This window comes from Paramormyrops kingsleyae, chromosome 16 (assembly GCF_048594095.1).
Source record: "Paramormyrops kingsleyae isolate MSU_618 chromosome 16, PKINGS_0.4, whole genome shotgun sequence".
In the NCBI taxonomy this organism is placed as follows: Eukaryota; Metazoa; Chordata; class Actinopteri; order Osteoglossiformes; family Mormyridae; genus Paramormyrops; species Paramormyrops kingsleyae.
Window position 1 is genome coordinate 31,595,280 of NC_132812.1, and position 452,757 is coordinate 32,048,036.

General features: G+C 42.3%; 8 protein-coding genes and 4 long non-coding RNA genes across 25 annotated transcripts; 7 read left to right on the plus strand and 5 right to left on the minus strand.

Annotated features, from left to right (window-relative positions):
- Positions 1-23,960: 23,960 nt before the first annotated feature.
- On the plus strand, positions 23,961-284,064 carry LOC111839459 (interleukin-1 receptor accessory protein-like 1). Of its 2 annotated transcripts, XM_072700472.1 has the most exons (12): positions 23,961-24,792; positions 44,790-44,891; positions 136,350-136,629; positions 156,036-156,222; positions 157,274-157,427; positions 198,547-198,621; positions 263,084-263,216; positions 268,705-268,850; positions 273,624-273,770; positions 279,326-279,496; positions 281,106-281,150; positions 282,109-284,064. In XM_072700472.1, the coding sequence occupies exons 2-12, from the start codon at positions 44,810-44,812 to the stop codon at positions 282,813-282,815; spliced, it is 2,127 nt and encodes a 708-aa protein (XP_072556573.1). In that variant the 5' UTR covers positions 23,961-24,792; positions 44,790-44,809; the 3' UTR covers positions 282,816-284,064. The 2 variants fall into 2 exon arrangements, with proteins under 2 accessions (XP_072556573.1, XP_072556574.1); XM_072700473.1 differs by lacking the exon at positions 281,106-281,150.
- On the plus strand, positions 192,661-194,334 carry LOC140578627 (uncharacterized). The gene is made up of 3 exons (XR_011982888.1): positions 192,661-192,893; positions 193,475-193,802; positions 194,147-194,334. It is a non-coding gene; the product is annotated as an uncharacterized lncRNA (long non-coding RNA).
- Positions 284,065-302,560: 18,496 nt separating the features above from the next.
- On the minus strand, positions 302,561-304,049 carry LOC111843681 (nuclear receptor subfamily 0 group B member 1-like). Its single transcript, XM_023811455.2, has 2 exons — positions 303,400-304,049; positions 302,561-302,943 (listed from the first exon to the last, which is right to left on the minus strand). The coding sequence occupies exons 1-2, from the start codon at positions 303,950-303,952 to the stop codon at positions 302,702-302,704; spliced, it is 795 nt and encodes a 264-aa protein (XP_023667223.1). The 5' UTR covers positions 303,953-304,049; the 3' UTR covers positions 302,561-302,701.
- Positions 304,050-321,558: 17,509 nt separating this feature from the next.
- On the minus strand, positions 321,559-325,542 carry rnaseh2b (ribonuclease H2, subunit B). Of its 2 annotated transcripts, XM_023811390.2 has the most exons (11): positions 325,314-325,541; positions 324,732-324,803; positions 324,385-324,492; positions 323,564-323,640; positions 323,259-323,373; positions 323,032-323,096; positions 322,849-322,954; positions 322,521-322,602; positions 322,387-322,432; positions 322,066-322,143; positions 321,559-321,726 (listed from the first exon to the last, which is right to left on the minus strand). In XM_023811390.2, the coding sequence occupies exons 1-11, from the start codon at positions 325,375-325,377 to the stop codon at positions 321,616-321,618; spliced, it is 924 nt and encodes a 307-aa protein (XP_023667158.2). In that variant the 5' UTR covers positions 325,378-325,541; the 3' UTR covers positions 321,559-321,615. The 2 variants fall into 2 exon arrangements, with proteins under 2 accessions (XP_023667158.2, XP_023667159.2); XM_023811391.2 differs by lacking the exon at positions 322,387-322,432 and having other exon boundaries at positions 325,314-325,542.
- Positions 325,543-365,985: 40,443 nt separating this feature from the next.
- On the minus strand, positions 365,986-372,424 carry LOC140578760 (uncharacterized). 2 transcript variants are annotated; one of them, XR_011983039.1, is made up of 3 exons: positions 372,325-372,424; positions 370,450-370,504; positions 365,986-366,105 (listed from the first exon to the last, which is right to left on the minus strand). It is a non-coding gene; the product is annotated as an uncharacterized lncRNA (long non-coding RNA). The 2 variants fall into 2 exon arrangements; XR_011983040.1 differs by lacking the exon at positions 372,325-372,424 and adding an exon at positions 370,629-371,224.
- Positions 372,425-380,487: 8,063 nt separating this feature from the next.
- LOC111843651 (uncharacterized) lies at positions 380,488-395,487 on the plus strand. The gene is made up of 2 exons (XR_002838220.2): positions 380,488-381,709; positions 394,910-395,487. It is a non-coding gene; the product is annotated as an uncharacterized lncRNA (long non-coding RNA).
- A 1,752-nt stretch (positions 395,488-397,239) lies between these two features.
- trim13 (tripartite motif containing 13) lies at positions 397,240-399,757 on the minus strand. 3 transcript variants are annotated; one of them, XM_023811375.2, is made up of 3 exons: positions 399,745-399,757; positions 399,452-399,553; positions 397,240-399,034 (listed from the first exon to the last, which is right to left on the minus strand). In XM_023811375.2, exons 2-3 carry the CDS (start codon positions 399,525-399,527, stop codon positions 397,836-397,838), a joined length of 1,275 nt encoding a protein of 424 aa, XP_023667143.1. In that variant the 5' UTR covers positions 399,528-399,553; positions 399,745-399,757; the 3' UTR covers positions 397,240-397,835. The 3 variants fall into 3 exon arrangements, with proteins under 3 accessions (XP_023667143.1, XP_023667146.1, XP_023667148.1); XM_023811378.2 differs by lacking the exon at positions 399,745-399,757 and having other exon boundaries at positions 399,403-399,512; XM_023811380.2 differs by lacking the exon at positions 399,745-399,757 and having other exon boundaries at positions 399,333-399,452.
- LOC111843650 (SPRY domain-containing protein 7-like) lies at positions 399,437-404,554 on the plus strand. Of its 4 annotated transcripts, none has more exons than XM_023811382.2 (6): positions 399,437-399,558; positions 399,750-399,959; positions 400,333-400,449; positions 400,682-400,848; positions 401,536-401,638; positions 402,724-403,772. In XM_023811382.2, exons 1-6 carry the CDS (start codon positions 399,540-399,542, stop codon positions 402,819-402,821), a joined length of 714 nt encoding a protein of 237 aa, XP_023667150.1. In that variant the 5' UTR covers positions 399,437-399,539; the 3' UTR covers positions 402,822-403,772. The 4 variants fall into 4 exon arrangements, with proteins under 4 accessions (XP_023667150.1, XP_023667151.1, XP_023667152.1 ...); XM_023811383.2 differs by having other exon boundaries at positions 399,440-399,562; positions 402,724-403,771; XM_023811381.2 differs by lacking the exon at positions 399,437-399,558 and having other exon boundaries at positions 399,581-399,959; positions 402,724-403,774.
- A 74-nt stretch (positions 404,555-404,628) lies between these two features.
- LOC111843648 (importin subunit alpha-4) lies at positions 404,629-423,012 on the plus strand. The gene is made up of 17 exons (XM_023811374.2): positions 404,629-404,825; positions 411,460-411,504; positions 415,093-415,182; positions 415,476-415,505; positions 415,644-415,696; positions 415,858-415,953; positions 416,925-417,010; positions 417,238-417,324; positions 417,453-417,622; positions 419,558-419,602; positions 419,839-419,970; positions 420,123-420,251; positions 421,442-421,546; positions 421,909-421,980; positions 422,085-422,247; positions 422,400-422,494; positions 422,757-423,012. The coding sequence occupies exons 1-17, from the start codon at positions 404,757-404,759 to the stop codon at positions 422,853-422,855; spliced, it is 1,566 nt and encodes a 521-aa protein (XP_023667142.1). The 5' UTR covers positions 404,629-404,756; the 3' UTR covers positions 422,856-423,012.
- A 6,529-nt stretch (positions 423,013-429,541) lies between these two features.
- Positions 429,542-440,727, plus strand: LOC111843688 (RCC1 and BTB domain-containing protein 1-like). 5 transcript variants are annotated; one of them, XM_023811466.2, is made up of 12 exons: positions 429,542-429,783; positions 430,821-431,012; positions 431,533-431,683; positions 432,029-432,195; positions 434,763-434,921; positions 435,367-435,474; positions 436,800-436,942; positions 438,164-438,357; positions 438,943-439,069; positions 439,157-439,308; positions 439,592-439,722; positions 439,888-440,727. In XM_023811466.2, the coding sequence occupies exons 2-12, from the start codon at positions 430,887-430,889 to the stop codon at positions 440,026-440,028; spliced, it is 1,599 nt and encodes a 532-aa protein (XP_023667234.1). In that variant the 5' UTR covers positions 429,542-429,783; positions 430,821-430,886; the 3' UTR covers positions 440,029-440,727. The 5 variants fall into 5 exon arrangements, with proteins under 5 accessions (XP_023667234.1, XP_023667233.1, XP_023667237.1 ...); XM_023811465.2 differs by lacking the exon at positions 429,542-429,783 and adding an exon at positions 429,820-430,126; XM_023811469.2 differs by lacking the exon at positions 429,542-429,783 and adding an exon at positions 429,820-430,126 and having other exon boundaries at positions 438,164-438,243.
- A 3,665-nt stretch (positions 440,728-444,392) lies between these two features.
- On the plus strand, positions 444,393-451,382 carry cdadc1 (cytidine and dCMP deaminase domain containing 1). 2 transcript variants are annotated; one of them, XM_023811441.2, is made up of 10 exons: positions 444,393-444,700; positions 446,959-447,071; positions 447,346-447,523; positions 448,278-448,859; positions 449,390-449,439; positions 449,599-449,768; positions 449,868-450,057; positions 450,307-450,358; positions 450,924-450,977; positions 451,070-451,382. In XM_023811441.2, the coding sequence occupies exons 1-10, from the start codon at positions 444,577-444,579 to the stop codon at positions 451,312-451,314; spliced, it is 1,758 nt and encodes a 585-aa protein (XP_023667209.2). In that variant the 5' UTR covers positions 444,393-444,576; the 3' UTR covers positions 451,315-451,382. The 2 variants fall into 2 exon arrangements, with proteins under 2 accessions (XP_023667209.2, XP_023667210.2); XM_023811442.2 differs by lacking the exon at positions 451,070-451,382 and having other exon boundaries at positions 444,395-444,700; positions 450,924-451,064.
- Positions 447,533-449,765, minus strand: LOC140578876 (uncharacterized). Its single transcript, XR_011983173.1, has 2 exons — positions 449,629-449,765; positions 447,533-448,681 (listed from the first exon to the last, which is right to left on the minus strand). It is a non-coding gene; the product is annotated as an uncharacterized lncRNA (long non-coding RNA).
- Positions 451,383-452,757: the final 1,375 nt, after the last annotated feature.

A 452,757-nucleotide genomic window follows, 5' to 3' on the forward strand; every position in this document is an offset into this window, starting at 1 on the left:
AGAAACATTTGATCTTCAGCTCTTACCATTGATCTGCATGACTTGAGAAACAGAACCATGTATCATGTCAGTACATCCCATCCCTTTATTGTTGAATTGTGTTTGCAGAGATGGGAAATCCCTCCTGATGCATGACAATACTATCAGCTGGTAGTTTGAAGAGCTCAGAGCTGACAGAGAGAGAGAGAGATTTGAGCCTCTATTATTTTTTTTTATCAGGAACAGAGCGCATATGTGTGTGTGTGTGTGTGTGTGTGTGTGTGTGTGTGTGTGTGCGAGCGGGTTTATCTATCCTAATGGGGACACAATGTCCCCATAACGTGATAAATATCCATTTTTTTTCCCTTATGAGGACTGGTTTCCTGGTCCCCATAAGGGAAAACTATATTTTACAAAAAATCAGTGACTGCTATGAAAAAACTAAAAATTCTTACAAAAATTCTTGTATTTTGTTAGGTTACTTATGGTTATGGTTAGGGCAGGGTAGGGGTTAAGGTTGTCATAGTTAGCGTTAGCATTTTTCCCATTGAAATGAATGAGTGGTCCCCATAAGGATATGTTTACCCTACATGTGCGTGTGTGTGTGTGTGTGTGTGTGTGTATGTGTGTGTGTCTGCATGCGCGCGCATGTGTGCAAGTGTATGTGCGCCTATGTGTGTGAGAGAGAGAAGGAGAGAGGGGGAAGGATTTATAATAACTGACACAGGATGCTGTCATGATCATACAGTAATTTATCATTGAACAGAAGTGATATGTATAATATTACCCAGTTAATTGAGATGGAAAATCCAATGCATTACACTACACAAAAGGATCTGCTATTAATGTAACCCACTGCAATAAATGTAATTATTATTGTAACCATCCTTTGTTTTTAGAAACTATAGTGTCAATTTAATGTTCACTGTTTGAGTTATATAAATAATTTGATTTATGCCTCTTGCTGTCGGTTACGGTATTCATGTTATACCTACTGAAGTGTTTATTTCTTCTTATTATTATAATAATAATAATAATTATTATTATTATTATTACTTCTATTATTGTTTTGTTCTGGTTGCTGCTACTCTTGTTATTTTCTGATAGTTATAAGTGTAAGCTATTTTTTTCATTGACTTTTGCCATTTCAGTGGTTTTAACGAATACTTTCATTGTAATTCACTGTATATCTTAGCACAATCGTTAGGAGGGAAAATCAGTGTATGATTATCAATAGAGCTTTTTTATTTTTTTTATTGGATTACTTGGCAGAACTTAAAGGAGCATATGGATAAAAACAGTTATCAGGAGTTGTGCTGCTAACCTGAACTTAACAGAACCCTTTCTGCAGAGCCTGCAGAGGTCATAAACAATGGCACTGCACTTCTCAGCATCTATTTGGCAAACAGTTGAAAACAGCAGTACTGATAAACTCTTCGGATTGTTCCCACTCTTCATCAGCTCGAACCCTAGCCAATATTTCTGATTTCTACTTTGGACTTTCTGACCTCTACCAACTGTCACCTTCCCCTCTGCCATCTCTCTTGATGCCTATGCTGGATCCATGCCAGCGTTGTTTCCCTTCATCCTGCCCAGAACGCTGTCCTTGGTCTACGTTCTATTTCATTTTGCGCATTAATGTTTGAGATAGTTCTGCTAGTTGTGTACTTTTGTATCTTTATTTTAGTCATTTTAACAAAAGATAGCTTCCAGTCATCTAAACGTTATCCTCCAGCCAAAAATTATGCACAATGAGATGAAATGTTTAAAATGTTCTTTGAGGAAAATGAGCTTTAAGTTTGAGTGATTTTGCTCAGATATTTCTAAGGATGCGTGCACACAAAGGCTTCGGAGAAGAAACTGGAGCTGCAGACTCTTGCCACCATAAACCTTCATCTTTATTTTTGGATCTAAAAGCCATTATGAGTGGTAAGTCTGGAGATGGGAGTAAAATTAGCTGGTGCCAAAAGCCCCGGGGAGAATTAAACTTGACAGCAAGGGTGAATATTTGCTACAAGCTGTAAGGGTCAGATAATCGGTTTTGGCACCAAACAAATCACAAAAGGGTGGTCTTCTCCCAGTGGCTCAACATAAAAAAAAAAACTAATAAAAAAATTCCCACAATGCATCACTGAGTCAAGAAAAAACTGATGGAATATGAATTTGAGGCAGTAATTTAGTCTCAAACACATCATGGAAAATAATCAGGCAAGGTGTTTATGATATGTTTTCCAATTACTATCAATTACATGTAGTCATTTTTCTGTAACAGCTAAACTATGGAAACCCAGAAGTTCTAAACAGGAGAATTTCATAGCATAATATATCGACCATATGAGACAATATATCTGAATGAAAACAATACACAATATATCTGCTTAGTCTTTAATGAGATTACTTTCAGGCTATAGATACAGTATACAGTGATCTATAATGTGTTAGTAATATTTGTCACAAACCTAAATTAGAATTATAAACTAAATGAAATGACAAAGTGCCTGTAAACAATTTCAGTTGCTTCTTGCAGAATCACACAGCAGCTCTATACAGTTTTTGGACATATATTGTAGAAAGCAGGTCAGTTCATTTGTTTAGATCTAATGTATTTTTATGGAGTAATGTAATCGTTTGTTTTCTGGTTACAATTCCACAGAGGATGATTTTGGCTGAAAGGTCATTATTACTATAAAATGAATCCATATCATTAAAATGTGTTACGATATTAGATACATGGACAGGACAAATTATTTAGTCAATGGGTTTTCTTCTCACATTTTATTTGAAATTAGAAATCATGTTATGGTATCTTGGACAAATACAACATATTGTACAAGTCATAACGTGGAGTAATTATGAATAGAATAGTTAAAACACAATTAAGATTTATTTTAAGAATAGATGTAAAGTAAATAAGTCTGTGTAAGGTTTTCCATATTCTGCATACAGTTATTACAGTGTAATGGTATGACCAGAGGAACTCCCCAAACTGGAAACTGGATTTTTGGTTTATTCCCGTGTTGTTCTTTACTGGGTAAAAGAAGAACGAGCTCCTGAGAGACCTTTCAGCTATCATTGTTTATTGTTTGAGTTATCAGCATTTGTTTGAAATGTTTATAAAAGCAAAATGTTTAAGAAGACTCTCAAATAAACTAGATTAAAGTATGAAGAAAAGATAATTACAGAAAAATAACAACTGATGTTTCCTGACATCTTGCCGATGTCTTGCTGAAGAAACTGCAATAATAAAAATTTTTTGTTTTTCATTTTTAATTTGTATTCTAACTGTTTCTTACAGTGCTGTTGCTATGGGTATTTGATATAATTGAAATTACACATTGTATTTTATAAAAATTATATATGCAATTAAATTATATAGGTACAAATGCAGGAGAGAGCAAGACTGGGCGTTGCAGCGTGGGGTCAGCCAATGTCCAACACCCCTGGAGCAATTGGGGTTAAGGGCCTTCTTTAGGGGCCCAACGGTGACATCATTCAGGGTGCCAACTGTGACATCATTCAGGGGCCAACGGTGACATCATTCAGGGGCCAACGGTGGCATCATTCTGCCCGTCCTGGGGTTCAAACTGGCCGCGACCTTTTCATCACAGACACAACAGTCAGTATAATAGCATTAGTACATTAACAGGTGATGCTATCACTTTATCTAAATTTCTTAAAGCTCCATTTTATAACTACTTTTAAAAATAACACATTAAAGGGTGATTAAACATTACTTGTCATTCAATAATCAGTTCCTACAAAGTTGAGGGCTCATATTATCATAATCATAGTACCATTTTGCCTGTCTTTCAGTTCCCACTTTCAAGCAAATTTAATTATTTAATGAGTCTCCCTGTAATCATTATCCTCATCCTTAACAACGTTCCAATGAATTGAAGTAATTGATGAATTAAAAGTATTGAAGGGAGTTTTATGCCATTTAAGTATTATCATCTGTTTTTCCATATCTTGGTTCGGTGGAGACAGCAGATTTTGTCAAGTTTTCCTGAATGTAAACTTTTGCAGTGTCAGTAGTGCTGCAAGTCGGTTCTGTGTTTCTCAGGCTCCTACGTTTCTCAGGTATGACAAGCTTTTCAAGGACATGTGTGTCTGGGAGTTAAGCGTGTCACATGACTTCTCCCGTTCCGTTTCGAGCTTTCTTCCTTCACACTCCCTATCCTACGAAGAAACACACAATGCAAATGTTCTTCTGCATGTAAGCATCTGTCACACAGTCATATTAATTACGCCCTGAATTCATTTATGCAAATATACATTGACAAAGAAATGAATAATTAGCACCCATCTAAAATCATGGCCTTGAAGTATATTATGCTGCAACAGTTTTAGTATTATGCTGCAACTCAGTATTGCTGCTTGAACCCAGGGCAAAGTAGATTTGTGGGAAGGGCCCCATTTCAAAACCACACACAAGACATAAAAATACACATATACAAGAATTAATGTTCTTGAAACTTTATGAAACTATTACACAGATACTCCTGACTTTAAAGACTGAGATCTCTTACAACGACTAGGCCGTTAATCGAATTGGTGGATAAGTGAGAAGCTGTCGCTACTGATATTTCAAGGATACTGTACTAGTAGTGGGTTTGTGTCATGTTATTCAGTCAAGGTAGGCAACGTTATTGGTTGACCGAATAATTAATTTACACCTTATATTTTTGCAGATTATTCGGTAGTCACCTGCGTATCTTTATTAATTGACACAACACCACTGCTTCCACCATTTTCCATACCTACTTTCATAGCCCTGTTCAGGGTTGTGGGGGTCCAGACAGCATCCCAGAAGCTACACACAAGGCAGGGAACAACCAACCCACCACAGGGCACACACACCCCAACACACAGACCTATAATCATATCTTTGTGGGGACCGCTCATTCATTTCTATGGGAAAAATGCTAATGCTAACAATGACAACCTTAACCCCTACCCAGCACTAACCATAACTATAAGTAACCAAACAAAATACAAGAGTCTTTGCATTTTTATTGTTTTGATTGCAGCCAGGCATTTTTAGAAAATTGAATTTTCCTTTATGGGAAACAGGAAATTGGTCCCCATAAGGTAAAAAAATAATGGGATTCCTGTGTTTGATTATCTCTCTCTGAGTCCGATGTAGGATAAAAACTTAATGAAAAAAGTCACTTCCTGTCAGAAACATGCCTCCTTTCTGATCTTGATGTCGGAGAGAATCTTGTTGTATGAGATTTCTCTGTGTCGTCATTTCAACATAACGGCTTACACAGCCATATTTTATTAATATTAATATGGCCATATTAATATTTATTTTATAAATATTTAAAAATGTTTCTTTTGTTAAATGTATTAATAGTTATAAATGTAATTGCATGTGGTCCATTTAGAGAATACTATATCATGACCGTAAACAGTATCTTAGCATGCAATATCAGATTTTTACCAAACTTGTTAGTGTCTTTGGTTTGTTTGTTGTTTGTTTGCCTCTCGAAAAAAAAATATCGCTATGGATCTGTGGTTTGACTAGTTCGTGTTTCTTGTTTGTTTGTCTCTCGGAAAAAATGATCTCGCTCCAAATCTGCTAAAGTATAAAGCAACAACACACAACAACAGCGTGTTCGTGAAGACAGCCATGTTTGTAGCTCGAACGGGAGATTGGTCAGACGTGACGCCATGCACCGTGGAATTTACGACTTTGGAGAGATAATCGAACGCACCATTAAAGCTGGGGGCAAAGACTCAATCTCAGAGGTGTGATACAACATGGCGAAGCACTACTCTACCAAGCCACCCACTGGCACTGCCCGTCTCTGCAACTGCTCGTCCTATTCAGGGTCACAGGGGGTCCGGAGCCTATCCCAAAAGCTATGGACGCAAGGTAGGAAACAACCCAGAACAGGGCACCAACCCATCACAGGGTACCAACCCATCACAGGGTACCAACCCAGAACAGGGCACCAACCCATCACAGGGTACCAACCCAGAACAGGGTACCAACCCATCACAGGGTACCAACCCAGAACAGGGCACCAACCCATCACGGGGTACCAACCCATCACAGGGTACTAACCCAGAACAGGGCACCAACCCATCACAGGGTACCAACCCAGAACAGGGCACCAACCCATCACAGGGTACCAACCCAGAACAGGGTACCAACCCATCACAGGGTACCAACCCAGAACAGGGCACCAACCCATCACGGGGTACCAACCCATCACAGGGTACTAACCCAGAACAGGGCACCAACCCATCACAGGGTACCAACCCAGAACAGGGCACCAACCCATCACAGGGTACCAACCCATCACAGGGCACCAACCCATCACAGGGTACCAACCCAGAACAGGGCACCAACCCATCACGGGGCACCAACCCATCACGGGGTACCAACCCATCACGGGGCACCAACCCATCACAGGGTACCAACCCATCACAGGGCACCAACCCATCACGGAATACCAACCCAGAACAGGGCACCAACCTATCACAGGGCACCAACCCATCACAGGGTGCCAACCCAGAACAGGGCACCAACCCATCACAGGGCACCAACCCATCACAGGGTATCAACCCATCACAGGGTACCAACCCATCACAGGGTACCAACCCATCACAGGGTACCAACCCAATCACAGGGCACCAACCCATCACAGGGTACCAACCCATCACAGGGCACCAACCCATCACAGGGCACTCTCCCCAACCCTCTCCCACAAAAGAATTTCACATTAATTTCAATTTTCCACAGTTTAGCACACAGTCCTTGTGTCAAGGTTGCCCCCTGCCCATTGGCCCATAGCTTGTGGGTTTCAACCTCACTCTGTACTGGATAGGTAGTTACAGAAGATGGATGGCTAATTTGACTAGTAGTTAAATTGCTTAATAAAACACTCTTGATTAATGGTAAATTGTTAGGGTGCAAATGTCTAGTAACCGCAATTTATTTTCCTCTGTTCTCACAATGCCTGCACCGTTGTTTTCCAGTCCACAAATCAGCACGGGTATTTGCATACTCATACACCATATATTTCTATTTGATTACATCTGCAATTTTTGTTACTATTCCCCGAATCCCCTCCTATTTGAGTAAAGTTCCTATTTACCTAAGATACCGTTTGATAGCCAATATTTGAAAGGACTCAACAGGCCAGCCTCAATGCTCATGTTGACTGAGTAAAATGTTGTACAGGATTTTGAATTTGTTCCATTTGAAAGCCTGATGGGGGAAATAGTAGCTCTTCAAAGAGCTGGATGTGGGCTGAGGGGCACATCCAGGAGGCTCGGCCCAAGCTGAAAATGAAAACAATGACAATGATATCTCACATTCACTAATGCAATTTCATTTTCCATTAAACCTCTCCAATTGGCTACATATCTTTATTTAGTTATACTGATGACAATGCCTTCAATCATCAGGCAAATAATTTAAACACAACTGAGAAAATATTTAACAATGGTGCAGTTGTTTATTTTGACTACAGGATTCACCTTGATATGATTTGTTTTACTTTCTTATTTTACATGATATAATATGCATGTCATTGTGGTTCTTAATGCGTTTTGAGACATTTTAAAATATGTATTTTATTTATTTTCTATATGAAAATAGTGGGTTTCCATAGTTGATGAATATGAACTAAATTATGTTCATTGACTAGTCACATTGTAACTTTTAAATAAATTACGTATATTTTATTTTTATTATTTAACATTTAAAATGTGCTTCTCTTCTGCCTCTGTAGATTCATGATAATGTAGATCAATTCGTGTATATTGATGTTTTACATTTTTCAACACTAGCATCATCACAATCAGTATTCATTTATTATTATAAATAATACTAACAGGCGTGGAATGCGTTGCGTCTATGTACTAAAAAAAAAAAGAATGACGACGCATTTTATGTGTGCTCGGCATTTGGTGGCAGATTAATACTTAATTTAAATAAATGACTCATCATGTAAAGCGACTGCTGCCTTTTACCGACTGTAAATCAATCAATCTATCTATCTATCTATCTATCTATCTATCTATCTGTCTGTCTGTCTGTCTGTCTGTCTGTCTGTTTAGGTGCATTTGTTTTGTAGCACAACTAATATATATAGTATTAGTATAAGTAAATGATTTATATTTGCTGAAAAGTTCGCGACATTTTTAAATAACTGGTTTATAGCCTACCAGAGGAAATCTTGGGGGAAAACTGCGACTTTTAAAACCGCTTTGAACATAAACGCAGTGATTTTTTTATGAATTTGCTTGCGGGTGTCAATAAGATCTGACGCATCACGGCTAGATGAAAACTTGCGGTGTGTTTTTCTAATTGTCTGATGGTGTCGGAAGCCCCACTTCCGTTTGGGACGATGCTTACAGTTTTTTCACTCATAAAACCCAAATGAAGTGCATATCTAAATGCACTTCGTATCTCCCCGTCCATTATCTGCATTTTTTTTAAATAAAGCAATCAAGTTAGACTTGACCTCCCTACTCTAGTTTGTGAGAAAGCGTCACCCACCGTCTGATGGGTTTTCGGCGCTTTGGGAGATAACTGATGTTTTCGGTAATACTTTCTGAATCACAAGGAGCAACAGCGCCTGCACAGTATTTCAAGTACCCTCGCGTGGCCGTGCTGGCCAACGAGTCATCTAGCTTTATTATGTGACAGATACTTTTAATCCATAACCTTTTTTCGTTTGTTATTTGATGCCGATCTTTGGTACCTTCCGCAAAAAAAAAAAAAAAAAAAACGCAGATCAAAATTCCAGCAAGACCCGAAACGTCTTTCAAATAACAAGCTCGAATGGCGGATGTCACCCCCAGCCCGCGTCAAGACGCCCCCCCTGCGCGACGGGTCTCTCTCCTCCGATACCTCAGGCTGTCGCATCTCATCGCAATTGCAAAGCGCGCTGCCTCTCTTTATCAATTAAAATATAATTGGCAGCATCTGTTGAGGACGAGTCGGCTCTGTGGAGCATCACGCTGTGATTGCTGCTAGTGCATTGCCCATTGGCGAGGAGATGGACGGGTCAGTGATCTGGAGTCCCTTTGCACAAACTTTTCAGTAAGAGATTTTTTCCCTTCACTTCTATAATTAAATGCTGGAACTATAACTGTGTTCTTTATTAACATAAATTAATTCTACGGAGGCTTCTGAACTATAATCCTCCCTTTCACATTTTGGATCATAAGCTCAAGGTCATCACAACTCTTCGTGTACTTTGTTCTCCTAGGATCAGGTATACAGGCAGCAAGACGCATATGAGGAATCACAAGGAATGTTACGAAAAACAGTAATTGACCTGCAGGATCCAGCAGAGTGAAAGAATCTACAATATTTTTTGTCTGTAATGTTTCCATTATCCATGACACAACTCAGAACGCAGTGGGATAAGCTTCTGAAACTTTATTAGACATTGTTTGAAAAGAAGAGATTTGGTGAATGCCGCAAATGACGCAGGACCGACTGTGAGAAATGTGTCGTCGCTGTAGTCCTTCCAATAATCCTGCTTTAGTCTTATAAGTGGGTGCAAATATTTCAAAGCAGCACGTCATCTTGGAGAAGTTTGTCTTCCATTTACCAGACTGTTTTCCAGCTGGGTTTGTGGGGCATTAGAGCTCGATCCAGAAAGCAGAGAGCGTAAGGCACGCCCTGGGTGGGGCACCAGTCCGTGACAGGGTGGGGCACCAGTCCGTGACAGGGCACGTTAATGGCCACGTACCTTGTAACTCGCAGCTCGCCTTTTAGCCTGGACGGCTTCGTTACAGGGTGAGCCAGCCGGCCAGGTTGGGCACTTTAAATGACCCCCTTACACGACCTGTATCTTGATCCCTGTAATGGGTATAAATTGCCGTCTACCGTTTTTATTTGTTTGCCAAAGAAGCTGGAAGAAGCTGTGACCCATAACCTTACACTCACCATCCCTGAAAACCTTTAGCTGTTTCTGCCCCCCCCCCCAGGTTTGTTCCATTTCAGCAGCCCTCCATTTTCTTTGTACTTTTCCTTTCTGTGTACTACCACTCCTTTTCTGGCCTCATCTATGCTTTCTTCCCCCAAATATTCTATTCCCTGACAAGCCCTGCATTACACCTGTCTACCCCCCTTCCAACGAGAGATAATCAGATGCAAGTCTTTGAATCGTTAGGTGAATCAGAGCTTATCTAGCCAGATGAAGCCTATACAGTCAAACACAGCCTCGTGCCGGACTGTGATCCCGGGGCTGAAGAGCAAAAAGAAAAACCACACGCAGTGTAACATGCTTGGATCAACATTTCTGCCAATTAATAATTAAAAGGTCGTACACTAACGTGTGGAAGGTTCAGTGGAACGCTCCATGATGAAAAGATAATTAACTATTTCATAGAAATCTTAAAAGAAGTGAACATTCTATTTTTTTTTATTGTGAACAGGTCCATCCTGTGGTCAGTCTCACAAAAACTCCTTTTATTTGTCTTTGATTTACCACACAGAGCTCTTCACAGACATTTTATGTCTTTATTTTTTCAGCAATCACACTGTATATTTAATCTGGATTCTCTTGCATTCATATTTGCTAATCAGATAGTGAGCTGATGTGAATTTGAGAGGCCAGAAAAAGAATGTATAATGATATTGCTTTTATATTTCCAACAACAGACTTCATTCCTGTTTTCCCAAAGAACTTGATTGCATATTCTGCAATAACATTAACTCCTGATTGAAGTGGGTACGAATATCATGCACCAAATTGGCAACAAACACTGAGATCATGCAAACAATTTACTGCAATTCCTGTTTTTCCGATGAGCAAGTTATGGAGGTTATATGAATGTTGGCTAAAAATGTTGACGTGACGCCAACAGCTCTCCATGCTGTTGAGTTTAAAACTGACTCTTTTTTTCCCTTAAATAAATACCAGAGCAGCTGAATGAAAAAAGAAATGCAATTGCTGCTGTACCATCTCTTATATTAGTAACGGTACTGAAAATGAAAATCCCAGAATCCAGACATTACAACTGATTTAAGTCCCACCCTTCCAGTCCGAGGCCATGTGAGTGGAGGGATGCAGATGTTGCTGGCAGATGTTTCTGCAGCTGCATCACCAACTTGACTGAAGGGTGGCTGAACACAAGAGGGGGCGCCATAAGAGCATGAACTGCGATGAGACACAGAGGGAGCCGGATGGCGCCGCAGGCCGACTCGGCATGACATCCTGCACGGGTGTCAGCGTGTGATTGGACCACCGCCAGCTGTCTATCCCAAATATACCTAAGCCTGATCTCAGGACCCTCTGGATAGGTCAACGGGTGCTTGCTGCACCCCAGTGCTCTGCACAGAGTTATCCCAGCTGCTCTCTGTAATGTCACTTCCCAAACTGTGATGAGAGAACCTGTCGCTAACAGGCTAAAGCATTTCCTTTTCCCAAAATCCTGCAGCAGGCACTCTTCATACTCCTAAGCCTTGCATTATACCAAGGGTATTCCTATTACTACTGAACTACAAAAAGGAGCCAAACACAACGGATCCGTAGAGTGTTTATTACAGGACTGGATGAATGTGATTGTATATGTTTTATATAATGAAACACCGATACTGGGGTACTGCTACAGGTCCTGGGCCCCATGGAAGCACCATATTGAGCCCCCAACCCAGACCAATCAATTTATGTTGCCCATTTTTTAGGGCCCCTGTCACTAAGAGCCCCCCCCCCCCCCTTTACGGTGCTGAAATCCGTGGTAGTCAGTCTGATAGATCTCAGAGAAATAAGTCAAATTGCTTGTATAACTTCTCTGAGTGATGTGAAGGCCAGTGATGCACATCCACTGGGCGAGGAAGAAAAAAAACACATAAACTTAGGATCAAAAGCAATTTAGCACAGAAAAATGCAGCCCCGTAAAGAGCATGCGACGAGGGCATGCGACGAGGGCATGCGACGAGGGCATGCGACGAGAAAGCAAATCAACGGCCGTGATCAGCGACCGCATGCGGTTCCTCTGTGCTCGGTCACCGGGATCAAGAGATTAAAAAATAAAAGATAAAGCTAAGTTTCATAAAACATTAAAAATGCTCCTGCGGGTTTTTCTCAACCCCGATACCATCCCCCCCCCATTTTTATTGTCACCCCCAGAGAGAGACGGTTCCTGTTGTTTTATAGAAACCATTCTTCTGTCAAGTCATAAATAAATAAAGAAATTTATACATATATTAATATTTTCAACTGACAGAATGTGAAAAGAGTCGGCGGCTCTGCATGCTGTAAATGGGTGTTTATGAGCGGTGAACAGCTCGCTCTGCCGTTACTGTGTTACGTTGGGTCACCTTGGTAATGGTGCGGAGTACGTTCACACAAAGCTACGCTGTACCTCCGGGAGTTGCTGATGTAGGTATTGTGTAGCTGCAGTATTACAGCGTATTCTGTCAAAAATAAAAAGGACGGACTCCATTGGTGGTGTTGTGTCCCTGTGCTTGATGTCATCCCCTTCCTGAGTCCCCCCCCCCCACACACACATACACACACCCCATCCCGGCAGCTGAGGGATGGTGCCTGTTCAGGAATGTGTATCCTACTCCAGCAATGCACTCAGTGCGTGTTACTTACTTACGTGGCAACATTAAAAAAGGAGTCAGCATCTGCCCCCCCCCCCCCCCCGTCTGTCTCCATAACTAGGAGGTGGGACCTCAGACCCTACTTTTATTCAAGCACATGTTGTTTTTTTGCTTCATATACGAAATGGGTTAATTGGTTAATATTAAGTGTATTACAAGGTAAGGCTCACTTTCCACTACTGAAATATAACGGTCCTCAAAAAAACATCCAATGCAATATTTGAGAGACTTTTCTAGGAAAAGTCTTATGGAACATTCATATTTCATAACCCAAAATGTAATATTAGGTGTTTTACATAGTGTGCTCTTTTTTGTACAAGAAATTGTAAAATATATGGGCAACACTATTGTCTCTTTAATCTGATTTTTAACAGTTTTTATTGTTTTTAAATAGAACCAATTAATCCTATCTATTACAAAGCAGTACAATGTTACATGGTTACATATTACAAACCAGTACATTGTTACATGGTTACTTATTACAAAGCAGTACATCATTACACGGTTACATATTACAAAGCAGTACATTGTTCCATGGTTACATATTACAAAGCAGTACATAGTTATATAGCTACATATTACAAAGCAGTACATCGTTACATATTACAAAGTGGTGCAACGTTACATGCTTACATATTACAAAGCAGTACATGGTTACATGGTTACATATTACAAAGCAGTACATGGTTACATGATTTCATATTACAAAGCAGTACAATATTACATGGTTACATATTACAAAGCAGTACAATGTTACATGCTTACATATTACAAAGCAGTGCATCGTTACACGGTTACATATTACAAAGCAGTACATCGTTACATATTACAAAGCAGTACATCGTTACATGCTTACATATTACAAAGCAGTACATCGTTACATATTACAAAGCAGTACATCGTTACATGGTTACATATTACAAAGCAGTACAATATTACATGGTTACATATTACAAAGCAGTACAATGTTACATGCTTACATATTACAAAGCAGTGCATCGTTACATGCTTACATATTACAAAGCAGTACAATGTTACATGGTTACATATTTCAAAGCAGTACAATGTTACATGGTTACATAAAACATTAGAACTTTGGCATCTTTTGCTTCTGTTCATTCTACAGATAACAAAATTATGATCCACAGATTGAAATCCTTGAAGTACATTTCTGAACACCTACGTGAAATATCCAATGTACTTTCAAATGCTCAGCTGAACTGCTCAGTTTCATAATGTAAGTATTTCTATACAGGATCCAAACCTCATTCCTCAGACATGTTCACAGAGGCAAACATGGACATATGCGGGACTGACTGGGCGGAATCCCAGGCCACTCGCTCTTCCGGTTGGGCCGTGGGGAAGATGGCAGCCAAGAAGACAAAGGCGCACTCTGACCCACATGCAGGAGAAACTCCGAACCGGGGGGGTTGGGCGTTGCTGGCAGGCCCGGCCCCCATGCTGCGGGCATACGCCCATGGCTCTGGCCCTCTCTGTGCCATCAGAGACGGGCGGGAGGCCGCGATGGGAGACAGCAGAACGCAGTGCTCCAAGCCATGCCGGGTGCTCCAACAGAGCCAAAATGGTTGGGGGGGCTGGGTTATGGGGGGGACTGACACACTTTAGACCAGAGCTGAAATAGAAAGGGTCTCGTCCGCCTGCTGGTAACTTTGGCCAATCTGGGTCACTGTCACCTGTGACTGTAAACAGTGCTGTCTCCAGTGCACACCTTTGCTGGACCACTGGCTGCGTGGCTTCCGGGCCTCCCCTCACCTTCCTTTCCAGTCCGACTAAAGAAGCCAGAGAAAAATTCTGCACAATTGGCCAGCCCCCCCAACCCCCCACGCCGGACCCCTTGAAACAGCCATTCATTGTTTAATGCTTTCTAGTCTCCATGGGTCGTTTCAGGTTCTTCCAGAATTAAATGGATTTTCTGTTCGCACCTAGCGCCTTGCGATTCTGGATGCTAAGAAGTCAGTTGTTTTGGTTTTGGGATTTGGAAGCTACACTCTATTATCATTATTTGTTCCTTAGTGATCATGCTACATAATCTTTACTTTAACGAATCAATTATGCTTTCTGTGCTCATATTGGAAATTCATAACCTGTGTATTTCAATTTTAAGAGCTATGTAATAAAATGTTTGTATATAGCAGCTTTTTGAATACCCTTTTGCACATATGCGCTACCTCAAGGTTGCACTGAATTATTCTGAATTATACGTAAGTGGTACACGCTTACTCCGTGTGTAAAACATGGCATTATTTGCAGTGGAAGGTTTTCTGTTTCTCTTAGCTATTTCCTGGCTGCCTGGAATTCGTAATCCTTTTCTATTTGTGTACTGTGCCCTACAGGGTTTGGGACATTGAACATATCTGAAAGCGTAATTCTTCTTTTGCCATATGCAGTATAAATGCTATTTTGTTTGACTCTGTTTAATATAATTATTTAATCGTCTACCCTTTTCACTGCCTGACTGAGTGAGTATATATTCAGTACATTCTAAAAGTAAGGCAAAATTAATTAAAATCTTGCAAACTTGTTTAAACATGCTTATAATGAACATGTCTGACAGTGAATGATGATTGCTTTAGAACTTTCTACTGAAAATGAAGAACCTTCTCCAGCTCCTGTACCTTGGGGCTCCTGGAAACATCAGTGGCAACCTGACACTGCATCCCATAACACACAGCCAGTTTGGACAAACCCATCAGTTAGCTTTTGATATCTTGAGGGAGGTGGGCGGAGGGGGGGGTTTGTTTTGTTCTCATTTGGTTCATGTGTTTCTTTTTCCCCACTGCTTCTGAATGCATGTAAAAATGGTGAATTGACTCTAAAGGGTTTTGCATGCCTGATCACTCTCACAGCACTACAGGCAAGTACAGATCTCTGCAGGCTGGAGTAATAGGCCTGTCAAAAGGTGGGCGTGTCAAAAAGAGGGTGTGTCGAAAGATGGGCGTGTTGAAAGGTGGGTGTGTCACAAGGTAGTCGTGTTGAAAGGTGGGTGTGTCATAAGGAAGGCCTGTTGAAAAGTGGGTGTGTCAAAAGGTGGGCGTGTTGAAAGGTGGGTGTGTCAAAAGGTAGGCCTGTTGAAAAGTGGGTGTGTCAAAAGGTGGGCGTGTTGAAAGGTGGGTGTGTCACAAGGTAGGCCTGTTGAAAAGTGGGTGTGTCAAAAGGTAGGCATGTTGAAAGGTGGGTGTGTCAAAAGGTGGGCGTGTTGAAAGGTGGGTGTGTCACAAGGTAGGCCTGTTGAAAAGTGGGTGTGTCAAAAGGTGGGCGTGTTGAAAGGTGGGTGGGTCAAACGGTGGGTGTATCGAAAGTTGACCCGCAAGTGTTCCAAAAGGTTAACTCTATCTGCTGAAAATCCTGTCAATAAACTTCCATACCCATCTTGCGACACACCCACCAACATTTAGACACACCCACTAAGCTTCTGACACACCCATCAAGCGTTGGACACACCCACTGCTCCATTCTGCAGAGACTCAAGTCATACCACTGGTATTTCTGGAGTTCATTTGCCTGATCTTGCAGGTTGCATGGCTAGTATTCCATCGATGGTCCAATCCTTATTTAACGTGCTCCTGAAATATTCACAAACATCCCACTTCCTTAGCAAAGAGTGAACTGTTGATGAAGCATTTGTCGGTTCCTGATCTCTTTCACAGTATAGCACCAGCTTAACATAGTATTCGCAACAAAAACAGCATACCATGCTGAAGATTTGCACATAAAATCCAATGTTACTGACATCATTATATTCACCTCAACCACTGAAGGAAAACATAATTGTTTTTATGTGGATAGATGTATCTGTAGCTGGATTTAATTATGTGGTGTCATTCCATTGAACTGCCACAAAAAATTCAGCAGCGTCGATGTCTCTCAATATCACTCATGTCTCTCATTCAGCAATGGCTGGCTACACTATTAACGGCTTCCCTCTCATCATTTTTCCAGGCGACCGTTCTTTAAATGCACTGAGGACATAGTATCTAAAGTCATTATCTTATCCATCATAATACTGTAAAATCTCATATGCATTTTCATTATCGATGCACTCGATCTGATATGTGTTCCCTTATTTAACTTTTTGGGTGGGTCCATTTGGTTCTATTGTAAATAAATGTGGTTAGTAGAGAATTTAATTGCTTTTAATGATTAAGCACTGGAGTGTTTATCTGGTTTAATGGGATATGTAGCCCGGAGTATAGCCTGCTTAATTGTCAGGGTTGTTTGCCTACTTCAGGTGTACTGATTATATCTACTGTGTATGGTATGTGATTTCGGACAGAGATATATCCTGTAAAAAAAAAAAAAAAAAAATAGAAATGAGTGAAATACTGATGCTGGGTCATAAGCCCAGCTTGGTAATATTCTAATATAATATATAATAATAATATAATATTCTATTATATTCCTGAGAATTCATTGGAAGCTCACTTACAACTATGACAGAGTTTATAATGAACTATTTCCCTTCTCTTGAACGTTGCTCTGGACAAAAGCATCTGTAAAATAAATGTAAATGCAAAGGTATCTGTTTCTTACATTTTGATATGGACCAGATGGATTTGAATCTTGAATGTATTGAGTCTGCTGACAATAGTAATTAAAATTATTTAGAAGGGTGAGTCTGTTCCTTGACGCTGTCAGCTGTACCATCAAAGACCAGGCTGGGCCTGGAAAATACTGCTGACTGCTCTGTCCTCCCAATGTGATAAAAACCTGTTATTTTACAATGTAGGGACCACCTTTTCGGTTACCACAAGGGGAAATTCAATTTTATAAAAGTGTGTGAATGCAAAAACTCTTGAATTTGCTTGGTTACTTATGGTTATGGTTAGGGCTGGGTTGGGGTTAAGGTTGTCAAAGTTAGCGTTAGCATTTTTCCCATAGAAATGAATGAGCAGTCCCCATAAAGATATGTTTACCTGACATGTGTGTGTGTGCGTTTGTGTGTGTGTGTGTGTGTGTGTCCATTGGTGTCTCAAATTGCCCATAGAGAATGTCTGTATGCCCTGCGATCGACTAGCATCCTTGCCAAGGTACGCACCACCCTGCCCTCTATGGCCTACGAAAGGGTCCAATCCTCCCTGACCAGAATATGTGGTCAGAAGATGAATGAGGAAATTATTTCGGAGGAAAGAAGCATCACCTGGCTTTTAAGGATCTTCCTTATTAACAGAGTGGGTCATTAGCTGATTGTCCCCATAGGAAACTTCTAGCCAAACAATGACTTTTGTTTTTGGGACATTGAATACCTAGTGGCCAAAGCTCTGAAGACTCACTGCAAGCACCTGTCCGAAGTACATGGACTGTTTGTAAGGCTGTTTCATATAGTTTTTTTTAGCTGGTTATCTTTTTCATAAATTACGACAGCGAAGAGACTCACAGGACAACAGATGAAAGGAGATGAACAGATGAAGAGTGACTCACTGCACACGGCCATGTTGCATGCTCAGAGAAAAGGGCCGTTAGACTGGTTAGACTGCAGCTCAGGTACACTACAGCTTCACAGAAGAACTGTTATTGTTGTTGTTGTTGTTATTGTTATTGTTGTTGTTATTGTTGTTGTTATTGTTGTTGTTGCTGATGCCATCGCTGTTGTTGTTATCGCTATATTGTTAATGTTGTTGTTGTCGCTATTATTCTCATTGTTGTTGTTGTTATAATTGATAGTAGTAGTAGTATGAGGGACATAACTAGAAGTGCTGGGCCCCCTGCATCTGCCAGAACATCCATGCCCCTCCAATGCCCACAGCAGTAGCAGTAGTAGCAATACTAGTATAGTTTTCGATTGTTCATTTTTTGAATGAATCATTCAGATGGGTAATTTCCCAAATGATTTATACATCACAAACCAAACAAGTGCACGCTTTCGCTTGCCTTTCTCCCGCTCCCCAGTTTGTCTCCATTGAGTCTGCTAACGAGGACACTGTAACTGGAGCGCCGTCATTCAGGACGCTCTCCGCCTGAGCGCGCGTCCTCCATCAGGCACGGTGGGGTGTTATTATCAGCTCTGCACCCCCCCCCACCAGTTCCACACGCTCCCATTCCCGTTTATCCTCATGCAGGCGAAGGACCGCGGGCGGAATACGCACCCGCTGACTCCCACAAAAGTCTTGATGGACTCTCGTCGGAGCCGCCGCTGTTCATCTGCATGGCTGATCAATGTGCTCTTTGTGGATCTGCCTGCAGATCTGTCCCGACCGAACCATCCTGACATGAGCAACTGTAAGCAAAGCAAGACAAGAGGCAGATGCAAAGCAGAACAGTATGTTTTTATGTATACTTCAATATGTGATATATAATGAAATGTGCATTTTTGTAATTAACAAAATTGACAAACACGTTTCTGACTTCACAGGCCATAAACAAAGCTTTTCCATGTATCTTTGTGTTGCTGGTGTTTTATACTGGAATGACACCAAGCATTACAAGAGCAATCTTCATGTTCATTGTCATTTGTTCAGTCATTATTTCATGTTAATCTTATCATTATAAAGGCTTGTGTTGTACTGCATGTTTTCTGTATTTCTGCGATGACTTTCACTAGCTTGGACAGACCAGCCATTTCCAATTAACCAAAGCCAAAGTTGTGATCCAATATATTTCAATCCATAGCAGATGGCAGTAAAAGGGGTTTGGCACGGATGTGGGGGAAAAAGAGAAAACTTCTTGGTTGCTGAAGAGGCAGAGTCACTATTGCTGAGTACTTTGTGAACATCGGGCTGGACTGGATGGATGGTATCGCCGTACCATAGAGAAAGCTGCTCATGGGAGAGAAAGATTTTCAGTTCCAGAACCAGGAGGGGTCGAGCTTTTATCCAAGGTTTTACACGGTACCGCTGTGCTGGTTCTGTTTGTTTGTCTCACAAATGTTTTGGACGGTGGAGTTTGTGTCTCCGCAGGTTTTTTTGCAGTGAACATTCTCCTACGGTTGGCATCTCACTGCACTGAAGTATGAAGTTCTCCTTTTTTAACCTGAACGACAAAATGACTCGTACCTATAGCTGGAAACATGCTGCATATTTCAGAATAAACCCCTAATTGAATATCTGGCGGCAGGCAGAGTACTGTTTATGGGTATTACCATCTAACTGAAGAACCACCTGTTCAAATCCTGCATGGACATTACTGTGGTACCCTTGTGAATCTGTATAACCAGAGTTGTTTCACTAACCTGCAAAATTTATTAAGTTGTCAGCTATATTGTTTTGAGAAAAACAAAACAAAAGCTAAAATAAATCTGGATGGATCTCTGAGGCTAGCCATTGTAAAAGTGTGTATGTGATTCTGTTAATCTCTGTACAGCAGTATGCTGTACCCAGCTACTGAACAAATCATGCCATAAAGACCAATACAATAACATGATAAAACGAAACAATACATAAGTTTTACATATTATGTTGTTTTTCTTTCGTTCAGCATTTATACCACATTGCAACAGGTTAAGAAAAAAAAACTTTTGTGTTTCAATAGGACTAGCAATATTGAAACGAGTAATTTGTGTTTAGTGATTTCAATTCTCAAGACGTGCTCTTCTCCTGACTGCCAGATGGTAATGGTGCTGGAACAGCTGAGATGAGGATCTCAGAAGGGAACAGAAAGAGACAACATAGGGATGCAGTAGCATTTTGCTCTTTACTCATGTATACTGATGATATATTATACAGTCATAATGTTCTTTCAAAATGTTCCTGCCATTTTAATGTTTCAGTTTTTTGCCTAAATTTTAAAGTGGGTCATTGAACTTCACTCATGGGAGTTTTGCTAGCACAAAAATGTTCCGATGGCAGAACAAAAAAAAAAATTAGTTCAGGGAGATAACCAATCAGATTGTAGAGGAGGTGGGTTCAAGCAACCAATCAGATGTCTTGTCCCGCCTCCTCTTGTTGCATGGACCCAGCTCCTCTACAATCTGATTGGTTATCTCTTTGAAGAAATCATTTTTTTGTTCTGCCCTCAGAACATTTTTGTGTAAGTTAAACTCCCACAAGCTTGAACTTGCTGGAATTCTCTTTGCTTGGTCAGCAGAGGTTGTTAAACTATTCAAAATTAAATGCCACAAACTGTTGTTTTGAGCATTTTTTTTCATTTTTGCAGATTTTCCATTTTGCATGTCAGATTCTCTTGTTCTTTGATAGTACAAACCTCTGTTGTTGTCCAGTATTATTTTTAACTAACTGCATTCTGACATGAGATAAAATAAATTTCATGCATGCGACAAATCAGATGTGAAAAGCACCCACTTGCGGTAAAACCTCGTTGTGATGCTGGGACGGAACTAATTGCGTCCATGTGCACCCTTCACGGGCGTGTACCTGCTAAGCATGGCTCCAGGTTAAACGTCGGCTTCCAAGAGCTCGAGAACAAGGCAGAGTGGGTCCTATCCCCCCCCCCCCCCGCCCCCACCGAGGGCAGGAACAACAAGGGTACAGCAGCGAGAGATTTCCATGCCACCTGCCTTTGCCAAGGAGACATGTCTGAATTCCAGAATATCACTTTGAATTCCTTCTCCCTAAAAATACTGAGGCCTTAAGAGGACAGTCGAGCAGTTGAACCTCTCTGCCAGCATCTGCCTCCCATCTCCTATGGAAGGCCACCTTCTTTCCTGGTGGCCGCTACCTGTGAAGCTGTTTTCTATGCCTTTTCGATGGACGACTCTTGGCTTGCCATATTTGCCAATTGTCATCGTTCCTGTTTAAAATGAAAAAGCCAGCTGGCCAGTAAAACAGGTCCATCTCTCCCGGGTCACTGTGTCTCCTAGGTTCCATCTACACAAGGGCACCTTCTCTGAGGCCCACGGAATGTGTGACCCTCAACCGTCAATGATCATCATCACTATTATTAGCCGTTAGTATGCGGAAAAAAAATACTTTAATTCATTGTGAAATATCAGATCTGTGGAGGGCTGCAATCTGATACAATAAAAACAAAAATTAAAATTCAAAAAAGCTTTTAAATATTGTTTGTATTATGTCTTCATGCAAACTGTGGATTAATGCAACTTAAATTTTACCAGGGGGAAAATATGAGTTTTTTTATGCATTGTTAATTATTTTTCCCAGAGCAGTCTAATTAACTCAACAAGGCCTAGTTGTGTTAGCCTGAAGCTGGCCAACAATTGTCCGGCTCTCAGGTGTACATGGGCTTCACAGTAACATTTACGGAAATTTGTCTCCTGCTCAGCCCAGCTCTCAGTTTAGCAAAGCCCCACTTACAGAGCAACAGTGGAAAGGCAAGTTTGACAGCATCGATATTAGCAGAATAATGCAGCTGTTGCAGAAGTTTGGGAGGTGAAGATGGGTGGAAAGCTTATTTTGAGCCTCATCGCTATTCCACTTTATAGGGAATCTGCTGAGAACTTTTATGCTGAAGAGGATCTGTATCTGTTCATTCGCCACTTCCCCGCCTGAAGGAGGACGGTGATTATGCGAGTCACGTCGCCATATTAGCTCACGAGCTGCATATTCTGCAGGTGGAGTAGAAGCTACTCCACCTGCAGCTGCTGAAAACGTGTTGCTGAACTGCGTAGAGTCGCTTTACCAAATAGCAGATGATGGCTGCACAATCCTTGAGGGTTTTACAGATACTGTCTATAGTTCCGGAGGTCAATGTCAGTCTATGGTTTATTTTCACACCTAAACAGCTACCATTCATGGGGATCCTTATTGTTGCCAAGGAGATGAAAGTGTCTCATCCGATCCTTCTGTATTCTTGATTAGAAATTAGTCTCTGTCTTTGTTTTAAGATAATCTTTTTCTGGTCTGAGAGAGTTTCCATTTTTTAATACTATCAGATTAGTTTATATGAGTTTGTTCTGTAGCCTCTTCTCAAGTGCCCTCCTGTTAAAAAAGTATTTAAAAAATAGGACCTATTTTTGGCTTGAAAATATGGCCTGTTTACCAATTTTATACCCAGTGTAAGCACAAAAGTTATCATTTGTTTTACATATAATAGACATGTTGTCAATACACTGCATATTGGATGGAGATAATCATCAGTTTAAATGCCATCATTAAAAATAATTTACTCGACTCTGTGCAGGAAAGCAAAGCGTTGATTGTCAGCAGTCCATTCATTAAAATGTCACGTTTACCCCAGGATTGTGTAACAGAACGCGTAAGCTGTGCAAACCTTCCCTCAGAAGGGGGCCTTTCTTCTCCTCAATATCCCTTCATCAAAATGCGAGTCACGTGGCCCCGTTTCCAGAAGCTGCCCCCCTTGCCTGAGTCACACAGTCCTATAGTAATCAAATGCTGCCTTTCAGGCCCCAGGCTCCTGTGAGCTTCTAGTCCTTACAACAAGCGCAGCAAGAAATTATCACTTTAATTCTAATGAGTGCCCTGAATTTTGGCTGTACATTCAAAGCCTGGGTCAGAACCAGTTAAATCCGAATTTGTGTATTATGCCTAAACGCTTAGCTGCGAAAACTTTAGAGGGCAAGTAATTCGGAGTGGCAAGATAAATAGCTAGTCAGTAAATCTTTTAGCTACAATAAACATATCTCTTGTATGTGTTCATATACGGCAAATTATGTCAAGCAACTTTTTTTGATAACGTAAATCACTGCCACAAGATTTTTAACAAAATATAAATGTAAAGCTGTTATAGGCCTGGCAGGCCTATTTACAACTCAAATGTGGTGTTTTTTGTTTTGTTGAAAATGCGTTAAAGCGGTTAAAATTAATCTATATTCAGTTCTGCACGCAACATCTGTTTGCTCCCATTCGTATTTTACATCATCCCTACTGCATTTAAACACAATTCATCTGTGTGTGTGTGTGTGTATATAGGGAATGCGAACATAAGCCGGAGTTATTTAATAAGTAATTTAAATGTTTAATAAAGATTAACACTTCTTAATGGACTGGGGGTGAAGTAAGCGTAGTGAGATGCCTTGATTTCCTTGTTATACGGCCAGTGATTATGGAATGAGAACATGCGATACGAAGTAACCCAGGAGCGATCAGCCTCAGTTCGTGTCTGTAAATATAACGCTGAGTGTGTAACAAACTCCCAGCCTCTCGATAAACGGCAAAACCACGAAAGGGGCTGAGCACCGGGGAAATGGTCCCATCTTTCTGATATGCAAATTGCTGCAGCATGAAATAGAAGGAGAGACGCAACGAGATTAAGCAATGGCGTGATATTAAATCAGCGATAGCTTCCTTTTTGGCGGTGAATAGGTGAGAGGTGGGATTCTTCCAGTCCCTGGTTCAATAATAAACAGAAACACAAAATTCACGCACATACTCAATCGGCGTTATAGCAATATTTTGTACGCTTGATACGGAGGTAGCCCTTTAAGACCATAATTCGCAGCTGTGGATTGTTTCTGGTATTTCCATTGGGCGGCGGTAAATGTATATTTAAGCGAGATCCGCGCTGCCTGCCGGGGCTCATAGACTCGCTGATGATGCAGCTGGTGTCTTTGGAAACAGGCTAATAACTTTTTTTCGTATCCTGGACGCAGTATGCATTTCTTGCGATGTACTTATGCTTTTTTTCTGGGGGAGTAAACGCTTTTACGCTTTAAGGTACATTTTTTTTTTCTCCCCCAGCAAGCATAATGCAGGTTTAACGCGCCGTTGAAAGCCGCTCCATTAACTTCCTGCGGGCTTTAGGACCACGTAGAGAAATTCATAAGGAGCCAGTGTTGTGTGCTTTTCACATAGCGGCACTCTGAAGGAAACCCCCCATCGGACCTGCTATTACAGGATACTCATGAAATGTACAGAGATCTGGCTCCTTCCGCGCTGCAGCCCTGCCTGCGACCGCACATGTGCATGTGGGGATGTTGAGCGGCGACGGCACGTTTGGAGGATCCTTGATCAACAGCTCCTGTCATAGAGGAGGCGGACTTCTTTGATGTTTAATCTCGCCCTTCAGTCTCTCTCTCCGTTTAGTCTTTCTCTCTCATTTTGTATTTTGTCTTTAATAGTTATATTTTTCGCATTTCTGGATCACGTTTATTTGAAGGAAGCTTGGCAGTTTGTCTGGCACCTCACATCGGAGAAAACCTAAACAATTTTTTTGGATTAAACTCACTTTTGGACAACTTGGTTGTTGCTTGAATGGGATACCTGGATGAAATATCATTTACACCCCACATACTTAAATCAGACGGAACCATTCTTTGTGCTGATCCGGCGTTTTGATGACCGTATGTTTTCTTATTGACTGACACCCAATCGGACAGTATAGAAAGCTCATTATAGGTAAGCAGAATCTTTCCATCTTTTGACATGGCTTCCTTCAGCAATCGTTTGTTAAAGTTGCTGTTTTTTTTATAATTTTTTTCCATTATGAGATCGGTGATTGCGGCGACGTAGCGATCCGTTGAATTTGGAAATAATAACCGGTATTAATAAGGTTATAGCAATAAAGAAAACCCTTTTTCTTATTGTGACATTTTATATTTAAAACTTTAGAGTCTGGTTAAATTACAGACCATCGGGCTTGCCTGCAATGGCTTTCAAGTTCACCACTTGGCAGCAATTCAGGTGAGATGGACATAATCCAATCTATCTGTATCTCTATAGCCATCTGCGGTGCCTGCATGATCTCCCACATAGTTGAAACCAGAATTAGCCAGCAGATTTTTTCTTCTATTTCGCGTTATGTGTTGACCAATCTAATAACAAAATTCTGGTGAATTTGAAATGATTTATTATTAGAAATCACCCACTGCGGTTATGTCTGGACGTATATTCTAGCAACCGCGTTGAAGAAACCTACATCCACTTACCTAACTTTTGTTTCTCCCTTGTGTAGCATTTTGTTTAAGTGTTGTTTAAGTCACACAGAAATACTCCATCGTTTTAACATGAAATTCCGTCCCATCCATTTCGTTCAGGCAATTAAAACCAACTTATTAAAGCTGTGTTTTAATGGAAAACTTAGTAGGTGCGATATAGCAGTACAAAAGAAAAAGATGGATTGTACAGGCATACATATTAGCGATGTTATGATGAAGATTGGCTCTTTTTCGTGTATGGTTGCATGCGTGTATCTATACATGTAGTGTTTGCTTGTGTGCATGAAAGGAGCAGTAAAAAAATCAAACGACATTTTCTGGTCTCGGAGGCTGGTTATTTAAACCTTATTCGAATATGGTTGCATGGCTTTAAGTTGGTTTATTTTCGACGCGTTTAATTATGGCACAACATGCGTTATTGTTGGTCTGCCAAGTTCCCGGTGGTGCCCGGAGGATCGGCGCATTTTCCCTGCTTCACGCAACAGTATGAGCGACTGTCTAAAGCCCAGAAATCGGTGCTTGTCAATTGTATCTCAAGCCATGCAGCATCGTCTCGACCGCTTTCCTATGGCTCTAGTCTATTTTGTTACATATATAATGTAGCCTAGCATTTCCCGTTTAATACTGGGAATAAGGTTACAGATAATTACTTATGTAACGTTTTCAAATCCAGTGATCCTCGAAATTACAGGCAATTTAATTGTTGTAAAATGTAGGTTATTACACGGCGTCCGACAAATAATTAGATGGGCTGAGAACAAAAAAGAAAAAAAAAAACTGTACCAATGAACAATTTTAACTGATCACGTCGCAATCAATAATCTTTTGGAAGATTAAGGAATAAACACTGTCGCAACGAAACCTGTGTTTAACACAATTGATTTAATCTGTGATATATTGGAGACACTTTCCATACTTACCTGTAGTTTTCGGAATTATGAGTAGAACTAGTTCAATATAGGCTACTGTAAATTTAATGGATGCCATGGAATTTTAAGAAAAGACAGCGCTGGAAAACTGACACGGAGTTGCCATAGGTCGCTTTATAGTGGCCGCCACAATTTAGGCTCAAGATATAAGAGTATAATAATCTACTTCAGATATTACAAAACACCAAAAAGCTGACAAATCAAATTACATTTAAATGCAGTTGATCGATATAACCGGCACACCGCATGCTTGAAGATGAAATCAATATTTTGCTGTCGACTTACGGAAAGGCTTATTTTGTTGGCATAATGTTTTATAATGGAGACTCGCATTTTCTATCACCGCATTATGCAGTGAAAATACCATCGACTTGTAACGAAGACAGAGCTTCAATACCGGGTTTCTTAACGTTGCTCCCGGGGAACCCAGGGGAATTCTGGATTTTGTTCCAATCAACTTCTTAATTAATTAGGTTTGATTGAGCTGTTTGGAAACGAAGACACGTATGTCACATATAAGGCTAATAGCGACACATCCTTGGGGCGGGGGGGGGGGGGGGGGGCCTAAAAAAAAAATATTTTATGAACTTTATTTGACGCAATTATTACATTCGAATATAACCGTAAAAATAGCTATCAGTCTTTCTTTAACAAATTAATTGACGATTAATTCTTATTATTAGGGGATTCTAAACAGGCAATTAATATAAAATTAGTTCATATTGAGAGATTTAACATAATGTTAAATGTTAATTAATTATTAAAGTGTTGCTGTTGGTATCATAATATTCAGGACTGGCCTTAATTACAATTAAAGTTTGGACTTTACAACTCAAGATTGATCACTTAATAACCAGTAGCTCAGCTGTAATACCAGATAAGTTGAATTCTTGGCGTAAATCAAGATGAAACATAAAACTTGCCCCCGCCCCCCCATGGACCAAAGTAATGTTACTACATTTCTTATTCTTTTGATGTGTTTTTCTCCTATCTATCTATCTATCTATCTATCTATCTATCTATCTATCTATCTATCTATCTATCTATCTAATCTATCTTATCTATCTATCTTTGGTAAGTCTCTCTCTGCAAGCAGGTTGCTATTGTCTGGAATCCTTTTATATATATAACTTGGTCGAAACCGCAATACTACATTCGTTCATGGATGCTTTTGGTTTCTTGCTTTCACAGTATGTTCTGTGTTCACACATACATGTCATTATGCCAAAGATGGGCTGTGTACATTTCACCTTCTGGTTCTGCTACATGAATGGGGATGACATCTCTTCAGTTCTGACTCGATAGAGCCTGCAGTCATTTACATAACTCTCCACCCCCCACCAACCTCTGTTTGCATATTACATTGCATGTTAGGTAAACGCCTAACACTTTATCAAGCATATTACATGCTGATTTACACATCTTTCCCAATGGGTGCATTAACTTTCAATTGTTTAATATTGCTTCTGATGCTGTGTGGATTATGTGCTGTTTAAAAGCCATTATGTGGTCATGATGGAGTAGTTCTTGCGTAAATATCCTGGGAATACTGTGTTGCTCCTATACACGAAGGGTGGAATGCCAACCATTAGTATCTTCACTTAGAGGGATATGGCATTTCGACTTTGCTACTTTATTATCAAGAGTACATCATTACTCCCCCATGGTTATATAAATCACACAAGGACTCTCGTTCCCTGGCTAATACTGGTTCGGGAATTCCGGTTTGAACAAGACGTTTGACAATTAATCATGTAATGTGTTTATACAGGTAATGGCTACACTGAAGTTCACATGGAAAGATCTCCCTCTCCCACCCCAGTACCACAAGGAATATGTTTTAATTAATTAAGTGCAGTTTTGATGATGAATTTAATTGCCTTGATTTTCATTTAGACCACTTAATTCCATTTCTTTGAGACACTATCAAGTGGATGTCTTCTGAGAAAATCAGCAGGAGGAACAAACTGCATAATGTGGAGTTCTAGAAGGAAAAAAACGCAAGTTAGCGATGAGTTTAGAGTGAATTTAAAGCCGTCATACTGCTAAAATCCTTTGGCTTTGTGACTGAAACATGACACCTCTCCACCAGACCTGCCAGTTCCCGTCGCCCCCGTGAGCAAATCCTTTTCCCAGGCTTGACCTGATGCTCACTGTCCCCTCATGGCAGGCTGATATTTATGATTTATGCAGAGTCGTCGTCATGCCTGCGGCTTTGATCGGCAATCAAACTGCACAGTCAATTAAACAGTTTGAAAACGTTTACAGCTGATATGAGAAATAAGATCTGTTGTGACAAATAGGCCGTAACAAAAGGAAATGCAGTGCAGGGTAACTGAAGTAGTTTGACTCTTTTCTGCTGTAAGTCACCCAGAGAAGCTGCTCCCTAGAGTCAAAGTGGGACTTGATAATGATTCTTTTACATAATAATGCATCAGGTCCTGTATTACAGAGAGTGGCTGATCAGGGTGAATGGCCATGAGCCCATCCTCTGCTGGATCTCCGCTGATTTTTCTATTGTGCAGCAAAGTGACTTATTGCTTTAGATTCTACAGAGGATTGATTCTGGTTCACGTTCGTGAGAGTTAAGAAAGGCGACCTGACAGGCAGCCGAATGGATCCTAAATGCTGCCTTATTCTGATTCCCACTCTGTGTTCATTGCAAGTTTGTAGTGCAGGATTTACAATATAGTGAAGACTGCGATTCCTTTCTTCCGGTAGAATGGGTACATATTGTCCCTTGCAGTTCCACTGTTGAGCAAGAGAATCGCAAAAAAGCAGTCAAATGACACTTTCATGCACCGGCCCTTTCGATTTGCGTGGTTGTGTTTTTTCCCCCCAAATCTATGGAGGTTGTTTTGTTGCAGATAAAAGCTGACATGTCATTTAGCCGAACAGCCCTCTGTGTCCAGACTACGCTGAGGCATCGGCTAGAATATCAATGTTACTCTTTAGCAGGGTGACATTATAAGATATAGTGTTCTTAGGGCAGAGTCTCTCTTAATACGAATGTCGTGAGGAGGACAATAGCAATAGATGTTGAAGGGTCTGATGGTGGCTGTGGAAGTGGCAGGCTGTGGAAAAAGTCATGCCATGGTTCTTTAAATGTTATATTTGTTATTTATGTATTTCGTTTTTGAGAACCAGCTCGCCCAACAATGTTCATGGATGCGAAATAGATGTATTGTTAACAAGGTCACAATAATATGCAAAATTGTGATGTAGGGGTTTCAATATTGTTTTTTAGTGTTTTAGTGTTTACATTTTACATACTTAGCAGATGCTTTTGTCTAAAGCTACACACAGGTGAGACAAATATCACACTGCAAACATACTTGCTGTCAAGCAGTCAACTAGGCATAAGTGCAGCCAGGCTGAGCTTAGAATGAATGTCCAGGTACAAGAGTAAGCAGGATTGGAGCAGGAACCACATAACACCTTCTAACAAAGCAAGAACCTAATAAGATTATTCAGTGACAATAAGTGCAGCAGTGTCTATATTTTAAGTATTTCTGTCTTACAATTACAAAGGGGCATCATTTTGTTTCTATTGACCTTAAACGTCAACTGTAAAGATCCATCGCCAAGGAGATAAACATCATGTAGAACTGTAAATGAACATTGCTCAAGAAGAAGGGTCACCAGTCACTGGGGAGATAAGGGTGCTCCCATGCATAAGCCTGTGTGTTAACCCAGAGGAAATGCAGTGAGGGAAATGCAGTGAGCTCTCTGCACCTCCCCCCCCCCCCCCCCCCCCCCATTTTATTTCTGCCTCCACTATTTCTGAAAATGAGGTCGTTGCAAAACAACGACCACTTTATCTCGTGGCTCTCCAATTTTTCTCCTGAGAAATCACACTTGAAAATCTCACAGAGGGGGATCTAAAATATCGATCTGGGCAGGGTCTAGAAGCCACCCTTTATCTCCACTCGAAGCATCAAAGGACATGAAATGAGGTTACGCAAGATCCCAAAGTGCTCCTCCTGACCTCTGCTGATCGGTATCTCAGCATAAAAATCCTGTTATTTCTTATCAGATCCACTGATGTCTATTTTTTTAAAATCTTTTTTTTTTACTCTAGTGAAAAAGTATCAGGATAAATTATTCAGAAAATGGAATTTAGAAAATCAGATGTCCCGTATTTTTCTTGGAACAGTGTTTCCCTTGAGGAATGCTCCTTGTCTGAAACAGAAAGGATCAGGGTAACAAGATTGTCCTTTCTCAAAATGAGTAATATCGACATGTTATATATCTAATGCTTCTATCCTATATTGATCGTGTGAAAATTCTTCCATACATGAGCATGTTTGAGCTGAAGCACTCCTTGTGCTTTGTACTTCATGAGAAGGTTCTAGGTTTCGGCTCACTGCAACACAGGGGTGATTCTAGGATTTGACTCTTAGGGGGGGTTGGTCCCCTTCTGAACATGGAATGTTTGTAAATACTCGCATGGACATATAGAACGCATGGTTAAGCTCAACTAGTTTTTTGTATTACTGTGTAATACTAGAGGTTTACTACAGAAAACAACATGGATTTTTTACATCACTTACAGTGATGTTTTAAATCGCTATTACTTCATCGAATGACACTGTGCCCAGTTGCATCTGAGTGTTTCAGGAAGCTTCAGGATAGAGTCTTTGGTTGAAACCAAGCAATGAAAAACATGGGGGGGGGGGTGGAGCGGAGATCGGAGGAGAGTTTGCTGATTGTTTACTGCTGTGCTGCTGCTTGATATTCAGTCCTCACACAGAAGAGATCACAAAGTCTGAGGGTTTTTGGCGGATTTGGGAAAGAATGACTTAACTTTTTTAGGGCGAGCTAAGACATGAAGGACATGGGGGTGAAGCCAGTGCCACCCATTCTGCAGCCCTGAACCGACCTACGGTCAGAAGGTGGATTGATGAACAATCGTGGTACTTATCCTACTTCCTGATTTATTTATTTTTCGTGTCCTGTTTGATCCACAGAATCCCTAACAAAGAATGAGACATTTTAAGCGTTGCAAAGTTAGCAGCTAGGCAGACCCACTAACCCGAAGGGCACGGGTGATGTTTGGGTGTCAGGCGTCGAGTCTGCCATGGACGAACCATGCTTTATATGGGCTGCGAAGTTGCTCCTGCTGATTGCAGCAGATGTTCTGTGAATTGGGAAAGGTCTATACTAGTATACTCATTGGGAAAGGTCTATACTAGTATTCATGAAAAGGAGACACTAAGTAGTACCTGTGTTGATATGCAGCTGGGGAAACAGGGTTTAGATGTGACACACACAATTAATTCCACATCAGTATACCTGCTAATGTCTGGGGAAACAGGGTTTAGATGTGACACACACAATGAAATATAGCCACATCAGTATACCTGCTAATGTCTGATCTGTTCTGGGAGTAACAAGATGGCTGAAATCCTGATATCAGACTGCAGCTTCTGAATTGTTTTAGAAGTTGAAGTCTTTGGCTTATTTTTATACGCCTTACATAAATTGTTCTTCCATAACCACTTTCCCAATATGATGTCATGGTGAACCCAATCCATAATCGAGGAAGCATAAGGCACAAGGCAGGGGGAATTCCTGCATGGGATGCTGGTGCATTGCAGGACATGCACACTATTGGCTATTTAGATTTACCAGGACAGAAAACAGTATATTGCTGGATTGCGGGAGGAGAGAGGAGTTATGCAGAGGAGAGACGCAGAATAGCAGGTAAACGTGTGAACTCCACCTTACAAACTTGGGAGGTGGGAAGTGAAAGTTATACCAACTGACTCACCACACTGCAAATTGTGGAAATAAAAATAGCAAAAAATGCACAGAGTCGCAACTCTCACTGGCTTCGGTGTAAGGGATCCCAGAGGCAGACAAGGTGCACTACAGTGTCTGACGTGTTACTGTGTGTAGCAACCATGCATGGTTCTGCGTTTACAGTAAGTCAGCTGAATAAAAACACTCCACATCCTCAGACTTTCAGGTGTTAGGTGACAGTGATACTCACCAAGTGACTCTGTCATCCCTCCCTTATTATATATTAGGTAACTTTCCAGCTTACTAGCTAAACTGCAGCTCATACTACAGAAAATACCTGAAGATTAGCTATACCTAGATGCCTGTACATACATTTTAGGTTTAATTTTAGATATTTTTAACTCTAGTTTTAATTTTGGCATATTATCCTCCATGGATTTTCTAGAATCGTTCATTCACAGCAGGATCCCAGGAAGTGTAGGGCGGGTGCCAGGGGATGTCACAGACAGTATGTTACACATCACAGACAGTATGTCACACAGCACAGACAGTATATTGCACATCATGCATAGTTCGTTACACATTACAGCCAGTATGTTACACATCACAGACAGTATGTTGCACGCCACAGACAGTATATTGCACATCACACATAGTACATTACACGTCACGGACAGTATGTTACACATCACATACAGTATGTTACACGTCACAGACAGTACGTTACACATCACAGGCAGTATGTTACACATCACAGGCAGTATGTTACACATTACACATCACACACACACTGTCGGATATTTAGAGATCCACGTACAGAAACTGGGGCACCTGAAGGAAATGTACAGGAACACATAGGGAGCTGTACACATGCAAGCCCTGGAAGTGTGAGTCCCACCCACTGACCCAGAACACCACCTATCAAATATTCACATTTTTAAAATTACTGATAACCTACTGCTTTTTCGAATTGACATTTTTGACATGTGCATGCATGATAAATGAAAGCATAAAATGCAATTAAAGATTTCTGTTTGCAGAATGAAAATTACAGGGCATAGTTCCTGAAACCACCTCTGCATATCCAGACACAGTTACTGATATGAGGCAGGTTTCAACAATTGACTATTTCCTGTTTCTTTCCATTGTTTACTTCCTCAGTATCGTGAGCTGGTGAACCTGCTATGCTGCTTTATCTTAATCAGGATTTACTGTTGTGAGTCTTCTCCTATTTCATGTTCACAGGCATCCCACCATAGGCATATTGATTTCAGGGAGGGACAATTGCTGTCTAGCGGTGCTGGCTAGGCTTGGGTGATATTATGGTAATTACGGTAATAACATATACTGTGGTATATTTGTTCAATGTTTAACCACAAATTTTATTTGGAAATACTGGAATAGTGTTGCTTTTATGATACCATCAGAATACTGTCTGGTTGGTATGATGCAATTAAAAATTAGATGTGGGGGAGGGCTTTGGCATGCTGAGAGTTAAATTATTTGCCAACTGGGGTTAGTGGGTGATGGTAAATTTGCTGGCCAGACATAGAGGGTGGGGGTAAAATTTGCCAATGGGGTGGGGAGGGGTCGTGGGGCCCCCTGAATAGCGGAAAGGACACATTTGTGGGACGTTGCGCATTATTCGTGGATGCCCCCAGGGGGCTGCTGTCAATTTATGGGAGACTCTCTGGAGAGGTGGGATGTGTTCAAAGATGCTGAGACCACAATCCCAGAGCAGTGATGCTCAGGTTCTGAAATATGCTAATCGCCAAGGTGCATCCTACTATTTCTTTAGGCTCAGCTCTATATTAGTTGAGTATGTCACAGTGTTTTTGTCTTTAAACTTTAATATTTTTTTTAGTTGGGTACCCACTTACATACAGATGTTCTGCAAGCCGCACACATAAGGGTGACTTACCGGTGACGCCATGAAAGACACTCACTTAGACTAATATCTCCTAAGACACCTCTTATGAATGATATTGTTTTACTACACTGTTGTGAATTTAATGTTGCAATGATATTTGGTTGTCAGGGGAATCTAGATTATATGGGGATTGTTAAATCTCCTTTTATTGGATGTGTTGGAAAGGGACCCATGGTATTAGCAGAGTCCCATTGTGAATACCAATTAGAGGAGGACAGAGATGGTGCAGGGGTGGATGTGTCAGATAAGAGAAGCAGGCCGTCAGGATCTTCAAGCTGGTGGAGAGGGGGTATCAGAGTGGAATGATCACGGGAGAGACAGACTAATGCAGTTAAGGGACAGGGGGGATTCCTAAGTCTGCCGTGGCATCCCACATCAAACGAAGTGGCAGAGAAGCTAACATGTGGTGGCTGTGGATCCTGTTTTCCCATCTGTGTGCGAGTTTGGGGGGAGCGGGGGATTTTTGCCAATGATGTGGCAACCCCAAATCCCATGTTTGCCTTGAGTTTGACTTTGATGCCTGTGTTGGTGTTGACCCTTTGGGACCACGGCATCATGTAGAACAGTCTCAGTGCACTATTGTTGCAGCTTGGTGTTCTGCAGTGATGTGACAGAAGGTGTATTTCAGTCTCGTGTCTGTAGTAGTAACATGATTTTACATTTTAATACTGGGGGTATGATTTAATGCACACTCATGAAAAGTAGAAGGGCAGAAATGTACTTTTTACCTTAAAAACCTGAATGCTGATGGACTGATGGCTGCGTTGTAATCGTATGATGTTTTACACTCTACAATTGGCCTCTTCGGTTGTGGATTTCTGTACCCTTACAGCCTGTTTTACAGTCGTGCACCAGAAAATGCCCATGCTTTACTCCTCTTATGGATCCATTTTTATGAGCCAATAACATTTTATATGTGGGAAATAGTCTATAGTATTTATTTATTAATTTGTCCATTCATGTTGTCAGGTTTTACTTTTAAAACACGATTTTCAGAATCTCTCTGCCATGATACTTATTAGATTCTTACTTGGCTTTATTTTGTCCCAAGTCTTTGACAGCCTTGTCATAATAAAAACAAGGAAATGTAACTGCGAAAGAGTTCAAGCAGAATAATTTCCCAACTGTCAGTTTATATTGTAGCTCCGAAAACATATGGGAGCCTCCCAGGGGATGCAGGAAGATGAAATGCTGGTCAATTGCTACACACAGGGATGAGGGCTGAAGAGATGAAATCATTTCTTTGCAATCGTTCTCCTTGGTTGCGATTGCATTGTAGGGTGTAATCCATTTTTTGCCATTTGTGGTCAGCGAAAGCAGGCCTGAGTAGGATTATCAGTGAGGTCTTGGATGTGAAGGACCAGGTATTCCATCCAGATTGGCATGTAGTGTCTGTGATTTTGTTTTGTAGCTTTCTACAAAACTGAAGATTGGGTGATAAAAGGTGTATATAGGTGTATAGTCAGTCCTATAAGGGGGTGAAGACACTTCCCTCATTGTTGATCCTCTTATGAGTTGAATGTGAAGGACCTCTGGGGACTTTTCACCTTTCTTTGCAAGGTACCAGTATATGGCACATTGCCATTGTGGTAAAGCCATTTCCCTCCTAATCTGCCCATATCAGAAAGGGAATTTCTTTGTTTCCCCGGATACAGTAGGCTTCTAAGGACACGGCATTGCTCTCTTTAACAAGAACAGGACACACTGCGGGGGCAGGTGCACTATCTAGGAGGTGCACCTGTGGTTGCTTCTTTGTCCCAAAGAAACCCTGCTGTTATATCCTAGATTATTATATCAACCTGTTTCTCAAGGTGCTTTACTGAGTGTTTCAACCAAAGCAAACTGCTCTTTTTATCTCTTCATGTGAGGTTCAGTATTTCCTTTTTCTGGAATAATTTGGGTGAAATGTTTCTCCTGGGAGCGCTACAGAAAGAGATGTCCTGGGATTTGAACCAGAAACCTTCAGGTTATAAGTTTTTCCTAATCACCATGGTAACTGTTGCTATCGCTTGGCAGACTCGAGCAGTGTTGCTCTGTTTCTAGCTGCCCGTTGGTCATATTGAGACGAAGACTTTCTGAGGTATCTCTGTTTGCTGTGTTTCCGTATGCGTCTGTGAATTGCTCCTGTGGTGTGTTCGCAGACCGTTAGATGGTCTCTGTAGGCCACATTTTATGAAGTGTTTTCTGCAGTGGGCCGGAGGAACTCTGCTGCTTAAAGATATCAGGAAGCTGCAGGAAGCCATCGTGTAAAATGCCACCTGTGTTGCTCCTAAACGTTTCACATTTCCCCAGATAAGCCCTGTGCTATGTCTCTATCTGCCATACTCGCATTTTTTTTTTTTTTTGTCAGACCTTAAATCTTCTCCCTCCAGAATAGAGTCTTACAGTGTATGATTTTGTAACTCACAAGTCTTCTTTCAAGAAGCTATTTACTGCATGGCCTTGGATGTGTATTAAATATAATCATCAGATGTCACTTAGGGAACCATTGGAGGACTGAGGAATGTCAGTGTGCATTTACCAGAGCGACTGTGGCTTGGGTGGGGGGGTGTTTATTGGTGCTCTTATTTCTTTTTCTTTATCTTGATAAATTCACTTCCTACAGCATGCTGGGCTCAATCAGCGACTGATCAACAGTCCCATTTTTTTTCTCTTCATGTGAAACTTGTGGTTTTTTATTTTTTTTTGACTGTGTGAATGTTTTACTTACTTTTTATTCTAGTAGATTTTGTGGAGGAATTCCACCCCCACTAAGCAGAGTAACGATGCAGGATAGCGTTTTTGGTACGGTGGCTCGGGCGATTAAATGTGAAAGTCGGGACAGCACTTCAATGAGGTGAAGTTAAATTGCAGTCTGGTCACTGAAATGAAAAGTTATTTCAACCAACAGACATTATTCATTCCCAAAATAATAAGAATGGTCTGAACTGTCCACACATCTGTAGTAAAATGTAGATAAGGCAAATGAAGTACAGGGTATGAATTTATTTGATTCGCTGAATTTTTGGTTTCCATACTGCCACTGACAGCCACTTGAACTACTTAACAGCAATGTCTGTGAAATAGGGAATTAGCAGGCTGAGTAACGTTTATATACGTCTTCGCAGACTCCAGATCTGCTCAATATCGACAGTTGATCTCAGAATTTCTGAGCAAATGCTCTTTTGCTTTCATATTTTGACTTAAGCTTATTTATAGTTGAGAAAGCCAGGTTCATTTTTGTTTGAAGAGTGATTTATGAATCCGAATCAGCTTACACTCAGTTTTGTGTTAGCTTATGTTTCAATCAAATTCATTTTCGCTTGCTAATTTTATTAGTTGCTAGCTCTGCAAAGTGCCGCAGGTCATGTTAGGATCGATACATTGCTGAGAAATCAAGTGATTGATGCCCTTAACTGATGTGATTGATGTAGTTTAAAGCTTAGGAAGTGACCACTTGCTGAAGGCTTGCGGAGACTCGGCCTTGTGGTACTGAAATGTCACGCAGTTGTGTCACACAATATGGTGCCTTCTGCTTTTGTGTGGTCATATCTCCATATTAGGCTTGGGTGGTATTACAGCCGGGGGAGCTTTCAAAAGGGGGAAAGTTAGGATGATTCCAAACAGCCTATAAAATATGGAACATAATGGGATTGATCTGGGTTGGAGGCCCAGTTTGATGTGCTTTCATGCAGCCCAAAGTATCTAGCTGCGCCCCAATTACAGCATTACTGTTTACCGTGGGATTTTTGGTATAACGCTATATTTTGAAATTTTGAAATGCTATTTTGAAATCATAAGTGGCTCAGCAAATTTCATTGCGCCCCCCAGCCCCCCTCAGCGGCTCTTGAAAATACCATCAAGATATTATGTATTATATATTAGGTATTCTGCATTATAATGTCTGGACAGTATGGAAGTATGAAAGATTTGATACCAGCCAAACATACTTTATATAACAGAAAACCTCTACATTCATACTGAAACAAAGAATAGCCCAAACAATATTTTTTTTTCATTTTGCTTGTCAGTCACTTTTAACATGCAGCTCTGCCTTGAAGTCAGGGGTGATTATTGGTGGTAGCCTGTAGTGTGTCGTGCCCTGGTCATTGTTAGGGAAGCTGGGGACGTAAGAGTGCAGGATAACCAGGCACTTCGCATGCGCCAGCGCATTTCCCATTTCTGCACCTTTAGGATAAAATCTCTCATATTTGTATCCCATGAATAGCAATGTCGTCCCATTGTTTCACGAACTCACGAAACTGGTCGAAACGTCTTGAGTAAAAGTCGTTTATGCGCTCATTGGTATTCAAGGCTGGAGGTGAAGCAGAAACCAGTAAATAACTTGGGTCCATTAGTGGAGGGCTGCAGACTGAAGATGGGAACTCATTGTTTATATTTACTTTCCACGAAGAGGGTCGAGTGTTTGAGCTGGAGGTGCAGCCCTTACCTGCAATGGCGTGATGTTTAGGAGGCTCCCTGGACAATATAAGTTTTGTTTTCTGATTTGGCCACTTGGGAAAGGGTATTTAAAATGACTTAAAGTGCTGAAAAGTTTGTGACATATATAAGGTAGGAGTCAGTCCAAGTTGGAGATGTTGGCTTGTTTTGTGTTTACTGCATTCAGTCTGTCACCTTATTCACAGTCACCCTAAGCCGGTCCTGGGAAATTCAGGGCATAAAGACAGGTGATCACTTAGAAAGAAAGAGTCGATTTTTGGACACTTTGTGGATACCTACCATCACCTGCAGATTCAGGCCAATTTAGTGTCACAAATCCATCTGAACAGGATGTGGGAGGCAGGAAAACTAGTCATTCTGTGAGAAACTCTGACAGATGGATTTGAGGAAGAGCTCAAAAACCACTGCATTTAAGCTCTGTAGTGACCGCTAAAAATGTTACTTATCTACTGTTTAAGGCAAAAAACAAAAAAAACTAAATAGCGCCGGTAATAAGTGCTTATTTTTAAATGAAATGGAAACCAATGAAGCACTTGTGAAATTGCTTTTTTTTCCCAGTTAACGCCGAAGGAGCCCTGATTTAAATAAGCAGGAAATGCAGTACACCTGGAAAGATATGCGAAATACTTGGACTCAAAGAAGTAACATTTATTGAATTATGGAAGAGTGTCAATGTCTTAGATGCCTCAATGTTAGTTTATCATGCTGGAACATGGTAACTTTGGAGCTGGACAAAAATTGCCCTTCAGTAGACACAACTAATGTGTTCACTGACTTTCAGAGCACAGGTGATAAAAAGCAGAGCCTTAGGCTAAAAGCATTTTACAATAAAAAAAGTTAAATTAACATGCCAGTTTAACAGTTACTCTACTAATATCCATTTTGTCCGTTATAATAACTTATCTTCCATTATCTTTTCATTTCTGCATAGTATTGTATCCAGTGGCCTCAGAATGTAATTCCAGTGACCATCCATTCAGCCACCACAACTAATGATTCAAAATGTTCAAAACTTGTTTGATGATACTGGATGTCTTTTAAATGTGTTCATTTATATGTATAAAAAATGCCTAATTTTTTGTAAAATTAATTGGATCTATCATTTTTCTGAGCCGTTTTATTATATGTCAGGGTTTCACACTGTAAGCTGTGTCATACAGTATGTTACTTTTAGGCAGGCAGAGACTGCGGATAGATCAGGGTTACCTATTGCACAGTGTCGGGATGTTGTGCGATATATACAAAACAGACAATCTGTTAAACCAGCCAGTGATAGATAGTGTGTTCGTGAGATGTATATATAGATATTCTTTTGGGATCTGCTGTGGGTTTTATTTTTGTCCCAATAAAAGAAAAGGATAAGACAACGCTCTTCTTTACATCCAAAGCTATGCTGTTTTGCTAGGATTTTGCTGCAGAAGAAAAATGAATAATCAAGGAATCAAAAGTTTTGGCTGTATTAATTTTCTAAGGAAAATGTATGTATAGCAAATACCTTTTAAATGTTTATGCTGTGCAGAATATTGGGAAGGAGAAAAATGGTAGATTTTTCACATGGCTGCAAATGGAAGTCAGGTTGGCTTAACAAAAGTCTGAAATGCGCCACATTTGCGCCATATAGCATGTTACTAACACTGATTTTAATACTCTGGGTTTTTGCTCCTTTTTCCCTCACATGTCATTTTGAGTGTGATATTTCTACCCACTAAGTTTCATTAGGTTTGTAACTTGGTTAGTAGCATCATTATTCATAGTCTAGTACAAATTAAATTGTAATAATAGCATTTAGAAGCGCTAGAAAATGTTAATGCATTTGTCAGTGTGTGGCTTTAGTGGATTAGGAATCAGTGCCGGTGTCCAAAAGGTCACGGGTTCAAGCAGTAGTGTTATCACCATCGGGCCCTTGTGCTATCACCATCGGGCCCTTGTGTTATCACCATCGGGCCCTTGTGCTATCACCATCGGGCCCTTGTGTTATCACCATCAGGCCCTTGCGTTATCGCCATCGGGCCCTTGTGCTAGGCCTTTCACCTGGACTGATCCAGGGATGCTTAGTGAGCCCAGATTTGCCCATTGGACAAAAGCTTCTGCTAAATAAATATAATGTAAACTGTTAACATATTATGTTTTACCTGCCGGCACACACACACACATACCTGTACACACGCACACACACATGCACGCCCACACACACACGCACGCACACACACACACACATACACACGCACACACACACGCACGCCCACACACACACGCGCACATCTGTACTGCTGTGTCTCTAACGTAAGCCCAGAACTTTGTAACAGAAAGCTGAAAAATGGCAGGACTGTGATTTGTTTAGGGGTGCATGTATGTGGGAGGTCCATTGGTTCTCTCAGGTGTTGTTTTTGCAAACAGAAATCAGAAATAGTGGCACAGGCTGCTCTGTGGGGGGGCAATGGGATTTGGGGTGGGGGGGGGGGGCAGAAGAAGTTCTTTTCCACTACAGGGGGTCCATTGGGTGCACACATCTCTAAATCTACTGAAGAGGACCCCAAAGCAGGCAGTTTCCACAAATGAATTCAGCCATGAACAGGACGGCGTGTGATGTGGGGACGACTCTGCAGCAATAACACACAACAGATGTAGGTACGGTGTCTTCCAGGGAGACAGTACAGGCTTTCAGAGCACAGTCAGAGTTTTAGGATTGATGAAATGATGAAATGATGAACTGTTGTGCTTTATATGCACATGCATACAACCCCCTACAGTATTTGTAGGGGGAAATCATGTAGGAATAAAACTGGGGTTTGTCTCCTAATGGCAGCAATATGACAGATGCTTTGTGCAATAAGACAGGCTGCCTTTACCCTTTTGTCTGGATTCCACGCTTCCATTAAGCATTGAGTGCATCCCGCAATCAACTGGCCAGTGAGCTCAGCAGTTTTATAATTAGCCACATGACCCATGTTTCCCTGGAAACAATGTAACTGAACTTTGTGTGTCGCTATCTGTTTATTACCACGGTAGGAATATGCAAAACTTGCAAAGTGCAAACTATTAACATTGTAATTCTGAGTAATTATTATTTTTTATAGTAATGCTCCACATTCACTGTGAACCTGTATTGCAAAAGTAGTACATAGAATGGATAGATGGATGGATTCTCCGAACTGCTCCTGTTTATTTAAACAGGGCTCCTTCTAGGTTCATTGAAATCAAAAGCAATTTCACAAGTGCTTCATTGTTTGTCCCATTTCATTTAAAAATAAGCACTTATTACTGCTGCTATTTATTTATTTATTGGCTTGACACTAGATGACTACTCATGAATGTCACCTTTTCTGTGCTGCGAAGCTTATTGTGCCTTAACAGAGTGCTCCTTTCAGACCATGTGCAGTATCATTGTCAGACTCAAATGTCAAAGTTCATTCTTTTAGACATAATGGCAAAGCTCTTCACTTAATTAGTCTCAGATATTCTGACTGTATTGACAGTGACTTGTAGATATTAACCATTTTTCACTGAGCATGGTGCCGTCTGTGTTTTATATCTATCCAGGGAGAGTTGGCCTCATCAAACCTCTACTTTCTTGTTCAGTTAATTTGATGGTATTATTAGATTATGAGAATTAAAAACTGCAGAGAATATTAGATTATGGGAGTTATCTGTGCGAGTACCCAACATGGGGCCCGAGGAATATATTCCATAATGTTGTGAGTGTCTGAAGATGTTCCTTAACAAACAAAAGCTGGGTTTATGCAAAAAAGTCCCAAAGGCTTTTTACTGGTGCAGGTGCATGGGAAGAAAAATCTTAGATGGTCAGAAAGTGGGCTTTGTAGTAATCACTTCATGCATGCATACATACATACATACATACAATATGTATACACACACACACACACACATATATATATATATGTGTGTGTGTATGTATATATAATATATTTATATGCTCACACACACACACAATTTATTTAATTGTGCCTGAGCATAGCTAGAAATGTCGGGCCACCTAACAAGATGTCACCTCCCCCCCACCCCCAATTATGGTAATATGTACTGAGGGCCTCTGTGAAGTGCCGGGGCCCTTGAGTCTGCCTGGGTATCCATGCAGTATAAACAGAAAAATAAATTTATAGTGACATCATCGCTAAGGACCTGAGCAGCTGCCCCAGGCCGAGGGGACGCCCACGTAACACCTGGCTGCGGCGGATAGACGGGCATTTCCAGAGGGTGGGACTGGACCGTATGTCGGCCTGAGGGGGAGGGGAGGCACCAACTGGGATCGAGGTGTTTCATCGGTGGGCGTGGCTAAGCACTGGGCCAGTGCATGCTCTCCAACCAGATCTGACCTAATTGACATCCATCCATCCATCAATAATACTTATCTAGTACTCACACACATGCACACAATCACACCCGATGTGCCATTTAGAAAAGTAAGTTAAATATTTTTTTCCTCCATTTCATAAGAATATGATTACATTTTGGAAATTAGACGAACTATCAGCATCTAAGAACACACATGGCTTATGTTACAAATGCATGTACATTGGTCACTTCTTTCTGGTTGATTATATCCAAAAAACTCAATAACCATTTTTTCTGGGGTATTCCTATATTAAAACACAGATTAACCCTATTAAAATTATTCATTTAACTTTGCAGGGAAAAAATTCATTAATAATTACCTGAAAGAGGTTACTGTTAAATTGTGAGGCATACAAAGGGGAGACACAGGGAGATTAATTACAAACTATGTTTTATTATTTTTGACAGAACAATGTTCCTAAATATTTTATGGTTTTACCGTATCAGTTAATTTTATTGTTCTCTTTTAAAACATGAGCCCAGAAACAAATGATTAGTGTGCTAGAACTAATTTTTAAAGCTCTTTGACTTCTTTGCTAAAAAGACAGTGAATGCTGAAACATCTTCTGTTTGCAAATGCACGTTTTTGTGTTGCCATTTTTCCATCCATCTTCCAAATGTTTTTCCAGTTCAGGGTCACAGGAGGGGCCTGGAGTCTGTCCCAGGCAGCACAGGGCACAGGACAGGGGAAGACCCTGGACAGGATGCCAGCCCTTCAGAGGACACACACACACACACATACACACACACACACTGGTTTGTAATTATATCTTTGTGTGGACTCTCCATTCATTTCTATGGGGAAAAATCTAATCCCAACATGATGACCTTAACTCCTACCCAGCCCTAACCTTAATCAACCAAACAAAATATGAGACTTTTGGCATTTTTTCTTTTTTGCTTGCATTCACAGATCTTTGTGGGGACCTGAAAAATGGTCCCCACAATGTAAAAAAAAAAACAAAAAAACAGGAATGGCAGTTAAGTTGCCAGTGTAGCAAACAGCATGCCTTCAGAGTGCACAGAGGAAGCAGAATACCCAGAGGGACATACACAGCAACATAAGAACATGCAAACTCCACAACTAACCCACTTTTCAGGGCTCCCGTCCAGTCCCAGCTCGGATCTGGGATCCAGCCCGGGTCCGCGACAGAGCCAGATACCCTTCCTGTGATGCATGTCCTATTTTCTCTTTGTTGGTACCATTGATAGTTGCTGCCTGTTCACCAACCTATTGCCTGTTCTTCGACTTTAGCATTTGATTTCCAAGTCTGGTATTTTTCTGCCCTGTTATGGTTATTCTGGCTCATTGCCTATTAAGACAATGAGTTTTGGCTGCAGTTTTGGATTTGGTTTCTAAAAAGCCATGGAATGCTCTGCCTCCATCTGACCCATCACACCACTGCACCATCATACAAACCTGCGTTTGAGGCTGCCTTAGGTGTGACACATTTCCATATTTAATGACCATGGGATTTGGTTATATAAGGCAGTTTCATTGTTTTGAAAGGTAACTCAAATTGGCTGGGGTCACATATCCCTAGTCAGCTCTACATTCTGTTCACTATGATCCTTATCACTCCCATTATTATTGAAATTGAATGACAACACAGAAAAGAGATATCAATTACTTTAACATTTATTTGAAACATGAAATCTTGTTATTTTGATAATTTATTGCTATTTTAAATTTGCATAATTATAAAAATATATCCGACACGTATCATTAGCTAATTTCCATCTATTTATTTCTATCATCGTTGATGATTTATAAGGTATATCTAGCTATATATTGATATGTTTTATTTATTATAATATGGATACCTGAATATTTGTTTAGGTCTAAAGATCGCAAGTAATATCTTCATCGCAATACTGAACAATGTTTTCGCGCTTCGCAGATTTTCCTCGTATTGTGCAGACCTACTGCTTGTCAATGACAACATCCTGTTATTGGTCCACATCTTTAGGATTGTCAGTTTGAACACCAGAATCATTAAGCAGTAAATAATAATCAATAATGGTAGACAAGTAATTAATGTTGTTTCAACCCCCCACCAGGACTTTCGGGCAGTTGAAAGATGAAAGTGCCTACCCCATTCCTGATCTTGCTGTCTGCCGTGGTCACCAGGAGCTTGAAGGTGGTCTCCAAACGAGGATCAGGTAGGGTTTTGCTCTCTCTTCTTAATTGTTTTGGTGGCAACCAGTGTTTTGTGCGTTAAACGGTATTTAATGCATTTGAATGATGGCCTACTGACATTCCACACTTGCGTTTTGAGACTGTTCATATTCAGGAGGTTTTCTGATTTTGGACAGTAATAAACAGTTGGTGCTTCACACAAATTGTGTGAGAGAAGTAGTGTTTTTGCAGAGTGTACATTCAGCTGGACACAAAGCAGGCTTTATTTCTCTCTTATCGTCTCCAAACAATAACATTTTTCCCCTGCCCTCTTCATCCCGACACCTCCGGCCTTTTTGTAAGGAAATGGGGTGTATGAACTTCATTGTGCTCATGCGTCGTGTACCGCCTGTGTGTCTATCTGTCATTTAGAGTACAAGGTGGCCTTGGCATTTGTCAAATAAAACATTGTTCACCCTTGACATTGATAGATGTTACCTCTAGTGTGGAAGACAAAGCTTTTTAGATTGAGCCACACTAACCTTCCTCTCCTGTATGTCCTGTGTGTGAATGGACCACAGAAGTGTTCCCTTTCCTGAAAAATGAATCTAATGTGCTTAAGCTGGCGGTGAATTCTAAGCGTGGTACTTGGCTGAGGAGTGTGTTTAGAACCAGAGCTCTATTCTCTCATGCAGTAGTGTGTTTTCCAAGGTCTGCTGCTTCTGAAAAGCCCAGACCAATTAATTGAGTAATTTGATTGTGAGAACCTCTCATAAATCTAGTGCTTTTTTGTCATATATGATGCCTTTTGAACTGTTTTCTGAAGAACTTTATTGTGCCTACCACCTTCTTGACGAACATCATATAAACACAGAGCGGTATCCTTCCTTATTGTGCACCAGCTTTTACAGCTCATTAAAATTGGTTTTTCTGGAAACTGGTTCACATAGCAACACAATTTTTCCAATTATGGAGAGAATGTGCATCTTATAGTCTGCCTTCAGACGGGACTGGCATTAAACTAGTTTGCTATGTGAGTATGTGGGAAGGTCTTATCCTTGTAGTGGTGGTGATGCTGCACTGCCTGTTGTTTGCAGTGGATATCTGTGTTGACAGGGTGTGTTACTCTCTGTTTGAGTGGAGAACATTCAGAGAAGCGCGTCACAACTAATTATCACTAATATGCTTTGCAGAACCATATCAGTCTGGAAATAACTTAAATGTTTAATAACCCAGTAATATGTATATGGGGTTGGTTCCCCATATTGGCATATTATAGTAAGTATGTATGCACATACATATAAGTATACACGTATACATATATAACATAAAAAAACACACATATATATATATAACATCAAGTCGATTTTGCGGATAATCCCCACCAGAGTGTCCCCTGTCTGGGGCAGGCTGCAGGCTCATGTCTGATACAGAATTAAGTGATTATATATTCATCTTGAGAAGATGGTTAGAAACCGTTTGGAATGCTCTAGGCAGGAGCTGATTCTGACTGATGGGTCGGATCACGTGGCAGTGACCTGGCTATCTCCACAGAAGGGAACGTGCCTCTGAAGTCTGAGCGCTCGTCTCTGTGACGTATCTGCGCTTCTCCTCCTGTCATCTTAAGTGTAGAGGAAGCCGCCTGCTGCACGTTGGGCCAGATGGCCCAGCTCCTGGCTGGAGAGCACGCGTCTACCTCGGTGCCATTATCAGTATTAATTTGACACAGCAGGATTCGGAGATGGGAACATATTGGAGGTGTAGTAGAGGAGCAGATCACTGGCACTGTGGGGTTGTGTCACTCTTGAGGGCCAGACTTCAGGGGCTGCCTAGGCATCCTCCTTGCGTCTCACTGGATGTGTCCTATTATTATTATCACTATTATTATTATGAATATTACTAGTAGTAATAATAATAACGATAATAATAATTATTTTGATTATTATAATAATAATAATGAAAAACAACAACAACAAATATTATTATTATATGTGCTAGGTTACAGATGGTAAGTAAAGAGCTATTATATGAATGGAGTATTTTCCTGGGTGTGGGTTTCACTCATACTCTTCAGTCATGTTATATGAATGTATTATATAACACATATGGAGTATTTTCCTAGGTGTGGGTTTCACTCATACTCTTCAGTCATGTTATATGAATGTATTATATAACACATATGGAGTATTTTCCTGGGTGTGGGTTTCACTCATACTCTTCAGTCATGTTATATGAATGTATTATATAATACATATGGAGTATTTTCCTGGGTGTGGGTTTCACTCATACTCTTCAGTCATGTTATATGAATGTATTATATAATACATATGGAGTATTTTCCTGGGTGTGGGTTTCACTCATACTCTTCAGTCATGTTATATGAATGTATTATATAATACATATGGAGTATTTTCCTGGGTGTGGGTTTCACTCATACTCTTCAGTCATGTTATATGAATGTATTATATAATACATATGGAGTATTTTCCTGGGTGTGGGTTTCACTCATACTCTTCAGTCATGTTATATGAATGTATTATATAATACATATGGAGTATTTTCCTGGGTGTGGGTTTCACTCATACTCTTCAGTCATGTTATATGAATGTATTATATAATACATATGGAGTATTTTCCTGGGTGTGGGTTTCACTCATACTCTTCAGTCATGTTATATGAAAGAATCAATAGTGAAGCAGTGCTGCTTTATTAGCAGAAATATGGGAGCTGCATTATCTTTCTGATTAGTTTATGTAAACCCTGGTGGACTCCCCCCCCCCCCCCATGGGCTGGGTGAAATGCTTCCAGGAGTGTGTGAGGGGGACACTGGAGCTCTGCCCTCTATTAACATATCCATGCACCTCAGGTCTGACCCACTCACTCCATTATTGTTGTACTTTGGGGTGGTCATTTTCCTGAGATGGTTAAAAGAATTGAATCTATTCTTATTGAAGCAGCCTTGATTCTCTATTTCCTCCGTCTTCCTTGTTTCATTTTTACCTTTATTTGGCTGATATAAGCAGAAACATTGGGCTTGCATGGTTGCCATGACACACGCCAGACATTGCACCATGTCAATTCTTCCTCTAGAACGCCTTGTACCAATACCCAAAATTTTTAAACAGTTAGAGTGACTGTGTACCTTTTGATTTTTTATTTCTATAATTTGCTGTGCAGTGGGTCACTTGGTAGGACTTCTGTCTTCATACCTGCAGGGTGTGTTGTGTTGAGTGTGTATGTTCTCCCTGGTCTTGTGTGGGCTTCCTCCCTTCTATGAGTTCCTCCTGCTCCCCAAAATGTGGTGTCCTCTGAAATGCCCATTGTGTGCATTTCTGTGTCAGTGGGCATGCGTGGCCCTGTAATAGACTGGCATCCCTTCCAGGGTGTTTCCCTGCCTTATGTTCTTATGTGTTTCCTGGGATAGGATCCAGCAGGCTCCCAGCTCCCTGCATCCTTGTGTTGGATCAATAGCTGGAAGAAGAATGGATGGATTTATCAAATGTTCATCTGTGACTCCAATACATACTGTATGTTGTCTACTAATTATGACAATGGAAGTCATCGGTGGCAGGTGGTGCAGTGGTTATAGATTTAGACTTAAATTCCTGGTTCAGGTGCCAGAATACCATTTGAAGATGCTTAAATTGAACTGATCTAGTAACAAATCCTTGTAAATAGGCAGAAACTGTAAAACCATTGTATCAGCAGCAGCATAGACACTATTACTAGATGTGAATTTTGCTCAAACACACAGTGCATTCAAAATTATGCTGGAATCTTGATCTTTTCAGCAGAATCCACTTCTGGATCACTTTAAACCTTTGTAATCATTACTGGTGTCCACATATACCTAAGTTAAATAAAACATGGCAGAGACTGGAACTGGAAGGACACTGGGATATTTCTCTTCCTGTCCCTCGTTTTCTGGTTTGTCCCCTACAGTATGTCCCCCACGTCAGTGTTGCTTTGTTGCTTTTGACACTGTGGAAACTGTCATAACAGACACTGAAAAATATGTCAGATAACAAAATGCCCCTTTTGTCTTTAAATGTATTATTCAGAAGCGGGATCTGCTTAAGCAATCTGCAGGGCTTTCCGTTTGTTTTTAAATAATATGAATGCTTTCCAGAAAATACAACGACAGTTATGTCAGAAATCAAAGAAACAACCATTTTCTTTATAACTGTCATAAATAGTGGTTTGTGCCAGTTTGGCATCTTATGTGTTTTTAATCCTTTATTCTAATGATTTTTAATGGGCTACACATTGTTTTGTGATGGTGACAAAGAAAAATGGCTTCCTGTCAGTGGTAATCACTTAAATAAGCTGAAAACTTAAGTTAAATATTAGTAGCAACCAGACTCTTAATCTGATGTTTGCCTTCTGTACTGTAACACTGTTCTAAATTTTCATATAGACACAACCACTCTATAAGAAAAGCATTGCTACCTAAAGTTAACAGGCTTCCCATACAATCACGTATTCACTTTTATACATGCATACACAAGGAATCATACATTAGCTTAGGAACAAAAGAACTAGTGTAATATTTCACATTTAATAAGGCAGGATACTTCTCACAATCTTTTATCTGCATGGCGGACTTTTTGGAGAGCTGCTTCAGCTGGTCTGTGTGGTTCTCCAAGAACAGAGAAGTGTAGCAAGCATGGTGGAGATCAGGTGGGTTTCCAATAATTCTTCACGACTTTTCGTTTTACTGCCCCTTGACAGGAATGAGGTGGCTTTTTGTTTTTTCACAGCGGAGGAACTTTCACTTCTTGACCTTCTAGAAATTCCCTGTTTATTTAAGTATTTACTTATTTTGCCAAACGAGTTGCTTTAACTGAGATATCAACCAAAATTTTAGCTGTTGTCATCTACTCATCGCTGTATAGTCTCTTTACAACAGATTTTCTCATATCTTAGATTTGCCCTGTCGTTTAACATCCCATGGTGCCCCTAATTTGCAAGAAAAATAACAAAAACTTAAATCTGATTTATTAGCTGTGTACTTTGCGCCATTCTGTGTATTTTGCATATTTAGATATGGGTTCGTCTGTAATTCCCCTGTAGTATATGAGCCTTTTCCATTGTTTCTGCCACAGACCAGTCATCATGGCGCCAGTCTTATGATGGGTGAGACTGACATTAAGCATAATCATGCATTTCCATGTGGGATTTTTGTAATTTAGATAAATTACACTTCTCATCCAATTTTACTTTTTCTCTCGAGAGTGTTAAAGTTGCAACTGTGGGCATAATTTCACAGTTGACGTATGCTGGAGTTTGATGTTTTTGAATGATTTTTTCTGTTGTTGAGAGAATTAATTTTAATTAGCCAGAGATCCACTAGGTAATGTGACTTACTGTATAAATAATCGTTTTAATAAAGCAGATAAGGGCTGGAGCCATGCGAAAATGAGCACGCAGCATTAACAGCATATTCCACTCTGCCAGCATGCAGCATGTCCAGATCATGCAAACCCAGCAGCTTGCGGCTTATCCAGTGCGTGCCCACCCCAACAATATGCGACATGACCGGAGCATGCCCACCCCAACAATATGCGACATGACCGGAGCGTGCCCACCCCAACAATATGCGACATGACCGGAGCGTGCCCACCCCAACAGTATGCGACATGACCGGAGCGTGCCCACCCCAACAATATGCGACATGACCGGAGCGTGCCCACCCCAACAGTATGCGACATGACCGGAGCGTGCCCACCCCAACAGTATGCGACATGACCGGAGCGTGCCCACCCCAACAGTATGCGACATGACCGGAGCGTGCCCACCCCAACAGTATGCGACCTGACCGGAGCGTGCCCACCCCAACAGTATGCGACCTGACCGGAGCGTGCCCACCCCAACAGTATGCGACCTGACCGGAGCGTGCCCACCCCAACAGTATGCGACCTGACCGGAGCGTGCCCACCCCAACAGTATGCGACATGACCGGAGCGTGCCCACCCCAACAGTATGTGACATGACCGGAGCGTGCCCACCCCAACAGTATGCGACGTGACCGGAGCGTGCCCACCCCAACAATATGCGACATGACCGGAGCGTGCCCACCCCAACAGTATGCGACCTGACCGGAGCGTGCCCACCCCAACAGTATGCGACATGACCGGAGCGAGCCCACCACAACAGTATGCGAACTGACCGGAGCGTGCCCACCCCAACAGTATGCGACATGACCGGAGCGTGCCCACCCCAACAGTATGCGACATGACCGGAGCGTGCCCACCCCAACAGTATGCGACATGACCGGAGCGTGCCCACCCCAACAGTATGCGACATGACCGGTGCGTGCCCACCCCAACAGTATGCGACATGACCGGAGCGTGCCCACCCCAACAGTATGCGACATGACCGGAGCGTGTAAAGCCAAGCAACCTGGCAACACGTCTGAAATACACTATGAAACAGGAATGATATCGACATGAAAAATGTAATTTAATGAAATTACAGCACATTTCTGTTGCTTAAATAAAACTGCTTAAAACCAAAACCTATGATGTATAAAGTGTTATTTTTAACTTAAAGGATCTATACTATAGAGTTTATTTCATAGTTTGGGACTTTAGCAAATAAAAATTCCCCAGCTCAGTAACTGAAAATTATCATATGCAAAAAAGAAGAAAAGGTATTTTCTGGCATATATAAGTGTTTTCTCTTATTTCCTGTCTGAAGTCCTGTGGCTTGCCCTTGCCCCTATAATGAGGGAGTTGTCTCCATTCTGATATTCATTACAGGACAGGCATTTTGATGAACCATCCTTTACAGGTGACAGTTTGGTCTGCTGGACCGGCCTGATTAGCTCCCTGGAGAACCACGTTCACTGAACCCCCAGATCTCCTCATTGTTTAGATCCTGGTGACTAGTAATTATTGGGCATTCAGACCAATTATGCTGATGCTATGTAATAATCTAGTGTTCCACAAATGCTGAACACATCGTTACATTTGTGCTGTGTTCTTTGTCTTTCCATATTCAGGAAGTCCATGGTCTTAAGAATGCGATAAATAAATTGGCATTTCGTATTTGCATTGTAAAGAAATTTCATATTTTTTATGCTTCTGTTGCTTTGCACCATAACCCCCCCCCCCCCAACAGACAATTACATTTACAGCAATAACAACAAAGCAGAGCTATTCTGAATGCTGTTTTACAGGGGTTACCTTAAATGGAAATGACAATGATTTTGAACAATATATTAAATTATAAGTATGCATCATAAGTACATTCGTATTGGGCATTAAGTAACGTTAGAGATGATGGGGGGATGTCAGCTGCAGCATGTTGGCTGGTGTCAGACATAGGAGTACAAAGAGAGCTTGGTTTTAATAAGATATTGTCCCTCAACACGCTGGAGAAAAACAAACAGAATCTTGATTCAAGAGGGCTGTGTGTGTCTAATGTTCAAGGTGACATGTGACATCAGGCAGCGAGGAGTCTGTTTGTTCATCAAATGTTGTTATAATGCAGTACAGATTCCAGGAAAGCAATGTAGCATCGAATGTCTGTAACTGGAGCTGTTCTATGTCATATTGGGTACATGTTCAGTAATCAGTTTGGTTCACCTTTGCTTGCTGATAATGAAAAGGAGGTTCCTCTGTGCCTCTCCGTGAGTGACCTCGATGTGGATCTTATGATCATTTCTCATAAATTTCAGAAATGATGGAGAAAGAGTGGGGAACGTGATGTGGGAATGAAGTTAAATTTGGCTTTGTCTCTAGCTGTGAATAGTATAAATGTAACAGTCTCACTCTGAATGAGGTTTACGGAGTTCATTCATTCCCTTTCTTTTATTAATTTATGGTTTTGACATTTACCAGCCATGGGATATTCTGAAATATGAAATGTCTCCTGACTTTTTCATGTAATAATAGGCAGAGTGAAGAGTCTTTACTTTTTAAAAAAGAAATCTGCAGTGGAAATTGGTTGTTTATAACGAGAAGTGTCTCAAAAGTTGCTGGTAATGGCAGTAATTGAAATGCATTTTTATCTTTGTTAGCTATAAACGAGCCACTTGGATCCACGGTAACATCCATTATCAGCACACACTTCTGCCACTTAATATCGCCATGCCAGCTCTTACTGGCCTCCAGGTTTCACAGGCTGCTTCTGCTTCTCTGTGACTTGTCCCTCACGTAGCATCTTGACCACCATCGTCCTGCTGCAGGCCATTTCCCACAGCCCCTCCCCATCTCACCGCATGATCAGTGGGGTTCATATAATGCTGTATTAGCCCATAACTTCTGCAAAATGACAGTCTTTTAACTTTTATTACTTAATCTCTCGCAAGTCTATCTATTTGAAAATCCTGTTACAGGCCTTAGTCAATGGGAATGGGAGCGTTAGCATTTTTCCCATTGAAATGAATGAGCGGTCCCCATAAGGATATGTTTACCCTACATGTGTGTGTGTGTTTGTGTGTATGTGTGTGTGTGTGGGTTATGTTTATATTACATTGTGGGGACCAAATGTTCCCCACAATGTAATAAAAACCTGTTATTTTGTTGTTGTGGGGCCAATTTTTCAGGTCCCCACAAAGATCTGTCAATGCAATCAAAAGACTAAAAATCCCTGAAGTCTCATATTCTGTTTGGTTACTTATGGGTAAGGTTTAGCCTGGGTAGGGGTTAAGGTCGTCATGTTGTTTTCCCCATAGGAATGAATGGAGAGTCCCTACAATGATATAATTACAAACATCTCTTTGTGTGTGTGTGTGTGTGTTTGTGTGTGTGAATTTCTTCATTGCATATTCAAAATGGATGCACACGTCAACTTTTTCACTTGCACAGTTGGGAAACAAGGCAGGATGATCCCCTTTTTCCCCCAAAATTCCTTGGCTAATTAGCTAATCACAGGAAATATTTCTTATTTTATGAGATTAGTCAAGTGTTACAGTACCTTTAGCGCTGATGAATATTAAAATGATAGGAGCAGGACTCAAGGGGAACGTTTGTCACCTCGCACCTCTCTGGCTGTGTGCTAGATGAGGTTAAATTACATTCTGCCAGCGAGCGTGTGATTGGTCCAGAGTGTGCCACCTGCCCAGTGCCCACCCAGGGTCCTGCCCTCCCCCATGCCACGCACTTCCTTTCCATATGGATTGGGACAGTGGGTAGGGGTGATAAGAGAACCTTTTAAATTGCTTAAGCTGTCTTTTGTGGCGAGCGTAGATAACGGCTTGATTCAAAGTATGAAAAAAATAGCCGGTCCTGTTAAGGATAGCTTTGGGGAGGTATGGATCGCCAATTTGGTATACTGGTATTTATCTTGGTGATGAATTTGTGGCTGGAATTGTGTATCTGATGGCCAGAGTTTGTGTAGGTCAGAGGCATCACTAGGGCTGAAGCTGCAAATGAATCTGAACGAGCACCATGATTCCATGTTCCATGTTCCATGTTCCATGTTCTCCATTTTTGGAACCGGGGCTCAGCCTCAGATGTCTTGAGATCCTACAACACTCCTGGGGTTGGTTTCCTCCAGGAACTCAGATTTCCTGACGCAGTCCAAAATCTGCTGTCAGTTGAATTGGTGACTCCAAATTTCCTTAGTGTGTAGTTGTGTTTGTAGATGTGCTTGTAAGTGGTTTGAATGGCACCTCTAGTGGCCAGCTTAACACATTGTTATTTTCTGCTAGGTTTGTCAGAAGAAAATGGATAATTCAAAATTATAGCATATAGACAGAATATGTCTTGTACTCACACAGCTCAGTTTTGTAAATGTAAATATTGTGGAATTACACATTATCATCATAGTACCCAAAACTTTGAAATTTATACCAAGGAAAGCAAGTAATTCCCCCCCCCCCCTTTTCCAGATGTTGATAATTACTCCTCTCTTTCTTGAGGCAGTTTGTGTACAAGACTGCATTACTGAATTTGTCATTTTCATGAATCCAAATGTACAGAAACGTCAACACATAAACCTGGTACAGAATAATAAAAAAAAGCTGAAATAGCGTATTCCAAACAGTCTCTGGACACCGTTCAGAGTGATCCTTGAATGACAACAGGACACTTTGAAGATGGCGCTAGGAATATGATGTGCATTTCAAAGCTGACATTTCGGCACAGACTGCGAAAAGAAGAGGAAAGTAAACAGAACAACAAACAGACTCTGGTCTTTGAGAAATGGGGCGTGAAACAAAGTACTAATGTACATCTTTATTAGTCCATAAATATCATCATATTTGCATGAATATCTGGGTAATTTCTGCCTTTTTGTCTTTATTTGTCTATAATTGATATTTCAATACACCAAACAGTCAGCTCACAGAGCAGCCTCAATAACTAACAGCTCAAAGACAAAATAACTGCTATTTTACCCAAAGGAACAAAGTCCCCACTGAAATCAAAAGGGCAGACAAATGTAGCTGACATAAACTGGCCTCTCTCTCTGTCTCTCTGTCTCTGTCTCTCTGTCTCTCTGTCTCTGTCTCTCTGTCTCTGTCTCTCTGTCTCTGTCTCTCTGTCTCTCTGTCTCTGTCTCTCTGTCTCTGTCTCTGTCTCTGTCTCTCTGTCTCTCTGTCTCTGTCTCTCTGTCTCTCTCTCTCTGTCTCTGTCTCTCTGTCTTTCTGTCTCTGTCTCTCTGTCTCCTCTTCTATTTCTTTTTCAGTCTTTGTTCTCTTTCTAGAAAGAATAGATAATACTTATTCAATTTGCTTACATACGTGTGCCTATGAAAGTACAGGTGTTCCTGGGAAAATGTCCCCACAAGGATTATAAATCTCCCCCAAAAAAACAGACTCTGTGGGCATGTCACCAAAGGATAAAAATAACTCTTTAAAGTTATTCTTAAACTGAAAAACAGAACCACTTGTTACTAACCGACTATATATATAGTGAGAGAGAGGTTGATGTAATGTCCCCATGCAGGTAAGTAGACTAATTTGTGGCTGTATTACTGTCTAAAAAGTCTTGGCTTCACACCAACATTTTATAACTTGAAGTCTCAGTGATCCCCTGATCCTCTCATGACTTCATCTTCTCCTTGGATCTTAAGAGTAAAAGTATGAGCTTACCGCTAGACGTAAATGTGACATTATTCCGTTTCACTACTGTGGGCTCAATCTCTCAAGGTCATGAGAAAAAGCAAAAAAAAAAAAAGAAACATTCAAAGGGGGGATCTGTTTGATCCGCATACACACGGGCTGATCGCTGGAGTGGCTATCTGTCCCATCTGTGAATAAGCTCATCATGGCTGAGTGACCTGATCTCCTGGAATCCAGTGTGGATGCATCTCCTCTTCCTACTTCATGGCGGCGGAACTGCAGAGTCTGTCGGAGTTCGAGTAAATAAAACTGACATCTTACTCGCAATAGCTGATTAGATCAGATGTGGCAAATTACCTGTGCAGAGATATTTGAAATTGAATCCATTGGGTCTTCTAATAATGAACTTACTTCTGTGGATACTGTAGTTTGTTCTTCTCTTTTGGAGCTGAGGACAGCTTTGTGAATGGAATACCCCACTTGCTCTAAAAGTAAGGATAGGGTAGGAGGTAAATACCTGTTAGCCCACTCTTTTGCTCATTTAATCATCAGGATGCCTTCTGCCCTCTGTCGTTAAACAGCTCTCAATAGCTTCCTCTCCTTCATTCCATAGACCGACACCAAGCTCAAAGCAGAATTCATATACTGCTGTCTTTGTTTATCCATCTATCATCCATAATGGTTTATTTAGCATCAGATTACGGTGAGCCTGGAGACTATCCCAAGAAGTATAGGGTATGAGGCAGGGGACACCCTGGATGAAATGCCAGTCCCTCACGGGGCACATACCCACATACTTAATCACATACTATTGGCAGTCCAAAGACGCTGATTCACCTAAACATGTTTTGGGACCGTGGGATGGAAATGGCACAAGAAGGGAAAGCAATCAAACTCCACACGCACAAGTCGATCCCACATTCCCGGTGGTGCATGATGCATAATACTCACTGTGCCACCCACCTTCATATATATAAACGAGGGCACTTGCATAACTGAGGAATTACCACAAGTGCAAGGAAGACGGCTCCATAAAACAAGCCCAAGTAGAACTCAATTCAGAATGTGCTATGGAAAGTTCTGTAAAAAGGTGCGAATTGCGGCCATGTGGTCCGTTTCACTGGCAGCTGGTGCCTGTCCTCTTATTAGATGTTTAGTTTAGTTTATCTGCAAATGGTTGTACTTTATTGAAATTAGTACAGTACCACAGCTTCTGGTAAGGCTCGGAAATCGGAGTATTTTTCTTTACATATACATACATTTATACATACAAATTAATATACATGTATGCTGGGCTTTAATAGCCCAGTAATATGTACAGTGATGTTTGTTTCCCATATTGGCATATTATAATAAGTAAGTATGCACATACATATACAGTAAATACAGACACTCCTCTACTTACGAATGAGACACGTTTCGAACGGCTGTTCGTAACTTGAAATGTTCGTAAGTCGTTATTCAACATCATATTAAGGGTATACAAAAGTAGTAAGAACTAGGATGCTGGGAGTACGAACACTACACTGCTTCGTGGCGGGAGTAGCGGCCAGAAGGCGTACTAGGCGGGATTGGCGCGCACAAAAAAAACTGATGTTGCGGACAGGAAACCGGAGCCCAAGGAACACAATTTGGACTTACAGTCCACTTCGTTCATATGTCTGAAAGTTCGTAAGTTGAAAGTTCGTAAGTAGAGGAGCATCTTTATATATATATATACGTATGTATGTATGTATAATGTGTTTTTCCTTTTCAGGGGAAATTTAAAGTATTTTCCCCAAATTAGTATGGGCAGACGTCTTTTCTCTTGAATAATTTAGCCGACATGCCTTAACCCCTTTAGTCCTTTCAAGTGAGGAAAAATTTTATTCCGTGCTATTCAGTTAGTATTATACTCAGAATCATGGTTTTTTGGGGGCTGGATGGCTGGTTAAGGCACTTGGCAAACGTGAGAGCGATCCTTAGGCTTCAAACGGCACTTTTTGCTGAGATGTGCTTCTTTTTGTAGGTCGACAGCCTTCAGTTTTGCCTTTGCGTTGAATCGTGTCTTAAGGGGGAACTGGATCATGCCGCAGCTGTGCCCCAGCATCGGAAGCCGGCTCTGCCAATAAGCTAATCAGGCTCTCTGGGCAGCCCAGATACAACGCGGCACCTTCACGCGCGCCCTCGCACAGTAAGAGCTGATACGTTATAGGTAGTAGGGGGGCTGTGCAAACTCATAATTAAAGTAATCATCTTGAAGCTTCTCTTTTGGTTAATATTTTAATAATCCACTCGAAATGCTTACAGGCAGATTGGAGTTTTGCCTGTATCCAAAATATATGTCTTTGGGTCACTCATCAGCACGAATATGTTGCACATTTTACTCACCTTCCGGTCCATGTTTTTCGGAGCCTTATTGTCAAACTTATCTGCTGTCCTGGTTTTCTTACTTAAGCATGAATATTAATTAATAGTTACTAAGTACTACATAATTACTAGTCTGTGGCACTGTGATAAGGCTGATGGTGAAATGGTATTTACTGTATGATATATTTATATACCACCAGCCATAATTATTTTAAATATGACACATATAACCCAGAAAAGTAAAACATTCTTTAAAAATACTAACTTTCTACACTTTCTGCCCATTTCACTAATTTGTATTGCTCTCATATACTGATCATATAAACATTCACATGACTTGTGAAGAACATTTCTAAAAATGTTTGTTTTAAATATGAAGTATTAAATATGGTGTATATGGTGAATAATAATACCGTTTTAGTGGAGTATCATTTGTTACGGTGTTTCGCTTTTTATGTATGTTTCACCCTGGTCCTCTAACTGTACTTTGCGTATTATCGTTGAAGAGGAAAATGCTAATTTAACGTATAATTTAAAATGGCAAGCTGAATAATACAAGACAGGCAAATTAAAAGACCAGGCCCTGTGTCAGCATTTCATTCATTTTTGAAAACTGATAAACACCTAAAAAAGGAGAGTAAGTTCCCTATATTTGAGTCGTATCCAGCGGCTGTCTCTCCAGAACTTTAACGTTGGATTCCCATTAAAATTTATTTATCTGAATTTTTGTTATTTTTTGAAAAAAAAAAAAAGTAGGACTTTTCCCGGTTCAATGGTGCCACTGCTTTGTGTGAACTGGGGACCAATGGAAACATGTTTTAGCTACACACATCTTTCCCAGTTGGACACCACATGGAGGATTTTACTTTCCCAAATTTTATGAATTTCTTTAACCGATAATTCTGTGCTGAAGTTGAGCTTTGTCTTTCTTGATTAAAGTGCTGCCTTACTGCCTCACACACACACACATACACATACACACACGCACACCGTCACAGGAATTTTTTCTTGAAAATAATTGAATTTTATTTTAAAAATAACGAGGGTCTTCGTAATGTCACAAAATTGAATGAAACGTCAGTGATGTCATACACGGAAGGCAAACATTTTCTGCATGAGCGGCGATTTCACCTCCGTCTGAGTGTGGACTTTGAAGGAGACAGTAACTCATGACAGCATTCATTCATATTTAGACCCGGTACGTTTAAATGTTTGTCCACTTCCTATCTGCGTGTGACACTGCTGATGTATGGTAGTAATTGGGGGGATATGAAAAATAAAATAATGAAGATTAGTGTTAAGATGTACTTATGGTGGTCAATAAGTTTAATTTGTTTAATTGAAATACACCACACATTTGGCGATGAGAATGGCCAGTGTTGGACATTTCAGGTCCCAGAAGCTATAAGTCCTGACCAGATTTTGTTTCTACCAACCAGTTGAGTTCTCTTTGACCACGACTCTTTATATACTCCGCTGATTGGTAGAAACTAAATCTTGGTCTGGATTTTTACTTTCTGGACCTGAAATGTCCAACACTGAGAATGAATACGAGCACTGTCTCATCCCCTGCAATGTGCTGGCCCTTCCCCGCTAATCCTAAGGATGTTTAATAAATGTATGCTAGTGCTAACTGTGAATGGAGATGAGTGGGTAGACTATGGAAAACATGCTATGACACTGATGTAGTTTACTTGAACGGAATCGAGCTCTGTTTCTCTAGGCTCATTCAGACAGTCACACCGTGCAAGTCCTCATGAAGAGAAACAAACACAACATATACTCACATGCAAATGAAATTAAAATAAAATAATCAGCAGAACTTTGTATATAAAAACACTTACCACCCTGCAAACTACTGCCAAAATCATCCCCAAACATTAAATCAGTCTGCTCCCAGATGTCTGAATACACATGGGCTGTCCCTAGTTAACGGGCCCTATTGAGTGTCTTTTGTACCAACCAATCACAAACCAGCTTACTAATTAACACTCATCAAATTGGCAAATTTTATGCACATAATAAAATGTGAATAAAATTTGTATATTTTCACCCATTAAAGACAAACCAAAAATGGCATTTAAATCACTGCTGACTCTATGTTTAAACAGCCCTGCTTAAAGCCCAGGGGCAAGAATTTCTAGCAATTTAGAAACAGCAAAAAAGGCAAATGAATGGTGGTATTGTTTCCTACATTTTATTTCCCCCCCCACACCCACAGACTTTGGCATTTCCTCAAGGAATCCTGCATGTACGGGACGTAGAGCATTTTTCACCCACAGCAAACGGGGACAATTAAATATGCAGCTTCTTTGCAGTTTGAAAGTATTTAACCATGGAAAAGTAATTCTTTCGTCTGGTTTACATGCATTTAGCAGCGGGATCCTTTTTTCTCCACAGCACGGTGCAAATTTGTAGCCAGTTTCTGGGATTATACGTGGGGTTCCTAATGGGCTTTCTGCAGCAAAAGGATACATTGAGAGAGGAAGTACTGGACAGAGTTTGTGTTACTTAAAACATGGCAGAAGTTCACAGTATTACTAGGTTCTGCTCTTCATTTGAGGGTTTCATAAGGAACTGAAGAACACTGGAGAAAATTTAAGTATCCCATTAAATTCAGTGTTGTAGTAAAATTCAGGGGGTAGATCTCTCCAGAGGAACCCCTTCATTACCCAGTAAAGCGTAATACAAACACCTTAAATTACCTGAATGTATATGGTGAAACAGGAGCATAGTGCAGGCATCTTCTGAGGAAGCCGGACTTGGTGCAGCGCCTTGCAGAGACAGGTCTCTCTTTGCCAGTGACGGGGGAGGGGTGTTGCCATCTATTACCGTGGTTATGTGACAGGTGCCCTGGGTGGGCGGGGATCCCGCCACAGGTGTCTGGAACAGTCCTTACAAGCATTTGCTCATTTCCCAGTCAGTCACCTGTGGCTTTCGCTTCTGATGACTCATTTCTCTGCGCTGTTCCTGGATGACCATCCAGTGACTGACCATCCAGTGACTAACCATCCAGTGACTGACCATCCAGTGACTGATTTCTGCCGGAAAACTGGGTTTGCCATGATGGAAGAGCGATAAACAAAAAGTCTCAAGTGCAGGGAACATGAAGTTTTACCAGTTAGCTGGACAGTGGCTGGTTTATCAGTTCATGGTCATTCCCAGTAAGGTGAGGGGAATGTGCTCCTGAAGATGTGTGTATGTGGGTGTGTGTGTGTGCGTGTGTGTGTATGTGTATGCGTGTATGTGTGTGTGTATGTGGGTGTGTGTATGTGTATGCGTGTGTGTGTGTGTGTATGTGGGTGTGTGTGTGTGTGTGTGTGTATACACACAGCCCAGGGAGAGCATGCAAACTCCCAACCCTGGAAGTGTGTGGTACATAGTGCCCCCCCGCTGAGCTACTATGCCCCACACATTCATTTTCTGTTGAGGCAAACATTTAAAGTATAATACTGTAAAGATCTAATAAGGAGGACACAGAAAATACATGAAGGTTTCCTCTAAGTCCATGTTTCCCGACCTCATCCTCGGGGATTCACAGACGATGCACGGTTTTGCTCCCTCCCAGCTGCCAGTAGAGCAAAATCTTATGACTGTCTGCAAGTCCGCGAGGACCGGATTGGGAAACACTGCTCTACAGTAAGTACATAACACTGCATGTATTTAAAGGGCACTTTGTGGATCACAATACCCAATGCAATGTCTATGGTGATGATGATGGAGCAGCAACTGGGTCTTACAATGACAGCCATTTCTGTCCAGAATGTTCTACAAAGCCAGCTTGCTGGTCCACAGCAGTCGGGAAAATGCCTAATCGATACAGTAGCTTTCTGACACACATGTCGTGTTAAGAAATAGCAACAGCAATGCCAAAAAATGTCAAGAACATAAGAACATAAGAAATTTACAAATGAGAGGAGACCATTCGGCCCATCAAGCTCGTTTGGGGAGAACTTAACTAAAAGCACAGAGTTGTTGAAATCTTATCTAGCTCTGATTTAAAGGAACCCATGGTTTTAGCTTCCGCTACACTAGTTCCATACCCTAACTACACGCTGTGTAAAGAAGCGTTTTCTCAAATTCAGTTTAAAATGTTCTCCCGCTAATTTCCACTTATGGCCACGAGTCAAGCGAGACAGTCCCAGGGCGACATCCAAAAATTTGTGATTGGTCGGAAAATATCCGCTCAGTACTTACGTGTGCCCGTGCCTGGACATCTCGATCAGCACGGTGCAGTGGAGTGGAACGACAGGCGCGGCAAACATCTGTGCGGTTGACATGTTCCTTCTTCATGAGTTGAAATCCATGCAGTAACCTGGCCTTTATTTTGCAAGCACTATTTTCATTCGTCTGCTTTCAGTTGCAGCTCACCGGTTTTGACCCATTCTCTCTTTCAGTTGCACCCCCCCAATGGCTTTCATGTGCTGATATGCACTCTGAGGGGACAGTAAGCTGCATATTACTGTATTATTGCTTATGACATTGAGCAGTGAGAGGAGCGGCATAAAACGTATACATTTTCCTAATGCCAGTCTAACATCAAGGTTCAGTTATTGTAATATTTAATGCCATATGTTGAATTATTGAAAACAAAAACAGTGGGTATATATGCACTTATAATAATACTACAGTTATGGCCATTTCACGATGGCCTTTGTATAATTTATTTGCTGCCATCACACCCCCACCCCCTATACCCATTAAGAGTCTGTTCTAAGTGCTATTTATAGTTTTATTGTTTTTCCATTTTACTGTTTTAGTTATAGGATAATGGGATGAAATTCAAAGATATTCGGAGAACAAGGAGGGCTTTTTTAAGGATTTGCATAATTGTTCTGGTTGACGTGCAGCTGCCCAAGTAAATGTTGAATTTTCCCTTAAATGCATTTTTATTTACTGTAGCATTTTATTGCTTAATACTGTAATGGGAGTGAGTTTCTCTGGAATGGGCTCCAGCACTGGGCTGACAGAGACCTTGGATTAGATGTCAGCCCATCACAGCGAACATGCAGACTCATACGATATGGATAATTTACAGTGGTCAGTTTGCTTAAGTCTTCGGACTGTGGGAGGAAACCTGACTATCTAAGGAATAAGCAAACTGCTCACATGGAGAGCAGAGGTGGGATATTAATCCCCAGCCCTGGAGGAATGAAGCAACAGTGCTACCCACTGAACCACCGGTTTACATTTTTATTTTTAAAATGTTCTTCAGCGTGGCTGAAAAGTAAGAGAGAACCTTCGATTCCAATGGTAGGGCGAAGAGCCTGCTCTGCGGTTTCTGTAGTGTTAATAGTGTCATACTTTGTGTAATTCAGCATAATTCAGAGGTTAAGGCTGATTGCTGTCCCTAAGGTTAAGTGAAAGGATTTCTAGGATTTAATGACTTTTAAAATATTTCATTTGTGCTGAATTAGTAAATGCTTAATTGGAAACCTACAATGCATTTGGTGATAGATGCACTTAGATCTGGTGGATGCTAATCCAATAAGCTGAAATAAATGCTTTGCTGTTGTGAACTTTGATGGGTGTCTAGCGTATTATTGATTTTAAAAGGAGGCATCAAACAGTTCCATCTGTTGCCTGCTTTAGGTGCTTTAGATGCCATCGTGATGGAGCCTGTGCTTTGCAGGGACTGTTTCTTTTGCAAATTATCTGAAGTTAATTAGAAATGCAGGTTGGTTTTTATGCACAAATTCTTTATTCTCAAACTTTATATTGAAAGTTATTGTATTCATATATGTATTTTACTCCCCCCGCAAAATAATAAAATAGCAAGTGCAAAATTGGCTGGAAAGTTTTTAAGAACAACTGCCTGCAGTCTCTCCAAGTATAATATATAACATATAGAATATACGTATTTTGTATACTGTATAGAATGTGCAGCATTTTTACAGAATGCATGGACAAACGTACAAGCACTTCATATCCGGTGATGATTTATAATACCCCCCGCCGTAGAGTCACAGAAAAAGGAACATCGGACGCTATTTTATTTATTGCCTTTAAAGTTGATAACGCCTGACTTTCACAGGATTTTACCAACAAAAGGAGGTCTTACCCATGCATTCCTGATTATAAATGGATGATGTAAGTGTCAGATTACATGCATTTGCAGATTTGATTTATTTACTGCACGTGAAATTACTTGGCTAAGAAAACAAGTGACTTGGATAGCATGGCATATTGGACGTAAACAACGGGGTTACTCCTGGAACTGAATAACAAACATATTTCATTCTTCAACCCTCAGAAATTATTGAACCATTTTTTATGGATGAAATATTAATAATAATAACGCCATCCGTGTTCCGCACTGCTTATCCTGCTGGGTCATGGGGGGTCCAGAGCCCATCCTGGAAGCTACTGCATTCACACCTATGGGCAATCGAGTAACTCCAATTAGCCTCAGAATGCCTTTGGACTGCAGGGGGAATCCAGAGTACCTCGAGGAAACCCCACAACATCATGGGGAGAACATGCAAACACCCCTGGCAGAGACTCAAACCCTGGTCCCAGAGGTGTGAGGCAACAGTGCTAACCACTGCACCACCATTGAGAGTGCTGTTCGTGTTAAAAAGATTGATAATTCACATTAAACAGTTAAAAAATATTCATCAAATGTTTCCTAGTGACAAGTTTATTAATTAAATAATTGAAAATCATAGCCTGTCTGAGTTCCCATTCAGTAAATATTTTTATTAACAATCAGTTGCAGTCTGTACCTTAGTAAGTAAAGAATGGGGTATCTCAATGAACTGTAAAGCACGGCCAGTGTCTGTTCGGGTCCCTGAAAGGCTTAAACAATGTTTGCTGTGTATCAGTTACTGTAGGTAAAAGTGACCGTTCTGCATTCTGCTGTACCCGAAAGAAAAGCGTTATAGAACCTAACATTGTTTTGGCCTGAATCATTATATTCTTGTGGACTTTCTTTCTTTTATACACTTTCTTTTTTGCTTTACTTTCCGTGGATATTTGTATATGCCTTGATTCTCTTCCTGGTGGCTGATTGTGACTGTTAATCACCCTCTGTATGCTTTTCTTGTCTGCAAGAGTCTACTTTTAATTGAGAGCCCGTTTTCGAAGCATGCCAGAAATGACACATGTGAACAATGCAGAAGTCTGCGAGCAAACGTGCAACATCTGTGTGTCTGTAAATGTGTGGGACTTCAGGATGCAGAGGGAAGCTTTCTCATTGGACGGTCACGTGGCCATTGACAATGTAATGTCGTAACTTTGCCAACAGTTTAATGAATGTGTCGGGCACTAGAGTGGCCATTGCGCTGGCCAGACTCTCAGCATGGGGCCCTGTTTATTGTCCTCCACACAGAAGTTTTGAAACAGCCCTTTTCGCCCGACTAAAACACTGTTTGCCTTATTCGCATCCCTTGCCATTCTGAACACTGTGTTCTTGTTCTCTGACAGGCCAGGAATTCTCAGTGGTTATGTTTCCGTGTCGGATGCTGCCAGAACTGGGAACTGGTTAATGCACAATCAGCTTGCTTCAGCAGCAACGTAGGACCACAGCGAATACGGCCAGTTCATGTGGCGTGTCAGTCATGCTAGCTGTTTATTTATTTATTTTTTCCGACCTCTAATGGGAAAGGCTTCGGTTTATACTGGACTGCACATTGACTGTTGTGATGCAAAAGCTTTGCAGGATTTTTCGACATATGTGTGGTTATAAACAGTGACTCTGCTCTGCTCGGCCTGAACCAGAAGGCACGGCCCTGTACCTTCCCAGAAAATAAATTTACCACAGCCGTTTATATTTAATTCTGAAATCTTCTATAATTTTCTTTATGAAATTTCTGGTCTTCTTATAGAACTGTTTGGGAACAATGTATTAAAATAATAATAAAAAAAACAGTATTAAAAAATAATAAAAAAGAATAGAAGAGAAGCTCATATTGTAGAAGATCATACTGCAGTTTTTTTCCCAGTCCCATGCTCAGAAAATTCACAGGGGACCACATTACAGCTCGTGTTACCTGTTCTGAGCAAAACGATTATGTTCCATATCTGGATCGGATTTAATTTGACCCACAACTCTGGCCAAATTTGGCAGCATGATTGCAGGGCAGTGGACAGCACTGTGGATATGACCCTTCAGCCTAAGAGCTCCTGGCTGAGGTCTCAGCAGGGACCCTTCAGCAAGATGTTTGATTCATGCCTGTAAAACATCGGATTGTATAAATGGGTTAAATTCTAAGTCACCTTGGGAAAAAAAGGTTTGGCAAAGCAATGTAAGAATGGCCGCTTTATTACAATGGGCTTTGTTATATCAGTTCTGGAAGCGCTATTTAAAAAAGCCCAGTTATGCGGTCATTTGATGGTGGAGCGGCTAGCACTGTTGCCCCCACTTTTTAAGCTTGAGTCTGCATATTTTCCATGTGTGTTGGCAGGTTTTTTATGGTTATTCAGGTTCACTCCACAGTTTGAAAGTATGTGGTTAAGTGGATGGGTGTCTCTAAATTGTCCTGCTGTGTCCCGCTCAGGGTGCCCCCCCCCCCCCCCCCCCCGCCTTGTGCCCTGCATGTCCTGGGACACGCTCTTATAGAATATCGGTGGATATGTATTTTGTGACAATATTCATTTGGATCAGATAATAATTGCCTGGACAATTATATGAATTTTACTCCATTGAGTAATGCCAGTCAATACGTTTTGTATATAAATGATAGTTTTCCTCTCAGTTCTTATTTTGATAGGTACTTTTGTTGATCTGCTTAGTTTACTAAACTCTCATTCATGGATTAGCTATTGCTATTATGTGGAGTGACAATATCTCATTGTAATGTAAACGTGGGTCCTATCCTATCATTTCAAGTCACTGTTAAATTTTCTTTTTAGTGTTTTGGAAGTCTTTGGAAGTTTTTGTTAAACTGCATTCTGTATTTTTGTAAGCAGAATTGAGGAAATGTGCTCAGGGCCACGTTTCTAATATAAAGCGATTTTTTTGGTTGGAAGGTTCTGCGTTTCTTTTTTTTTTTTTTTTTGGTCTTCAGAACCGACTGCTGCTCTCTTTGCTACTTCCTCCTAGTCGTAGCCTGGAGGTCTTGATGAACCCAGACCCATTTCCATGTGAGAACACATGAGAAAACACAAACTGTTGAATATTCTCAACTCAGGTTGATGCTTTGGGGAGATGCAACCCACTTCCTCAGCTGCTGATCACGCTTCATAAGGTTCTGGTTCAACAGGCTTGTTTTCACTACGATTGGGGAGTTTGGAGCTGGAGCAAAAGCAATTAACACACGTTGACTGAATTTGTCCTTTTGCGTCTCCTGATCCCTTTAGTATAAACTGGCCAGTAGCGTACAGTAGGTAGAGTAAATACATCGCGAGGCTTTTCATCTAAACAGGATAAAAGTTTACTTAGTTAGCCGGTCCATTGTGGGTGCTTCAGCAGACTCAGTGTGCAGCAGCGTGATGTCATACTAGCAGATGCATGTGAGACAATGATGTTCTGAACCCATCCAACCATTTTTTTTAACCACTTGTCCAGTTCAGAGTCACAGAGGGTCTGGAGCCTATCCCAGAGGGTACAGGCACAAGGCAGTGAAAAAACCCGGATGGGCCACCAACCCGTCGTAGGGCACACTGAGACACCATACACATAAACATGCATACCCATGGACAATTTGGGAACTCCAAATAGCCTCAGCATGTTTTTGGGCTGCGGGGGGAAACTGGAGTACCCGGAGAAATCTCCACGATGACACAAAGAGAATACGACAGAGACTCAAACACTGCTCCCAGAGGTATGAGGCAACAGTGTTAACCACTGAACCACTGTGCCGCTCCTGATGTTGTGAACCAATGGATTAAATTAACTACTGTAAGCATCTCTGGAGAACATACAGGTAACACACAATGACATTGCTCAATCAATCACAATGATGCTAGTTGTGGTCAACTTGGGTTGTCTCTTCTACTGGAATGGGTTCATAACCCCTTTCTTCATGTGAGTAGTTCTCTTGTATGAGGATCTTGCTGGTTGAGATGCCGCTGTTGATGATCCATCTTGGCCATGCTTTGTGCCAACTTCATGGCACGTTGGGGAGTCCTTTGTTGGAAGACCCATTTATTTCACACGATGAAAGTTTATACTATGATTTACAGCACATAAAACCTAATAACATCGAGTCTCTCTCAGCCTGAGCATAGGTGTATAAGAAGCAGTGCAGGGAATCGTGAAATTTTGTGCGCTTAAAACTAATGCTTTGATCGATTAAACCTGAGGAGCAATGAACACTTGAAACAAATCTTCCAATTAAACAGCTTATTTTTTGGAATAGATAGACGATCCAAAGGCAAGCTGCAAGTGTTTTTCTTGAGAAGAAAACATCCTGTTAGGATCTGGTCTGATTATCTGAGTCCTAAAGGCCTTTTCCGTGTAGCTGCTGTTTTCCTACCTAGATGACCGTCACTTTGTTGATAGTGTTTCAATGGAAAGCATGAATTTTTTTTAAGCTTCACCTGTTTACCTTTCTTTTACACGGATAATGCTTTCCTTACTTCCTCTTAATCTGGTTTGTTAAAGCACAGAGGGAGGTCGATCAGCGCTGAGTTTCTCTGGCCGCCTCGCATTCCGTTCCTGCCTTGCGGGGGAACAAAACAGCACTGCTGTGAAGCAACGGACAGGGATAACGGGCATTAACTGGCTAATTATCAAGGTATTCTAGTAAAGCTATATGCTGGAGATTATTTTTGTTTGCTAATGTATTCCATTTAGCTGTGAAGCATAAGGGCCATTTAAAATTCTTTTCCCACACCCCCACCTCCTTTGATCCCGTGCTGTTGTTCTCCCGAATGGGATCTGACCCACCGTCTTTCACCAGCATCGTGTTTGGCTCTTGTGCTCCTGCGTCTAAGTGTCACATCTAAGGACGCTGAAGAGCCAGTGGCAGTGAAAGGACAGCCGAGGCTCGTTCCTCTTTATGGGGCTTTGATTTCCTTTAATATGCAAACGACAGATTAGTCTGGGACTGGGCACGGGTGGGGGGGGGGGGGGGGGGTTGGGTTCCTCAGTGGTGAGTTATTTCTACCAGACCTAGATGTTAATCATTCTCTGGGTTATTCCCTCTCAATATGTCTGGAGAATTTTCGGGCGGAGAGTCCCCTGCCCTCTGGACTGTGGGGGCGAAAAAACCGGTGATGACTTAAAATCGTCGCAGGGGAGTGGGCAGGACAGATGGGTACAGATTAAGAGCACAATGTTATGGGATTGAGAAAATGTACGATGCAGCTCCTTGTTTCTGTTGTTCGTTGGCTTACCTTAGGGATGCTGGGACAGGGCTTTGTTCCTTTGCTTCTGTACTGTCAGTCTGACTAGCGGTGAAGAACTGCCGTGTTTATCACAAAGCCTGACATGAGACAACGGAATCTGCATTTTACTAATGACACACAACGAAATTTCAGTCAATTGTAATATGGGCTGAGGAATGCGATCACTGGGTATAGCATCAAGCTATAAATTAGTCATATATTATCTGCACATTTAGTTGGAAAATTGACTTAAATATACTAATACAGTTTCTAAAAGGGAAAAAAAATACCATAGTAAAATCAATAATCTGCAATAAGCTCATTTACACAGACATATTGTATCGAAACACAGGAGATTGGTGAGAAAGATTGCATTTTATCAGTCATTTGTAACTCAGTCTGAATATGTGTGTTTGCATGTAATGTCTCCATCCTTTGTATGAGTATTTATGCATTTTAACATTGCAGAGTCCAGCTAACCTCAGCATTTTATGGGTTCCTTATGCATTTAATCCACACATGCACATTTAAATCAACAAGCACAAATTGCAGTAAGTGTCAAATAGCTAAGGGTTCATCCTAAAGAAGGAAACATACCCAGTGACATACAGTAGGTGCTTTGGAAATCTCCTGTGAATTACCCTACTGTCATCCTGCATTAGTTCATACATGTTCATACATGGGTTTTATATCTTGCCTTTTTCGGATTAGACTGTATTTGTCTGTGTATTAAAACAGATGAGCTGTATTGCATCGTGCTCATGTTCTTACCCTCCTGCCGAAACCAAATCGAGCCACTGGATTCACCGATCTCCATCGAAGGAGCCATAAGGGGAGCCAGCCTACATCGAGCAAGCCTGGGGTCACTCTGCCACAGTTTGAGTTTAGCGGGTCCTCTTTAGAATTTAGTGATTAATTGTCATTGTTGACAAACCACAGCACACAACAACGAAATGTGTTCTCTGCATTTAACCCATATGTGACATCGTGACACAGCAGGGGCAGCTAATTCAGCGCCCAGGGGGCAGTGCTTGGGGACGGTACCTTTCTCAGGGTACCTCAGTGGTGTCTTGCTGGTCAGGGATCTTAGCGTGCAATATTTCAGTGACAGTGCGCTTCCCTAACCATCAAGCCACCACTGCCCACTGTTTGCCTGCCCAAACCATGTTTGCACATGGCAAAAAGTATGATCTTTTCAAACAGCATTTGTGAAATGTAGGTAGATAGGCAGGCAGGTTTATTTCAGCCATATACACAGTATACAGTGAAATGAAACATTGTTCCTTCAAGGCCAAGATGCAGAAACAGAGGACAGAAACAACACAGGACCACACAAGTGCAATATACAGGACAAGACAACATACAGTGCAGTCAACAGTAGTAACTAAATAAATCAGTCAGGACTACATGCACATGGCAGTGTTACAGGTACCTATGGGGATGCAGGGGGGCATTCTGGGAAATGACTGGACTGAAATTAAGAACAAAAATGACTGCTGTAATTTCCTTTATCAGGCCACTATGCTAACGTTTTTTTCCAAGGAGCACTTTTTAAGCACTGAAATTTAATGCATCATTGTAATAGAATTTCACATACAAGCTAGTGGAATGGAAGGATTAAACATGACAGACAAAACCGACAAGAAATTAGATTTTTATTTTAGTATTTTGGATCTCTTGGGATGATTTGTCAAGTTTCACGTTACAATTCATACTGTATTTAAGTCCAAGCGGCTTGTCAAAGCTTTGTACGTGTAGTGTACGTACAGTATGTAACCGGTTTATCTGCGTGGTGTGAATTTTCTGATGAACACCCTCTAACGCCACGTTCTGACAGCAAATTAACAAATTCAGCATAAACAAATTTTGCGTAATTGTACACATTAACACTCTCGACCAAAACCCGTAATGCTCTTAACAGAGATGTGGCTCTGTCCTGAAATTACACAGCTGAAAAGTTTTCTAACGCAGTGTTTTATAAAATGTTGGATAAATAGACGTAGTTTATTGGTGATTTCATGTTCGTCAAAGTTTTCGTTATTGAACAACTGTATCAAGTAATGTTAGTTTTTATACAAATCTACTCAAACAAAAAAAAAAAAACGTAAGTTTTCAGGGTTGCCAAATGTCGCGCATCTGGTGTGACTCTCACGCCATTATAAACCTAAAACTGGCTGCATCAAAAGCAAACTCTTTACAAGGTAATAAAACTGTGCGTGCAAGCGCGTGTCTGCGTGTCTGACTTGTCTCGAATTGAAAATCTCATTCCAGGCAGCTGAACAAAGTTGGCAACCCTGCGTTTCACATGTAAAAGGCACTGATTTCGGCTGAAGCAGCTTGTTACTCTGTTTGCGTTTTTACTCCGAGTTATTAAATGAATATGGGAAACCATTACCTAAGTCACTTTTTATACTTTTTCGAAATAAGAGCGCCCATTCCCAACTGTAATAACTATTAAAGTGCACTAAATATACTGTATTTTTTATTTAGGCTACATAAAGGGACAGGGCATTATACTCCTCCCAAAACTTGGAAAAAAGTAATATATAATATATACTATCACCATCCAAAAACTCCGCAGTCCCTGCAGGGACCTGTGCAAAGAAATAAAACGCTCTTACTTTCGTGAGTGCACGCGATGTAAATAGTACGTAAGAGCTTTTTATTCTTTGCAAAGGTCCCTTCAGGGGCTCCGTAAAAAAGTGAAAAGCACGTACTGTGATAATAATTTCAGGTCACTCACACCAGTGCACTTAAATCTTTTTTCACTTTCGCACGCCAACATTTTTACTGAGTGAAACTGGCGCACTGTGGAGCCCTGTTTATACAAAAATTGAATTGATTTGAAAAAAAGGCAAATTGACTTTTGAATCAGTGTATGGCAAATACCCTGAAAACCTGAGAGGGTCTTGAAATGTTTCATGAAGGACATGAGCTGACCGAATTTGGTTGGGTTGATACAGTAAATAGATAAGTATTATGAATTCACTCTTAAGATTTTTACACTCACCTCTGTCTTTTAATCTCATCTTCAAAGAATATTGTTTGGTGTGGAAGGCTTTTTGTGCAAGATGGGCTTTTCCTTGTCAAGTCAAATGATAATCTAAGCATGTTTATCTTGATTTTCTTCAGTAGGCTGTCTGCATGAATTACTAAGAATCTGATAATATGAAGGTGTGACTGAAGTTTTTGTGTCGCACCATTAAGTCGTGATTAAGTGGGATTGATTGATGATGTTCATTCTGATGGCAGCCATCAAGCATATGTAATTAGGGTGGTTTTGTTCATTTCCTCATTATTTCCATTGGAAACAGCAGGGTGGGCTAAACGAAGCTTAAATTCTGGGTACTTTAAATGTACATCTGCCGTCTCACCTGTTCTGATTGGGTTGGCGAAGGTGTCAATATGGATCCATATGTGTGTGAGGTGATGTTCTCTAAGCTCAGTGCCAGCCTTCGATAATCAGACACGAGCCGCCTCCACATTAAGCCTCTGCTCCAGCTTCAGCCCGTAGCTGCCAGAGGCACCAGGGCGCAGGTGGATTCACTGGCTGAGGCGAGGCATGATGCCAAGGCCCCCGGCAGGCCAGTCACTGGGGTGTCCTTCCAGTCCGATCTCGAGGAACCAAAGCATGCCAGAGGGCTAATTCAGGAAGAGGTCAGGTGTCTTATGGGGAACTGCAACAATATCATTTCTTCCGATGATCATTACAGTCTGAGTGTCCAGATTATGTCATTTTCATTAAAATGTATGAAATCAGTAGGTACAGAGTTATGGTCATTAATGAAATGTTTCTGAAATCCATAAATTAATGCTAAGTGACTGTGTAAACAATTGGCAGTAGGGTGCAGCCAAACTGCTCTGTAGGTCTCGGAGACATCGTATGGAAAGACACATACAGTTAGACTGACTTATGTATTTGCTTATCTATCTATCTATCTATCTATCTATCTATCTATCTATCTATCTATCTATCTATCTATCCCTGCGTAGTGAGTGTAATTCCCATATTGATGATGACTCTTCTCTTACCTGTGATTTCGGTTGTGATTTATACCTTATGCCAGTTTCGTGTCTCTTCTGCTGTGTACTGATGCAGTTGAACTTTCTTCCGTGTCTGCTGAAGGTGACAATGCACAGATGCATCCTCGCTTCACAGCAGTGTTGTGTCACCTCGAACGGCTGCCTTTTCAACCCTCAGGTTTCGAAAGTTAATTGACAAAACATGGATTTCCTTTACACTACAAATGCTGATTTTTTTTTGTCTTGCCCCAAAGCTACAGAAAAAATCAATTTCTAAATTAAAAATAATAACCTTCGGTTAATGGTATTTTGTCTGGTGGACTTGTTGCCATAAAGGCATGGCTGACCTTTGTTTTCCTTGACTGAACTACTTGGTACAGAATAAAGTCAGTCAGCTAAATCGGGACAGAGTAAATGGGTCAACAGAATACAGTCTCATCTTGGCTGTGCCTCCTTGTGGAGCTTAAAATATTACAATGCAATTTGTACTTACAACACATTTACACTCTTATTAAACACTCATTAAACACTCATTAAAATATCATAGAATTCACCAGTATTTTAGGGTGCAGAAAAATGAATGTTAATGATAGTTTTAAGTACGTAGAAATGTGCATGCGGTATTCAGTTCTTCTTCCTTCATGGTTTATAAATACCTGAAAATTATAATGAACTTCCACTGATGGTCTATTGATAAAAAAAAGATTGTTTTTCTTTTATCTGTTTGGGTCTTAATATGATTACGCTGTGTCCATTATGATTAATTTTACTACATAGATTGCTAGTACTTAAATAAACAAATAACTGAAGGTTTGATTTATCTTAAGTAGCCTGAATAGATTTTTAACTTTTATGCACATAAACACACCTTAAGACTCCTATTAATAGATCTGTAGCTGATATTCCGGCTCATTAATAACAAGCTCGGTTGACAGAAATGCTGGCATATGCTGTGATCCCCTCAGGTCCAGTCTGAGGATCTCTGCCTCTTCCATGTCAAAGGACCAACTGCTGCCAACATATAATTAATGGTGTGTAGAACATTTATGCTGTAGATATAACCATGAGTAAGCGATAACTTAATTAAGACAAAATCCCATATTTTTTCCAGTAATCCATTATTTAATAAGAGACTCCATCTGAAAATCTCTTCCCAATTACAATGCCCAAAATCTACCTACAGTAGGAACTGTGGGAATTATTCTTTAGGGCATTTTGCACAAATACTTATCAGTTGTTTAAAAATTCTAAACAAAGCAGGATGACTTCAGGAGAGAACATTAAACACCAAAATGTCCTGCTTAGTTCCTGGTGAAGATTCTGCATACTCTGAGGATTTTTAGTCTCATTCTGGGTGGGTAATATAGGGCCAGATTATATCCCTGTTTGAGTATTGAGGCAGTGTTTCTGAATGCAGTATTCCAGTGATGCAGTATTGCAGTGATGCTTCCACTGCAAAGCCACAACCCAAACCATGGTTTCACCTCACAATGTCAAGCAAAATGTCATGAAAGTCCCACCACTGGTACTCCAGTAATTCAACCAGGGGGCACAATATATAAACCACCCCCCACCCCCAAAGGCCTAACAGAGTTATATGTTAACTAAAGTGTCAAAGACTGAGCATTAAGTCTAAGCCTTCCTTTTGAATGTCAGCCACAAGGTCAACTGTACTTTACATAGTGATTACAGAGGGATCCTTTAATTAGATCTGTGGGACGTTGAAACAGCTACAGTCATCCTCAGATCTCACACAGCCAATGAAGAGGCCTCACTGTGAGGCCCTGCAGAGTCGGCAGTATTGATGGAATTTTATTCAGGGCTATGTTGCTACTTCCCCTATTTTGTGTATGTATTTATTCATGTATCTGTTAAAAAGGAGATGGAATTCAATAGTTCACATTTTTTTTTCAATTAAATGTTTATTTTAGTTTAGTTTATTCCCAGTGTTATGTAAAATATTCATATAGTCAAACGTTGTTTCTGATATTCAGGCTGTTTAGACATAGGAAGGATTCCTAAATAAAAGTAAGAAAATGTCCTGGTTTTTAAAAATAATCACTGATATGATTTTTTGGAATTCAGATACATTCCATTTTTAAGGCCAGTCTTTTGCTGCGAGTTTCACCCTAATGAACGATAATGATTCAAAATGTACACATTTAGTGAATAACCTAAAGATTCTAATTAACCCCATGGTTTCGCATTAAACCTGTACGGTGAACCTGTCACTTGATATATCTGTCATCTGAGATTGCAGACGTTATGGCAAAGCAGTTTAATCCTGAATGATGATTGGATTTCGGACTAATTCAGTAACGTATATTTTTCCAAGCTAACCAGCAATGAAATTGAAATCTAATGAAATGTTCGAGGATGGTGTGAAAGTTCCCTCTGTGCGGATTAATCTCCCATAACGTCTGGTCTGTGCTTATTAGACGGGTAACACTCTAACACAGGTAGCAGTCGGACTGGTTCTGTTCTGAGGCCTGGCCTGGAGCTGTGCGAGGACCTGTCCGTTTTAATTAGTGCTCGGGACTGAGAAATTGTTTGGCGCTGCTCCTAATGAGGCAGCCTTGCTTTCGTATGTCACCTTCATTCCTGAAATTTCCCCTCCTTCGTGAGGACCTTGGGATGAGAAGGGTTAATGTAGGCGAGCTATGACGGGGTCACCGTGCGCTCAGGTTCCGCTTCCCCCACCGTCAGTTTTCACTCCCTCGTGAAAACAGGCCTTACAACTGGGCAGGAGGAACTTAGCCTCCCTCTCTGCTGCTATGGAGAGGAATTGCATCAGAAATTACACGAGTGAGGTTTACAGTAGAGCTTTCATTGCAGGGAGCTCGCTGATCCTACCGCATGGTCTGTATGAATGTTTTCCCGTCGCTATGGGAAACGAAAGCCGAGGAGCTCTTAAGAATGCCATTAAGCGCTCGGGGGTTAAGGTGGTGAACTAGAGGTGACCAGAGGAAAAAAATACGGGATTTGGAGTAGAGGATGGGAATGTCGCATGGGTGAGATCAAAAGCTTAGGTAGAATAAAAGCTGCAGCATCGATCCCATCAGACGCCCCGTGACTGGCCACCTGCCACAGATTGACAGTCATATTAAGTGAACTGTCAGGTACGATTCTCATCCCAGCTCACATTTGTGGCAAAGTTAGCTGGGTTTCTGCAAGCATTACTCATGTGTCATATGCACAAAATCAACACTGGGATTCTAGTAAATAATTTCACATCAAAGCTGATTTTGAAATGGACACTTCCACAAAAATCAGTCTCATTTTGCATTGAATAGACATGTTTAAGATATACTCGTGCATTTGCATAATTCAGAACAATAATGCTTTGAGGGATTTTTTTTCGTTGGTTAGCAGTGTGTTTTTGAAGATAAGTACAATGCACTGACATATGCATAACATTAAACTTATGTTTAAGTTTATGAAGGCAAAAAATATCCCTGCAATGTGTTGCAGTTGATGGCAGACAAGATACAATAATGGACCCTTTTGCCAGAAATGACACATGATTACAAAATGCTTTTTTCAACATGGATGTGCGGCGTTGTTTGGGTCAGGCAAATCAGGCAGTCATTCCTACAGCAGACCTGGCAATTACCACAGAGGAGAGGAGGCAAGCTGTCATGGGGCTTGTATGGAGATTAGGAGGATCGCAGGCCAAGCAGGTGGAGCGTTGAGTGTAAGTGAAGGAGCTTCCAAGTAAGCTAAAGATTCACAGTAAGCCAACGGAAGGCCCGCAGCGTCACCGCTCTGCCGGTCATGTGATTCAGCACAGGAGCTGCGGAGGTCGCCTGCCCTCCCAGCCACCTGCTGATCGCCTGGAAGGTTCAGCCTGAGCATCCGTGTGTTTATCCAAGTGCTTATGAAAGAATCCATATTGGTCAGAATTTGCTAGCTAAAGATGGCCTGTGGAGTGTGGGTGCCAAGTCAGGGGCTGATTCGTGCAAGAGCCAATCGCATAGCTCCAAGGCTCCTTCGGCTCCTGTGATTGGTCTCATTTAGCCTCGTTAGCATTCATCATTTCACTCTACTGCATACTATTATGCAAATGAACCAATAGAAAACCTCCCCTATCACGACCTTGGATCGGAGTGATAACAATGCCTGTTTGTATACTTTAGCTTGGTTGGGCTGTAAACCATTTATCGCGTACTTACCTATTTTAATTAAATTCAGCACATTTAATTAACAGCAAATGATCTCCGCAAAGACAGCTCTGAATAGTAAAGTAATTTACGGGACATTACAATGCATGATTGATTTTTATTCATAAAATGACAACATTGTTTGTGTCTCTGTGAGTAAGGATCTGGGAAAAGAAGACAGAAATGAAAATTATTAATTAAATTTAGCATATTTCCTTTTGCTATTACATTATACTTTTATTCCAAGAAGATTGGAATAAAATTGGATTAATTGCTATCCAGAGGTGGAATATTCAGGTGCAGAAATCACAAAACCAGACTAAGGTTTTATTTCACCCAACCAGTAGAATATAAAGAATATAAAGAGTCACAATCACCGAATGCATAGTGAAAAATCCTACCAGACCATTAATTCAGATCATTTATTCAATAAAAATGCCCAAATGTTTTTGTCAAAATTAATAAATATCACATCAGCTTCATGTTTAAATGGAGTCTTTTAAAATATTTTTGTTGTATTTTATACTCCCTCCCTCTTTTTAATTAGTGTTACAGTGGTGATTTTTTCAGTAGTTCTCATGCCTGAGATGTACAGCATGTGTACCTGGATCAGTCGGAGGGTTCCAGCACAATCAGGCCCCTGAGAACTTCAGGGCAACCTTAGCAATGTTTTCTGATGGTATTTGCCACTTCTGCATGAATATTGGCATCCGTCTGCCCACCCTGCACACTCATACCTGGCCTCCTACCCATATATGGGCTCTGTTCTCTTTCTGTATGCCCTCCTCCACTGCTCTGTCTGTTTGAGGAATCATTATTATTTCATCAGCCATCAGACAGAGAAAGCTGATTTTCACTATGAGAACTAAAATGCCTTATTAGGAGCTGCTAATATTGGACTTCGATATTAACCAGCACATTCAGAAATGTGTGGATGATACATCTTTAGTTTTTACTGTCAATACTGTCAAAAATGCTATGGTAAGAATCAACAGTGTATCATTCTTTTCACTCTGTAGAATTGCTTGATTATCAGTGACAATTCCAGGTGGCCAATCACACGCATGTTCAATGCTCCAGGCTGGAGAAATTTGTAGCATCTTTGCTACTAGTTTTTTCTCTCTGTGCACGAGCTGCAAAATGGAGATGCTGTTCGTACAATCCCTGCTGCGTCTTCCTGGATTCAGGGTCTCACCCATCATAACTGGGGTGGAGAGAGAATAGGGATGAGAGTCAAATGGCGGATATGGCTGTAAATGGGAGGGCAGGGCTCTGAGGAATACCGTTCGCTACGTACCCGGCTCAGCGCCTTTTGGTGTGATTGCAGCTCACCGTGACCCAGTTTCCCCAGCCCGAATGGATCCCCCACCCTTTAGTAGGAAACTAACCATACGCTACCATGTCCTCCAGATTTAAGACAGCTGTAGACTCAAATAAGATACTGTAGCCATGTAGCAGTTGCAAGTATGCAGGTATTCATAACAGCAAGCCAAAATGTATAGTTTCTGTGGCAGTATGGCTAACAATACGTGACTACAAAGTGGTACGTGCCTGGTGTGTGTGTGTGTGTGTGTGTGTGTGTGTGTGTGCGAGCGGGTTTACCTATCCTTATGGGGACATAATGTCCCCATAATGTGATAAATAACCGGTCCCCATAAGGGAAAACTCTATTTTATAAAAATCGGTGACTTCTATGAAAAAACTAAAAATGCAAAAACTCTTGTATTTTGTTAGGTTACTTATGGTTATGGTTAGGGCAGGGTAGGGGTTAAGGTTGTCATAGTTAGCGTTAGCATTTTTCCCATTGAAATCAATGAGCGGTCCCCATAAGGATATGTTTACCCTACATGTGCGTGTGTGTGTGTGTGTGTGTGTGATAGAGTGATAGAGGTTTAAAATGCTCCTAATGGGGAAATCACCTCCTTCAAAGGCCTCTCACCCCTGTGGGGTCTCTCCATTCATCAGCAGCAAAAGCAGGCACAGAGTCTAGTAATCAGAGTCAAGGTGAGATGAGACAAGTGAGGAATTCAGCTTTGCTTCAGCTACTTATTTTGCCCATTTAAAAAAACTTAAGCTGTATATATCTGGGGAAGAAATGCATCAATGAGAAAATGCACCGTAAACAGCAAAAATCTGGTTTCAAAAATAATTTGGCAACATTAATATAAAAGAAATACGTTGGTGTTAAACTATAAACAGACAGATGTCCGCGTGACAGCTGATATTGGATTTATCTCCACACTGAACATTTACCCCTCTCTTTAGGGAGCAGCTATTCATCCGGCCTTGACGACCTGGGCAGTTAAATTAGTTCAGGGAATTCTGTCTTATTGGGGGGCTGTGAGTTTCTTTCTCTGTCAGTGTGGGTCATGATATGGTGAAAATCACATTCCTGGAATTATCAGTAATACATTGCAAAGGACAATTCATTTATAATATTGCTATAGAGCAATTTTTATCTGCCTTCTCACTTCTGTCTGGTTCCATAAACTCTTGCTAAAGGTTAGTTACAATAGGGGTTTGACAGTAGAAGTAATTATTTTATATTATGCAATAAATGCTAAAATGTTGCGGAGGGACTAGAACCACCTTTGCTTTACTTATTGTGTTCTGCCTGTAAATTATATATGAATTTGATGAAACTGTGATAGCAGGCCCAGCAAAAGGGATCCTTCACAGTCTGAGGGTACGCTGCCCCTTTAATTCCTAGAAATGCCCGGAAAAAGATGGTCACATGACCAGTCAAATTTAAATTTGAATATTTTAAACAGGATCATTTTCAGAGGACCTGAAAGTAGACCTTTGCAGGTGTGGCTGTGCTATGGTAAATGACTGGAATGCTTCTTATGCCTAAAACCTTTGCTGCAGGTGCTGGTTGAGCAGGTATTCAACCGACCTGCGGGTCGACAATTAGTGGTCAGATCACAAGGAGGCTTCTGGTGCTATTTTCTGGAAATCTGACCAGCTAAGATAAAGCTAGTATGCATAAAAGAGACTTTTAGCATCATTGAGACATGGATCTGGTGCAGGAAGGGTGGCTTTTAATTTGCCTGCTTTTTAATTGGTTAATTTGTAATATGCATATTTTTTAGTAATTGTTCCCCATAATGCAGTTATTTGTTTACAAAGATGCAGGTTGTATTTGTAAATTTGTGTGCATAATTTGTATAGATAGTAATTATTATAGATAACCACAACAATTTATAATTAGGTCTACATTCTCCATGTATTTAGTCTACATAGTTTTCATAATCTTTCACTGTATACTGTGTATCAGTAAACAGTAAGTTGCCCTCTGGTATGGACTGCTGATCACTAGCATTGTATTTATAGAAGGTTAGAAGTATATTAAAATCACGAGTAAACTAATGGACATTTTGTGCTGTGGTCTTGTTTGATGGTCATAACTTGCTCCTTACATTTATTTTCTGCTTAAAACATCACGATCAAGGCTATCATTTAGAAATTCCACTCTTTGACACTAAAAAGAGCTGAGCGTTGTATTTAGCTCTGTTACATTTCCTAATTGAATTTAATATCGACCTGCTTCCATTGATGTTGCCTTGGTTACATGCTTGAGATGACAGAGCTCCTGGCTGGTTTTGCTGACGCGGATTAAAGCTCTACTTGTAATTCACAGACCAAGTATGTCTTCTGGCATTTGTTTCACACTACATATGAAGCCACTCATTCTTTTTATTATTATATTGTTGTGTGCTTCATCTAATGTTGCTTAAAATTTAACAATGCAGAGAAGCCTTTCATAGTAATATCACTTGATAAGTCATAAATAAGGACTTATACCGATCAAGCTGTGGAATGTGGCTGTTGCATGCAACGGTGCATCATATGCCGTTAATCAAGAATCGATTACCTCAACCCGAGTCTCTCAACTCCTGTCATCTTCAGACCTTTCTGAATATTAGAAATAACTGACGCCTGATGCATGCTACAATGTTGCAGTTCCTAGATTTGGGTTAGTGCAGGTAGGGGAGGGATATGCATCCATATTTCGACTCACGTGCCTCTTGATTGACATTCATCTCCTGCGATTAGCTGAGTGGTTGGGACTTACCTCTAGGTTGTGAGAATCTGGTGCACAAACAGCTTGATTTTCCTCCCTCATCCCTCTTGCTGTGCCTTGGTAGGGGGGAGGATGTGGTCATGGAGCCTTTAGTACAGATTTCCACCATTAATGCAGGAGGTATCCCTACATAATGAGGAGACTCATTATAGAAAAATCAGTTAAAGGTAACATTAGAGATTGTTTTTTTTTTTTCCTTTTTTGTTTACAGACCCAAATAATTCTTAATTCGTTTCCCATAGCCTCTCAATAATTAATTCAGACTTTTTTAATTTTAGAAGGAAGGCGCAACATGATTTATTTATTATTTGTGTAGCTGGTATGGTGTTTAATAGTCATCCCATTAATTAGTGCTACATTGCATCATGTCTGTTGGTTGGTTAGTCTTGGGTAACCTTTGAATCACTGCATTTGGATGCCTTTATCAATAGCTACAGTGCTGCTTTCTGTCAGTGTGACAGGGCTTCACACTGGGGACTGCCTGTCCTCCTAAGGAGAGTCGCTCTAATTCTCACTCCGCCGTCCTTCAGTAGCGGCTCTTTGAGTGTTTTCTCACAGCATGAGCCCGTAGTGCTGCCCCCACTAGACCAACTCATGCCGCAGCCACAGGGGGGTGGGTTGAGGCCGATATTCTCTTTCCCTGTCGATCTAAGCAGATCTGAACCGACCGATGGTGGCTCTGCACCGATTCAGGTATCAGAGTGTGGCAGGTCACTTCAGCATCGTCCCATCAGGAGACAACCTCTCGGTATGTTATCACTCTGCAGTATATGTCCTGGTGTATACATCTTTCCTGATAATTCAGTCACAGAGAAATGTTAGCATGATTGTTTTTTAGATATTTTCAGGCAGATATATAACAGTGGAGCTCATTATACTGAATCCATTTCCCAGTGTCACACCTACATTTTCATTACAGGCTCGAAATACACAATGTTATTCCCACAAATTCCTTTGCATTCTACAAATTTGTGTTTTTGTTCCGATTTTCTGCAGCAATTACACTGTTACCAAGATACAGAATAAAAGAACATAGCTTGAGTGTTTCCTCTAGGCCTGACAGCACCCGCTGTGCAGCTAGAAGCTCTGAACCAATTAAATGCATAGACTTCTGTGACAAAAAGGGGCATCCGGGGAAGTCGTTCTCCTCTAGGGCCTTCGAACCCTCAAATGGTAGCATGGCCTACTTTCAGGCAAAAAAGGCCAAGACATTTTATTACATTGCTTGAAGAATGACACTGTAATGTCACCGTGACGACCGCTGCATCGCGTCCAGACACCTCTATGACACGCTAGACCTGTCACCACGAGATCCTTCACAAGTGGGCTTTTTGGTGAAAGGAGAAACTCTCATGTTTTATAAAAGTCACAACAAACTCTATTTCCGCTGGAACTATTGCTTAGTGATTTTTTGCTGTGTTTATGTTTCTCATGGAATTCTACTGATAATTAGGTAATAAGCAAGAATTTTTAGATCCCTGGATCAGTTTTTAAAACTCATTTTTAACTTCTGTTGTTTAAATTTTTAAGTAATTTATTCAAAGCAATTTAAAGCAAATGACAGGAAATATTACTTTGTGCCACAGATGTTCTGAAATAATTCCATTGATGCATTTGTGAAATAATTGTGGTGACGAATTGTGACTTGCTCAAGCTTCAGTTTGGTGTCCGTAATGTCTTATTAGAATGCATCATTTAACTGTATTTATTGGGGATTCGTTTAAACAGTCTGGATATCTATAATTTGTTTATAAAATATAAAAAAAACATGAGAAAGAATAGAGTTACCTCTAATTGTAAACGATCAGATTTGATTATGTCCCTTCATCATTAGATTGCTATATTTTATACTTGATTAGAAAACACTTAGCGGAGTGAATATATGTTTAAGCTTCATTAAGGTTATGAGCACTGAAGTGAATGTAAAACGAGGCTTTGACAAAAAATTGTTTATTTTCCATTTGATTTAAACTACACAAGTTAAAGTGCTAGTGGATGAATTAAATCATTCTCACGGTGATGAATTATAAAAATTGAATGTACTGTATAGAATTCTTAATTGCAGTATCTTAGTATGTTCATGAGGTTTTTTTTAAGCCTTGGTCACTGTGGAATCCCCTGATGAATGTTATTATATTGCATTTTAAGATCTGACAGAGCTTCTAAAATGTTGGTGGAGAAAGCAAAACTGTGCTGACTTGGAGTTCACATGTCCAAAGTCACAAATGCGAGCTGTAAGCTTCTGTTTATGTTCTGCAGTCACCTCTTTTCATTCAGCCAACGAATATACTCACATTCACTCAAATGCGTTGCTGTAAAATTAGATAGAAGTGAACAATCAAAAGACAAGAAGACTGAGCTTCTGTGCTGGTAGCTGATAATCATGATATCTTACAGAGTGATCCTGAGCCCCCCCCCCCCCCCCCCCGCCCACATATTACTGACAGGAAGCATATTACACAAGAACAACTGCTAATGAAATTAGCTTCAGATATCAGTGGAACCATGTTTAATGACCATTTTATGGTAATTTATCTCAGGTTTACTGTTCCCTGGTGCGGTCCTTTGGTGTTTAAGAGGCCACTAATATGTGCAGGGGATGACGAAAATGTTCCACCCAAATGTTCCCTACGACCCAACAATTACATGCAATATATTATGCAAATCAAATAAATCACACTTACATAATAGAATGGATATATAGAACTATAGAATTCATTATAGAATTTCCAGCAAACTTAAAACCACTTATTCTGCAAAGGGTCAGAAGGGTAACTGTAGCCTATCGCAAGCGACATAGGGCAAACCCTGTATGAGATGCCACGTGCCAGTCATGCCAGTCTTTGGACTGCAGGAGTCCCCAGATAAAAGCCATAGAACATGGTATGAATCCAGAAAAATTCTTTGTATGTATTCAATTATGTATGAATTTCATTGTGTACACCCTTAATATGTGACCTGTTGTAGATTTGTCGTATTAATGTTCCCATTTTCTCTGTGTACGTTTTGCATTTTCTGAACTGTTATACATTTGCTTGAAACAAACAGAATAAGAATTAGCCATTTGCCTTCTACCACTATGAATTTGTATAAGCTGAATGTATATTTACCTCTGTTAATGGTAATAATGTTAATGATGTAATTATTATTGCCCTTAGGTTAACTGTATTTAAAATCTTATGAAGTGCCTACTTAATGTGCCTCGTTTTAATTTCTAATTAAATGACTCGTTTAGAGGAGGGCTTGAATGGTAGTTTATCCAGTGTAGTTACAATATATTTCAGACAAAATGCTTTCTCTGCTCAGAAATGAAAAAGTTTCTGACTCTAAAGCATCCCTACATGTCTGACCAGTACAGGACCTTAAAAGCTGCAAGGGACACCCTGGACAATAAATCACATACTATGAGCAGTTTAGATATTGAACTTTACAGGGTATAGATAGTGATATATATGTGGGTTTAGATCATAGTGAATCAGTGCTGTTCTAAATAACTGAACCATGTATGTTTATTTATAAGAATAAATTTGATGGGATTTGTCTGTATATGAAGTCTCTTAGGTACTGATGTAGGGTCCAAAGATTCTCTTTGGATTTGTGTTAAAACTGAGGGCTGCTGACCTGAATATGTTGCAAAGAACTTTTTAAATGCAGTTATCTCAGTTAAGCTGTCCATCCATCTTCCAGCTACCTATCCTGGTCAAGGTTGTGGGGAAGCTTGGAGCCAATCCCAGGCAGCAAAGGACACGAGGCGGGGGTACATCCTGGATGGGATGCCACTCGATTTCAGGGCACAGACTCACACACTATGGGCAATTTATAGCTGCCAGTCACCCTATTTGCATGCCTTTGGACTGTGGAAGGACAAACAAAGTCCACACAGACAGACAGACAGACACAGACACACACAGACACAGACACACACAGACAGACAGACACACACACAGACACACAGTAGTAGCAGGATTAAAATATCCAGTCCTGGAGGTTTTAAAGCAACACTTTGTTAGTCAAGAGAGGAGTATTTTACTGAGCGATGACACTGATATGTAACTGCAAGCACTTACAGGTGTTAAAACAGAAGATGTGTGAAATAAATGGCATATATAAATGCACCTGTCCGTAACCTTCCCATACAAGGGGCTGAACAAGTACTGGATGGTGTTGGTGATCAGAAAATGGCATGTACAGTAGGCAACTCTCAGTGTGCACTTTCTACACGAAAATGTGTATTATGTCACAGCTGGTAATGTTGGAAAAAATCAGTACACTTTGGGTGTCATTCAGCTTTAAAGGGCATATTGCACAAATTGCACATATTCCTTTGTTTTGTTATGCTTTACACCTGGACACAACTTATCTGCCATGTTACAGCCCATAATCCTCGGCGAAATCGTTTGGTGTAAGTGAAGTCTGTTTGGATTTCCCCAGTGCCCATGTCCGTTGCATTTTATGAGACCTGATATTTACACATTCATGGTAAGGTTAACAGTTAAACCGTGTGTCATTGTGGCTTGAAATGACAAGGTGAAATGAATGAGGTACAGTCAGCATAAAGTGCAATAAAGGTTTGCTGGAGGACCTGACATTATCTTTTGTTAAAGCATGTGTTTTTTTGCATATCTTTGAGGCCTTTTTCATTCTCGAAGACTGGAATCTCCTCTCTCAATTCGTATACTGAATGCTCTGTCTAACTTGCAACTGTAAACATGGATGGCCAACACATCATGCTCTTCCACTGCTGTTGGAACAGTAGAATGACAGATTGAAGATGTTGTACATGAACCCTGATGAGGCCTAGAAAATCCTAGAACAAAAGACAAAACTCCTTTTAGCAGCTGTTTCTTTTTTCTTTATTTTCTCAAAGAAAGCACAAGTTCTTATAAAGTATAAGCTAATTTGTGTGTGTGTGTGTGTGTGTGTGAGAGAGAGAGAGAGAGAGAGAGAGACAGAGACAGAGAGAGAGTTTATTTGGCATTATAAACTTATAGGGCTTCAGGTTGCACATATTATTTCTTATGAAAAAGACTACTCAGAGACTATTTCAAAGTTTCTAAAATGATTAGATAAACATTTAGTTTCACAGTGTTGTATTTTTATTAGCATGGGGGAATTGTGATGGAAAAGCATAGTCTGAATTTGCTTAATCAGCAAAGGGCACCTTTGTAATCATAACTAGAACGTATATATATATTTCTGTCTTCCTTAAGGATGGGGCCAATGGACTTCAATAGACATATCTTGATATCTAAAAATTAAACACCTGGCTCAACTTAGAGTCCAGCTATTCAATAAAAACAATGTTTGAATATGTAAGGTCCTCTGACATAAGCTTAGGTTAAACTGTAGTTTGCCAGTTAATTATGTATGTATTTATGTGCTGTAAGATGGCATTCCGTGGCTATCCTTTTTATGTGATTCAGAGTATTTTATATGTGTCACAATCCTGAAAATGCCACATGTGAAATGCAGCTTTCCAAGACTGATATGTCATTGTCCAGGAGCCCATCACACTCATCTGGAGTTCAGAAGTGTTATCTTGTACAATATTTCATTTAAACCATTAAGCCCTAACTATTACTTCAATGGTTGATTAGCCCAGATTGAACTTAACTGTTTGATCATCTCCTTTAAACTCATTGTAAAATTTCACTTGGATACACTGATTTCAGTTTAAGGGACACTTGTAAACTAGATTTGCTATACAAAAACACCAAAATGTAGAAGATAATGTTTATACAGGTAGTTCTCAATTTTACAAGTTAATCTGTTCCAAATTATCGTTTGTTAATTGAGAACTTGTAAAATGAGATGTATTTTCCCATAGGAATGTTATAAAAATATTAAAAAACATATATATAAATGATTACTTTGGTTCTAACCAAAACTTATTAAAATTTTTGCATGTTGTTACTTGCAAATAATATATATATATATATGAAAAAACAAAAATGTATTTTTGCCACATATATTCTTGTAAAGATTATAAATTGGGAGCTAAGAAAGTGAGAACTACCTGTATAAATCTTAATATTGTTTGTCCATGATACAACGTCACCATTGTCAAATTCATTGCATCGGCTTTGTGAAAATATGCCATGATATGAAATTCAATAGGAAACTAATTTTACTAACAGAACTGTCTTTCAGTTGCATAGACTTTATTTATATTCCGGTTCCACAAGATATAATGAATAGCTTGCCAGTCAGTGTCAGTAATCTGCATTACGTTGAATAAAGGATTTATAAAATACAGACAAAGCATTATCCCACAAACTAATAGAAATATTAATGAAATGGCAACAGATATTTTGCAATGTTTGAATTTTGTATGACTGTAGACAGGTTATAGTGCAAAGTCTTGATGCCTTTATTGATCTAAAATGGACTGTAATTAAATTAATTTTTCCATTTCTGTAAGGGGGAGTTCATCAGACCTTGTAGGACCAGAAAGAATTGTTTGATGACATGGGTGTTCATGGCCTGTCCTTTCCAGAGTCTCTCAGCGAGGCGATTGATAGAAAGTGCCCCATCTATTGGATAACTGTTGTCCTGAAATAGGATGCAAATTACTGCTGTGGTGGTATAATAATGACTTGAGTTTACTCTGCCTTATAATTGAATGACTAGTTCCACACCTGGCCTTGACACCATGACAGTCACAGATGCAGTACAGGATAGTTCTTTTTTGATCAGAGTTATGCAGGATTCTCACAGCCCTCACTTACCACTGCACACCTTCTGTGCATCTAAGGCCTTTTCACTTTTTTGACCTTGCATTCCATATACTAATTGCTTTTCACCATGTCTTGAAAGAGTACATTTCTTCCCACTGTCTGTCAGATGATGATATATTTTCCTTTTTTTGTTTTACAGTGGCATCAACAAAGACATTTTTCAACTGCCAGCTATTAGACACAGGGCTTTCTTAGAGTTACTGACATGGGTTTTTTGGAGTCACACTGACTCATAGCAGTGGGTTTGTAGGGAAAACTGCTTAAACAGACCTGACAAAGGGATCGTGCCGGCTTTGGCAGTTTGTGGAAACTCAGTGACTTGAGAAAGTGAAATGTAAACTTTTACTGCAAAATATTATATATTTCCCTTTGGGTTCTGAGAATTAAATCCATTTCGCATATGAAAAAGTGTAGTGTGGACACATATAAGGTTTGGGGTTGTTTGTATCCCATATTTTATTCTGTGTTAGGTGTCAGGTGGATCTGAATCGTAGAGATGAACCAATTGCAATTTTCTGATTCTGGTTTTCGTTTTTTTGCAAGTGTGATCTGCCGATAACGATTTTTGCCGATTCCGATTTTCTTTCAAAGCACTATATATATATAATTGACAGCATATACAAACAAAAAAAATTAAATCAACTTTTCTTCAATGCAAAATGTTATTTTCATAATCAAAGAAATTGTTAAATTTTACAATTTCCCCCAAACTGCATTAAATTACAGGATCATCGCTTAAGTCTCAAAATAAAGTGCCCTGTGACTGGAAAGATGTACAAATAACAAGTAACTGAAACTTACCGTACATTAGAGCTGTACAATTAATCAAATTTGAATCACGATTACAATCATGGCTTCCCACGATTATGAAAAAATTATAATCGACAAAAACTATATTTGATTGTATGTCATATTGAAATGATGCCCTACTTTATCATGAGCAATAAATACAGACTGCCGCACTAATTTTTCAGTGGTGCACTTTGCCCCTCCCTAAACGCTGTTAGCGAATTCCCTACAGCACAGCAATAGACACACGTTCACGGTCCAAATGGCAGGACGGACACCTTTGGTCAACAAACGACGTAAACGCACATCAGTTATTTGGAATCATTTTCAGTTTCAGTTGATGTTTCAACGAATCGGACCAAGAACAACAACAAATAATTTGCAGAATATGTTTCAAAGCTGTGTTTGCACCACAATGCAACACAAACAATTTATTTAACGACTTAGAGCTTAATCATAAAATGGTCTATGACCAAACAGTACGTGAACAAAAAACCCAGAAATGTGAGGCAAGCTCGTCAACTCGTACTGCAACGCAGTTATCCGTTAAGGACATCATCTATAATGCAACCGCGTATCCGTCAAGTTCTCAAGAACACCCGAGATAACGGATGCTATCACATATTATTTGGCAAAAGAGAGGGTCTTCAGCACAGCTGGAAATATCGTCTCTTGCTATCGTGCATCACTGAAGCCAGATCATGTAAACAGACTAGTTTTTCTTGCTAAAAATCTTTAAGTTGCACCTTTTATATCAGTGGACTAAGCAGTTGACTGTAATATGTATAGCTGGAAAAAAAAAATCAAGTTAATCTCAGTATAATTTATTTATTCATTTAAAATATATATTTGTACAAGTTCAACGTGTGTATATAATTGTATTTTTGTTTCAATTCAATGTAAGTGTATAGGTTACATTATTAAGATTCAATAAATACAATGTTTCTGTGGTAGAGTAATTGTGGGAAATAATTGTGATCTCCATATTGGTCAAAGTAATTGTGACTGATTTTTGTCATAATCGAGCAACCCTACTGTACACCCAACTTTATCTGACATATTTTGCTTTAACAAAGAGCAGGTGCAACAGATTTAAGTAACAAAACAAATGTCAGTTACTTTTATAATTTTCCAGTTTGTTTAAATTCACCAGATAACACGACATTGATCTTCTCCTCTTTTTTTACCCGTCTTATAGTCCATAGGTTATAAACCTCCAAATAAAACTGAAGTGTACTATTCTCTTCCAAATAATAAGAGGTGCAGGGCAGGGGTGTAACGATATACTCAGCCTGCGAGATGAGACACGATAATGGGTTCACGAGTACGAGACAAGACGATATTTTAACAATATTTTAAGGAAAACTTCAAAAAGGAAATATATTACTGGGAAGCAGCCTTTTATTTCCATTCATTTGACTGAAAGACAAAAAATGCTTCGGTTGTAATGTGTTGAGGAGTCGCCGAAACCTCGGATTTTCTACTACAGAAAATTGGTTCATATGTCGGTGCAATGAAAATGCCGATATCCTTTGTTACTGAAGTGGCTCTAGCACTTGACTGTGAAAGCTGGGGTGCAAACACATTTGTAAGCGTTTTCTGGCCTTTTAATGTTTTCTTCACCAGTGCAGTGGATTTAAGTAAAGAGCGATGACGGTGCTGCAAATGACTTTGCGTAGCAGTAGCGTTAGCCGCTGTGTACTGCATTATTTTCCTACAGTGCTTACAGATGGTTCGTATTTTGTCTGTTACTCTTTCACCGTTTATATTTCCCGCCGGGTACCCAAAATGGTGACACACAAAAGATTTAAAAGTGCTTGGGGCATCTGCTATGGTAAATTCGTCAGATGCTGACATGCTTACAGCAGCTGATTTGCAGCGCCTTCGCGAGACCGCTTCTCAGTTCGACAAGAAATCTCGTCATGTTGTAATGTCGCGAGATCTCGTTACACCCCTAGTGTTATTAATACTAACATCACATGTTATGCACATATAATTTTTACATCTCTAGTAAGTTAGATTAATATCAGTCTTTTTTATACCTTTATACTATACGGACATGCTGGGGGTTAAAGTTTTACTAAAGCATTTTTACTCTGTCATAGGAAAAAAACCTTAGCTATAGCTTTGAAATTTTAATGATTATTCCTTTTCAAGATTATCTAGTATGTATTTAATAATCAGTTTAAAGTTTACCTTCGATGTTTCACCAAGTTTTCGTGGTGGTTCCCCCATGGTTTCTTTGGCTTTACATGTATTACAAATCGCAAGCTTTTTGCCGTCTTCACTCACGGTGACAATGACATGTTAGCATGTGGCTGTGAGTGCGCACGCAACTCCGAGGATATTGCCTGCACTGCTGTGTGTATGATGTGTAGTGCATGCATAAAACGGACCGGTTCAGTATTGGAAATACATGACACTGATCGGCTGTTCTCCGATCTGGGCCCCTGCATGCTGAAAATTAGCCAATTCTGGTCCCTGGCTGGTTGATATGTGTACATTTACTTAATGGTACATATTTTAGTTGCCCGATGAAAACTGTGTATGTCCACTTTTTGACGATTATGACTTTTTACTATAAATGGAAATTTCCCATTCTCCTCTGTCTACTGATAGTGTTTAACATCTAATTGACCAATGAAAAGATGTTTTATGAAGTTGTCTATTTAACTAGAATTTATGTTTGTACTAGTTATCATTTGTATTCATGATAAATGTTTGTGTATTACTTAATATTGCTAATAATGCTCCAGAAATAAGGGATTTGAGGAGATACAGTGACAATATATTACCAATCATGGTCATAATGGTCTTAGAATATGAAGCTTTTCACCCTTTAGGTGTCATACTCACTGCAGCTACCTGCTTTCACTAGCACTGTGCTCTGCTCCTCACTTTCCTGTCCTTCCAGGCCCATTAACCAAGACTGGGAAACTGTAGAAGCCTCTGATTGACCAGTCAGATGATAGGAACTAACCCTAAAACTAGGGCTGGGTAAGGATGTTATGCAGAAGCGATTCTCACATGGCGCCATGATCGTCATCTGGGCTGAAATCAGGCTTTTTCATGCCTTCATACTGTCCAGACATTACACTGCAATGTATCACTAAGACTTCCAGTGTAAGTCTTAGTGATAAGATTCACCGAAAGTGGGTGCTGGGGTGGGTTAAGTTTCACTAGAACATTTTTTACTTTGTCATAGGAAATAAAACTTATCAAGCTTTGCCATTTTAATGGCCATTCCTTTTCAAGATTATCTATCATATGTTTAAAAATCAGTTTAAAGTTTACTGCCACTGCTTTTGCCTGAGCCCTGCATGCATTCTCCGAGCCAATTGTATTTTTTTTCAGTTGTTTAAATCACTCATGGATAGGTTTGAGAGAAATTTATTTATTCTGAACTCCCTTTTTGCTTTATAAGTATCAAAATATTTATTACAAAAAGATAATCACAAAAAAACTATACTGGACACAAGGGAAACCAGACAGAATACGTTACTGGGGAAAGAGTGCCAGGCTCCCAGCAAGGATATTGTAAAACGGCGTTTTTGATCCCTTTCAGCTCCCTCCCAGATAGTCCACATTCTTGCCGCCTCCCAGCTCCTGGTAAAATGTGGACTGTCTGCATGTCCCTGATGATCGCACTGGGAAACGCTGCTCTAAAGTGGAAATGGAGGTTGAGATTGGGTTACGGCAAAATGGCATAAGTTGATGATGCAAGACTGCATTATGTGGGACCTGATGTTCTTGACCCAGATTTGTTTGGTTGCTTGCGGACGGTCGCAAAACGTCCTGCCTGAAATATAAACCTAAATCACTATATGGTTTTTTTAATCACCCAGAGATTTTGTCCATAGCCAAATGTGATTATTGCAGTAGTGTAATGAGAGATTTAACATTCCTGCATCATCATATTGTGTTTGATCTCTAATTTAAATGGCAGGTTAAAGGTAAACCGATTATGTTTTTTCTCCCAGATCTCATTATCAACTGGCTGTGTTTGTGATGTTAAACATGTGGGGCCTGTATTTCATGATTCCATGATGCCCCCTTAACCTCAGGGTTACAGTCTTCACTTTCCATAAATCACTGGTGTTGTAAAAATTGAAAAATAATCACAATCTTCAGCTATAAAAATATCCGTCATACTAACAAATTAATATTTGGCTCAGATTTCTACCAAAGAAAGCATGTAAATTAGGAATGAACTACTTGAATTTTGGCAGATTTTTCAAACGATGAATGACAGCTAAGGCTCCGTTCTCTGTGATTGCGTACTGAACAGGGCTTGAAAGATCAAATAACAGCATAATTGAAATGAATTTTTCTATGTGAGTCCATTGTGTTCCTAAGTTTTTAAGCTCCGAGGTGATTGGAATGTCTTTGCTTTCTTGCCAATGAGTATAAGGAACATGTTTACATGTCTGGCTGTTTGGCTATAAAAGTGTTCTTCTTACGAGGAGCAATCCGAATCTCGTCTCACTATCCTACTGTTTCATTCTCTGTACCGAGGGAGAGAATGAGAGTGACTTTGAAAATGGTGATTAATGACGTGCAGGTGGACCAGCAGAATGGGCAGAGTTATTTTGATAAGAATAATTGAACTCTTTGCCCATCAGATATATCAAAGACAGGAAGGCATCTGATATATCAGACATTGACTGCCTTTTTATTGAACAGTGCATTTCCACATCAAGGTAACACTTTGCAACCACCAAATGACAAAGGAAGAAATTAAATAACCCAGTGAGTTTACATTTACAAATCAAATTAAATACAAATGTTGTTAATGGAAGTCAATCGTCTATATTTGTATAGTTCTTTGTTTGAGGTTGCAGTCAGAGGGTGACATGTTGGTGCATTAGGTTGTGCAGCTGCTTCACACCTTCTGGTTGGAGGATTGAATCTCAGCTCTGCTGTGTGTGTGTGTGTGTGGGGGGGGGGGGTTGGGATGTTTGCCCCCCTATTGTATGGATTTCCACCTACAGTCTAAAGACATGTGGTTAGGCTAATTGGCACCTATAAGGTACCCATAGTGCATGACGGTATGTATGAGTCCTGTGAGGAACTGGCATCCCATCCAGGATCTACCTCATCCTTGTGTCCTGCACTGTCAGGGACAGGCTCCAGACCCCCCCTGACCTACCCCTGACTAAGTGGGTGCAAGGTGGCTGAATGGATATGCTAGTCATTATTTTATGCCACAGGCTTTAAATGATTTAAAAATACCAAAAGAATAAGGAGACATGGGAGGAAAGAGTGATTAGCAAGTGTTGGTAGTGAGAGAAATACTATCAGTAGTCTATTATAAAGATTATTATGTGTGTCACTGTAACTCCACCATAAAGAGGATCTAGACATTTAGAAGCACATTGAAGGAATTCACAGGTCTAATACATACCACTCCGTGATATTCGAAATCTTTACAAAAAGCTGAATAAAATATAAAGTATATCTAATAGTGTAAATGGTATGCAAAGTCTGCTTTTCCAGAAACCATTGCCGCCCTGCAAGCATGGGTTAAGAGCTCGCCTGGGGACTAACACCGCGAGGAGATTGAGGTGTTTGCGTCAGAGGAGCGAGCGAGCTGGATCTCTCAGACCCGCTAAGCTCCCACGCCCCCTTAAGTGGATGCAAGCTGACGCGCTACATAAATACTCTGCAATTCGGCTCCCTGCAACACGCTGCCGGCAGCGAGGCAGCGCACAGCTGTGTCGCCGTTCCCCCTGCCGACACGGAGGCCATACATCATCTAGGGGACGGGGGGGTGGCGAGCAAGTCGGCGGCTCAGTATGTGACTGCAGGTGCTCCGGCAAGTGTAAAGGAAGGAAAAAACATACGTACAAAAACCATTTCATAAGCATTTATCTGGCGCTGTGCTCGTGCAATTAAATTGCAGTATAAAATATTTATTTACACATAAGCTTGGGCGTCATCAAACTTTTCATGCCGTCATACCTTCTAGATGTTATAGTGTAAAGGATTTTGATGGCATTTGAAAAGTAAGGCTTTTCTTGTATTTAGAAATTTTGACGATAAAATATTGCTAGGGGCCTATGATAAATTTCACTCGGCCGTAGGAGATGAGGGATTTATCGCGGTAAAGCCAAACATGCCACGATATTTCGTAATACCTAAATACTTAATACCACCTAAGGCTATTTACACAGCGTGATGTAACTCATGAGATATTTAAGTCATCAGCAACACCCATTACAAGGCAGCAGTTAGTGTGGTCTTTTTTCCGTAGTCATAAATTTTTTTACAATAACGTGTAATGTCTTTGTAGCTCAATCCATAGTATAATCTGAATGAACAGAGTTCATAGTTACTGGGGAGAATTTTTCTCATGTGGCTATGAAAGATGGACTCAACAATCATGCACATTTTTTGCCAGAATACTTAGCTGAAAAGCCTGAATATGTCCTAGTTGGATGGTGGATATAATTGGAAAAAGTCTGTTACACTGAGTAAATAATAGGGCACATATTTATTAAAATCAAAACCATAATGCAGTATGTATTCCTAAATTCATTGTGTAATTCTTTTATGCATATGAGTCACTGTGATTTTACGTTACTTTAGATATGGTGTTTACCAGTTAAATACGTTTTTTAACACTCAGTCACTGTCTTTGACGTTTTTTTTCGGAACCTGGTGTTAAGTCATAAGGGATTATACAGCGGTCTTCAAATAAACATTTTTGAACCTTGATGGACTCAACACAGGACAGGTCTGCATTTTTGACAGGGTAAGTACACTCTCCCACAGTGGGTGCCTTATAATTACTTGGCGCAGCCGGGGATAATCATGCAGAGATTGATAAAGATGACTTTCGACTGACCTCCACAGGCTGGCGAGAGTTTAGGGTTTCTAGCGTGGAGCCCACCTCTGCCTACCCTGTCAGTCTTCATTTGCTATCGTTTACTCGGACCAGCGCGCGCAGTTGGCAACCATTACCCAGAAGGAGATGATGGGAAGCTGTTGTCCGAGGATGATGCACTGGTTATACTGGCGGCTGCTTCTTTGGAGGAGATGTGGAGTCCCAGTATCTCCCAGTATATCCGGCAGCCAGCGTGCGTCCATCAGTGGACTCAGAGGGGGACTCAGCGTGAATCACTGACTGGCTTGTTTGTTGGGACTCAGTTCAGCTTAATCATCTTGTACCTCCAAAGGATCTTTGGGAAACACGGCAGTGGTGGGCCTCTGGACCATGTAAGAACATTCAGAGGCAGGGCATTGGGACCTGGGCTGGAGGCAATGCTCGCATCACAGGATGGATGGGGGTTCCATGCTGCTGGTGGAGCACTCTGCGTTGGTATTAGCTGAAAGTGAATCCTGCAAATAACACAAATGTAATCCCTTTTGGACAAGTGCAGCCTTATATATATACACACACACTTTTTTTGGGGAGCATTTTTTTGCTCTCGTGTGATTTCCTAGGCCTCTATTCCTCACGTTTTTCTGCAGTGGGTCCACTGCCCTGGTTTCTGAGAAGCAGATCCGATATGAGTGAGGATCAGGATTAGACTGGGAGAAGGTATGCAGAGTACACTCTGTAAATTAAAACAGGGTGAGAAGATAGGAAGAGAGATTGGTGGAGTGGAAGATGGCAGAGAGATTACTGCTAGATAAAAAAACGAGGAGAAATTAAAAAAGTCAATCTTCCCCTAGAGCACATCCTAGCATTTACAGGATGCATCCCATCCAGTGTTAATATACTTAAGATGGTGTATCTAAAGCAAATGGTAATGCTACCCTTGCTAAACCTTCAGAGCAGGGGGTGTTTGTGCCTTCATGGTGGGAGATGTTACTGTACTTTGATTGGCTGGTAAAGGGGATGAATAATAATCTTGTGACTTGCAGGTCCGGTGTGGTCTTGCTGTATTGTTCTTGAGTAAGGCACTACACCTACTTTCATAAAATCCTTTGAACCAAAGTTTCCCCAACCCTACTGGAGTTGGAAATGGGGGGCTTGATGCACGATTGATCCACGTTTCTGATTAATGAAAGCATGTTCATTTAGGCTTCAAATTGAGGACCAACTAATATGGAAACAAACACATTTCTTCAGCTGCCTGGTTTTGAGTAATTATAAGTGTTGGAACGTCCACCTGGAGATGCGTCTCATACATTCTGAGGTGTATCCATAATTCCCTGGGGTTTCATTTCTGTGGCTCAAATCACAACGCACAATTTATCATGTAAGTCCATGGCTCTCAGTTTTTAATATACCATTAAACCTGAGATGAATAATTTTTATAATGAAGGTTGTGCCTTGTGGTAATTGCTCAGCACAGATGTTATAATGGGTGTCTTCCTTAACCAGACAGAACATGGTGGGTCTTTAGGGGTCTTGGATTGGTTTTGAAACTAATGAGAATGCTAATGAGATTTGTACACCGGTAAGCGCTGTAGGGCTGTGATGAACTCCACATGTCATCTCCAAGCCCAGTGCCGGATGTTTCTCTATTTTTTTAATGGAAGCTGTACCATCTGCAAAATGCCGTCTAAGGTATTACCACGCCTATAAATGTCCTGGTGGCTAGTCTCCAGGTCAAAGTTCCACCTCAGCTCATTTGTAAAGAGTTTTACAGCTAAGGAAATACTACAGGTCTGTACTTTTTTGCTTTCAGACACATCCCTTATACCTAATGTAGGGGACTATTTAAGACCGACAGAACCATAACTTCATATGCGAATTAGATGTTTCGTGTTAGGTCATCTGACTATAGCCGACATTTTTTTTCCTCCAGTGCAAACCAGAAAAAAACTCTTTAAGGTATCACTGTATTCTGTCAGGAGCTGAACGGGAGGATTAATTATTTAGTTTGCTGAAGTCAGAACCAGTTTTTTTTTTCTTTTAGAGAAGCTGGGTGTTCCATGAAGCAGAAACAAATTGTAAAACATTTTCATCACCCTTCTATCTGCTTTATTAGTCGTACAGTAAATGCTTAGGGGGGCCAGGTGCCAACGAACATGACGGCAGCCCTTTGGATAATGGAGCCATTCACTTTCCGCTCCGTTTCTGGCTGTCGCGGTGATCGCGGAAGCTTCTCCCATAATGCATTCCACTTAAGCAGAATGAAAATGTCAGGGGATTAAGTCAGGTGTTCCACAAAGAATCCTTCGCCTCTCATTGGACAGAAATAGATCTCCAATGTAGGTGCAGCGTGGATGTCACAGCTTCCCATGCATGCGACGTGCAGGTCTCCCCTCTCTAAATAGGGCAGAATAACGGCATGGGTCACCTTAATGATACGACTGAAAACTAAATTTACTGGGAAGGAACAAAAAAAACAGGAAACTCCCTGCACACTTGAAGAGTTACAGTGTATGGTAAAAAAAAAAAAACTTATGTGAAACTTTATTTTAGACAACAGTGTGTGTGACTGAATGGGTTTGGCCACTTGGAAGGTTGCTGGTTCAAGTCTTGGCAGAATAGTTACATTTCCGTTGGGCCCTTAAGCCCCCAAAATGATCTGGATAAATAGCTAAACCTGCATTCAAACCCCCAGCTTTACTCTCAATTGTGTCTCAACGAAGAGCAAGATATGCAAAGAGAAACATTCCAATGTCCTTGTGCCAATAAAGCATTGTTTCATTACGTTCTTAAGTATGGATTATGTTATGAAGGTCAGTTGTGATCTCAGTTATGGTTTTCCATGTATACTGTAGAGTTTTAAGGGGATTAGGAATACTTTGAATTCTTATAATATTCCATTTAAAATGCTTAGAATTATTATGTTAATAGAAATAACTGTTGAAATTAAACGTGACCAAATTTTCGATATGCTAATCACATTTTTAATGAAATAATTTAAGCATTTAAAACTAATGATAAGGAATTAGTGTTATAATATTTTTGCATAATATTTATTTACAGAATCTGAACTTTCACAGGTTTCTTATTTGAGATCAGTGGGAAGGCACAGGTTTGGTTGAACCTGTAAAGGAGACAATTCCTATTTCTGTATTCTGAACCTATTTAAGTAAGTTCACTGTGTCCTGTTTAACTGTGTCACTGCATTGTGCTATTGTTTTACTGAATCTGTTTTCAGAAAGCAGTTGTGTGAGAAAAGTCATCATATAGCAGAGTCACCATACAGTAGGTATTTCACAGTAAAATTAGCATACAGCAGAATGAGAGTCATTTACAAACGACTCAGCTTGTAACAGCAAGATGCACCTGGATTTTCATTCCAGCTGTTATATTACAAATGTGATATATCCATTATAAATTTATTAGCTGTTATGGGAGGTCAGGAACAATGTGGCTTAAACATAAATTCAGTCACTATATTACAATTACAGGGTTGATCCTGTTACCATCCAGAATGTTCTGCAGTGATGAGTGGTACCGATACATGTAATCTCTAAAATATCCGACTTACTCTCATTCTGAGCTGTGATTATATGGCTGCATGAAGCTGGCAGTTAGTTTGTAATACATCCAGGTTTGCCCTTGCCTCTGGGGGGGTGGTCTGTGTATTCCGGATCCTCATATACCTTGATTTGCCATTAGCCCCCCCCCTGGACGGAGCACAAAGAGATTGGTAGCTAGCTGCCAATGTGCCCGAGACCCACTCAGACGCAGTGAATCCCGGTGGAGTGACTCAAGCATGGGAGCCGGAACCTCTTTCTGTGAAAAATCACTTCCCTGTCTCTTCTGACCTGGGGAGGGAGACCTCATGGTGTTTGCCACCCCCCGCCAGACTCTGATCACTCTCTCAAACACACTTAACCACCCTTCCAACATAACACTGAAAGATTAATTGTTTTTACACTCACATGCTATAAGGTGTGTTACCTCCGTGATTAGAGAAGTGTCCCTTGCTTTTATTGTTACTCTAGCAGCTGTAGAAATGAAAATGGCAGCACTGGAAGTTAAAATGTTCCCTTTTTTTGTTTTTTGTTTGAAGCCTTCAGATTGGCTTTGGCCCCAGGGCTCAGTGAGTCGATCTCAGCTGTACAGCTGCAATCCTCAGCCGCCGTGAGACAGCAGCATATATGGAGTTAGGGCAGCCTCTGGTACAGTCCCTTCCCGTCTGAAGGTGATGCCTCTGCGGCTCACGTTTCCATAGCATCCAAGCCTCTCTTCTGCTTTTTTTAATGTATACTTCTATCACAGGAGAAGCCCCTGAAGTTTTGCGCCAAATTACTGTTTCCTCGTCACCAGAGAAATGCGAAATGGTCACATTCCGTGCCAGGGCTCTGGATGGGATCCTGGGAAGAGATTGGCTGTTATCTCTGCTAAAATACAGAATTTTAGGGGTCTCGCCTTTTTCTTCCCCTGCCATCGTGCCAGATGGCAGGAATTTTTTTTAAAACAGAGCCCTTTGTCCCACGCTTGGAAACACGAAGATGGATGACGGCAGGGATATTTCCGAGCCATTCGTCGCATACTTTTGGAGCCATGTCAGAGGTACCGTGCACCCCGGACGACCCCTCCGCAGCTGCGCTGGGCCCTGCCAGCCACCCGTCTGCACAGGCACACAAGCGCATTTGTCTTGCACGCACAAATACACGCTTTCACCAACGTGGGGCGTGTGCCCATCCCGAGACATCCACTTAATCTCAGGCTCCTAAACGATCCCAACATGCTCCATGCCAGGTTAATGCATTTCCGGGTCTCTCGGCACAATCTAGAAGAGACACCCATGGTTGTATCACTGCGTCAGCTGGCGGCGCCACCCAGGGCTGGTGAGCAGAATCGCTGGGCCTTCAGTTCACCCCATGACACGCAGCCATGGCAGGATTAAATAACTGTGGGATCCCGGCAGTAAAGCTGGCTGAACTGGGCCCTCCTTTTGGCCCCACCCTGGGATCGGGGCAAAGTGTCCCCTCAAAACAGAAGGCTGGGCACCACAACATTTGCATTTTATCTGACACATTTACAAAATCAAGTGACTTACAGTAGAGAGAAGGATTGCAATTTCTCAGTGCGCTTCCTGGGATTTGAACCCATGACCTTTGCATTGTTAGCACACCACCGTTACTAACTCCGTCTGACATGGCTGCTCAGGATATACTGAGCATGGGATGGGGGGTAGCAGGCTACAAGGGTTGGGCCTCCCACTGCAGCCTCCCTGAACGCCTCCCCACCACTTCTCAGCGTTAATAATGGAGATGCTCTCCTTGCGCCTGGGTTACAAAGGCAGCAGATAAGCCAGTCGGTCACCCCCTGCTGTACGGCCGTCTGATAGCAGCGACACAGTGCTGCCTGCCCCCTGAGCCTCTGCTCATTGGACCGTTTCTTTATCTGCCACGTGGGGAATGACGCTGCAGTTTTTTGGGTTGATTGTACAGATCACAGCCCTATTTTTATGAACGGGGAGGACGAGCCCTTTGTGCAGTCGCTCCCGCAGACCCCAGGGTCCGGCCGCAGAGGATAGCCTGCATTTTTTTTTTCCTTCTTTTTTTCCTCTCTCTTTCTTTCGGAGCATAGGGGTTGCTGAGAGCTCAGCGTACAATGGAGAGGCAGTCGTGCCTGAAGCAGCCTGTGATCCACAGGTGGTGAGTGTCTCTCAGCCCACGGATTAACCTTGAGAAGTCCTGCATTACGAGATCTCCAGCGTAAATAGCGTGTCTTTTTTCCTGTGGGATACTGGAGGATTTGGGCTGGGGGAGTGAGTGGTGGTGCAGGTGGAGGGGGGGGGGGGATTCCCAATACTGCAGTAGAGTGCATTAACAAAACGTACAAGGTACAAAAAAAACCAAAAAAACTCCGAGCTCTGGTGCCTCCAGTGTGTAACCAGGCACAACACAAACACACAGCTCAGCACGGGCTGGGCGTCCAGTGCTGGATTATCGCACCGTGTGACAGGGCGTAATCCACTGTGTCGCGCCTTATTTTTCGCTCGCCCTCGCTTGTCAGGCCTGTGTGAGCCACTGAGCTGGATATTTTTCACCCCAGATCTCTCTCCTCATCCCCTCCAACTTGGTCCCTGACTGTCACTCGCTCTACGCTGCTCTGCTGTGCTCCGCTTTGCGGGGACCTCGGTGTGCCATCTGGCCGCCTCGCCTTCCCCATGCGCTGTGATATTAAGCGTAATCCCTGGCACTCACAAGGCTTTCGGCGACCTCATGGTGACTGGGGGCGTTTTCTACTTCGCAGTGTTTCCGATCTGCTGGGGCAAAACTGCCGAAGCTGTTTCAGCTGTTTACTCTCATTTCTTCACTTGAAACAGATACTCTGCCGTTTAAGTCTACTTAAACCCCCATTCTTTAATTTCCTTGTCACAGCTTAACAAAGTATGTCAAAGAGAGCTGAGTGGATATTGATCTTTTCATTCTTCTCGAGTCCAATCCTATGAAATGAGAAAGTGGATATGATATTCTTTGGAATTTGTCAATCTATGTATAAAAATATTTATGTGAATATACAGTTATCGTGAATACAAGCATACATGTAAATTTGTGCTCCGCTGCATTCTTAAGCATGATAAGTGGTAAGAAAATAGATGGATGGATGGATGGATGGATAGATAGATGGATGGATAGATCGATAGATCAGTCGATAGATGGATGGATAAGTGGATATGGAGCATGGCTGGATAGGCTCTGGCTCAGTGGGTAACACTGTGGCTTCACATTATCAGCTTCCCTGATTTTGTGTATATGGGGTTTATATCTTCTCACTTTCCTCTGGTTTCATTACTACAATGTGTTTTAGGTAAATCTTATTTATTTGAGCATATTTCATGAAAATGTCATTAATTTCTATATACATTTATTTTAATATATGAAGTGAGATTTTTATATGAAATATGTGAAATCTTTCAAATCTTATTTTATAAATGTGGTAGAAAAACATCAGGCATTTAATTCCCAAAAATGAATAAATAATCAAATATCTTGTTTAAATGTTTACATTCACCTTAAATATATAACACAGGGATACACTTAAGGTTGATGGTGGTGGCCTCCTTAGTGTCAGATATCCATATTGTCATCTGCCAAATAGAAACAGCACGTGTTATATTGATGATCGCTGAAAACTGAAAGGGTGTGCTTATGTCAGCTGACCATGTCACGGGCGTGGCCTTGGGGCTTGAGGCGTGGCCACACTCATCATCCGGCCAATCACGTGCGAGACAGACATTCCCAAGCAGCGGCACAGCAAACGGAAGGCAGAAACTTTTACTATTTATATGCCGTTGACCTCATGTCATTCCATGAATTTTTCCTGTCCATGGTGGCACACATCGTTTAGTGGAAATAATTAACCTTCGCGGCCCTGCCTAAAATTACACAAGAAATGACTAAAATAGAACATTTGGAGGGAAAACAGAAGGTTTTGACAGCTAGAGAGGGATATGCAGGCTTACTGCGGATTTTTTCCATGTTTTCGCCCTCTCTGTGGCTTTAATGCCATTGAGGAACGGCGGTGTGGTTATTTCTGTGCCTGTCTTTGTTCCCTTGGGACATTCTTCAGTCTACCTGTACTCTTGGCATTTTTCTTTACACATTAATTCTCATTCTTTCAGCACTGTATAGTGTGTGGGGGGGGGGGGGGATAAGGGTGAAACAGATGTGATAGAGATAGCTGGACATGCCGTGGCGTATATTGCATTTGTGCAAATGAACAGAATCAGATAAATTCTCGCAAAGAACCTTGAGGAAGGTAAATCTGAGTGGACACGTATGCTGTATAGCATATTGACAGGAGCATGCGTTCGGGCCGAAGAAGCTTGTCTTTGCAAGAGGGGCGCGAGAGTTTGTGATAACGCTGGGGGGGGGGGGACATATGGACACCCTGTGGGCACACGTACGAGCCCAAGCCTCTGTGAGGGGACACAGCTTCGCCAAAATGCTGGACTTCCGGCACAGTTTGGAACAGAGGACGGGAAGACATCCAAGATTCAGATCAGGTAAAACTCTGCAGCGAAAGAGAGATTATAAGAGACACTCTCAATAACTCATATAACTGTAGCTGAACAGCCTCTGAAAGATATGCAAAACAGATGCCTGTAAGGCATTTAATCCAGTCCTCAAGTTCCTACAGTCCTTTGTCCTGCTGCTGTCATTGTGCTTCAAATGAGACAAATGGAACTGATCAAACACGATCAGGAGCGAAAGGACGTAAATGCTAACTGAGTGACCCCTCCACTCCACCCCCAGTGTGCCTGTTACAGTCACAGCTCGTTCCTGGAGGGTCTTGGTCATAACATGGGTCACACGCTTGAGTATTCTTACACTGGATTCTCATATCAAATCTTCACTGGTCAGCTTCAAAAACCAGAGGCCTCAGCTGTGAAATAAAGCCACACAGTCAAAGATATATGCAGTTAGTTTTTTTTTTCTTTTCACTACATGAAGTGGGTAGTAGTTTTGGTAAATTGGAAGGGTAGTGGAGCAGATAGGACAGAGAATGAGAGACTGGGAGCACAGACTTCCTGTTTGCCTTCCTGATGTAAAGCAAGCAGCTTCACACTGGAGTATGACCTACTTTGTGTTACGTGTAGATTCACAGGTTGAATGGCGAGAAATTGTAAGCGGTCTTTGGCAGCTCGAGTCGGGGCTCTGGAGAGCCACAGGGACTCAGGTCTGGGACGAGCCACTGCGCATGGACATGCTAACTCATCTGCATGGCACTGGAATGAAGTGAATGATGTCTCAGGGAACACACATACCAAACAGTAATGCTGGGAAATGTAGATTTGCCCAGGGAGAAGGCTCTTCACTTTGTTGGTTTCCGGTCATCATACTAGTAAATTACTTGTACAGTGGAGGGTGAGAGAATGATGGACTTCATCAGTGCCATTGAGTACTACAGCTGTTCAGGAGGCAAGAAACTGTTCTTGCAGATTAACCGCTATACTCAAAGCCGACAAGGTTCCGTGTTACTTAGTGTAAGTGATGGATCATTTTTCTGTGGATGTCAGCAAAAGCCACGGCTCTCACATTTCATACCATTCCAGATAATTCCTGACTAAAGTGGCACAAAGGGGAGGCTGTTCCTCAATGGGATGGAGAGTCAACATTAGGGTTGTTGAGTATCCTAAGAAGCATCGTTGAGGAGGTCATCATTGCAACAAGAGGTTCACATCAATCTGCAGTGAGCCGTTGATTTCCTTTTCTTGTCTGAGGCTTATAAATAGCACTTGTTAGTAAGGAGGACTATAAACAGGGTTCTTATGAACTTGAGGAAACATTCCTACATGAATAATCATGGGATCTTTCTGGAATGTCCTCTGTATACAACAAAATTGCTTCTTCATGTACTGTTTGATTAATGTTCTGTGCAATACTTTGGAAAGGCATTTAGAGGCCTATTATTATTTTATTATTATTATTATTATTATTATTATTATTATTCCCTTCGGGGTTTCTTCTTAAATAAAATGCCAATCCAAAGCTAAAACATTTTGCTGTTCAAAAGGACCATGGACCTTCAGCAGATCTACGTCAGAGTGACAGTCAGTTGAGCAGACAGTTGGTCGCACAGCTTAGCTGCCATGAACTTCTTCAGCCGCATGTCCTTCTTACCTGTGCGTGATGATATCTCCAAATGCTCAAGAAATCTGCGCAATAGAAACCTGCAGTGGCAGTTTGCCTTTCTGTAGTGTGGCTGAAGTCTTCCTTCAGTACTATCTTTCTTTTAATGGTCTTCCTTCTGACATTGTTCATACTGCTGAACGAATAGCTTGCTAAACAGATAAAGAGACACAAAATTAATTCGCTGTCAGCTGGGATAATCTCTGGCTCCAAACACTGAGTTAAACAGAGCAGTGCTTCTTGGCGTCGGGGTGATAGGGGCTGCCCCGGGGAGATGGCAGGGCCTGATCCACTCTGTGCATGATGACCTCTCACAGCTCCGTTTTCCCAGTTGCAGCGTGGGAGTCGTGTCAACAGAACGGTGAAGGGCTACTTAAGTCTCATCCAAGTTACAACATTACGTCACCACTGCATGAGGGAAAAACAGAACACAGGGCCCAGCAGACTATGATTACAAAATTATTAATATTTAATATCTCACTGATTATTTCCGGGCAAACATTTTCCACATTTAACATGAAATGCATTATCTTCTTAGTGGAAAATTGCATTTTTTGGCCACATAAATTTTTCCTTTAAACTAAACTGACCATTAAAATGGTCCTAATGCAAAAAAAGAAATGTTGGCAGAAACGAAAGTGGGAGAACACGCACAGCTGCCTCTTGTTTCTCTCGTCCGAACCAGTAAATACTGGAGCTGCTGCCTGCAAAGTGCAGCTTTAATCTAGTTTTGTCTAGAACTTCTTTATTTTTTGTATAGGTCTACATGCTGTTTGATGGACAAAGAGGAGAAAAGAGAGGGAACGGGGCAACAATTACTGAAGGTTGCAGATGTAGAGAGAGCACGTACCACCTCATGCATGGGAGATCAAAGGCAGTTCTGAGGCAGAGTTTTTGTTTTGGGCTGTGGTTCTTGCAAACCACAATGCAGATCAGCGCTTTGCAGTAACAGAGCAGTGGCTGAAATTGCCTCAGAGGCCTCCTCATGTGCCTTATTCTCTCAGCTTCTTATTTAAAGCGTGTTTTTATGACAGCTCTTCTTGCCTGCAAAACGAACATGTGATGTGTGAATTTTTTATAACGTTATATAAGAGACGGCACTCTGGAGACGCGTGGCCTCATTATTAAATTACTCTTAAAAAGAAGGAGAGGAGAGGAGAGGAGAGGAAAGGATGAAATGGGGGAGATCTTCCCCTTGGAAGGAAGAAGGCTCTCCTACCTGCATTGTGCATTGTGATGCCCAATATGGACACTTTTGGATCAGCGCAATACAAACAGGTCACTAGTAAGCGATACAGACAAGGGTGAATGGGAGGTATTATAATACAGGCTGTGGGAGACAGAGCTGAGTATGAGCTTCTTATACTGTAACATGAAATACATGGAATTTTCAACCATTTTGTATTTCTTTTGAAGGCTTACATCAGCTTGCAGGGATGTTAACACTATCTAGCCTATTCATATTGAACCAATTATTAAGTAGTCATTAACATTCACCCATCCCTCCATTCACCCATCCCTCCATTCATCCATCCATCCTTCCATCCATCTTCAACGACTGCTTATCCAGTAGAGCAGCATTTCCCAGTCCAGTCCCCAGGGACCCACAGACAGTCCACATTTTTGCAGGAGCTAGGAGGGAGCAAAAATGTGGACTGTCTGACAGGGAGCTGGGAGGGAGCAAAAATGTGGACTGTCTGTGGGTCCCCAAGGATCGGATTGAGAAACACTGCAGTAGAGAGTCACAGTGGGCTTGGAGCCTATCCCAGGAAGCACAGTGGGCTTGGAGCCTATCCCAGGAAGCACAGTGGGCTTGGAGCCTATCCCAGGAAGCACAGGGCACAAAGCAGGGAACACCCTGGGTGGGATGACAGTTACTAACAATTATATATTATTAGACACTTGAAAGACCACCCTGCAACTTAATATGAAATATGACATTAAATATGAAATATTTAATTAAATTGCCACCCATCTTCAGAAGTTTATCCTTGACAGGGTCATAGAGGAGCTTGGAGTCTGTCCCAGGCAACGCAAGGCAGGGGAAGCAGTCCGTCCGTGGGCAGAATGTCACACACACTACAGGCAATTAAGAGACACCAATACACCAAACTGCATGTCTTTGGACAATGGAAGGTAGGGCTGTCACTATCGATTATATTAATAATCGAGTAATCTACTGATTAATCTGATGATTCATCAGGTAATCCTTTATAATATAACATAATATAATATAATATAATATAATATATACATTGCGATTGGCTCAAGGAACCAACTACACATTGCAGGGTGCACACTCAGTCACACATACGGTCAGTTTAGTCACTCCAATTCACTTCAATTTATTGCTTTTGGACAGTATAAGTAAATTGGCAGATCTGCCAAACAGGCAGCCACACACAGGGTGAACATGCAAACTACATGGATACCAAGCGGTGGAATGTGGCGATAACGCTACCCAGCTTGCCACTGTAGCACTAGGCCTGTACGATGTGCGATGTTAATATCAGCATGGCATTTCATGCACGTGCAATTGTCACATTGCAAGGACCGTGACAGTCTGGTGGGTTCAAACCGTCAATAAATTGTGCTAAATCCTTTCCTTAATCACGGGAAACCAAACTTTGCAAGCTTTGCAGTTTTAAGTTTCTTTTCAGCCTTATCTAGTATAGGTTTAAAAAACCAGCCTAAAGTTTACTGCTGCTGCTTTTGCATGAGCACTGCAGGTTTCATCCTTTCTGTTGGACTGATTCATGGACTATGTGGCACGTTTGTGAGAAAATAAGCAAAAATTAGTGAAGAGGCGAAAGGCGAACAAGAACCGGATATGAAAAGCTGTTCGTATTCCGCTGTATGGAAATATTTAGTACTTTATAGTGACAATGATGACAAGTGATTTGTCTGCACTGCTTTTTGTCTGTTGGCAGAGCTCTATTTGACAGACTCTTGGTAGATAATAACTTTAAGGTAGATAAGTTCTACATTTGGATATAGTTCATTTCCAGCTCCTAAATATTGCAATGTGATCTTCTTTAAGTCTTACTCAGCATTGCTGAAAACACGCAGTAAATTAAAAAATAATGTCGATGCTTTTTAATAATCGAGTTTAATGGAGTAACCGTGACTGAACCGTAATCCATGTAACACGGGGAGAACATGCAGCTCAGACAGAGCAAGGGGCAGGATTCAAAAGCCCCTAATCCTGAAGGTGAGAAACATCACAAAAAGAGAAAAAAAAAAAAAACAGTATATTCATAATATTACCCAGAAGTCTCTTTGTGGTCCGTAACGGTAACCAGGAGAGTGACAGGGGATCCCTTTGGGTTGGCGTCTCAGGGAATGTCCTGGTTTAATATCAGGCGGATCACTGTGCTCAGCACCTCAGCACCACGTTGAGCTGTGTTTACAAACAGAGGTCAATATAGAAGAGCTTGTAACGGCGGTCGCACAGCCACAGGCACTGGGAGTGTCTTAATATATTTCATTTGCTTCCCCCCACCCCCCCCATCGTACTATACCAACACTGCTTTATTCCCAGTCATCAAATCTATTATTGCAAGATCCTGTGTCTACCCCCCCCCCCCCCCCCCCACCCTCCACTGTGCCTTAGAATAAGAATTTTAATGTTCAGGCCGGGAAAACAAATTTCTTCCCTTTCCTGCCTTTATATCAGTTTAATGGCCGCCTTGTTGTGCCTTTTGCCTTTTGCTTGAAGCTTGGCTCACCTTATACACCTTAAATTGTGTCAAGACACTGTTTTTATTTAACAGCCTGGAGATTTCATTTCCTCAGATAATTGTTTCTTGAGCAGTAACCCAGTATGAACCTGATCTATTTCCTCCTTTATGTCATCACTATTACCACGCAATAGCTGTTCTTCACCGTCTTGTTTGGTCCCATTAAGGTGAGAGAGGTTTTTTCTAAACTTTGTTCCACGGTTCATCTTTTCAAAAGCTGCTTTTAACTAGAGGGTCACATTGGTTTTACGTTTCTATAATTAATGGACTCTCGTTCGTAAGAATATCAAGTATTAATGTTTTACAGGAACAAATCTGAAGGCGATGTAAACTAGTACTTCACAGGGGGTAGTCAGAGCCTTTAAAAAATTTAACTTCATTCATAATAAAAACGTTAACTTATTAAAAATTATTATATATAAAAAAAAAGTCTGATTAGAACTATTTATGCATGCAACCCTGAGCAGGAGAAAATGGAATGGTGGATGGATGGATGGATGGATGGATGGATGGGTGGATGGATGGATGGATTCACCAAAATGGAAGAGTTCTCCCATATCATTAAAGTATTTCTTCAAGTCGGGAAAGTATGAAAATTATCTTTAAAAGATCTGTTCCCTGGCAGCAAGATTAAGGATCTTTGATTGCAAGACTGCATTACATGATATTGGGTTTCAGACATGCAGGAGATAAGGATAATTCATCCAGCAAGGCAAAAGATTGAATCGATTTTTTTTTTTGGTTATTTATTGTCTTACATTTAACTTGAGCGAGTGGGAATGTTAATCTTTTCCGTGTAATATTTTACTTTAATTTACTGCTCTTTTTCCCAGAATTGTGAACACGGTTGTTTTTTTTTCCTTTTCACGCCTTTTCTCCATCGGCCTGCTTCACTTACTGTAATCCGTATAAAGGGTCCCGCTCCCTGCTTGTTTCTACTCATCAGTGACAGGTCAGTCTCCTGTAGCTGTAAAATAATATGTAAATTTCACAGCGGCAGCAGTAGGAGCTGGGTGTGGGGTGGGTGGGCGCGCCTTGTTTGTCGCCCAGGAGAGCACACTGTGACAGCCGGCGCTGGACAGCGGTGCCGGAACAGACCTGCCGGCTTCCGCGGTGACTAACGGCGCGTCTTACGCTAAACGCAGCAGCAACACGCCAGTTCATTCTGAGCCCTAAACGTGTCTGAAGCGGCCGTGAAAGTGGAAAGACTCTAAAGAGGATCATCCCCACGGGACGTCGTAATTTGTTTTAATTTAATACGGTTAGAAAGCAGGTAAACCAGCAACTTCATATAACCGTTAGAATGTGCATAAGGAAATGCTTGCAGACACCATAATGGTATTATTGACAACAACAACAATAATAATAAGGTGGTACGTGCTCTATCTACAACTGCTCACCCAGCCCCCATGTCGCCCCGGACCCTGCCTCTGACTGCTCTCCCACCCCCCGTGTCGCCCCGGACCCTGCCTCTGACTGCTCACCCAGCCCCCATGTCGCCCCGGACCCTGCCTCTGACTGCTCTCCCACCCCCCGTGTCGCCCCGGACCCTGCCTCTGACTGCTCACCCACCCCCCCATGTCTCCCCGGACCCTGCCTCTGACTGCTCACCCGCACCCCTGTGTCACCCCGGACCCTGCCTCTGACTGCTCACCCGCCCCCTTGTGTCACCCCGGACCCTGCCTCTGACTGCTCACCCACCCCCCGTGTCACCCCGGACCCTGCCTCTGACTGCTCACCCACCCCCTGTGTCGCCCCGGACCCTGCCTCTGACTGCTCACCCAGCCCCCATGTCGCCCCGGACCCTGCCTCTGACTGCTCACCCACCCCCCACGTTTCGCCCCGGACCCTGCCTCTGACTGCTCACCCACCCCCCCGTGTCTCCCCGGACCCTGCCTCTGACTGCTCACCCACCCCCCCATGTCTCCCCGGACCCTGCCTCTGACTGCTCACCCGCACCCCTGTGTCACCCCGGACCCTGCCTCTGACTGCTCACCCGCCCCCTTGTGTCACCCCGGACCCTGCCTCTGACTGCTCACCCACCCCCCGTGTCACCCCGGACCCTGCCTCTGACTGCTCACCCACCCCCTGTGTCGCCCCGGACCCTGCCTCTGACTGCTCACCCAGCCCCCATGTCGCCCCGGACCCTGCCTCTGACTGCTCACCCACCCCCCACGTTTCGCCCCGGACCCTGCCTCTGACTGCTCACCCACCCCCCCGTGTCTCCCCGGACCCTGCCTCTGACTGCTCACCCAGCCCCCATGTCGCCCCGGACCCTGCCTCTGACTGCTCACCCACCCCCCACGTTTCGCCCCGGACCCTGCTTCTGACTGCTCACCCACCCCCCCGTGTCTCCCCGGACCCTGCCTCTGACTGCTCACCCGCACCCCTGTGTCACCCCGGACCCTGCCTCTGACTGCTCACCCGCCCCCCTGTGTCACCCCGGACCCTGCCTCTGACTGCTCACCCAGCCCCACTTAGTCGTGCGGTGTCTCCAGCACAGGACGCCGCATACTTACTATTGATTTGGTGCCTTGCTGTCTGTCGGTGCTCAGCTATGTGCCGCGGTACCATGAACTGTAATTACCTTCTCTGTGAGCGATTACAGCAGGCTCCGTATGCTGTTATTATTTTATACAAAGTGTTTGTGGGTGTACTTATACTGTATACAGTATTATATAATAATATAATAACAAGTGCATATATAATTTGGGTTTACCTTCACACACATTGTCATGTATCTTATGTACTCTATACATATGTGTGTATATATATATATATATATATATATATATGTATTCAAGCACATATACAGTATATGCACTAGTACTTCTTATAACCCACTTTTGCCTCCAGAACTGCTGGAAGTGTAGACGAGTTCTCTGTTCAGACGCCCCTCTGCACACCACTGACCCGATAGTTTGGCACTCGTGCCCTTCCTGATAGCTTTAATGAGTCATTCTCCTCTGACCTCTCTCATTACCAAGGTGTTGTCACTCACTGCCTGGATATATTGCCTATTGCACTATTCTTTCAACTCTAGAGGCTTTTGTGTATGAAAATGTATGAAAGGTGGCTGATTCTGGGATGCTGACAGCACCACGTCTGGCACCGGAATTGCTTAAATTTGCATCTTAGCCATACAGTGAGTGAACCTTTTGACCCTTTCTGCATGCTGCATGTATTCACCCACATGGTTTGCTGTTTGATGGAGCAGTTTGTTTGCATTATCAAGCAGGTGTTCTTAATAATCTGGCCACTGAGTGTGTAAACACCCACAGATGTATGGGGCATTAACGTTATGGCACCCAGATGCACGCAATCAGATGCGTAAAACAACATTCTTGTCCTCTGGAATCAGACCTTTTCTGTATGTATAAACTGAATGGATATAGCTGTGTTTATGTAACTTTGCAGCATATTTGAGTGCTGGGTTTGATGGATAGATATATCAATAATGCATCTACAGGAAAATCTTTCATAACCTGTCACTCAAATGTACGGAGCCCCCAAGAGGTCAGGGTGGGAAAATATCTTTTGAAATAGTTTTGCGTTCCTTTACAATACTTTTGTGATCCCTTGCAATAACTTTTGCGTTTTCCATCACTATAGTGTGAGTTTTCCATCACTATAGTGTGAGCTTTCCCTCACTATAGTTTTTCATTCGCACTGCACTTGCCCACTTGCTATTTGCTGCAACCTGACGGCAAGGATAAACCTAAATAATACAGACATGTCCAGTAAAGTGTGCTTTAAGCGTTAAATTATAGGGGACAATGTACACAATGTACCTTTAATATTATGTGTTTATATTTCCATTTATTAATAGTTACACTTTGTCCATTCACCACCACTGACTTTAAGCAAGACAGCTGGGCTGTTGAACGTGAATTGCACACACAAACATTAAAATATATTGCAAAAATTGAAAAGTATTACAGCCGGATTCTGTCTGTGCCTTGTTTGCTGAGTGTTTCCTGAACTGAAAAGCTGAATTTGGACATGTGGGGCGATGACGTCAAAAGCATGTGTATCCTAGTGCGGGAATCAGCTTTCGATGGATTCAACGTGTGGATACAAGGCCCAGGGAATGTTATCGGCAGCAAGGAAGGGGGTGATGTGGCTTGGGAGCTGTCAGCGCCCTCCTACGTCGTGTAGACATCATGTGGGTCATGTGGCTTGGGAGCTGACAGCGCCCTCCTACGTCGTGTAGACATCATGTGGGTGATGTGGCTTGGGAGCTGACAGCGCCCTCCTACGTCATGTAGACGTCATGGGGGTGATGTGGCTTGGGAGCTGACAGCGCCCTCCTATGTCGTGTAGACGTCATGGGGGTGATGTGGCTTGGGAGCTGACAGCGCCCTCCTATGTCGTGTAGACGTCATGGGGGTGATGTGGCTTGAGAGCTGTCAGCGCCCTCCTACGTCGTGTAGACATCATGTGGGTGATGTGGCTTGGGAGCTGACAGCGCCCTCCTACGTCGTGTAGACGTCATGTGGGTGATGTGGCTTGGGAGCTGACAGCGCCCTCCTACGTCGTGTAGACGTCATGTGGGTGATGTGGCTTGGGAGCTGACAGCGCCCTCCTACGTCGTGTAGACGTCATGTGGGTGATGTGGCTTGGGAGCTGACAGCGCCCTCCTACGTCGTGTAGACGTCATGTGGGTGATGTGGCTTGGGAGCTGACAGCGCCCTCCTATGTCGTGTAGACATCATGTGGGTGATGTGGCTTGGGAGCTGACAGCGCCCTCTTATGTCGTGTAGACGTCATGTGGGTGATGTGGCTTGGGAGCTGGTGAGCAATAAACTCCACACGGAGTACTGTGATCACAATTAAGGCATTTGTCCAGTATGTGAAATCTGGAGTTTTCTGTTATATCACCGCCTGAACTCTGAGTGTGTCACAGCTGAAATAACTGCACAACCTTTCCAAAATCCTGCATGTTACTATGCAGATGCAGTTGCCAGCTGTGTAATGATTCTACTCTTCTTGTAGTTGTTGCATTAAAATATACATAAACATTCACTTGTTACGCTACTTTAACCATGTCCATCTTGTGAATGATTGGTGATTGATATTATGCTGTCGTTTTATGAAAGAATGGTGCTAATATCACGCAGTCCTGCTGTCGCTTCCACAGTCCCGCTAGCAAGCAGCCGGTTTGAAAAGCACAGGCTCATTATCTGCTAGAGGGAGCCCTCAGCCATGTTTGCTAGAACGGGAGTAGAAGTTCTTGCAGCAGTTTGCGCTTCTCACATTCGCATCTCCAGGAGCCACTGGACAGAACAGCCGGTAACAGCGGCATGAACGGCGGCACGCTCTTCCGTGCAGCCTGGCAATTCCCCGTTGCAAGAGACTCCACTGCATGAAACTATGAATTTGGCCCATCCCACCCTAGAAACCTGCTATTTACGGTCTCAAATTGTGGCCATGATTAATGGTTGTCATCTTAAAAGTGTCCTTATAATTAATTGTCAAACCATCAGTGCAGCGAGGTACACTTCTCCATATGAGTCTTTGAATGTATTTTAAATCCAGAGATTCCGGAACATTCTGGTAAATGAACACATTGATTTCTTTTTAGAAATTCAGTTCCCTTTAGAAAAGGAGGTTTCCGGTGCATTTGTTCCGCAGTGCGATGCATTAAAACGTAAAATAAGCATTCCTAACAATCTCACGGATACAGTGAAAGTGTTTATCTTACTTGTACCGAAAAAGCACAATTTTCTAAATGTTATACAGTTACATGTATGGAATCTCTTTATAAAGATGAAATACTCCTTTATTCCTGATTCTGTTTTGCCCTCGAAATAAGATGGTGGATTCTGAGTAGCTGCAAGGGGACTACGGATGTGACCTGGTTAATGGTCTGGGTCCCTGTCCTAGTCCTATTGTCTCAGAGAATGAGTGTGTCTAGCTGCAGGTAGATTAACTGTCAGGTTAAGAAAGGGGAGGTTTAAAAAAATAAAACCTCACATGAATGAATTTTCTCTCCACTACTGTCTGAAAGGTTCTTCGTAGTTCTTACATAACCACGACACCCTGCTGTTTTTCTTGGACATGCATTATCCAGATTAAGACAGGTTTGGGTCCATTTCCTCCCAGACGCGGAAGAGCTCAGAGGTTTTCTGTGTAAAATTTTAAGCTTTTTTTTTTTTTTAGCCCTGAGCTGTAATTTCCATACCCGTGAGCTCCCCGTTGCATGAAGTGTAGCCGCCTTTAATTGCTCTGATGTGGGCGGCACATGAAAATAGCCCCCGTTCCCCTTCTCCAGACATGTGGGGAAATAAGGGGTTGCCAGGGCGAGTGACATTGTTTGGGGCGGTGGGAGGGACAGAACACCCCCCGTTGCTGAGGAGGAGAGGGGAGCCGATGATATAGGGGGAGCAGGATATTATCATGAAGAGATGGAGGCAGCTAGGCAGTTCTGCAGCTGTTTTAAATATATCACTTACAGAGGGGCTTCAAAGTCATTTCCGAGGAGGAATGGATGAGGGCGAAGGCCGTTTCCAGCATGGTACCAGCAAAATCTGGAATGGGAGGATCACCGTGCAGAGAAATTCGCTAACATTTGTCAAAATTTCTTTAGTGGCTCATTAAGTAACAAAATAAATGCGTCCTGATCATTTCCCTGCGTCATATTTAATCCCCCTGAGGGCTGATGTGTGTCTCTGTGGGTTAGACCTCTGTGTCTGTGATTGCAAAGTCCCCGGTTCAAATCCTGTCCTGAATAAAAGAGTCACGTCTGTTGGGCCCTTCAGCAAGGCTTTTGGCCCCCTGTATAAATGGCCTGACACTGTCCCTGGAACTTCAGCTTCATTCTCTTGTGTGTGTGTATGTCCCAAAGAAGCAAAGGAAAGATATGTGAAAAGCAGCATTCTTGTGTACTTTTGCTTGTGCAAATTGCAAGTAAAGTAACATTCATTTAAACAAGGCTATGCTAACTACTGTGAGACACTCCTTAAAGATGGCAGTGTTCAGTAGTGCAGTTACTGGTCTTGGCCTGTCCAGATGACCTCCTGCCACTGGAAACTTTTTTATTAATCTAAAATTGTAGTGCTTCCTGTAGGATCAGTTGGCCTATTTAAAAAGATAAACACACGACAGGTCTTGGAGGAGTGCTGTATATCTTGTCTATTCGTGGTACCCTCGGTCAGACCTTGTCCTGAACTAATGGCACCAGAGAGACACTGGGACTGTCCGCGGTGCTGGTAGCTATGATGTGAAAGTGTGCGTCTGCTACTGGACTGCTTTAAGATTGGGGCACATGGCTTACGACCATCTGTTCCTGCCAGGAGACTTCCGACAAGGCTGTACGCGTGTTAATTATTCTAACCTGCACTCTCTGATGAGCCAAAGCTGTTAGCGCTAATGTAGCACTCTCGCCGCCCTAAAAAGTCCATTAACGGCACAGCTTGTTTAAGAGGAAAGCATTGCTCGCTAACAATCAGCACTTTACCTCAGACTGAAGTGCCCATATGTTTTTTTTGCCCGTTTTTAATGAGATATGGGTGCCATTCTTGCATTGTGGGATATGCGATATGTAGATCCACAAGTCATGCTATGCTGCCCCCAAATGTTGCATCAGTATTGTTTCATCTGGACATGGATATCCCGATTCTAGTGGGACGTGGTAGAGTGCCATTGTAGATGGAATTGATTTTCAGAGGTTCTGCTTCAATCATGGCCACCTCTGCCCTACGTCTTCCTCTGCATTTTACCCATTCGCACCCTTCACATAAGCTTAAATCCTCCCCAGTCCTCCACAATGGAGATACTGTCCCCTTACTGTCCCCCTATGGTGATCATGATGGTAGGTGAAGAACTCAGTAATGTACATGAGAGACATTTGCTTCTTACCCGTAGATCCCTCAGCATATGACACACTTTGGTTTACTGGAGGTCTCCTTCCTTCATGAGGGCCAAGCTAAACAAAGGATATTCATGTACAATAGCTATCTGGGCTGGGCAGGGTGACCTCAGCTGGGGTTTGCACAGGCATCTGGGGTAGACTAATGTCGATGCCTAATAACATGCTAGTGAAGAGGAGAGGGGTTATCTGGGGGGTCAGTAAATAAGCATATGATTGCCAAATGTATGAATTTCTGTTGAATTCTGTGAGGTTTCTTTGCCTAAGGGGCACTCATTTTTGATGGGACTTTTATTTTGATAACACTGTTTTCCCTAGTGAAATAAACTGACAAGAGCATCAAAAACCTTTTTTTTTATGAAAGAACAACTTCATGATATAAGCAAAAATGCGAAGTTTCATAAACCATCAGTCAAGATGTTCATTGTACAGCTGGGATGTTGTGATCCAGTATACCTCTGGGGGAGGGAGGGTCACCAGGAGATATGCTGTGATTCCATACATGCCCTCAGGTTCACTGGGCGTGGGGGGGGCGGGGGGGGGGGTATTGTGATTCAGTTCACCTTTTCAGGGTTGGAGGGCAAGGGATGAATGGTAGGAATGTTGTGATTCCATTTACCTTTTCCTGCTCTACAGACTCTAAACATGTCCCCACAAATCCTACTCAGACTATGGTTCCAGGTGTGTCTCCTCATAACATGAATATTTCGCCGATGGACAAATCCATCCATCCGTCTTCTAACCATTTATCCTGGTCAAGGTCACTGTTGGGCCTGGAGCCAATCCCAGGCAGCATAGGGCTAGGCTTCTTTATTTTTGGTTATTTTTGTTGTTTCCCCTTGTGTCTTGTGTTGCCCCCAGTCCTGCCTCGTCCCTTTAACCCTGAAAAGGGGAACCTAGTCCCTGATGTGCGACCTAGATTATACCCATTACTGTCCAGCACTTTCTCATGGTGCCCTTTACCAGGATCACTGCTGGTCTCCCTGTCACCTTTGCACCTTATTCACCTCAATGAGCACCAGCTGCTCACACGACCCTTTTTTGTGACTCTGGTTTTCCGTAGTTTCTGAAACTGAATAGATAAAGTACAACAGCTCATTAGAACCCAAGATTAAACAGTGTCGGTGCAGCTGTAAAAATTGAAGTTTTTTTCTTCAAAAATCTGCTGTGCTGCATTAGTAAGTCTAAGCATTTGAAGAATGGGAGTGATAATGACTTGTCAAATCGCAGGACATTGATTCTGCAGAGTATATAAACATGCATAGGAATAGAAAGATAACGTTTCAGGGACTGTAATTCCATTGAGGAAGATTAAGGATGTGACAGTTTTTTTATTTTTTATTTAAAAAAAAACAAAAACATCAAATACCACAGAAACACTGCATGCCTTCGTGCAAAAACAGAGCTGCATTAAATGCTGAAAATGGAAGGTCTTGTTTTTTTACAGTTGAACACTTGTGCTGTGTCGCTTCACGTATCTATATAAACGTACTGTAGTTATGACCTGTGTCGGACTCTGTAACATACAGAATTACACATTGAACCACCTCTGTTATCACGGTTATTCAAAGTAATAATTAGCACTCTGAACTAGTTATTATGAAGAAGCATTCTCTGAAGGGGTTGGTACTTTTACCACAATGCCCTGATGCTCTTATAAAGAGCTGTGGAAGTAACAATAAGATTCCCCAACGTCTCATAATTCAGGCTTATTGTGATATATTGGGAGAAAACAAACAACAGCTACAAATAACTCTCCGTGGGTAAACCGTAGCAAGTTTTTTTTTTTTCAAGAATGTTCTTTTTGTTGCAGAACTAGAAAAAAAGCTAAATCAGAAGCTCATATCTGAATGACATTATTTCATGCACAGTAGGGAAATGTTCTTTCTATAACTAGTGTGCAGCTAATTTGAATTCAATTTGAAGTTATTAAAAGGATCCATTTTAAAAGTCCCAAATTTGGTCAAGGACATTGTCTGTAACCTTAGTTTCTGTGTGAGTATGAGGCATTCTTGAAAGAATATCCTTTTAAAAAAACCCTGGTTACTTATTTTAGTATGAGTGTCAATATTTATCAATAATCATTTTAGATCCTAATTAGCATTATACAAAGCTAACTTTTACTATTTGTGCTGTGCATTGATTAGACAGTTGGGTAGGAGACAATATCCAAGCAGCACAGGCCAGATGGACAGCAGCTGAGAGAGTGGTCAAACGCTGGCTGTGGACGGCCTCTTCTCCCTATCAGCTGTGCATTAATGGACCACCACAGAAGGATTGCTCTTATTTAGTGTCTGCAGGAGTCAAACCAGGGAAATTGAGAACGGCTAACACAGTCATTCATTTCTACTTAATCTAATTAAAGATTTTATAATGCACAATGTTTTCCCCATGATCTATGTATATACAGTACATAGATCTATATGAAAAATGCACTTGAATACGAGTTATAATTAAGTGCAGCATTACAGTTTACAAAGCCGCACCGATTCCTTTGGCAGTAATATGAATGCGTTGCCTACTTTTTTTGGTTTTTTGCCTATATCGATTCACCCATCTAGGCAGTATGAAGCCAATGTAATACCGGTGGATTACAGGTCACACAATATAGAGAAATTTGAGATACCAATTCAAATTTCTCCATGACTGTGGGACACACAAAATGGAGAGAACATGCAAACTTCACCCACACTAACACAAAGCAAAGGCAGAATGCAAACTCCCAACTCTGAAGTTTGAGGCAATACCTGTCGTGATGTAGCGGGGCGCATGGACCGGAAAAGCAGGAGAAGAACACGAAGGATTGGGGGAACACAGGATTTAATGGCGAATTGGAGCAGGGACATGCAACAAGCAGAGAACACGCAATACTTCACCAGACTTCACAATCAGACTTCAATGACAGACCTAGGGAAACATACTCTGACGTGGACTTAAATACACCGGACTTAATTGAAAATAACAAGAAACAGCTGGTAAACGCTGGTATTCCACGCGAGGTTACTGAGGGGGCGTGGCACCAAGGAGGATCGGACGAGCAGGGCATGACAATACCACTCTCTGCTATTTGTTGACATTATTTACAAAATAACAAGTAGCCATGTCACTGCTTAAACATATGCTGAAACTCTCTCAGTAGAGCATGCAGTCTCATTGGAATAATTGTCTCACTTGCAGTCGTTAAATGAGGACATTCTGTATTTCCAAAAACCTTCCGAAATAGATGGATCCATTTCCTCTCTGAGCTCCCAAGAATATCTCATTTATTACAAAATATTGAATCATTAAGTCTGAAACTGTGCCTTTCCCATTCCTTTGTAATGTAATTTTTTTTTCCTTTTTTCTATTGTCAGTCGCCATGTAACTGAAGTAGCTTATTTCAGCTCCACAAAAAAAAACTTTAAAATGTTAATTTGTGCAGAACATGTTTTTTTTTCCTTTTCCATATATCATACATTTTTCCTGTGATATTTTCATATTGAGGATCATTAGGTGTCCAGATGAAATCATTGTCTTCCTTGTCTAGCAGACGGATCCAATGTTTGTCCTACAAATGGCTGATAAACGACATGGCGAGCATTTCACCTCCTGAAAGCAGACTTTCTTTCCTCCATATCTCCTACTGAAGCCAATCAGGCTATGCATAGATTTATTGCCTTGTATTGTGTGGAGATGAATCGAATTCAAATTATGTTGTAGTAAAAGCCTTGGACTGCAGGAATTCCTAATTCTACTTCATGTCCATTGACAAGGACATTGTTCCCGCCACTGAGGACATGCCCATCCCTCTTACATGAAATCTGTCAATTTTACTCCAGCAACATATTCTGGAATCTATAGGCCGACCAGTGTTGTATTCCTGCTCTCAATTTTACCTGTGTAGTAAGTAGCAGAATATGAAGAATGTCTGCTTTAATGCTGATGGCTATTGCCAGGACGGCAATTTAAATTTTCTTCCTTTTCTCTATAGTGGATTTATAAAAAACACAGCCAACATTAAAAGCCCGAATAGACTGATGTCATGTTAATACACTTTTTTAATTTAAAACATATATTCCATACAGGCGGTATTGGGTAGTACTGTTGCTGCCAGAGTGGGAATCGGCAGTGACCGCCCCAATAGATATTATATCTTTAAATGTTTGCTGATTCGATATGTATCTCAATTTTTAAGCAGATGTTGCTGAAGAGCGTTTCAGGTGTACATTTAAAGTAAAGACAAGGACTGTAATGATACATATTTATTGTATGTGTTTCAGTGGCTTGGGTGATATGGGTGAAACCTAAATTCACGAGTACATGTTCTACATGGAAAATATTGTGGCTGTTGTGGCTAATTGTGGCTTTTAGTTGGCTGTAGCAGTGCTACAAGAAATATAATCTATCTTTTTTCAGACTGCAGAAAACTAAATAAAAAACCATCAAATAGGTCTTGATCGGTGCCAATACTGATCAGAATATCAGATTGGTGCATCTCTCATTGTAGCTAGTGCTAGAGAGCTCGAAGACCCCCCCACATCACATAAATCAGTGGCTTGGGAACATTCTGGCTTCCCAATAAATTACGTCAACACCAGAGGGAGAAACTGGTTGATAATATTAAGAATGTCTGATAACTCATTAACTCCTGTTAACTCATTGTAGACGATCTCATCTGAGTGTGTGCTTTTGCCAGCAAACTCCGACCGAGCTGAAAACGAATAACTACGCTGACACGCGATTTTAGCCCCGATTTTCCACTTGCCGAAAGCTTTTGGTGATCGACAACCGAAGCCCCAGATCAGAGGCAAATCAGGACGCGATCTGCGCTAGCAAATTGGTGCTCAATCACTATTAGTCCAAAGACACAATTGGACAGAGTTGCTTATACATTGCAGAAGCCCATCAGATATCTGGTAAATAACAGCTGTCGATAAGTCCAAATCCTGTAGTGTGAAAAGTGCTACAACTGGCGATGAGTGTGGCAACGAGCTACGGCCAATGAGAGAGCAAGACACAGGGTGAGGTGAAACCTGAGGGAGGAGTTTAAAAAAGGTGTAAATAGTTCTGATTGTTTAGAAACCATTCTTAATGTTCAGGGAAGAGGTATAGAGATAATCAATGAAAGTTTACATTTCACATACTTGCAGTTAGTTGTGGCTTTGAATTGAGATGGCGCAGGAAAAGTCTGCACACGCTTGCTCATTCATGATTGCATTTTGCTGAACTCGTGCAAATCAGGCTGTGTGCAAATGGGCAAATATATTAGCAGTATCAAATGTGAAAATCATAATTTAATTAACCAATGTTTAAATTGATATTTAGAAATTGATTTTCTATCTCTCACAGCGATAAAATAAATTGCCACCTTGAAGAATCATTATTTTTAACAGAAGACCCAAGTTCTCCAAAGTGATTGCGGGATTGTGCAGGTGTGTGTGGGTGTGTGTGGGTGTGTACAGGATTGTGCGGGTGTGTGCAGGATTGTGTGGGTGTGTGCGGGAGTGTGTGGGTGTGTGCGGGAGTGTGTGGGTGTGTGCAGGATTGTGCAGGTGTGTGTGGGTGTTTACAGGATTGTGCGGGTGTGTGCGGGAGTGTGTGGGTGTGTGCAGGTGTGTGTGGGTGTGTGCGGGAGTGTGTGGGTGTGTGCAGGTGTGTGTGGGTGTGTGCGGGAGTGTGTGGGTGTGTGCAGGATTGTGCAGGTGTGTGCGGGTGTGTGTGGGTGTGTGCAGGATTGTGCAGGTGTGTGCGGGATTGTGTGTGTGTGTGTGGGATTGTGCGGGTGTGTGCGGGTGTGTACAGGATTGTGCGGGTGTGTGTGGGATTGTGCGGGAGTGTGTGGGATTGTGCGGGTGTGTACAGGATTGTGCGGGTGTGTGTGGGATTGTGCGGGAGTGTGCGGGTGTGTACAGGATTGTGCGGGATCGTGCGGGTGTGTGTGGGATTGTGTGGGATTGTGTGTGTGTGTGTGGGATTGTGCGGGTGTGTGCGGGTGTGTACAGGATTGTGCGGGTGTGTGTGGGATTGTGCGGGAGTGTGTGGGATTGTGCGGGTGTGTACAGGATTGTGCGGGTGTGTGTGGGATTGTGCGGGAGTGTGCGGGTGTGTACAGGATTGTGCGGGATCGTGCGGGTGTGTGTGGGTGTGTGTGGGATTGTGCGGGTGTGTGTGGGTGTGTGTGGGATTGTGCGGGTGTGTGTGGGTGTGTGCCCTGAAATTGGAACGCCTCTCCATCCAGGATTTTCCTTGGCCTTGTGCTTTGCTTGCTAGGATAGGCTCCAGGTTCACCATGACCCTGTGCTAGATATAGATGGATATATTCTGTGCTAAACTTGCTCTGGAGAAGCACACTTGAGTTGTGAAGTTGGCAGGACTTTCTAAGAGCAATGAAATCCCTGTGCTTAAACCACACTCAATGGCAATTTGATGCTGTGTCAACCTGTGAATTCTGATCCTAGGTACAAATAGCTACTGAACTGTAAGTTGGAAACCATGGGAATTAAAAAAGCAATATTCAGTTGTTCATCCTTTAAAAATGTATGTGTATGTTATTATCTGATGCAACTCTGTTATCTGAGGCATTGGATATATGGTTGGTTTGAATCTTGCTGGTTCTGCATGATCTTGGCTTGAACCTTCATTAGCCTTCATTCAGGTTTTTCCCACTGCAGTCTAATTTAAACTGGAGTCTTTTCCATGTTACAGTCCAGGTTTTTCTGGCTGTAATATCATCTAACTGTCAGCTGTTTTTCGAAGCCTGTACCTTCAGTGGAATCAGTTAGTACGTTTACACGCGCACTAAGAAAATCGAATTATTGTGTTAGTTTGACTAAAACTATCATTTTAAAGTACATGTAAACATGTTAGTCCGACTGAAATCGTACTAAATAGAATTTCTCAAAGTCGGACTAAGACACCAAGATAATGCAATTGGGAATCAAGTTACTCCTGCATGTTTACATTCATTCGGACTGAAACCGGCCTATGCACTCTGCCCGTGCTCATCAGTCTCCCCTCGGGCTTTGACCCGGAAGTAACAGAAGAAGCTAGCAGCATAACAGAGCATGTATGACATGTACAGCGCTGTAAAGCTGTCCAATTTACCATTATAATCTAAAGGGAGCTTTTCCACTGTACCAGGTACCGTACTTTTGGTACTTCAAGAAGGTACCAAAAGTACGGTACTTCAAGGTGTTGGTTTTACACTGGTGTAAAAACTGGTACTGTATGCCAAATGACATTACAATACGAGGCAAGGTATTGTGTACTGAATTGGAAAATTCAGTAGTAGGACTGGACAATGTGCAATATTAATACCAGCATCGCATGGTACTGCACAACCAAGTCTTACATTGCTAGTCAGCTAGATCAAAATCAGGCTTTTTCTTTCCTTCTATGTAGTGCGGATATTATAGCACGGGGGTTCAAGCCAAAACATTTTTACTTTGTCATAGGAAAAAAAAACGAGCGAGTTTTAACCATTATTAATTTTCAAGATTATCTAGTATATGTTTAAAATCAGTTTACAGTTTACCTCCACTGCTTCTGCATGAGCGTTGCATGCATCCTCCAAGACATTCACAATCAATCACTCCTAGACGGGTTAAATGGCATAGTCCAGCTATACCCATAGCTGTGCGTGTAAACATACTGATTGGTAGATCTGAGTGCATCTATCTAATTTCCAAAATCTGCATACAATACAGGGCTGGGTGGAGGCAGCCTAGGTCACACAGCAGAACACCCTGAACGCCTTGCCTCGCTCTGGGAAATTTAGAGACTGCGATGCACCCAAACTCACCCACCCAACTTCAGAATCCTTGTGGTAAACAAATGTGAAAACTGGACACACAGTGAGCCAAGACTGGGAGTACAACCCCTAACCGTACATGATCAAAGCTACCATGACTGTCCCATCATGAGAACAATGCTGCCCCTCTGACAGCTCAACAGCTGTTAAGAAGGAAAAAAAAAACTTGCAAGCATAATTATGCAGTAATGTATAGCAATACTGAGTCTTAGGCAGCCCATAGCATTTGAGAAGATGTGGTGCAGAGTCATAACTGTGGCGTTTTGTCTTTGTTTACAGCTTGAGGGATCATGTGATCATTACTTCATTGAGATTAAATGGGACCCAAAGTTGCATAGCTGAGCAGAGGAAGCCGTAATGGATTGATGAGTTTAGTGGCCCTACATCGTCACCACCACCAGCCCACCAATAGCCTGTCTATCCCTCGCTGTTTGCACTTCCTTCTGTGGGGTACCTTTTATTGTCACTGTCGGGACTGGATGCCCGTGAAAAAGGAGGATGTTTTAAAAATGAATGTATTGATACATGGTTGTGAAGAGTAATGTGTACTGAGGGGGAAGTACAGAAATATGACACACTTCATTTTTAGTATGTCAGAAAGTTTCTTAAAAAGCACTGAATCCCTTTCCTGGGCTGGGGAACATGATCAAATAGAGATGGATTAGGATGGCTATAATGGTGATGGCTTCAATTTTCAGGTGGTTTGCCTGATCTGTGCATTGAATAGGAATTAATACTGTTTGACCCAGCTCAGTCTCCACCTGCAAAAATGAGGTGGCATTCCAGTCCCTGCTGGTAAGGAGTTTGTGTTCCCTTCATGTTTCAATTGGCTTGCTGGGTTCTCTGCTTACTCATGGAGTCCAAAGACATGCTGCTTCTAAATTGCCCACAAATTGCCAGAGTTCGTATGAGTTTGCTCTGTGACAGACATGCACCCCACCCAGGGTGACCCCTGCCTTGGCCCCCTGCTTCCTGGAATCAGCTTCAGGTTCACTGTATGGAACCTGTATGTAATAACTAGTCTGAATATGGATGTATAGATCTTGTACCATTGTTTGTTATCCTGTCAGATGATATTAATTTGCTTCCATATTGATTCCAGACCTAAAGGGTTAAATTCAACAGAGATGTTCACCTATAGCAACATCTTCACAATGATAGAAAAAGTAGGTGTACATTAAAAGGCAACCTTCCATTATGGCAGAGACCACAAAATGTGTTTCAAAGAGATATGTCTGCATGACCTTAATGATCAAGGCGTACGTGTGTGTCATCAAAAAAAACATTGGATTTCCTGATTACTTTATCTGTAAAAATGGCTTTATTTTTGTTGGATTGATGAATACAGTATATATATAGTTTCAAAAAGACGACTAGAGAAACAGAGAGAGCCAAGTCAGTGTGTGTGTCTCAGTATACTACCTACTATACTACCTACTATACTACCTACTATACTACATACTATACTACATACTATACTACATACTATACTACCTACCTCTGAATCTACATCCTGAAAGGTCAGCTCTGGTCTTACAACCGAAAGGTCTTATAAATGTGAGTTTAATTAAAAGAGGTTTTGTTTCATTTTTGGGAATATAAGACATAACACTGTGCCCTCACATGCACAAATTGACCACTGTGAATGTGTGTGTGTGTGTGTGTGTGTGATTGTGTGTGGGTCATGTGTATATTACATTATGGGGACCATTTTTTCAATCCCCACAAGGAGAAACTTAATTTTCTGGAAAAAATCAAAAATGCAGAAAGTCTTGTATTTTGTTTGGTTACTTATGTTTAAGGTTAGGGCTGGGTCGGGGTTAAGGTTGGCATTGTTAGGATTAGGATTTCGCCCATAATAATAAATGGATGGTCCCCACAAAGGTGTGAATACAAACATGTGTATGTATTGTATGCAGTGTTTCCCCTTCCGTTATATTAGGGGGGCACTCCGCCCCCCCAACGGCACCTCCTGCCTCCCCTTGAAGGTCAAGTTAATTTAATTTAATTTTATTTTATTTTCTATATAGCGCCAGATCACAACAGAAGTCATTTAAGGTTACCTTTCCTATAGAACAGGTCTATACAGTGTCCTTTTATTAAACAAACTAAATAGCCTTATGTTATTTATCTTATTTACACAACAGCTTGTCATTTTTGTCTCTACATGGTTGTGTGTTTACAATTCTCCTCCGCTGTCTGTATCGCGCATGGCGGAGTTCCGCCCCGACGCGTGCGCACAGACACGTGCGAGTGCACAGACACGTGTGCGCACATACAGGTGAGCACACTCCCACCAGCGGGCAGAGAGCAGGCGTCGGAAAATTTGTCGCATCAACCACCTGAAAAGCAGACAAAAATACCTGCACTTTTTTGACTGCTGTCATTAATAGAAACACCATGAATCCTGTCGGCGTCCGTCTGCCCCCCCCCCCAAAAAAAAGCCGTAAACCTAGGGGAAACACTGTTGTGTATGTGTATATAGACTACACAGACAAAAGTATGCAGACCAAGACATATTGAGCAATTTATGTTTCAGACTTTGTGAGAACAGTTTGGGGAAGGCCCTTTTCTGTTCCAGCATGACTGTGTCACAGTGCACAAAGCAAGGTCCATAAAGTTATGATTGGGTGAGTTTGGTGTGGAAGAGCTTGACTGGCCCGCACCGAGACCTGCCCTCAACACCTTTGGGATGAACTAGAACGGAGATTGTGAGCCAGGCCTTCACGTTCAACATCAGTGCATGACCTCACAAATGTTCCTCTGGATGAATGGGCAGATATTCCCACAAACACACTCCAATATCTTGTGTAAAGCCTTCCCAGAAGAGTGGCAGCTGTTTTAGCTGTAAAGTGGGGACCAACTCCATATTGATGCCTATGGATTTAGAGTGGGATGTCATAAAAGTTCCTATGGGTGCAATGGCCAGGTGTCCCAGTACTTTTGTCCATGTAGTGTATACTGGACTGGTGTCTTCCTGGGACTGGGAGAGGCCCCTGGCTCACTGTGACCCAGAAGTAGATAAACAGTTAAGGAATATGGATAGGTTCCTATTTAAAATAAAAACTAAATATAATATACAGTAATAATGATTGAGGAATGAGGATGGCTGAATTAAACCAATATTAAAATTTAAAGATGTATTTTAGCTGAAGATCATTCCTAGTAATTCTGGTATGCATGCTGTATTTATCCAGCGTCCTTGAGAAAGGCATCAAGCCTGTACTACTCTGATGGACTCCGGTAATCACTTTTCACTTTCAATAAAGTCACCATCCATATGAATGAACCGCAGGAAATACCTGGCGTCTGAACTCGTGCCTCCGTGCTCAGCTCCTGAAACCAGAAGCTGACTCAGAGTGTTTGTTGTTAAATTAGAATGTAGACTTTTGTCCTTGATCTGGCTCCCTGGGGACAACGGACTGCAAATCAGCTGGAATGTTTTTTTTTCTTTTTTTTTTGGATGTACTTTTCAATAGTTCCCATCCTTTCTTACATAGGAATTTGTTCAGAAACCTTGGATGCTGATGGTGTTTGTGCTAACATTTTGTCCTCAGTGTTGTGTGTGTGTGTGTGTGTGTGTTCTTTCTCATCAGTCAGGCTACACATTTGTTTTCAGCCCCAACTGAGTCAAATTTTAGCAAAGAGACATAAATCAAACAACCTGTCAAGTAGACGCTTGCTGTAGACATCAAAATCTCTGAAGTCAAAATTGGTCACAACTGAATTTAGTCTCGGGCAAAGAATATTGATATTTCACACGTATTTAGACCATTTCAATTTCAGGTAAATATGTCATCTTTGTCAAAGGCCTCTGAGATCATTTTTTTCTCATTGTTTTAAAAAAGAACAGAGTTTACAAACAAAGTTTAGAGTCGTGCTAGAGGAACCATACATCTGTCTCCCAAAACTTTCTAAGCACAGCTGTGGGCGGCCTGGAGCCTTTCTGAGGAGACACAGGACAAGAGGAAAGGGACACGTCTCATGGGATGTCAGTCCATCAGAGGACATTAGCTACGGGCAATTTCGGGACAACACCTACTGTAGCCTTGTGTTTTAGGAAATGGAAACTGGAGTCTTCAGTAGAAACCCTGAGATGATAATGCACACTGGGCAAGCATAGTGCCAGGGGCAAGAATCAAAGTCCCAAGCCTGGAGCTGTGTGACCACGGTGTTACTCACACCAGAGATCAGTAGTGTCATATAGCATGGATGAAAGCTTTTTAATGAAAGCTCCCAAAACAGCCATCAAGCCAAGTCATGTGACCTTCCTTCTTACCAACACAAAAGCTGGCTGTGGTGCCTTCTTGGCCAAGAGAGGACGATATTTCCCTGCTAAAAATAAACTAACAGAGGCAGGCTCAACGTCGCCGTGCTGTTTTAATATAAGAGGCTGTCATGTAGAAATGTAATCAGAATTATTTAATGGAAAAGGGGGAGCAGGTGAGCTAATTAATTTTGAGCTGTCAATTTTAATTTCCTAATAAAATGTGATGCACCATCACTAACTTCCACAATTAGGTTTGCTGCTAAGCTAGGGAGCTTTTCATTCACCAGCCATATAAGAATTTGGTGTGTGTGTGTGTGTGTGTATAAAACCTATATACATATGCACACACATACATACACAGCTGTGGAATAAATTATGAGACCACAGCACAATTTTTTGTTTCACTCGTTTCTCAATTTATGGGTGTGCATCTTTGAATAATATATATCTATATATTTTTACAAACCGCAGCCTGTTTCTCATTAATTAATCTTGAATAAGTAGGCTTAAACCCATATTTAATTTAAAAGTAGTTCTTAATCTCAGAGGGTACAATTTTAAACTAGGACCTGAAATCATAATAATGAGTGCAAATGAAATTTTCCAACATTAACTGACAGCTGAAAGTAGTCAGCAGTGTGACTCTTATACACCCAGTGGCATTTCAGAACATACACATGATATAAACATCAGAGGGGATGCAAGACAGTGAAAAAGAGAATGATGCTGTGAGGAAGTCAGCTGGAGACGGAGTGAGAGAGGAAGTCGACTAGAGACAAGAATGTCCTTTCATTTTCTTGTAGGTGGAGCATGTTAGGCCATTTTCATTGAATAAAAAATACTTTTTTTAAATTGTGTGGTTCTTAAATCAAGTAACTTTGTGACCAAGATTTCAGATTTTAAAACTTGGTAAAGAATGATTTGCAGTGTGGGTCTTCAGTCCTGCTTCTAGGAGCCTGATACAAACTGTCCTAGCAGTGCACTTATAAACTGTCCTAGCAGTGCACTTACAAACTGTCCTAGCAGTGCACTTATAAACTGTCCTAGCAGTGCACTTATAAACTGTCCTAGCAGTGCACTTACAAACTGTCCTAGCAGTGCACTTATAAACTGTCCTAGCAGTGCACTTATAAACTGTCCTAGCAGTGCACTTACAAACTGTCCTAGCAGTGCACTTACAAACTGTCATAGCAGTGCACTTATACACTGTCCTAGCAGTGCACTTATAAACTGTCCTAGCAGTGCACTTATAAACTGTCCTAGCAGTGCACTTACAAACTGTCCTAGCAGTGCACTTACAAACTGTCATAGCAGTGCACTTATACACTGTCCTAGCAGTGCACTTACAAACTGTCCTAGCAGTGCACTTACAAACTGTCCTAGCAGTGCACTTACAAACTGTCCTAGCAGTGCACTTATACACTGTCCTAGCAGTGCACTTACAAACTGTCCTAGCAGTGCACTTATAAACTGTCCTAGCAGTGCACTTATAAACTGTCCTAGCAGTGCACTTACAAACTGTCCTAGCAGTGCACTTATACACTGTCCTAGCAGTGCACTTATAAACTGTCCTAGCAGTGCACTTATAAACTGTCCTAGCAGTGCACTTACAAACTGTCCTAGCAGTGCACTTACAAACTGTCCTAGCAGTGCACTTACAAACTGTCCTAGCAGTGCACTTACAAACTGTCCTAGCAGTGCACTTCACAGCTACACTTAACGTTTCCCATTCCTTTTGAAGGTCACTTGATGAAAGAAGAAGCGACTTTCTAATGCCAGAGATGACTGTTAACTTAATATATATACTGTATATTAGAGAGGATGTTGCTGGTGGCATCACCCATTGGAATCCCTGTGTTGAGATATTGGCATCTCAGGTTAATTTCAGTCTGTTTTAATGCTGTGCACTAATGTAATGCTTTCCTGGTTAATGGTGATGTGCGTTATATGGATAAACAGGCAGGTACATTTGCACGTACAGGGAATTTGAGATGTGTGCTCAGTCATACGTGATACACATTGCATGACAGGTGCAGCACGATCTGGCACCAGCCCTAGCTGCCATCTTGGATTTATGGATGGTATTTGATCCATAGTTTGTCACACGAAGACAGTTATTGTCATGTTGTGTTCTGAGATTCACCTAAGAAAAACCTTTGTTATGATGGCGGATAGGAGTCATGGTGCATGTGGAGTTATCTAGCTGTAGAAGAGTAAGACAGATTCACCCTCCGATTGACATGAATGAAGCCGCGAGGTTGTGTGTGTGTGTGTGTGTGTGTGTGTGTGTGTCTCTTGCCGGTATGACTGTGGGAAAAGAGCCCTTCCTAATGTGGCTCAATGGAGTCACCTCCCCCCTCTGTCTCCTTCCACCCTCTCCATCTCTCAATGTCTCTCTTGCTCTCTCCCTCTCTCAATCACTCTCTCTTTCCCTCTCACTCTGCTTTTCTCTTAATCTTGTCATCTTGCGTCACCTTGGGACCGCACAACCAATATGTACATGACATCAGTGACATGAAAGCTTGTTTTTTTTTTTGATGGCAAAAATCAAGTATTTGTACTGGGGACTATGACCAAACAGATGTATTTATAGTAAAATGTTGTGCAGCGCAGAGAAGTTAAGGAGGAGAACAAACAAGTGGCAATGTGTTTAATAAATAAAATCAGTTTCAGAAATAATTGAGCTTTGACTGCAGCACAAAAGGATTTTTCAGAACTTTTACTTTGATCAATTTCTTTGCTGGATTAAATGAGGTTTTGAAATTGAATAATGTGTACTGGATAAAGTACTTCCTCTTGAAATAAGCATTTCTCTCTCTCAAAAAAAAAATAAAAAATAATAATAAATCGGCATTTGCAGCAAAATGGATTTTCAATATGCTGACCGGGGAAGTTCTTTGACATTTAGCATAACCAGTCACTGTAGTAACAGTGTCGACTCCATCCACTGATAAGCTAATTGCATTTTGGTTGCTATGAAGCTGTGATGTTTTACGGTGCTGATTTAATTATTTTTTTCAAAGCTCTGTCCATGTATGTGCAACCTGTATATGTGTGTGCATTCTTAGATCATAAAACTGTTTAGTACATTAGAATATTTAATTTCGATTTATAGTTAAACCACAAAAATCATTTCTGGCTCCCAACCAAATCTGTGTATCAGAGGGGACAACAGTATAGGGACAATACCTCCCATGAAATTGCCTGTGCAGATAATTGCGGGTTATAATTACACTGAGAGATCCCCACGAGTGATAAGTTTAGTTACAGACTGCCACACAGCTGTCAAGATATTACTGTACACAAAATGGGGCTTAATTAATCGATGCTTGATTAGCATGGTTAACCTTTCGTAACCATGGAAATGAGGGAGAAAAAGGAACTACCGTCTAGTATTTAGAAATGTCAATGTAATCGTAAGAAGTTTCTGTAACAGCATTCAGTTTGTTCTCCTAGAGCCTGTAAAGTAATTAATTCATGGGGGGGCGCATTCATTTAATTCATCTGTGTGTTATTACCACTCACTAACATGCCGATTCCCCAGACCTCAGCCTGCTGTAGCCGTTTGCAGAGTTTGATGCTGCTTAAGGTTCCCTGTGTATATTCCCTGTGCTGACACTGAAGCCATCGTATTTGTGTTTGTTCCTCCCCACACTCTGCTGTATGCCTCCTCCTATCCTTCCTCAGCGTTCCTCTCGCCATTCATCCCACCTGAGAGTAAATAAGCAGTGTGACCGTCTAACACCAATATAATTATCATTATAACTATTTATATTTATGTTTTATTTATGTATATAAGCAAAATCAGCTACAGCCCAACAACCAAGATGCCATACTATTTAACTAAACCTACTAGTCATTATGAGTTGGGAAGATCTTGCATCTTATCTTACCTTAGAGAAACTGGAAGTCCAGTGCTCCAGTGCAGTTACAGTGAAAGTGATGCTGTGAATCACAGTGAGAAGATGGATGCATATCAGCAGTGTCCAATGACAGGCCACACACCAGCTATAGTGGGACATGGAAGTATATCACATGACAATGAAAACAGGTTTAGCAGTATATCAGACAGAGTGAAAACTGTCCACATTCAGTATACATGGTAAGAAGGAAGTAGGGGGTGTGGCTGGAAATGGCTGTTTAGGCAGCTGCCTGTTCCTAATTTAATTGATCTTTTGACAGATCCATCAGAAATGTGATACTTGACATACCAGGAGTGTATGCATATTCATAACAACAGAAATGGCCACTTACTATGAGTGCATTTGCGCCGTTACGACATTACTGTGCATTTTAACCTTTATACCGCAAATAAAATACGCATTAAGCATATAAAGATTAAAAAGAGGCTGCCGCATGTATTGCTTTATATAGCGTATCCCAAAATGACATAAAAAATGCCCCCCCCCCCCCAAAAAAAAAAAAACCCTAATAACTTGAGAAGCCCATCAGCTCCCCAGCCTTCTCCGGGCCTCCTAAGCCTGCCTCCATCTTTATCCCGCGCCACTTAATCTTCATTTATGCCAGTCCCAGCACTCCTGTGCCTTACAGCCCAGCTGCCCGGGATCTCGTAGCGAGCTGCGGATGCCGGCCGTACGGCCGATCTCATTCCCGCATTATTGTTCTGGGATCGGCGGCGCGTGGTGATTCCCTCAGCATCCTCACCCCTCTCATTATTTCCTGCAGCCAATCCCACAAAATCCACCGCTAAAAAAAACGTGAGATTGCCTGGAGCCCCCATCTCTGTATTGGAATTTCCCTTCCAGCTCCTGTGACATGCCGGGAGGGGGACTCACTTCCAGCGCTCCCAGACACCCCCTATCTTCCTGCCCCCCCTTGCAGGTTTTCTCCCCTATGTCCTCAAATCCTGCTGTAGAACCTTCCGGCAGCAGCAGAGAAGAACAGAGTTTAGGCCGCGACGTTACGGTTGGGTCTCTTTTCCTGGAAAGAGAAGGGGGGTTGGTGCCGTTGGGATACCAGCGTGGGCCTGGGGGGCTTTCTCCTCTGCTTTCTAACATGCCCCATGTTACGCAGGACATTTCCGTGGTCCACACAGTCAGGGATGTTAATACAAATAGAATATTATTATGCTGTTGAATAATTCAGGCGTTTTCTGTATTTATGAGGTAATGGGAATCTGGCCTCCCGGTGACAGCTCCCTTGATGGATGTGTGAAAGGGTGGAGAGAATCTGCATTGTGCTTCCGCTGCTAGCTGAACCTCATCCTTTGTGGGGGGGATGGTGGTCCGTACAGAAAGCCAGCAATAATACACGATAAACGCTCCTTCGACTCTATTACTGAATGATCGTATGAGTGTGAATGAGCAAATGTAATAACATTTAAAGTGAGATGCCTGGTTGTTTTTCAGATATTTTTTAAGCAGAGCTTGCATGGCTGGAATGATACGGTATGGCAAATGATCCCATAAAATGAAGTGTTTATCGTAGCCTTTTTGTGTTGCGAAGATGCGGCGACGTTGAGAGGAGATTGTAGGGCCGCGGGGGTGTTTGTGTTGGGCTTGGCGCGTGTGTGCAGATGTGCGTCTCCCCGCTCCCCGGCCGGGCTACTTAATGGAGCAGAGACACATCTCCCAGGATTGCAGCTTGCCCTGCTCTAGGCTCCTTTTTCACGCAGATCTCTTGGTGAACCGTGCCGTGACCTAGTAACAGTGTCCTCCAGAACCCAGAGGCGTCTCTCCTGGACAGAACCATGTGCTCGCTGGGTCACAGCTAGAGCAGCGGCTCAACTGGACTCGTGCTTCACCGTTTCGCTCTCATCCTGAAATCAATGCACTTCTGACATAATACAGGAATGCAGGAAACTGCAGTATTTTATTCAAGGTATATTTCAACATTATAATGAATATTAATTATGATCGTGTTCTGCTTTGGGGGGTTCTGTTTTGGCCGATGAACATTACTGTAATAAAACATCGACTGAACATTGATTTTTGTCATGGAGAATTCAACTATAAGGTATGATTATGTTCTGCTTATGCCTTAGATGTATTTTCAGTTGTTTCTCCGGTTCATTGAGAGCTGAACAATGAATGCCAGCCTTGAGCTATAAGTTGTGAAGCACCACAACAATTAAGCAGATTAATGTGTCTGACCTCAATATTGTCTCCATGCATTTTTTTTAAAAGGACACCTTGAACGCAAAAGTGGTATGGCCTATTGATATACTCACAATGTGAAATGGCACTTGAAATACAGCAATTAAACAAAACTTTCTAATCTTAGTTAACAAATAATAAGAACTAAAACATAGTTTCACAGAAGAGCACATTTTTTGCTGATGTGTAAGGTAGGATTCCCAAAAACAGAAGCTGAAATCTCAGCAGTGAAGTTTCTGCACAACTTGTACTCACATATAATTCCGAGTCTTGTGAATTTTTTTTTTTTCGTATTTCTAAATAAAAGACTGGTATTAAAAGGGAATAACTAAAGAGATGTTGGTCTGTTTAGTCTCTGTCTTTTTTTCTCTCTCTCTCTCTCTATTCATGTATCTCAACTGTTTAAATATCGATTCAGTAGTGAGTCATGATTCAGGAAGTTAAGTTTTCTCCACAAAAGGTCTTCATGAGATGAAGAAGAAACTAAAAAGAAAGTAAAGTGTTGCATAATTTTCCGATATTACATCTGGCATAAAATGTGTGAAACCTCATTAACAACATCCTTTAAGTGTAAGTGCATAATGGTGTTTCTATGGTAACAAGGCTTCAACAAGAACTTTGAGGGTAATGCATGTTTTCTTTTCTGCCCCTCGTGTTAGTGACAATGCAGCCCAAATGCTTGTACAGCACAGATTCGTGCCACATAATGGAGCTTTTATGGCTGTGCTGCAAAGTGTTTTAAGCGTTTAAGTGTTCTGATTCCCTTTGTTCTGTCTGTCTGTCATTTCAGTGGACGGCTGCACGGACTGGTCGGTCGACTACCTGAAGTACAAAGTGCTCCTTGGGGAGCCGGTGCGGATTAAGTGTGCCCTGTTTTACGGATACATCCGTGCAAACTACACTCACGCACAGAGCGCGGGACTCAGCCTGATGTGGTATAAAAGCACAGGCCACGGGGACTTTGAGGAACCCATCTCGTTCGATGGCCTGCGCATGAGTAAGGAGGAGGACGCCATATGGTTTCGACCCACGGAATTACAGGATGTCGGACTTTATTCCTGTGTTCTACGGTAAGACGACCGGAACTATGATTTCATCATGCTCCGTAATGCGGTTTTTCAGCGTGGCACGTGCATATTGCTGTGAGACAAGTCTTTGAAATGCGACGGCTATTCAGAGTTGTCACACTAATAGGGGCGTCATCTTTCCTGGGGGGCATCTTATTCAGAGCCCGGCGGGCAGGCCTTTGGTGCAGCAGGCTTTCAGCTTCGTAAGGGGGAGGTGCCATCCGCAGTGCCTGTATGTGTGTCGGTCACTCAGGTCTCTCCCACATTTTCCTGCGGTGTTCTGGGTCTTACAAAAAACAGCCAACAGGACATTCAACAAATGTCCATGACATGTTCATGCACACGTACAAAATAAAATTTTAATTCCCGTCCCCCAGGAGAACAATGAGGTTTTAAGTGGTATTGGCAGAGCAATAAGTCAGTCTTCACAAAGGTCCCGCGTACCCTGATGAGTCTGGCTGTGATACGCACTCTGCCCCTTTCACTTCCCCATCCTTACTCTTGCCTCCTGGCCAGAAGATGGTGGCTTCTCTTTATTTCTGAGTAAATATTATTAATACCGCAAAGCTTCGAGCTTCTCTCTCTCTACACTACACTACACTATACTACACTACACTTACACACACTCATACACACAGCCCTGGAAAAAAATAAGAAACCATGACAACATTTTGTTTGACTCATTTCTCAATTTATGGGTGTGCATCTGTATGTAATATAATTTTTCTGCAAACTGCGGTTTCTTCCGTTTCTTTCATTAAGGGCTTCTTCCTTGCTTTATGGGTCTTCAGTCCTGCTTCTAGGAGCCTAGAACTGTCCTAGCAGTGAACTTCACAGCTACACTTAATGTTTCCTGTTCCTTTTGAAGGTCACTTGATGTCATCTTCCGATTCATGAGAAACTGTTGGATATGTCCCCCACAATGTAATAAAATCCTGTTCTTTTGACATTGTGGGGACCATTTTTCAGGTCCCCACAAAAATCAGTGAATGCAATCAAAATAGTAAAAATGCCAAAAGTCTCGTATTTTGTTTGGTTACTTATGATTAAGGTTAGGGCTGGGTAGGGGTAAAGGTCGTCATGTTGGGATTAGAGTTTTTCCCATATAAATGAATGGAGAGTCCCCATAAATATATAATTACAAACCTGTGTGTGTGTGTGTGTGTGTGTGTGTATTGGGGGGGGATTTTTCATTGACATAGGGATGATTTTGTTTCAGCTCAATTACACCTTGCTTGTGTAAAAACCAACAAAAGAGATAAAAAAAAAACATCTCATTGTTTTTGTTGTTCTTTTAGCAAACGGCCAAACTCCTGCTACCACTCAACCTCTGAATCCAGTGCTTTCGAAGTCTGGGGAATTGGCCTTTTGCGATGGAAAAAGAGCTAGAGTCAGGGTTAACCGTGTTATACATTATTGCCGTCCGTGGTGGGGCTGCATCCTGCCCTCTGCCACCACTGCTGGGCTGTAGTGTAGCAGGTGAGGCCAGCAAAGGTAGACGTAAAAGGCATACATATTATTGATAAAAAATGGTATAAATTATGAATAATGTTGTACTGGTAGGCTTGCGCCCCCTTACGTGGTTTTGTGGGGGAGCTTCAAAACAGCTCATGGGAAACAATCAACTACTTATTCGTTTTTACAAGCCTTGAAACTTTAGCCAGGAAAAAAACAAATGCATCATGTAGTGAATATAATGGCTACAGAGACTCTCTCCACTGTATTCACACTCTCTTGCCTTAGGAACACAATCATTCAGCACTGCATCATTGTGTAATCAGGCCTCAACCAGAGCGAAGACGTTTGATTTGGATGAGTGTGTTACTTTCCTGCGAGTCACAACTGTTTTGCCTAATTATGGGTAACATTTACTCAGCTGCAATAAAAAGAAGTAATTCCACTTTGTTTGTGGTAGGGAAATCTTGAGCAGTGCTTTGTGAAGAATGAGTGTTTTGTTGGTGCTTCAGTTACACTCTATGTAATAAGACACATTTTGTGCAAACTGTCAGACTTCCCAATTATTTGTCAGTGGGATTCTGAAATATTAACAGAACAATGACTCACATTAAGCAAATAAAAAGTATTCCTTGGCCTGAAAACTATCCCCTCTTACATGTACTATCTTTCAGTACACATATCATGAGTACATACAAACATACCATGACCTGACGATACCTTCACTTTAGCAACCTTCAGAAGATATTTACATAGAAGAGAATTTAAAGTTCTATAATGTAACAGTAAAAAGTAATAGCATAGGTAATAACAGTAATAGCATGGGTAGAAATATAGATAGAAGAAGTAACAGATAGAGGCAGACATGCTGGACACTAATGGACAAGAAAGGGTAACATTAATTATTGGATGTTTAAAGAGTATTTGTCTAAGAGAAACATTATCAAAACATACAGTTTGCATTTGGAAAGTCAGGTGATCTGTCTCACGTAAATTAGCAAGGTCATTCCAGATATGTCTGTACCTAGCAGTTCCCAGCCACTCTAAAACCTGCCAATATAACGATGTAGGTTATGCATGTTATCGATGGGCCGAATGGCCTCCTCTCGTTTGTATAGTTCTTATGTTCTGTTCTTATTTTATATAGGGAACTCCGGGAAATGCTCTGCAGTGTTACTGTTAAACGGCAAAAGCCTGAGGTGTTCTTCTATTTCAGCAAAAGACCATATATATATATATATATACACATACACACACACACACACACACAGAGCGGTACCTCGGTTCTCGAACTTAATCCATTCTGGACTCCGGATAGAACCCTAAAAAGTTCGAGTTCTGATCGAATTTTTCCCATAAAGAAGAATGGAAAACCAATTAATTGGTTCCCGGCCCCCCAAAATTACACCTAAATGTTTTTTTTAGCATTTAAACACAAAATGAACAGGATAAAACAAGAAGAGCATTTTTTTCTTAATGGCGTCCAAAACGATAAAGATCTTATCCCAACATTACCCCTGTCCTGCCACGCCCCCTCGTTAACCTCGTGTGGGATCCCCATGTGATCAGCTGTTTCTGGTTGTTGTCATTAGTCCTCTGTATTAAGTCCGCGTTTCAGTTTGTTTCCCCAGTCCGGTCATTGGATGCGTTCGACTTGCTTACAGCGCTGGCTTAAAGCAACGCATTCTGATCCTGACGCAATGCATTACGGTTAGATGCATTGCGACCTCTCACCCGGCTGCATAAACTGGAACCGCCTCCGTGACGACACACCTTTGCCCTTATTGGCTGAAGAGTTTAGTTACACGCATGACGTTTGTATCCCAGGCAGTTCCGATGCGTAAACTGGCTATTTCTCCCGAATATCACGTAAAGCAGTGAGATTATTTTTTTTTTTTCCAGCTAAATTAAAAATTTTTCCCAATGCACTGATCAAATAATCTGTCGAAGTCTGGCTATAATTCAGCATTTCTTTTTCTAAAGGATAATTCAGAAAATGAAATCCCCTCCCCCATGTAGAATTCAGGGAAAGTTAGTGTTGAGTTCGTGTACTTCACCTTTCTTGTCACACTCCAGGTATAGAAGCTGCAACAAGGAAATGTGATGAGGGTGAGGGGGAAACTCTTCAATGCAAGTTTCACTAAGAAGGTGTTCTGCATAATTGTATGCTAATAACGTATTAACCTTTTACGTAAAGTGTCTTTTCATAAATGACTCATTAGTCTGCTTTTTTCAGACTGCTTTTAATGGGAATAAAAAAACCTTTTGCTCACGCAGAAATTTCCTGAGGATTAATTTTTTTTTGCCTACTGTGCTTTTATGTCTTACTGATGTGTTAGATCCATACATGAAATTTCTAAATTATAAAACCAAAGTGACATAATGTCCGTTGATACTGGTTTTTAAATTTTGTACATGTTTTTTTTTCTTTTTCTAATACATCACTTGTCAGCCAGGTGACATTGGCCGGAGTAATTGTGTGAGTATATGTTGTGTTGCCATGGACGGATCGCCTACCTGTCCGTGACCGGCACCCAGGTGACGTAGGCGCATGGACTCGCACGGTTCCGTATTTCCAATCTCCCCTGAAACAGCCGCTCATTTCGGGACAATGCCCGCTTTAGTGTGCCACATTCACGCACCGCTTTAGCCGATTCCTGAGATATGTGGCAATTTCCCCTAAAGCTAAATGACACGCATTTCGTTCTGAGAGGAACAGTTCGCCCCGACACACCGATATAAAAACCAATATTTGCGCTGTCCGTCAATCCCCAACTACAGCGGACATACGATTACCCTTATTCGTAAGGTCTGACGGCTGTTTGCATTACTTTACAGTGTCCCATTGTGAATAACAAGTGCGGCGCCGGAGATGCAGAAGGTGATTTTAATATTTTACATTTACAAGGCGAGCAAAAACAGCAGAGAGTGGTTCAGAAATTCGGGGTCTGCCTTCATCCCCCCAATTTATATAAGCGGGAGCCGGTGAAATCTTGTTGTCCTCGCTTTCCACCGCAACCATGTAGCAGAAAACTCTTTTGTTTCTAGCTTTCATTTAAAATGTACAACCAAGTTGCATATGTTAACATATTGAGGTAGGATTATGCTGCCTCCACAATAGTGAGATAGCTGAAGAAGGTATTAGATTCTACTGCAGGGTGTAGAATGAATCATTTCTTGTTTATGATGATACCCGACCTTTAAAAAAATAATATTACTTTTATTCACAGGTCCGTGGAAGTTAAGGAATATTATTTGACATAATTCATTTTTGCCAAATGCTAAACTTTACATTTATCATCAGACTACTGCTTAACTACCCAATAGCCCCAATGTCTCAAAATGATTAATTTGCATGTTTTTCACGATGGTGAAGTGAAACGGCTCAGTGAACATGTACTGTATGCTAATCCATCCCTTGAACATCACAAACCCATACCGCTGCATTGTTGCAGTTGTACAGTGTTGAGCTGGCCAGGTTGTGCACAGCTGTGGCCAATGCAAGGATACTGGTATTTTATCATATATGCTGATCCAAGCCAGTAGGTTATGGAATGCCAAAGGCTGAACATGCGACTGTATAAGATACAGTAGCTATGACATCTTACATAGTGCACATTTATTCATTCCTTGTTCTGTAGCCACCTCTCTTGATCTCTCCCCCATATCCTATCTGCCCTTCCCTCACTTCTTTCTCTTTTTCCACCCCATGCGTCTCTCCCCCCCCCCCCCTTCCTGCTGGGTCAGAATGGTAGGCCTTGCGTCAGTTCCTGCATCTGTTCCGTCACATTACGGAATGTCAAGGTGCACAGTGGTGTGCGACCCATTGCTCAGCCGGTCAGATGTGTCCTTCGCTTGAGGGCACAGGAGAGCGAAGCTTGCAATGGTGGTGAACTTCTCAGAGAGGCAGGGACTGAGCTAATCAGTCTATCAGAGAGACAGAGCCTGAGCTAATCGACCTACCAAGGAGGCAGGGACTGAGTTGATCAACCTATCAGAGAAGCAGAGACTGAGATGATCACCCTATCAGCGAGGGAGAGAACTGAGCAATCTCCTGTCTTCATATATTCATTTATTCCGCTGGCGAGGCCCAGTCACTATGGCCCCAGGAACTACGCTTTGTCCAATTACAAAGGCTTTCAGCTCTATCTGATGTCACTAAGGACCAGAAAACTCTTCTCACCTTATTCATGCCTAAGGGGAGAGAAAGATACAAAATGTTGAAGAGGTTCTCTCTGTGATTTTTCTATTGTCTGTTATGCCTCTCTTCTGTGCTTTCGTTATAGCTCAACTGCAGGGGGTGTTTGAGGAAATTAGTGGTAACAAAGGTGATGTCTCTGTACATTAAATCATGTTTAAAGTGATGTTTAGAGTTGAGCTTAACCATCTGATGTTCAAAATGAATATCTCTTTTCATACATATAATTTTTCAAATATATTTACTAGTTGAAAAATAACAAAAACAAAACTGAAAGGGACGTCTATAAACATACACATCCGTTAAAAAAAGCTGCATATCACAAAATTATATGTAGTATTTTTGATATTGTGATACATCTTTTGCAACAGCTTAGAAATAATTAACCACCCACAAGGGCATAGATCTGGTTTCAACATTTGTAGGGAATAAATCAGCCCTGAATCCCCCACCCCCCTAAAGACACATGCTACTCCCAGGATACTCGTAGGGACATGTCCTTATCATCCATACCCAAATCTACACCCTCCATGACTGACAATCCATACATTCAGCAGTCTTCCAACTGCTCATCTCGTCATGAGGGGTTAGAACCTGTCCCAGGAGACACTGGGCACAGCAAATAGGATTGAAATAGGAGTGAATTCACATCCATAACAGGACTTTTCTAGAAAGAGTTTTCTAAAAAGTCCTTTCTTGACTTCTATACTGCGCAGCTCTTTGAAAGCAGTGTTCTATGGCATAAATTACAGCTGGAAATGTAACTAATTATCTCCAGTATAATCAGATGCCCTGGCAGTTTTGCCTACAGTGCATCATTTAAAAATGCTAATTCACGTTTGACTTTCTATGGTTCTTTTAAAATTGTTCATATTTCGCTTCTTGAGCTTTCTCATCAATCCCATCGCTGAATCCCTGTGGCTCCCTCACCATTACGCTTACCCTTCAAATGTCAAATTATCTATGGTTCTCTGATTTAATGGGAAAATAAGCTGCAAATCTTATGTCTGGACTCTCCAAACAGAGATGAAAACAAATATGGCTGCCAGCTGAATGTGGCTAAGCAGTAGCGTTTTATGGGTGTGAGGCAGAGTTACGGCAGCCATAGCTGATACATCATGACAGGTGGCATAAGTCATTGTCACACTGAGCGTGACATCCCACAAGGCATAAATTCATATGTCACTGTCACCATTTGTTTATTATTTTTTTAACTGTGCCCTGCCTTGTATCAGGTTATGATTTTTTAATTTTTTTTTTGGTTATGACAGGGACATCTATTATAAAAATACTTTCCAGAAATTTCCAAAAAAAGAATGTGATTTTGAGATGACACTGGACCAGAGCTCGAGTGACCCAAGAGAAATGTGAGATGTTGGGCTCAGCAGCCTGGCATTTTTCACATCAACCTCAGGTATCTGTCCATTGGAGGATCAGTCTCAAATGCTGCATCAGCATTTTCATCTAATATGGGGCATCTACCAAACTGCTGAGCGCTTCCGGAGATATTTACACTATAAACCCGAATAGCGCTTTTACAACAATATCCATCCATCCATCCATCCATCCATCCATCCATTCTGCACTACTCATCCAGGTCTGGGTCGCAGGGGTAGAACAAATGCCCAGACCCCCCTCACCGCAGACCCCCCTCCCCCCAGTCCCCTTCCTATTATTTGGGGTCGAAGCACCAGTGCTGCTGAATCATTATTGTGTTTGTGCTTATTATTATTATTATTATTATTATTATTATTATTATTATTATATTATTATTATTATTATTATTTTTGTTATTGTTATTATTATTAACAGTTTTTACTGTTATTACTATTTCCCATATTACAAATAAAGCATGCGCGCACACATATTTAAATTAATATCTATTAATTCCTTCACCTACGAGGAATCTATTATAAAAAACCACAGAATGTATGAAGGAGTCACTATTAACATATCGAAGGGAGAAAAGTTACATAATGTTTGACTTCCCCAGCTGTACGAGGATCTTTCGGTGTGGAATTGTTTTTAGCTTCTGCCAGCACAGATTGTGTGGGTGTTTCTGTGGGCAGAGGCTGGCCGTCTGTAGGCAAGTAAAGGTCTCGGGGGGGGGGGGGTCAGCTCACTTTGTTTAGAGCAGTGTTTCCCAATCTGGTCCTCAGGGACAAACATGGAGCAATAATGTGGACTGTTTGACTGTTTGGGCCCCGAGGACTGAATTGGGAAAGACTGGATTAGAGTGAATCTCGGATGCTGACCTGGCATGGTGCAGGTGGGTGATGCTGGGAGATGCTGGGAGATGCTGGGAGATGGAGGATGTTTGTTTGGAGAACGGTGTTCAGAAGCAGAGTGAGATGTAAAAGCAGCCCAACTGGAGGTACTGCTGTGTGCGTATGTGTGTGTGTGTGTGTGTGTGTGTGTGCGTATATGTGCGTGTGTGTGAGTATATGTGCGTGTGTGTGAGTATATGTGCGTGTGTGTGTGCGTATGTGCGTGTGTGTGAGTATATGTGCGTGTGTGTGCGTATGTGTGTGTGTGTGTGCGTATATGTGCGTGTGTGTGAGTATATGTGCGTGTGTGTGCGTATGTGTGTGTGTGTGTGCGTATATGTGCGTGTGTGTGAGTATATGTGCGTGTGTGTGTGTATATGTGCGTGTGTGTGAGTATATGTGCGTGTGTGTGAGTATATGTGCGTGTGTGTGAGTATATGTGCGTGTGTGTGAGTATATGTGCGTGTGTGTGTGCGCCCTGATGTCAAGGTTTATTTTTATCCGTTTGTTTGATTTTCTGTTTTTCGTTCCTGTGAAAAGTAATTTGCACTTGTAATTTGCCAATGATAGTTTTAACCTTGTATGTAATTGGCAAAAAAGGCATTTTTCTTGAGGGAAATTGTCAGCTAAAAAAATAATATTTTTTTCAAGATTTTCAAACACAAGTACATAGTTTCATATTACGCACATAAGTATAATATGACTGTGCTTTAAGCTCAAGCTCATTAAAGATTTTTTTTCACCACCACTGTAATAATGCGAGGAGATTCCCTGTGTTGAACTCAGATACACCCGTACAGTAAATACTAACACGCTAACTCAGATATACCCATACAGTAAATACTAACACAGCATATGTACCAATGCAGCGTGGCATCTTCTGGTCTCTTTTGACATTTTTTTTGACTGGTTTGATCTCTTTTGATCCTACTTTACAGTTTCCCCCCAGTATTTTCTGAACCTATATGAAATGTAAGTTTCTGTGATTTTTCTCAGGACTGATGGAGCAGTTTTTGGTGTGACAGGTCACCTTCAGCTTTAAGGCAAGTTGTGACCATTTCGCTGTGTCAGCCACAGGTGTCCGATACCTTATACAACCGTGCGTGAACGTGTTGTGTTTTTCAGTGATTTTATTGGCATACATCCTCCAAGTTGCAGGTCGTGGTGTTTTTGTCCTGGGGCACAGAAGCCTGCTTGAAGGCCACATATTTGGAACACTCTGGTCATGTTACAGTATATGTGTATGCGAAAGGGGGAACCAGTCCAATGTGTGGCCTTGACCTTATTAATGGGCCACCACCTTCCGAATCGCACTCTGTCCTGGACTGCGGGTGAGGTTCCACACATGCCCCAAAATGTTGCCTCCCCATCTATGGAGAGGATGAGGAGTGCTCCGTGAAGGTCACATTTTAATTATCATGCCCCTCCCCCACGCTGTATCCTGTGTTGAGCCGCAAACAATTGAGTGCTCCCCCCTACACTGGTGAAATGTCAGATCCCCAGAAAAATTGATCATCTCCTCGTCATGTGTGACTACGGTGTATTAGTTGTTTACCTCCAGGTGTCAGGCTATTGGCATCATAATAAGTCTGAGGTCCGTTTTCAAAATAAAAGGTTTGCTTTCAAAATAAATGCCAGTACACTTTGAAACAATTATGGATTTAGGATATGTGTGGGTATGCTAAAAAAAATGTTGTTTCCATATTTTCAGCTTACACGTTGATTTCCAACAGGAAATTGCTGTTTATCAATATTCATTTAGTGTGAAGACACAAGCAAATCTACCTGGGTTTTTGGACCATTCTTACCATGTAACCCAACTGAGTACCAAGACAGGGACAGCAAGGTGTTTATCACACCTGGCTGCTTTTTGTAATGGAAGGACTTGTGGGAGTACCTGAGCAGTGATAGAGGTGAGATGATTACCAGGGTACCAGGAGGATCCCTAATACCTACCAGCTCTGTACATTAGTGATTTGTATCCTGTTTTTGTATTACTCATTTGAGAAGGTCATACAGCTTGGACAAGTTGATGGTAAATGAAAGATGATGACCAACAGGAATGTGGTCAGTTATCACAACGATGAACATGTCGCTCAAAGGCCTGTAGACATTCTGGAGAGATGTTGACGCTGGCTTAAAGGCATCTAATATTAATAAATTGTAATACAGTTTAATGTAATTTAAATGCAACACTTCTTTACCATGAAGCTTGAGAAAAATAAAAGAGCCTGAGTTGATTAAAATGATCAAAAGCTTTCTTTCACTTGTTGGCAGCACTGTGAGTCACTGAGGAGCAGAAATGACGATACTGAGCACAAGTATTTGCAAATTTGTGAGTTTGTTTCAAAACATCAGACATGTGGGAGTACAGCCAAGTGCATCTGACCTTCCGTACATTTCCACAGTTATGCTTTGACAGCACAACATTTAATGGAGTAAACTGGTTGGGACAGAGTTCCTGGGAACGTGACGGGAAATGTGAGACGTCAAGGCGCTTTGCTGAAAGTACTGCCACCCCTGCTTCTCTGGACGAGTGGCGTGCAATTTGGCTTCTTGCATATCAGTGGCATTTGTTACTGTGGCTGTAGGAGTGCTGAGTAGGAGGCCATCCTGGGCAAATGACAGCCAATGAGAGAAGGCCACTCACTGCACATCCGCCAAAGTCATAAAATAGGTCCAGGCCATCCCAGAATCAGCTCCTAGACGGCAGAAGCTGAACGGCTCTCCAGTGATATTTGGCCGTCCCTCCCAACCTGTGTCTGACTCAAAGCGAGTCCCACCCCTAACTCAAGCATGCGTGTGAGCACCTGTGCCTCATCCTGACTGAGCAGGTTCATTATATATAAATATAATGTATAAAACACTGACCTTCTCCCCGCCTCTGCATGTGGGGGCTTATCGGCAGCATGAAAATGTCAAGCTGAAACTGTAAATTAACGTTGTCTTTCTCATGCCCTCCCTGCAGCTGGAGAAAACCCTGTATGATCTAATCACCTTTCGTCAGCTGTCTCTAGATGGAGGAAATGTTACATAACAAGCAGTGCAGCCTTCTGAAGCAGAAAATGGAAGCTCTGAATCTTAAAACTACTTCCGCAAGTTAAAAGTTAATGTGAAACACTTTGGTTATATTTCCTGCAACATCTCTTACTTTGCCCAAGAGGGCAAAAAGTCCTTTTCACAAGTAACTCTTTAATGCTGGATCTAATCTACCATCTAATCAAGTGTGTCCCCCACTTCCTGCCATCAGGGGCGGTTCTGGGGGGGTGTCACTGTGTCAACATACACGACCACCCCTGTGCCCCCCCCCCAAATACTGTACATATGCTACTTGGGTCTGAAATAAATGTATCACTATTGTTACTATTTGCATTTATATATGTGGGCTAAACTTTTGTGTACTGGAAATACAAAACATGAACATAAGCACTTTTTTTTTGCGGGGCACTTAATGCGGGTACACTGGGTGGTCCAGTCGTTTCAGTTAATGACAGAAAAACAAAATCAAGCTTGTGGAAGCAAGACAGCCTAAGCAAGAAACCAGTGTGAGGACATGTTTGTAAAAATTGTAAAATGTACAGTAACTGCAAAGCATTGCATGAATAACACCAGTTTTCAGAATTGTCTTTTGCTTCTTAATGCTGGCAAATGTAGTGTAATACTTGGAGGACATTAAGGTCAAATGCATCTGGCCCCCTAACAGAACAACTGGCCCCAGTGCCCCCCCTCCCCACTCAGTGGAAATGGTCTAGAACCTCCACTGCATGTCATGTACTTCCTGACTCACCAAGACCTTCTATTGGATAAGTAATGTTATAGTCCAATTATGATGGATGGATGGATGGATGCTGTCTTTTCCTGTCTTTCACATTTTAACTGAGTCAGAGATTCTTCTATTTGTTGTCCCATATGAATGCTTGATGAATATTTTTAGGTTATGCAAAACAGCAGACTGGGTATCAGTGGTCCTTTGGTATGGAAACACCAGAATGCCCCAGCGTGTTTGTGGTGAGGAATTCTGACAATTCTGACAGCCTCACAAATGAATTATTAAAGCCCAGGGTCCCCTGTCATTAATTATGTAAGAAATGAGAGAATCAGAGTATGATTAATGTTATTGCTAAATGCTACGTGAGTCAGACAGTCTCAAGTAAATTATGAGTGACAGTATCTGATGGGTTGTGATGGATTGACATCTGCTTAGAAAATCTGCCTTGTGCTCTGTTCTTCCTGGGACAGGTTCAACATGGGAAATGATTGGATGGGCAATTTGGAAATAATTGTTCAGGCTCCCTGACCAGGATAACTGATGGATGATTAGATGGTTGGATGGATGGATGTTCTTATTACTTCGCAGAGCAAACCCTTATCTTATTATTATCATGAATTTATGAATATCCCATACTATGTGTCCAAGTTATGTTCATTTAATCAAAACAGGTACCACAAAATAAATATGAATAAACTGAATTTTCTTTGGTGTTGTAGAAATAAAACATCAGCAGTCAGTTTGTCCCCTGAGTGTTCTATGAAAGACTGACCCCCACCCCCCCACCCCACGTTTTCCCTGTTACTTATTACATGACCCCTGTCTTATGAAGGTTCAGTGTTCCGATGATGGCCAGTTTCCCTATGGAGTAAATCCTGTTTTAATTAATCCTTTTTGAACTGAAATTTGTACATAACTGGAGCTTCTCGTTTGCACTGTTAGATGGAGACAATCGACCGCACAGCTGTCACCGTTACTAATTTAGGCGGCTAGATTGGAGATGAGACACCCTGAGTGACGAACATCTAGAGTCTTACAGATAGGAAAAGGAATATAATCTTAAACAAATTAAATTAGCATTTTTGTTAATGTTCATGTTTTTCCATCTGTTGATCAACCAGCTAATTTCCTACTGAAGTTTTTTTTTCTATTTTAAGAAGTGACTCACCATTTTGAGTGTGGGAGAAGATGTTTTAGCACATGGGTTTGCCATTAATGAATTAAATAAGGAAAGCACTGATGTTATTTATCTCCACCGATGTTGCTAGGAGTGATGATCAGTGTGAGAACTAATCTCCTGACATAATCTATGGGTAGTTCAGTGTTTTACACTCAGTACAGTGGTCAGTGAAATCATTACTGCTGAGCTCCAGACTGGACAGAGGACATGCATTTGGGGATCATAGGTATATACAGACAAGCATAGGACTTTAAACAATAAACAATAATCATAAATATCCGTAATGTGCAATTTTCAGTAAAGTGGCAGGTAGTGCAAAGAATCTAAGAATAAATAAGTATTAACGTGTAATATGTACACTTGTAAGTTGAGTAGGCTGAAATGCTGATTGCGCAGGTCCTAAACATGGGCCTCATTAAGGATCCAAGTTAGTTTGGGAAAGAACCTCTCGCTCAGCTTTCTGTGTTGGACGAAAGGCAGCAGTAGCAGTAGCTAGTGGGTAACAGTATGCATTTTTCGCATACTTTTAATCTTTCACATATACTTTTCATATATGCAGAGTACTGTAAGATTAGAGCGTTACTGTCATTTCAGTCATTTCATGTACTGCATTTCATTTACTATGTCATTTACTGCAGTTCAGTTAAATCTCTTGTGTAGCAATTTTAAAACAATGAGTACAGAATGACAATAAAAAACACTGATTTAACAAACAGTAATAAAGGTAAAGTTGAAATATAGATTAAAATGCTTTCCATGCAGCTGTGAGCAATGCTATATAGGTGTATAACCTTAAAAATCTCAGTATTAGACTTAATTGAATGGGTGAAACCCGCTCCATAGGCCTCCCCGCTCCATGACCCAGTCCAGGATAACTGGTTGGATGAATAACTGAATCCTTTTACTGAAAAAGGTTGAGTGTATTGTGTTTTGTTTCTTACAGAGCAGAGATTTTTACTAATCTAGTTCTAATTTACAAGGTCAAGATTGAGTCTATAAAAATGTCACCAGGATATAAATCACTTAGTATTGTCTGCTGGTGTTGGTGGTCTTGACACAGTCGGGCCTTTGGAGTGTCAGCAGAAGGCTAAATAAGGGCATATTGCTTATTATCGAATTGTTTGTTTCTAGAAGAGCGTAGAGTTTTAGGACGGCTGAAAGCTGTGCAGGGCCTTTTCTGTTGGAAAATCCTTCTGTGTAGCTGAATCGGAGGTCTTCTGATGTCCTGTGGCATCTTTTGTCACAGTCATCTGATGTCCTGTGACCACTTAGTGGCTTAACCGCGTAATCATGCATGTTTGCTTAATGTCGAATTCCCTGTAATCTTCATGAAGATGCTGGCTGGATCATGCAAACACAGAATGACAGACTTTAACTATATGGACGCGCCGTTTAAAATTCCCTGTGATCCACCTGGAATATAATCTTGCAAACAATATGCAGTGAATGGCAATATTAAGCTGTAACGAATCCAGCTGGTATAAATATGAAGCAGACATTGTTGGTTGATTTCACTGTATTATTTACATATAAATATATGAAATAAATAGCAGTCCAATAGCCATAGTGAAACTAGCAGGTTTGTTTACGTTAAGAATAAGTTAATTAATCTTGCTAATTTGTTTTAGGTAGGCTCACTTTTGTCCAAAAATCCGGATTTAGGCATCAAAACAGCAATGCAATATGTTTAGTGTGGTTTCTCACAATTTCACATACACTTTGGTTCACATCTTTTTTTTATTATTTAAATGCCTTAGGTCAGCTGTAAACTTCAGTCTTTAATGGATTTTACACTCCAGGAATTTGTTTCCTTTTCAGAAAAAAGTGTTGCTTTGTCAACATATAAATAACCCACTAGCCTTAACATTAGCCTTTGGAGATTGTGGGTCATGCAAAGCGGACTACAAAAGAGGCTGCGTTTGCGTATTTTTCCGGCAGTGGGCTGAGCAGTGGCTGACAGTGTAATACTAAAATATTTATTATATTCTTCTGCGGCTGTGCTGCCTGCTCTGTAATACGTTTCCCCTGTAATGTAACACATCGCATTGCATATTCATAGACAGATGCAGACACACTTCAGTTTTATGTACCAATGTCTAGAGCTTTTTGTTGAAGGTTAAAAATCTGACAAGCTAGGAAAGCAGACAGGGACTCATGTGCCCTCGCTCTGATTGTGTTTATCCAGCAGCTAGCATATAAAATGGGTCCAGAAAGGAGATTTAAACTTTTAAGAGGATTTAAGTGTGTGGCCTCTAAGTGGATGCATCACCAAAGGGCAGAATGATGCATTATGGGTATGAATACAAAACATGTACAGTCTTCTTCTGCTAATTTGTTTATGCAGCAGTACAGTATCAGTATTACGGGTGGCCAGAGCCTCATCTTTAATGCGCCACATTCACCTTTAAAATGTACTGGAGAATATCACACACACTGTTTATTTCCAGTTGAGAAAAACACATCTTCACAGCAACATTAATGTTTAATTTCCAGCTCCGTGAAGGTCTTTGACGTGGCTCACGATGTGCCGCTATGAATGAGTAGAATCAGGAAGTGGCTTTTAACCTGAAAGAATTAGAAAGTGCAAAACAAATACATTACTGACTTATTAATAGGACGCAAACCCGTAATGCTCATCAGTGTGGAATATGTTAATTCTGGATATGCTGAAATAAATTGTGTATTTTATGTCTTTTTATGAGGGGATCAAAAAAATGTAGGGTTAGCTTTAGGTCATATGTCGGATATGTATATTATAGTGAAGGATCATTAACTCCAGAAAAAGACAGTCCATTGATTTCTTTTTTAAAAATCTCCTTGTTTTCTGGTCTTGTGCCTCAATGAAGTCCAGGACTGCTGAGTAATCCTGGGCTCCTAAAGAACTCGATAACACGCCATCATAGCTGATGATGCTATTTGTTTTGGTCTGGGTGGAGAAAGTGGCAATTTGTCCCTGTCATATTTCTTACTTTGGTCCTTCTAAACTGACAAATTACACTAAGTTGCTCATCATTCGTGGCAAAAACGGCAATATTAGATGTGCTAATAAAGTCGATGTATTCTCTGTTACATCCCATTAATACGTCAGTCAGTGTTGCTTAGTGGCTAATAATGCATCCTAACAACCTATGGACTAAACGTCCTGTAAAATTTGCTCAAATATTCAATATTGCACGAGTGTTCCGCTTAAACGATTCCCCCCTTGTTGTGCACCTGTATATCCATGATGTCGCACCTTAACAACATCAGCTATCCCGGCTATCTGTCATACTCTTTAACGCAAAGAGTACGATCAATCTCCACCCGGGCCGACTTTGGTCGCTGTCCTCCTCTATTCCTTCCTCCATATTTTCCCCTCCTTCTCCCCCATTACGTTCCCTTTGTGCTAGATAATTGGTGATAGCTGGGCTCATCTTTTCAGCTCAGCTCATCCTCGTTCGTACCTAAATGGGTGAGCAAACACAACACAGCTCTTTTATTCATTCTCAATGGAGCGGACAACAAGCGGCCCTCAGATAAGTGGATTGCCTGGGTGTAAAGACCGCATTGTTCGTGAAAAATCCCCCTCCACTATCCGATCACTCATTGTCCCATTGTGTGGTGGTCAAGGTGGAAACTCCTTATCATTCCCTATTATTAATTTATTTGCCAGATGCTCTTATTAAGACAGATTTATAATCTGAATATGATGAGATTGTTGATACTACTTCTGGCCGTGCAGTGAGGATCACTGATTCTGTATGGGGAGATTTGAGAGAAAGTGCTATCATCTATATCTCATCTTCTTTCCTAGTAACTCCTTTACGTCCTGGACCAAAACTGCATTTTTTGCTAATTTGTTTATCAACAGTGACTCAGACATTTTTTATTACTTTGTTGGGAATTGATGTTTGTCTTTTATTTGCATCTGGAAAGATATTATCTGTTAAATTCAACATCAAGGGTCATAGTAATTGTGCCACTAAACTGATGAGTGGCTTGTTTACGAGACTGAGAGCAGCGTGGTGTGTGTGTGTGTGTGTGTGTGCGTGTGTAAACACAGCAGTTTCACCAGCAAATGAAGTATTTAGTGAAAGCAGAACATATATACAAATGATAAAGAAGCAGATGCAACAGTGTTCTTTGCATTCATAAACCCAAAGAGCGTATTGTGGGTCTGGACCTGGGTGATGTGCCTGGACCTGGGTGATGTGCCTGGACCTGGGTGATGTGTCTCACCATAAACGTGGGGTACGATGGGTGGTCTGACCTCATCATCTCTGAGTAAGAAAAAGGGGGAGATGGGGACAGAAAGTCTGTATTGTAATATGGATGGTCAAACCTTTTCTAACTCAGTCTCAATTTGCTGAGTTTAATGCAAATTTATTTATTTATTTATTTATTGATTCATTCCTCTCCGAACAACCTTCCAGCACAGGCTTACAGCAAGCTTGGAGTCTGTCCCAGGAAACACAGGGCACGACGCAGGGGACACCCTGGGAGACATGCCAGTCCATCACGGGGTATAAACACAGACTAAGGGCCATTTAGAGACACAGAGTCACATAAAATGTTTTTGCTCTGTGGGTGGAAGCAGGAGACCCTGAGGTAAATCCACTTGGACATGAGGAGAACATGGAAACTCCACCGGCAGAACGGGCAGAGGCCGAAATCAATCTCACTGCGCTAAAGGTGTGAGGCTGCGAAGCTGCCCGCTGATACCCACTGAAGTGCCAGGGGACAGGGATAATAAAGCCTAATCAAGATTTATTACAGACACAGAAGATGTATGAATTGGTAATATTTGATCTTCGAATACTTATCTTGCTATATATGATCTACACACCGCAGAATGGGGACGCAGGGACAAGATAAGCCTATTTAGTGTCTGACCCAAAAGCTGTCACTCTGCACTCGAGTGTATTCAGGCTTGGCAGTCGTAGCCGAGTCTTTTTTATTCTTCATGCATGCTCTGCAATTCCTCTCATTTCATGTAATGCTGACCCCTGCCCTGAGCTAATTGTCACTCTTTTAGATAGTGGCGATGACTGTTCTATGGTCGTGCCTGGTGCTGTTACTTGTATTGTCTGTTAAAATAAAAAAACAATAGTAAAAAAAAACGACCCATTCCATGTATCACATGACCCAGTTGACGTGACTGGACTGTTTCTCACAGCAGGCTGCCAAGAGTACTAGAGAAGTGGCTTCTCAACGCATTATAAAGGAGAAAACTCCAAAACATAATATCACTGGAGCCATTCAAATTATTCAAAAATAGAAGTGAAAAACAGGAGTTGTTTGATGTGACATACAGTCTGTATGGCTAATATATTGCTGTTGATACAGTAAGTAGCTTTTCCCAAAGAAACTGCCTGCATCTTGATTTCCAGTGACACAGCAGCCCCAGGGCAGTGAGCGCAGTGGCTGCAGCAGCCCCAGGGCAGTGAGCGCAGTGACACAGCAGCCCCAGGGCAGTGAGTGCAGTGGCTGCAGCAGGCCAGCCAGCAGTGATAGCTGAGCTGGGGACACAGCTACACATAGCTCTTTGGTCTCCATGACAAATGACTTAACAATGATCGCGCTGTGTCCTCATCAGTGACTACAGACAGTGTCTTTTACTCCATAAGTATATTATGCAGTGTTTGGACACCCTATTTGCTGGATACTTACTGTGTTAACAATTAATTGAATCTCAACAATCTTGGCATTGGCTTAGAAATTGTGGATTTTTTTGTATTATATTTTTAACTTTGTTTTGTCAGTGCTGGAAATGAATGTAATCTTCTGGCATTGGTATTGCCTGGGAAATTACATTTTTGTTTGTTTTAATTCTCAGTGTTGGAAATTGGCATTAAAAATGCAACCTTCAATGAAACTATGTGTTTTTATTGTCTTCAGTATTGCTTTAAGGATGTTAGTGTCTTTGCTTTTTTGTACATTCCTTTATCATTAACTGACAGTCTTTCTTTCATAATTGTTACTTATTGTGGAAATGATTTTAAATCATGGGTCCACAGGTATATATCAACTCCGATTTAAATAAATTTCCAACCTCATTCAAAGCAAGGTAGCAGGTGATTTGGTTTTCCTCCACTAAATGCCACTAAATTGTAATGGAAGATATATTTATTTTGTTATTAAGTTTAATTTTGTAGGGTGCCATTGTTGACATATTGCAAACGTAACCATGTTATGGCAATGATTTGCCTTTGAAGAGTTGCTGATGCATTAGCAAATGTGTCACACAGGAAATTTAATTTCCATTCACTTCACTTCAGTTTATTTAATATAAGCTAGCATTTAAAAGCACTTACCATAGTTGCTTTCAAGTGATTAAGAGCAATGTAACAGCACCATTCAAACTAGGTAACCATACCAATAAACTAATAGCATATTGTATTTACAATTTATATAGCTGTATTAAGTATTCATATTGATTATTTTTTTTTTTTTACTGTTTTGCAATCTGTCTTCAACGTGTCTCTCTTGATCTGCAAGACCAACATGTAATTAATTAGTGAGTAAATAATTTGCTGAATCCTTTCACTTTCATTCTTGCAGAAATTCCTCATACTGCATGAAGGTGTCAATGTCTCTGACCGTGGCGGAGAATGACTCAGACCTCTGTTACAACTCCAGAATGAGGTACTTTGAGAAAGCTGAGTTAAGTAAAAGCAAAGAAATCTCCTGCCCTGACATTGAGGACTACGTACAGCCGGGGAAGGACCCAGAGATCATTTGGTACAAGGTAAGAGAGCATCAGCACTTTCTGTAGTCATCATCACAATCCCATATTGCACGTACTGCAGAGCTTGGGAGAATCATGTCAGTTTCAGAGTAGGTCTGTATTTGCGCCTTCAGATCACGGAAATGTGAAGGAAAAAAAACATTAATTTTAACACATTGAAGCATCACACAATTAGCCCGTCTGCTACCGAGATCATTAGATCTTTGATTATCATAAGGTCTGCACAAGCTGTCACACACTAGTCTATGATAGGGAGAAACTTTCACAGTATCCTGTGCTAAATATGAATGATAAATGATCTACGCTTTTCTAAGTATTTGAATCATCTTAGTGTTTCCATGTGAATGCGTGTTTAGTGTATGAGACTATGCGTCTTTCTGTGTGTGTGAGAGAGAAGTCAGGCATTATAAGCCAGTCATGGTCTGACTTTTGCTTGTTACTTCTGTGTGTGTGAGAGAGAAGTCAGGCATTATAAGCCAGTCATGGTCTGACTTTTGCTTGTTACTTCTGTGTGTGTGAGAGAGAAGTCAGGCATTATAAGCCAGTCATGGTCTGACTTTTGCTTGTTACTGTCCTTGTCAGCCCCCCCTTTCCAGCCCAGCTTTAGTCCCTATGTTTGGTTTTTATGGTCATTTTTCAATGGAGACACAGACCGTCTTGCTGGGAGACACCCAGGGCAGCTCATCCCAGTTTAGGATTATATTTTCCAGTTTCTTGGTGAATGAAATTAAAAGACGTGTACGGGCTAAGGTCCATTAGAGTTCTGCTTGCTGGGGTATGAGAAGGTGGCAGAGTTCCAGACACTTCCAGGTGGGGCTTCTGCAGTAGGGCAGCAAAGCCTAAATACCTCCTGTCTCCACAATGGTACTGTACTCAGTATGGGTGACAATGATCACTTTAATTAACTATTCAAATAAAGTCATTATCATCAATGAAAGGAGTCCACTTTCATCATTTATTATGTGACCCCAAAGCCAAATGTTCTGCCGACTTTTTTCTTGCTTATTACCATGGAAACTCTGCCACACCATGTTTTTACCTTGTCTTCAAGGAATGCAGGCCAAAGCAATGGAGGCAAAGTATCGTGAACAGAAAGGATACGCTGTCGATCCAGGATGTGCGAGAAGATGACATAGGAAATTACACGTGTGAATTACAGTTCGGGGCATTTGTGGTGCGACGGACCACTGAGCTGCTGGTCACAGGTAGGTCATCTGTGACCGCTGGACTTCAGTCACGTTCTTTGTGGTACTTGGGCTGAGACCCTGTAAAGCACTGTTTCCAAACCCAGTGCTTCGGGACCCACAGATGGTTTGCATTTTTGCTCCCTCTCTGCTACCTGCCAGACAGTCCACATTTTTGCTCCCTATCAGACACAAATGTGGACTGTCTGTGGGTCCCCAAAGAATGAATTGGGAATCACTGCATTGTAAAGTTTTACACAATCTTGTGGTTATTGACTCTACTGTAGGTTTCTGGGGCTGCCACTGAGACAATTTTATTGCACACAAATTTTTCTCCCACTGAGACAATTTTATCAGACACAAATTTATCCTGACGCTAGTTAGGTGTTTACCGGATATGTCTCTGAGCCTCAGAAGACTTTCTCCCTGTCTTAAACTAAACTAAACGTGGCCATAACTTTTTGCCAAAACTTTTAACTATGAGTTCAAGATAAGAACGACCACATCTTCATTACCACATTTTGCTAATAAAGCCCGTTAAAATATTCAAGGTTGAACTTTAAGAACTCATATCTAAAACACTCAAATCTTTAAAGATTTATGGTCCCAAGCTTCAGCCTTCTCTAAGAGCTTGTGATTCGGGGCATCATACTGTACTACTTCCAGCGTTTCTCATCTGCTTTGATTTTTCCACTTATAAACTTTGAAAATGTCCCAAAGTGACGCATTTTTCGAGGCAGCAGGGTCAGACTCTCCCTGGAGAGGCTACAGGTTAAAAGCTTTAATCATGCGAACGGTTAAATCTCACTGCTTATCTCGGAGTTTGATTTGGTGACATTACAGCCTGACCAATGAGCTAAACACCACTCTGTAAGTATTTTTTAGATGTTTCAAGCATTGTGAATGTCTTTGCTTTCCTATAACCAGACATGAGAATCACATGTTACATAAGCTTGTTACAAAAAAAAGGATGAATGTACAATATTGACCATTAGTACCAATATGGGTTAAGTCATTTTTGTGTTTTATTTGTATCAGATTGTGACTGCAGATCTTTTAAAAAGTACCAGAAATCAGTCGTGTTCTTTTGTGTATCACATTACATTGACATGTTTTGTTCTTATTCAGTGAAAATGTTACAAAAATGCATTTTACTGTCAACATTAATGATCTAATATCCTCATTTCACACAACTGATATGTTGAACTCTCAATGCAATAATAAATGTAATCCTCTTCTGACGTAGTCCTAAATAATCATATCTATCATTGGGGCAACTTTCATACACTTTCTGCTACTGATTTTGTATGCAAAAGAAAAACCAGTATTTTTAGTAGGTGCAAGATCCATTAGAGTGATTATCGGATGAGATTGTTTTTAAAGATTTAGTGGGGATGACAAACATTTAAGCAGCCATGCCTTATTTTGCAGAAGAATATGCAAGATTAATTTAAACCCCAAAGGTATTCTCAGTGCTCCTGAATGGCTAAATGAACATCATTTACAGGAAGTTAGTTACTGTGATGGAAGATTTGGGCCATTTTGGCAGAGCGCAATGCGTTTCAAATACAAGCGTAATGTTAGGTGACAGATGGAAGTGCGAGTAAAGATGAAGAATCCATTCTTTGAACAGGAACTTCTTAACTTTATGACAAGCGCATCCTGTTCCCTACGTACGTGGAGCTCGCCAGTGAGCCAAGTCACACAGAAGGAAGTGAGTATATATAGATGTGTACGACATGCCCACGATGGAACGCTGCGATCTCACACAAGGAAGTGAGTGTTTAGCTCGCTTCGAGCGGCATGCATTGCCCGGCAACGCGAACTTCGATGTGATTCACGTATAATTTTAGCACTCTCTGTGTTTAGCGAACATAATGGAAACGCCCCCATGTGGGCTTCCGTACTACTTCCCGCAGAGGGTCAAATACTGGTGTAATTCGATACCAGTTAATTAACATCTATTGCTTCCTGAGATGCTGTTAAAGATTACATCCACTTGGGTTTCTAATTTCCCTCGTTGTTATGAAAAGACGGGGAATAAAAGGGTCAGTTTCAATTTGGTTGTCTTTATAGGCAATTAAATGTAATTACCTCATCTTCCACCATGACCAGTAAAAAATATATATTAGCCTACATTAATTTAGGTTTTTTAGTGCTGTACAATTATACAGCACTTGCTTCTGTTTCCACAGGTTGTTTTTCGTTGAAAGGCCTTTGGTATTTTTCTCATCTGGCAGTTACTGAGGTCTAGTGGTTAAGAGTACTGATCTATTACATGGAAAGACCTTCAGCGCTTAATTAAAATGACCTAGCTGCTTAATGAGGATTAAAATTGTAAGTTGCTTTCTGTAAATATAGTGACTAAGCTGCTAAATGATGCTGTAATACACTATCATGAAGAGTGTGTCCTTGATAAAACTGACAACTGTTAGCTGTTCTTGTCATTGTGATATTAGCATTGGACAGTGACGCGCTGAGTGACTGGGCTGGTCAAGTTATGGGTCACATTAGTTATTATGTCACATTGTGTTACACCAAGAACAGCACAAGTAGGGAAAGCTAGCTGGTAATAAGTCTGTTTACTTGGGATAGCGCTTGTTCTCCTTCCCTTGAGCTGGGTGGCTGTGCTGAGATCCTCTGCTGGAAAACAGACAGCAATCAGGTGGACCAGATGACCCAGATGCTATGATTAATGGGTGGGCCTGCTGCAGACAGAAAGGGCAGCAGAGTTCATGGTTGCACTGTCCTACCAAAATGAGAGCAGCATAATCTGCTCATCAGGAGGAACTCCACTACACTCAAGATCTGTAATTGAAAGCCTGCAGGGGGTTGGGGTTGGGCGGGGGGTGGGTGGGTGGTGGGGGGGGGGATATGGCAAGGCTTTGAGGACATAACTCGCTGTCACTCCTGCTGTTGCCATGGGTTGAATATTATGCAGAGTGAAGTTTTACTTTAAAGGACGTAGAGTGAACAGTTAGCCTCCTCATTGCATTGTGGATAAAATTCTCCAGCCAGTTCAAATGGACATGCCAGAGAACAGCCTTGGACTGCAACAGTAACTGTAAGTCTTTAAAACACTTAGGTGCTGTAAAAGGTAAAGCGCAGATTTTTCTGGTTGGCTGTGTTCTATTTTAATCCCTAGCTGAGTCCTTTTGAGTTTGCCACTACCTTGTTAAACAGTTTTCCTGGGGCTAGAGTATCAACAGGAATAATCTAATTCAATTTATCTTCAATTTGTTGACTCCCTCTGCTGCCATCATGCACTCAAAGAAAAGCTTTTCAGCTCATTTATTTATATATATATTATCTAATTATATCAGATTTCACATGTGAAAAATCAATTGAAAGAGAATTCCGGTTTGCGTTGGAGCCCGCAGATGATCTGAAGTCTGTGCCCTGATTTCATTTGTGGTCCTTTTATGGCACACTAGGGACAACTGGCAGTGTACCTGCTTTGACTTGATGATTTCTTGATTGCGTGAAGTGGAGTCAGTGGAATCTGATTTACCGTAACTCAGCGGTGTATGAGAACTCCAGGTACTTCATACGTGTTGGCCTTTATTCCTGCAAAAAGAGCGTGAAATTCAATTTCTCGTTAAATGTACAAGTCACTGAGTATATGTGGTGATAAGCAGTGGTCTTTTACTGTCTGGCACAGAAATGGCACTCTTTTTGAATGGTCGAATTTACTGTGCAATTTAATATGGTCTTGTGCACAATCCCATAAGAGAGTTAATCTACAGAGCACAGTATTGTTGCCTTGGAGGACATCAGTGGGGGTGTGCTTACTGAATCCCCAGCCTTTTTATGTTGATTGCCAAGATTCTCTTGGGTTTTCCACAAATAGGGTTTGTGAACCCAGCTGTCACAGAAGGATGGCCAGTCCTATCTTTGCTCAGACCCTAGAAATGTCATTCTTTTGAAATAAAAATGGACTCCAGCTTCCAGCCTTGTGTGTAGGCAAATATAATGACAGATGTGTAAAAAAAACTGTATAGGATTCAGGCAGGTAGAGTAACAATGCTTCCTGCAACAGAGGAAAGAGTGTTTGTTTGTTGACAAACATGCAGGCAAATGTACATGTACACACATTCTATCTTTGCTGGGATGTTTAGTTTACATTCATTTTAATGCAAAATCCTTAACCCCACACCAACCAAACTCAAGAAAATTCAACGTAAGTAAGTTTACAGAGGAGATGACAGTGTTTTTACTTTTTTCCAAAGTTTGTGTATTTTGCTTATGTTGAAATATTAAGGACACAAAATTGTACATAGTAAAAACAAGCAAACTAATGGCATCATGCCTGCTTAGTGCTAGGTTGATCTCTGAGCATCAGTCAGAGCCAAATTTGTTTACAACCATCCATCCATTTCACTATTCATCTTCTAGATGGCTTTTTCTATACAGAGTTGTAGGGGTCCAGGGAAACAACAGGCACAAGGCAGGGAATGACCCAGGATGAGGCACCAACCCTTCACAAGCTACTTCCTGTTTATGTGAAGATGGTCGTCTCTGACCTTCTTAACCACTGTGTGAAACTCATTAGGCCATTTGTGTGGTTCTAGTGACTGAAGAGCGTCTGTCGCACCCGGAGACGAAGGAACACGGCTTCTGCGGTAGCATTTAGAGGACTCTGCGTCCTGTTCCTTCTTCTTTTGGGCAGATTTACCGTGTTGAACATCCCTGCTTAACTATAGTGCATAAAGCACAGTTGACATGGAGATGTGACACACTTGGGCTTGCTCTGTTTTTGGAGCCCCATGCCAAGGGCTCATGTAACACCCCTGTAACCATGTCTGTTAGAACTCTGTCTGTTAGAACTCTGCAGCTCTTCTCAGCAGCTCTCACCACATGCATTGTGGCTTATGACTGCCGATGATAGGGGTCTCCATCTGGCTGACTTTGCAATCGTGGGGGCTTGGTGAATTTTGTCGGACTTTGACTTTGTGTTGCTAATGGAATTTGGCCCTTAAGGCAAATGCTTTGGGGACCCCTGGTCTTTAACAACAGACTGAGGTCCATGAAAAAAAAATCTGATTTTTCTAATTCCCCTAAGAAATGCAAAGTCCCAGAACCGTGTAGTGAGCAGCCAGATGTGGTTTATTTACACACAGCACACAGTAATGGCACTCGACTCGACGCTGTTGTTTGTAGTGCAGCTGCACGTTTCCCCCAAACAGTATTCAGCATTATCTCACCGGCTTTCGTTTCAAAGCCGTACTGAGCAGGTCTGCAGTTTTCTGGACAATAGGCTGGCCAATCCCTGTGCATCTTATAGGCCCTCGTAAACATATAAACACTTTTAATAGATGGTATATAATTATGAATAATTCCATTTAATGGTGTCCTGGGCTGTATTTGGAACTTCAATGTCTCCTCTGAAAAGTGCCATTTAAGGGTTATTCTTCAGCTACCCTTTTGTCCTCTCAATAGTTGTTTGTCCTCTCAACTATTTTCCTTCTCACAATTCACAATTCTCTTTCTCTATAATATCAGCTTTGCATCTCTGATCGGCCTTGGTTTCTTACGAGTGGGCCGGGGGCGGGATATGATGTAACTACCTACACAGCTGTATCTGTAAAAGCAGCATGGATGCTCGCCTACGTGAAGATCAATATTTCATGCGTACATCTTCTCACTGAAGCCATTGCACTTCAGTTTGAGCTTCCCAGTATTATTCAGTGATAATTAGCTGCTTTATATCTCCAGGGTCTTATGGGAGGAGAACGAAATGGGGAATGTGCAATGTAAACTTGGCTGAAGGAGGACCTTGTATGTATGGCACAGTGTCTAAAGCATGAGATTATTGTGTGTGTGTGTGTGTGTGTGTGTGTGTGTGTGTCTCCATGGGGCTCGGCTCAGCTATGTCAGGTCTCATGGTTGCTGTTGTTCTGGACCTAGAGGTTATTTGTTAATGGACCCACTAGTATAATGCTTAGAGTCACTGTTTCAGGCCTTAACAAGGCCAGTCACCCAAGAAGAAACACTGAAATGTGGATGCAAAAGGGCCGCTTTGCATTCCGCGGTGAGGTGGGGGGGAGATTTTCGGGGTAACTCTAAATCCAGTGCCTCCGGCATAAATACAGCTGGGAATTGCTGTGTAGCTGTAATTTTTAAGCACTGCCTGAAAGCCACTAATAAACGTGTGATGGTGGTGTGAGCTTGCTGGCTGGTTAATGCAGCTCTGCAGCTTGAAGAAAGTCGTACATCCCTTCAGAGGTAGCCAAGTACTAACATGCCTACGACTCATTTACTCGTGTCTCAGATTTAGCTTTAAAGCTAAACGGTGTTTGGGACATTCACTTAGACCCAGTTACTGCAGGCAGTTGGTGATGAAAATGATGATTGATTTGTCATTTGCAAAAAATATGGAATTTTTGAATATACTGTCTTGCATTCCTTAGAGACGTAACAACACAGTTATATAAACAGCTTAGACTGAACCTTGGGGTTAGAGCACAGGGTCAGTGATTTATTTGGTGCCCCTGGACCATTTTTTTTGGGGGGGGGGGGGTTAAGGGCCTTGCTCTAGGGCCCAACAGAGATGTAGCTATTCTACTGAAAATGGGATTTGAACAGGTGACCTTCTGATTGCAGGCACGTAGGGCTAGCCCATTGAGCCACACCCCCCTGAGGGTACAGGGGTGGTGTGACAGGGGGAAGTGGAAGGGGGGAAATAGAGAGGAGTATGGTGTGCTTTGGGTGTGGGGATGGTCTGAGGGTCTGGGGATGGTCTGAGAAGAGGCCAGTGCTCCAGTCTCAGATCAAGGGCCTTTGCAGCCTAACAGATGTCCTATCAATCAGTCTACAGTGATATGTCCCAAGGAAAAATGTCACACTCACAGACGCGCTTCCCCCCAAGATACCTGGCCTCCGTCCAAACGTCACGATGGCATGCCCAGCATCTCAGCATGCATCGCTGCAACCTGCGACGTGCATTACCGACAGCCGGCAGGCTGCCAAGTCTTCAATGCACCCGACAGCAAGATAAACAGCACTGTCGTCTGCTGCAGCAGGATAAAACACAGGCAGGCAGCGGGGGGAGAAGATCTGCAGGGGCACGAGTGACGGATGCTGTCTGGGGAGATGCTAGCTTGGGGAAGCAGTGCCAGTCTTTAGAGGAACACACATCCCCATGTTGGAAAAGGGACATTGCTTGCACTCACCCTGAATACCGCAGAGCAGTCCATACGTAGGCACACAAGTATGATTGCTTATAAATTTCCATAGACTTGCAAATAATTATAATAAAAGGTGCTGTCACTATGATGGAATGACCTTTCGATAGTCAAACATTTTCTTTCAATCGCTTGATGTTCGTTTGTTTTTGATGAGCACTTGCAGGTGATTGGGAGCCTTTCCCTGGAATTATGAGGTACAGTAAAGTCTGAGACATATTAACAGTCCATTCCTGATGTTTGTAGCAATTTCTTAGTTTTTAATGTTTACGTTAATTATACATTGTGGTGTTCCATGTTCAGAATTTTGAGTAACGTTAGTAAGAACTTAAGATTATAATTGCACGTTGACTTACTACTGTAATTCAGCTGGCACTACTTGGAGGTCATCAAAAATTAGTCAGCAACTTCCTAACCAATCAGATTTGAGAATTCAACAGTGCCATAGTATACGGGCAGCTTAATACCACTGGTTTGTGTACACGTCTGTGGACTGTGGTGCGGAAACAGGACTGGAAAAATAAAATATGACAATGAATATGACACAGATTAAAAGAGGGTTGTGATAAGGGTTCAAAATATCTTCAATAAATGACTTTTGAGCCCAGCCATTCAAACTGTTTAAAAATCCTGTTGTGTGAGATGTACACACATCAGAACCAAATATGCAAGGAACTGCTTGGTTTTGAAGGATAATGTTATTGTAATTTAATTTGATGCCAATATCCATATCTTAAAGTACCCAGTTAATTGCTGATAATTAATAATTGGTATGAACTGCTAATATTTAAGCAAACCTCTTAGGTATGAGCCTGGGACTCCTATTAAACAGATTTATGTGATATTGTCACCATCTGTGTTTACCTAATGTGCCTCACTGTCATCTTATTGTACGCTAAAGTTTATGAGAATCAATTTTTGTAGGCAAAATAAAATCTGAAACATAATTTAAGTGTAAGGTTAGGTTTTTAATTAAGTGTTAATTTTCACTGTGTCATTATTTTAAGCTCAGCCTCATTTACCTTGACGTTAAGTGTCTGCCACAAAGAGGGAACTTATTCATAGGATAATAGGATTCTCCTGATTGGTATTTGTAAATTTATATTTATCACTTGGCAATTTCATTATAAAAAAAAATTATAATCTTTAACTAAGGTGCTAGACCCTTCAAATTCTTATTGCTGGCTTCTTCAATTGATCAATGTCAATGTTTTGGAACTCAGAATGTGTGCCGGAGGTGCACTACATGGGCAAAGGTATTGGGACACACCTCTTAATCATTGAATTCAGGTGTTTCATTAAGACCCTTTGCCACAGGTGTATAAAATCGAGCATCTAGCCATACAGTCAGGTTTACAAGCATTTGTGAAAGAATTCATTCTGAAGAGCTCAGTGAATTCAAGCTAGGTGCTGTCATAGGATGCCACCTTTGCAGTATGTCAGTTTGTAAAATTTTATCCCTGCCAAATATTCCACGGTCAACTACAAGTGGTATTATTGCAAAATGGAAGCATTTAGGAAAAACAGAAACTCAGCCACAAAGTGGCAGAACATGTGAAGTAACAGAGCGGGGTCTCCGAGTGCTGAGGCTCATAGTGCGTAAAAGTTGCCATTGCTTTGTTGACTCAGTACCTGCAGAGTTCCAACCCCCCTCTGGCATTAACCCCGGCACAAAAACTCTGCGCTGGGAGCTTCATGGAATGGGCTTCATTGGCCAAGCAGCTGCATGCAAGCCTCACATCACGAAGTGCAATGTGTAAAGCATGGTGCCATTGGAGTCTGGAGCAGTGGAAACGTGTTCTGTGGAGTGATGAACCACGCTTCTCTGTCTGGCAGTCTGATGGACGAGTCTGAGTTTGGTGGATGCCAGGAGAACGTTATCTGCTTGATTGCATTGGGCCAACTGTAAAGTGTGCTGGAGAAGGAATAATGGTATGGGGTTCTCTTTCTGGGGGTGGATTAGGCCCCTTAGTTCCAGTGAAGGGAACTCTTAATGCTTCAGTATACCAAGACATTGTGGACAGTTGCATGTTTCCAGCTTTGTGGGAACAGTTTGGGGACGGCCCTTTCTATTCCAGCATGACTGTGCCCCCGTGCTCAAAGCAAGGTCCATAAAGACATGGTTGTGTGAGTCTGGCATGGAAGAACCTGACTGACCCACACAGAGCCCTGACTTCAACCCCATCAAACATCTTTGGGATGAACTATAATGGAATTTGTGAGCCAGGCCTTCACATCCAGCATCAGCGCCTGACCTCACAAATGCTCTTCTGGATGAATAAGCAAAAAAAAATCCCACAAGAACACTCTAAAATCTTGTGGAAAGCCTCCCCAGAAGAGTGGCAACTGTTGTAGCTACAAAGTTGGGGACCAACTCCATATTGACGCCTATAGATATATAATGGGACGTCATAAATGATCCCGTAGGTGTAATGGCCAGGTGTCCAAAAACTTCTGCTCAGATAGTGTTTCTTTGTAAGATAGATCGATAGATAGTGGTGATGAATGATATAGACTTCTTTGTTATGCCTCAATGACTTTTTCATGGACAAGAAAACAATAGATTTTTTCCCCCTAAGGCATGTAGCTCTACACTGAGGTATCGCTTACCAAATGTAACAAGACATTAGTGTTGAAAAGGGAGCACCACTTATACAACCAAAATAACAATAAATTACAATATTTAAGGCACACACTGTAATCATTTTCAGCAAAGTGGGTCTGAGAATGAGTTGTTGCTGAAGTAAGTTTTTATTTTGTTTTATCAATAGAGCTTAAAATATTTGGACATAATTCTGAATGACATGTGATCTCTCCCGAGAAGTGTAATCCCTTCTATTCAGCTTTATTTATTTTCCTTCTCCCTGTCCCTGTTTGATCCCCATTACTCTATTGTGTGGTGATGCTGCTTTTATGTTTTCAACATTTGAATTTGAGTTTCTGTGACCAGCCATAACATGGCTTTTCTTGCTTCTTTAGTCCAAGAAACTATGATGGGCGTGTACTTTTCTCAGTCGGAATTTTGCTGAATTTTCAACTGTGAGTTATTTTTTTTCTTGCTACAGTATGCAAGGACCTTTAATGAAAAATTGTGTGTTTATGATCCAGTGGTTCAAGATTGTGTTTCTAGGCTACACTGTTTCCACATCGACATAGATCTGGTTGAATTGCACTAGCTTATTTCCAAGCATTTATCTGATTTATATCTACCATTTAGTTAATTTATACTTTATTCCACGAGGGATTTTTTTAATATAGTATTATCCTATAGAAACATATTTCGTTTGCTTTTTATCATGCCAGGATGAGGTCCAAGACACTGTCTTGTGGAGTTTGAGAATGAGGAGAATGTCTCTGAGTGCTTTTAAAGCAGACACTCATACACAACTGGCATGTGTGATCGCAGGCTAGTCCTGTAACGAGGAAAAGGGCTTTTCTCCGTGCTGATGTCTGCATGCTCTTTCAGGAAAAGTGTGATAATTAACTGCATGTGTTGTAGGCTTCCTCCTGCAGAACTCCTGTCTCACTCTAGTCTATAATTGGCCAATGCCTTCGAATCAAACTTTTCCTTGTATCCCTGTATGAAATAATTTTAGTAATTAATGGCACCTTGCATCAGTGTTATTTCTGCTTTCACCTGTATCTGAAGCATTTTTCATTATTTCTGGTCCAGACCCACTTGAAAGACTAAAAGAGGAAGACTTTAAATAGTATATGACGCCTGTGGACTGATATTTTGCTGTTGTCTGTGTAAGAGTAATGAGTTTCAATTGCCAGTTTCTTCAGAGTTATGGATGCTGTTTTGAGAGATGTGCCCCTCTTCTGAAGAATGCACTAGTTGGAATTCTGGTTTGGTAAATTTTCTGCGTTCACTCACAGTGCGAAGCAAGTGTCAAATTACAAAGTAGAAACCTGTTTTATATTGGAGCGATGAAGGGATAAATTCCTGGATGTATTGTTCTTGGCTAAGTTGCACGATTTTGATGCTATTAAACTTCAAAACTTCAGGTTTATGTATCATTTACTTTATACCATAAGCCAAACCAGACACAGTATTTGATTGTGTGTGTGTGCTCTGCGCCCGACTGCCATCTCATCCAGTGTGTGCTCTGCGCCCGACTGCCATCTCATCCAGTGTGTGCTCTGCGACCGGCTGCCATCTCATCCAGTGTGTGCTCTGCGCCCGGCTGCCATCTCATCCAGTGTGTGCTCTGCGCCCGCCTGCCATCTCATCCAGTGTGTGCTCTGCGCCCGGCTGCCATCTCATCCAGTGTGTGCTCTGCGCCCGCCTGCCATCTCATCCAGTGTGTGCTCTGCGCCCGGCTGCCATCTCATCCAGTGTGTGCTCTGCGCCCGACTGCCATCTCATCCAGTGTGTGCTCTGCGACCGGCTGCCATCTCATCCAGTGTGTGCTCTGCGCCCGGCTGCCATCTCATCCAGTGTGTGCTCTGCGCCCGGCTGCCATCTCATCCAGTGTGTGCTCTGCGACCGGCTGCCATCTCATCCAGTGTGTGCTCTGCGACCGGCTGCCATCTCATCCAGTGTGTGCTCTGCGCCCGGCTGCCATCTCATCCAGTGTGTGCTCTGCGCCCGACTGCCATCTCATCCAGTGTGTGCTCTGCGCCCGGCTGCCATCTCATCCAGTGTGTGCCCTGTGCCTAGCTGCCATCTCATCCAGTGTGTGCTCTGTGCCCGGCTGCCATCTCATCCAGTGTGTGCTCTGTGCCCGGCTGCCATCTCATCCAGTGTGTGCTCTGCTCCTTGCTGCCATCTCATCCAGTGTGTGCTCTGTGCCTGGCTGCCATCTCATCCAGTGTGTGCTCTGCGCCTGGCTGCCATCTCATCCAGTGTGTGCTCTGCTCCTTGCTGCCATCTCATCCAGTGTGTGCTCTGCTCCTTGCTGCCATCTCATCCAGTGTTTACTCTGCGCCTGGCTGCCATCTCATCCAGTGTGTGCTCTGTGCCTTGCTGCCATCTCATCCAGTGTGTGCTCTGGGCTTCCTGGGATAGTCTCCAGACTCTCCACAACCCTCTAGTTGTTCAAAAATGAGTTTCACTGTTCTTCTTATCAGCAGTACTTTAAAATTCATGGAAGTAATTCTACTTCAGAAATTTATTCATTTTCTATAACTGCTCATCCAGTTCAGAGTAACTGCTATCCAGGCACGCACTCCAGGACACAGAGGCCACATATGCTAAGGACCTTAGACGCCCATTCTTATGTTTGGATTGTGGCAGGAAACCAATGCAGTCATAGAGAGAACAGTCAAATGCCAAATACAGAGGCAGGCTGGGAATCGATCCCATGATGTTGGGGCTGTGAGACAACAGTGCTACCCGGTGACCCACTGTACTACATATGTGCATATTGACTAAAAACAGGTGTGTTTCACCTCAGCAGGCCCTGAATTTCAATCTACATTTTCCATATTATATCTAAGGAATTTAATTCTACTTTTTATTAGGTTGGTCTCAGCTTAACTGGAATCTTTTGATTGTCAGGTCTTTTCAGTGGAAAAGCTTTCATATCCAACTGTTTCTGTTTTTGTAGGTATTTTATTCACAAAATTAATACTTATCCTTTCAAGTCATTAGGAATAACAGCAATACTTTATCATGTCAGCTACCTGTTACTGAAGTACCAAAGTCATATTAACATTTGTGTTTTTACAATATGATATCATTATTCAAATGCAAACTATTCATGTTTTTCTACCACTAACCCTACACTGTTTATTGCCAACCAGTTCTGTCTGTTACATGTGAGGTCAGCACTAGGGCCACATCGATATATTGCTTGGCTTATTAAATCCACCAGTACTAAGGATCCACGAATGTATTAGCACTGATGGGAAAACCCACAGATCAAGCACCAATAAGGTCTCTTAAAACATTTATGAGAAAGGGGGTTCTCTCACCAGAGCAAATGCTACGTAGCAATGCTTCATTCAAACTTACCACACTTAGCCTGGTATTATTACTAAGGGTTACTTTTAAGACAAGGGCTGAGCCATGATACACTGTGTTTGTAACTGCATATGGTAAAGACCAGGGACATTCTTTTTGCCATGATTTTAATTTATTGTGAGTAGGCGTTAGTGTTGGCCGATAAATCATATTTTAATCGTCATCGCGATATGAACATACGCGATAAACACATCACAAAAGACTGCTTCGCAATGAATGAGAAAAATTTAATTTACACACAACATAAATTCACACTCAGACTGCGAACATTTGATCTGTCAGATGGAGCTGTCATGTGAAATCTGTTCCGCCATACAAATTCCTTCCTCTTGTTACATGTTGATCAGCTGTTTGACACAATCATGATGATACAATTGTGAGTTTCAAGTTTCCCCCTAAGTTTCAAGTTCGCCCTTACCGACAGCCAGTGTTTAAGTCAATAAAATACCTTTATATATATTTTTTTAAAAGGTGTGCTTTTATGATCTATTACAAATAATTTGTTTACATTTAGCTTGATATAATCAACATGTTTTATTAGATTAATAATGTATATTCAGCTCGATAGTCGAGGCCTTTGATGATTGTAATGGGAGACATTGCAGTTATTTTAAATTTCCATGTTTAATTTATATTTATTTAATTATTTAAGTTATTTCCAGATAACTCCCCAGATTTTTTTCTTTCTTTCAATAGATGTTTTATGGTTATAATGTTCCATTTAAATCTGTTTGTTTAGGTATTCAAGTGCAGTTTGTTAAATAAAAACATGATTAATTTATTTATAATTAATTTAGTTTCTGTATTCAGTGCACATAGGCTATTCAATGTTTGGGGTCTATGTAAGCAGTGTAGCTATTAAAGCAGAAAGATATAGGAATTGTATAGCTAATATTCGCACTTCAATATTTGTTTATTTATTGCAAGTCATATTAGAACTGCAATACTGAACAATGTTATCACACATCGCAGGTTTTCCTCTTATCTTGCTGGCCTAGTAGATGAGTCGTGACGTGAGATGTGAGAGACGAAAAAAGAACATTGTGTGTGGATCTCACGAAACAAAAAAAAATCTCTGACCTTTCCTTCATTGAATGGGGGGGGGGGTAACAATGAACTACAATTAACTTCCTAACTAAACCCAAAAATTAGCACCAAAAGAGTGCAAAAACAAACGCATCCATGCCGTACCATCCAAGCACTGAACAATGAAAACCAAGCATACAACGCAGAAGAAACTTACATCCTGAAAGTCTAGACAAACTCAGTAATCACACATAAAGGCATGCATGATATAATACGGTTGTTAACGATTGACTGGGAATGGAAACATAGTATAGTTATAGTATAGATATAGTATTATATCCTGTAAAAAACTAAGTGCTTTCAGTTCATTTCTGATATGCTTTGGTTTTCATCAAAGAATACAATTATAAATTTGCTGTTGAGGTTCATTTTATTTACTTGATTTAAGGTTTATGTTATGATTTTATGATATCGCTTATTTTGTATATAATTTTTTTGTGAGCTTGATTTTGACAAATTGACATAATCATTCAGTAAAGCACTGATATAATCACAAATTGACAATCATTCAGTATTAATGTCTCGTTAGTTTTTGATGATATAACATTGCAGTATATCAGCCGTTGTTATCAAACATTCAGCTTCATAAGAATCTGGAGAAAAAAAATTGACGTGATTTGGGCCCTAGTCAGTACCTCTGTTCGGCCCGTGGTGTATTAGCCGTAATCAGCATACGTTTAACTCTGCACAGCAAAAATTCTTTGCAGCGAGGACTTGCCAGATATAGCTACACTTCAACAATGAGTTTAACAGGTTATGCCAATATTGTGAGGCAGCTTCCTAAGAGGAAAGGAGGTTGTCAGGGGCGTAAAAGCATATTGCCCTTAGGAGTGCTTGGGACTCAGTTAAATTTATTCTATGTGGACCTGCTGTCGCCCTTAACACTAATCACGTTAATACAGTATGACTCTCGCAGCATCGTTTATCATGTTCACATACAGTGATGGGTTTTCTCTCTTGCGTTCCCTCTGAAAAACAATGCGCTGAGATTAGTCATTTCGCACAGCATGTCCAGCTCATTTCATCTTTTCCTGTCTTTGCTGCATCAGGCCTCTGACGGCTTCATAAATCAGATGTAAATTGAAGCCGCTGAGTTTTTTTTTATATCTCTGCTCCCGTATGGCGGCATAGTTGACAGGATCCTACCTCCAGGGGGCACTTCCCTTGAAGGCGAGGCGGAAGAATAATATCAGATTAATGGCATCCATATGAGATATAAAATGCCAAATTAAACAATAGTGTGAAGTGAATGGCTCCTTTGCGCTCTGGCCGTGCTAAGCCTAAGTCAAAGGCATTCCATTGTTTCTTCTACTATCCTGGTGCCTCTATATGTCCCCTTAATATTTTTATGTTGCACTTCTGGTCCATGAACTTTCTTATTAGGTTCTTGCTTTGTTAGAAGGTGTTATGTGGTTCCTGCTCCAATCCTGCTTACTCTTGTACCTGGACATTCATTCTAAGCTCAGCCTGGCTGCACTTATGCCTAGTTGACTGTTTGACAGCAAGTTTGTTTGCAATGTGCTATTTGCCTCACTTCTACGCCACTTTTGACAAAAGGGTCCATTAAATGTGTAAAATGTGTTTATTGGTTTAGCAGAAAGTGCTACCCTAAGCGACTAGACCTGTGCGAGGTACTCAGGTCCAGCTAGAAGTTACTGTAGAGTCTTCACTTCAATGTCCAACAGCGTGGTCCTCTGACAGCACCTCAGCTTTTCCGTCTCAGCACTTTTAGAGTCCATGGCTCCTCAGAGAAACTGTGGGCTGCCTTGCTTTATCACGTTGATGCCGTGATTCCCACTCTGGGGCAACTCATGGAGAAAAATGTTTCTTTCAGTCAAGTCTGGCTTGAAGCCAAAATCAAAACAGACTCTGGGAAAATGTCAGCAAACTCTTTTTTTCCAGTTTATTGCATTCAGTTCTTACCTCATCTCAAAAGCAGCTTCTTCCTCTTCATTTTGAAGTGGAGGCACTTGGGGTGGCTGAGGGGGGTGGATCTGTTTCATTTGAGTTGCCTCATATTCGTCAATAAATTACCTGCATCCACTGTGGTCTAATAGCATCTTTGCAGCTCAGAGCTTTAGCAGTGACCTATAGGATTGCTTTCTCCAACTTATATGATGAAATATCTGTCTGAATTGAGCTGCTTACATGTCGCCTACCTATGGAAAGTACAGTGTACTTTGGCTCTGTGGAGTTCTGCTGTTCCCTGTCATTCCAGCAGGCTCCTCCTGAGCCTAACTGCGTCTCACTGAGGCTCCTCATATCACACAGCCTCCGAATCAACGGGAGCGGCATGTCAAACCCAAACAAACAGCATCTCAGCGCGGCACCATCCCCTGGCCTATGAAACACGCTTTCCTGCTGTTCCTATTGTGCTGGCAAAATCCTCATCGTTTTTTTATGGCTGCAGCAGTGAAAAGCACTTTCACTGTAGCCCTCGTAGGGTCCACCGCTGAAGCTGGGGATGCCATATCATCACTTATCGAATTTATGAAAATAAATGTAATATTGCGGGTTTATTTGTGTGTATTAATTTGGAGACTGAACACTCTAATTCATGGCTGTAAAGCTGGCATGTGTGAAAACCGGATTGTTCATTTAAATAATCCAAGGGACTCGGGACTCACGTTAAGCTCAGGAGTCCTGGCATCTTGACAGCGCCTCTCACAGCAATACTTCAGGCTTCCCAATGTTCCCCTTTCCGTGATGGGGCCTCACGGGCCTCCTTTCATGAGACACAAGGTGTAAACCCATCAGGGCGCTTCTTCTTTCTCGTTAATGAACCGAGGACTCTAACACGTGCATCCGCAACTCCGTGCATCTGGTATCGGCAACACCAGTCGCACGTGGCAGCCTCATTAAGACCGACTGTTGCCAGTTTAACATTTTAATTAGCAAGCATGTGTAGCACAGGTGGCTAAATGGTAGAACTAGCTAATGGAAAAGAAGTTGTCAAGAATCTACCGACGCATTTCCTGCGGGGGTTAAAGTGGTTAGCTGAAAGTGTTTCGTCAAAATTAGCATGTTCAGTCACCTGTGACACTAAGCAGTATTTAAGCTACAGATTGTGGGATGAACTCTGCAAAATCAGTGCAGTGAAAGTGGGGGGAGCCTGAGCCTGCCAGCTTTGCCCAGCGTGCTTGGTTGGCGGTACTGAGGTATGAGCGGCGTGATCTGCTCATTCCAGGATGACAAATGCACAGCTTACTTTCGGGAGACACACTTGAATGCCCCCGGTCAAATTTACTTCATACACATCAGTCAGCACTTACTTGCTCCATCTCCGTGCCATCTTTTGTCTCTGTACACATCCCTGGATAGATGGTGATGTGTGGACAGTGAGGGATGCCTGGTTCATTTGTGGGGTGCATTCATTTTGCATTGTATTTGTTTAACAATGCAATGTTTTAATGTTTTTGTTTTTTGTTTTGTTTTTTTGTGCATGAGTGACTTTCAAACCCATTCATTCTGAGAGCTGCCTGCCTAACACACACAAACATACACAGGCCTGGATCCCATAAACACATAATACACACACTGTCCATCGTAAACATTTGGCATTCTTACCAAAGAAAGATTCCTCCGGTTTTGGAAAGCACAGATGCACAGATTCAGGGATACCGGCCACTTGTTTCCAGCACTTTCCATCTATCTTTTACAGTGGCTTATCCACTACAAAATCGCAGTGAGCTTTGAGCCTTTTCCAGGAACTACTTGCCACAAGGTAGCTGGACGTCCTGGACAGGATGCCAGTCCATTGCAGGCCTCTATCTGGTGCTTTTCTTTGTTCAAGTGTTGCTTTAGAAAATATATTGGGGATTAATCATGAACTGTATTTTGAAAGATCTTGTGCAAAGCAGCAGTTTTGCATGTATAACCATAAGACTTTAATTGAGGACATAGATTCAGTAGGAACACAGAGCAGATACACCTGCATCACACACAATGATATGCTGAATAGAAATGTGGGTTTTAAGGCAAGGCCTTGTGTTGTTCCCTTGTCGTGAATGGATCATATGCTTAAACGTAATCTGCTCCAGACTATATTCCTTACACCATTGGGAGCTGAGGGAAACAGGGTCTTTTTTGCTTCCAGGAATGGATGGGTGATGCTGTGAGTTTCTCATGACTGCGTGACGACCAAGGCCTGAGTCCTTCAGCCTATCAGTTACCGCCCTGCGAAGCGCTGGCGGGGTGGAGCCACGTGCCGTGCGGCGCAGCAGGTGTGGGGTTAGCTGGACGTGCAGCTGGTCAGCTGCCTTATCTTTATCCAATGAGATCTTTGGAATCTGTGAGTGACAAGGGAGGGGGCCACTCTGGTGGCCAGTCAGCTTTCAGCCAGGGCCATTGTCCCTGTGGCCCCAGTATATCCTCCAAGGAAAAAAGTGCCCTTCAGTTTTAGGTTAATTGTGATTTTCTATGTCTTTGGTGGAAATAAGACATATTTTTTCAAATTTATTTGAATTTTTAATTTCACAGCATGTCCTCTTTAGTGTACAACAGGAATAAATATGTCTCCTTACATCAGTGAAAAGATATATGCAAAAACAAAATGTCCACTGCAATGGACATAAATGAATGGGTGGGGTCTCAGGAGGATACGCCTCAGTGTGGATTCCTCAGGGACAGACTGCAGACAACGGGCATCCAAAACTCAGATGGACTGTAGTTAGAGACCATAAATCTGAAGTTCAGTGGCTTTGAGATCGAAAAAGTAAATCAAGATTTTTCTAAAAATGGTATTATGTTGTTTTTTTTTTGTAAAAGATATTTTAATTGCTCTTAAACATCAGCCTCTTGCTGTAATTCATTCTGCTGTCATCCCGCGTCAAAGCAGAGATCATTTTTACATTTCCCCAGTCGCATGGACAGAATATGTCCATTTGCTGAGAGATTGTTTTGCTATCAAGTGTGGGGGGCGGCTGATTTATAGCCCTCCCACCTCTCATCAGTGGTTACACAACAGTGCCCTCTCTTCGTGGCCCAGTGAGAGCGGAGGGCGGGAGGGATCCATCCTCCATGACGTCCCTGCGGAGTGGCCCCCTCTCCACCCTAGACCGGTTGGTGGGAACAGCCAGGGGAGGAATGATGTGTCTGTCACATGGTTGGGCGGAGACACAAGGTCGCTGTATTCATCTGCGAGTGCAGGTTCGAGGGCCGTCCTTGGACTGATGTTTTCTCATCCGCGTGTATCTGTTGTTGTTATTATTATTATTATTTATTTATTTTTAATCACCGTGAAGGAGAATAAGTGCCCTGATAGAACTCAACTGTGGGCTGTTTGCTGCATTTGGGATTAAAATCCACTTCTGAGGAAAGGCAGCGGGGGGATCAGCAGATGCCCCAATTTCACAGCACCCCCACCCCCACCCCCGCCCCACGCCCTTCTGCTCTAACAGTACTCAGCGGCTTGTCAGCTGGGTCCCCATAGTTGTGTGTCAGATCCATGCACATTCCACTCTTTCACCGTGGGAGAAGGGCAGATCGCTAGCACCCCCACAAGGATCATTTGTGCAAATGCAGCATGTGGGGAATAAAAGGAATGGATTTCTGCGGCTTTACGCCGCGAGGCGGGAGATCCCGCCAAGCTTGGCACAGCGGGTGAGCTCATCTCATAAAGTGCTTTTAACAATCCGACACGGCTGTGACCACATCGAACGTCACGCCGCACGCGACTGCGTAGCGTCCTGCAGGGCTTCAGCCTTTGGCGTGTAACACGTCTCTGCAGGGCTTCAGCCTTTGACGTGACACGCGTCTCTGCAGGGCATCAGCCGTTGGCGTGTAACGCGTCTCTGCAGGGCTCCAGCCTTTGGCGTGTAACGCGTCTCTGCAGGGCGTCAGCCTTTGGCGTGTAACGCGTCTCTGCAGGGCGTCAGCCTTTGTCGTGTAACGCGTCTCTGCAGGGCTTCAGCCTTTGTAGTGTAACGCGTTTCTGCAGGGCTTCAGCCTTTGGCGTGTAACGCGTCTCTGCAGGGCTCCAGCCTTTGTAGTGTAACGCGTCTCTGCAGGGCATCAGCCTTTGGCGTGTAACGCGTCTCTGCAGGGCGTCAGCCTTTGGCGTGTAACGCGTCTCTGCAGGGCTTCAGCCTTTGGCGTGTAACGCGTCTCTGCAGGGCGTCAGCCTTTGGCGTGTAACGCGTCTCTGCAGGGCGTCAGCCTTTGGCGTGTAACGCGTCTCTGCAGGGCGTCAGCCTTTGGCGTGTAACGCGTCTCTGCAGGGCGTCAGCCTTTGGCGTGTAACGCGTCTCTGCAGGGCGTCAGCCTTTGTCGTGTAACGCGTTTCTGCAGGGCGTCAGCTTTTGGCGTGTAACGCGTCTCTGCAGGGCTTCAGCCTTTGACGTGTAACGTGTTTCCTGCAGGGCTTCAGCCTTTGGCGTGTAACGCGTCTCTGCAGGGCTTCAGCCTTTGGCGTGTAACGCGTCACTGCAGGGCTTCAGCCTTTGGCGTGTAACGCGTCTCTGCAGGGCTTCAGCCTTTGATGCGTAACGTGTTTCCTGCAGGGCTTCAGCCTTTGGCGTGTAACGCGTCTCTGCAGGGCTTCAGCCTTTGGCGTGTAACGCGTTTCTGCAGGGCTTCAGCCTTTGGCGTGTAACGCGTCTCTGCAGGGCTTCAGCCTTTGATGCGTAACGTGTTTCCTGCAGGGCTTCAGCCTTTGGCGTGTAACGCGTCTCTGCAGGGCTTCAGCCTTTGATGCGTAACGTGTTTCCTGCAGGGCTTCAGCCTTTGGCGTGTAACGCGTCTCTGCAGGGCTTCAGCCTTTGGCGTGTAACGCGTTTCTGCAGGGCTTCAGCCTTTGGCGTGTAACGCGTCTCTGCAGGGCTTCAGCCTTTGGCGTGTAACGCGTCTCTGCAGGGCTTCAGCCTTTGGCGTGTAACGCGTCTCTGCAGGGCTTCAGCCTTTGGCGTGTAACACGTTTCTGCAGGGCTCCAGCCTTTGTAGTGTAACGCGTTTCTGCAGGGCTCCAGCCTTTGGCGTGTAACGCGTTTCAGACGAGAGCATGTTGAGATTTTCTCCGCGCCATCATGACTTAGCTGACGCCGATGATCTGTTGGCCTGTTGTCGCATGGTGCTGGATCATGTCTAACTGCTCTGTTTAACTTCTGCTGGCCTGTGTCCTGAACCCAACTCAAGATGGACAGAAATCTGGCTGCTGCTAATCTGCTGTGAATTTATGTTATTACCTTTTTAATCTCATTATTATTTGTTATATATTACCGTAGTGCGATGGGATTGGGTGGGATGCGGGTTGTTGTATGTTTGTTTGTTTATATGAAAATACAATAAAAAGACTTGAGACAAAAAAAAGATGGACAGATAACCCTTTGCTTTCAGGAGCCTCTCAGCCGTGACGGATTTTCTGTAAGGGACGGGAGAGCGGGATTATGGTGTAAATTAAGATGGTGTACTAAACAGTTACTCGGGGCTCGTTTTCTGCCTCGTACACCATGAGTTATTTACGGAGAACTGCGATTGGCAGCTTTGGACCAAAAACGGTGTCAGAGGAAGAAAAATGTTGTTTTTGCTTCTGTCTGCTTTCAGGGTGGAATAATTGCTTTCTACAGTGTCTCCGGCAGAGTCTGTCGCTGGGGGTTCCGGCTGCCTGCCGACTGGGCCCCGGTGAAGTTATAATTGCAGGTTGATTTGTGGTTTTCAAGGGTCATCGTTCTGCCGGTAACATGACAGCCTCTTAAGGCTCCAATAAGCAGAACAAGCAAAGTGCATTTTCTCCTGGAAAAAAAAGAGAACGGATCGGCCTTCTGAGAACCCGTAGGGTCTGTTGTGAGAATTTACTGTGGGAATTTACTGAAACACAATACCTGTATGCACTTTATCTACTGTATCTATCTCTCTATCACACACTCATCTTTGTGTGTCTGTGTTTTTTTCTATGAATCTGCTTTAAAAAGGACTATGCATGGACATATTTTCAAAACAAATGTTATGAATATAATAATGATGCCCATAGATATTCTCTTTATGCCTATGCTCTCCTTTTCCCTGTGGGACTCACATACTGTAGAGGAGGTTTGGGGGTCTCAGCATAGGGTCCCCCAGCACCCAGTGTCCCGGGACCAGTTTGAAGTTAAGGGCCTTGCTCAGGGGTACAATGGTGGCATCAGTTTGCCAGCCCTGGGTGACCCTCCAGTCCCAGGTACAGAGCCACACACCAGCTCCCAAAAGCAAACACAATAGCTTCAGGAATCCAGGGTTCAAGACTCACACATTCACACAATTGGAAAATTTGGAGGCACCAGTTCACGCGACTATGGGGGGCTGAAACGCAGATGGATCACCTAGTACCAGTAGGACAGTAGTACCAGTAGGACAGCAGTACCAGTAGGACAGCATGGGGAGGATGTGCTGACCACACTCAGATTTAAGAGAAGGGCTTTAGTCCTGGAAGTATGAAGGCATAGTGCTACATGCTTTTTTCCGATGCTTTTTGAAAATAAAAATCAGACCAGCTCTCCTTGGGTTACAAACGTCTCGGTGAATCGGAGCCGGTCTGCTACACAGGTGGGGACGCAGTTGTTTTACCCTAGAGCAAAGTGCTCTCTGATTACCTCAGCTGCTTGGCCAGAACCGTAACCATGAATCGCCAGTATCACAAAGTAGATTTTCCCAGTAGGAGTGTAATGGCTCTCTGTCATGGTCGCAGTGCGGTGCAGGTGTGGATGCGGAGGGAAGAGAATTCGCATTTAATGGCCACCTGGTCTTTATTCTAACCAGCTGTGGGGGAATGCGGACGTCTAACCAAACCTACAGAAGCACGATCGTGGGTCAGGTATCTATGGACCAGCTTCTGCTGCTGAGAGATGATGGATATTTCCGCTGAAACAGATGTAACTGGGTAAAGAGTCAGGCAGCTCAGTGTCCATGGTGCTGGGGAATGGACAGCTGCCTGCTCCTCAGGCGGCCAACAGCCTGCACTGACATAAACACCTGATCGCTCGCGCTCTCTGTCCTTGTGTCTGTCTCTCTCCTCAGTCTGTGTGTGTCTGTCTGTCTGTCTCTCTCCTCAGTCTGTGTGTGTCTGTCTGTCTGTCTCTCTCCTCAGTCTGTGTGTGTCTGTCTGTCTGTCTCTCTCCTCAGTCTGTGTGTGTATGTCTGTCTGTCTCTCTCCTCGGTCTGTGTGTGTATGTCTGTCTGTCTCTCTCCTCAGTCTGTGTGTGTATATCTGTCTGTTTCTCTCCTCGGTCTGTGTGTGTCTGTCTGTCTGTCTCTCTCCTCGGTCTGTGTGTGTGTGTCTGTCTGTCTCTCTCCTCGGTCTGTGTGTGTATGTCTGTCTCTCTCCTCGGTCTGTGTGTGTATGTCTGTCTCTCTCCTCAGTCTGTGTGTGTATGTCTGTCTGTCTCTCTCCTCAGTCTGTGTGTGTATGTCTGTCTGTCTCTCTCCTCGGTCTGTGTGTGTATGTCTGTCTGTCTCTCTCCTCGGTCTGTGTGTGTCTGTCTGTCTGTCTCTCTCCTCGGTCTGTGTGTGTCTGTCTGTCTGTCTCTCTCCTCGGTCTGTGTGTGTATGTCTGTCTCTCTCCTCGGTCTGTGTGTGTATGTCTGTCTCTCTCCTCGGTCTGTATGTGTATGTCTGTCTGTCTCTCTCCTCAGTCTGTGTGTGTATGTCTGTCTGTCTCTCTCCTCGGTCTGTGTGTGTCTGTCTGTCTGTCTCTCTCCTCGGTCTGTGTGTGTGTGTCTGTCTGTCTCTCTCCTCGGTCTGTGTGTGTATGTCTGTCTCTCTCCTCGGTCTGTGTGTGTATGTCTGTCTCTCTCCTTGGTCTGTGTGTATCTTTGTGTCTGTCTGTCTCTCTCCTTGGTCTGTGTGTGTCTGTGTGTCTGTCTGTCTCTCTCTTCGGTCTGTGTGTGTCTGTCTGTCTGTCTCTCTCCTCGGTCTGTGTGTGTATGTCTGTCTGTCTCTCTCTTCGGTCTGTGTGAACTCTCTGATATAAAACAAAAAAAATATATGTAATACTTCAGTGATTTTAACAGAATGTATATTGTGGGGGTGTTATGGTTAGCACAGAGGCCTTTTACATCCAGGAATCTCCTCGTGTTTAGGTGAGCTTCCTTCCGACAGTTCAAAAACAGGTACTTCAGGTGAACCTCCATGTGTCTAAATTGTGAGTGAGTGTGTGCATAGAGACCCTGTATTGGATATGTCATTATAAAAGATAGATGGATAAGGAATATACTTGAAACCAGAGCCTCAGCGTTTCCCTGTGTGATGTGTGATGGAACGCACTTCATCTCACTTCCACTTTATCATCCATTTTCAGTTTCTACACAGGTCACATGACAGTCCTCTTCCTGTCTTTCATTAGGAAGAGCAGACCGGTATTAAGAAGCTTACCACCTGGCCTCGAAATGCGCTGCTTTTGGACCAGGGTGATTTAGCACCCTGATGTCATTATCAATAATGCGTAATTAAAAACGGGAGATTATTTCATTTCCGACAGAACCTGGTGGTGTTCCCCAGCGGGGGCTCTGTAAAATGTTTGTAAATGCATTAAATGTGCTCTGTGCACTTACACCCCTGTAGAGATGAGATATACTGCCAGACAGGCATATAAATATGAGCAAAAAGGCATTCAGTCCTCATGGATCGCTAAACAGTACTCCCTAACAGCCATGCAACACAACCCAATGTGTCAGCCAGAGTTCAGAAATAAGTTGAACCTTTGAGGAGGTACTATCTCGTCAAGCAGTGGTTCCAACATCTGTATGATGCATCCAGCTGCATAACGAGGTTTATGATGTATGAAAACAAGCACATCTTCCAACAGGATTAGCTGGGGAAAATAAAAGGAAGTGGTACCCGTGTGCACTGTAATTTATACATTTATGCACTTCCTCTGAGCAACCAAGGGTTGTCTCATCTGTTTTAACTATCTTTTCCCTGCTAAAATCACATATTTTCTCAGAGTGTTACCTTTCTCTCTGCAGCTGTTGTTTTCACATTACCTCAATGTGTTTTGCTTTCTATCTCATTCCATGTTTTGTCTTTTGATGTCATTTACCCTGTGTACCTATACCCCTGTGTGCATATATGCTGTTTTATATAGTTGTACGCTGTCATGTGATCTGTTTTGTTCTTGTTTTGACTTTGCAAAACATCCTTGGTTATCATTAAGGTGATGTTTAAATAAAACATCATTATTATGTTGGATCTGAAGACACTGGTGTCCCTCAGTGACGGGTGTGGGAATGTGAACTTTCCTTTTGTTTTTAGTCTTTGTTTATTTCTGCTGCCAAAATGTTTAAACATACAGTGTTTATTTGTTTGTCTGTGAACACACCTGATCTTATTTTCTCCCTCTTTCACTTTATTTTGTCTCTGTCTTCCTCTCTTTCATCTATAGTACCTGTCCCCTTCAAATGTCCCCACAATGTGGTAAAAACCTGTTACTTTTTACCTGGGGAGAACATTGTTCAGGTACTCGAAATACAACAAAAATAGCCAAATGTCTTTTATTTTGCTTGGTTACTTATCGTTAAGGTTAGGGCTTGGTAGAGGTTAGGATTATCATAGTTAGGATTAGGGGTTTTCCCGTAGAAATTAATAGATGGTCCCCACAAAGATATGAATACAAACGTGTGTGTGTGTGTGTGTGTGTGTGACGTATTAGACGCAACTTGAGGCCACGCTGTACTGATGCCCCTCATGGGAGGAATAATTGCCATTACATGGAGAAGGTCAGCACAATGCGACTGTAATTTGTTTAATCCCGCAATGCTGGGAATTGAGATTGCCCTTACATGCCTTAAGCCTGAATAAGGCCAGACATGATACTTTATTTACCATATATGTTGTCGAAGGATGAACTGGTAATTTAATAAACAGATTTTGATATAAATTGCAGAATATGTTATGGAGAATACTGTATGTACTGAAGACATTCTTCATGGCTTTCAAGTAACACCTATCAGTACTTGGTTTGTGTCATGATTGCAAAGAGTTTTATTTTTGATTTTCATTCTTCCTTGAGTAACAACAAGTTCATTGTGGAACTGACAGCAGTGCAACATGCCATGCTCTTTTCCAGAATGTGCTGTATCCTTATAAACCAGGCAACATGAAACAGAATGGCCTCAAATTAGCAAAGTGCGACTGTGTTTCCTCTGACCGCTAAAGGCCCCACAAGATTTTTTTAGAACATCCACTTTCACAAACAAAAATATGAAAGGTTTAATTTTCCTTCTTTTTTCCTTTTATTCAGTGGCAAAGAATTTATATTGCCTACGTACATTTGTGATTGTACAGTTACGGGATATCGGAAAATAATCAGCAGAAGCTTCGTAATTAGTAACGTCAAAGGTTTGTTAGGGCCAGATATTACTGCAGCAGCAGCACCTCATTGGACTGTTAGACATACGACATGGTTCCTGGGTAAATTCCAGCTCCACCACAATGGTGGCTCACTGGGGACGGCATGTGGCTTGCTGGGTTGGGTTAGGCCTCCGTGCTTCTCACCAGAAGATTGCCAGTTCAAGCCCTGCCCTTCGCAAAATTGTCACATCTCTACCAGGCTGTTGCTCAGGTGAATTTCCCACCATTATCAAAAAGAGGCACCTAGAATCACCCCCCCCCCCCCCATGTGTGTGTGTCTCAAAGAAGACCAAGATGGGATATGCAAAAAAATAATAGGATTCCACCATATTTGAGCAAGTACAGCATCGTTTCATTTTCATTTCAGTACCTGCTGGACCGCTTTGTCCAATCATGTGCTTGGGATCCTTAATTTATGCACACTTTTTTTTGACAGATAAAATGCCACCCCCATGACATCGGGGTTTACATCCATTTCTGAGCCCTCGCTGAAGTGCCTTAACCTTGTAAGCGAGAGGCTTCACCAAGCACATCCTGAATGTGACGTGACGTAACGGCACTAATGGAGGGCCCTCTTTTATTCATTTTCGGATTGCAGCTGCTTCACAGTGGCCGTTGTCCAGTCCTTTCTCTCACAAACGAGCAGTCACACCAACACTGGGCTGGCCCCACTTTTGCCGAGACCGGTGCCTGCTGGGTAATTTATTCCAAGAACAAGGTTGTGTGCGCTCCTATCGGTCTGTGGGAGGATGTAACTGGAATGGCTGTTTTTTTTAAGATTAGATATCGGGAGTGTAAGCTGCAGTCCAGATCCAGCCTGCGTGTTGGGTCACATGCCTCAGGGTGTGTGGGCTGCTACACAGAGTCCTGTAGCCCAGCTGAATTGGTGGACACCCCCTCCGGAGCTTACGGCAGACTCCCGGACGGCCACAGCAGCCCGCTCACCCAATTTGGGATGCAGCTCAGTGATCGCAGTGATGAGACCCAGTGTCGCCATCTATGGGACTTTGCTACATCTATTGTAGTTCAGTGGTTCCCATTTTCCAGTGGACCCTCTAAACAGATGCGGACAAATATGAACTAAATATGGAGAAATAAATTAGAATAATTGGGAAAAAATAAGTTTGCATCCACAGAAATGAGGTTGCGGGGGTCGGGGGGTGGCACATGATTGCTTCACACCTCTGGAACCAGGGATCAAGTCTCCACCACGGCTCCGTGTGTGAAATGTGTATATTTTCCCCGTTTTATCATGGGGTTTCCCCTGTGTTCTCCAATGACATACTGAATTGAAGTGGAGTTGCCTAATTATCCCTAAGTGTGAATGATGAATGTGTGATGGGTTGGCATCCCATTCTAGGTAATTCCCTTCCTTATAGCCATAGCTTCTGGGCTAGGCTCAGGGCCTGTGTAACCCTGTATAGAAAATGGATGGACTGATCTCCACAGTTACAGTATGTGTTGTTCTTCTGTGCATCCCTGAATGCAGATGGAAACACCAGCAGATTCTCTGCTGCACTTTCTGCCTTGATGAGGTGATGTAATCACATTCAAAGGAACAACCTGTAAAACCCGTTTTAAAAATGGCAGCACGCATCAGTTGAGAAGATCAGAAGAAAAAGTTTGGGGATAATTAGGTACGAGAAGCAGATTCCACCTGTGGACTCTCCGTACTTCAGCACCATGGAAGCGGGTCACTGTCCTCTCTCTTCCACTATATTGGAAGCCTGTTTTCTGTAAGGAATCCAATTTGATATTGTATACGATCACTTCTGATTTTATATTTATGCGAATCAGAATAAACGTGAGCAGCGCAAACAAAATCGACGTGAAGTGGGGTGCTAACGTATTCGCAGAGGTGTTGCGTTACAGAGTCTGCTCTTTTTACAGCACCTCTGCTGGAAGCCTGTCCCATTTTTGCAGTTCAGGTTCTGAGTTCTTTCCTGCAGGCCTGAGACGTGTCTCAGGCCCTTCTGACTCCTGCTTGTAGCGTATGAAATAGAAATGTGGGAAGAAAATTGCTTTATTTTTTTTCCAGTTCTGCTATTTCTTTGCATCTCTGTTGCTATTTCTGTCCAAGGTCTGACATGTTAGATGCTTGACGTGCACACTTCTGTCATGTGAGGTTCAGCAATTAGCCTTGTGGTGGCCGGCCACTGGAAAGGGTGAGGAAGGGTGTGAAAAAGGAAGAGCAGGACAGGGTGAAAGAGATAGAGATAGAGAGAGAGAGAGAGAGAGGGGGGGGGGGTAGGTTGGCACTTTCTGGCTCGGCTTGAGCTCTTGCTGCTTCCGCATTGGCCCCCCTGCGGATTGCAACAGGTGACAGTGGGCTTGTGGGTAATGTCTCCCAGCAGGCCCAGTGCTGCTCTGTCCCAGCCTACCCGTCTGCCGCATCCCCCGCTGTTCCACACCTCTGGTCCTGAAGGAGAGCTGCAGAAGATCCGTTATAGCAATTATGTTCCGATTTGGAATACTTTTCTTCAACTCTGTTTCTCCAAGCTATACAAAGAATGTATAAAGTTTAAATGTAAAGAATGCAAGTTTTACGCCTATCCAGCGTGACCCCCCCTTGCATATTGTTCCTTCTGTCTTGATGCATGATGACGCGCAGCACAGCATGCAATCACGTGGTGCAGTTTGGCCACGCTTGTCAGCTCACACTAATTATCCTGCCACTCATACAGAAAAGTATGTACGTGTTCATACATTACCAAATGCATGTCCTGTAAATAGTATCCTTGAATACCCTTAGTAGATTTTTGAGGTATGACAAGTAGCTTTGGAACATGTGTGATTTCAGCCCCAGTGGAACACTACAGTCTATAGCTGTACGGCACTGAATTACACGCCCTGACTGGACACGTCTCAGGGGTGGGTGGTTTGTGACCCAGTGGGTTCGGACTCTGTACTTGTGAACAGAAGGTCGCTCATTCAAATTTGAGAGTTGGCAGAGTGATCTTACCTTTGGACCCTTGAGCAAAGCCCTTAACCCCCAATTACTCCAGGAACTGACTGCCCCCACTTTCTCAATTGTTTATCACTTTGGATAGAAGCGTCTGTTAAATAGACATGTTTATATAGATTACATGCTAATCTAGTTAATAATTATAATGTGGTATTGATTCAATATATATTATTGTTCTAATTATAAATGTGAATGTTGCCAAAATGCTTCATTATATCATTAATAATTGCTTCATTACTGCCTTTTATACCTAAATATGTCTGCAAGAATTCTTTAAATGTTGCAGTTCTGTCATCCAGATATTTCTCCTCAAGGCAGCAGGATGGAGGGGCCACCCGGAATTTTCCTTTGCACTGATCATTCATTCATTCTCCCCCACCGGTTACATTTACATATCTAGCAGACGCTTTTGTCCAAAAGCACCGTACAAGTGAGGCAAATAGCACATTACAAACATTTGGCTGTCAAGGAGTCAACTAGGCGTAAGTGGGGAACTGGAACAGGAAATACACAACAACTACACGACAACTACACAACAACTACACGACAAATACACAACAAGTACACGACCACTACACAACAACTACACGACAACTACAAGACAACTACACAACAACTTTGAGCAAAGCAAGAACATAATACTGTAAGCCTATTGAAAGGCTAGAATGCATGATAAGAACATTCAACGAACGAAAAGAACCATCAGATTAGGCTCCACTTTCAGTTCAGATTTACTCCCCCATTTGCATGTCACATGGATCTGTCTGCCCAGAGTGATATAAACAACCTTTGTTGGATTTTTTTTTAAATCATCACATTAATGCAGTCAACATGTTTTATGATCTATTTATAGCAGCACTGCGAGAGTGTTTCTAGGCATTAGCAGTTCCAGTGTCGTCAGTAATTAGAATTTACATTTACTGGAGCCCCCAAGCATGAAAAGAATGTGATGTAGTATTTCTCAAAGCTCACATGTAATATAATTTCGTTTTTCTTAACAATGAAGTTCATAGGCTACTGTATTAAAATTGCAGCCCTTTTTCTACATCAGATAATTCAGCATCGCCTAAACGTTTCTTAAAATTGCCCAGAACTTATAATATGTTGCAGATAATAAGGTCTCTCCTGCAGTTTTAGGAAATGTGCAGGCGTCAGGGCAAAATACTCTGAAAAAGAATTATGCAGGTTTATTAAGCAGGTTCCTCATGCAGTCTCCAGGACTTCCCTGGAGGACTCTAAGACCAGAGGAACTTAGATGGGCCCCAGCACAATGTTTAAGGGCTTCATCAGTGAGGTGGATAATTAGGAAAAAAACAGTAGTGTAATGATCTCCTGGAAGTAAATCATGCTTGCAATTGGGAGTTAATTAAGTTTATATAGAAGACATTGCAATAAAGGGAGAGAAAGTGTATCATCTGAGTGATACTATGTACTTAACATTAAAATATGTCTTTTATCATCAAAAGTTAGCTTGAACCTCCCTGGTCTGAAGATGCATTAATGTTCCTGCTTTACACAGGTGCACTTTTAATGACAAAGTGTTATTGTAATTGCGTGAGTTAGCATTAGTTTTCAGCTTTGCGTTGAGCATAGCTGCATTTAATCTTGGGGCTTTAAAATGGAAAATGCTGTAAAATATCCATCATGATGCTAAGGGGACAGTGTGATCCCCTGACCCACCACAACTGGGAGAGAGGCTTTGCAGAGAGACCTAGAGAGCAGCGGCGTCAGGAGGCTTTGCAGAGAGACCTAGAGAGCAGCGGCGGCGTCAGGAGGCTTTGCAGAGAGACCTAGAGAGCAGCGGCGGCGTCAGGAGGCTTTGCAGAGAGGCCTAGAGAGCAGCGGCGGCGTCAGGAGGCTTTGCAGAGAGACCTAGAGAGCAGCGGCGGCGTCAGGAGGCTTTGCAGAGAGGCCTAGAGAGCAGCGGCGGCGTCAGGAGGCTTTGCAGAGAGACCTAGAGAGCAGCGGCGGCGTCAGGAGGCTTTGCAGAGAGGCCTAGAGAGCAGCGGCGGCGTCAGGAGGCTTTGCAGAGAGACCTAGAGAGCAGCAGCGGCGTCAGGACGCTGCTCTCATGGATGTCCAGCCCCCACACCGGCTCACATGACATGAGGGAAGCCAGATCTGAGACAGTTGCATCCTTCCTGCTCATGCTGTTCAGGCACATGAATATTCAAACACCTCCATTACGAGTGCGGAAGCATAATCGTGTGTGGCAGCGACAGGTTGGCTTTTTAATTAAGCAGATTTGCGTTCATTATTCGCCGTTCCCTCGAAGGGGCCTTTGATACGGAGAGTGCTTTGCAGGGGGACCTGCTTTGTCTCTGGCAGCGAGTGCAGGCGGGGCCATAGGAAGTATCACACCCTGAACACAGCCCACACCATCCATCCCTCAGGTCAGTGGTGCATCAAAACGCAGCCTCAGAACTCAATGGTTCCATCATCTTTGACCTTCGGCGGACAGTTCGGGGACGACATCATTTCAAGCTTCAACAAAGGCGGAACACAGCATTGTGCCTCCGCATGGTTTAAGAGCTGGACATCATACTGGAAAACATAAGCTGTACTGCTGTAACTTGCTAGACCCATATTGTTGGCTTGTATCACAGTTTATCCATCTATCTATCTATCTATCTATCTATCTAATCTCAGTGGTTAATATTTCGAATTGATCACAATGCAACTTCCAACTCCGCAATCATCAGGCACCCCCCCCCCCCCCATCATCAGTCGACAAAATAGACCACCCCGCAAGGGCGTAACTTTGACTGGAACATTGGGGGGGTCGAGGTCTCCACCCATTACGGGGGAAACATGATTATTGGGGGGGGTTATATTGGCTGGATCTGATTATTGGGGGGGTCATGACCTCCCTAACCCCCCTTGAAATTATGTCCATGCCACCCCCCCCCACCCCCATCACATTTTCTTTCTAAACATAGCTCTCAGGTTGGAGACCATTGATCTATCTATCTATGAATTTATATATATTCTGTATCTGTCAGAGTGGTGTGCATGGTCATTGAGCCCCTACTGTAAATCTTTGGAGTTTTCATGATTGCGTGAGTTTGCTCTGGTTTCCTGGTTTCCTCTCACAACCCAAAATCCTTTGCTTAGGTGAATTACTGTCTCTAAATTGCCCATAGTGTGTGATTGTGTGTTCTGGATAGGCAGACATGAATTGATGTTACGCCCAATGGCTGAGCCTTGCATTATACACAGGGATGTTATGGCTGAGCCTTGCATTATACACAGGGATGTTATGGCTGAGCCTTGAATTATACACATGGATGTTATGGCTGAGCCTTGCATTATACACAGGGATGTTATGGCTGAGCCTTGCATTATACACATGGATGTTATGGCTGAGCCTTGCATTATACACAGGGATGTTATGGCTGAGCCTTGCATTATACACATGGATGTTATGGCTGAGCCTTGCATTATACACAGGGATGTTATGGCTGAGCCTTGCATTATACACATGGATGTTATGGCTGAGCCTTGCATTATACACAGGGATGTTATGGCTGAGCCTTGCATTATACACAGGGATGTTATGGCTGAGCCTTGCATTATACACATGGATGTTATGGCTGAGCCTTGCATTATACACAGGGATGTTATGGCTGAGCCTTGCATTATACACAGGGATGTTATGGCTGAGCCTTGCATTATACACATGGATGTTATGGCTGAGCCTTGCATTATACACAGGGATGTTATGGCTGAGCCTTGAATTATACACAGGGATGTTATGGCTGAGCCTTGCATTATACACATGGATGTTATGGCTGAGCCTTGCATTATACACAGGGATGTTATGGCTGAGCCTTGCATTATACACATGGATGTTATGGCTGAGCCTTGCATTATACACAGGGATGTTATGGCTCAGCCTTGCATTATACACAGGGATGTTATGGCTCAGCCTTGCATTATACACATGGATGTTATGGCTCAGCCTTGCATTATACACAGGGATGTTATGGCTGAGCCTTGCATTATACACAGGGATGTTATGGCTGAGCCTTGCATTAGACACAGGCCTACCAGTTAAGCTACATATAAACCTAACAAATAATTTCAGTGCTGTTTAAATTTGTCAAGTTACCTTTAAGTAAGGCTACCAAATTCTTAGGAATTTCAGAAATCTACCTACAGAATTCAGGTTTGTCCTAAAAAATCATCAGAGTAAAGGTGTTTGAAAGCATTTGTGTCCTTTTGCAAATTAAGATAACTTTGATGCTCATTGAAGGTGATTATGCTGCAGTTTTCTGGCTGCAATCAGTTTCCGCTCCAGAGATGTGGTAGCAGAAATAAAAGGAAATGCGAGGCTTTACTTGAGTCCCCATCCCGCATTCATGTGCATTCACGGTTAGTGCTGATATGTGGATTTCCCATGAGCCCTTGTTTTCATGTTCCCTTTTGTTTTGCCCATTTATTTTTGCTTTTGGTTTCTGAGCTGACAAATTTAATATTAGCAATTCTGCAAGTTTTTAAGGCTTGGAAGGAGACTAATTAAAAATAGTATTTAATAATAAGATTAACAGCATTCCATAACAGTATTTAATGGTGTCTTTGATCATCCTTTGATCATCCTACATACAGTAGTAGACCATAGTTTTAGAACATAAGAACTACAGTATACAAACGAGAGGAGGCCATTCGGCCTATCGAGCTCGCTTGGCATTTAGATTCTAACATTGTTCATCCCTCACAAAATGAAGGAGGGATTTCTGCTAAAGAGTGCACTGGAATAACATGAGGAGACTGAGCTTACGATTCAGCAGCTGTTTGAGGCTAATGAGGGTGATGTTCCAGAACCTTCTACGAATATTTGAATGTAACACACTGCCCTCATAATGGAGAGGAATTTCTGTATGTTCTTCACTCGCACACAAGGTAACCTAATTCTTTCAGCTTCAGCTAAAGCCTCAGCTCAGGGATTGTGGGAAAAAATAAAAGGCCTCGAATCGTTAAGAATGTGCAACATTTTCTACAGCAAGGGTAGGCAGCCCTCTTCCTGGGGTGCCAGTATCCATCAGGTTTTTCCACCCTACTTGATGAGTTACTATCTGCCTGAGACAGGGGTGTAAATTAAATAATCAAAACCATCCAATACAACCCCCAGGGCCCCCTTGAATGGGTGGAGACCTCAGCCCCCAAATGTTCTACCCAAAGTTATGCCCTTGGCCGGACAGTGGTTCTTCAGAGACCAAGTGTGGAAATCCTGCTGGATATTGGCACTCCAGGGTCTGGGTTGGCTGCCCCTGATCTACAGTCAGGATGGGACACAGAACAGGGTTGTGGGATGTAATCATTTGACTTGAAGCATATCATTAACTGGGGAGGATGTCATCATTTTCCGATGAATAACACGTAACTCTCTGCCTCCATGACTGTCTCACTTCTGTAAAAGTTGGGCTGGTTGACAGTCAGACCTTTTTCAGTCTCTTTAGCCTGGAAACAGTTGCCTGGTTTCCCAAATTCAGGTCACCGGTGTGAACATGGACAAGAATCTGTTCTCCAGCTACAGCATCTAATAAAGGGAGGAGGAGCTCACAACTTTGCAAACAAGCTCAGCATCTGAATCTGATTGCATCTGGGCACAGCTTGTCGATATATCAGTGCCTTGTCATGTAAAAATATGTGAACTCCTCCATTCCAGGTATTTAAGTGCATATTCTGAAATGATACGAATGATTCAGCTCTTCTAAACATCGCTGTCCTTTTTAAGCACTGGTACACCAGGCTGGAAACTAATGGCTAGTTGAGTAAGTCGGGAAAAATAGCTGGTTTCTTTACTCCAGCTTTCTATCCTGATGTTTCCTCAATGCAGGGCCTGCCCCCGTTGCATACTCTCAAAACCTATGGGACCCAATTATATTCTGATAGAGGATACCATTCTCTTACATTGCTGCTCCTGACTGGAAGGAGACCAGTGCTTTGCCGGGAGCCTTTGAAAGGTACAGTGCTCATTGAGGGATAAGGATTAGCCTTGGCATGTTTCCTGCGACGCACAGTTGCCTTTGGGAGAGCAATTTTCTACCAGGCTCATCTCTGACATTCGTTAAAGAACCACCCTCTTGAGACCCTGATGGTGATTAGTCTTCCACATGGAGCTCATAAGCTGTGGTAAACCTGAAATGGGACATCAGACAGCACTTCACCATAATGACCAAAGTAGACAGAAGTCATGAAATGGTCCCAAGGCATAGGGAGTAAAACATGGTCACATCAACTCGGCTCATAATAAAACACATCAGTAGAATGTCTGCCTTTGTCACTTGGAACTTAAAGTAGTTACAGCTCTCAACAGCACCTTTGACCAAGCCTTTGAAATGTTGGGTGGGTTAAAGAATGATCTAAAGGGACCAGGGGGAGATCGGAAGGCCCCAGGGTGGGTCATGCTTATGATTGGATGGGCCAGACCCCCCCACTATAGAGCCACGCCTGCTTTTAACTCATTTTCAAAATCTGTTTAATGGAATCGATGCATTCATGCAATACTAAGTTTTCACCCTTACATTTTAATTGTCCCCCTAAGGTGTTCAGTCATTTTATTCTTACTTGAGACAGAGCATGGATGAGAGCCCAGCTGTCATACAGATGTTGTACAGGGGTAAGATGTAGGGCCGTTGGTTTGGGGGGCCTGGTGTTTGTGCTCCTCTGGCTACCCATAATTACGTGATTTCAGGAATCAGAGACCTTCATTGTTTTTTTTTCCTCATACAGCTTCAGCTATGACACACTGATCATTATGCAGGTTTGCTGAGACAGAGAGGAGGTGCAGACTGTCACATCAGTTATAACAATGCTTGACATTCCATGGAACTGACTCTAGGGGGCGTTCTTTCACAGTAAGGCGGGCCACAGTAAGCATGCTCTTCAGCTCTGTATGGAGTGTGTGTGTGTGTGTGTGTGTGTGTGTGTGTGTGTGTGTTTGTGTGTGTACCAACATGTCTGTTTCTCTATTCACTTGCATGTCTGTGATCATGCATGTGTGTGCAAGTTTGTGCGCAAATTACTGAACTGCAGCAATTATGTTTATGTAATTATCGAAACAAAATCGAAATGAAGTCATTAGCCAAGGAAACTCATTAAACTCTTACCGCAGCGTTGTCTTTGTGTGCAATCATAAGATGACCATTAATGAATAGGCAAGTTCATAAGTGTCCATCTTTAAAATTGACTGAGGCTGTGATTGATTTCTGTAAAGGAGGGAAGCAGATGCAGGCGCTGACAGAGTAAAATCGCCAGCAGATATCAAAGCCAGTGGGCTGCAGTGAGAAGCTGGGCTGCCAGTGGGCTGCAGTGAGAAGCTGGGCTGCCAGTGGGATGCAGTGAGAAGCTGGGCTGCCAGTGGGCTGCAGTGAGAAGCTGGGCTCAACCTGAGCAGAGAGGAGCCTGAGGATGACACAGTGAGAGAAGAGAGGGAGCGAATCTGGGAACAAAGAAAGACAATTTGTGGATTCTAAACTGCGAAAGGTCATACAAGCTGGGGAAATGGCACCATATAATTAGAGCACACACACCTGGGAGGCTGACGATAATCACACATGCTGTTATCTAATGTTCTTTTTTTAAGACACTCCTGAAGTCGTAGGATGTTCTAATTTGGGGTTAAAGTCCTATGGCCTCATAGAGACACACTTCAGCAAGGAAACGGAACAGAATGATTATGTTGAACCTCCGCTGTGTTTAACGAAGAATCATTATGCCTCAAAGATCTTTGGTTCAGCTGTTGTTCCTGGGTGTCCTCTTTTGAATCAAACTTTATAAATCATTAAAATCACATGGTTGGTTTCACTTGAGTCTAATCGGGGTGGCCGGGGGGGTGTGTGTGGGGGGGGGGGGGGTTAAGATGATTCCTGCAGCTTTACAAAACTTAGAATATAATTGGATTGGTCTGGGTTGGAGGCCCAATATGATATGGTTTCATCGGGCCCAAAATCTCAAGCAGCACCACTGGATCTAATATTGAGTTGACCCAGTGAACCTGGTAATATTGGGTGGTTAGCCAGAAATAAGTGTGCTGTTTTCTGTATACTGGAAAACATTAAATCTTTTGAGCAAAGATTCTTTATTTAATTCTTCTGCATGAGTTGACATTTACCTTTCAGTTAGTGAGAAGCTAATCAGTCTGTTGATGTTGATTCTTGTCTAAGTGGCTAACCAGGTTTAGTTGTTTTTAATGTTGTGCTGTGGTTGCCTTCTGTGCTGTGAAATGGATGGTCTGTTAAGATTTTTCCCCACTTAATAGCACGGGTGGTCTGCGTAATGATTCAAAGTCAACTAAACGCTTAGTTCAGGATTCCAATCCATACCCAAGATGGGAAAACATGGAGATACTCAGTTAAAGGGCTTCTACAGTCATGCCAAGTTCTCCGTATGTTCCACATTTGGCGTGGTCAGAGGTCGTGTTCACATGCCAGAGGTCTGTCTGAATATGCTCGACCACCTGAGTCTTCAGCAGGCTTTGGTTCCTGGCCCGGACAATAGACCCAGGCCTCCCTCAGAGACCCCCTATGCACCATGAAGAGGAATGACCCCCCCCCCCCCCAGAGGGCACCTGTCAGGATTTCAGCCAATGCTGTTAAATAAATCCTTGTCAAGACACAAAGGGGTTATTGCTCACTGAACTGCCAGCCAGATCCTAAATCAGGAGGGGAAACAGGACCCACAACAAGACTTCTCCTACTAACCTTTCAGCTGTGAACAGCTGAGCATAGGTAGCCTTGACCCTGGTGTCAAGTGGACAGAGAAATCACTTTCTGTGCCCCCCAGCACTGACTGGACCTTGGTCGAAATTACAGCCGCAGATCACCATTAATTAACACAGAGATTGCTTTTTAAAATCCCTAAGATATTAATTAGAAAGCAAATCGGCCCGAGTTGCCAGATGAATGGACCCGGTTCTAATTTCATTCGGTCAGTTCTGGCCAAGGTTGTCCTTAGACACGGGAGGTTCTGATGGCCCTTGAGATGAATTACACTGTAGCTGGCAAAGATGTAGTGTAAGTGGTAGAGTCCAGAGGTCTGGTCTTCACATCCACAGGAGGACACATGCCAAGGTTACAGCACAGAAAGAGTAACGGGCCTCCTTCTAACAATCTAACCGGCTGAATCCGTAGAAAGGAATTACTGCTGTTATATAGGATGCAGAATGATTCTTATTTTAAGCAGTTTTAAGTGATGACTTCTGCATCCATGTGGCTGACAGAGAAGCAATGAGACCCTCAGGTCATGCAGAAACAAAAAACTGCCATTTAATTGCAATTTTGATAATTAGTGAACAGTAGTTAACAATCTTCATGATGTGTTTCCTAGTTTCTCTATAAGTAAGCCTGCTGTGTCTTACTGCTTTTAATTAGCCATCGTGATACTGTAAGAGGTACTGTAATGACAACAGGAAGGAGATAACTAATTAAGGGCTAATAATAACAAGCTGCCTTAAGAGTAGATTATGTTTATTTTAGCAGCTGCTTTAATTAGGTCTGGAGTTTTGTGTAGGTGCTGAAGTGGGACGCTGCTCTTAAAAAAAGACCCACTGCATCCTGTTAATGTTTGGGCGGCTATGTTGCTTTTTCTAAAAACGGAAAAATGTTCCAGTTAGGTCACATACAAGCAAGGCAGTACGTGGTGGTGACCTGAACTCCCCCGAAACCCGGAAATCAATTCCATGTTGCGTAAGCGAAGAAAATAAAGTCCTGAAAAGACTTCATGTTTATCATTGTATCTCTCATTTTCTCATTTACCTAAATATAAATTTTTATGACTTTTGGTTGTATTAGTTGCGCCGACGTTCAGCGTTGATCGCACATTCGGAACTCCAGGTCGTCCAAGGAAACCACTCCGATTCATTTCTTGCCATACATTGTCACTCGCCTCTGTGTTACGGCCTGACCCTAGACCAGGTCGTATTAAAATTTTTTAAACCGTGACAGCAAAAAAACAAATGAACACACATAAAAATACTAAGCCTCAGTAAGACTATCACAAAAACAGTAGGGTGCTTCAGCAGAGTAGCAAACGCTGTCATCATTAATTTGCTATTAATTTGCATATAATCTCAGTAGAGTATGGTGCTGAACTGCCTTTGGCCTTGTGTCCTTCTCTGTAAGGACTTTGGAAGCACTGGATATGTTGCTGTTTGTGTAATTCATCAGGTGAGGCTGCTGGGAAACACTGAGAGCTGACAATTAAACAGGATGCATTAGAAGTCTTTGGTTTTTTTTTTTTAACTGAGTGCACCTACACTTTGCAAATTGTCTGTTTCCATCAAAATATTCTGCCGCCGGCTACTAGAGATGACTTTGACCATTTTAGTGCTTGGGAGGGAGCTGCAGAAAAAAACAAGAACGTTCTTGCTCATGATGATTTTTTTTGAATAAGATAAATAACCACAAATCTAAATGTATTATGTCACTTTAAGGAATTATGACAGTTTTCTGTCTAGAGGACTTACCATGATTAAAGACAAAGCATCTCTGCAGCCCACTTTGTTTGCACTCAGTGCAGTAAACATTATCTAATCCTAATGCTTTGCTGCGGCTAATTTTTCATCTCCATAACTTTGACGTCTGAACCCCATGGTGTAGTTTTAGTGAAATGGCTGTCATGCAAAGTTGGGGGGCACTTCATAATCTCAGCAGGGTGCCCCTCCCCCCCTTGTGCTACCTTGCAGCATTTACTTTGGTGTTCATTCTGCAAAACTTTGGTGTTTTTACATAACTAACCTACATGTGTTTTTGAGGTACTCAGGTCACACTGGGAACTCAACTGAAGAGTTAATTTCCAAAGCTCCATTCGAGTCAATTTTCTGTTTCTTTTGAGATGAGACCTAAAGTCAGGCTTCCTCATCATATGTTACATTATATGTGACTGGGAACCTAAACTCCCTCAGTCCTCATGCAATCAAATTAAGAACTTTCGATAAATTTCCAACCATCCTCAATATTTTTTCTCAAAAAAAAAACCGATACTTTTAACTAGACCTTTGAAGAATGTAGGCTTTAACCAGGTATCTGTATCGTACTGCCTTTTACTGCAGCAAGTGTTGGGGAAGTTACTAACAGAAGTAATCTATCACAGACAGATTGAAAGTTCAGGTCCAGAAAGTAAAAATCCAGACCATAGTTTTGTTTCAACAAACCATTCGAGTGCAAAGAGTCACAGTCACAGAGTACTAAACTGGTTGGTTGAAACTAAGCCGTGGTCTGGATTTGTACTTTCTGTACCTGAACTTACTTTTGTGAGTAACTTCCCCAACACCGACTATGTCTTGTCTCATCTTCTCTGAGCATTAATCAGCATTTGGCCATGATATGGAAAATGGTAAAATGAAGGACAGCATTTTCACAACTGTAAGTCCTGTGCTGAGAGCAGTATTCAGTCTGCACTTCTGGCTCCTTCCAGTCCTCTGATTAATCTGTATCGTCGACTCCAGCTAAGGAAAGAGAAAAAAATCAAGTCCTCTTCTACTTATCACTGATACTCAAATGCACTGCATTAGTTCTGGACCGCAGTTACGACTGGCCGGTTTTGGAATTTTTAAAAGGAGTGTTGTTAGTATGCAATAACCAACTGAAGTATGTTTTTCTCTGTGTGCTTTTTTAGCCCCTTTGACAGACCAGCCACCTAAGATCCTGTTTCCGTCAGAAAACAAAATGAGCGTGATGGAGATGCAGATTGGTAAGTGTGGACCCTCTCTTTCTGCTTTGCTCCTTGTCGCTAATTATTAAGGTTACTTCAGGATTATTCTGGGAATGTGACGCCTGTGCAGTTTGTCTGTACTTGGGGTTATGATGGAAATACTGGAATAATGTACTTTTTTTTAGCTCCACTGTGCAAGTTCTTCAAAGATGCTTTCAAAAAAGTACTTTGTTTAAGTTTGCATGGATAGACGTGGTTTCTGAGAAATATGAATTGGGTGCCTCAGTGGATGTGCAGTTGGGTGCCTCAGTGGATGTTATTGGGTGCCTCAGTGGATGTGCAGTTGGGTGCCTCAGTGGATGTGCAGTTGGGTGCCTCAGTGGATGTTATTGGGTGCCTCAGTGGATGTGCAGTTGGGTGCCTCAGTGGATGTTATTGGGTGCCTCAGTGGATGTGCAGTTTAGTGCCTCAGTGGATGCACAGTTGGGTGCCTCAGTGGATGCGCAGTTGGGTGCCTCAATGGATACGCAGTCGTCTCCTGGGTTTGGGATTCGAATCCCATCTCAGCTCAGTGAGATGGACTGACAAGGCTCTCCCAGTAATGGGATTTGAACCAGCGACCTTCCGATCAAAGGTGGCCCTAACCTGCAGAATCACACATCACCCCTAATCATGGGCTTAAATTACAGAGGGGATGAAGGGCTGTAGAACTCCCCCCCTACAATAATCAAACTGGCCAATACACTCCCCCCCAAATATTCACAAAATAGGTGGAAACCTTAACCCCCCCCCCCAATATTCAACCAAAAGGTGTTCCCTTGTCCATTATCTCTGTAATGTAGTTCATATGAGGCTTATATAAGTACCATGTTATGTTTGTGTGCAGAAAAAAGTTTGTTTGGATCCTGTTTTTTGTCTTTGTTCTGAATGCAGTTTTCTGGGGAAGAAGTTTCTGAAACTCAAACAGCAAAAACTCACAAAGCATCAGCTTGCTGTTCCCAATGCTGAACTCTGAAACAAATACAAAATTAACAAAAGCTTAGCAAGAGCACTTTATAAATGAGCTGTGTTTACACACTGACATGACTCCCATTTACTTTCCCCTTTTTTGGTGTCTGTTTTGACTGGCAGTACTAGCTGTTGAGATGAGAAATAAGAGCAGCCTGTGACTGACAGTCTACAATAATCCCATTGTGGTGCTTTGGAGAACCTCATCTCCTCTTCATTCATTAATAGTGTGATTATGTTGCTGACAGATTAGCCTGCTGATGGCTCACACAGACCTTTTACCATGTAATTACTGAGGCAGGATTCTATGAAGGGTTTTATTCAGATGATATTGCTCATAATCTAGTGATTTAAGATTGATTTAAGAGCTCAGGTGTTAATATTCCCCTATACATGCTTTTGAAAGACACAATGCTACGAGTATCGATATTTCATCTGTGACTTTGTTGTTTACAATTTAATAAGGTTCCTGAAACAACACAAAGCATTTAAATAATAATTTAAATAATTTTTGTCTGTTTTATAAAACATTAGAAGAAGAGTAGTTATAGGACAGGTTTAGGGCAGAAGGGCTTATTGCCATTAAGTGAACTAGACTTTATCAGTTTTTATTCAACACATTTTCAGTCCTGTAATAGATGGTGTAATTTTAATTATCATGTATATTTTTATTTAACCCAGTTAAATAATGTGGACAGACATATGAAGCATGTTTCACAAAAGCATGTGACTTTTTTTTTTTTTTTTTTTTTTAAAAAGCATGTGACATTTACTGTATTTTAGACTAAGCAAAGCTTACGATTTTTTCAATTGTAAAATATAAAAAACGAAAATGTCTTTGGTTACCAATTAAAATGGCGAGAGACGCAGGGTAAAGGAGGCATGCGATCGGCCTGCTGAAAATCTTCCGGGGATTAGAACTATGGCATCCTGTCAGGCGACAATAATCTAAAGTGTTTTTGCTTCCTGTGTGTCTTGTATACAATGTATATATGATACCATATATGATACTGTAAATCTGCTAAACACTCGTAACTCAAACCTCTCGCTGTTTCAAAGCCTCCCAAAGGTCTTTCTTCCTCATTACATATGTAGCTTGTCTAGTACTGTAGGTGCATGGGGTCCAGCCAGTGGACACGTCAGTGCATATAACCGATGCTGTTCGGAAGATCTCAGGCCAGAGTCTCCTGAACCCTGTGCTCTAGATTTTTCAGAGCCTTTGTTTTAGATCAAAGTACTTTCTTGTCAAGTCCTGTATTCGAATGTACTGAAAATGTTGGTTTTCAACACAGTAAGAAAGAGAAACATTGTTTTCCATTGCAATATGTATAAGAATTGGGTCATGGTTTGTTTGCAGTTCATTGTCCTTTAATATGTGTATACTTATGCAGAGACATGTTGCACGAAGCGGTTGGCATTGACTTATTGTGTGGTGAATATAATCTCCCTAAAAAATTAGCAGTGTGGACCTAAGAGAGTGACCGTAAATCCCCCTGCAAAGCAGAGACAGGGAAAATTTACGGTGTTGCCGGGAAGAACGGCCTGTACTTTTTTCACAGCACAAAGGTAAAGAACTTCCATTTGAAAACTAAGTTGCACCGAAATTGCTGAAATTTTGCAGTGAGGCGGCTTTGTCTCCATTTTCTTGTGCGATTTAATTTGCCAGTGATTTCCAATTAGCAGGCCACGTATGGAGGACGCTATCCCTGTCACCACTGGGCTGGTCCACGTGGCCTCAGAGTTCATAGCAGATCACTGTCACCACTGGGCTGGTCCACGTGGCCTCAGAGTTCATAGCAGATCACTGTCACCACTGGGCTGGTCCAAGTGGCCTCAGAGTTCATAGCAGATCACTGTCACCACTGGGCTGGTCCACGTGGCCTCAGAGTTCATAGCAGATCACTGTCACCACTGGGCTGGTCCACGTGGCCTCAGAGTTCATAGCAGATCACTGTCACCACTGGGCTGGTCCACGTGGCCTCAGAGTTCATAGCAGATCCCTGTCACCACTGGGCTGGTCCACGTGGCTTCAGAGTTCATAGCAGATCACTGTCACCACTGGGCTGGTCCACGTGGCCTCAGAGTTCATAGCAGATCCCTGTCACCACTGGGCTGGTCCACGTGGCCTCAGAGTTCATAGCAGATCCCTGTCACCACTGGGCTGGTCCACGTGGCCTCAGAGTTCATAGCAGATCACTGTCACCACTGGGCTGGTCCACGTGGCCTCAGAGTTCATAGCAGATCACTGTCACCACTGGGCTGGTCCACGTGGCCTCAGAGTTCATAGCAGATCACTGTCACCACTGGGCTGGTCCACGTGGCCTCAGAGTTCATAGCAGATCACTGTCACCACTGGGCTGGTCCACGTGGCCTCAGAGTTCATAGCAGATCCCTGTCACCACTGGGCTGGTCCACGTGGCCTCAGAGTTCATAGCAGATCACTGTCACCACTGGGCTGGTCCAAGTGGCCTCAGAGTTCATAGCAGATCACTGTCACCACTGGGCTGGTCCACGTGGCCTCAGAGTTCATAGCAGATCACTGTCACCACTGGGCTGGTCCAAGTGGCCTCAGAGTTCATAGCAGATCACTGTCACCACTGGGCTGGTCCAAGTGGCCTCAGAGTTCATAGCAGATCACTGTCACCACTGGGCTGGTCCACGTGGCCTCAGAGTTCATAGCAGATCACTGTCACCACTGGGCTGGTCCACGTGGCCTCAGAGTTCATAGCAGATCACTGTCACCACTGGGCTGGTCCAAGTGGCCTCAGAGTTCATAGCAGATCACTGTCACCACTGGGCTAGTCCAAGTGGCCTCAGAGTTCATAGCAGATCACTGTCACCACTGGGCTGGTCCAAGTGGCCTCAGAGTTCATAGCAGATCACTGTCACCACTGGGCTGGTCCACGTGGCCTCAGAGTTCATAGCAGCAGCGTATCCAGTGCCAGGACTGATACTATTCTCAACCACTTATCCAATTATAATTTCAGTCAGAAGCAAAGGAAATATAACTATTTCAACACAAATTAATTTGCAACTAGATGCTCAAGCCTGTGCTGCGTTGGATCCCCCTCCGGGCCCCCACCCATCAAGAGTAATTGAAATCTGGACACCTGCCCCCTAGTGGATATAATATCTCAAATGCCAAGAAGCAGCGGGAATCCCGAACAGAGGAAGCAGGCAAAAGATTTCATTTTTTCCCGCCTTATGCAGCCAAAAGCTGAACGAAATATTGCTGTTTGCATGAAAGTGCAGATATTTGGAGATCTCCCGCTGGTGAGGTGGAGAGGATGGCAAATGATAGCATGACTTTTGGAAGCAGGTCGGATGGGTGGGGTTCCTGATGGACGGAGATGATGTCACATGTTCTGTTTCCCCTCACACAAGCCCATCTATGCTGTGGAGCAGTAACTGACAGGTTCCATTTATCATGCAAACTCTGTATCTATATAATTCTGTATCAGAGTGGGTTTAAGTGAGCCGTGTTCCCAGTCCTTAGTCCACTTGCTGCTTCTGTGTTGCCCAATAGTTGGCTCAGAAAATCCTTTTCTTTTGCGATTCCTCTCCCAGCTCCATCTGAGTGGTGCATGGTTCTGTCCACCTCCAGATCTCCTCTAGCTAGTTGACCTTTAGAGATTCGGAACAATCGCTTGCTGACTCAGTCTCAGGCACTAAATGGTGGTTTCTTTCTCCACCTCCACATCTTCTAGTGATTTTTGCAAGCACACAGCTCCACATAGGGCCCTGAGGGACAAATGTACGACCAAGACCTCAAATAAAGTGTAGGCAGATAAGGAAGGACTCAGTTTATTTTTCCTGCACAAAGGCAAGCCTATGGAGATGGGAAGGACACTAAAAAAGATGTTTTAAAGGTGTATGGTCACATGTTTTAAAGGGATGAGGGATATGGAACTTCTGCTAAATAAGACAGCTGATCCTCTTTAGATATCAAAGCTCATTCCTGTTCTGTCAAACTGATAATCACTCTGTCTAATGAAAGCACAATCTCAGGGACTAAGGCTTTGGGAGAGCGAGGCAATCAATGATATTCATCAGTGGAATGACATTATGGGTTGGGAGGGTACTTCAGGATTACCAACCATGCATGTCTATTTTTTATCATTAGCTGGATTAAGACTTTAATACAATTTCATAATTGTCTTTGTCCCATTTTAAAATGCTGTTTGTTGCTGTGTTCACCTGGAGATTAGAGACATATCAACATAGGTTAGATCTCTGTGGACATATTTCAAAATAGTTTTTAACCTTTTTAATGGTTCATGTGAACTTGCTTGTAAACTGGAACCTAGATCTCATTAGACTTATAAGGCTAAATACACTGAATTGTGTAATTGATAATTCTATTTTAATGTTCCATTATCCATGTATCCATACTGTATTCTCATGTTCTTGTTATTTAATCATGTAATTCTCGTAATACATATGGATTTTGTCCTCAGTTTTCATTCGCGATACACAAATTTCCTTCCGTTGATTCTCCAATGGAGCCTCACTGACGCAGTTTGCATTGATCCGAGTTATGCATGTTGGTTTTGGATCAGTTTAAAATTGATTCCTTTATGCAGCGTGTTTTGTTCTCCTTATTGTGAATTTCCTTCTAGCGGATTTTCGTCTATGCAGAAGTTTTATAATTCCCAGTGAATCAATAGGTCGAAATGCAGATAGGAAAGACAGGCTCACACCTGCTCCTCCACACAAACGCAGTGCAACATTCGAATGTTTGTACGTTTGTCTTAATTATCAATGTTAATTTATATCTGACATTTACAGTGTACCTCTGGCATACGTAAACGTCTAATTCAGTCTGCTCTAAATCTGAAGTTTATCATACTAAAGTCAATACAGAGATCCACGTTCATGTCAGTATTTCAAAATTGAATGGATTCAAGCTAAGACTACCTAAGATATGAGTTTGACGAAAATTTCCCATCTTCTCAATATCCTTCTGTCTTATTAGTTCGCACTGTAACTGTATGAATGTATAAGAATGTATAAGTAAGTGGAAGCCCTCTGCTGGCTTCCCCAACCAATGGGTCATTAACGGATTCCAAGAATCACTTCTCTAATTGGGAGTAGGACATAAAATTGCAGCTTTGTTAAATGCTAACTTCACATTTTTCTTTTCATTGAAAGGGTTTTCTTTAAGTGGTCACAATCATCTAAATGAGGAGTCAATACGTCTATAAAAAAAACTACGCCTGTAGGAAGAGGAAGACGAGGAAGACCACTGTATATGGACCAAAGTCAGTCTGTGCTACCAAAGGAACTGAACAAAATCAGCTTAATCAGTGATTAAAGGAAATACGGTATCTCCACAATCCTAACATGAGACCAAGCAAGCAGAGGAATTGAACAGATCTTCTTCCTAGTCTTGGCTGAACATGGTCCATTAATATTTTAAGCAGTCCTGCTCCTATTGTCTACTAGAAGAATTCAGCACTTAAACAACCGTGTACTATGCTGTCCGATGACTTCAGCTCCCCCCTCACCAAATTCGGCCCTTTCCATACCATATGTGGGTCACTATCTCCTCCTTCTAGAGATAATTGATAATTGACAACTGTAAACTGAATAGAGCATAAGAATAGTACTTCACCACTTAAGCCATCAAATGACAACTATTTACACACAAAGTACCCATTGTTCGCAATGCTAAACAATGAAAGGAGTTCTTTTTTTGGGGGGAGGGATCTACTCAGTAGATTTTGATATGACCGTTTGATTGTCTCAGTCGACTAGGAATGTCTTAAATATCCTGCAATTGATCAGTTGCCATTTACTGGGCCATATATACTAAAGGTAGGAATCATGCCATAAATGTAGGAATATTTTCAGTCCTTTTTTACCTTTCTGTCGTTATGTTGTTACCATGTAAGTTTGTACTGCAGTATCTGATAACCGTTTGTCATGAAAGACTCTGAATCATAGCTTGGTAAAACCTTTCTCAGCTACGTGTCATCAATAATTAACAGCACAGTGCTTCTGAAAGCTTTCCTCGTAGCTTAAGGAAACACTCACAGACACTGTTTTCCAGCTGGGATAAATAGCCCACAAGATGGAGTGTTGGGGAAGCGCTCCAGAAGCAAACATAATCACTTTGATAGCCCGTTAGACCTTCCTACTTTCCCCCACTGCTCCCATTCCGCGTTGAAGAAGCCGCCCTCCCTCTTTGCTCACCCACTTTATCTGACTCACTTCCCAACACACTTTAAATCACCGCTCTGAGCTTTGCTCTGCTTAAGCTAAACCCTCTCATTTGTGCTGTGTTTAAATTAGGCTTCCTTAGGTTTAGAATCACCTACCAGCCTGATTACACTTAAGGAGTTTTATAAAAACTGATTTAAAAGTATCCCCTCTCTTCTTTTTAAGTTATGAAATTAACAATTTCAGGCTTTCTTTGAAAACTAAAGAACTTTCCAGCTATATAAATCCATGTGCTTGAACTAACATGCACAACCTACAAAATATAGAATAGAATCTAAATTTATAATTACACAAAGGCATGTATTTCTCCTATTTGTGCTAGACTTTTCACTCTCTGTGTGTTTCTTTTATTATCAGAGTGTAAAGAAATGAATTATAATAATTGTGAAATAAGCTTCAGTGCAGATTAAGCCAGTTGGGATCTTGGTTAAAAGAATCTGCAGAATTATCTTTTGATGAACTGAAGGCCTGCTGTCATGTTACAGAAACAGAAGATTAGCACATCTTTTATGGCCGTTCAGGTAATCCAATCAGCTTCTTGCACATTTTATTTTGATGATTATGTCTTCTGTCGTCCTTTGAGCTCAGTACTCACGGGCACATTTACTGGCTGCTGTGTTTCTGGCACATTGCGTATTATTTCCGGAGTGTTTGAACCCCTCTTGGAGGACGGAGAGCTGGCTTTGGCCCATCCCCCACCCTGGTCCCTCCCATGCCAAGTCACATGCCGCTGCTGTCCGTCGCCCCACCCTGTGACGTGGCCCATATTCCGCATGCACTCCTCCCACTCCTCCCACTGCCTTTCTCCCCCTCACTAGTTTTCAATCAGCTGCTCCTTCCCAGGGACCGTAGAAAAGATCACGCTCCCCCTTCTCACTCAGCCAGTGAAATCCCGCCTTGCCATTCCGGCTACCCTCATTATTCTCATTTCATTATTCTCTACAGCTGTCAGCAGAAGATCTTGACAACGAGGTGGCCCAGGACATCGTATGTGCATAACATCATACGTATAGCGGAGTGTCGTTTCCAACAGTTTGCGGCACAGAGTTAGCTTTGCCTCCCTGGAGCAGATGCAAAGGAGATGGAACTTATTATTCTGAGCCAATAGCCTGAAGGGAAGATTCCCATTGGCTGTAATCATTGACCAGTCATACATAGAAATGCTGTCTGTGACATAGCCTATTAGCTGCAAAACAGGGCTAATTGGAACTGTGCTGCTCGTGGGTTCTGCTGGTCTCTTGGTCCGTCCTATGCGAGTCTGCTGTCTTTCCTCCCGGTATTTAGAGTTGTCACATGGCAAGTGCCTCCTCTCAGCTGATGCCTAAGGGCCCAATCGCACCCTGTCAAGTACGAGAAAGGAAGAAGCGGGCGTAAAAATAGACACGATACATTCTCATCTTCCTAGCTGGGTTCCGTCCGTCAGGGCATTCTGGAGCTGAAGCCGTCCTCTGTATCTTGCCCACCATCTTGTGGACGGCAAATGAGAGACAAAGAAGGCCAGTTTAAGGTGTAAAAGGACATCATTACAGTCTCCACTTGGGACCAGGATGTGGAAAATAGGCCACGGTGACATTTTGCAAGCATTTCCCTCCGGTCTGGGCGTGGGTGATGGTTCAGAGAGGCTCTGCTTGATAGCCCACATGAGTACTGAATGAGCAACTAAATTTTAAAACTGCAGTAGCATGGGAGCACAGGAAAAATCATTCAACAGTACAGACATCCCAACACTGAATTCATACGTGTGTTTATTAGAGAAATAGCGCAGTATCTGCCATTTTGTAGAGTCATTTGAATTATTACTGGGAAATTTAACTCTTGCATTATCTATGATGCATTCCAGACAAAGTGCACTACAATGTCTCCTTTATAATGCAATGCATACTGGACCACTTGTGATGTGAAAAATATGGCGGAAGAGAGCAGTTTTGAAGGTAACAAAATGATTCCAGAGTTCTCAACTGAAGTGACATTTCACAAGTTGACATAATAACAATAACAACAATAATAATTCATTTTATTTTAAATAAGACATACATATACATATTGACTTGATCTCCTTTGTTCCAGTTATGTTGTCACCATATTTTGCTATTATCATATGTTGCTAGGATACAACATAGAACATCTTAATATTTGAATCCATAGTCTTGTTTCACTGACTAATTCCCTAAATAGCAAACTAAATAGATTTTTCTGTATAGGGAATTATGAGTGAGTGAACAAGTGAACCATTTCAAACATAAGCAATAACTAACAAACATTAGACAGCCAGTACAATTATTAAAACATAAATCTCGTCTTGTGAAGATTAGAGAGGACAATAATATTTTATTTAATTGTTTTTTATCATTTACGAAACACATTGTCATTCTGTCAAGAGTGAGTATGTGGTCATTATCATCTTTGAATATGGGAACATCACGAGGGAACAGCGTCTGTACTGGTGGCTGGACCTGGTCTTGTAAAATGGCTTCATATTGCTTGACCATTATATAATCTTTTCATTGCTTAAGAGTCCCAGTTTTATGTTTATTACACTCAATTCTTTGTTCATTGGCCTTGAATACAGTGGTTTCCGAAAAGGAGCCCTGTCATAAATTACTGCTTTGTGAGATCACATCATGTAGCTCTGGCTGAGACTGTGTCACTGAGGGACTGATTCGGCTCTGTGGTAAATTTGGAAGCCACACCTTTGTGGTATTTAGAAACTGTGCTGTTCAGCGTCAGTCAAACCATAAACATGCAATCATACAAATGCATGCAGATTGGTTTAGGCTTATTATCTTTGCTCTGCTTTTCTCATTGAAGAAAACTGATAGAACCAAACTGGTTTCATCTCTATATGAATGTTCGTCCTCGTATCTACGACACTATGAACTTTTAAAACTAACCAGTTTATTTATCGCGTGATGCTTCATGAGGACTGGGATTTGGCACCAGGCTGTGTAAATGCAGGCATCCAAAGGGGCTTTCTGGGAGGGGATTGTGGCCAGCGGAATACTGGCCAGCAAAACTGCAGTAGTGCTGGATTCCATGGGGGGGGGGGGGGAGTCTATAAACCTTACTTTTGTGAAAAATGCTATGGGGGACCTTTTAATGAGTGCAGACACTGTGGTTTTATAAGACCTTCTCACTGGACCACTGATTCTGCTGCAGTCTGCATCACGGCCTTCCTAAAACAGCTCTGCTTGGCTTTTGAAGTTTACAAGAAGAAGGTTACATAGGCTATGGTGACTATGACCAAGCCAACATGCTTTGAGTTAAAAGTTTTACTGTATATATAGACTGGAGTGTCATGTACAGAGAGGCTGAGAGAGTGACAGTGTAGGATTTAGGTCAGCTGGTACCTGCAGTATAGCCCTTAGTATAAACTGACTTTCCGGAATAAAGCCTGACTTGCTAATTAGCAGTCGCTTTCTCCTTGAGGTAAGTGCTGTGCATTTTGTGCCATGCTGCCTTGAGACCTGCTACAACATCTGCTCCTGTCGGGGTTCTGGCTTATAGCAGCCTCCCATAGAAAGTCATCTTGGTGTTCCCTGTCCAGGAGAAACACATGGGGAGCTTTTCAGAAGGAGAAAGTCTGGACAACGCCCTTGTTTTGCCATTAAACTTCTCACATTAGGGGTGCCCATCAGAAGTGCCCGGACACCATCTTTAATTAGGTGATTAATGGGTTTCTCATTCACTTCAGTCATATGGGATTTTCATAACATCCAAATTCACTGTCCTTTGGGTCGTACCAAGTCTGGTGCTTAATAGCAGTGGGGTCCGTGCTAACCCCCAAAGCAGAGTGATGGATTAGTAACTCCTGAAACAACACTTCTTACAACTTAAAATAAAAATGCTATTAGTGTAAATACAACAAAGGCTGTGAGTGAGAGTTAGGCAGCAGGTATTCACGAAATGCCTGTTTAGCATAGGATACTGAATTTAAAGGAAACATAGATCAAATCAGAGCTGATGCTGTTGCTGATACTCATACTGATGCAACACTGAGTGATGAATCACTGGCTATAATTACTGTATGGGGGGGCTTGCATCTGCCTTGAGGGAGAGTTAGGCTGTCAGGATTGTTCATATTGATTTGCTCCACTTGTTCCTCGTTCCTGGTTTTATATATATATATATATCGCTGAGTTTTGTCTTTATTTCAGCAGGTTCCGTACTCAGATGTCAGATGAGAAAATCTGTGTAGCGATTTTCTTAAACGTTCACTGTCCATTTTTTTTAATGTTATTGTCTTTCAGCCCCATCGCCTTGCCACTCCTGTGAATTCCGGAAAAGGAGAATCACTAATAAAGCATCAGTCCTTCCTAAAATGTCATTGTTAGGTGGCTCTTCTTGCCAAGTCGCCCAGCCTGTCCCGCAGACTAACAGGGGACGATTCTGTCACCCTGAGAAAGAGACATCAGCGTGATGCCAAAGCAAAAAAATATATGCTCACACAAGCCCTGAATACTCGCTCTAACACTATTGGGATTTTCCTTCAGCCTAAGAGCACAGGGAATAGGTGCAGTGTCTTCATACAGTTATGTTGTTATGTTCTCAGTCGTGAATCGCCTTAATGAAATGCAGAAATGAACAGGGACTCGAGCTGGAGAACCTGAACCTCCTTTTCACGTTCTCATAACCGGCACAGTGATGTTCCCTGAATAACCCCAATTGTCTTCATAGCAATAAGCAGATTTCTCAGTCCGTCAGAGATGGTGACAGTCAGGTGCAGGCTGGCCTATTTTCCATAGATGGGGGATCTGTGACTCACTCCCTCACTGAGGGACAAGAAAAAGAAGTGCCTTGACGTCTTCCCAAAGATGCACGCCTTCAAAGTTACCAGATCAGAGAGAGATTTTTTCAGGCCCCCTTCTGATGGTGCGGATAAAGAGGAATGTGCAAGTTCTGTTTTTTTTTTCCACTAACCATTGCTAGTAAGCTATATTTCTTCAAGAACTGATAATGGCAGAAGTGTCATGGTGTATATTTGGGAAGTGGTTCTTTGCATGTGGGCATGTGGGTTCTGGGGGCGTGGCTACACACATATGGGTGTGGTCACTTGTGTGGGGGTGTGGCTACACACATATGGGTGTGGTTCACTGGGTGTGGTCACTTGTGTGGGGGTGTGGCTACATACATGTGGGTGTGGCTACATGTCCAAGAGCATGGTGAATCTAACAATGTGAAGCCCTATTACTTACTTCATCTAACTGTAGTTTTGTAAGCCAGACGGCCCCTGTGGTGAATCCACAGGAGGTATGTCATCACTCAGCTGTGCCTATTTCACGTTTTTTAATGAAAAACACCAAAATCATGCACCAATAACACCTGTCCCTGTGGAATTCCTCAGAACAGGAGACTTATTTTTAAAAATATTAAATTAAAAAAAAAAAAAAGCATTTTATGATCTGCACTGCCCCCCGATGGGAATTATTTTGGGTGCCTAATGTCTCCAAGACAGGTATGCATGTGAGGTGTCAGTCATTGTGACAAAGGCAGGATGTAGCTCTGACCGTTTACTAAGGAAGGGGGTGCGTGTTCAGTGGTCGTATCGTGTACAACAGGGCTGATGTCTCCTTAGGGCACCACAGTAGATTATTGGTTCTGTTCCGACATTAAGATTCAATAAAAAAAAATATCCTTCAGAATTGCTCACAGCACAGCAGCGATTTAAATGCAATTAATGAAACTGAGGTTGATCGTGTCGGGCAGCATTCTCTGTGGTGAATGCACAATTATCGAAGGACTTGTCTGTCACATTAGCACTAATCACCATGAGGCAATGAGTGTAACATGGAGAGACACCACTAAACACACTGCAGTAATTCCTCAGATTGGTGCACTATTGCGGCGCTGGCTTTCATCTTCCATCTGCTGCATTAGCACGTGGATCGATATTTTCCCAAGTCTAACGTTCTCCTTCCATTCACGCCTGTGGCCCCAGGGGCTCCACTAGCACCTCAACACAGGTGGGCTGCATTATTCAGGAGGAGCTGGTAGTGCGCAGCAGTAGAGGAGTGAGATCTAGCACCCCCCCGCCCCCCCCCCCTGCATTCTCTCTCTCCCATACACTGCTATTGCCAAAAAGAGATGCAATTTAATCTAGATGACATAGAAAGTATATATGCAATAGGAAATACATCCATCGACGCATCTACTTACCTTGACGCGCATCACAGACTGTATCCCGGGCAGTACACGGCACAAAGCAGGGGTACAGCCCCCCCCCTCCCCCAAATAAAGTATGCTAATTAGCTCTCATCCATTTTCATTCTAATGAGACCCCCCTAATAAAGGCTTAGCCCCCCTTTCTCATAAATATCCAGTCCACCGCGGGCACATATACTCACTGGAAGTAGCTAAGAGGCACCAATCAGCCTGACTGCACGTCTTTGCCGCAGTTAGAAGGCGGGTAAACTTTGCACACAGGGCAGAGGCAGGATTCGCCCCCCCCCCCCCCCCCCCCCCCCCCCAGACCCGTAGAGATACGGGGCAGTATTGCCATCTACTGATGTGCCATCCTGCCTCAGATATGCATCCTAAATATAACTTAGCATAAACAACCATGTCTACAAACACTCAAATTAACTGAAAATCAAAATGAGCTTCACAGCTCATTAGGGTTTCCTAGCTTCCCGAACTAGTGTTGCCAAAGCATATTAAATATGTATGTAAATAATTAATAGTTAAAAATGTTAATTTAAATTCTTACTTGTTTGTGTCGCGAACAATTGTGTCACAGTATCATTGTGCTACTTACGATCCGTTTGTCAAACTGTGACACCCAGCGACGCACTAGCCTGTCACTTTGCCTCTCTCTCTTCTTTTCTCTACATCTCTCTTTTTTTTCTCTCGCTCCCTCTCACATTTGCTCTTTCTCTCTCACCCCCTTTCTCTATGTCTCTAAATTTTTGTTTAGTGACTGTAGAGGGCTTCAGAGCCCTGGCTTCCGGAGAGCTCTCACTCAGACGCAGGAGGTCTGGTTGTGGTCTGGTTGTGGTCTGGTTGTGGTCCTCGATCTCTGCTGAGATGCCTGCACCCTCAGGCAAGGGCATTCAGCTCTTTGCTGACAATGTGGCTTCTTAGTGGTTTGCATCAAAACAAAAATTAATGGTTAAACCAGTTCCAGGTTGATTATAAAATAGCACAACGACAGTGGGAGAGCATAGTGGAAAGCCCAGTAGACACTTAATGTTGGGAGCCTTGGCTTAATAGTCAAATGACTGAAAAAAGATAAAAGCACAAGATGTGGCTGTGAGGTAGTAAGACAGTGAATGACTCTCCTGTCCATTACTGCTACAGCAGACTGAAAGGTACTCAGAAGGTTGCCATTTCAGTCACAGTCCTGAATTCAGTTCATAATTTATTCACTATCTATCTAGTTGCACCCAAGCAGTTAGCAACATATTATTAAACACACATTATGAAATACAAATTTAAAATTTAAAAATGTACTTAATGATCTGTCTGAAACAGCTCAAGGGACTCCAAAGTACCGGAAAAAGGACGCTGTACTTGCGATAAATGAAAAAGCTTTGGTACTTTTATTCTCACTGTTAATTTTCAAATGGAGTTTATCTGCCCCACTTTCCCGCTTCCCCGGAGCGACCTGGAAGCGGCGTGCTTTTCCCTCGACAGTTTCGATTCCGGTTCTGTCTGCCTCGCGAGCAGGAGATCGGCGCGTGCGCGCCTGTCTCTTCTGTCCGTCTGCCATCTGCTCCCCCCTCCCCCCAGCTGGCTCCGATCTCGCTTCATGTGCTGAGCCACACAGCGTGCAAACAGGTCGGTGCCTCCCTCCCCCCCAAAAAAGACTTCACCCGCTGGGGTGCGTGAGCGTTCACACACTGCACCGCCACAGCAGCTAAGCAGTCCCCCAGCATCAGGGGAGATCCGTGCACCTGTGTGTGTCTCTTTGCTAACATGAAGGACGCAAAGGGCATTGATGCTGCAGAATTTACCTCTTAATCTCTTTAGTTTTTCCTCAGATGTTTGTTTATAGTTTTCCCCACCTTGCCCTTGTCATGCCCCCAGTTTGCAAATGGTCGATTGTGTTCCCAGTACTTCAACCATGCCGTTGGTTAATGGATCTTCACCTTTGCTCTGGCCTTGCCCAGGATTCTCTTGCTGAGTTAAGCCTATGAAAGCTAACTGCACAACAAACACCAATCAATAGCCATTATACACATGAGCTGGGCCCTTATGGAGCCTCATGCTAATCCCTCTTCCATAGAGCAGAGGGTTCATTATAAAGCTATATGTCCTATTATTGCTGGTATGGGGTCCAGCTTGCCTAAATGGACAGAACTTAATTAAAAAGGTTGAGTGTAAACCAACAAACGTCTGTACATTCGAGTTCTCGAAGCACATGATTCAAGGGGGCCATAGCTAAATTCTCTAAATTTTGCTTTTATGAAATTTTTGCACAGTAAGGGGTAATACTGCACATTTCATCTTTCATCTCCAGCAGAATTTGAATTATTTCACATCGCCGGGCATTCCTCTATATTGCGAAGTGTTTTATGTGAAACAACAGCTGAAATTCTGGCTTTAATCACAAGTTCTGTGCACATATAGTCAAAGTTATTTATTTATTTTTTTTCAAATTAACAGGTGTTTTAGTTAATACACAATTACGTTTGGACTTTTAATGCCATGTAGTCTTGATTATCTTATTCTGATGCGATCATAATTTCAAGATGCATAAAAATGATGTCATCGGTCCATACTACTTCCCCCTACACCGACAGATGTTGCCATGGAGACATTAAGTGTTGTACAGGAGTGTAGCCATACAGTACATTGGGGCAAGAATTGTGAGCACCTCTATTTTTACCATTTTATTTACTTATTTATTTTAGATGCATTATTTGGATTTTATGCAGTTTATTCGATAGTTTATTTGTTGCTTTAACTCATAATCAAGATTCATGACTTCAATGCTGCTGATCATTTGGATAGTTTCATGCAGTGAAAAACTATTTATAAATATCTCAATATAACAGTCATTAAAAACATGGTGGCTTGACCACCTTGTTTTTGCTGCTGAGTTCATTGTCTGTCCAGGTTCAGGAGAGTCCACAGGTCAGGCAGAGATTCCGGAAGCACCTGTGCACTCCAGAGAAGAGTGTCGCGTCACAACTTTATGGATTCCCAAGCAGAAGCATGACGATGAAGTCTTTGCATATTCCAGCTGGGAGCCTTAATTAGTGTGTGATTGCTTTAGAACTGACAATAATTTCATCATAGGGATTCTCTTTAACCGAGCCTTTATTGCCAAAATTGTTCTGCTTTGTGTAATTGGGAGCATAACATCCAATTTATCAGCAATCCAGGAGGATGCCATATGGTGTGAAGGTATTTAGAATATTTCTGAGACAGTGGGGGGATTGAACACATCAGAGAAATCAAGCAGATATCAGCAACCGGTTGATGAGTCAGGCCTAGTAGGCGGGAGGAGACAGTGCTGGCCGCTGGGTTTGAAGAGGGAGGCCGAATCTACACAGGCTGAGGTTCTCCGTTTCTCGGCGGTAGGATCTATCCAGCAACACAAGCTATGCTGTGAATATGAATCAAGACGTATTGACCTTACAGTGTTTACCCTGTGCTCAAGGTGAAACTGGGGGGACACGACTTAAGAATTTAAATGTAAAGGTGTAATTTTTAAGGGGGATAAAAGAGATCAAATACATTTTGGGGGGGTACATGTCCCGCACATCCCCCCCAGGTTCCTATGCACCTGCCTGAACCTCACTTCTGTCTAACTCAGTGAAGCACATAGAAAAAAACCGTGGACTCAATCATCAAAGAAATTAACCTTTTTGTTTGTTTCTTTCTTTCTTTTTCTTTAATAATGCGGCATTATGTGTCTTAATGGAATCTCCCGTCCGGTGCCTCCCATCCAGTGCCTCCCATCCAGTACCTCCCATCCAGTGCCTCCCATCCAGTGCCTCTCTTGTGCTCCATCCCGCTGGCGTGTCGGGGGACGTAATTGTTCCAGTTGTAACTGGTGTGTGACCTGTTCTAATGTGGCATTGAAACATCAGTGTCATGAATGGGCAGATTCAGGAGCTTTTAGCATTGACTCCCGGGACTGAATCCCCCAGAGCTGGGATTCAGAGAGCCGCCTTAATTAGGACGCAAAGACCTGGTGCAGGAAACAGTCACACCATGTAAATCACGCCTATTTTAAATTAGCACACTCCTAAAAAAAGAAACTAGTGCAGAGTTATTTATAACTTTATAGTATATATAAATGTGTGAGTGCCTAGCCAAGGCAGGGAGACAGCAGTCCGTTAATCCTTCTGTGTGAATGCTGATACCAGTGTCCCAGCAGTCCAAGTGTGGTCTTAGTCGCTGAGACGGACACTGGAGCTGTGGCACCAGTCACCCATTAACGGTGACTGTGCCTCAGCATATTGCTGATCCAAATGACTAGTGGCAATTCTAGGATTTTTGTTTTAAGTTGGGGGTCATAAGAGAAACTAACCATATCAGCCAATAATATGTTTTGATGTGAGTGAGTGACAGGGACGAGGGCACTCTAGCGGCCAATCATATTTCAGCTGTGGCCCCGCCCCCTGTATGTACCCCACAAAAGGCCTGGCTTGCTCCTCCATTACCCCTCCCCCTTAGATGTGACGCTGCTCGCTGACCTCAGAAGTCGCTCCTCCAGCGTCAGACATCTCACCGCGTGCCAAACTGCCAGGAACACACTAAAGCATGAAACTCCGCGGTGATTCTTTTGGGACGACGGCAAATGCCTGTGATGTCTGGTGGTAGTTAAGGACCTTGATTTGTCAAAAATCTGATGTATTTAATTGCTTCAATAAGCATTCTTAATTGATGTATTCAAAAACTGTGTGAAATATATTTGGAATATTGCCATGGCTACAGAGATTGAAAAGAAAAAAAATCATGTTCCAGGTGTTTTTTTCCACCATGTTATTAAATCGGGAAACTTTTCACTGTAAATTCCGGAACATGTGGGTCTGTACACGCACCACTGCCACTGAATGAGGAACCGGTAACGACACACCTGTGTGGGCGTGTGACCTTTCCTGCCAGCGCTAGATCTGTCAACCCCTCGTTTTCCTACGTTGATTGGTGAAACATGTTATAACGGCAAACAAAACAGGATGATACTTAAAGATATCAAATTACAGCAGCTAATGATGGGCCTCACTGGAAATAATTACAGCCCCCCAAAAAAACAGTGGTTGCCTAGCAACCTGCCTTTAGCGAGTTTATTTTGATGTCTATGGTTCCTGCGTCAGAGAAGCACAGAGATCAGAGTGGATAGGGTAGCGTGCTGCGCTTGCCGCGTGCGTCTTGGCACGATATCACATTCCGTCACTCTGTCTCACTCCTGCTCCTACATGGTGATGATGGGGAAAAACACCTCACCATTTTTGGACGATGACCCGTGGGTCATATGTTTTTAAACTCAACCTCCAGATGGTGCATGGTCTGCATTTCCTGTCACTCCTTTTTCACCCTGGAATGCTTTGCACTCATGTGTGTTAAACCTGTCACTTTTCATTTGCCAGTTCAAACCCCTATAAAGGTTCTGACTGTTCTGCATCACTCTAAAAGAGAAACTTAACCTGAATTACATTTTATTCCTTTATCCCAGTAGTTCTCAATCCTGTTCCTAGCACCTCCTGCCCCCCGCCAGAATGTTTTCATTCCAACCCACACTGCTTTCAGCCTGCCACATTCATTATTAGCCTATTAAGGACCATATAAGTCTGTTTAATGTAGGGTTGTAATGAAAACATTCTGGTAAGGGGTGCACCAGGAACAGGATTAAGAACCACTGCTTTATCCAATGCTGTAGACCATCAGCAGAGGGAAGGGTTATGATTCATGCATGTGCCCTGAGATTTGAACCGACAACATTTGCCTTATTAGCACAGTGCTGTACTTGTTCAGCTATAGCAGTGAATTGTTCTGGCAAAAAATCTATCCATAACTGTATAAAATGTCAGGTTACATCAGTAAGTAAACTAATAAAAAGTCATTCATTATAAAAGCTACAAAATAATCATAAATAAATAATTTAAACTATGCAACAGTCAGGTAATGACACCATTCATATGACTGGCTACTTGTTTTCCCTGTACCATATCTCCAACATCCCCTTGCCATTATATGCTGAGGTCACGTCTTTTTCGTCTATGTATCCGTATATGTTTATAGTTACAGAGCTCCTACTCTTCATATAACGATAATGTAATGGCGGGAAGCTGAGGTGACTCAATAATTATTTATCAAATTCTTGCTGTAGAGAGACCCCACTTGGTTATAACCATATCTAAGGGGTAATACTATTGCTTGGGATTTTTAATTTTTTTTTTGCATTGCTGTCTGTAAAGATTCCCAGCGGTTTTTCCAGAATTCAATTCAAATTTAAAACTGTCTGAAACATCTAGTGGATGTTCTTTACAGATGGATTTCCATAGGGGCAATGGCAGTAAAATTTCCCCATAGATATTTTTCCAGGAACGATTCTCACACGGAGCCACAAGGACCTGTTGTATTTTCATAAAGACAAACAGGAGTGCAGATGAATTCTGCCGATAGAGGAACGTTTCACAGATTCTCCCCATTCTGTGTAAGGCTCAGCAGTTCAAGCAGAGCAGCCAGACTCTCCGGAGAAGAGTCCCTCCATTCTTGGAGTGAAAGATGGAAAATTGGCACTACACACCCATGTAATACAAACATCTGCGAGTAAGCTGCATCATACAAGTAACATGCAAGTAACATACAAAGGCCACAATCTGTCTTTGGCGCTAAGCTGAACACCCATCAATCATGACAGAGCAAAACAAAGGACTTTTATGTAAATATTACATGACATTTAGGTACTATTTGACTGCTTTGGTTGTTATATTTGGTTATTTTATTTGTCCCTCAAGGGCAGTTACGGCGTCTAGAGTTTCAAGTCAAAAGTTTACTGAAACACTGTAATCAGCCTTAAAACCATAAAGTATGTTCACAGTGATTGCTGCTACTCCCGTCTCTGGTGATTGTAGCGACTATACAGTGCAATTTGTAACTGTCATCGTTCCATCCATCCACATATGTGTCTTCCCTAACTTCTTAACAAGTACTGTATATCATCATCTATCCCTGACTCACAACCTATGTGACTTACGACGACTTGCACAAACAATCAAATTTGAAAAAATATGTATAATAAATTAAGTAAATATGTGTCAAAAAATTCATTTCAGCTACCTATTCATAAGCTACCTAGTGTGCACTACACACCGTACAGTAGTTGCTGTGGAAAAGTACTGTCCTATATGGCAGCATGACAAACCCAGCCTCACACGCATCTCCCAGTCTCATTCTCACACCTAAAAGGCAGTGCGATTATCCTATTCCTACATATGTCCGTTTAGACATACAACCTGTGTGTAGGAGTGGATCCAGTCATAAGTGGAGAACAGGCTATGCAGTGTTATTTATGAGGCTATGCAGTGTTATTTATGAGGCTATGCAGTGTTATTTATGAGACTATGCAGTGTTATTTATGAGGCTATGCAGTGTTATTTATGAGGCTATGCAGTGTTATTTATGAGGCTATGCAGTGTTATTTATGAGGCTATGCAGTGTTATTTATGAGGCTATGCAGTGTTATCCCTGGAAGCAGAAGCCACCAGCCTGCAGAACTTCTTGGATGCAATGTCAGTTTGTTATTGTTATTCACTGGTTGTTACCATGGCTATATACCCCCTTTACTAGGGGTGATTTACACTGAACATTTCATTTCATTGTTACTAAATCTCTAAATTTACATCCACACCTCACCCTCCATAAACAGCACCAGTGACATGATGGAACAAGGACCTCTGACTTCTTCTGGAAGATGCCACTCTGTAGACAGTGACGAGACACATAAGGATGGTCCTCTGCGTCACGAAGATGCAGACAGGGCCGTTTCCTTTTCTCACTCGAATACTGTGATCATATGGAGTATAAGTACAGTTCAGGATGGCAGCCAATCACGTGCATCCATCCAGCTTGCAACCACCAATCCAGGTCAGGGTCATGGTGAACCTCAGATCTATCCCAGAAAAGTGATACCTTGCGCATAACACCAGGCCATCACGGGGCAGTCATTCAAGGAACCAGTTTACAGTTTGAGCTGTGAAAGGCACCTAGGATTTGCTCGGGAAACAGTCAGAGTCCGGCGTCCAGCCTGCCTCTCTGGGTGCTACCTACTAGACCAGGGGTGTCAAGCTGCAGTCCTGGGGGGCCGGAGCCCTGTGTATCTTAGTTCTTTCCCTGTTCTATCACAAATGATTCAGCTCAAGAGCTGTGTGGTAATTAGCACAAGGAGGGGCAAGGAGTTGAATCAGGTGTGTTAAATGAGGGGAAACCCAAAAACGTGCAGGGCTCCGGCCCCCCAGGACTGCAGTTTGACACCCCTGTACTAGGCCATGGCACATATTACATACCCTGCCGGCAAATTGTGTTTTTCTAAACCGAAACCTCATGATGGATTCTTGCCTTTCCAGTGGAGTCTAGAAAAACAGCTGTGTCCTTGCATTAAAAGAGAGGAATTGAGGGTAAAACGGGGGCCTTCATTACCAAAATCAATGGTGATTGATGCTATCATCTGAGCCCTAATGGCCGTCTCAGTGGCTGTTACCTGTAATCCGGTTAACCTTGCGTTGTGTGGTGGCTGTTTCTGTCCTACCCTCCCTAGGCCAATTATCCATTGGCGAAGGTCAGGAGATATTAATGCCTCAGCTCCCCAGCAAATGGTCCCTGGCCAGCATGGGTGGTCCCTCAGTCTAGGATCTGCTGTGGTTCTGTGTAGGTTGATACGCCTGGCAGGCATGGCGTCGCCTCACAGTGAGCAGTGCTCACCTCATACAGTGCAGCACGACTTCCAGTGGCCGGGTCAGTGATCCCAAAGCCGTCGCATGTGCTCACATATGCATCATGTTCACCGTCTACCGACCTTAGCATCCAAGCTGAGCAAACCACTGCATCCACAGGCTTTGCCCATCTTTGCCCAGGCTTCCTCCGCACTTTGCCCATTGGTTAACAGTAAATATCATGCTGGACAACAGTAAACATCCTTCTGATTAACAGTGAAACTCCTTCTGATTTCAACTGGATAACAACGATATTGCCTCTGGGTAACTGTGAAAGCCCCGTCAATTACCAGTGAAGGTCCTCGTGGTCAGGGGCTTAAGCTGTTGGGGGGGGGGTGTATACTTCTGGTTAACTGTGAATGCCCCTCTTATTGACTTTGAAGGTCCCTTTGGTTTACTGTGAAAGCCACACTTGTTACCCTCATGACTGTGAAAGCCCCTCTTGTTAACTGTGGAGGTCCCTCTGGTTAACTGTGAAAGACCTTTTGTCTGAATCCTGGACTGTGTTTTTGTTTTACAGTGTACTTGAATTAATTATTTCCATTTCAGTGTTTTTAAATTGCTTTGAAGGACAAGATCCTCTCTTTTCTTTTTCCACACATTAACTTGACAACAATAATGACAATCAATGACAATGACAAAAAACACACAGAAACAAATGCCCACAAATACCTTTATGAACTTTTGTGGTTTCCTGTCAAATTAACCCAGTAAGTTTTTGCATTAAATCATTACCATAGACTGAAAGGTACAAGGTGTAGCTTTGAGAAGTTCATACACTGTTCAGTCTGAGCTATAGAAAGAGAATAACTCACATATTAATAATAATAGTTGGTAACAGCCTTTCATCCCTGGAGTGCAGTTATCAGATTATCAGAACCCTGCAGATCTCTGTCAATGAGGCAGTGGGGTCTTAATCACTGTCGTGAAATGAGATTCTTACAGCAGCCTCCTGTGATTTGTCAGCCAGCACACTCAAAGGAATGATCTTGAGATCTGACAATCTGAAGTAAAAGGTGCCTTTCTGTTTTTCTTTAAAATAACATTTATTGTTCATCTTCACGTGGACAAGTGGATTTTTTACCTTAATAAATGCATTTCCACTAATTGAAAAAAATGGTTACTTTGTGTGCTGGGGTATCCAACATTGCATTTCATACAGTTTGTTTCTTCTTTGGCTAATTTGAGAATACAGACATTTGAGAACTGTAGTGTCTGTAGTTTTATTTGGATGCCTGGATCTTCTCAACCAAGCTTGTGTGTCATTTTCATTATCTGAGTGATTGATTATTATTTATCAGGTAAATGCGGCGTCTATGGTAGGTAATTCCGATACATACAAGACTTGCTTCTCAGTGTTGCTTGCAAAGTGTAAAACCTTGATTTATGTACATGTGATATTGCAAATTTTGTATTCATTTTAATAGGTAGTGTCAGTGTAAAGGTACCAGGAAAAAATAATATTTTACTGTCCCAGTCTTGGGAAGGGATATAGTTTTATTGTAAATAGTCTGTTGTTTTTGCTATAGTTGTTGCTGTTCTTGTAGGTCTCCCTAGAGGCCAGAATGGTTGGCGACTGGGAGGGGCTGTTAAACCCTGACCCTGGTGGCTGGTCTACCAAGGCAGGGTATTTAAGGGGGTGTTTTGCAGATTCTCTCTCTCTCTCTCTCTCTCTGTTGGTTCTGTTTACGTTAACAGCATTTAGATTTGTGAGGCCTGGCTGTGGCGAACAACAGTCATTGTTACAGTGTCTCAGAAAACGTCTGTCTCATTTACTAGCGAACGCTATGATATAAACAGCTGTTAACGACTAATTTTAATATCAATATGTTTGTGTATGCATTATAATTTTTCATCTGTTCTACTTGTTTGCAAGTGAATTGGTTCCATTTCCTATCTATATTTTTTTCTGTTTTGTTTTTCTCATATCCTCACATCAGCCTTTCAGGGACAGAAGGAAAAGTAAAAAAAAAATGGATTTGGCAAATGATTTACCATCGACACTTTTTGTAAAATGTAAAAATTCCAGAGCAAGGGCCAGAGAATGAATCATATGCAGGATTATGGAGTTTAAGCAGCAGCGTCAGACTAAAACGCTCCCCTTGTCTTCCTTTCATTTGCGCTTCAATAAGGCCTCGTGGGTTTCATCTTGCATGGTGCAAATCTGGTTGGCGGAGCCCCGTTCGTCTACATTGTCCTCTTCAGACGAGGCCTCTTTCCGCCCGTTTTGCATCAATTGCGTCCTTTGTGGCTAAAGCTTTACGATTCGGGAAATGTGACTGTACACCGCATGCTCAGGCTGTCGCGCTCCATAGTGAAGGGCGGCCAGGACTGCCGGCTCCTGTGCATTAACCATATCATCCCCCATCTTACACAGTTATGCAAACCAGATGGAATCTTCCTCGATCAGACTCGGACTCAGCAAAGATTTAGGTTTCATTTTATCATGATTTTCATGGTCATGTAGCCGCTTGCTGTATGCCATTAAAATCCAGAAGCCAACGGTGTATCGAAAAAATTCTGTTTGTTTACTCAAGTATATTCTCCTCCTCCCCACTCTAATGTGCAGGGTTAAAACATAACAGCCTATTATGTTAGATATGTAACATTAATTCAATTTATCCTTCACAGATTTTCAGAAACTATTTGTAATGTGTCTCAGTCATCTATAAAACAATTCAATTTGGGGACTGAATCACTGTATAATGGAGTTTCCTGTAAGAAAATACCTTTGGGCCTTTGGGAATAGAAACAGTAGCATTATTTAATCACTTTTTTAATTAATAAAAACAACGGTATAATAGTGGATGGATTATACCAAAGCATATTGAAAGACACAAAGGTTTATAAAGAAACAAAGTTGTCACAGAAAGTGGTATTAGGTTTTAGTAACGTACGAGATGCAGGTGTGACATGAGACAAAAGCCCTGCAGAGATTAGGATGGAGATTGTAGGGTTAAGCACAGACCAGCTTGCATGAAGACCAAGAAAAAGAGAAAGTTAAAGCCTCCAGCTCTTCCATCCTTCATTTCCTGACAGCATTTAATGCTTCTTTTGCTGTCAGTGAAGAACACAAGCCCTACATGTGATACTGTGGTGTATCTCCTGATCAGCCCAGCTGATACCTGGTAATTGACCCCCTCCTGAGTCCTGGTCCTGCCACGCCCGACACCTGGTCTGTGGTCCCATAGTGGCCTCTTATAGAGGATGAGAATACTTTTAAACTGGGTCGCATGGGGACGAGCCGTCGGTTCCAATATCACACCATATGGTCTTGGTTTATTAAGAAACACACATGGTATCATGTTATTAATAGCATGTCCCTAAGACAAGGCAAAAGAAGTGTGACCATCAGAGAGTGGCAAAGTGGCGCAGTGGGCAGCACTGTGGCTTGACACCGCCATCTTTGGGGGTCCGAATCACACCCCCAGCTCTGTTTCTGGATGTGCTCCTGCATCTCTGTAGGTTCCCCTGTGTTCTTGAATTTTCTTGCACAGTCCAGAAACGTGTGGTTGGGGAAAAGTTCTGTCTCAGATTTGCTCATAGTGTGTGAACATTTGGAACGGCATCGTGTTCAAGGTGCCCCCAAACTTATTCCCAGTGAATCCTGGGATTGGCTGTAGGCTCGTCACAATGCTCCATTTGGGACGTGGTTATGGAACATAGATGGCTGAACATTAGACTTTTCATATTGTCTTCAGGCTAAGACAGAAAGCCAGTTTTGGGATACTTGCACCACTTCAGAGTATTTGACATTTTCTTGGCAAGTAGTCATGATGTTCTTGGTTAAATTCTGGGTCTAACATTTTTTCACATGGATCCAACCTGACCATGATTCCACACAACATAATCTCCCCCTGCAATGAAACAGTCTGGCTATAAATGTCTGTCACAACTGCAGCTGCCTCCTATCAATTTAAGATTTTATCGATTATCTTTTAAAGCCCTAAATGGATTAGCTCCTTTCTATATAGCAGATCTACTCCATCAGCCGACGGCCACAAGATCCCTGAGGCCATCTGAACAGCTTCTCCTGGCTGTTCCTCGGATGAGGTTTAAATCAAAGAGTGACCATGGTTTTGTAGTCGGGGCACCCAGATTTTGGAAGGTCTGCCAAGCTATATCTGAGCAGCCTCTTCAGTTAAACTGAAAACTTATTAAAAAAGTATTGATGTGCAGGGTGTCTGTTTGTATGTGCATGCATATTACTATTTATTATTCATCTACTCTATATAGGACTTTGGTCAACAAAAGATACTTATCAAAAGCTTTACAAATAAAGTTTACTATCTGTGGCTCAGAACATGACATATATTAGCAGAAAATGGATCTACAAAGACGCCAAGCAGTGTGTAATGAGTTCATTGTAACATTTGCGCAGAAGATTTTATATTTTACCGATAGCAGCCAAATCATAATCACACTAGTAGTTTTAGCAACAGCACCAAAGAGTCACCATTTACAAGTGCAAGTCCGGATGTTTTATGTAGTTATCACATAAAACATCCAAAGCACTATGAGAATAGCTTTGGATTTGGCATTTTTATCGATAACAAACTCAGCGAGGCCTCTCTTGATTATACCTTTTTGTTCCTGAGGTTGCCCTAGTAGCCGGAGAGAGTGAACTCTTTTCAGCAAACCTCATCTCAGCATGCTGTGCCCATCATCACTGTGTTCTGCGCATCCTCACAGAGACAGTCTGACCTTTGCTTTTGTTACATTTTCCGCTATCAGCATGACCTTTAAGGTTAAAACAGGTTCTTTATTCCCCAGTAAGAAGGACACTGAGTAGGGTACAGTACTGATGGAAAGTTGTATTGTGGACCTTCCAATGCCCACTGTTTCTCTAAAAAATAAAGTTCTTTAACTATTACTCTGTACTCTGCAAACTTAATAGTCCCACTTGCTTTCAGATCAGCGGTAGAACACTCAGCCTTTTTGATGTTTACATGTTTCTACCTGAATAACCTATCAGATAGTGTTGGCCATTTACAGTATGTTGATTATATTGGTTTGTGTTATTGTACATACATTCACACTATTGGAAACACACAACCGAAGGACTAGTGCTGATACTGGGACACTTAATTCTGCAAAAATGTTGCAAATTTCCTGGTTTCAAAATAAAAGTCCTTTGACAAGCAATTGTTAACATATTTGCACATATTTTCAGGCCAGACACTTTCTTTTTATTAAGTGTCTTTTTTTTACTCACTCATTTAGTTCTGTTCTTGCCATTTTGCCATTAATTGCAATTGTAATCAGTGGCTCCCAAAGGGAAACTACACACAAATGTTTTGGTGTTTTATGTTACTGCGAAGGTGTTACTAATTAAAAAGCGCCCAGTTGGACTGCTTGTCAAAGAACTTTTTAACTCAAAACAGCTCTTTTAGGACTATAATTTTGGTTTCAATTAATTACTACTTGAAATGAATGTTACACTTGAAACTACTGGTTGTTTCTAATGGGATACATATTTTTTGTAAATAGACTAATAAAGTCATGATTGTATTGGCATTGATATGAATATTAGCCATTAATTAAGCAAGCGCCTTAAGCTCACTTTCTGTGAGCCCTGCACATGTTCCCACCCCATTATCCCTGACACTTTGACTGCTTGTCCTTATGTTGACATTGGCCAACATCAAAGTAAGGATTTACTGCACTTTGGTGCAGAATGTTTCTCAAGAATAACAGATAAAGGTACTGGGCCGAAATGACAGAGCGGTTGCTGGAAATGTTTGCATATAGTGTGGGTGCCTGGGGCTTGTGACTGACACGTGTAATACACAGATGTCTTCTCACTGCTCCTTTCATCCCTTACGAAGAGTCAGGCTACCTCTTAAGTCGGCTGTTATAAAGGCATCAGGTACGTAATGGGATCTTAGGGACGTGGTGAAGAGGGATTTGCTGGCAGGAGTAACAATGGATGAGCTTCGGAATGGTCGCAGCAATACTGCTTGAATGAAAGGCATTGACGTCAAACAACAGCAGTGCGTAGAAGTGCATATTTTAGAACCATGAGCCATAGACATTACTCAAAACAGAGTCTTTGTGAGAACGTGACTTGTGAACGTCCTACAGAAAAACAATGAAAGCCGTTTGAAACATCATAGGACGTGAGACCATAACTCACAGGCACCTGTTTGTCAATCCACTGATATAATTGAGCAGGATGTGGCCGAAGCCCTAAGACAGCATGTTTTTAGCAAAGTGGTATAACACCAGTCCAGGCCAATTTTAATAGGTGCTGGTTTTCCATATAGGAGTGGGGCCATTTTCCGAACATGGTTCTCTTGTCAAAGATTTAGAGGGAAGAGCTATTAAGGGTGACATATTGCTGTCCCCGATGTTCTGGGTGCACTTCTTCTTCTCTGCTGGGTGAGATAATGCCCAATATCATGATGCTGCCATATATAGATCATGTATTGTCAGCACACAGTAGTGGGACACATGAAATGAGTAACCCATCTTCCAAGACCTGCCCAAAAACCAGGTGTCAGTCCTACATGCCAGGGTTTTTCAGTCGTTGACCTTGACTCCCCCCAACCAGTGAATCACGAATAACGGGACAGATTAATTTACCTTCCTTCTGGTCTTCCCAATGAGTAATTGTTTCGCACAGAACAGTAATGCATGTAAGACATCTGGGCCTTCAGACGGAATTGGAAAATCTCTGCAACAGAGTAGCTGTGGGACTGTCTTTTCAGTCTGTGACATGTTTCTGTTACCATGACTTCTGTGTGAATTGATTAAATTCTTTGTTAGAGAGTTGTACCAAATTAATACAGGACAGTTCCAGGCCCCGGCTGAGTCACTGCCGCTGAATGTCCAGGCGTAGCAGCCGCTGAATGTCCAGGCGTAGCAGCCGCTGAATGTCCAGGCGTAGCAGCCGCAGAATGTCCAGGCGTAGCAGCCGCTGAATGTCCAGGCGTAGCAGCCGCAGAATGTCCAGGCGTAGCAGCCGCAGAATGTCCAGGCGTAGCAGCCGCTGAATGTCCAGGCGTAGCAGCCGCTGAATGTCCAGGCGTAGCAGCCGCAGAATGTCCAGGCGTAGCAGCCGCTGAATGTCCAGGCGTAGCAGCCGCTGAATGTCCAGGCGTAGCAGCCGCAGAATGTCCAGGCGTAGCAGCCGCAGAATGTCCAGGCGTAGCAGCCGCAGAATGTCCAGGCGTAGCAGCCGCTGAATGTCCAGGCGTAGCAGCCGCTGAATGTCCAGGCGTAGCAGCCGCAGAATGTCCAGGCGTAGCAGCCGCTGAATGTCCAGGCGTAGCAGCCGCTGAATGTCCAGGCGTAGCAGCCGCTGAATGTCCAGGCGTAGCAGCCGCTGAATGTCCAGGCGTAGCAGCCGCAGAATGTCCAGGCGTAGCAGCCGCAGAATGTCCAGGCGTAGCAGCCGCAGAATGTCCAGGCGTAGCAGCCCACAATCCAAATGAGTGAGATTCTTCTTTTTATTAGTAGCTCTAAATGTAAGAGTTTTTGAAGCCCCAGAGGGCTTTCAGATTGCGGCTGCAATGTGAATTCTATCAACTTTTAACTTCTAAATGGAAAGATGGACACATGAGGATTACACACATATATGTGGGGAAGTATTCTGGTAAAGAGGAAGCAGACTTGCAGAATATATCATTGTGTGAAATAGTGAACCTGCAGGAGTTGGAAGAATAACATGAGATAATGAGATTATTCTGAATTGGAAAAACAGGATTACGTGGAAAATGCAGAAACATGTAGAGGGGTCATCTGCAATCACACAGCGTGAAGAAATAAGATAGATAGATAGGTAGATAGGTAGATAGATAGATAGATAGATAGATAGATAGAAGCAATGGACCTGATCCTCCATACCAAGTAGAGGTTGCTTAAGCCCTTCATGCACATGGCTTTTCTGTTAGCAGTCCACTCTATCCTGTGGTACAGATGCGAATGCATGTATATCTAAGTGTACCTCCATGTCCTCTTCATTTATAGTGTTAGGGGCCAGGGCTGTTCTTAGACCTCTTAAAGTCCACCACCCGTCTTTTTGCTTTTGTCGACGTTAAGCTACAGCTGGTTATCCTTCAGACGCTCAGCAGAATCCTGCCCCAAGCTCCTGTATTCTGTTTCCTGCCCAGTCCTCATATATCGCACTGCTGCTTTGGCACCTGAGCACTTCTGCAGATGACACATCTTGGTGTTACATCTGAAGTCTGTGGTGTGCAGGGTGAACAGGAAGGGAGCCATGACTGGTCCCTGTGGGGCCTGGGTACTGCTCACAGTCGTACCTGAGATATATCCCTGCTCACACGCCGTACCTGAGATATATCCCTGCTCACAGCCGTACCTGAGATATATCCCTGCTCACAGCCGTACCTGAGATATATCCCTGCTCACAGCCGTACCTGAGATATATCCCTGCTCACAGCCGTACCTGAGATATATCCCTGCTCACAGCCGTACCTGAGATATATCCCTGCAGGTGGCAGTTGGCACTATCATGAACATTTCTGGACACTCTGCTCACATTGTAGGGTTCAGTTTTGAAATCTGATTCCAAAGTATTCTTTACTGAATCACTGCTTTATTTGCCAATTGCCTTGTTCTGTTGTGTTGAAGTAGGAATATTTTAGATCACTGAATAACTCAAAACAGCTTTGTGGGTTTGTTGGTCTCAACAAGTGCTTTACCTTAAGTTTATCCCTATAACACATTCACTGTATTCCTTGCCAGTTCACTGCAATGCCGTTTTGTGCACAAATCGATGTTTATTATCTAAGTTGATTCCGGCCTTTGGCTTGAGGTAAAACAAAGCCTTTATTTCATTGTGCACTCCGAAAGATGTCAAGAAAATACAGGTCTTCTTACAAAGCGCAGTTGATAAAGTTGCTCAGGCAACGGGGCCATGCTATTAAGCTGCAAAAGACCTATGCTAAAAATAGCAGTGAATGAGTGACTTCTTCATTTACTTCTGCCACATAAATTAAAGTCAGCCTTTTGAGTGGCAGCTTGAGAGAAACCGTGATGGCTGATTGTGGTGATACACTTGAGCAAGGCTCCTTTTTGGGCATGTTGAAGGCCCTCGAGATACACAAGACTAAAACAGTAAATAGACAGTCTACTTTATTGCCATTTATAGAGGTTTAACAGCAGGGTGTGTTCTGCGCGATGGGAGCATCGGAATGGCTACTTGAAAGCCATGGTTACAGCTATTTGTCTTTCTTCTGTTGTGTTTTCCACTCGTTCAAAGTCCACCAGTTGTTTTCATTTTGTCTGAGGAGGCTAGAGCTCCCCCCCCCCCCCACATCCCCCGCATTCAATCCAGATATTACTTCCCTGCTCGTTCACCAAGCTTCCATCCTCAGAGCTCAGACAGGTTAGTTAGCTAGACAGACCTGCCGTTTCCTGTGCTGCCCTAACTTCAGCTTACTTCCTCACGGTGATGGAGGTAGAGCACTTCCATGGCGCCGCCGTTACTCTTCACCGTCCGTCACACTCGGCACACAGCAGTGAACTCCACGAGCAGCCGGGATGGAGACATATAATGGTTCCCCTACTCATCCATTAACTGGCTCCGACGTCAACTTATGTAGCGTCTTCTTACCATAAATTCCAGGTTATGTTTCATAATCTCGACTCGTTATGGACACCCCAGCTGCACTCAGTAAGACATGTTGAATAATACTGGCTCTGTACTCTACATGCAGAAAATTCCAGCAAATTAGTCATGTTGCTGCAGTCTGAAGCCGTAGAAATGGACTGTGGTCTGCAGTATGTTCTAAGCTCATCTCTGTTTTTATGTGATGACCACTCAAGATACAGCTGCCTCTGTGTATCAGCCTGGCTGTTTTTGTTATGTCACAGTGAGGGGAACTGGTTGGTTGTAATCCAGTGTTCAGCATAATAGTTGGCATATGACGCAACATTTAGCATTCATTATAGTATGCAGTACTGCAACCCCATTTACAGAGCATGCAGTGTTTGTCATTTAGCATTAAGTGTTAATTGTAAAATACCATGTTCAGTATAATTGCTTTTTAGTGTTCAGAATTCAGTTTTCATAAGAGCATGTAGAATTTAGCATTCAGTGTGCTTTAGTGCATTCTAAATTCCAAATGCTGTTTAGTGTTCAGCATTCATTGTACGAGTCAGTGCTGAATAAAGCTTTCAGCATTCAATGTTAATAATACTATATAGCGTTTAGCTCATTATTACACATCCAATATAGAGTTAAGCATTCCTGTAGCACTTGGAATGTAATCATGTTCTTAGTGATGTCACCTTAGTGATGTGATTTTTACACCTATGATGCTGTGTTTTAGATGGCCAGCCCTATTAAAGAAAAAAAGCTAAAGAAGCGGAACTAAAACTACTTAATTAGTAACTGTGGTTTTTCTCTGTTTGTATGACTGAGACAAAAAGGTTTACCCACATGACAGCTCTGCTCACATCACTTTCATTTTACAAGATTAGCACCATCCAACTATACTTTGCAAGAAACAAAAATGACATTTGATCTTTAATCAGAAATGGTTGTGAGGAGGACAAAATTACTCAGTGACAGTGTGACCTCACACCTCAGAGGTTCCTGCCTAAACTTTTTTCCTCTAGGTGCTCCGTGGTCTCACTCTCCTCTGTGTTTACGTGTATTTGTCCCATGAGTTTAAGTTCCAGTCCCGCGTCCCATTGAAGGTAACTGTTGGAAGTGCTGCCACACAAGGCTGAGGACCGTTGAGCCATGTTGCTTAGAGTCTTGTGGTTTTGTGCACTTTGGGCCAGTGGGGAGAAGAGCCAACATAAACATGTATAACGCTTCAGCAGTGTAAGATCACACTGACAATGGGAGGGTTTCAGGAGTATCCTGAGTGAAGGAGATACTCTATGTTCAACCAGCACGGAGATGTTGGTGAATGAGTCAGAGCAGGCTGGTATGACAGCTCCCACCAACCACTAAAACCTCCTTTGACTGTTTTTCTTTTGGGTCTTTTGTGCTATTCATCCTTTCAGTAAAACAATACTGCACCCAACTTTTCTAGCTTTGCTTAGACTTTTTCAATTTATTTCTGTAATTAACTTAATTTATCAAAGCCTGAAGTATAGTTGAATAACAAATGAGCAACGTAAAAAAGAAGACTATGGCTTACATTTTCTGGCCTAATATTGCACCGAAGCTTCATTAATTTATTTGAAAATATTCATGAAGTGGACTTTCTTGGAATAATTAATAGTAAATGTTTTTGGTGATCACTGTTTCAGTGGTACTCTGAGTAATGCTTATTTGGCAGAGTTGTGATTATTTTCCTCTGTGTTTGTGGGTGTTTCTTTAGTGCCTGTCTGCGCACATTCAGTTTTTATTTTATTTTTATTTTTGCATCTGTATACATCTTTCTTGTTCTGAGATGCATTCCCAAGGCCCCATACAGCAATAGCAAAAGTAGGGGGGAAAAAAACTGAAACTGTCAATCAAACCAATTACCCATGTTCCCCATGCGGCAAGTTGCTTAAGCAATGAGAAGTGACAACAGAGAGAATTCCAAGCGCTGACGTTCTGAGGAATCGCATTGGACTGGGCAGATACTGACTTCTCTGTGTCCCCGCAGGCCGTTTCTCCCTGATTCTGTGCAATACGGCTGTAATCGGACCTTGTCGTTCTGGCCTGGGACTCAAATTGCCTTCAGACTGCTGCGGTGCAACCCAAGCTGCCAATCACAGCTTGGGAAAAGAGCAGGATGGGTCGGGTAGCAGCTTGCTGCATGTCCCCTCTCCATCACTTCCTGCTGAAGCCAACCCCATGTGAGTTTTCTTAGCCGAGAGAAAATTACTAGCGGAAAACAGCAGCCGAGTAATGCCAGGAGAGACAGATGATCTCAGCATATTAATTGAGTAGCTGCTATGCCACTTGCTCCCTAAATTACAATAATTGCTGGTTTAGCTGTTTTAGGGTTTTACCAAATTCTGTCTAGGCGACCAGTTTTCAAACCTCTGCCCTAGCTGGTTGGCATCACAGATGTGCTAATCTCTCATTTGTTTTAATGCACTCGATAAACGTGTGATGTTAGTTACGCTATCAGGAATAACTCCACATTGCTCTAGAGCCGCATTAAATAATGAATGACAGCAAATACATAACTAGCTATTAAAGGAAGCAAATGTGAGAAAGGCAGGGTGGGGACTGCGGGGAACTGGGAATTTAATGTGCCCTGGTTTGACTTCCATTAACAAACTTCATTAACATTCTATGGCTGGTCAGAGAAGAAACCAGTATTTCTCATGCTGAAAAAGAAGAGTGTCGATGAAGGTGCAGGTAAAGCTGAACAAAGAATAAAATTAGCACCAGAGTATCAGTGAACGCCAAAGGGAATCCACATCCGAAGGCTTTAAAATTAGCACCAGAGTATTAGTGAACGCCAAAGGGAATCCACATCCGAAGGCTTTAAAATTAGCACCAGAGTATTAGTGAACGCCAAAGGGAATCCACATCCGAAGGCTTAAAAATTAGCACCAGAGTATTAGTGAACGCCAAAGGGAATCCACATCCGAAGGCTTTAAAATTAGCACCAGAGTATTAGTGAACGCCAAAGGGAATCCACATCCGAAGGCTTAAAAATTAGCACCAGAGTATCAGTGAACGCCAAAGGGAATCCACATCCGAAGGCTTTAAAATTAGCACCAGAGTATTAGTGAACGCCAAAGGGAATCCACATCCGAAGGCTTAAAAATTAGCACCAGAGTATCAGTGAACGCCAAAGGGAATCCACATCCGAAGGCTTTAAAATTAGCACCAGAGTATTAGTGAACACCAAAGGGAATCCACATCCGAAGGCTTAAAAATTAGCACCAGAGTATCAGTGAATGCCAAAGGGAATCCACATCCGAAGGCTTTAAAATTAGCACCAGAGTATTAGTGAACGCCAAAGGGAATCCACATCCGAAGGCTTAAAAATTAGCACCAGAGTATCAGTGAACGCCAAAGGGAATCCACATCTGAAGGCTTTAAAATTAGCACCAGAGTATTAGTGAACACCAAAGGGAATCCACATCCGAAGGCTTAAAAATTAGCACCAGAGTATCAGTGAACGCCAAAGGGAATCCACATCCGAAGGCTTTAAAATTAGCACCAGAGTATTAGTGAATCCCAAAGGGAATCCACATCCGAAGGCTTTAAAATTAGCACCAGAGTATTAGTGAATCCCAAAGGGAATCCATGTCCGAAGGTTTTAAAATTAGCACCAGAGTATCAGTGAACGCCAAAGGGAAGCCACGTCCGAAGGTTTTAAACTTTTATGTCACCTGAAGTTAAACTTTTTAAATAGTATTTTTGGAGATGACTAAAGCCTCTCAGTTCAATCTGTGCAATGTTTCGAAACTTGAAACCAACAAGTAATTATAGGATTGGACTTCAGGCTCCTGAGAATTTCTTATTTAAACATTTATATAGATGTTACAGATGTGAGAATATTTAATGTAGTGTATTCTGAATCCTTTTTAGGCTCAGCCTTTCAAAGATCAATTACCAGTCCTAATTGGGGTAATTTGCTTCAACTTCATTAGCTGTATTACCACTTGGTTGATGACAGATGAGAAAAGGAATTCTTGTGAAGCAGCTGTTTGTGTTTACTAATTGCTTTTATTGCCCGGCTCAGCAACAGAAGAATAATATCTTCGACACCACACTGAAAATATGCAAATCACATCCGATTGTGCCGTCATTCCCTTTAACTATTCTCATGTGAGTACCCACATTGCATCAGACGAGTGTGGATTGCTAATTTCTTTTTTATTTATGTGTGTATCAAGTGCAGGTTCTGTATTTAACTTTTAGATAGAACTGCAGTAGCTATTTCCTGTCAGAGCTATTGGACTTACCAGCTTTGCTGAAATGGCTTAAAGAGAATGAAGCCATAGCAAAATGTTACTAAACCTGGTATGACTTTTAAATGTACATAATTATAATAATACCATATGTGAAACTTCTGAACTTGTCACAAAAGTTCAGAATTTTCCCTTTGAGACTTAAGCGTACTGCTTTTGATTTGATTTGCGCAGCTTTGCAGAGGCAGACTGAGGTCCAATAAGTGCCAATTTTGTTGTATTTATGCGACTGCTTGTACAATTTAATATACAAAAAATTATGCAATTATACTCGTAAAAATACTTCCATTATTTAGCAGCATTTTCTGGACGCCCCTGCTTTTCAGATACATTTATAAAACCCACCACTTCAAAGTTATTAATCACTGTTTAATTTATAGTTGTCCTAAAGCATTCTCCTGTAAAATTACATGAATTATATGACATGTCCTACAGACAGAGAAAGAGCTGCTTCATTGGAAGGGAACGTGCCTGCAGGAAGTGGAGAAACCCTGGATCTCATTACTCTCTGGAATATCTTTGTCATCTGAATTATATTTCTGGAAAATCATGGGAAATAATTAAGATACAAAGGCCAATGGAGGTCAAGAAAAGAAGCATCTCAGATCTTATCTCGCGCCAGGACATCTAAAGATTCTGGGAGGGTGGATGAAGTGAGGCTTTATCCAAGATGCTATAGAGATCTGTTTTTTTTTTTAGATCTGACAGAGGCTTCTGTGATATTGTCAGAGCAGATCTCTCACAAAGAAAATCTGGGCAGTATCAAAGCAATGTCTAGTATTTGTGTTCTCACTACATTTTTTGGTGTCCTCTTTCGTAACGCCACGTAGGCAACCCCTTAACACTGGAATGAAGCTCGGGGGGGGGGGGGGGTCACACAATAATCTTATATGGAAAAGGATTAAATGGCAATAGATATCTTGTGGGATGCAGGAACAAAGCAAGTTACTCTCTGATACGGAAAAAAGTCTGAGGACTGTTTGATCACAAGTATCTTTGCAAACCTTCTCCTCTTGAATGGGGTCTGCCAGTTTCTTTTGTGGTATTTTTCTTTAATTTATTTCCATTCCAGCCCATTCAATTCCAGGTCAGATAGCACACCTGTCTTATTAACAAGGGGTAAATTGAGTAATTGGGAGACCATTGTGTGCAGAGCTTTTTCCTCTCCATCATTATGCTGTCCAGTAGATCCATTAGAATTTTTATTGTGGAAGAATCTTTTATGCTTTCTCTTCAAAGCCTGAAGGTCAGCCAAGGTTGTCCACAGTCGCTCTCCCTGGTTTTGGCAAGGAAGGAAGATGTTCTTTTTAACTTTAGTTTCTATGTCACATTAATCAGTTTCTTGAGGGGAGGGGGGAGTGCATAACACAAATCTAGTGCTGGTTTCTGGTTCTGGTTGGATAATGTTGATAACCACACTCATTGCTGCAATATTTATTTAATGGTGTGTGTCTGTATTGAATTATCCAGACACTGAGTCTGAGTGATACATTTGTTTTTTATGCTTTCAATTATATTCGCCGTTAGAGACCTTTCTGCTAGGGGTGAAAAGACTCTTTATATTGTTGTTGTAACTTATTAAATTGAATTTACTAAACATATATAACAAAATGGTACATATACACATTGTTAATCGTAATGAATGTTTTTAGACTTTTTTACAGCTATAAAGGATATCATTTTAAAGCCGAGATATTGTAGAGAAAATTATGCTGGCCTATCATCAGTTCAGGCCATAACCTTATTCTGAGCTGCTGCGTGATGTTCTGTATGTCAGAAGCGGTAACTCCGCCCCCTTTACTCATCTTGATTTTTTTTTTTTTTTTTAGCTCACACTGGAAAACTATTTGTTTCTGCTGTATTTCGATTTATAAAAGGGACTTGTTTTTCAATTTAGAAACAGGTCAGTTTTGCAGAAAATTATCTATTAGGGAATATGGGTTATAGTAGTGAACTCCCAGAAACACAGATTCTGGCATCTCGTGTGGCCCAAAATGTACAACATTCTGTTGAGATACAAGCCAAGTAAAGAGAATAGGTGTTTTCACTCTGAAGGCATAGCTGTATATCAATCTCTGCATTTTCATTGGTTTAAATACAAAGCTGTAGTTCAGATCATTAGCGTCAAAACCGGCCAATACCATACCCACACTTCGTTAATCATGGTGACTGTTTTGGGACTTATTTACAGTTGGAAAAAAAGTTCATTTTAAAGCAGAGTTACTCTATAATCACAAAATGGTGGAGACCTCAGCCCCCCCCCACCAGTGTTCAACCCAAAGTTATGCCCAGATCAAGGTTTCAGTTTGAATGTTTTATTAGTTCATCCCTTGGAGGGTGTGTTGGGTATGATTCAGACACAGAAATATTTGTTACCATATTCACACACACACACACACACACATATTTGTATGTATGCATACAACGGTTCTATGATTTTTCATTATTTACTGTATTGATTGCTTTTAGATCCTATTGTTAAGGTTCCTGGAGAAGAGAAGCTGCGCAGGAGAGCATACAGAATTTAAATTGTCCCTGAATTTCAGATTAACATTGAATGCAGCTCCACTTTGTTTTCTTCTGGTTCCGATTTAGACTTGAGTCATTATGATCACAATCCAGGCTAAGGCTGCTTTGCTTCTTGAATGTAAAAATTCTGGAAAGATTCAGCATGCAGTTGTCTGCAGTCTTTCAGCACAGTCTGAACTTGAAGTCACACATGTACTATCATGTCTTACAACCAATCTGCCTCCCGATCCGTGATGCAGCCCAGACCTACTTCATCACGCATTTATTAAACACACTGGAGATCCACATCCTGTTTAATCACATAAATACTGCCCTAGCCAAGCAGATCTTTGGGTGTTTATCAGCATGCGTATTTGATTGTTCTTGTGTTCTCACATTACCGTTTGACGTCATCTTACATTGTCAAAGTACAGTTACAATACTCAAGAACAGGAGTCAGTAAAAAAATCCCAAATGTCATTCTTGCCCTGCCCCAAATATCACGTATGCAACAGTTGCATCCTCGCCAACAAGAACAATCTCGTGATTCATTACGTCCCAAGTTCATTCTTGGGAGGCATGTTGGAAAGACGGCTCTTGCAAAGAATACAGGTACAATCTCCATGTTCTTCATATTGAGAGACACCCATTGTGAGGTGTTTTGAGCATGAATCCATATTGAATACTTCCCTGGTATTCCCAGTCTCAATGTCTACTTTCCTAATTTCTTGTCTTTGTAAGCCATGAAAATCCAAATCTTTGGATCCTTTACGCAAGTACTAAGCACAATATTGACCAGCTTCTTGTTGATGAGAGCGACACAGTAGATGGTAGCTTACTCCTATTTTATGACTTTGACTCAGAAGTCTTTGAACATCGTGTGTTAGTGCAGAGGGCTTCTTTCACATGCAGTGTGGCTGGAGTGATGCGGAGCAGCTCAGTTACTTAGAACATAAACCCCATCGAGTCATCTTCATATAGTGACTCTCAATCCCTTTAATCCCTTTAATTTTAAGTTGTTTGAAAGTGCGTTAGATGGAATGGAACCAAATATCATATTATCAAACAGGAAATCACTGATGAAAAAGGCATTACGCTCCCGCCAATAAAGCAGCAGTTCACATAAGTTTAATTAACATGATGTTTAACATTTATCCTTCAGACAATCAGGTGAACCTTGGAAGGATTTTCCAACAAACACCACTACTACACTCTAAGTAGGCTGTGGTAAATTGACTTGTCTTAGGAAGAGTACCATGATACCCTAACCCTGATAAGTACTGCCTACCACATAACATTCACCTAGAACAAGTTCATGTGTCATTTCCATTGAGCACATAACTTATTGTGCTCAGTGTGAAAACATTTCTCTCTTATGCGGTAAGGTTCTGGGCACTTGGGTCTGTGTTCAGTACATTTGTTTGTTTCACAGACATTTTCATCCAAAGCAACATGTGTCTGAGAGGGCAAGGTCTGCAGGGCTGTGAAGCCGTCGGGGTTAAGGGCCTTGTTCAAAAGCCCAGTCGTGAAGTCATTTTGTTGACCACAGGGTTTGAACCAGCAACCTTCCGATTACAGCGTCCTATCATGCTGAGCCACACACCAGCCTAGTCAATACTCTCTTCCCTATTGCAAAACCCTGATGTTAGCGCTGCACTGTTCTTATGAAAGTAGGTACGTGTGTTATTTGTCTGGGGATTGATTCAGCCTCTTTATGGGGTACTCCAAGGAGTCTCAACATGTCCCCTCCCCCCACTAAGTGATGTCACTCAGGCCTTCTTCATTTGAGATATAATCCAACTGAGATCTATACACTGAAAAGGCATCTTGCTGGAGGTCACCAAAACTTAGCGTACTGCTGCTGTCATCACCATAAGCGTCTGTAGCTAAGCATGGATCTGCAGTGTATTCAGGCCAGATAGAGCAGCATAGGCTGCAGGAATGGGGAGCATACAGAAATAATAATGTCTTGTTTTAGTGCACAGGTGCTATGCTAATCTAAAATAGCTACCGCAAGAAGCTTTTGTGGATGCAGGCCTTGGCCAATCAGAAAGCAGTGCAGGCTGGATGAATAGCTATATGGTTATTGGTGCTTTCTGTAGAACAGGTAGCTTTGTGGTTACCTTGAATTGCTGTGAAGATCATGCAGGCTGCTTTGATGGACGTCAGGGGGCAGCCACCTCTCAGTGAATAGTACAGCTGGAATCGAGTAATTCAAAGGTGCATGTAGCCTGTGCTATTATGGCTTGTTTTGTACTGTAGCTATTTCTTGTCCAGTTTTCAATCTTCGGTCCATTTTCACTTTCTTTTCAGCTGAGTGTCCAGTTCAGCTTCATTTATGTTTAAACTCCAGTTATTTAATGTGTAATACGGTACTTTTTATGGATTTAGTTCATCTGGAAGTCACTAGCTTCCAGGGTCCAGATGGAAATAAATTCAGAGTTCAGTCTTTATTACTGACTTCTTGGGTCTGTCATTTATGGAAAAGTGCATTGAATTTATTTTGCCTGAGACTCCTCTGAAAGAAAAAAAAAATGAACCATTTCAAAAATGTATATGAGCAGGTTGATTATGGTGTTAAAGGACCTCTGCATGCCACTTTCTGTGCCATTTATAGATATTTCAGCTATATGTGGATTTTTTTTTTATCTTTTGCAAATTGCTTGCACATATTCACTTGTCACAAACCTGGCAGTGCCGTAATGGAACAAAAGACATATCACAGCAAGTTCCCAACACTCAAGCGCTTCATTTCAGTCGACCTTGATCAGATTAAGTTAAAATTAGAATGAGCCTGTTATAAGGATTTGTGTGGTTGTATGATGTGATGAAATAATGCTGACACCAGATGATATAACTCAGGCTCTTACGATAGCTACACTGTGTCCTTTTCTCACTGAAACAGTTCCATATCTCCTGGCTTTCCCCAAACTGAGAGTTAGCATGACTTTCCCCAAGGCAAAACGACAGCTCAAGTCAGTTACCGCAACATGCCGGAAGTTTCGTTTGTGCTTGACCAAAAAGGACATCCCGCACGAAGCACAGACGACGAGGGCCGCATTGTCACCAAGTAGCACATGGAAATCAGAATAAGAATTATTTTTTATGAAACAGCAGGATGGTGTGAATGTTAAGATAATATAGACCAACAGAATGTGAGCCTCGTCAAGGTACCGTTTGGGAAAGGATTTGTCACCTGGTCCCTTCGTCAAGATGGACGAGTGCTAATCCTGAATCTCAGTGCCTTCCTTACTTTTGTTTCAACCTTTGTGTGCATATGCAGGGGGTGTGGGGTGTTGGAGGGGGTGGTAATTAATCCTTTTTATGTAAGAGAACAAAGCTTTGGGTTTTTTTTTGTCTTTGCTCAACCTGTGTAGAGTTGCCATAGCAACCTTGGCAGCAGAACAGCGAGCCCCATTTTGGCAGGCTGAGGACGGAGCGGTCGGGTACCACTCAGCTGAAAGCACAGGGCACGGTCGGGCCTAACTTACTGGTGCGCATCTGATCCAGGCTTGCGGCCTCTTTCATCCTGAGGGAGGGAAATTAATTGGTCAGCCATTCCGTTTCCCGAAATTATTTGTTTTCGTTTAGTTCTTCACCTCTCTTTTTTTTTGTTTACATTTAAATTTTATTATTTTATGGCCCAACTCAGGTTAAGTGCCTTGTTAAAGGTTACAACACCAGGGTTCTTCTCCGGACAGCCCTATGCCGTCATTCTCTGTTCCATTCATCATTTTGGTAAAGCAGTCATCATAATGCATTATTGACACTTTCAAAATGCATTAAAATGCATTCATAAAGAATTAAAAACATAGCTGTAACTATTTACAAAAAGGGATAACACATCCTTCCCATTGTTTATTATGCAATATGAATGTTCTCTAATGCACTATAAATACCTTCATAATGGATTTTGGTGCCTTATACTGACCATTAAAATGCATTATGAAGGTATATATAGTGCATTATAGATGAGAGCTTGATAAGGCAGTCATAATGCATAATAAACATGGCTATAATGTGTTATGCCTTTTAATAAATAATTATAGCCATGTTTGTAACGCTTTATGAATTCATTATAATGCATTATGAATGTATCTATAATGCATTATGATGACTGCTATAAGCAAAGTGTTACCATTATTTGTTTTTTAATGTTGTTGAACTTGTGTATACCTCTTATGTAAATAAGGGTGTGAAATGGAGGGAGAGTGTGGATGATTTAGCGGGTAGGAGACAAGTTAGGGCACATGCCTGATCAGTAATCATTCATAATTAATGATACGAATCAGGGATTTCTTGGGTAAAGGAAGAATGAGATTCACAAGAAAAGTAGCAAAATCTCATGAGAGATATTGTTTTAGGCTTATAATTTTAGTCACTTGCAGTCAGTTGGTTAGAGTCAAAATGGATGTTCTGTTCTTCCAGTCTGTTAATTCTAGAGAGATTTAATAAAGTCCCCTCTGTTTCCCAAGAATCTATCCGCCATTACAAAATTTTTTCATAAAGGACTGATTGGGACTGTTGTATGTGGGATATGGCAGCAATTAGGAGGCTGCTTTGAATCTGTGAATCTGGACATATAAACTGTATTTCAGGCATTATCTTGCATGCTTCTCTGTGGGACTCAAGAATCAGGTGGCCATTGGCGGAACTGTGATAAAATACACAATTGTCAACCAATTATGAAGTGTGAATTAGAGTTAATCACTAACTGGCAATGTTGAAAACAAGTAACGGAAACTTCAAATGGCTGCTTGGACAGAAAAAAAGTCACTCACTGCAAATCATATTCCACTGCTTTTATTGCACAGTTTCATAGACAGTATGATTTACATGTAAGCATTTTAAATCCCCAACACCTAACGCAGAAGGTCAGGATTGAGACTGCACTGGTATAAAGAAGCAGTTTCTGAGATTGAAATCGATGCTGAACACTATCATGTTGTGCTGCTGATTTAAAAATCTTTAAATATGTGTCAGGTACGAAACTCCTGACTGACCAAGTCAACTGCGATATGTATTACTACCGTAATCAAATACTGGTCTAGTATAAGTGAACTTACTGAACCGACCAACAAATGAAATCTACACTCAGTTATACACAGATACTAATGGAATGACTCTCTTTGATGTCTGTCATCAAATATGGTACATTTGAAATGTAATATCCACATAGAAGCCACAGTGTATAACGTGTTGTCAAACCAGAAAGCTGGCGAGCTTGTTAAACTTATTTTGAATATTTTTCAAAGGGGAAAATTTATTTTAAAGGATTCTGGAACTGAAACTGAAGACTAGGCCTCCTGGGCTGTGCACAATCAAACACAAATTTTCCTGGCAAACTCTAAAAGATTCCTGTCTACCTATTTTTTTTACCCAGCTCTCAGGCTAATGGAGTTTTAGATTGTGCTTTAAACCCCCAAAAGGTTGAGGGCCACTCTGCTGTTCACATTCTTCACTGTTAGTACTAAGCTGAATTATTTTTTGGTCACTAATGTCAGTGCTTTTAATGTAGTTTTTGCAGTGACAGGCGGTTGATTGAGTTTTCAGCCATGATGACCCGCATTTAGCTGTTGCCTGGTAAATCGATAATTTTTACATGGAAACATTGTAATTTTAGTGGGACAAATTAATTTTAGAGGTTTGCCAGAAACTCTGATATATTCTAAAACATAGCAAGCAAGGGTTACTTCTACAGTGGTTTTGGGAACAGCGTGTTTGCTAGAAGAGAGTGGAAGAATATAAAACTTGCATCAAAATGGCATTAGTGGTCGATGACCTAAAGCACAGTCTAAGTCTTAGGGGAGGCCTTCAGGTGGCAAAGTGCTGCAGTCCTTCAGTGAAATGTTCACGTAGCTGGAAGACCAGATATTTGTCAGCAGAAATGACCTCTTGCTGCAAAATTGTCAAGGCAAACTACTCGTACACTTACCAAATGAAAAATATACCCAGTAACATAATCCACACCCTCGGAAAAGCTATTTGGATTTCAATAAAACTGCTTGTTCATGGCATCCTTATCGTGGGGGCGCTTGAATAGCAAACCTCCCGTCGCCTGGCCCCCACCACCATTTTCTGTTTCTGATAAAGGCAGATGGAGACCTAACCATTTAGTTGCTTTGTTTTCCCTGATTCCCCTTGTATGTTAGACAGGGGTGTGTATGAAAAACATTGCACTTCATTTAAAGGGGGCTCCGCTGGGCCGTCAGGACGAGGTGCTGAGCTCAGTCATTTCCTGGCGGTTTAAATCCCATGAGACAGCAGCTTTCTGCCCGGTTCTGTCACCTTTCCCTGCTGATGGAACACAATGTTTAAGTGAAAAATGGCACATTTAATTTCACATTCCTGTAGGAGAAGCCACACTTGCTCTGCGGGTTCTGCTTCCTGCTGGGCCCTGACACATCTTCACAGAGAAGCATGCTTCATCTGGTATAAATTCACATTTCTCAATGTGGTCGCTCCTCCTATTAATTGTGAGAATCGTGTTCCATCACTGTGCAGTATAATATGGGTGTACAAATTGGTAAATTAATACCTGCCATATGATCTGGAATTACATTTTGATTAATGCTTTTGAGTACACCAGTGGAAATTTTTGTCATAAATGTTTCTTAACTTTGACTTTTAAAACCCTGGTGAAATTCACTGTTTACAGCATTGTTTACAACCTCTGATGTCCTGTGATAGGCAGTATATTTGTTTTTCTTTACTTATGTCTCACATCTCATTACTAACCCTATCCATCCAATCAATAATCTAGTACCCAGTCGAGGCAAATCTGGATCTTATCCTACGAGGCAGGATAGTGGCCCAGGTGTGATGCTCTTCCATCACAGTGCAGACATGCAGCAGAACTTTGCACATTTTGGACCACACAGGATGCTCAGCCAGAATCTGTCTTTCTGGAAACAGTTTGTTGTTATATCCCATATTCCTCTAAGCATGTTCATCCTCAGTAAAACTGGCCTGTTTCTAGAAAGGGCAATTTGATTTTTTGAACCAGAGCTAAAGCAAATAGCTTCCCAGTATGACATGGGGAAGGAACAAGCCCAGAAAGATGTGCAGTGTTTTTTGTTTCCATTTTATAATTGGGCACAAAAAAAACAATGAAAAGATTTTTGTCCCCATAGAGATACAGAGGTTCTTGCACACACACACACACACACACACATACACACTATGGGCAATTTAGAGGAACCAGTTCATCTAACTACGTGTTTTTGGACCGAGAGAAGGAGTCAGAGAGCCCAGAGGAAATCCTTTCACCCTGGGAAGGATGTGGCAAACTCAGTACTCACCGTCAACTCAAGTCAAGTAAGACTTCATTGTCACACCCACCGCATTCAGTAACATGGAATTCGGTAGCACAAAACAACATTACCCAGGATTGTGGTGCTACATATATACATAAAGCGCAGAGCTAGACAGGACAAGTGCAAAAAAAATGGTATGACTACATTAACACACAATGTAAACATAAACAAAATTGGAACCAAATGTTGGAACTCATTACTCATGCCTCGGCATATATCATTCTTAGGTCAATAATGAGCATGATTTTGAATTACTATAATTATGACCTCACTGTATGTGATGGACAGCCATCCTGCGCACTGTGTTCCCTCACCTGCTCTCTACATTTAGTGGAAGGACCCCGGTGCACTGTATCCCTAAGTGTATGAGTAGATATTGAAAATGGGTGGCTCGGTGGTATAATTATATAAATAAATCTGATCTGGTCTGATGGGCCTTCCCACACAGTGGGGGGAGGACTGATCAGCATTGTAGCTAGGTCGTTTGGGACGCACTGTACTCATGACCCGACTAATGCACACTCTGTTTCTCCGGGCCAGCTGATCTGCCGTGTCCCTAGTGTGATCAAGCTCTGAACCCCTCCACCCTCTAGTGCAAACGCAGTCTCACCAGCTGCCATCGCTGCCCGCCGCAGTGAGGCCCGAGGCTCTGATTTTCATTAACTGCCGAAATGGAAGATCAAACAACCTCGTAACAAAATCTGCGTGATATGACACTGCATCTACTGCGCGCGGCCACAGGCCTCACAGCTGCAGGGACTCGCTGAATCACACACACCACTGAGGTCACCTAAACTAAAGCAGGACCCTGCTTTGTGGTACTCAGAAGGCAGCAGATGCTCGTAAATAGGACTCGGTTTTAAGAGTGCAATGTAAGGCTACTCGGCTTATATGGAGCGACTGAAGCTAAGATGAAGCGAAAGCCAGGACAGATGGTACTTCAGCCAAATCTGAGCAAAGACAACATAAAGGAGACAATCAGAGGTATCAAAAAATGAAGTACAAATACTTCATTACTATAGTTAAATAGACTTTTTCCAGATTTATGCTTCATTTCAAGCTGTTTTAGCTTTTACTTTCATTTTGGGAAATGACTGAGCTAATGACATTATTGTTAGATAGATCCCAGATTAATCCAGATTAATGGAGCACTTCAGGTTAGGGGCCTAACAGTGAAATCATTCTGCTGGCAAAGGGGCTTAAACCACCAACCTTCTGATTACAAACCCAGCATCCTACAGTAACTGGCTGAGTCACAGACCAGTTTTAATTGTTTGGTTTTGGAACATCTTTAATTATTATTTTTCTTTTGCTCCAATGTACATAGGTTTATAAATAGCTTCCTTATCAGGAGAACAACTGCAGTTTAACCCGGAAAGCTGCACAGGAGGTGATTGCGATGTGGAAGTTTAAAAGCAGCTTGAGATTTTTCTCTGACTCCCATGGCAGGAAAGCAAAAGCTTGCATTGACGTGCCAGTGAGGAAAGCCAGTGTCCGCACCTGCTGGCGTCCCCTCTCTGTGACAGTGACGCCATCGCCTGCGGGGGTCTCACATCACGCACACACTCAGACACACACACATGTACTGTGCATGAACAAGAACAGTGCAATCGAGCGTCTCTAACCTCATTCTGGGGAATATGTGCACGCAAACAAATACACCAACGCCATAGTCTTGGTTTGTCTTTGAAAGCGAAAGACGTGTTTATTTTCATGTAGAAACCAGACCCACTCTTTCACATGGTCTTTCACATGGTCAGCAGATTTGTCTCTTGAGCAAAGGCCCTTAACCTCAAAAAACGCTCCACAGACGCCAGATAAATGGCTGATTCTGCTCTCTGACCCCCGGTGTCGCTCCCACCTGTATATGTGTGTGTCTCACAAGAGAGCAAGAGGAGATATGAGAAAAGCAAGAGAATTCCAATGTACCTGTACTGCCAGAGAGGGCAAATAACATCATGTCATTTTATTTCAATTTCCTCATCTGAACTACCTGCAGTCCCAGGAAACTCCTTTTGTAGCCCACAGTTGTGTTGGGGATAGGTATGGCCTACCTTTGTAAATGTATCATCTTACCGCTTGACTGTGGTGTTGTCAGTGATGTGTTACTTCCATGGTCCCGTCACGGAGTCTAGACCCGGGCTGCTGAGAGTGCCAGCATGAGTTGACCCTTAGTGGAGTCATTGGCCCTTAGTGGAGTCATTGGCCCTTAGTGGAGTCATTGGCCCTTAGACAAACTACTCAACTGGCTCATTTGGCAGCTTTTCTCTTGCTTCGCTGGAGAACACACACCGGAGCCAGCACTGTGTGAGGGTTAGGGTTAGAAGTGCAATGGAGAGCATCACGGGACACTGTTAGCATTCTGGCATTAAAACTCTGATGTCATTGTCCTTCTTCATTAATATGACATCAACAGAGATAATGAAGGAGGCCACAGACTGTGGAATATGCACCCGTAAGCACTGTAGAGTGCTTACGGATTTCAATAAAACTCAGGGTTTGTCAGCATGGTGAAACAATGTTTTTAAAACGGCCCCTGTTCACTGGTAGCTCCCCAAGCAGGAGGAAGGGTCCAAACCTCCGTCTGATGCTTGCCAAAATCACCTCTCAGGGTTCTAATTATGAGGTGATTTGTGACTTAAGTAAGTGGCCTTTGGGTATAATAGATCTGTGTACAGCCCTTTTTGCTCCGCGCCGTTTGTGTAACAGTGTCTGGCTGCTCCGTCAGCCCCTGTCAGGCAGCAGAGTGAGAGCGGCCAGCGTCCGCACGCGGGGCCCGGACTTGGAGGCCACATAACGCAGCACTGCTGTCCAAGTTCTCCACTCGCCGAGGACACTGAAGGCAGTGCCATCATTCCCCGCCTGGCGTTACCGCCCAGGCGCAGGGTGCTGCAGAGCAAACCGTTGCTTACCAACCTCTGGGCCTGAAAGACTCTGCTCGAACCAAAGCTATCAGCTATTTAGGTTCCGGGTGATAAACTTCCCAGTTATTGTTTTCCTTCCCCAGTGGGCTCTGTAAGGGCTTTTCTCCTTAGCATTTCTGTACTTTCTTTACGTACATGGGCCACTTGGGTGAGCATTTTATTATGATAAACGCTAATGTAATTTCCTGAGAACCACGAAGGCTAACAGTTAGCATAGGCTGCACTTTAATGTTCTGCTCACTCATCTGCCTTTCTCTTCCACGGATGCATTTGAGCCACAAAACACATGCTCTCTCTCCCTGTGTATGACTCTGCAGGACCCGCGGGGTTCCTTTGGTCCGCAGACACCATCATTCGGAAGCTTCTATTTTGTTACTTGGAACTGGGATTGAGAAAAGCAACAAGCTGGTCTTGTCCCTATGAATGAAAAGTATAAAGGAGGTCGGCTTCAATGGGGAACTTTTGCTTGTATTTCCTATAAAGCAGCCAGAAACTTTGTAATATTGCTCAGTTTTCACAAAGGTCAGTGTTTGTTCCGTCATCATAATTGTTATGCAATAATCAAGGCTTGGTAGCACCGGGTGTTTGGAAATGTGCTGAACTGGGCAGATAGTAAGTTCTCTGCTTTTAAATCTCAGCAGTTTGTGCCTTCTCTACCGTTTTCTTGTGTTTTATCTGCCCTTCCGTTGCAGGTTAATCACTAGAAGCCGGCTGCGCCATTCTCCTCTAAGGGAACAGGGGATTATTCGTTTGAGTCTTGGGAGATTTCCAGTGAGCATGATTTGGGGGGCATGCGTGTTAGCTAGCCGCTTTCTGACCCCGTAGGTGTGTCAGACTGGTAGCGACTCTGTGCTAATATTTTGACAGCTGGTACTCCTGCAGTATGACAAATCCTACCGCCCTCACACATAGTGCTAAGCCTCAGGAAAAAGGTCAGAGGTTGGTGGAAACTCGTGACCATTACCCAGGCAGTTTGCGACCGGTATCTGCAAGACTGTTGGCAGGGGCTGGGCCGCTGGCCTGGCCTGCTCGAACAGCAGCTCTGTGGGATTACGGGCAGCAATCATAGCTCAGGGTCTTCTGCTGCCTCTATTCTGTTGCTAGTAACAGAGTAGCCTCATAAGCCAGAGTTTGAGGAGCTCTGCCAATCCCCAGGCAGGATTTGGGAGGTTGTGTGTCTGGCGGCTTTTGTTCTGGGCTTCTCTGGAACCCAAAACAAGCACACGCCAATGATCCCGAATAGCCATTTAGTGGTTTATGTTGGTAATGAGTTGTAAACATGCGGATTAATTGAAAATATGGAGTATTGTTTTTTTTTTTCCTGCACAGAGAGTGTAATGAGAGATGGAGACGTACAGAAAATCCTTTTATCTGTGCTGCAAGTCACACATCCACGAATGATGGTTACGTAACACACACAAACCTGCTGGAAGAGAGCCAAAGTCAGGAGAGGATTTTAATTGCTGCTCCAAATTTCAGAATACCCATCTGCGTTATTTATTTATTTATCTATTCACACTCCCTTTTTGGAAGATCTTGCTGTCCGTACCAGGGATATTGCTGCATGCTCTGGATTTGTCCTGCCACATTCAGTCTTGCCCAACATATAAACCCAAACATGATGCAATTGACACAACGTAGCACATTGTGCCCCAAGCAGACAAAATAAACAAAGCAGATATATGCCATAATGTGGCAGCCACCAAATAGCCTCCTTTCGGTGCTGTGACTCCACCCCGAGCATCTGATGTTTTCTGAAATTGCTCACGTAACAGCAAAAGAACCAACATCTCAAACTGTTTACCCACTTAAGTCCTGGCGCAGTGTGATAAGTAACTTCTCTTCTGTAAATATCCAAACAAAAAAATAAAGCAGTAGTGTAATAGCATCCTATATGAAGTACCTCAGTCAATATTCACCCATCCATTGGCCTGAATGGCAGATTATGCTTTTTTGCCTTATTCATTTACATATAAATGGCTTATTTAGCAGTACCCAAAAGCAGAAATTAATTCCATGCGGTGAGCGGAACGTTTTATTTTTGAAATATCCAGTTTTATAGTCTTCCGGCTGCCATGTAATGAGAGTAAATGCACGCTAACGACCGCAGCCGAGATTTTGATGACTGTGGGTTGAATGGAACAATCTGTCCTTAATCCCAGTTAGATACTCAGATCCCGGGCTCAAACGTGGCTTCGCTGTCCAGGAAGCGGCGAAAAGGGAAGCGGCTGCTTCATTTAGCGTGAGCGGTTTTGCATATTGTAACTAATAAGGGGACGGGGGGGGCTGTCGCCAGCGGCTTTGCTGGAAATCCCTGGTAATTCCTCGTGAGCCGGAGCATTACGGTTTCCGCTCTCCGGCGCGCGATTAGCCGCCTCCCGATAAGTTTAGTTGGGCGAGGCCTACCCCTGCAACTGCGAGGCCCCTGCGGCTACAAGGCCTACCCCTGCGGCTGCGAGGCCCCTGCGGCTACGAGGCCTACCCCTGCAACTGCGAGGCCCCTGCGGCTACAAGGCCCCTGCGGCTACAAGGCCTACCCCTGCGGCTGCGAGGCCCCTGCGGCTACGAGGCCTACCCCTGCAACTGCGAGGCCCCTGCGGCTACAAGGCCTACCCCTGCGGCTACGAGGCCCCTGCAGCTACAAGGCCTACTCCTGCGGCTGCGAGGCCTACCCCTGCGGCTGCAAGGCCCCTGCGGCTACAAGGCCTACCCCTGCAGCTGCGAGGCCCCTGCGGCTGCGAGGCCTACCCCTGCGGCTGCAAGGCCCCTGCGGCTGCGAGGCCCCTGCGGCTACAAGGCCTACCCCTGCAGCTGCGAGGCCCCTGCGGCTGCGAGGCCTACCCCTGCGGCTGCGAGGCCTACCCCTGCGGCTGCAAGGCCCCTGCGGCTACAAGGCCTACCCCTGCGGCTGCAAGGCCTACTCCTGCGGCTGCGAGGCCTACCCCTGCGGCTGCAAGGCCCCTGCGGCTACAAGGCCTACCCCTGCAGCTGCGAGGCCCCTGCGGCTGCGAGGCCTACCCCTGCGGCTGCAAGGCCCCTGCGGCTGCGAGGCCTACCCCTGCAGCTGCGAGGCCCCTGCGGCTGCGAGGCCTCTTCGGCTGCCAGGCCGTGGTTTCGCCACAGATTTTTCACAGATTCACGTGCTCTTTGGAAATGTGTGCAGATACTGAGACAGAAAAACCCTTAACTAGCTAAACGTTTGGTGTTTTGTGTCGGCTTTCTAAGTGTACTTGCATTTCCTTTAAGATTTCAGCTCTTATGCTGTCAGAATATATGGTTGCACTTCCGTACACACATAGTGGAGGTTTTAGGAAAATGGCATAATGAATGAAAATTAGGATTTTTTTGGTAATTTTGTGTGCTTGCCTGTACTGTTTGACAAATGCTTCATTAGTTATAGTAGTAATTGCAGTTTTCTGGCCATATTTGGAGTTAGCGCGGCTGATATAATCTTCTAGATGCTAGGTATCAGCATCAGGTATAAAAAAATGTTGATTTGGAGTGCTTCTTAAAATAGGTAGATGGTGACATACTTTGGTTAGGGCCAGTAATACTGGTCTTCTGCGTGCTGGAGCCAAGACCTCTAATGAGATATAAAATCATTTGCACTTCTGGCTTCATTTTTTTGTACTCTATTAGTGAAACAAGAACCCATTAGTGAATTGGACCAATGATGAATTATCTGGTGCAAGTAGATAGTGAACTCATGGTGCCTCCCCGGGAGGTAACAGGGCATGATGAAGCAGTCATCTTTACTTACACCGGAATTTTAGTACTAGGAGGGAATGTTTTAGTTCCATGACATTTTACTCTGGAGGTATTAAGAAATAAAATTTATAGATGTATTAATCCGTGGATGCAGCTGCCTTCAGCCATCACTGTGAAGTGAAAACAGCAGCGAATAACTTTATGCCTCTCTGACAGCTAAAAACAGCAGTTGATGTTGCTAGGCAACCTTATGCCACATTCAGCAGCAAGGAACTCCCTCTATCATCTGTGGAAGAATAAAAATCATTTGTTTACTTTTGTGGATTTTGTTTGGTGTCCAAATAATGGCTCCAAAGCAGTGACTGATTGTTGTGATGATAATAGCATATGCATAAAAATAACAGAACACATGCCTGCTCTCATAATGATAATATAGTGGCACTAATTCCTGTAACTATGGATATACATACGAAAAAAGTACCCATACGTAGGGATGAGTAATGACCTAAATATTTCTCATTGTGCAATATTTTACATGCAGCGAAGAAAAATAATCATTACGCAAAGTAGTTTAAAGGTGTAAGCAAGTAAGTATGATAGAATGATAGAGGTATATATGTTTGGGACTACATGTTTTAGGTTATATAAAAACTTAGTCTGAAAGTATAAAACCGTATACATACAGTTCCCTCCAAAAGTATTGGAACAGTGTGGCCAGTTCCTTGACTTTTGCTGTACACTGAAAGCATTTGGGTTTGACATCAAAAGACGAATATGAGACAAGAGATCAGTAATTCACCTTTTCTTTTCAGGTATTCACATCTAGATATGTTAAACAACTTAGAAGATATCATCATTTGCAATGGAACACCACATTTTTAGGCGAGCAAAATTATTGGAACATGTGACTAAAAGGTATTTTTTGTTGCACAGGGTGTGTCCAGTTACACTGATTCCTCAAACAATAAATAGCACAGAATGTCTACTGTCAGTTTCAGATTTGGGTTTTGCCTTTGCGGAGTGCATTCATAATTAAGAAGGTGTGACCAACATGAAGACCAGAGAGCTGTCTAAGCAAATTTGAATCTGAGAGAAGATGGAAAATCCATCAGAGCCATTGAGCCACAAACATTGAGCATAGCCACTACAACTATTTGAAATGTCCTGAAGAGGAAAGAAAACACGTCGAACCAGGAGACCAAGGAAAACATCAGCGGTTGATGACAGAAACCTCCTGAGAACTGTAAAGAAAAACCATAAAACAACTGTCAGTGACATCACCAACAGCCTCCAGAGGGCAGGAGTGAAGGTAACACAATCCACTGTTCACAGAAGACTTCAGGAACAAAAGAACAGAGGCTACACTAGAAGATGCAAACCACTTATTAGCAATAAGAAGGCCAGATTGGAATTTGCCAAAGGGTAGAAACAAGACTCCAACATGCTGGGACAAAGGTTTATGGACTGATGAGACAAAGATTAACCTTTAGCAAAGTAATGGAAAAGCTAATGTGTGGAAAAAGATGGGAACTTCTCATGATCCCAGGCACACAAGATCTTCTGTGAAACACTTTGGAGGTAATGTCACGGCTTGGGCTAGCATGGCTTCTTCTGGGACAAGCTCATTGATCTTCATTGATGATGTAACACATGATGGCAGCAGCAAAATGACCTCAGAAGTCTACAGTTTACAGTTGTCTGCCAGTTTAAAGAGAGACGCAACTGAACTGATTGGGAGATCCTTCATCACGCAGCAAGACATTGACCAAAAACACCGGCAAAACAACCAAGGAGTTCAGACTTAAACCCTATTGAGCGTTTTACCTGCTAAAGAGGAGACTGAAGGGAGAAACTCCCAGAAACAAACATCTGAAACAGGCTGCGGCGAAAGCATCCTGGAAAAGCATCGCAGAAGAAGAATGGAAATGTTCGGTGATGTCAGTGGGTCACAGGCTTGATGCAGTTATTGCAAGCAAAGGATTTACAACTATAAATATTAAGTGTTGTTAACCTTAATCTATCTGTTCCTATACTTTTGCTCACCTAAAAATTTGGTGATAAGATCTTCTAAGTTGTTTAACATGTATTTAACAGATGTAAATATCTGAAAATAAAAGCTGAATTACTGATCTCTTGCCTTATTTTCAACTTTTATGTCAAACCCAAGTGTTTTCAGTGTACAGCAAAAATAAAGGAATTGGCCTTACTGTTCCAAAATGTTTGGAGGGGACTGTATAATTATTTAAATAGTTGTGCTACAATAACATGCAGCATTCTGCATGCCTGTATTAGGTTTAAGATAAAAAATCTTTTTTGTGGTACGGTGGATAAAAACTACAGTGGCAGGGTATTTTTCTGGGCAGGAGTTAGACATTGTGTGCGTGAGTGGGAATGCTTGTCCTCCATGATGCCCCACCTGATGTTTTTCTCCAATCAGAAGGCAAAGGGAGGCTCCTTGGCCCCGCCCACTCCATCCCCCTACTCCTGATGGCTTGCTGTGCTAGCAGCCAGACCGCAATGCATTTAACTGAGCCTACTACACAACGTCCTCATTTTAAGGGAGATTAAGGCAGTAACGGGGAGCCAGCTTAACGGACTGCAGTTGCGCGGTTCGGACAGAGGTCAGCTTGGCCCGGTTCAAGGCAGGCAGGTCCGATAGCAGCGGCAGCTTACTTCTGCGACCCTTCAGTCTTTGAGACTTCCCTCTTCCACCTCCTCCGTACAGGAAATATGATTTAAACGACACAAAGTCAATTTGGTTAAGTGCCGCAATAAGGTAGCCCGTGTCACCGAGAGCATTAAAATCGGCACTTTTTGACAGGGGCTCCGGCGAAGGTTTATGGGCTCGCTCGGCGTCTTGTAGTCACGGCACGGCGCTCAGATAACTCACGGGTATGTCTGACAGCCTCCCGCCTCGGCACCACGCCGCGGTCATTTGGAATGCAAATACTGCCGCCGTGATTGAAGGAGGCGTCAGTCACTGCGACCACGGACCCGTTACCTGCAGGGTTAGGAAACTAATAAAATGAGATCTCAGGAAGAGCCCATCGATAGGCACACAATGCTGCTATGCTGGCTGTCCGGCCTTAAGCACAGACATTGCGGGCACACACACGCACACGCACACGCATGTCCGAGCCACCCTCTCATTCCAGTTCCCAACTTTCAGGGACTCATAATACACGGTTAACGGAGTCTTCAGAAGAACACATGCTACCCCTGATTCTCTGAGCAGTTGGGGTTAGAAGGAAAAGGAGCGATGGATTTCAAATCCCACGAAGCTCCTGCCTCCATTGAGTTTGCCTGACGCGCCTCAGGGAAGAGCGAGTCACCAGGAAGATTAAACGGGTTTGTCCCCATATCACCAGCGGCCTGATATGAAGCATACGACAGAAACATCGTTTGCTCATTGACCATGACTGCTCTCTGTTCATGAAATATCCACAATAGGTATATAAAAAAACTCAAAAGGGAAACAAACTTCAAGTGAAAAGTATTTCATTGATTTGGTTACATAAATGTGACCTTCACTCAAACTTATCTTTCCTCTTTTTGTTTTACTTCAATCAGCCCTACCTTCACTCCAAACGGATGTTGATTCAGCAAGCGCGGTGCTTTATATCTGAAATGAAAGCACGCTCTTCCATGTCCCCTATAAATGTTTTTCAGTCTGGGACCGTAATTTACCTTCTGCTTATTCTGTTTCCCCGATAGCACCGGCTGTAATTTATGGAATAGTTTTAATTAAATGGATTGTGAAGGCCTAAGTGTCTTGGTTTTAAGACGTGCCATTTTTTAGGTGCCACAAGGTTATCTGGGTTCTAAAACTCCATCCACAAAGCACACACATAAACCTGAGTCTATAAAGTTGTATAGCTGCAGGGCTGAGGCTGTGTGTTAGCTGAATGAAGTTGGCAGGGGAATTTGGATTATGTCAAAAAAATGACCCTGGGGAAAGAGCTTCACTTATTCTAGTGGAGAGACGGGAAAATACAGGTAAAGGAAATTATATTAAGAATTAAAATGGTCCCTGTCCACTTTGTAATTCAACTAGCCAGCTTAACCTTTATCTTAGCACTCTTTGCTTTGTTATTGTCAATAAATCCTCTATTTAAAAATGGTGAGACAGTGAAGAATAGGGAAGGTAATAGTGTTTCTTGAGTCAACTGTTAAGATTTCTTCTGGGACAACCCAGAATGTTAATAGTATGGATGTAGATGTGGAGGCAGGAACCCAAAGGGACACAGAGAACATTCTACACAGCAAGACACTGCTTTTCACTCTTTTTGATTAAAGGTTCACCTTGCAGTTATTTTGTCCCTCATATATCTTTGTTTAAAACTTCAAAAGTAATATGAAACTTATAACAGTGACATCAAAGCCTGCCAAGAGCATCAGAACGCGCTCCAGGAAAGCCAAGGTGGCAGTAAGGAGCAGTAATGGCTTAGACAGAGAGGTGACAGGTCATTTCCCTCTGGGACTGGTCTTAGTGTAGAGTCTGTATGTCACCACCTGTCCAATCAGAGATTCTCCATTGGGTTCTACTTTATTTAAATAGTCCCCAAAGGCAAGGTTGTATGTTGGTGACCCAGAAAAGTGCCCCTTCTGGACTGTCTACTTGTGCCGAAAGACTTGTGTTCAGGCCATTACCATGCATAGCAAGTCAAGGAACTGTTCTTGAGTGTAGATGTGCTGCATTCACTTTTCACCCCACCTTACTGTAATACTGCTTCTACAAGATTTCAAGCCCAATCAAGGTTCACAACATGCAAAAGGCATCAATGAACCTTCCCTTCACCTCTTCAGAGACGCTGTCAGCAACATCATTTGAGGCTTTCTGCTCTCGAGGGTACGACCCAGCAGCCCTTTGCCAGACGGCGTCCTACATAACCCCATAACGTCTCATTTGATCTATATTTTCAACACAGCTCTGAGAAGACTCCCTAGCCAATACCTGTGTTTAGGGGGACTAATATAAATTTACACTGAAAAGTATATGGACTGTCTTGTCATGATTTGCAGATGATTGACAGACCATGATGCATGGTTCTGGATCACATGGCGGGTGATGTGGAACTGAGTCACATCTGCAGGCTTTACACAATGATGCATTCTTGCAAAGATTTGTGATCTGTGGTCACAGTAGATAAGGTCCATTTCTCATCTTGATCCTCTCCTGCAAAAGGATGATGTGGAGGGTGAAAATATTCTAGACAAGCATTGTGTTTGTCTAGGATGTCTGTGTTATCAGTGGACAACCGACCAGAACAATTACAGGACAATATTAAATCTCTTTATGAGGAATTCATTTTTCAGTTTTGTGCAACTTTTTAAATTGATACAGCCGCCTCCCTTGCTGTCTCTGTCTCCAGCTGTCTCTCTCCATCTGTCTGTTTTTGCAGCTGTTCTTCCCCAGCTGTCTGTCTCCCTGTATGTCTGTTTTCCCTGCTGTCTGTCTCTCTCGCTTTCTGTGGGGGGGTTCTACGCAGAAGATATTCATGCACAGCACATCCTACTAGAGCACTGACTCCAGATAAGAACTACTCATTACATATAGCATATCATATCTGCAGTCAAAATTACCGCGTGAAGTATGTCAACTTATATGCAATCAGTACTGGAAATTCCCTAGGAACTGATACTGTCCTTCCTTAATATCATATATTAACGATGATAAATATTTCAGGATTCAGACGTGGACTCAGGCTAGTCTTTACTTAAAGCTTTGACGTATGATGTCTACTCAGATCAGCTTGGAAGCCTTGCATGTACGATTTTTGAATATGTCACTGATAATAAAGCATTTGTCCTTGTGATTTGTGACCTCTGCCCTTCAACGTGACGTTTCCTTGAAATATCAACGTAGGGGTGACTGGAGAACTTCGTAAATGTCAGACAGTGAACCGCAATCAATGAGGCGATTTTGGTCGCAATTTTCCCTCTGTGCATGTGGGCCTGATTTGAAAACTCTTACGACAGTATTGATTACTGTCTGGGCCCACAAATCCATGTGTGAATTACAGTATTGTAACCTTGTGAAAGGATTGGCCTGGGAGATAACAACAGTATGTTTGTGCGTGCATGCATGTGTGTGTTTGTTGGGAGAATATTGCATCGAAGGCATCTCCCTGGCCAAATACATTTTTCAGCTCCACTACGTTTCATTATTTATTTGCTTAGTAGTTTCTTATCAGACGCTTTTAACATAATGCACAAATGTCTGATTGTTCCTTTATGGGGCTGGATGTTCTGTTGAAACAGTTCAGGTTAAGTACCTTGCTGAAGGGTTCAGCCATGTTCCCCCTCGGAGACATGAACCTCCACCGCTTAATTTATAAACCTCGTTTTAAATGGTGGGAAAATGAGCTATTTTCCAATTCTGTCATAATTAATTGAATAGTATTGTATAGATTATGTTCACATGGGGCTGGACCCGGGGGCTGAAATAAATAGGACTGAAACACAATTAGTTCAGCATGGTCAAATAAGTACTGCAGCCTGTCAGACTGGGGCAGAATCCAGCTGCTCTATTCTCAGCTCAGCTGGAGTAAGTGAGGTTATTTTGTAATGAATGACTCATCCTGGTGCCTCTAACTCACAGGTGGCAAGTTTTTGTTTGTTTTTTATATATAGTCTCTCTCTCTCTAGCTTTCCTTCTCTCTCTCTTTCTATATACATGCACGTGTGTATGTATTATGTTTTTATATATAAAAATATATATGTGTGTGTATTTAGTTACATTGTTAGAGATTTTTGCAGTCCTCATTATGTCTGGCAGTAAGTAACTGGACAAAGAAGTCCTTTATTTTCAATGGAGGCTCTATGATCGTCTTCAGATCCAGCTGATTGTTTTAAAAGCGTGATTCTGGTGCCCTTTGACCTTAAATGGGAGCCTCACCGTACAGCCCATGCAGCTCCACTGAGCCTCAACATAACTGTAATAAAATGTATTTAATTCCTATATTTTATTTTATATTATATGTTTAGAGCAGTAATTTATAACGCCCCCCCCCCATCGTGCTCAATCTCAGGAGGAGCTTGCCGGATGTTTAATTGTCGTCCCTTGCGATCGCCGTGGTATTTAAATGTCTTCTGTATGCTCTTTCAGCCAGGACCTAGTATCAGGTATCACACCTCAGGCGTATTGATTTCAATAAAGAGGATGGGGGACAACTAGGGTGGGGGGGTGGTGCTGGTCAGGCTTAGGTGGTATTACAGTAATACCGCATATTGGGGTATTTTCATTTGAAATTATCTCCCAGCTGCAGCTCAGCAAATTGCGTCAGGTTGATACCGAAATAATGTTTGCTTTTTTAAATAGCATCAGGAGACCAAATACCACAATAAAAAGTCGGGACATTTTGACGGTACTAATAACAACAGACTTCCAGGACATCACGCATCATTTGCGGGTGTCAGGGAGCTGCGGTCATTCTGTAGGGGACTCCCAGAACTTCTGGGAGAACTGGGATGTCTGTAGTTCGGTACTGTGACCAGAGAGATGTGGAGGTAAGGAGAGAGTGAGACAGGTGCACTCACATTAAAACGTTATCATTCTGATCATAAAAGGTAGGAAAGGGGTGTCAATATCCATACTTGACTGTACTTGTGTTCTCACTTACCTGTTTGACATCATCTTCCGTTGCCAAAGACCAGGTTCCAATACTAAGAACAGAAGTACAGAGGATGGCAGAAATCCCCAGATATTGTTCTTGCCCCGTCCCACACATCAAGGATGCATCTGTTGCATCCTTGACAAACAAGACCAATCCCATGATTGATTGCATCCCAAGTTCGTTCTTGGGAGGCAAATTAGCAAGTCCGGTCCCGCCAAGAACCCCTCGCCCCAAATATCAAGGACACATTGGTTGTATTTTTATTAATGAGAGGCAAAATAGGAAGACCATTCATGCCAAGAACAAAAGTACAACCTAAAGTTCGTAGTACTGATAATCACCTGTTGGTCGGATCTACTTCCTGACTTCCTTCTAATTTTCCCCTGGTTGAATGATCATGGTTGAGCTATGTCACTGAATGGAGCCTCCAATTTTCAATAGTTGCTGAGGCTTGTGCACGACACTTACTGTATCCAAACCAGCCCCTATGACATGCTCTGTGGCACTGCCACGTACGAACCAGCCCTTAGGATTACAATAAATCCTGGTGACCAAGCTGTGTGATGTTCAGAAATAGCACTCACACTAACAACGGCTTCAGCAGTGTGCTATTTACGAAATGATTAAACCAATTTTGATTAAATAATTATTAGTATTGTTGTTTTGGTTTTGCAGTTTAATTCCCTTTTTGGAAAATAAGAAGGGGAAAGAAAAAAATGTTAAAAACAAAGTAAAAATCAACCGGATTAGACAATTAAGACATACTACATGTGCACGAAGACATGAAGACAGCAGGAAAACACCTGACAGTCCATCTTTTTTTATCATTCTAGATAAGCTGTTTAATAAGAAATATCACTTAGAGAGCAATCATTCTCACATCTGGTTTCCCGAAAAAGAATTTGGCTCCTTCCTTTATAGCAAGTCCTGAGAGCTATGGAAAGCTCTACAGTGACCCCATGTGGAACAGTACCATGCATAATTTTAGTGCTTCAGCAGATCGGGAAATGAATATGGCTGTACAGCGCAGCAGGTCTGCCGCTTGCACAGGCATAACTCATGTGTCCCGTCTGCAAATCGACTGAATCAACACCTTAATGCCATACACACGTCACACTACCTGCTCTTATTACTCTGCCATGTATTTAAAATTATGCAATATTAAAAGTTGGAATAATTATATTTTGCTTTACTATTGAAGCTTTATTGAAATTGGAATATTGATATAAGTAATTGCATGAGAACGTGACCAAACCCCCCCCCCCCAACGCAGACACACTAAACTCCCATTTCCTGCCTCTGCGGTGAAGCATCTGATGGTACAGTGTTGTTTTATCAGTCCCAGGTGCTGTCATGAGATGATTAATTGCATTCCAGTGCAACTGCCGTGTGACTGTGATTGTGCCAGAGGCCGAATCCTGATGCTCCATCTCTGGCCGGCAGCGTCGGGGGCGTCTGATGTGTCCGATGGTGACAAGTCGCGTCTCCCCCTTTTATCCCGCCATCTGACACATCTCTGCTTTCCTCCGTGCTCCGCTGCTGATGCCCACATCCTGCCTATATGTCATTGCACCTTAAGAGCTCATTTGGGATTTTGTACACGGTAAACACCGGATAAGCATTAGATGTGTTGAGAAGGTATAGATCAGCCTCATCAAGGCCAGTCGCACCGTGCATTTGGATTTGTGAAGCTCCGTGTGCGTGCACAGCGCATGTGTGTGTGTGTGTGTGTGTGTGTGTGTGTGTTTCTTAGGTTTAGATCCTATGAGTGAATGTCATCTTTATTTACTATGGTACTTTTCCATTATTTTCTAATAAGCTTCTATTGTGAAATGCATCATGGTAAATCCAAATGAAAATCACATGACAGCTTTATGTCATAAGTAATAATTATGTATGTGATTGTTAACCATACTAATTGGTATGTATATAGCGTTCCAGAATGATGTGTGTGTGATCGTGTGTGTGTATACAGTATAGTACAATTAGTAATATATATGTATACAGTACTATAATGAATATTGTAAGATTTATGTACTAATCAGGAAGTACAGTATTACAAGTATGGTAATGAGTATGTATTTAATACTTGAATGTACACTCCTGGACAAAAAAAATGGGGCAAACCCTACATGCCTAAAATTAAGCTTTGGCCCATTTTTTTGGCCAAGGAGTGTGTATACTATACCAAACTGTTCATCGTGCACGAAAATGCAGCTGCCAATCACGCTGTACCCTACCAGTCACGGGAAGACAGGTCTATTAGGCTGTGCATTGCTGTGGTTCGGTGTGGGGGAAGTGGCCGACCCGGAAGGGCATGGGTTTGTGTATGCAGACTTATATAGTTGTTATAATGCCAATAATCGGTTCTTTTGCTTAGTGAAACATAGCACATCACAGTACTGTAATGATAGTGTATGCATTGTAATAAGTATATGGCAAGCATATATGTGAGTATAGGTGTGAGTAAGGTGTAATAAGTATATGGCAAGCATATATGTGAGTATAGGTGTGAGTAAGGTCTGGCCTCCCACACTCTGACGCCCCCCTTTTCCACGGACCTGCTCTGCCGTGTCCTGGAGCTGCTCTGCACCACTCCACTGCCCTTGACCATTTTGTATCTCACTGTCAGGCTGCACCTGACATCTCCAGCAATGGCAAGAATCCACATGGCAAATAGATGCTGTTTTTTTTTTCTTTTTTTTGATCAAAGTGACATTGCTATGGCTGCGGATTACCCCATTTTACTCAGAAAGGGCCGGAATTTGTCCTTCCTGTGGGAGTCAGTCTTGTATGAAGCAGGCATTCGTGTTGTCCTTATGGGAACATGCACCGTCAATGTTTATATTTACATTTTTCATCCATTCGTACATCTTCTATGTGACTGGATGCCAGACCCATTGCAGAGCATGCACACAACATCACGGGCGATTTCGACATATCAGTGTGCCTGACGGCATGCTTTAGGTCAGTACTCCCCAACCCGGTCCTCAGAGACCCACACACAGTCCATGTTTATGCTCCCTCTCCTGGGAGCTGGGAAGGAGCAAAAACGTAGACCGGCTGTGGGTCCCTGAGGACCGAGACTGTTTTAGGTCTAGGGGAGGAAACTGCAATCTCCAGAGGTAACCTGCACAAATACAAGAAGGACATACAAACTGCACACATGCCGGATTGCAGCCCTGGACGGTGAAAGGCTGCAGCAGTACATCTGAGCCGCTGTTACATCCACGTCTTATTATCATTTAATCTTGTCATTTAAGCCAGTATCTTTTATTGCTGTTTTCCAATGACATGGAGGTAGAGAAGCTGGTGCTCGTGTTGCAGTACTGAGCCACACCAGGAACTGACTCATGTAACACTGGGCTCCTGTGTTCCTGACGATCCATTGAACTGAAATGGTACCAAATTTATATGTTACACTGCAATACACGTCTTCATGTGACATTGAACTAAGTATTTCCTGTGATAAATGAGAATTGTATTGCTATATGTGTGTCTGTACATGCACACTGGTTGTTACTGTATGTGCACGTTAATTTTTAATTTTTGTGTTAATCTGTGTTTAGCGGAAGTTTAGTGTAGAGTAAGATTTTCACTGCATAGTGGAACTGCCAGTTTTCTGTGCACATGACAAATAAACTCTTCAGTTTTCAATCTTGAAATCCAAAATGCCTGAGCCTTTGTAGAGCTGTCCGTGGTTTTGAATTCACAAGGCTTTGCGGCCGGGTGTGGATCTATCCATGGTGCTGAAATAACAATGTTTGCTTCAGTGTAAAAACCTGTCCATTGTCCAATCCAAAACCTTTGGTTCATTTCCTCTAAATGTAACTGCCCACGTTACTGAATTCATGTGCCAATACCGTTGATTACTGAACTTATAAGAAATCCAAATGCAATTTCTCCGAGTCTAAGACTTATGTGAAATGATTAACATATGTGAAATTAATCATGTATGTGAAATGAATGCCATTTTCTTTTTGCAGAAACCCCTGCTTAAAAGCCCAGAAAATGTAAATACCTTTTGGAAAATCAAACCTTAGTTACAAATCCCTTTCGGGATGATTGCATCGTACTGTGGTTGGGGCAAAATTTCTGCCCATTTGGAAATTGTTACCATCCTGCTGATCACCATTTTCATGCCAGATGAATAATGCATGAATAGTGAAGCTGACGGGATGGTGCAGGGGAATTAATAGTGACCTGAATGTGCCAAAGTGAGGCTCTGGGTGTTGAGCAGATAATCTCTGCCATTGACGGAGGTGCGTGTGCCTCTTGCTAGTTTCTGTTGAGGTTGGAGACATCAATGCCTGGTGTACCAGAGGAAGGTAGTTCGCTCTGTAAAAAGGCAGCTGTATAAAGGAGGCTGAGTCATGCTGTATGAGGCTCCAGCCATCGGCAAACGAAACACGGAGGCGTGAAGCGTAGGCCGGAAGTGACCCCCTGTGCGTTTCCTGTTTCCCCCACAGGGGGGCCCATCAACCTGACCTGCCGAGCCTTCTTTGGCTACAGCGGAGACGTCAGCCCTCTGATCTACTGGATGAAGGGGGAGAAGTTCATCGAGGACCTTGACGAGAGCCGAGTGCAGGAGAGTGACATCAAGTATGGGTGACCGCTTGTTGGTCGTGTCTCCCTGGTCATACGTCTGTGGTGTTAAGCAGACCAAATGGAAAACAAAAAGAAATGTGAAGAGCCAAAAAGCACCCATTACATAAGTCATCATAAATACAGTAATGGGACACATTCTCCAGCGATAATGCATTTTTACATGCATATATAATTATATAACATTATATGGAAACATTTTCTATGCCTATGCACTACCTGACTAAACTAACACCGCAGTGTGGAGAATAATAGATGTCAAACACATGAAATTAGCAGTTACATGTATCTATGATTCCTTTTGGAATATGCATAAATAATTATAATTTTTATAAATGATTAAGGAAACCATGAACATCTCTAGTAATTATCATAGGAAACTATAATAGGAGTATAGCAAGTTTTTGAAACCTGAATTTTACCATAATTGATTTAAATCTGTATTCTAAATTAGTGATGCATTGAATCACAGCAGGTGTACATTAATCAGCATTCATATTCATATGCAAGCAGTGTAAGATATACCAGTGCCCTGTCTCTGAGACAGAATTCATGTTGTTACATTACAGCTAATTCATTTTTTAAACAAATGTTCTATCAATTTCCCCCACCAAGTTCCCAATTCATGTGCAAAAGGCCCCTCGATTATTTCTAATTTTGTAGTAAGGTTTTACACTGCATAAATGAAGTGCAGTGTTCAACCCGCTCCACTGGCAGCCAACTGAGCTGTAAGTCTCTGCTGGTTTATGTGAATTTATACATCTCTGTTATTTTGCCTCCCAACTCAACTATGTCTCTTTGTAGCCCTTTGTAACAAGGGATTTCATACCCCATCATCTCAGCACATGAAAAATGACAGGAACCATATTGTTTATGGGTTTTTATTATTTATATTTTTGTGTGCATTCTGTAGGTATTCTTTGGAATGAATTCTGGCTTTTTCTAGTCTAGCACTTAAACAGCAATAAATTAACAGGGAACGGACGTGTCTGAACAGGCTAACAAAAAAAATAAAAAATGGAGAGTGAAAAAAGGCAGCCATGAACTTGAAGTAAATCACCCGTGAGTTTATTCTCTAAATGTGCCCGGCTCGCTTCGGCGGACCTGTGCCCAGGGACGATCAAGGATTACTGAGTCCCAGAGTGCATTGCCCCAGAGTTCAATGAAGCTGTGTGTGCTCGTCAAACGATAAGGGTGCACGTCACGTTCCTCTAGTGCAGTGTTTCCTGATCCGGTCCTCAGGGACCCACAGACAGCCCACGTTTTTGTCGGGAGCTGGGAGGGAGCAAAAATGTGGACCGATTGTGGATCCTCAAGGACCGGATTGGGAAACACTGCTCTAGTGGCCACCTGGGAGCGATCTTTTATATCTTAGTCTGTGAATAAATGTGACACCTTAGCTGTGAAGTCTGACTGCAAGGTTAGATGCTCCTTTAACCACATTTATTAGCCAAGGAACTGAAGCAGCATGACCAGCCAGGCCAAATGCGGACATTGGTTGAGCCACATTAGTGTAGCACAGAGGGGGACTAGCATGGGACAAGGGACAACAAGACCTGGCAGTGTCAGGCTGGGTTATGCTCTGAAGCCACTTAGAGCTGACACATCGCAAAATGACAATCCACTCCAACTGTGCACGTAAGTCTTCTTAATGACCCTAGTTCTTATAGAATCTGGTGAGCCAAGTTATCCCGAACAAAGGAAACGTGCCTCGTCCTTCAACTCTTTCTCCCGCTTCAGAAAAAAAAAAATTCTAGCTCTTGATGCTGCTGTTTCACCTTGAGTTGGTGCGATTATGCATCAAGCCTTCATCGTCCAACACTTCCAATAACCTCGATGCCTAAGCTCAGCGAATCAGAGCTGCTGGAAACAGCACAGCCACACACAGGAGGGCAGAGAAGGGAAGAAATCAACCGTTGAGCAGCATGACATTTGAAATAATTCTGTTCACCGTGCTAGACTTAGCGTGACGAGGCCTGTTAGACCATATGTGCATAAAAGATGTAAAGAAAAATCATGCACTTTTTTCCTTCGGCTCTTTTTTGTACTTCAAGAAATTTGCGTTCAGGTTTAATAATTTCACTTTCAGCTGTACAATGCTAATGAACTGCAGCAAAGCCATGATAAAAGTCACTGAGTCTGTGGGGATGATTCTGCACACATCGTCCACGTAAGCCTTTCCACCACGACTGGACAAAGATCTATTAAAAATGCTTAATTGTATTGATTCACAGAAAGTCTTGGTAGAACTGCAGAGGGTAGCAGCCATAAATTCTCATTTTCTTTGGAGAGAGCTGGGTTAGGGTTAGGGTTAGCTCACAGCTGAGACACTGCATTGCTAAGGAGAAATTGAATTAGCAAACAAGTCCAACATTTCATGCGAAAGTTCTTAGCTGGTATAGCACATTACCGCACTGCACTTTCATTACCGCACTGCACTTTCATTACCGCACTGCACTTTTACCAAACTGCTGTCTTTTAGAGACAGTAGAATGTTGTAATTTGCTAATGAGATTTTCAGCTTTTGTGAGGAATTTATTTTCATTTAGGCTGTGTGTTTTAGATTTATTGAAATGTATTTTATGGGTGGGCTATTGGTTTTCATGCATGAATAATGATTCACAATTCCGGAAAATTATTTACGCTGTACAAGAATTTTGAAGTGATTTCATTCTATTCAGAGAACCAATTTACTCGCATAATAGTTAGACTAATATTTTTTGAATACAGAATTTGTCCCAGTGGATTTAAACTAGAATAGTGTAAAATGAAAATAGATTGAATTTGCATTATATATTTTATCGTATGACTTTGTGCTAGTGTACCACAATAACCATTCAGTACAGTGAAGTGGTCCTGCATGCCATTCAGTGTTGAGCTGAGAGACTCACTGCTACACTGGACGTACAACCAGCCAACGTCCTTAATATTTGAACATATCTGAGCTCCTCACAAGGAAAATGTATTCAACATTCCCCCAGATTACACATAATATTAATATGATTTCCTAGGATTAGCTGAGATTTCTAACCAAATGTCTGTGTATACAGTTAAATATTTTACTGGCTGTAGATATAAAAGTAGGTCCCTTTGACCCTCGCCAGAGTTAATTTTCCATTTCGTTTCTGTTATTGCCGCCTTGCCCTCTCACCCCTCAAGGTACTCCACTCGCAGCTAAATTGCCATACACTCTATAGCGGTGCATTTGATGTGGATGGTACAGTGCAGAGATTGTGAAGTGAGGGGAAAATGTATTCTATTATTCCGCCATCATAACCTTCAATTCCACTAGATTTACAAAGCCCGGTGAAAATTTCATGACACACACGGCTTCTTAAGTTAATCTATAGTTATATTTGACCATACATTTTTTCAGTTTCTTTTCAGTTTCGTACCCTTGGTTCGGTTGTTCAAAAACGGCCATTTCTCTGACCTCGTCACCTTAATAACTACCACTGTGATCATCGTCAATGGATTCTGCGACAGTTAATGCTAAAATTTTTGCACGGTTACAAGGTGTTACCATTCTATATCCCATTTTCTGAACAGGTGAAGAATTTATAGTTTTTAGTATTTTTCATGATTATATGAGAAGGGCATTGATTTGTATGAATGTGTCTAGGTGATGTTTGTTAGCAAGTTCTAGTCAACTGTTTTTTTAGTCTTTAGCGTGATAAGGCAAAAGTACAGATGTGCTGCTTTAATGTGCAGTGTTGTGTCTGAGTGGTTTCAAAACGCTGTCTCTGATTTCCTCATCTAAGCACTTTACTAGCTCTCTACTCTGAAGAACACCAAGACCCAATGCTGTCTTTAGCAGAGCTAAAAATGGTCTCAGACATGTTCCTTCCTCCAGTGAAACTGTGACAGATATCAGAATGAGTCCAAACATTTAATGGTCTAGGTGACAACTTAAAGCAAAGTGTGGCACTTGAGGCCACCACGGTGAGCTTTGTGCACCACTGTGGAGTGAGAAGTGATTTGTTAACCTTACTGACCCTGTCCCTGTACCTGGCCATCTGACCAGGCACCAGAGCCGAATGCCATTACAGTCCCAGAGGAACTGAAGAGAAGTGGCAGAGATGAATACTGGAAGCCAGGCCTAGAGGGAGCTGCCTCATATTTTCTCCTAATCCGTCTCTGGTCTGCACCCTTAAATAGCACATTTTTCTGGAGTAGTAATGTCTGTTGGGCATATGATACAGTAACGCTGAGGTTAATTAATATTAAGCACACATCATACTGTAATACTCCAGACTCTCGTCTGTCTGTTTTCCCAGTTGTTTCTCATTTGCCTTGATGTTCAGGTTGTCATCTGCAGTATCACTGCATTTCCAGACATTCCAGTTTCTAAGACAGCTGCAGAGTCCAGCCTTGTTTAAAATAACACAAATGCACATACAATGCCAAAGATGCACTGAGTGGGAGACACTTAATGACTGTTGACTTTCCTGCAGAAAAAAAAAATTCCTGCGGGTTGAATTATCCCTAATGTCCACCCCCCCCCCCCCCCGCTCCCACCTGGGCAGTTATTTTGGAGGGTGAAAACGTTGATGAAAATGATCAGTGACAGTCGAGCAAGCAGTTGGTGATATTACTGTCATTCCTGGAATGATTCATGGGCATCTCATCTTTCGGCGTAATCATAAACGCATCTTAGAGAGAAAAACTCCTGGAAACCTTAATAAAAATGCATGATGATCACATGACCTCATCGCATATGATATCTCATTGGAGGAGTCCAGGAATTATATCCAGAGTAATGCGTGGCTAGAGGGGGTTGCGACGAATGCAGTCACGGTGCTCACAGTACCTGTCGGGTACCACTCTGCAGGAACAATCAGACGTATAATATAATATTCCTCCAGCTCCCTGGAATAAAATATTGTAATCCTTATCTATCATGCTGACGTCCACTATATCAAAGTTTCCCAAATATAAAAGAACACAGTAAACAGTTCTTTTAACCCAATTGCTTTTCTTACTAGTCAGGCGGCCATAAAGGAAAAGAAAGGTAGCCATACTGATTAATAATACATATTTATGTATTTTTTTGTCAGTTCAATATGAGCCCTGCAGGAGAGATTCATTTACTTTATGGAAAATTGTTTCCTCCAACTCCTGGTTTCCATGGCAGCTGCTATAAAAAGATCATTTCTTGGTCATAATTTAGTTTTCTTACACACTGGGAGTCGTTACGTGTATTTTAAATAGCAAAGTCGTTAGTATACAGTAAATTAAAGTTAAGGTCATTAAAAATCAAACAAACTGGGTTTCTTTACCTTCAAGATACATGGTATTTTTTCAGTTTCATTGTATGTTAGTGAAGCAGCGTTTCTCTTTATACTCTGTGTGTGAGTTTATAATTATCTTCTATTTATTATGCAGTATCAGTTTTATATATTGCAATTAAGTGCATAGCACTGAGCCTCTGGTTACCCCTGGCAACTGGCCGGAGTACTCACTGATATCGGGCTTTGCCTTGCAGAGTCATCAGGGAACATCTGGGAGAACAGGAGGTGTCAATCTCCCTAACGATAGATTCTGTAGAGGAGGGGGACCTGGGGAATTACTCCTGCTACGTGGAAAACGGAAACGGCAGGCGTCAGGCCAGCATCCAGCTCACCAAGCGGGGTAAGGATCTCATCCCTGTTTCGCTCACAGACCAACAGGAACAGGAAATGAAAGCAAAGCACTTATTAGCCAGGCTGGTGGTTCATGACAAAGAAGCAGATGACGTTCATCTTCAGACCAGCAAACATTGCTACAGATATTCAGTACAGGCATATTCATGTATATTGTACAAATTGTTTCTTGCCGGATATTAATGAAATGAATCTGTAGGTTAGTACTGTTGTCAAGTGCGCATCAATTATGCATGATGCTGTTCATGCAAACAATATGTTCATGTGCTTTGACATATGTTGGGTGCTTGTTTTCTGCTTAAGGCCTTGTGATAGTGCACAAAGCTCCAAACCTGCATCTGCAGAAAGCTCCGGAAAACCGCTAGACGTTACTGTTTTCCGCTCAAATGATCCTGATAGTCAATCCGCTCGGTTTGCCAAGCTCTGCGCTGTGACAGACATTTTCCGAACACTCAGCAGCTGTCTCTGGTCCCGAAATAGTTATTTTATTTTTGTACGAGTACTTTTTTTTGTGTGAGTTTCTTTTTTTTCTTCTTTTTCTTCTTAAAAAGCTGCTATTAGTTTCTTGGCATCTGGACCATTTCCTCATCTGTCAAGCGTAGAAGGTGTCACCACACAGGAAGAACTAATGTTCAAGGACAATCCAGCACTAGCGTGCCTTCAAAAAATGAAAATCATCATCCATGCAGTGGGTCCTGTGACATTTCCACAAATAGGTGAACTGACTGTGGGTTTTCCAATAGCAACTAGCTGTTGAGTTAGCGCCAGAGTGCGAATGCGGCTGTGGAAGCACTGGGAAGCAGGGAAGAGCATTTTCTCAAAGGTTGCACCACTCGCAAGCTGAGTTTGCGAAGGAGCTGCACTCAGGCAAAGATGTAATTCGCTCAGAGTTTGCACTCATTTAAATTTAAATTCACCCGAAAGTTTCACTCACTCACAGGCTGATCTCTATTAAATATTGAGCAGTATTGTCAGATACTGAGCCACTTAGAATGTCCCCCAAATTATTATGTCTAGAAAAAAGATATCCAGCATGTCTAGGCGGACACTTAATCTATGCATTTTGATTGATTGCCCTCTTATATAACTGAATCTAATTTTATACTGATATGTTGAACTAATAGTAAAACACTACAGGTGTTTATTCATGGTTACCAGTATTATCAAATGGAGCCTCCTGCCTGCTGGATTCCAGCCACTCATGAATGCTTAAGTCAGAGACCACGCTACCAAACACAGTTAACGTAAGCATGCCTTTTTCTGCCGGAATGCATCCTTTTAAATAATAATTAAATGATTTGAACCGAGCAGTATTTCTGTCTGGTGTTTTTAATGTGATGAGAGAATCACTAATAAAGTTTATTGCCGCGATTTGGTAATTATTTTGGAAATTCGGTTTTCTCACAACATTCAATTTCCCAGAAGTTTTCGGGTTCGCGTATATTTGCATAATATATATTTTTTCTTTTAAACTAGTAGCTGTTCAGGACTTTGCAGGCATCTCGGTTCTATTTTATTTACTCGAGGAAGAACTTCTACTGAGCTGTGTATATTTGAATACATTTTTATGAGATTATAGCAGCCCCCTGAATTGAAACCTATCAAAAGACACTTCTTTCCCGCATGCAGCCACACACAGTGTGATATATTTGTGATTATTGTAATGTTTATTTTATGGATTTACGACGCAATATGCATAATGTATGCGGAAGCTGCTCCGTAGCGCAGATCGCGAAAGCGAAGGCTCATCGCGGCGGCACCTGAGCTGGGAAAGTACCTGTGTTCAGAAACGTGGCTCTCTGGGTACAGTAACAAGATTTCAGAAGACATCGCGCTAATGGGTTGCACCATTCAACGGGAACATCATTTTAATGCTCCGCCCAAAATCTATAGCGCAGTACTCCCTATCATGCTTACGGTAAAGAGTATTACAAATGATACTCCCTATCATGCCTACAGTGTTTGGAGTAAAGGGGTATTACAAATGATAACATCTAGTCCACGCAATTCTGTAAGCAATGTTCCATATTTTAATTCTGCATGAAGAAACCTGGTGTTCTATTTTAGGAAATGCAGTTGCTTTAATTGTACTGTGTTTTAATGTGCATTTTCCACTTTATCACACCTATTGTTGCATTAACTTTACTGCACAGGAAAAAAGCAGTAGGATTTCTTCTTTTTTCATGGCCGCAAACTGCACAGGTTGATGACAGTAAAAGTCACCGAGACGTCTGTGTTCTGGTACAGGACAGGACAGTACTATTATTGGGGATTCACATACCTCAGTCACCATGTGACTAAGAGCAATACCCAGCAATTTTGGAGCTCATGATTTGCATTTCATGCGATGCAAATGAAAGCCAAATCTGAGTGGTAATCTTGTATCTAGTAATTGATAAAATGTACAGGAATCCACACAGATCAGGCTGCTGATTAAAAAAAAAATTAACTTAAGGTCAAACTAAGGGACAAGCGTACTTTGAAAATTTAGTTTTCTTCTCATTACATCCACGAATACCTTCTTGTTAGTGGGTTGTTTGGTGATCACGGCGTTTTCTTACAATGGTTCCCACTTTCTCACTCAAAGGCATCACCTGACACTCAAAGAGTCAGTGCTGCATTATGTGTCACGGTGTTTGAGTTTCTGTCTATAAACAGAACTGTGCAGATTTCACACAATGGCGTTAAGGATGGCAAAGGTTTTCGATGCAGGACGCCATTGTTTGAAGCTTTGTTTGGTTTGCTATTTCTCACCTACAATCGATTGACCTAGGGAGCTGGAGGAGAACCAGCTGTTGATTACCTGAACCTGAGACACCAAACACATATTTCTCTAAGCTTGGCACCTGGTACCTGGCCATTAACTCTCCGCCGTTACCTTTGCAAGCAGAGATAATTGTTTTTCTTTATTTCGCCTGGCACAGTTACTGCATATATATAAGGTATAGGAGTTATTAATGGCATCCGTCCATCAGAACTAGTGTATTCTGACCCAAAGAATGGGAGGAGCGTTTCCCTTTGAGTTATTGCTAGGATAGTCTTCCACCATTCTCTTTTTCCTGTTGAATTAGTTGCATGAGGTGATAATAATTCACCCTGTGGCGGTAAATTTTCGCAACAGCTGCATGAAACATGGTGGGAATTACAGAGCTGCCAGAATGCACTGCAGGGACGCAGACCTCTGGACAGTGGGTTTAATGGACCATGTTTTCATCCTGATTTCATATACCGAGCACCAGCCCGACTTGCAGGACTGAGATGCCCTTAAATGTATCATTTTTAAGCCCTGGGGTCGTTGATGGTGTTTTCCCCTTGAGTGTCACTCGCCTTGCAGTCCCGTGCAAATTGTTTTTTTTTCTACATCTAACTTAGAAAAAAGATATTCTGTATTTTATGTTGTTCTGTTGTGTCTGAATCTTGAACAAGTACTGGTCTTTCTGCTCATATTCCAGTGATGTAGACGATTGAATCACTTCCATGAGTGGAAACAAAAGGCTTTATTATGTTTACCTGTCTGACCTGAGGATCTGCTCCCATTTGTGGCAGTATGGGGCTTGGGAGCCATGGACTAGGCACACTGGACTGAGTGGGTGAGATGGATCTGCCTCTTGCGGCCCAGTGAGAAAAGCCAGATTGAGGCGGATGTCAGGCGGACAGATTAGGCCACGCTTGTACTCTCACCCAGGCATGGATCTCCACAATGATGAGTCAGATCCATCACCCTCTCTCCTCCGGAGGTGTGGCGAAATGAGCCCCACAAGTCCAAATGATGTCAAGGTTGATGAGTCGCAGTGGCAGCCTGCATATCCGCAATCAAACTCAGTGCCAGCATGGTGAAGGATTATGAATTGCGAATGACTGCATTGCTTTGTCAAATATATTGACACCTGAGTGAGGCAACGCTTCACAGCATTGGCTGATAATACGTCTTAATCTCCCCTCCTCCACAAAAGCTCCATTTAGGTCCCCGACAGAGAGGAATGGACCTCTTTATTTAAATCTTACAAGAATGTCAGACTCATCACATCTTCTTAGGCGATGAGGAGGCTAGAGTTGGGAGAACTGGGTGCAACTTCAGCAGATGCAGGAAGTAACCAGGAAGTCAGAGCAGGGGCCAGTACAAAATCCCCTATTAAAATAATAGAACCAAACCTTGAACAAGAAATGGCTTTGGGTGCAGTGAGCCAAGGATCTTCTCATTTTTAGCTCCTCCATTTCTTCTCTGCACTTCCTGGTCAACCGAGCAACAGACACCAAGGAGAGTACGGAGAACCAGCCACGTAGTAATGGTACTCTTCTGGATGAAAGAGTAGCTAAACAACCCAAAAGTCCATGAAGCCAGTGACACAATCCCGCTTTAATGGGGTCACGGCGTAGCGTAGATCGCAGTGCTGACGGAGAGCTTCCGGGAGACTCTAATTATTCACCTCAATCACATTGCAGCTCACAGACATAATTACAGAAGCCAGACTGGCTGATTCTGCATCCCTTTGATACCTCGTGTGTTCAGGGTTAATGAACTGTCTGCTAGAAAAAGGGAAGCAAACTCTCTGTGCTCTGGATGTCATGGTAGTGGGCAGATGAGGTTGAGTAGCAACCTGATGGTGTTGAGATCATTCTCCAGGATTTCATTTCCCTGGTGAAACCAGCCTTAGTGTAAAGCAGGTGTGATTTCAGAGAGTCCCGCCTGTCTTCAGTTACATATATCATTAGCACAATTAACACCCCCCCCCCCCCCCCCCATGCTTTCTGTCTATCTTAGCAGAGTTAATGTACACGGTGGAGCTGGCGGGAGGACTGGGAGCTATCCTACTGCTGCTGGTCTTCCTGGTCACGCTTTACAAGTGCTACAAGATCGAGCTCATGCTCTTCTACAGGAACCACTTCGGCAGCGACGATGTGGATGGAGGTAAAGTCGCGCTGTCACCTGACCTGAAACATCCTATCACCGATCGTGTTTATTATGATGCTCCTGCTATATTTGCCGTATATTCAAATGCATAGTACTGACACCACAGCCAATGCTAGAGAATTTATATAGTTTATAGTTATATAGTTTGTTGCTATAAGGTCACCATAAACATGAACTCAAATCCTGCTTACTTGTTATTTGAAAATGGAGGCCATGGTTAGTAAACTGTGCTAAAAGCACAAATCAGGTCATTTCCTGGAGGACTTCTCTGACCTCGTGTTTGCCCTCATCTCTGCCGGGACTTTATATAAGCCGGGAGGATCTGCAGCTCCTTCAAAGAAGCAGTAACCTTTCCCTGGTTACCAGTCGCACTGTCTCAGCTTCCACTGCACTCAGCTCTGCCCTATATACTGGAATTTCTTTGGAGTTTTCTTTTCTAGATTTTTAACCCAGTGGATGAATTTCTTGAGGGTTCAAATCCGACCTCAGCTTTGTTTGTGAATATTTTCTTTTATATATATGTGTATGTATATATACACACAAACACACACACACTCCGGTTTCCTCCTGCATTTCAAGCTGTGCATTTAGGTGTGTGTGTGTGTGTGTGTCTGGATTAGGTTTATATTACATGTGGGAACCAAATGTGCCCCACAATGTAATAAAAACCTGTTTTTTTGACGTTGTGGGGACCATTTATTAGGTCCCCACAAACATCTGTGAATGCAATCAAATAACAAAAAATGCCAAAGGTCTTGTATTTTGTTTGATTACTTATGGTTGTGTTTGTGTATATGTGTGTGTGTGTGTGTGTGTGTGTGTTTGACTGTGAGTGTGTGTATGTCCTGTAATGGACTGGTATAGAACTGCTTTATGCCCCTGATCAGGAAAATCGGTTTGGAAGGTGGTTTAATGTTGGATGCATCATGCATGGAACCTTGGCTTGCAATTTCAGAACTGCTCTATGTTTCAGTACGTCGGCGCAGAAGACCTAGGCGTTCCTTAACGATTGCTTTTACCTGCCTACATCAGAACCTTCACTTCCGAGTGTTTCTCTCATTGGCTTCTGTGATCTGCCTTACAGCTCTTAGCCCATCAGGTTAAGACTTTAAAAAAAGGAAACATGAAAAGTCCTCAGCACCCTGCAACCTCCATGTCACTTGCGAGCAGCGATAGAAGCTAATCCCCTCTGCCAGCCTGCCGCTCGGCTAATTTTAGCTGGTGAAGTTTCCATTTGTGGATTTATTTGGAGGTCATTGTTATATGATAAAAGCTGAGAGTCTGACTAGCCTTCAGCAGGTGGCTCCTAGCTTCTGATGCCAACTCTGACAATAGTAATCCAGGTATCACAATGAAGAGGACAATGAGTGCATTAATTGATGCGATATATATCTCATGTGTCAGGGGCTTACATTAACACATAAATGGCTATTGATTTTATTGACAGATTTTTATATATTTGCATCCTCAGGAATAGATGCTGTTATCCGGGATTTTTTTTGTATTATTATTTGCATCTGTGTTTCTGTTGGACTAGAGAACAGCAGGAAATGCTGCAGCGTAGCTTTTATAGCAGGGATGTTCAAATCACGGTTCTCAAGGGCTGAGCACCGCTGATTTTCCAGTCTCTTTCTTTCTTTTTTAACCTGTGAGCTGGTCGTGAAGCCTCTGTGGCCAGTCGAAATCAGTAATTATTAAACTAACTGCCTGGGAGAACTGAAAACAAGGCCTGGATTTGTAACCGAGGGCCAGATTTGAAGAGTCCTGGCTTATAGTAATCAAAGAGACTAAAGAAAATTTTCCATTCAGAAATTTTTTGCCTGATTATTTGAGTAACAAAAACTTATAAACACATGGACACAGTTCATTCTTCAATTATAGCCATTCTTTTATACCATGGGGCTGTGAAGCACTTAAAGCAAGTTAAGTCTTTAAACTGATGTACAAAAGATTAAACTATAAATTGAATACCAATCAGCACTGTTTTCCCAGCGCAATCAAATTTAGGCATGATGGTGCCAGGGGGTGTTTGTTGTCGTTTGTTTCATCCATAAGATGTTCTGGGAAAAAGCACGGAATGTATTGAAAGAACAAGATTGCTGGAATGAAGTCTGGGGCGTGCGATGGGGAAGGTGTTACTGAATGGTGTTTTTAAGCTTTCTAGGGTATGCAGAAGTGGATAGTCTAGATGAATCAAACATTTCTCTGAAAAACTCATTACTTGTTGTGCTGGGAGCCCTGGGTGGGGTATCTTAAGGAAAGACAGCTTAAAGGCACTTAAAAAAACAGCAAGAGAGCTAAATCGAGAGCCCTGCACTTAATGACAAGGAGAAATTGTCTTCTTTAATTGCACTACACCAGTGAGCGAAGCAAGATGCAAAGAGATTTTCAATTTGCTCCCTGTTTAAGGGGATCAGTTTCAATCAGCCCCAGAGCCCTGGGATTCCCTCTCAGAAGACCTGCTTGTTTTTCTCCATCACCAGAATGCTTATTCTGCTCAAAGGTTTTCATCACCAAGCCCCGCCCCTAAAGCTCGCAGTTTTGCTCTCATTGGCTGCAATGCGTGGTCATGTCATCATGATTGCGCTGTATTAGTCACAAATGCATTCTTTTCTTCCCTTGAAAAAAACTGTCAGATTCACTTAGAGATGATTCAGGGACTGAGGTTGTGTGGGTAAGGTGAACATGCATAGCTCTTGTAAAAGACAGAAAGGTTTTGCAAAGATGACATAGTATACAAACAGAATTTGGTAGTTCTAATGAAATAAATATTTTGTTATGCTTTAGAAATATATAATAGTATAGCAATATTGTTTTTCTATATGAATGAGTAATGTTGTGTAGGCCTTGATCTGTTAGTCCTGAACATGACAGTGGGCTGTATATGTGTTCTTCAGGCATTGCTGCAATAGTGATCAAAGTGGAATCAGGGCTGCACCTCAGTAATAGGAGGCCAGCTGTTTTCAGACCTGTTTTGGGCCTTTGCTTTTGAGACTCTTCTTTCTTGACCAGCATTGTTATGAGTTTCTGTTTCCGCTGATCTCTGAGCCATCCATAGGCCGTAATCCTGCAGTGACGCTCACTGTAGCACAGCCCATGGAAGAGTGACTCGAGACTCATCCCTCTGCTTCTCTGTCCTCTCATTTCATCCTGTCATTTCCTCCTACCATTTCATCCTGTCATTTCCTCCTACCATTTCATCCTGTCATTTTCCAGATTGTATGTATTCTGTAGGACATGCTCCACCTTCCAATGAACCAAGATGTCAATTACTGTTCAGTTTTGTTTCTTATACATCGACATGGTTTCAAAGACAGGCTTGACATGTATCCCATGTTTATTTACTTATTGCAAACTATATTTTTGTGTAACATACCAGTATCAGAGTGCTGTACTTTTCAGTGGATCTTATGATGTTGCCTATCTGTGAGGATATTCCTTCATAAGAGACATTTTCAGATGAACTGATGTGTCAATTTAGAATAAATTAATCATGCTAGATCACAGCAGCTTTTTTTGCACGCATTTGTTTTTTGAGTCAGGATTTGACCGACATAGATGTAGATATGTGATTTTATCGAGAATCCCATTTTAGGAGAGTCTCCTGGACACAGGGGTGTTATGTGAATTACATAAATAATAGCACTGAGCTAGCAAAGGTATTCACCTCACAGACCCCGGTGGGCCTCTGCAAATGGAGGGAGGATGCAGTTCTGTAATAGCAGGTGCCCCGCCTGCAAATCCCCCCCCTAACCTGTTCCACTTCTGCCCCTGTAGATTAGTGTTTCATCGCCATGGAAATTGTTTTCACTCTGCCCACGTATCTCTCACTTAAAGAAACAGAGTCTGATTTCACGTCGCTAGTGTTATTAAGCCGTAAGTCAGCATTGCGCCGCATCGTGATGGATGATGGGGCCGTAACTGTCATACAAAGGCTGTGCTCCTCTGCTTGTTTGCAGAATCACTTTGACCTTTCGATCTGAGATACTCAATATGTGCTGTACACCACCAATATATTGATTTACTGTATGTTTTTCCATTCTGATTTTAAAGATAATACCACTTGATTCAGAAGGTATCATTGTGGCCTTGGAGTTCCAGAGCTATGGGTGTTAAGCTTTAACTGCTTTATTGTCATTCATGAGGTACTTGCGTAGTTTTATAAACATGCAGTAACATTGTTTTGAGAACTCGTATGTTAATGAAGTTTTGCTGTTACATGTGCCTTCAGAAAGTAGCTACATAACTTTGAGGTGTAAAATTGTAACTGAAACTTAACTTCTGAAACTTTTTTTTTCGTGTTTTCCATCTTAGTTTCTCCAGGTTTCATCAGAGGGTGCAACACTCGGCATGTGAAAGTAGCCCTCCTCTTCCATTTCAGACATTTTGGTATAATGTTATCTAAAGCAGGAAGCAGCTGAATGTTAAGCTTACCGTGCTTCTTCATACTACTCTTACATATTTATTAATCTTTTCTTCATCCCGCTGGAAGAGCAGAGCAGGAGAACCTAAACCAACCCACTGAAAGAAAACAACTTAATTCTGTCACTTACTGCTCTCTTAACAGTGAGGCCTGAAGCTTTGCGAAAGAGCAGAGATCAGTGTCGCATGGTGGTTTCACTCGATACCTCCTCTGGAAGCATTAGCAACGGTTTGAGAGAATGATTCCCCCCCCAGCCCACCCCCTTTCTGGTAAACTCCTAATCTGCCTCACTCAATAAAACTGTTCTGCCACAGCTCTGAAGAATAGACCCACTCTGTACCACGCTGGTGTTAGATGTGGGGCACATCGAGGTGTTTATCAGAACTGGGAAAGATGTCAACAGACCGACTGAGCTGAGCAAGTATCATGTCTTTTAATGAAGTGGCTCAGCGGGTGACATGGTCGGTACCACCAGGGCTATAGGATCACTTCCCATCCCTGGATCTGTGTGTAGGGCTTGCATGTTTCCCTGTGTTTTCATGGATTTCATCCCACAGTCCAAAAATACGTGGTCTGGCTAATTGAAATCACTGAAAGTGCTCATAGTAACTGAATGTCATGCAATTAATGAACTTCCCACTCGGATCAATAATGCTATCTATCTATACATCCATCCACCCGTCCATTCATTCATTCATCCATCCATCCAGTCATCCATTCATGCTCCCTAAGCATCAAGCTCATCATAGTGGATAGATGGTTATATAAAAAAGATGAATTATTATCCCAAACTGTTGAAGAGTTTGATGTATTCTGACTGTTATTTTTGACTCAAACAATCAGAAGTGCAGGCTTAAAATTCATGAAAACCCTTATGGCATCCCTTCAGAGCTCAGCTGAAAAAGCATTGTATTCAAACGGCCCTGTTATCCACAAAAGTATTCTACAATATATTTAGGACAGAATGAAAAGCAAATTGTAACATCAAAGGTCTGGATGCAGCTTGTGTATTGGATAAGATCTTTTTTTATCACGGTTTGCCCTAGAAGAAGCAGGAAAAAGAATGCATTGTACCGTTTAGCACGTAGCAGCTATGGTAACCAAAAACTCTACCTTTGTGCCTCTGTAGAAAATAAGGACTATGATGCATATCTGTCCTACACCAAAGTGGACCCAGACCAGTGGAATCAGGAAACCCGGGAGGAGGAACGATTCGCCCTGGAGATTCTTCCAGAGGTCCTTGAAAAGCATTATGGGTATAAACTCTTCATTCCAGACAGGGACTTGATCCCAACTGGAAGTAAGTATTAGAGCTGGGTCTTTGTCAGTTCTATGTTAGATTAGTTGCTGTTGTTGTTATCGTTCTTGGTTTGTAATTGTATTGTGTTTATCGTACATGTTCTGTGCATAATATTGAGCCACCAGTCATTTACCATCTATCTTTATACTGAGGCATAAGCAAAACACCTCTGTAGTAAAAAAAAAATTAAAAAGTAAAATAGCCAGTATCAATATTTCCCTACCATTCAGTGACATTTAATCAGACAAGCCAGAGAGATCATGTTTCTCTCTCTCTAAAATAGTGCAGGTCACCTGTTCACCCTGTTATATCAGCTGTATCTATGTGGTTTGTGGTTCATGTGACCCGTCTGTTCGTTTCCATTATATTTCCAGTATTTTCTATGGAAATAATAAAGATATTTATGCATTTTGGATAATGTGTCAGTGCTCTGCTGCCATTATTATTTTACATTTCAGAGAATGAGGTGCAGGCACTGGGAAGTTCTGTTCATATAACGTGTAACAGGAGAACTGTGGAATCATCCTATTTTTATTCCATAGCCTTATGCTCTCTGTCATTTGTCATCAATGAATTGGAATATATATATATTCCATGTATCTGTAAATAATGATCTTTGGTGCATGTACTGTGATCTTAAGTATATGTCGTTCGACATTAACATCTTAATTAATGCTTTTCAGTTATTGCCGTCATGTTTTTCTAAGCAGCCTGGAAGTACTTTATTTAATAGTTGTAATCTTGTACATTTCTTTGTCTCACTAGTGTTCGGAGGTGTGATTTAATTAAAAAGGACAAATTGTATAGAAAGCCTGCATTATATGTATGTCACATTCAGAGCAAGCATTATATTTCAGTATTTAATAAAAATGTTCATGTGAAGCTTATAGTCACCTGTATTGCTTCATATGGAGGTGTGATCTGAGTTTATATAAGTTAATTTTGGGCAGCATCTGTGCTGCTGTCTAATTATTTATCCTGTGTTGTGGGTTAAAGAGACAGATTTTTAGCAACCAAAAGTAGCTGAGGGGACCACAAATTATTCCAGAAGCTTTTCACACCCAGGTTAAAAAATATATATAAGTATTATTATTATTTCTGGTCTTGTTAGATTTGTTTATATATGTATATCGGCTGCTGTGTTATTATATCTACCAGAAATGTGTAGTGTCCTCATCCATCTTACAGTAAACAGGGAAACATTTACATTTTATATCATTTCGTTCACTGTAAGCCACGGCATAATTACATCTTCTGTCACTCCAGTCATTGTCATATGGAGGTTATTTGCATTTTACATCATTTCTGTCACTGTAAACCACAGAAAGTTTACATTTTAATTTGCTTTCCTCACTGTCCAGCACCGAATGCTGATTCATAACACCCGCAGGTGCTTTGTCATATCACAACATGAATCACTCACCTTATGTTCCTGTGACTGCTGATCCCATATTAAACTGGACTATATTTCGATGGTAAGACGGAAAAACTGGGAACGCACAGAGAAAGAGGAGAAGCATCATAGTGTATGTCAATGTGTGTTTTGTTTACATCTTGCTGTTCTGGCATCGTATGATCATAGTGTGAACATTGAAATATTTATGTTTAGGTTACTCCAATGATCATTTCCAGGATGATACAGGACTTCTTAGAGGTACTCTTCCCCAACCTTTTCCACTTGTGTCAGCAAACAAAATGCTTTCCTTCCAGAAGCAGTTCTTTGGACAGAGAGACATTCTACCAAGATCGACTGGGGGGGGGGGGGGCTCAGTGATGACTTTCGTCAGGTTGAGGCCTAATTACATAAAGTAGGCAGACCTAACTTATTGTTTTAAAGTATGGCTTCTCTTGTCCTGGGATTGAGTTGTCTCCTGGTTTGTGTTGTGTTGACTCTTGTCAAGCTGGGTATTTAAGGGGGGAAGGTTTTTGGAGGGGGTGGGAGTGTCAAAAGAGAAACACCTTTTCCTTGAAGAGTTTCAACTTGGTTGAAGTTCACTTTGATTAAATAAAATCCCGTTAAGCTGATAAAGTTGTAGTACATGTATCTGAATATGTATGTATGTATTTCTATACACGTGAATGTTTGTATGACGCATTGGGGCATCTTGATACAAGGTTGGTGCGACTGCTATTGATAGAACAGTCTAGAATGAGGGGTGAGGTCCTTCTGTGGGCCGTAGGAGCCTCCTGTATCCAGCTCATTCATATTCCTACCTGCGGCTAAACAGTAAAGGGGGGGGGGGGGGTGTCTTTGTAAGGTTACCAGGATATGTACTTTAGTTAAGATGCAAGCAGGTGAAGAAATGCGACAACAGGAACTGTGAACATGCTTCCAAAGTTACTGCTTGATCCTGTGGTGTCACTAATACGGTCATCAATTCTCACAAATTAACAGCATATATATTACATGTATATAATGTATATGGCATGAATAACTTATTATGATACATAATTACCAGTCAGCCTATTTTGTTATTAGAACATCATTTAATTGCCCTTTTCTGGTGGTGTCTCAGTGATATTAATTCCTGCTTTCTTAGCGCTAATTGCCAGCATGTTCTTCGTAACACTCAAAGCCACCTTGTCTCACCTCTGTCGCGGCTCTCTCCCAGCGTACATCGAGGACGTGGCGCGCTGCGTGGACCAGAGCAAGCGGCTCATCATCGTCATGACGCCCAACTACGTGGTCCGGCGCGGCTGGAGCATCTTCGAGCTGGAGACGCGCCTGAGGAACATGCTGGCGACGGGCGAGATCAAGGTGATCCTCATCGAGTGCGCCGAGCTGCGCGGCATCATGAACTACCAGGAGGTGGAGGCCCTCAAACACACCATCAAGGCGCTCTCCGTCATCAAGTGGCGTGGTCCACAGAGCAGCAAGCTCAGCTCCAAGTTCTGGAAACACTTGCAGTACGAGATGCCCTTCAAGCGCCCGGAGCCCATCGCCGCCCACGAGCAGGTCCTGGATGTCAGCGAGCCGGGCCCCTTCGGCGAGCTCCAGACGGTCTCCGCCATCTCCATGGCGGCCGCCACCTCCACCGCCATGGCGACGGCGCACCCCGACCTGCGCTCCACCTTCCACAACAGCTACCACACCCAGATGCGGCAGAAACATTACTACCGCAGCTACGAGTACGACATCCCACCCACTGCCACCCTGGGCAACCAACACACCTACTGCAACATCCCCATGACTCTGTTGAATGGGCAGCGGCCACAGGCCAAGTCCCCCCGTGAGCACGGCTTGGAGGAGACGCACGCCAACAACGCCATGCTCCCGCTGTTATCCCGAGAGACCAGCATATCCAGCGTCATCTGGTGATGGCGCCGGTGACACAGGAATCTGTTCTGCGTGAGGCGGCTTGCACGGCACGGATCTCTGTGCGGTGCTTCGCGGTGCCTGGACCCTGATCGCCGCTGCTGCTGCTGCTGAACTAAATCACTGATAGACGGGAAAATCCGGGCAGGGAAGTGACTGGAAAACTGAAGGATATTCATACAAACAGAAACTGCCTATTAAACCCCCCCATGTGCTGATACATGCACACTTACCAGGAAAACAGGGTCGTGTACATATATTTCTTTGTAGCATCAATGTCTTCCTGTTTTTTTTTTTCGTTTTTTTTTTGTTTTGTTTGTTTTTTTTTCGTTTTTTTGGTTACCAATAATACCTTTTTTTTTTATTCAGTATCCGATGTTTCCAGTTCGTTTCTGCTTCAGTTTTGTTTTTAATTTGAATATAAATTCAGAAAGTCTGTATGGTAATTAGACTGGATTGCTGTATTTTGTATCTTGACTTTGTGTAGTTTAAGACTTTTTTAACACTTTCTCGGGCTTGTCTGGAGGTACCGATGTTTGATTCAAAGGAGCGATGTCATTTCTCCTTTTTTTTGTTGGCCTGTGTAAGGTATGTATATTGACACTTAAAAATAGATTATGCAAAAGGTATAGAAGGTTGACAGTAGTCTTTTCTCCTGAGCGAAAGGACTAGCTGGAGTGAATGGAGGAGCTGTAATTCACTATCGCTGTGTCCCAGCAATGGCTCCGTCAATCTCAATATATTTTTTCTGTTAGACAGCAGCCTTGCTGTTTAGCTTGATAGTGAAATGTCTCACCATAAAAAAAAAAAACTGTAAATTATTTTAAAAGAAAAGAAGTATATTTTTATAATGGAAGAATTGTTTGGAAAGTCATCTTTACTCACCTATCATTGCACATGAGTGAATGAATGAAAAATAACATAAAGGTGTAGATCTGGAAGCTTGGCTCACAGATCTGCTGCTGCGGTGCACTGAAGCCAACAGAAGGTCATGATTTCTGCTAAATTAAATTACACATGTTCCAATGTTTCAGTCAAGTTCTCGAAATATTATTTTAAAGCCTAAGAGTTATTTTTCACAAATTAAATCAGAATTTGGGACAGAAATACATAACTTTGTGTTTGGTAGTTTCCTTTTGTTCCCCACCTTTGAAGGCGTCGTTATATATGATTGACATTTGGAGAGAATATCTTAGAAAAAGCTTAGTTTTCTCCATTATTTCTCACTGGACATTAAAATCCTTGACCTCTCCTTAGTGCCTCCCTGCTCCTCTATGGAAAGTGTGTCTTTACTCTAAGGTGTGAAACCTAGCATCTGCTCGTACGTACACTTACTGCCAGTCTGGCCCACTGTCCCTCGATGGAAAGTGGGTCTTTAGGGTCTGGAATCCAGTATCTGTGCGTTCATGCACTTACCTCCGGTCTGAAAGGAGCAACCGTACATTCTCACACCCTGCCGAAAACGTCACTGTCTTTAGGTGTCTACTGCACCTTTTTCGGTGTTACCTCAGACCTTCTAAGTCATCCATTGTATGACCACACGCCTCAGGATCAAACGAGATGTTTAACCCAAACCTTAGTGAAGAAAGTGTGGTAGGTACCACTTTACATGACAGGGCTCAAATAATATACAATTATACTATTACTTATGTGTAAATTAACCACAAACTAAGTCTTAGTTACACACTGATCTCATGTTAATTCATCATTAATGAATCGTGATGCATGTTTTATCTCAAGCAGTTACTGTATTTGTTACTATATCTATTAATTCTGTAAACCTTTGTGAACTACTGAAGGAACATCTAAGGAACTAAACAAGGAACAAGTATGAATGAATACCACAAGTGAAATACTGATCTCATGTTTGTTCATCATTAATGAATCATGACGCATATTATATCTCAAGTAGCAACTACTTTTGTTCATGATTTGTTCAGAATTTGTTCTTCAGTATTAACTGAGTTATTAGTAAGTATTTGTGCCCCGTCAGGTAAAGTATTACCGTGTGCTACCTGAGCAAAGACAGTGCGCTTCACTCTTTGCTGTTTTTTGAAGGCTTTTCTTCTGCAAGCTTGTGAATTGACATAATTTATCAGCAACTCATCGGTTGGCATGATGAGAAGCAGGTGTTCATCTTAAGGATGGCGCTGACTTTTAAAGCTTCTAAAAGCTTTCAAAGCTAATCTCCATATTATATACTTAAGATGTTCTAGACTGAAAGCAACTTGGTTGCTTATTGTTGAGGCTGTTGAGGCTGTTTATGTTGTTGAGGCTGTTGAGGTTGTTGAGGCTGTTGAGGCTGTTGAGGTTGTTGAGGCTAGGCTGTTGAGGCTGTTGAAGTTGTCTCATCGCCATGTTCATATTGTCCCTAAAGGAAATCAATTCATGTTGATGTGTTTATTTCCTATAAAAACTAAAAACAAAAAAACCCTTTATGCATAATAAAAACATGCTAAAAAACCTTATATATAAATAAGGATGAGCAGGGTGGTGATTAAGCTTTCATTTTAAGAGAATGCATACTATTATCCCAATTATTTTTGTGCATAAGAGAAATGTTTAACTCAAACCACCATGTGCTTAACAGATCAGGGTAAATTCTAGCCCTTTTAAACAAATGTTTAAACATATGTCCTATGTTTTGCAATGATTTTCTTGTCTCAAGTGATGTCCCTCTAAATATATAGAATGAATGTTATCTAATGACCCTGTTGGGCATTAGGGACATTGCAGAAGTCTCATCAGGTATGGTTGGTCTGATGCTCTGCTACTTTGATCCAGTTGCATGCTGGGTAGGTATGAAGGGCTCAACAGGAAGTGGCGGAGATTGTTCACTAGCTGGCCCAAAGTGATATTCTGCTCTTCATTATCACAAAAAGACCAGTGTTCTAGCACAGTTGTGCCTTTTGGTTGATGAAATACCAAGAGCCTCCCAGGAGGTCTGAGGTGGTTTATCTCAGTGACTGACTGAATAAAATTCACATTCAGACCAGAATTATGCAACACAAGCAAATCTATGAGAAACGTAAAGCAGCACAAAATCGTTCTCTCAACAGGGAGACAGATTTATCAAGAGGCTCCTTTTGTTGTGTGAATATGACTTTTTGTATTTTTTTTTTAGTTTAAATGCCTGGTTAAAGTTGGTTGTGTGTTTTATGAAGACGCCAAGGTAGAAATTAAATATATATTGAAATGAAAATAATATGATGACAATCGAGCAGCACTCATAAAACCAATGTTTGAATTTTCCAAACTGAATGGATAATTGTTTGACAAACCATTTCAAAAATAATACTATTATATAGCACATCAGTATATAGGCACTTTCACAGTACAGAGACTAAAGGTTAAGGGTTAAAGTTCTGTCTTTTTTGTTTTCGGTTCTTTTGTTTTTCTGTATCTAAAATGTTAATTGAAAGAAATATATATTATTATTATTAATAATAAAATCCCAATTTGATAATTGCTTTTTTTCACTGAAGATGCATGTTGAGGAGTACATGGTAAATTCACTCCTATGATACTGACTTGCTTTTATGTGGTTCACGAGACCCTGTCTATTTAAACAGACGGTTTTATTAAAAGTGCGTCATCTCGCGGCAGAACACCAACTTTCCCAAAGGCTTCAGTGGCATTACGTCTGGCGAAACCTCTGGTTTGATTTCTGATTTACTTACTGGAATATTCCTTCCTTATAAGAAACAATCCTTTTTACGCCAGAGTCTAGCTGACTATCCCTGTGTTAGTGCCATACCTATTTTTTATGGATGACAAGCACAGGTCACTCCAGCAAAGCTCAGCACCTTTCTGTATTTTAGAGAAGGCACTAGGAGGAATTAATGATAATCCGTAACTGCTACTCTGAGTGCCACTGTTGATTAATACTATCCCACACTGGTAATATAAATATTTCCTTAATGTAAATTGAGTAAGCTCACTTTCAGGATATGACTGCTGTTGTCCTGAACAATCTCTCGCTATTATTCTCTCCGGCCTTGCTATTTTTCATTAATGACATGAGGGGTGTGGTTTAAACTTGAACAGAGACAATAAGATCATTAGAGTCCCCAAATAGAAGGTTGGATTCATTCCTGTGTTGAAATTTCTGAGGACCACATGGATGTCACAATTCCCCAGAATCCTGTTTTGAAGGAAGTGAAGTGTTCAGTCTTCGGCTCCGTTCCTGTTGGCATGACAACCTGAGGTTTGTATAAGAAGTGTAGCACTGAGGAGAGGTATTCATAAAATCACTAATGACATAATACACAATTGAATTGAAGGCATTGTTGAGACCACTGAAATAGGCCATAACTCAATGGTTCTTTGTTGCATATTCCAAAGATTTTTTTTTCTATAGCATCCTAAAATTGTCTTAAATTTTGCCTAAACTGAGGTCTGAAGGTACATAGACCATCATGGTAGTGATTTTTCACATTGGCTTCTGCCAATCAAATATTCTGCAGACATTGTTATTATTCTGCTTGTATGAATAAACATTAGATCCTTTTTGCCAGTCGTTTCCCCCACATGCGCCGATCTGCTCGCTCCTTCAGTCCCAGCTCCACTCAGCTGTGTAAGTGGCCTGCTGTAAAGGCTCGCGTTCGCGCCAGGTGTCGTCCTGTCATCCAGCAGCCACGACAAATTCGTAAACAACTTCCTGTCTGTTGTCAGCCTCCAAAAGACGTTTAGCGGAGCCTGGAACACATGTCCCCCATCTGTGGCTACGTCCAGCCGTGTGTCCATGTTCAGCCCGCCCTATGGATTGGTCACGGATGGCTGGGCCTCCTAGAGGGGGGCCGGCTGTGCTGGAAGAGCAACCCACTGAAACTGCCCATGCGCTGTCCCCCTGATCCTGAACCTGCATGCACACAGTACCTCTGATCCTGAACCTGCACATACACAGGCCCCCTGATCCTGAACCTGCACGCACACAGTCCCCCTGATCCTGAACTTGCACACACACAGTCCCCTTGATCCTGAACCTTCACACACACAGTCCCCCTGATCTTGATCTTGCACACACACAGTCCCCCTGATCCTGAACCTGCATGCACACAGTACCCCTGGTCCTGAACCTGCACGCACACAGTCCCCTTGATCCTGAACCTGCACACACACAGTCCCCCTGATCCTGAACTTGCACACACACACTCCCCCTGATCCTGAACCTGCACACACACAGTCCCCTGATCCTGAACTTGCACATGCACCGTCCTCATGATCCTGACCGTGCACACATGCTGCTCCCTGATCCTGCACACATGCTGTCCCCCTGATCCTGAACCTGCACACGCGGGTATCACTCAAGAGAGACACAATTTCATTGGTATAAGTCATTGGTATATAGCTGCAGTAAATTTCTATGTGGATGTCTGGGTTTCCATGTAGATGCATAAGGAAGCCCCCTTTTTCACAGATCTGTTGTATCCCATTGAAAAAACCCAGTTCCTTTCACACAGGGCTCCCATTAGTTATGGTTAGAGAACCTTCTCTAAAACCCACTGACTATCATCAGTTAAGCTCCTCTGAAAAAGAGTACTGACCAAACCCAAGGAGGCAAGAACCACTGCCACCAAATTGCATGCATATGTAGCAGTAAGAACAGGTGTGTTAGCATTTTAGCATCAGACACTGATGAATGTCTTTGCAGCAACATCTGTATTACTCAACAGGGAAGAGTCTGTCTAATAAAGAACAGAAATGAGCCATTATGATCCTCAGTGTTGGCCGTGGTGTGGGCTGGGTCTCTCAGGGTTGTGAACCTCCAGTGAAAGCTAAATGTCACGCTGGCCGTCCGCTCACTATGTAGGTAAAGCTTGTTAAAGCCTTCCAGCCTCCCCCAGGGTGACCCCCTTCTCATGCCAGTACTTTCTGTGAGCTGAGGCCTATCGACCGCTTACAGCACACAATGGGTCAGCCGCTTCACAGCCTACATGCGTTCCCAGACAGGCAGCTCCGCAACTGCAGATGTGGACACAGAGGCACCAAACACAGCACTGACAAATCAGTGCAGTTAGTGAAGATGGGAAAAAGTGTTTCAGTATCTTTTCTAAAGGATCTGGCTTGGCTTCTTGTCAGCTATTGCATGAATTGTTCCTTGTCCCCTTGGCCCTAGAAACAGGGACGTAGATGCGGAGAACATTCTGTGCCGCCTGTGCTCTTCTGAGAAGTCTCCAGCTGACGTTCAGGCTACACACAAATCTCACCTACGGAACGTCTCCTGTGCCACCTGAGCTCCCAGAATAATGGCCTGGCATCGTATTTCAGACACGCTCACCCAGAGGCGCCCTTTGTTTGAGGACATTTTGACGTCTCTTTTTAATACAACTCCTGCCGATGAGGACAAACGTCTGGCAAAGTTTAGAGTGAGGCGGCATATCCGTGTGTTTGTGTGACTGATTAGCCATCAAGGACTGTGATTTTTTTGTCACACTGAAGTCTGAGTCAAGGGATAATAGTGAAAAGAGAATGTATAATGTTTAATGCTTTTATCACTCATCAAGCTGAAATAATAAATCAATTTACCCCTCCATATTGAAACTGCAAACCAAGATTTGAGCAACTTTTAATAAATAAAAATTGAGCATTATATTAACCAAACATTTGTTCTATGGCTAAGCAGACATAAAGTTAAAATATGAAAATGTAATTTTTTGGTCTTTCTGATCACACCCACACAGATAGATAGATAGATAGATAGATAGATAGAACTCATCATTGCAGAGAAATAGAACAAAGTTCAAAGGATTGTGACAGTAGTTCTAGTCAGATGTTCCTTTACAATGTAATTTTCTCTTATCAGTCACTTTTTTACAGTAATGTTATCTAGTGATGAATTACGTTCAAATTATGGTCTTCAAAAACAAAATATTGTATCATCATTCGATAGTATTGCAATATTCTTGTAGAACACTGACATCTATTGGTTATTGTTGGTAATTCAAATACTTTTCAAGAAACGCTGGGAAGCCGGTGGTACAGTGTAGGCAATTCTTAGAGTAAGTTACAGCAAGATGAGCAGCTCTCAGATTTGCAGGGGTGGTGTAGTCGTGCGTCATTTCAACCTCTCCCGCAAAACCCGGAGAAGCTTTTCCCAAAGGCGGCAGAAAAGCAGGAGCGGATCTCAAAGGCGCTAACAAGCTCGGCTTCCCCCTCATGCATTCGATCAAATCAACCCAAGGGCATGAGGAGAATCATGAAAGCCTGCTTAAGACTTTAGCGTGCACCACTCTTCTTTGCAAACAAACGCGATTGCTTCTGCCGGCTACTGAGCCCTTACGCCCTCTTTTTATAACATGTCTCCCATATTGCACATTCTCTCCAGCTCTGCTGTGAGAACTGGACAGTGTCAGAAACAGCAGGCAGTAGCTGCCCATGAATATTACCCTCTTTCTGCGTGAATATCACGCGCCCAGGTGGTAATTTATATATTTTGCCACTGGAATGAAGGGGAAACAGATGTACTGGTGTGATTGTTGGAGTGTTGTTGTGGTGGGACGCAGAGCTTGAGGAGTCGGTCTTATGTTTTCTTGCACTACTTTGGATCAGCTATAGTCATGGTAAATGAAGCATGAAAGCTCATCTTCCTTTGGCTTGGTGTTAATATTAATAAGAGGTTTACCATATGACAGCTGGGGCACCATCTGCAGATGAAACTGGTCACACTATCCAGGCGAGAGGTGAAGGTCTGTTAACCCCTTGACCCCAAAAGCCCAGAACAGGCTACCAGGGAAACCATTGCGGTTGACATCACAGCTTGACGCACATCCGCTCAATGAGCCCCACTACGTAGACAGATGTAAGCTCTCCGGGCCAAACAATGCCAGCATTGGATGAGGTCATGAAGATTTATTGCACAGTGGGGAGTGAACTGGACTGAGACCAGCCACCCTCAAGACATGTCTTTCTATGGGATATGAGTATAAAATCTCTGTCTTCAGAGGTCTTGACGTTCAGCCTCTCTCCAGGCTGGGCATCACCTTCTCCTGAGAGCTCATAGCTTTTTTCATTTCAGAAAAAAAAGACTCAACTTCATTACATCACCAATTAAGCAGCCTTAATTACTTGTGCACCACGACCTCCCCTTGTATAGCACTTGATAAATGGAGCCTATTAATAATTAAATATGAGCAATGATTTATACGTAGGCAGATAAAAACATTTATGTCATCACAGGCTTTGCCTCCTTGGGCATGGGACCCAGATCCCCTGCAGTCAGTGAAGCTCCATATTCGCCCTGTGCTCAGATATTGTGCTTCACTATGTTTCACTGTGCTTCACTGTGCTTCACGGTTTATCTGGGGCTTTCAGGCATTTCGGTAAATATTTGACGCCTGGCTTTCTGACACTGACAGTTGGCTGCTATGTAAGAGTTGTGATTTAGCTGTAATCGGGAGTGTAGGTTTAGGGAAGACGCGGAAAGGAAGGCGGGGGGTGGGCGTGCAGAGTGTGTAAGATTACGTTGGTGTGGGAGCAGAGTGGAGGCAGCAGTCGACTCATCCACCCATATTCACATTTAAGCTGCAGCCTTTGTCACTGCCAACTTAAGGCTGCGTTGCTCCTGTTTTCTTCATTTTCTGCTTGATAGAGGATGAACACGATTGTGCCTATGGCACCACAACTAATGACATCAGTAACCAGATGCAACAAAACCTAAAATAAAGGTAAAATTCACCTGCCTATATATACACCAGGAACTGAATTAGTGCTGTTTTATTGTACTAAAAACTTTTCTAGTTTCCTACTTTGTTAGACCATAACAGCCTGGCAGTGGTGGATTCATTTTACTAAAATATTAATCCTCTTTTCCACAGTGAAGCAGGAAGCCCTTTTCCCACTGCATCCTTTTTCACTGCGATCTCTGCTTCTCCGTCAAGCCCCAAGATCTCTTCAGATGACAGGCGTCACACAGAGACACCACAGCGAGGGTGACATCATCACACAGCCGGGCATGGATTACAGCACAGCTGTGTTTCTCTTAGCAAGCAGAGGCCTAATTGACTTGTTATTATCTTTAGCAATTAGAAGCTTAATTGAAAAGAAAACAGGGCTCATCAGCGGGAAAGCAGTCAACACGAGAATAAACATATTCATAAACAAACGTGAATAAACAGGACCAAGGCATCTTTCCTGCTGCGTGTCCTCTGTCGGCAGGCAAAGGGGCAAGGTTTGTCCTCAGATTTGCATGAATCTTACTGCACTCCATCCCAGTTCACTCCTCGGAAAGCAAACAGTGGGCCATTTAATGGGAAATCTAAATGAACAGAGGTTAGTTAGCTGCCTTTAAGTGTCAGAGGATGGTCGAGGACGCCTGTGCTCCGTGACTTTGAAAGCCGGAGGTGTTTCTCGGGGGGGGGGGGACACGGCTCGGGGGGGGGCAGACACGGCTCGGGGAGGGGGGGACACGGCTAAGCCTCCCTCCAAACGTACTCGATAACATAACAGCTACAGCCCTGGATTTTACCTCCCACACTAGAGCTCATCCTTCTGGTCCCTGTGGACAGACTCCCCCCCCCACCCTGATTCAAACACGTACGCTAACACTATCCCACGCAAAGATCGCTTCATACAAGGGAAAATGAGTCATGTCTGAATTAAACTTAGCCCCCCCCCCCCCCACTCCCCTGGCCCCACATGTGTGCTTGCCTGGGAACAGCGGTCTCAGCACCGAAACTCACCCCAGAGGTAGCTGCACCCCTCCCCCTCTTATTGAGTCATAGCAGCACCTCTATTACGCAAGTGACCCGAGATACTTACACACACCCCCCTCCAACATAAAGAAATGGAGCCAAAATAAACATCTTTAAAATGCTTCCTGGCCCTGGCTCTGTCAGGCCTACCTTTCACCCACAACTCCAAGACTTGCTGAAAGGTTTTGCCGCAAAGCATGAATTTGGGCTGCCAGCAAGTAAGAAGGCATTGGAATCGAGCCTGGTTGGGATTATCATACAGCAGGCCGGCTGTGTCGTATGGCAGGCGGGATGCGGGATTATCATACAGCAGGCCGGCTGTGTCGTATGGCAGGCGGGATGCGGGATTATCATACAGCAGGCCGGCTGTGTCGTATGGCAGACGGGATGCGGGATTATCATACAGCAGGCCGGCTGTGTCGTATGGCAGACGGGATGCGGGATTATCATACAGCAGGCCGGCTGTGTCGTTTGGCAGGCGGGATGTGGGATTATCATACAGCAGGCCGGCTGTGTCGTTTGGCAGGCGGGATGTGGGATTATCATACAGCAGGCCGGCTGTGTCGTATGGCAGGCGGGATGTGGGATTATCATACAGCAGGCCGGCTGTGTCGTATGGCAGGCGGGATGTGGGATTATCATACAGCAGGCCGGCTGTGTCGTATGGCAGGCGGGATGTGGGATTATCATACAGCAGGCCGGCTGTGTCGTATGGCAGGCGGGATGTGGGATTATCATACAGCAGGCCGGCTGTGTCGTATGGCAGGAGGGATGTGGGATTATCATACAGCAGGCCGGCTGTGTCGTTTGGCAGGCGGGATGTGGGATTATCATACAGCAGGCCTGCTATGTCGTATGGCAGGCGGGATGCGGGATTATCATACAGCAGGCCGGCTGTGTCGTATGGCAGCCGAGATACATAAGAACATAAGAAATTTACAAACGAGAGGAGGCCATTCGGCCCATCAAGCTCATTTTGGGAGAACTTAACTAATAGCTCAGAGTTGTTAAAATCTTATCTAGCTCTGATTTAAAGGAACCCATGGTTTTAGCTTCCGCTACACTAGCAGGAAGACTATTCCATACTCTAACTACACGTTGTGTAAAGAAGTGCTTCATCAAATTTGTTTTAAAATGTTCTCCCGCTAATTTCCATTTATGGCCACGAGTTCTAGTATTTAAACTAATATTGAAATAGCCATTTGGCTATTTCAATATGGGGGATTGTCATTCAGAAGGTGGGATTATCACACAGCTGTGGGATGGGCATATGGCCAGCAGAGCTATCATACAGATGTGGCATTATCATATAGTTAGTGGGATTGTTGTGCAGCCAGTAGAGTCTACAGCAGGCAGGATCATCCTGCAACTGTGGGATTGTCAAATGCTCGACGGGGGTGGGATTATCATATTAGGAGTCACATTTTAGTGTGATTGGCCTAATTATCATAGAGGGGGTGGGATTACCATGCAGCTTCATTAACATGGTGCCTCAGTTCCTGTCATTGATTGGCAGCTGTCGCTAAGGCAACCTGTCCTGGATTTCTCTTCTCTCATTAGCAGCTTGCTCCTGCTATGGCTGTGTGATGTGAAAGTTCTCATTCGTCACCTCCTTCTCAGACCTTGGATCCTGTCACACTCATGGAGAGATGCCCATTACAGCCGAACCTCCGCTTAACTCACCGCCGGCTCCTCGCTTCGCACCTGTGAGAAACGATGCAAAATCACGAACAGCAGAGCCGCCAACGATAATCGGGCCCGCTAGCAAAAGCAAGTTTTCCATAAAACTACGCTCGTTTAAGACAAAGACTTATTGACGTCGTTTGAAAGGTCTTTGTATATTGCAGTGTTAGGCTTCGTGTTAAATCAGAGTACGGAAGCTGCGAGAAATTCATCTATTTTTATTCATCACCTACAGATACAAAAACACACTCACAGTAAGAAAGAGATACAAATAAATTTGACACTTTGTAACCAAGAACAAGTCACAAGGTACATTTCACTGCCAGCCCCTCACCATGGTACTAATGAGCCAAGAGCATGCTGGGAAAATCTGCAGCTGCCCGATGCAGCCGAATTTCTCTAGTTTTGCTTAACATATACAAACATCCTCGATACAAGGGTCAGTTCATAAGTAAGACTTAATGCTCTTGGGTCTTCTCGCACTGAGAGATTAGAGGAATATCTCTCAGACCATCAGGGACCAAAGGCAGCATTGGTGGACCCAGCAGAAGGTCAGCTACATATCTGCAAGGAAGCATCAGAGAGCCCGTTCCCCAAAAGGAAATATCAAGGTTTTGCATTTGTTTACTATGACTCTTGAAGCTGAAATTTAATATATTAATAATATATTTCATTTGAGGCCCTTTCTGGGGTTTAAACACTCAAATTTCTTGAAAGACCATTATGGCCTTCAGCTTGATATTCAGCAGCAGGAGGTCTTAGGTTAGATGAGGAATACAGGAAGCCACCTTCACTTCACCTCATCTGATAAAATGGCACAGCTGGGGGGGGGGAGTGCAGCTCTTCTCCACTAGGGTCAGAATTCATAATGGAAGAAGTTCAGGAAGTCACAGACAAGCGCTGTCTTTCAAATGTTGGGGATCATAGACAGGACTCTGGATCAAAGTTGGGATATACTTGTGTTGATTTCACTTCCATTTGATCTATCAAAGGTCGATGTTCATTTTCTTTTGAAGTCTATCCAGATTTCTTTCAAAGGGAGACATAAAATATGACGTTTGATGATTAGGGTTTTAGCTTACAAGAGTGAAAAAATGTACACAAAAAAAGTGCATCTTTAAATTTCTCACCTAATTTTACTTAAACCAACATTGCCATTAAAACATCTGAACAATTTTGTCACTGATGACCAGCGACCAATAAAATAACATGGAAGCATATAGCTTATGTCTTATCTGGAGAATACAGCTTAATTATGGAACGTGCAGCATTTTTTCTAATATTTACAGGAACAAAATGCATTATGGCACCAATATAGCACTCAGTTTGTGAGCATTTGACTGAAAACTTCACCTGTAAAAATGTAAAAAAAAAAAAAAAAAAAAAAAACTTTAATCAAATCAATTAATTTCCATTGAAAATGAGGTGCAGTGTATCGTGCAGTGTATCGTGCAGTGTATCGTGCAGTGTATCATGCAGGCTAAATGCACGTTATTCTTCACAGGTAATTATCATTGGCTGTTGGGTCAGTGACGGAGGGATAAGTGACGAGAGGCAGAGGTGACCATGCGAGAATCCCGTCCCCTTTCCAGCGCCGTCCCCAAGGTCTTCACCCTTTGGCTGCTGTTAAAACAGCAGGGTAATGAAAAACTTTTTCACCCTTATTCATCAAGCTGTCTTCTGCCACCAGCCCACAAGAGTAATTTTCTTCCCCTGGCCATTCAGAGGATAAATGTCCATGTATCACACAGAAAGGAGGTTCTCTAGCAGAACGTGATAGATTTCCATTTTCTCATATATGGAACTTTACTGGTCAATTTAGTTAGCGTTTTGGAATTATCTGTTATTTAGTAATTCCTTTAGATTTTGTTCCATATTTGTTGTAGTTCCCTCATGCTGAGTTTGCACTGTGGCCTCACACCTCCAGATTTGCGTGTTGGACCTTCTGCCCTCAGCTCCATGTTCTCTCTGGGCTCGTTTTCCTCTGGAAACTCCAGATACCTCCCACAGTCCAAAATATGCGGTTAGGTGTCTCTAAGATTTCCCTTAGTGCGGATGTTTTCCAGTGTGTGTCCTGCAGTGGTCTGGCATCCCATAATGCCTCATGCTATTATTTGTTTTTTTTTTACTAGAAACCTTCTAAAATACCATAAAAAGGCATTAACATTAATTAAATCTAACACATCATCCAGTAAATAGAAAAGGGCAACACACAGGATGAGTCTGTCTCTTCTTCCTCTCCTCTCCAGCTGTTCTGATGTTCTCCATTAAGAGTGGGATCACCATCGACCCAGTGATGAGTGGAGTGATCACTCAGAAGCACCAATCCAAAGACAGCTCTGCCACTCCGGCCAATGACAGGCACAGAGTGTGAGTTCACTGCTAAATACTGAACCCTCACTGGCCCAGCATGTGTCCTCAGAGCCTTGGCCTCCATTGAGTTTCACTGAAATCTGCACTGGAATCTTACAGTACATTCCTGTCCTGGTCGTCTCAGTCACTATTTGCCAGAGATGGAAAGCTCAGATTCAGAAAGTACAAATCCAGATCAGGATTTTGTTTCAACCAATCAGATGAGTATCACATTCTCAAAGAATCACATTCACAAAGTACTCAACTGGTTGGTTGAAACAAAATCTTTGTCTGGATTTGTACTCTCTGGACCTGAACCTTGTACCGCTGCTCTTTGCCTTTGTGCGGCTGTATGGCAGCCCCGGGTCCACAATCCCGCCGGCGAATTTGCTGGCTCATTGTTCTACGGTGTATCAAAAGCGAATTGTCACTGCTTGTATGCAGCTGGCCGGCTCCCTCGTTCCTGGCAGCCTTTGCGTTTCAGAAGCCTGTCAGCCGCTGTCCACTCTCTTCATTGTCTCTGTTTCCCCACAGTACGGCCACACACAGATATGGCCCCCTCTCACCCCTTAATCTCAGCCCCGGCCACCTCGCCATATAAAACCCCGTCCTTTTGTGTGTCTGAACCCCTACGCCTCTGTACAGCTGTGAACAGCCACCAGTCAGGTGTCTCAGTGAGTCACACAGCCTCCTTTGTCAGCGTGAGCACAGAAACCCTCTTACAGCAGCCAGATCTGTCTTGTGCTTTATTATCTAACATTTATTGTCATCTCGAAGTCCATAAATATATGCTAATTGCACATAACGCCCCAAAGATACTATAGTGTACTTTTACGTACAGCAATGTCAGGAACAGAGCTAAAATTCTGCTTTTTACTTTTAACTTTGGATGTAAATACATGCAGTGCCAGTCATTTCCTTGGAAAGGCGATTGTTTCTACATAATAAGGTCTTGTCATTTGTCAAGCTTAAAGTGTTCTTGTCATCTGCTTTTGGGTACCAGTAAAACGGCTCTCTTATACATCTTTGAGGGCAGATACTCTAGAAGACAAATGGGTCAATTCTCCATGCTATTTGCCTTCGGAAGTTTGAAGGAAACACTAGAGCTGGTACTTAGCCAGAACCGTATCCAGCTGCGTAAGTGGAGCACACTGTGTAGTAAATGTAGCTGGTTTAAAAGCATTTACTTGTAGTTTACAACAGCAATGAAATGTAGCATGAAGGACAGGAGGGAAGAGCAGGTGCAGAGGGACCAGCGGAAGCATCTAGAAGCATTCGGTTCAGTGATCAGTGCGGCACGTCCTCCCGTTTAGGGACCCATTAAAGTCACAGCCCGGCCTTAGCTAGAGGAGTCCTCTGATAATCGAGCTGATTGAGCTCCAAAATGAGCGTGACACCACAGAGAAGTGTGGGGCAAGGCCACAAAGCGTCATTTTAGATTATCTACATGGAGAGCAGATACAGGCCAACTGGGCAGCACAGAGACCTCTTGAGGAGTATGTACTCAAGGGATGCAACAAAAAATGGGGAAGGGGCACTCAGGACATGAAATATTTTGGGCAAAACAGGCAGGCGCTCAGCTGCCCACCCCCCCCCCCACCAGCCGCCCCCACCACATGCTGACAGGAGGATTCACAGCCTGGTACAATAACACAGAAGCAGAGATCAGCATAGAGGGCACTGAGAGATCAGCATAGAGGGCACTGAGAGATCAGCATAGAGGACACTGAGAGATCAGCATAGAGGGCACTGAGAGATCAGCATAGAGGGCACTGAGAGATCAGCATAAAGGGCACTGAGAGATCAGCATAGAGGGCACTGAGACACGCACGACACCTCGCTGGCTCTGGCTCCATTCTTCCTCTGATAGGGTCCATATACAACAACCACTGCCCTGGTCTGGCCAAAGGTATAGCAGCACAAACTGGTATAGCAGCACAAACTGGTTTAAGAATGGTTTTTACCCCTCTGCACCTTGTCTACTCAATAAAAACAAATAATATTCCAACTTTTGTACAGTAAATACGTAGCACACGCTGCAGGACAGGGCCGTACTGCACATTGCACTACACTCACTCATTTCTATTATTTGCTCGATATTTATGTCATATATTCATACTCCTGCAGTTCTTGGCTATTATACACACACACACACACAGAGGTTTATAATCATATCTTTGTGGGGACTCTCCATTCATTTCTATGGGGAAAACTCTTAACATAACGACCATAACCCCTACCCAGCCCTAACCTTAACCATAAGTAACCAAACAAAATATGAGACTTTTGGCATTTTTAGTTTTCTGATTGCATTCACTGATCTTTGTGGGGACCTGAAAAATGATCTGCACAATGTAAAAATGACAGGTTTTTATTTATGTAATGTAAACATAATCTACACACACACGCATATATATATAGTGGTACCTCGGTATATGACTTTTGATTGGAATACGACTCACGTGCTAGAAGTTCTACGGGTGAAACTGAGCCGGGACACCGTGCTGTATCCCTGTTTACCTCTGGTGACAAACCCACGACGGCCCATGAGCACCAGTACGCCAGGTGCTACCATTCAGTTAACAACCCGCGCTATAACTCTCTTTTTATTTATTTCATCTAATTGCTTTTGTATTTATGTATTTTAGTATTAAGCAGTGTTTAAATTATTTTATACAACCCCATCAATGTATGATATGCCAATAACAATAGGATTTTTTTCATGGGAACGGATTAATCATTTCCCCTTTATTTCTTATGGGAAAAATTCATTTGGTATACGCCCTGTTTGGTATAAGTCCAACGTTCTGGAATGGATTTAAGGATGTATACCGAGGTACCAGTGTACTTGTTTGATGTTTTGCAAGTGCCTTTGTTTTGTGCTGTCTAACTCTGTGACATGTTACTGACGGGATAGCGTGACACAGATTTCCCATATACTGATGTACCAAAGACAGATGAAAAATAACTGAATCTTGAGTTTACTGTGGGCTCAGAAAGGCGCCCATCAGCGAAGCCAAACTCACAGTCTTCTGATGCTTTTTGCGTACAGTACATGATAACGGTAAATCAGCAACATAAAGGTGAACTTCCAAAGTAATAAACACAAATGAGCAAGTTCCGGCATATAAGATCGCACCTTACAAACTGAGTGGAAATTTTGGGACGGAGAAGCTGTAATGCTCTGAAAAGTCTTTTTTGTAAAATACAGAATTTACGATGCATTGATTCGCAAGTAGCATAAGCACTTCATTTAAAACTTAGTAATAGTAATAATCAACATATGAAAAGAGTTTAGTATGTCAATCATAATGTCTTGCTTTCTAATGGGTCAGGATTTTATTAGTTTTTGAAAAGTCAGCTCAGCTCCCACAGAGTATCAAAGTACTTTACTGGAAATGTGCTTCTCTGAAAAGCTCACCTAGCAATCTGTGCTCCAAAATGGACTGATTTCATATTAAAGCTTTCAAAAAATAGTAAGGTGGTATGCGAGACTAAAAGACAATAATTTTGCAAATTTACTTGAATATCCACAAGAGAATGTTTTATTTGTTCATGAAATACAGCATATCTACGTGGTAATCTCACCTGCTTAAATGCTGCATGTGGTTAGATCAGTAGCGAGACCAGCATGTCTGCTCCCTTTTCAAAACCTTATCATCTCTTGTCTTGCCTCCACGCAAAAGCCACTCACTCCCGTCAGGTGACTCTCTCAGGAGCCGTAAAAGGTGCAGTGAATTTCCAGTGTGAGATGAAGTCTGTACACTGATCAGAGCATGTGAACGGAGCGGAGCGGAACGTGAGCGAGGAGCGGAAATTCTCACCGCTCCACTCCTTAACTACATGCTCTGACACTAATTCACCGTTTATTTCAAAATGCTCTGGGTTTATTGACAGCTTTAAATAACAATCAGCGGCTTTACTGCGTTAGGTTTGCACTGCGGCCTAATGCCACCAAAGATATGGGGTCTAGTATCCCATGGAAGGACCATATTCTCCCCATACGAATCGTGGTACCCTACACCGGGTTATTTTGCAATCCAAAGATAGGCAGTTAATCACCTGCCTTGCGATGTATTGGTAACCCATCCAGGATCTACCCCTGCCTTCTGCATCCTGTCCTCTCTACTTCTCCACAGTCATCCTGATGAGAATAATCATTTGCAAGACAGATTGATGGAGGTTTCCAGCTATTTCAGTTTATTTCCGAGGTGAGATGACAAAAATGTATAGCATCATTTCCTTTTTCTAAATGTATTTCAGTTGAGTTACATAAACTGACGTTAACTTGCCTATGCGGTTTATTATTTAGCATCCATGTGTTCGGTAGAAAAAAATATCCAGTTAATTACAAACTTTGCTTCTAAGTAAATAGACAGAGGGTTAAACCTTTGATAGTTTCCACGTTTAATTCAAATTTGACTTTTTTTTAAGTCCCATTATAGGATGCATACAACATATTTGTGTAGATTTAGACATTTATATTGCTAACGCATCATTTTTGTCTAATCTGCCATCGTCATGCTCAGAAATGCACTCTCCCGAAGGAATCGAATCTGAATTGACTTTGTTCTTCACAGATAATGCCTAAAATGTTTGTCTGGCAGAAACTTTTATTTCTATGCCTGACGATTTCCCACAATTCATAATTTTATACTGTATAATTACAAAGGCCTAAGTGGCACTCTTGGTGCGTGCCTGTGTGTACTGCAGAATACATGTCTATTCAAGGAAACTTTTACTTTCAATGTTAATCGAATAAATTGCATAAACTGATGTTTGTGTATTTTAAAATGTGTTTGATGTTTTTAAGTCACCAGTGTTTTTTTCAGTTGTATGACCCGTCTTAGGAGTAAAACCTCATTTGAGGTGATATTTCAAAGAACCAACTTTATCTATTACTTAACTATTTTCTATCCCTTGTTTGTTTCCATTTACATTTAATATCCTTGTAACTTTAAGTCTCTGTGTTTCCGGATTCATTCGGGAATTCTGTTTTGGGGCAATCAATAACCGTAAAGGATCAATAAATCAATCAATCAATCAACAGCACTGTTTAGCAGTTACCTTCAAATTACTTTCAAGCCCTGCGTACTGGCGGTAACTGCTGCTTCGTTATAAAAGCACAATAGAAAACGATCTTCCCCGCAGTATCCCGATGGAATCGGACAGAGGTATATCCTAGGCTGTGCTAGTGCACATACTGTGGTTACGCAAAGGATCCCCGCCTTTTCAGATCAATTAGGGAGTGATAATGCAAGAGAGACTTAACTTTGAATTGACTGTTCATGTATCACAATCCAGGAGTTTCCCGCAGAGGTCAGGTCTATTTCCCATCCATGCGACCTCTGTGTAATGGTGGTCGGACTGAAAACGTTGTCGGATATGGACAAGCGTTGATCCTTCGCAGATTTTGACGTGTAATTACGGACACAATAAAAGAAGTTATTTACCTTACTAGCATACGTATTACTATTGTCAGCGTGAATTACTCAATTGAAGTTGACCGATCTTAACACTGGGCTGGTCGGAGTCTCATCTCCCGTTTACATTCCTTGCGCCAAACCCGAATCCATGCCGCAGTTCTCGGGTAAACGCTGCCCTCTTCCGGATACAAGTATTGAAATTTTTTCAATACACTTTGACTACTGTTTCAAGCTATCGAGCATTTTAATGGGCGTTGCTTTAAAATGAAGAGTCCTTGCAATAAAACAGGTCTCCTCAGATTCAGTTTTTAATAACAGCCATTAATCTTAGACGTGCCAGTTGCAATATCATTATGTCATTTTAAACACAGTCTTTGTTTCAGTTTTCACTAAGCATGTTCTCTGTTTAAATATGCTCCTTTTAGAAGTCACATTATGCGATTTGATTTGTATAAATGTCATAGACGAAAGTAAGATTAATATCTTAATTATAGCGGGTGAATGATCAGATTTCCGGATGAATTACCAGTGATTCGGATCACAGTATGTTATTTGCGGAGGATCCAGGTACAAACAGACTTTATGGGCAAAGCGGTAAGTCCAAAGAACACTTTAATTATAGAAAAATATGCTGTGTAACAAGAAATAATTTAGCTAGCGACAGTCTCATTTGTGGTCATTGATCGTCTTTCGGTGGGCCTCTGATTTCCTTATGTCCCTGCATTCTTGTGTTTGGCTATTTCCCGTAAAGCATATCGTGTAGAAGTTGCTCCATGTTCACGGATCCGATGATCGGTTTAAAAAAGAGTTCGGCGACGACGTTCGAGCTGATAGATCTCAGCGTGGAAAGAGCGATAAAGAGTTTGGCGAATCTGGCGGAATCCTCCCTGCGGGTCATTCTGACGTGTTCATTCAGCGCTTGGTGCGCTTCTCGCTGCAGGCCGTGTATGTAGTGGAGGTACTGCAGACCGACCAGGTCTGTAGGGGATAAAAAAAATTAAATAAATATTAGTAAGATACTTTAATATCGATAGTCCAAATAATAAAATATACAGTATGGTAAATATTGAAATACAGGCCTACTGTACCAATCAACTTTTTAAATATAATTACTTAGAATGTGTTCAATATTACCAATATACATTTATATCGTCGCCAAATTGTTTAAGCAAAAGATTACAAAAACAGATTCTCGTTGTTTTGCGGACAGCATTTCTGTAATTATCCACATGTGATAAACTCCAGCGCCCCCGCGCCCTTTGCGGGATTAATTAAGGGTTGAAGGAAGGATGGAGGGTTGGTGATTTCTACATTTCTGACATAAATATTCAACACTTAATTATTTTAAATAACTTTACTAATGCGTTTTAATGGAAACCCCATGGACTATAATTAGATCTTTTTTGTCAAAGATTTTTATACTCTTGCGCCCACCTGGATTAAAAAGGACAGCTCCCTTCAAATAGGCGTATTCCTTCGTACTAATATCCAAAGCCCAGCACCTGCTCAGGAAAGACTTAATGATCCGGATATCTGACAAAGGCACACCCTGGCAGTTTCTCGACTGCCGAGTGTCGTGGAGATCTTGTCCGCCAGTTAAAATCCTCTGTAACATGCTGTACTCGGGGGTTTCCGCCGTCTCGAAGTCCACCCTGTCCTGCGCCATGCCCAGTACCAAAAGCTGAGCCCAGCCGCCCCGCACCAGCAGCAGCTGGTCTTCGGCTGGCAGCTCTCGGAAACACGGTACATTTTTCACAAACTTGAGCGTCTTTACCAGAACGGTGGAGGCTGCGTTGCAGGCGATCTGCGGGCACCGCAGCCTAACTTTGGTCTCGGACACACAGGAGCACGCCTGCAGAGGGACCACCGCACCTGATCGCCCTGGCGCTTGCCTTTCTTCCTGGCCATCGTTTTTCAAGATGCTGTAGAGGATGCTGCTCTTTTGCCTCTTATCGCCGAGGCTGCGACAGTCGTCAAAGCACGCCATTCCTGTTCTTACATTTGCGATGGAGCTGTCACACTACCTGGATGCGCTCGGTGCGCCGTAACTTAGACAGGTTTATGGTCCATGCTCTCCTGTAAGAACTTCTTAAGACTCAGATTTTCTCAGACACCTCCCACAACTTTACCCGAGAGGATGAATAGAGGGAGCCAGCTACAAGGAAATGAGCAAACTAGATTAGAGGTCTAACCTGACCGAGAACTGGAAACGATCCTGCATTTAAACTTACTTGGAGCAAACATAGGTCGTTTTGCCGCTGGTTTGTTTAATTTTGTAATTCCGTTTTGTCCACACAAATGTAGGCTACTTATTTATTTCGTGTCTCATGCATTGTTGTTCTTAAGCATGTTGAATAGTTTTTATAGTTGCAGAGATGCATACCTTGACAGTTTGTGTGTATGCGGCCAACATCCTGTTCAGTAGTTGTTTTTAATTGTCGATGTTGATGATTAGGGTATTAGCTGTTTAGCCATCCATCCGTCTTCTAACTAACCTCTCTTAATTAGCAGGTTTGCAGGGTATAACAACCATAACAGCAACTATTATACATACTGTTATACACATTATACAGACTGCGAGGCATCTGTTCAAGCTGGCCGTTAAATCCTGAGATGTGTGCGACCGACGGCTGGAATGCTCTCCAGCTCATTTCGGCGCTCAGCCTCTCTACCATGATTTGCATTATTAATTTCGTTTCTTAGCCGAGGTTTTCATGCAGAGACCCCCTACTCCTTTACACAGGTATGTATGTAATACTGCAGCTACAGAGGCACCTTGCTAAGAGGTCTACATTCAGTGCCCTTGGATCTAAAGCGAGCAAACTTTGCATCCCAAGTCCTGAACCTCTGGTCTACTTTCTGCTCCTTCTACTTATTTCCTCAGTTTATTTCGCTATAAATTCTTTTATTAATACAGAGCACTTCAGGTTCAATTTTGATTATGCTCTTCAATAATTAAAAAAAAAGAACAAAAAAAACATGCTTTTCTATTACCGTGTGTCTATATGGACAAGAAACAGTAGGCTGTTTAAACACTGAAATGCCAGGACAGGAATATTAAATATAAACATTCTGATGTCATCATTAACGTGTTTAACTCGTATACTCGCCCTGGGAAAATAGTTAAGCTTCCAGCAGCTCCGTAAAAGAGCTCAAAATAAGAACAGTGAGGTCGATCACTTTTTGGCAGACACATGCTTTTACACAAAGGCGTGTCCACCCATGCGCGCGCGCGCGCACACACACACACAGAGGTTTGTAATTATATCTTTGTGGGGACTCTCCATTCATTTCATTGGGGAAAACTCTAATCACATCATGACGACCTTAACCCCTACCCAGCCTTAACCTTACCCATAAGTAACCAAACAAAATACGAGACTTTTGTCATTTTTACTTTTTTGATTATATTCACAAATCTTTGTGGGGACCTGAAAAAATGGTCTCTACAATGTAAAAAAAATTGTTTTTTATCATATTGTGGGGGGACATTTGGTCCCCACAATATAATATAAACCTAATCCCACCCTCCCTCCGACACACACATATAATATAATAGTTGCTGCTGTTATGATTGTTCTTTTTTATAACGTAGGACCAGAACCTTGTACAATCCACTGTATATGAATCAATTGTTCTCTGTCTGACAAAACTCTTTACAAAAAGAGTGAAGAAAGAGGAGTTGAAGGCCAGATTTTAACCTTGTGTTGTTGGTTTCACTGTGATAATTGAGTGGTTGAATTATGAAGCCGTGACTCTTGGCCTCATTGTAACTGAACGATGAATCATCATACACTCTGCATGCGTTTTCACTGTTATGAAATGCACCTGGTCAACTCCCCATTTCCCAGTCTTAGAGGTTTTCATATAGTCTGGGAAAGCTGAATAAATATCTAAGGAAACATCCATGCCTCTTCTGAAACCACTTGCCCTATTTAGGGTCATGAGGGGGGGGGGGGTCCAGAGCCTATGAATACAATTCAGGGAACAACCCAGGATGGGGTGCCGACTTAATGCAGGGCTTGCGTGTGCACATACACACACACATGCACACATACATACACACACTCACACACACCTATGGGTAATTTAGTAACTCCAGTTAACCTCAGCATGTTTTTCTACTGGGGGGAGGGACTGGAGTACTCATAAGAAGCCCCATGATGACACGGGGAGAACATGCAAACTCCACACACGGAACCCTGGTGGATACTGACCCCTGAGGTATGAGAGGACAGTGCTGACCACTGCGCCAACATGTCACCCCTCTAAGGAGAGAATGAAAGAAATCCTAGGAAATATCCAAGGTATACTATAAAAAAAACTGGTTAATGTGTTTTTAAAAAGAAATGAGGATTTGCAGCATCATCTAGTGGGCTGACCACCCTTAAGATGAAAGATGGGGGTCAGGGTCAGTGCTGTTTAGGCAATAGGCAGGAAGGACCTGGACAGATTGGTGGAGATGGAACTTGAGCTAACCTGGATTGTCTGGGGATACAGTCTGAGCTCTTTACAGCTGGAGCTTTCCCTGGTGAACAACAGGGTTACCTCTGTATGATTCCAAGTTGCAGAGAGTTAATCCCTGGCTGTCGTTTGTGTGTATGCACTCAACGGAAATTCACAGTGCCCAAGAACGTTGGTGCTCAAAAGGGTACCGCCTGCTTTGTGGTCTTACTGGAAGATTTTAGTGTTTCTGTGGGGAATTATGGAGACACCTGGAGGGTCATTATTGGGAAGAATGGCCTCATGGATCTAAACCAAAGTAGTGACCTAATTGCAAGGCATACATTGACCATGACATATACCATGTTGGAGCACAAAGATATTCATAAGTGCACATGGAGACTGTTGTACCCAAGGGCAAAGCTCAATGATTGATTTTGTACTTATGTCATCTGATTTCAGGCCTTATGTTTTAGATACTCAGGTAAAGAGAGAGAGAACTATCTACTGATCACCACTTGGCAAGTGAGTTGGATTTGGCACAAAGGAGGGAGGCCAGATGGAACTGGGCAACCCACATGAGCAGTTCAGGGTTTTCTGAGAACATCTGGCTGAAGCTTCTGCACAAGATGACTTCATCTCATACCAAAAACTTTTTCCACATGCCGTGTGAGGTCGGGCACATTGAGTCTGAATGGATTCCTGGACTCATTCTCTACGACAAGGTGAGGAGTTCAGAAACCAGTAGGGACCTCAGAACAGAGCCAATGTGCTTTCAGATCAAGAAGAGTCAGGTGATTGAGGCATCTTATGAAGGTGCCACATGGATGACTCCCAAGGAAACTGTACCAGGCTGGGCAGAGGCCCTACAGAAGATCCAGTACATGTTGGAGGGATGCTAGCAGACTTGGGAACATCAACAGATCCACCAGAGAGAGCTAAAGTCTGTGGCCATGGAAAAAAGGGAATCTGGTCTGATCTGCTTGGCTTGCTGCCATGGAGACATTGACCAGGAAATGTGGTGGGAAGATGATGATGATGAAGATGATGATGGTGAAGATGATGATAGTGATGATGATGATGATGGTGAAGATGATGACTTGCAATGCAATTTACAGTAATATGATTCCTTGAAGGTCTCTTTCATTAACGCTTCCTGGAAATCTTTTCCACAGTATTGAGCTACTGAAACATCTGAGCTCAGTCCTTACCTTAATAATTTGTTATACCGTATGACATTTGGTAAACAAATTACAAAATTACATCGTTAGAGTGCTGTGTTTAGGGATTTTTGTTTGCCTGTGAGGTCTTTCTTGTAGCATCAAACCAATGTTATTAATTCTTTACTTGTGCTTGTAATTTAAGTTAGGTCATGTAATTATCAGGGGAACTTCAATATCTGTGCTTCTAAAGAAGAAGCAAAAACCTTGAAGGCTGACTAAACACTGCTCAGCCTGAAAACAATGACATTAACCCTGACAGAAGTTAGTGCCGGTGATGAAGAAAGTGAGAGAAAGATCAGGTTGGAGATGTGGGAGGTGAGTTAATTGTTAAACAAAGAAGTTTATCAGTTGCATTTACCATAACTGTACCATCTCTATCTGCAGTTGTCTTTTTTTAACCCACATGTGTTCACAACTGAAAACGAGGAAGGAATGACAATCGAAATGCAGCATGTGGAAAAGACAGGGACTTTATTGCAAAACAGGAAAACACTCAACTGGTAATAAAAGGACCACAAAACAGGAGGCAGGCAGGATAACTCCAGGGAGGGACCAGGCTGATTTAAACACAGGACTGTTAGGTAAACAGTAACATTAAACATTAGGATTAACTACTTATGAGCAAGAACCAACACAGAGCACCAGCACTAACAATGACAGAACTAGTGAACAACACACAGGCTGCTAGCTATATACAAGAGTAATGAGGATCAGACAAGGAACAAGTGTGAGTGATTTGGAACGAGAAGGGAGGAAACGGGACCAGCAGAGACCCCTGCTGGCCAAACAGGAACATAACTGCATTGACAGACAGATTGTGACAATATGGTTACAGTTTTGGTTCAGGTATATTTCTTTTTAAATGATTTATGATTACCAATGTGAGGTTTTGCTGCAATTCTGCAGACTTAGGTTTTGATGCAGTATTAAAGTAATTAAGTTTTTGTGATTTTGCATTCCATAATGGCAAATGATCGCCCTGGGTTTCGTCATTAAGTGCTGCACCTTTGCCTCTTATCTTTATTATAATTTAAACTACTGATCACCACTTGGCAAGTTTGACTACCACCCTGTTGGTCACATAGTTGATGAAATGATTGGTCTTGTTTGTTTTTGTGAGTATATTTAATATTTAATCATTTTTAAAATGACATTATTTACTCTCAATGTCCTATTAGGCTCAACTTTTTAGGTGCATCATGCATTGATTCCAGGAACCATATTTTGTGTCATATACTATGTATGAGGCCCTATTAGTCCTGTTGGTTAGGCCTATATGCCGAACATTATTTTTCGCCTATACAAAATGCAAAATCGAAAGGAGATTGTGTTCTTTAATTGCAATTGCATGGCATTGCAGATAAATGCCTTCACCGAGGGCACAAAATGTAGTTCACACATTGTCTCCATAGTTGATTTATTTGAAAATTCTTTTTTTCCCCTGCATGCATACATCAAGGCCACAGTCAAGCAGACACCTCTACTCCCTCGCCTTGTACAGTTCAGCTTCTGTTCAAGGACTGGAAAGAGAAACTTGAATGACGTGTAGATGTTTTATGATGATCAGTTAATTCTCAAAGAAGTCACATTTATGCCTATATGAACTTGGTGGCAGGCTACAATACACCAGATGGTCATTGAGTCTTCAGTGGTTGTACTTTGTAAGGATTCTAACCAGTGGTCTCACAAATAGGTATTAATTGAGTATTTATTAAAAAAAAAAAAAAAAAAAACTAAAGTTGGTTTCGATTGTTTTTGTGGGATGAAATATTACTGAAACTGTAGCAGGGTGAATAGCCTTGAGACACAGTCTGGACCTGAAATATCCACCTTTGGTGTACAAGCCCACCATCTTCAACCTGCCAGTTTCAGGATGCAATTTGCCATATTATTTTCTGCCTTAATTATTAATCACGCCTTAATCAAGTCTTTTACTGGGTGTAGAACTTGTTCACAGACTGATCTGGAAGAATATGCAACAGTTAGTATTAAAAACTGTGCTCCCAGCTGTGTTTCCTCAGAAACAGCCACCCTTCCCAACCAGAAACCATAGATTCAGTAAATGCTCTCTCTGCTGCTTATATTCAGTCATACGGGAAATTTAGCTACATTTCTGGAAGTCAATAATACAGAAATAGAATGCAAAGTGGAAATGGTAGACCAGCCCATGCAGAAGGGTATTCACAACCTCACAGACTACAGACCGAAAACAAACTTGCTTATGTCCAATATAATTCGTCTCTCTTATGCATTGTATGCTTGCTTTGTTCTTGAAATCAAAGACCCTCTCATGCAAGTCCTTGTAGCATTTAGCAGCACTAGTTTCTCTGTCTCCTGGGGGGATGTGAGAAGAACTTTTAAAAAGATTCATTCTTGCCGGATGCATTTTCAAAGCCTGTGACCAACTTGCTTGCGTTTCATGGAATTTCTCTGTGGAAAACCAGCAGCTCCCACCTGTTTTAAACACAATGCAATCATTCTGGTCCCAAAGAAAAACAAAGCTGACAGTCTGAATGACTGTGGTCCTGTGCCATTCACCCCCATTGCCACTGAAAGACTGGTGATGGCATACATGAAAATCTATATCCCAGACACATGATGTCCCCTTTTTCTACTTGTGACAAAATTACTGGACCTAAGATTCAGTGACTCCATATAAAACTAGATTCCGGCCTGTTTCACCGGCAGACTCCAGCACATGCAGGTGGGAAAGCACCTTGTTGGCCTACAGCAGTGCTTCCCAATCCAGTCCTCAGGGACCCACAGACAGTCCAGGTTTTTGCTCCCTCCCAGCAACAGCTCTTACCATCTTCTACAGACACACAATAGAATCCACCCTCACTGGATGCACTGCACTGAGGTACGACTCAGCTAGGGACCTGCCCAGACCATCTCCAGGACACGTCTGCCTTCACCTAAGCACATTTTCAACACATCCTGCATCATCAAGGACTCCAGTCACCCTGAATACACACTCATCCATTCTTCGGCACAGAAACATTAGCACTTCTACCACAAGATTCCAAAACTACCTGCTAATTGTAAGTTAAGAAAGGCAGTGTAGACGAAACTGCTGGTAATTTGCACACTCTGTCAACACAACGCTCCTTTGTCATTTGATTGTGTGATACAATTCTTGTGTGTCTTGTGTTACTTTGTGTTGTTTAGCATTATGTATTGTCTGTATTATTTACTGTTCCTACTTTTGTTAGTGTAGAGTTAACTTGCAGCCTACAGAAGGCATGTGAAAAAGCACCAGATTTTACTAAGTATATATGACAATTAACTATTTTGCATTATTTTAACTGGCACCCAAATCCAATACACCATACACATTTAATAGCTGTAAGACCCAAACTATGAACAGCTTTGGTTGAAGCATAGTCTCTACTGAATGAAACCACTTTATATTGAATTAAATCATTATCATTTTATAGCAGTGTGTTGCTCATTTCAGCCTGTTACTACAGGTTGTAATTTGTGTTTTTAAATTGAAAATATGGTTATTTTATTGCAGTAAATGTCTGCTTAGACTGGGCCCGGCTTATTTCCTGAACGTTTTTTCCTGTGGCATTCTGTGGTGGTGTTTTCTGCTTTATTCCTTATCACCCTGATACAGGTGGATTGTGCCCTTCAACATGTCAACGAGCTGTTTCAAGGCCTATCAGCTCAAGACAAAAATGTTCCCTGAAATCAATTAAGCTGGTTCTCCGTACACAAGATGGATGGATTGACGAATTGACGTTTCCCTGTACATAGTCTGGTGTGACTCTTTATTTGGTTTTGCTCATTTGTTTCATACACACTGGGCACAGCAATGTTTAGCACCTCACAGGATTTCCTGATGTTTTCTGTATTAGATGGTTGATAAACCTTAAAAAAAACACTGTCACACATTGTTTTGGGTGGAGCTCTGAGGCTAAGGATCTGTGCCAGCAATCAGAAGGCTGCTAGTTCGAATGCCCAGAGTGATCCTACTCGGTCGGGCCCTTGAGCAAGGCCCTTAATCTGCAATTGCTTCATCCGGGGTATGATGTTACTCTACATCCAGCCCTATAAGGAGATCCTCTAACTTACAGGGAAATGTAGGGGTTGGTGGCAGGATTGGCACTGCAGCCACTGGAAAAGAATCACACTGCTCCATTTGGACTAGTGTGGTGCTGAGGTATCACCTGCCACCCGGGTGCACCCAGAATCTCATGCCTGAGGTGGTTTGTCATGTGGTGAGTGCAGCAGCGCCCTGTAATCACACACTCCTTACCTACACACTTTTACGTAAAACCAAACTGCATACAGATCTCTTGCTTATTTCCCCCACAAAAAAAGATTAATATAATCCATTTTTTGTAATTTCAGTTCACAACCAAATCATATCAACTTGGAGTAGTCTTAGAACATTATTAAAACTGTGTACTTAAAGCAGAAAGGTAGAAGATAATGTTGAGTATTTTCATTATTCATTGTTGTCAGCCATACAACAAGCATAGTGACAGTATAGGAATTTATGTAAAATACTGGTTGTTGTGTTGCATTGGACAACATGAAGTTGATAAGCAGTAAAGATCACTAGCTGAAAAATGCATGGGCCATATAAATCATCTAGTTCTGTAATCAGCCAATAAAAATTAAGTTGTGGGTGAAACTGCAGCATCTCCCATGAGCATGAAAGCAAAGTAGGCCTGCTTTCTCAAATTACACACTCTCCTATCCTAGTACAGTGGGCAGGAGGCCTGCTACTCCTTTCCCCTCAGACCCTACGTTCTCCTGGAGCATTTTAACCTCTAATCTAAGGCGAACAGCAAGAGAAAAGGACAAAGTTACAAACTGCTATCAGATGCTCACGCCATCCCATGCAAAACAACCATAAATTGGGTCAAGAAGTTTATTAGCTCCAGAAACTATTGGCTCAGCAGACATTTAGGGGACGCTGAGTGCTAAAAAGTCACATGATCACCAATCTGTAGGGTGTCTGCAGATACGGGAGATGGGCCTCAGGCTGAGAGACAGGATGGAGAGACCGTGGTGCCATCGAGTCTCTCCCATTTCATTTGGATGCCTGTTCCTGAAGTTTCAATGCTGAGCCACAACAGCTCAAAGGCTTCTCTTGCTACCATTCAGATTTCTGAACCATGTATATAACACTGTCACAATGAACCTGAACCCCATCCTAGGATCCACAAGGCACAAGACAGGGGACACTCTGGACAGGATGCTGGTCCAGCTCGAGCCTTACAAATGAACAAAGGGCGATTTGTAGATATCAATCAACCTACCCTTTGAACAGCAGTAGGAAATTGTGTACATGGAAAACAACAATAGGAGACCAGGGAGAATGTGCAAATTCCCTACACAGCCAGGATAGGAATCAAACCAACTACTCAGTCCTACTCCCCAGTCTGCTGTAAGCATTGTGGTTGCCACATGCGTCTGTTTTGTTACTGTGTAAAAGATGTAATTAAATAAGAAACACCTGTAAATTTTAATCCAAATACCTCCAGTGAAAATATATATTTTCAAAATTGTTTATACACATTTTCACTGAGCATGAGGTTTTTTTCCATAACAGTAAGCATTTTCAGGCAAGCTGACACATACAAAAGAAACCTAAACAGGCACCAAGGTTACCATGACCCATAGAGAAAGTGTATTTGGCACAATGAGACATCTGTGGCCTTGAAGAACTGGATGCAATCCATTAGAAGAGGTCTGGATACTATCTGTGCTGATGGTTCCTTAACACATACGCACACGCACACCAAAAAACTCAGAAACTTTCTGCAAACAGCACTGGGTGAAATTACCCGTAATTACCCGCCTTTACTTCATGCGCACCTTTTGCAGGAAGATGTCTCTCGCTGGTTTGTTATGAGTCGCGCCGGGTGTTACCATGACAACTGCCTTGGTTTTTAGCTCTCATCCTTCTGTGACTTCTTCCTATAAAAGGATTTGGCCTTGTTTCCTCCGGCAATATAAACTGACTATTGCTCTTTTCAAGGGCTTCTGTATTATTTTTTTTTGTAAATTAAAAAGACATGGAAATGGAAGTAGCACACACCTATAAGCCTCTATGTGTGTGTGTGTGTGTGTGTTTGTGTGTCTACAATGTGATAAAAACCTGTTGTTTTGATATTGTGGAGACCATTTTTCAAGTCCCCACAAAGAGCTGTGAGTGCAATCAAAAAACTACAAAGGCTAAAACACTTTTATTTTGTTTGGTTACTTTTGGTTAAGGTTAGGGCTGGGTAGGGGTTAAGGTCGTTATGTTTAGAGTTTTCCCCATAGAAATGAATGGAGAGTCCCCATAAAGATATGATTATAAACCTCTGTATGTGTGTGTGTGTGTGTGTGTGTGTGTGTGTGTGTGTGCATGCATGGGCACGCCTTTGTGTGAAAGCACATGTCTGCAAAACAGTGATCGACTTCTCCATTCTTAATTGATGAATTTTGAGCTCTTTGACAGAGCTGTTGGAAACGGAACTCTTTTCCCAGGGCGAGTGCGAGTTAATCACACTAATGATGACATCAGAATTTTTATATTTAATATTCCCGTCCTCGCATTTCAGTGTTTAAACAGCCTACTGTTTCTTGTCCATATATATACACACAGTGATAGAAAAGCATGTTTTTTCATTTTTGAAGAGCATAATCAAAATTGAACCTGAAGTGCTCTGTACTAATAAAATAATTTATAATGGAATAAATTGAGGAAATAAGTAGATGGAGCAGAAAGTAGACCAGAGGTTCAAGACTTGGGATGCAAAGTTTGCTCGCTTTAGATCCAAGGGCACTGAATGTAGACCTCTTAGCAAGGTGCCTCTGTAGCTGCAGTATTACATACATACCTGTGTAAAGGAGTAGGGGGTCTCTGCATGAAAACCTCGGCTAAGAAACTAAATTAATAATGCAAATCATGGTAGAGAGGCTGAGCGCCGAAATGAGCTGGAGAGCATTCCAGCCGTCGGTCGCACACATCTCAGGATTAAACGGGCAGCTTGAGCAGATGCCTCGCAGTCTGCGGGCTTCCTGCCATGGAGACGGGTGAGTCTGTTTACAGCCGCCTCCATCTCTGAAAGTCTGGCATGAACATATCTGCGGCACGCAGGGCACCGAGTTTATTTGCAGGAGTCAAGGCTGGATGTAATCAGCATGTCTGATTTTTATGAAGATGAAGGAATGACGACTCCTTGATGAGTATGATGCACACGCTACAAAGAGAGGGTCACATAAGGCTTGGAACGGACTCTTGCTTGTATTTGTTGCCAATCACCATCCTCGTTATTGGTGTCTACAAAAAAAACATTGTCTCCTCTGTTTCGCATTACGGTTCTCATAACGTTGTCATATATTTCATTTTAGAATCGTTCTCTGGAGGTCTGTTTTTTATTCCAATGGATGATAGAAGCCATCGTTCAAGCTTTGGTCCACCAGTTGAATTGCTTTGAGTAATGGGCTGGAGTGAGTGCCAGAAAGCTCCTCTGACCCCCGGTCATCGCTGGCATTCGCTTATCACCCTTCACAGCGGCGGTAGCGGGCTGGCGTTCAGCCTCGAGAACCTGATAACCCATCTGCCACTGTTTCAGAGGGACCGTGGAGGACGGGCAATGGCAACATCAATGCGATAAACATAGATCACAACACTTCCATGTGTTCATTCTTTGTACTTTTATGGATATAATTCCCTCGAATGTTATTTTAAGACCACTGTGAATACAGTTTTGCACTTCGAGATGGACATTTTTCCACATTTATCATCCTTTGAATGATTTTACTAAAACTTGCTGTTATTTATGCCACACAGCTGCCCTTTCTGGGCCTGAGCAACATGACTTGTCACGGCTCGTACTTGCTGCTAAATTCTGCAGTACATTTTCTGGTAGTTAAAAGCTTCTCTGGCTGCTTGCATTTCAGGCAGAATTATGAGCTGCCCTCTCTCTCCCTCCCTCCTTCTCTCTCTCTGTCTCTCTCTCTCTCTCGCTGTCTGGCTCTCTCTCTCTCTCTCTCTCTCTCTCTCTCTCGAGTTGCCACCCTACAGCAGCCAAGCCGCCATACAACAACAGCAGCTGCCGCTTGCTCCCGCTCGCCTTCCCTCTTGAGTCGAACCCAAGGTCAGCATGCAGCCACGGAAGCACAAGGTCGCCTGTTCACGGCACATAAAAGGAGCAGACGGTAGAGCAGCCTTGGTGCGCCTCTCTCTCCTTTGTTGACTTAAACACCCAGGCCGACATTTGTCTGCTGTTAATGGCCTCTCTAGGAAAGGCTCGGGACAGGGTCGGATAAAATGTTTCTGCGCACTCGGACAATGAATCTTCCGCCTCTTATGTCTGATTCCCTGAGATGTTTCTAAGTTCATTTATTCAGTACCACGAATGGGCATGAATAGGTTGCCCTTGGCTGTGTCCTTCTCCTCGTGCCTCTAGAAGCCACTGCAATAGGAGCAAACGAATAGGGATGCTCTTATCTGAGACACAAACAAACACATCACTGGCCCAGGTACAATGGGTGGGATTTTCAGGTGTCATTCGGAGTAGCATAAAAAATGTTTAAAGTTTAAGGTTAATAGTATTATTATAAAACTTTTTACAAAAACTAGGCGATATAACACATTACTTGTATATATTACATTTCTACATTACCTTACCTTTTCCAAATTTGTATTGAATTACTTTTTGTTTTGGGCTATTACGCTTCAGAAATGTGTTAAACAAGAAAACTGAAAGCACTGTTTACTTTGCCATATGTACCATTCTGGAAGACCTTATGGAAATTCCAACGTGGGATATGGAAATTGTGGTATTAACTTTTGAGAATTATCTGCAGTAAGTGGGTAAACCCAGGCTGGGAAATGGCTTTTTAGGTAGTGATGGCTAGCACACACCTCGGAAAACTTCAATAAGATTACAGATGCCATAAATAGTTCAGTGAGACCACAACCACAGACCTTGTAAAGTTCAGGGAGACCACAACCACAGACCTCGTAAAATTCAGGGAGACCACAACCGCAGACTTTGTAAAATTCAGGGAGACCACAACCGCAGACTTTGTAAAATTCAGGGAGACCACAACCACAGACCTCGTAAAATTCAGGGAGACCACAACCGCAGGCCTTGTAAAGTTTAGGGAGACCACAACCACAGACTTCATAAAATTCAGGGAGACCACAACCGCAGGCCTTGTAAAGTTTAGGGAGACAACAACCACAGACCTCATAAAATCCAAAAATACCACAACCACAGACCTCATGAAAATCAGGGAGCCCATAACCACAGACCTTGCAAAGTTTAGGGAGACAACAACCACAGACATCATTAAAATCTGGGAGACCACAGCCACAGACCTTGTAAAGTTTAGGGAGACCACAACCGCAGACCTCATAAAATCCAAAAAGACCACAACCACAGACCTCATGAAAATCAGGAAGCCCATAACCACTGACCTTGCAAAGTTTAGGGAGACAACAATCACATACCTCTTGAAGTTCAGGGAGACCATAAGCACAGACCTTGCAAAGTTTAGGGAAACAACAATCACAGACCTCTTGAAGTTCAGGGAGACCATAAGCACAGACCTTGTAAAGTTCAAGGAGACAACAACAAGAGACCCCTTAAACAAGTTGAATTCTTTTACTATTAATTGTGGATAAATTTTACTCTTCTTTTCTTAAATGATGCAACTGGAAATTGTTATACAAGATGGATGGGTGGATGCAAAGCCATTTGTCACAATTTATCTGTGTGCTATTGTTGTATAGTAGTAAAACACATTTACAGTATAAAAAGAAATTATATAATGAATACATAAATATTCTCCAGTTTTCTCTCATATTGATCCTTTGACCTGGAATCCAAATTCCTAAAAACCAACAATTATAATCAAGGTCAAATTAGTTCCCTTGTTGAAATACCTAAGTGACCATTAAACACATGAAAAAGGCGTGTGGGGAGTGGAGGGGTGGCCATGATTGGATGATTTATTTGTATGGGGAGGAGCTCAGACGTTACACCAGACTAGGCCAAGGTGAAGGACACCATCTGTCATAGGTCGACATTTTTTAAACTTAGAGAATCACCAAAATGACAGTGGGCGGGATTATGGTGTATTGTCACTGTCCTATTGGTCAAACCCACTTTCCATTTGTTATGTTACAGGTTCCCACACCCCACCGACACACAGCCCAAATCCATCTTCAAAGTCTGCCTGTTGAGGTAAGGGGCCCGGAGCAGTAGTGCAGACAAGAGAAACGACAATACAGGCTTGGATTCAGTCCTCGAAGAACGCGGCTTCAAGGAGTCTGTCAGGGAGTCAGAGACGCGGCAAGGCCATCGGCACAAAGCTACCCAGCACAGACACTTGGTTTTAGGCAGCTAAAGCCCAGGTGAATATGGAAAAAGAACATTTACAAAAGACTGAAAAAGTCTGCTTCAGTTTTTCTGTGTCTCCTTCAAGGGTTTAGCAAAGCTGTCTGTCATAGATGTAGGTCAGTGATTTTAATTATTTTTTACAACCCTGCAGCATTTGATCTGGTATATCAGTCAATCTGTACACATATAATATGTGACAATGTCTGCTTTTCCCAAAGTGAATCATGTACTTTACGAATTAAAGAGACACGTTTCAGTTTTAGTTAGTTCACAACTGGAGCAGCAGAACTATTCAGCAATTTGTGGAGAACTCTGTGATTCACTATTATGTTTGAGGAGGTGTTTAATTCTTTTTGAGCAGGAGGCCGCTCATACTCTGAATGCTCCACACAGAATTTTACCTTTAGTTTCTAAAAACTACATGCTTGTGTCTAAAAATAGCAGGGGATACTCATCAGGAGATATTCTAGGCGTCTTTAATGCTTGTCAAGTTTCCCTTCATGTTATATAAGAAATACAGCTGGATGTAGTCTAGGGATAACAATGCATATTGATAAGAATGTGAGAGAACATCGCAGCCCCAAATCCAGAGTTCTCATCTCGTCTTTTTGAGGAAATATCACTACAGTTTTTCTTACTTCCGACAATTTTCAAAGGAGAAAAGTAGCTTTGTGTTCAGCCAGGTAATCCTGTGGCTCTAACTCAAGACAAGCTGGAACCCTGGGTCCAAAGGAATGGCTGACCTAAATTACCTGTAAAAGAGAAAAACAAAATGTGGCATGGAAGGGACAAGGCCATGGACGACAGATAGCCTGGACGTGGGATTTTACTTCGATATAACAGCGTACATGGATTTAACACAAGCTTCCCACCGTCAGGGATTCGCTTACCAGATGCTGCCCCTGACCAGTCGTCTCTCTCAGCTGTCACCGCCGGCTTTCTCTTCCGTAGGTCAGCATGGAGCATCTTCGCGCACATTGATGCGGCAGACGGAGGGTGAGAGGTCCCTCTGCTAATAAAAGCGAGAAAGGCCTTGAAGACAGATTTTCAGAAGTCACGCTTTATGAATGGAGTCGACGTGCGCAGCGACGTGCACTACATTGAATAAGGAGATAAAGGAAGGAATGCAGCTGTAATTGAGTCAGATGTGCGGCGATTCAAAGGAGGAGGAACATGAGAAAAAAACTGAAATGATTTGCTTAATCATCTTCTAGGAAATTAGGCACTGAACCTGGAAATAACAATTACAACGCAAAAGACATCTTCACTACTTCCATCGCCATTAGGGTATTTTTTACCACCATAGGATATTCAAAGTCAAAGTCAAAGTGAACTTTATTGTCATCTCAACCATATAAATTACACAGTGAGCTCAGGGTCTGCAGTATATTCAAATATTTTTTTGCTATTTATAGCTCAAATATCTTTTGAGCAGTAAAAGGTACAACACTAATAAACTCATCCATCCATCCATTAGTCGTCTAATTGCTTATCCTGGTCAGGACAGTGGGGGTAGTAACCCCATACTGCTTACAATTAATAGCTAACAACTAATAAATTAGCATCCTTAAGCATCACTCTGCCAGCATCTAACCTTCTTTCATTTCATTTTGGATACTATCGCAGTTATTTTTTCTTCTTTCAATACTGTTTGTTCTCAAGCTAACATCTCATCAGCACTTGTACAAAACTATTGACGGAGCTCAGGCTGCATGGTATCTACTGAACTAAATTAAATTTGAATCAGGGGGCTGATTGAAAAGTTGGGCCACAATTCACGGCACTCCTTGGGTCTTCGCAAGTCCAAAACATGATGTTGCTCAGATAAATCATTTGTTTGCTTATAATTTGTCCCCATCAGACTCCGGTTCACTACTGGGTGAGACGTGCCTCAGACGTCTGCTGTCGTAGTCAGACAGCGGTTAGACTAACAAAGGATGGCAGAAGGGAGCTGTGTTTCCATCCAGGTGCTGAAGAAGCCAGCAGACTCACCGGATGTGATACTGCCAGTTGGAGGAAAATAGCAACAAAATGGAGCAAAACTATGTTTTGAATGTAGCAGCATATTACTGTTGATTCTATTTTAGATGTAAAGGGGAAGCAGAGATTAGATTTCTATCAGCACATGGGGCTGATCAGGGTGTAATGGGTCCCTTTACGCAGTCTTCTGCATTTTATTTTATTAATTGACCTGCCAGTCAAACCCATTGGTTTCAAATGTCATCATGTAACTTTGAGGACATGACATTGCAAGCTGAGGGTTGCCAGGGAATGACAAATCATTCCGACGGTATGGCTGATGTCAGGCTTTGCCAAAATAATGCAGTTAGGGGGCTTGAAGCCGCATGCGAGAGACTGCAGATACGGCTGAAGTATTACCGTGAATTTAAGCCTAAATTCCAAGAAGTAAAACATCTGACATGAGTGACCAGCAGTTGGTGGTTTCACACGGCCGGCGTTAGCCTTCACCAGGAAACATTCGGCAAGGATACAACAGGGTTTGAGCCCTTGAAATCAGACTGTTTTTAGCCACGTCATGCCAAACAACACCTCCCAAATGCTGCTGATAATGGGCTAGGATGCCAGGCAACGTGCGTGAAAACACAGATTTCCATGTCCATGTCTGACATGTCCACGCAAAATGCTGAAACCGCTGGAAATGTCCCAGTCAGCCGCTTGACTTTTGTTCTGATTACCAGTTTAGCCAACTTTATCTCTGGACTAATCGTAATGTTACAGCTGAGTAATACCTGCTGTACAGCTCTGCTTTTCCTCCCAGTTAATTATCTTGGTGGTACGGCCTTGATACAAGGGCATTGTGACACTAATCAGCGATGCTGCTTCAGGGTTTCAGTGTCCACATTCTCAGAAGACATCAAAAATCCAGCCCCCTCCCCACGCAGCACGAACTTCACAGATTTCCGTGTGTACCAGAAAGAGCAATGGTGCTGCCCTCTGCTGACACTTCTTAGAAAATGCAAATAAGCAAAGATACAATGAAACGTGGTGCAAACAAATGCATCTCAACAGGCATTTATAAGACATAGAGCTAATTGAGCATATTTCTAACATGTGCATTTTTTAATAATATCATTCCACTATTATAAGTGGGATTTTCTCTTGAATTAGTAAGTGTAATAAATGCTATACTCAGTTGTTAACTTGCAGTTATTGCCGTTTAAGGTTGATACAGCTACAGTATAATGGTGATTTGACCCTAAAACATCTCATTTGTGTTTTGAATCAATGTTGCAGCAAGTCCAAACTCTTCTGTGACAATGGCTGCTTCCATGATCTGATTAAGATGAAGTAAAAACCAGGAGACAACAGACGGGTGAGGCTCTGCAGGTGATTATATTCACATGACCAAATATTGGTTCAGCGGGAGATGGGGGTATTTTGTGCCACCTACCCACCCACCAGCTGCCAGTTTCGTAGCCCGTGGAGGATAGGGCTGGAGCTAATTTCTGCTAAATACTAAAAGCCCTGCCCCTTCAAGGATAAATGATCATTTTATACCTTCAAGTCGTTTTCATCATCAGTAAAAGTATATACCATTTAGCACTGGATTATCCACATTACACTTTTATTGGCAAAAAGATCATAGAAATTTGAGCATTTCACACTCATTTGCCCTCTGTCTTTGGTTTCGGGCTGAAGAAGCAGGACATGGTCTTCATTCCGGTCCTGTCCACTTTGGCTAGAGATTTCTGCACAGCTGTCAACTTCTTTGGGGGCTGTTGTGTAAAAACACCCAACTTTACACCAGACCCCTTTTCTACAATATAGTTACATGCATACAATTTACTCACTTTTAATATTGTGATTTTTTATTAAATATACATATAGTTCTTTACTAGAAGGCCAAAATGCTTTTATCCATCCTCTGGCTAAAATATATTAAAAGACATTCATCCTTTGACAGAAGCAAGCCATAAATAAATATGCAATAGATCTAAAATTAAAACTGAATACATCTCAAAGCATATGATATATGAAGTTTCTCTTTAAAAGTTATCACATTTCATGTATTCTGCAGTTTTTCTCTCTTCATTAAGAAAACACTGAAAACTCACTTTTCTAGCAAAGTCTCTACCATTGAACTGGGTGTAGTCTTCCGCTGCCTCGACAGGCTTGTCAGACAGTTTCCGCTTCTGCAAAATACAAAATGTAGGTGCATCTCCATCGCCTGGGCGACCACAGGCCGAGTACAGCTAAAGTCACACACACAAACGCACTGTCCTGAACTGCAATTACATGCTATTTTAGTAGCTGGTGCAAATTTAATTTTTCCAAGAGTGAGAAAGCTCAGTAGGTAAGTGCTGAAGGTTTCAGGGGTATGTTTACCAACCAGTTACAAAATTTAACAGCAAACACATCACACGTTCCTTACTTACCTTATTTGGAGGTTCTACTTTTTTGGGACTTGAAACATCAGGTAACCTTGCCAAATAAAAGTGACCAAATTCTGAGTGTGAAAATTCTCTACAGCGTTTTGTATGGGTCTCTCACAACAGGTAAGGACACATACTGTAAATGCTTCAGGAGGTCTCTGCTCAAGTCTTCACTCAGATACTCCGATATTAATCCATGGGCATACCGTAGATACTCTTCTGCTCAAGAAAGACAAGCAAGCATTAGTATAGATAAAATCACAGTGTCTGCTGCCAATTCTCATACATGCAGCAGCAAAATTATCATTTAAGGGCAAAAAGTATTTGCAAGCAACAAAAGACCTAAAGATGGTAAAATCCTAAAATTGTTTTTGGTTGCAATACAAAATGCGAGCAGGAGAAAAGCTTCATTGAATGAAAGAGTCTGCTAAACAAATCTAAAACAGAGAGGTATGCATACTATACCATCCGAAACATCCGATTCCTTCTTCACTCTGATGTAGGTTGTGGATTTCACGCCCCCACCAACTGAAATGTTACTGTTCTTAAGAACCTTCACAGTCTTATCAACCTGAGGGAAAGTAATTTGAGCTTTAAAAACACATAAAATCCTTTAAACAGAACAAACTATAATAAAAACACGCATACCTTTTTCTTTAACCACTCCATTGTCTTCTCCTGGCTGTATCTGTGGAACTTCTGATTTCCAACTTCTAAAACACAACGATGTGAGGTAGCACATTACTGAAGCAGCTGACATTGCTAGTGTTGCAGCTCGAAACATTCTTCAGACATATTAGCTTGTTTTATTCTCGTATTATTTTTCTTGTGAAATCTCCAAAGATGTAACACTGCGTGAAAGTAGGCCAGCCCACCTTTCTCCTCAGCAATATGGGCGAGTGAGGCATGTTCCCCCAAACAATTCAACAGCCTGGTGTAGGCTGGGAAATCTTCATCCATGACCATTTGCTGCACAGGTTGAAATTTTCCCTGCAGGATAAAAGTAAAAATAATATAGTACCAATAGTATAGTACTGTTTGAACAATACAGTCCAAAGCATTGACTGACTTAGCTTACTAAACAGTACACCACTGCTATTCAGGGAGCACCAGCTGTACTGATCATCTGCCAAATAGATGAATGTAAATATAGTAATATAAAAATAATGCTTTAACTCACCTCTTTTTCTGCTTTTATCAGGTAGGGCAATACAAGGTAGAGTGGATCCACTGGAGTGACATACAAAAGTCTTCCATCTATAGAAGTCATAGATGTCAATGTAGATTTCATTGAAATTCTATAAAAACCGAAATCACTGCCATTTTCCCTCCGTGTTGTTTTTTGAACGTGCTACTGAAAGTCTGTAAAATATAAACGCTGACTGAGCCTCCTGCACAAACAGATGTGCCAAGTGGCCGTGAACGACATGTAACAGGGGTCAGAATGAAAACAGTTTGGCTGATTGTGAAAGCACATACTAAATAACTTTATGGTCTAGCAATGACATATAAACAGCGATTAAAAGTTTGCTTTCTATATATATCCCAAATGAAATATTAATAGGATTGAAACAATTGTCTTTTTATCATCTGCGCATTCTGTGTTTGTCTTTTTTTTAATAAGTATAACAGTCACACTACAATCCAGGTTTTTTTTCTTTTTCCTTTTTTTAATATCTGGACCTTTAATAATAATAATAATAATAATAATAAATTTTATTTGTATTGAACTTTATATTTTAGCAATCTAAAAGTTCTACAGAGTAAAAATAAAGAAATAAAACAGGGGAATCTATACATTTTTTTAAGAAAATGTCTTTCTAAAAAGATGAGTTTTTAGGTTTTGTTTAAAAGCATGTCGACTGTGGGGCTCTCAGGTATATATGGACTAACTGTTCCTTAGAAAAGAACATGATAATATAAACACCATAAATCTAAACTATGCATAAGTAGGTAGGAAGCAGCTGAACTTGGAGGAGAAAGTGAGTGCGGTTTAGCCACCTCTGTGCACTGTCTGGCCGATGAACCAGGAGTGGTGATCTTCCTTAAAGGCCTTCATCTCAAAGACACGGGTGTCACCACCGGCAAACATATAGAGTGATACCAGACCTGGAGAGACACACACAAAGCATGGGACTGAACGAAACGTGTTTAGACAAAACCTGTCATTTATACATATCACCACCTCGAGGTTATATTTGTGATAACTATCATATGCAAGTTAAAATGAAACTTTGACAGTTTTCATTACAGAGACAATTGTGGGGGTCAACCGTCACTTTGACGTACATGCGTTCATAATTTTGGTGGCTTCTTGATGTGACTGAAAACACTGACTGCAGCTTTACCTGTAGAAGGATTTTTTAACCGGACTATGACTGGGTCTCTGCTATCCTTCTTTGATGTACTGATTGCAGAGTCTGCAAACAGATAGAGATCACAACAAAATTATATTTATTAAAATCTTTTATATCTACAAGACAGTTGTATCTTGTCATGGTGATTCATGTACAGTGTAAGATACTGTACAAGGTACCTTTGGTCAAAGCAGTTTCCACTTTATCACGTAATTACTTAAATTGAGCTGTATTTTGTGTTACTATATGCATCTTGATGTTAACCTCACAAATGCACAGATATACGTATAGATGTATTCTACATACTCCAACACTGGATTTCTATGGATATTAAGTTTCATATTTTGGTCTAAAAAACTCTACTTTCCGATATTCCTGAGGTTAAAATACATATTGTACTTTACGGCAAAAATATCGCTTGCACTAGTTTTTGCTGTACTGCACTGGTAAGAAACGTCCATGACAGTATTGTTTTAAAGTTTGTTAAGGTCAGCGTAACAATTGTCAGTTATCAGATCAATTATTAGCAGGTACTAAAGCAACTTGAACCGAAAGTGAAAGCGGAATAATTACCTGCAGAAATAACAACCCATGTGTCAGTCCCTGTGCTCGGAGAACGCTTCTTTTTTGTGGCCATACTGGACAATCCCGTTTCGTTTACACGCAACCTTTACTGCAATTTAATTACAATAATCGCAATTTTGCTGTTGGCGTGCAACTCCACTCCTAATTCACTTTCGGTGCAGATAGCGGGCTGTTCTCTTGTCTGCGGAAAGCAAAAAAAATGGCGGCAAAAAAGAGTCATTCCATTTCGAAAAACATTTTCTATACACTTATGACAAATGTATCATTTGGTATTTTTATAATCTAAAACGACTGAATTAAATGCATGTTTTAATATGTACATGAATGTTTCCGTTTTTGGTCATGATTACATTTTAATCTGTTTTTTTTAACCCTTCCAATGGATTGTCCCATGTCGTCATCTTTCAGCGGCGAAAGAGTTTGGAATGATGTATTGTAGTTCATGAACTCCGCTGTGGGAGATAAGGTGACTGATGCAGTTTGACTGTAAAACTTTTTTACTTTTAATTTTACTTATAACACGTGCACTATGGTATAAGTTTTGGGTTTTTTTTGTTGCTGAAAAATCGCAGAAGCTCAAACAGGAGGCGTAGGCCAAAAACAATACTGAAAATTATCACAGAAAATCATATAATATCTAGATCTTATCGATATTAGGGATAGCCTACATAATATTTGTTAGTATAAGTCTATACTGTATAATTAATATTTCAAGTTTTGGCTTAGGTACGCAGCACATCTTTGTCTCGGCAACCAGCCTCACTCACGTTGTAACCTATAATTATTGGAGGTGCCCAAATATTATTCGCGAATTTTTACATTCATTTTTCGGGAACGTGGACATGTAGCTTTAACTAAATTAATCAAGTCAGCAGAAGTGCTATAATTTAACACAAATTATATAAGACACCAGGGGCCTGTACTATACGAAGTGGGGTTACTGGCTTATCGGGGTAACTGTAGTCTGGGAAAAATGCAAGTGAACGAATATGAAGTCCATTTAAACTGTGGTACCTTAAATCCAATAAGTTACCCCGATAAGTAAGTAACCCCGCTTCGTAGTACAGGCCACAGGTTTAATAGCACCAAATTCGTGGATGCTACTTTCTATTTTGCATTAACGTACTGCAATAACAAATGCGGTTTTTAAAATAATTGTGTTGAAATTGCACGACAAAACACTGTTTGGTTATTTCCACATACAAAAGTATGACATCTGCACAGTAAGGGTTTGTGTTGTCTTAGACCTAATCAACATAGGCCTGCATAATTACTTAAATACATTTTTTATTATTATTTACATGATCGAAACTTGTAATGGGCATTACATGCAAATTGTTTGTTCTTTATCTGTGGACTCATCATTTGTAGTTTGCCCTGCATTATACATTACATTCTGTTACTGTTCCATTTTCACTACGTCAAAACCGGTGCTTTATTGTCGCCATTATTATGTGTTTCCGTATAACGTCACTAGGGGGCAGCCTAGAACAAGTAATGCTCCTAAAGTGGCCCCCGCTAATTTAGGTTTGACGGAGTGGTAGAAATGGCGGGCTGGCAGGATTTTAAATGCGGGTCCTAAATCACGATTTACAATAGGCGCGGTACAAGTGGGGTTTTCCCGATCGAGTACGGTGCCTTGTATTTGAGTCATTGTAGTTGTCAAGTTATCAAAATGAATTATGACTGAGGTTGCTTTAGATTCGTCTACTTATATTATTTGTAAATGGGCTAAGAATGGCTTTCTGAAAATAATGGAACAAACTAAGAGTGAAAATATTTTCGATGCAACTTTTAATTGGTTGTTTTAACCATCATAGTCATTCCTTGCTGTGGGTAAACTTTGCGTAAACGTAGTCCATGTGTAAATTGTTCGTCCATCCAGTCATCCGTTTTCCACCCGTTTACCCTGGTCAATATCTCGGCTGCAACTTGTTCATTCTCAAGTCATTTGTGCGATTTTTTTTTCAACAGCTCAGTCGAAGAAAGCTGTTAATAAAGAACAGGGGAAGAAGAATAGACAATTTAGCCAAGATTTCAGTTTAAAGTAGCCTATCTGATTTTATATGCCAGTTCATTCCATAATCAGACGTAATTCAAAGTACTGATATGTATTACTGCCACAAACATCTGATTAGTTGTACGATCGAAATAAAGGCCATGACAGTGATTTATTAAAACTTTGTGAGGTGTTCAGCGTTAATTTGTGAATATAGAATGATTTTTGTTTAGACCCAATTTTATTTTATTTTCATTATTAATGGACTCTATTTCAAGTTTCAGAACGCTTATTTTGAGCACCATTAAGTGACGATCCGTATGCACTGTGCATATTGTGAATACCAAGATAATTATATAGTTAAATAAATAAAAGTAAAATAATTAGTGGAAAAGCCTGCTTAGCAATCAAATTTAAAACGAGCTTCTTTGACAAACGAATATGATTAAAACGAGAGAAGAAAAAAATGAATCCCGTAACATCACTACATTTCTGATTTCCTAAATTACTTTTGTCGTTATAAAAGGGACGACGGTGTGTGGTGCGGTTTTTGGAGTCTGCTTTGCACTTATTTAAACAGGTATTAGGCTACATGAATACATATGTAGCGTTAAAAAAAGGAAAACTATTATAGAGAATTTTAAAATTAAATTTAAGAAAATTTAGATTCTTAATGCTTAAATTCACCAGGTCAGTTAAAATAACAATAAATAAATACATTTTTAAAAATGAAGAATAATGCTGATAATTGGCTACAGAGCCGACCACAATCCCAGATGTCTTGTCTGGTGGGAGAGGGGGGGTTAGTCACATTGTCTCACACCCTTTGCCCTTGAAGCCAGACGTATGAGTCAGGGCCCCGTTTCTATATGCATTTCTGGGAGGCAGGGTCCGAGAGTGTCATTCAGGGGTGGGGGGGCTCTGCCTGAAGATATTAGCCCAAATCTGTCTTTTTTCCATTCGTTTATATGATCTTGCTCCAGACATCACCAGGGAGTTCCTAAGATGACTCGCTGGTGTGGCCAGACTAGATCCTCTGCTATCGTGGTAAATAAGTTCAGCCCCACATCACGGAGATTTTCCATATGAGAGTGGCCAGGGTCCAGGAACACCCAGCACGTTCCTGCACTCGCAATGTCGGATTTCGAGGGACTCCCTTTTAATTTCAGTAGACTGGAGAAGCTTCAACATACTGACTCTCACACAGGGGTCTCCCAGATGGATTCAGGCTGCGGTGTGTGATTCATTGTTAGGTCTGTCTGAGAGTCAATCACCCGCATCATGTTCTGCACATCAAGATCTGCTCACTTCACACAATTTTGTGTTTGAGGTTAATTGTGATGCCAGTGCTTTTGCCCATAAGGGTTGTTAGGGCGACTTGAAAGTCTAAACTGCAGTGGTACCCTATACCATTACACATGCGGATATGTCATCTATGTACTACAAAATGTACAGTGTTGGGTTTTCAGTCTTGCTCATTGCTTAATAGTACTTCAAGGAATATGTAGACTCTGACCGGGTAGCAGTCGAGTAAGCTTTCTATAATAGGCACCAGTGGATGTTCCTTTGGGAGCCCCCCCCCCTTCAATTCCGGATACACATAAGCCTCTGACCCTTACGGTTACGTGTCACAGGTGGACCATGTACGTGATATCCTTATTGTACGCAATATGAAGTTTTATACTATTGTTTGATTCCAATCCCAGGATTTGTTCATGTGAAGTCTGCATGTTCACGTGGATTTCCAAAACATATGGGCTGATGAACGGCCGTCCCTGACTTGCCCATACTGTGTGAATGGATGTGTGCCCTGCGATGGCCTGGCATCCCATGCCCACCTGGGACATTCTCCAAGCTCACTGTGACCCGACCCAGTTCTGGATTATGGCAAACGGAAGGATGGATATACACTGAGGTGTGGAATGTAATTGAAAAAGAGTCACCAGCCGTCGGGGACTGTTTGTGTATTTCTTAATCGTATAGCAGGGTTCTTTTATGTATTACCAGCTTTTTTTCTGAAAAAAATCAGGTTTTAACATAGAGGAATGAATGTACTATTTTGAAGTTGTACAGGCAGCTGGTCTGTGGCTCATTTGGCATCGTTCCTGCTAACTGAGATGTTTCTCCTGACGAAGCCTTGGTCAGCGTTCTTCTTATCTGGTCATGCCACCATGACAGCCTGGGCAGGAAGAGAAGTAGACAGTGTGACTAAGGGGAAGCTGGATCTAGAGACGAGGAGTTATCTCAGTGTAACGGGTTCATATGGGACTAGATAGGGGTGACACTGGTGACACTGGTCACTCAGTCATTTCCTTGGAGTAACTACTTTATGGTTGTTCACACTCCATCATGGTGTCAAGGAAAACTGTCTCTTGTGACAATTCTGTTATTAATCATATGTTCTTCAATTATTTTTTAAGCAATGTTTAGATTTTTTTTAGAACAATATGTTGAGGTTTCACTGCTTCTTGCTGACAAGCCCACCATGTTATTTACATAACACAACGGGAATTGCATTAAGATTAACTTCTGGTCAGGCAAACCTCAAACCTTTGTTCTGTCCTCTAACGATGATTTTCTAATATGGCTGATTAAAAACATGGTGCCTAAGTTCTGGTCATTCCTAAGGACACTTAGGGCACGTCGTCGCTCCACTGATTACTACTGTGACATGTGATGCCACATTTGCACTGTCCTACTCCTGCTGACTTAGCTAGGTGATGCTGCGAGTGAAGCCCACTGGCCCCAGCCCAGCAACGGGACACAGAAGCCAACATATTAATTAATAAATGACACACTATGATTCCATTTTAGAACCTGCATTGGAGCTATGAATTGCGGGAAAAAACAGAGAGTTAGAGTACCCCGGGACCTTTACAAAAAAAGAGTGGGATCTAGGAATTGTTGACTCAATGTGTGTGATGTGAAATTGTGTGTAAGTCTTTTCAACCTGTCATTGATAGAGAAGGATGGTTAGATAGTTACAATGAAAAGAGCAGTAAACTACACAGTGTTGTATGAAGTGGCAAATACACTGTACAACGTATCAAAGTAGCATTTTGGTACATGACTGCATTCCTACATCTCACTTCTCTCTTGCTCTGGTGTTGTGAAGGGTGATGTCATGGTTCAGATGTCAAGGTCACCTTGTGGTCGTCATGGTGTCACACACAGAACAAACAGAGGCAGTGTTTTGTAGAGGCCTGTCACACACCCACTGATGAAGCCCACCCATCCACGCTCTGTGGTCGCTCCAGCTCTCTAAGTGGGGGCTGGAAACAGGCGCTCTTTCCACAACACGTGGACCGTGAAGCAGACCATTGTTTAAGTTGTCGTGGTGACTTATTATTGGAGACATTGTGCCTGGTTGCGTGGTGTTCCAGGTCCGTCTTCTGTTCTTGCACTACAGATCTGCCGTAGTGAAATGTCTGCAACTAAAATAATTGGGAAGTGAGTCAGGTGTAATTTCACAGTCTAGACCAACAAGTATCCTTGAGAAACGTCTTTGGAATTTTAGGGATTTTAAACATTTTTTAGAACTGTCAACGTGTACAGACAATTTCTCACAAATTTCGCGCTATGTTGTGGAAACGTTGAGTGGGCAGGATGGGGGGATTTTTGGACCCACAGCTTCAGTGTGATGTCCATTTTTTTCTGTGTGAAGTCTGCATGCTTTCTGTGTGGTTGAGCACATTTTGTCCAGCTAATCTGCTTACCCACCACAGTACAAAGATACGTTGATTATGTTGATTATTTGAATTGGTGTTTGTCTGGGTTTGTACACTTTTTAAAGCCCTATATTCCTTTAGAGTGGCTGTAGATCACTTATCGAAATAGATTAACATGATTCTGGATCAAGGATAATGAAGGGAAATGTTATATGTTATAAGCAGATGAATTTTACATGGTATTAATCTCTTTTTCTCCAACTCCCTCGAAAAAAGCAGAAAATCGATAAATTGCAGCTGAACTTCGGAGTTTATGAGCAGGCATGGACTTCAAGGCCACGTGCATAGTGCCAGTAACAGCGTCTCCATCCAACAGCAGCTACAGCTATGGCTGACTGCTTCATCGGTTGAACTTATTCAGTCATTATATAACTTGGAAACAAGATGGATTTACACCAGCGTCGTCTTGCTGAAGAACAAAACGTGGGATGCTGCTGATGTCAAACACGCATGTGCATTTGGGACTTGACGTTGGACATCACTGGAGAAAACATTAACGTGCTGGCCAAAGACTTGCTAAACACTCGCTAGGTTATGCACATCGCCCCCCCCCCCCCTTTCTGGCACAAGCAAGTTGGTTTGCAGCACCTCCAGGGAGACATTACTGCACGAAAAAGAAAATACACACTTTAAAAGCTCTGTGTTTTCAATTTGCTGCCACATGGTTCAAATTAGCTTCGTATTTATTGAGGTCGGTAAGTGGGCAAGTTACCCCGTGGGAAGGAACCAGGTCTGTGGAGGATTGATCAGAGCGAGGTAGCTCCCAGAGGGTCAAGGTTCACTAAAGATGTCCTTCAAAACTTGCAAAACAGGACCCGTAGTCCCATGTAATTTGAAAACTTGACTGGCAATTTATTTTCATAATTTTTATTTACGACAGAAGGTAACCTTTAAAACGGGTTTAAAGTCACGTAAGTTCACATTTGACAGGAAAATGTGCTGCAGCTGGTAGGCAGGAATCTGTCTATACCTATTTAAATCTCAATGTTGAGGATGATCAGCGTGCAATCCTACAGTCCAATGTGCTTCAAAACTCAGCAGGCAAACACATTCTTATACGGCATTTATTTATTTGTCACAATTATATTAATTCATTTAGTTCCAAAGAAATATGAGATTTCTGAAAACCGTACTTTAATAAAACATTGGACTTTTTTCACTGAATACCTGCTGCTTAATTGCCCACAAATTCACTTCTTATTCCATTGTCACAGAAGGGTTTTTATAATGAACTTCTGCAATGACATTGAGTCAGAGTAAATAAATTGTGCCAGACTGTTTCCGTGGTTATTGTGTCCGTTTGTTTGACAGAGTGACGGCGGCGGACTGAGAGCATCCTTTCTCAGCAACTGAGCCTTTCTATACGGCCAGACTGCAATCAGATGAAGCTCTGTGATCAGTGTGTGTGTGTCTGTGTGTGTGTGTGTCTGTGTGTGTGTCTCTCTCTTCCCATGGAGCCTTTAGGATGAGGAGGGGCAGCGTTGGGGGTGGGGGTGGGGTTTTTGGACAGGGATACACTCCAGAAAGCACGAGTGTTGGATTGTTAGCATCAATTTGTAGAGTAATTGTGGAAATAATTCAGATGAGTAAGGACAGCTGGAAGCAATGATGGGAACTGACATGTGTTCCAACAAGCCTCAGTTAGAGCCAGGAACCAGGGTCCGTTTTGTCAAACGCTGTGGCTTCACACGCACCACCTCTCCGTGTCCAGACTGTTTCAGTATTACATGGGATCCATGACTCCAGGGTACTTCCACAGTGTACAGGTTATATGCCAATTTCCTAAAGCAAACACATGATTTACAAAGCAAGCAGCTTAGTGGTTATGGGGATGGACTCTGACTCTGAAGGTTGTTGCCCTCAGGATCTTGCCGTAGTACCTTTGAACAAAGTATCCAAGCTTCGTTTGACCAGTAAAAATGTCGAGCCGTACAAGTGACTTTAAAATGCTTGTTGCTTTGGCTAAAACCTTCAGTTAAGTAACAACTCCCTCTCCTTGATTTAGGAACATTCATGATCCAGATTTCCACTTATCTGAATATGAGTAATAGCAATTACCCAGCTTTTCTATTTCCAAAGCCCATTTTCAGTTGCCTGTACCTTTTCGTTGACCCTCTCTCCTCGTCACCTAACTTCTCCAATTTGTAAGTAAATAGTTTTATTCTATGCCTTATTATGTTAAATGATACCTATTGTTATTTAACACTCTATAAACACTACAACACATATTGCATTAATAAATGACATATATTGTAGCTAATTGTGTAGAGCAGTATTTCCTTACATGGTCTTGGGGGATCCAGACATTCCAGACAGTCCTCATTTTTGAGGGAGCTAAAACAGGGACTGTCTGTGGATCCCTGAGGGCCATGTTGTTAAACATTAGCATAAAGACTAAACACCTATTAAGAGTTGGTGTTCTCAATAGTAGCTTAGTGTTTCACTGTGCCCTTCTTCCTCTAGGTTTAGGACTGCGAATCCCACCTGTGCTCTGTATACTTCCCTGTTTTCCATGTGAGCAGTTCTCTCCATGAACTGCGGCTAATTTTCTTGCCTTGTAGAGTACATGTGCACTCGTCCATTAATTGTTCTCCCATCAGAAGTGTGTATATGCATTGTGCCCTATGCTTCCAGGAATTAGATCCCCCTCCAAGACCCTGCCCTGGGTATTCGGAAGACGGCTGGATAGTTTTGTATTTTTAGCTGCCTGCTTTTCTCAGAATGACAGCCTTTGCAAAAAATAACATTAATAATTATTCTCTATGTTTAGGCTTGTTTTGCAGCAGGTGGCATTTGTCTGGAAAGGGTAGTAAGTTTCCATATTAGATATAAAAGCATTTCCTATTTACAATTTTTCAGGTTCTGAACTGAATTTTTAGGAATAAATTGGGTTTGCAAACCAAGACGTATATATACATGTTTTGTCACATGTAATCCGGTGTAAAATGTAATATAAAACGTCGGATGGAAAAGAAGAGGCAGTCTTATACAGAATAACCTCTGCATAATTATGTTTGGTGGTTGATCACAAACAGCATTTCCTGGAAACAAAAACACAGAAAACTGTGTTCTGCTTTCTGTCACAAAGCTGTCCATCTACAAGTTACAATTTTTAAGTAACAATGGATTTTGAGGGCCAATATTTGTTAGATCTTATCAGGTTTCTCCATTTACTTACATGTTGCCATTTTTTGCATTTATCGGATCACAGTGCGCGCATGACTCAAGATGCTCTTGAAAGGAAGACTTTGCTGAGTCTGAAAATAGCAAGGAGAGGGATCTGGCATCCTAAGATGACATCATTGTCCATGATGTCATCCGGGGTGGGTGGGGGGGGGTGACTTTGGACCATGTGACTGGTGGAGTGAAGTCACATTCAATTTTTACCTTCATGTCACATGACATTAATAAATTACCTCAAAGTCAATGCGGTCCACACCGAAAAGTGAGCTTTTCCTGTGTTTATCCTCACCCTGTGGAAAAAAACGGTTATCTACGTAAGTTATTTTTTTAAAAGACGGAAATGCAATTTTTTATTTTTTTTTTTTGCTTTGTCTGATTTCAGCTCGGATGAGACAATCATTTCGTTTATATCAGGTGATGCTTATGTTATCGACAGCAGCTCTATGCTGTCCAGACTCGTCCAGCTCCGGGCCTCCCAACCGTGTTCAGCCATTTGGCAGGAAGTGCAGGATGTAACAAAGTGCACGGTGGAGGCCATTAGGACGGTCCATATCCATCTTTGTTAGTTTCTGATAATGTCATGTGGGGGCAGGCGGCATGCAAACCCCGCCCTGCAAACCTCAGAACCTTCAGCCATTACCTCATGCTCGTAACATCGTTCCTTCAGCCTCACCTTGTTTGACTGCAGTAATGCCATTTATTTGCTGAAAAAAAGAATATTACTACCGCAATCTTGTTCTTTTTTGGACTCCAGCTCCTTAATATGACCATTATCCAGTTTAAATGTAAATAGTTGCAATAGCCATCAGCTACCATAGTACAGTATTAGTTTTCTATGATTTTTATGTTTATAAAATATGAAACATTGCATGACAACCCAAAACAATAATAACAATCGTTGATAACACTTTACTTAAAGCAGTCATCCTAATGCATTATAGATATCTTCATAATGCATTCATAAAGTATTATAAACACGGCTTTAACCATTTATAAAAAGGCATAACATATTATAGTCATGTTCATTATGCATTAAGAATGCTCTGTGAATCTCTCATCTATAATCCACTATAGGTACCTTCATAATGCATTATAATGGTCAGTAAAAGAATTAAGGATGCTTTATACTGTTTATAATAATTTATGTATGCATTATGAACGAAGCTATCTGTAATGCATTGTACTGTACTTCTCTGCTTTAAGTTGAGTGTAACCCAATCTTTTTTCTTTGATTTTTAAGTAAGTATCAAACTTGCAAAATTGCAACATTAATACATTTTTCTTCTTTCTGTGGCGAAATCATCAAGCTAAAAGCAATAATTCAAATGTAGTATTTGACATGGAACAGCAGAAGCGCGCATTAGATTACATGACACACCTGAATGACAGATACCTTGATCTCACTTTTCCTGGTCACTGTACCTGAAACAGTGCCTGAAGCCTTTGAGCAACTCTTATGTACAATCTGGTCTACATTAGTCTCAAGGATAAACATGGCCAAGGTTCAGAATGGAAGGTGGTCTGGTGTAGGACCTTACTGTGTTTAAACAGCAAAAGACTCAGGGAATCCTGCCCACAGAGGTGCAACAAGGGTCCGTTTGTTGTTCGCTTGTCACTCAGTGAGCTGCGTGAGTCAACGTTATGTTGCCCTGTTGACTTCAATTCAATGCATCTACGTCTTATGAGTCGCCACGTTTCTTCGGAGTGAAGAATCAAATTATTCCAGAACTTAACTCCAACCCTGCAAGCTAGTATAATTTATATGTCCTTATATGACTTACAAAAAGCCTAGAGTGGTTGAGAGACAGAAGCTGCACTACGCCACACTGGGCAAGTAGCTTGCTTGCAGTGAAAAAGCCCTGAATGTATCCAGCTGAGCCTTTCGCTCTCCCTGGACAGCATCACCACATCCACAGACAAATGGACAAGCTGGATGTGACAGACAGGCCCAGCCAGCAAGCCCTCTCCTAGGTGGTATGTTTTTCACTAACTCTAAATATTTTGGCTGGATGTTGTATTTAGGGCGTATGGTATTATGCAGGTGGAAGGGGTCAATCGCATAGTATGGGCTAAAAATTATGGAGTCTAGACTGAAAGAGGGAGGGGGTTGGATTCTCCATGTTTCTCTATCTCTCACTTCAAGCAGTAACTGGCAGAGTAACCCACAGTGTGACAGATGTAAGAAATAGGAATCTCTCTCACTGGCAGTAGGGATAAATTCACATAAAGGTGTGGTATCACTCTGTTGTACAAGAGCCAAAGACTACAGTATCATTTAAGGTAACTCAAAGCCTACCTATCTTATAAACGCTTATCTTGGCCAGAATCACGAGCCCTTCCAAAGCACAATAAGGTTCAAGGTAGCGATTCACATTGGTTGGGATGCCAGTGCATTACAGGGCCATTTAAAGACACCATTGAGCCTAACTGCACGTCTTTGGACTGTGGGAGACAATCTGCACTGCAGAGTGAGAAGTTCTGAGGCAACAGAACTACCCACTGAGTTCCCGTTTCCTCAAAGTGCACAGTTTAATTAGAGTGAATGGTAGCTGATTTAAATTGTTGTCATTCTTTAATTGTGGACGGGAGAGCAGGCCAACGTGCTACACGGGATAGATGTACAATGTCAGCAAACTGGGGTCATGCTCTTCTGAATATTCAACTGGCAGTTTACTTCTGGTTTTTAATTTTCTATTTTAAAAACAGAGATCTTGGACAGAGACTAACTGTGAACATTAAATTAAATTCACAATGTTTTTTTTTGTTATGCAAAATTCTCAGCCTTAAAATGTTTTCTGAGGAATTTCCAAATGGTTGTTACTAGTGTTGTTTCCCAGTCTATTCCCTTAGTCTCTGTGCCAACCAAATAAAAAATAAGTATTATATTTTGGTCATATTTAGATGAGGCGTTAATCTGAATTTCAGTAAATATTTTAGAAGCAAAGGAGTTTTGTAAAGTCATAATTATTCATTTCTGAGCCTCTTCCCTCACACACAGACACATAGATTCAGGCAGACACATTTCAGCCGTTTTGCTTACCTGTGACATCCAACAACCTTTGTGTGATTGCATCAGCCATTTCAACCTTCTTAAAATGTTTTCTGTTAGGGCTGCAGAAAAGGATTTGAGGAAGCAGAACCAGTCTTCGCACGGCGAAGAGAGTGTTTAGTAAAATGGCTTAAGCGCACTACAGATCGATTTAGATAATTGAGCTGTACGTCAGCTTAACGTTACTGGATTATGGAAGCATTTTTTATATTTTGAGCACCAGCATGATGTCATTTGGCATCCAGGAGTTTCAAATTAATCTCCAAGCTAATACATGCTGATATAACTTATCTTGCACAATACTAATACAGAAGTACGGTTAAGAGACTACCTTGTTAATTGGTTTTACGTGCCAGGAGGACAAAATATGATGAATTGTTGCTGTGATACTGACTGGCTTTGAAGTGGCATGGCTGCCAGCTCACTGGTTTTTGGAGCTTGTTCATGAGCACGTTGAAGTTCTCAGGCCTTCTCGCCAGTTCTCAGCGTTCCGCGTCTCTAGACGCGCGACAGACAGCTTTTGTATAGCTTGGGGGGGAAAAAAAAAATGAATGCCGCTGAAATCTATAGATCTATTGTACGCTCTTAAATTTATGGTAGAATCTTTGTTCAATGCAACATTGTGAAGACATTCCCCTGACCAAGGATGAGAATTTATGGCCTTAAAGATAAAGTCATCTGATGTCAGACTTGTCGTTAATACTAAAGTTAGATCCTCTGCTGTTTTGCTGAAGTGCGTTTCAGTCACATGGAAAAAAAATGCGAGGAACATGCACTGGTTTCTTAAAACGCTTGGACAGTATATTCTGATGTGTTGTGTCGGCCTAAAATGATCTGGAAACTGGACACCTTTTGTTTTCTTAATCCAGATGAGAGCTTCTTGCCCTAAACAAGCATGCAGTGCTGTTCCTGAGGGACCTGAACTCGGTGTTTGTTTAGTCTACGAAGCATCAGAAAAAAAGCACAGCCGGAATGGGGGGGTGGGGTGGGGGGGGCAGCCACGCTCCACGCTCTGTGCACATGTCCACGGCGTGTTTACGCAGGCTTAGATGGCCCCTCTGTGTCCGTCGTGCGAGGACGGCTTGCTTTCCCACCATGCGACCGTTGCGAGCGACGTGACCCAGGACCGACTCTCTGTCAGGAGGCAGGGGGGCGTTTACGCACATTCAACACAGCAGACCCTGTTTCGACACAAATTCCCCCCCCCCCCCCCCATCACTCACTCTGTGCTTAGATCAAAACTTTATTTCTGTCTGGAGATCACCAAAGTGTGTGTGAGAGTGTGTAAGAAATGAAAAATTCTGAAAATATGAACTCAAGGCATTTCGCTTTACCAGAATACATGAATCTGCAGCCCAAGTACCCCTGTGGTAAGGTGTGAGCGGTGAGTAAGACTCAATGCGGCCCATGGCAACATAAATCACAATGATTTAGCCTTGTCTTTTCAATTCCCTTAAGTGAAGCGTATCGTCGATTAAGAGGGGGTCAGCAAGACAATGATTTTTATCAGAATGGACCAACTCCAAGTATGTCATCATCCATAATGAGGATGGTAGGGATCACGCAGAGAAGGACCAGCGGCTCTTCTCACCATCCATCAACTGATAGTGATTTTTCAAGTCAAATCACTGGCCATTTTGAATACATACTTCATACTTCTTTCATTTTTCCGTCTGCGAGATATTTCATTCTACAGTTCAAAATCTCGCACCCTTTCCCAGCGGATGTCACAAGCTCGCTCCACAGGGCTGGGGGTCGCGGTGCTGATGTAAACAGGAAACCGTTAGTGGTCGAGAAAAACTTGACCTCTTAGAAGATACTGCTTCATATCATGGCTCTCAACAGAAATGATCCAGAAGATTGAATCACCGGGATTATTTCATGATTGCTGCTTTGCCCAGAGCGATTATTCCTCTGTTAAATAAATGTAGTTACAAAAATAGAGCTGTGTTTGGTCACGTTGTCTAGTCCATTGGGGCGTCTAGCAAAAAAATTACGTTGGATAACTTACAGTAAGTGTCTGGCCATCTCTTTTATGAGACACCAGTGGGCAGGTGGGCCGGGTGGGGGGGGGGGCTCTCCATGTAGACAACAGTGGTGCATTGTGTGGACTGTGACTAAGCCTGCAGTTTGGGGAGAGGTGCCCCCACGTGGGGCCTGGTGTGGAAACTGCTGGGAATCAGGCGATAATCAAGCTGGAGAAATGTTCAGATCTTTCACAAAGGGGCTCGGGTACAATAACTTAGTTACATCTTCACTCTGCCTGTATATAGGCGATACGCAGGTAATTTAAATGTTTGATTGACAATATAATAATCAGAGATTTTGCTTAAATTCACCGACTGACGTGGGATCCTGCACTGGAGGAGATTCCTTAGAATAAGACACTGCTTTCCAGGTGGAACCAGAGTCTCATCACATAAACTGCAGATCAGTGTATCAGGGGCTGGAGGTGCAGGCATTGCTGGGGCACATGGAGACACATGGGAGCCAGCTGGATTGGTTTGGGGGGGGCAATTAGAGATTTTGGGGGGTGGACCTTTGTGTTTTATATATATACATACACACACACACACACAAAGATAGACAGATAGATAGATAGATAGATAGATAGATAGATAGATAGATAGATAGATAGATAGATAGATAGATAGTATGGTTTTATACGAAAAAAAAAAATCCAGTTTCTGAACATTTCTAGGAGGGGAACAAGAAAAATCTGTGGGGTGTGGACTGGCCACGCTGAGCAGAACATGCTGGAAGCACATTAACTGGCAGCAGAAGATCTGTGCTCCTCGGTGCTCTTCCCTGCACCAACGCACTCCTCCGTGCTCTTCCCTGCACCTCGGTGCTCCTCCACGCTCCTCTGCGCTCCTCCGTGCTCCTCTGCGCTCCTCCGTGCTCCTCTGCGCTCCTCCGTGCTCTGGTCCGTTGAGGTGACTGGTGAGGCAAGCTGTTATTTAATGTGTGTATCCCTGTATTCGGCTGTTTATTGCCTTAGCTTTCGAATGTAAACTAGTAAATTTCATACATCACGTGGCTAAAGCCACAATGGCCGCCCTACTTTCTTAGACCTTAAGACGGTTGGAGTTTGCAGGAAACTATGCTAGCCCAGCCATGATGTCATTACAGCTCCCCGTTCTGCCCTCTTAGATTTGTGTGCAATGTTTGGCCTAATTCTACATAATGTCAGGTTGTTCTCAGTTCAAGCTGCTGGTAAACTTTATTTTGTGCTTTTGACTGCATAATGAAAGACCAGCTGGTATTCGAAAGCTTCTCCTGTGGAAACGTTTTTTTTTCTGCTGTTTAGTATCACGGATGTCTAAGCCATTGATATATAAATACAGGTACTGCATGAATAACGACATATGGAATGGCCATTACCCCTCTAACATACATATATTATTTCTGAGTCAAGATGGCCAGTCATTAGGTTTAACAGCAGTCGCGCAGCGGGCAGTACGTTCACAAGGCTGCCTGCACTGCCAAACCACATAAAACAGTGTGCGGCAGCTTTGTTTACGTTCAGTGTTTGGCTGTCGACATACATATACGAACGAAAGTGTCCGCAGTGCTTGTTTCTGTGTTTGTTTGATACAGTACAACTATTTACAAATGACAGGCAAGAGAAGAAGTGAAGTTCTGGCGTTGGTAGCAACTTGTATTTTATAATGTCTGACTTACGACCTAATCGATATACAACTAGGGGCCTGTATCACAAGGCTGGATTTCTTGCTTAGCTGAAGAACCTGTTGGATTTAAGGGTCCCCAGTTTGAATGATTGGTAACCCTTTACTTGACAGAGCACAAATAATATAGTACCATACTATTACTTATGTATTAATTAACCACAAACTAATTCTTATGACATTCTGATGTCATGTTAATTCATCATTAATGAACCGTGACCCATGTTTTATCGCAAGCGATTGCTATACTGTACTTGTTACTATATCTGTTAATTCTGTAAACCTTTCTGAACTACTGAAGGAACAAGTCATGAGTAACACAAGTTAAATACTGACCTCATATTTGTTCATCATTAATGAATCATGATACATCTTTCATCCCAAGCAGTTACTATAGTGTTACTACATCTGTTAATTCTGTAAACCTTTGTGAACTATTGAAGGAACAAGTCATGAGTAACACAAGTGAAAAACCGATCTCACATTTGTTCATCAGTAATGAATTGTAATGCATATTTTTTCTCAAGTAACAACTTTATTTGTTCAGGATTTGTTCATGATTTGTACTTACTAAGAATTTGTGGCCCATCAAGTAAAGTGTTACCAAATGATTTTACCTTCATTCACTTTCATTTAGCCTGTACTATATTAAATCCTCCAAGTTAATTGGCCAAACAAGAAATCCGGCTTTGTGATTCAGGCCCTTTGTCGTCTGAACCTGACCCTGGCGTAAGTCATTGATTATCTGTTTGTGTTAGTATGGTGGTGGCTTCTTGCTTTGCTAGAAGTTGTTGTGTAGGTCCTGCTCCAATTCTGCTTACACTTGTACCTGGACATTCATTGGAAGCTCAATCTAGCCACAGTAATGCTTAGTTGACTCTTTCACAGCAAATATGTTTCAAATGTGCTATTTGCATCACTTGTACATCACTTTGGACAATAGAGTCTGCTAAATATATAAAATGCAAATCGTCACCAGAACCGGTCTATTCTGGGGTCGCATTTTACCCCAGAGTAGACAGGGATAAGAATTCCTACCAAATATGTTACTTTGTAGATATACCAAAAAGGTTTTATGCTCTGTATTTCCTGTTTGTAAACAGAAAGATTGTTACAAAGGTTTTTCCATCAAGTGAGTACTTAGTTCTTGTCTTCTTATGCCTGACTGTTTTTCCTCCTGCCTTCTCATTGGCTCAGTGGTGTAGAGAGCCCAACACCACATTGAAGTTGTGTATCAACATCGGAGGAGTGCATTGTCCTGACTGCTCAAAAATAAAATAAAATAAATCAAGTTGCTACGCTTTGAAATGTGTTTGCTTAATGACAGTCTGGCTCTCCTATGCCCTGGGTCTTTAATTTCTTTAAGCCACAAGATTTCAAGTCTTTTAATTTAGATTCATCAGCTGGGGTCTCTGAAGAAGAGGAGGAGATCGCACAACCAAGGGCAAGAACAACATTATTGAAGAACATTAATTATTGTTCCTTTCTGTCCAATGTCAAAAGACATCAGTGAAGTCCCGCCTCACTGAAGGCCCACATAAATAGGAAAGCCCTCAATATTTCTTGCAGAACCCTGTGAATTGGCGCCAAGACTCAAACAGCAGGTCTTTATAAACTCCCCCACTACCACTGCCCCACCCATCTTTTTTTGAGGTGAGGCAGCTAAATGAAGCCCAAGGAGCCACATTTCTGCGGAGACAGAAGGACAAAGGAGTTTGTTATTGAAGGCCACCCACTTATTTTGGCTCTCAGTGAAAAACAGTACCGATGAAAATATACATGGCTATTTAACTGCTTGCACTGTAGCGTGGGGCAATTGTAGATATAAAACTGTTTAGTGTGGCTCTGCAGATATGAACCTGCTGTTAATGTTCTTCAATTCTGGTATCAGGCAATACATTCAAGGGGCAACTGACACCAGAACAGGAATTAATTAATGTCATGTGAATGTTGGAGCAGGGACGATTTTGAAAACGCTTACTGGAAAGAGTATTACTGCAGGGGTGCGGGGAGGAAGATTCCAGACATTCCAGTTTCGTTTTTTCACCGATTTCCAGGCAGAAGCATACGGTTGATTTATACACTGCCGTGTCATTACAAATGTATTTTACATTACAGAAGAGCTCCACACTGCATTCTTTCCCAAAATGAAACCACTCTTCCTGCCCATATTTGGAAGAGAAAGGAAGGGAATCCCAGGTGATGACTCATGGCTTTTTGACGCTTAAGGCCTCAGTGGAAGAAACACACTCATTCATTTTTAGACAAATGAGACGTGAGGGAAACATATTATTCAGCGGCCTTGCTTTAAGAAAAATGTTGCGTTGCCAGTTTTACGTAACGCGTTGGCTCCTTCCCTCCCTACATGTCCTACCATCGGGGGTGTATCTTGGCCTTTGTGGGCTTCTCTAAGTTCCAGGATCAGTGTATTCGTCTTTGGGTCGTGTCACAAACTTCCCATAACCAGGTGGGAGTCAAAGTCTAGTTGGCCAGGACAGCAAAGCCTCGAGTCAGCAGGCTGCCTGGCTTTCAGTCTGGATGCCTTCCCCTTTGTGTCCTACAGGGGGCACTCTAACGTATCACCTTGGAGATCTAGTAGCTCAAGACAGGAGTGGAACATGAAAGAAGCGTGGGTGTCACACGAATGAGCCACACCATCCTCTCAGCAGTACTGTGCTTATGAGAAATGCTACATCTGTACAACATTCATGAAACACCACAGGGTTCTGTGTAATACTAGCACGAAACTTCAAAGACATTTAGTGAATGTAAAAAGTTAAAATTTGAAGTGATTTTTTATTTTTTTTTGTAGTTAAACATAATTCAAGTACCATATAATTATATTCGTATATTATTTTACCTTATATTATTTTGTGTCATTTGATGTTTAATGAAGCTCTGTTTGGGCTACGTGTGCTTATCGGTTAATATAGGCAAATTTACTTTAATGAATAGGATTTGCATCCCCATTTTCACAGCGAGGTACTCACACCTCCGAGTTCACATCTCCCTAAAACCCAGTACACATCCCTTCTTTACTAGCAACAACCCAGGCTGATTAAAAGACGAGGAGCACAAATATACATGTTAATACTGATGTTTTCCATACAAATCAGAGAATAAATGGAGCATCTGAAAATTCACTGGTTCTCCATCTCTGGTGCCTGCAAAAGCTGAGGAGGATGGGTGTGCATGCCCCGCGTCGTGCTGGGTGTCTCGCAGTCGCCCATCGTGTCATGCCCCGCGTCGTGCTGCGTGTCTCGCAGTCGGCCATCGTGTGCATGCCCCGCGTCGTGCTGGGTGTCTCGCAGTCGCCCATCGTGTCATGCCCCGCGTCGTGCTGGGTGTCTCGCAGTCGGCCATCGTGTCATGCCCCGCGTCGTGCTGGGTGTCTCGCAGTCGGCCATCGTGTCATGCCCCGCGTCGTGCTGGGTGTCTCGCAGTCGGCCATCGTGTCATGCCCCTCGTCGTGCTGCGTGTCTCGCAGTCGCCCATCGTGTCATGCCCCGCGTCGTGCTGGGTGTCTCGCAGTCGCCCATCGTGTGCATGCCCCGCGTCGTGCTGGGTGTCTCGCAGTCGCCCATCGTGTGCATGCCCCGCGTCGTGCTGGGTGTCTCGCAGTCGCCCATCGTGTCATGCCCCGCGTCGTGCTGGGTGTCTCGCAGTCGCCCATCGTGTCATGCCCCGCGTCGTGCTGGGTGTCTCGCAGTCGCCCATCGTGTCATGCCCCGCGTCGTGCTGGGTGTCTCGCAGTCGCCCATCGTGTCATGCCCCGCGTCGTGCTGGGTGTCTCGCAGTCGCCCATCGTGTCATGCCCCGCGTCGTGCTGGGTGTCTCGCAGTCGCCCATCGTGTCATGCCCCGCGTCGTGCTGGGTGTCTCGCAGTCGCCCATCGTGTCATGCCCCGCGTCGTGCTGCGTGTCTCGCAGTCGCCCATCGTGTCATGCCCCGCGTCGTGCTGGGTGTCTCGCAGTCGCCCATCGTGTCATGCCCCGCGTCGTGCTGGGTGTCTCGCAGTCGCCCATCGTGTGCATGCCCCGCGTCGTGCTGGGTGTCTCGCAGTCGCCCATCGTGTCATGCCCCGCGTCGTGCTGCGTGTCTCGCAGTCGCCCATCGTGTCATGCCCCGCGTCGTGCTGGGTGTCTCGCAGTCGCCCATCGTGTCATGCCCCGCGTCGTGCTGGGTGTCTCGCAGTCGCCCATCGTGTGCATGCCCCGCGTCGTGCTGGGTGTCTCGCAGTCGCCCATCGTGTCATGCCCCGCGTCGTGCTGCGTGTCTCGCAGTCGCCCATCGTGTCATGCCCCGCGTCGTGCTGGGTGTCTCGCAGTCGCCCATCGTGTGCATGCCCCGCGTCGTGCTGGGTGTCTCGCAGTCGCCCATCGTGTCATGCCCCGCGTCGTGCTGGGTGTCTCGCAGTCGCCCATCGTGTCATGCCCCGCGTCGTGCTGGGTGTCTCGCAGTCGCCCATCGTGTCATGCCCCGCGTCGTGCTGGGTGTCTCGCAGTCGCCCATCGTGTCATGCCCCGCGTCGTGCTGGGAGTCTCGCAGTCCTCCATGGTGTGCATGCCCCGCGTCGTGCTGGGTGTCTCGCAGTCGCCCATGGTGTGCATGCCCCGCGTCGTGCTGGGTGTCTCGCAGTCGCCCATCGTGTCATGCCCCACGTCGTGCTGGGTGTCTCGCAGTCGCCCGTGGTGTCATGCCCCGCGTCGTGCTGGGTGTCTCGCAGTCGCCCATCGTGTCATGCCCCGCGTCGTGCTGGGTATCTCGCAGTCGCCCATCGTGTCATGCCCCTCGTCGTGCTGGGTATCTCGCAGTCGCCCATCGTGTCATGCCCCGCGTCGTGCTGGGTGTCTCGCAGTCGCCCATCGTGTCATGCCCCTCGTCGTGCTGGGTATCTCGCAGTCGCCCATCGTGTGCATGCCCCGCGTCGTGCTGGGTGTCTCGCAGTCGCCCATCGTGTCATGCCCCGCGTCGTGCTGGGTATCTCGCAGTCGCCCATCGTGTCATGCCCCTCGTCGTGCTGCGTGTCTCGCAGTCGCCCGTGGTGTCATGCCCCGCGTCGTGCTGGGTGTCTCGCAGTCGCCCATCGTGTCATGCCCCGCGTCGTGCTGGGTGTCTCGCAGTCGCCCATCGTGTCATGCCCTGCGTCGTGCTGGGTGTCTCGCAGTCGCCCATCGTGTCATGCCCCTCGTCGTGCTGGGTATCTCGCAGTCGCCCATCGTGTCATGCCCCGCGTCGTGCTGGGTGTCTCGCAGTCACCCATCGTGTGCATGCCCCTCGTCGTGCTGCGTGTCTCGCAGTCGCCCATCGTGTGCATGCCCCGCGTCGTGCTGGGTGTCTCGCAGTCGCCCATCGTGTCATGCCCCGCGTCGTGCTGGGTATCTCGCAGTCGCCCATCGTGTCATGCCCCTCGTCGTGCTGCGTGTCTCGCAGTCGCCCGTGGTGTCATGCCCCGCGTCGTGCTGGGTGTCTCGCAGTCGCCCATCGTGTCATGCCCCGCGTCGTGCTGGGTGTCTCGCAGTCGCCCATCGTGTCATGCCCCGCGTCGTGCTGGGTGTCTCGCAGTCGCCCATCGTGTCATGCCCCGCGTCGTGCTGGGTGTCTCGCAGTCGCCCATCGTGTCATGCCCCGCGTCGTGCTGGGTGTCTCGCAGTCGTCCATCGTGTCATGCCCCGCGTCGTGCTGGGTGTCTCGCAGTCGCCCGTGGTGTCATGCCCAGCGTCGTGCTGGGTGTCTCGCAGTCGCCCGTGGTGTCATGCCCCGCAGTCGCCCATCGTGTGCATGCCCCTCGTCGTGCTGCGTGTCTCGCAGTCGCCCATCGTGTGCATGCCCCGCGTCGTGCTGGGTGTCTCGCAGTCGCCCATCGTGTCATGCCCCGCGTCGTGCTGGGTATCTCGCAGTCGCCCATCGTGTCATGCCCCTCGTCGTGCTGCGTGTCTCGCAGTCGCCCGTGGTGTCATGCCCCGCGTCGTGCTGGGTGTCTCGCAGTCGCCCATCGTGTCATGCCCCGCGTCGTGCTGGGTGTCTCGCAGTCGCCCATCGTGTCATGCCCCGCGTCGTGCTGGGTGTCTCGCAGTCGCCCATCGTGTCATGCCCCGCGTCGTGCTGGGTGTCTCGCAGTCGCCCATCGTGTCATGCCCCGCGTCGTGCTGGGAGTCTCGCAGTCCTCCATGGTGTGCATGCCCCGCGTCGTGCTGGGTGTCTCGCAGTCGCCCATGGTGTGCATGCCCCGCGTCGTGCTGGGTGTCTCGCAGTCGCCCATCGTGTCATGCCCCACGTCGTGCTGGGTGTCTCGCAGTCGCCCGTGGTGTCATGCCCCGCGTCGTGCTGGGTGTCTCGCAGTCGCCCATCGTGTCATGCCCCGCGTCGTGCTGGGTATCTCGCAGTCGCCCATCGTGTCATGCCCCTCGTCGTGCTGGGTATCTCGCAGTCGCCCATCGTGTCATGCCCCGCGTCGTGCTGGGTGTCTCGCAGTCGCCCATCGTGTCATGCCCCTCGTCGTGCTGGGTATCTCGCAGTCGCCCATCGTGTGCATGCCCCGCGTCGTGCTGGGTGTCTCGCAGTCGCCCATCGTGTCATGCCCCGCGTCGTGCTGGGTATCTCGCAGTCGCCCATCGTGTCATGCCCCTCGTCGTGCTGCGTGTCTCGCAGTCGCCCGTGGTGTCATGCCCCGCGTCGTGCTGGGTGTCTCGCAGTCGCCCATCGTGTCATGCCCCGCGTCGTGCTGGGTGTCTCGCAGTCGCCCATCGTGTCATGCCCCGCGTCGTGCTGGGTGTCTCGCAGTCGCCCATCGTGTCATGCCCCTCGTCGTGCTGGGTATCTCGCAGTCGCCCATCGTGTCATGCCCCGCGTCGTGCTGGGTGTCTCGCAGTCACCCATCGTGTGCATGCCCCTCGTCGTGCTGCGTGTCTCGCAGTCGCCCATCGTGTGCATGCCCCGCGTCGTGCTGGGTGTCTCGCAGTCGCCCATCGTGTCATGCCCCGCGTCGTGCTGGGTATCTCGCAGTCGCCCATCGTGTCATGCCCCTCGTCGTGCTGCGTGTCTCGCAGTCGCCCGTGGTGTCATGCCCCGCGTCGTGCTGGGTGTCTCGCAGTCGCCCATCGTGTCATGCCCCGCGTCGTGCTGGGTGTCTCGCAGTCGCCCATCGTGTCATGCCCCGCGTCGTGCTGGGTGTCTCGCAGTCGCCCATCGTGTCATGCCCCGCGTCGTGCTGGGTGTCTCGCAGTCGCCCATCGTGTCATGCCCCGCGTCGTGCTGGGTGTCTCGCAGTCGTCCATCGTGTCATGCCCCGCGTCGTGCTGGGTGTCTCGCAGTCGCCCGTGGTGTCATGCCCCGCGTCGTGCTGGGTGTCTCGCAGTCGCCCGTGGTGTCATGCCCAGCGTCGTGCTGGGTGTCTCGCAGTCGCCCGTGGTGTCATGCCCCGCAGTCGCCCATCGTGTGCATGCCCCTCGTCGTGCTGCGTGTCTCGCAGTCGCCCATCGTGTGCATGCCCCGCGTCGTGCTGGGTGTCTCGCAGTCGCCCATCGTGTCATGCCCCGCGTCGTGCTGGGTATCTCGCAGTCGCCCATCGTGTCATGCCCCTCGTCGTGCTGCGTGTCTCGCAGTCGCCCGTGGTGTCATGCCCCGCGTCGTGCTGGGTGTCTCGCAGTCGCCCATCGTGTCATGCCCCGCGTCGTGCTGGGTGTCTCGCAGTCGCCCATCGTGTCATGCCCCGCGTCGTGCTGGGTGTCTCGCAGTCGCCCATCGTGTCATGCCCCGCGTCGTGCTGGGTGTCTCGCAGTCGCCCATCGTGTCATGCCCCGCGTCGTGCTGGGTGTCTCGCAGTCGCCCGTGGTGTCATGCCCAGCGTCGTGCTGGGTGTCTCGCAGTCGCCCGTGGTGTCATGCCCCGCGTCGTGCTGGCTTATGGTTCAGGGTGTCCCCTGCCTTGTGTCCTGTGTTTCATAGAAATGGGCTCCATGCTGAACGCGACCCTGCATTGTATAAGTAGTGCAGAAAGGAGACGGAAGGATGAATCGGACGTACTCTTGCTGCCCGAAGAACTCAATCAGAATGTGCGGATCATGTATCTTTTTACTTACCTCATCTCTGACCAAAAGATGATCCAGTCTCTTCTGAGAAGTAAGTTGGAACTGAAAACTATCAGCGTATGTGACATCTGGGTCCCTGGATGCTCCACATTACATATTTCAAATCATTGCTTTGATAAACAGTAATGGTAATGTAAATGCTGCACTGTAATGTCAATGCCTAACTAAGCAAATTTTATGTATAGTTTACATATGCATGTAGAATATGTATGTCTTGAAACAGACATATAATTTTGAAACAGATCATTTCATAGCAGGATATAACCTGGTTAAGCTTCAAAGTTCTCCCCTGATTTTTTGTGTCTTAAGCAAACACAGCCATTAAGTTAAAGATTGTGATCTCAGCTCATTCGATTCCCCTGTCCTTCTGCCAGCGGCTGATGGCGCTGATGAAGAGAGGAGCAGGATAGATGGACAGTAGATGACATGGGGGGCGGGGGGCATGTGTCTCTTTCTGCATGACAGAAATGCCAAGTTATGTGCCAGGTGCCTGCCGGGCTGGGAGGCAAGCTTGGGGGAGGGGTTTAATCTGCCCTGCATTTACCTCACAGCCTGAGGAGCAGGGCAACGAAACACTAGGCTCGGGTAGTATCATATTATTCACCCATTATGCCGTCCATGATATTTCCAGAAATATTGGTATTTTCCAAAAGCAACATTATTCCAGAATTTTAAAATCTCTGCGATAAAATTCACTGAGCAGAAGGGGGTCCCCCCACAACAATATTTTATAAATTTTTTACCAACACTGAGTGGGATGAATGCTACAATATACCATATTCCTGACCAGGCCTACTGCTCTCAGCTTAGAAACCCGTGATGAGAAGACACTTTGCCCGTGAAGCAGACCACATGGCCGTTTGGCTTTTCCACTGCCACCGAGAACCGAGCCGTACCCGACCCGTATCGCAAACTGGCGCTGTTCCATTGTAAAGCATGCAAGCCATACGCGAGCCGTAACGGCGCTGGCATGGTCCGGCTTACTAACAGGGCCCAAAGCGTGACCGAACCGAGCCGTCTGATTGGTTGAAATGTACAGAGATACTGGTGTTTTGTGGATGGGTTATCTGATGGAAAAAGCCTACATTCGATATATTATTCATTTTTAGTAGCAATGCATTCTCGAAAACTTGGAGCTTGAGAATTTCCAACCTCTTATTTAAAAACGTACTAGAGAATTGATTCGTAATGCAAATTTATGCAAGCCAATCCTAATTCAGCTAACATTTGATATTTGCATAACATGGCATTAGTACACAGTAAAAATAATTGCAGATAGTAAATCATGATGTACCATGTAAGCAGTAAATAAGCGTCCCTTCAGTTTTACGTCACTGTCGCTCTACAAACCCTGCAGCACCTTGACTGAGCGGACCCTTCTGCAGTGGAAAACTGTAGGGAGCTGGAAGAGCTGGAAGGGTAGATATTAAATATTTTGTAAAAATATTCATTGCAAATGTAAAGCTTGTAATGGCTTTCACTTATAATGAATTCACAATGATACCGGATAGATCAGCATTCTAGTAAGCTTAACTTTATAGCTATATGTCACATAACTGCATTGTAAGAAAATTTCACAAAGCAGTTCATTTCTCTCAGCAAAACTTTCTCCCAAATGTTTGAAATGATGCTGTTTGTTTCAAGTTCCTCTTTTGTTTGTATACATGTCTGTTCTGACTGGGAAAAAGTAGCCAGATAGACCAGCCTTTTGGTGCACAAAAAGAGCAATGCTGCCGACTTTTGTTGCAGAAATCACTGCTGAAACAGGCTGTACAGGAACCACAGAACAATGCAAAAGAAAGTGCAGAATCTGCGCCGGCCGCGATGGGTAGGGGGTGAGGGAACATGCAGACTTGACTGTGAAAAGGGGTCAAAATCAGGCCTAAATTTAGACCCCTGTATGTGTCTGCGTGTTGACAAGGGACTCCTGTACTGCAGCCCCTGTCAATCCAGCCTCCTGCAACTGCACGCAGAAAGGCAGCCTTTGTTCTACTCCTGCCGCTAAAAAAAGAGTAGAAAAAATGCAATTCAACAGAAGTTCTTTTTTGAAAACGAAAAAAAAGAGCTCTCATTGAAAGTTCTTGCTGGCTGCCTGTTATCCATCCATATCTCTTTCTTTCCCAGCTCCTTTTCAAGCCATAAACATATGCAAACTAAATTAAATCCAAAGGTCAAACTCTCCCGCAAAGAAGAGTTTCAGCTAGTGACGCCACATACAGAGGAGCTCTTGTGTTTCCGTGAGCGTGCCTCGTGTTTCCGTGCTGCTCTGCAGTCATTTTTTGCCCCCCCCCATGATTTTACGAGGTGAATGTATTGTCTCTCCGGCCGGGACTGGCTGGGGCACAGGGCTGCTGTGATCTCTCGTGATAAGGGAGAATGTTTGGTTTCAGCCAGGAGCCACTTGTTTTGTCTGCAATTGCAGGAAAACAGAAAATGATCTGGAGGGGGAGAGGTTATCTCCTGAGTCGTCTCCACTGCTTTATCTGCGGATTTCATCAGCAAAGGGACTTTTTATAAAAAGAGAAGGAGTAACGTCACCTGTATCACTATTTTCCAAGATGGAGTTGCTTTACTAGCTAAAGATATGTGAACTGGGTGAGATCAGCTGCTGATTCTTGGTGGACTTGGGTGATCTGCAATTAATGCGTGCCTGTACATGCGTGTGCATGATGCATGATACTAACATATGAGCCATAGGGTGAAAACAGAGAAAGTGGGAACGCTTTCAATCATGGGATCTGGGCGTCTCAGCCGACGCAGAAACGTTAAACTGAGACATGTCCAAGCACGCTGAGCAAAACTACCGTTCTTACAACTTTTTCCTAAGGCCTGCTGGGAACTCCGTGGATCGTGTGGCTCATTGAATGTCCCGTGTTTGCTCTGAAGCCAGATGCATAAGTAACCTGTGGACACATGTCCGGATGAAGGCAGGGAAACACTGTGCTGCTCCAGTGACGCCTTCATTGCAGAGACCACTGGATGCCAGCATGAGACTCAGAGCAAGTGAATCAGCTTGAACATCCACAATTAAAGTCTCACTACTGTAACTAAACACCTATCAGCAACCTGAGCACATGACTGTAAGTGCAGGTATCTTCTAGCTCATAGCATGTGAGCAACTGAATGAGAAGCAGCACTTATGCTAGGAGAATTCTTTGAGGCAAATAAAAAATAAGTACTTGATTATTTATGATGTCTGTATAGAAATTGTATTCCCAATTTCTTCCAGAAGACAGGACTTTCTTTAATACCCACTCTCACCTTTCTAGCAAATTCATAAGCTGATTTGTATATTCATATTTTTTGCTTGGGTGAATTTTTTTCCTGGGACTATTTATGGGAAATGCAACATGATTCTCAGCACTAATCACTCCTCCAGTCAGTGCTCCATACGATCGTGAGTCGTGAGTGATTTCAGTAGCACACGTGGGATTGAAGGGCAGGGATTGAAGCATGCGTGATTCCTGCACCCCCTCCTCTCGAAGGACGGCTGATGGAAGTGGGATAACAGCGAGTGGGACAGTGCTCTCAGGCTACACTTCCGCTCCTCTCTGCGAGTGTTTCCACTTCTCCCGCGTTCGGCGAGTGGCTCCGACGGGAGTCCGCCGTGGCATGGCTTCAAAGCGCTCTCGGTCACACGGGCGCCTCTCCCTTCCCTTCCTCGTTAGGAAAACAAGCTAATTAGTGGCTCGTTAATGGGCCGTACTATTAGTGCCTAGTGAAAGCAGCACGCCAGTGGTGATTAGCGAACATCAGCGGCCCGGCCTCCAACGTGAACCAACCCGGAATGCGGAGGCTCTGTTGCTCCAGCCGCCTACAGGTCTCACCCAGCAGACGAGAAACAGAGACCACGCCTCGGTATATTGGGGAAATCTGGGAGCGACAGAAAAGTAACCGTAAGAAGTGGCTTGAGGAACAGCCAGGAGCTTCAGTGTGTCTGTGGTGATCAAATTTTTACGGAGGAAAACCTGAGAATGATGTAGACGATAGGCACGGCCTCCCCCGATACGACGTAGACGGGGGGTGTTTCGGAGGAGCCGGAGCACAGGGCCGAGGACGGCAGATGCAGGGCTGAGGAGGGGGTCCTGGCAGAAGGCCCCATTGTTCGCCCACTTCAAACCTCCATCCGCCCCAAAGCCAACACACAAGCCGAGCTTGGGCCTGTCGCAATCTGGAGAACGTTAGTGCCGCCCCAGTTGCCTGGGCCATTCCCGCTCCTGCCCATGATCTACCCACCCTAAATTTAGAGCCGTCCTTCAGGTGTCCCGGGGCCAGGGACAAGAGAGGGGCTGATGGCATTTGATCCAAGACAGACGTGACTTTGTCATCGGCACACCCAGGACCCCTACACTCCCCCTAATTATAGATACAGCGTATTAATCATCAGCTACCTCTCTGACCGCCTCTGTTTTCGAAGTTGACCCTCTAACGTGGAGAGCCACTCTCTCATCAAGCGCCACTCATTGGCCAGCTGTCACCGCTGACATCATTAGATTATGAATCAGCTATGCTTCGATTAACGGGCAACTCATTCTCTTCTCGTTTTATTATTTTTAATGGAAGTTTTGCTTGGCAACAAAATGAAAATGAAATTAGGCCTTTTGTACAAGTATATTGGAATGTGTTAGTTTTCACAACCCCCCCCCCCCCCCCTTGCTCTCCTTTCCTAAGACACACACACCAATGGCGGTGGGTGGAAAAAGAATTAAGAGGCAAGAAGATACATTTCATAGTATTACAAGAGTAATTTTTTTCTGGAACAGAGTGAAAATATGCTTTTAAATGTCATTAAAATTATAGTAATGAATTATTTCAAAATTGCATTATCTGAAATTTCATATATATATATAGGTTATATATATTATATATATATACACTCACCTAAAGGATTATTAGGAACACCATACTAATACGGTGTTTGACCCCCTTTCGCCTTCAGAACTGCCTTAATTCTACGTGGCATTGATTCAACAAGGTGCTGAAAGCATTCTTTAGAAATGTTGGCCCATATTGATAGGATAGCATCTTGCAGTTGATGGAGATTTGTGGGATGCACATCCAGGGCACGAAGCTCCCGTTCCACCACATCCCAAAGATGCTCTATTGGGTTGAGATCTGGTGACTGTGGGGGCCATTGTAGTACAGTGAACTCATTGTCATGTTGAAGAAACCAATTTGAAATGATTCGAGCTTTGTGACATGGTGCATTATCCTGCTGGAAGTAGCCATCAGAGGATGGGTACATGGTGGTCATAAAGGGATGGACATGGTCAGAAACAATGCTCAGGTAGGCCGCGGCATTTAAAAAATGTCCAATTGGCACTAAGGGGCCTAAAGTGTGCCAAGAAAACATCCCCCACACCATTACACCACCACCACCAACCTGCACAGTGGTAACAAGGCATGATGGATCCATGTTCTCATTCTGTTTACGCCAAATTCTGACTCTACCATTTGAATGTCTCAACAGAAATCGAGACTCATCAGAACAGGCAACATTTTTCCACTCTTCAACTGTCCAATTTTGGTGAGCTCGTGCAAATTGTAGCCTCTTTTTCCTATTTGTAGTGGAGATGAGTGGTACCCGGTGGGGTCTTCTGCTGTTGTAGCCCATCCGCCTCAAGGTTGTGCGTGTTGTGGCTTCACAAATGCTTTGCTGCATACCTCGGTTGTAACGAGTGGTTATTTCAGTCAAAGTTGCTCTTCTATCAGCTTGAATCAGTCGGCCCATTCTCCTCTGACCTCTAGCATCAACAAGGCATTTTCGCCCACAGGACTGCCGCATACTGGATGTTTTTCCCTTTGCACACCATTCTTTGTAAACCCTAGAAATGGTTGTGCGTGAAAATCCCAGTAACTGAGCAGATTGTGAAATACTCAGACCGGCCCGTCTGGCACCAACAACCATGCCACGCTCAAAATTGCTTAAATCACCTTTCTTTCCCATTCTTACATTCAGTTTGGAGTTCAGGAGATTGCCTTGACCAGGACCACACCCCTAAATGCATTGAAGCAACTGCCATGTGATTGGTTGATTAGATAATTGCATTAATGAGAAATTGAACAGGTGTTCCTAATAATCCTTTAGGTGAGTGTATATATAGGTATATACACACTCACATACACATATGTAATTCTAAAAAACAGAGGAGGTTCAACCTCCTCTACTTCAATGGACCTTTGATACACACAAGTATAGAGGTGGAAGCTTGGAGACAGAGCATAGGATCAGCATCAGATCAGCTGTCCATCCTGTACCACAGAAGCAGAGATTTTTGGTGGGCAGAGGGGCTAAGGGTCTTGCTCAAGGGTGCAGCAGAGATATGGCTACTCTGTCGAGGACAGGAGTTTTTGCGTAAGCGCGTCCAAGAACAGGTTTGTGTTATACTCAGTCGAATGAATAACGCTTCACTCCATAAAAAAAAACAATTAAAAGAAGTGTGTGTTTTCTGAGTCAGGAGTGACACGCTTTATCTGAGCGAAAACCACAGAGTGAAATGACTGTTTACTGCGGAGCCTCGTGGCACGATGGCAGCAGCGGAGAACTGCAATTAAACTCATCTTCCCACAGCCTGCCCCCTTCCTTCCTTCCCTCCCTTTTTTAATATAGTAACGGCAGCTAGCAGGACCGGGCCTGGCAGCAAGCCCACAGACGGAGCCCACTTTCTGGCTCGCTCTCTTGTGAGCGGCACCTTCTCCCAGAAGGGTGTGGAGGAGCCGGGGTGGGGGGGTTCTGGGGGGGGAGGGGGGTGAGGTGATGACACTGCACGGTGAAGTCATCCCCCATGACATCATCCTTCTGGGCAGGAGCCAGGGCACTTGGCGGGCTGGCGGCCCCGCTCCAGAAAGCCGGGCCGAGAATTCAGGCTCCCTTTTGTTTTTGCCCGCGCTGGCAGGGGCCCGGGGACGAGCGTGCACGGAGCAGTGTGCAGGCGGCGCCGTGAGCCCAGAGCCGGCCCTCCCCCTCGCACGCACACAAAGGGGGGACACTGTTCTCGCCGGCCATGCCGCCGCATACGAGGTCTTCCCAGTCACAGCTGCGTGCTGCTGTGTCGAGGAACCACCTGCACTTTGACTGTCTGCGTTAAATTAGCTTTGGTGCCGGAGGTGCGAGCTGGAAGAGCACCTGTACAAAAGACAAGCGGCCCGCTAACAGGTTCCACGCCGCTACAGCCGCCGTAATCCCTCTCCGCGCCCTCGCCCAGTTTTACAACGCCCTAGCCCACCATGCAAAACCATCACCTCCCAGTTTCTTCTTGCTGAGTCTCTCATGGCAACAGCCTAGTGATTCTGTCCAGCCTGTGAGCACCAAAAGCATTTTTGTTAGCGCGGGACACCCTTTGCTGTACCTAAGAGCATCACAAATGATCATTGTTATGCACTGTTTAGATATTGAGCATGCACTTAACCCCAGCCACATAAGCTCACGAGTCAAACAAAACTAGCAGCAGCAATTTTTTATTTGTTCGTGCAGCGGTTGTGATTGATGACTGTCTACATTTATATCTGCTTTATTTGTATTATTTGTATTATAGTATATGCATGTAACTTATTCACAATATTCATTACAGCTTATGAAATATGACAAATCATTTGCCATTATACAATCCTAGTTCCAACCTCATAAACTATAAACAGTTGGAAAGGTTTTCTTTTTTATTTGGTTAATGCAAAACATTATAAATTATAGGGTTTGGTTACATTTAAATCCATTAATCATTCAGTTGCTTAAGCGTTCCACTGTTAAAAACATATTACTATTCATTTCGAGTGATATAAAAAAACTAGTGTCTTTTTGTCCTTTATTGGGGACAAAAACGTATTAAAAAGTCTGAAATATCAGGTAATGCAAACAGCTTGGCAAAAACAGGAAAATATGACATCAGGAAGCAGCCAGAGAGTCCAGATGGGAAACCTCAATGTAGGATGTGTATGTCAATGAGATGTTCCTGTGATTAGTGCTGTCAGCCCATTTCTATGAGTTACAGTGAGGTAAGTAACATATAATTAATTAACTCTACAATCTTTTTGTTTATCCAAGTTAATTTTGTAGCATTCATACAGACATGCATACAGTATACAGCTTTGTGTAATGTCTCTGTGTGTAATTTGTAAATAAAACAGATTAACAGCCTAACATGAAGTCTAAAACAGAGTTTCTCCACTGTGTCCTTGGGGACCCTCAGACGGTCCACGTTTTCGCTCCCACCCTGCTCCCAACCAGTCCACGTCTGGGAGGAAGCAAAAACGCGGACTGTCTAGGGGTTCCCGAGGACTGGATTGAGAAACACTGGTCTAGAACATGGAATATTAACTCCGCTGAGCACAATGGACGGTCATTCATCCTTCAGCATGGACATGGTCCAAAGATTTCCCCCCTTATTCTCACACTCCACAATATCACAGTTTGCTCCTTCTTTGTCCCATTCACTGCTCTCTCTTGACGGTCCCATTGGCCTCCAGCTTAAATACACCCTCCTGGTTCTGATCCAGAGAAGTCAGAAGTGCGGCAAGAAGAGCAGCACATGGAATTGAGGAGCTGATCTTTTGTGTTCCCCTCCCTTGTGCTTATCACTCTTGTTCCTCGGTGGAGGTGTTCACTTGTGTTCCCTCCCTTGTGCTTATCACTCCTGTTCCTCGGTGGAGGTGTTCACTGGTGTTCCCTCCCTTGTGCTTATCACTCCTGTTCCTCGGTGGAGGTGTTCACTTGTGTTCCCCTCGCTCATGGTGCATTTTCTCTGCCTCTTACTCCTTCAGGTCCTGCTGTGCCTCCTCATGCCTCCTGGGCTTTTTTTTTTCCACAAACATTTTATATGCATTATTTTTAGATGCATATCTGGCCTATGAACTTTACACCAGTTAAATACTCCTTGACTGCAAGGACAGTCAGATCAACGGTTCCTCATGGTATTTGTGAACTCCTTCGGACCTGGTTCTCCATGGGATTCAACCGCTCTCCTTCACATCTCTTGAACCTCTCTATCCAAATATTCATCTGGGACCTTGGTTACCTTTTATTTTCAGTGATGCGGCTTGTGGGTTTGGTAAATAGTGAAAGCTTGGTGCTTGTTTTAGAAACAAAACCAGAGGGGGAGAAGACTACCCTTCAGCAGATTTATTGTTGCACATGTAACCAGCATGACATCCAACCATGGATCAAAGCCACATTGCCACAACCAGCACAACTTGCCAAACAGGAGGATTAGTCTAGTTAACTTACGACGTAAGACGCCAGCCTGGGGTGCCAGTCTAATGCTTACCGAAATCACAAAGGATGATGTCACTGCCAAAGCAGCCTCACACACTATAGTAATGCATTAGCTATCCAAACTGAAATTAATAAAACGGTTGTTTTCCAATAATCCCATTCATTGTTTGAGGCCATGGCAGTTTGTGTTAAAATTCTGTCTGGGATTTCGTCTGGTTTTTTTCCCTGTGTGGGTGACTTGGAAGCCCTGGAGACTCAGTGGTGATGCTGAAAGTCCCCAAACTTCTAACCAATCCTTGTGTAAGAGCTTGTTTCCCATGAGCTCCGCACGGCTGCACTGTGGGCGCTGAGTAAGGGCTATACGGCCCTCAAACACACTTTCCTTCCATCTCTGTTTACATAACATATATTAAAAGTTACAGTGTTTCAACACAGTCATGTTGACTGAGTTTGCTGTGCTGGAAAAGGACATGGGCAGCTTCATATTTTCTCAGACACACTGGGTGAGATGAGTATTTTATTTACATATTCGAAAGCAAGCACGCCTGTTTCCAAAGAAGTATTGTGCGTTTTAAATGTTACCAGCTAAAACTAAGACAGAGAGACATACACCTTTTACATTTCTGAAGTCCAAGGGTGTATATTTGGCTATGGAGGGCATTGACATGTTCCCACCAACATTGTGGGAGTATCACGTATGTTTTTTGTACTGCGTTTCAGGCCTGAACTTTCAACTACACACTGATTGCATTCAGGAAGAATCCCATGCCTGTCGTTCCCTGTAGATATTTATGCATAAATTTACAAATAATCTTCTCTGTCATACTGCCTGAAGTTTTTGCTTGTTTGTGCATCTTTAGGTTGACTGAAATGTTAATATTTGTCTATCTATCAGTGCGTTCTGAGTTCTCAGGCCAGTTCTGTGTATTTTAAACTAGTTCACCACGCCTTTGCTAGACCACAATGTTTACGTAGTATTTTCTGCTTTGATATTACAGACCCATATTTTGCTATTCAAGGCAGGCAGCATCACTGCACAAGAAGCATGGCACTTGAGTTCACTATCTTGTTTTCTGCTTCGCACATTCACCATGAGTCACTCTTTGGAGAATTGTGTCTATGCATTAAATAAACAAATGTAAATGATTCATAGTGATACACTTAGAGGTGCACGAACACCTCTAACCACATACATGCAGCATTTTAGCTGGGTCTGACTCTTGACATTTATAGAGTGAAATGAAGAGTAAGCTGACCTGGAGTGTATGAGCTGGTTGTGCCACTAGACAGAAAGATGGTTTTATTGTAGAGATATCATGCAGATTTGATGTCACAAGAGCAAGGAAGTTCCCTTACCTTAATATATGATTCCAAAACACCATGTAATCATATAATCCTAACCTTAAACTTGAATGAGGCGTGGCGTAGAATAACAGTGAAGCAATGACAGCGAGCAATATTAACCACACATGCGAGAAAACCGTGCTAAATATGAATTTTCCCTGATATCAAAGTAAATCTAAGGACGTGGGTGCCCGTTTGGTACCTGTTTGGTGCCTTGTTTTGAAACTACAGCGAGGCCAATGATGGCATCCGACAACCACAGGCAGGGCCGTTCTGTGAAAAGAGCGCGAGAAAAACTCCCCACTGCCTCGTAGCTTCTCAGTTTCTGTAAGCAGTAACCAGATTTTTTTCTTTACCCCCCTAGATTTGCATATGATCTTTTCTGAATAATATTGATTTGTTAATATGTTGGTTTGTGGTCCACGCCTCCAAGCAGGTCACTGTAACTGCTTGCACCAGTTGGGGAGGGGAAAAAAAACACAAACAAAAAAAACGTATTACCTAAAAACATTCCAGTTACTTGAATTAAATTAAAACCCATTTCTATACTTCAAAAGCTAAAAAAGGAGCCCTGAACAAATTGTATTTTTAAATTGATTCTTTGTTATCTAAAACTGCTGTAATGGAAAATACTACAGTGTCAACATTACTGCCCTCATGTAAACCCAGACTAACCGAACCACAAGCGCGTTTTTAGCTGTTTTGTCGACTTGGTATGTTTATATGGTAATATCAGAGTCCGTCAAATGTCGATATGTGAGGCATAGTGTCGCCACAGAACATGAAGTGTGGCGCACGTCATGTCATGAGCCAGATCTTAGTCACAGGTCTGTTGTCCTAAACTCCCCTGTAAACCTGACTGCGCTGCTTGTTCATCTTGGCACGTCCTGCCGCTTCTTGGGGCTGAAGCTTCGGAACCAGACGCGCTCGTCCCGTTTTCCGAGGCGCCTGAGGACGGGTGAGTGCGACGGCGGCAGGGGGGGCATCCGAGGACTGGAGAAGGAATAGTGATTCGCAACTTTTATAAGTTTCGGTGTTTGAAAGGAAATGTCCAGCGTTTAAGAGCTAGTATGCATGGAGATACACTGGATATCAATTAGGCTACTGTAAGATCTCCATCCAAAAAATACTCTATCCACTCTTTTTTCTCAGATCTCATCTTCATCCCCTCTATTTATCTAACTGCATCACAAAAATATAATCGTTAATATTCCAGGCTACTACCAGTGATGTAATTAATATGTCAGTGACTTTTCTCTAAGTTTCGTATTTCCAACACTGCTCCAAATTTATTTCGGAATAAAAAAATTATTATCGAATGTAATATAATAATTTGCTGCTCGCTTGTTTGTCGTCAAAACGTGAATGTAAGTTAAATCAGGGCGCAATGAAAATTTAATAATGTCCATAACATCTCATTAGTTTTATATATACCGAAATCAATGGCAGACCTTTAAGCGGCCTTACAAAATTTTGCGGAAAAGAGAAAAGCCTCGCAAAGTATTAAATACATTCTGTGGAACTTAATTACAAATTACATCCCATCCACAGCGCTTTGCGTTTTCGCTTGGCGTTCAGGTCTCAGTGTAAAGAATAAATGACATGAGACAATGTTTTGACGCTGTTTTCATGAATCTCCTCTGCGGAGACACGTCAATCAGGTCAAACGCGCCCAGTGCAAGACCGCGGTGCGGGACCCGTGTCCGGTCTCTCCGACGCCTTTCCAGCTCCGGCTTTCGGGTCCTGTACCCCGGGACCCATGTCCGGTCTCTCCGACGCCTTTCCAGCTCCGGCTTTCGGGTCCTGTACCCCGGGATCCGTGTCCGGTCTCTCCGACGCCTTTCCAGCTCCGCTTTCGGGTCCAGTACCCCGGGACCCGTGTCCGGTCTCTCCGACGCCTTTCCAGCTCCGGCTTTCGGGTCCTGTACCATTTTTGTTGAGCAGCCAGACGCCAGCTGGTACTGTTACGGCCGTAGTTTTGTCTTTGTCGGTTTTTCCGTCTGTTTGTACGACTCTGTGGCTGTAGACCCAGGATATATAAAGTTTTTCTCTAAACAAATTAAGCTTTAAAACTATGTTCATGTGGGCTTTGAATATATAGTGAGTTGCTGTAAGTCCTTCCACTTTAAGTGAAAACCCTGTTGCCTCCAGCTTTAAAGGATCACTTTATGAGACATAATGAAATCTCCTTATCGCCTGCCATTCAAGCAAAAATGATCTTGCTAAAGTATTTTCTAAAATGCACCACACCTTGATTCTTTATGTATATTCCCTGAAATGACTTTAATCTTGCGCACACCTTCCTCAAAAATCCTTGTGTGTGTACTATCGATCACTTTAAAAAAAAAAAACTAAAAAAAAAAACACAATTATTATTGAATAGTAATGGGATATCTAAAAGGAGTTCTATCAGTCATGAAAAAGCTCATCTCATGAACAGAGCCCAGGCTGTTCAGCAGAACAGTTCTACATTTTACTGGATTTCTGTGCAGACCTCCATCAGTCCATTAACGTGTCCGACTCCTAAGTAGTGCTCTTCAAAGACCTTTGAAGTGCAATTCTCATATACTGCTGTGTAAATCAATCACCTGTCTAGAGTTATATAAATGATGCATGGCTGAAATACGTTTTGGAATAAACAGTAGAAACATTTTAGGTTAATAGTGATGACAGTGGTGTGTGGTAATTCAACACATGGTCAGTCTATTGTGCTGTTGAAAACATTGCAGCATTTTTGCAATAGGTCCAGACTCGGCTGTAGTCACTGACTCATGACTCCATTTTATCGTTACTTCAGCGATGGCCTAAAGCATGACTTACGCCCACTTGTGGTCCCAGAGGTGAGAATCAGGACAAAATTCAAGCCTCCTTATGTTCTTGGATTTATACTTTGATTTCTAGAGGTGGAAAGTTCATTTCAGGTTCAGAGCCAACCAGCTGAGTACTCTGTGATTGTGACTCGTTATGCTTAACTGGTTGGTTGAAACAAAATCTTGGTCTGGATTTGTACTTTCTGAACCTGAACTTTCCACCTCTGCTGATTTAATTCCCTATGTCTTGCATTTAGATTTATGCTAAGTATGCACAGGTAGTTCTACCATGTAGCAGTTCCTTATCAATTAGGCACAACTGATGCTCAAAAAACAAGCCCAACCATGTCTTGCCCCAGTGTAAGTATTGAACACAGTCCGAAGACCTGACCAGCCGGCCAAGAGTAACTGATGCTGTAGACCACAAAGGTCACAGGTGCTCCTGCTTAGACCCATCATCATATTAGACTTTTAGTCTAATTTTCTCCCAGACCGGATCAGTGCAACCCCAAGCTGACAGGGCACAGGGTGGAGCTATAGAGCAAGCAGTGTGGATGAGATGGACTAGATGTCACAATCATGACAATGCACCAGTGTATTGTGAGCGACTCTACCACTGTCGTGCAAAAACAGACCAAATGGCAACAAGCAAACTGGGATTTATCTGTTATTCAGACCAGGCCAGGCCATTGACTGCAGGGTGATGACATGCAATAGAGTAATGATTACTGGAATTATCTGTGTAAATGCATACTGTTAGATAAAACACAACAAACAATTGTGTTACAATGTACTACATAGAATAATTACCTTAATGAAGAATAGTCAGTTCCCTGGGACACCTATATTGACACTGAATTTTAAGAGCTGTAGACTTCAAACACAAAGCACTTTTTCCTTTGGCCTCACGGTTGTAGGTTTCACACGCCACCAAATCAGGGATGAATGATTGGAAATGAAACCTTTACACTCTTCGATTTTGGTTTCACAACATTTATTGAAATCCCCTGTTCTGAAGGGGATTTTTTTTGTGAAAAAACATTAATCAGTATGCTTCTCCCTAACTGTACGATAGAACAACATCCAACTAACCAGACTAAAAGTGACCCCATAAAGAGGTGGAGAAGGGTTGATGGCGGTCTCCCTCCCTGATAGTTCCTCGTATAGAGAAGGACTGAAACACTGGTGCTTTGTCACGCTATAGAAGGCAATGGAAACACAAACCTTTGTGGTGTGTCTTCGTATGGCTCAACAAGGGAAAACAAGACACTGGGCTAACCAAGCCACTTGAGCTGTGGAGGTCAAAGGAAAAACCTATTCATTTATATTCTCAGCCACTTGCGGAGTTATGTGAACTAAGTGAGTTATAAGTGAGTTGTTTACACTTCATCTGAATAAAGGTGTCCTCAAGGAACTGCTTAAAGAAACATTCCTCTGATCAAACGTTAGGTCAGTTTTCTGTTTCAGATGGCATATACATTCATATATATATACATATATATACACACAGACACAGACACACACAGAGACAGAGAGAGATAGTGTGTGTGTGTGTGTGTGTGTGTGTGAGAGAGAGAGAGAGAGAGAGAGAGAGAATACATCTGGACCATGAAAAGATTAAGAGCAGCCAGCATCTCGGTGGGTCTTCAAACAAGGACAATTCATTCAAAAGTCAAATATAAGAATCATTTACATTTAATTTAATAAATCAGTTTATCAATGCTGTTGTTTGTTTTTTAGCCCATATCAGTTGTTGTTTGTCAAACTGGGATTACTCTAAACAGGAGTTGTAATATAAACCCACACAGGATGGACATTTTCATCTAGTATTATGCAGTCCGGGAAAATAGATCCAGGATGTAAGCTATTTGGCTATGTTTGTCTAATTTGATATGAATCAGAACTTGTAAAGAAAGCTGTAGAAAATTTGGCACACCAGTGTGAATGGTTCATATGAGTCAAGGCAGAGAATCTTACCCTGGTTTTACTCTTTTGTATTCATTCTAATATATTAAACATTAACCATTTAATTACAGACCCAACAAGGTTGTGGTTGGGTCTGTAATGAAACAGTTAATATTTAATTTATTAGATTGACCACATATATGTCATCACACTGCATTGCTGTTCTTTTAAAAAAGATCTGCATGCAAACCCTAATATTTTATCTTTGTTAAATGTATTTTGTTCACATAGCAGGGCTGGTGCCTTGGTTCTCGGGATCTGCAACATGTAAAAAGACGGATATTTTAAGAATTAACCAACAATGTTTCATTAGCCTCTAGTGAGTCATTTACAAATTCCTCCCACGTGTTATGACCTTTCAGTTGTCCCTTATATATATAATACGTCAAGTTATTGATATTTAGCAAACTTATAGTGTTCTAACACTGTGATCGGAGAGCTGCTTATCTTTCAGTTGGGACTATTTTCCCTCAAATAAATCTTGAAGCTCCGATTTGACTTCTTCAATTATGTTCCAGTTTCACTCCACATTTAGCCATTCATAGTGTACTTTGATTTTACTTTTCTGATATAATCGAACTATTAATATTAAGCTTCAAGAGAAACTGTCTGAATTTCAGAAGTCAATCCAAAATATCATACGGATTTGACCTCAGATAACCCTTGCCTGTAATTTGCAAACAGTGATAGAAAGGAAGATGCAATGTCACTGAAGTTGAATGGAGACCCATAAATCTATCTGTATACTGAGGTTTCCAATGATCCAGCTCTCCAGGTCATGGTGAAATGCACTGCTAGTGTATGCAAATGATTCGATTTGAATTGGAATGCAGATCATCTCTGGCCTGCACTAATATTCGGACAAGAAGAGAGGAGGGTATTATTTAACATCGCCTCCCTCCCAAAAAAAAAAAAAAGATTAGCTAAAGACATCGACAGGGGTTAGCGTCTGTCTCAGCACCAGTTCCCAGAGATCTAGCAGCAAGTCTCTGCCAGAGATAACCTTTAAAGAAAAAGCTACAAGATTGGGCTGATTATTTTAATACTTTGCATCTCGGCTGCGTGTCAGCCTACACAAATGCAAATGATGAGAAGGGCCACAAAAAAAAAAACTTTACCAGACATTCAAAAGCCGGCAACACAAGCTGCACACAGAAGCTTCTGGACTGAATCACATCACAGGAACGACACGGGGCTGTGCAAAACTGAAACTCTCTCACAGGCGACTTTTGCTGCATCCGTCAGTTTGTCATTGTGTGAGTCATTAGTTTGTTTCTGGTATGTTTCACTGTTTGAGGCCTCTTTTAGTGAAGGGAATGATAGCTTCTCATATCACATGGGCAGTGGCAAAGTCACATGGCCCAGTAGAAGGACACATGTCGATTGCCACAAGAACATGTTGTACAACCCAATATTCTATCAATGTTCTTTATGTTTATTTTTAATAAGTACTCCTTTGCACTACATGTAAAAGTTTACACCTCACCTCTGGCACAATTCCTTGCTCTGACTGCTCTATCATAGGAGCTTGGGAGGTTAATGCCTTGGATTTCCAGTAACCTTCTCAGGAGATGCTGCACATGGGAGGAGCCTCTTTGATCATCCAGCAAATCCTGGGTCAGCAGCTCCGTCATTCCAAACAGCCAGTGACATGAGTGTGCAGACATGTCCTGACGTCCAGCTGACTGGGTGAGACCTGACAAAGAGCTTTTCTATCTGCAAGAAGCACAACGTTTCATGCAGGGCATATGAACCCTAAGCTTCTTCAGCTATAAGACCCTCCAATAGCATTTCCCCTACCTCATGATTTTAGGATAATACTTCTAACCTTATATTGGGTATGGTGCTATCCCTGTTTAAGAGTGCTTCCTTTAAAAGAGTGCTGTTTAAGAGTGCTTCCTTTAAAAGAGTGCTGTTTAAGAGTGCTTCCTTTAAAAACCCCATTATACTGCCCATTGATATAGCCAGATATCATTAAAGGTACTACAACAACACCTTTCCTATTATTTGAACCAGTGACCTTATGGTTGGAGGTCCATGCCTATGGTACTAGCCTCCCTTAAATTACATCTTATTTTATCAGTTACCAGATCTTAAGTTACTCCTGTGCTTTGTATTGCAATTAGACATAGTGGGAGGGATTTAAACCTACAATCCACAGGACAATCCTCAAAAAGTCATCATTTGATTTAGACAATAATACCATAAGGTCAGCATGTGTCCTTCTTTATAGACATTCATACACGCCATCATGTGTAGGTGTAGATACAAATAGTAACACTCATTTTCAATCTGACAACATTATACTCCACATGTCATCACTGCTGCTTTGATATGGTAAAATGAGTCTAGTGTTTATATGCAGCCTTACTTAGGTTTTGTTTTGACAAGTGTACGTGTCATAATATTATGTAGGCCTGTAACATAGGCCTACCTGACTTGGTTTAGTTACGGGAGGCTGATATGTAACAAATGTATGTGTGAAGGCAATAATATTATTCCTGTAAATGAGTGTTCTCAGAATGGAAACTAGTTTTTTGATGTGTTTTTTTATGAATGAATAACATCAAGCAGTCTCTGGTAGAATCACATTTTGGAATGTTAATGCTGTTGCGCATTAACATTTTTGAATTAGCAGGCCAATCTTACTTATAAAATTATGTTTAATGATTAGAAAAATTCCATTTCATTTAACCTGAAGAATTTTTCATTCTGCACAACTGTTGAAGCCATAGTCGTCATCCATTACTGCACCGCGTAATTGTGCTGTTGATTTTTCCTATTTGACCTGACGTCACTTGACCTTAGTTTACCTCTCGATACGTTTTTTTGTGCGTCATTCGACGCACTTCAACCGGGTTGCTGCAGTCCGCACAGGACTTTTGATCTGATGAATACACGCTCGTTTTGTTTCACATCAAACAACACAGATTTTTTTCTTGGAAAAAAATCAAAACAATTAATAATTTTCAAAGAAAAATAACCCCAGATCAGTAATACCTCATTTCCAGGTATTACATGTTACTTTGATAAAGCGAGCAATTTTCTGCTCTTTTGGGGAATTCAAATTGCAATTAAATATAAAATTCTCTCGTTGAAACATAACTTATAATGCTGGCGAATATTTTGATGAAATACACGTTTGGGCTGCCGTCTGTTTAGGCTTTATTGCGTAATGCGGGCAGAAAAATGTTTTTTCCCCCATTAAACAATCAAATTTTGATATTTTGATAAATGAATATTCCATTTAAATATTCCATTTTTAAAAGGCAATATTTTTACAAATGCCTGAGTGGATTTCCTTCGACCTTACCTTTAAAACAGCTACATTTATTGGTCTGAATTGTTATCGGTGATTATTGGTTTCGAACTCAGATATTTTACCTTCTCCAAATGTTCTATATTGTGTATCAGAACGGAGATAAGATTTTGAAAACGGATATTCTGTGTCTGTGTAAATATTTCACAGCTCCGTAATTTGATAATTGTATTTCCTAAAAACAAAACTAAATTCTAAGATATATATATATATATATATATATATATATATATATATATATATATAATCTGCACAATCGATGTCCGCAAAAAAAAATATAGGCCTATATATAATTAAATGTAAGATGACAAGACGATGATTCATTATTGCTCTTTGCCCAGGCTTATGAGAAGTACGACACAGTCTACCTAAACTTTTTTTACTCATCGATATCAATGCTTATAATTATAATACAATTCTTACTTGCATTTCATTCTCATTACGCTAACTTAAAGCAGTGTGTTTGTTTTGTCGTTCTTTAACCCGTATCGTAACGTTTATCTTGAGGATCCAGCGTTTTGTTTCAGTTTAATTTTGTAAAAACGCAGTAGCAAATGTTTCACAAATTCCCTTCAAAAGTTATTGTATTGGCTTCAGGACTCAAGAATCAGATGTCCCTGAAATCTATAGTTACATTATCTCGAAGAAAATCCCATTATAATTCCTCATGAGTGTAAGATTTAAAGAAAATCGTGTCTGAATTATATCAGCGCAACATCTGTTGACGAATCTAATATTTGAAATATAACTAATCTAATCATATCATATCTAATTTTTTTGTGTGCAATGGAATGATTGAATTTTTTTAAATAATCATTTAATAAATGTTAAGACACGTACTTTTTTAATTTTACTTATCTGGTTTAGGCTATATATAGTTTCAAAACACTGTTATAACTACGCAAATCATACGTTATGTAAAAGTAAACACATTTACCACACTTGCTTGTCTGGAAATTCCAGATCTTCCAATTAATTTAAATATATAGTCCTGTATATAATATGCAAATTGTTTTTTTATATATATAATGTTTATAGCCAAGCTTGCAGCTTACTAGAGTTAAACTACACAATATTGATTCTGTTGCTACAACAACTTAAACCGGCAACATTTCATTAGTGAAACGTCTACTTCACAGCCAAAAATACAACTTCACAGAAAAGTGCAGATGTTTTTCAGAACGAAGTCATTTCTAGCCTGTTTGCCTACTGCGATTTGTTGCAGTGAATTCGGATTTGTAACGGAGTTTTTCTGACTTTTTATTCGGCTAGTTAAGGGTCTGGAAGTGAGCCTAATCGTCATCGATAAAGCATGGGCTTTCATCTTAACGAAACACAGCACATAAATATTAAAGCAATGGTACATAAAGATGATTGTTTTACAGAATGAACAATAATGACGTTATAATGAAGCGGCCTTTCAAAATCTCTGCTGAAGTTTTCCGGAGGCAAAGAAGCGTGTCCCTACGGCCAAATACTCCAACAGTGTTGTACAAATAGTATAATATATTATTAAGTTGTTGTACAAAACAACAAGATGATCTTAAACGTTAAATTAAACATTTAAGAATTCAAGTGAATGACAGGGTAATTTAGGACAAACCGTGATTGCTGGTAAACAATGCAATTTATAGCCTACTGTACAATGCTGTGCTGTTTTAACACGACTGTCTTTATTGTAGTGTATTTTGGTTTCCCCACGCAAAAAACAAGGTAATTCCAGAAAAAATGACGTCAGTTCACCGCAACTACAAGTAATATAAGTAATCTATGAGTAGGAGGGTTTCTCTGTGGTCTAGTTTTTAAAGGTAGTTTCTACAAGTTTAATTTCATGAAAAAGTGTACGTCTCATCTACAAACAAAATCTTGATGATTGATTCTAAAGTCTTAACACACAACAAAATTATCACTGTTAATCGTAAATTAGATACAATGTCAGCGTATAAAATACTTATGCATCGTAAGATTAACCTATAGTAAGTTAGGCCTATTCAGTACAACGGTGAATAAAATTTGATTGTTAGAGCGTTACCAAATGAAAAAGACATACGATGTGTGTGTGTAAAATTATATTAATGTACTTGATAAAAGGCTTAATTTAAATGTATATTCAAGACAATGACCTCTAATGTATTAATTTGTTCAGTCTGCGACTAATAGCCTGTCTGACAGCATAAATCGCTTTTACAATACTGAAGTCGAAAAGGCTAATCAATACAGCAGAGGACAAATGATCTTAATAGGCCAATTTTTAAAAAATGTATGTGTAAACACTATACAAATACATACAAATTAACTATTTAATCGTAAATGGGATCAGGTATAGGCCCTATTTAAAATTACTTTAAATAAGCGTTATGTTCTGGCATATATTTATCACAGTTGGTTGAACTCCGCATGCTACCGTTATCTCAGATTTGGATAACATATTTAGTGGATTATTACGTCATTATAGCTATTTTTTATACTTGCTTTGCAAATATGCAGCTGTTTTGCAGTGTATATACATCGCTGTTGCCTGGCCTATATGTAGGCCTACCTATCGTATAAATATCGTTAAAACATAATATCTAGGTTTTAAGAATGCTTAAGTTGAAGTGCCACCCGCAAACGTTGTATAAGGTAAATCTAACACTCTTTAGAATGTCAGTTTATTAATAAGAATATGTTTTACTTATTTATCGGTGTTTACCTAAGCATCTTCAGCCGTTGTCGATGTCAGTACTTATAAGTGTTCTCACCTTCATAATATATTTCAAACGATCACTTCATCTGATAGGCCATGTTTGCACCGCGCTGTAAATTAAAGACATAAGTTAGTATATTGAGTTAATTAACGCATAATTTTTTATCAAAAAAAAAAAAAAAACATCTTAAAACAACTTTTATCCGCTCCTTTTGGCGTTTCCCATTAGCTTACGGCGATCTCGGTGTATGTTCCACCTGTTACTCCGCACAGCGTCACGTGTTCTTAAAGAACAATTAGTAGTTTGAAAAATCATGACAAAAACATTTCACATTTTAATGAACAGGACAACTTTCTCTTCATACCGACGCCGTATACTGTACAATGTTTACTTAAAGTAAGTAAATTGATAAGCAAACTTCCTGATGCAACTCAGTTGTAATCAGGAGCAATATAGGCTACTGCACTTTCGATTAAGCGCGAGCCTGTGTCCGTCACAAATTCCTTTCCATGCAACAACGCAGAGTGAGAAGGTTACGTGCTCCGGTGCAACTCATCGACTCAAAGCGCTTTGTCCATGCATGAAAGGATTTTCGAAAACCTGCATAACCTCCCTGTGATTCTAACTGGCAGTTAATAGCGCAGGCCGAGTGGCTAGCCATAGCGGTTGGATGACTTGGTTGGCGCACTGCTTTCACTGCCTGCTCCATATGCCCGGTATTGTGCGCCTCTCTCACTCCCTATAGACCGCCTCTCCAGCGGCGTGTGCTCAGCGTCCTCGAGTCTGCTGGGGTGCTCCGTTGTGGAAGATACCGTGATTTGTCGTGAAACACGTGATCACGGCGATCCCACCAAAATTTTCGGGGTAGAGGGTTTTACTTTTGTGTATGAGGTCGTGTGTTCTGCTTTTTTTTTTTTTTCGAAATGCCGCCGCTCCGCCTCCTCTTTTCGCAACATTGACGCAATGTATAAATACTGGAACAAAAGGACAACTTCCTTGAAGCTTGCTGAAACTGCATTTAAAAAGCAGGCGCGTTCAGTGCCGACCATACAGAAATCTAAAGAATGGAATTTAATTCTGTCATCGCAGCCGGCTGTCGACGTGCAGGTTTGGATGGACAGCGCTTTCTATGTATCGGGCGCCTAAGTAAGTATGATTAACAAATTATCATTCGCCTTTTGCTACTCTTCCTATGCATTTCCATATGCATCGAATGAAGCATTTGTTCGGGAGTCGTCTTTTAATTAAAATAAAAGTATTTAAAAATTCGAGTTTTAATGTATAATCGACAAAGTTGCTCACTGAAATGCCAGGGTACATGCGATGATGACAAGCTGGTGGCTACTACAGCAAAATACCTTCTAGTTTATAGAAAAAAAAACTACCTTAGCCTAAAAACTGTAAACAAGCAAGTTGTGTAGTAGCTATAGTAGTAGTGAAATAAACAAGAACAACACTCGCATTGATAGGTTTGAACACGTATCTGGCAGCTGATAATAGCCTATTTAGTCATTAGCCGTTATACATAATATATTTATATAACAGAGATTAATGTCATTATTGTTTTGTTGTGCATTTTTTAAGTACTGGTACCTTGGTAGGACCAGAATATTTGTTGTCGCTGTTGGCTATATTTTAGTCGCTTACTTGTCCTTTGGTAGAATGACACTACATCTTGATTTAGGTTCATTTAACTGAATGCTCACTCGTGTATGGTGTCATTATCGGGCTCAGCCTGGTTCTAAATTTAACATCTCTCCAAGGCAGTTTGCAGAGCCAGGACGACTGGGGTGCCGGTTTTGTTATACGTTGCATGCGATTAGTTGTCGTACGCCAGATGTAAACAGTAAAAATGAATCGATCGGTCTTTAGAGCATCCCACATGCTTTGTTGCTGCTGCCTGCGAAGCCGCAGCGTACCGTGCCTTACTCGAGTTCTCGCCGCGATTCGTGCGGCGTGTCGAACAAAGGAGCCGCGGACACTCCGGTTCGGCAAAGAGCGGCATTAGACAGCAGCCACTCTGTTTACAATAATAACAGGATCCTCATGACATCACGTAACAGACAGCGGTCTCCGCCAGAGAAAAAACTTCGGAGGCATCGGCGACACGCTAAATTTGGAAAGCGGTTACATCATCTGAGTGAAAACCACGTGGGGCGGGATTTCCGCTCGACTTGAAGCTTGGTGCCTTTATTGCCACTCCAGAAAGCGGACTGAATCCAGTTTATTTCGGGTAGTGACTGCCGTGCAAATACCATAGAAGTGCCTCGGATAGCTGACTACTTTTTTGGAAGTAGCTCAATAGATTACTGTAATTGTGGAGGTTCCTTATCTATTTACCGAGCTTACACACACACACACACACACACACACACACACATATATATATATATCGATGTGTCAAAATGTGTCTTTGCAGATAGAGTCTGATAAATTTCTGCAATATGTTTTCTAAGAGCAAAACAGCTGTTCGTATATTGTGTATGTTTTAGTATTACAAAAGACTGACATCACTTAATGTATACACCTCATGTAAACCACACAGGCCTATATATTTATTAATTATTACATCCAAACCACTACTATGTGTTGGTATCAGACCAGTTTTATTGCTTTTTTTCTTTTTCTATTGTTTTTTTACGTCAAGTTTTGGCGTCGGTAGTTAACATGCATTTCTCCAACGCCTTTTGAGTCTCTGCTATTTCTGTTGCGAAGCTCTGCTAGAATAGGTAACGTTTTATTTATCATATGATTATGACACTACGTCCAGGAATGGAGGAATGGTGAGGTTACATCAGGCCGTTTTTGCGTTCTAACATTTAGTAGACTACAATATTTTATACCTCAGACGTCATTTGGTCTGGTTAAAATACGCCTTTCTACAATTTACTAAATTGACCAAATATTTTCTTTAAATCAATAAGTGCAGAGTTTAAATGCGCCTGGACCTCAAAAGATTACGATAGAGTAAAGCTCCTACGAGTCTCCATTAAAAATGTTGAGAAATGCGAATGCGAGGTTAGCAGTTTTCAGGCCTGCAGTGGCGTCCGTGTTCAGCTGTTTTTGTAAGCAAACCGTAGGTTGTCTGTAAAACTCTTCGCCTAATTTCTTAGTTCATTTCTGTCTAAGGGACGCGCACCTGTTGCGAGATGAGCGCTGATTGGCTTGTTTAGAGTAGAATAATAAAATGTGTATTTTAACTTGCCCACCAGTAACAGCGCATGTCAGTTTTCCGGGAAGGACTTTATCGTGTCTCCCGCAAACTAGCCCTGTAAACTGTACGCTCATTGTAATATTTGTAATTCAGACGGTGGTTATTGCTTTTGATCGTTTGGCCGTATTATATAAACCCTGTCACTTTTTTGTCACAACAATTTGTAGTTCCTTTAAAAAGTGTAATGTATGTATGTATGTATTTGTCTGTGTATAATTTAAACGCATATATCTAAATATAAAATAATCACATTTTAACGGTGTCTGCCATATCATAATACTGAACTAGACTGTTGCACAATAATTAAAACTGCTCCTAGACTGATTGTAATAATCTAACATGAATCATCTTCTTTAATTATTCAGCTAAATCAGTTCGGAATAGTTGAAACGTTTTATTTTTAATAAAGCCAAACACACCCGTAAATTTTCACCAGAAAATTCACCTACAGATGTGAATGTCAGTTATTTGCTCTAGTTATTAGTGATGAACATTCAAGACTGATCAAGTAGAGACTTGCCAAAGATGTAAATTGACACACTGCGTGTCCCCAGCATGGTAATGAGCCTTTGTTGTAGTACTGCATCGAGTTTATATTTCGCTTTTCTTTTACGCCATGTCGTCGTGTTTGTACATGATTTGCTACCTGCATTACAAGATAGTGTCTGTGGGTCAGCAGATGGCGTAGTGGTGAGGGACATGCATCAACAGCATACAGTTTTGCTGGATTTAGCTGTTATACCCTTGAAAAAAGTTCTTTATGTAAATTTCTCAAGAAGCCAATTATACAAATGAGAGGGAAAAAAAACCTTTAAATGCTATATATAAAGTGTTAGTAAAGCAACTAAACAGATGTAAAAAGGCTGTGTTATAATATTAAAGGCAAGAACAGACCTAATGTTGAAAAGCTTTTTGAAAAAAGTCTTAAAGATTATTTTAAATAATGTTCTTGGTATAGTAGGGCCACCATGCAGTAGTGGCTTAACTTTTATTGAAAATAGTAGTTCTGTAATTATCTTGATACTTTATACATTTGGTTTTTAATTGCAACCTTTATAATTACATTTTAATGTCTGATCATTTGTAATAAGCCGCTAGTGCTTTAAGTGAATGGAATTATGTTGTTTCCAAACACGATTAACTGTTCCTGTTACATTTAGGAATGCAGGAAGATGACAAAGAATGACAATATGAGTGGGACAACTTTGTCAAACACTATGGTTGAACATATTTGTGCATTAAATGAAAGGATAAACTGTTTTTTCCTTTATTCTTGCTTCACTCCAGTCCTTATCAAAATGCATATCTAATTATCTTTAATTAAAGATGCAGCATTTGTGTTGCATAGTAACATTTTTTTTTTTTAGGAAAATTAATACTTGTCTACATCGTTTCTTGACATAGCCTTGATATAGACTGACAAAAAAACTGTAGTGAACTGCTTTTTTTCTTTGTTTAGCCATCTCGTAAAATTCTGTTCCGTTCGAGTACATCCACCATGCTTACTCTGGCTGTTATGAGTTACAATGCTGACAGGATGCATATGTGGAAGGCATATCTTTGGGTCTGTAGATGAACTAGACTTTTAGTAATCAAATTTTAATTATATTTTGCCAAATCGAAAGATTGTACAGGTCTGTATTTTTAAGCCTTTTTGAATGCTGTAAATCTTAAAACAGTAATGTATCAATATAAACCTTTTTAGACTATAAAATAATCATGTATAGCAAATTATACTGATGTAGAAGTCGGGAGACACTAATATTAAGTAGTGCTTAGTTCAGTTTTAATAAACATCCCTAAACTTGAGGTTCCACTTAATGTCACTTAAGGACTTAAAGTAATCTCAAAGTAATCTTGTTCTTTCATAATAAACTTGGTTATTTTTTAATAGAAGTTCCTTACACTGATATTCATACATTAAGATTAATTGGGACATACACATACTGCAGATTATTTAGGGTGTCTGTGGTGATTGTGCCCTTCACTGGACATTAGAAAAGAACAGAGAAGGAGTGTTTCTTGGCCAATGAAAAATGTGTTCATTGGCCCCTCAGCTACAGAAGGGAGACTCCAGCCAGAATTGTGTAGGAGGCTGATTTGCTTCTCTAACCCTTATTTAATGAGTTTTTTTTTGCTGTTGTGTGTAGTTAATGTGGTATTCCTCCAAGATTTAGATTTTTTCAGGCCAGGACAAAATGACATGGCTGTGCACAGTTCAGGCCAACAATTTAGAAATCTAGGAGAGTTACTGTGTGTTCTGTCCGATATTTATGGTTTGTGTTATTTGATATGTAGAACACTGCAATATAATACAGATGTTTTTTGAGCAACCCTCCACCTTTCAAAAAACCATTTGTCAATCTTACCATATATTAAGGAATGTGTTATGTGTTACCCTGATCTTTTGAACAGGAAAACCATGTTCTCGCCATCATGAGAATTGATTTATTCCCCATTAAGGGAAGGGTACATGAAAATCTTGAGTCAGGCAGTAAATTGGTGAATGAGGCACTAATGCAAATAGCTAACTGGTTTGTGTTCAGAAAGGTTAAAGGGCGCTGTTATATTTTCAGGGTGAGCTGTGGCTCACTATTGGTTATTGACAGATGTGTTGTCACTGGAGTGTGCTGGCTTGGCCCATTATAGAATGAGAAGTGCACTTCAAAAACTTCACAACCGCCCCCCCCCCCCCAACACACACACACGCACACACACACTTTAAAGAATCACAAGGGTGCAGCTGCCACAGATGTCTTTTGGAAGGGGAGCAGGATGGGGGAGGGTTTTGTATCAATGGGCGGAGAAGACTCATGACCCTCCACCCCCCTCCTCTGCCCCAACCCCCTGCTCCCCACCCTTTGCAGCCACCTCACGCCCCACGATCACAGGGAATCAAAGCTTTGTTTGAAAAGTGATGTAGAAGAGACAATTGGCCAGAGAACTTATTCTCTCTGACTGTTTACGGTAATCCAGTCATCTTTTCATTCTCCTTCACTGTCAGCCATAATACATGAACCTGGGTTGTACAAATCCACTTCACTGAAGAGTTCATTTATTAATAAATAGACTATTACCTGTATATAGGTACCTCTGTCAGGCTGTTAAGAACACCTCAGATGGATACACATTTCAAACACGCTATCACTGATCTGGGTCCCACTCAGACTGTTAATCTATTAATCTTAACGATTTTACCATACATGAAATATGTTTGTTGCGAACATGAGTTTTGTGTACGATTCTGCAAATCAGGCATCTGAGAAACATTTTGGCAAAAAGAAATTTTACAGAAGATGTCACATGAACTAATGCCTTAGTCTGAGTATGGGTGTAGAAGAATGAAAATAAACCTCTAGGCAAAGATGATGACTGTCAAGAGAATTGTGCAGTGTCTGAAAATACTTTCATTACATTAAGAAAATAAAAGGACTCGTAGGAGGGACATCTGGTAATAGTACAGTAGTTGTGAATATTTTAGCTTGTTTTGTTATATACCACAAGTTCATGTCGCTTGTGTGCCTACATTACTATACTACAGAATAACTTATAGCTTGTTTGATAGACATTTATATTAAAATAATCGTTTGTCTTATGAAACATATGTTACATTTAAGACATTTAATAATGAATAATGCTGCAGCTGGTCTTACTCTGTCTAATATGAGAGTGCCACTTCATAGCTTTCTACCTCACCTCCATCAATCACGCAGATCTGATAAACATTTAGCAACATGACACCCTGTGCAGCACCCCAATGAAAAGAGAGGAGCTGATGCTGATTCCTTTCTCTGGGTGCCATTGGGAAAGGTGCTCACTTTGGTGATTATACATGAGCACTGAAAGGTCTCAGGGTCATGCTGTCATCTGCAAGGAAACTATAATTCTGAAGAGACTCTTGCCTCAGTTCTGCAGAAGCATTTCACACCAGATATGGGAGATACCTAGCTAATGCACATCTCTTCAAAACAGAATTAAGTACATTTGTTCTTTCGCATCAGTATGGTATACACTGTGTTCTGATTTTGAATGAGCATATTCCTGGCACTTGTACTACGTTCTCCTTACTGGTAAACTTCATGGTCCCACCTGGGTGGGGAGGTTGGGTATTTTGCTGGGTCATCCTATGTTTTCTAAATAACTGTGTAACACGACTGTTCTTTCAGCTGAATTTCCTGTCCAAACCAGTTTATTTGGAAGTAAGCCAGCTTTTTTTTTCCCCTGGAGCCCATTGTCCACATTTCATTCCAGGCAACAACACAAATTTACAGTGAACTGCAGCGTGGAGCCCATTTTTGCAACTTCATTTTAAATACATTTTTTATACAAATGCAATATACAGAATCATACATGTATAATTAAAAAAACTGCCAGTTTCCCATTCATAAAACTACTTCCAGAAAAGAAAAAAAATCTTTCAAAATAAAAATAGTACAGATTATTCATTGCTCCTAGGTTTTGAAGTATGTTAGACAAAGCATTTCAAACCAAAATAAATCTAGGTAATGTGAAAAATATGTAATTCAGGAATCATTCTGATTGTCTAATTTGCTGTCGCATGAAAAATCTCGTTAAGTTTGTACCTGGGGTTTGTATTTGTGCTGCCTGGGGTGTGCCATGTTCTTTTCTGATACAGGAAGCTTCGCGTAGTCCCTTCTGTGCTGGCTAGACAAGCAAAAAAAAAAAAAAAAAACAAAACCACTAGGCCTAGTCTTCAGGCAGATTGCAATGTGTTTCCCCTGGGGTGGAAAAAGATCTCATACTGCGTTGGCCTCTTTACAGAGTACCATTTGTATTTTTTTCACCATTTTCTTTTCACCATCTAGCCCATGCAACCCCCAAACCCTAGAAAGCGTTTGATTCCGAAACATTTTCCAGGGTGAGCGTGCTATGGTGTGTGTGTGTGGTTTTTCTTTTTTCTGTGACAGTCTGTGATATGCCTTTTCTCCACTTGGTCTGACCTTGTAATTAAAATTAGTGGTGCAAATCAGAAAGGATGTAGTACTATCTCTCAGTTGGAGGTAAACGTTTCAGTAAATTACAAATATTGCTGGACTCCATGCAGTTACTAGATTTTCGGAGCATGTATTTACTATGAGGAGGCCTGCTACCTTGTCTCTTAATCGCACCTGCCACATCTCTGCATCTTGAGAGATTGGCTAACTCTGCCGTGAATGAATTAGCCAGATGGCACCCCAAAGATGTCAATTCTGAATAGTTACAACTTAACTTTTAAAAGCTTGATTTTTTTTAACAGCCAGATTTTAAGGAGCAGTAAAATAAGGTAATAGTTTGATCTGTTGCCAGAGAAAGAGCTGTTCAGTCCTGCTCACCTTGACACGGTCCTAAGGCCAGCCCTCAGCTGAATCAGCAAAAGCAGATTCTGATTAGGCTGCTATGTATGGGGCATTAAAAAATGGTATGATCATCAAACTGAAGCTGAATGCAGCAACAGCACCCATGCCACTGTATGAAAGCTATATGGCCTGGCAAAGTATGACTGTGAATTGTTTTATGGTACGGAGTCCTTATGGGCACAGCGTAGGGTCCTGACAGGAGGCTTGAGTGGGTGGGTGTGGTTAGGAAGCCTTTTACCACTATCATCCCTGTCACCCAATTCAGTACTGAGCTCCATGCTACGGATGGCCATTTTCACCATGTGGAGCAGAAAAAAAACACATTCATCTCAGAATTCTGACCTAAGTCGAAATTCCGACTTTTTTTTTTTTAGCCAATCAGGCAGCGTCACCTCCTCTGCAGGATGCTGATTAGAAATATATCCCAAACAAACATTCACGTAATGTATCCTTCTGGCAAGTAGTTTGGATTTCATGTTAGCTCGCTACATTTTGAAAACCGTAAAACAGGGTGGCACTAGTGCTGCCTTCATTGCTTTGGTTTCAGTTATTCAGTTAATTTTGTGATGCCAGTGTTTGTCTTGGACACTTAGTTGCTTCAAAGACACGATTAACTAAAAGACGCATTTGATATTTTACCGACTGTAATTAGAACATATATTCTATGCGACATCGCGATTGTTAGGGTCTGTAGCAGCCGATATTATAACTACAGTCAATGTAATTGCTGCCAATAGCGTAATAATTTTTCCTATTTTGTGTAATAAAAATCGATAAGGTGATGCGTTGATTCAGAAATGTTAGTACGGTATGGGTAAATTATTTAACCGCTTTTACTACATTGACAACAGAGAATGATTATGTTACTGGCAGTTATTACATTAACAGTATTACATTATTGAATGCTACAGGGTCTTGTAGGTCTAATGCACGAACTACAGAGCATTAACATTAGATATGCCGGTATCACATCTGATTAGGCGAAAGATAAGTTTTATTGCCCCTTCTCATTTCATAGCTAGTTAACGTTTACAGGATAACTATTACTGCAAGTTCCGATGTAAGCTACCATTCACACACACAAGTGGAAGTATTAAAATGCTAGGGCAGAGCAGACGCAGCCATTGCAGCCTTAGCTCCTGTCTGCTACTGGACGCGCGTCGCACTGAGCCATTAAAGCGCCGGTAGGACTGATGGCTCCGGATACTTGTTGGTTGTTAGAAAATAACTCAGTTACGGTAAATAAAGTAAAGAATTGTGAGGGGGGGAAGTCAGGATTTAGACTTAATTCTGAGATAAATGTGTTTTCTCCTCCAGATGGCGGAAACGGGCTTCCATACCATGCAGACAGACACCCTATTTAAAGTTACCTACGCGTCCTCTGCAGGCAGTGTCCATGTATACGGGCAAAAGCGTTTGCACTAGCGTATAACAAAAATCACTATTGCTTCAATGCAACTGATGACCGCAAGAATCACAATTTGGGTGGAAATACTGTAAAAATTTCAGATAAAAAAAATCTTAAAAACTACTGTCTGAACTGACTACCGATCGCCATTTAGTACCAAAAGAACCTGGTTCGATTCCACGATAAAAAAAAAAATGTTGCCAGCCATTGCACATTCAAAAGAATACTGCTAATATTGGTGTATTTACCCACGAAGCATTTTATAGCCACCCCGTTTACTTCTGGGCACATTTCTAACCGCGATTATCTTAATATACAAAGATAACAGGCGAAGGTTTACCCACGTCTCAGCACGCATTATACGCTGCCCCCAAAATTCGCAGTCAGGGAAAACGGCTTCAATCTACGTTAATGAAGCAGCTTCTACCCGTCGCCGCTTCCAGTTTCAACTCCGGCTAGCTAAAAACTCCGTTTCCCCCCTCCACCGGTGGGAGAGAGAGCCGGGGGTGAGCTGGGAGTCGGTCTGAGACGGCGCGTCGCCTCGCCTCGCCTTGCCGTCCAATCGGCGGCGCGGCGCAGACTCCCGGCATGCCCGGCCCGGCAGGGCGGGGGCGGCTCCGGCTGCTCTGGCCGATTTGAATGTGGAGACCAGGTTTCGGCGCCATTTTCGAGTGGGGAGCGATTATAGCGGCGGCGGGCAGGGAGAGCTGTCGGGGTGGCCGAGCCGACGCTCTTCGCCTTTCATAACTCTTGTTATTTTTTAAGTATTAAAAACTTCTAGAAATGAAATGAAATGCGGACGGTAAGGGGGGAGTGTAGAGGGAGCCGCATGAGGGGAGGATACGGACTAACGGAGAATAAGGCGTACGAGACGGGGGACGTTAACCGAAGAAAGGCAAATGCGGATTCCGGGGTTAACAAATACCCGGAAAATCTTAAAAAATAACATCCGAAAAAATATGTAAAAATGTTTAAAAATTTTCTCAAGCACATGTCGTTGGATTTGAGGTGTTTACGCTTGAACCGAAGCCGTTTTTGGTGCTTTTTTACGTTAAGTTTGAGCGGGAGTGGCGACGGGCTGTCATCGCCGCGAGCTAGTTAACCAGCTAATCTTAACTAGGGAACACTGGTTACACTCGCGGCATTTCCACTTTTATTTTATAATTACTATTTTATGATTTTTTTTAGAAAGACTACCATGCAGCTAGATTCGAATGGCTATTTGCATAATATTTTTTCAGGTTTTTTTTTTCTTTCACCCTCATTTTCTGGTGAAGAGACGCTTGTTTTGAAGCCGTATCTTTCGGAGCCTTTGTGGTCTTGCTGCTGCCAGAGGTAAGTCCGACACCTACGGGCAAACGGCCGTGTGTCACGGACTTGGTCTAGTCCTGTGACCGTCTTCCATGTTCAGCCCCGGTCTGGTTGATGCCTATTTAGCCTCAGTCAGCTAAGGGACCGTTAAACTCGCAGGCGATGTTGTTGGGCATGTAACCGGGGGGCGTCTGCTACTTTCTCGCCTGACGAGCGTTTTTTTCTCCCACCCGAACGGTTTAAACGGTGAATTCTGGTTACTCTCCGGTCAGCATGTCGTTTTCATTTTGGGGGTGAGGGGTGTCTGTGTCCTGCCAGCTCCATTCACCCCCCCCCCCCCAAGTACTCGAGTGGTGGCTTTAGTTGGCTTTCCTTTCAGTCAGATACTTATTGGAAGATTATTGGCACGTTGTCCGGCAAACGGTCACTTTCCAGCTACAAGTCAACGACTTTATGTGGAGACTGAGGAGGACTCATATACAGTCGCGTAAAACTAAATTCAACCTTAGATAATTGTAGAGGAGTTTTAAATATTTATCGTTTTTGAATTTTTTTCTGTAATTTGTCATGCAACTATTGGCCTGTTGGATTGCTAATTCAGGAGGTTAAAGGTATTGCTGTAAAGCTTAGATTAATACGAAGCCGAGGTAATCTGACACGTTATTTGTCAGCCTGGGCGATTTGTTTCTAAGCTATTCAGTTTGACAGTGGATATGACAAGGCGAATGACTTGTAGGGTTTCTGTGGGCTCCCAGTTTGCCGGCACGTTTAATTGTAATGCTGTCTGAGTGCTGGGCATTGTCAGGGGCCGACATGAAAGGAACGGGGTTGCTGCGGGTCTCGCTTATTGACCTCTTCTTTAGAAAAGGCCATCGTGACTGTGTTAACAGAAGGATACCATGACTATATTAAAACGCCCATATAGGCCCCGTTTTGGAGTAGATTTAATTATAAAGTGATCAGTCCCTGGGAACCGCACTTGCTTTCGGCCATTCTTTTGAGGAAGTTGGAGTTTGATTCAAAATTACTTCTGTGTGAAGCTTTAGGGCTTTTTACAAAGTGCTGATCACCATTTGTAGTCCCTGTCGAAGTCTGTCAGGTTTGTGGGGTGATATTTTTAGTGGTGAGGAACAGTGACCCCAGCGATTAAAATGTACATCAACTAAAATAACCGTTTCAGTTCTGCACCCTTCTGTCATCTAAGCTAATTGTTAGAGCCACTCTAAGGCTGTCTCATGTTTTATATTAAGTTGTACGTGTTTTTTTTCTTTTCCGAACACCCCGTTCATTTTCTTTCTTTTTTTGTACGTCATACAAGGAAGAACTATAGGTCATTTTAGCTGTAATTTAATAATCACTTATGTACAGTTAGGAAATAGCAGTTTACCACAAAATAAAGCAATTTTAGCGTCTTTACAGTTGCAACTTGTTTTAAAAGTTTAGAAGAATCTACTAAAGCATTTAGCCACAATGGAAAATCGGTTGAAAACTGTGTGAAATCTTTGCCATTTTTTAAAATTACATAAACCTGTAGGATATTGTTCTGAATATTTTGAAAGAATTATTTTTTGTGGCATTTTTTGGCACTTGCACCAAGTCAAAAATCTAACATGCCAGAAGATTTGAAATGTTTGTCTTAAGAACCTGAAATACTGCAAATTATATGTTTAAAAGACAGAATGTTGTATTTTTTGTTATGAAATTTGCTTCTGTATTCTGATTTTTAAATAGTAGCTGTATTTTGAGAACTTATTTGCTGGGAAAACATTGTCAAGTTGGAATTTATTCTTCATGTGTTCCAAGACATTTTGCAATATCACATATTCAGTTTCTTTGGTATACTTAATAGTATTAGATGGGTCTAAAGTACAGATTAAACGTAATGACACATTTAATTAGTTCTGATTTTATGCATTGCATTGAATTGTGGCCATTTTGTAAAGTCCAGGTTTGTACTGTCAATTATAGTGACTATGCCCTTTTTTGGTTTTGTGTGAGGGGAATTTCTTGTCTCTTGACACTTTCTTCCCTCTCCCCAACACACGACCAGAAATTCACATACATATCACACACATGCGCACACACCCTATCCAAAACAAAACTAATTTTATAGCAAACTACACCACTGTCATAGTGATAAGATGAGGGTGTTACTATGCTTAGTCAGCTTTGGGTTCTTGACTGATATGGTTAATCAAGGGTTGACAAGCCAGTATATACAATATTATTTTAATAGTCGTTCATTGATAAGTTACTTTTTTCTGGATGGAAAAAATTCACATGCATTGTCATTTATTTTTGTGGTCACACCATCTTTAATTTGCATAAATTTATTAGTCACTTTCTTGTATTGAAAAACACTTTAATGAGTATTAACAGAATAATGTGAAATTGTAGTGGGTCTAATGTGCAGTGGAGCTATTTTGACAATTTTCATTAATTTTCTGTTGAGTTTGCGTTTGGTAAGTTTAAATAGGTTGCTTCAGAAGTTATGTGTATTTTATTGAAGCAAGGTTTTATTGTAACCTGGTTTTGGGTTTGTTTAATTCGATCTGTATTTTGATTCATATTAATTTTTGAAAGTATGCATGGATTTATACCTATTACACTTGAGTGTGTGTGCCCTTAGTTATGGGAGATTATTAGTTTGAAAATGTAGCATTTATTGAAATGAGTGGGGTAATCTGTTGAACATTATGAAACTAGATTTTTTTTTTTTTTCCGATGTAGGCCCTTCCATTGCTGTAGTAGTTCTACACCAGTCACTTTTTCATTTGTTCACATATGTGGTAGGAAGCAATTGTGCTCCTTAAAAACTGTTAAGGATTTACATTCACTATAATTGAAGCAAGGCTTTAGTTGTGCTTTCTTGGTTTGGTTTTACATACCACAAGTAAGCAGAATGCCACAAAAAGGAGATCCTGATGATGGTCATAAAAAGAGGAAAAATGTGTTGCATGGCAAGGTTGACTGCAGAAGCCAGCATCTGTCTTGAATGTTTTTTTCCTTCAGAGGTATTACATTGAAACTCTTTGTGGCAAAATACAATTATACCCTGACTTGAACAGATATTTATTCATTGTTTCATTAATTTCTCCCGATGGGTGTGTGTGTGTGTGTAGAGGAAATAATTCATTACTTCATAGAAAAACACTCATTCTCATTTATTGTTATTAATTGGCTGTGCTGGTTTTTGGTGGGAAAACTTTTAGATTAGTTGGCAGATTCTTGGGCTTCTGAAAAATTATCATGCCAGTTTTTCAAATCCCCCATTGATTATTTAAATGCTGACTATAAGGTGTGCTCACTTCTGTTTTTTGTAATAGAAATACTTATTGAATTTGACATAGTTGTTGCATTTCTCTTACTGGTTTATCCCTGAAATTGTTTCATATTGATTTGTTACTCCATTATATTGCTAATATGTTCAATTGAGATTCTGCTGTTTTCTTTTGGTTTTATGGAGAACCAGTGTAATTGTAAAACATGTAAAATTAAATTTGCCATTTAATTGGAGCTCACCACATTAATGGTGATGTACATGATATAGATTATAGGTATTAAAAGCATTTTAATTACACCCAGTTTAGTTAATTATACCTTAATTTTTTTTGAAAAGCTTACTTTTTTGCAGACATATTTTAGTGTGATTTAATATCTATGCCTTGTTTAAAAACTAGATGTACTCATTTGTAATAATCAGTTTTATGTGAATTATCGCGATTAAGTATATAAATATATATTCATATAATTGCAGTAACACTGAAAACGAGTGAACATAATTTTTCTTTCTTGTAGCTTCCTTCACACTTCACCTTGTATTCACAAAGTAATCTGGTCGGAATTCTTTCCATTAGATTGCTTGTGAAACAATCTTTATCACATTTATAGAACTCAGGAGTGGTAATCTGTAAAATGTGTTGACATTTTGTCTTTGTGTCTTTTTTTCTTCTGCATTTTCTCATAGAAGGATGGCTACTCCATAAAATATTCATTTAGTGGTTCTATTGTAGGTAAGGAATGATTAGAAAAATTCATCATGTCTAGCAGTAACAATTTGGGGCTCTCATATCAGTGGTATATGTTCCATTTATTTTGGGCAATGTAACCGGTGTTACACTTATTGATCTACATTAGGATATAAGAGTAAGATTTCTACAATTATCTCCATTGTTTGGACACTACCAAGAAATAAATGTCTCCTGTCTATAGACCTGTAGCCTCTGTCAGTTAACATTGTCAGATGAGGTGAACATGCTACTGGGGTTTATTTGAAAACTCTGGACGCATGGACCTCATGCACAGTATGTACTTTTACCTATTCCTTAAATTCCTGATAGTGATACTTATGATTTCTTTGAATTTGAATTACAGAAATATGGAAGTTTTAGAAATTTCAGGAATTGTTGCCAAAATGTGTGAATTTGTTCTATTTGATCCTTGAAGAGTGGAGTTTTACAGTACTGTTCTTCTAAATGCCTATTTAATATAACAGTAAGTTGTAATATAGTCACTGTAGCATTCAGTTGTGATTAAGAACTTTGTTAATTTTTTTCCTCATAAATTGTGGGGTATAAGGAAAACATGGTACACATTGTCCACCATTTATTGTAGCAAGTTTCCATTAAGATTACCTCATATTTTAAATCCCCGTGGTTCAGAGATGGCAGTCTAGTTTTGTTGTCCAGTTCAATGATGAAGTGGGCTCGATACAACTTTCTTGTTAGTTTCTTTTGTTATAAAACTAGGAGTTAAGAAGGATGTTTAACTTGGAGTACTAAAAATTTTTTATTTATTTTTTTTGTGAAACCTTCCTAATGTCTTGTAGTTAGTGCATTATAGTTAATTCATAAAAATGGCTAATTCATATGGGTAATGTATAGTTAACAAAACAGTATTTTGCAGTCTAGAGAATGGAATGCTGCGTTCTGTAGCTTACAAAGAAAATAACACTGGATGGCTGCTAACTTAAAGGGTTTTAATTTTATTATTTTTAAAATTCCTCTGACACACTGCTGGACACTCATATGCAAGAAGTATAATTTTTAAATAGTTAAAATCAGTGTAAATTGATATTTGGCTGCATTTCTCTGTATTTTTCAATACCATGATATTCTGAATTGACAGAACTGGTGCAAGTTTTTCATAATGTTACCTGGTTTGTTCTAATGAAGTAGACCTATTAGTCAGTTAAATGATAGTTTTTAGACTAATGAAGATGTGAGTAGCGATAAGTGGAGTAATGAACACGAGGTCTGAAATCCAGAAATGTTTACACATTTCAATTTTAGGTGTAAATTAGTTTTATTAGTCAGACTCAGTTTCTTTTTGGCAATTTGGAATTAAAATTTGACGTATATGTATGCGTATTTAATTTACTGTGATTTTGAAACTTATAGATTTCAGTTCCTTTTTAAAGGTTAATATTGAAAGTTTTTTTTCCAGTTAGGCACTCACACAACTTAAAAATGCACTGTTAGATTGTGACCTTGATTGACTTAAAATAGGAAAAATGCATAACTTTTTTGGAATAAAGAATTCTGCTATTTTTAAGACTTGGGAATTGACAATTAAATGAATTTGTGTTTTGTCAACAGATGAAGTAGCAGGAAAGACCCCCCTGTGATTCCTGTTATCTGTCTTGTAAGCTTGTGCCCTTTGCTCTGTTACACATTTTATGTTCTGTGGAATTCTTTGGTGTTGAAGTGGCAAGAAATTAATTGAATGTTTCTTGTTTTACGTTTTCCAGAATAATAAAAATGGCGACATGACTTAAATTAAAATTCATATACATATCGTTCGTATCACATCATTGTTTTGGTAATATTAGTTATGATAAAAGTGGTGAAAATATCAGTAAAATCCTGCACAGTAATTTGAGTAAAGCCATGTTATTTTAGCAGTGTAATGTTTTTGAAAAATCTACACATCTGTGTGGTGTGCCGCCTTTATTTTTTAAATATTGCATTATTATATATATTTTAAAAAATCTGAAATGAGTCATTGGCGAGAGATCCACTCATAGTTGATGATCACATCATTACTCTTGTGGGCCTGCATTCATTTCTGAGTTCTGTGAGTTGTTGTGGCTACAGTGTTTTAAAAAGATAGTGATTCATTTGACTTTTGGTAATTGGATGAGGTGTAAATGCAGTTATGGGTTTTTGTAAGCCTAACACGTCAGACTTGTAGCACAGTGGCTTCTCTGGGTTTTTAGGAAACAGACACAGTGTGCACTTAATGTGTTCCTAGTTTCCTCAACCTTTTCTCTGATAGATAATATTGAGACTGAAGGCTGTGGTAAGCAAGGAGACAGGCATTTTCAAGACCTGGACAGTGGACAGTCTTGTAATGTTGCATCTGAACTGATGTTTACCTTTTTTGTGGATATTTCATATGTCTAGATATTAAAATATACAAAAATGTGTTAGGTGGAAGGTTTTGAAAATCCCATGGACCAGAAATTTACCTATCTGGTGAGTCTCTTTGTAGGGGATATGGGAATCACTGATATCTGTATGGTTATGCATTTAAAGTAATCAGACAGTCAGCAATATTCCCCACCTAATAGTGAATGTCCAACTACATGAATACAAAGGCTCCATTAGGGTTTGCCCTTGTTATGCTGTTAATAATATTACATATCCACTTCAGAGTGTACTGGTAACAAGCAGCATTTTATTCTTACCCTAAAAATATAGCTTTTCTCACCACTCTGTCCCTCCGCCCCGATGCTCGTGGCCCACACACACCTTCAAAGAGAGTTCATTGAATGTAGGCTTAATAGAAAACCTGACTTCCTTTTGGTCTTGCAATTTGATGAGGCAGACTCTCAAAATTTGCCAGTAATTGTGATTAAGGCCATATGCGTTCAGCTGACCTTCAGTTTTCAAGCTCACTGAGGAGATGTAAGGTCTTTGCTTAATCTTGATTGAAGGTAAATAAAAAGGAAAAATTACAAAACTAGGAGCTAGAGATTAGCTGCAGATTTTTTTCCCCCTAACCTATTTTGTAGAATTATTTTAACTGTTTTTGTATGTATTCATTCACTCCAGTAAGTACTTTGAGGACAAGTAAGGCTTTGGAGTTTTGTGTACCTTAAGTGTGAATATGGGAAGGAAATTAAATTTGCAGAAAATTTTGGTGGTATTACCTCAACAATCACCCCAAACCTTGCATAGGCCCAGTCGTCTGACTTTAATCAATTTATAGGCTTCACGGCTTAAAATTGATATGTTGATGTTGCATCATTTTTGGTTATGAGACAGTGTTCAGATATGTACAAAATCAAACTCAAATTTTCCAAAATCACTTTTAAGTCAGTTTAATCGGTAAGTTTATTGTATTCCTGTTTATCAGTATCTTTTATTGTGTTTATGTTTATATATATATATATATATATATATATATATATGTGTGTGTGTGTGTGTGTGTGTGTGGAAATACCCTTTACCCTTTGCTTCAGAATCATTGTCTGTAGGTGGTGTTTGCTATAGTTTAGTTTCTAGCAAAATTTGACATTTTTAAAGCTATTCACTAAATTGTTTTTGAGTGAATAATCAAAGCCAAATGTGCTAGTGGGATTCAGCTTCACATCTATGTTTTCCTCATGCTACCTACTGGATTTGATACTTGTACCAAAGCAGTTTGGTCAAGTTAAACTTACCTTTACCACCACAGTTTTGTTCAAATTAATACCATGTGTGCTGCAATACACACAAGCAGGCCACCTATACTCATTGATTATCATCTAGTATAAAAATCAGGCATCTGACATTAACAGGATATCTTGTTGTTTCAGACCTATAACAGAAGCTTGAAACATCACTCCTGACATCAGTGTGTGTTAGTTTGAAGAAAATGATAGACCCCTTCCTCTTTTAGTAATCTTAATTTCTTTGTGCATATCACTTTCAAAATGATTTTTAATTGAAATGAAGTTGGGGGTAATGGTGTATTATGTACATGTTAAATGCATTTTATAAACTACCCAAACTGTCTGCTGTGCGTTAGCAAAATATGGCACTTAAAACTCATTCTGTCCTGTTTGAAATGTAACTTTTCATTTGGCCATATATATGTCTAGATTCAGTAATTTTAGATGTTAAATATTAAAGGCAGTATAGCATCAGCATAGGGCTGGCCAACATTATATTGATGTTATATCGTGCATGTGCAATAATCACCAGGGTTTCAGATGACTGGCGAAACATTTGACCAGATGCATGCTTGTCGGTACTATACAAACACCCGCAATTTGGTAAGCAGATGATTAGTGCGCCTGAAATATTAATGAGATGTGGTTTGCGACACCAAAAAGTTAGTAATCGGTATAAATTTGGCAATTGTTTCACTAGTCATCTGAAGCCCTGGTGATTATTGTGCACGTGCAATATAATATCAGTATGATATCACTCAGCCCTACATCACTGGGAGTGTATATTCTAAATAGACATCAGTTTTTTTTAAATGGGTATTTTTTTACACATTATTGGAATTGAAGTTTTTGTTGCTTTTGGGATGCATATCTTTCAGTGTCGGGATAACTACAGTTTAAGGTTCGATCGTGGTATTGGTGCTTAACTGGTTTTTAATTTCATACAGTATGTTTCCACTCTAGAGTATTCAATTAATTCTGTAATTTGCAGTTAATATAGATAGCTATGGTACTTGTCAATTTTGTCACTTGATTTTACTTTTTTTTTTTTTTTTTTTTTTTAGAATGAGTAAAACAAAGGAACTCTAAATGTTGGTCATTACACCGTTGCAATATGAAATTATTAATCTTTGTCACTCGTATGTTCATAGTAATTTTCCTATATTAGTCGCTATTGCGTGATCTTTCCTTGTATCCAATGCAATAGACAACATTCAGGCAATGTATTATGTGCTAATGGGGGCTGAGGAAGAGTAGCACGTTTCATTGTGTACATATACTTTCACACAATCCCCCTCTCACCCAAGGCATTACTCTTCAGTACCATTTATCTGGTAAAATGCGGTTGGCAGCTGATTATTTACCAAGGCAAAGAACTTGAGTTTCTGGGCTAAATGTAGTTTCCACTGTTTTCAAGGCATGGTTGGAATAAGTGTTAAAGATTTTTGGATAGAAGAAATATATTAAATCAGGAAACTGTATATGGAATAGTACATGTGCCATGTGTTTTTGACTCATTTTTGTAGTAATGTCTCATGTTTCAGATATTGCCTGTATTGCAGATGCTATATGAATGTCATCCTAAAGTACAACATTCATCTAATTGGTGTGGATTTAAGGTGTTTATAGTCAGTATTTATTTTTGTCTCTTAATTTTTAGAATTTTTTTGCTTAAAATAGTTTGGAGGTGCAAACACATCCAAGTTGTAAATTTGTACACAGCAAACCCAGGTGAAATTTTATATATTTTTTTGGGCCCAGCTTAGGCAAGTTGCAGTCATTGTTGCCATTGTGTACTTCAGCGTAACAAATATTGATGCTGTCCCTTTTCAGCTTACCTGTAATTTATAGCTTCTGATCTTGTTTGAGACAAATGTACACTTAGAGCCATAAACAACATGACCTGTATAGTTTAGAGTACATTAAGCAGACAAACATGTGAATGTGAAACATGAGTAAACTGCTGAGTAATAAATGCTCAAGTGAAGGACCATGCAAAAGTCAAACCCAGAATTTTTTTGTCATAATTTAGCATTCGCAGAATGCCATGAGAACTCCCCATGAGAGCAGTTTGACAAATTAAAAATCATGTTCATAAGTATATTCCATATGGAATTGTGGGAATTATGCAATAATCGTAAAGCTTCCTGTTGACGTGCAAATAAGTAGGTTTACCCATATGTTTGGTGTCATTGAGATATTCAGCTGTCTAGCAAACTGGCTGCGAGTTTCCATTACCTCTTGCGAAAAAGACCAAACCTAATCTGGAATGTAACAAGATAAGTAAACTTGAAGTTCAGTTGTTCATAAAACTTGTGGCTTGCATTTTGATTTCTGCCATCCGAATGGTATGTTAGTACTAGTACTTGGTGCAATTCAAAGCATGTGGTTAAGCACTGGATAGGTATGTCTTTGTGAAATCATACATTAGATGCTCAGTTAAAGAATGAAAATGCAACAAAATTCATGTACAAGCTTCTGAAATATGTGTGGGTGGGGAGTAGGGCTGCCACTAACTGTAATTGTAAGAATTAATCTGTCAACTATTTTACTGATTCATCGATTAATCTAAATGATCAGTTTTCTTCTTGAAAATAAAATTGACCAGCTGTTGATTTTATTTTGACAAAATAATTCGGATGGCAGAAATCAAAAGCCGGATTCCGGCTTTTTGGGAGTATACGTACCTTAAGCTCACAATTCGATAAGAAGATTAGTAGTATGCCTAAAATAATAATGAGAGGTGTTTTGTGATGCCCACAAATTGAAATCTGTATAAATCGAGTGTACCCTTATGCTTATTAAATTCGGCTAGCAGTGCGTGCCACATGCGACTTTCGGTAAATCATGGAAGTGATAAGCACGAAAGTCAAGAAAGCAATCACATTAAAAAAAAAAAAAAAAAACTTTTAAAATGGGATATTGTGGTTAAACAAGGTAAAAAGATGGTGGGTGGCAGTACTTTTTGCAGTTTAAAGTACATTTTTTGGTAAATATAGGTTTCATTTTTATTTCTGTTAATGATTTATCTTTTTTTAAATTTAGTGTCTTTTCATTTCCGTTTTAATTTGATAACACTGGTTCCAACAAGACCAACACTTACAAATACACTGGCACTGTCAATCAATGTGGAATAAGCCCTTAACATTGTCGTCTTCAAATTTTCTAAAACTTTCGTTCTAAGGAGATTTAAGATAGCAGGCAGACAACATTATATCTTTAAAAAGTGTACTTAGTAACTATAAGGACAAAAGATGTTTAAAAACCTCCCCGTACTAATAATAATTTAATAAACATGAAACGACAACATTTAAGGTGGTTTTGCTTCTTCTGGTAGTCCAACATCCAGTATAGTGCCTGTGTGTGTTCTTGTCAGGTGCTTGTGCATAGCGCTAGTGCCGCCGTAGTGTGTCATCGAAACTTTGCATAGTGTACAAACCACCTTTTTGTTTAGTGATAATTCGAAGTGCTATTGAAGGAAAACTTTCATTGTAATGAAGCATTTCAGACATCAAAAGGGTTAATTTTATTACATTTTTTTAAAAAACGAACGCGCGATTTTCAAAATACTGATGTCGACCCATTTTCAGCCTTGATGTCATCAGCTACGTTGACTAATCGCGGCAGCCCTAGTGGGGAACATTTTCAACATCAGCTATTATATATTTTATAGCAGCAATTCTCAGGCTGTGTTGCAACCCAAATTTGGGTAGTGGCAAGTTCTGAAAGGGTCGCGAGACACAGTTGGAAATGTAAGCATTTAAAAACTAGCAAGCCTCTATGCTGATCCACGATCAGATTTCCCAGCCTCAATTCTAGAATTAACCTATATTAACGGGTCTACGGTCTGCAAATGCTTTGCACAACACTACTGAACACTCAACCAATCCAAGAAGTCAAACCACACATGCTTAATTTAAAATTTAGTGGCACATCGAATTAGATTTGTGCGATAGGCATTGATTGGTACAAATTGCAGAGTAAACTGTATGCTTGATCATGGTGTTAATTTAAACCAGGGGTGCCTAATCTTATCCGCAAAGGGCCGGTGTGTATGCAGGTTTTTGGGATAACCTTTAGGTCAGCTGTTCAAACCCAGGTGTGAGGACTCTTCAGCCAATCAGTCCTCTAATTAGTAATCTAATTAGGGAGTTGCAGCGAAAACCCGCATACACAGCGGCCCTTTGCGGTTAAGATTGGCCACCCCTGATTTAAACCTATACTTGATATAGCGCTATGACTGGTAAAAATTGGGTCATGGTGCAAGAGAGTTTGAGAACCACTTTTCTACAGACTTCTGGTCTTTTACCAGAGTATGGCCTGCTACTGCTGTTTTAATTTATGACACTTGAATATTCTTTGTGGTTTGTTGTATAGTTAGCCAATTTCTGCAAATTGCAGAGTACAGGACTCTGTATACATTAGAACCTTTTTATTGACTTACTATTTTTGGCAGAAGTAATAATCAAAATTCCAGGGATAAATCTGGGTGCCAGTCCAGTGTTGAGCTGGTATGGCAGATGCCCCCCCCCCAGGCTGGAATACACATACAGCGGTTGAGTCACTCCTTACTTGCTTTTGCATACCTGTTTTACGCTGGTAGGTTTATCAGGCTAATTTTGTAGCATTAATTTCAAATATTGGATAGTTACTAGGGATGAGTTGGCATTGTTCATTCGAGAATGTGTGTAAAATTATTTTTTTTTAAAAATCTTAAAATTGGATGATATATGAGATGTTTTATTTTGCAGAAATATAACTTGTATTCACTGTTTGTGGTGAGTAGCTTAGCGGGCTAAGTTTCTGCCTGTGATCAGATGATTGCCGGTGTGAGCCCCAGCCTCACGTGTATGTGGGCCCTTGAGCATGGCCCTTAACCCCCCAGCTGCAGGGGTGCTGCATGTTAGCTGGTCCTGCACTGTAACCCTTAAGCTATGGAGAGCAAGGGGGGGTCAGCGAAAAGTAGTATTCTAATGTACCTGTACTTGTGTAAATGGCAAATAAAGCCTGCTTCTTTTATTGTCTTAAGTTTGGTTTATTCGTTCAGAAGTTTTTGCATGAGCTCTGTATGTGCTCTTCAAGCCAGTCATCATTTTCACCCTTTCAATTATCATCCGTTTGGAGTAGCCTAGCCTATAAAGCCAGATATGTATTGTTAGTATTGTATAATTTCAAATAATCGCTATTTGCTGTAAATGACCAAGGTTAATCAAATATTCCAGTAGTAACTGGTGAAATTTGACTAGTCATTTCTATCTGAAATGCCCATCCCTAGTAGTGAATAAAATGTTATGGTTTTTTTTTTTTGAAGAAGAAAGTATTTATACATATCTTTGTTGTGATTTTTTTTATCAGGGTTTTACAATATTACTAATTAGACCTTGACAGTCAAGCGGTGGTATCATTATATATGATGTATTTTTACTAGCCGTGTATAAGGGACTTGTTAGCATTGCTTTTGGTGCTGCTAGATCACTTTTTGTTCCACAGGAAATGTATTAAATGATGTGTGTGTCTGTTCTGCACTGGACTGACCGATCTCATGTCTTACTCTCCCTATTTTGCAGGTGGACTTCAACACTGGGAATCTGCTTAAGTGAGGTCTGGTAGTGCTGTAGCAGCACAGAATGGTTTGTGGGAGTTCCTGGGACGCAGACCGTCCTGTGCTGCCTCAGTAATGCCTGGACAGACATTGCAAAAAGGCAAAACACATGTAAAGCAGTGTGGGAGAACTAGAAAAGCAGACTGAGCACAGGTCTTCATCCTGCGTCTGGCCGCCATGCTGTAGCAGCACGTAAATATTGGAGTTCAAACCCTGCTGATGCCTCCAGTATTGCTCGTGCTGCTGGAGTAAAAGCTAGCCACTGCCATCTGTTGGCCATTCCTCAAGTGAATTCAAAAAGGGCAGTCATGCAGTCCTTACACACCAATTACTAAAAGAGAAGTCTTGAGTTCATTGTCTAATGGTAATTGTGTGGTAAATAGCAGTTTGTGTCTTTTAGAACAGAGGTAATTGTCTTTTGGGTGCCCATTACTTGGCTGCCCAGTGAACGAAGTGAAACTCTCACAAGGCAGAAACAAACCTTTTTAATGTGAATGTCATTGTATTTTTACTTTCAAATAAATCCCCACTTTATAATTCAAAGATATGATTTTTCTTGTACTCTTAACGTGTAACATTTAAACCATGCAGATATTTTAATACATTTAAAATAGTCATTAACTGCTAACCCTTTTACATTGACACTTCACTGAAAGGTTTAGTAGATTAGTTCTTAGTTTATACAATAAGTATCCACTTTTGTATATACAAAAACACGCATCAGACTTTCGTTTCTTACTGTGGTAATTATCGCTACTTCCATTCTGATATGGTACACAAATATTTTAAATCATTATGGCATAATTATGAAATGTGTGTCCTGCGATTTCCGACCCTGCCCACCCCAGACAAATAAAATTTGGCTATCCATTTCTGCAGGATCAACGACTGATAAAGCTAATGTAAGCAAGAGGTTTAAACCTTTCACTGGGAGAGGCCTGGTACCTGCCAAGTTAATCCTCTTTAACCGAGGCGCCAATAAACCATCTGCAACAAGGTTTACCGTTGAGATTAAGAGATCGAGCCTGGCGCGAATATCAGTAGTGTCTTCTGGATCTGCCAGCAACCTTTGGTAGTGCACCCAGTACCAGGTACCTAATAAAAAGGTTACAGCAGTTAGCAGCTACAGTGCTTCTTGAGGTGGTACTCTGATGGATTCAAAACACCTGCACTGTGACCCTAACTAGGATAAGCTGATAAAAGAAGGATGCATAAAACCCTACAATATGGGCATGGCTCAAGTGTAGTTTCAAAAGTTGCTAGTGGAAGATTGATTCTCCATACTGTTTACCAAGTGCAGGGTCACTAAGCCTAAAGCCCGTCTAATAAATTCTGTGCATGTAAGAACAGCCTAGAAAATGTGAGCCTCATAATGGACTGACATCATACAATTACCAAATTTGAGCCTGCATGTTTCTGGACTGCCACAGGAAACCCACGCAAAAGCATATAATTACGTTATGCAGAGTTGGGGGTGGACACTGAAGCCTCACACTGGGCTGGGGAGTGGGCACTGAAGCCTCACACTAGGCTGGGGAGTGGGCACTGAAGCCTCACACTGGGCTGGGGAGTGGGCACTGAAGCCTCACACTAGGCTGGGGAGTGGGCACTGAAGCCTCACACTAGGCTGGGGAGTGGGCACTGAAGCCTCACACTAGGCTGGGGAGTGGGCACTGAAGCATCACGCCGGGCTGGGGAGTGGGCACAAGCATCACGCCAAGCTGGGGGCGGGCACTGAAGCATCACGCCAAGCTGGGGGCGGGCACTGAAGCATCACACGGGCTGGGGAGTGGGCACTGAAGCCTCGCATGGAGATGGGGGTGGGCACTGAAGCTTCACGTCAAGCTGAGGGTGGGCACTGAAGTTTCACACCGCCAAGGTTGTGAAATGTGTTGTTATGCATCCATTATCCAATAGCAGCCTGTGCTGGACGTCACTACATTACTGTTAAGTACTGGTTGTGAACTATACTTGAAATAAGACAATATTTTCTGCCACTTTTAAAATGTTGGACAAATTACAGAGCCCCCAAACCACGTGATTGTCACAGTTTACCATCAGCAATGGACCTGAGCAGCTTCTCCCAGTCTGGTGAACGAAAACCCAAGTTAATATGGGCACAATATGCAAACTTGCACAATTAATGGAAAGGGGTGTTTTCTCACAGGTTGCACACAAATTGCAAAATGCCTACCTGCAGAACTGTGGTCCCTATAGCTACATTTCAGTCATCAAAACCCTTTAGATGTTCCTTTAAAAAAACAAAAATGTGAGGAAAAGTAACCAAAAAAACCATTGGACGTTTTCACCATTTATCACATATAAACTTCAGTACCACCGGCAGAAACAAATTCACCATATCAGAAGGGGTTGTATACTTAAACAATACATACTCTAGGTTGATTTACAGAATTTATCGCCAGCCTCAGCCTTGAGTTCAAGACCTTTGACAAACCAGCATTGATCTCTATCCTCCTGAGCCACCCAGACCTCTGACTGTTTTACAGAAATACCAGAACTGTACAAACAGATTAAAAACCAGCTGTTTGTTTAAATACATGGACCAGCTAATTCACAATGTATACTGCACCTCATTAGTATCGGTTACTCTCATAAGCTCAGTACAGTTACTACAAAATCTTTCACTTTGGAGTATTATTGTGTAAGATTCTTTCGATATAATGATTCCAATTTTGAAAGTGGGGCTATAGTGTATCGGGATTTTCTACACTCAGAAGTTACAACAGCAGAGAAATCCCGACACAACTGAGAAACAATTAATTCTAAGGAAATTCCCTTACAATTCTATATTATTCATAAAAGAATCAATGATATATGTAATTCGCTACTTTTAGTCATTTCAAATGTAAACATACAGTGGACATGCAAATCTAAAGTAATTTATAATAACACATAAAATCCACTGTCATATCCAAGAAATCAAATGCAAGTTTTTGCAGCAATTCAAACAGAACCAAAAATACGGCGGCTGCTTCGCTGCAGCGTTGGGTCACGTAACTGGCCAGGTCATTTGCAGCAGGTAAGTACGGATGACTCACGGAACTCATGCAGGACAGGTCTAGGGACGCTAAAAAGAAAAGTGCACAAAGAAAAAGGCATGCAGCCATGAGGAGAGCCCACAGCACCCTGCAACAGCCAGTAGCTGAGACACGTCGTGCCTTATTCTCATGAGGAGCAGCCAGTTTGTCCACATCTTTGAGCCTCACGGAGTCCCAGGTCTTCAGGTCGAAAGTTTTCAAAGGAGGGCCCACATCCATGCATGTCCGAGAGGGTACAGAGGTTTCCTGAATGACCTTTAGCTTCTCCCTAAATTCCTGCATCTGCTGGAGAAAGTACAGCGGGTCGGGCGCCTCCCTGAAAGCCTCGGCAATGTTGAGCGCGCGCTTCTGCTCCTCCAGCACCGCTCGCAGTCTGTTGATCTCCGGGTCGTATGCCTGCATCACCATTAGCTTCAACGTCTCGAAATCCGAGAGTATTTCGTTTTTCTTTTGCTCCAGGATTTTGACCAGCTTGTCGAAGTACTCCGTCACCCTGTCGGCGTCTCTGGACACCGCCTGCAGAGACTTCTTTTTATTCGTTTCCAAAGAGTCCAAACAGGACAGGATGTCGGTGCTGTGCCAACTTTCAAAACTCCGGAAAAGCTCTTCAAACGCCACACGCTCTTGTTCATACGCCTCCTGTAAAGCACTAAATTTATGCCCTTTGTGATCCCCAGTTGTTGCGCAAAACCCACAAATAAGTTTACAGTCTGTCGCACAGAATATATTCAGCGGCTGTCCGTGATGCGCCCTGCAAAGGGACATCTTCGGCATGATCTTGATCTTATTGTACTTCTCCACTATCCCGCGAAGGGAGTAGTTCACTTGCAAACTGTTCACACCGTTGTGGGGGGTTTCTTTTCGGCAAGTGGGGCATTTAAAGGGTGGTCTCCACAAGGGCCCCCTATTGCCCTCCAAGATACCCTCCAAACATTTCTTGCAGAAGCTGTGGGAACAAGGAAGGACTCGGGGGTCTTCATACAGACAGCAGCAGATCGCGCATGTAAGATCTTCTTCAAGAAGCTCCATTGCTGGGTGATAGATAGATAGATCGATTGATTACTCGTCAGAAATTCACTATGCAATCCACCGAGCTACAACACGAATTTCGCATAAAGAAGAATAATTAAATTCTGCTTCAAGGTGACCGAAGCACACAGATAAATAGACCGCAACATGTAAACATTAGCCACGTTACTCGTATCAGCCTACGCTTGTATTTCCGGAGCATATGTGCAGCATATAGGAGGTTAATGTTTAGCTAGCGGAATTCTTTGCCATGTCAGAAAAAGAAATCAATATGGCTATCTACAAACAAGTCGTTCATACTTCGGGTTGGTTTCCGAATAATTATTGCAGACCCCGTACGCTTAAAAGCCAGAATAAAGAAAGATCTCACGTTCCCGCCGTCCCCAGTCACAGCAGAAAGCGATCATGGCGCTTGTTACCCTGCAGACTTTGACCTTTCGCAGCGAATATTAACCGCTTCAGGGCCGCAGTGAAGCTGTGTGTTGGACGCGGCATCCTGCCCCTCCAATGCCACCGTCTGGCTATGGCAAGTAAGCACAGCACTGTGTGTCATTCCTATGAAAGCATATTTTTATACCTGTGTCATATTTCTCGCAACGGAGTCACTGTTTTACCGAAACAAATTAACTACTTAAATTATCATCATGTTAAACATTAAACATAACACCTTGTACCTGTCAGTTACGGCCGCGAAGCCTCTTGTTTCTCGTACCTTAGGGGGCGCCCTCCCCCGGACTCGCCTTTCCCAGGACTCCGCCGGGAAGCCGCTGCGCTCCGCCGTGCCGGTCCCGCTTCTGGCTGTCTTGTTTGTCACCTGTCAAATGGCCTCGGTTGTTTCCTGCATTTTGGGCTGCTGTGCAGACAGGAGGCCTGGTCATGTACCTCTTCATGAAATGCCTGCAGTTCAGTTAGACACACAGCATATGGGTAAGCCTCACTCTGTCTCTCATTCCAACGTAAAACAGTGCTGCGGTCTGCGAACATTAATTGGTGAGAGGTACTGGTGAAAAAAGTGAAATGGGCTGGAGAGAAAAGTTTCAGACTTAAAATCGAGTATTTGTAATCATTGTATCAGAGGTATTCCGGACGTACCAGACTAGTTCAAAGCTTAGTAAACAGCAGAATCGAAAGCGATTTGTTTTAGCTTTTAAAGACAAACTTTAGAAATACAACGTTAGTATGAAATTATTTTCATTTTTAGGTATAGTAATAAAGAACGATTAAGTTAAATACTGAAGACGATTGCAATACGCTGCGTAAGAACACGTTAGTGTGTTTATTGTTTAACCGTCTGTTACAGGTTCAGATGTGGTTGTGATTAAGAGTGGTAGACGGATATGTGGTACGGGTGGCTGCCTTTCCAATGCTCCACTACATCAGAACAAGAGCTACTTTGAGATCAAGATTCATTCCATGGGTAGGTTTTGCAGTTATTGTAGCTGGGATGGTAGTGTGTGAATTAAATGTCAGAGTTATGCCTGAAATGGAGATGTTTTGACTGCCTGTCAAAACATCCAGGTTCCTCAACGGATGATACACAATTAAGATATTTTAAATGTTTCTAATCTATCTTTGGTGGGATCTGTCATTGCTGGTGTGGGACACTTTTCATGTTTTCACGTGGGATGTTCCACTGCTGTGTTCTGCAGGATTGTGGGGTGTAGGTCTGGCTACTCCAATAGCTAACCTCAATCAGATCCCTATGGGACTGGATGCCCACAGCCTAGTCCTCAGAAATGACGGTTCAGTGTACCATAATAATGAGGAGAAGAATCGGTTACCAGCCAACAGCTTACCACAAGAGGGTGATGTTGTGGTGAGTGACTACAGGGGCTGGTGGGTCATTCAGAAATGTAGTGCCTCCATATATAGTTGATACTGCTTCTCCTTCATGACATGGTGAAAGCCACATTGTGTAAAAATCGTAGGTGTGGGAATCGGAGGACTGTGTGCATGCAAGAAACTATGTTGCCTGCAAATGAGTTGTGAGGCAAAAGCTTTCCCTGTCTTTCCCTTGGCCATTTTTATGAAATATTAGTGATGCAGATGATGCGTTACAAGCATACAGCCGTCATGGAGCCAGCTTAGGTACTGGATGTGCAGGTTAGAATTAGACCAAGAGCTAAACAAAAGTTTGTTGTACAAAACTTTGAATCTAACATCAGAACATCTTGCTAGACAAGTCTGTTATACATAAACAGAGCGTCCGCTGTTGCCATGACAATAACAAAGAGATTGCTGAAGAAGACGGACATTAGGTCAGTGATTGGATAAGTTAGTTGAGGTGTTCCTGGAAAACTGAGGCTTGAAACTTTTCTTGAAACATTTTGTATATTCCAACTTAATTGGTCAATGGAGAGAAAGGGAGGGGTTTTCATTTTATGGCCTGAACCATGACTGGTTCTCTAAAATGACTCAGTGGGTTTACAAGGAATCTTTTCATTGAAGCATAACAAAGTGCTTTTTATAAATATTCTTCTACTGTTTTCCAATCCCTTTTCAGGGCATAACATATGACCATGTTGATCTGAATTTGTATTTGAATGGAAAGAACATGCACTGTCCAGCCTCAGGAATCCATGGAACAGTTTTCCCTGTTGTATATGGTAAAGTATTTGAGCTTACTGTTCTGCTGACTCTTCTCGACAATGCTGACGATCATTGTGAAACAACTTCTTGGAACCACTTCTGCTTCATAAGGTGCACTGTTATCTGTGCCACCAGGTGGCAATAAATCCTTGATCCATTTTGCATAAGTACTTCATTCAAAGTGGGATTGTGGAAAACCTGGAGCTTATCCCAGGTATTGCAGAGTACAGGACAGGCCATACACTCAACAAGATGTCACACACGCACATAATATGGACAGTTTAGATCAACACAAATCACCATCTTGGAAACTTGCTTGATCACAAAGAGAGCATACAAACTCCACCACACACACACACACACACACACACACACACGCACACGCACACACACACACACGCACACACACACACACACACACACACACAGAGACCTGTATCAGTATCTTTGTGGGGACTGTCCATTCATTTCAATGGACAAAACCCAAATCCCAACAATGACAGCCTTAACCCCTACTCAGCCCTAACCCTAACCATGAGTAACCAAACAAAATACTAGTCTTTTGGCATTTTTAGTTTTTTGATTGCAGTCATGGATTTTTATAAAATTGAATTTCCCTTCATGGGGACCGAAAAAATGGTCCCCAGAATGTCAAAATAACAGGTTTATATCACATTTTGGACTCTGCAAGGACATTAATAATAATAATAATAATAATAATTGATACTTTATTGATCCCCGTGGGGAAATTGTTTTTACGCCTCCCTCAACTTGCTCTTTGTAGGGTTAATTAGTCAAATGCATAACACTGGAGGGATGGGAAAACAGTGGTATTCACTCAGCAATTGGACTGCTCTTAGAGGCGAAACATGTTTGATGGGAAACACCTGCTAAATAGCTGGTACACAGCAGAAAAAACAGATCAGAGATTATTATTTAATGGAAATACCCAGAGAATGGTTATTAGAACTTGAAGTAGAGTTGGTTTGTCACGCTAGAGGTAAGACTTAATTTGTATATAAAATGAGTGGGGAATCCACAAATACAGTCTTCTGTTCCGGGTCCTCTGTAGTCATTCATTGATCTCATCTCACCATTGCAGTGGATGACAGCGCCATCTTAGACTGCCACTTCAGTGATTTCAACCATGCACCACCCCATGGTTTTGACAAAATAATGTTTGAGAAGCAGATCTTCTGAGAGCCAGTGCTGCACCAGTCTGAAGTGAACTGCATCCCTGTGCCAGTCTCTCTCCAACCGGTTCTGCATCTCTTCTTCTGGCCATTGTGCATTACAGCCGTGTACAACTTCACCGGGCTGAGTCTTGTCATACTATTCTTGGATTTGCTGCTGCAGAAGCCTTGCATGGAGATATATTGATAGTAAGTACCGATGAAGCTGGACCCATGTTATTAAAGGCAACATCCGGACATTTACATAAGCGAACAAGCAAAAGTCTCCTTGGTTATTTACTGAAATGTGTTACAGTATTGATCCATCCATCTTCTGTACAGTACAAGATCATAAGGCCCGTTTTTGAATCACTACTGGCAAATATGATTTTAAATTTATGGCTACTATTAACTATAGTCACTATTTGCAAACTTAAAATGTTAACTAATTTACTATTGATTCATGACATGACTGGATTTACAAACTGAAGGTTGTTTCATAACTGCCTGGTCAGTAGGCTATGGGGAGTAACTCCAGCAAGTTTATTGATCATATATTACCTGTCTGTGAGACAGGTAAGGCACCATAGGAATGCCGTGCTATAGTGAATGAATCGACTGGAATAAGTCGACGTTTTGTCATGGCATACAGACATACTGTATGTAAATCTCATTTTACACACAAATAAATAACACAGCGCCGACTCTCCGCTGAACAGTCGACTTTTATGTGCCATTAAGATAAAGAGGAATGATGGTCATAAATTAGGATTTTTAAATTTATACACACAATGAAAAAAATTAGGACACCGTTCGTGCCACGCCCTGCGCATGCTCCTTTGATAAGAAATCGGTACAAGGTAAAACACAGCTTTCATTTTCTTTGATAAAAAGATCAATCAGTAGGCATATTTCAATATAACCAATCCAGCACATTTATTGCGCATTATCGACATAACTATACTGTTACGCATGCAGATATTTAGTGTGTATTACTAATATTTTTCTTCATAACCTTCAGTTGTGGTGTCAAATTTTAACGCTGTGGGAAATCCTTAATAATAGGGGCCACACGGTGTCCCCGTGGGTACAAGTTTGAACTGCACTTCCATTCTCTGTGTAAAGTTTGCGTGCTGTAGGGTTTTCAATGACGTGCAGTTAGGGTAATTACTTGTAGTCCACTTGAGGCGTGTTGCAGATGTAAATTAAAATGGTAAACTGGAAATACAGAAAATCAGCAAAACGCATCACAAGATGTAGTGAGCCTTGTACATGCATTACAACAGTGCCTAGTAAGAAGACCTCAAAAAAGCTTTGGACATCTTTTTTTTTAGTAAGGCCTAATTTATAATTCCACAGAATGAAAATCCATTCATATTTATTGCTAACTACCTAAATATTGATATTTGTGAATCATCGTCTATTTTAATCTGCATTAAGTGTCTGATGAACCAGAACAACATTAATTGCGGTTCCCCAAACCAGTAGCTGTTGTCAGTTTTGCAACCACCCGCAGCCCTTCGTATTCTCTTCTACTCGATTGCACTCTCCTTAGGTACGGTTCCCCATTTCCGCTCCTAGAGGACCAACACTGTTTGCAGATATCCCTACTCAAAGACATCTACTAAACCTGGCCATTAGCTAGTGCGCTGAATAAGCCCTCCAGGACGGGAACGAAGGAACACTATAGCATTTCTTCGTCGGCCTAACTGTAAAAGACGGTTCTCTGGGGCAGTTTAAATACGCCGGTGGTCATATAGCCCCGCCCCTTCCATACCTAAAGACGTCATTGCGTCGCGGCGCTTCTCCGACAAGGCCCCGCCCCTCGAGCTTCCGGGCGTAGCGGGGCCACGCCCCCACGTCGGGCCGCTTCCCCCTCCCCTCCGATCTTCCTCAGTCTTCGGTGTCACAGAAGCTCGGAGCGCCGGACTGCAACTCGCACGACGCAGCGCGTTAAAGAGCCATGGCAGAAAGCGCCGGCTTGGAGAACCATCGCATCAAGAGCTTCAAGAACAAGGGCCGCGATGTCGAGGTGAGACAGGGGGCAGGAGAAGGAGCGGGACCGTGGGAGTGAGAGGGGGGGGTTACGGAGAAGGAACGTGCGATCGGGGGGCTCTAAGCTCCGGCCTTGTGACAAGCTGGCGGGCTGAATCTCTGGGAGTCAGTGTTCAGGAAACCACCCGCGCCGGCTTCGTCATGCGGGCGCGGCCTGGGGCTGTTTCTCCGTAAGGTTCCCCTACAGACAGCAGCGTTTCTTACCGTAGCGTCGGCAAGAAGCACCCCGAGCTCAAGCAGCGCACGGCCCTCCGCCTGGCGCCGCGCTAACAGGCCCGTGTGGGAGCGGACTGCGGGCTAAATGGCGCCTGATGGGCGCAGCGACGCCGGGATGCGACGCCGGATTTAACCAGTTAAACCGGCAAAGGAGAAGCGCCTCCCGCTGGATCTGTGCGCAGCTTTTTCGTCCGCGTCGTTAATTTCGCTGGTGTAGGTAAAGCTGGTTATTAGCAGCTAGTCGTCGGCATTTAGCCGCTTAACCCGGTTTGTCCCCCGGCGGGCCTGAGCACGCGAAGTGCCGGTATCTCAACTGCTCGTATTTTAGATTTCCCCGGTTTTATTACTGGTTAACAAACGATTGCAGATAATCGACGTATTTTACTTTCACCAAGGATGTGCGAATCGATCTTTTTAATGTGTGGTACGCCGTATCGTCGTCTGTCCATCCTTTTAACGTTGAAGCGTCATCAGCAGAGTTTTTCTGCAAATCGTGTGAAATTGTATTCAACGGATTATGTTTTTCTCAACTGGCGCACCGCATCGCAGGCTTTAAAGGTGCCGTCCCCCCTGGGTCAGCCTGCGCAGGGGCTTCCTGTTGTATTTCATCGTTTTTGACATGCATCCGCACCACACACACACACACACACACGCGCGCGCGCACACAAAATGCGCCCCGTTTGTCGGGCCCGCGGCGGCCGGAGCCTCGGCTTGACGCGCGGCGCCGCATGTTACATGTGCAGCAGCTAAACTAAACGGTGACAGCGGTGTGCAGGGATGGGTTGACAGTACAGCGCGTCTGCAGGTGCATTTAAGCAAATGTGTCACTGCAATGTAAAGTGTTAGTGGTATGCAATGTATTTAAAATTCTGGCTTTATAACAGAAAGCAAATACTTATATTAGCTGTACCATTTGAATATGCAGTTTTCTGTTTTTTTTTCCCAACCTATGCACCTTGCTGTGCTCTAATTGATGATATAAGAGCATGGAAACTATGGCCACCCATTAAGCCCAAATTTTGAGAGAAGCCTTCCCAAGGAAAGATGTGAATGTTCCAAAGTGGGAGGAATTTACATCCAGACCTTTTCTTTAGACACAGGGCTGGTACTCCGCTGAGAGAGCGGTGTTGACGTACCCTTCTGTCTCCTCAGTTTCCTTCTGAGTAACGTGTTGTGTGTAATTCTCAGCATACGGACTGAAGATTCTACAGATTATAGCGGCTACTGATTTTTACCTGATGTGCTGTTATTTTAATGTACTTCAAAATGGGAGATTTGGCTGTAGAACTTTTAGAGCCTGCCGTTAATGTGTGTTATGATGGAGTGAGTTTTTCAACTCACCACAGATGAACAGTGAGATCTCATTTAAATTTTAAAGGAATTTATGCTGAGATGGAGGGTTAAAAAAATGTTTAATGGGGTTTGCATTCAGGCAGTTGCACATGTTAGCTTTTCGGACATCCCATAATGTGAATGCGAGGATCAGGAGGCCAGCTTGTTGGGCTGCTATTTTACAAATTATGAAAAGCAGAGGTCCGACCCTGGTGGACTTAAGTGCATAATCCCAGAACGGTTGTTTTCTTCGATTCTTTAATTTAGAAACATAAAGAAGATGGTTCCCCTTCTTGTTCAGAATTTGCTGAGCTGACGGTAGTTCTTGCTTTCAGTCTGTCAGTTCTGATGGCACAGATGAAATGGCAGACAAATGCCATTTGAGTGCTTCATGGTCATTTTGGAAGATATGTACATTTCTCATCCTGCCCCCAAATAACACCTCCACTGTATTTTCACATCTTTTCCTCTCAAGTTGATATAGAAATGGCCTGGTAATAAATTAATGAACATTTGTTGCTGATGTCATGTATCCCACAATCGTGGGGCAGGATCTGTGTTAGAAAGCATAAATGCACAAGCATGATCTGCGTGAAGGTAATTGACCGTTAGCTGGGGATTAGTCGCCTTAGGGACGACTTTCTGTTGAGTTGCTATAACAGACACATGCAGGCCTGCTTTGGTAAACCGAACACATGTTTTAGGTCTCGACTTCACTTCCTGCCGTTTTTGTGCCCTGATTCTGTTTGAACGAGCATCTAAGTGTCTATACTCTGTCTGATTGTTGTTGGCTCGTGATATGCTCAGGTCAGTCAATAAATATTTTATTAAATAAATGATTAACATGATCGCGAACCGACTTTGTTTAAAAGAATCCATCAATCACACTCTTGTGATGGGACATTCGTGCTGGGCAGTCTGGCTAGTTTCTCCAGTGTGTGAACGTTGTGCTTGATTTGCTAGGTACTCTTTGCTAATCCCGCAGGATTCAGCTGGATACGTCGCAGGAAGCTTTAAATTCCTGTATTTAGCTGTATTCAACCAAGTATAGAATTCTAAAATACCACAGAACAATTAAGCAACTCTTTTGTTTGGTTATAAATTGTATTCCTTAACACATTCACTCATATTTTAAAAGGACTGTTACATGACAAAGATGTAGCCTTTTAAAAGGAGGCAATTATTTTGGGAATAACGTTTAGTGAAATTCTTAAAATTGATATACGAACACAGTCCACTGCCTTAATTGCATTGGGGAAAGCTTATGCTTACAGGCCTCTTTACACAGCTCTTAATTTAAATGGAACCCAGCCTTTGGAGTAATGTCTTAAGTTGTTAAATATTGTGCTGCTAGGAGTTTCACTTATAAGTGCATGTGTGCTACTTAGACCTTACAAAGAGCGAATTTTGATTTAGTAGTAGTAGCAAGCTACGTGTATAAATATTTATATAACCAATTTAACCGTTTGGCCTAAACAGTTATGAAAAAACAATTTTTTCCCTGAATTAGATATTTTGATCGTTACTCGGTTGTTTAAGGGCAATAACGCAAACTTGCTACTGTCAGTCTACATGCAAGAAGTGGTTTGAATCTTATCAGATCCCGAGCCCTGATGTTGATGGCCGATGTCCGGCATTGATGATCCGTACTGGTATCTTGGTTGACTGGTCACACTTTAGTCAGTACGTCATCATATTGTCTTTGTCAGATTTGATTGCTGTTAAGTTGACGTATTTGAAGACCAGTGATAAGAAAGAAATGGGATCTGTAAGCGACCCTAAGTTGCGGAATGGTCTTTGCTGAGAACGTCCAAGTCCCCAGTTTAAAATGGATTTTTTCCCCCTGAAATGCAATGTTTTGTCCAGTCACCCTGTCTATTGTGTGAACTTCAGGCAACATGCCTACCGCGATGATCCTTACCTTCTGTGTAACGGTCTTCCCATGTGATAACTAGGTCAGATATGGCTAAAAGATACTTTTTCTATTTACTGATTTCCTCAAAGAAGGATGAAAACCATGGGGTTGTAGAATTCTTAATGGATAGATCCAGCACCTCAGTTCTGCTACCTCACGTTTATCTCTTTATTCTGCCTCTTTTACGCTGTCCCAGTGTTTGAGTGTGTATGGAAAGGAGCCTGAAACGTTCCTTCTAATCTGCTTTAATTGAATATGCCAATGACGTGGCTTGACAATGATATTTGCCCAAGCTCCTTTGGAAGAACGCATTTGATGACAGCACAGTCCTTCTGGGACATGTTGCGTACACAACAGGGTCTGCTCAGGCTCTGACATGTAATACAGTGCTAGTTTATCCAGGGCTGGTTCTTAAGCAATGACTGCCAATGCAACAAAGGTAAAATTTGAAGCTTGATGTTGCTCAGATTTGCAGAATTTGAAGTTCAAAACCAGACCATTTAATGCCCATCGCTGCTTCAGTAGGGTATCGTCTTTACCTAGTGTGAAGCAATCTAGCATCAAGGGTGACAGCTGAATGGTATGGGGCAAGAACTTCTAGTCAGAACGCTACATCATATTTATGTGTCCCCAACACAGATTTAGACCACTATTGTTTTGTAGTGGCCAAACAATATATCTGTTGTTTAATTATATCTACGTTATACATAGGTGTGTGGGATATTGCGGTCTCTTCTGTCTGTTTTTTTTTCTCACAGATTTCACTAAGGGCTTTTATTTGTATGTTTAGCTATCAGACTATTTGGCGTGCGGGACAGTAGTTCAGTGTGCCTTTGAAAATTGGCTTGTTTGGTTATATGCTGTGCACAACTTTGAGTGGAACCTGAGAGGGTTTGAGGAGGTCTGGGGTCCCTTTGGCTGTAGAATCAGTATTTCTAGCAGACAAATAGTATGGGTGGTTGCTTCAATGAGTGATTGTTTTTCTTGTTTGCGAAGTTATAAGTTATTTTAACCCTCAAAAGCCTGAAAAAACCTCAGCTAGATTTTGATTGTGTGAACTTTGATTTAGATTTTTTAAAACTACATTGATTTTAATATTGTAATTCATATATTTGATGTTGTATCACTTGGCCAAAAGTATACTATCTTTTATTTATTCCTCGAATCGCAGTTAATTGATATTAGTGTTTGATTACAAAAGTCTGTCCTATGAGGATAAGAATAGCTTAAAATATTCAATCAAGGCCCATTTCATACGTGTTTGGACACATTTAATGCAAGGGTTTATTTTCTTCACAGGGTGGGGGAGATTAAAAATTCCAGTATATAAAAATGTAGCTTTTTACACATATTATAGGACCCCTCTGAAAAGCATATTGTGCTAGACTGTTCTGATAATCATGTCATTAGATAGCAGTTCTTTTCTACTACATTGCAAATTTTTTTTTAGTAGTGTGTCACCAAGACGGCATTTAAAATTTTTATTGCTAATATGTTTGCATGCCTTGTAGTATGTGTGTATTTTATTTTATCTTAATTTCTTTATCTTTTCAGTTTTGCGAGACATTGATATTTACCCATTTATACATCGATTAATTTATATATATATATGTGTGTGTGTGTGTGTGTGTGTGTGTGTGTGTGTGTGTGTGTGTGTGTGTGTGTGCGCGCGCGATCAGCTGATGCCCGTTTTAAATGCTGAAGCCACACAGCTGTCAACAGGAGAACCAGGACCAGCCTGTTCCTGACCACGTGCCGTCAGCATCTTTCAGGCTGGTTACCTGCTGCACGTGGGCTCTTTCCCACCTTAGACTGGGACGCTGTGTGGGTCTGCTGAGATCCAGGATTGTCTTAATCCTTTTTTATGTTAACTAGCTTTGGGAGTGATGCAGCACCCTGGAATTCAGTCAATTTGACCCTTCTCTGGGTCATCTGGGTGCAGACAACGCAGACATTTCATACATATAGTCAGACATCCTCTGTTGACTTGCAACTGAAGGAAGCCGGAAGATGCAGTGATGTTCCATTACTGCAGAACAACATCTGATCTTAAAGTTAAAATGTGCTTGTAAAAATAAACTCATGATTTGATTAACAAGTCGCTCATCTGCCATCTTTATGTGACCCTCCTCAGAGATGGCTGTGATACCCTGATTATATAAGTGACTATTTAGGATTGTAACATGAACCAGGATGGCGCATCACAAGGTCTGAGGAGATCCAACACCAGCCAGCCTATTTCCAGCTCCGTGTTTTGCAGGGTTTTTTCCCCTCCTTCCTCCTGTTCTCCTTCAGTGGTTCTCCTTTGAGTTCGCCGGAATAAATCTATGTAAAGTTTTGTCAGGAATTTTCTCCCCAAATGCTTCTATGTAGGGCGATGCTCACATCTCGCGTGATATAGCTTCTTGGTAACGTAGGAAACTGTGCCGTGGGGGGAGGGAGGGGGGCAAGAGTGCTACGCATGTGTGACACGCAGTGGCTGTGTAGGAATGTGTCTTGCAGTGCTGGTGGCCGCAGAAGCTTGGTCAGACACCAGCGCTGCGTCCTGTTGTGATGGAGCGGCCAGCCTGGGTCTGTCCCGCATGCCGGCCTGTTTCTTGATTACATTTTTACATTTTATTTACTTAGCAGACGCTTTTATCCAATATCTGAGGGAGGGTCAGACTGTCCTTGGAGAAACTGGAGACCCAATGATGAAATCACTTTGCCAGTGGGATTGGAACCAGCTACCTCCTGAACACACACACCACCGCCTCTTGATGTATTCTCTGTCTTGGAGGCCGTTTGGCTTGTATAGGCTATTGTTAGTGTCACATGGAGGGATAAAGTGATGAATTCATACCGATACCTGCTATTAATTATGCGGACAAACATCATATGACCACCCAGCTTTAAGGAACTGTTTTATCTGATCTCATAATGCAAACCACCAGCATTTTGTATAGATGTGTTCTGTTTTTTTCTTTGGCATTAGTTATACTTGGTTTCTAAGAAGTGATAAAATTGATGTGATTTTTAGCCTGATCATGGTTTGAAGAGCAACATAATTAAAATGAATCTTCATTGAGGCTGTTGGGTACTCATCCTCTGTAGACTTGATGGACGGCAACCAAACGTTGCTTATCTTGCCACTCTCCATCTCTTTCAGACTATGAGAAGACATCGGAATGAAGTCACAGTGGAGCTGAGAAAGGTATGTGCCCGCTTTTTACTCAGTGTAGGTACCGGCAGATGTTGTGGGGGGGGGGGCACCCAGCCAACATACGGAGGCCCAGTGCCAAGAGGCCTGATTCATTCTTCTGGACTCATTGAATAAACCTCCTGTTGAGGGTCATTGAGGGTTAATACCATCCAGTGTGCAAAGTTAGATGATGTGGTGGGTTATATTGCTCCCATCCCGTCTTGGCGACTATGGTGCCAAAGTGTATTCTGGTGCTGAAGGTGACCCTCCGGTAACCTGTGAGGCCTCTGGCATGTGGTCTGCAGGAGGAGCATTAGTTCTGTCCCGTCTTCCAAACCCGGTTATGCATCTTCTGCTGCACATCATCCATTGACTTCTATCAGTGGTCCAGCCTGCCTCCTTGAGTCTTCTCACATCACAACAAACTGTCAGTTTGCTGGGATGGACGATCGGCCCTGCTGCCGTTCTTCTGCAGAATGTTTCTTGTTCTCTTCAATCTCATTCAGCTCTTGTATCGATGATGCTCACACAGTTTTGAAGGAACCACCCTGACTAGCATCTCCGTTACCTGGTAGCAGAGACCTGGTTAAAACAAGAACTCGTTTATTATGTGATTTTCTTTCTTTTTCTCTCGGAATACATTTTAACAAGTTGCTTCTTGGCTTGGCTTCATCAGCAGTGGATTGGTTTGGTCTAAACTGTAGGAACCAAGTAGGGCAGCTGATCCATCTTTAATGCATGGATCAACAATGTTTTTACATATACACTGTAATGGAATACACTATAACCCTAAGAAACGTGTAGACAGACTTCTGAGTTAAAGGTTTGTATGGTTCTGCTTTGGTCTTTATTTTTGCATGAGAGTTTCCAAGCTTGTCTTAGGCAAATAAAATATGAATGAGTGTGTATATGTGTGACGGCTTCTGGGTTTGCGATTGGTACATTGTGGTTTGGTGTCTCCCCTGTGTGTTACACCAACTGCTTCATACTTGTTCTGTCATTCCCAAACCACAGTCTCCTCTGCCTGTGATTCTGGCATCAGCTGGCCATGCGTGGGACTGGGCCTGGATCAGGAGATGCTCTATCACCGACCTCTGTGGGTGCTGATGGGCTGGCTTGGAGTAGGTGGCTCAGGAGTGGTCATGTGATGCTTGAGTCCAGCAGTGTCTTTTTCAGTTCATTCTGGTGGACATTAAACACAAGGATGTAATAGTAACTGAAGGGCAAACAGAAGGGCCACGATGGTCCATTGTCCTCTTTCTCCAGCAGCCCTCACATGTTCTGTCAGAGTTGCTGGCACCATGAAGTGCCTGAAACTGATGTTTCACTGTACGTGCAAGAAGGAAGTATATGGGGTATATGGTTTCGGGGTATATGGGGTATATGACAGCCCTTCTGCATTGCGACAGGTGACCCACGTGTCAGATCCAATAATCACCTGAGCCGTGAGCAGTTCCACAGCAGGAGCAGCCAGGCACTACTTGCACAGCTCCGGCGCTCTTCTCCAGATGGGGGTGTTTTTAATGTCCGCGGGGATGTTCATCATGTGTGCGGACTAGTGATGGGCAAAATGATACTTATGAACCATTTGATGTATTTTTCGACTCCATTAGATGGTGCTGTCTGTTCAAAAAAGGGCTAAAAGCAAGCAAGCCAAGAGCGCCATCTAGTGAGGTCAAAAAATACAGCAAATGGTTCATGAAGCTTCATTTGCCCATCACTAGTGTGGATCTGGGGCTTACAGGGTCTGATAATCCCCTTACTGTTTGGGCAGACCTTCGGGAATCAGACCCGGCTATTATATGAAGCTGTTTCTCAGCTTTGTGCCCCCGATCTCCCCCCCCATGAGCCTCTTCTCCGACTCGATCCCCCTGAGGAGGCTGGATCTCATCAGAGAGGTGGCTCCACAGCAGAGTGCACTGTGGACGTTGCTGGCCACCTCCTCTCGAGTCTGGGCCGTCGCTGCATTGTGTTTCAGGACCCAAACAAACTGCCGCAGTGGCTGATTCGGTAAGGAGGGATATCACAGCAGTCCTGAATGTATCTATCACCTAAGCCAGCTAGGAAAGCTCCGCGTAAAGGAAGTGGACTCTGGGGAAAGGAGAAGCTCCCCTTTGCATCAGAGTCTCTCCAATTAGTCATCACGAACGTCACTGGCAGCCTGCGGAATGCATCGCTGGGATCGTTCAGATCTGCCTCTCAGAGCGTGTGTGTGAGAGAAAGAGGGCCAAGACACAGAGAGGGATTAAGCTGCGATTGTTTTAATTGTCTCAATTAATTTGCAGCACGCTCTCAGCTGACAGGAGCCCGGTCAATGGGAGTTGAGGAAATGCCATCGCTCTGACCAGATGTCATAGGTGACTCTGAGCAAAGCCGTCTGCCGAGTTGGGCTGTCATTCTCGGTTCCGGGGGCCCTAAATTTAAATCAACTGAATTTTCTAAAAAGTGGTCAGTCCGGTCAGTACACCGGATTCTTTTGTTGAATAAGACTCTGATTCTGAAATATCCATGGAAGGGTCATCCCTCTTGCGAACTCCAATCTGAGTCATCTCGTGGTACCTCAAGAAGAAAACAAATATCAACATCAATAATGATTCATCAGTTATGGCAATTTATATAGATAATGGGTGGGAAGCTCCATACTAAATAAATTTTAAAAGGTCTTGTATTACTTCTAGATGGATGACTAATGGAATAGAGTCTAGTGCTTCATGTGTATACATGATCGGCCTTGACTGCTGTATCGGTTGAACAGTAAATTTGGCTGATATTCAGGTTCCACTGGTGGAACACCCTCTAAACAGTTGTAATGTCTCTTAAACAATTATGTTGAGAAAAGTAACATCAGTGGAATACTCTGCCTTCATATCCTCATTTCTTATTGTCATCTTTTTTTATTCTCCTGGCAAATTTTATGACCAGTAAAGAAAGAGGTGAACAATTAATTTTTAGTAATATTTTTTTCAACCTGCAGTGATTTTTCACCTTAGGGTATCATAACCTGGGGTATACATAACTGGTACGCTAGTACGCATTCACCTTTAAGAACGATACGTACGGCAATCGATTGTTTGTAAAAGTGCAAATGTGTAATTATTTTATGTGCATTTGTGCTGCTATGACAAGAAAATACCTTGCATTTTAACCCGTATACCGCAAATGAAGTCGAGTTAGCATATAAAGATTAAAATGCATTATTTTATTTTGTTTTCATAGCAGCAAACAATTGATTGCCGCACGTGTCGTTCTTAAAGGTGAATGTGTACTTGCGTACCAGGTATGTATACCCCTGATCATAACCATTTAAAACGTTTGCTTGAACCCAGTACTTTAGTTTTCTGTGAATACCGTTTTCAAAGGGCTTGTGGCTGAGTTGAGGGAATTCGTAAATGATCCATCCAACCCAAATAATTATGAAAGAAATGTCCATCTGTTGCAGTGCTTGTTTGTTTCACTTTTTCACCAAGAAAATTATAAGCTTTCATCACACATTACCAATTCTTCTTGGACATAAGTTATAGCCAGACTTATGCCTTAGAAATCATTTTTCACGCCTTATTAATCTTCCCACATTAAAACATTTTCTTCCTTCTCCTTAAGAACAAAAGAGATGAGCACCTGTTGAAGAAGAGAAATGTACCACAAGAGGAAGGTCTGGAGGATTCAGACGTCGATGCTGATTTCAAAGGGGTGAGCCTGAAATCAGCTGCCTGTTCTGGCCTGGAGTCACGCCTCGCCTTTGCCGTCGCTTTCACAGCACGGCCAGCCAATGGCCAACCTTCAGGGGACTGTCCTTCATGCCGTTGTCTGCTAATGTCCCTTACAAAGCTGGCAGTTCCTCGGCCAGTGATGTAGGTTCTTTGGAAGTTCACCTGCAGTCCGACGGGCTTTAAAATTCATGGAAAGATGTAAGGATCTGGGAAACATTCCAGGACTGAGTCGTTTGCATTAATGACATTTTTTTTCCTTGTGTCTCTATATAGCAAAATGTGACCCTAGATGCCATTTTACAGGTAAGACAGCAGCGACACGCCCATGTCCATAAGGCTTATGGGGGTCTTTTGTGACCCGCATGCCGCTTCTCATCTACGTGCATCTTTCATTAGATGTCTTGAAGCGTGTGTCTAACATTGGTTTTTGTTTTATTGAAGAATGCCACCAGTGACAATGCAGTGGTGCAGCTCAGCGCGGTCCAAGCAGCCAGGTACACGTCAGCGTCTGTAAATGTATAAAAACGGCGGGATCTCCAGATCTCCTGTGGATTCAGCTGCAGGGGTCCTCTGTGCACTTTAGTGTACGTGTGGGGTCAGCTCTTGCCATTACGAGTTGTAGTCTTTAAATGTCTATTTATAACCCCTCTCGCAGGAAACTACTTTCCAGTGATCGGAATCCCCCCATCGATGACTTAATAAAGTCGGGAATCCTTCCCATCCTGGTGAAATGCCTGGAGAGGGATGACAAGTGAGTGTTTGCTGGGGGGGGGGGGCATTTCCACCCACCGGTGTTAATGGGATGGCGGCAGTCCAAAGTGGATGGTGCTTCATTACATCAGCCAGACAGGCCTTGGGGGGGGGTGGGGTGGGAATTCCCTTGGCTGGCAGTAGGGGGCGAAGGGTGTTTCCCTGCTGTTCTGGGAGGTGTACAGTGTGACTGCCAGTATCAGGGTGTGTGTGTTGACCCTGAGCACTGGACTGCATTGGGTGGCTTTCGGCTGCTCTGCCGTCGCATTCGTGTACAAGCCGGGCTGCTTTCACAGGATTTCATCACTCTGCACTGGCTTGGTACATTCCCCTTTTCAGTCAGAGCTCTGCAAATCTATGTTGATTATATAATGCGCTCGTACATGCCTGGTTTTGCTGTGGTTTATTTTTTTTGCTGCATCCTTAAGGTTATTACTGTGTTTCTGTAGAGGCCATAATTGAACCCTGCTCATCAGACTGTAAGCTTAGTTCCGACTCCCGTCCCGTATGTGGAATTTATGGATTCCTCACGGTGCTTTTTCTGCCGGACTCTCCCGGTTCCTAAAGCACGCCATTCTCATTCTCCTACACTCTTCCCACCCGGAGTCTGCGCTGCCCTCAATCCGACACCGGCAGAGATAAATCTGCATTCCCATCTCGCCGCGGTCGCCGTGTTCCCAGGCCGGCGCGGGCCGGGCCGCAGGAAAAGGGGGTCGTCACGGTGACGATGCGCCAGACTCGCAGGCCGACAAACGAGTGGCCAAAGTCGCTCGTCTGCCAAAAAAGTGAGCCGCTGAGCGTCCAGCGAGTTCTATTCCAATTTGTGACACAGAATTTTTCTGGGTCACTTGTTTCGTGAGTCAACGAAGCGTGATCCCCCCCCCCCCCCCAGCTGGATTGCTGCCGCATTAGTATCGTTTTCTTGAATAGACGGGTCGTGAAATATGGGCACTCATTCTCTCTTTACCCCAGTCCTTCCTTGCAGTTTGAAGCAGCGTGGGCGCTCACGAACATCGCATCTGGGACATCGGCTCAGACTCAGGCTGTAGTCAAATCCAGTAAGCTCACCTGGGGGTGGGTGGGGGTACTGCAGGGCACCAGGTCTTATGCGTGTGTCTCCCGGCCTGGGCTGCTCTGGGGGCTCTCTTATTGCGCTTCCCCCGTTTGTGTGCTGCCGTTTCCTGTGAGCCCTTTTCCCCGGGCCCCCTAGTGAATGTGTGTGGGCGACGCGTTTTGTGTTCCTGCCCGTGTCGTGGAGATGACTTGCTCTGACCTCTTTCCGTAGATGCTGTACCGCTCTTCCTGCGGCTCCTGCAGTCCCCCCACCAGAACGTGTGCGAGCAGGCCGTCTGGGCGCTCGGCAACATCATCGGTGAGTAGGCCGGCTCCAGACCGCCCACCCTCATGTACGTGACCCCGTCCCCCTCCACCACCCGCACCCCACACCCCCCCAGCCTCAGAGGGCTGCTGATCGCTGCCGACGCCCGTGTCCTCCTGCAGGAGATGGCCCGCAGTGCAGAGACTACGTCATCTCCCTGGGCGTGGTCAAGCCCCTCCTGTCCTTCATCAACCCCTCCATTCCCATTACCTTCCTGCGCAACGTCACCTGGGTCATTGTCAACCTGTGCAGGAACAAAGACCCCCCCCCACCCATGGAGACTGTGCAGGAGGTAAGGCTGCACGTGTGCATGCGTGTGTGTGTGTGTGTGTGTGCGCGAGTGTGAGAGAGGCAGGAACAATGCATCGGAAGGTAAGCGAGTCCGATTCGAGTTTGATTTCCATGAGTACCTTGGCAGGAGATTTATGTTCACAAATACACTGCTGACATATGGGGCCATTAGTGTGGCTAAATTATTACCATCTTGCCCCTGGCCACACAGACGGCTGCATAAATCAATCTGCAGTGCTTCAGGTAGAGAAACACAGGACTCTTTGGGTGCAGCAGCGCGTTGAGTAAAAGCTCAGGCTCGTACGTACACCTGCGAACAGTGACACTGTGTCATAAAATCGTTAGATACCAGCATGTGCTTGTGTCGCAAAGTGGGCAAATTAGAATCTGAATTCACAGAGGATTAGTTGGGGTTTTAAACTTGGAAGATCTCCAGAACGACGCGAGAGAGGATGGTAGACCTCCACCACTCTTCCAAATGAAATATGCCGATATTAGGTTTGTGTACAACTGGACCTCCTTTGTCAGAGGAATTCCTCATCCAAATAGTGTGATTTTTTTATTTATGAGATAATGAAAAGTATCAGTGCTTCAGAAAGCTTGATTAGCACGATGATGATGGGTGTGTTAAACTGCAAATGTCCTTTGTTGGTAAATGAGGTAGCGTGTGACTCGGCATATTAGGATGCTATGCGTGCGGTTAGGAGGTGACCGGTTCAAATCCCAGGGTCAGCTGAGTGATTTCACTGTCGGGTCCTTCAGCAAACGCCCTCAACCCCAAGTGCTTCAGGAGCTTTGATCCTGCTTTCTCTGGTTATTCTGCAAGATCAACAAAATATGAATGTAAGACAGAGGAACAATAACACACGACTGATGCTGATCCTGCATTTAACTTCAGATCAGAATTTAACTTTCACTCAAAGATCCACCACCTCCAATTGCTTACTTTGTTTAAACTAAAGATTTTTTTTTTTAATTAATATTAGATTTTCAACCTAGATTTCAACTTCATAAGCAGTGCAGGAGGCATGGGGCAGTGCCTTCACTGTAAGGGTCCAGTTGGCATGTTGGTTAACGATATGCGTTAGTATTCTGAAGGTTGCTAATTCGTGTCCCATCTATTGCCTTGCTGCTGAACAAGAATCCAAACCAAAAATCGCTCATATAAAATAGCAACATGTGAAATTTAAGGGTGTAAGTCATTGAATAAATGATGAATCGGCGTGTGTGGGTGTGTGTTTGTCTCCTTCATGTGGCCTGTGACTGACTGCAGTACCTCATTGTGTACACCCCTCCTCCATATTCCCTGGCTGTCTAAAATCTTCCCAAACACTGCCCTATTTTTAGGCTCCCAGCAGCAAAATCTGGACCGTAAGTATGAGGACTGATTAATCTGTAACATTTCAGCACTCGCACCTCAATAACAAAGGGGGAAAAAGTGCAAAAATAATGATTATCTTGCGCATGAGGCACCCAGAAAAATATTCGATTTCTTCTGTTCCCTGGCCTTGTCTTCTGCCGCTGGCGGCAGCAAAGGCCTTCAAATGATCCGTGTAGCTTCAAAACATCATTCACATTTTGAGTCTCTGTGGCTTCCTGGGTGAATTTAAATTCTCCCTCCACCCCCATTGGAATGGCTTTTTCCATTACCCATTTCCCCCTAAACAATCAGTTAATGAACATTTTGATTAAGCAGGCTTCAGGAATTGTTTAGATGGCTTATGGCACAAGGCACTGCATTAACTATGTATTACGTTAGTATGGTGATTAGAGCACTGTGCCGTGAAGATAAGCTGATGATTTGAGTTGTAGGTCCTCCGTTGGAGCAGGTCACATACATTACCCTGAAGGTCTCAGCCAGGTCATAGATCGACTTAATTAGGAGACGGAACTGCTTGACGGTGCGTTTGACACTCTCTGTCCCCCTCGCCCACAGATCTTACCTGCCCTCTGCGTCCTGATATACCACACAGATATCAACGTAAGTATGGCCTCCTTCGTACCACTCGAATAAAGCTGCCACCTTTTCAGCCTGTACGCTAAAGTATAGGGTTGTGCAGTTTGTGATTAACAATCAGTTTTTGTCAAGAAACAAAAAAACAAGAAACACTTTTTATGAAGTGATACCTCATGAGGGCTTGGGGCCGTGTCTGCTCGAGCTTCCCCTTCTAGGGCAGGTAGTGATGAGCATGTGATCCATGTCCTTTCTCTTTACAGATCTTGGTGGACACAGTATGGGCGCTCTCGTACCTGACGGACGGAGGTAACGAACAGATTCAGATGGTCATCGACTCGGGCGTGGTTCCCTTCCTTGTGCCATTGTTAAGCCACCAGGAGGTCAAAGTTCAGGTGAGTGAACTGTTGGATCTGTAGCTCGTTTTGTATGTCAAATACATAGCTTTTGCATGTAATATACAAATCCCCCTGTAGCTTAAATAGCCAGCCTCTGTAAGGTAATGGCTGGGTTGTTTGTTGCCTAACGTGTCACTTCGTGTTTGCAGACAGCTGCACTTAGGGCAGTAGGCAACATCGTAACGGGCACGGATGAGCAGACACAAGTGGTGCTCAACTGTGACGTGCTCTCCCACTTCCCCAACTTACTCACGCACCCCAAGGAGAAGATAAATAAGGTGAGCTAGAGGCCATGCGTGTTGGCTGCTGTTTACATTCACCTTCCCCTTGGTCTCCCTGCGTACCCCAGGACTGATGTCATTATGATGGAGGCTGGGTCTTTGTGTGGAGTGTCTTCATGTGTCTGGTCCAGTATAATGGATCTTGTGGACCGTATTCTTCAGTATTTTAAGTTCACATTTGACCTTAAATTTGACCCCCCCCATTTGACATTTGACCCCCCCCATTTCTGCTGTCAGCCATTTTGTTGGCATTTTCCACATCCCCAAAGGAAAATGTTAAACCCAACACAGTAATTTCTAGAATATCCGCAATGCACCACACTGTTGTGTGCAAATGGTGCATGCTATCCTGAAAACAGCATCTCACACAAGCTTAAATTTATACTGTGAGTTTATAAACCTTTTTGTTAAGTTAAAAAAGTTTGGGTAACACTTTACTTATAGTCGTCATAATGCGTAATAGATGCCTTCATAATGCATTATAATCCATTCATAAAGTATTACGAACATGGCTATATTTATTAAAATGGCATAACACATTATAGCCATTTTTATTATGGATGCTATATGAAGCTCTTATCTCGTAATACACTATACATGCCTTCATAATGTATTTTAATGGTGAGTATAATGCATTATAATGCACTAGGAAGGTATTTATAGTGCATTATAGATGAGAGCTTCATAGATACACTGATACATGTTATTTGACTAAAAGCTCTTTTGTATGCACAGCTGTCATTCAGATATTTCTTGTGTAATCATGTCGTAGCGAAAATGAAGGCTTTTAATTACAGAGGAACACTAATTATAAGTCATTTAAACTGTACTGTGCTGTGTACTGCTGCCTTAAATGTAGCAAGGCAGGGCTGCAGGGGTGTTGTGGTTTCATGGCGGTAGAATCCGGGCCTCCAGTCTGTTCGGTAGCTCGGCAAACAGCAAAACTGACACATGCTGGGGAGACCAGGTAGAATATGGAGCATTTTAACATTTTAGTTTATGCTTCATGACTGTGTGGGAGGGTGGATGATGTTCTCTTCACTATGCAGAAAATACCTTTTATTGTGGGCTGATGCTTATACAAATTCTCCTTGTGGAACAAAGACAGCATCCATTGTTCCTCAGTCATATGGCATTCTGCATTTGCCTTTTGTTTTATGAGCCCTGACACGTCTACATTCCTCTAGGAGGCAGTATGGTTCCTGTCCAACATAACAGCTGGGAACCAGCAACAAGTGCAGGCTGTGATTGACGCCGGTCTCATCCCCATGATCATCCACCAGCTGGCCAAGGTAGGAATCCCTTCTCCATACATCTTACCTACTGGCTGTAAGAAGCCAATCTATCTGGGCCAGCCTTCTGGGAAAGTCAAACCACTTAGTCACTGGTTCGCTGGTTCTGTCTTCAGTTCCCCATCCCAAGATATGGTGCTGATTTGACAGCCCACTCCCCCCCCCCCCCCCCAAACCAGCAGAGAAGTAATTTCAGGTTCACTAAGCTGACTCAACTTTACTCTGTGAAGTAGGACGTATTTTTCCATCTCTGCATAAATATAGTGCAGCCTCACTGTTTTGCTGTCCGTCTCCAGCCTCAGCTGAAGGAGTCTTAGCGTGTTCATGCTCTGCCTTTGGTCCTCTGTCCGCTGTGTCTGCAGGGTGATTTTGGCACGCAGAAGGAGGCAGCTTGGGCAATTAGCAACTTGACAATAAGTGGAAGGAAAGATCAGGTAATTATTATTTTTTTTTTGGTGAACATAGTCCCTTCCCCAGGTTAAGGTCAGTGGGCCATTTGTTCGCCACCATTTTGAAATGTTGACTTTTCTTCTCGCAGGTGGAGTACCTGGTCCAGCAGAATGTTATACCACCCTTCTGTAACCTCCTCTCGGTGAAGGACTCTCAGGTCGTCCAGGTAGTTCTTGATGGGCTTAAGAACATCCTGATAATGGCAGGGGAGGAGGCCAGCACGATTGCGGAGATTATCGAAGAGTGTGGAGGTAGGGGCAGGTGAAACAGACGTGGGGGGGGGGGCGGCATATGGTGTGGCCATTTCTGGGCTGTTTAACAGGGATCCGGTCACGGAATGACCTGGATTTCCATTGTTGTGGATTTCTGTCGCAGTATTAATGCATTTCCATCTTAATTACAGGTCTGGAGAAAATAGAGAGCCTTCAGCAGCATGAAAATGAGGATATCTACAAGTTAGCGTTTGAAATTATCGACCAGTACTTTTCAGGGGATGATGTGAGTGTGGCGTCCAATCTAATGCAATGGGGAAAAAAATGTATTACAGGCTACTTTAGATGAAGCGATATATCTGTTGTGGTTCTCTGTATTTATATATACCACAGACTGTATCACTATGACAAACTGTGGACGTGATCGATGAATTAGCATTTTTACGATCTGTGCAGTGTTTATCTGGGGTGTCATGATTGTGCCTTAGCTTGCCTGAGATGAACGGGGCTGCCTTTGGATGTAACCTGTTCCAAACACTGTTCCGCAGATTGACGAGGATCCCAGTCTGATCCCAGAAGCCACCCAAGGCGGCACCTTCAACTTTGACCCCACCTCCAGCCTGCAGACCAAGGAGTTCAAGTTCTAGAGCAGATGTGCGGGTCGCCCCGCTGTCCTGCACTTCATCACCTTCAGAACATCATGACAGACCCACTAACCTGAACCATATACCGTCGCCGCTGCCGACGACCCTAAATATCACAGAATCTGGAAGAAAAACAAAAACAGGAAAAAAAAAAAGGAAACTCATGACTGTCACTCTGCAGTTGCCAAATGTCTTTCTCACACACAGACTTTAAGGAATTTGTGTGCATGAGTGTACACACACACACCATGTTGGTGCGGCAGCACAGCCCTGACCTTATTCCCCTGGCTGAGGGCTGCTTTGTCATTTTATTGTTTTCCCCGTTGGCTTTTGTTTCCTGGATTCACCTCCGTCTCACTCAGCTGACCACCTAGAACACCACCCTGGTTGAAGATGTTCCACCCCAAAGTCATGTATCAGTGCGACTGTGTCAGCCTCCCCGCTGGAAAGTCCAGGTCCAATCCAACTGGCGTGGGGGTACACTAATGGTCAACTTGGAGTTCTTTAGTTACCTATCACTGCTGTTCTCAATTTTGGTTTTGTCCTGAGTCGTCATGGAGGATGCCTTTTACGTATGGGGGAGGGTAGTACGAAATTAAAGACTATTACTCAGTGACGAGAGTTGACACGAAAAGCTGAATTTCACTCAATCTGGAAAACAACACAAAGGAAGGAAAACTAATTTTTGTAGCATCGATCTCTCTCTGGGCCTGGAAAGCCGTAATCCGCTGGAGCTGCAGAAGATGAATGACAATGGAATTGTTTTTTTTTTTTTTTGTCATTTGTGGGTGGGGTTTTAAGACTGGATTCATGCTGCAGTACTGATGTTGCAGCCCCTGGTCGCTGGAGAGAGGAGAGCCGGCCCTCCTCCCTCTATGTTCTCCAGCTCCCGGTGGACTTCTGGTATGAAAACTCTGAGCTGTAATGTAATACTCTTCCCTCTCCTCAAGGAACAGCTTCAATCTGCAGACCTGTTACTGCTGCTCTGTTTTTGGATAATTCTGCCCGCCCCCCCCCCCCCCCCCCCTTTTTGTTTTCCTTTTAGCATTGTGCATTTTACGTTAAAATCACTAAGAATGCAGTAACGGTCGTATAAATTGTTCCCGTTTGACGTGTGGAGTGTCTGACACTCAACACATCAATCGTGTATATCGGCTGAGTTTTTTCTGTGTTAACGTAAAAAGCGGAGCCCTCAGATTAGTTGCGAAGAAATGAGTGATTCTTGTGATCCTTGACTATACAGCGTATCTTTGCCCTTCCAAGTTTTCCTCAAAGACTACCCGCTACCAACCTGCTCGTACAAGTGAAGCATTTCTTTTTGAACTTTCGAGTAATATAGCGCCCGTCTAAGTGTGTGCTGCAGCCGATTGCCAGTCACCGGAACGCCGCAGGGTGACAGCCTGCCGCGGACGTGGCCAGCGAGCTGCCCTCCCCCCACGCGCACGCCCACGCGGTGAGGTAACGCTCCCAGACATGGGGGTCTCGCTGTTCTTACTGGACTTTTTTCCCTTCGCTTCCCCGTGCATTTTATTTTGTAAAAGAAGATTGTAAACGGAAATTTCACCCTTTTTTTTTTTTTTTTTTTTTTTGGACTAATGTAGTTGCGTCATGGCTGCTAACTACTGAAAAGACGCGTGAAGCCAGGTCAAGCAGCCAGGCCATTGTGGACTAACCATTCATTATTGATGAACAAGCCGTTAGCAGGTGTACAGTCAAGAGCTAGACGAGTCTAGACACCTAAACAGAGCCACTTTAAAGATTGCAATTTAGTCTTGTATCAAAAACTGATACAAGCTTCTGTTCATTGCAAGATTTTTACTTGCTAAAAAAAACTTGTTTTAAATAGGAATAAAGCAACAGCATTTTGGCCTCTGATTGTTTATATCTTTTTATAAATTTTAGATTGAATTTCTCTTTAAGGTGGCTCACTGTTCCTTTCAACTCTTGTGCATATTAAAGATAAGAATGAGTTGAAATTCATTGTGCCTTTTGTTTTTCATTTCTAAGCAACAAGGAAAAAAACATTTCTTAAGCACTGAAGCCTAACTTATGGAGGTGTGTAAGAAATGGATTATTTGGGGAGGTGTTTTGCTCTCACTGGACAGCACTACCAATAGGGCTTCTCTCTGTTTTCTGTAATGCAGAGCAGGATTGTTGGACCGCAGCTCTGCTGGCTGACCATTGTATTCCACTGCCACTCTTCCCTTCCTCCTCTGACCATACCACTCTCATACCGCCAAACAGCCATACCTATCGCCAATCAGAGGGGCTTAAACCAGCCTCAGCGGCCACATGAAGTCTCGCTTCCATCACTCCCTCAGGACATGGTCTCTGTATTAATGCTAACCAAAATAAAACTTGCTGTTAGCCATTGACTCCTTGTTGCTTCAAGTGTCCTGATTTGACGTCTCTGTGTAATTTTTATATCTGCTTTTCTACCTTATTTTTGCAAATGGTGAACCTCTGATACTATGTAAGCAATGTTCATTTACAGATCATTTCTGGTCCGTCATGGGTCTGTGCAGCCTCTCTGCAGCCGTCGTTTTGGAAATGTTCCCTGGCTGAAACGCCATTTGTTTACACCGAAAGTCGACATCCAAAGCTATTTTAGTTGCCATGAATTACAAAAAAGAAGATGCGAAATGGCGTACGAACCTGTGCAAGACCGCGGTCTCCCCGCATCACGGCATGAATAGATCCCATTGTCAGAAGTGCGTTTTGGATCAAACCCAGCTGCTTTTCATACCCTGCTTGTGCATAAGCTGTACTGCCTTCTTTTAACGCTTCCTTTAATAACAGCTAATTATCGGTATAAATATACAGGGCTTTAGAAAGGGGGAGGACTTAAGCATTAGAATTCCCAATCAATGGCTTTTTATGCTCAGTCTTTATAGAGAACTGGATCCTCTCTGTTTTATAGTAATGCATCCAGTTTAAACTTTGAAATCATGACCCATAGAGATTTTCTTAGTTAAACCACTATAATAGGAAAACAACCTTCAAGCAAAGCTTTTATAGTGTCGCATAAAGCGAAGGGCTTTTAGGGAGCAGGTTCCAACAGAGCTAAACGAGATGAACCCTGATAATCCAGAGATGACGCCCCACGTCATATAAAATTGTTCATGAGACTAAGGCTGTCATTTAAAACATCAAGCACCTGTTAATTTTGGAGGTAAAAGAAAAAGCCAGAAAACTGATGCCTTGTGGGAATGGAGAGACTGGAATTTAGTAGTTAGGCCTAAATCTTTATGTAAAGAAATGACAAGTAAGGCGGGGAAATCTCCCTTTGCCGCCTTCGATATTAATAAAGTAGAATGAATGGGCTACATTAACAAAATACTATTTTGCATGACTTATTAAGCGAATATGTACATATGTGTGATGGCTTGAGCAAAGACACCATGAAAAACCAGAGGTTAAGCCTCAACAGACAGGAGGGATTTCAAATATCTTACTACATAAACCCCAAAATTCAATACCCTTTCGCCCACAGCACCCAGCACACAAAAGGGAAGGAAAAAAAACTGGGATCCAGGCTATAATACCAAAACTGAAATCTCAGTAACCTCAGGTATTTGATCGGTCAATATTTTTTCCCCACCCTTCATTGTAATACCTAAATAATGATGGCCTATACCATTACAACCCTAAAGGGGGGAAGGTGAAGAACACAGTTTACAATACATTTAACAAACATAACGCATTTCCTCTTGTTAACAGTTAAAAGGATAATACACATAATTTGATTAACTAGCAAAATTAAACACACTTTACCAACTTAATCCCCAGTCACCACAACAAAAACACAAAATCCCCCTTTCCAACCTGGTCCATACTGAAAAGTCCAATTACTGGGCAACCAATAAAACATCGCCACTTCACCATGGGACTCCTTTGATGGTTGCACTTCCCCTGGTAAGTTTGAATGATACATCTGCAGAACTAAACTGTTCTTCCTTCCACTTTGTGCATTTACCTAACCAATAAATCAATGTTTTAATAATTACAGTACTAAGTTATGAAATGAAGTGAGGTTGGGAGGGGGGAGGCTTGATTGTTTCAGCCGCCGCAGGAAGTGTCGTCTAACCAAGAAAGCCCAGCAGAGACGACACTTCCTGCGGCGGCTGGAACGATCAAGCCTCCCCCCTCCCCCTCCCCCTCCCCCTCCCCCCTAAAATGGTTCCTGACTGATATTTTAAAGTGAAATATCTTCCCATATTTTAAGCGTTTTCTGCATTCCATATGTAGAGGAGCTTGTGGACCAGAAGCACGTGTATCCAATAACATTTAATTTGGCTACATTCATGCCCCCACGATAAATACCTTTGTATTTAGATTTTGTCCCCCTTCCCACTATATTGTATTGCTGTGTGTTTAATCATTTCTGGTTTCTTTATAGCAAAATATCGTTATTATTATTTTATAAATAACTCGTGTTATTTATGAATTTTCAGTTTCAGTTGTATAGATTTGGACCAGTTGGGTCTTGAGTTTGTCTGTTGCAGGGATTCGCAATAATGGTCATAAAGAGTTTAATTACACCCCCCAAAACAGCAGCATTATTTACTGGTCAACCTCTTAAGCAGCTGAGAGCTGAGACAATGGAAAGCATCGCTGGATGATGGGGGCTCAGTACTGGGCCTGTCCCCCTCTCTACACTGAGGCCCTGCTGGAAGTATTTTCCCCCAGAACTGTTGAATAATAAAACAGAAAAAAACGAATGACTTTTAATTAATGATGGGAAGCACTGAATCATTCTCTGTAGTTTTTTTTAATATATGCTGTATATATACCACTCACTACTACCACCAGTACCACTACTAACCCTAATAATACACAATGAGCAGCTGAGAATAGTAGGCTGTGTGTGTGCATTTATGTAGGAGAAACCTAGGATTTGCTGTGTGATTAGTTTACCTTACAGTCAGTCTGTAGCATGATAAACACTGAATTAAGGTGACAATGCTTTGTTCTACAGACAACTTGCTAACTTCTTAGGCAGACATATTAACTGGCAAAATGTCCTGCCAAGCATAGCAGTAGATTTGACCAAAGACAGGGCGTATATTCTCTGATGTACTTGGTGTGACCCATCTCGAAATGCACAGGTAATGGAGTAAGGTGTCCCATGAAGCATAGGGCCACAAGAATGATTCCTGGTCTTAGAGGAATGTCATACGAGGAAAGGTTAGTTGAGCTAAATCTGTTCAGCCTCAAGCAAAGGAGACTGAGGGGGGACATGATCCAGGTCTATAAGATTCTAACAGGTTTGGATGCTGTTCAACCAAATAGTTAATTCAGCTTTAGTTCAAATACAAGAACTCGTGGCATTGGTGGAAATTAGCGGGAGAACATTTCAAACTGGATTTAAGGAAGCACTTCTTTAGACAGCGTGTAGTCAGAGTATGGAATAGTCTTCCTGATAACGTAGTGCAAGCTGAATCCTTGGGTTCCTTTAAATCAGAGCTAGATAAGATTTTAACAACTCCCCCAAGCGAGCTCAATGGGCCGAATGGCCGCCTCTCATTTGTATAGTTCTTATGTTCTTATGAAATTTCCAGACTGTATCATCTTTTGTGTGAGGCTTCCACAGTATAAGTTTTGTTTTCCTTCCCCTAAAATGCCACTTTCCTGCTCACATTTACCTATGATGCACCTCAGCCTGGGTATAAACACCCTGGAGTTTTTTTTCCCCGCAATGCATATCTGCAGTTACAAAGAAAATATATCTGGTTACCTTGAGATATCTAGAGAGGGACAGACATTACAGATGGATTACATAAGCCCTGGCATCTAAACTGAGAACTTCATATTATTCACTATAATTTGCATTTTTTCATGACACCTCCCTCCCAGGTTACAACCTTAGAACTAATCTGTTTTTGAAGCCTTAATTAAGCCAGAAATAAGGTTTATAACTGACATCTAGAGCCAAGCTGTGCGTATTGTAGTAAGGCTTGACTGGAACAATTGGCTGCAATTAACAAACATTGCTTTTTGCATGTTCCTCACTAAAACCCTTGGTTTATATGAGATATATAAGATGAATGACATGTTGATATATAAATATACCGGATTAATGGCATATTTTACAAACACCATGTCGGTAACGTTGAGGGCAGGGGTGCCTCTAGACCAATCCAATCATTCACCTAATTTGTTTAGGGCCTCTGTCACTCAGGGGCCCTTGGAGAACCCAGCCCCCCCCCCCCGCCCCACCACCATCATAGTCGTCTTTTCAGCTCCATCCGTAACACTTTTAATCAAATTTGGAGAATTAGGGTGGTGATTATGAATAAGTTTTATTAGTTTGACTTGGTCCAGGGAAGGAGTCCCAAGTAAGCAGTTTGTCACCAGCCTTGTCCTACTGTGTCACTGTGTGTGTTGGAATCTGATCAAGACCAGTCTAAACAAGGACTGTACTGTGCGTGCAGTGGCCCAATCTTCCCAACAGCATAGCATGATGGATTTAGTGGATAAGAGAGAAATCTTCCTGCAATATAGTACTGCTTTCTTTGCATATTGCAAATTATTTGCATGTGGAAATACATTTTTCAAGTTAATTATCATAATACTGCTATATCAGTTATATGCAAACAATTATGAGCCATCAAAACACAAACATGTAAAATCGATTACATCACCTCAGACGCTATCACGATTTCTCTCTCCCATGGCATCTTGTAAAATTCCCGACATGAAAACTATTAAAGCTTATCCTTTTCACACTTTTTAGCAATTGGTTTAACATGACTACTTAACATTCATTTCTGCATTCGTAGTTAGAAACTATTTTACATTTACACACGTGTACGAACTTGACGTATCTACACTTAATGTCAAAATGAAACTTTCAAGAAAAACCGCTTCAGCAGCTTGGGGACGCCTATCTCAGGGCAGCCGAGGTTCAAACTGATTCTGGTTTGTTTTTGTAAGTCAATGGATTTTCCGTCTCTCTCTCTCTCTCTCTCTCTCTCTTTTTAAGGAAAGGCTTTTTCTCGTTTACATAATAAACCTTGTGACAATGGCGTCTTGTTGATCTCGCTTATTTAGCGTTTTTGATTTCCTGAATTGGCGGCTGCTGCGGGATGTTCGGAGATTTTGGCGAGGGCTACGTTTTATTTTGATCATTTGGTTTTGGTTTTGGTTTGTATTGCGGAGCTTATATCTAGCTCTTATTTAGTATCATATAAGATCATTCGTATGCATTTTCTTTCCGGAACACAAGAAGAATTACATGGTAGTCATTCATTTCATTTGCTGGGACGTTTCAGGTAATTGTTCTAGTAGAACCGAGTCGGCAGTAACGAACAGGAGACTGGATGGTCTCCCTGTTCGGGAGATCTGTGCAGTTTTAGAGTTATCCATATAGGCGTATTAGAGTCGGGTTTTTCCTACGACGTAAGTTAACTGAACATAATAAATACTTAAATTCTTACATTTGTAGTGCGTTTGTTTTCATCAGATTAACTTGATTTGAACTGATGTATGAGAAGCGGTTATTTCTCTAACTGCAGTTGTAAATGTGAAAGTTATACAGTTGAGGAAAGGATAATTTGTTTCATTTAAATACACGTAGGACCATATCAAATGAGAACGCTACAGTGTTTCTGTGTAAAAGGGGAATTTATCTATTTGCTTGCCATCTATAGGCATAGGCTAATAGTTTGGATAACATCTAGGGTTGAGAATGAAAGTGAGACAGATAAACGTTTATTAATACTTTAAGTTAAACGTTTAGTAATACTTTAAGTAGAACGTTTAGTAATACTTTATTTTCTCTTCTATATAGCGTTCCAGGGGCATTAATGTATTTAGAATGGTATCATGTTGGGATTCAAGACATTGAGATTCTGTAAATATTTCCAGAATGCAATTTTCAGAAAGTGTCCCATTTTAACAATGCTCACTCTATGTAATGTACATATAACCTCATGATCACTTATTTGCCGTGACCACTGTCTCTAGGATTCCCAGCAAAGTCTCCTGCTAATCCCAACTCCCCCAACCACCTCTGCTTCAATCTGCTCTCCCATGGTGGACGTGGGCAAGTGGCCCCTTCTCAGCCTGCTGGGGCCCCTGGAAATTGCATCCGTCCGTCAGGCCTGTGTCTTTGGCACTTCTGCCAGCGAGGGTATATACTGCACGCAGGACAATGAGGTGAGAGGCAATGAGCATCAGAGAGGTGAACATCAACTCGCCGCCCATAAACGGCTGTTTACCGACTGACTCATGTTATCTGGTTTGAAAATGTAGTTTTTTTTTCCCAGCGCTTCAGTCTTGCCTTAGCAACTGCATAAATTCAGATCGGTCATGAATACATTGAATACCAATTTAGATTTTTATTTATGGGAGTTCATAAGTCAATGTGTGTATTGGTCTGCATATACGAATAATACACGGCACTTTATCGCTTCTCAGCCTTTTGGCTAAGATAACGGTAGATTTTCCCTGGAATATCCCCTTGCATTTTTTTCTTTTTGCTAAATTTTCTTGAACTAGCTGCAATGGCTGCAGTGACCCTTAAATAAAGTTTCTTACATGCATACAACATTTTTCAATTTATTTTTGAGAATTTATTAACTGACAGCAGTGATTGGAGATACTGGTGTTCAGCGCCATTGCTTGAACTGAGAAAAGGGATAAATTACCATTCACTCCCCCCCCCCCTTTTGCACAGGTCTATGTGCTTGGGATGAACTGCAGTAACTGCCTGGGAACAGGGGACAACCAGAGTACGATCGTCCCTAAGAAAGTGGAATGTCTAACGGGCAAACGGGTGCTCAGCTTCAGCTTCGGCAGCGGGCCACACATCATGCTGGCTACTGAAGGTCTGAAGCCAGGGCTCTGAAGCCAGGGCTCTGAAGCCAGGGCTCTGAAGCCATTCACTGGCTTTCCTTACTGCTGTTTCTACTTATTGGGTTTCCAATTACCTTCAAGCACCTTTTCAGTTACCCAGTGCCATTGCGGGCTTGTAATTATTCAGCTAGATATGGTTATAATATTTTATTGTAATGTGCTCCCTGATTAAACTGTTTAGAGCTTTTCTGTTACCCAGACAGTTTTTTTTAATAGATATTATTGTGCAAATGTTTTCAAAAGGGAGCCTTTCCCTTCAGCATTTTTGTGGAATGACACAAAGTTCAGATTTTTCTTTTGTTGTGGTTTTCCTCTAGAGGGTGAGCTGTTTGCTTGGGGACACAATGGCTATAATCAGTTGGGCAACGGGACGACAAATCAGAGCATGGTGCCAATTCTTCTATCTGCCAACTTCCTGGACAAGAAGGTGGTGGAGGTGGCCTGTGGGTCTCATCACTCCCTGGCCCGTACCTGCGAGGGAGAGGTGAGATCAGTGGCGGATAAATGCTAAGGTTCCTCCCCCTCCTCTGTGGTCCTGTAAAAGAGCATTTCTCAGCCCCTGACTCAGGGCGACATTCACCGCACCTTAATTAACACCGAACGAGCTGTTGATTGATGAACGAACCCTGCAGTTCAAATCCTGTGGAATGAAGCGCATTAGTTCTGGGTTTGCTATAGATTTTCAGTCGTGTTAAATGAACGTTGTGGGGCACAAGTCAGCTCGGTGGGTAGCGCTGGTGCTGCCTCACATCTCCTTCCCCCAACCTTACTGGGTAAATGGCAAGAAAACTGTTCTTTTATAAATAGAACCATATAAAGGTGGGCTATCTGGAAGATCAGTCTGCACGCTTTCAGATTCCAGGCTGGGACTCGGGACCACATACAGCAAACAGAACCCTCTGCCTTTCGGACCTTAAGGCTGCATAAAACCACGTTACCATATGATGTATTATTGCACAGAATCACAGATTTAGATGCTTGTGAAACAGAATTTTTATAGACAAATCTAGATTTCTGTTACACACCATTATACATACTTTATTATATATATATATATATATATATATATATATATATATACACTCACCTAAAGGATTATTAGGAACACCTGTTCAATTTCTCATTAATGCAATTATCTAATCAACCAATCACATGGCAGTTGCTTCAGTGCATTTAGGGGTGAGGTCCTGGTCAAGACAATCACCTGAACTCCAAACTGAATGTCAGAATGGGAAAGAAAGGTGATTTAAGCAATTTTGAGCGTGGCATGGTTGTTACTCAGACCGGCCCGTCTGGCACCATTTCACAATCTGCTCATTTACTGGGATTTTCACGCACAACCATTTCTAGGGTTTACAAAGAATGGTGTGCAAAGGGAAAAACATCCAGTATATGGCAGTCCTGTGGGCGAAAATGCCTTGTTGATGCTATAGGTCAGAGGAGTATGGGCCGACTGATTCAAGCTGATAGAAGAGCAACTTTGACTGAAATAACCACTCGTTACAACCGAGGTATGCAGCAAAGCATTTGTGAAGCCACAACACGCACAACCTTGAGGCGGATGGGCTACAACAGCAGAAGACCCCACCGGGTACCACTCATCTCCACTAAAAATAGGAAAAAGAGGCTACAATTTTCACGAGCTCACCAAAATTGGTCAGTTGAAGACTGGAAAAATGTTGCCTGGTCTGATGAGTCTCGATTTCTGTTGAGACATTCAAATGGTAGAGTCAGAATTTGGCGTAAACAGAATGAGAACATGGATCCATCATGCCTTGTTACCACTGTGCAGGCTGGTGGTGGTGGTGTAATGGTGTGGGGGATGTTTTCTTGGCACACTTTAGGCCCCTTAGTGCCAATTGGGCATCGTTTAAATGCCACGGCCTACCTGAGCATTGTTTCTGACCATGTCCATCCCTTTATGACCACCATGTACCCATCCTCTGATGGCTACTTCCAGCAGGATAATGCACCATGTCACAAAGCTCGAATCATTTCAAATTGGTTTCTTGAACATGACAATGAGTTCACTGTGCTAAAATGGCCCCCACAGTCACCAGATCTCAACCCAATAGAGCATCTTTGGGATGTGTTGGAACGGGAGCTTCGTGCCCTGGATGTGCATCCCACAAATCTCCATCAACTGCAAGATGCTATCCTATCAATATGGGCCAACATTTCTAAAGAATGCTTTCAGCACCTTGTTGAATCAATGCCAGGTAGAATTAAGGCAGTTCTGAAGGCGAAAGGGGGTCAAACACCGTATTAGTATGGTGTTCCTAATAATCCTTTAGGTGAGTGTATATGTATATATATATGTATATGTGTGTGTATGTATGTATGTATGTATGTATGTATGTATGTATGTATGTGTATATATATATATATATATATATATATATATATATATATATATATATAGATATATAGATATAGAGAGGAGAGAGAGAGAGAGAGAGAGAGAGAGAGAGAGAGAGAGAGAGAGAGAGAGACACACACACACACACACACACACACACACACATACACACGCTGTTTAGGTGTCAGAGCTTAGAACCTGCTCCAATAGGGGAATGTTAGCAGGAGACAGGAGTTTTTTTTTTTCTCTGGCATAATTCCTTTAATAATTTTCTGTTTGCTCCATTATCACTATGATCAGTGTATTCTCTGTTTGCTGCATTATCACTATGATCAGTGTATTCTCTGTTTGCTGCATTATCACTATGATCAGTGTATTCTCTGTGCCATGTTCCCGGTCTGACCTGTCTGAGTTATTGTGATCTGTGCACTCTGACACCCCGCCGTGTGCCGACGTTAAATGCCCGCGTTGTGTGTGCTCTACTGCACACATCTTATGACCTTACCATGCTGTAAAAATCTTCTTCAGACTAATTACTTGATGTCCTTTTATATGCCCTAGAACCTTTTTTTTTAAATCATGGAATAATCTGCATCTAACTTAAGGCTAGTTGGCAAGGCGAGACCTTTGCATGCCTGTATGGTTCCTGTATGATTCCTGTATGGTTCTCTTATGCTCCTTTATGCTCTCAGGTGTACGCATGGGGCTTCAACAACTGTGGCCAGGTGGGATCTGGATCTACAGCCAACCAGCCCACACCCCGTAAGGTGTCCAGCTGCCTGCAGAACAGGGTGGTGATCAGCATCGCCTGCGGCCAGAGCTCCTCCATGGCGGTTCTGGACAACGGTGAGGTGAGAGGTCGTCTCCATCTGTCTGCCAGGCTGTGTGGAGGCTGGAACGCCATGGTTCCCGCTGTTTCCCAACTGTCAGTCAGAGCAAGAAGCGCCTGTTGGCCGTTTAGGAAGATTCAAGCCATCCATGCATCATTTCTTAGGGACAGACATCTGCTGCTGTTCCTGGACCAATTCTGAGCATTTTTTCTGTGCGTCTTGACTTCAGTCTATAAACAGTATTACATTAGCCTAGATCTCCAAAGGCAGGCAAAATCAATTGTGCTTGGGATCCAGATCTTTTAATCTTTTCTAGAAGGAACCCTGAACTCAACAGATGTCACAGAGTTGGTAACATTCATATATTAGGGGCTTAATATTAACAGCAGTTTCTTAACCGTGTGCTTCATGCATGCTTCATGCGTGCTTCATGCATGCTTCATGCGTGCCTCTACTCGGCTTACAGGTGTGTGGCTGGGGCTACAGTGGGAACGGCCAGCTGGGCCTGGGCAACAACGCCAACCAGCTGAGTCCGTGTCGATTGGCAGCACTTCAAAACTTCTGTGTGATACAGGTAAGTGTGGACTGGGCATGTGGCACTGTGCTTGGGGTCCAGGACACTCCTCGTAACACTGGTCCCTAGACATAATAATAGATGCTTTATTGATCCCTGTGGGGATATTGTCTTTATGCCTCCCACAAATTGCTCTTTGTAGAGTTAGCTGGCTTCAAAGGGCAACCACCTGTTGGGGCACCCAGGAAGCTAGGGGGTTAAGGGCCTTGGGGCACCCAGGTGTTAAGGGTCTTGCTCAAGGACCTGCTGACATGCTGAGGCTGGGTTTGAACTGGGAACCTTTTGATTACAGGCACACAGGCTTAGCCCACTGAGTCACACGCTGCCCCCAAACCATACCATACCATAAGTACTGCTCAGAATGATTTATGGTATCCTGTTGATTGCTGACGTAAGGTTGTGCGTGTAAGTACTGCTCTGATTTCATAATAAGTTACATTTCTTTGGAAGCAAAGAAACATAACCATTGGTCACCATTTTTAAGATTCATTCCCATGAATCTACGTAAGTTTCTATAAATGAGAGCAAATTTGGGATGTAGGGCAGGGACAAAAACGTTTTGTGGGTGCTTGGGGAGCAGTAGGATCTTAAGCCAGATTCTGTTCACACTGGACGTGTATATATCCTGCTTATAAGTGACTGGTCCCTGTAGCAGGGTGCAGAAAAGGTCACCAACAGACAGGCAAAAGTGTCCCCCTTTAGCATGCAACATTCATCAAAAGGGAATCATAAGTGTGTTGGACTCTGTCACAATGCCTCCCCCCCCCCAATCCAAGATAAAGGGTCTAATATAGGGGTGGGGAACCTCTTCCGTGGAGGCCGGTGTGGGTGCTGGTATTTGGGATGGCCTCTTAATCAGCCTGTGACAGTGGGTCCCCAGGACTGCAGTTGGAGGTCATGGGTCTAACTGCACAACGTCAGTGTCATGTGGACAGGGAGCCTGGTGACTGAGGGTAACGTGGTCGGGTCCTTTGATCCCCACTGCACTGCTCTACCCCCCTTAGTGTTTTCTGTGCTTCTCTGGTTTCAGACAATGTTAATGCCTTAAATCTGGCTCCTGGCCAATAACAACTGGTCCAGCTTTCTGAAAATGAATATACACGGGTCCGTGTTGCCTGGCAGAGAGTTATTACTAGTGTATTTCCGTGGAGTGTATTAAATTGGAAGCCTATACCAACATAATTGACTCTAAGACATTTACACAAAACTCCTAAAAATTAAATAATAAATGTCTCCTCTAGGGTGGGTTGTGCCCATTATAAACCCAGTTCAAATCTGGTGTCTCTGGCAGTCGCTTGGCCTGACAGCACTGCTCTGGTTTATAGGTCGCCTTTGGCAATGCTCACACAATGGCCCTGACAGACGGTGGCTTGCTCTATGCCTGGGGGTGCAACACGTACGGCCAGCTGGGCACAGGCAGCAAGACCAACGAGTTCAGCCCTGTGCAAGTCATGTTTGAGAAGGAGAGGTAGGAGAACGTTAATGCTCACCGAGCCTCTTACTGCAGAAATCACCAGAACCTGCCCTCCAACGTGGCTCAGTTCGGTGTTATTCTAATGGGTGATACTGTCATGGCACTAATTATAATTAGATGGTCAATTGTGTAAAATGTCAAATAAGTTGTGTAATAAATGTTTACTTATATTGGATGGATATGTTCTGTACATAGATGACGCATTCCATTATATTGGTTCTTTATTTTTAGACAGAATATACTCCTATATAAGTTTTTTTTCTTCATTTTTCTGCAGGCTTACTGTCAATGCATATTATACCACAGCTATTAGTACTGCTGACAGTGAATCATTTTTTTCAGAATTTTTGGATTTTTAATTTGAGGTTGAGACTTCAGCATAAAAACAATAACTGGAAAATGCATATTTATTTATTAAGGTTATTTTTAATCAGTGTTAATGTCTGAACATTGGTATCAGACTGTTTCTCGCTGTGTGCTGGATCCTTTGGGTTTACAGTAGTTTACGTTTTTGTGGTTTTTCATACAGATTTGTGGACTGGATGTGACAGTGTTAGTGACCCACAGTTGCCTGAATAAAGTTATGGATTAATAGATCCGTCGCTACCTCCACCATCAATAAGAGATTAAAGAGGTGAAATAGGGGTGTTTACTGATTAAACTCACTCTAGCGCATAGTTCAAGAATGCAGGTGCCGGCAAATGTGGTAGGAGAAGCTGCGATGGATGGCACTGCGGGGCAGGTGTGGGAACATGTGTGAAATGTGGAATGAAAGTCATATTCCTCGTTAATAAAAGCGGGGGGGGGGTCAGACTGCTGACTCTGTCCCTGTTGCTGCTCTACAGCGACACCTGCTGTCACCTGGATGCAAGTGCAATTGATAGCTCTTTCCTCACTGCGTGATGATGAGTAAAATGAAGTGGGTGGCACTCATCTAGGCAGGGGTGCGCTACCTTTAAGCCTCCTTAGGTGTCTGGAGAAAGGGGGACTCCAGATTTGGAATAAAGAGGGAAAATTGATAAAATGGTCATGAAATAAATAAAAAAAGCTATGAAAATATGCTATGCTAAAAAGCTGGTACTCTAGTCTATTAGGAACTGCAATGGTACAGCAGGAATACAGATAGTAGCTACAAACTAAGCATGATTGAGACTCCTGTGGCACCTGTGGATTGGTCAGGCTGGATGTCACTCTTCTCCCCCCCCCTGCTCCAAGCAGGGTCATGGAGATCGCAGCCTGTCATCCCACAAACACATCAGCCGCCAGGACGCAGAGCGGCCAGGTCTACATGTGGGGTCAGTGCCGAGGCCAGTCCGTGGTGCTGCCGCTCCTCACCCATTTCACCTGCACGGATGATGTCTTCGCCTGCTTTGCCACGCCCCCCGTCATGTGGCGCCTGCTGTCCGTGGGTGCGTGTGCCAGGCGTGTAGAAGACCTGTGCTCTGTGTTCATTGCATGTTTTCATGCTAATGGGTGTACAAGACCCGGGAAACTGCTACTACACGTCACACTTCACCCTGCCCTGATAAGCAGTGGGAGGACTGCATTAGGACAAGGCTTGAGTTTTTATAATAATTATTGCTTATTTTCAGTTGCGTGTAGCAGTTTCATTCCCATGTTTACAATCACCTGCAGTCTTCTATAAGTCAATATAAAAAACACATTTATCTGAGATGTTTAAGCCTCTGCCCCAGCTCTGCATGTGTGGAATTTGCATCTTCTCCCTGCGTCATTGTGGGGATTCCCCCTGTTTCCATGGCGATCTCCGTTTCCCCTCACAGTCCAAAAACATGCTGAAGTTGTCAATTGGTGTGTGAAGTTGTCAATTGGTGTGTGTGCCCTGTGATTGGTTGGTGCCCCATACTGAGTTGTTCCCTGTGCTGTGCCTGTAGCTTCTGTGATAGGCTCTGGACTCCCGCAACCGTGCATAGGACAAAGGAGTACAGCAAATGAGTGAACAGCTTTATCTGAGATCTTTCCTCTTTTGGTCCCAGATCAAGGTGACTTTCTAACAGTGGCCCAGTCCATGAAAAATGAGTTTGACAACCCAGAGACGTCAGACCTCAAGTTCTGTGTAGAAGGGAAGCACATTCATGTCCATAAGTCTTTCTTGAAAATCAGGTGAGATTTTTTTCTTTGTTCTCATAAATTCTCTTTGGCTGCAGAAAGGAAAAATTTGCAATATTGACAGTTGTCTTCTCTGTGTAGGTGTAAACACTTCCGCTCCATGTTTCAGTCCCACTGGTCTGAAGATATGAAGGAGGAGATCGAGCTCGACCAATACTCCTATCCTGTGTATCGTGCCTTCCTGGAGTTCCTCTATACTGACACCGTGGAACTGTCCCCTGAACATGCTATTGGTCAGGCCAACAAAACCTTGACTTCTCCTGTGGTTTGATGGCAGTGCATAATGGAATCCCACTTGCAGAGTTTCCATTTTTTCCATACAGCCTCCTATCCTGAAATAATACTTGGCTATATTTGTTCAGCAGCCTTATGCAGGAAAGTCTTAATCAAATGACTTAACGTCATTTTTAATGTTAGCTTTTCGGGAGATTCTGCAGTCCGCTTCCCCATGTTGCTTTACTGTTGTATAATCATCTCATGGCTTCTCGGTGGACGTGAAGTTCTCACATCTTGCAGGTCTGCTGGACCTGGCAACTTCCTACTGTGAGAACCGGCTGAAGAGACTGTGTCAGAACATCATCATGGGTGGAATCACGGTGGAGAATGCCTTCAATCTACTGTCTGCAGCCGTCAGATACGAAGCACAGGTGAGCCAGCAGCCCATAACACAAAGACAGTTTAGACATATTTCACAAATTAATCATATGCGAAGTACAGTTATTTGAGGAAACCTGCAATATATCCATATGAATGCATTGCTTTTGGTCTGAGTGCCTTTTGATTTGAATGGCGCTTCCCAATTCTGTTCCCAGGATCTTGAGGAGTTCTGCTTCAAGTACTGTGTGAACCACCTGACTCGGGTCACACAGACTGAGGCCTTCTGGCAGATTGAAGGCGACCTGCTCAAGGAGTTCATAAGCAAAGTCAGCCGATGTGGAGCCTTCAAAAACTAACAGGAAGCACGGGATCCTCCTTCTGTACCAACAGGGGGCGCTGATGGAGATGAGCGGGACATGGCCATCAGTGAGACTCTTCAGTTTCACCCGTCAGCGTTCCTGGGCGTGCTGTGTCAGTACCATAGCTTTACCGAAGTAGGAACCATACAATGTTTCTCCTTAGAAAGCGTCAGTTTGAGCATAATATTAATATAGCATCTGCAGAATTAAGTCACGACTGGTTGCGGGAAAAATGAATTTATATACAACTGTCACAGTATATAAGATTACTATAAAAAATATTATTCTTCTACTTTTCCAACCTCTCTGCTGGAGTAGTTTGCAGGGCCAGCTTGGGGGGTTCTGCCTTCCACAGTGTGGTGGCTTCGGTGACGTCACCGCTGAAGTGGTTTGGGAAGTATGGGCTCTTCCAAAGACCTGCTTAAATGAAACACTGTGGATGTAGGCTGCTCATGCGAGCAAAGTCCGTACCAGGACACCGCTGGTCTGATCTTTATCTTCCACTAAAATAAATGCCACTTGTTATGGCCAGGTTAGTTTGGATTGATCTTAGATATCACTATAAATACACATTTAAATGAGAGAATGAATAATGAATAAATATAGTTTACTTTGGGTGGATTTTTCTTCTCTGTGGAGTGGACTGCAGTTCTGAAATTGAATACATTTTGGAATAAATGTTTTTTTTAAGTTTCATGCAGTGTCTTCAGAATTTTTTTTTAATCTGATCTGATTCAGTTCAATCAAACACGCAACTCATTGAAGACAGATTTTGAATAGAAATTTTGGAGACAATCAGAAATGTAATAACACATTACAGACATACACAAGTTTGTTGTGATGGTTATTTTTTTCTAATGAAATTTCTGCTGGATTTAACCATAACCATATATTCTTAGTTCTGTACCCCAGACCCTGACACTAGTCAGATCAAGAATGTTTCAGATTAATTTCTTTTCCATTGCCAATAGACCAGTACAGGACAGTATAGTTGTTTTACACAGTGGCAGAATATCGTGACATGATTTTATGATTGTGAAAAATTTGGACAATGGATATGGTGTGAGACCTGGTAGACCCAAACGTGTAGTGACTGTGTTCTGGGAGCGTCTGGCCTCTGTCCAGAATACCTGCAACTTACACCTTCAGCAGAATTTCTCTCCCAAGGGAGTCAGGGGACATTGAGCCTGAATGGGAAATGTTCAGGGACTCCATTGCTGAGGCCGCACTGCAGAACTGTGGCCGTGAGGATGTTAGTGGCTGTTGTGGCGGAGATCCCCGAACCCCATGGTGGACACCATTGATAAAGGGAGCTATCAGAAGGTGGGCTTCTGAGCTTGGTTAGCTGCTGGGACTCCTGAAGCTGACAGGGCTTCTGAGCTTGGTTAGCTGGTGGGACTCCTGAAGCTGACAGGTACCGGAAGGCCAAGTGGAAAGTGGCTTTGGCAGTTGCTGAAGCAAAAACTTGGGTGTGGGAGGAGTTTGGTGAGGTTATCGAGAAGGACTTTCAGTCGGTCTTCAAAAGGTACTGGCAAACCATCAGGAGACTCGGGGTGGGGGGCTGGAAAACTCGGGTGGGGATTTGCCCATCTCTAGGGCTGAGGTCATTAAGTAGTCAAAAAAACTCTTTGGTGGTAAAACTGAGTTCTTGACGGCTCTTGAATTTGTTGGGCTGCCTCGGCTGACACGCCTCTTCAACATTGCAAGAACATTGGGGACAGTGCCTTTGGATTGGCAGATTGGGGTGGTGGTCCCAATATTTAACAATCTTTAAGAAAGGATGCTGTACTGTTCTGTCGTAGCGAAGAGGGAGTTGAGCTGGAAGGCGAAACTCTCAATTCATCAGTTGGTCTACGTTCCTACCCTCACCTTCGGTTATGAGCTCTTGGTAATGACCGAAAGAATGAGATCGCTGATACAAGTGGCCGAAATGAATTTCCTCCGCAGAGTGGCTGGGCTCTCCCTTAGAGATAGGGTGAGGAGCTCAGACATTGGGAAGGGGCTCAAATCAGAGCCACTGCTCCTCCACATTGAAAGGAGCCATTGAAAGCAGTTTGGGCATCTATCTAGGATGCCTCCTGGGCGGCTCCTTGGGGAGGTGTGTTAGGCATGTCCAACCAGGAGGAGACCCCGGGGCAGACCCAGGACACGCTGGAGAGATGATATCTCTCGACTGGCCTGGGAACACCTTGGAATTCCCCTGGAGGAGCAGGAGGAGGTGGCTGGTGAGAGGGAGGTCTGGGCATCCCTGCTAAGACTGTTGCCTCCGCAACCCGACCAAGGATAAGCAGTGGAAGATGGATAGATGGAGATTTGGTGTGCTGACTTTGGGCTGGAGCCTTTGCTCAGCCTTTGTCATGGACTTATAACATCATTGTCCAACATGGATGGTACATCCTCTTGCCCAGGCTCTTCTGCCATTCTCTCTCTCCTGAAAGATGCAGTGGTACCTTGGAACACGAACTTAATTCGTTCCAGAAGGTTGGTTGAGTTGCGATTTGTTCGAGGTCCAAGTCGAATTTTCCCATAAGAAATAATGTAAATCAATTTAATCTGTTCCGGACCCCCATATTATTGCCTATTTAAATGTATCTACCAAACTAATGACAGAGAGCAATAACAATCAATATAAAATTAATACACACATGAAAAAGCACACGTACAAAAGCAATAAATATGAAATAAATGACAATCCCACATTCCGAAGCGAGAGCTGACACACGTGCACCACCTTCAAGTCTCACTATAATTTCCTTTTATGTTCTACAGTTACTCTCACTACTTTCCTCTTCGGTTTACTGCTATCATTGCTTACTTTCTTAGGGGCCATGAGCTTTCACATGTCGAACTTGGTTGAGAGGCACTGAGAGCGATTGATAGGCATCAGCATCCTAGCAGGTCCCTCCGCCTTTCTGTCAGCCCATCAGAGACGCGTCTCGTTCTCTACAAGTTTTAGCGGATCTGTTTTGCGTTTTTTGTGTTCCAAGTTTTTGGTCGATTTGCGGCTAGGTTTTTCTCAACTGTTCCATTCGGGGGGAGAGCTGGTACAGTTGAACGTGTCTCAACCCATAGAAGTTTTAACAGGAACGGTCAAGTTCCAATATTCCGGTCGAGGTACAAGTTGAAAAAAATTCAACAGATCTGTTCGATGTACGAGGTGGTGAATTTAAAGACATTTCAGTTCCAAGGTTCTACTGTACTTGTCTTCCATCTTCTTGATCCATGCTTAGCATGTGATGTCATTTTAATCACCAATGGTGCACATAAAGTCACGTGGTGCAGTTGGTATTACAATTCATGAGAATATATAGGCAAAATCAGCTGTGTGTAATTCCATTGCGTTTTATAATTATCCTATAAAAATAACAGCCACACACTATTGGCAAGTGAGAGATGCAAGCTGGTTTCAACATACTTTTGTCTAAACTCTTTCTTTCTTCGCATCCAGCATACACACATATTTGGCAAACAGAAAGTTGGCTCGGTATTCGGATGCGTGTTTATACAGGGTTAGAAACTTTGGTCAGCTGGCTGGCGTGATATTTTCAATGTGAGACAAGTCTGCACACACATTTACATGTATGTAACAGTTCTATTACCTTGTAAATAGTCTGAAGGGTTTGCAGACCACCCCAGCGTTTCTGATGTAGCTAATTTTAGGTCTATAATGGAATAATATGGATTTGCAGTAAGATGTCTTGCGTGAGCATCAGAGTCTGAAAATGGGTCATGCCAGATGTGTGAGAGTTGGCAACCCTGGTTCATAGAGACAAAGTATGCAAACCAGCACTAAATCCCACTGGTACTTGTAGCCAGGCTACAGGAGGGGGTGTTGCGACTGGAACTAGCCCTACCCATGACACACCTTCCCATTTACTCATATGTCTTGGGCCTCTTGCTTGTATTCTAGTAACATACATAGTTTTGATTCAACCTAGCACTGCATTCATAGGCACGCCTTAAAACACGAGCTGCACCCGAGTCTGACCCACTGTTGTCCATTATCATAAATCGTGTGATATTGTTCATTAAAAAAATTGGAAAATATTTCTCTAGCTCATTATCCAAACCATGCCAGCGTGACTCCGCGTTATTGCTCGTATTTAATGACCCCACCCAGTCTCAGCCCGACTGCCGTCCCCAGGGTTGACGTGAGATTTTCATTTTGAGGTTAGTCTGCTTACGGATTTACATGTAACAGTTCTATTACCTTCTAAATAGCCTGTAGGGTTTGCAAACTGCTCCGACGCTTTTGACGTTGCTAATTCTAGGTTCATAATGGAATAATAATATTCCCACGTCTCACAGCCCACGTGTCTCCCTGCGGCGACGTAACGCCGAGGAAGCGCCGTTTCCCAGTCGTCCGCCGATTCGCTGACCGCGGTTCCGCCTTCGCTCGCCAACGTCACACGAACTAGGAAGCAGTCGAAGTGATCTGACGTTAAGGGTCTGCATTAGTCGATGCACTTGAAAAACAGTGGGGGCAAAAAAAAATAGAGATTTCAAAGGAGACGGTATTGTAATCAATGACTGCGTTGTTACTGAATGGCAACGTCGGAGTCTCGCTTCAATGACGCGGATCCGGGGAGCCGCCACGCCGGCGATTCTGCCGGCAAAGGGCGCAGTGACGTGAGGGAGGCGAGCACGCAGACAGACGCCAAAGTGCAAGGTGAGAAAACAGGCAGGCAAAGGCAAACAGCACTATTTCAGAAAATAAAGGTTAATATCAATGGATTTGAATTAGGTATCACATGGGTCACTGTTCCATAAATCAGACTATAACACTTATTTGTGTTCTATACATGTTTTGTGTTATATACATGAATTATGTTATTATTTATCTTTGAACGATTATGGCCGTTAAGAGAGTGCAGAGGTCTGGAGCTTATCTTAGGCCGGGGGACACCCTGGACAGGATTCCGGTTCATTTCAGGGCATGTATGTACACTACCGGCAGGTTACAGATGATGAACTTTGCCTGTGGGTGGAGACCGTGTGGGAACATGCAGACTCCACAGAGAGCAGCGTAGTGATTTTAACCCCCATGCCAGGAGGTGTGACCCCCACTTATTTACCTATGACACTCTTTAAAATCTCATCATAGCAAATAGTGTACACTTTAGCTTTCAGACATCCGTAAATGCTAAATGTTACTGGCAAAGACCCATCTGTTTAACACCGTGAAGGCAGTCGTCTGTCAAAAGACAATTATTGCCAATGTGTAATAAATCTGTACTCAGTCGCTGCTTACAATAATCTTTTATCTGGACAAGTCATTTTGTTAGTTATTGGTTAGTTACTGGGGAGAACGATCGCAATCATAACGGGACACAGCCTTTTATTTATATTTTCCCCGGGCTCTCAAGTTTCATCAAAAGTGTGGAGTGAGACTATATCTGTTAGGGGCGCAGTGTGTCTCACGGTCACTGCGTGACACTTGACAGCCCCGCCTACCGCAGTCATCGGATCTTGCTGCTCTCCGTATGTGCGCGCATCCATGCAATAACGCGCTTGCAACGGGAGACTGAGTCCAGATTTAATTTATATGACCCACGACATGTTTATAATTCATAAATAAATCTGGCCAGCCCTACATACAGGAGAGATCTTCTCTCAGTAACCTTAAGAAACTAAAGGTCCAGTGCACATTGACATCTCAGTCTGCATACTTTGGAAAATACTGCGATATTTTAAAATTAAAGGTAAAGGTAAATTAAAAGCTGTGCTTTCAATATAGTAAAAAAATACAGGAAACAACATTAGACTAACTTTGAAGTAACTACATCACAACCACAAATGCTGTAGAGGAATGTCAGTTAACAGGAAGCACTAGTTGTGAGAGACCTGACTGGTGGCCTTTGATCCCAGAGGTTTTTCCTCCCTACTTAAGAGTTTCTTTCTTTCTCTTTCTTTCTTCCCCTCCCTCCCTCCCTCTTCCTTGTTCTTGTATTATTCTGTGTATGTGTAGTAATGTACTACAACGCGCTTATGTAAAGTGCCTTGAAGCAGCTCTGTTGTGAAAGGTTTCATATAAAAATAAATGGAATTGAACTGTACTGACAATAAGCCCATTGATATGTCTTCAATGCAACACAACGCATTAGCAGTGTTTCCAAGCTTATAGCCAGTGCCTGAATTACACTGATCACAGTAATCGTCTCAGAAATCATGAGATCACATACCGAACAGAGACAAACTACAGTGGCATAGAGGTATAACAGGACAAACTACAGTGGCATGGAGGTATAACAGGACAAACTACAGTGGCATAGAGGTATAACAGGACAAACTACACTGGCATAGAGGTATAACAGGACAAACTACAGTGGCATAGAGGTATAACAGGACAAACTACACTGGCATAGAGGTATGACTGGTCCTCACCAACAGTGATAGAGGGTCAGTTAGCAGGATAGTAGTTAGCCAGAAGAAAGCCCTCAACTAACAGTGTGTTTGTATGGGTGGTCAATGTGTGGGAGGGTTTAGAACTAATGACTGTTCTGCCTGTTTGTATAACAGCAGAGGTGTATGAGGCTATTTTACAGGCCAGGTGCTCCCTTATGGTGCAAAGCTGTTCCCTGACGCCAATTCCCATACCGTAATGATGACGCCCCCATACACACCACTAAACACATTCAACATTGGCTTCAGGAACACCAGAATGAAATCACACACCTTCTGCGGCCTCCCCAATCACCGGATATAAACATCATTGAACCTTTGTGGGAAGTTCTGGAGCGCAGAGTAGATCTCCTTCACCTCTCAAGGAATCGGAGGCTTCTTGAACAGTGGAATCACACAGTTTAAGACTGGCATGACAGCATTGCAGTAGAATGTTCATCTTCAGAGATTTCTTGAATGTCATATATTGTTACAAAGTGTTTTAGTGATAATTTTGAACAACTTAGTCTCTGTACTGTTTTTCAGGTCACGGACCCAGACTTTCCAAAGTTAATTTGTTCACGTTACTGAGTCTCTGGATGGAACTTTTCCCCAGAAAGGAGAAAGAAACTTTCCCAACACAAACTGAAAGATGGCAGGTAAAACAGGCAGATGTTGCAGGGAAGCAGAACTATCTAATGTCTTTAGCTGCATTTCCTCGTTCAGATAAAGCTTTAGTCCAAACGGAATGATAGGATACAGAACACAGCTGCATTAGAAGAAAGTCACAGAGACCTTCAACACACTAAGTGAAGGTTACATACAATCAGAATGGTTTTTCTCCTGTTTTCCTACACTGAAGTCCAGACACAGACATCTGCTGGGACATTTTGATGACCCTGAGCAGTCACTCTCACCTTTTTCATTCTTCAGGTCCGAAGCACAGGGCTGGTGGTGGTTCAGGGACGCAGTGTCACAGGTCTGCACTGCTCCAGCAGGGACCTGCACGCAGGTCAGATTGCTGTGCTTAAACATGGCCCAAGACTCAGGGGCTGTGACCTCTACTTTTCTAGAAAGCCCTGCTCCACGTGCCTGAAGATGATCATCAATGGTATTGGGCCTCTCTTGTTACTGATTTAATGTCTCTTTTACTTGGACATGCTGTAATTAAAGATGCAATGCAGTGAAACAGCCTAGACGGATGTCAGTCCATCACAGGGCTTATACACACACTGACATATACTCTTTGTACATCTGATTCTATGGGCAATTTAGAGATGCCAGTTTAACTAACTTCACGTCTTTGAACTGAAGGAGCGAACTCATACAGAACACATGTGATTATGGTGTGCTTACATTCAGCGGCACTCTTTACCAGCACATAAACCAGTTGTTCTCAATTCTGTTCCTGGCAGCCTCTCTGCCAGAATATTTTCATTCCAACCCACACTGCTTTCAACCTGGCACATTCATTATTAGCATAATAAGGACCATATAAGCCTAATTAAGGTACGGTTGGAATGAAAACATTCTAGCAAGGTCAGGAACAGGACTGAAAACCACTGACATAAACCATGCATTTGTGTGTGAGCCTCCCTGCTGGCCACAAGCAGTCACTACATTAAATATTAAATAAACACCTTCCTCATTTAGTACTTGCTGAAGCAGCATGTTCTGCAAGTTAAATAGCTAAGTATGATCTTCTGACTGTTCTCGCTAGCTATTTAGTTTCTGAAGCATTCTGAGGTGCGTCTGAAAGGAATGATAGAAATAAGGGCCAGGGATTTATACAAAGAATTAACTAGAATTAATCAGGAAATACATCACAGTCGAAATGCCATTAGCTGTTTTGCTTTCCATTTCAGCTGGAGTCCATCAGATATCTTACTGGCCAGGCGACCCAGAGATGAGCCTCCTGACAGGTTCTGGTGACAGCAGCCATGACTGCAGTTCCCAGGAGGCTGTGCTGGACGCCAGGGCAGCGGAGAGGCTGAAGTCCAACAGCCGGCCGCACATCTGCGTCCTCCTCCAGGCGCTACCCAGTGGCATGCAGCAGTTTGTGGAGGAAACCTCCAAAGACTGTGACTTCCTGGGCAGGATTGCTCAGGATGATCGATGCCTGGATGTGGGGGGTCTCTTCAGGGAGGAGCAGAAGCGCAATCTGGGTGATTTCAACACAGCGTTCTTTGTCCAAGACCAGTCAGAGCATCGTGGCATCCTTACCAAAATGGGGCTGGAGAACTTCTGCATAGAGCCCTATTTCAGCAACCTGCGGCAGAACATGAGGAACCTGATTACAGTGCTGGCCTCTGTGGCGTCCAGCCTCCTGGATCACGGCCAACGTTACGGCTTCTATGGCAACGGCCCCGCAGATCCCGGCAGGCCGCTGTCGCAGGTCATCGCTAAACACTGCATCATACAAGCTCAGCTGCTGGCATACAGGACTGGTGAGGCCAACCCCACTGCTCCTGCCTCCTGGTGTTTTTAGGCACTTATATGTCAAAAATGATGGTAAAGCGAATGAAGGCATTTATCTCAGAATCATGACCCAACAGAGGAGGATCCAGATAAATTTCCATTTGCTGGGTGAAGAAATTTTTATTTTATCATGACTCATTACATCACCTTAATTTCTCAGTTTCTTTATTATCCGTGTTGAAGTAAAGAAATTGCATTTTATACCCTTTGCATATGTTCTCTTTCTGATATTGGTATCAATAGATATATTTTTGTTTTTATTTCCATTCATATTACTTTTTAGTACTACAGAGCAGAAGGGAATAGGCTATATGATTGCTAAATGTTGTGTAGGAATCATATGAAACAAATTGCTATGCTTTGAATTACCAGAGGTCTAGATACATGGATTTTTATGCAGTTCCGTTTTTAAATGAATTTCACATATAACACTTAATATTTAATATTCAGTGTGTCAATGATGTAAGTATTGCAAAATGTCTTTGTCCTTACTTTATAGAGGATCCCAAAGTGGGGGTTGGTGCCGTTATATGGGCGGAAGGGAAATCTGTGAGTAAACAATGTGAATGAATTTTATCGTGCAGGTGTGTGATATGTATCCTACGATACTATCTGTATCGTGGTGTATAATGATCATTAGGACTTATTTTTAACGAAAAAACCCAGACTGCGAGGATTCTTCAGTGTGACATCGATGCCCGATTTTAGGGGAACTGCGACGGGACGGGGCACATGTACCTCGTGGGCTCTGGGTACAACGCCTACCCAGTGGGCTCAGAGTACGCCGAACTCCCCCAGATGGACGACAAGCAGCAGGACCGGCACAGCAGGAAGTACAGATACATCATCCACGCTGAGCAGAACGCCCTGACTTTCAGGTGCAGAACTTCAGCTGATGGCTCAGATGCAGGAGATGACCCAAGCATGCATGTGTGAGGATGAAGTCTGAACAGTGTCATTTTTCTTGTATGGTGCAGGTGTGCGGAGCTCAGGGAGGACGAAAACACGACTATCTTTGTCACGAAATGCCCATGTGACGAGTGTGTGCCTTTGATTAAGGGGGCCGGCGTCAAGCAGATATACACCTCAGATATGGACAGTGGCAAAGACAAGCATGACATCTCATACCTCCAGTTTGACAATCTCCAGGGAGTGCAGAAGTTTGTTGTAAGTAGGGTTGCAAAAAAACGATTATTTTGGTATTTCGGCCAAAAGACAGGGGTCTTTGTCAACTATTTTTTTTTATTACTGATTATCATGGTAAGTTGTTGCAGCCCTAGTTGTAAGTGTTGACCACTATTAGATTATATTGCTGGCATGTGTTCGTTTCTTGTGCAGTATTGGCTAGAATTGATTAAACTAGCTATTCATTGATAAGTTGTGTATGTAATGTAAGAATTGTATGTCCCTTTGTAGTGGCAGAGGAATTCACAAGTTTGTCCAGGGCAGCTGAATTCTTGTTTGTCCAGTAAGTATTTTTATTATGATCTGATGGCTGTCAGTGCAGGACTCTCTGTGCTTTTCTGCTATTTCTATTATGATCTAATGGCTGTCAGTGCAGGACTCTGTGCTATTCTGCTATTTCTATTAAGATCTGAGGGCTGTCAGTGCAGGACTCTGTGCTTTTCTTCTATTTCTATTATGATCTGAGGGCTGTCAGTGCAGGACTCTGTGCTTTTCTTCTATTTCTATTATGATCTGAGGGCTGTCATTGCAGGACTCTGTGCTTTTCTGCTATTTCTATTATGATTTGATGGCTGTCAGTGCAGGACTCTGTGCTATTCTACTATTTCTATTATGACCTGAGGGCTGTCAGTGCAGGACTCTCTGTGCTTTTCTGCTATTTCTATTATGATCTGAGGGCTGTCAGTGCAGGACTCTGTGCTTTTCTGCTATTTCTATTATGATCTGAGGGCTGTCAGTGCAGGACTCTCTGTGCTTCTCTGCACACAGTCCAAGTTCCACAGCTTTGCTTACATTTTGACATGAGTACAAAAACGTAGCTTTTACTGACCCTTCACTTCTAATTGCAGATGGCTGCATGGGGAAGCACAACAGAGAGTCAGAGGAGGATCACCCCCTGCTGAGTAAGAGGCAGCGTTTTTAAATATCAGCAAAAAATGACTTGAAGAACCTGGCATATTCAAAACTAAAGGTTTTTTTGGATTCTGGTCCTCAGGATATTTGGGATATTTACGGAGTGTTGGAATCATGCTCAGGAATCGTTTACAATGCATTGTGAAATGGATTTTGCAGAAATCTCAAAGCAGGCAAACCTCTGGGACAAAAGGTTGCACATTGAGTGTTTGCACAAGGCATATGTTTATATTAAGTCATAAAACAAACATGAACGTGTCACTTTCTGCATTTAAACATTTTTATTCGACCAGACTGAGGACCCGTTTGTCACACCAATTAATCTGACTCCTCCTGTGTAACATTTCAGTAAACTGATTTTAAATAAACGTAAAGGATGAAATATATAATAAAAATGTGTGTTACAACAATTATCTGCAAAAAACAGCCTACTCGAGAACTGGATTGATGGCAAGGAAAGGAAAAAAAAAACATTAAATCACAGAAGTAAAGCTTACTTATTGCATTTCAAATTTTGATGCGACTTTTTGATGTTCATAGAACAGCCGTTAGTTTTGACTTGATCATAAAAAAGGCTGAATTGAATGTGGGGAATTGTGCAAAACGGTTAACGAAGCATGTAATGTAATGAGTGGAACTGCGTTTCATATAAACATGAGAATATCTCACAGTATAGCAAATATGCCTACTAGTGTGGGTCAATTGTCTAAAGCAATTAGTGAAAATACATCAATTTTGCATTTTTTTCTTATATAATACTGTATATTTTTCATTACAAATTAGCATAATTTGAATCAAGCTGAATCTCGTATACATGAACTTCAGAATTTATAAAATGGATGGATGGACAGTATCTGGTATTTCCTCCTTTTACTTTAATGACAGCGTGTACCGTATGGTCTCAGACTGTTGAGCCCCACTGTACATGCTCATTAAAAGTATTAACTAATTCTTTCCAGTGTTCAGCACGATGATATTTTTAGTGCTGGTCATGGTTTACACTTTCGATCAGATCCAAAGCGTTTCCCTACTTTTAGCCTTAAGACTCGCTAATAGCTAATATCGCCAATGACACCTTCCACTACCCTAAAAGAAAACTGGTGCTGTTAACACGATTAATTTAGCAACAAAGCTGTAAAATAGAGGTCTTTACCTTAAAGTCCCGTCGATATCAATCGACAAACGATAGGTTTGCCGGGAACACAACAATTACAATTCCCAAGCTGAAGCAAACGAAAAAAATGCCAACCGGAAGCACATGGTCGAAAATAAAAACCGAAGTACTTGATTGGTTAGTTAATTACTTCCGGCAGGATTTTAGCCAATAACGTGGACCCGAGACGTTTTGAATGGGGAGGCAATCTGGAACTTCGCAGTTGCATGTCCAAAAAAAGGGAATTCCATTTAGAATGTTTACATCCTCTTTAGTAATAAATATGTCTTAGATGGATGAAAAAAGGTCTGGGAAAAACACTTTTGTTTGAATATCAGTAGTAAAATGCTGTCGCTAGACTACAAACATAATACGAGTAACAGATGAACATAGCATTAAGTTTATTCACCATTTATTCGCCTGCATCTGCCATACGTCCAAGTAAGTGCCAGTTGAAAACTCACACCTAAATCAAGAATGTATATCTGTACATTTTCTTATAATTTAAGTGGTGCAGAACAGGGAAATGCTATTTTAAGCCACATCTTATAGTTATATGTAATTTTTTTTAAATGAAGTCAATATTTATACTTAAAACTGATTATTTGATCAGTAAG

What these genes read in the sequence shown, in the direction of transcription:
- LOC111843688 (XM_023811466.2), top strand. Translation starts at nt 430,887, where the DNA reads ATGGTGGACGTGGGCAAGTGGCCCCTTCTCAGCCTGCTGGGGCCCCTG. An exon ending in CCCGTACCTGCGAGGGAGAG is followed by an intron (nt 432,196 to 434,762) that starts GTGAGATCAGTG and finishes TTATGCTCTCAG; the next exon opens with GTGTACGCATGGGGCTTCAA. An exon ending in GTGGCGCCTGCTGTCCGTGG is followed by an intron (nt 438,358 to 438,942) that starts GTGCGTGTGCCA and finishes TTTTGGTCCCAG; the next exon opens with ATCAAGGTGACTTTCTAACA.
- trim13 (XM_023811375.2), bottom strand. Translation starts at nt 399,527, where the DNA reads ATGCCGCGTCCAACACACAGCTTCACTGCGGCCCTGAAGCGGTTAATA. An exon ending in GAAAGGTCAAAGTCTGCAGG is followed by an intron (nt 399,035 to 399,451) that starts GTAACAAGCGCC and finishes TCTATCACCCAG; the next exon opens with CAATGGAGCTTCTTGAAGAA.
- LOC111843648 (XM_023811374.2), top strand. Translation starts at nt 404,757, where the DNA reads ATGGCAGAAAGCGCCGGCTTGGAGAACCATCGCATCAAGAGCTTCAAG. An exon ending in TCACAGTGGAGCTGAGAAAG is followed by an intron (nt 411,505 to 415,092) that starts GTATGTGCCCGC and finishes CTTCTCCTTAAG; the next exon opens with AACAAAAGAGATGAGCACCT. An exon ending in CCAAGGAGAAGATAAATAAG is followed by an intron (nt 420,252 to 421,441) that starts GTGAGCTAGAGG and finishes ACATTCCTCTAG; the next exon opens with GAGGCAGTATGGTTCCTGTC.
- cdadc1 (XM_023811441.2), top strand. Translation starts at nt 444,577, where the DNA reads ATGGCAACGTCGGAGTCTCGCTTCAATGACGCGGATCCGGGGAGCCGC. An exon ending in TATGGGCGGAAGGGAAATCT is followed by an intron (nt 449,440 to 449,598) that starts GTGAGTAAACAA and finishes GCCCGATTTTAG; the next exon opens with GGGAACTGCGACGGGACGGG. An exon ending in GGAGGATCACCCCCTGCTGA is followed by an intron (nt 450,978 to 451,069) that starts GTAAGAGGCAGC and finishes TCTGGTCCTCAG; the next exon opens with GATATTTGGGATATTTACGG.
- rnaseh2b (XM_023811390.2), bottom strand. Translation starts at nt 325,377, where the DNA reads ATGGCCACAAAAAAGAAGCGTTCTCCGAGCACAGGGACTGACACATGG. An exon ending in ATGGGTTGTTATTTCTGCAG is followed by an intron (nt 324,804 to 325,313) that starts GTAATTATTCCG and finishes ATCTGTTTGCAG; the next exon opens with ACTCTGCAATCAGTACATCA. An exon ending in GTTAAAAAATCCTTCTACAG is followed by an intron (nt 324,493 to 324,731) that starts GTAAAGCTGCAG and finishes GTGTCTCTCCAG; the next exon opens with GTCTGGTATCACTCTATATG.
- LOC111843650 (XM_023811381.2), top strand. Translation starts at nt 399,677, where the DNA reads ATGTTAAACATTAAACATAACACCTTGTACCTGTCAGTTACGGCCGCG. An exon ending in GTTAGACACACAGCATATGG is followed by an intron (nt 399,960 to 400,332) that starts GTAAGCCTCACT and finishes CGTCTGTTACAG; the next exon opens with GTTCAGATGTGGTTGTGATT. An exon ending in AGTTTTCCCTGTTGTATATG is followed by an intron (nt 401,639 to 402,723) that starts GTAAAGTATTTG and finishes TCACCATTGCAG; the next exon opens with TGGATGACAGCGCCATCTTA.
- LOC111843681 (XM_023811455.2), bottom strand. Translation starts at nt 303,952, where the DNA reads ATGGCGTGCTTTGACGACTGTCGCAGCCTCGGCGATAAGAGGCAAAAG. An exon ending in AGCTGTCCTTTTTAATCCAG is followed by an intron (nt 302,944 to 303,399) that starts GTGGGCGCAAGA and finishes TATCCCCTACAG; the next exon opens with ACCTGGTCGGTCTGCAGTAC.
- LOC111839459 (XM_072700472.1), top strand. Translation starts at nt 44,810, where the DNA reads ATGAAAGTGCCTACCCCATTCCTGATCTTGCTGTCTGCCGTGGTCACC. An exon ending in GTGCAGGAGAGTGACATCAA is followed by an intron (nt 263,217 to 268,704) that starts GTATGGGTGACC and finishes TTTGCCTTGCAG; the next exon opens with AGTCATCAGGGAACATCTGG. An exon ending in CAGCGACGATGTGGATGGAG is followed by an intron (nt 273,771 to 279,325) that starts GTAAAGTCGCGC and finishes GTGCCTCTGTAG; the next exon opens with AAAATAAGGACTATGATGCA.